Source organism: Chiroxiphia lanceolata, chromosome 12, assembly GCF_009829145.1.
Source record: "Chiroxiphia lanceolata isolate bChiLan1 chromosome 12, bChiLan1.pri, whole genome shotgun sequence".
In the NCBI taxonomy this organism is placed as follows: domain Eukaryota; kingdom Metazoa; phylum Chordata; class Aves; order Passeriformes; family Pipridae; genus Chiroxiphia; species Chiroxiphia lanceolata.
In genome coordinates, this window is record NC_045648.1 from 7,065,478 (window position 1) to 7,607,102 (window position 541,625).

Here is a 541,625-nt window from a genome sequence, read left to right on the forward strand (position 1 = left end):
TACAAAAGCAAAATGCCATCCCAACAACCTGTGTGGGTGAACCCAGCCTGTCCTCTGCAACCTGGCAGGGGGGATTCTGGCAGCTGCCTGTTATAGGGACCTACAAAACTTAGGAGAGCTCCCTGCAAAACTCTACCTGAAAAGTTGCTTCTAAGACACGATGTCCATAGCTTATCTACCACCCACCAGAGCTGTGTAACTCCCTCAGTCCTCTGGCTGCTGCAGAGCTAAACAGAGGGCAGTCCCGGGAAACACTGCAGGAAACGTCCTGTGCTGTAGCAGTACACACATCTGGTGTTAAGATGCTCAAGCAGATGGGATTACGATCCTAGCTTTTGTTCCGAGGGAGCAGCAGAATGCCAGATAGGGCAGTGATGGGCACACCAGACACGCAGACTGGCAACCACCGTGAAGGAGGTGGGGAGCCAGACAACTGAAAAGGCAGGGGCAGCACAATGGGAATACTAAGTAGCGAAGGAAAAAAGCTGGCAGACATTTTAAAATGTTTTTAAATCTCTCGTTAAAGAGGATTTAAGAACGAGGCATATGTAGGGGAAAGAAGCTTAATTTATGATGAATGTTAATACCAGCTCCTTACATATGGTACTTGCCTCGAGCATCCCTGAGGATTTTTTAGGGACTAGTGCTGTGGTTATGATTTCAGTGTAAAGGGGAAATTCTTGTGCATTATTAAACAAATCATGCCCTGCATTGGCCTTTGGTTTGATGTACGTGATGTGTAGTTGATGTCAGCCAGCTGGGAAGACAGGATTCTGCAACTTGTTGGCATTTTGAGAATAAGCTGGGAAACTGCTGACTGAGATCCCCTCCTTCATCATGAACTATCAAAGGGAAGTGTTAATTTTTTAAAAATTTGGAAAAAAAAACCAACAAAGTTTTAAATAATAGTGTTTACCCTTTGGCTATATATATGTTTAGGATAACATTCATTATGGATGAAAAATTTAGACATTTGCAAAGTTAAACATTTGATTTAACTTGTTACAGAAATCAGCACTAATTGTCTGGTTCCCATTACATCCTCACTTTCCCAAAGATGGAGAGTCAAAAGATTTACCCTAGCCAAAATTCACTAGCAGGTTTTATCCATTTATATCATAGATCTAGGTCCTGATGTAGCTGACTAAGTAGCTGACGTTCATAGAAGTAGCAGGAGGATAAAAATCTGGCCAACAAACCAAGTTGACTTGTGTGCATCTATTCTATTTTCCCCTGAACATTTCTATCCTATGACACCCCACTTTCCAAAGGGTTAAATAATAAAATTAGTGTTTCTTCTCCTCTAGGTCACTCCTTGCAGTCCATCACAGTCATGTCACAACCAGCTAATGGCTGCTAAGTGGTCTGAGTGAAATTAGTTTAGTGGGTCTCAAGCCAGAAGTCAGTTGACAAATGCCCAAAAATCAGTACTCCAACTGGCTTCCTTGCTGGCAGTCACAGTGGGTTGGTCAAGGCCATGCAAATTCAGCATTTCCCCGAGGCTAGGAACACAGACTAGGTTGCTTGTGAATACTTTCCTCTGTTATGAATGCCAAAAGTCTTTAGAGAAGGTCACAGCACAATGCCATGAGTGCCAATGCCTGAGGACCATGCTATCACCCTAAATCCAGCTATCCAGGAAACTGGTGGGAGCAAAATTAGGAAAAACTGATGAAGAATCCTTGCAGAGGCAACCCTGACATCAAGGAGAGGATGCAAAGTGGCAGTGGGAGTGTTGATCAAAGGTTTCACCCTTCGGCTTGTCCTGCACGGGAGGGCAGGCTGCAGAGCTGCCAATCAGACTAAACCAATTTAGCATTCCCTGCAGTAACAATAAAAATCCAATCTCCCTCTCTCTCTGCCTTTTCCTCCTGATGCCAAATTTAAACGACCTTACTTTTTTGGCAGCAGGAAACTTCACAATTAAATATAGAAGCAGAGCAGACTTTGGGATAGAACTTCCAGCCAGGGAACAACAGATGGCATTGTTTGCTGGGCTGGAAAAGCTGCATCTGCTCCTAGAAGAAATGCTAATCGGAGCTTAATTAGGCATTCAGAGGGAACCGTATCCCCTCTGCAGGACAATGGCCATGTGTACACAATCCTGAAAAACACGGGGAAGGAGATACAAAATCATCAAAAATCCTCACTGGACCAAGTCCAAATTAAGCACATAATGTGACAGGGTAACCCAGAGACTTTCCCCGTGCTGAAATCCATCCAAGCCACTCAAAATAAAATTGTAGTTGTCAAAGACTTATTTGATTTCATTTGCAAGTGGTCAGTGATTTTGTTTTCAATTTCAAAGCAAATAATTCTATCCTAACACTGGAACCAGATCCTACCCTGGCTGCTCTCTGACTCGCTGAGGTGTGGCAAGATTAAAGGGGAGCTGAGATCTTATAGCAAGTACTGCAAATGGGGATGGCGGACTGAAAGATCAATAGCACACACCTTGCTCAGGATAACTGATCCCTCTATAGAATCTGAAACAAAATAAAGAAGAGGATGGTGGAAAATGTTCCCTTATTCACTCTAACTAGGTGTTTAAGCACAAAAGGAGCCCCATGATGTGCAATGTCGGTGCATGTGAGGACATTGCTCCTCCTTCCCTTCTCAACCCTGCCAGCTTCCCCCAGAGGTGCAGGTAGGCAGGCAAGACTCTGTGTCCTTCTTTCAGTGTCTTCTCCTTGGGATACCAAAGCACCACCTGAATTTGAAGTTGGCAAAACAAGACTGCCAAGTATTTCACCAAGAGACTGGCCCCAGCTACCACTTTTACCAGCACTGCAGAGATCCCCATTGTGCTGAGGTTTTGCATTTCAGCCCCCATCTTGTTTTAATGTCCTCTTCCCCCCCTGCTTGGTTCACAGCAGCTCATCTGACCAACCTGGTCTAGTGGAAGATGCCCCTGCTCATTGCAGGGGGTGTTGGACTGGGTGATCTTCAAAGGTCCCTTCCAACCCACGCTATTCCATGATTCTATGCCCTGGTGTAGCACCTGAGACTACTCTGTGTACCTGGGCTCTCCAGGCCACTTCAGATGTCTGGGACAACGTGCACTGCCAATGGGGACCCCGCTTTGCTGATTGCACACCCTACTTCCAATAGCCCTGGAAATATTCTGCAGGGGTAAGCAACCAGGTCCCTTACACCTAAAAGATGTTAATGAACAGGGATCATTACTGATTTCAAACAATACTTTCCAAACATTGCCAGAAAATCACTAGAGAACAAAGGCACTTTGGAGCAAGTGACTTAGAGCTGCAGTAAGGAAAGAGTTTTCTTAGCAGTGAGGCAACTTTCAGCAATTCCAAAGTGTGGTGAAGAGAAATATAACAGGATTCTAAATAATTTCTGCCTTCAGCACCATTCTCCTAAGAAGGGATGTCAAATCCTGGTCTGGCACAAACCTCAAGGCAACTAGATGTAAAAATGGTCCTCCTGACAAAGGACTTAGTGGAAGATCATGAAACTGGAGGCCCTTATTCCAGGGATTACTGTGCCCCCCCCCCCCCAGTTTTGAACCCCTGACTTGACTGGCTGGCTCTGAACAGCCTCCTATGGGCTGAGTGTGCTCTGTATCCCATTAAACATCATGACTCTCATGATGTGTCTTTGAGAGAAACCTTGGAGATTTGCTGACTGCCTGTAGTTCACTGACAGATTTATTTCTACTCTAATTTGGAAAAGACTTCTCCAGTGGAAGTGGTGGCTGTGCCCTTGTCCATGCTGACCTGCAGCTGGCCTTCTCCCAGGCACTGTATCTCCATGGTGTGTGGTGGGGGGAAGGAACTGGGAGCAGTTTTTGCAGAAAGGCACCCATTGCAGGTGTCCAAGGTCACAGAAACCAGGGAAGGCCAAGTGCAGAGGTGCTTCTGTCTTCTGGAGACAGCAGAAACCAAACTGTCTTAGCAGTGGGCTGCATGAGTTAGATCTTCCTTTGCATTGCAGGTGGATGGATGTGCTGCCCCATTCTCTTCAGAGGTTGTCCAAGGAACCATTCTCCAGCATTACCTTCTTGTGATAAACCTGAGACATCCAAGGTATCAGAGCTGCCATCTTCCTGCTGTTCTTTGCCCATGGACTTGTAGGATTGGGAGACCTAGCAGCCAGGTTGAAGGAGAGATATCCTCACACCATGAGGTCGTGCTAAACGAGGCCATCCTGCCAGCACAAGCCTTGGACTCAGCTCACTCCAGAGTGCTGAAGCTCAAGGACATGACAAATGGCAAATGTCACAAGGTCTCAGCTTTCTCAGGACAGCTGGAGAGCTGGTGTCAGCTCATCCACATGTATCAGCACACGGGGCTCCAAGCAAGGCTGCTGCTGACCCAGTGTGAAGCTTTCCAGTGTTCCCGGTCCGAGAGCAGACGCAGACTTTGGACGGCTGCCTGGAGTTTAAATGTCTGTGTTTTAGACCCAGACTTCCTTCTGAGTGGTTCCAAAGGGAAAAGCAAAAAAATAAAAACCAAAAGTGCTTCCAAACCTCTAATTTATCTGTCAATGGCCAGTTTTCTGCCATCCCTTGAATCTGAGAAAGGCAGAGAGGAAGTGTGACTGGGGAGCACAACAGGCCTTTTGGCTGCCCTCTTTGGCTTGGGGGTATCAAGGGGAGCCAAGGGACTCCAGAGGAAGCAGGAAGCGGCTCCAGCTGGGCAGGGGTCCTGACAGCATCCCGTTAGGAGGAGAGAGAGGACAGACAGCCTTGGTGTGACTCAGCCCCAGCTCTGCGTCAGTGCCTCCTACTCATTCCTAGGGTTTGAAGTCTATGTCCCTGGGCTGTCCACCTCCATGAGCCCAAACGCCTTCTTTTTGGCACGGGCAAGTGCAGGAAATGAAAAGGTGATCCCAGGAGGCCCCCAGCACTCCCTTTCCTAGCAGTATAATATGTGGATTGTTTTCTTGAAAATAGGATCATTTATTCTCAGTGTTAAACAGGGCAAAAAGCTCAATGACTCCAAACTGGCTTTATCCAAAAACTTGTTTCAGAATCTGGCCGGTAAAGGCACATTTCCAGCAGTGCCAAGGCTCAGCACCTGGGGCTTCTGGAGCAGGCTTTCTTGTCTTCAGAGAAAGGATTACCAGAGGGAGCATAGAGTGGGGAAAAAAAAAAAAAAAAAAAGAGACAATTAACTATTGCTGTAGAGTCCTCTAGTGGCGAACATCGATTTCACAAACCACCCAAGTTCCCAAGTGAACTCAACCCCCATTTCCATTTTGGATTTACATAAAAATGCATATGCAAAAAAATCAGCATCCAAGTTCCATGCAACTATTTTAACCATTTATGAATAGTGTCAAAGGCAATGGTCCAAAATCAAATAAACAAATCTTCTTCCCCATTATCCCTTGGTTACTCCCTTTCAAGTAGCATCTCCCATCCAAGGCTACAATATCCTTCCAGATGGGTTGTTTGAAATCCTTGATGCATTAAAAACCTCTGGATCTTGCCTGCCCAGTTTCTGTTGTTGCTGATGATGAGAGAAATGATGGAAGAGAGAGAACACATAGAACAGAATTGTCACCACGTGTGTGCCAAAACCCTTACCATTTTAAAATCCAGATGAAAACTGGGTGGGGGTGCAGCATTATTTTGCTGAAGAGCACAGGCCAGCTCAGTCTCCAGCAGCCACAGCAGTGGGTTTAGGTGAGAAGCTGATTTTAGATGAGGTTTCAAATCCAAGTAATTTCAAGTACTCTTCACATTATCCTTTCCTGTCTCCTTCCTCCCATGTTGTCCCAAGCCTGCTTTATTTCTGTTCCTGGGCTTTATCAGTCAAAGGACATGACCTTATGCAAAATCCATGCTCAGTGCTGAGTAAAATGGTGTTTGCAGCAATTTGAATATGTGATAGAGGAGAAAAAAGCTACTGCCTACTCTGAGTTCCCTCTGCTCAAGGGAAAAGCACTACCCTTGGCAGGAATTCCCCTTCCTAAAGAGACCATCATGTCAATACTCTGCTCTCTTCTTCAGGCTTGGGTCTTCTCAAATGTGTTTCAATTTCTGCTTCATAACCAAGGAAGAAACCTTACAAAGATTTAAGACTTTATCACAAAATATGCTCTCACATGCTACAACCAAATAATTGGACACTGTTTCTTTCATAAGAGTGTTTTTTCTTCTCTCTGTGAATAATCACCTGCCAATACTGTCCTTTGAATTCCAGCTTCTGCATTGGAATAGCTGTATTAACACCTGCTGGAGACAACCTGCTAGTCCTTGGCAGGCAGTGTAATTTAAGAAGAATCAAAAAATACCAAGAAAAAAGGGATCATAAAATTATAAGCAGACTGGAGAATTCTGCCTCCTAAAATGCTACTGCACCCAGGTTAAATTCAGAGGACTGAAGCTTTAAGAATTTTTTGAAAAGGTATTTTATGCTGTTCAGTATTTTCCCTGTATTTGAACAGGCACACAGAAATGACACAATCTTCAAGTCACACAACAGTCTGGGCTGGAGCAGACCACAGGCAATCATCTGGCCCAACACTGAGCATAAGCCCAGTTAGACCAGCTTACTCAGGGGCTTGTCCAGCTGAGCTCTGAATATCTCTCAGGCTGGAGATTCCTCCACCTTTCTGGCCCTTATGTGTGATACAGCACCATATATTCACATAATCTGTGTGGTGTTTTGTCTTTCTATGCCGTCAGACTGTGCTCTGGTTGTGAAGCTTTTGTAACTAAAAGCTGCAGTGCTTGGTACATGTTTGAATGTCTGTTCCCATTGATTTACTTCAATTATTTTTCTTCAGGCCTGACATCCCACCAGTAAGCACAGACACCTCTTTGAATTCTTCTACTGAGAAGTAAAGCTTTAAGCTTATCTCTGCCAAACCCTCAGCAGGGTCCAGATGCTTGCTGGTGTCACTGTTAATTAGGCTGATTTCAGAAGTGCTTACTGTAAACTTAAACTGAGCTGCCAGCCCCATATCAGTCCTGCCTGCCTGCATTAGTTCTTATATCCCCTCATGTCCAAATCAATAATATTATATACTAGTAAATAATAATGGTTTCATAAAACTGAAGTAACAGAGATTTAGAGTGTTGTTTCTGCTACAGAAATGAGCCCCTGGGGTCTGTTGTTCAGCTGTTGATTTTTCTGTGTCCCAGAGGAGAGTTTCAAAGCACTTTTAAAGTGCTTTTCACAAGGGGATTAACAAACAGACCATTGGCAGAGCCCTGGGAGAGGAGATATTGTTGCATTCAAGTGGGGAAGTGCCCTTTTCTTCTCCTCTCCCTGTTTTCTCCATGCCAGTGAAAATTGTGAGGAAAATAAAGTACTATATTCATGCAAATCTTCCTTTTACCTTATGCTGAATTTCAGTGAGAAACCAGAAAGACCATTTTCAGCTGCTGGCTGAAAATTCCCTTATTTATTTTTTTCTGTAGTTTAAATGTCTTCAATTTTTTAGATGCAACATTTCTAGCAAAGCCTGGTTAAATGTATTTTCTTTTTTTCACTCTAAAACCATTTTCCATCCAAAAATTGTTCACTGTAAAATTCAAACTGGATTAATTTCTTTCTCTTTTCAGCTATGAGGATTAAGCTTCAGGAAAGAAACCGACTCAGATACCAGGTAGCCGACATGCCAGGACAATTAGACTTGATGAGAAGCTCTGGCATAACAAAATTTTTCAGATAAACGAGATGTTAATTCTGAGTTCCAGAACGAAACCAAATTACTGATACCCAGAGCACTCTCACCCAGGAAGAGAGAGACTGAAACCTGCTTCTCCAATTGCTGGATTTGAGGTGAACAGCACTGGTTATTCCCTGAAGCTTCTGGCTAACATTACCTTCCCACGGGAGACCAGAAAACCTGGGGATGTGAATAAAAACCCATGTTCACACACAAAAGGCTGACAGATCTTCTCTGTCTTTTCTAGTGAGTTTTTAGAGGCAGCTGGGAAACACCTGGCCTTTAGGGCAGGGTCCAAGCATCACCTTTCGGAGGTATCTCAAAACTAGTCCTTGCTACCTGTTTAATTTTGACTCTATATGTCTAGTTCAGACCACCAAATTAAGGACCTTCACGAATTCAAGAAATCCCACTGCCACCTACAGAAATTTTACTTGAAAAAACTCCATTGAGTAGATCATTAAAATGGAGAAGGAGAGGAGACCTTGTGGTATGTTGTCTACCTGGATGGTTTCTTGTAATCAGAGTGATTTTCACCTAAAACCTCTGTGATCCCTGGGGCTCTACAAGATTATACAACAGCCCTAGCTCAGGGGGCCCTTATTCCAGGTAATTTCTTTATATGCTTTCATATTCAGTTAGACAAATGGTGAAAACAAAGGAATCAGAGAGAGAATTGTGCCTTCTCTTCCATGTCTACAGTTGTTCTTACCTATTCTTAACTTCCTGGTAGCACACTATGCTGTGAAGGTGCTATGCCAGGACAAGCAAAAACACAGAGGCTTTGTTATCTTTAGAAACCACAACATCACATGCCTGATCCATTTACAGCCCAGAATTTATTAGGGGAAAATTGTCCACACATCTGCAATTCATATAAGCCATAAGAACAGTTTGCTTCAGCTGCCTTGCTGTAGTTGCAGCCCTCATGCTTTCTATCAGGAGATCCCAAAATGGCTCTCAAAGGAGGGGAGAGAGGGTGTGGGGATGCGTTAATCAGAAATTTCGGGGCCTTGACCTCCCAGTCACTGAGGAAGGAGGAACTAGGGGGGACAGCTGTGGTGGCAGGTGAGGAATGAGCCCTGGTCCTTGTCCCCAAATCACTGTGCACCAAGGGTGTACTCAGGGAGCTGCAGAGATGTTCAGAGGATGCTGCATTGTGCATGGAACTGCTGCATCCCACAAGCAGGATCCAAGGTGCTGGCACTGCACTACTGATCAGAGGGTTGGAAGTTCAGGCATCTCCAGACTTTGCTCCATAATAATTACCTGCTATGTACATCTCATGTAATTAAAAGCCAGAGCATCTCTTCCCCTCCTCAGTGCACAGGCACCACTCTGCTGTTGTAAACACACTTGAAATTGGAGCAGGGCCTTTCGCTGGCTGAACTTCTTGCTTTTATTTCATGTTAAAAGCTAGTTGCAGATACTACCTGTGCTGCACAGGGGCCGGGGGGTTTATATTAATTAAATGTTGCTATGGAAACTGCACATCAAACAGAGGATGGTGTTTCTAGGGGAGAGAGGGAAGGAGCTGCTCCTAACAGAAAGGTCTGTGGCTTATTTGAAGGGACAGGGTTTGCAGGATTGTGTTTTTGTAAAGTTATCAGAGCCTGGGAAAGTCTCCTGGGTTCCCATGTCCTTTTCCTTCCTATGGCTGGTAATTGCAGACTTCCTCAATCCTCTCCTCTGAGCCCTGAGAGAAACACAAGTTCTTTGGTAGGTCAAATAATCTTATATTCCTCCTGAAATCACAGAATATTCTGAGTTGGAAGGAACCCACAAGGATCATTGAGTTCAATTCTTAAGTGAATGGCCCATACAGGGATCGAACCCACAACATCAGCATTATTAGCACCAGGCTCTAACCAAGTTAATCTCAGGGTCAATTTTCCCTAATTCATATCTCAAACAACAGAGAACCAGCTCTGAACAAGAACAATGATGGTATTACATCTGGACACCTGAGAAGCCAGAAACTAGAAATCTATCCCTGGTGAAAAATGGGAGGGTTGACCCTTTGCAAGGGAGCATAGTCGGACTAATCTGTGCAGATATTCCTGAAGTCCTGCCTCGGTTATGCAAAGAGCTGGTTTTAAGCCATTCTTAGATGTGCTGCTTCTGCTTCTCTGAATGCAGAAACAACTAAGACACCTGGCTTTGTCAGCACAGGAATGAAAATAGTTGCAGTACATTTTATAAAATTGAAGAATCCCTTTTCCCAGCCAATTTGGAGGTAATATATAAGTCTTGGTGGCTTATTTGGGATAAGCTCTTGAACCAAACTGTGGTTTATCAAATCTGGGCTATGAAACACAGAGGAGCAGTCATCCAAAGTACACATGGATAAAACCCTCTTACTCTTTCCAGGTTGTCTTCCATATATTCAAGCTGAGATGTTTCAGGGTCATCAGGTGTTTAGATCATTTCAAGATCCAGATTTCCATCATCTCTGGGAATTTCATGGAGGAAGAGAAGGATCTACATAGCCACTTGGAACCTGCTATCTAGAAAATGTGATTCCCTCCCACACAGCAAGCCTTAAATCTGTCCCTGCTTGTGCTTAGATTATAAAAAAAAAAGGAACTAGAGTGCATTTGGGATTGAAGCATGGTACCAAGTTCCCTTTCATGCAGCCCAGGAGTAAATGGGGGTAGCTACAGAGAGCAGGTGGATAATAGGTCTTTTCACACAAAAGCTTACTCTGTCTTTCCAATCCAACCATATGGCTTTGAGTATGTGTGAGACCCCAGGTGAGATCAAAACTGCATAGTAAGGAAAATTTCCTTTACTGAAAGACATGTTATCTGAAGAGGCCCAAAAGACAAAGGGCAAGAGAAAAAAGTATTATGGTAGTATTTTCCCTGTTTCACAGATGCAACTGTTCAGGAACTGACTTTAGCTGATTTCTGTAAGGTTTTGCAGGGCTGAGTTCTGTATAATGGCTCTGAGTCAGCACCTCAGGTCAGGAATGAAATCTTCCAGCCAACTTTGATTTCTGTTATTTTGTCAGGCTGCAGTCCAATTCTCTACCAAACAGTTCCCCAAACATATACCCTCATTTTCATCTAGCTCCAATAGAGATCTATCTTTTCAATGATCCCTGACCTGAGTAGCTGCTGCTGAGAGAGATAATATCTAACTAGGATGTATCATTAAGAGATAAACATGTCTCATAATCATATCATCCATTTATTCATCCATCCATCCCTCTATCCACTTTTATCTGTCCTCCTTGAATCTGGATGCAGATCAGCCATGCCACCTGCTTATCAATTAAAGAAGAACAGATTCATGGTCTGATAAATTTAGCAAGTGCCATGTAAGCCCTAATTGGTGGACATGATCCACTTGCCTTGCATTAATAATTCCAAAAGGTTCTGCTGATCTTATCACACATTGTGTCCTCTTTGTTTTAATCATCCCCACCCCCATTGCATTGAAATTTTCCATTGTGACAAGCCCAGCTCTGAAGAAAGCACGTCACTGCTTTCATTGACACTAAAAAATGCCTGTCTTGTTAATAGTATAAACGGACTAGGGGCTTTGCCTTCCAGCTCAATTCAGGAGTGCTATTGGCATGAGTGGGTTATAAAAGCTCTTTTTCAAGATAAAAGACAGTTCCTCACCAGAAAAAAAGCTCAAACATCTTTATGACATCCCAGTGCAAAAAAAAAACCAAAAAACACAATTGAAAAGGATTGTCATAAAAGCAAGTGTGTCGGTTGTGAACTTTACTGAATTGAGCCTAATGCAAAATTCATGCCGAGGTGTCACAAGCGAAAGGCAGTTTATTAATCCAACTTATCTGGAGCTGGTAGGCAGCAGTCATGGTAAATTAAGATTGTATGAATATTCCCCAGGCTCATTTGGGTTCCTATTCAGGACCCCTTTTGTGAGGGCAGCGAGGGCCAGAAAGGTCTTTTGGACCCAAAACAGCCTTCTCTTCCTCTCCCTTCGACATATCTTTTCATACTTGTCACACAGTGGGTGCACTGGGGCTAAGTGAAGCATGATGTCTTTGCCATCTGACTGATCAGAATGCAACTCCAAGCTAACCATGTCATGCTGCTTTATTCCAGTCATGCATTAGGGAGCATTTTATTTCTCCATTACATTTTATGCGTACCCAGGCTAACTTTCCCCACTGGGAAGAAGCTGCAGGGAGGATGGGATCCTTGGGCTCCTTTTTCACATGCTTTCCTGATTTTGCAATGTCTTATTTTCCCCACACAGAATGGCAAACCGTCTCACGGCTGGTGTGTGTGGAAGAATCGCTCCAGTGAACGTCTGTCTGCTGAGAAAGCATCAGGGCACCTATTGAAAGAACACAGTGGGCTTGTCAGCACAGCAGCTTTTCAGAGAGAACCACAAACACCCCGAAACAGCAGTGGCGTGGGACCAATGCCTTCCGAAAGGATTTGGGGAAGGAGGAATTAAAATGGTTTGAATTAAAAACGGAGCAGGCTTGCAAGCTGTCTCCTTTGTCTCCTGGTGCTCTTGGGTCATAGACAGTGATGAGATTGACGGGTCTAGCCAGGGAAATGGACCCCCCACTGCTGGCAAATTATATCAAAACCCTTAGAACAGGGATGAAGTCCTCCTCCTTGGAGCTTTAAGCTAACAGAAGGGTTGGGATTTCCCCAGAACCATGTGGGAAGTAGGAGGGCTCTAAGTGTGGCTGGCTAAGGGATATGAGGCCAAATTTAGCCCTACTAGAGGCCAGACCAGTGCTTATTATTTCTAACTGTGCTGAAGCATCTGACTGAGGAGCTCAAGCTGGCCATGAGTGACTGCAAGCAGGAGAGGAGATGAAGGCTGTGGAGTTGCAGGGAGATGAAGGGCTTGCTTAGGGGATGTGTACTGGGGAGGTGGTTTACAGCAAGAGAGCTGCAGCAGAGATGTGGTTTACTGAGCTCTTGAGAGCTTGAAAAAACTTTTACGAAGGAAAGAGTGTCTCAGATTATTGAAAATTTTGCGGGTAAGAACCTCAAAGAAAGAAAAGGCCTCTGGGGCTGGTACCCTCGTGTGAGTCTTGCTGGAAGATGACCTGGATGTATCAAAAAGATGTTAAAGCTGATCCCTTTCTGTCATGTTTATGGATGTTACCCAGAGTGGCTTTTATCAGATGTGCATTTGGCTCAGCACTGAAGGATAATTGCAGCTAAATAGTCTATAAAATGAGATCCACAAATGCTATAGGATGCGAGCTGGCCAAATTCTGTCCCCATTTATATCCATGAGGTTTCTCTGGTATTCCCGATGGCAGAATTTTTTTGGGTGTTATGGAGGGTAGATGGGAACACATTGCATGATTATGACAGTGAGCTGCTTTGTGTCAGCTGTTCCAATGACTAATTTCATGATTTTCAGAATGTCACTTAACTTTTCTGTGCTTGATTTATTCACATTGACCTGTCTTACATGAGGAAATTATTCTAGAATCCTTGGACACTGTGGATGGCAAGTCTTGCAAACCACAGTGCACAGGCAATTGCAGCTGGGAGCAAAAAGGAGCAAAATATACTCTGAAATGTGCCACTAGATGATTTCTCTCACCTTTACTTGCTGAAGTCACTGAAGTGTGACACCCAGTAGAAAAGAAAAATAATAGCGGGTTGGTCTTCCTTGGCCCCTGTCATGCAAGGATTTAGGATTTACTTCTCTAATTGTGTGAAAAATCTAAAATATGAGTGGTCTTTTATTGTAGGATAGAGATCTTACACTCCAAATTAAGGACTGTCTTGTGCTGGCACAACAAGACCTCGATACAGGCTGAACTTCAAGAAACAGCAGTAATATGGGTTTGGTAACAACAAGTGTAATGTGCCCACAATTTTTGGGAGATTGAGGTACCTTTATCAAAAAGACACAACACCTTCACCTGCCTGAACTGCTAGTGTACTGTCACTTGTCTGCTCAAATCCCTACGCTCTGGACAGCTGATGGAATGGGAGAAAGATTACACGGATCAGTCCCTGAGGATGGGGAATTTGGCGATCGATGCTGTCCGGGCTGGAATCGCAGCCGCAGTGTCTCGCTGGCACTTGGAGCATCCCCCTCGCTCCGTGGCTGCCTCGGGCAGTCCGTGTCCCAGCTCCAAGGTTTAGTCCCCACAAGATGGCACTCGCCGCCAGCGCATCCCTGTGTCCTGGCAGGCGGCGGGATCCACAGCGCGGGCAGGCAGCCCTGCTCCTGGAAGCATCGGGAGCCATGGGATAATAGATGGGTCCTTTCCAGGTGAGGATGTGCTGTGATTCTAAGTCCAGCTCCTGGCCCTGCACAGGACCACTCCAAAATCCCAGCACGTGCCTGAGAAAGTTGCCCAAACTCTTCTTGAGCTCTGGCAGCCTTGGTGCTGTGACCGCTTCCCTGGGCAGCTTGATCCAGTGCCCAACCCCTCTGTGGGTGAAGAACCTTTTCCTAATATCCAGCCTAAACCTCCCCTGACACAGCTCCAGCCGTTCCCTCGTGTCCTGTCCCTGGTCACAGAGAGCAGAGATCGGAGTTGCCCCTTGTGAGAAGCTGCAGCCTGCAATGAGCTCTGCCCTCAGCCTCCTCTTCTCCAGGGTGAACAACCAAGTGACCTCTGTCACTTCTCCTCCAGACCCTTCACCATCTTCATAGCCCTCCTTTGGATACTCTCTCATAGTTCTTCTTATACTGTGGCACCCAAAAGGAGACTGGAGGATGGTAATGCAACACCTGTTTGCCATAGGGAGTCTCCTGGGGAGCTGTCTCGTATTTTCAGTGTAGACATACCTCTAATAGCTACATTTTTCCCTGAAACAGAGATGGCACCAGGGCCCCTCTATGGAGAACAGGGTGTCTCTCCCCTTCTCACTGTGTACATTTTTGCTGTCAGGACGATTCTCCCAGATAAAGGGAATTGAGGTAGATATCTCTGCTTACACCAGCTGTCAGACTGGCCCCTCCTGGCAAGGGTAGCCTGGAACCAGTGCAGTTCCTGAAGCTGCAATGCTCCTTGCTCCTCGGGAAACCCCTGGTTAGGTTGAAGTGCATTAAAGCATTTCTGAGACAGAGCATTTTATATCTTCTAGTATAAAGTTGTGATTTCAGCGTTTCTCTGTAGACTGTGATTTGAGAATCACTTTCTGGTGCAGAAATTGGCCACATAAATAAGAAAAACACAGGATAATTTAGGTGGCAAGCTTAATTACATGATTATTTTCACTCTCGTAAATGTGCATCACCTACAGTGGAATATTCAATAAAATTATAGCTTGGGCACTGAAGAGATTTCCCTATCACTAAAAATGTGTGCTAAGCTTTCTTAAAGAAAGGTTTAGTAAATTGCCTTTAAAGTACAGGAAATCGGCTTAGCTCCTCCTGTAGAATATTTGTCTTAAGAAGCACATCACGGGCAGTAGGGCTGAGAAGAGTCACTGAGGTCTGAAACACATGAACTCTTGCAGCAGCAATATTACCAGCCCTTCTAAGACAACCTATGGGACTTAATTTTGCTACAGATTCTCTAGAGGACTATCAAGAAATTGCTTTATGAGTTGAAATACCCATGCTATTATAGTCACAATTCGATACTGCAACACTAGATTGCAGTCACTTGTGTTTCTGCAAATCAGAGTCTCTATTCTGTCTGTGGTATTTTTTCACTCTCTGCAATAAAATACTCTAAAGAAGAGATAGAGACCAGGATAAATTTTGCTAGTGGTACAGCATAGATGTTTCAGGCTCCAGAATGTAATAGCAGAAAGATGTTATGAACTTCATTCTTTCTCATGATAAATGTGGCTTTACGGAAGTCTCAGTGGTTGAATTATTTTAAAATGTTTTCTGAGAGAATTCAGTCTGCTTATAGCCAGGATGGAAGCATCCAAAAATTATTTACTATTTGATGATCTATATACAAATAGCTTGGTCTCTCAAAATGATTGTTTGTTTTCCATGAGTTGGGCTGATTCTCCCCAGATCATCCATATTTACATCCATATGCATTTACCTTATCAAGCTGAATTGACAAGCTGACACCTGCTCAGATGCAACAGCCAAGGTAATTTCTTAGTCCTTTAGCTGAAGTGTTCTGTGCCTCAATGCCTTTAGTCAGGCTGGAGGGTAAAAGTGCCATGAGGTAAACATGTGCTTTTACCACAATGACCTGATATAAGCAGAATTCTTGCATCCTTATTTTCCTCCAGCAGCTTCCATCTCTAGTTTACTCCCACAAAGAGCTCTCAAAATCAGCCAGACTTCTTGTGGAAGAGCACCTGAGTTGGCATATCCCTCACAGGTTATTAAATTAGAGCTACACTATATTGTCTTTCCCTCCTCTTTGAGTTGCAGAAAAGATGAGGCAGTGCCTGAATGCTTCCTACAGGAGATATTTAAAGAATCAGAGAACTTTTCTCATTGTACTTTTCCTCTGCTTCCTTAATCAGACATCACATTCTAGTTAATGTGAAGTTTCCAAGGCAAACTCAGTTTTGATCAAGTTGTGTTAACTTTGAAAAGCTGACTGACTCCAGCTTAAAATGGATGCCCTGAAAGAAGGATAAAAGGCCTTTTTTATCATTGTTGAAGGAAGTAGTTCAAAAGCAGAGATGGTTTCTTTCTGTAGACAAAGAAGCTCTTACTCACCCACCTCGTGCCATGAAAGGGATACTTTGCAACTAACTGCCCATCAGAGAAGAATTCCATGAACTGGAGATGAAGTGAGAGTGTATTGGGAATTTTATTACTATAGCTAGAGTAAAGGAAATTTAATGTAAAAGAATGACTCCTCATGCCCTCTAAATGTCCTCTTGCTTCAGTCCTTTTTTGATTTGTCTTTTTCTTCCCCTCTTTGGGTGCCAATTGGTCTTTTTCCTGTCTGACTGGACAGAGAGAACTAGTGATGTTCCCTTATCATGTCATACTATGAACAACCCTGGACAGCAATGACGAGGGAGAGAGAAATACAGAGACAAATTCTACCAGCTGTTGAGGCAACCAGGATTAGAGCCTTAATTTGAAGACACAAACTTTTTACATGGATGAGGCAATTATTGGTGGAATAGGGCTTTTTAGAGGGCTGAAACCCATCAGTTCCTAAATGAATATTTAATTGCCCCCTATTAAGGTGCTTGTTATCTGTAAAGCAGACAATACCACTGTTGCTGGTTTTACCAGCTGGTGAAATTGGTGACATGTTAGATTAGAGCAGTGGACCATGACTATGTTGGAGTGGTCTGGTGGATTATAAAAATTCAGCAGAACAGTTTGGCTTTGCTGACGTCCACATGATAGGGATGTTTAAACCAATGGGACCATAAGAGACAGATTTAAATTCCTGCTTATCCTGCCAGGGAGAAGATACCCTTAAAATTTGCTAGCTTTTCCAAAAAGGACGTGTAAGACAGTCGAATTCCTGAGGTCCCTCTCTGGGCTAGATTTCCCTTTCTAGATTAGACTTAGGGAGATAAAGTCACCCCTCAACCAGTGCCTTGCATAAGATTCCTTTGCTTAAATGACTTAAAAAATGAGAAGAGACAATACAGGCACATAAACACCCATACACACAGAGAGCAGCCCATGAGCATATGAGGCATGCTCATATAAATTTTTAAAGGCAATACCACACTAAAGTTGACAGAAATATAACCTGCATATGATTTCATAATGAGAAAAATTAACCACTGGAATGAACTAGAAAGGGAAGGTGTAGTTTCTTCACCTGAAAATCTCTTCAGTTCCCAGACCAGATGCCTGGACAGTTTTGACAGGCATAAATTCTTAACAGAAATACCAGGATTGAATTCAATGGTCTATGGGAGCTTAGACAGTTAGAGCTAATGATAGTTTTTGTTTTCAGTTAAGGCTCTAGGGGTCTTCCTCTTTCCTAGTTTGGTATCTGACATAGATCAAATGGCACTGAGGAACCTATTTAAGAGGAGCACACATGACCTTGAACAACCACGTGCAGGGGTTACTGGGATCACAGCAAAGAGCAAATTCCCCCCTTATTTTGGGTGCTGATCTAGGTCTGAAGGGCAGCAGGCTCTGAGATACAACTAACAAATCCCAATAGCAAAGGCAGGAAGGAATAGGTACAGCGTCCTTTCACTGCTGTTTTTTAGCTGGAGGCAATGCAAGCAAAGTCATCTCTTGCTACTTGATCTGAATTTGCATAATATCAGATTGTATCCATTTACCAGCTTGATATACTTCACCCCTCCAAAACGTTTATTTAATGTATTTAATTCCTTTTGATGTGTGAACAGTGAAAAAGCATCCTGATATGAGTTCTGAGTGCTATGTCAATTATTTAAAATTACACCCAGGCTGCACTGTAATCAGCTTATCCCACCTTTCAGCAACAGCTTGTTATTAAAGATAACCATCACTTTGCTTCTCTTCAGTCCCCCTTCCTGCTCTTCAAAGTGTCAAGAAAGACCAGGTGCTGGGTACAGTGCCCAAGGCATTAGTATCCCTGGCAATTTTTGACCAAAGCTAGGAGGGTTTTAAAGGGGTTCAGGGTTTCCATGAAGAAGGGTCCTGAATATCCCATCCTTTTTTACAGGGTCAAGGTATGACAAGCATCTATGTCACAGCCAGCTCCAGTTAAGCCATTTACCAAGGAAAGGAAGATGTTTTCCAGTGGATGTGAAGATTAGAAACTGAACCTTTGCCTCCTGTAAGTATTTCCCTTCACCTCAGGCAGGCTTGCTCCCACGTAGAATTGGTGAAGGACTGGCTCAGAGGATGGAAAGCAGCAACCAGTGTGAGGACGTTTCTTTCCCCAGTTCCTGTCCATGTTCTGTCCATGCTCTGCAGCCTTTGGGAGCCTTCCAGTGGCTTATTTGTTCCTGTGTATCAGCCAGCTGAAGCATCCTGCCATCCCCTTGAAATCCTGCCCACAGCACTCCTCCTACATACGCCCTTTGATTCCAGCTGCAGATGGGAAGAAAAGGGCAAAATCATGGTAGTGAGGAGGTGGAGATCAGAGACACAGAGGAGACAAAAGGTCTAATTAACTGTGCCCTCTCTTCTGGAGCTACAGCCTGGGTTTTGTTATTCACATGGTTGTAACACTGGCTTCCAAGTTTTTAAAAGGAGAATATGCTCTACCAGCCAGGGCTGGGGAAGAGCTCTTGCCATCCCCTAACCTGATAAGATAGTTAATGGCAGCATCTGCTACATTCATGTACTTCTACTTATTAATTAAAAATACATAGGCTTCAATTTGAAGTTAAAGTGACACATTTAATAGTATATTTCAGAGCTTGTTAATGCTCAATGAGAACTTGATAGTCACAATAAGCTTGCATAATAAAAATTTTGGTCCTGATGTTAAAGTACTACACATTATGCAACTTGCATACAGATGAGGAAAAAGGAAACCCCTGAATAATATGTTCATCTGCCTTCCTGGCTGTAGCAGCAGAGGCGTTAGTCAGGGGCACTTCATTTCCAATTTGTGCAAAGGCAGGAGCAGCATTTATTTCTGCCACGGGGTTATATGTGCACCCAAGTATCTGCATAACTTGATGGCAGAGGGCAAAAGTGTAAGGAAGATGAGAGCCTGAATGTTCCTCTGGATGTGCTTTCCTGTACATCTCCAACAAATCTTACATTAACTGCAAAAGTAAAGGGGGGCTTCTGAGGATTGAATCGTAAAAGTGGGATCCAGGGCTTGTGTGAATTTGGAAAGTGAATTCTGATTTAGACAGGTTAGGAATTGCAATAAATTTTCAGTGGGCTAAACTTAACAGTTGATAAGGTCTCCTCTTACCCCAAAAATTAGATTTCTAAACATTGCTAATCATAGCCACCAAACAATGTGAGGGGTAGACAAAAACATGTAGCTTAAATAAATTATAATTTTCAGTGTTAAGGGAACCAAACCAATTTTAAGCCACTTGGGTTTTTTTTACCATATGTTTATTCACCTGTGTGAGCTCAAGCACTTGAGAAACCTGCTTCAGTTTCTGTTTCATGTCAATTTTGGTAACTTCTCCTCATTACTTTTGGCAATTGGTTCTCCAAGTTAGGCCTGAATCTTCTTCTGTGGGCATTATGTTTATCTGATTCCTCATATTAAAATTTACTACAGAATTTGTAAAGTGTGAGGCTTGCTATTTTTAATGACGTTTCACTAGCTATTAAACTTTCATAAAATCTAGGAAGCTTTCATGCTTTTGATGTGTAATGTTGTGTTTTAAAACACTTAGTGAGAATTCTCCCTTGACAACTAGCAAATAATATTTTGTATTAATGGAAAATCCTCCAAAGCTTTTGTCTTTCCCATATATTTAGTAAATCTTAAACAAAATATGAGCCCCGTAGTGTATTTTATGGCTTATTTTCACACTAACTACTGTTTTATTTTAACTAAATGCTTTTGTGTCGTTGGATACTACTAAAAATAAAGTCATAAAAAGCAACTGTGCTATATAGCACAGGCTCCTTTGTTCTCAGTGCTGTGAGATTTGGTATCTGCAGTAAAGATGAATTCACTATGCTTAGAAAGGAAGAAAAAAGTTCCCACTTTAGGCGGAAAGATGTATTTTGAAAAGCCTTGTGTTGACCCCAGCTTTGAAGAGCAGGGCAGCTTTCCATCTATTCTCTGGTCCGAGGCCAAATTTCTCCTCAGATTGAGCCTGTGCTGCAGGATTGATGTAGCTGTTTCATTCCCTGTGTGGCTTCCTGAGGGAGATCTGGTGACACCCACACAGAGCAAACCCACCAAAGCTCTGTGGTTCCCCTGCTGGCTGCTGGACAACATCAGGTGTGAGAGCATCCTTGTGCTGGTGGAGCTTCTCCCCCACATAACGTGGAAGGATCCCCCATGCAAGCCATGATCAGTAAACACATGAGGAAGGTCCAGCACAAAGGAATATTTTTCTGTGTTGTGTCTGAGCTGCACCATTTCGTCTGGTGAAGGCTGAAGAATAAACTGATCACCGGCTTGTTTTTCCACAGTGTGCAAGCAGAGCCAAATCCCAGCTGGGATGTGTTCAAACAAGTATTTTTATGGCATCCATGTGCTTGCACACAGACTCGTGTTGAGGCAGCCTCACCTAACTCTGAAGAGGAGCTTTCAAGCAGTGAACAGAGGCAGCTCTGCTGTGCTCTCAGCGAGGTGATGCCTTGGAGGAGTCACTATACAGACTGAGCTGGCAGTGCTTCACTGTCATCCAGATCACTGCCTGCAAATCAGGTTTATCCTCTCTGAGTTTGCCTGATGGAAAAGACGTGTCAGTGTTCCCACAGCAATATCTGGCCAGCAGTGTAATGCTGGACCACATAGCACCTGCCCTGCAAAGGTTAACAAGATTCTTGCACTGAGGTGGTGGGGCTGAATCAGTTACCTGACTTACCACCACCCCTGAACATTTTATTGTCTCATACACTAAGATTTTATCCCAAGGTACTTGGGGGTGGTTTTTTGTTGAAGGTTTTGCTTTTCTGAGTGACCGAGTGGGGCTGGTAGGCTAAGCTTGGGATCAAGACACCTAATCCTAAAGTATCAGAGGTTACAGAAAGGGAGGTCTGGGGGAGATCCATGGGGGACAGAGATGTGCCTAAAGGGCTCTGTGGGCATTGGTAGTGTATTTTGGAATGCAAAGTCAAAGAGATGAGTTTTGTATTCAGTCTTTAGTGACATAAGGCATAAGGTAGCATCATTTTTTTATAGATAGGGAGCTCACAGGAATGAAAGAACAAGGTCTTCACCAGTTAATGATGTACAGCAGGGCCTCCCCACCTCCATCAGCAGATCAGACTATTTCATAGCCTCCAAGAATGCTTTTTTTGGGTGGAAACAGAAGGAGGGTTCCTTTGAGAAAACAGTTATCTTTTTAAGTATAGATACAGTAGGTTTGAGCTGCAAAAACTGTAATTTCATTCAGATTACTGAACAGACTGAGGCTTGAGGCTCCTAAGAGGAAGAGCGTCCTCTGAGGAGTTAATCTCATAGACCAACTGCTGGTACTTTGACATGGGGAATCATTGAGAATCTGCCTGACAACACAGGAATATGTCAGGAGAACAGAGTTTGTGACAATGTGAAGGAAGAAGGAAACAACCACCACAGATCATCATACAACAAACACATAAGGATCCAGCTGGAAGGAGACCCTCTAAGCAAATAAGAATAGGGTGGATTGCCTGGTGATAGCAGAGCTGTCTGCTGGAGAGACAGGGACTATTGAGATAGGGAATATTTAATTGACAAAGCCATTGAGGTGAGGGAAGAGAGGAGAGGAAAGCTGATACTTGGATTTCTTCATTCTGGGTCAATAATCTGAGACTAAATAACCCTTTGCACCTTGTGCACCAGGAGCTCTTCAGCATGTCAAAATGGGAATTTAAGGATATTAAGCTCAGCTCCTAGTTCAATTACTATGCAGATGGTGGAAAATAAGTGTTGGCAGATTTAGTGTGGGTGCTTGGTGAAGCTTGTATCTATTGAAGACGCAATGGGCAAACACTAAAAGGGAAATTTCAATTTCTTCACAACTCTGGAAGACCTGAGATAATCAAAATATTCATAGGGACTGTTTAGATTCTTCTTTCAGAAAAAAAACCCTCTGTAAGCTGCTAGTTCCTGTCTGTTTTGCTGTCATGTACAGGTTATCTGCAAAGGACAGATTGTAGTGTGGGAGTTACTTGCTGATTCAGTGTGATGTGGGAAGCACTCCTCCCTGCCCTTTCCTGTCCCAGAGGCTGTGTCAGTCTGGGGTCAGCCCAGCACCCAGCTCTGACCCACAACCCTACCTGCCCCACAGCTCTGAGGCCCCATCAGCTGCTGATGCCACTTCAGTCACCTTGTCTGGTGAGTACCTTGTGTCATCCAGTGACAATCCTCAGTCCCAGCCTTCTATTGACCAGCCCTCTGGTTCTCCCATGCCAAAATTGTTCATAACAGCTGGACTGAGATGAACCTTTTGTGGATCTCTCTTCACCTTTTAGAGCACTGGTTTGAGTCCAGATAGAAAGGGCATTATACAAACTCTTGCCTTTCTCCCACTGCTGTATCACTGTCTCAGTTGAGTTTTGCTGTGGGTTCTTTATTTCATTTCTCTGAAGACAAGGTTGCAAAGCTCCCCCTTGGATGAAGATTCACTAAGGACTGATTTTTTTGTGTTTTCATTTACTTCCAGTCCAAAGCAGGCACTCTTGGAAGGCAGCCTAACAGCATGAGCTGGTCCCTGCTTGAGCCCTGTAACAAATGAATAAATATCCTGTCTAAGGTATAACATTTTCCAGTGCTGATTAATCTGAGCTGAAAAGATGGATACCAGCTCCTGCAAGCTGTGCTATCAGGGAAAGCAATGTTAGATGGATTTGTGAAGTGGTTTAGAACCAGACCTTGGTAGCTAAGTAGGTAACAGCACCATCTACCATTTAAGCACTTTATATCCCTGTGCAGCAAAGTCACTCCAGAAGCACACAGGAGGTGCTCGATGGCCATGCTGTGTAGAAAATCCATTAAAGCCCAATCAAGCTCAAGTTTGAAATCCAAGCTTGGTGGCAGCATAAAAAGCACTTGAGGGAGAGAAATAAATCTCTGCTTAATCTCTCAGAGAAAACCACAGTGGCGACTCAGTGCAGACACAATACAGTGAAGCAGTGGCTTCCTCTGTCTGACAGTGTAGAGAGGGTTCAGAACTCTACATCCAGGCTATTTAAAATGCACTTGAGGGCTGTGTACAATATACCCAGGTATGCTGCAGTCCTGGGGGAAACTGAGAGGGAGATGAGTCCTGAGAAACAGATTCCTCCTGGGAACTCTGGTTTCAGTGATCATGGGTAGAACTGCTGAAAGGACCCCAGTTGGTGGGATTCAGCAGCATCTCAAAAGGAGAGAGAAACTTGTGCCAAACCAGAGTGGAAAAGAGGGCATGAGTGACAGCGTTGGAAAACCATGGCCAGTGTCTGCACCGTCCATAGGATGGGCAGGGGTAGGACAATCTCACCCCCCCACCACATTGTTATATCATTGTTATCTCAAGAAATGTCACCTTAAGAGTGAGAAAAGGATTGTGGCACCCATCCATCATTCAGCAATGACTTTATAGACCAGTCAGTGCATACAGATCAGCAGGGCCTCTCGCAGACACAGTTGTTTCCCTCCATTGACCTCTTCTTTTGCCTTGGAGACGATATTCAGATTTTTATATTGTTGTGCTGGAACTAATGAGAGCAGCCTGGTCAAGCTGCCAGAGTGAATCAGTGGGATAATGCTGCACTGATATGCTAGGCCACAGTCTATTCTTTTCCTAAAACTTTAAATTGGTTGAAATCCAATTTTGTATCTCATTTTTACACTCAGTGGGGGAATTTTCTGGCAGTGTTTCAGTCTGGAGATTTTGCTTCCTGTGTATCATACTCCTTCCAATCATGAAGTTGGAGGGAGGTCAAGCTGAGCAATATTCCCTTGGTGTGTGAAGAGATGCACAAACTGTTTCTCATTAGAGAAGAGCCAGAGTTTGGTACCTCAGTTCTGAGTACCTTGGGGCTCTGAAAATTAACCTTTCCCCAGGGCTCTGGTCCAAATCTAGACTGGACTATCTTTGCCCTGCCCTGCTTATAACCTTTGAAGAGACAGGAATGCAGTGCTTAAGTTAGCTCTGATTCTGTAAAACCACCTCCATCATTTTGCTCTGGAATTGTTGTACAGGCCATGGATTGACCTCAAACTCACAGCATGAGTGATAGGAGCAGATTTTTCCTTGAATAGAAAAGAGTGAAAATGCGGCTTGCTTTCAAAATACAGCTTACTTTTCAATTGTTACAATTGTGTAGGAAAAAAAAAACAGACAGGAGATACCTGTTTCTTCAATGTTTATCCACAGTTTGTCTGAATAAAGTATCATTACAGCATGTCCTTTAACGACCTGGCACCTTTTAAATTGGTTTAACTGATCAAAACCATTAAATTTCCATCCCGCCTACAAACACCCATAAGATTGCCAGTATTTCCAGCAAGTAAGTAAAGCAGAAGAAATAGGGATCGTCCTTGCTGGCAACTCCTGATGAAAAAAAAAAAAGAATGTTCTTTAACTACTTTGAAGGAATGTTTAAATTCTGTTAAGGAAAAAGGTTTGAAAGCTGAGCGAAAAAATCAGAGGACGATGATCCCCAAGGATGAAAAATGATGGATTTGACCTGAGTCTAGAAAAACATGTAAGATTAACATTTAGTTTGCTGTTGGATCTTAAAAAATAAAAAAGATTTTTTTACTTCTATCATTTGTCTTCTCTTTAAAGTTTTGAAATAACCCAAAGGAATGTAAGAATGTAAGAAGGCTTAAATATACGGGGCTGACATAAGAAATATTTTAGTTAATAAGTAAATTTATTTTGTACATGGATTCAGGCTTTTCTTTTCAAAAAGCCCAGGGTTGGCATTTTTCTCCTGTATCAAATGCTGAAATGAAGCATCTTAAGTTTGTGTCTGGAGCTGCCTCTCATTAATGTGTTTGTTATCTTGTAGAATGTTTGTGGGTTTTATGACTTAACTGTTAGCCTAGGGATTTCCTTCGAAAGGGAACACAAAGGACTGGAGTCTGGGTGTGGCTTCGACCTGCAGAAAATACACGTGGTGTCAGCCCCATCACTTCCTGACATAGAAAGACAGACATTTCCTTTCCAGGCAGAAATTGCCCCTATTGACCTTCATTATTTATCCTGGGATCCCAGGAATCCTTCCATTTGTTTGGGTTTCTCTTAATTTCTCTTCCTTTGACTAGATGGGAAAAGCTGTATGTGTAGACCTACCCCTAATTTGTAGGTTGTATCAGATCAGCAAGCAAACCAGGGGAGTAGGAGTGGAAGAATGGCTTGAAGCAGTTCGTGCTGGAGCACTCCTGCTGTGCTACATGAAGCTTGGGAGTTTTGCTTCTGGCTAGACCTAGTCTGGTCCCATGGAGCAAACGTGTCCATTGTACATGTGATCCAAAGCTGTCTGGAGGACCAGACATCAACTTGGTCATTATGTCTTGTGTCTGCCTCAGGGTTTGTGGCATATTTGCTGCACATTTGGAGTGGAGCTTCTGGTTTAATTTTCTCCAAGAGGAATCTAGTTCATGGGCATCAAAACAGCTCTGCAAACGGAGCCAATGCATGGTAAATTGATGACTGGGAGATTTACTTCAAAATCCCACTCCTGCTCTGAAGCAAAATGCTAATGTAGAGGCAGCCTTATGTGATGTGTGGAAACAATTCATTTGGTCCTTCCAAATGTAACTTGATCTGGGGTTTTTTTGTCTGAAAGTATTTCCCACAGATGAGATTACTGTCTCCTAAAGAGCTCTGTCAAGCCATGAGGCTGAGAGCAGGAGCTGATGAAGAGAGTTATTTCAGCATCCTGAGGGGGGAGAGGAGAACAGATGCAGTGGGTAAGATTTAGTAGCACTCTGTAATAGATGCTTCATCCTTCTCTGAGGCTGTTCCTCCTGTGCTGTTGCATTAGTGGCCATGTCTTCATCTTCTCTGCAGGTAAGATTGGCCAACAAGCCGGGTCTGAAGAAGGCAGCTTGATTTTCTCCTTGTGTCCTTTAGCTGGATGTTGTGCTCTTGTCTGTCTTCATAAGACTATCTGAGTCAGTTGGAATCCTTACAAACTATTTGACTCGTTGACCTGCTGCATTAGCTAATTCCACAGGGTGTCTGCATTGTGCTTAAAAATATAACAGCTTTCTTCTCCTGATTTCCAAATTATATGCCTTTTAGCTTAATAAAAGTCCTCCACCCACTCTAGGAGGAGGGGAGAAGAGGAGCATTAGGTCAGGATTCACCACAGAGTTCATTTTCTTTCTTAACTACCAAGCCCCCAGTTTACAATCTTTTAACATCATTAAAATTAAAGATAAAACACCTAGTTACTGCAGTGGGAACAGGTTCATGTTTTTACACGTGTCTTTTCTAGGTTAAAATCACTCCCAGCCTTTGTGAACTCTTCACAAATAGAAGCTTCTGCTCCCAAAGGAACTGCCAGGAAAATCTGGCTGCAATCTGTCTGCGTGCTGCGGGGCCCTTGTGTTTGGAGATGCACTCTCAGTGCACAGCACACCCAGAAAACATCTCCCATTTCTTTGTTGCTCCTCTTCCCCCTGGACTTGTACTCAGAATTCTTCATTTGGTTACCTCTGGTGACTCCTATGCCTCTCCCAGGGAGAGATGGCATGCAAGTCTTGGCTGCTGAAATCTGTGTTTGGGTGAAGTAAGGGTAATACAGAGCTCAAAGCAACAGATGCTGTCACTGAAAGAATGGGCACAGGATGGTCACCAACCCCAGGAGGGTCCCCATGTGTGGTACTACCCCTCAAACACAAAGGCTTCACTGATCATCCCTGACTGTCTGGAAGGGGGTCAGTTGACACTCTCAGGGGATAAATCCTTAAAATAATTCCAGTAAATACAGTGCCTGTGCCCATGACCTAAAGGGGTGTGTGTAATTAATAAGCTTTTTTGTCAAGAAGAAGGAAATTACTTCTCTCATCTACTTTGTTAGCCAGCTCCTTGCAATGGAGATTCATTCTTTGCACAGCATTAGGTGACTACTTCTGGTGCTATAAGATACAGTAAAAATTGAAGGTTCACAGCACGAGTCATCTTGTGCAAAGAAATTGAAATATTCACAGGCATATTCACTGCAGTATTCAGTGCTGGCTTGTTAGGATCAATTTTGAGTCCAAGATCTCTGAGAGAGAAATAGCAGGAGAAAGAATTGAAGTTTCCTTAAAAGAGCAAATCATTTTCTGATCTGGATTGTAAACTAGGTTTAGGAAATGTATCATGGCTAGTGCACTGTGCTGGCTGAAGGAGAGACATCCCAGCACCCACATATGCTTGTGCATGTATCCAGCACAGCACCATACAACACCACTGGGGTGCACAGCACCATATGCCTGCGTTGGCCAGGAATAATCTTCTTTAAAAAACAGTCATTAGCCTGGGAGTCACACTGATATGGATATGCTTCTGATTTCAGAAGCAGTGTACAGCACAGGCAAGCCCTGAGATTCAAGTAGCTGAATCAGATGTGAACTAGGCTTCTTGTGGCATCAAAAGTCTTCAAAAGGGTTTGTTTTTTTCTCCAGTGTGTAATAAGAACAGCTTTGTAGTTCTAGAAATTTGTTTGTAGGATTGGAAAGACTTTTCCTGTGCCTGTTGTTTGTGGTCTTAAATCTCCCAGTATGACTACAACGTTGCACTGATGCTGAGTTGAAGTCTGCTGTTTTGAGCAGCCAAACACAGCAGTATCAGGGTGTCTTTGTTCCCAGCAGGCTCTGAGTTCTGAGTCCTGCTTTCAGCACTGAAACTGAGTAATGTGTGAAGAACAGGAGGATGATGGGATCTTGTTGGCACTTCTGGGACATGTGGTGTGTGAAGAGCTGTGTTTACATAAGCCCTTGCTGTAGTCCTAAACTCCTGTGGGGAGAGACAGTGATGTTTAAGGTGCTCTCTGATTCCCTCTGCCTGGAATGAGACATCTGAATCTGGTCTGTGTCACAAAGCAGTTTATAAACATAGAACCACTGAATGGTTTGGATTGGAAGGCACTTTCAAGATCTAGTCCAACCTCCCTGCTGTGGTTCAAGTCCAGGTTGGATGGGACTTTGAGCAATGTGGTCTAGTGGAAGGGGTCCCTACCCATGTCAGGGGGGATGGAACTAGATAATTTTTGAGATCCCTTCTGACTCAAACCATTCTGTGATTCTGTGATTCTCTGTGCAGGGACACCTTCCACTAGAACAGGTCTTGAACACTTTCAGGGATGGAGCATCCACAGTTCTCTGGGCAACCTGTTCCAGTGCCTCACCACCCTCACAGTGAAGAATTTCTTCCTAATATCTAACCTAAACCCGCACTCAGAAACTACGGTTATGTGGTTCCTGCCAACAACTATATGGGGAAGCAGTGCCCTGGAGCAGTTTGCCAGAGGTCTGCTGAAAGGTTTGGAGCCAGGTCTTGTACCTGTATTTCAGGGATGGCCTGAGACTGTCACATGCATTTCTATAGAAGGACAATGCTCAGACTTAAGTAAGCAAGGTGGAAATTTGCTGTTTCTTAAACTACAAAGTCCCCATTGTTCAATCTTTCCTTGTCATGGCAAGGTTTGCCACAAGGTTTTCATGAGCTGAGAGAATTGAGACCAATTCGGCCAGGTCATTTCTTCACGCCAGACAGACTGTGTCATTATTAATCTAAGCACCACATAACTCTCTCAGATGCCTGCATAGAATGAAATAAATAATTCTCTTTAAGTAGCCGTTCTTATTTTTGTAAGTTTGTTTGTCAGATCAAAAATCCTGGGGAAAAAAGCTGTGGTTTTTTGAGGTCTGTGTGACAGGTTTCAGTGGATCTGTTTCAGTTAACACATGGGCCCACAGCTGCAGATGGTGTAGGACAGCACAGTTCCCCTGAAGCCAGAGGAAGGAGGTGTAACTAGCTGAGGGCATTTCAGAAGGCTCACGTGGCTTCCTTGTTTTCTAAAATTTCTTCTGGTTCTTCTATATTCATCCATTAATTTTGGAGGTCTTTTACTCCAAGGAATTTTACAGATATGTAAATTACGATCTTCTGATAACCTGTTTTCTGTTGAGAAAGGAACAATAAATTTATATGCTGGGCTTTTTTGAAAATGTTTTTTAAAAGGATTCAAAACCTTTAACTGTTTCTTCAAATGTGTTTTAAACTGAGAGCAGTGTAAAAGTGTTGGAAAATGAACAGCTCTAAAATCAGTCACTTAGAAACATCACCTGTGGTTAAATAAGAGGTTATTATTATATGTGGAGTTAAAGAAATTTTGCAATAAAGGCTTTATATATGATGGAAGAAAAATAGATTTTTAATTCTTTGACTCTGCAATACTAGTTATCTCTATATTGTGGGCTATATATTTGTTCTTCATGTGCTGTCTCTTCTCCCGACAAAATTAGAAGATTTGGGATCAAGGATGAAGTTCAGAAATTACACACACTACAGCTAATCCATTACAGAATTCTCCTGTAATCAGAGTTTCTCTTGCTGTGTAAATGTTTGAGCTTTCTGTCCCCCTCCATCCCTTTGTGGAACCAATCTGGGGTTAATCCCACTTTCCCTCATGGCAGGACTTGCCAGAAATGCATCTGTCTGTTGTAAACTCACATTGCATCTGCCTTCAGCTACTACTAAAACTTGTTTGGGGTCTGTGCACGAATATCTCAACAATGCATTGCACTAGGATGATAGTCTGTGTCATGTTATTTAAAGCTGAAAAACTGAAATATAATGGTCTCTCCTGCTGAGTAGCTGGATGATGTAATTGTCCTGTCTGCCCTAAAAATTGATCAAACAATGGAATGCACATTTTAGCATGTAGGCTGCTTATAAATGTCGGCTATCAACAGTGTTTGTTGTCTTTGGTATTCATAATTTATTACTTTGGTTGTTTGAGGTAGATGTTGAGATCACACGGCACAAAGTGGTTCCTACACTGGATGGATGCAAGTCCTTATGTCAGATTTCTGGACTAAATAATGGCAAATGATGACATGAAGACTAGTTTAATAGTCTCCTTGAGGGGTATATTCGATAATGTTAGTCTCTACTACATTCCTGGTGTAATTGCTTGCTGGAATATTCATGCAAAAGCGGGACTGATGCAGTCAAAACAAATCAATTTTCAGGTCCTATATACAGCAGAATTACTGTGTCACCCTGTTTCTGTCTGAACAAGCACAGGGTGACACAGTAATTCTGCTGTATATGTGCTATAGTACATCATCTGATAATCAACACATGTTTCCTACGGCACGACAAACACGAGAACTCAATTTAGGTTGATGAATGGATAGCCCAGAATTTGTGGAATTTTTGGAGGCCCACCCAAGGCCAGAGAGATATGCTATACAGGATTTGGAAACATTTGACCCTGCTGGTGTTTTGTGTTTCTGCATGCCACATTCATGGGAGGAGGAATCTCCAGAATGACAAAGGTAATGGAGAGATGGCAATCGCATCACTTGGAGGTTATAGCTCTGGGCGAAGGCCAGCTGGATGGAGGTCAGCCCAACCAGGCCTTATCTATACTTGAAACATGCATTGGTTTTAAATGTCCTCCAGTCAATTTAACTCTTTAGCTTGGCAGGCACCAAAGCAGCAAGGGCTGATAGACCCTCCAAGCTGAACTATCTGGTGCTGGCAAATATCCATTGCCTCTGTACTGAATTGGGATCAATTCAAAGCCACTGAAGATGGTAGAAAATATTCTGTGGTCTTCAAGAGATAATGAATCAAGCTTTCAAGGGAACACTCAGTGATAATTTTTGTCTTTTTTGGGCAGCCCTGATAGAGGAAATTTTCCATATTTAAGAGTGCGACATTTGAGATGAGGTTATGGTATGTGTGGGAGGAAGATCAGTCATCTTCTGCCATTGTCACACATGGTGGGTGGAGAAGAGATGGACCCACATGTGCCCAGCTCACATTTATGGCTCCTTCTCTGACTGTGAGCTGCAGAGCCACAGTGTGTGTTTTTCAGAGAGAAAATATTATCTTTCCATTTTTTGTGCTGTACCTCAGATTTGTGATGTAGTCAAGCAGCATGAGTATAAAGAGATACCTGCTTCTGGGTGAGACATTGTGGATCTTCCATAGGAGTGTTATTCCCTTTGAGTCATGGACAATGGAACAATCTCATCCATAGCACAGTAACTGTTGTGCAGCACCTGATTTTAAATAGATGTCAAGGTTTCTCCCTTCTGCAAGGTTGAAAAGATATAATCCATGGAAAAAGAGGAGGGCTTAAATAAAATACATGTATATATAAGTATATTTATATACATACAGTGAAAGAGGAGAAAGGAGGAATAGGGGAGAGAGCAAAGGAACACGTGAATACCCAAAGCACTTTAGGATGAAAGGTGCTATAGAAATATATTATCACTATTACTTTTATCAATAGTACAATATTGCCAGCTCACTTACTTTATTATAGTCCCATTGCAACATTGATGTTGTTACCTTGCCTACTTTAAAATGGGTTGGAGTTTAGTTTTATCTTTTGCTAGGTAAGAAACCACTCTCAGAACTCTAGCTAATGTGCTTCAGAGTGACAGAACAACTATGTTTTATGAAGCCAAATAAAAGTTTGCTTCATCAACTACTGCAGGGTATAAACAACCATCAGCCATCTTGGGGAGCAGACATCCTTTTATTTAATTGCAAATTAAAAAACATAAACCACCTTAAACACAGAGCTACTGTCACATCAAATCAATACAATAATTGTGCTCAAGCAGTTGGAAGGCACATGATGCTCAGCTTCTTGCATACTAAAAATAAATCAATCAACAGAGAGATATGCAAGTCTTATAATATATGAGCAGATGATAGTATATTAGCAAATTTTGTACTGTATGGCTGCTTTTCCCCATTTGCATTGAATACAAAGGGGAAACTTTGTGATTCAAAAGTTGTTAGCAATTGCTTTTGTGCTGTTGTATTCCTGTTAATAAGAAAATCCCCAGAATAAAGCAAGAGACTGAGGTCATAGGCAACCCCCAGAGCCAAACTTTGCTGCTTGAGTGTGAGTTGTTCTTCTTTAATGTTTTTAGGCTGATGGATGTGAGGATTTTAAATACTTTTTATTAAGTGCAGTAATGAAGAAAGGTCTTAGAGACTGAAATCATTGACCTGTCTGAATAGTTATCTGCTAGCTTGAAGAAAAAAGATCTTAAAACAAATTCCCAGACTTTTGCACTAACTTCATCAGTAATGCAAGGTCTGGTGGTGATGCAGCAACTTCATCAAGGTTTAGTCTTGTTTTCACTTGAGCACTGTACATGTCTGATTATATGAAGGGAATGATGCTCTCCCAGGTAGGAGGGAATGTTTTGCCTGAGTGCTGGGGGAAGCCCTTCCAGAGATACAGAACGACTAGGGAAGCAAAGATGCCTGATGCTCCAGGGTTCACAGCTCACTGGTGATTCTTAAAAAGGGAGAAAATTTCTGCCTTTCCCTGTGACCACTCCTTCCCCATCCAGACATCTCTCAGCTCTGTCCTCTTAAGAAACTGTAAATAAACACTTTACTGGTGAGTCCAGGAAAAGGCTGAAAGGCTCCTGCTGATGCTGGGAGCCACCAGCTTTCACAGTGGTGCTGCTCTCTTATCGCTACTCCAAAGACTGGTTTTAATCCACAGCTTTTTTTCATTCTGCTTGTAAACAAAGCTTTGCAAGTGCTTAGTATTTGCATTCACCTGCAGGTAGCTCCTGCCTTTCCTTTGCCCTCTACCCTTGCTACCCATTGCCCTCCCACTTGCTAATCTTCCTCTTCAACCCTGGAGTAGCCTCAGCAAGTGCATTTGGGTAACTCCAGGCTTGCAGGCGCATGTTGCTGCTACGTGGAGAAACTCGGAGGTTGGAGAGCATCGGGCTTTTTGGGCTTGCTCTTTGCCCACATTTCTCACCATAGCTTTTGCTCTGAGCTCCAGTTTATAGTCACCAGGTCGGAGAAAGCCAAGAGAGTTGTCTCAGAAGAGCAGCTCCACCTCCCTCTCTGCCAGTCTCTGCAGCCAGGGAATTTGAAACTCATATAAAGGGTAATAAAAGGGAGATTATTGAGGTAGAGCTGGAGAAAAGCCCAAAGGAAGTTATTGTACCAGATGGAAGTAAATTCTTTCATAGTGTTAACTGTTGCTGCCTTTCTCTTTGCATCAGTACTTATTGCCCTGATCTGAGCAAGACAAAATATCGCATCCAGATTTTAGCGCATCCTTGCTGCTGTGTATTTTCTATCCACAAAGCTTTCAAGTATTTGACAAAGATAGTTGCAAGCCATTCCTGAGACACTGAGGCATAAAAAGCTTAACTGGGTTCCTCTGAAAGCCAAAGTAAAAACAGGTAAAGAGCCCACGTGTTCAGCAGGTCCCGTGCATGTTGCTGCCTGCGCAACTATTGCCTTGTCGGTCATGAGAGCCTTTCACTTTCTGTTTGAAGGTTGCACCAGGGGTTCCAACTTGGGTAACTGCCATGGGACTGCTCTAAAAAAAGCAAAAAATACCAATCTGATGCAAACAGAGATTTATGGGGGGGGAGAGGATAAAAGTATTAGCGAGGAACCAAGATGCCTGAAGGACAAGCCCCAGAAGCATTTGGCAACCAGCCCTGTGTTCTCATCTTCAGCCTGTTACCCTACTCACATTTCTGGGGCTGTAGAGTGATAGAGCCAGTTTATCCAGATGACACTGGAGAGGTGATAAAAAGGAGTCACCAATTAGCTCCAGCTACCAGTGGTGTGCAATCGGAAGCGTACAGCCCTGCAGGGAGCTATTGGCCTGAGAAAATACAGCAAGAGGTCAAACGTTGGCACTCCTGCCAGGCTCAAGCAGTGTCTGTGTTAGCCCCCTCTCTCCAAGGCACTAAACTCCCTGAAGTCTCATCTACCCTGTCAGCTCCTGAAGATGGGCTGAGAGAACTTGTCCTCACAGCAGGAGCCGGTGTTCTCTTTGGAGAGGACCAAGATCCTCTTTCCACAGGGATTGAATTGCAGGTGGTAGCGCCTGGGCTGGAACCTGAGCTGGGTTCGCCCTAGTTTGTAAAATTAGGCCACTCTTTGCTCTGGCCTGGGAAGAGTGCCCAGGGAAGGGAGAAGGTGACAAAGGACACATTTTGATCCAGGACGGATGGGCAGAGCCCAGCTATTTAAGACCAGTGATTCAAGCCACTTTCAAGTCAATGTCTTAATCTCCTGCGAATCAAAAGGCCTTGAAACAGTGAGAGGGGCAAATTTCAGCTGGGTTGGCTTTGATTAACATCTTCTTTATGAGTTGTGCTCTATGGCAGATGCCATTCATTAGCGTTATTTACGCATTAGGAGACCTATAATTGGAGACTAGCAAGTGTCCTCATCACAGTTGACCTTATTTATGGGGAAGCTGACATCTGAATGTCAGATTTACATCTGTGACTTTTCTCTCCCCGATAGCCACTCTAATATGCAAATAATGAGTTGCAAAAGAATGGAAATAAATAAAACATCTCTTTCAGTTATCTCTGGGAAGATTTGTGTTTGCTGCGACTTTGGAGGCTGTGCTGAGATTAGACTCTGTCTCTTAATCAGCAAGTTAGTGAAAAAGAAAGACATTTCAGATGCAGGGGTACGTGGAATGTGAATTGTAAATAGCCTGCAGTGCAATCTGAGAGAAGAAGCAGGTATAAAGCACATTACAGGGCAATTTGCAGTTCTTTGTTCAGGTATAACTGACTGCTTACAGTCATTTCGTTAAATATTCTGTTTATATGCTTTTCCATCCTGAATAAGGAGTTATCCCAGTCCCTGGAGTGAAGGAGATTCTCAAAATACCCGCATTCATGTGCTCAAAGCAAGGCATTAATGGAGCCATGTAAGTAAAGGATATGAGGCATCAGCAGGGAGAGGATCAAGGGAACAGAATAAACTGTTCCCTGTTGCAATGCTGATTCTCTCAGGAGATGAAACACCATGAGGAGAGAAAAAAGCCTTTGGAGCTTGCTGTGTTCTGGGTAGGGGACTTGGACATTGCTGGTTGGGAGTTTGCTGGCTGAATAATTTCACTGGAAAAGGTCAGCCCATGTTAAGTCAAAGATGTGTATCCTACATCCCAGACAGGTTTGGGAGTGCCCTGCCTTGGCACACTTCTGAGCAGAGGGTCCTTTGCCATCGCAAAAACAGGGCCCGTGGTCGAGTTGGTCTCCCATGATTTGAACATGCTCTTGCTCTTTCCCACGGCTCTACCCTGTGATCCACAGGGATTAGGAGATTCACTCCACTCTGCTCTGATCGCCCCAGGCTCCCCATAAACCAGTGGTGACAGATAAGCGCTTCTGGAGTGTAATTTGTATCCTAGGAAAGCTGAAATGCCCTTTCTCTTTTCCATGATTATCTGGACAGGTGATAAGACTTTGGTGATATGAATCGCTCCCTCGGGGTTTGCAGTTACATCTCCAGGGTCACATGATAATAAAATAAACAGCCCAGGATTTTCCAGGCGTTAGCAGCGACTTTATGAGTAGAATACACACCAGCCCGTCCCAGAAGGATAAACCCTGTCTGCATTTGCCTGCTCTGTTTTCCTTGTCACTGTGTGTTTGGTCAGAGTCCTTCTGAGTCCTGAGGGTCTGCTTTGCAGATGTGGTTTCTTTAAATCACTGCCTTTTTTGCCCCCTACATCCACCTGAAACTCAGTTTCCTTTTATTCTGGCTGGTCCCACAGCTAGGTGCCATCCCCAGAGTTATGAAAATACAAACCCATTGCTCATCTCTGTTGCTTGATGAGTCCTTCAAGTACTTTTAACAGTTTTTGAGTTAGTGCTTCTTCAGGGAAAATCTCAGTTAGACCTGGCTTTATAGGAAAAGTGGAGAAAAGGACTAATTCTACTGTGTTTGAGGACTAAATGTGTCTACTCATTTCTGAATCATAATGACAGTCCTCTTTTGTAATGGGCAAGCTGAGTACAAGGTGGATTTTTCAGACAATGGGTCCAATTGGTACATAGAGATCACACAAATCATTTTACCACAAATCTGCCAACTAATATTTTGAGGAATAGCATTGAAATCGTTGGAATGCTTTTTGTCTTACATTTGCTGCGAATGTCTTTTTTTTTTTTAAATTCACAACAATATTTGGGTTTTTTTCAAAGCTGTAATAAATTTGCATTAGGAAGGTTAATTGCATGAAAGCAAAACATCTCAACACTGTTACATTTCACAACTTGCTGGTCTGATGCTGACTCTTTCTCTCCTTAATACTGTTTTAGTAAAATTGTCAGAAGTGTGACTTAAGAGGGAAAAAAGCTTTGGCACCTTTAATTGTGTGAGAAGTAGGAAAATACATTGGCTGGTGGTCTGCAGGGCCAGATTTATGTACATGAGAGAGTGCCAGGCACAGATTTATTACTGCTGCAATAAGAAAAGTCAGGCGCTGTCTAATGCAGGGGTAGAATTCTTCCCCATTGGGTTATGTCAATGAGGAAGCATCTCTGTCGTGACAAGAAGTAGGGTGCTCATGTAGACTGAGTTTAACTTAAGAGGGATGAGGGAGAGCATAAGAGGAGCTGGTCTACAGAATGAAGAAAATGACTGGTTTCACCATGTTATTCCCAGTGGGTTTATCTGCAGGCGGCCGAGTGGAGATGCTTTCAAGGCCTTCCTGGCAGACTCATCCATGGAACTGAAGCCTGTCAGCATGTGATAATTTGTGTTATTCTATATTTAGAGCAGCAAGTCACGGTCACAGTTGTTCCCGGCTGGTCTTTAAACTGTCAAGGAGAAAGCAAGGCTTCCTTAGATGGGCCTGAAAGTCCCTGGAAAATGTCTGCAGAATGGATTTTGCTGCTTCATTTCACGTCACCCAATACCAGTGTTTATTCTGACGGTCAAACTCAAGGTGAGGTGAGGGTCTGTTGTAATTAACAACTTCAGCTCGCAGGTCCAGACCTCTCTGTGGCACATCTTCTGCTCATCAACACAGAATTGCAGACCCTCAGCCTGGAGGGATGCTTTTGGTTGGCCACAAGCTGTTTTGTTGGGAGCAACCCCACTCATGGGCATCCCTCTGGATCCAGAACCCATGGCTGACTCATTTCTGTACAGACAAAACCTAAATTGCTGTGATGGTCTGCATTGTTTCTAATTAAACTGTTTTCTTCCAAATTACTTTCTTGACAAAATCTGGCTGGGATCCTGGTGTCACTTGCTTGAAAATATTTTTTTTTCATCTGATTTTGCCACCAGACTAAGATAGGACTGAAAAGACTGGAAATACTGTATTAAATGGACCTTTTCCACATCCCACATTCCTATTGTGGTCAAAGTGTAACATTTCAACACGATTGAAACATTTAGTTCAGATGTTACCTCTTTAAAACAATATTTTTTTTAACAAAAGAAACATTCATTTTCTTTTCAAAAGCATGTTTTGAGCAAGAACATGACAGCTTTCAATTCCGTGACTGGTACAAGTGGGACATGCTGATATTATCTGTTTCATTTTTGCAGAATGAAATCTGATGACAATCAGGAAACTGTCATGTTGGAAACAACTTTTTGCAAACCTTTCCATGTCCCCCAGCAATCCGGCAAAAATATTCTCTCCATTTCACCCTTCTCAACTGCTCTTTGCCTTTTTTTTTTTCCTCCCTTTTTTTTTTGCCTGTCAGTCAAAGTGAGTTTAAGCTCAGCAGCCTGGCTAATCCTTGGCTTCTTTGCTGGGATCAGCTGTGGGGCAAACCTCTGTGCTATGTATACCTGGCCTCCAAATAGAGGCCTGAGACAACCAAGGCATTTTCCATGAGTCATGGAGCAGCCACCAGATAGCAGTGCTATTCCATCTGTGCAGACTGGGGCTACACAGTGACCCAGCTTTATCTGTCACCTCTGTCCCATTCTCAATGCTAATCCATCCGTTTCTGTGGTTTCTGAAATCTTTTCAAGTAGCAGAAACACATGAAAGTGGGAAGAAAATGGAAATTTTACCTCTATTACTGCTGCCATAAAATGTGAATTTAAAACTATTCACAGAAGAGAAAAAAAGTAATCATGACAGCACTTGGTAACTGCTGAAAATGTTGAGTCACAACAAGGGATCTGTCTGTTTTCTGTTTGTTTCAGTGTCAGGTGAAGGAAGGTTGATTTAATCATTTTTTAAAGAGAGTGAGACAAATGTTGATTTAGCAGTTTACTCATCAAAGTAATTCCACTTATAGAGCTGCAGGATTCCAGAGAAACATGTTCACAAACTGGAATTAATGTCCTGCACGCAGCAATCTAAGAGCTTTGCAGATTTTACCCATAACATAAAACAAAAAGTTATTTTGTAAAGAGACTTCTAGAGAAACTGGATTGCAAAGTATTTTTTAGAATTAAATGAGGCAAAGCAGTCATAAAGGCATTGTCTGGTGAATAAATTTCAGTCAGAAAACTCATAACAGGGTATGAGCCAAATTAAGAGATAGATGCAAGAAGGAGAGTGAAAATTAATTTTAAAATGAATGTTGAAAAGAACTGGAGAGCTGATGAGGCAGGGAGAGATGAGCCTGATCCTTCCAGGTGGCAAGAACATCACAGCTTCTGCTGTGAAAGAAAGTCTGGCAGGGTGCAAGGAGAGGAAACCACCTCTGACAAAGTTGGCATAACAAGTTCCTGCACACGGAAAGTTCATATTTTTTATGCAAGGTACACCAATGTGCATTTTGTGCTGCCTCACAGAGTCCCTAGAAATGCCTCTCACCCTGGTGAGTCCCGTAACAGCTCTGCAGCAATGGTGTGGAAGGGAACGTGCTTTGAGATGACAAGGGCCAATTTCCAAAGTTGCCGGCACCTAATTTATGAGCGTGGTGTGTGCCTTCCCAGGATCTCCGTGATCCACTGGCTAGCTGGGCTAACTAGCCCCATGGCATAAAAGGCATGATTTCTACAGGTGCAACGGGCACTGAAAGGCAAAAATATGTGGGCACAACTATGCCTGTCCCATTTAGAGATGATATATAGGGTAAAACGTACCTCCAAGAGAGCAGGTGTCAGGGAGGGCAGCAAGCCGCCGAGTATTTCTACTGTTCATCCTGTAGTGTCTGGTTCCTTTGCTTTGCTTTCTGCCCGTGTCCAGAGAGCAGGGAAGAGTTGAACAGTGAAAAAGAGTGAAATTAAGCTGACTGAAGATCAAACTGTGAACCTATTTGGAAAGATTTAATCTTTGCGGAACAGATGCAGGGAAGGGTTTGATCATAGAATCGTCGTCATAAAATCACAAGATGGTTTGGGTTGAATGGTCCTTGTGAAGATCTTCTAGTTCCAACCCCCCTGCCATGCCCCACTACCTTTCACTAGTAATGAGAAACTTCAGTCCTGGCTCCTTGATAAGCTCAAGGGTGAGCATGTGCTGAGGGTGGAGGGGCAATGCCCAGCCACATCACGCATTCCTGCATCCTCAGGGCCCCCAGAAAGTGGAACCCAGAGACTTTTAAAGTCACAAAAGATCAAATCCTTATTGTGGATCACAGAATCACGGAGCTGGAAATAGCCAAGCAGTTCTTCAGTACTTGGCAACACTGAGCGCTGCAAAGTAATGCTGCACAGAAAGGCTTCAGGCACGTATTTTACAGCATTTGCAAAGCTGGTATTGAGGACAAAAGCTCTGGCAATTAAACTGACAGTCCCCAGAGAGCTTTTCACAGCTGTGCAGGTTTATGATATGTTTGAGGTAAGGGCAGAAGTATGAAGACATTTGCCAAAGGGTGCTCATTGTTTACATTCGATAGTTAATCCCTTCCTGGAGAACTAGTGGATTTCTTGTTGATAATATCTGTTGAACTGACTACATTGCTTTCTTCTATATATGAATATTTGAGTCAATTAAGTTTTTCCATATGTGTTGTTTATTCCTATTTTGAGCTTCTTCTTTTGTGATAAACGGGGGAAAAAAAGAAACATGAGGTAAAAGACATCAGAAAAAAACAAACTGAGGAAAAAGGAAAAGTGAAGAATATTAAACCTGAATGTTTCATATAGAATCTTTATTTTAAAAAACCCAAATAAATAAAACTATGTTCCAAAGAATAAAAATATTGTTTGCAAAGGATTGTGCTGAATAAGAGCAACATCATGTAGGAGTTTGTTTTCTCCATTTTTCTACCACCTCCTGTTTAACCTCATATGAACATTGTAAGAAAAATGGCCTGAGAAGGTTTAAATTGGATATTAGGAAAAATTTCTTCACCAAAAGTGTTGTCAGGCATTGGAACAGGATGCCCAGAGAACTGGAGATATTTAAAAGATGTGTAAATGTGGCACTTAGGGACATGGTTTAGTGATGGTCTTGGCAGTGCTGGGTTAATGGTTGGACTCAAAGTTGTTTTCTAATCTAAATGATTCTGTGAATCTGTAATAGTTTCCACAGCATTGGTTTTCACCCTCACTCTCACAAAACACCATCCGATTTTGTTGATAAAAGTCGAGAGCAAAATCCACTGGTCGTATTTGCTCTTTACAAGTTGGAGATGAGATATCCATCCTAGATATGGCAACTGCTATTCTGACTACCCCTCATTTCAGTCATCTTCCTCCACAGTTTAAAGCTAATCCTTGTTCAGAAGCTGTAAAACTTGTGATATCCTCTTTTTCTTTTGAAAATTCCATACTTCTTCTGGTGCTTAAATAAACAAGAGAAAAGCTCTTTTGCTAATTTCTGGCTTGAGTGGAGAAGAAAGCTCCCAGTACTTAAAGTTTTTTGTCTGTTAAAGTAATTACAATAATTACATGATAAAAAACTGCTTAGAAATAAGATAGATTAGCTCAATAACTGCTGTACTGCATTTGTAGTTGATGAGGCTTATTGTATTAATCAATGGCCTGCAACTCCGAAAAATGGCAGAAGTGGGATGGGAAGTAAATGTATCTAAATTTCAGCATTTGAAAGATTCCAAATGGATGTGCATCACTGCTGAAGCCAGTCTGAGGGTTAGAAACAGAGAAAAGCACAAGGTACATTTATCCTATAAAAAAGTGGAAATAAATAAAACCTGCCACACAGCCTGATTTCAATATCTCATGAAATGTCAAAGTGCAGGTGCACACAAATAAATGGAATATTTCTTTTTAGATCCCACATGCAACTTTAAACATCTGCAGAAGTAAAATTCAAGACCTGCAATCTGAAGAGGCCTCAAAGATCTGTGTGTCTGGAAGTAGCACTCAGTGGCAAAATTCACCAACCAGTCTTTGCAGTAGCAGTGTAGGAAACGGGTTGGCTAAGTCAAAGGGGTTCATGAATTTTCAAAGGGGTTCATGAATTTTCAATGAAATCCACCTCAAATCTTCCTGGGTATTATGACATATTCAGTGAAGTTCACTTTTAGTGTCCAGAAGAATTGGACTCACAAATGCTGAGATGCCATAATAGCTTAGTCTTACAGTACCTTTTAGCACATATTTGTGAATCTCACTAGAAAGTCTGCTTTCAGACAGCTCAACATTATAAAGAAATTAAATACTCTGTGTTGGCTATGAATTTCTAGTTAGCTTATGTCTACTTAGAACAAACTTGAAAAGAAACCTCCCACAGCTGCTGTGGACCCATTAGTTGCTGTGTGCTCTGGAACAGGAATAGGTCAGAAGCTTTTCAGAGTCTGGTGAAAAAATATCCACATTTCTCTCTTTGGCATGAGCAGCCAGAGCTTTTTGGAGCAGTAAAGCATTTTGATCTGATTGCTTAGATACTGAGGTCCTGTTGTCTCCACTCATTGCCTTATCGTCCAGAGTATTTATCAGAACATGGATGTTGCTACACATCACCTGCTTCTTTCTTCCTCTCTGTGTTAAATCCCAGCATACCCTCATAGAAGAAAAAGCTGTGATGGAACACAGTTTTGAGGACTTGAAGTCTCCTTCCCAGCACGTTGTATCTGGCCTTCAAGAGGAGAATTTTACGTGTCCAAATTAGTCTACCTGTGGATACTCCCCTGAGAAGATAAACGGGTATTGACTTTAATGGGTTTCTTGGTGGTCTTCATTTAAACACTGTATATTTAATGGGACGGAGTTTTTATCTCCTTAGGTTTGAAGAACATAGAAAGCATTTGTCAGTACTTGATCAATAATAAATAATGTTGATAATAAGTGCCAGGATGCAATGAAACCTATCTTGCATTTTCATTGCCAATTAGAAGTATTTATTTTGTGCAAGTATGGTGGGCTGGAACAGTAAATCATCCAATGATAATTCCACACTATATAAGCTTTTAGGGAACTATGTGCAGCAATGATTTGTGACTGTTATGGTGGGAAGGATCAGATGGATCAACATTTCCTTCTCTCTTAATTTTAAAATATTTTGCTGCATTTTTATGATATATCCTTAAACTGCAGAATGGGCAGGAATCTGTACCCCAAAGGTGCAGGGGTGACAGTTTCTGACTGTGACTTTTCCTATGACTCTGGGCAAAAGCTGGGCTGCAGCTACACAAGACCTCAGTGCTGAACTAGTGAGCATCTGACATTCATTATCTGCAATAAAAGTGTGTGAATTGAGACCAGGAAGCTCCTATTTGTCAGAAACACTCAGAGATGTTAAACCACTGAACGATGCGATGACACATTTGTTCCTATGAGGTCTTGAAATGCGAGACCCATGAGCGATGCCACCCTGCAGCTCAGGCTGCTGTCACCCAGCGATCCTGGGGCCGCAGCCACAGCACTGCCAACGGAGATACTGCAATTGCAAAGAGCCCACCCAACATGGGAGACTCCCACCCGGCTTAGGGAGAGGAAATCTCAATCAGGAATACCTTGGAAACCGGTCTATTCATTAGGCAGCTTTTCTTTCCTGTCACCATGGAGCTATAGAGAATTGCTGCTGCTTCCTGCTCAGATGAACCTGAAAAGGGGGGCAGACAGTTTGAGAAAACCTGTAAAGTCCAAAGTGTCTCCCTGAGGTGCTTCATGTTGTCATCACCTACCCAAGCAAGGTCTGAGCCTGGAGTTTGAGGTGGGTGGTGGTACAAGGGTAGTCCTGCAAGGAGTTCAGGGCAGAAGTGACTGCCTGTTGAGGCATTTCAAGGTCCTGCAACCGCTCTTAGGAAGAGGAAGGGTGTTGTTTCCCATAGAGGGGTGTGGCTGTTCTGGGATGGGGAGCAGCATGGATTTATGTATCTCCTCAGTTGCAAATGTGGTGAAGTGGGGTTGGGTGAAGCTCCCCCAGTTCTCCAAGGTAAGCCTGCTTTGGACTCACAACACTGCAAACACAAAGAGCATCCACTCCATTTATTTCTCAAAAATCACAACCAGAAAGCCCGTTGCTTTTCCATCCATCTGCCTCTTGGGTAGTTACTAGAAGTAAGGGACGTATAGAAATAACACACTTCTGAATCAAATCAGTGTACTTCTGCTTTGGGATGGTGTAAATCAAGAGCTGACAGGTGGGGTGGGAAATGGCGGAAGAATCGGGACTGGGAACTGTGAGATAAGAGCAGTCAAAAGCAGAAAAAAGCCGATGCTGGAACATTTAGATCACTGCAAACCGAGGTGAATTCAGCCTCCGGTTCAGCTCTTGCATGTAGTGCAGTGCAGAGCTCTTCAGTAGCTCTTGCCAAAGCAGGACTTTCATGTCTGTGTCAGTGCCCCAGTTTCGCAGAAGTCAGCAGTATTGCTGAGCCACTGAATGTCAGAGGTAGAGGGACTGGCAGAACTGGGATTTCTGCCAAACCAATTAAAACACACTCACCCAGCAACTGCTGATTCCGTCTATAATCAAGGTAACAGCCCAGTATGGAAATCTAACTGGTCCAACCAGTCTATGCTGGGAGAGTGGTGGAATAAGGATGCAAAACAGCTTCCTGGCCCCAGTGGCTGAGGAAGGATTCAAACTGGGGCATCTTTGTGTACATCTGTGGTGCACCCCATTGTCAGCTGCTTCTGTCGGCAGAAATCTTGCCTCTGAGTTACTGCCAGGAACCCATTCTAATGACAAGACAAATCAAAAGAGAAAATGAGGAGGGTCTGGGCACTCTGTGGCTTGGAGAAGCTCTCCTTGGAGTATCCTGTCTCTACCTAACAGGTTCTTAATGCAGCCCTGTCCCAGCACTGAGTCAGAAGCTCTGAAAGCAAAAAGGGCATCGGGAGCACACCTGATGTTGCCGACTCAGCATTCTTAATACTTTTATTTTGCAATTACACACTGCTGGCATTCAGTGGCTGCAATCCAGCTTGAGGAAGGCATGCACAGACAAACAAAGTCTCTGCCTCAAATGATTCACATTTTCACTTTACGCTACTACTTCAAGCCACTGTAATGGATTATGTTATAGACTAGCAAATAAACAGACAGATGGACTTCTTTTCCTTCAGCCTCTGCTAAAGTCCTTCTTCCCTTTGAAAAATCATTTATCTTCTTTTGAGGTAGTTCTGCTTTTTTTTTTTTTTAATTGATCAAATGTCTTTTGAAACTTCGAGTCTGTTTTTCCTGCTTTGTCGTGGAAGCAAATAAGACAGGTTTATGGCTCCATGTAAAACTTCAGCCTTGTTTATAAATTGCCTGTGATTGATTAAGTAATAAAAACGCTTTTAGGACAGGGAGGTAAATCTCCCAGCTAATTGTTCACTGCTTTACATTATAACCTTGTTACTGTGACTGGCCTGAACAGCTTTGCTAATTCTGTCTCTCAAGAGTCACACTGGAACAATCATCCCAGTTTGCTGCTCTGTCCTGACCATCAAAAGACACAGACCATAATCAATGGGTCAATAAATGAAACGAGTGATGCATCTGAAACACAAGAACAAATCTTTCCTTTTCAAAGGTAATTTCTGAGGTGGAGATGATTTCTCAGGCAGGAACACTGCCAATTTCCAGCCATGATCTGGATGAAATACAGCAGGACCACAGCCCCTCTGCCTCTCAGATGCTTCCCATCTGCCTCTGTCAGGGAGCTTTGGGCAAAGAAATAACCAGCAGTGAGCTGGGTGCATTAAGACTGGTAAAATGAAGAGTAACTTGGTGAAGCCAGTGTGATTCATATGCAAAAAGCCTTCACTGTTTTCTCTTTTGGATACAAAGCAGGGACCCAGTTCACATCTTGGTCTTTAAGAACCATGAAAATACATATAATAAATATTTAACAGGACCTCAGTAATCCTAGATTTATTTTTACCTTGTCAAACCTAAACTGCCAGAGAGAAAGAAAGGGTTGTCCATTAGTTGAATGTTTGAGATGGTTCCTTAAACAAATGTTGAATTGAGAGAGAATTCTGACAGTAATTTTCATACAGTTCAGTAATACATATGATAACCTGTGATAACCTCCAGAGCAACCCATGCACCAGTGTCCCCTGATTTCAGGCTGATGCAGGGTTAGATCAGATCAGCCTCTCTGGTGACATGAGCCTGCACACTTCTACAGTCTTTTTCACAACAAATGCAGAGCAACTGGCAAATTCAGACTAGCTTTGAAGGCATCAGCAAGGTACCAGCCTCCTTCTTGAGCCCCCAGATCTGGGGTCATAAGTGCACTTCCACCTTCTCCTCTTTTTGTTGTCTTGTTTTTCTAAGTGGTCAATTAGTTTCTTGATGCCGAGGTCCCTTCCAGGAATTCATCAGTGGCAGAGGCAGGAGGCTGATTGCTGGGGCTGATTGCAGTATCGAACAGCTGATTACGGGGTCTTAATTGTGACGACTAGGAAAAGACTAAAAAGCCATTGAGCCTTAAAAGTTTTAGGGAGGGTGGGCCCTGCTTCTGTGGAGCATTTGATGGCATGTGGAACAGCACCTCTCCCTCCTTGATGGATGCTCCCTAAGTGCTGGGATATGCTTGGGAGAAGGTAAGCTCAGAAATGAGCCACTTTTTTGAGGATGTTTTTCTGAGAGGGAAATGTTTTCTCATAGATCTGGTGTTCCCAGCTAGGCCCACACAGTCCTGATACTTGCCAGCACCTTGGTGTGAGGTGATGCTGAGGGAGATGGTTGTGACTGCAAATGGCTCAATGCATCTGGGCCAGGTGGCCTCCCTTCACAGGCTCATGTGTCTGAACAGGTACCTGAAATTAGCTCTTTGATTTTGCACACCTGCATGGTAAAAGATAAATGAGAGGTAAAGGAGCCCTCTTTATCACTGAAATCAAAGCAATACTCCGACACAGAAAACCAGCCAGCAGGCAATTCTCTCTTTCATGTGCCCACAGGTCCTTGGTGTGGCATGACAGTGATCCCCCAGTGCTGAAGCCAGTGTCTTAGGGAAAAGAGTTTTAGAGACCTCTATATGCTCTTTCACACACCGTGTATCTACTTTACATCCTAATTTCCTTAGTTGTATACATTCTCATACCCCATTTTCAGTTACAGCATTTACTCATTTGTATTTGTGCCGTGTTTGCATTAACCCCACTGTCATGGCTTCATCATTATTACAGCTGATGCTTGCAGGTGTCTTATCAAAATGCCCAGAACCAAAACTGTCTGAGGTCTGGTTTACCTGCATTCCAGTCTAATTAGCAACCATACCCTTGTAGTCTGCTCCTCAGTTAATGCAAGGTCAGAGTGAAGCCCTCAATTAATGCAAAGCTACATTACCCAATCTAGCCGAAAATCAAACAAAAAAACATTGTACCCATTACATATTTACTTATGCTAGGTAGCAAAACTCTTAATGAATGAGGCTTCTTGGGGGATCTGGGTTCTCTTCAGCATGCACTGCTATACTGCTGGAAAACCTTTGTGTCATCACTGAGACCCAATACGGCTTGACTTGAGAAAGCATCAGGAGATTGAGTGCAAAATGCAGTTATTTTCTCATGCGTGGCATTACCCACAGCTCCCAGCTGCCTGCACACCTTAAAAATCTTTCTGTGTCCTTACTGGCTATATTATCCCTCTCTTCTGAATCTTAATTGCATAATAACAGCACTAATCAGTCCCAGATGTAATAAGTCACAGGGGAGTGTTTTGTTGCCTCATCCCCCACCTTACAAATGCTGGTTTATGCAATTAAGATGCTCTTCTGCATCCCGGTGGAATGAATACATGACAATGTCTCAGTCATAGAGCTTAAGCATTGAACTGAGAGAGCTGGCTTCTTACTTTCTTGTGCACTTAGAGAAGATTAATGAGAATTCGTACTGAGGGGAGAAAAACATAATATTTTATTTTGCTGGCAGCATGCACATACAATAAAAATATCTTCTTTTAATAAAAATCAATGATGACTTAAAATACACAATAAATGTTGTAACATTAATAAAAGATGCTACACATAAAATTAGACTTAAATGTGCAGTTTTCCCAGCTATTTACAACCCACATTTCAGACCTGATCATGCTTCCAGCAGACTGAAATTGTCCAAACCAGCTGTCAGATGAAATAAAATAAATACGGTCTCAGTGCAAATGAAACAAACCAGCATCCCGAAAATTCCTGATTGAGCTCCAATGTCACCTCACTAGAAACTGAAGAGGAGTCTAAGTTTCAATCAGATCTCAAGCACAGATGAAGGTGACTACCAAGCAGAGTTACTGAGAGTAGAGTTGTGGTTTAACCCCAGCTGGCAACTAAATACCACGCAGCTGCTTGCTCATCCCCCCCAGTTTATGTACTGAGCATGACAGTAGGTTTTTCTTTCTCTTTGCATCTTGTTCTCTGTGAGCCAAGCAGCCCCATTTCCTTCACTGGCTCCTTGTAGATCATGTTTCACTGCTCTCCTCCTGCTGATCCATGTGGTGCCTGTAACGAGCTGCAGTTCTCAGCTGAGCCCACACCAGCCCAAAGTCAACAAAAAGCTGTTTTTATGCATCCCATAGGCCTTACTGCTTTTTGTATCCCAGCATGGTTTGTCCCTTTCTCAGAAGTGTGACATTTTTGCCTCTCTTTCAGCTTAGTGGTAACTCTAGATCCCCTTTCATACAGTTATTTAACCAGTTGTCGCCACTCTGTATTTATATTGTTGACCATCCCTGCTTATCTTTTCTGTGCTGAATTTTAAGCCTGTCCTCCAGAGCGAATTTAGTTGCTCTGAATAAAAATATTGTGACTAAATTTAATAAGTGTAGCTTCTATTTTATCATTCAGGTTATTAATGAAAATATTGAGCAGCACCAGAACTGAGGCACCATGTAAATCCTCCATGAGACATACCCTGCTAGTCTAACAATGGACCATTTATTACTCTGGATATGGCTTTCCAAACAGCTCTTGACAAAAATATGAGTATGTTTCTTAAGTTTATCACGAGCAATGACAGTTAAAACCTTAGAAAGCCAAAATACAGCATAGCTCCTGTGTTTACTTAGGTACATGGTCTCTTACCCTGGAAGGATAGAATAACTTACTATGATTTTTTTAACACATACACATAGTCCTTGTCTGGTAATACACAAACACTGAAGAAAACTGCAGAATGGATCTCAATGCAAGAGGGAATTGCCTAGCACAGAAATGTGTGGATGCATACCAGAGGGGGTGGGGTGCCTGAGGGATGGAGACAAATGAGTAAAGAAGGGACAAGCAGATCTCTCTCTCTCTGAGTCAAATCTAGAGCTCACAGTAGTAATTTTGTGCTGGTACCATGGTGACTCAAAGGACACACAGAGAAAAGAGTAGCAGCAAGGCAGTGTTTATTCTGTTCAATGACATATGTACCTGTCTTACCCAAGGAAGCAGATGCAGCATGGAAAAACCATGTGTCACACGCTGGGTCACACTAAACCTCCAGGTGATCCCTTCTGCTGTAACTCTGCCAGCTGCAGTGAGGTGCTGCTTCTGGAGAGCAGGATCTGGCTCCAAACAGATCTTGTCTGTTTTGCAGGGCAGACAGGCCACGGAGGGATGCCCAGTCAGGTGGGCATGTGGGTTGCATGTGCCTCTAAAGAAAACCCTGTTGAGATAATTGTGAATTAGAATTGTCACCTTCTTGCAGTAGGTACTGCTGTGCTGGAGGGAAATTTTCAGGGACTGCAGTAGGCTTTAGTTCCAGATCTGGTTAAACAGAGTTTATTCAGAGAGAGAGAAGGTAATATCCATATTTTGTTTCCCATACTTTCCTTATTTAATACCATCACTCCTAATAGCGAATTAGGTAGTTGCCCTTTGTACCATCTAAATACTTTAATTCCATCCTTGATTATTTATACCTCTCAATACACAGGGACTTTTATCACAGACCCTGCTAGTCATTAGTTACCCATGTGGGCTATTTTTAGAAATGTTAATCTTTCCTCAAAAGTCACTGCCTTGAGTACACTGATCATTCTGGTTACTCTTCACTGAGCTACCTCCAGTCTGTTGGCAGGACACACCTCACAGCCTTTTATTTTTTTGAAGAGCCACATTGTGTTTTAATTCCAACTGGCATGAGACAACGTGGAGATGCTGGTTGGTGTGAGTCATGGAAAATGCAGAATTAGGGCTGCAAGATGTGTTCCAACCTTAAACTTGGGGAGATGCAGGGTTCAGAGGCGGTTGGAGATGCTGAGCAGGAAGAGAGTTGTGCTGTTTCAAGTATTTGCAATAAGACCTGAAGTTATAATAACTCACCTGTTTCAGGGCATTGTTCAGAACTGAAATCTGAGAGCTGTGGGTCGTTTTTAACAAAAAACATCACAAAGTTCTTGAGACTTCACCATCGCCTTTAATCTGTGAGATTCAGTTTTCAATTCCCAGTAGGATGTGGCTGGGTAAGGTCTGCACAAGGACCACTCAGTCCAACAGCAAACAGAAGCAGATTCACACTTCACCTTGGCAGTTTACCAGCCTGCACTGTAAATTCAAATACCAGGTTAGGCCTCAGAGGAATTCTTTAAGTTTCAACTGCAGGTTTTTCAGCCTGCTACTCAAACTGAGAACACCTTTCATGTCTTGCTTATGCAGTGTGGAAGTCAAGGAAATAAATATGTCCCATGTTTATTTAATTCTATCATATATTTTCATGTTCTTTTTTTTTCAAGAAGCAGACAGAGGCTGGAAAAAACTGTCCTTCTTGTATTGTTACCATGGAGAGAAAAAAAATTGCATTAACGTTATTTAGGCTTTTCATGTTATCAGTCAGAAGCAGAGAATAAGCTACATGAACCTCCCTGACCTCAAACATGGAGTGGACATGCAGTACAGCAAAGCCAGGAGATCCATCACCCTGTGCTAGTGCTTGGGTCAGCTCACCTTTTAAAGCATTTGCAAGATCTAAATGCTCCTGTTTAGCTCAAATCTTGAATGGAGTTGGAAGGAGAAGCCTGAATCTAAGAAAGGAGTAATTTGGAGAGAATCTGTAGCTGGTTCATAGATGGGCCAAAATGATGTAAATTGGCCCATCTCTCAAAAGCACACAGACAGAGAGAAGTCAGCAAGTCAGTGTTCTTTTCCATTGTTTAGCTTCTTACTCTCCCATTGCTTTATATCCCAAGACAATTCCACTTTGAAGTAGAAATAAAGACTGATATCATTGGTGGCCAATACCTAAAAAATTGACACAGCCAGGAGTTCATCTCCACTTGCATAATTTCACTGATTCCAGCAGGATTTACAGCTCCCAGTCCCTGCGCTGAGAAGAATAAAGCCAGTGCAGCCTGGCTTTTCTTTATTACCCCTCTTAAAGTTTATGTCTTCAAATATGGTCTGGTTATGAGTTAACAATACTGAAAAGATCAATACCAGAGTCTGACTAGGGGAGCTCAAAACATGTTCATAAAAGTTAAATTAGAATCATAAAATGATTATGGGCTCCTGCTTTTTTTTCTTTTATTATTTTTTTTTCCTTGACTGTGCTGCCTGATATGGGTGGCAGTTTGCTGGCTGGCAGAGAGGCAGTTCCCATCTGTCCTTCCCTCCTCTGTCCCCACTGTATCTTCATTCAAGACACAAAGGGCTGAAGCAGGACTGTGTAGAGACCCCTCTGGAGCATTTCAGTGGGGTTCAGGTTACATTTAAATGCTTTCACTTTTATCACACTTTTTCTGAAGCAGGACTTTAGCAGGTGGTTCACAGAAGGTTCTTCAAAAATCACAGAAAAGACCGAGACAGACAAAATATATTCACCATCTTTATTGCAAGAGCCTTGCAGGCAGTGCCTGTAACACGCTGGCTGCTCTAGGCTAGGATAATTTTTACCCTTTTTTACACCATTTCTAGCACTTGTCACAAAAGAGAAACAATTTTGCTATATCCTTTTACTTGTTTGTTTACTCCCCATCTTCCTTGAACCATCTCAGTTTCATTAGGGGGAGAGGACAAAATTGGGCTTAAATCATAAAATCACAGAATGGTTTGGACTGGAAGGGACTTAAATCATCTAGTTCCAACCCCCCTGCCATGGGCAGGGATACCTTCCACTATATAAGGTTGCTCACAGCCCTATCCAACCTGGCCTTGAACACTTCCAGGGATGGGGCATCCACAGCTTCTCAGGTGATGTTTTTGTAAGTCTCTAGTGACATTTCTGTGAATAACCATATTATAACACCTGAAGATAAATCTGGTCCTAGCTTATGGTAATATATCCCATATCTGCTTTGTCTCCTTCTAAGCTTCCTCTTACTTGCTGTATTTCTGACATGCTTGTCTTTGCCAAGATTGGTCATTACCCCAGTTTACCAGATGCCAGAAAGAGGCACAGAGCAAAAAGTGACCCTGTGGAGACCAGGTGGGAGCTCTGGGGTACAGCACAGGGTGGAGGGACTCCTCAATATCAGAACATCTTCCTTTCCCATGCCAGGATGAACTTCTCCTAAAGGATTCCAGCGATAGCCGTGCTCCTGTGTGTGTGTGTGAATGTGTGTGAGCTTTGGCACGTGGGTGTATCGTGTGAGATATCAAAATGCTCTTGAGAACTACCTGAAGTAACCTTGCTCTGCTTCTAACAAAAAACACTGCTCAGTGATTTACATCCCTTTGTAATCTGATGCAATGATTAGAAAAATCTCTTCATTGTAGTTTTTCCCTCTAACACAGCAACCCATGACCCCTGTGCTGGGTTTGAGAGGGAAATAGCTCTTCATGTGGAAATGAGTCAGCCATCCTGGGTAAACATCAGGGGGAGCAGTGAGCTGACAAGGACCTGAGCAGGGGAACATGAAATGGGCTTTAATCTGATCACAGATCTCACTTCTAGGGAGGAGAGCTTCGGGCTGCCAAGTGCCCTAGATGGTAGAGACAAGTCCCCAGTTATGGATGTGCAGACTCAGAAGGATTAAAGGAAGGAGCCGGCAGGTGATGATATTGTGCTGTTTTACTAGTGCTTTATCACTGAAGCCAGCCCTGGTGCCCTCTGTTAGCCCTGTTTCTCATCACCACCAGCCCTCTGCCCTTGCATCATCTATTTTCTCCCAGATCCTGGAGCATGGAAAGGGCATGGTCAATCTACTTTCTCTCTCTCTTTTTTTCTTTTCCCCCAGTTTCCCTGTAATGAGCTAGGACCAACAAGAGACCAGCTTCAGTTATCTCATTCCTTCTAGCCTGTCAGTGGAGACATAGAGAGGACTTGCTGGTTCCTCCACATCTGAGTGTAGATTTGCACACCCTTGAGCAACCTTGAAGCTGCCACAGAGCCAGTGAGCAGTTCCTGCCTCCTGCTCTGCTCCCCTCTGTCTGAGCCCCAGTGCAAATTCCCTGCAGCCCACAAGGAAGGGAGGTGGCAAGGCATGGACCAGGGAGATCAGATGGGAGGAACATCCTATTTCCAAAGTGCTCAGCTTCTGGGAGATGGTATCTCTTCTAGGTAGTGTAATGCCTTCAAGAACAAAGATGGGGAAAGTGAGAGAAAAAAAAGGTCATAGAAGGAAGGCAAGGAATAGAAGGGTGGTCTCAGGTCCTTTCTGGGATACAAGGACACAGTCATGTTGAGTGGGCAGTTGGGATGCATGGTGATAGGGGAGTCAGGGACTAGATTCCTGGATCACTCACTGAAGGTAGAAGAATCAAGCAGGGAAGCTGCCTTGCAGAAGAGAGGAGAAAGGATAATCCCAGGTCGCCTGGAGGGTCAGGATGGTCACTTCTACTCAAGGGCAAGGGAACACATTGGGAGCTGCCTGAGGAGGAGATTTTTCGGGTTTCTCTTAAGAGAAGATGTTGTGTCTGGCTTTGTGGAAAGACACACATTCAGGGGCTAAAGTGTGTAACATCCTGCACTCAGAGAGTTTTACACTATTGTGCCTTCAGTGGTGTGTGCCCTGGGCAGGCTCCACCTGGGGTACTGTTCTCCATAATACCCGTTGTTCAGCAACCCTCCTGTTCCCAGATAAAATGAATGAGGCAGTTCCTAATTCAAAGGCTATGTGTGGAGCAAAACCTGTCAGTAGACATCCACAGAGCTCATCCTGCTGCTGCCACACACAGGGTTGTGGGGAGACTCATTCTTGCTTTGAAAAGTGCCTGCGCAGCACTGGCAGGGCAGCACACGCCGCAGTGGGTGGTTACCTGCAACCTGGCAGCCCAAGCAGATTAACAATGATTAGTCTTGCAACCAGACTGCTGCTGCAAGCAGCTTTGATCTTGGGTCATCTCCCTGAGCACTGTTCTAGCAGTGGGGAAGGGAACAGCAGTGAAGCTTTGCACAGCCCCGCTTTCCCTGGCTGAGCTCTCCAGCTTTGCTCTCTCAGGCTCTTATAAGGAAAAATTGCGTTTCTCTTCTCCGACCTTTGGATCAGATTCTTTTCCCCACACCAACTTTATTGTAGATCAATGATTTTTAAGTGCTGACATAAACACAAATATTACAGCTGGACAGTTGGTAATAGAGACTGTTTATTACAGCAGCATTCCTCAATAAGATACAATTATGTTCACACTTACGTGGCTCCTTTCAGCTGAGGAACTCAAAGATGCAAAGCCTCACAAGACCTTGTGATGTGAATCTAATGTTATTGAGGAAGACAAGAAACCCCAAAGAGGTTGAACATAACACCATAAAGCCATGTCCTGTGGCTCTACTCTCAGACAAAAGCCTGTCTGGCCCAGTGTTGTCTGGCCCAGTGTTGTTTCTCCTGTAGGCACACCAGTACAAAATCCTTTCTGATACCATAAGAACTCTTTTCTTCAAACCTATAGCCAATTAATGGCTATATTTTTTCTAAACTGTAGCTGGTTTTTATTATATCAATAACTAGAATAGGACCTATTAATGTATTCATTAATATCCAATAGGATCCATGGAGCCAGGTATCATTTTAGCATTGACAACAGGGAGTAATGAGGTATTGTTCAGTCAAGGAACAGGGAGAAGAAAAGAAGGCAGAAGTCCTTCTACTTCACCATCATGCAATACTCTTACCTTTAGGAGAAAGATATAGGGGTGCCAGCACTGCTACCTGATTTTCTGAGGTGCTTCCAGACTCCCCAAGAACGCAGTGACAGTGCTAAAAATTAGACCTCTACCTGCAGATTGATCTGTGCTTTTCGTTATAAAAAGAGATCCTCAACCTTCAGGCAAATATAGGAAGATATTTAAAATGACAAATGATGAGAGTAGGTTTCCAGCAAGTACAAAGAGATGTAAAAGCTTTTTGAAACAGCACACTCTGTTCCCAGCCCTGTATTTAACTTGCATTTTCGGCCAGTGTTGCTGGAGAGGGTTAGGTAACTGAAGGTCATTGCAGGTACTTGCAAAAGTGTCTGGAGGGTTGCTTCAAAATGAAAGGCTACTTCTCTCATTTCCTTCTGGACTATGGCCGAAGAGATCTGAAGTTTGCAAAGCCCTGGGAAGGCAGCCCAGCATTGCCTAGAAGCATGAGTGAAAATATTTGAAAGTTTCAATATTCCCCTTTTCGTTGTGATTATTCTGTAACCAGCACTTACAAAGAGCTACACAGCTCTTTGAAACTCAATTCACTGGTGCGAAGAGAAGAGTGATTAAAACAAATCCAAAGACCAGATGGTTGGGGATTTAAGAGAGTCTAAAGATTCGCATCTCTGTTGTGAGGTCAAAATCACTTTTACTACTCAAAAATCATTAACAACTAATGGACTTGTTTCTCAGGGAAACTGTGACTGCACTCAGATGCCTCATGCTAGTCCAACTATGGTGCTTCTCTACCCCTAGAAATACACCCACCCACTCCAGTATGTCACTGTCCCTTCCTCAGCTTTTCCATGGGACAGCTGGAAACTTCCTTTTTTGGGGGCCCAAGCCAAGGTTTTGTGTGTTGTCTGCCTTGTGCTGACTTCTCACTGGGTATAGACGTGTTCCTGAGATGCTGGATAAGGGGATGGAGATGCTGGAGAACCCATTGAGAGAAGAGAGAAGACCCCTTTTATTTTTGTTTCGTTTTGTGGTTTTGTTTGGTTTTGTTTTTTAAATCTTGCTGGTGCCAAAGGTTGGCCTAGACTGGGCCACACCTCTAGTTATCAGTTTCAGGTGGGGGTTTTGAATTTCCTTTGAGGTTCTGTCCCACATCACAGCACAAATTTCAACTGTATAGGAGAACCTTCCCCTGTTTACACTTTCTGTGGGAATAACAGAGCAGTTGTCAGTCACACAAGGCTTGTCAATCTGGCCCATTTCACCAAGACTAAATTTGTTTTGCAATGTGAATAAATTAAGACGGAACTGAAAAAAAATGCCTGTATGAGGATTAATTAATCATTTGGAGAGACCCATGAGCTCTCAGGGCTCTACCACAGGGCTCCCAGAGCACCATCAGTATGTTCTGAAAGGCAGCCAATAAGCAGGATCTGATTCACTGCCCGAATTAATCTATATGAATGGCTGTGGGATCCATTTGAAAGCAGCACTGAGAATTGGCCTATAAAAAGGCAGCCCAATTTTTAGAGGAAGCTACTTGGGGAAATGAATGAGGACTTTACAATCTCCTTCAGCCATAAAAAACCATACACATCTCACGCTGCTGCTTGCCTATTTTAATTAAACCAATAATTAAATTTTAATGAAATGAAGGTTTTACTGAAAAGGAGTCAGCAGTGATTGACGAGTTTTCAGTTGGAGGAGGGAGGCAAAGCGGATACATCAAGCCACAGGGCTCCCCTCCCCTAACAAATTTTGGAGGAAATACATGGAGAACTAGTTTCATGTAATGAGCTGAACAAGAAACACTTATGATAATGAAGATGCAAGGCAATTTGTTTCCTATGGCTCTGCCTGGCTCTGTATCTCCCTGCTTCCCCCAGGATAAGCCTGGGTATTGACAAGGTTTTGACTTCTACCTGAGAGGCCAAGTCCTTATTAATGCCAGCACTGTCCCACTGGCAGCCCCAGGGACATGTCCTGGAACAATCAACACTTGGCTCCATGTTACAGTGAGAAAGGTGGAGATATGAACCTTTGTGGCCACTCTTAATTGAAGCTGGTCTCTGAGGCAAGTTTTCATTAGAAATGAGTCAAAGAACCTCATGATTTCACTGAGCCTGTCTCCAGAACAAGGCAGATGCATATATGAGCTTGCTGGGACAAACCAAAGGCTTGCCAAATGCTGCCCAAAGGACAAAAGGGTGCAGATGTTCAAATGAACACTCAGGCATCAGTAATAAGGGCTGCCTGCTTGAAATACTGAAAAATGTGCACCTGACCACAGACTCTTTGACTTTTGGGAGAAAAAATAAACAGCTGAATAAGTGACAAAGTTTTTTTTCTTTCTATCTCAGGTATTACTGCTTTAAGTCTCCCCATGGTGGCACTGGGGGAAACATGACCTGTACTGTCCTCCTCCCTCTGCCACCAATGCTGTAGGTGTCCTTGAGAGACTCTTCCTCAGCTCTGCAAAGTGTAAACTGGAAAAAAATTGTTTAACTCCCCAAGAGGGAGTTGTGAGGCTTGATGGATTAATATTTACTGCATTTTGCATGTCAAGAGCTATTGATAGACACAGCAGGGAGTCTACTGGGCACATCCACAGCTAAAAGGATGATCTGCCACAACTTGAACAAGAGGACTAGTCTGGGGATTGTTGGCAATTTTGTCATGTTCATAGCAACCACCACAGGTCTGAGCAAGAGGAGCCCAGAATGTACCTGCACCAGTAGGTCACATTATTGATGTGTCCAGAGATTATGTGAAAAGGGCATTGAATGATTATTATTCTATCATCTGTTATTCAATTTAGTTGATTGAAACATGATTGATAAAATCTTGCCCTTTTTCATTTTGTTCCTCCACCCTAAAAACTTACAAGCTTGTTGGCCTATTCCAAAAGGAGTTTACAGAGAAGCAGAAATCCCAAAGATAATGTAGTTCCTAGAATTTAAGGAAAAATAGGTGTTTGGGTATAAATGAAACATGTGCTAAGTCCCACTGATGAGGAAAAGGCTTTGCTAGCAGACTCTGGAGGCTCTGTGGACCAGGAAAGTGTGGAAAAGATTGCCCCAAACACTTCAATTGAAAAGCTTGTGCTCTCAACCACAGCTGGTCACCTGTTACACTGCATTTGCTAGGAAGCCAAGCTTCAGGAACTCTATTGCTTCCAGAAATAGCTTTTGCCCAGGATGATTTCTACAGTTTATGCTTCCCCAAGAGGACTCTTCCGAAATTGTACCAAATCAACTTCTTCAGCAGGTCTGCAGGGGTTCCTCCAGGAAGCCAAATGAGATCAGAGTAGGGACAAGGCCCCTATGATGAGGAGAGGAAGAAGAACCTGGAACCACAGATGGGATCTGTGGTGGACATGTCAGTAGTGAGTGTTTGCATGGTGTTCGTGGATGCAGGAAACTGGGCCAGCTCTTTTGAACTGCTTCCTTCTTGGAGTGTTTGCAGGAAGCCACTGTTCTGCACCACCAAAGGGCTGAGAATGCATATACCTATTTCTGAGGAAAGTCAGAAGGAACTATCCTCCTAAGAGATCCTCTTGAACTGCTTCCAGAGCCAAGTCTCCAGGAACCCTGCCTGCTTTCAATCAGTCAAAGCAAAATGTAGACAAATGCTGTCCCTTAGTCTTACAGCTTCTCTGTCTCTGAGGTGATTTCCTTCCCCACAGTGCATTTCAAATTTTGCCATGTTCCTCTTTGCAGGAGAACTGTTCATCATTCAGGACAGGGAAGATCTTAATGATGAAGTATTGTAAATGATGGGCCATCTTCAGTTCCAACTGAGTTTCTCACGCAGCCTTCAATGATGACAGTTCCTTCCAAGGTCTCTGTAGTGCTGATAAATTTATTAGGTCAAAAACTATTATTCGAATTCAGTCTTAGCCAAATCTCAGTGTATGTATTGGGACTCCTCCAGATTTGGAGAATTCAGTTCCAACATTAGAGAAACCCAGGCCTGATGAATCCAGGGGAAATAGGATAAGAATTCTTCTACCCTTGTTGGTTCTGTGAAGGTCAGGTTTAGAGGTCTAGTGATCTAAAATTCTTTCTTATTTCCATAGGTGCTTTCTCTTTCAAAATCCCTTGAAAATGCACTTCAGCTATTTCCTTAGCCAAGACAGTTTGTATTGCACTAAATATGAGCTATTAGTGCAGCATCACCAGGCTTCAGGGATCTGTGCAAGCCAGTACCCCCTGCATTTTGCTTTTTCTCTGCTTTTTGTGTTTTTATGGGTGTTCTTGCTTTTCCAGTTCACCCTTGTGTTGAACTGGAAGATGACTGATATTAATCATACCTCAAAGCAAAACAAAAAGGATGATGTGCTGCAACACAAGATGGGTTTCTAAAAAATCTGCAGTGGGTAATCCCTTTTGGAGTTAATTCTCTATGTCCTGATACAGTATCACCTATAAAAGCCCAACTTTCTATCTTCTACTCCATTTGCTGGGCTCATTAAACTGCTTAACCCATGAGATTGCTTATTTGTGTTGAGTTCTCTCCTTTTTCTTTTTTCTTACCCTTCAGAGCCACCTCTTTTTCTGGCACCTTTGCATACTGTATGTGTCAGAGATGCTAAACGTGAGACAAACAGAAAAGACAGATATAACACAATTTGTTCTGCTAATGGGAGAGCTTTGTGTACTGCTGTGTCTGGCTGGCATAAAGTCCATTTCCTTAAATACTCAACAAACTAGATTCTTCCTTGTCTTGCACCTCTGTCTGTGCTTACACTTTTCCAATATGAGTGTCACGTACTTCTAAATTAGAACAGAGATATTTTAAGAAGGAAAAAATTGATGACACAGGTGACAAAGAAAGGTTGTCAAGGTAGGAGAAAGAATGGTTTCCTTTTATAAGCAGTAGGAAAGCTTGATATAGTTATGTCTGCGGGAAAATGGGGAGGATATTTTGTCCAGCAGAAACCTTTACTGAGCATCAGGACAAGGGGGCTTTGCCTTGTGCTGCTGCCCAGGGATCTGTCAAAGAGGATTAAAGCATCAGAGCTGTTAATTTTACTATTTTACCCCTTCCTTGCTTTTTTAGAACATCTTTACTGTTATCCTTCAACAGGAGTGGCATTATGGGGTATTTGGCCAGAGGCAGGATAGTCAGCCTCATGCTGGGTGTGCTCTATCACAGCCAGAATATGCAGCAGCCCAGTGAGGGGTTACCTGCCTGTGTCTCACAGATTCACAGGAATAGCAGGTGTCTCCTCTGCCAGGGGACTGGGTGCAATCAGTAACACAAGAGGTCGAGCTGACTGGAACATACTTGTGGCATTCAGTAGAAGAGCAGGTATTTTCCACCTGCTGTATCTGAGGCATTGAAAAACACAGCAAGGGGTTCTGTAGGGAAAAAGTGGGAACATTTCACAGCAGTTCAGTGATGAAATACATCTTTCTCAAGGTAAGTTGTGTATGTGTATTTAAGATATGACTGGCTTTTCATGGAATTGTAGAATGGTTTGAGTTGCAAGGGACTTTAAAGATCTCCTAGTTCTTGTATCCCAGCCATGGGCAGGGACACCTTCTACTAGACCAGGTTGCTCAAAACCCCTTCCATTCTGGCCTTGGACAATTCCAGGAGTGGGGCAGCCACAGCTTCTCTGGGCAATCTGTTCCAGTGCCTCACCACCCTCATAGGGAAGAATTTCTTTAAATCTAGCCTAAACCTACCTTTTTTCAGTTTAAAGCTATTGTCCCTTGTCCTATCACTACATGCCCTTGTCAAAAGTCCCTCCCCAGGCCATGCCATTGTGCAGCAACAAAATGAAAGCCAGGATGGATAGGGATGTCACCAGAGAAACAAAGCTCTGGCTAAGCCTGCCTGTTCTCCTGTCTGCCCCTGGTGCTCTCTACAGTACCAGCCACACATTAAAGCAGTAGCACCAGCAGTTTTCAGTGGTCTGTTTGTGACCCAGAAGATGTTATCTTCACATTCAGGGCTGCAGCAGCCTTGAGACACTTCCAGCAGCATCTGAAACATCAATTTCAGTGTCATGACTTGTGTTTTCATTTTGATTTTAGCGCTTTTACTTCTGTAGAAGAGTAAATTATTTCGGGGAGAGGGACACAACATGACATTATTCAGAGGGGTAAACCTCTGCATAGTCATTCACAAATGGAAGATCATCACTCCTCCACATTCAAATATATTAAATTTGTTTTGGCAATCACTTATGATAAGCATTGTGCTTGAATGAAAGGCAATGAAAATGAAGGGTTTGTTAGAGAGAAAAGCATCCAAACAGAAAAAGCAATCTGCCTTTATTGAAATATATATATTTTTTGGCTACACATAATTTTGACAGGGGAAGTCTGTCCTCTATTTAATATAAATGAAATATAGACAGTTATCTGGGTATTTTACACAGTGATATTTCAATTGCATTTCATAAAACTCAGGCTGGCTTCAGAATGAATAATTTATCCAATTAGACTTTTTTTTCCTTCCCATTTTTAACAGAACCTGGCTGTTCTCTTATCTATCTCAGTGGTTTAAAAATTGAAATAATCCTATTAGAAACCAGGTGTGCAATGTGAGGGCAAAAATGCTGCCAATTTTTTGAGAATAAGGAGGAAAATATCCTCAGGTTAATCGCAGGTTTCCAAGCTGATTTTGGTATTTGGACTTCATTTAATGCTAATATCCAAAAATTGAATGAGTTCTGCAGTTTGTTGGTATAGGCTCTGGACAGGAAATGTGAAGTTTGGCTGTAGCTGGTCACTTTATTCTGGTAATATTGATTCTGGTGCTGTTTTTCCAGAGTTTAAGACTTTGAGCTAATTTTGATTTAGCATGTAAATTACTTTCAAATGCATTCCTGCAGGTGGATAAGAACATGATGAATTCTGGTTTGGAGGTGATGGAATAAATGGAAAAGTGATAATAACAGAGTAAAATGTTATTTAAATATGTTAAATTCTTGAATGGGCTTCCACTTTTAATAAATATCAGATCTGTAACACTATGTTTGCTAGATACCCAGCAGAGGATTTTTGTCTTTCTCTCATCACCCTGTTCACAATGAAAATTTCCAGATTATCTCATCCAGGGAGATTTTTAACCTTATACAATTCTAATGCAATTCTATAGCTGAAAAAAAATGCTTCTGGATGAAGGCTTGCCAATTTTATATCTGTACAACATCTCCATGAGAAAACTTCATACTTTCATAGGTAGGGAAAACATTGGTTTAGTCACAGGAACAAGTTTCTGTGGTTAACGTATTACTTAGTATCAGCTGATCCATGGTAATGGTTTCTGTATATGCTCATAAAATGTGAAATAATTGGACTGAGTGCTCTTTTAATGCAGGTAAAATGATCCTGAATTATCTTCCCTTTGCTATGGGCTAAATGTATGTACACATATTTACTGGAGATCAGATGACATCTCTAACTTGTTTGTGTGTCTGAGTCCTGGAGCACAAGAAAAGAAAATTACTGGTCTGAGCCTGTGCAGCACCCGCAGAGAGCCAGGAGGTCCTGCCTTTGTGCTTCTAATCCCCTCTGTCCTCCCCACAAGAACATTAACTCTGGCACTAGTAGGAAGCTGGAGCCATGAGTTTAATTTTCATTTTGTTTAAGGATCACATAATCCTAAGGGCATAGGGGAAACAACAACGACATTGATATAAACTAACAAGCTAATCTTCAAACTGTGTTGCAGTATAATGTGAATGGAGAGGGAGAATCTGTGTGCTTTAATTCTGGCATTTAGCTCTGTGTAGGTTTTCTAATTTATTCAGCTTGTTGAGGTGGGGGACCTCCTATTCTTAGAAACCAAAAATAACATTGCAAATTCAACAAAATCTGGAAGAAATGCCTTGGGAATGGTGAATAATTAGAAGCCTCCATGATTTATAGCTGAGAATTCGGTTTCAAAGGGGTTTTGCTGTACACTGTAGATCAATGTGAACATCACTGTCACTGTTGGGGTCTTGCATGAGTGTTTTATTTTTTAATCACTCTTCTCATCGTGTCTTGTTTTCATATCTCCAGAGCTTTCTGGTATATGATGCTTTTTTTTAATCTCTGGGCACAACTAAGCCAACTACCCCAAAAATTTAAAGAACATAAGAGAATTTCCCCCCCCCCAAGCTTTGATGTTGGTGTTACTTTCCTCTTGGGTTGGCTTATTTGCAGTGAAATTTTTGCAATTATTTCTAAAGCTTCTTCACACAGAGAGGAAGAAGCAGATCACTGTGTTAGAGAATCTGTTATAGAGTCCTGATAGAGGCCAATGTCGTGTTGCAGGTGGGACAGAAAGCTAAATACTCACCCAGTACATTAAGATACAAGAGGGAGAGGTGATCACCTTGTGGTTTATGATCCATTCGAGTGCAAGAAGGCTGAGGGATCAGGTTCTGTGATGTGGGAGGGGATCAGGGCATCCAGGCTGCCTGCAGCCATTGCCTGCTTACATCCATCAGCTCTCACTGCCTTCTGAAAATCCACACAGTGAGAATTAATAGTTCCACACAGCTCTAGTGACAGGTACAATTGTCACAAGAAACAAAACGAAGCGACAATGTGGAAGAGGTTCTTTAAACAGCTTCTAATTAGCTCTGAAGTCGTTTTCTGTCAGTGCCCTAATTTGTGAAAGAAATAGTGTATTGGCACTGCTCTCAGAACCCCTTACCCACCTTCCTCCCACCCAGCACATTTCATGGCACTGTGACTGCATTGCCTCGGTTCTCTCCACTCCTTATTTGTGGTCTGTTATTAGGTTTTATTGAGTCCTGCTGATGTGAAAGGATCCCCAAAGCTGTATGGGGTTTGCACAACAAGGGTTTGGTAGTGAGTGGATACAAGTGTGACTTCTGTGAGAAGCTTCTAGAAGCTTCCTCTATGTCTGATAGAGCTCACCCAAAATGGCCAAAAATTCAGTGTTCTAATGGCTGAAATATGGTACTTTATGGAGCTCAATAGATTTTTTTCTTTTTAAAATTGAAATAAAACATGTTTTTAAGAAAACTAAAGTCCTTGAACCTGAATTTCCATAGGAAAGGAAATTTCTTGTCTTATTCTGCCTAGTTGTCTGTAGAGTATCTTGTTCATCAATGAACAGTCCTCATGGCATTCTCTCTGAAGGAACTGATGTATCTCCATAGTTATGACACAGGTATTTTAATCTGGTTTATTTTACAACTTGGTAGTGACACCCTGGGACCCTGCTGGCACACACAGAAACTGAGAAATGTCATGCTTGTGCCACTTGTTCACACATTGCTGGGATGAGTTGGAGAGAATTTGCCTTACTATTTTCCTAAAACACTTGGTCAATGAAGGTTTATCACGTGAAAATAGTCCTTGGCCAAGAGTGGAGTGTTTTATTTTTCATTTAACTCCTTCATAGAAGATCAGGGTTTTATACTGACATCAACAAAGGAAAGTGTGTACACATTGTCTGTTTGGTATGGCTTTGTGTGGTACTGAGTTCTGTAAGCATCTGCTTTGTACTCAGAGACCATGGTTCATGTTACTGCTCCAAAAATCCTTAGTTATGCTTTCAAAGGGGAAAAACTCCTATTGGAAGGACTAAAAAGACACTCACCAGAATGAAGCACTTATTCTAGAGGTAGAAGACTGAAATTTGTGTCCCCAGATTGGAAAGACAAGATCTAATCTTTGTCCTCTGCATAATAGCAATTATCTCAACTGTCAGCCTTCTAACCATCCTGGAGTGATGTCTCTCAGGACCAAAAATGCCATTCTGGTGTTAAGAAAGCTGAAAAAGTACTTATGTGGGACTAATTGACCTTTTCACATTGAAAATATTTTGCTGGAAAATCCTCACCTAACCCTCTACTCAACTTCTTTATCTGCTCCTTCTTGTTTACCAAGTCCTTTGATATCATTCGGCTGAAGCTAAAAGTGGACTCTGTGCCCTCCTAGGAATTCGAGCTACAACTACAACTGTACTACAGCGTGTCTTGTGCACCAGGGAGCCAACCAGGCTGCGAGTTGCTATGCTTATATACAGATATAGGTACGTGTGAATCACCACGGTGGCCCTTGGAGCACACTCTCCCCCAGACTGCACCTTGAAGAGGTGCCTTTGCTGTGCAGACACGAGATGTCCCTCTGCGGTTACTCCCTGCCCCGCGGGGCACTGCCTGTGGCCACAGCAGCTGTGACTTGGGACAATCATCAGGGTTGGAAGCCAACAGCTCTCTGCGAGCCATGGTGAACCTGCTCCACCTGTCCCTCATGCCGGGTGTATCTTCCGTTCGTTGTCAGCGCTCGTTAAGACCGAGGGCATCTCTCTCTCTCTCTCTGCCTTCTCCATGTCTCCGGTTTCACTGGAACGGAGTCAAATGGAGACGAGTCCACGCAGGGTCTGGAATGGATCAGCAGGTCAGCTGGGAATGCCTGTCAGGCAGCCAGCACGCTCTCTCCCTTCTCCCTGGCTTTCTTTGAGGTTTGTAGCTCTTCTGCTTTCTTGTTGCTATTGCCACCCTCCCCACACTCCCCCTGCCACACATCAAGCACCAAGACCTTTCCTGGGCACTTTACTTAATCCCTGGGATTCTTTATATAGGAATTAATCTTCTCGTCACAGTGGGAGAGCTGGGAGGGAGGGGGTACATTTATCTCTCCTGCTGAGGTCTAGAGTTGCATTGCTGTGATTATTGGTGGTAGCAGTGTGCATGTGTCTGGGGATCTGTGTTTAGCTTCTTCGTTTCTTAAACGGCGCAGGGGCAGCAGCAAGGCAAGTTGGCAGCTTCGCTTTCGAGCTGCTTTGTGTCTGCTGCTAGAAGGAGGGAGTGTGAGTGGGGAGCAGCATGGCAGAACAAGAAGCCAGTGGCTTGCAAGTCCTTCTCTCCACCCTCCAGGTAAGAACAGCTTGAACTAACAAGAGAGGCTCTTGGGTTTGTTTTCCTCTAATTCAACCTGTTGGGTTGAGGCTGTTGGTACGAGTGACCAGCTGGCTTGGCTCGAAAAGCATCAGCGTGCGGGAGCCCTGACCTGCACCTCCCACCCTAAAAAGCCTTTATGAAGTGAAGTTTCATTATTCGGTGATGAGTGCTGGTGATTACTGTGATGCATCAATCACTGAGCCCCATCTGAGGGCAGAGCCTCGGTTCCCGAGGTCCTGCTGCGTTCAGCAGGGGAGTGAGGAGGTGTGAGGCATCGGCTGCCGAGCAATGAATGGGACCTGACAGCGCTGTCAGTCTGTGATCTCGGCGAGTCTGAGGGCTGAGGGGGACGAGTAAACAGATCTGCCTGCAAGTAGCAAGTTCCTCCCTGTCAAATTGTCTGCACCAGGACGCTTAAGCACTCATAGGGAAGTGACAACAACTCTTGAGGCTGAGATGGGTGAGGTGCTGGCGTTGGGTGTGCTCTGTGAATGCTCCCCAGAACCAGAGGGAAGGGAAGTGTCCCAGTCCAGGATCATACTTGATGGACAAGCCCGACCGTGGGATAAAGGAGAGGAATCTCTGTAGGTGATCCTCTCCATTCTGTTTTCCCCCAGCATGGATGCCCTCCTCCTGGCCTTGCAGGAGAAGATGCCTAGGCTGAAGCATGAGCTACCCTATGAAATGGGGAGTGTGTTTGGGAGGCAACCCATGCTTTCACAGGCCTCATTTTGTCATGACGGGTGGGTGGGAACTGCTTTGCCAAGACAAGCTGCTTGCATAAAAGCAGCTTTTAGACAATCATGGTGAAATGCCAGCTGCCTTCACTTCTCAGGTGCCCTGCTCAGGGCCCTGTGTGCTGACATGGTTCAGAGCCACACTGGGACGTGAGTTTCATGTCTGAGGCAGTAGCATCCTCTGACTGCTACATGTATTGTCAAAGTCTCAGATATTGCAGATGCAGAAAATGTGTGCAAAACAGACTTACCCACCTGGATCTGCCCAAGAATTTGGGTCTCCCAGGCCTGTATCTCTGAAGCCTCCTGTAACCAGCTGCAAGTGCGTAGAGGAGGTTATAAAACCTGATGATATGCAGTCAGCTTTGAAACTATAATTGTGAGGGCTGGTCAGCCTCAGCATATTTATCCAAGCTTATGTAACTATCGACATCTTTTATTTCTCATATCAAACCCTGGTTTACCCTCTGTAGCACTTCATGGCAGTGAGTTCTGCAGGTAAACTTGGCATGCTGAAGAAAATTGTCCTTCTGTGTTTTTGTGGTTTGGCAGTGTAACTTGTTTGCCCTATGTTGCTACAGCTTATTTAATTCATATTTTGTACTAGATCATGTTTTTGCTGTATCTGGGTTATAGTCCTTTCCCTCTTACTTTGGATAATTGAGAGCTGAATGCACATCTGTGTTTTTCTTATGCTCTCTAACTTTAACAGTCCTGGTGCTCTCTGCATAGTGGACAAAACCCAGGATTAAATTGGAAGATGTAGTTTAAAATCACATGCACAATTCATTGACAAAACTACATGGAGGGCTAGACTAGAAAGAGTTAGAAGCACTGCACGGGTGATATTGGTAAAACCACAAGGTAGCACAGCCTTCATTCCCAGCACTACAAAATCTCACCTTTGTTTCCAAGAATTCTGTATTCAATTAGAGAAAAGCAAAAGGCTTTCTTGTTGTATCTTCAATTTAATGCAGAGGTTTGAATGCTGAAGGGCAGAAAGTAAGTTGGTTGATGACAATTACCTGTTTTGATTCACCTCTTTCCCCTTCCTTCCACCAAAAACTTACCGGCATAATTCTGTAATTCCATCACCTATTTCTGCTACAAAAATCGTGATAAAAAAGACCTTTACTTGACACAGTTGGAAAGCACTGGCCTGGGAAATAGTGACTTTGGTTGATGTTTGCCTTTGCTAATACCATCTCTCCACACTTTGTTATTTTCTGCAACAGCTGTCCAAAACATGGTTGCTTTGTTTTTGTGTTGTGCTGGATTGTCAGTGCTGGTTCATACTCTTATTGGGTATGAAGAACAGGTCTGCTGCACACAGCAGGCTATTCTGCAGGGTGTTACTGGGTATTTTCCATTTCTATTAGTACATAATATTGCTTTGCATGCATAAAGCTTTCAGGTGAAGAATGAGGGACCATTCAGTTACCAAGACACTTTTTATCAAGTCAGAATAAAAACATCCTTTCTCCTTCAGTCACTCACACGGGGCTAAAGTTCTACCTCCCTTCCAAGCACTGGCACAGATTTCTTATTTCCAGTTGGAGCAACGTCCTCCCATGAGATAGGGTCTGTCAACTTCAGGAGGGAGGGATCTACCCCACCTCCTAATGGCATAGACAATTTCACTCCCAGTCTCACAGCCTGGCTTTGGTGAGGACAGTATCAAACAGAACAAAACTAGAACACCACGCATTTTGTAACTGAACAACAGCTCTAGTCAAGGAAAGAAACACATTTTTTGAGTTCTTCAGAGCTGTTCCCAGTGCTATGAAGCAGTGTGATCCTCCAAAGGCAGCTCAAACCTCTGGAAATGCAACGTGTTACAGATGTTCTGCAAAGTGACAAGGGGAATAGCAAAAACTCCTTTCAAAGTGCAGCTGCATTTTGTCACCAAAATGTCACTGCAGGGAAGATGTGACATTTCAGATCTCTAGGTAAAATGTGCTTCACTGCTTACAATGTGCAGCTTTAAAATGTGAATTTCAGATTTAAGAAAACCTTCTCCCTGTCTCACAGGTTTTGTGTCGGTATGGCAGAACTGAGCTCTGAGGATGTTCCTGTCATTTCTCATTTTGCTTCTAACCCTGCTACCTTTTTCTTTGCTGCCTCTTCTTGATTCTCCCCCTCCAACATGCTCCTGCAATTATCACCTCCCATCCCTCTGGCTTGGATAGTGTTACCTGTTTCTGTTCCCATCTCTTGCTGAATGTCATCGAGTTCCTCACCTCTCATCCAGCCCTGCTTTGTCTTTCATACATGGACAGTGTAGATCAAGTCTGGGCTAGTTGCCACTCGTCATCCTGCTTCCTGGCCACAGTATGGCAGAAATAATTACCTTCCCCTTGTATGGTTTTTGACCAGCCTCCCCAGTGCAAAATCCCAGAGAGATTTGGGACTAAATCTCTTGTTTATTTTAATGCCAGGAGGAGGTATCTGAGTATTGGTTAAAAACAACTGGTAGTTGCTAAGAAGAACAATAGGAAACTGGAGCCAGTATCTTTTATTGCGACCTAGAATATTGAAGCCCTTGAGACTGCAGAGCATCCTAGTTCCCCCTCCTGGTTGTCCTGGCCCTCTTCTCACTCTACCCACTAACCATTTAGACAAATAAGAGGCATTTTGATTCCTCCCCTCTTTTCTCCCTGCTCTCCTCCTCACTGCCCAGGCCCAGATGCGAGCTTGCCTTGGTTACCCCTGAGAACATCTCCTTATTCCATGGCAGAGTACATCGTGTTGCCTGAGGAGTCCCAGATTTCCTGTTGGCTCTTGGCATGGTTTTCACATGTTTCCCAAAGCCACAGTCCCTGCTCACATATTCTGCAAGAGCTGGCAACCCCTGGGGCCGTTGGCAGATCTTTGGCTCAAACTGTGTCTTACTACGTTGGACTTCACAGGTTCCCAAATGCTGTGGTTTGACAGGAAAGAGGTGAAAATCTTATGTATCAATGGTGGATGTTGTTTGTGTAAAGGGATTGGTCTCTGAGTGGCTACAGTGTCCAGCAGAACAGATACAGGATCTGTTGTTTGCTCCCTTGAATCTCTCAGCTCCTTTGCACTGCCTCTTCCGAGCTGTTGTGCTGGCTGGCTGACATGTCAGAGCTATTGTTATCCTTAGGACAAGTGGGAAGATATCTGTGCTGCTCCAGTGGCAATGAATAGAAATGCATTTTGCAAAATGCTTTTGTCTCCTCTGCATCCTTGCACTTACTTTTTCAGCAGAGCTGCTGAGATTCCCGGCTTTGAGAAAACATAGATGCAAAAAATCTCAGGAACTGCTCAGCAAGCAGAATGCCCATTGGTTTGGACTGGGGATAGAGGAGCTCAAAGTTTGGATCTGTGTTTTTGGGAGGCAGCTTGGCAGGCAGGGTTTAATGGAATAGCCTTAGAGGGAACAAAAATCAACTCAAAACCAGATGGCCATTTTTATGTGGTTCATTAACTGAGTTTTACTGAGAGTGTTGTACTTAAAGAGAGCAGCAGCTGACTTAGTATCCCCCTATTCCCTACAAAACATATTCTAGCTTTGGAGCATCATAAGAGGTGCAGTTAGGACAGGGAGACCACTGTCTGTAGGGTCAGGGGGAAACGCTGAATGCTCCAGCAGCTTTTTTGTGTCTCTATAGCCATTGCCACTTAGGCTGCATGAGCCTGTTTTCTGCTTTAATCGGGGAAGAAAAGGAATAATTCTCTACAAACAATCCTACAGAGGTAATGCAGGCCCCCACTCCAGCTTTCAAGGTCACTGCTTGTTCTTTCCACCTGAACTCTCATCCCCTCCCTGTCCAAGGAGAACATAAAAGTAACCCAGAGCTTTTCTCTACAATCCTTGGCTGACCACCATGGGACTCTGCTAAGCAAGAAAGGACAAAGAAGGCTAACATTCATACATTAATCTGAAATTCCTGCCAGGCCACAGAAGAAATATTGGGGTTTGTGACTCTTGGGAATCAGGGTAGAGCACTGAAAGCCCTCAGAGGAAGCTGAGACAGGTCTTGGACTCTGCTGAAACCCTTCCACCAACTAAGCTGGGACCAGAATTGCACTCCCTGTCCCCAGGCTGGCCTCAGCTGTTTCTCTGAGCACACTGCCAGCTCCTCTGAAAATGCCTCCAGTTGGGCTATCCAGAATTTTCTGTGACTGCATTAATGAGAATTCAGGACCTCAGGGTGAAAAACATACCCAGGGACCGATCGGAGCAGCAGCAATGATGGCTGAGCTGAGCAAAAGAGTGTGTCACAGTCTGAGTCTCAGCAGAACTTCCCATGTCAGGCAGGGAAAGAGGGGTTCAGTCTGTCTTCTGCTGTCCTTCATCCTTGGCTAGGATGGCTTGTGCTTTGAGGAAATGAGACTGTTCCTGGAGAGCCCTTTCTCCCTCCCTGCAGCAATGCAAATGTGACAGGATAGCCATGTTGCTGAATCGCTTGAATGCAGGTCTGGAAAAATGGATTATAACCCTTTTCATCTGAGTTAATCGTGTGTAACATGGTGAATAATCCCACCATGCCTCGCATCAGTGTTTGAGAAATCGAGCAGTGAACATTGGGAAAAAAAATATCAGAAGTTCTGGTGACAAAAAAAATGGAAGTAAATTAATAATTAGTTTTCAGTGCAGGGCTTGGATTCTGCACAATAAATAATGCACAGAACCACATGCTAAATGATGAGGACAAAATGCTATATGGGGTGATTTTGCAGGCAGCAGGCACTGCTCATCGTGAAGCAGAGGTTTTGTGAAATAAAACAAGCTGTCATGTTGAAATTAAAAAATGCAGTTACTCCAGGGGACCAAATGAAATATCAGGAATGCTTTAAAACTGGTGATTCTTAGCTGCTGAAGGCCTGACTTTGTGCTTATGGCCAAGCTGTTTAACTTAGACTATTTGGATGTAATATAATGGCACATTATACCATGTCAAGCAGCTTAATATTGTATATTTTTGTACAACTACTGCATTATAGACACAAACACACATTAAACCACATTATAGAAGGAGGTATATGCATTTGTTTAAACTACTTATCTTTCACATAAAGTATAACAATATATTCAAATGCATCTGCTTATCTGTTTGTAAGTTGAGAACAACTATTTGTGGTTATCTAAACTCCATAGGTGTTTTGTGTGCCTACAGATGTATTTATACATTACATCACTATTTTTATGTCAATGGAAAACTTCCACCTTCTCCTATTCTCAGGTTTCAATAATTTCCCTCTGTGAAATATATGAAAAGATGTTTTCATACAGAGAGGTGTTTGCTTGAATTGGTGTTGCTTGTGTTTCTTTGTGTGGCATAATCTTATTTTCACTGTATTATGCTGCATTTTGTTGTGATGGCTCGGAAATCTTTTCAACACATTTTTCTGTCCAATGTATTTGTCCAGTCCTCTTGGCTTTATCTATAATAGGAAAATAAATGTCTGTGATAGTAAATGCGTTCATGGACATCTTTGAATTAAAGTTTATTATATTACATCTAGCAAAAAGCACAAAAAATTTTGCTTGTATTGAAAAACATACGGATTGATAATGGTTAACTCCAGCTGTGACTACTGGCACCAGCAGAGGTTTTATTGATGTGAGTTAACAGAAAGAAAATAATTTCATACACATACTGGGAGCTTAAAAGGTGGGGAGGGATTTTTTTGTTCCTTGGTCTGGGATAGCAGGGTTGGAAATTGCTCCTGAAGTTGTTGTTACGATAGCAATGCTGCCTCTGTGTGATCATTCCAGTTTGTGCCAGTATAGGTAACACAACTCGTATCATCATTACTCTTGCAATGAAATCCTGGAGGGGGATTTAAGCTTCTGAAATTGCAGGTGAAAGCCCCTCTTTCCTCAGGACTCCAAGAGGACTTAGTGGGAATACAGCAGTAAGGCAGCGTTTGCTGGTAGCTCCTCATGGAACAAGCCATGATCCTGAGGAGAGGTGTCCCTTCCTGTGAACGCCGGGGTTGGTGTGTGTGCACCTGAGAACCTCAGGCTTTGAAAATCCTAAATCCATGCACATACCATGTGCCCACGTATGTCGTTGGGCTCTGCCAGACTCCAGCCTTGTGACTATGTTCTTCTCACCATACCAGGATGGAAAATAATTCCCTCCTGCCTTTCCCTGTTCTTTTAATAAGCACTTGTCTCACAGACAGTCTATTTGCACCTGTTTGCCCATAGGGCCCAATGGGCCGTAGGATTGAAGTGCTGATCCATCAGTGGGGCTGTTCTGCATGCCGGGCTGGGGAGCTGTGATTCCTGGACAAGCAGGTTGATTTTGGTCCCCAGGGAACTGTGAGGTCAGAATGGGTTGGAAATTGGTGAGACTCTCTGTGACAGGGAGCTACAACCTTCTCCAAGGAGACCAGGAGCAGTACAGAGCAGTCTCACCAGACTCACCTCCCTTCTCTCTATGGGCAAACCAAGTTTGCAGCAGAAGGTGAGGGATGAGTGTTAGGGAGGAAGAATATGTAGGTTCTTTCACAACTGCATTGTCCAGCCCAGCTGATGCTGGTGGGTCACCAGTGCCTGCAATCCTGGAAGCTTTGTGTGCCACAGGAAACTCTACTGTGCTGCTGCTTCAGAGGAGGCAGTTTATTTCCAGAAAAGACAGTTTAACTTAAGATGACTTTGAAGTGAGAACATGAGTTCAAACCACTTAAAATATTTGTAGACATTCTCCTCCAGAGGTTGATGGAGACACAGCACATTCATTTCCATGATTTAGTATTTCCTTTTGATCTATGTGCTGTTATGACTTTTGTTTTACTGTGTGGTGACCTACCACACTATACAGAAATCAAAGTCTCAGAAATCAAGGTCTGAGAAATCAAGACTTTGTCATTGATTTCATAAGATGTCTTCTAGAGAGGGCAAAGATAACATAGTAGAGATTCTTCTGCCCACAGGCACTACAAAGCTACAAAACAGAAAAATAATGCTTTAGACCAGCTATTGATTAATAGAATAACTTCTGCTTGATAAGAAATTCCATGGGCAAAGCTAAACCTCCTTCCCTTAAGAAGTTTAGAGAACAAGGATGTTTTCTTTCTCCTCATGGTCTGTTCTTCTGGAAGAACACAGCCTTATTTTCAAAAGGTGCTGTAGGTTGAGGTGGAATTAATGAGAACAGCAAAGCTTTCATGATGATTCTTATTAGAAAATTGAGTAATTCTAACACAGAAGTCCTGTGGGAGAAATAACTACTCTACCAAAGAAATCTTGGCTTTTTTTTTCTGCCTTTCAACAAGGGATGCTTTGAAACTGAAACACACTTTTTTTTTTTTTCTGACATGGAAACACCACAGCATTGGGTTTTACTGCCATCAACTTCTGAGAAACCTTTTATGCACATTAATTTTTGGTGTAATTTACAGGCAGAGGCTTCCCACTGGGCCCAGTGGGAATTTGATCCCTGTAGTAAACTGAGACAGACTCTTCTCTCCTAGGCCCATCTGCTCACTGCACTCTCTGCTACCTATTCCCCAGCTTTCAAAGGAGAGAGTGATTCTGTATTGATGGATAAAGCAGAAGTCCTGGGCTTTATTTCTGGATTGTTACAAACTCCATCAAACTCACTCAGTGTCTCTGCCTCCAGCTTTCTTCATTTGGACAGTAAATAGAGATAAAGTTTATCTGTCAAGTTAGGGCAAAGGGAAACTTAGCTCACATTGTTTCCCAAAGCAAAGGGTGGAACAACTTGCTCGCTGGGCAGATAACACTCACGCAGCCTGGGTGAAATCAGAGCAATGCCTGTCATGCCCTGCCATCCTCTGTGAGTTTTATGGGATTCCTGCTGGAAGGCCAAAGCAGCAGATTTACAGTGAAGGTACAGTTGGCCCTCCATTTTACTCAGGATTAACCTGGCAAACAGGAGATTGATAGGGAGAGAGAGATCCTCCCCTAAGCAGTTTGCTTGGCATGGCGAATGCCCACCTGTCTCACTTCAAAGGAAGGGAGGAGGGAGAATGGACCACCCGACCTTTCCCTATGATTAAAATGCTGATCTGATGAAGTCAGAGAAACAAACTGAACTGCCTCTTTTGACCCTCCATTTTTCCAGGAATAAGCCAGCACCATCCATATGGAGACAGTTTCTGGAGAGGCTAGGGGAAAGCAGCATTACTGCCTTGGTTTATCTGACCTTCTCTTTGGGAAAATATCCTTCATCTGAGTGGCCTCTTGCTCCATGTTAAAGTTCTACAAGTGCGGGAGGGAGCTGAAGATGACAAATGAGAAAGGGAATGAGTGCCTGGCTCTGTTTTCTTTGACAATTTCTCTTCCAATATGGCTAAAGTAATTTGATCTCCCCACGATGCATGGGGATTTCAAGGGGACAGCTGGGTGCAGAGATGCATTAAAATGACTTTTCTCTGAGATGAAAACTATGCTTATTAGCAGCTTGTTTCAAAAGCTCTCACAGCAGCAGCTGTACCTCACTGACTGAAAACTCTGGTCTAAAGGTCTAAAAGGTCTTCATGGCTGGGTGATCAAAGAGTTGGAAATCTTCCTAGCTGAGGTCCCCTGCTATGTCCTACAAAGCCTGTAGAGCACTATTACACCAACAGGTCTCCTTGGAAACATGCTTAAACAAAATATGGCACAACAAAAACTTTTTAGTGATCTCTCCATGCTGGCATTAGAGGTAGAATCTGACATATTACTCATTGAAGAACTCACCTTTCTCTGAGAGATCAGCCCACTGTGACACCAAGACTGCCTTCTCTCAGATCTCAGTGGGACATGTGGGTCTATGCAGAGATTGAAGGTCCCTCCCACTGCAGTGCCAGCAACAGAGCAACCACGATGTGGCTCCTGCCAAAGGTCCTCTCTTTTCATGACAGTCATCTGCCATTGCATATTCACCCATTCTCTGTCTCAGGAGGGACAGCCCATGAAGTTTGGTGAACTCCACGGGGGATCTCAGCAGAGTAGAGCTAAACAGTGCATAGAGGACAGCACATCAGGGGACACTGTGCTCCTTGCCTCCTGAGACAGGATGTGCTGGGTCAGTGCTGCTCCTCAGACACCTGTGGAGACAGAAAATGTCAAAGTTTGCTCTCCTGCAGAAGCACCACAGTCTTGCTGCACAGAGAAAGGCACCAGTAGGAGTAAGAGCTCTCATCCAGCTTTCACTTTGCAGCATCCCTGGTCTACATAAGCCCAGATCTCAGCTCAGTAGACTCTGAGAGGACTGTGAGCTCATATTTTTAAATTTAACTCCTGTCATGTTTTCCTGGAGCACAAACGCAGTAGTGGGCTCATTCACTGAGCTAATAAAACGCCTTTTAAATTGACTGACCAACACTTAGTTTGCAAGTGCTTCTGAGCTACTGAACTGAAGTAACAAGGGCTGAATAAAGCCCCAAACATGTCTGTCTTCAGCATGGTGGCATTGGCTTGCTGCTGCTGAGTGTCTTGCATAGGGTGTAGACTAAAGATAAAGAGGATAAAAAGCTTTGTTACCTTATGGATAGAAAATGACATACCCCTGTCGTACCTCTTAAAAACTTGGCAACCTTTTCAGAGAACTGAGGGCTTTGTTTTTAAGAGATTACTGTTTAAATCTAGACAGATGGGTCTCAGCAATGCAGTTAAACAGATGTTCTGCTTTACATTACTACTAATATTACTTTAAATCATTTGAATTTCAAAACACAGTTTGCTATTCATTATGGATGCCGAGTTTTGTTTGTTGTTTGATTTTTCACTTAGACTGGATGGGAAAAATAGGTTCATCATTTTCACTTTCAGGTTCCATCTCTGAAGAAAATAAGCTGTGACTAACAATAGTTATTAGCAGTTTGTCTCCACTGCCCATACCTCAATCATCGTTATTAAATGTGATTGATTAAAGGCATTTGCGTGGCTGTTCCAGAAAGCACTTTTGAAAGTGGGGTAGATTGACACATAAGGACACTTGTCTTGGCAAGAGAAGTGACTGGTGTTTTTCTAAACCAGAATGTACCTTATAGTGATCCTTATCTTCAGCCTGTCAATGTCAGGCTAATGTGTAGCAAGTGGGAGTGTTTTCACTTGAATACAGAGAGAAGCCTGGACTTATCACAGCACCACTCCAGGCAAGTGCCAGGGCAGACAGAGAGTAGACATGGGGATTCTGGGGCTTTCTCATGTGGTCCACACAGGAACATCCCAGAGAAGGCAAGGATAGCAGCACCTTCATTATGGCTATGCATTTCTCACATCTGCTACAGTATTCAAAAATCTGGTTTTATTAAAAAGCGAGTACATCTGGAAATTTTCCAAGTATCTCCAGACACACTTGTACTTTGACAAATGCCATTGCTTGTAAAAAACTTTGTCAATTCCCAAATGTGCCTCTTTTTTGAAAGACAGAGTGTTCTCTGGACTGACACCCATCAAATCTCACCAAAAAAAAGAAGATACTAGCATGTTTTATGCTGCTCTTTCGTTGTTACTGGAACAGAACAAGCTGAACAGAAAAAAACATATCCCTCCCTATTAAGTTTGGGAGGCATTTGTGTTAAGTAGCTGTAACAGAGTGGCATTTAAATGAAACATTAATATTTTAAAATAGTTCTGTAATAGGAAAAGTAATATAAAATATAGGAATAAATCCAAGAAACAGCAATAAACAGTAGGTGCTAGCGTGCATATAGAGATCATTGTGCAAGAATGGTTAATGCCTTACAGAAACTTATTAGGAGAGTGTGAAAGGCATATGCTAGGATAATCTTGGCATTAAAATAAAAATAGATTAAAAAGAGAAAAAAAGTGAATAATATAATGTTAAATCCAGTCAAAATCTTTAGGTGTCACAGGTAACTTATTGTGAAATAAGAGATGAAATCTGGGAGAATTTATCTGCAGTAGAAATTACAGAAAGAACATTAGAAATATTTAAAAGGAAGTCTAAAAGCCTTTTGCCAAGTATCACGTGTTTTGATTTATCTCAAAGTTTCCTCATTCTTTTAACATTTCCAATTTGACAGAAGCATTTGAGAGTTATATAATAATGTGTTTTACCACCAGTTCTGCATAATAAAGTAATTGCTCTATTAGAGATGCATTAGTGAGAGGAGCAAGTGACACAAAGGAACTTTGTATCAGGAGAAACTTCTGAACAAGGACAAGCTTTTCTTTGAGAACACAGAGAGAAGTTTGGCGTGAAAAAAGAAAGAGAGGAAAAAAGCAGTCTACTTTGCCAACAGTATCCAAGATATTGCAGTCTGTCAGGGCATAATTCCTGCAGATATCTGGATGTGAATATATTTTATCAGAGTGACACAGTAATGATGTGGCACTGACATGAACTACCTTGCTCTGAAGTTGGGTGAAACACCTTCACGTCTTTCTGACACAGCAGGTAAAACGTTCTTTGGAAAAGGGTGAGGTCATGGTCTATGTGATTCCTAATTCCTGAATCTCTCTCATCCTTTGGTGCAAGGACAAATCTCTTTGCAAACAGGGCTATGATCCACTGGTGGGGAGAAGCCCTTTTGTCTCCCAGTCAGGCATCAGAATTCCTTGCAGGGGATAGTTTTATTCCACTGCACTTGCTTCTGGGACGTTGGGAGTAGAAGACTGATCTCAGGGAAGGAAATTTTTGAACCCACACAAAGAAATGGAACTGTGTGATTGAAAGCCACAATACTTCTGTGCACACAATGTTTCTGCTTCATTTTGTTGTAATAGCTATGCAGGCTTTGCCAGCGATCTTCTTAGGTATCAACTAAGTGAATTTCCCACCACAGGGTGATATTTCCCACCAGGAAAACAGGGGACAATTAATCTGATCTTCTTGATGAGGGATGCAGTGGGGCAGGTGTTAATTAATATTTGTGAAGAAATCTGTGATCCTCTGATGAAAGGTGTTATGTTAGTGCAATTTATTGCATTAAATATAGTAAGATTCCTTGGCACAGATGATTTCCACCATGTTATTCACCAAGTTATTTTGGCTAGAGATCAGCTCAAGCCAAGCTGTTACATCTCAACACCTTCAGTGTTTTGAAGACATTCGGATGTAAGTTTGGAATTTGCCCATCTCTGCCTTGAAGCGGTTCAGTCCTGCAGAGTGTAGCCTTTATCCTTTGAGAAGTCCTGAAGCTCAGTGAATAGGAGCAAAGCCTTGTACAATGCATCTTAGAAGTTTGCTTTGAGGCACTGCTTCTTCCCAGTCAGCTGGATGAGGTGCCATCCATTGGGAAGGGTTGGAATCATTGTCCTCAGCGGTGATCTGGCGTGCTGTCAAAAAAAATGTTGCAGGTCTTCAAGGTCTTCACACCCAAGTGCAAACAAGGATGAGAAAAAAACATAACTTCAGGTCATTGCAAGTGATGAAAAAAGCCACCCACTTGATTACAGCAGGCCAGAGGGAGGGACATTTTTATTGAGTATTTGCCATATTCTCACAACTGCTGCTTTGGGCTGATGCACAGAACTTGGCTTGGTGTTAAGCATCAGTAGGAAGGAAAACGGGTGGTGCTTGGGTCAGTGGGGTGCTGGCCAGGCCTCGCAGGGGTGGCTGGGTCCAGCGAGAGGGACTCATCTCTAAGGCTTGGGAACAGGATCAAGAACTTGCTGGGCCACGTGCCCTGTCCTGGGAGGTCCCTTGGCTGCCCTGTGTACAGTTTGAGGGCTACGTGATCCCCCACAGCTGTGAACGCCTTTCTTGCAGGATTAAAGAGGTCACTTAGGACACTCCCAGAGCAGCAAGGTCCTCATCTCTGAGTCTTTAAATAGCCCTGTTTCCTTCCATGTCTCCTCTGAGTTTCCTGGCTTGCTCAGGCCTCTCTGACTCCTCAGAAGAGGAAATCCAGATTTGGATAAAGAAGTGTACTTACTGTTTACCACGGAGGATGGTGTCACCTGTGCTGATGCTGAGGACATTTGGATGGGTATTTTGGGAGCAGGGACAACTTGACTGTAACTTCTTGGGATCCTTCTAAAGCTGGATGATGGCAGTATTCTTAACAAGGTTTTTCAGTTATAACAAAATTTAGACTGTAATGCCTTTAATTTGAATCCTCCCTTATCTGCAGTTGCCTACTGATATTTCAGAGGTCCCTGGACCCTTTTTTCCCCTCTTCAGAAATAATGATTTTTTTTTTAAACCTCCATGTACCAAACACTGTAGATAATAACTTTCCAACAAGCAGAAATCACAGTTAGCTGGCTGAATATTGAGGCTGAGGATGGGAACACACAGACAAGAAACTCTCCAGGGTATTTTGCTCTCTTATTTAAGTGCGAATTTTTAGCTCCTCTTAAATTAGAAAAAGCAATTTACTCTGACAAAGCACAGAACATAAGGCACCAAACCTGGCTTCACAGTTATTGTAAGGCTGGAAAGTCAGCTGTGGGAAGGAGATATCCAGCTGGCAAATCCATAATGCCAATGGTGAGTGGCTGTGCCCAGCAGTTGGGGCTGGTAGGGCACCTCTACCTCGCTGGCAGTGTCGTCTCTGATTTAAGCATTAATGCAGTAATTAGCAACCCAATATTTTCTAGAGGTCTCTGGGGAGAGTGAGGACTAATGCTGCTCATCCTCTAACCTGCTCTTGATTTTAGCCAGTATTAATTTTGCACCAGAATTTCTCTTCAATAAGCTTTTGAGTGCAGAGAGTGAGAAATCTGACTTGCAGATGCAAGTCTCATTACACAGGCAGTTGGGCTGCTGACTGCTATTTGTGTGAGCAAATTTATTAAGGGTAAGAGAAGGGAGGAGGATGTATTTTGAACATGTCAAATCCTGCTTCCCTATTTAGAAACAAGCTATTTAAAAACAAACAAACAAATAAACAAACCCTGGAACTGGACATCCTATTTCTTACTCTCACTAAAAAAGACCCAAACGAACAAGTCTGGAAGTTTTTTAGCCCAGTGCAGTAATAGCTTTTCTTTAAAATCAGACCATTTTGTTTTGTTGTTTGGTCCTTTTTAGTTTTTTGTTTCTATTTGTTTTGTTTTGTTTTTCCTAAGCAGTCACACAGCTTTGTGAGACTATTCAACAATTAATTTAAGAGGTGTATGGGTAGAAATCATGTTATGCATTGTCTTGCAAGAGTGACTTCTTTCATTGTGCATTCATTATTTTTGTGATTGGAATAACTGCTTTGTATTTCTTCCTCCAAATAAAATATTTATTAGTAAATCTCGCACTGCACAAATTAATGCTGTTTGATTTCTATCTGGGCGTCCTCCTTTTTTTCCAGCATTAATGCTTAGACTTAGAGCAAACACTGAGTAGTTTGTGTGTCTCATTTGGAGAAATACTTGCCTTTGGGTAAAAGACACAAAAGCCCAAAAGACTGAGTTTATGGGAAGTCTTTGTTTTAAGGCAGTGCTAGAAGGAGAATGGCACTGATGGCAGCTGTACTTCAGCTGGGACATGAAACACCCACCTCTGTGGGGTCTTCAAGTCTTGTGGAAAACATCCCTAGAGACTTCTCTGACAAAATGAGTTTACCTGTTACTGTGGCTTAGTTGCAATTTTATAATCTTGTCTTGAGTAAATAGCAGCTTGTCTTGGCATGTTCCAGGAGCAGGACAAGGAGACAGGAGCTATTCCCTGCTTAGTAGTGGGTCAGCAAAATAACCCGAGCTGCCAGTCAGAAGGATGCTGGGATGGAGCTGTTGTCCTCCAAACCCAATGTCACTGACTAGTCACTTGCTGCCTGTAATGTATCAATGACTATGAGCTGGGATATTTTTTTACTCCTGGCTTTCTCCATCCTCCTGCTGTTTATCTCTGAGGAGCTTCAGCCAAGCTAACCCCAGTGTTCCAGGGATTAGTTCCCAGAAAAAGCTCAGAGAGGAGCTATCAGCTGGGAGCTGATTAAATGCATCTGAGCTCAGCCCTGTGATACTCTCAGCTGGGTGAGGAAGACAGCAGGCTTTGCTGAAGGTTGTGAGATGAGGGGCTCTGACCAAAAAGTACAGCCATGCTTGATATTTAAAGTGATGTTTTTTGTTTACTTTAGCCTTTGTCCAGCTGCAAGCTGTGAAAGACAACTACAGGTTGTTGTTAATAGGCAACAATTTGGCTTTAACTTTAAATCCTTTAAGTGAAATCCTGCAGGAGGTCAGTGGTTTTGTAATCTGACTTAAGCCTCTGGAAACTTTTCTCTGCTCTCATTCCACCCATATACAATGAATGCATCTTCATTAGTTTGTGTGTGTGTAGATGCTGTATGTAACATTCGTAAGTGCTGGCAGGAATGGAAAACACTCAGCAAGAGGAATTTTACTTCTCTCTTTGGTTATGGTTTGTTCTTAAACCATCAAACATCTCTTTCAATAAAAATAACTAATGTGTTTATTTTTACTGGAGCAGGATAAGAAATTTGCATTAAAGAAATTACTCTATTCATCTTTTTTAGATCGGGCACAAGTTGTGATTTTCTCATTTGTACTTACTGTTCAAAAAGATTTACAGAATATTTTTTATGAATGAATTTGTTGGCAATTCATCCACAAACAGTTTGGTATGTGTATTAATTTAAACAATCGATTAAAATAGATTTCAATGTCCAAATATCTTTGATGACTTTGGAAACCTCAAGGTAATTAATCAAAATCTCAGCTGTTTCTTTTCAACAGGCATCTAGCAAGACAATAGCAACTTTAGGATTTTTTTTCAGTGTTGTCTTGATATTATAAATTAGAGCTGTGTTATTCTGCAGTATTCTGTATTATTCAGTGGTGCCACTAAAGTTAGTGGGAAATATATTAGAATTTGTAATGGGACTAGGGTTTTATCCACTGTTTCACTGTTTTATCACTGTTTCAGCCAATACATAAGTCATCCAACTCCCTCTCTAGTGTGCTGGAGGAAGGGGAGCAATGAGGCACTAACACAGTCAGAATTTTAGTCTTAAAACCTCAAAAGTAAATATTCAGATAAAATATTTGGCAGTATAAGCCAACTTTAACTTTCACATTTTAAAGGTTGATCTTTCATGTCCCCTCAAGTTCTTTGTTCGCCTGAGTCCCTGGATAAAGCTCATGGAAAGTCAGAGGATATCTTATGTCATCACTATTTGTGTTAATGGCTTAGGAACCCACAATCCAATCAGTTAAAATAAACAACACAGTGTAATAGGAGCATAAATCAATGAAGACTTCATTACTGAAACCTTAATGTGTAATCCATCCACCTACAGAGGAAAGGGATACTGAGAGGCAGCAAGACAAAACCAGAGGACAGTCTGATTTAGCCAATCCTGATACTTAAAAAGGTGCTGAGAACATTAACTCTTCCTGGAGTCAGTAAATTTGATGGATACTCATCACTCCTGACAGCCTGCCCCTGACTAGTAAGTCCCTATGCTAAAAAATGCCAAGAAACTCTTGGGAAAAGAGCTCTGAATGCTCGCTTTTTGCTCTGGGAGAATTGAGCTGGCTCAGGAGTGTGGGCTAATGAACAAAGACATGAATTAGGAAGATTAACGTAGGACTAAAACTATATGTCTTACCTAAAAGTAACATCATGCAGAGCTGCTCTGACCCTGCTGCAGACTTTACTCATTCTGTGGTCCCTTGAGCCAGCAGCACAAATTTGGACTCCTCTAAGGTGAGGGTGGCAATACTTGGTGAACCAAGAGTTATTGGATTTCATTAAAGCCACATACTCTGTTTGTCTTGGCTCTGAAAGGAGCAGTAATCCTATCCTAATACCAAGCCTTTTGATTTCAACAGAGATCATAAAAGGGCTGAACTTTTATGTTCCGTGCAGAGATCTCTGCTTGTTGAGTTAATAACGAATGGAAACAGCAGGGGCTCGCTCTGGGCGTGGGCCAGCTCTGAGATGGGGATGAGACAAGTACTTTGCCTCTGGATTTTAGCTAAGAGCAAAAGTAAGGTGAGCCTTTAGAAAGGCAGCAGTGCTCACAGACACTCCTCCCCTGAGTCCCCATTTCAGAAGTGATTCTCTGCCTGTTTGCTCCAATCTCTCATCCTTATCTGACTCCTCTTTCTTCCTTTCCCTTCCCCAACCATCTTGTTCTTTTCTCTCACTCCCCTGCTGATACTCTTGTCCCTGTTCCTCGCTTATGCCACTATGAAATATGTATTGAGCAGTGAAAGTTTGATAGCACTGGTAATTCACTGACACCAGTGTGATGGGACGTCTGGTTTTCAGAGATTTGGAGTCTTTTAATAACTGTGATTAAAAAAAAAGAAATCTAAGAATACACACAATGTTTAGCACACAGAGGCTAGGAAACATCAGCACTAATGTAGATATTTTGTGCAGAAAATGGCACATACAATTTACCAATACAGAAGGAGGTTTGGTTGAAGGGAGCTGCTGAGTATCCTACAGGATTTCTGTGACAGAGAAGGAAACCTGTTTCTCCAAGCTGACAGTCATCTGCTCTGATTGAAGACTGACCATTTTCCTGCTTCATCCCTGTCTCACTCAATGCATACCCTCCCCAACTATAAAAAAGGAGGAGGTATGCACTACAGCTCCCTAATTAACTACACAACCCTCAGCACCATGTCAACTTATGCTGTGACTTGGATGGAAAAAACCATCCACTTGAATTAGTAGCCATTATTACAGACCTGAATTAGATTTCCCTCATATTGTTTCTAGAGTTCCTTTTTGCTAGATGTTACTTCTCAATTCCTTGTCTTAAATTTTCAGTTGCATAATGTTAAATATGTCAGAGGATGGTTGAATCAATTTGGCTGGTAAAATGATCCCATATATCCAGAATAGATACCAGTAGGTTAAATTTCTGAAGCAGTTCCATGTTCAGAAATATAGGAGCCATATATTTTTAAGATATTATCCTATTGTCATAATTTAATTGGAGATAAAGTTATTCCATTATAGTTTATATGATCCTGAGGTTCTTTGGGACCAAGGCTACACAAATGTAAGCTTTCTGTTATACTGGGAATTTGTATTGTGTTGTATCTGTTCAGAAATTATGATATCCAGAACTTAACCCAAATCCCTCATGCAGCAATGCAGACTGGTGATTAATTCTTCAATCACAGCAGTGAAATCTGTTTGGAGCAGGATTAAAGAACGGGTCTAATGTATCACACAGATGAATGGTCAATATCAAGTACAGTATATCTTATTTTTTCTAGTACAAAATTAAAAGTGACTCTAATGCAGAATGTGTGATGCTAAAATGTGGTTGTTACTTGGTCTTAAAATTAAATTATATTAATTTAAAAATAAATTTAGGGCATTTTTCTGCTCTTCAGATTCAAGACTTTCACATGGTTGTAGCTGCAGAGACAGGAGAATTTTCTTGTAAATTGGATTAATGTAATTTAAATATTTTGTTCTTCAATTGCCAGTAATAAGAGATGCTGTTGTGGAAAACCACCTCGCATTTAATATTTCTATGTAATACAGAATTTCCTCAACTTTGAGGTAGCCAGAGCAAACCAAAAAGGAGAGCTTTAATTTAGAATTTATATGTAAATTCTACAGAAATGCTACTGTGTATTAAATATTGTGTAGCATGATCTGTCAGAGGCTTTTAAAATGTGTTACCAATATGTTTCCACAAATTCACTGGCCAGATGGCACACAAAGCGCTCAGTATCCAAACAAGGATCTCAGTGCCTCTGCACTGCATGATACACTGCAGCCCTGTGCAGCATGAAGTTCACTGTTCTGAACTGATACTTGAATTTGGTGTGTTTTCATTTCAGAGCTCCTGTGACAGGGATGTCATCCTGAACATTCTCAGTGTCCTCACCGACTTGCTGTCTCTGGGTAAGGAAACAGAGGTCTGGGAAAATGGATGTGGACTGTGGCGAGAAAGGGGTCCTCAAGTAGGTCAGGGAATTCATTCCTGCATAAACTTGGAGAGAGGGCTGTGAGACAGGAAGAGGAGCTTGATTTCCCAGAGCCCAGGGACTCTCTAGAGACTCTCTCCCCAAAAAGCACCTCCACCTTGGCCTGCAGGGAAGGGATATCACTGCATGTGCCCAGGCCACATCAAAAAAAAAAGTGAATTAACAAAAGAACTGAAAAAAGATAAGAAAATTTCTTTTCCTTCCTCCACATAAAATTGTCATTTGCTAAACAACTCCCAAGCCAGCCAATCTGCCAGTCTGTGGGGACTACAGTGGTGAGTGCTGGAGCTTCCTCGGTTCCTCACTGCTCGAAGTCCCACCACAGGCATTGGCCGTCCATCTGGGCCTCTCTTTTGGAGCCCTGCAGCCCTGTTCCTCAGCTGGGTGGAAGGATTGTCTACAGGGAGATAGGAGGCACTGCCCCCCTCCAGGAATTGAACAAGCAGCATCCTCCAACTACAGAGCCTGAAGTCGCTGCCCAAGTCGCCCATGGGTCAATATTTGTTAACACAGTGGGGCTCACAGGATTAGACTGTGGTTTCTTTGGAGACCTAGATTTATATGAAAGCTGTCTCCAGGGCTTCCCTAGGCTTCCTTTTCATTTGGCAGAAGCCCGTTGCAGCTTTAGTCCTTTCCTTGTTTAATTTCCAATATCTAAGAAAAGATCACTGAGCCTTCTGCTCCTTTGAAACCTGTCGGTGCCTCTGCTTATTCCTCTCTGCCACATTTCAATGCACAGCGAAAAACTTCTGCATCATGTGGGTTTGGGAAGACAATGACTGTTGTAGTAACAGCCAGCAGAGCACATAGTTCCACCACGCAGCCATTAGCCGTGTCTCCAGGCCAGGGGCACCTGAGATCCACGGCCAATTCTGCAAACGTTCTTGGATTTATAGCCTTAAAATACTGTTGAAAGGCCGTGGAAACTTTGTGTGCTGAGGGTTTGTGGTAGCTGTGGCTCAGGGAAGAGATGCTCTGAGCGGTCTGTTCTCTTTTCCCCAGGGACTGGCCGGAGGATCCACTATGTGATCAGCAAAGGGGGCAGTGAGGCGTTGCTGCAGGCCCTCGCCACCGCCGCCCGGGCCGAGCCCCCCGACCACAGCACCCTCCTGCCCCTGCTGCGTCTGCTGGCCAGGGTTGGCCAACGAGGTACTGCTGGGTGATGGGAGGTTTCTTGGGTGGGGGGGCTCAAAACTGAGGATGACCTTATCGTGGCCTTCCAGTAGTTAAAGGGGTCTTACAAGAAAGGTGGAGACAGACTTTTTAGTAGGGCCTGTTGCTATCGGACGCGGAGTAACGGTTTTAAACTGAAAGAGGATAGATTCAAATGGGATATAAGGAAGAAATATTTTTATGATGAAGGTGGTGAGGCACTGTCACGGATTGTCTAAAGAGGTGATGGATGCCCCATGTCTGGAAACGTTCAAGGTCAGGTTGGATGGGGCTCTGAGTAACCTGGTCCAGTGCAACTCATTGCTGGGGGGTTGGACTAGGTGGGCTTTAAAGGTCCCTTTCTACCCAAACTATTCTATGATTTGTATATGGTGACTGCAGGCAATTCCATATTTTCCTGGTTTTGGTGGGATTAATGCTGGTTTAACTCATTGATACAATTGAAAGCCTTTGTTAGGAGATCTTGAGTTACAAGTTTTGGTGCAAATACGTTTATCAGGACTGCTGCAAAGACCTGGCCTCTGCAATAGTTTGATTCTTATTTGCTTTTCACAGATAGGAAGTTTGGCCTGAAAGTGCAGAAGGCAGAAACCACTGATATAATACTGAGCTTGACAAGAAGAAACCTGGACCACCACCTGCCCCTCACCCACTGCCTCTGGGTCCTGAGGGTTTGTGCTTCTAATGGTGAGTGCCAGGATTTTCCTCTTTTTCTCTGTGTGATAGTTGCCAGAGTTCTTCTTTAGTAATTTCAATGAAAAGAAACATTATTCCTGATAAGGTTAGTGTCTGCATGCACCATTAATGTACAGAATCAGGCACAAAAGCCAGAACAACCATAGAAAAAGGTGCTCCTCTAAGGGCCTATGCAGCCCTTACAGTGCATTTCCTCTACAGACTATGGAAATATAAGTGCTGTAGTGAAAAATATTCATGGCAATGATCTCCTATTCTAAAAAATAGACAGTCAATTCTTTTGCTCCGAGATTTGGGTACTTTAAGTCTCTATGCAGCTCCCATTACCATAACAGCCAAATGTCTCACTACTGCTGATTGTATTGATCCTCAGAGCAGCTCCACGAGGAAGGAAAAATGGGTGGAGAAGCAGAGGGAGAGAAAAATCAGTTACACATTCAAGGTCCCCCAGGAAGCAGATATTAGATCCTGGTCTTCTGTCTAATATTCTCCCACCCGTGCACTCTCACAGCTTTTCTTGGTTGGCAATGCCCTCATGTTAAATGATTCAGGCAATGGGATTTCCAGTATTCTCTCCTGGGATCATTAGAGATTCATACAGGCTTTCCCTGCTATGAAGCACTGAGCTTGTCAGAACAAATTTCCCTTTGCTCACTCTAACCCTTTCCTCTCCTTCTCCACATCCCTCACCCAGCAGATAATTCTTGATGGCCATCCTGTCTGAGTCTAATATATGCATCCTGAGATTTAGCACTCCTGGCACCCTGCCCTGCAGGTCCCTTCTGTCTGTACAGGAGTTACTTTCATGCAATGGGCTTTCTCAGGCAAGCATCCAAACCTCAACACTCAACCCCTCTACCCATGATAAGCAGTATTTGAAAGGCTGAGTGTGGCTGAAAATGCAGCCAAGGCCAGAAGATGAAACGTGCCTTTATTTGGGTTTCACAGCTGCGCAGTGACCCTGGGCTGCCTCCCACCCCAAATATGATCTACACACTTCCCAGCTCCCTGCTTCAGTGCACCTGCATTCCAGTTCTGCTGCAGTTTTTGCAGAGGTTTTAGGATGCACACTGCAGCCTGGCCTCCTTTCTGTTAATGTCAGACCCCAGAACCCCAGCTCTGCACCTTTGCTGGAGCAAGTCTATTATTCTCCAGGTACCTCCTGCATTCTTCAGATGTGCTTCCCCTCCATGAGTAGCTTTGGCTTTGTGGGCTCTGTGGCCCAGCTGGGAAGATGCAGGGGAAGTTAGGTGAAAGTCTATGTGGATGTGGTACCAAACTAGGGGATTACATTTTTCCAACCTTAAAAATTATATTTATAGAGTGGAACTATAGGGAATTCAGAAGCACTCTGAGAGTGCTTAGGTACGAAAGCAAAAAAGATGAGTCCTTGTCTCATCTCATGAACCAGTTCTTCACTCTGAGTTGCTCCTTTCACTATAACCAGATGTGTCTGGCTGCCCATGTCCTGCTCTGGGGCAGGATGAGTTCAAACAGCCTTGTCCACCACCCTGTCTCTAATGAATTACAGGCAAGTGTGAATGTAGTTGGCAAGCCTTGCAAAGCTTTCCATCACAGGAGAGCTTGGCAGGGACATGGTAGGATGAGAGGAGATGATGGGCCCTCTGGCAGCTCTCTGATGACCACTGGGAGATATCTACAAAACAGCCAAAACCCAGCAGTGGGCAGGCAGCCAGCTCCCCTGGCTGCTGTTGATTACTGATCCTTTCACCTTGGTCGCTTGCATTTAATATTTCAGGGCTGTTTTTGTCCCTTCATTACACAGAGATGCTGTCTCATAGTGGGGAAGTCTTGCTAAACACCTAGTTTATGCATCAGGCATTTTTGGAATTGATTGTAAAATTTATCTATGAAAGTTCCTAGCATGTTAACAAGTGAAGGATTAAAGGGAAAATTGGCCTAGATGAAATTAAGCTGCATTCAGAAGCACCCCTGCCCCCAAACCTCACTTCCATCCTGCTGAATAATAGCAGAGAAAGAAAACTCTGCCCTCCAAGACCCCCTAAAATGAACTGTCCTCATGGAGTTGCATGTAGAAAATGTGGGATGAATTTGTCATTTTTCTGGGAGAAGACCTTATTTAATTACAATTTGTTGTCTGGAGAGTACAATACCTACAGGAAAAGGGGCTTTGGGGAACTTGGGAAAGAGCTGCAGGACTTCTTTTTCACCTGATCTTGGCTCTGGTTGAGTCCATGGACAGCTTTATGCTTCACTTTCTGTGTTTGTAAGGTGACCTGTGGAGTCCAGATGGGAGCCCAGAGAGTTCACAGCCTCAGGGGCAGCTACTCCCTTCCCCACATCTCCTCTAAAACACATTACAGACTACCTGCTTTAGAGCTGACTGCTTTTTTCTTTTATTGCCTTAGTTACCACAGGAACTATGCTTGGCATCAATGGAGCCATGGAGCTGCTTTTCAAAGTCATCACTCCCTACAGCAAGAGACACGTCAGGACGGTCAGGTAGGCAGTAGCCCCAAGGGAACTCATCTTTCCAGGACTGCAAGAAATAAAATTTTGGTTCCACTTGAAGAGGCATAGAAATCAGAAATGTATGCAGTTTCCACTCACTTTAAATCTGCAGGGTTTTTTAAGAGGTAGAAATAGTTCCCTGAAGGACACATTAATGCCATGATTCATCATATGATTCATGCTGGTGGCCATTTGTTTGTAGTATACCCTATACAGGGATGGCAGTTTGATTGCAAGGTATCTTCCTTTGTTCCCCAGCCACGACTGGGTTTTGAGAAGCTTGTGCTGGCAGCAGAAAAACTGCTCCCATTTACCCCTTAGCAAGAACCTCCTGCCACCACCAGCCTTGGGGGCAGGTACAGTGGAATCGTGGCAGTACTGCCTCATCCTCCTTTTCCAGACAGTCATGATGATATGCAAGTCATCATGATATTTTTGAAGTATGACAGTTCTTACTAGTATTAATCTGCATCTGGTTTTAAGCCCATCCCACATATTTCAAATAGTTCTTTTCTGAAGACAGCAAGTCCATTTTATATCTCCATCTTAAGGCCAAATGATCACTTCCTCAGATGCCTTTCAAGGCAAACTTTGTAATGTGGAAAACACTGCAGAAGGACACGTTTCTGTGACTTGCTCTTTAAAAACAGGAGGAAGAATTTACTGCTGTGAGCTGTGCCTACACAATCCCACTTGCTTAAGCAACACAGAACCTGCCAGTTCTCCTGCTGAGACATGCAGTGGTTTATGGAGCACACTCTCTACTTCCTCATGCACATCTCAGCAAGGACATGGGAGCGTTCAGTTGGCTTTGGCTTCTGCATGGACCTGACGTGGGTGAGGTCCATGGCTGGTGACCACTGAGGAAGCAGTTCCAGGCTGAGCATTGTGTGTAGGTCAGAAGGATGGACAGACATGGCACAACAGTTTGGCCACTACTTGCTTAGTTGTGGTTGAAGTGGAGGCCAGTCATTCTGGGTGAGGGTACCAGTGAGTAATGTCCATCCTGATGTTACCACCAAAGACTGATAGTAGTTCTCCCAGTATCACCAGTTACACAACACATTGCATGGGAAGAAATTTGAATTGCAGCTGCCTTGTTGATGGGAGCCAACTCACTTTTAGCCTGTGCTTTTGGCTTTCTAGTACAGTGCTAAGGATCTGGAACTGCTTCACAACTTGCGTTCTCTCTTAGAGTACCTGAGACTCCTCTATGTGGTCTGTCCAAAAGTGTGATACCAGAATGTTTCCAACAGAGAGGAATTCAAAGAATATTATTGCTACAGTATTATTTCTAGGATATCTGAGCATCCTTCAACATTCCCCTAAGATCTCATGTTATAACTTTGAGATTTAGGGAGCCTGGAGAACTGCTTTGTGTATGGCAGGGGTGCCCAGGATGAGTTAGACCCAGAGCTGGGCTTGAATTCTGAGGAAACCAAAAATGACTGATGGGTCCAAGCCCATGCTTAACTAAGCAAATTCCACTTAATTCCCTGTTTTCCTTCCTATGGAAGTGTTAGCTATGATTAGAATAGTGTTAGTTCTACTTCTATGGTAGCCTTATAGGTCAGGATCTGTATGTAATAGGACTTTTGCCTGCATCAGTTCCCTGTTAAGCAATGGGACTGGCTGCATAAAGGTTTTTAAAGTGAATTTTGTGGAAAAGTGCTTTTTTCCATTTGATGTTTCCTCTGGGGAAAGTGAAAAACTTGGTATCTGTCACACATTTCTAGCCTGGCTTTTTGTTGAAATTCATTTGGAGATGCAGTGAGTGCTGAGGGTTGCTGTAATGTAGGCTGTAAAGTAGTCTAGAATACTCACTTATAAGAAGAAAGAGGAAGAAATAGCCTTCAGAGAAACACGTTGCTTTTGTTTTCAATTATTCCAGATTGTCAATATGCAATATTTAGCTTTTTCTTCCTTTTATCTGACATACAAGAATTGTTTTGAACTCTTCAGTGGACCTTTTTTCCATTTGGGACACAGACACACATCAGAAGAGCAAACTCAAAATTGTTCTCAATAAAACCTCAGGTTTATTGCTAATAAACCTTTTTATTTATTACTGAAAAGCTTTTATTTTCCCTTTGAAAAAAGGTATCTCATACATTAATTGTTGTCTACCTGAGCTTGTCATTGCTAGTTCAGTTTCCTATTTATCTTTTTATTTCCTAAAATATTTGTGCTCTTCTTAAAACATATTTGTATGAGTGTGCAATCGGAGCATAAAATCTTTCTGTGACCTAGCTCACAGAAAAGGTGATTTGGCTCCCATTTACACGTGGCCTAATGAACAAGAACCATAAATCAGCTGAAGCCTGGTGGCCACTCAGCTGGCCTGGCCAAGGTTCAGAGCTGGGCCTCTTGTTTCGTAACTGGGGGTGCCAGAGAAGGTCAATGGCAGAGTGGAGACAGTCTGTTTCACATCAGAAGAACAACACAAACCTGTTTTGTTTTAATTCACACTTGCAACCCAGTTCACAACACCAGTTTCTTACTATTCAGTAGAAATTGTTCTTGCTTGCAGTCCATTTGGGAGCACTGCTCTCACTGGGGAAAGTGGCTCCAGGAGATGTTGACAAGGATTTAGGTCCTGAGACTAGAAGTACAGACTGTAGCATAGGCTACAGGTCTTCTTTCCCAGTTTTAGGAAATGCCTCAGATAGCTATGCTATGAAAATCCTAAGCATCCTTACAGTTCATCAGAAATTGAGGTGGGTACATGTGAAATTGTCCTTCTATGTTTTGAGTTGCTCTAGCCATAAATTTGTGAGGTGACTGGAGTAGGGAGCTTATAGGTGGGTTTTCTGAGATTGGAAGAAAGGATAAAAAAAGTCATGTGCTTTGTCTAGCCCAGCGTGTGCTCCTGGCAATCTGACACTGGTGCAGATCTTCCCGTAGTTGCTGTGGTTGTGCAGAAATCTGGAGTGGGGTATTTTGGTGCAGTTACTCACAAAAACATCTGCTTCTTTTTTGGTATTAGTATGGAACTTGTAGAGAACACTAGTCTATAACCTGCCTACAGAGGAAAATTCCAATGTCGTCCCTGAAGTCCTCTGAGCCTCGCTTTGTATTTGCTCTCGATACCTTCTCTCCACTTCATAACTATGTGCCACCATGGTTTGCCTTTCTGCTGGGAAGGAACAGCCGGCAACTGTGGGAGCTGAGATTACCCTGCTCTCTGATCAGCTGCCAGGAATGCAGCATTGAAAATGCACCACTTCTCTTGTGGGTACACTCGTGTTCCCCTGTTCTGGGCAGCAGCAGGACCAAGGTCACTTTAAGAATCTGCCCTGGAGAGTGCCCTGTGAGAGCTATTTATTTAGCCAGCTAAGATGTGGAAACTAGATACATAGTTCTATTTATTTTTCCCAGTGGCAAAGCTCTGGGTTATTTAGAAATAGTCTCCCCATGCTCCAATTGACCTTCTCTGGGTATATGCCAAGTATCTCTGATTCCCCTGGGACTGTGACTCATGGACTTTATGGGCTTTAGTTAGGCATTTGAGGTCTTCAGGTTGCTGGTGCCATAATTGTAGATCTTTCCAGAACTACCCATATCTGAGGTAAAAGCTACATGGAAAAAAACACAAAACTCTCTGAGGTATAGAGATCTCCTGAGTTAGCCACCATGAAATCCAAGTGAGTCAGAGACTCAAGGCTGTCTTGCCCGTCTCTCATGATGCTGTGCTGTGGGAAAGGTTTTCTGATACCTTTTACAGGGACAGTTTAAAATAAAACCAGATGATGTTCTGTTTCTCTCAGCTCTGTTTATGTCAGTAGCTGGGATATCTGATATGAGTGTGTGTGGGACGCTCAAATCTTCACTCCATCAACACCTTCTCTAATGTAGCATCTCTGATGCCCCACACAGTGCAATGGTCACTGCTCTTTTCACCTTTCATCTTAATTACTCCCCATTTGTTCCATAGCTTCTACCCTTCTCCTGCTTTCCAGTGTCCCTTTCAACACTGTTGCTTGTTTTCCCAGCTTACTTGTTCTGAGAGATATTTGGATGTGTTGTAGGATGTGGAATGTGACAGCGGAAGAAGTTTGTTCTCTAGTCAACCAGGATCTGGGTCTCTTCTGTATGGGTCTCTAGGTTGTCAAGTATTAGGTATCCTCATCAATGGCTTTGGAGGCTGTGTTTTTGTGCCTACGTGATGTGCAGGCTCTTCTAGGACTCCTCAAGTTGAAGATAAAGTATCAAAGTGGCTGGAAATAAAGAACCAGGTTTTACTCTCATATGAGGAAGACCTGTGTTTAAGAAAATGGCAAATGGTGGGATGACAAGTGTCTGCGTCGTTCCCTCCATTATGTTTCCTTTTTCTTCTGTTAAAAGATTGGTGGGCAGTTTTATTAAAGCAATTTGAAGAGTCTTTTAAAATGTCTTTATTTCTCAAAGCTCTATGAGTACATCTATTTATCATACTGAGCAGAGTGGCTCATGGTAATTGTTCACATAAACCTTGTATGAGAGATTGCAACAAGAGTGAGTATTTGTCAGAAATAAAAACTCTTTCTGTGAGTATTCACAATACTTGGCTTTCTACACTGGGCTGTTCCAGTAAAGTTTGACTACTTAATTAAAAGTGGAAAGTGAATAAAAAAGGTCTGGGAATGGCGCCAAATTAATTCACTAGAAAATGTGATATGCAGAAATTATCTGCCTTTGCTCATGTCCAGCATTAACCACTTCTGACATTTGATCACAATTCTTCTTATGTTTGGTGCTTATTGGATAGTCCCAGCTCCTCAGAGGCTTGCTGATAATCTCCCTTTTCATTAAAGGGAGGAAATCCTTCAGTGTAACTCTATTCCACCTGAGGTGGATATCTGGATTCCTCACATACCAAAGGGAAAAAGAAGCAAATTCTCTTCACCTGTGGCAAGTGTTTGCCTCTAGAAATGTGAGGTGTCTTAAAAATGTTTATTTCTCTCTGTGAAGTGGAGGATGAGTCTGGAGTTGGCAACTTGGAAGTAGCATGATGGGCATTCAAGCCTGGGTCAGGTAGATGGTTGCCGAGAGAGATTCGGAAAATGGTGTCCTCTCCAACTGGTGTCAGGGCTCAAAACCCAGGAGGAAGGAGAATATCACAAGTTGTGCATCTTTTCTTTGCTGGTAAATGCTCAGGAGTGATTTGAGGTGGGGAATGACTCGTGAATCTGAAACGTGCAAGAATAATGATGGCATGGTTGCTATGGTCTTGAAGTGATTCCTGTACCACATACTTCTGTCACACGGTGAGCTGAAAGGAAGGTTTTTTCTGGAGTACAGAAAGCAGAGGTCATGCAAATGAAGAGAGGAAAATCAGGGCAATCAGGAGAGCACATCTAAAGCTAAAAGCCATATTTAATCAGATATTATGTCAGATTGACCAAGGAGAATACAAAGATCCTGGAAATTATGAAGATATAAGTTAAGAGGCTGTATGTAGTTTCAAATTAGGCTTTGAACAAAGGAGCATATAGATTGCTCTGCTTTTTTAGAACACTTTTTTTGCATACAATTGGGATTCTGTTTTCTCATCTTGAAACTGGTGCTTTTGATGCAAGATAAAATCTAAGTGTTGAGCCCACAGTGTTGAAAAGTGTCCAAGGTGCCACATCAACAAATGCTTGTAGAAGTGATCTCCTGTGACCTTAAAACCGACAGAAGAAACCAGAACGACAGTGGCTGTGTCTGGTTTAGACAGAGAGAGGAGACGTGTCGTGGGGATGACCCCAACACTAGACTTATCTCTTCTGTTAAGAATGATGGAGAGGCACATGGAAGAGATCCAACCACAAATGTATTCTAAACCCCAGAGCAGGCAGTTAGATTTTCCCTATCCTTAATCCTGGATAACTTCTTGCTGGTAGACCACCACATACGTTTACTGCAATTCCATCCCCATGGATTGGGCTAAAGTTTCAGCTGTTCTCTGCTAGAACAGAATATGCAACATATCTGGCCATTGCCAGACAATATTTTGAGAAAGAGAAGAAACTCAGTGTACTGACATGGTGATTGGTTCCTTTGCAACCTGATATGGAAGCTGCTGTGATGGGTTCTTTGTTTAATTTGGCAATGGCTCCTGATAGAAGATCAAAAGTAGATAATTCTTAATGCCTCTTGTTAGTCTGTGTTTTGCCATTAATCATGTCGAGCAGTCTGGATATTTAATTGGAAAGTAACACATGATTCTATTGGAATGTGGTCAGAATTAATCAATGCTTTGAGACTAAGCAGATACTATTTAGTTCACTTGATCCCTGTAGAAAATTCACAGGAAGGGCCAAAATATTTCTGTTGAGCTATGTCACAACTAAAGGACATGCTTTTCATCTGGCCTTGATCTCACAGGATTTATCCTAGAATTCCTGCTAAATAAAACTAATAAATACCATCCTGAACAAGATGATGCCAGAAACAAAAAGAAAGAGGGTTGTTTGGAAAATTTTTTTATAAAAAGCGTCTCTTCAACTTGAGTAAAATCTCAGATAACATGAAGCGGGGATGGTTGCATCACTAAGATAGGTAAATAAACCCTACTGTGCAAATTTAATGCAATGAGCCATTGTAATAGAAGAAATTATCTTGGAGCCAAAGGTGTCCCAGTTTCATGCAGTTCTTTCTCTTCTGTTCTTTTTACGGTCTATGTGATTTCTCTCAAAGAATGACCTGTTCTAATATTAATAATAAGTTACAAAATCTCATTTCAGACTGATGCTATCTCAGTGCTGCTTTGCAGAACAAATAGAGTTGCATTTCAGAATTACATTTTACTGGCATTGTACTGTTAATAGCAGTAGATGGGAGAAATTGGAAAATTAAGAGGTAGAGGCAAGGAAAAAAGAGATGCTTTCACGTTAGATTTGAAAATAGATGAAGAATTGATGAGGCAGAGAGGAATACCATCCACCAAGGTTATTCCACAGGTCTGGACAAACATGTGGCACACAGAAATCCTGGTGCCATCTCTTGGTAGCCTTTGGTATGGGAAGGTTTACTACAGATGTACCTGCCTATGTGGCATGAAAAAATTGGTGAATGAGCATTATATAAAGAGAAATCCACTTCTAAGCTTAACTTGATATGCCATTGGAAGGGAGGAACTCATTTAGTAAGACTATTATTTTGAAAGAGATGTTTGCTTTTTTCTTTTAGTTACAGCTTATGTTTTACATCTATTTCAGGTCACAGTTTGAAAGAGAAACAATGCTTTGCCTTCCCATTATTTCTTCCCCTTTGGTGAGCTAGTGGGTTATATTTGGAAGGATGGTATGAGGGCAAGTTGCTGCTGTTCTCAAGTTCATGACTTTTCACACCCAGTGGCTATGGCAGATGCAGTTCATGGCTGACCTCACATCATGGCTTTGGGTATGTCTATACTGCAGGCAGCTCTGAGTTTGTTGGGGGGGAGATTCTCTCTGCCTGAGCTTTAATCTACCTCATTGTGCTCACAACTGCTAAGGTTTGCAGCAGGGCCCCCACTGTGGACTACCCAAGCGTCTTAGGACATATTATCCACTCTGGGAGTATTGTTCATGTTGCTGCATCTGTCTCAGTCTTGGTCTTTGTTCTAGATTAAAGCTAACACTTGAGTACCTCATTGCATTGCAATGTCACTGCCTTTTAGAACCTCTCTGAGGGGTATATCCCACATAGCCCTGGAAACTACTGTCAGTCCCATCCAAATGGGAGGTGTGACTTGATTTCATACATCAGTTGCACCTCTGAGTGTTTCTCAGAGTTAAATGAATTATTAATGTTAATAATTTTTTTTGCAGCTGGATATGATAGTCCCCCATAGAAGGTTAACTCAAGACTAAATGCAGCACAGGAAGAACAGAGAGGAATTAATTAAAATTTAAAGAAATGAAAACAGAGTTAGAAGAATTACAAAATATTTCATAATTTATGAAGAAATCAAGGGTTTGGCATGCCTTCTGGAAGCTGGAGGGTTATCTGCGAGATGAGGAGTGTGTAAGCTGCTTCTGAACTGGAGGTGTAGAGAGAAGTTTTGCACTGGAGGTGGTGGGGCTGTAAAAGTAAAGAAGGCAAAAAGTATGATGGTAGGAGACAAAAGATCTCTCATGTCTGAAATACTAATCTGAGACATGGTGTGTTACTGTGGGCAAGTCACATGAGATCAGACCTTTCATATGCTCAGTGCATACACTTAAACACTCACATTTCTCATATTTCTTAGCCTTACTAAGGGTAGTGAGTGTACAGTCAGTTCTGTCTGAGGCATTCAGTAAGGACAGAGATAGACAGGAAGGGAAGTGAGAAAGGGGAGAGAAAAGCAGTAGTGAATTTGTGAGAGGTTTTATGCTCAGGCAGGATGCAGTTGAAGTGGTCTGTGGAGTGAATGCGGAGCTGGCAGAGTGAGGAGAGGATTGAGCAACATGGTTATGTGACCTTGTAAACATGTTTGAGGTGGATGTTAAGTGCCAAGGCTTTCAAGAAGCATCAGCCCAGCAGCCCTGGAGGACTGGCAGAAAGGTATTTCTAGCAAAGTCTATCTGAATGTGCTTGGAGAGGTGATGAACAGGTGCCCAACCTGCCTGTTTGCCTGCATTTGTTTTCCTGTGTCAAGGAGACAATGAAAGAATCCCCCTCGGAAATCATTGAGTTGGGTAATGACGTGAATCTCTGACAGGGGCCAGAGAGTGAGCAGATAAAGCTGAGGGCACCCACTTGAGTGTCAGCACGTATGAGAGCCCAGGAATCTCTTCTCCTTTGGCTTTCACTTGGTTTATTGCCATTTCTCCTCCCACCCAGAAGCCTGTTCCCCTTATGAAGGGGGCAGAAAGCAGCTATGAAGTCCTCCTCAGAAAAGCTTTTGGTCCAAAAGTAGGCAAGGAAAATTTGGAAAAAACAATGAAAGAAAACAGTAGTGCAGAGCTTCTACAGCAGCACTTTGCACCATGCCGTCCCTACAAGGAAAGCAGCCCTAAGAATTTCCTGTGGTTGCTGAGGCTTTTTTCCATCTCCACCAGTGCTGGCAATGCTGGCAGGTGGAGTGTAAGCCAGCCTCTAGAACTATCAGTGGTTTTAAAGCACAGCAGCGATTAGACCTGCCCTGAGCAGAGTTAAATGACACAGTGTCAAAGCCCTTAGCAACAGCCTTTCTGCAGCAGGATTCCCCGTCCTGATAGCGCTGTTGGAGCCACACCAGCTGTAGCAGCAGCAGGGTAGCTGGTTTTAGAGATACAGAGACAACATAAGAGACTCATTTCCAATGGGAGAGAGAGAGATCTCCAAAGCCTTCACAGTCTTTCAGGCTCTTTTGAGTACGTATCAAACACTGATTATAGAGAATAAAAGAGATAAAATAAATACTAGAGTATTTACCTAGTGCAGGTGAAATGAGTTTTTAGGGAGAGGAGGTTTTGTAACAGCAGTGCCACAAGGCTCTGCTGCACAGGGCTCTGGCTCACTAACACTGGCAGGGCTCTTCTCGATCTCTTTATCTGCAGGGCAACACTTGGAATGGCAGCAATGCCAGTAAAATCTGTAAATAAACCCAGAGTTGAGCTGCTGTGGGATGTGTTTGGAGACAGGGCTTGGAACGTGAAGGAGAGGACCTGAAAACTTGAGGAAGTGACTGATGAGGAAGAACAGGGCTGCTGATTCCCAATATGGGTGCAGCTCTGGGCCTGGGAATGGAAACTTCCCCTGAAGTGTAAATCTTGGAAAGGTCATGCCTCTGAGACAGAGATTTTACTGTCAGGCTCAGCAAAAGCCAGATTATTGCAGAACACAAAAGAGAGAACCATTCCATATCTTTGCACATCTACTCCATGTGTTTCTTCCCATCCTGTGTTAAAGGGATCCAGTCTGGACGTTTTGTGGACCATAGGGCATACATTGCAATGGCATAACAGTTCTCACTGTGTACTCAAAAGCTTAATTTCCTCCTTATTTTTCATTGTTGCTTTAAATAACACATATCTGTGGTTATTCAAGCTTTCACCACCTTCCAGATTTTACTGTGCAGAAAAAAAGAAGGGCACGTGGAAGAACCATCCAAGTAATGCTCAGAATTTTTACTGTGTTTTAATTATTTATCCCTATTACTTCATTCCTGTATATACAGCTGAAGTTCTCCCAGCCTTGGCTTTGATATTGTCTGTTTTCAGATCCCAGAATTTGGCTTGAATATATCAGATGGAAGCTTTCTAATGGAAGAAGAGAGGAAAACAAACCCCTAACTTTTATTACTTAAGCTTCTGCAAATTACTGCTTCAAAAAGCCCCTGCAGTTATGCCAGTGTGACATTGCAGCTTTCAAACAGCAAATATCAAGAGAATTTGACCCAGTACTTGCTGCATTGTGACATTTTTTGACTTTCGCTTCCTTTTAAATCCTCTGGCTAAATGTTTTGAAGAACAGGCACCAGCACTAAGATGTGGCCAGATTATTGCTTAATAAAGAATTATACATGTGCAACTGAACAAATTCATAAGTCTGTGGCTGGCTGGATCAGCCACAGCAGCCAGATGCTGCTTTACAACCAGCCTTACGCTCTCCATGGTGGTGTAGTGACCTGTGTTGCAACTGAGGGTGGTGTGTCCAAATCCCCTTGCTTGAAGATGTGGGGATGAAAGCCAAGGCTGTGTTTTGGCTTCCCCTGGCATTGCAGTCTTCCTGCATCCTCACAAAGTCTGAGTGCATCCTGCATGTTGAACCTCAGGCACCAGCTGGGCAAAGTGCTGTGTTGAAGGCAACATGGGTGATCTAGCATATAAAGCTATTTCTCTGACTCTTGTGTATACTGGTGAAATAAATAAACATCTCATTATTTCTCAGGACCCTGCCTATGCCATTCCCATTTCTGTCTTATATATGCTGTTGTTCTTTGAAATGCTAGATATTTTGAGGTGCTGTGGTTGCAGAGCCTCATCTCTGATCTGCAGTCTGCAGGTTTCCTTTCCTGTAGTAAGATGTCCTACTTCTGCCTGAGCTGTGGATATGAGGACAGGACAAGGACATATTCACAGCAGGTGTTGGGATGGTGGTGCCTCTGCTGCTGTTGGAGGTGGTGGTTCAGCCTGCTGGCAGGGACAGCTGCAGAAGATGCATCCTCCTTTGCAGCATCTATCTCGTTTTGTGTGAACCTGATCACACACCCTCAGATGACTCTGTTGCCTTCCCTAGGGTAGCCTGGAGGTCTTATGTCCAGAAAGCTGCTGCAGGGCAGTGTGAAAGCTGTCTGCTTTCCACACCTCGGCTCTTTTTCCTGCAGAGATATATCTCAGTATATATTACACAATGCAGCAGTATCCCCATTCCCCCCCTCACCTGCCCAGAAAGACAGAAACCACAGAATTGCAGAGGGAATTGAAGAGCAAGATGGCTTTTTCCTGCTAAACCTTTATTGAAAATCCCAGGCAAATTAATAAGCTTTTCTCCCTGCTCTGCAATTGCAACATTTATTTTCCCAATGACTTCATGCTTACTATATTTTCCTGTGGCAAAACTAGTCACTACTGTACCTTTCTAACACCATTCTACATGTGTTTTGCAACCCTCTGTTTCAATAACACGTGGTGGGTAAAATGGGCATTTGTTTAGCATAAAAGACAGATTAAAAACTGGCTGTTGCTATTGACTGAAGGGACTCAGGTGAGACCTAAATTTTCTGAAAGAATGTCGAGATTTTCAGAGATATTTAGGTGTAGGAAGATGAAAGGGAATGTAACCATAACAGAAAACCTCTCAGCAGGTTAATGGATTAACTTGTACTGTTAAAAGGCAGTTCTGACCTCAGTATACAAAAGAGCTTTGAAAAATCCTGCTGAGTGCTACCTGAATGTTTAGACATAAAAATGCCTTTTAAATTCAGATCAAGATGCCTATTGTGAATCTGTAAGAGAATGTTGCTTTGTGTTTCTCAAGCATGTTTATGCATTGTTCTCAATTTGAGACTGATTTAATAGTACCAATTAAGCTCAGTATTGTGTGCACACATGGCATACAAATGAATACCCCAGTATTTCCAAGCATCTTCCTGTTTGGCAGCATCATTTAGGACCAACAAACTGTAAAGTGCCCAATTCACACTAAATTCCCTGTTGAAAGGCTATGTATGTATGTGTTGAAGGAACACAATCATTAGAAAGGTTGAAAAGTGGGAATAGGTGGAAACCAGGAAAAAAATTGTTGACAGAGTCTGCATATTTTCTTCTGTATATTTTGTTGAAATTCAACTTGCATATGAGCTTTTCAGGCAGCTCTAACTCTGAACACCATCCTTTGGGATTTAGGTAAGAGTAATATATAGAAACTGCCTGACCTGTGTGCATAACAAGGGAAATGATGTTTACCTCCTTGGGAAGCACATGGGGATTGATAAATGTGTTGCATGCAAGAAGATTAATTGCACTGATATCTTTTTGCACGTGCTCCCTGCTGCAGAATGGGGGTGTAACACTGCTGTCAGCTGCAACTGATGTGCAAAGAACTGCTCCCACATTCAAACCATGGCCTTGGTACCACAGGCTGTAGCTGCACACTCACCAAGAGCAGAGCTGAGTGGGGCTGTAGGGTTATGTTATGACATTATTGCCAGTTCACAGCCACCCAAGTTGAACCTTGTCATGCAGCACAGGGAGAACAATTCCAGCAGCTACACTTGCATGACGCAGCTTCTTGCTCTGGCATATTCAAAAAAACATCTTCCCTAGAGATTTTAAACTTCGAGTTTCTTTGGCTGGACTTTATGGATGTGCTTAATCTGAATAGGACCAGGGGGGAAGTGAAGTGCAATATAAACACAAACTGATGGATCTATTTCTAGAGCCTTGTAATATGGAAACAGTACCATTAGATTAAAAAGAACAAACACAGTTTTTCATCTTGTGTTCAATATAAGTCATTCCTTCTTTTATTCTGAAACATCTGACTTTTGCTTAAAGAAAAGTCTGACACACAAGTCAGCCTTCTTTCTTGGAAGAGATCAAGGAAGATGGTGCTTTCTCAGTCCTTCAGCTTCATATTTCATGTACTTTTCAAGTTTCTTCTGCTATATACATTTTTTAAATTAGCTTCTCTGAAAGATGTTTATTTCTTTGGTTAGAAAGACAAACCAAACAAAAAACCTCAAACAAAACAAACCTCAAAATTCTAAGCAGAGAAGCTGTAGGAATGGCTGCAATGAAAGCTCAGGTTTTCCACCCATTGCAGCAGCCCTGCAGAAAAGGTGACTGTTTCAAACACCTCTGCTTCACAGCTCAAGAGCACCTTTCATTACAAAGTGCTTTTTAAAGATGTTGTACCCTGAGATTACTGCTGCCTTAGAGATGGTTTGTACTAACTAGTAGTCAAGGAGAACTACAGCTCTTAGCCTTGATTACTTTGAAACCAGCCTCCCTTTTATGCTCTCAAATAGCTCTGGGCACAAGCAGTGACATGTTAGATACCTCACTGCCTGGACTGTCAGTAACAGAAGCTGCCCTTAAGTATTTCACTGCCAATAATTGATAGTATCCATAAAATAAAAATCTTGCAGAGGTTTGCAAGCAATGTGGTATATGTGCAGGGTTATTTTCTGGCATCATAAACTCCTGGATACCTCCAAGCTCTACCTTCCCTTTATAGTTCACCATCAGAGACTCCCCAATGGCAAAGCACCTGCAGTTCAATTATTCTTAATGAAAGAAGTCACAGTTGCCCTACTGAGATTTAAGCCCAGGGTTCTCTGGTATGTCACCAAAAAGTGCCATTTGACTTCATCATGCCCTAAGCAGGGTATGTGTGTTGTGTCCCTCTCCCTGCCCTTACTCTGGGTGTACATAGCATTCAGAAAATTTGAGGCTGAACAAAGATGGGGCTGGGTCTCTTCCTCATGCTTGGAGTATGTGCTCCCCAGTGAGCACAACGTTCATGTCAATCCTGTGATCTCCAGAGCAAAAGCTGCTGGGAATGGAGAACTGATGAGCTACAGAAAAAATTACAGCTAAGGAGTGAGCCAACAGACCACCAGGCTCTTTCTGAACTGAGTAGTAACTGGATTGGGAGTGGTACACAGCTGCCCGAGGAAAGAAAGGAAATTTAACCTCATTCACTGACAGACTTTAACTGCATATGAGATGATCTGTAGGGCTCTGCTGGTGCTTGTTAGCAGATGTGGCCTCGATGAGTGTCCTCACCACTCCTCTTAATCAATCAAGGATAGCATTCAGCCCCTTTCCCAGTTCCCCTACATGTTTCCCTTGGGTGGGAGACCTGGATTCTCACACTGTCAGCCTGGAACTGCCTGGGTGATGAATTGTTTAAGAATTCTGTCTGATTTTGATCCTTCCAGCCCCTTCATCTTGACATGAATGACAAGCTGTCACAGCCTGCCTCAGCCATATTGGTGACATCTGACCTTAGAGAGGGAGCTGACATAATTTTCTGAGGTATAGCTTCTGCCTGGGGAGGCAGTGCCAGCTCTGCACTGTGCTGTAAGAAATGCCTGGGCATTTTTTTTGGCAAGGATTTGAGTGTATTTCATATACCTTGTTCTTCTGTGTTACTACTTTGAAGCTAATTTAATTTAGAGCTGTAAAGAATACGTTGACTTTTTAGGATACAGCTGTCTCTCCTTCTGTATTTTTTGTACCCAAGAGAAAGAAGGATACTTGTAAGGATGCCTGGAGGATATGCCTGGAGTCACTCTTCTTTCTGGGAGGCAGAGATGAAAGAGGCTGGAAAGCTATACCTTTTCACTGATTTTAACCTAGCAGGCTCCAGGGCAGGCAGCAAAGTTTGGAAGATGCTACGTTGAAGGCTTTGAACTGAACCTGGGAACTGATAGATGCTGGTCACTGGACTTGAAGTATCCAGTAGAAAAAGTGTGTGATTTTTATTCCCTTTCCTTCAGCATTACACTGAAAGCACATCTGTGTACAACAGCTGGATTTCCGAACTCCACCTGTTGGCAGTGTGTGGGACATTGCAGACTGAAAGCAAACTTTGCCTTTAGTGTAAGTTTTAATGCCTAGCTAAAAGCTGGAATTAAAGTGGCCATGGTGATGGGTGGTTTTGTATAAGTCCTAGACTAGCAGTGCCATGAAGATGCTGGCAGCACAAGCAGCTTTTGCCCACCCATATTTCCAAGACTCGTGAAGCTGCTGGTTTTAAGTCTTTAAAACAAATCACTGTGCAAGTGCCTGCGTATTTAAGATCTGTATTTCCGGGCCATGAGGGAAATGACCACTCAAGGCACCTGCCTCAGATGAGATCTGCTTTCTGGTAGGGTTTATAAAGCACCTATTGCCGTGGTGCCTACGTGTTATTTCTAAATGTCTCTCAGTTGTTGAACGTGAAATTTAGAGCGAGTGGCTCTGTGACTGTATAAACTCTGGTAGTTAAGTACAAGTCCCATGGGGTTAGAGGCAAAATGCAACCAGATAATGTGCACACTCAAGGACACTTAATTCCTCCCAGAGACAGGGGCTGTGGAAGCTTAGAGGCTTTAAGCCTGTAAGCTGTGATACCTTGAGCCCTGAGCCAGGGTTCCACTGTGTTAGATGCTGTACAAATATATATTGCAGGGTCCCTGCCCCGTATTTCTTATAGTATAAATAAACATGACAGCAACAAATAAGTATATGTGAAATAGCAGGTTGAAGGGCCAAAGAAGCTGAGTAACATGCATTACATTTCTATACAAATAGTGGTCTATGTCTTTATCATCCAGGTGTGATTGCTTTAAGGAATTAGATCAGGCATCAGGCTGAAGAGGTATTTAGTGAAGCACCAAGTCATTAGCTATCATTCAATAATTTGAAGAGAGTGTTCTGTGCTTTAGCATGTAGAAGACACAATTTTGCAGGAGAAGGAAGGATAATTCAATTACTTGGGGACTGATCTGTAGAGCCCTTTTGGTTCATTTCTTTGTTCAGTTTTTGGCACTTCTGTTCCCTATCCATAGATCCAAGCCAGTCCTGAACATGTGAGCACCCTATGTCCTATGAATCTTAAAATCCTTTCATGTAGTCAACCATGCATTTCTTCTGTAGTGAGGTTTTTCATTTTCAGGAGTCCTTCTTTTTATCTTCAAGAGAGGCAGAAACAGAGGCACATCATTGTCCATCATAGTGCCTTGTGCTACAACCTGTGAGCTGAGATTGGAGAGCAGAAGAAAACCAAAGAGATTCTGGCTTTCAGGCTCCTCTGTCTGCAGTGATTTCCAGCAGAAAATGTCCTGGCAGCTTGGATCCAAAAGGGTGACCTAGGCATAGGACTCCTTTGTCCAGGCTTTTTAACAGCCTGGTTTTACTGGCTAATCCAATTGTGCTTTGGCTTGGGACATGGAGTTTTTCTTTGTTGTTGCTGCTGGTTCCTAAGCACAGGATCTGGAAGTTGCATTTGTCTATCTGTCTGCTAGTTGTACTCCTGCCCAGATATCCAAGCTGCTGACTTGGAAACACTTCAAAGATTTCCATTCTTCAGAGTGGCTGTCTCGACTGCTACTACAGGGAGTTTTTAATGTTTTCTGATTATGGAGCAGCATTTATTATTATGCCTTATAAGACAGGGTAACTTTATTTATACATAATTCCTTTTTTTTTTTTTTAATATATAAGTGAGTCTCCTTTGAGACACAGGACTTGACAAAACAGCTTAGATTTTGCTAACCTATTACCACAGAAAACAGAAAATCAGAGGAAGACATCTGGACAGATTTGGCAGGTTTTTTAATGATTTAATCCCCCCCCCCCAGTCCCCTCTGTCTTCCCTCCATTTCTTCTCGAGACAAATGCAGAGATTTGCACTGGGCATGCTATCAAATTCTCTGGTCTGGCATATGGCTCATCAAGTCATCTTTCTTGTGCTCTTAAACTTTTCCTCGTGTTCCCATCTTCCCCCCACCCCATCCTTGTTCTTGTGCACAATTTATGAACTCCTGTCTCTGTCTTCCTATCCCAGGCTTACTCATCTCATTATATCTTCTGATGCCAGAAAAGATGCTGTTGCTTTGCCATATGGTGCTAAGGGGTGCTGATATTATTACAAACACCATTTGCCTGGTTTGCTCTAAACCTATTAATGCTTCAATGGTCTTGCTGCTTCTTTCAGTGTAAGCCTATTTTTCATCCTCTCCTATGACTTACTATTTGTTTCCCATATGGTGTTTTGTAAGTTTGAATTAATTCAGCATCAACAATAGGTAATAATCTGGGGATACTTGCTGACAGCTGGCTTAATGTGTAAATGACAATGCTGATTGAAAGTCCAAACTTCAAACAAATGCAGGTAGCTAAGTCTCTACACAGTGTAGGTGTGAACTCCTTTCCCAGGATAATTATGAATGCTAAGAATTTGCATAAGTTTAAAAGTTTCCAGGAAAATATTTGGAAGAAAAACCAACTAAGAGCTAAAATCTTTCCCAGATTGCTAGTTTATGGTATCACTGGACTGTGAATTGCTGGAGTTTGAGTCTGTTCTGCAAGTTCTAGCACTGTGTTTCTGCCGTGGTCTTGTACACAAGACCTCCTCGGTCACTGTTGGTCACAGGACACTGGACTGTGTGGACTTCCAGCTTAAGCTGGTGCAGCTGCTATTTTCTGGGCTATCTAATTAACTTTGCCCTTGGAATTCCTGTTTCTTATTTCACTGCCATTATATCTATGATTAAAATGTAGGGATATAGAACTACAGTCATTCCTGGGGCGCTTTTTTCAAACCCTTTCCTCATTGGCAATGGGGCCTAGCGGTCTCATTATAAGGAATCCAGACTGTCTTTTCAAAGTCATTAGGTTGTTTGTCCCATTGTTGCCAAGAGGATATTTCAGACCTTCATTTTCCAGTGCTGAAAACCCATCCTTTAATTTTCGGTTGAAAGTATTCATGGCCATTTTATATCCATTTGTCCTTATGCCAAATTTGTTCTTCAGCCTATGTCTCCTCTCTGTCTTCCTCAGTGTTTACTTCTCCACCACCCAGTGTGTCTGTGGAGGAAAATCCAGTTGTCTCTTGACTATAATTTTGCTAAGGTGACTAAACTGTGATCTTTAAACCTCCTCATGAGTTATGTCTCCGTTACCACAATGATTTCCTTGGCACATTTCTGCACGGTTCCTTCTGAGTGCTGCCCACAGCTGCTCAGGTGAAGCCTTGTATGAGAACATTCATGCTTCTCCTTCTCCACTGGCAGTGGCTGTCCTGAGACCTGATCTGTTCTTTTCATGGTTGTCACCCTTCTGGTCATGCTTGTCCTCATCCTTTAATGGGCTCATATATCCAGGGTGTCCTTCTACCCATTTCCAAATTATGAGCCCCTGCTCATAACAGTAATTCTTATTAAACCCTAAATGCTTAACCTTGCACTTTGACTATTACATTTCATCACATTTCTATTGCTTCAGAATTCAAGAACATCTTGTTACTCCTGAAAGATATTCTGAACTCCCTGCTATTGGCAGCAGCTCCTGACTTCACACGGTCAGCAGATTTTGTTAGTATACTCTGACTTTTTGTGCCAAGGTCATTAATGAAAAGATGAAATAAGATCAGTCTCAAAAGATCCTTGAGGACTTCCACACATAACTTCCCTCTAGACTAATAATTCCTCTTTCAGCACAACTCCTGTCATTGCCTCTTTAACCAGTTCCTTGCCCATGTTGTAATTCTTACACTAAGAATGTTCTCCAGCTGGCCTAACAATTTTCAGTGTGGCACCATATCAAATGCTTTATTGAAGTACAGATAAATTAGATCTACCACATCTCCCTTGTCTAGAAAAAAATAGGTTATCTTAACAGAGAAAGACACCAAGTTAGGCAGGCTTGATCTACTCTTGGTAAGTCTGTTTTATCCCTTAAATCTGTTTTATCTGTTTTGCAGTTTACCTAATGACTTTTATTTTTTCTTTTAAAATCTGTTCTAAAGCAATGCATATCACTGAGGTCAGCCTGTTGGGTCTGCACTTATGACTAACAGTAGAGCAGGTGCTGTAGGACCTAGAGAATGCTTCATCCTGCCTGTGCCAAACCCCTTGTGATGGATTGCAGTACCCGAAGAGATGAAACATGCCAGTTTGGTTCTGCTTTATTTTATTGCAGTACTATGTACAGGCATGAGAACATGGCCTGGGAGTTCTAAGATCCTCTAAGGATAAATGAAGTCTGTATACAGTGTGATTCACAGACCACCCCAAAAGTATTGGAGGCTCCAGATTTGCTGATTTATTGGCTGATGGGAGGATTCCTGGCAGTGTTGACTTTATGACAGTGGTGGAGCTCTACTGAAACTCTTAGTAATGCTCATAAGCACATGCAAAATAAAGCAGATGCCTAGAGGAAATACTGAGAAGTCTTCTGCTCTGAGCAAGCGATACTCTGGTCTTCTTCATTGCCCTGATGTTCTGCCATGTGAATGAGACATCAAATTAAGCCTGTAAAATGTAGGTATGTTAATGCAGCCTCTTTTTACAAGACACATACTGGAGTGTGAGCTTTGGGAGATGGTCGAGGTGGAATTTTAACTTGCTTAGAGTTGTTTACTTTGTCCCAGACTTTAAACTGAGTATCTCTTTTCTGAGCAAGCTGAATAGCTGGTAGATGACAGTATTCCTCCCACTAGCTGAATGATTGCTGTTTAGGTGGAGCTGAAGAAGCAATGAAAGCATGACTGTGCTTCCACTGGTGAGATTTTTAGCTACTGATTTCCTGTTCTGTCTGTATTTGTGTGCATTTCCTTTGCAGTTTGTAAACTGATTTTGAACTCTGACAGATTCATAATGAAAGAATGACTTTAGATAGAGATGTTGACCCAACATCAGCAACAACCAGCTCTCTTGAATCTTTTAGTCTCAGCTGCTGTTAGGACACGCAATGAACAGCAGCTTGATGACAAAAAATATTTATTTATTTGCTGCAGAATGATAATTGGCTCAGTATGGAAGTTAATATGATTTTATTTGGGGATTGGTTTGTAAAGAGATTACATTTTAAGGAATCCTTGGGCATGGAGGTTTTTGTAGCTGTATTTATTTAATCGGCTCTGGGCACTTGAAACTTCACAGCAGTAAGCCAGGTTAAAACACAGATCCTCTTGCTCCAGCAGAACATGACTGGAAAAGAAAGTTTTCTGGGGTGATATTGGGATGGAGATTTTACCACATGAGGAAGGAACTTGCCTCCAGATGTTTGGAGCAATGATATCTCAGTTCAGCTTTTCAAACTGAAATGTTAATGACCAGCTCCCAAACAAACCAGTGCTGTGCTGGCTCAGGCAGGTTAAGTTGCTTACCTGACACAGAAAGTCTACAGAAACCTGCCTGTCTCTCCCCTGTGGCTACTTACTCACTGTAAGCAGTCTTACTACAGAGCTTTAGCATCTTTCTTACAAGTCCCCTCCTCTGAGTGGGCCCCTTGACACATCCCTGCAATTAAAGACATTGTTTCAATTAAAAGAAAATCAATTTTGTTTTCAGTTAAAGCTGGGAGGGAGGACAGGGTGAAGCTTGTTTTGGGAAAATAGAAAAACGAGTGGGATTTGGCGGGAAACACTGACTGATATCCCAGCTTGATATAAAAGTTATCATCTGCTGATGTAGATGGAAGCACTTGTGTCTGGAGTGGGCATGTGCTGAGTCTCTGGTACAAAGAAAAAGCTTTGGGGCAGTAGTTTAAAGACTTGTTAGATTACTCTGGATGTGTGGGTGTTGCTTTAAATTTTAATGGTCATTACAAATCAGCACTATAGTAAAGCTGGAGGGCTAATGGTCTTTAGAATAACTGAGTCAGCTCCAGAGACTGGATACTCTATTGGTGTAAAACATTGCAGTTCTGTCAAAGTCCATCATAAGCTGTTGGCTTAGACCATCTGGGAAGCCTGGCCCAGAAGACTGTGAAGATGAAGGTTACAAAAATTATCGAATAAATTGACATTATTTCTCTATCTCTCTTCTTTCCCCAGGGCAGCCATTGGGGCTCTGGCAGCTCTACTGAAATCAAGTAAGCTTTTTTCTTCATATTCTTTCTGACTTTCTGTGCTGTGCTGCTAGACAGAATGATCCCGTTGAATCTCATTCTCCCTTAGTATTGCCTCTTCCCTCAGTCCCAAAGAGCAATACAAAGGACAGAGACAGAGACAGTAGTCCAGTAGTTTCCTATGTGAGTTATGATTCTTGGAGCTCCAACTCTGTGGGAGATGGCACTCTATGTGCCAGGGAGCAATCTGACAAGGCAGGCAGACCAGACCTTACTGTGAGTATTTAGGGAGCAGTGGTTGTCCTGGGGCATGGTACAATGGGAGAAATGGGCAACTTCTCCAGCCAGTGAAAAATCCTTATTGCTCTGATCCAGCATCACAGGAGAGTGGGGCCAGGATCCCTCTGTCCTGTGGTGCTGTTGTACCACTGTACTTGCCCAGTTACAACAATGCTGTGGGCAGAGACTTGGAAAACTTCTATTGTCCAAAACAGATGACCTTATTCTCCCTTGTAAGTTTTTCATGTCTGATAATGAGCAGGCAGGGCAGAGAGATGGTGACTGCTGGGGTACAGCCCCGCTGTGAGAGGCTGTGCTTAACATTTGCACCAGCTGGTCGGGGGTGTTGCAGACCTTGACCAAGTCAGGTGACTAAGTCATTTTGTGACACCCTTCCCAGTTAGTTGCTGTTTCCATGGAAAGGGAGAAAAGGACACAAATAACAGCAGTGTTGTTTGGTTGCGAACGGTAAACTGATTTTAGGGTAACACATCATCTATTTTCAGCTGATTTTTTTTTTTTTAAAGCAGTGGGACTGGAATTTGAGAAATGGAGCTGATACTGTGCAACCAAATAGAACACTACAGAACACCAGTCAGCCTGAACTGTGTATTTGGATGCTTTCTGCAGTCTGATACTGAGTGGCCAAGAAAATGTCTTTTAGTTTTCTCCTTGTCCAGTGGTTCAGGACATGAGAAGCTCCAGGCTTTTGGAGTAGACTGCTCTGGTATCTGCATACAAATGAGCGAGTTGTGTCTTTTGGGAGGTGTGGATCAGGAGATGTGAGAAATAGCTCTGGTTCTTTGAGCTAAATTCGCCATGCTTGGAAAAGCAATGAATTCTTTTTCAGGATTGCACCAGGACAGCTTGCTTAGTCACAATTAACTTATTTGTGGCCATGACTTTAGAGCATCTGAATGGTGCAGGTGGGTTCTTGGAAAGTTAAAAGTCAAATCTGGTGAATGCTATAGCACTTGAAAATTGCTAATGAAAAAAGGGGATAGAGTTGTATACAGCAAAGCTGAGAAGCTCTTTTTAGCACACAAACTGAATGGGAAGAAGGAATACTGGAAAGTGCTACAGAGTGAATTGGTAGATTGATTATTGTGAGCTTTTTTTTGAAACTTTGCAGTGACCTGCTTGCTGGGAAATGGTGGGGAGATTGTATTTTGCTGGGGCTGGAGGCTGTAAGACGGATAGGACAAGAACATGGCCATTCTTGAGGGTATCCCTGTAGGGCTGTTTCTCCTTGAGTGCTTCAGCCCAAAGTGATTAGGAGGATTATAGTTGTACACAGAGCTGTGTTGGAGGGTCAGTGTCCCTCTTGCTTTTAGCAGAGCTGCAATTGCAAAGCACACGGTAGTTTTTAAGGGAGCAGGCAGATGGCAGTGTGTCTCCCTGATGGATTCAGAAACATCCATCTTCATCTCCTCAGGCTTCCATAAGCTCTACTTGAGACTTTGTCCACCTGCAGAGCCAGAGGCTGGCTAGAAACTGTTTGGCTTCTCTTTCCTAACAGAAGCTGATGCTAAATACTCATTTAACAGGTGCATAACTGCAAGAAGTTATGCCTGGAAAAAAGACATTGGTGTAAGAAAAAATTACCACTCAATCTGTACCTGGGAAATTGTTGCTGTTGCGTTTCAGAGGGGAAAGTTTAAGATTATCCAAAGAAATAAGTGATGGGATACTACAAACTTGTGCTTCATTCTCAGCAGGGAAGAAATGCTTGAAAACCCAGTGCAAGAAGAGAGTGACCTTGTTATGCTATTCCCCTGTGTGTAGTGATTGTCACATGGTGAGAGTCACAGAGATGGTGAATAATGAAGGAGTACAAGTTTAGGTCCTTTCTAATGACAGTGTTGCATCTTTCTATCAGTAGAAGCTCAGATTAGTGAAACAGAGAAGACACTTCTTGCCTGACCATCATCCAATCTCTCACTCCTGACTTATCTCTTTTCAAGCATCCCAGAGTGCTTCACCAATCCTTGCATGCTACTTTTGCAGCTGATGTTCCCCACCATGTCCATGCCCACATGGACACAGGAAACATCTCATAGCAAGTTGTTCCTCCATTGCCTTGTTGTTTTCATAATATCTGTTGTCTGTGCACCATGTAAACTCCCTCTCACTGAACTGCATTATTATACAGGCTGAACATGTAGCTTGGTAAATATCTATAAAGGTGCTGAATGCCATGAGAGCATCAGGAGTATTTTATTCATCTCTTGAATGTTACTGTCAAGCTTTCCAGTGTTACACCTGCCCATCCTTCCTTCTTCAATTTCTAGATGCTTACCACAGCCCAGGGTGGGATGAGGAGGTAGATGCTGATAGCTATAAACTGAGGTGGGCAGAGGAACTGCAACTCTCCCAGAGTCTCTCTTCTCTGTCCCAGTGTGCACATACTACTTTTTTCCAGTGTCCTTTGGCTTTGTTCTGCTTCTTCCCTGTATGTATATCTTCATATTCAGCTCTGTACTGAGGCCTGGGAGCTCATCACTAAACAGTCCTGAGGTGTGGAGAGGACAAACCCCAGCTGGAACTTGTTTGAACAGTGCTAGGAGGTGTGGATTGCCCTCCAAGTCCCATGGCCTCTATTGCTTCTAGTGAACTCACCCCCCCGGAAAAAACCGAGAAAACCATTCCCAGTCTTGGGGGAGTGGAATAAAACTGGACCCCTGCTACCTAAGCACAGACAAGCACGTACCTGGGGTGAGCAGGCTGGAGGGGATGTGATGGACCAGTAGCCACACGGTGGCGATGTGATTATAGGGATCCCCGCTCTCACCACGCCTAATCCAATATGTATTTTGGGTGAGTAATTTGTTTATCAGCAGGTTATTTTAATCTAATTTTGGTTGTATTTGTTATTCCCGACTATCTGTGCTTCCCAGAATTACCAGCTTGCATGTCTTTAAGGAAATTAGCAAGAGCTGGTCTCAGAGGCATTTGCTGAGCAGATATTGAGGGAAAAGGCTGGAGAAACGGGCAGGGCCCTCGGTGCAATGCTTTCCTAGTAAAATTGTAATGAGCAATTTAAAAAGACAGGTTGTGGTGACCTCCTGATCGTGCTTATTTCATCAAGACAATTCTGTGTGCTAACAGCAGTTATTGCTGATGGCCTTTCCCCTCTCTTTCTATATCTCTTCCTTCTTCCTTTTGTGTCTTTATCCTCTTGCCTCCCCCCACCAGCCTTTCATCTCTCATTTCCTGCTCTTTCCTCCTCATCTTCCGTCAACTAACCTTTATTTAACCTTTCACCGGCTCCTTTTTTTATCAAAGCATAAGGATTATGCCTTGTGGCTGGTGGGATAAAATAATCAGTGTCATTCTTTTCCTTTTATGCTGGCATCAGGGAGGGGCAAGCAATTCTGAGGAACAGAAAGCGATGTTCTAGCACAGAAGCAGATTAGGGTCTCTGAAAGGCCTGCACTCTCCACAGCTGAATTCATAATGCTTTACAACAGATCCAGTGATGCAGGTCTTTGATCTTGAGTCAAAATACCCTATTGTTAAACCATCCCAGTTCCTGTAGCCAACAGCACGATGTCTGTGATTTTCCTAATAATGTGCCAGGTACCCACCTCTCATGATCAGTTTAAGACTTTATTATCCATCTCTGGATTCAAACTCCAGTATCAGTCTGGCTTCAAATCCACAATCACAGCTTGTAGGGTATTGTGATCAGAGTTGAATTTTGCAAATGGTTCCATTCATAATAATCGTCTAAAACAAGCCTTGTGTCTATCATTTCTTCCTGAATTTCAGAATGCAGATAGTCTTGATTCTATATACTTTTAAGTTTTTTCTCTTTGAGAAGAACTACTTTGTGGGAAAGAAAATTATTTTTGTATATCCTTCATATTCCATCCCCCAAGACACTTCATTCATAGACATCCCAAACTGAAAGTAACTTGGTGCTCCAGAGAAAAGGGTTGTTTTCATCTCCTGGGACATGGCAACTTCCTCCTGTTTTGGTCCTCAGGGTGGGCATAATGAAACCTGTGTTGAGGAGTTGCATTATTCTCTGTTGACATCCTTAATAGTGATTGCTTACTGCTTTGTATTGACATGGGCAGGGTTTGTGCCTCCAGTGATGCTCTGGCGTCAGAAAATTCAGTGCCTGAATTTGAAGAAGTCTTCCAAATTCTAGCATCCTTATTTGAACTCTTTCAAACTCTTTCAGTCAGAAAAATCACACCAGAAATTTTATGCAATGGTATTTTTTTATTTGATTTGTGGCTTTCTGATGAGTTGTAAACAGAAGAGATTATGAAACTGAAAAGTAAAGGAGAAAAAGGAAACTTTTTTGAAAATCAGTTTCCTTCTGAGGTTAGTTCAGAAGGGTTTGGCTTGCTTTTCTGTAATTTAACATATAACATTTAATAATATTTACAATGAAACAAAAGCAAAGTAGAGAATAATCCCCGTATCATGATACAGTTTGTATGACTGCCATTGAACTGAACAACACCTGGAACTAAAACAAATATTTTGGAGTACAAAGAATGAGCTGTTCTTGTATTGAAGCTAAGCTTGTGTCTGATTCCTGGTCTAGGAGCAAAACATGGCATTTGTAGTTGCTAGAAAACCCTGTCTGTGTTTTCTAGTTTTGTGCCAGTGTTCTTTGTCTAAGTGTTTAAATAAATGCCTGGATTCTGAAGTGTATAGGGCACAAGTATAGCCCAGTCTTCTGGCTTCCAACAAGAATTGAGCTAATACCAGCTTCTTGCTGAAAGTGTAGAGCCTTCTGTGTCTGAACTCATCCCAGCACTTCGTGTGTGACTGTTTCTCCATGGGGACAATTTTGTTCCTATAGAGGATCCTTGTGCTTTTCTCTAGCAAAAATGACCTCTCAATGACTGAATAAAATAGCTGTATTCTCTTTGCTTTAGGAAATATCTTGCATCGTTTATTCCCAAGAGGGAATCACTAGAGCAGAGTGGGGAAGTTGGAGATTTTCTTATTCTTTTCACTGCTTTAGGGGCCATAGGGTTAATTTAGCAGAGCATTCTTATCTCCAAACTATAGCAATGTATGTTCTTGGCATAATGAATCAGCTGAGTGGCATCAACAAAGAGATTCAAGTCGATAGATGGAAAGATAAATATCTCTTTGTTCTCCCTGGTAAGCAGTGCATTGCTCATCATATTTCAAGTTGACTGTAATACAGTTTTGTGATTAAATATGCTACATGTTTTCCAGTGGTCCCTGTGTTCTTGGCAGACACTTCAAAGGGGACTGGATTGCTAGGATGGTTCAGAAATGTCCACAGGAACACTGGTGGTCAGTTTAGTCATCTACTAAACTGAAAACCTGACTTTAGAGTCTGTCCTTGTCTCTTGTCCCCTAAAGCAAAATGAGAATTCTGCCAAAACCAGGGATTCCTTTAGTGTGATCCCCTTGGTAATTTAGATGCATCTTTAACCATTTGAGGCTTCTGCATTTCTGGCACAGGTGAACCAGGCCACATGTTCTGTGCTGCAGTGCTTAAACCTTCACTGATTAACAGCACTGCCTTGGAAGCCACAAGTGGAGAGGCAGTTGTAGAAGTGTGGGAAACTAAGAAGACATTGAGCATTCCCTATCACCTAGCCCAGCCTCAGCAGGCAGAACTGAAACTCTTGCAAAGAAAATGGGCATGGTGGGGAAGACAGTGCTCCCCTGTCAGAGATGCCAGCATAAGACTATGAAGTCAGACTGTCACAGGATAAGTCAGAGATCACTCAGGCAGATCTGACCTAGTAGTTAGTTTAGTTTTAATGAGTACAGATGCATTGGAGGGCAATACTCTACTATTTATTACACTTAAGGTTAGTATGGGATACAAATGTTATCACGTGAGCTTACTATATGCATCTTAATTGTTACATGCGTGCAAAAAATTTCACTTACCAACCATCAATGTCTTTTGTCAGGTAAAGGATCTCTCAGCCTCGAGGGGTAACCTTGAGAGGCATCTCTACTTGAGGGGAGGTCACTGCCACACAGAGAGGTGCTAGAGGGAGAGCTCAATGGGCCCTGATGGCTGCAGATATTTATAGCATAAAGTGGTTGATGTGTAGTCAGATTTTTGCTCTTAATGCAGTTTTGCCCACTTATTAGCCCAGTCTTTAGCCAAAACAGTTTTCTTTGGGTTTGGTGCTGAGTTCCCACTGATGACCTCACACAATAAGAGTCATTAAGTTGACTCAAAATAGGAAGCACCATCCCTGGGCACTTCTGAAAGGTGCGTGGGAGGAGAACTTCCCTTTCCATTGGACACTGACCATACCCAGGGAGAAGAGAAGGGACTAACTAAAGAATAACAGTAAGAGGGTCAAAAGACATAGGACATTTTGCCACTTACCACAGAGATCCTACATATTCGCTCCAGGAGGGATGGGTTCTTGCTGCCTAAAAATCTGTGCAGTGTTGCTTGTACCTGTATGATTCATTTCCACCATCTGTATTTGTGCCAAAATATAGATAGATACCCATGCTGGTGCATCCCTAGATGGAGAGACCAACAGACACAGACAGGTGGGGAGGCCTCCTTTTTCCATTCTGCCTTCTGGAGATCTTGGCATGCTTCCTTCTTCATATATTCACTAGTTTATTGACTATAGAACTGAAAAAAATGAAAGAAAAAATTAAGAAAAACACTGACAGCACAGGAGAGCAGAGGAGAATCAATGAAATCAGACAGCAGAAACAAAATGAATATGTTTTTTGCCCCTTCAGCAATTAATTCTCATTGCTTCTAATCAAAGAGCTGAGGAAGCTGTAGTCCTGCCTCTCCATCTCTTTTTCACAGAACACACTATCTCAGCTTCACTTTTCAAAGTAATTGTTTTGATCCTAGCTTACCACAGACGAAACAGCAAAGTTATTCTGCTCAGCTTCCTCCATGCTTTTCATCGAGTATTAAAACTGAGACATAGGACAGTTGTGTGTTCTGGTCCCTATGGAGCTGGGATTCAAATGTGGAAATCTGTCTTGAAAAGATGTGAGGGAAAAAATCACAAACATACTTTATGAGAATTTTTTTATTTTTTGTTTTAAATAAATTCCCCAAGAAGCTCTACAGACAGTGCTTTCCAGTTTTTCCCTCTTCCTATCAGCATTGACACAGAAAGCTTAGACTTCAAGCACAGAGTGCTAGAGGCTATAAAACTCTACATCTAGTCCAATTTCATCTGTCCCTGAACAGTTCAGGGAAGCTCTGAGTCTGATCTAAATTGTCCCTACCTTACACTCCCTGACTCTCTTCTTCTTGTCATGTTTTATATACTTATTGACTTTTACAGGGCTTCCTGAGTAATTCTTCAAGGAAGATTGACTGATTTAAGGGGTTAGGCATCCTACAGGTTAGTAAACATGACAGCTGGTTGAGGATTAAGAGGAAATCATGAATAAAATCATTGGAATTGATAAGGGATTCTCAAGCAATTAAAGTTTTCTTGCAGAAAGTCAAATAGAAAACAGAAATACGGGGTGAAGGTCAAAGGAGGAGGATGACCTTCTACATGCTGACAACCACTAAGCCTCAAAATACAAGATGTACTGGCAGAGTTAGTGTGAGGTGGTTAACAGCGAGGGGATACAGTGCTAGAGAACTGCAGGCCAAGGTGCAGAGCCTGGGCAGAGCTGTGTAGGACTGGAGTAGCTGTGGGACCAGCAGGTCAGTGTGAGGGCATGTCAGCAGAGTGGTGCGAAGATGCAGAGCAGGATTAAAATGAGTTGGCAGACCAGTCTTGGAGTGCTGTTTGTTGCCAGCCCTGTGGTGCCAAGGGTAGATAAAATTCCAGGACCAGGCCAGGTAGCAAAATAGCCCTCCAATCCCTTCTCCAGGTAAGAGTTTGCTAATGTACTGCAGAGAGCAGACTGAGACAACTTTAGGTGACTTCTTTGCCTTCGCAATGTCTCCATCTGCTTCTTCACTAGGACTGAGGTTTGCTGCCCATGCTGCTTCCCGCTTGCTCCTTCCATGGCTTCCCTTGTTACTGATTTTCTTCAAACAGCATCTTTCTATTCTCTCTCTTAACCTCTAGCTGCCTCTCCTGTCCTGTGAATCCCCACTGGTGACTTTAAAGTTCCAGGTGTGAGAGGCTCTGGCACTTGGCTTAATGAACTGGAAATGGATTGGAGCCTACTGGCTCTGGAGAACCCGTACCAAGAGCCATCTGTTGTGAGCTGTAGATGCTGATTGGTATTCAGGGAGCTGAGCTCCTGTCTTATGTATGCTACCTGGCCCCTCCGTTGATTACTGAGCTCCTGACAGCTTCTAACGTGTGTCACAGCAAAGAATGTCAGGGCCAGTCAGGAAAAGATGTTTAGGTGGGGTTAGTTTGAAGCGAGGGAGCCTGGAGTTTGGTGTGGCTTCATGTTGGTCCTGACGGGCAGGAAGGAACGCAGTGGGTGAAGGGATGTGTTTTAGAATACTCAGCAGAATTTATTTTTTATCACAAGTTTTATAGTCTTCTCTTTTCAGTCTGATATCCTGGAGCTACATGTTTAAGGGAGTATTGCAGCTGTCCTCCTATATTTTTATATAGTTTATTTTTTAAAATATTTTTTTTCATTTTCTTGCCTGTGCAGTAAAGCCTTTAAACATTACCTGAATATGACCTTTAAAATCTTGGAGCAAGAAAGCAACAGAAAAGAAGCCCAAAATGCTATTGCCTGTGTTAGTGTTTTGTTAATTTTCAAATACTGTGGGTTCCCAGAATCACTTTATTCATGACCTTCACTGTACAGGCATATGTGGGAATACATTTAGAAGTTAAACATAATTTCTCTGTCTGTGACAGGACTGTACAGCCACAAGGTTTTTGAATTTGTTGATCTCAGCAAGGTTTTCTCTCAGGACTGAAGTACACCACTTCAGAAGATTTTATGACCTGCTGTTGACTAATATTACTGTTCTTTAGCTTTTCTCACTCCTCGAGAGCTTCTGCAGTTTCAGGAAATCTTGTAGTGCTGCAACTGGAATTAAGTTTATTAGCACACGGAAGGATATATGGGCTCTGCCCATTCCCTACTCATGGTTTGGTTCATCTGGAGGGTTCTGGAGCAGCTGTTTGCAGATAGACAGGAGAGAGACTGCTTCTTTTTTTCATGTATGATTCCAAGAACCTAGTGCATGGTTAGCAAATAACACCCTAAATAATAATAATTTTAAAAAGTTAAAAAAATTCTATTTTTTTTTTAATTAAGACCATTAAGTAAGAATGAGCAGGTGCTAAAGTCTGAGTTTGAGCACTGAGTTGCCACATTGCTTTCAAACAGGAAAGAGTTTAATTCAGCCTTTTCTCTCTGTTTTCAGAGTCCAACAGCCGCCGGGCAGTGAACAGGGGCTACCTGGGTGGTTTGCTGAGACTCTACCAAGACTGGCATCGCAATGATGTCTCCAACAACTACATTTACATTCGAAGGGGTCTCCTGCTCTGCCTAAAGTACATCACCAACATCCAGCTGGGCAGGGAGACTTTTCTTGATTCCAAAGGAATGGAGATTCTCTTCACAAGCGTGCAGGTAATGACGCTTTTTGTGTTTAAATGAGGTGATTTGGTAGTTAGTGCTGGGTTTTACCTCACAGTGCGGGAAATTCCATACTTATATAAATTCAGGATAGGACATATAGATGAAAAAAATGATAATGTTAAGAAGTATTGACTTTTATACAGTTAGTAATTCAGAAAAGCTGAAATGTTTCAGTTTAAAACAAATCTTAATTCCTACGATCCTCAAGGGAGTTCTAGTTCAGGGTTTTATTGCTTTTTTCTCCTTCCCTGTGCATCCTGCTGTCTGCTTGGTCTTCCTCTCCTGAAGAATAATGCAATATATCTATAGAGGAATTGCTTAGGTGTTTCATGAGATTTTTCCTTTACGGTATCCAGATAATTCCACTCAATCAGCTTATTTAGCCATGCCTTTTATAATGAGAAACATCCATCAACTGTTTTTCAGGAGGCTAAATTTTAATCTTGCAAAACATTATTGTGGGTTCAAGAAAGATGCCATAGTCCTGTGGATGGGATCCCTATAAGGTATAGAAAAGGGAGGTACAGAACAGTGGCAGTTTCTTCAGCCTCTCAGTTTCTTCCTTAGCCTGCTGTGGAGAAGTGACTTAGGGAAAATCCTTCCATTGTCGACCTGATTCCACAGAAGTGTTTCAATTATCATTCTTACTGGCCAGTGCATTATCTCATTCTAGGACCATCACAGACAGAAAGAAAAACCTGTCCCCTTCTCCTTTAGAAAGTCCATTGCCCTGTGATCCAGTGTGTCTACTTCTTCTCTTTTACCATCACTGTCATGAATGGTTCTTCTGTGACTGAAAGATATTTCTTACTAACAGTATATAGGAGACTTCTGGAATTTTTTCACTTCACTTTCCTCATGAGGAATTGACCATTCCTTTAGGTGGAATGAGGTGGCAAGAACTAGTAGACCTTCTGAGGGCTTATGGCCTCTGTTAATAAGTCCCTGGTCTGCAGAAACTTTAATAGGGTGGATGGAAACAGCTACTTGAGGGTAGATGTCAGCTCGTTCCCTCTCCAGAGCCTTCTGCAGCCCATGAAGCTTTCTGAGCTAACATCTCCTGATAGCTCAGCCTGGGAGCAACTCCATGGGAAGTGCAAACATGGGGTCACCTTGGGTGAGCAAACAGGAAATGACATACTAAGGCTCCAGTAAACACTGATAATGCTAATCCTTCCAAAGGTTAGAAGTGGAGCGGAAATGACAGCTCCGGGGGCCTCCAGTTTGCTTTATTCTAATGTGCACTGTTAGGGAGACCTTGGACAAGAAATTACCAAGGTTAATAAATTCAAAGCTCAGTATATTCCCTCACTGCTTCTTTGGGATATTGTCAGTCTCACAGTGTCTCTCCAAGACACCAAGCATTGGAAGTGCTTCCCACTCCTGGTTGGGAAAGCAATGACTCTTTATAGACAGTATTTTGGTGCCTTTAGGAATTTGCTGGCTGTGGTGGTTAACCTTGACCAAACTCTGAACAGCTAATGAGATTTTAAAGGTGTTAAAATCTGGCTAGAAAAGTTCTGCTGAAACTTTTTAAACATTTCTTTTTGAAATGGAAACAGTTTTACCAAGATGGGTTTGTTTTAAATTCCAGTGGATATCCTATTTACAAGGATGGTTTTCAATTGAAACCTCTCTGGCTGCCTATTGTCTGGGCTGATGGACAGATGAAATACCTAAGCTTTTAATAGCCTTTAAGCTTATGTCTTTAGAGAAAGAGCCAATAGTTCAAAGACTGTCACCTTACATAGATTAGAACTGACTGCTACTTTATTTGAGGAGAGTTTAGAGATATTTTAGGGGAATTTAGAGATATTTTATATTCTACTTTTACCTGGAATGAAAAATAGTTTTAGATAATGGAATCATTTGTGGAAAGGAAATACCTTCTGTTCCCATTGCTTTTTCCTAGCTGCAGTTAGACTTTCCTGACAGTTAAATGGTATATTCACATTAGCACTGGCTGGTTTTGTGTGCAGTGATAGAGCTGCCTGCTCTGAGACAAGAAAACAGGTTGGTATCTACTGTAGGAGAGGCTGCTGCATGCAATGTTATTTTGCTATTTTATCACTTTTCCATCTGATGTCTTAAGCTTGCCTGGTTTATTTTCCTGTACTACTCTAGGATAATATCATCCTATACTCCACTCTCCGTTTTCCGGTAGTACATCCATTAGGATCACTATCTTTTGTCTTACTGTCATATTGAAACCTCCTTTTTTTTGGTATATATCACATACTGTAATATCTGGACTATTCCAGATTCAATGGAGAAAAGATGGAGTGTGGAGACTAAAAAGCAGATCTCTTGAATTCAGGGTAGATTTATGTGAGTTTTCTGAGCTAAGGATTCACTCTTCCCTCATTCACATTATCCCACCACAAAATAAGTGGGGTAGCTTACACACATACAAAGCAGTCTCCTGCCTATTTCTCAGGTGCCAGTAAAAAGGGCTTTTCCAACACAACGATGTAATATTTTTCAGTCACTTGTAAACTGTATTATCTTGGAATCTCAGAGCACTTTGTGAGCACTAATCCAAACAGTCCCACAAATTCCCTGTAAGGTATCTGAAGGCTTGTTTGCACTTGTAATCTAATTTGCTGTAAAGAAAAATACGACTTTCAAATGGCATCATTGAGTAACTCCGAGTGTGGAAATTCATTGACTGGATGTATATGCCTTGTTCTTGACTATTTAAATTCACTTGGCAGTGAATTAAGTTGGCTGTCCCAAGGCAGGCAATTAAACAGTCCTGTGTTCACTGTTCTAGTAAAAACAGAACAGTTTTAGTAAACTAAACTACAGTAAGACTGTTCAAGAATGTTAGCCTGTTCCCACGTGGAGACAAACTTTCCTAATCTTTCCTTTAATAACAAGCAAACAAAGGAAACCATGTGAAAGAGTGAATAAATTGAAACAGAAATAGAAACCAGTTTTCCTTGGTGTTTGCTATACCCATAATAAAACTTCCTTGGAGATGCTTTCAAAATTGTCTTTTCTCTCCCCCTTGTTCCAAACAGCCAGAGATCTTGAAATACATATTAGGATTCTTGTAGTGAGTCTTGTAAGCATGTCAGCTTTAGATGATTTTTTCCTAGCCTCCCTACAGGAATCCCGGTTAATCCCACTGAATCTTATAATGCCGTTCAATCATACATGAGAAAACAGAGTAAAATCTTCTACAACCAAAAAAAACCCAACACAATCATTTTCCTGTTTCTGATTATAATAAAGTACTTTAGAATCATAGAATCATTTAGATTGGAAAAGGCCTTTAAGATGGAATCCAGTCATTAACCCAGCACTGCTCGGGGGGACCGTGTGTAACAGGTAGGACAGTTGTAAGAGACCATTCTAAGTGTTGTTCTCCTTTTGTTCCTAGGACTGTTTATCTTGTAAAAATCTGGATCCTATTATAACCACTGCAACTCAGATTCTGAGAAAGTGCTACCCCAAGGAGCATCTGCCTGTGGCAACAGTAAGAAGTTCCTATCTCCCTTCTCTTCCTGGGAATGCCAAGGCTGAACCTTGTGAGGAATCTGAAGGTAAATGGCTGAAGGTTGAATTCATAGGAAGAAAAAGAGCATGACATGAGATTTAAGTGTAGGGTCTGGGGAAGGGAGACTTGGTATCACAGTCCTGGGGTTTACAGTTAAAATTAATCTGATGGCCTACAGTGTCATTCAATAAAGAATAAATTACTCCCAGGTCTTCTTGAACCTGGGAGGGCCTGTTTGGAGAATAAATTAAAGAAGAATAAAAGGAGTGAGGAAAAATAAAAGAAATTCTTCTATTATCCAAAAAAATAATGGAGCAGAGTGGGCATAGCAAAGGCTGGAAATGCCATTGATCCACAGCAACAGAGTGTGGCATAACTGTGCCTGTGCATGGCTGTTTGGGAGAGGGGGAACTGCCCTGCAGCTTTTTCCTTAAAGAATTGTGGGAATTATTATCCTTTTCACTTTCTAAAATAAAAGCATATAGCAGTCATGCTCCATGAGTAGAAGATGTGAGCTCTTGCTGAAAAGCAGAACTCAAGTACAGGCAGAATAGCTACTCCCTAGAAAAGGAGAAACAGCAGGCTCCCTGATACACACAAGCAATTTCTGTTGCATTCAGTTTCATGTGGAAGATGCTCAAATACTATAACAATCATAGCAGTAAAACACTCTAATCTAGATAATATAGATTAAGAACATCCTGTAATATCATTGCAGCCAAGCAGAAAATCTCTGTATTGCTTTGTAAAATGAGTTGGATCCATACCATGGGGACATTTGTCATGATTTTGAAGGGCAGTGTTTGAGTCCAAGGGAACAGAGCTGTGAAAACTGGATGATCTAGTGCCAAATTCAGAGATTAACAAATGAGATCTGCTTTAATCAGGGTTGTGGTGGGTTACAGAGTGTGTGGCACACACAGAAGAGTTTACATGTATTTCTCTGCAGGACATGAGAGGGATATTAGGTTGAACACCTTTGACTCTACCTCTTTCCTACTCCTGCAGGTGACTATGAAAGTGATGGAGAAGAAGAAGCTGAAAAAGACCTGGATAACGAGGATGGGGAGAGTAAGGAGGAAGTAGGTATATAAGCCATAGTTTCCATATTTATCTACATACTGGAAAGTAAAACTTTTCATTGTCCATTTTGACACTCTGAAAGACTATCTAAGCAGAGAATGTAGATGTGTGTGTGGTCCCACATGAACACACTAAATGAATAATAGAAGGATATTTGAAAGAAGACAAGGACAAAGCATTGATTTTCATTAGAGTTCCCCTGTGTTTATTTTATTCATTGCCATCTTCTTACCCAGGATGGTGTGGATTTGGTGACTTCTCTGTTCCTGCAGAGAGACTGACCAGCAACTATTAGAATCACATACACAGTCAGGGATAAATGGTGGATCTTTGATTCCTCTAGGTGTATGCCAGAAAAATGACACTTACTCAGGAAAAATCGATTTATCACCTAGGAAAGACTAACCCTCTCTTTCTTCCCATATCAGATCATATTTGGGCTGTGCACCCACACTAAGGAAAAGGTTAGTTATTTTAAGCCACAGCTGGGGCATTTGAACCTATATTCCTTCTTTATTTGATACTCTACACAGACAAATAATACAATGAATTATTCCATACTTCCCTGAATTCTTCCTTAGCATTAACCCTGCAGTGACCTCACTGGCAAAAAAACCCCTACCAACTGAGGATGAGAGTGCAAACCTTTTTCTTGTGAAAATACAAACAAGCTCATATGCAAATGTGAAGTACTGAATGCTGCTAATAAGTCTTATCCTCCTAAAGTGGCTTGGGAAGGCGAATTAAAGAAATGAAGTTGCATATACAGTCTAATTAGATATGATTGAGACTTCTGTGAAAGGGTGTTCTCATTACTGCCCTGTTTTTTTCTCCTCAAGTATTAAACTGATGTCACCCAATGAAAAAAGGAAGTTAAAAAATCCCCCACATATTATCTGAGTGTCCTAACTTGCCCTTGTCTGGCTGTTTTTATCTGAATATTAGAGCTTGTCAAGATGTTCATTAGGAATAAGGTTCATAGTGAATTTATCTCCTTCTTTAATTAGTTATTCATTCAGAAACAGCTCCTATGCTTCTGAACTATTTCATTATTCATAAGGATTTACCAAGTAGATGTAAGCAGTTTTGGGGTTTTTTTTTGCCTAAGAGCTTGTTCTGAATAGGAGTTTTAAATACTGTTTGTCTGGTGTGCTGGTCATATATCTTCCTTGAAAAATCTTGCTAGAGGGAAAGCAAGCATGGAATGGATAATGAACTTTCAGCTTACCTTTCTTTGTGTAAGATCTTTTGCACAATGTTTCCTGGTATTGATGTGGTTTACAAACATTTTCACAGCTACATAACACATATCCATGCATACAAGCAATAGCAACCGAACTGAAACTCAGCTTACGCTTCTGTCAGGAGCTGTTCAGACAGTTCTATGAAAATCAAAATCACCACATCAACCCTCTATTCTTTTCGGTCCAAATCTTCAGCAAGTTTGAAGCTATTTATGCATCAGTATGCTGTTAGTGGCAAATCCTTTTAACCTGACCTCACGTTCCTTGCATCCCTTCATTGCCTTTTAACCTAGGCCCAAACAGCAGTTCAGACTCTGCTTAATGTGTGGCTTGGGGTTTGAAATGCCATGGACACTTGTGCATTCAGGCAATTTTACATTTTTCTTTCCATAACAGCTTCAGAAATTAGTCTGATTGTCAGGAGCAAATCACTTCTTTGATGGTATTTCGTGGGACATACTTAAAGACACGTGGAATTATTTGAATAATGATGTCAATCAATGCCATGTCTCCATCCTTCCCTCCTGCCCCATCTTTTCCTGGTTTTTGGGGTTTGTTTTGTTGGTTTGGTCTTTGTTTGGTTTTTTGTTTGTTTGGTTTTTTTTTTTTTAATGCAATGACTGAATGTTTGACACAGTTTGGCCTTGGTTCTTGTATCTGATATGGATGAGGCTGCAAATCAATGCATAGGAACTTTCAGCTCTGAAAGTTTCAGATCCTGTTCTTATCCCCATTTCACTGATGGTTGAGATCATCTTGTGGGGCATTGTAATTTATGTGCTTTTCTAATTCTGCTTTGTAGGATTATGATTTGGAGACAGATGTGAATAAATTGAGGTCAAAGCCAGTGCTTGACCGGCCAGAGGAAGATCTTGGACAATATGAAGCAATGTGTCCAGAACTTTCCCATAATTTTCAGGTACAATCATAGTGAGGTTTCCTTTATTTATGAATATTCCAGAATTTAAGAAATACTTGAAAGGGAGTATTGACAAGTGATGACTAGACAAGGCTATTGGAAAAGGAAACCTGTAAGTCTTATAGGACTGGAAAACCAAAGATTATGACTTTTTACTGTAGTTTATTGGTGTGAATCGTGAGTGATAAAGGGAATGATGTTCGATGCACATTTGTCTGGGTATAGATTAAGTAAGCACTGTTGAATCAATTGCCACATGAGAAATCTGTCAGATAATTTGTATCCTTGCTGGCAATTTCAACAGCAATATCAAGATCAGAATGAGATGTGGAAAATAAATACTGTCAACTAGTGGTTTGAAGGAAGAGGGGAAGATTGCACTGCCACTGAGTGAAATGAACAGTTCAAATATTTTTTCCTAATTCAGTCTGGGACAAAAAATGGACTACTGCACTCATTGCAAGTCTTGGAATTTAGGAGAGCTGAAAACCCTGATTCAAATATGAGTCTGGAAAAGACCACTGTTTTAATGTATCTCCTGTATACACAATATTGTTACATTGATTGTCACCATAAGTAGCCAAATGGGATTAAATTATACTCTTGTATGAAGGTGGGGTGGAGTTTTGCATGACAGATTGGCTGCCTTTACCCCGCTGTAACATTTATATTTTAAAAAAATGTCTTGTAAAACATCTTCCCTTTTTTGTTAGAACAATTGGTTTCAGTTGAGTCATCTGAATGAGTCATCTCTAGTTGGATCCTTTTGGTTTCTCAGGACTTCTGTTGAAACAGCTTTGTGGATAGAGAGATGCTGGCAGGTGGTCCATGCACTGATTTTGTTCTGGTTGTTTTATTGGTTGAGTACTGTTTTGGGGGATGTGTAAATATTTCCTCTTTTTTTCCTTGAAAGGTTTCCTCTGGTAGGAGGCACAGTCTGTCTTTAGTTTCTTTTAATTCCTTTTGCTTTTTAAACCTAAAGGAGCTTGAATTGGAGTCTGAGGAAGAGAAGAGCTTGAAGGACAGGACTGAGAGTCTTCCCTCTGCTCCTTCTCATTTCATTCCAAGTGCTACTTCTGCGAAACATCCAAACTGCAGATGGAGAAACCAAAGTGTCACAGAAATGGGACCAGATCCAGGGAAACAGGATTTCAAAGTTCCACTGCAGAGCTGGAGAAAGAAGGAGGAATGCAGATGGGATCAGAATGATGAAAAGAGAGACATTGCAGAAGCAGCCCAGGATACAGACTCCTGTGAAGAGGAAGATGCAGCCAGAAGTTGTGTGCTTGCTTTGCGCCCTCTCCCAAAAGATGCTGCTTGGTACAAAAAACTGTTTTACCCTCACTGTGAGGCCTCAATCAATCCTAGTCCTGGAGAGAGGCTGGAGAGCTCAGACATAGTGAGAAATCTTCTGGAGAAACACCAAGGGGATGTCCTATTCCACAGCCCTCACTTCTACACAGCCAGGGTCAAATGTGTTAAGTCCATACCAGGCTACAGAGACTTGGCATTTCCCGATTTCTGGGGTCACCAGCCACCTCCTCACAGCAAGCCCATGTTGGAGCGCAAGCAGGGAGTTCAAAGGTGATTGTGCTTTCATAAAACTACCACACTGAAAGTTCTCCAGCTCCAAGCTGGCTTATGTAGGATCTGACTCTAACATTTCTGAATGTCTTAGGAAGTTATAGAACAAATTTTTGGCTACCCAATGATTTGCCTCAAGGCCAAACAGCAGGGTGACCTTACCTAGGTCTTCCTCCCAAGGAAAGGGAATCAACATCTCCCTGGACTAGGAACAGGATTAGGAATCAGCAAGCCTATTCCCTACCTCTGACACGGACTTCCTCTGTGTCAGCGGGTGAGCTGTGCACTGTCTGTGTTGCTTTCTTTGTCTCATAGATCAAAGTGGAAGTGGCAACCCTGGGGAGACATATTTATGGTTTCTGTGAATCCATACTCACCTATCTAGTATTTCAAATTGTTATTGATTAAACCAGTTATTGATAAATGCATTGATATAGTGATGTTTGTGACAGGACTCAGCTGCTCAAAGTTGTGATATACATTTACTAGTGGCTTTTCATTAAAGTAACCAGACCAAGACCCAGAGTATGCTGTGAATCTGTGTCCTTGCTAGAACACGAATGAGAACAAGCCCATTTTAGAGAGGAAGAAGACTCTGTGTCCTTTCAGGATACATTTTTACACTCAATCTTGCTCTTACCCAGCCACCTTTAGTGCTTGCATATTGGGTCCCATCTGGCTCTTTGAGGGAAAATCCTTTCTGTCCTCTCAGAAAGGACCTCTCATTTTATTTAGGTGCTCAGATGAGTGGGAAGCTGTGTTTTGAAACTGTGGTGGGAGAGGAAGCTCTTATAACCACAGTTTCATTTGTTCCATGTGTGGCTGTGTGCAATGACCTTACATTTCTTTTTAGTGGAATAGGGAATTATTATCAGATAGCAAAGGGCTGGATTTCTGTGCTAAACTTTAGAGTTGATCAACACTAATCAAATGGTTTTTGTGAAGAACACTGATTTCTGATGTCTAGAGAGAATGATTCTTCTGCAGCAAATACAAAAGCTAGAGATCTTATTTAGAGGCAAAATCACTCTACTGTCTTCTTGCACTGTTGCTCTAAAAGCTTTGCTTTTATGGCTACAACAACATGTGTAACTGCACAGCTGAAATGGGACTAATCATGACATACTTCAGGGCATAACATGATTGCTTCAAAGGTCAGGAAGAAAATCTGGTATTCCACATTTGATCATCTTTAGGGATTAGAGAAACTCCATTTAAATAGTAGAAATCAGCTCGACTTAAAGTCGAGATTCCCATTGAGTCAGACTAGTAGGTTTATAAGTTATGGCAGATATTTCCTCACAGGGCAAGACTGGCCACTTGGGAGGTTGGCCTTGAGTAGGAAGAACTGGGGATAAATCAAAATTGACACAATACTACAGAGAATAGAAATTTTTCAGAATCAGTCATTTAACCCAAAAGGCAACTTGTAATGGGAATGGAGCAGATGCATTCTCGTGGTGGGAAAAGATAAAGTTCACCTGGAATTAGCATATGGAAGAAGTCCTTCCTTATCAGTGCTTGAAAAGAATTTCCAAAGACTCTTCATATTACTTCCAGAAGAATCTACTATATTGAGATTTATCAGTGTCATTACAATTTACTGCTTTCTTTCTCCTAGGGACAAAGTCCTAGATGATGTTCGCCGCCTAATCCAGCCGGGTGATGTGATCGGCAGAACTGTGTTTGATTTGGATGAGCCCAGGTGGGTAACTACAACTGAGCACTGTAACCAGGGGTACTGTCAGTGCTGGGTGGGGTGGTGAGCTCAGTTCACTTGTACAGCTCTGAGAAAGGTAAAGGAGAAATAACACAGGAGCTAAAGCCCCAGTGGAGAAAATATCTAGGAGGAGTAGGTTCCTTGTACGTGACTCCACGGAAAGGATTTGTTGTGGAAGTCACTGGAGCAGAAAAGCCTCAAAACTTTTAGACAGAGCAAGAGAATCCATACATCAATGAGACTGTATGGTGTCCCTGGATATGTCTGCATTGCATGTAATGATTTGGAACAGAGATGGGCAGACTGGTGCTGGGGATTATACCAGTTTCTCTGCAGCCTGAAGCAGCATTTCCCACCGAGTGTCTGTACAGCAGTGTCATGGGCTGTAGATGTACTCTATTTTATAAGTGTGACACTCACAAAAGTCTTCTGAAAACCACACATCTGGCCTTGGGAACTACTTTAAGTGCTCAACTATGGTCAGCAATAGTGGTCTTTGAGACATAGCGCAGGGCAGTTGAGAGGGTCCCAAATATAAAGAAGTTGCATTCAGAGGAAGGATGAATGAATTGGAGAACATTCTTTAGATGAAAAAAAGATAAAGGACAGTTTGAGGTAGGAGAAAGTTGTGAAGTTGTTTAAGATTAACTTACAGATTTCTAAGCTATAGGAGAAGAAAACTATATAGATGAGGGAAGAGTAAATGTGTAGTAATTGTATAAAGCTGCCTTCTGCAATTAATGAATTAACAAGAATAGCCCAGTGGGAAAGTAGTTGGAATAAAGAAAGCAAACAGGAGTATTGGGAAAAGGAAAGATGTGATTTAGAATTACCAAGCAAGAGTAGAGAGGAAAGGTGCATCAGATAGGAGGATTATGGATTTGCTCACCTCTTGCTACTACCCAGGGTCCCGCTTATTAGAGAAATTATTTAAGCCTATTATAGCATACAAAAGGCGCTGGGGAAAGCTTGTCTTTGAAGCAATCTGCTATAAGTGTCCTTGCTTTGTTTTACAGCAGTTGCTCAAGCCCAGGTGCTCCAGGTTGTCTGACATTCTTCTCCAAGTTTGAATCGGGAAACCTTCGCAAAGCCATCCAAGTGCGTGAGTAAGTACAGCTGGAGCAGATGTGTCCCAGCCTGCCTTCTGCTGCAACCACAGCGTGGAATGGTGGTGTTCTCCTGGGTTTGGAAAGGGCCAGTCAGGGAAACAGGTGACATGGCACAGAGCTAATCATACCTTCCAACACTTAAATGTCAGGGAAGCAACAGGAGTAAGAAAACAGAGCTCAAAATGTTTTGACAAGACCAATACAGTATGAGTATTTAAAGGTGTTTGGGCTTTGTGAGTTCAATGCTGTTCTCTGATGCTCAGAAAATATTAATGAATTAGATTGTATAGCCTGTTGTCAGCACATTCACTGGCAGACATGGGGTGTTTATGGCCACTGTTTTTTCTATGTTTTTTAATAGGTTTGAGTATGACTTAATTATGAATGGAGATGTCAACAGCAACCAGCATCACCAGTGGTTCTACTTCGAAGTCCGTGACATGAAGTTAGCAGTTCCCTATCGCTTCAACATTATCAACTGTGAGAAGTTCAATAGCCAGTTTAATTATGGTATGAGTCCTTGGGGAATTGGGGTGGCCTTCTGTTCACAAGAATATCTTTGTAATGCCAGAAAGGTTTTAAACTTTCCATGTCTATAAGTATAGGGAGACTGTAAGTTTAATCTTATCTGCCCTGAAATACACTGAAAGAGTCACTTCAGATTTGGCAAAGTACCTTTGTCTATCCTCAGGAGGACTGGGGAATAAACTGAATATTGAGACCTGGGAGAGGATTCGTGGGGGAAAAAAATTGTCACTGCTGTGTTTATAGATCAGAACTGAGGAAGAATGGCACTAGAGTTGAGAGAGGTGTGGGGAAAAAAGACAATCTGTTGGAACTGAATGAACAGCATAGGATTGGAAAGTACTTGTAAGATTTAAGTAAATGTGATAATCCTCAAACAAATATTCATGTTTCTTTGGGTTTATCCAGAAAGACATCTATGACTTCAGACCTACTAAAACTTCTGTTGATATTAATGATGATAGAAAATTCTGTTCCTTGCTGTCTTTGAGTTCCTGTCACAGTCTGTGGTTCAGGAGGAAGGCAGCATTGCTCAGAAATAGGCAGGGCAAATCCCAGCTTTCAATACTGATTTTAGAAGAGAAGTTATTTCTTCTGCATGGAGACTGGATTGAATTGTTAGCTGGCATAGGTTGGGGTTTTTTTTATTTGTTTCCATGGAGCTCTGTTAATTTACACCAGCTCAAGACCTGACTCAGAATGTTTAAGTCCATAATATCAGACTTTGCATTCCTCTGAAGCCCTGTGGCTACAGCCTTTAGCATCACCAGGACAACTCTCTCAAGATCAGTGCACCTAAAACAAATAGCATTAGGAGCTGGAATCACTTGTCACTTGTATGTGTGAAACTGGCTGAATGAGTGGCATGACGAATTATAAGACATTTACTCTTTAACCCTAAGGGCTGAGGTTCAAATATTCATATAAATCCCAACTGAAAATTATTTCTTTTTGTCATCTTACACTACTTCCCTGAATTACCAAACAATTCAGAGTGGTGTGTCTGGTAGGAGCCTAAAAATGAAGTATGCTGATGTCCTACTGTAGACCTCAGTACGACCCCTGATGCAGCCACTGGTGCCTTCACAGCCAGAAATTCAGGCTATTATTGATGGAAGGTTGTTTGTTATCTGCTAGTTTGGCTGTTGTCAGCATTTATAGTCTCATTTTGTGTACCTGAAATTGTACACGACTCACATGTTCAAGCATGCAATGAAAAATATATTTGGAAGAGAAATGTGAAAATACCATCTGGAGTAAGGAGGGAGGCTAAGCCCTGTCTCACTTTTGGATGGCTTGTACATGGGATTGGCTATCAAACAAATCTTCTGTGGGTTACTTCTGCTGCTCTGAGCGGGCAGTGAAGCTCCAGCTTTTCTGGCTTGGCTGAGTGAGACTCACTACCCTTCCAGCACATGCATAACATTACACAGACCATTGCTGTTTATTTGCCACATTCCTCTGCACTTTTCCTGGGCTTATGCCCACACTATATTACTAAAAGCCTCCAGTGCGATGTAGTGGCAAAGTGCCCTGGGTGGCAACTCCTGGTTACTCGTCTGGCTTGATTTTTCCCTTTTCCTCTTGGTTAGATGGCACTGTGTGACTTTCAAACCAGCAAAAAGAATACTTAGTGAAATAGTTGTGGCCAGGAGCAGAGCAAGTCAGAAGGTGCAGCCTCCACCTCTCTCCTCCCCTCTTTTTCACTGACTTACTTTACCATGGGAAATAATGGGATTTCATCTGAAGCCTGATTTCAGTTTGTTTTCTAAAATTGAACATTTTCCATAGGGAAATGGGAAGGAAAACTGATTTATTTTATTTTTTTTAATTAAAATGAGATGGTAGACTAGTATCACCACTGCTCTGAGGTAGTTTCCAGTTTGTGTCCTTTGGATGCAGAGAGAAGGGTAGGAGATGGCATTTGGGATGGTGAGAGCCCTGAATACCCTGAGCCCCACATATCTTGTCTGATAAACTGGGCATCTGGACAGGTCTGTGACCCCCAAAACTTGCTGTGGCCTATGTCCTGGAACCAAACACAATTGTTTCTTGTATGTGACTCAGGGCACTGATTCAGGAAACGGCAATATAGAGGTTACTCCTGGGTGTAGGTGAGTTAGTGCCACCCCACAGCACAGCCAAATAAGAGCTGGAAAGGCATTGCTGCTGATACACTTCCTGGCTCTGAAAGTACTGGAGAATTTAACACAGAAACCCAAAGGAAGAAGAGAACTGAATAGCTGCTTATGGAAATATGTCATCAGTTATTAATGATTTCAAGCATCACCTCCTCCCAGCACAAGAACAGCCAAGAGAAGGCTCAGGGGGCAACTTATCAACATGCAGAAATACTTGAAAGGGCATTTTTCTCTTTCTTAAATACTCTTTCACAGAAGTGCTGCCAGCAACCATTGCTGGGCTCAGCTGTGGCTGTGCTGGGTCCACTGGAGCTGGTTGGCAGCAGCCATCCCTGCAGCCCCCAGCCCCTCACCAGGGACACGCCGTGCAGAGAGCTTTGCTGTGAGGGCAGCGTCCTCACCGTGCCTGTGAAAGAGCAGGCAGGTGTGTACAGCAAAGAAATTTGATTCAAAAAACTCCCTGCAGATGGGCTGGCTTCATGGAGCTGTGAGTAATGTGTACACAGCTCAGATCAGAGACAGCCTAGTACCTCGGGGCACAAAATTTTGGAGGTCAGGAAGGAGTCATCCTCTGGGATAATATGATACAAAGATGGATGCTATTGTTATCAGCATTTATGACACATAGAGGTTATTGAGGTCTAATAGCAATTTTAAAGCCTTCTAGTTTTGCTTGCTGTTTTCTGAAGGTAGGGTATTGGATGCACCACTGATCTCTAAGGCTGTGGTAGGATTAAGAGTTCAATACTAGTGCAGCCAAGCATAAAATATTGCACTGACCAAATTAAGGATCTTGTTGATGCCTTGATTCCTATTCTTTTCTTTCCTTTCCTTTCCTTTCCTCTCTTTTTAAACAGAATGAAGTCCTCCTTTGCGGAGAGTAGGATAATTTATTTTTTAATAAACTCCATTGAGCTCATTTCTTCTGGAGGTGCTTTTTGTACAGACATAGCTATATCAGAAAAAAGCACAGGGCTTTGGGAATGTATTTACTTTGCATAAACTATCTGCAGAGAAAGCACTGGCAAAATATTGTTGCTTCTTGTTTAGCCTTTCCCTTCCCACTTCTGTCTTTTCCAGCCAGGGAAGTCATATCAATTGAAAATATCTTGTTTTGTTTAGGTATGCAGCCGGTCATGTACTCAGTGAAGGAAGCTCTCCAGGGCAGGCCTCGCTGGATTCGGGCAGGCCATGATATCTGCTACTACAAGTAAGTGTGCTTTTGGTGAATAATCTGTGCCTTCCTTCCTCCACTGTTTCCCTTCTGTTAACTGTATTGATATCGCAAATCTCTCACCACCAGTACTCCTTCTTCCAAATGTCTCTAAATTGGTGCTGGGTCAATGTGTTATGTGCTTCCACCTTCAGAGAACAGATCCCAGTGAGATCTCAATATTAGATGCCAGGGGAGAAACAGGGCATGTGCAGAATTCACTTCCCTAGGAGGAAGGAGGTGGAAACGGGATGGGGAGTGCTCAAACCTTGCTGGTGTAGCCAGGAATAGAAGGAAGCTTAACCCACTAAAGTAGTGAAGTTGGCTTTTCCCCCGTCCATGAAAGAATGAGCTGTATGGGATCATTGTTCTTCTGTTGCACACATTGACTTTTGTAAGAGATGTAGGAGCTGAGGAGGTAAAGAAGGGGTTAGATATACACAGGGTTGTGTGGGAAGGGGTGTATATGTACATGCACTATATACACCTATATAATTATATATGAAGAAATAGCCATTTACAAATTCATGTTTGTCCGTGAATTTATACCTTAGTATCTTCATGACCTTCCCTTCTGCTCCAAGCATCCTAGAAGGCAAATTGATCTGTGGACCATTCTGATTGGCACCATATAGACCCTGTCCTGACAGCAGGAACAGTAGGGATTAGTCTTACTATCCTATGGGAAGTTTTGTCTTTCTACTGGGGTCAGGCAACAGTGGTGCAAAGGAGACCTCACCAGCTCAGTGCTGATATTTATGCAAGTTCCCTGATTTAGGCTGTTTTTGCAGTGTGCCAGAGCCTTAGAAGAAAAATACTCGATCAGTCTCATCTTTAACTTGTATCTGAGCTGGAGCTTGACTCATGTGAGACATTCTCACTCAGGTTTCTCATTTTCATGCAGAAAACTGATCCCTGATTCATCCTGCTTATTACAGTCAAAGGAGACAAGCGTAGAGCTTCGTCTTTCAGTAGGTTGAATGCACTCTGTTTTATTTTCTCAAGGCTTCCAAAATGTTATCCACTATGCTATTTATTTTAAAAATGATGATTAAAAGGGTTTTCAGGACTAGCTTAATTGGTATGTTTTGGATTAGAATATATGTGCAGAGTTGAAGGCTGGGGAAAAGAATAGAACAAGCAGGAAAATTACAGGTATGAGTAAATGTATTTGGTTGAATGCCTGTGAGTGGGATGTCTGGGAATGATGTAGCCTGGGGTGGTGTTAGCAGGAAGACCTGCAATGGAAAAAAGAGGTTATATGTTGAGGATGAACAGTTATGGGTGAAGCTCACATACTGTGTAATCAAACACTGCAACTTTTGTTGTTAATTAACTATTTTTTCCTTGCCATACCTGTCATGACCTGAAAGCTGGGTCTGAGAATGCTTGAGTGACACATTTTCCCTTTCTTTCTTTTGTTCTTCTAATTATTTTTTTCTACCATGATTCCTATTCACCAGTTTGCATCACTAGTTTCTCAGTCTCTCAGGATGCTGTAAGTGCTGCATTAGGCACTATATAAACAAGCCAAAAGTTTGATTCTTGCCACTAATACCTCACATTTGAAGCTCAGAGTTTGGGCTACCTGGTGACTGCAGACAGGGAAATACAAGAAAACAGAAAGGTGTTAACGGAATTAATGATCATAAATGTCTGGCGTGGTAAATGTGGCTCAGGAAAAAGGTGAACTTTTCTGATGTTCTAAATGGTACTCCTTTCTGCATTAATTCTTGTGGTGAGGCTGATTTTGGAAACTGTTGTGAAACAATGGGATTTCTCTTTGTTAGAAATGGTATTTGTGTTATGTTCAGAGGTGGCTGTGTTCACAAGTGGGTTTGATGAGACAATAAACCCAAACAAAGACAGTGGGCTGCCTTCTAGAAGTAGCAGAGCCTCAGACTTGTGTTGACACCAAAAAAATTCCAAGTTGTCCCAATCTCTGTAGCAATCTTTTTCTTTCCTTTTTTTTTTCCTTTTTTTTTTCTGGGGGGGTGGGCTGAAGGCTCAGGTTATCCTCTCTCAACCTGGAATCTCTCTACAGCAATTTGAGTAACTGTTTTATTTTGTTTCAGGTATTCTTCACTAACCTTCCTTCAGCTAATCTTAAACTTTTCTACCTCAAGAACTAATGTAGTGTGGTGCAGTGGCTTCCCTTTACATATCTGTAATCTCTGGCTTCTCTGAGTAAGAGCTTCTGGTTGTACAGACTTTACACACTGAATACCCAAGCAGTGGCTTCCAATGTCATGAACAAGGCAGCTATTGTGCAGTGATTAAACAGCAGCTGACTTCCAAGATTAAACCATGATTGTACAATTAAGCCTGTAATTAGATTCTTGTTCTGAATATATGAGAGAATAATTTTATTGATTTGGAATATTCTGTGTCTTCTAGCTGTGCATTAAATTATATGTCAACATAATCATCTAGGATAACTATACTTCTGTTGTCTCTCATAATTGTTTGTCCAAGTTTTCACATATTTTTGTATATACAAGAATGTGCATATACACATATATATGCACTTTCACCTCTATTGGAACTCTAACTTTTTTTCCAGTGATTATAAAAGAGATTCCCTGTCATGAGAAGTTGTATGGGGGAGGGAATGTGAAGATAGTGTGTTTGGGGTTTCTCAGATGAGGAAGAAATGGGATTGCTATAGAGATATCATGCTGACAGTGTTTTGGGGAACAAGCTCACTTCATTTCCATTCTCCCTGGTCACAGGTATCCTGGGGTGAGAGTGCACATTTTGACGGGAACCTCATATAATTACTTTTACCAGGAGTTATTCATAAACCAGGAGTTATTCATAAATATGGGATATACTTACAAAAATACAGAGGAACTCAAAAATGCCCTTAATTGCTTTTGCAACAGGGCCTTTACTGAGAGACACCTCTGAGTTGAAGGACAATGGGAGGAAAGGCTCATTGGTGAGATGTCTGGGTGAAGTAGGTTGGCTTCTCTTTGTCATTCATCTTCCCTGAAGATGGAATAGTTCACTCATAAAGATGAATGTTGTGGCACAGCTGTGTCATTGTGTACCTTTCTCATATGTCTCACAAGAGTTTTTATGTTATGGAGAATATTAGCAGAGCTCTTGTCAAAAAGAAGCTGAGTGACACTTCTGCTCTATTTTATTGCCTCTCTGTGAAATGGTAGGATACACCCATGGTAAATAGTGCAGTTACTATAAGATCATCTAATTCTCTTGCTGTCTTGGCAGCTTTCATGCACTGAATAATATTCCTTTCTGGCAAAGTATTTAAGGAACAATGGCAGCTGAATGCTGAATTGGTGACAATGTGCTTGTGCCTTTGGTTTCATGGCTCATTCTAAGCATATTATCGAACTTCCAGCTTTTTCAGACAATAGTCAGTTCATGGATGGTAATGAGGTACATGGAATGTTTTGTTCTCGCTTCACTACTAAAAACTTGGCTGTTTAGTGATCATAATGGTGTCAGAACTAAGTCTTCTCTTTTCAGCATCTTTATAATCACATTAGATGAAATAATCATCGTAACATTAGCAGGTCACCTCTCAGCTCTAATGAGATCTGTGAGACGGCTGAGAAACCAGTCTCACTGTGAGAGCACCTGGCCTTTGTAATATGATTGAACACCTTAACAGCAAGATGGCTGTGGGAATATTATAATTCCACTGGGATTCTGCCTGAACTCTTGACAACAAAAATGCCTCAACGTGGATTTGGCCCCTGAAAAGGAACTTATCTTGTGCATTTTCCAGTTTCCAGTGTGGCAGATCCCAAAATAACAGCTATGCCAAATGAATTGTAAAATACTGCTTTTTATTGTATGAATGAGGGTATTACTAAAGTGTATTGCACTTAATAGCCACACTTAGAGATGTAAGGAGATCAGGAGACGTAAAATGGGGACCCCAAACTCCAGGTGGAAAGTATTTTGTACCAAGGGAATGCATCAGCAGGTTAGAAGTGATAAACATTTTCAAAGCAGTTTGTTTTGAAATGGCCCAGAAAGATAGAATATTGATACTTTCTTTGGCCATTTTAGTCTAGGCCAATAAATGCCACATTCCATCACCTAACAGTGCTTTTTACCATGCTGCAGGTTGGAAGTCTAAAGAAGAGATGGCCAAGAGATACTGTTCCCAAATAGTTTGGTGCTTTTGAATTCCTCAGTTACAATTCAGTCCTTTCCTGCCTGCATCTTTGTCCAAGTTGCTTCACCTGCCTGTCTCTGTTTTCCCATCTGTAAAGGGTGGAAAATTAGAGTCACTTATCTGCCACCCAAAGAATGGAAATAGATAAATGGGAAGCACATTTTAATTAGATAATGTTTGCAAAGATCTTTTAAGCACAAAAAATTATTGTGCAGAGTAAGTGATAAGTAGCATTATAATTATTATTAATTAACTTTTCATCACAGCTATGCTGGAAACATACTACCTGTACATTTTTTCTGAAGAAGAACAGCAAGCAAAGTGATTTCACTATTACAAAGTGACTGAAAGGCACAGTAGATACAGCTTGCATGCTCATTGAGAAAACCACACTTTGGTCTTATTTTTTCTTTCCAATAATCAGTGTGTTTAGCTTCTAGAGAGCATGAGAGACTTTCAACATTTTTTTTTGAAAGAGAAGACAAATAAGGTAGTGGGAAGCAGATGTTGCCAGGGTCTTTTTTCCTTCCCCTTTCCTTGCTTTTTGCTTTAGGCTCCATGCTGATATTGTAGGGTGTTGTGATGAAAAAATGGTGAGGAGCCAAAAAAAACATCAATCTGGTGGAGGAAAAAGGAAGCAATAGAACCATTTTGGCTTGATAGCAGTAGGAGGAGAGGGAGGCAAAGTGGGAAAATGCTATTTTTTAGGGGTTTCTTTTAAAAATATTCAGAGCTACTGCTTTGTATAATGGATTGTGAGGAGACCAGATTATATGCAGTAAAAGTACCATGATCATTTACACTGCTTACACAGGGAGTTTTTAATTCTTAATGCATGAGTGAAGAATGTTGAAGCCGCCGAAAGCCACCAATAAACTTCCTGTTGCTGCCAGATATTTTGCTATAGACTGAAGCAGGTGTCAAGAAGTGATTCAAAAGCCTGGAGATGTCATTTCTGGGAGGGTAGTAAGGTGGAACAGCAGAGACACTCAGAACAAGAATGAAATGTACTGCTAAGCAGTGCTGTGAGAATTCTGTGCATCAGTACCCATGTGATTGTGTGATCTGAGTGGTCAGGAGTAAGGACCATTGACTATCAGTGTAGCATCAAGGTCAGGGGTGTCTGGTGCTGCAAAACCTCAGGGTTAAGTGGCCATTTTAGGCAGGAGAGACACTTTTGGATGCAGAATTACAGAATATAGAGGGAGAAGCCTTTACTGGAGCATCACATGTGGGAATAATGTGTATGTAAGACATTTAGGTAGTATCTGCCTGCAAAGACCTGCTTCCTCCCAGTGTGAATTTGGAGGTGAGGACTTGGAAGAACTCAGCACTTTGTGACAGTTCTTTATGAATAAGGTCATCTAATCTTCCAAGTGGCACTGAGTATAATAGAAGCTATGGAGATGAGCACTTTTCTTCTGCACTATACAAGAAACAGTTCTTAATTATCCTTCATTGTCAAAATTAACAGGAACTATATTAAATGTCATTGTTCTGACTTCAAAAAAAGACTAGACTCTAATCCTTGATCCACTAAAATACACATATAATACCTAAGTAGATGTTTCTATATTTGTGGGTTCATTTTTTTCCCCTCTGAGTCTCTGTCCAATATTATGATGGTTTATTTGCAAAGGAAATGTTGGGGTTAAGAGTTCAGCTGAGAATAAAATCATAGGCCTTTTAGTTTGCCACTGTGACTCAGTGTTTCTGCACTATCTATTGATCCAGTCTGTATCACTCACCCCACATGTTCCTGACTGTTGAATTCAGGTGAAAACCCAGCAGCATTGTATTGTGTCTCCCTTATGAAAAAGAGCTGATTATTTTGGAGAATTTGACAAGAATAATTATCTTTTCTCTCCTCCCCTTTGAATAAAAATGAAGGGCAGCAAAATAAACTAGTATTGTAAAATTCAGGAGCTGAAATTGCATCTTTTGGTTGCCTCTTCTATTTTGCATTTTAATGCAACATTGATGATAACATTTGTCAAAGAAACCTCACAGTCCTTTGGAATCAGAAGGTTCAGCAACAGCATAATTGGTGCAATGTGGGAAAAATATTGTTTGAAATGTACTTATGGATGCAATTTGCTGTGAGGCTTCTCCCTAAAGTACATGATTTGTCTCTTCATCTCTGCTGAAAGAAAACTTTCTTCCTCAGCCTGAAGTCATCTCTTCGTCAGAGTAAGTTTCCTGCAAGAGATCTGGTCCTGAAAGTAAACTGAGAAGCTCACTATAAGATTTTGTAGTTTTATTGAAGGCACTGTCAAGGACCTGTGCACCCTGTCAGACCTTGATGATGCTGACCAGCCCCTCCCAGAGCTCTGTTGTAGGAGGCTCCAGCTCAGTCACTGCTGCGTTCCTGCTTTGCTATCAGCCCTGATGACCTGGACCCTGACACTTGGACCAACCTTCTGGCTTGACTCAGACCTGCCTCACTACCACAGACTTGTCTGATGATCTGGATGTGTGGTTGAACCAGTAGTTGAACTCATCTGCTGTCCCCAGGCATGCCCTACTCAGGTGCTGTGGGAGCTGACCCTGCCTGGTGAGCTCTTCTGGCTTCCACATCAAGCTCAGCTCCTCACAGGGAGCAATTGGTCCTCACTGCTCCCTGAGAGGGAGAGGCTGAAGTCTTCAAAAAGGAGGGATCCAAAATTGAGGATTTTTTGGGTAGCTCACAACCTGCAAATCTTTATGAGGTCATTTCTCCTTCATGCTCAGTCTCTACCCAAACTTGCTCTCCTCTTCTTCCTACTCAACAAAGAGCCTTTGATGGCATCTGGAATATTTTTATGTATGTCCTATTTATTATTTATTTTTGTGCCTGAAATATCACTTTTCTTTCTGTAGTGGAACTGAATAGTTGGTTTGGTAGGATATTCATATTTTCTAAATCTCCAGGCTTTTCACAGAATATTTTCACATGGCATTGTTCACAGCTGTGAATAGGAACCTGAATCTCTAAGCAAGATAATTTGGATATCTGAAGAAATACGGCAGTATTAGCTGAATGCATTAGTTTAAATATGTCTGGATTGTGCTATATGAGCTAGTATTAGCTGGCTGCTTCTTTATTTGCATTTTCCCAAAATGAATCAAACTGTTATTTCCCTGTGAGAGTGCTCCCATCCATCAGCAGCATGTGACTGGCAGTGCTCTGTACTGCCACATGCACTTCTGCCTCTTCACTCCCTGTGGGTCTTTGTGTCCTGTTGTGAATCCCAGGACACCCTGAACCTTGATTTGTGGCACTCACCATGGTGACCCTGTTTGGATCTCTGTCCAGTGGAGCTGTGGTTTCTCCAGCCTTCATTCTTTCATACAGGCTGCAGGTGCATTGCTGGGTCACTGGGTATTGTTTAGTAGTATGTTATATTTTTGTACCTGCTCAATACTGGGATTGGATTTATTGTACTTATATGGAGCCTCTGTACAACGACTGGTTAAGTTTAGAGCCCCTCCTACAGCATGAGATGAAAGCTCATTCAGAGTGGATGCTTCTCTGAATGCTTAGTTCTCTTGTGGCTTCTCCAAATATGCATCTAGAGGTGAAAAATATTTACTTTCCTCCTCTTTTTCTTCTTCCAGAAACCACTACCACTGCAGGGCAACTGCAGGAGGAGGCATGAGAGGAAAGTTCTACTACACACTCACCTTCAGCATCAAGTTCCCTCATAAAGATGACATCTGTTACCTGGCCTACCACTACCCCTATACCTACTCCACAATGATGGTAATACTGACATGTCCACCTAGATAAGATAATGGTCCTGACAGGTTGGACCTGCTTGGGTATGTGTAGATTTTGAGATGAGATAGAGGACTGTTTTCACACTTCATCTCTGCAAGTGTTCAAAGCCAGGTTGGATGAGGCTTTGAGTACCTGGTCTAGTGGAAGGTGTCCCTGCCCATGGCAGGGGGAGTTGGAACTGGATGGTCTTTAAGATCCCTTCCAACCAAAACCACTCTATGAACATGATGGTGTCATTGTCTTGTTTACAACTGCAGCCCCTGCCAGTTCTAAAACACAGAATGCTGTAGGAGAAATTCCTGTATAGGAAAATGTGGGGTACAAACCATTAGTGCTCATATCAGTCAAAATGCAAACCAAATGTGTCTCCATTCACTTAGGGTTGCAGGATTCTCCTCCCAGAGGGGTGGGAAGCAGGGGGCTAAAGCCAGTGGCAACTCAGATGTGCTGTCTGATCCTCCTGACAGGGGGTAACAGCTCAGCTTTCAGAGCTGCACCCAGCAATACCACAGTGCTAGACCTCATCTGATGCTTTACCAACTTTTTCCTCTGCCAGCTGGAGTTTCAGTAGGCATTTGTGACACTCCCACCAGTGCTGTCAGTACAGAAACTAAAAGAATACAACTCTAAAGCATAAATTGATTGCTGAGTTGCACCAAGTTTTATTCCTCGGGAAGGATTTGTTTTCTAGGGCCTTTTCTGGCCAGGGGTGGATGGTAAGGGAATTTTCTTGGAAAGGCATCCAATGTCCTTTCTCTATAACTGGATGCAAAAGTCTCAAAGGAAGGTAGGATGAAAGAAGGTAAATGAATAGTTCTGGGAGTAGCTGTGCAAAGATCAGAAACATGTCACCGAAAACAAAACCTCACAGTTCCAGTAGATCAGTTCCCCTTCCTTCTCCCCTCAATTTCCATTATGAATACATTTTCTTTTGGGCAATAAATGCTGGTGTGGGTTGGTGAAGTTTGAGCTCGCTCTATTTTTTGTTATGGGATTGGTTTGCCTACCCAGATATTAGAGACTGTGCTTTCATGGGGACAGTGTCCTCCCCCACATACTCACCACCCTGCTTGGCGTGCCAGCAGAGCCAGGCTTAGATTAATTCCCACTCAAACAAGTCTCTCATGAACTGCTTTGCATCCCATTATAGATGCTCAAAGAAACTGCTTCCAATATTTGGGAGAAGGCCAGTCAAGCCTTCACAGTCCAAAACATGTCTGTCAGCTCACTTCTTATCAGGCTTATGGGTACCAGTTACTCCTCAAAATCCATGAGGAAGAGTGTATGCTCCCGTAGTGGGGTTTAACCTGTAGCCTTGAAGGCACATATATCTACGGTCTGTGGGGGCAAAAAACAAATACAATACTGAAGGATTAGGTGGGTTTATTCACCATCATGCTTGTTGCACGTAAATGCACTGCCTCATGATTATTTTACTTTTATTGATTTCTATCTTCTGCTGGCACAAAGCAAGAGACACTTGGAGACACTCTGGGAATTCCTGAATATCTCACCTGCTCCTGAATAAATAGAATAGACATGAAAAAGATGTTATTCCTACACTTGCAGGACCAGGTCTTTAAATATTTCACTGTCTCTTCAAATGAAAAGCTCATTGAAGTTAAAGGGAATTTGCCCCAGGAAAAGTTAAAATTAACTTAGACCCAATAAGGACCATAAAGTTGGGTAAATGGAAATTATGGTCGGGAAAGATTGATAGATTGTCATGTCCAGCTCTTTAGCCAAAGCAAAATCATTGCCTCTAATAACTCTAAATAGCTTCTTTGCTTGGGCTAATTTAAAATGTCGAGTGATGCAATATACACATTTCCATTTTACTTTAATTTCCACAGTAAATAAACTAAATCAGGTTTGTGCATCAGTAGATTGCATTTTAAAGCATTTGTCCACTGGTGAAGTGTGTTGGTTTTACATATCAATAATAAATTAAAAATGATTATGAACCCAAGGGCTCAATTAAACACACAGTGCTTTGGGGAAGAAGATAAACTTGTATATGGAGTTAGTAATTTGAAAATGTTTTTAAATATCATATATATTTAATAGTTACAGGCATATTTGCAGGAAGTACACAGTGCAGAATCCTATTTGAACTGGACGCACTCTGCAGTTCATTACTTCTTGTACGTTAGTAATTACATTTCTTTTATGAACAGTAATTTATCTATTTTTACATCACAGTGTTAATTGTTTGGATATCTAGCTGAAATCTCAGTAGCAGCTATACCCAATTAAGTTTCACTGGGTACCAGAAACATAAGTAAATGATTATATTGAGTTCTCTGTATCTATGAGAGATTGTTATATGCATTTAATAATTAAATTTACTTTATTGGCAGTATTTTAATTGTTTTATAGCACAGATGACTGTAAATTTCACTTCTGTGTTTACATGGCTCTATTTCGATACTGGGAAAGCAGTCTGAAAGATGGTGAGTTCTAAGGTTTGAGAAACAGGAATGTCTTGTCCCATAAATACCAGTTAAAATTTAGCCCTCAGTTGTACGGACAATAAGTTACTGTGTAAGGGTCGCTCAGTGAATTGATGTGTTTTTAGTTAAAGTATTGTTAGGACAAGTGTGCCTAGTACACTATCCCTATTTCTACCAATTGAGAGACAACTGGTGTTCCACAACACTTAGCAACACCCTGCAATGGCATTACTTACACTCATCTTGCCACTTGCAATTACAGTGTAAACAGAGAACTACACATCATCTGGTGTGTGGGTGACAAGTGGCTGTTTGTCTAATGAGGCGATCAGAATTTGTTCCAGGAAGTCTTTTTTTCTAAGCTGCCAGTTCTTTTTCTCAAATTTCTCAAGGAGCTGTTGGACTTAAGAATTGTTTAAAACTGTCACAAACTTTGGGGGTGGGGAGAAAAATCTCCTTTTCGAGTAACTTCTTGGAAAGACGCTCTTCAAATTTACCACTACTGATTGTACAAAATGTTTTCCTTGGATGTAAACTTTTTGGCTGCCTCTGACATGGAGTTGTCACTGAGTTTCACTGGCATGTGCTTGACAGCTAACCAATCAGTTCTATAAATGCTCAAAAATGGTGAGTTTTCTCACATTGCTACACAACCCCTATTAAAATATAAAGAGTAGATGCTTCTCTTTTGGATTTCTCGTATGCATAGAAATTTCTTTACGATAATAAGAAAAGCACCTAGGAACTGTTCAGGTAAAATCATACAATTGCTTGGGTTGGAAGGGACCCTTAAAGATAATCTAGTCCAACCCCTCTGCAAAGAGAAGGGACAACTTCAACTAGGCCATGATATAAGAATAAATAATTCTGTGTAGCTTCAGTGCATTAGAATGTATTGTGAATGGCTTGTGCATATTTGTGAGATGCAAAAGATGGTGATATTAACTGGCAGAAGAGAGGAGCTGGGAAGTTAGCAAGATATGAAATTAGTATCAATAATAATATACAGCTACTGGAATAAAATCAGAATTTATAGACCAAGAACTCCCTTATAAATCTGCTTCCTTGCTTCATTTTCAGTCCCATCTTGATATTCTGGAACAAAATAGGAACCCTAAGAAGGTTTACTGGAGGCAGCAGACACTCTGCCAGACACTGGGAGGAAATCCATGCCCATTGCTCACAATCACTGCTATGCCAGAATCTAAAAAAAGAGACGACCTGGAGCAATTCTGTAAGTAGCCAAATGAAGCATTAAAAAAGATGCTGGTGAGTTGTGCTCATGTCAGCAGTGACAATGACAACCTGTTTTGTGAATATGCTGATTTTTCTTGCCTTTCTCATTTTGGAAAAAGAAATCTAAATATGGGGAATGGCCAATTACAATGCGTTTAAAAATTTACAGGTTTGAATGGAGAAAGGAGGAGAACTGACATAATTTTGCACCTCAAATTTCTCTTTAATGATTTGAAACAATTGCAAAGTTCAATATCAAATATTACCTAACCACAAAGAAAATGTGTTCAAGTAATTAATTCAACAGAAAATTTTATTTTTTTTTATGTTATGTTCCATATTGAAATGATTTATGTATTTTGAATTCTAAAACTTGCAAAAAAAAAAAAAAAGAGTACAAGATAAGTTGTTCCTAGCTGGAGCAGCACTTGAAGTGTTCTGGTGAAATTCCAGCTCCTGCAGTGTGCCCAGTAGATCCATCTGGACACAATATAGCTCTCTGTATTCTATCTGAGACCTAACTGATGATGTACTATCTAATGGTAAATATTATAATTGCCATTTTATATCTAGAGATGGTTATTTTTCATTGTGAAAGCCAAAGATTTAGACCTTCAGTGGCCTTGATGAACAAGATTAAGTTATGCAAGTTTCTGTAACCCAACAGCAAGTGATAAGAAGATTCAGATTAGCACCACATTGGGCTAGGTTCAGTTTTAGAGCCTAAATGACTAACTACTTATATGTAGGTTGAACTTTTTTCTGGAGTAAGGAACAAGGCACACACTGATTTTTTTTATTTAATTTTTAATCTCTACTCTTCACATGTAACATGGGTTGACAACTTTGAGGAAGTGTGTGTGAGTATTTAAATTGTCTTAAGACATTTTTGGATGTTAAGTGAATAGATCTGATTACCTCACTTAGATACTAGTCTAGCAGTATCCAGAGGGATTCAGTGATATGGTCAAATTTCTCATTGCAGAATTCTCATTTCAGGGTTATGTGGAGCTATTTGAATGGACTCCTCATAATGTCCATTCTACATGCATAAACTAAAAGAAAGCTCAAATATTGGAGCTGGTGATAATTATTACTATCTTTTTTGGTTCAGGTTTAGTTCAGTCACTGTGGTTACGCTGCCATTACAGTGCATTCATCTAGAGTAATATTTTTATTATAATAATTTTATTACAAATTGAGCTTTTACCCTGAATTAGCAAATTGATGATCATGAACATGCTTTTCTAGGTTGAAATATTATCAAAAAATAGCCAAGTGCAGGCTACATGGGAATTCATAACATGCATGCACACACTGAGCTTTAATTGTGGAAACTGGAGGCAGTGTCAAAGAGAAAACTGGATTGTTGGTGTTGCTATTATCAGTATTATTATATATCAGTATTAGTTACACTGCAGTAGCAGGTCTTAAGGGGCCAACTGAAAGAAAATAAGTTGCAATATTTTATTGGAGGATTGAAGCCATCTAGAAGAGACATGCAGTTAACACTTTTTTCTCCCCAAGTGAGGAGGCCTTTCCAATGCTGGTACAAAGCAAAAGCTAGGTCAATATTCGGATTTATCAAAGCAAGGACTTGGAGTGAGTCAGTCATATGATGAGTGAATGTCCTAAACATTGAACTTAAACTTCTTTGGCTTTGAGAGGACTTTCTGAAAGGTGTGTTTTGTCATAGAAAAGCAAAACAAGAAGTTTCAAGGAAGTATCATGATATAAATGTGACAATGTTAGGAGGCATTGCCATTTTCTGGAGCACTGTATTCTCAGGGTAAATTAGACTGCTTATTGTGGTGTTAAAAGAGAGTCTGGCAGGTTTTCAAAGGCCATTAACCTGTCTGTGAAGTCAAGGCTTGGCTTGCTTATTCAGCACAGGTTTACTGAAAGATTCATAAAGTGTCTAGGAATGGTTTGGACAGATACTATTTCCAAATGTTTCAGACCGTTGTAATATACTGCATCTGAGTTCAAATTGCAATTATGTGGCTAAAGTCCTCTTTATTTTCAACATAAATAAATACCTCCTGGTTTACGAGAATATTTGAAGCCAATGGGAGCTTGCAGTTCTCATTGAAATGCCATGAAATTATGTGCCCCTAAACCCTTCCTCTGAAGCCTTGCAATACAACAAGATTGAAGACTTCCTAGATTCATCCACAATCCAGTGGAACTCAGTCAAAATAGAACATGTAGAAACCCCATTTGTCTAACTGAAAAAGAAATTGTTTGGGGGAAAGACATTGTCAAGGCAACACAGCTCATCTCAAGTTTCCAAGACTATAAAAGTAAACACCAATACTCTTAAGTGATGAAAATATTTATTGTTTCATCAAGTGGAAGAACAGCAAGGCAGCACACCATGTTTTATGCTGTGGGGATGCCTCTAGGCAAATCAGAATAATCACGTATGAGCTTATTTTGTTTAAGTAACTTGTATAATTATGGCTTTTGGGGACACACTTAGCGTAATTTGTGCTGCTTTGTGGCTGTGATCAGCACTTGCTTTGCAGTTTCCTCATCTTGTTTAACACACCCTTGTCTCCGTGAAGTGTTTTGGCTGGTTGAAGGACCTATTTGTCAATGTTTTCCATGCTAAAAACATAACTCAAAAGCAACAACTTAGCGCTAAATATGAAGGGACCAAAGGGTGGAAGATTTCTCTGTAACAACTCCCGTTGCTTTGTACAGTCTCCATGTGTGTGTATTTCAGCCTGAGAAGTGACGTGGAGCTCCAGGACTGGGCAACGGGGCACATGGGTAATAAATACAAATTGATAGCCCTTGTGCTTTCCTTCTGGTTCTGGCTAATTCATAGTTTGCATGAGCTATAGCCATTTTGATTTCCTATCAAATTTATTTCTCCTTTGTACATTTAATCTGCACCTTGAGAGTTTCTTTTCAATAATGCAGGTGGCACAGGTAAAACACAAATCTCACCAGGAGTTCTTAGTTCTTGCAAATGATTGTACTTAAGTACTCTAAATCCTTCTCTAGTTAAAAACATGAGGAGTAGGAAAGGTTACGAATAAAGAGGCATTGGGTGGGTGAGGAGTACTGGGAAGGCAGCAGGATCAGCCCAGTAGGAGTGCAGTGGGAAGGAGTTATTGTGGTACTGGAGATGCTGATGGAGTGGGAGCGGCCCAGGGACAGTGAGGGCATGGCATCCTCTGTGTCAGCTGTGCTTTATTTCCCTTGCTCACCTCTTTCAGATTGCTCTTGTCAGGCTTTTGATTAATGTGGCCCTAGGACGGTTAAATTTGTCTGAGTTAAATTTATTAACGTGCACCTTGTTAATAGGAAGCACAAGCCATGCACGCTCGCAGGCACTGCACACACACCGTGTGCTGAAGGGAAGAAAAATGGGCTGCTGCTTCCCTTCATTACGCCTTGTTTGTGTGAGGCTTTGATATTCACTTTAGGCTCCTTTCTCCTTCTTCTCTTCCTATCTGCCCTTTACGTGATGGCAGTACACTGAATAATTTTTATTTAATGCTCAGTTCTGAAACTGATATGAATAGAGAAAGAAGTGAGCTGGGAACTATTTGGCTTCTTGTGCTTTGACTCTCAGTCATGCAACAACTTAGTTACAAACTGCACAACCTCCATTCAAACTTGATTGATGTCTGTGGGTACCTGGAAGTTGCAACAAAAGTCTGAGGCTGGTCAGTGGTCCCTGCTGGGCTCTGCAGCTCCATAGACTTGTACAAACAGAACTGAGAATATCTATCCTGTTGGGTTTTTGTGGTTGCTGTTTTATTTTAAATCTGCCCTTCCTGCTATTGTGCGAAGACTGAGCATCCACCTAGTAGGGATGTCTTTGCTACTCATTCGAACTGCAATATCCTCCATGGTCTTGTGATAAAGCCATTCGTTTCCCATTCTGACTCTGTGAGGGTGACTTTATTTCTGGCTCTGCTAGGTCTAGCCTTAGACACTGCCTGATGAGAGTTAAAGGGACTTTTGAAGGGAGAGAGATTCCCAAGAACTTTAAGAGCATTATCAAATGAATGCAGAAACAGGGAGAAGGATAAAGCTTCCAGTCTTTGTGCCAACTGCTCTGTGAATTAGTAGGAGTTTGCAGAGCTCTGATTTTCTTGGATTTGCCACACACAGAGCCCAGTGAAGGCAGTGTTAGCAGCATGTATGGGTACTGAGTAATAGTTTGCAAACTCTTAATTCACAGTGTTATTTATGCGTGCAAATGTGCAGTGTGTAACTCTACTAAACTCCCTGGCAGACAGCTGGGTAGACCCTGTGAGCCATAGGACACTGTTATTATAACTGACAGAGCAAATGGACAGAGTAACTCTTGAGGGAAGTGTAAGTAAAACATCTAAACACTGATGCACAGGCAACAATAAAATTGTCTTCTTGTTAAGAAAGTAAAGGACACTGATATGTTGCAAATTGTAACAGAGCAGTGGAATTAAAACCACCAAATGCAAAATGATTGGAGAGAGAAGGACACTCTACGTTGCCATGTGAGTGTTTTTCAAGAGGCATTTTCTGGCAGTGCCCTGAGTTGGGGTGGATTTGGTCTCACCTTTAGTTAGAGAAGGGAAGGGGCAGGACACCTCTGAAGTGATGTAGAGTAGCTGCCATTCTGGTTAGTGCTAATTCAGAGGAATAACTGAAACAGTCCCAAAGGAATTCCTTAGAGGAATGAAGATTTCTAGGGGTGTAGGGTAGTGCAGCAGTGCACTACTTCAGCTGATGACTCCCAGCATTGCTGCATTCTCAGTTGAAGGACATGAGCATCATATGTCACCACAGGGGTTAATCCTTTATCCACTGAGAACAGTGTCACTGCAGAGTGGGACAGGAAAATGATTGTTAGTAACATAATGAAGAAAGCAACTGCAAAGCTCTCTTCATGGTTGGTTGTACTGTTGTCATCCCCATTAATAATCCTGATTATTCAGTGTGACATGAGGATTCCCCCAGTCAACACACCTGATGACTGTCCTTTTAGCAGTGTGTAGCCTTACAGAGCTGAATCGTGGGGTTTAAAGTTAAACCAAAATGTCCTAGCTTATTAGCAGCAGGGGTGAGGGAAATGAAACAAAAATGACACAAGCAAATGGATTTACATCTGTAATAGCTGTCACTTTGAGATGTTCTTCTGTCATCACATGTCCTCTTTATGCATGGCTGGGGAAACCATTATGAATACTGTCAAAAAAGATAATGACATCTGCTTATCTTAAATGTAGTCTTTTGGGGAGTTGAGGCATATTTTTTGCCTGAGTCTAAGCATATTTCTAAAGATGGAGAGAGTAATATTTTTGGGATAGATATAGCAGGATGCTTCTGCCCTTTGAATCTGCAGATGCTCCTGGAAGGAGAATGAGCGATAAAGTGAGACTAATGAAGTGTCTTTGCTTGCTCTCATCTTAAGCCTATGGAATCAAAAAGACATAGTTGCTGGGAAAAATATTCTAACATTTCTCAGTTTGCTTGTATAAGCTATTTAGATGATTGTTTTGCAGCTTTGGTATTTTCTTAGAAAGAAACAAGCCCTTTACCTTTAAATATAAATTGCAACAAAGAGTAATTCCTGAGCAAAGAACAGCAGAGGATGTGAATTACAGGGGCCACTTATGCAGGATACTGGGAAATAATGATCATGTGGAAAATGTACACAGTTTAATTAAGCACATTGATTAAATCAATATGACTCAAACAGCTTAGTGCTCCAATCAGCTTAATCTCATTAAATGTAATTCAGGCCTCGATAATTGATTAATAATGCATTATAGTTTATGAATTATTGACTCCAAGTTATTATAACTGTGCCTGCTCCCTGCATGGCAACTGGTGTTGCATGTTAATTACGAAAGGCTCAAGCTCTCTTCTTTTGAATAACTTTTTCAAATCTGGAGATGACATATCTCCTAGTGAAACAGGGATCAAATTAGATCAACACCTTATTGGAGTTAGTCCGCCCCAAAGGAAACTGCACACTTTAAAGGAAGCTCTCCTCTAATAATGTCAAAATAGGGAGGTAGAATGACCTGCTTTGATTGGTAATGATCTTTCCAGCAGGCAGAAGAACTGCCTGTAGTGATTGAGTTGGAGTGATAACCCGGCATTGTGCTGGTTGGAAACAGTTCCCAACAGCAAGCACATCTGTTGCTCTAGTGTTATTGCATGAGATACCTCCTCCAGCACACATGTTCACACTATAGCCAATGCTGCTGAACCCTGAGGGCACGTTTGCCTTCCAAATATGGAGCAAGCCAGTTCCCCTTATCTGTCTGTGTGCTGGCTGGTTTCTCTGGAGAGGTCTGATAGGCTTTTACAATGCTATTTGCACAGTGCAAATGTTACACAAGAAGAAAGAACCATTGCTACTACTGATGACAGTTTCAGGAGAGAAACTAAGAGCTGAAGAAAGCCTCTGCTCCTCAGATGGCCCCCCATTAGATGGCATTTCAACTGAATATGAACAGAGGATGTTATCTCAGACAGACTGTTTTTCTAGATACCTACACAGTTAACATGGTCCAAATTGCAATCTTATGAAGACAGAGTCCACTAGCATTACACTCCCTTAATATATCCCATTTACAGAACTTGTTCTGCTTCTTCCTTTCATCACTTCGGTATCTCTTCTCCTTATTTCTGATTATAGTTAAAAGTGAACAGATTTTAGTGTGCATAGAAATTGAATGAGATGATTATAGAACGCTGGAGAAAAACATTTTTTTTCTTTATTCTTGCATCTGCCATAGTGAGGTTTGAATCTTTGTATTCTCTTGATTTGAAGATTTGCTCCTCATTTGCAGAGCTGCCAGACAGAGGTGCTGGTTCCTCTCTCTCTTTGTACCAAACACTTTGTTTTTGGTGACAGGAAAAAAAAAAAGTCAGCTGTTGTGAAAACTGTGATCCTGTTTTAATGCAGCAGTGAAGAAAGGCTGAATAAAATTATCATGTGTTCTACAGTGCTAAATAATTACAGAATGGAGAATACATTTTTTTTCCCACTTGAATAGATAGTTTATCAAGCATCTGAAACCAAAGCAACGATCTCCAGGTATGCAACACTGATGGTGTGTGTTCAAAATTTTTCAAGATTGTCTTTCAATTTCAAACACCTCTTATATTTTTCTTTCTGATATCCCAGTCACAACACCGTGGCAGCCCGTTGCAAAAAGAGCAGACAGATTTCTGCAAAACTATGCTCCTGTTTGAGTATTCAGCCTACTGCCATAAAGGTGGAAGCTGATTGAATAGAACATGAAACTTGTGAGGCAGACACGGGGTTGTCTGCAGACTGAGGCCAGGATTTTTCATGATGTATCAACTGCTCTTTAAATCCCAGCGTTTGGTGGAACTGACTCTGCCAGCACAGCTTTGACACTGTGGTCAGCCTTCTGTGAGCTTGGCAAAATGCATATTAATGTATTGAATCCCAGTAGTCAAGGCAGTGAGGAATGGAAGGAAAACACTGAACAAGGATACTAAAAATGGGCCCTGAAGCATAGACAACCACAGTGGCTTTTTGCAAAAAGAGAAAGTAAATATTAGGGTAATCTCTCATTCTGTCCCACCCTTTGCCTTATTCAGCATGATGACAGAAAAATCTCACATGACATAACTTGTAGTGTTCTTCATCTAGCTGTAATTTTCTATATTTTTTTTTAATAAACTTGCTCCTGAAATTTGGAGATTTGTTCTAAGCCCTCCTCTTCTTAGGGGGCAGTGCTACAGAATTTTCTGCCCTTTCTTCAGCATTTTTTCTGCTATCTTTCCTTCTTTTAATTATGTCTTATTTGTCTCTCAAGAGACTTTTAACCTTTGCATGTCCTTTCCAGAGTAGAAATTATCTGATTACCAGCAGCATTTTCTGGAACATAAGTTAGCAATATCTTCTTCGTTGGTATGGACTTGGGCTAGAACATCAGGAGCTGGACTTCAAGATCCTTGTGGGTCCCTTCCAACTCAAGATATACTATGATTCTCTTAGTAGTGCTTGGCACTGGTTATGCTCCAGATTTTCAGAACATAAGAGCCTTTTCTGATACACTAATGAATTAAACATCATGAAAATCTAAATTACCATATCTTAAATTATTTTAATTCATTATTGGTTTGTCAAGTGCCTCAGAAGTGTCTTCTCACAGGAGCTTGGTACTACTTGTATTTTTGCTATAAGGCACTGAAAATTATCAATGAAACTGAAAATGGTTTGGTTGTATGTATTACTTATTATTACTTTGGAAATTTATAGTCAGCTGCTTGGAACATGCCTGTCTTGCAACACCCCAGTGCCTGTCCTCGTTGCAGTGGAGCTACAAGCTTCCATAGGAGTGATAGGTTGCCCAAATTCCTGCCTTAGCAGAAGGGGGGGAAACAAATTCATCTTCTCTCCCTCAGGTGAAAACAATCTGTGAGAAACCTGCAGGTATTATGCTTCCAGTGGCCAATCTCTTTCTGGTAAAGGTATGGAAATATAGCCCAGCAGAGCCCCCAAGCAGCTTTTACTCCCTCAAATGGTGAACAAGCATTGAACTGCTACTAGATTTCTATTATCATCTTCAAACTATGGCATAGAAAAAAACCCCCGTATTTCAGTGAGCTGCACATTTTCCGTGCCTGGCCATAAATTCCAGTCACATACAGTCCTGTGGGGCATATGCTAAAAGGTCACTGTGGTACAATATAAATTAGCCAGAGAAGCATTTGAATTAAGTTAAATCTATTCTCAATGTGATGGAGATGGGTTGTGCTAGGGAGGACATAATTTTAGGGTCAGATTGTCTCTGGAGATTAAATATTGTTAGGAACAGCATCTTTACTATGGGATGTAGAGTCAATGCTTGTGCCTCAAGGTAAACACAGGTCAGGAAGGGGTTCCTTCAGCTGGTCACAATATTGCCCAATTGGTCATGTCTGATACTGCACAGGTGGGTGTTTTTCACAAATCATGAGGTCTGGAGCACCTGTGATGTATAAAGTGGGTTGGCTCGAAGGTAGTTTGGTTTGCCCCTTAACACCTACATTAAGCTAGTTGCTTCTGGGCAGTAGAGCTGAAGGTGTGACAGTTTGTGGATCACTCTTGCATTTTGGGTACAAGGTCAGTAAGAAGTTCCTCAGGTTAAAACCTTCTGTAAGGTAAGAAATTGGAGGTTTGTAGCAGTAGAAGTGTTGCTTGAATGTGATTTTTTTATTTTTTATTTTCATATCTTCTCTGCCCTCTCTGCTCTTGTTAAGGTGATTAAGGAGTATTACTCTGAGAAGAGGGGATGAGCTGCTGGCCTGTCCCAGTGACCAGTTGTTCTCCTTTCTGTTTGGTTGTACCTCCTCATTGATAACTACTACTCAAGCTGTGATCAGAGGGTTGGGGGCAGGACAGCTGGTAGATTGGCGTGGTGAAAAAGTAATCTGTAGCTGGAAAGCCCAGGGTGTGTAGCACATGTACCAGCTGTTGTCGGACCCAAATACTCACTCTCACCATCAGAGAGAACAGTTTTTGTCTCTGGTTCAATATTTTTTCCTTTCTGTTCCAGAAAGGCTGTGCTGGTACACAGATTGAGCTTGATAAACATTGCTTTCTGGTGCCTGACGATCTCATGGCAACAAACTATTTTGAATAGGAAGATTGGGAAGAGTGGGGAAAAAAGTGGAGTCTGCCACTCTTCTAGCAAACCATTGCCTTTAGTTTGGAACTCATCTTAGGGACAGTTTGTTAAGTCTTGCACAGATTGTGTTAAAGAATTGCTAGGCTGTGACAGAACCCAGTGTGTGTCCTGCTAACAGGGAACTCTGCTACTCTGAGGTGTTTTTTCATGATCCTGTGACTCTTGAATTTTTCAGTCTAACAATAGGCTTTTGCTTGCACAGGCAAACCCTTCCTCAACACACAGAACTAACAGACTGTTGGGAAACAGTGTGGGTGGCATTATAACTTTCATGTTGTTTTCACCTTTATCCTTCTAAATTGGGAAGTTTCTTGATGCTTTTAAATCTTGGCTGACTGGTTTGGAGAGACTGTCTAATGTGTCTGACTTCAAAATAGAAAAGTCATTCAACTGATACCTCAAGGCATTGAAAACTTTCTGGAAAACAACAATCCAATTTCTGGATTTAATGTTCCAAACTATGCATTTTTGTCTGATAAAGGCTGACCTAGCTAGTCATGTATTACAAATGCTTGGAGCTGTTTGGATTGTATGGAGCAGCTTTACTGCATGTTTGCCAGAGCTGCAAGCAGATAGTTTGTTCAGCTACTCTGCCCATATTCATGCAAGGGGCTCCACACTCATGTGAAACGTAGCAAACACTATTTCTATGTGTTGATCCTAATCAAATGCTTTTTCTATGTGCTGATCCTAATATTAATCTATCCAAGAGTATTACTGAGAAAGCATATTTGCAATACGCTGTGGGCATTTGTTTTTCTTCTGGTCTTGTATCTGTAATTCTGAACACCTGCTATTTCTAATTTCCACCTGTAAGTTGATTTTGCTGGGAGGGCCTATGCAGATTTCTGCCTGACCTGTTTAACTGACTTTAATTTCTCTAATTGGAGAACAAGATCCATTCCTGTATGACTGACATAGCCAATCTTATACCAGTAAAGTAAGTGCAGCAATACACTGAAACCAGTAGTTGGTAGATACCACAGGCTTGATACTTCCTGTTTCCTACAACTGACAGATTCTAAAAACAAGTATTTGCAATTAATGGGCTGCAATTATACAGAAATACCAAAATGAAATGGGACTAAAAATACCCCGTAATGATTTTTAAAAGGCCATCCTGTTAATGAGAGGATTTGTCCATCTCTACATCAAAGAGAAACTTGTTAGCTCTCCGAGCTTGCCCACCTGTTTCTAATGCAGAAATAGAAATTGCTGAAAAACAAGCAGAGGCAGCTGCTATGCTCAGACTGCAAATGTGCTGATAAGATCAACGAGTTGACGAGTGACATGATAGATACTGCAAAGTGCACTAGTGTTCCCAGAGAGCTAAACTTGGACTTCTGTATCATTTCAGGGCATTTATTATGTGGCTGTAACACTTAGAAAATGACATCCATCAAATCACCAGTGCATTTAAAATTTAATTTGCTGTATCAATTGCAATTGTTGTGCTGCTTAGCTGGGGGGGGAGAGGGGAAGTAATTTTCCTTGCCACTTTGCAATTCTTTTTATAAGCTTTTACTCATCTTTCGTTGTTGAATTTGCTTAATAAACTGTCTTGAAGATTTTTCTGGCTTAGCCTGGATGCTACTTCTCTGTCTTTGAAATAATGAGATTAAATAAAATACGTTGAAATCTTTATTAAAACCTGACAGGGGCAAAGGTGATAAGTATGAGTAAATAAAGAAGTCAGAATGGGGTTGGAGGTATGGCTTTGCCCACAGATAAGGAAGGACTTGTAGATAACTTAGGGAAAATATTAAAAGACACTATGGAGTTTTCTTTGGAGTCTCCCAAATGTTACAGAATTTTATTTTATTTTATTTGTTTTATTTTTCAAGCAAACCAGAGAGACCTTCTTCAACATCCTGTTTTATTTCCTCATTTTTCCCTTACTACTTTCATATCATCTCTCACTTTTTCCCCAAGTCTGAAAACTGACATAATAGTGATGGATAAAAGAATATCATAGTGCTCTGCAAATGTGTGTGTATTTGATAATTTTGGTAAGGATGGGTAGGTTTCAGAATGAAAATGGCAACTGATCTTGGTATAGGACAAATAATATAACTGAGAGAGGGCTCTACTGGTTATGTTTAAGTACACATTTTAATTCATTTTCATGGCTCATGAAAAGAGGAGGAAGTGATTTGAAGTAATGGATTACATAGAAATTCACTTCTAGGGTGAGCATGGATGGCACAGAATTCTTCATGACTGGGGCTTGGGAGACAGATGTGGAGCTTCCAACACTGATTTTTATTTTATCCTTGGGCAATTTACTTGATTTTTCTGTAAATTCCTTCTTTCATAACTTGGAACACACTTGAAACATGTAATTTTCGGTCTAATAAGTGTTTCAAGAGAAGGTGAGTGAGATGGAGTTTATTATCGCTGGCATCAGGATGACTTTGACAGGTCTCCCAATGGATGTTTAGGTCCCATGGTGAGCACCTACCAGAAGGCTGTAACTAATGATTGAAGTAGAGATGAAGAAAATAGGTAGATGGATAAGAGGGCAGGAAATCCTTAAATTCCTTGCTGGTTAGGCTATGCCTGCTGGAAATAGAAATACAGGGAGGCTTTTATTTTAACAATGAGGCTGTAGTGGATAACACAGCAAAAGGTGTCTGTCACTTGATTTTTCTTTTTCTTTGTGCTTGCTGTGCTAGGGGAATCTCTGAAAAAAATGAGGTTTTGTTTGTTTGTTTTTTAGTACTCCCTACTCCTGTAGTCATATGAAAAAGATGCAGAGCAGAGGTCTTTCTTTCCCCATACTGACCAGCAGTGGACAGGGTAGGCTCAAAAAAGATTAGTGTCTTGCTTGCTTTGTCATTTCATAGTGTTGCAGGTCACCCTCAAACAGCTTGGGAATTTGTATTGCTGTGGAGTAGGAAAGTGCACTTAGCAGAGCAGGCCATTCTTAGACATTGTAAATCCTGGCCTCTGGCAGCCCAAGCTGTTTAGCTGTGTTTTATGAATCAGGTCATATCATGTCTGTCACAGCTTCCAGATGCCAAACTCCTTCTGTGACAGTTTTGTCAAGCATTTTTGAAAGGGCACAAAAACAATGGCTTGAGGGTCACCACGAGGCACAACTTGACACATGGGAATTGTGCTTCACAAAGAGCTACTGGCCAGAGGGCAAAAGAGTGAGCAAGAGACAGATGAAGGACTCGGGGAGTTTCAGAGGCTGGGGTGCCCCCACTATCCCTATTTTCCCCATTTTTAGCCCTTACTAACCATGAATGAGCAATAAACATGTAGTGAGATGCTTATAGACTCTGAGCTGGCATAGGTGATGGCCTTGCAAGCTATGCAGAAGGTCTGTAGATACACTTGAAATAACACTACTGCTCATAATTGATGGCTTGCCCCTTAATTTCATATCCTAGATCATACCCTTTTAATCAGAATACTCCCAGGAACCACCATCCAGCTTGTCAGAAATCTCTCCCACCAGTTGGACCATCACTTGCCATGCAGACAACATGACCTTGTTTGTCAGCCTATCAAGATGTAATGTGAAATTAGGCTCAGCCCAGACAAAATAATTACTGTTTGCACAAAGGGTAGTGCTCCCCATGAGGCCATAGAACCTGCCTCAAATGTAATTTAATAGACTGAAATCAAATAAAATATATCAAATTAAAGCATGCAGCTAATGCATGCAAACTCTAAAATGAATTTGGATTATAAACAGGCAGTGAGACTGAATAGCTGGTTTCTTCATCCATGAGGGAAGTACACTAAATAATACAGGGAAAAAAAAGTAATTCAAGGAGATCTTTTGATTTTTGAGGGTTGATGGGGATGTTAGATGTCAGGTGAAGGTTATTTTTGATCTAAGGTGTTTTTCGTTAACTGTATATTCTTGTAGTTAGAAAACATCAGTTAGAAGTCTCTTTATATTTTGAAAACAAGGTATTAGCACAAGAAGCTTTGTTAGATACAGCAGGAAGATAAATCATCTTTGCAGTGCTAGCCATTAGCCTGTCATGACCATGATTTACAGGGATTTTCTTTTATATAAATAAGTGTTTCTTTTAAAAGCACTGAGTTTACAGAGCAGGAGATGAAGCGGCAGGAGATGAATTCTCTGGAATATAATGGTTTCGATATGAGTGTTTCTTATGGCAAGTAAGAAAGGAGCTCATGCTGTGGATTATACAGGCTGTATAGAGTGGCTGAGCTTCAACAGAAGGATTCTGTGGAAGGGTCAATTGAAAAAGTTTGAAGTTCTGTGGGGGAAGTGTTGGGGTGAAAATTCAGGAAAGCATCAGGATTGAGGAAACGTTGCATTATCAGCTTTGTGAAGTTAGTCTGTGTACTACACATCAGAAATTCAAACTGATTAGAAGCCATCACTTGTACTGTTAAATTATTTCCCCTAAAAGAACCTGCTGAAGAACTTTTTAAAATAAACTGAACATCACTTACAAAATAATGAAATTAAGAACAAAAAGCTCTCTTATGTGAAAACTCCCACTTTTGCAGTGATACATGAAGTTCTGAGGAAGGACATCATGTGTTCCACTTCTGTTCCTTCTGGGACTGCCAAGAGTGTTCAGCAGCCTGACTCCTTTAGTCATGAGTAGCTCTTTCTGTGTTTTGTAACAACTTGTGGGGATAAAAGAACATCTTCCCTCTCCCTAGCCTTCCTGCCACCTTATTTCTTCAGACTAGTCTTCCTAGTTGACATTCTGCTCCCTGTAGTGATTGATGTAGGAAGACATCATCCTTTAGATATCATTTTGCTATCATCTGAAGGGAAGAACTTACTGACCTGAGACAGCAATTGCTTAGTCTTACCACACACTGTTCAAAATTTCTGCATGTTACCTATTTTATGTAGTGGCAAATTTTGGTCCACCTAGTTTTGTCAAGTATTCTGGGATTCTGATTATGCTGTATGATCCTGATTCCTTCTTCATCCTTAGAGTGTTTTCCATAGTAGAACTGCTGGAAAAGAATATGGTATGAACTTCAAGGTTCATATCTGTTATTTTCCTTGGAAACTTAGGTTCTGCTTATGGTCTGTCACTCAACGTTGGTTGGCCAACGTCAGTTTTGCTCTCATGATGATCTGATTGAAAGACCTTTTATGTTGACTCTTTATCTTGCTCAGACGTTTGGGGAGTTCATCTAAGACCTTACCATGAAGACAAAATTCACTAGTCAAAATTTGGAGACAGTTTTTACCTTATCTATCTCTTGTTTGTGAAAGCAAGAATTTCCTTTGGGATCAGCTCTGGGTAATGTAATTCCAAGATTCAGGATAGACTTGGACAGCAATGATGTAAAAATCAATTTAGTGATGCCACAAATTAGGTCAGCCTGAAGAAGGTCCTTTACTGTGAAATTGTTGACATAGTGAAGTGTTAGAAAACATTTTCATAGACTCTGTTTTCTTTTTCTCTGAGGGTTTTTTTTTTGCATGTACGAAACCACACAATTTAGAACTCTCATAATTTGCTTAATGCAGGAGAAATACAGAGTAATGTTTTTAAGAAACATTCCCTGCTAGAATATTTCTGGAGCAATGAAGTGATAAATATCAAATCAAGTGAAGACCAAGAATTTAATTTTTCCCATCAGAGGCAATCTGTGATGCTTTTTATCTTAACAAAAATTGATATTTTATCCCTTTGACAATGAGAGGCTCTGATTGTACTTCCTTTTAATATATATTTTATTTCTTTCAAGTCATTCCCTGAGGAAGACCTCAAGTCAGAGGCAGAGATGGATCTGTGTCTCTTAAAGGCACAATATGTATTTAAGAATAATGCTGCAGGTGGTACTAGGTGGGTTTTAAATCTGTTCTGTATAGATAGTAAAGAGCTTTTTGTTATAAACTATAGAATTTATTTTTTGAGGAGCAGAACAGGTTGAAGTACTGCACAATAGATAACTTGTTTTTCTGTTAAATTTGACTGTTATTCCCAGTGGTGAAAGAGGTGCTGACAGAGGCTCTGTTTTTCCATGCCCATTTTAGGGCTAAGAGGCCCCTGTGCAAGTCCTCAGTTGATCTTGACCTACTGCAGTCACAGAAAGACTGGACAAAATATTGAGGTCTTCACACAACTTTTTACCATTCCTCTCCCGCCTGGATTCCCAGAAGGAGATTTTTCTGGCAAAATAAGGGCTTCTCAACTGGATCCACCGAAGTTAGTAAAGAAAACAAATGCCTGTTGGGTTATTTGTGTCTCCAGCTACTGCAAGATTGCTGTGTGCAGAATGACTTCTTGTGCTCTGGGCGATGTAGTTTTAATGTTAACTTCTACCTCTCCACAGGGAAGACTCTTTAGTGTAACTCACTGATATTCAGCCTAAATGTTCCTTTGTGGAGTTTCATCCCATTAACCCTGGATTCACCCGAATTTAGTGCTCTGAGTTATTCTTCTCACTGCTCTGCCTGCTCTTGAAGCAATGGCAGTGAAGGGCCTGGGGTATTGTACTGGGGGGTAAAGGCTGTGTCTCTTGTAGGCAGGAGACATGGGTTGAGGCATCGCTCACCATGTGAAAGCCATTTGCTCCTGGAGAGTGTTCCGGGGGCACCCCCTCTGCGAGTGACTCCTGCTCCAGACTGTCCATCTGCTGCCCTTAATTTCTGCACAGAAGCTATTAGTGCCATCCACAGAGCAGGGGACGTGGCTGGAGGGCAGCTCATGCTTCAGAGTTCACAGCTCAGTGATGCTCTGCCCTGTAGGTGCAAAGGCAGATTGATCCCGTCAGGGATCAGATAATCGTAGATTTCTCTGGTGGGGGATCTAACTAGAAAGTGCAGTTGTTGCTCTTGCACTGTTGAAATGTACCTTGCAAATGAGACAGATGAGCTGTGAGGAGTGGGTATGTAGAATGAAATGTAAAAGCAAGGGGCGAAAATATTGCTGGTTTGGAGCTGAAGCCTTATTAAAGTCCTGTCTGTCCTATTTGGGCAAATTCTTTCTAAAGTATCGTATGTCACCAAAATCCCATTAAACTGTCACATAAATTACCAGGGTTTCCTTTTTCCATCACTGTGGATTACCCAGGGAGATATTTTTATGACAATGGAAGCTTTTTCAGTCTGCTCCTCCTGCCTGATTTCATTTCAGATGAAATCCTTCTCCCAGAAAACAGCCCATGGATTTTATAGCTCTACGGATCTCTGCACTCTGCCTGTTACAGCAGTTATCCTGCAGGTCTCTGCTGCACTTATCTCCTGCCTGCACCTTCTTTTAGTCATGGGACAGTTTAGGGCAGTGGTACTAAATGAGACCACTGTACAGTCTGTTTTGATGGATCTCTGTTCCAGTGTCTTCCAGTCTTCTGAGCATCTGCTGACTGATTCTCTTTGAAGGTCAGTGTTATCTTCACACAAAAACCCCAGAAGGTGAAATTCATCTATACCTAACTTGAAAATACTACTTTTCCCTACTTACCATCTCTCAGAAGGTTTGCATCTCTGCCAGACAGTCTATGTTTTTCCCATGCTGACTGAAATACATACGGATTGATGGTCTGGCCATGGCAGTACAAAATACTTGAATATCTGAAATTGCCTGCTGCCACAGAACAAATTAAGGCCATAATGTGTGTGTTATAGAAGCAGGGGATGACAGATCCTTGCCTGCCTTTTGACAGATAATCTGGAGCTCCCTACCTCAGCTAGCTAGATCATATGATGGAGCTGATCTTAGTGGTTGCTTTTTAGGCCTTTCAAGGGGCACATACACAGAAGCTGAGAACTGATACTCTTAAGGATAGTAGAAGGGCTTTGCAAGATCATTTCTAATGAAAGAAAACCCACTAATTATATTACTCCAATCTTAAAATTGTAGGACTGTCACTAACTGAGCAGGCAAGACAGAACTTTTCATAAATAATTCTGACCTGTATGTGGGAAGAAGCCCAAATGATGTCACAATATCATGATGATGAAATATTTCTGATTAGTCACTAGTGGCTAATTGCTAACATATTTCAAAGTGCCTAATATTAAGTAGTAAGTAGATACCTTGCATCAAAGAGACCCTAGGAGATGGCTGAGGTGCCTTGTTGACTGGAGTAGTGATTCCAGCAGCTCTGAGAACACAGAGCTAATTCTGGAGGAGTAGGAGAAATCATGGGCTGAATTTCTAAAGGAGGAGCTAGCATGACTTAGGCCTCGTGCTGACACTGTTCTGGGCAAGTGGAGTGGCTTGATGCAAGACTTATGAACAAGGACCCAGCAGGAGGTAGGGCAAATGTGCTGGTGCAGCAGTGAAAGCAGTTGGGTCACTACAGGCTGGCTTAGCTGATAACAACTTGTTTTCTTTTTATGCAACCTAGTCCCAGTGGACAGCGAGGACAACTGATTGCAATCTCTTTTTATAGCAGCCCTTTGCAATTTAAAGGTTATATTCTTCCTCTCTGTTCATCTTTCTGTGTCTGAAACCTATTTTCTCCAATTTTTCTGCTGAAGTTAGGACTCCTGAACCTTCTACAGTTTTTCAGTTTTCATCAAATAAATTTTAAAACTATGGTGGACAACAGTGGGCACAGCACTGCAGCTATTTGGTTTTGCTTGCTGGGTTGAGCAGAGCAAAGTGACAGCATTCCTTGCCTTAGCTGTGCCGTTGCCTGATAGTAAGTCCCAGGAGAGCTGCCATTTTTGCAACTGCTCTGCATCACTAATTCATCTGGTATAATTCCCTGATCCTTCTTGGCAGTACTTCTTCCTAACCAGCTGTCCCCCATCTTGGTTTCATGCCCTTGGAATCTGGCTGAGGGGAGTAGACAGACAGCAGCAGTGAGCACAGATGTGGGAGGTGCACCCAGGTAGAGGAACTCCTCTGCTAGTGACAGCTCTGGGAGGAGGTCATGCAAGGTAGCTTGCTTGTTAGCAGACTAATAAGGTACCTGCATGGTTTCAGTTTTGAAGTTGGATGATATTTGGGCAGCTTAGAAGGTGTGCAGAAGGAGACAGGATATGCCAGTGAATGTTGAGTTGGCATACCCAGAAATGGATGATGCAGTGGTTGGAAATTTCAGCTACACAAATGCAGGTGCACACACTTGTGATGGGAATGTTAAAAACTGAAATAAATTGCAAAAGGTTATAGTAGGTTTTCCATGGGTGTAAGTTCTGAAAATAAGGTTCAGTTGTTCCCCACTCTTCCCCAAGAGGTACACTTTGATTTGAACAGGAATTAGTTCATTTGGGTTTCCTTTGTTTTCAGTCACACAGAAGGTCCTGCTAAATAATGGTAGTGCTTCATGCTTCCTTCAGTGCTTGGTATTTTGGAAACTCACCCAAAATGGACTTGACAACTTGCTTACCAATTTCCTGGAGTTAAAACCCAGCAGTAGTAGGATGTCAAGCTGAACTGAGGCTGAGCAGTCTGTATTCATATTCGGCTCCCTGATCATCTCTGATTTGAGGTGAATGAATTCATAAAACACATACACAAAAGGAGGTTGCCAAGCAACTTGCAGTCTGAAATTTCCCCACCAAGTTAGGAAAGTAGAGAACAGGCAGCTGAGACAATTTGTAATTTCACTTCTTTGCCATAGGTAACAGTAATAATACATATAATATAGATCTATTTAAGAAAGGGAGAGCTCATTGATAATTCTGGAAAACAACAGCTGATCCTGCTAGACTGTATTTTGCCTCTGTCTTAAGATGTGTGTGCTTTTGGAGCATTTAGCCAAAAATAGGGTCAGCAAAGAGACAGCAATATGAGGCGAGGGGGGAATAGAAAGGAAAGCATTATTCTGTCTTAAGGCAACTGAAAGACTGACTACTAGTGGAAAAGTTTCAGGAGGGGAAAAAAATATCTGATACAGATTCTGCCTGAGACGAGTCTCATGTTTTCTGTGATCTCAGTATTTGATGCTTTTTACAAACATACTTTAATATATTCATTGTACATCACACCATATCCTGTCTTCTCTCTGGCTTTGCATAACTATGCAGCCTTGGGCATATCAGATATATCCAGGACAGGATGCAGCTGTGACATGGAAGAGCTACATCATGGTCCTCCTGTTTACCCGTCATTTACTCACAGAATACCCTGTGCTGGCCTGGGCTAGTTAAGTAGGGAGAATTTAGCTTTCTTGGTTTCTATCTACTGTATCCCCAGGTAAACCTGACCCTTTGATTTGTGTAACAGTCACGATAGTGATGTTGTACTTGGGCATAAAGCAGAAAAAAGAAGCCTGTGTCTTAATGGCCCTGGGCTTGTGTAAAGGGAAGAGAGGTATGCAGAGGCACAGCCAGAAAAATTTCAGTCAAGACCTGGATCTAGGTTGAATTTCTCACATGCTGTGTATATAATCCCCTTTGACTCCTTAAAAAAATCCAGCCCTGTGTTGTTTCAATGCCCTGTGCCTTTATAAATGGCATGGTTCAAATCTTAGCTTGAAATAATTTAGAACAGCAGCCCAGGTAAGGGCATCTGGAACTGCATTTCTTTTCATTTCTATGCTCCTCTTGATGAAGGACACTGCTGTGTTAATGGGGTTTTGTTCCTTTCTTTCAGGCTTCTCTTTCCTCAACTGATGTCACGATCAGTGACATTAAAGTCACCTCTTAGTGAACCTTAGTGATATCATGACTAGAGAAGGATCCTGAGAGGCAGGAGATTAACCAGCAAGTTAGCAAGACTGAAAGAACAAAGCCCTTATTTTCATGCATATATCCACAGTCAAAAATGAGTGAAGAGAAGGAGAGATGGGAATTAGGTGATACATTAGTTAAATTATTATTCAAAGATTCTTTGCTCGAAGTTTTGCAGGAGGTTCTTTAATCTCTCACCTTGGGTATTGTTGGTGCCATGTTATATTCCAGGTATGTCAAAATGTAACACAGCGTAAGGAGACATGATTTGTTGGATAAGGCTTTATGTAGCATGAAAAGGTTCCTCTACTTTCCCTTTTTATTATTTACATTCCCAGAGAAGGTTATGTGTCATGTGGGCTTTGCAGAGATAAATGGCTAACCTCAGCTTTCTGGCAGCTTCCTGAAAACTTCGGGGGGAGCTGCCTAAGTGTTGGCCTGAGGATTCTCAAGACTTAAGCTCAGTTCTGGTCCTGGAAGGAGATATATGAGAGGATGTAAGGCTGTGTGTTCTGAAGATAGGTTTAGCAGGGCACAGGAAATAGTACAAGGGGGTCTGAAACAGCACAGAGAGAAGGGCAGCTGAGCACCAATAGAAACCAATAAGCTGTACTGGGTGGTACTGAGGTGGTCTGGTCAGGACTGCAATTATGGGGGTGCTGGAAGTCAGGAAGGAAGTGAAGAAGCTGAACTGAGTGGAGAGATCTTGGATGGTGCTGCCAGCTGAGTGCAGAGTGTAGCTGGCCAATGCTTTGTCCACTACTTTCATGAGCTCTAATGCTAATTGCAGTTAGCACAATAATTCCAAGGCAGACAAGTAACTGGATATGCTGTAAAACATAGGTTTGGGCGACTCCTGCTGTTTTCCAGGTGTTTCAAGGGTAGCAAGTTTTATGGCCATGTCATCAGCTTTTGCTCTATTTGCTGCTTCATTAGTTTTCATGCTGGGAGCACTCTGGGGGAGCAGCATTAGGATGTGGGACTTGGCTGTGATGGCTCCTGTGAAGGGAACAGGCAGTTAACAAGCTCTGTGGTTTCCTTGCTTGTACATACCTGGGTTATGATTCTCCTGTGGGTGGGATGTCAGAGCTGAGGATGTGCTTGGCAGGAAGGGATCCTTTAAATGAAGCTTTAACTGGAACAGAGAGATTTCCTTGGCTAGACCTGCACGCTATTGGGTCCTCCATTGTCACCCACAGGGAAACAGTGTAGGTAATTTCTGGTCTCTTCCCCTGCCCTCCTATTTCCTGAGTTTTAAGATCTGGAAGCTCCAGAAGCTTTTCCAACACTGAATATAAGTAAGATGAGCTTGACTTTGATGAGCCTTCAGAGGAAAAGCAGAACTCGGGTCTCTGCCAGTCCCATGCTATTGCAATTAGCAGAATTATGGCAAACTATTCTGGGTTTCTGACATGAGAAAACCCTTGCTTAGAGTTTCTTTTATTTTTCTTATTTTAACTGGGGAAAGAACTTCTTAATTAAGATGCTGAGCTCTCTCCCAATATACAGAAGAGGTAAGAATTGTTAAGGCTGTATTCATCAATTGCAAAAGAGAACACGTTTTATTTTGTTCTGTGCTATTTACAGCTGTTGTCCATTAGAAGTCCTCAGGAGCCTCATTCCCAGCTACAACTGCACAGCCCTGTGAGTTTAGCTCAGCAATGAGCCTTCAAAACAGCACTAAATCATGGTGATGGGAGAAAGAAGAAAATGTTTGGAGAAGGCAAAATGCAGCTGATGTCCTTGGGAAAGCTAGTTTTTGTTTGTTGTTATTTTAAAACATTATTAAGGTAAATGGTAATGCACAATTAGCTGGAGCAGAACAGAAATAGGGTACTCTAATTTAAAAAAAAAATCAGAATGGCTAGTAGTTCTGCAGCAGCTAAAGGAATCTTTTGCAATCTGTAAATGCCTAAGGCATTTGTGTATACACATTGATCCAAATGTACTAACCCCCCAGTATGGTGAGATGTAAGAGTGATAAAAGCCTAATAAGTGGCTATTGAGAAACAGAGTCCCAGTTGCTTTGCTGGACCAGAAGGTGATTGCTCTGCATGAGCTCTTTGAGCTGAGAGAGCAGTTCACTCTTCTAGTGCCCACCAACTGCTTAAGAGGAAAGCATGGAAGTATGGAGGTGTTGAGGGGGAATTGTTTCCAAACCTGAGTACATCCCTGTAAGATGTAACTAAATTGTGCTGTAACTCAGCAGAACTGTGCAGAATATACAGTTAAGGAGAAAATTAATGCTTATTCCTTGTTTGACTGTGAAATGAGAAATTTCACCTGTATTCTCAGCTCTGTCTCAGCCTTTGGTTTGTCAGACAAACAGCTAAACAGCTCTTTAATACCATTTACATTCTTTGGGGTAGTGTTCTACCTCCCTGTTATGCTTTAATTGATTAATGATTTGTAAAGCATTTGGAAACTGAAGGGTGGCTTTGGGACCTAAGAAAAAAAGGCATAAACTTGCTAATTCAACATTTGCTTACAAGGGTGCTCAGCTGAGGCCTTTAGTTTTGTCTTCTGTCCTGTTACCTGTCCCAAGCCTGTCAGCTGAGGCCCTTCAGTTCATGAAGGGAACAGAGCCTGAGCTCTGATGTTGCCTGATAGAGCAGGACAAACCTATCCTGGTACCGCTGTGATGCCCTGACAGATAATGCTTCCCACTAAAGTAAATCTGTCAGGTTGACTTGTGACAACGGCCTGAGATAGTGAAAGCTCACAAAAGGATCATTTTAAGACAGATAATTGCTTTCTCCTGTCCTTTTATTTTCTGAGCCTGGCAGGTGTCTCCTTCTGCCTTCTCCTGTTTCCTTGGCCCATCCATGGAGTATGCTCAGCACAGATGGGATCTTCAAAGAATCTGCTGTCAAACTTAGTTTTCTCTAAGCATATGTATACCGAGAGTTTTTGGAGGCTTGCAACTAGACCAAATGTGTTTAGTGTTTTTTTCACAGGAACAACAAATAACTTATTTGATAACAAGGAAACTTTTGCTGTTAAGTTGCAAGTCTGCTTTGAAACAGGATCAGTAAAGATTATCAACGAACTTTATAGTAAGAAGTTGGTTTATTTTTTGTATTTAGAAAAAAGCAACCCCCCAAAACCTCTCCCCATCCCAAATTACCACAGCTTATGTTTCCCATGCCAAATGTATTGCTAGAAACAGCTGAACTCTTCTAGTTGCAACTTCTGAAAATCAGCTTTGCCATCTGAGCATCTCTATTATATAAAACCGAAAAATGTCTTTCCACTAAATATAACAGCCTGTCTTAACTATGTGCATTGTTATTTCTACTTTTTGTTGGATGGTTTTGGAATAATGGTTAACTTTGAGTACTCGACCTCTGCAGCTTATCTGATGAACTTATTAATGCATTTTCTTTAATCATATCAGTTTAGCTTGATTAATTATGATTTTGACCTTACAACATAGGTTTGTACCAGAGATCAGGCAGCTTCCATGTCCTTGGAGCCCTTATGGGTGGGCAGATCTGCTTCAATACTTATAAAATTCTGAATTGGTAATGGTGAAATACTGGAAGTAGAGCAGGACCTTAGAAAATAAAATAATTTCTAGCTGGCTTTTAAACCTTAATGAAGCTTGATTGGATGAAACTTCCAAGAATTGCTAGAAAGCATGCTGGTGCCATTTGGAGAGGCAGTAACCTGCACATACAGAATGCTCTCTAATGGCACATATAAGTATCTGCACAGAATAGACAAGCAAGGGGATCAGATGAAACTGTCACTGTGCTGGTTCTGAGGACCAAATCTGTGATCAATTTACAAAGAGTACCTTGAGGAAATGCCTGGACCATTTAGGGATGTATTTTCCTTAAAACGTGTTTCAGATTGTTATCGCAATTCAAAAGGAATAAAATCTACTTGCAAAGATATTATTCAGAGAAAAACCCTGTTCAGTTTTGGGATGTTTTTGGTTTGTTTTCCAGGCAATCGTCCTTATGTGTTTCTAACAGCCCGTGTTCACCCTGGTGAGAGCAATGCCAGCTGGGTGATGAAGGGGACCTTGGAGTTCCTTGTGAGCAGTGATCCCATCGCTGATCTCCTGCGGAAATGCTTCATTTTCAAGATCGTGCCCATGCTTAATCCTGATGGAGTCATCAATGGCAAGTGAGTTGTGATATGTACTTCTTCTGGGGTTTGGCTGGGTTTGTCTGCTGGCTTTACCCCTTGTGCACCTACCGGATCTTTTCTTCAATAGTCAGGAGAATTCCCTTTGCCATGTTTTATTCATTCTGTTATCAATCCTGTATGGAAAATGTGACTTTGAGACATGGCCTACTGTGCTGTCTTACATTTGTCAGGTGTATGTGATTCTGTACTGTCTGTGTCCCTAAGATCTCTCAATTGCCTGGATGGAGTGTTAGTTGTGCTGGAGAAACAGGGTCTTTCTTGATAAATGGAGGTCTATCCTTTCTGCTTCAGCAGTAGGGCAGACCACACTTGCAAGACAGATATGCCTGGGAAGAACTGGCTGTAATTAATGCTTTGTATAGCCTGGTAGGGGGGAAGATGAGTAAGGATCTCTTAAATTTTCACATTTTCATGGAAATATTTCCATATAGTGAAGCTCCCTCCTTCTCCCACCTCCTTTTCAATCTTCCCTCCCACGTTTCTTAAGAGATACTGAAACTGATCTTGGAAAATACTGATTCCTTCTTTCATTCTTTGCCTCATACTATCCCTGCCCACCCACACTAACTTCCTCTCCCTGCACATGAGTAGAAAAAGTACAACTGCTCCTAATATGCTGACATGAAATAAATATTGCTGTGCAAGCAGTGGAAGAATAATTCCCTTTGAAACATGGAAGAGTGCTTTAAGATAAGGTAGGCTTGCACTTAGCTGGAAAAGAAATCTACTTGTCTCTGAGGATAGTGGAGTTTGTTCACCTTGGGTGTTTGTGGAGTGGCTATAAGTTGATAACTATTGGTCCTGTCTGATGCAGGGACAGGATGTCATGATCACATCCCACACACTTGTGTGTCTTGACCTGGCTATGAGGTCTTGCAGGTTTTGGCAACAACTGTGCCCCCTGGCTTATTAAAGTGGAACACATGACAAATCTTGAAGCTAGAAGATGGGCTTAAATAAGTATTGAAACACAGAAAAGTATAGAGGAACAACTTTCCTCAAGCTACATTCTCCCACCTGCTTTGGGGTCGGCTGTGCAGATGGAGTGCTGCAGGAACAGAAAAGCAATCCTGAGCAACAACTGCATTGAGTTTGGTTCTAAACTAATTCAGTTTCAGCAGGGAGCACCTTGGGATTTTCTGACAGTCTCTAGTCTATGAAGTCATAGCTGCTGTGCTCCCCAGGACTTGAGTCTTCCAGGAGTCTGGGAGGACTGTTCAGAATAGCTGGATACAGCCTCAGGGTATGTGAAGCCTCTGTTGGCACCAAATGCTTTCTTGATCCTTCTAGACAGAAGAAGCAAGAAAAAAGGTTGTGGCTTTTCCCCCTTACTTTTGCTCCTTTCACTACACTTAAAGTTTCCAACAAATGCAGGAGTGGAGGGAATGTCTGGCCTTTCTCTCCAACCGTCAGGAGTGAACATAACAGGAAGGGACCCTCAGGAGGGAGGACATGGCTCTAGGTGACACCTAAATGCAGTACAGTACTTGGGCTCGTGTCACATAGGAGGGTGTTTTGCCTTCTCTGGTGCAGATGAGCTTGAACTGTAGTTAAATCTGGTGATCAGTTAAAAAGGTTGTCTAAGTTTAAATGCTCTAATAACCTTTATTATCTTTCAAGACAATGTTAAGAGGGAACTATTTTCTGAGGAAGCTGGTCCATAGTCCATCACTGACAATAGCACTTGTAAGAAGATACCTGCTAAGTACTTTTTTACATCTCTGAAACCTGTTTTATAACTCACTTAATGAAATTACTTGTTTGCTTTGGGATTCACAATCACTGCTGTGGAAGTCCCACCAGGCACACCCAAAAAGTCTGCTTTTGTATCTGCTAGAGTGCGTGTAACATCCCAACCTGTTGCTCACTTCTAGTTTTATACAAGTTGCTGTGCTCTCATACCTTCCCCCTGCCAGGACTGGGCATGCTGAATGCAGCAAGCACACTACCCAGGCCAACAAATATCTTGGCTCTGTGCTGTACACAGGGAACACCTACACATGGTAACCAGTGATCTTTTATTGTGAAAAAAAGTATCTCCTGTTGCTTTTGTCCTGGTGTTTGTGTATCTTTATTTAAAAAAGAGTTGGATTACTTTTTGTTGACAGTTCTTTGAATTTCCTCACTCTCCTTAATCCCCAGCCCTGTGTGCTGGGGTGTGCATAACCACTGCCTGGTTACAAAGCGTTTTTCCAGCAGCCCAGTTGTGCCCCTTTCCCAGCTGGCTCCCTGCTGCAGGCACAGCTCAGCAGGTGAGTGCTCATCCCAGCAGGGCACTGCACCATCACACTTTGGGAGCCTCATGGAGCAACAAGATGATCAGGACCTTGGTATTTGCTTTGGTTAATGTGATCTGAAGGTTACATGCAGAGAATGCTCCTCTAACACAGGCAGGGCTGCAGTAATGCGATTATGCTCTGCCTGTGTGGGGCTGAGCTGGGAAGCAGCTCTGCACACTACCTTTTGCTTCAGTCAGTGCTTGGAGAATCCATCCCTGTCTGTCACAGATGGAGATGTGGAGCCCTGTCACTGATGCTAAATGAAGGCAGCAGTGATGCAAGTGTGTGTGTACAAGTGGGGTTGTCATCACATAAAAACACAGATCACTACTGAATTCTGCAGCTAATTGGATGTTGTTCAATTCAGACAGAATTGGTGAGTGATTGTGTTGCTGTGTAGAACAGTGTTTTGCTCCATCTTGAAGAGCATTCAGGTGTAGTTTTGTCAAACAATATTCAGCTTATCTGATAATGGTTATATATTTTAAGTTAAATAATGAATACTGCTTTTCATAAAGTTAATCTTATACTTTCTGCCAGACACTGGCTTTTGACTGCTGCTGGTGATGGGATTCTGCCTCACATCTGACCTTATAGTTACTTTATATATTTTGGTCTTGCTTCTTTTGATAAAAATTACAAGGAAAAAATAGTCTTAGTTTCCAAGACCAGTAGTGTAAGTCAATCTGAAGTGACAGCCTTATACTTAGTGTCCTTGCAGTCTGACTTTCTTTAGCACAAGCTGTTCTATGATAACCCAAAGTAGTAAGTGGTGTTTGGCCTTATGGCTCAGTACCTTCACCCAAACCTGTAGCCCCCTTTTAAACTACATCATAGTAAAATGGAAAGCTTTAAAAGGAATTAATATCTATGAAGTGTAAGAGAATCCATGAAGAAAAGTATCACCTTCATTAGGAATGTGGTAGAAAATGGCAATGGGTGAGAGAGAAACCTGTGCTTTGTTCCTGGCTCTGCTACTGTTGGACTAAAAGACCATTGCCTCTGCCTTTTGCCTGAGTCTTCTTCCTTACAGAATGAGAGAGTGACATACGTAACCTTAGAGCAATTTGAAATGTCAATCTAGATCTACTACTGTTTGAACTATTAGGCTTGTTTTTAACTTGCAGAATGTGGAAAATAATGCTCTTGGAAAACTTTAAATTTGGGAGAAATGGTGCAGAGTAGCCTCTAATGAAACCTTATTAAAAATTTTTGCTTTAAAAAAGTTAATCTCTTCAAGTGAAACCCGTGTACCCAAAAGTAGATTAATTATAGTTGCAGTTGTGCAAAATCCAGAAACCAGGATTCAGTGAGAGAACTTGTAAAAAGCCGGATTATAGCAGCACAGAAAGAGGTTTTGTAAAGACATAGAACACTTTTTGCTGTCCACGGTGTTCCATATAAACTCATTATCACACATTTGAGCATCGAGCTGTGTGTGCTCACGCGTGCCTGTGCAGCTGTGTGCTAACTCATGATGTGTTCATGTGCTGCCTTCTGTGTGTGCCTGCTGTGCATCCTCCTGTCAGCAGCCTGTTCCTGCAGCTGTTCCTCAGCATCTGCTGGACCTGCAAGACATCTACACACACACCTGGCACTCCCACACATGTGCTCACTCAACACAGTAGCCAACATCTAGTGCTTTTGGCTGGACTTCTCCAGACCCTGCGGTGTCTAGATAAATATTGCTATTTATTATGCATTAAATTTAGGGTTATTAATTATATCAGTATAACCTAATTTATATCACCATAAACAGCAGTAATAAATGATGCCAAATGCTAACATTTGATTCTTGCCAATTGTGCCTATTTCAGGGTGGGGTTTTTTTCTCTCCAGTTCCCAGAAGTATTAAACTAAAAATGATTGGCCTTGCAAGATCATTGCTCAAGCAAGAAGTGGAAGGTCCTGGGGAAATGATTTTGTGTTAAAGAATACTTCCCATGCAGACTGCTCATGAAGTATCTATGCATTTTGTGTATGCAGAAATTCTCTTTCCACTGGCAAATTCTTTGTCCAGTATCACAGCCCTCTGAGTTTGTCTCCCTCCTGTGCTGCCACCTTCATCTTCCTTTTCTTCCTTTTAACATCCCTTCTTTCTTTTCATCTGCCTCCTTTTTCTCACTCTTCTCTCCCTCCTGCTGAATTAAAGAGGCTTTTCACTGAAAAGAACTTGATGCATTTTATAAATTAATTGAACCAATGAGTGGAGATGGGATCTTATGAGTCTTTTTTTTGGTAAAGGAAGATGAATTTATTGGAAGCCACACGATTTCTTCAAAGCCATGGGGTAACCACAGTAGCAGTTAGGTAAAGGAAATCCTGATTTGCATTTTGGATTAAAGCCATAGACTATTCTTTACCTGGTTTATAAACACCCTGTTCCCTCCTGCATTTGCTCTGCCACAACACAGGCTGAGTAAACTTTGCTGCTCCAAGGTAAGGCAGGTGAGGTGCTGGGTTTCCTGTCTGTCTTTTGTTTAGTCTGTCTATTCCACCCTTGTTTACTCAGGGGGCTTTGTTCGCTACCTCTTCAAATCCATCAGGGAAGAGCATTAGTTTTTTTGACAATTGCTGAAATGGAGAGAGAGAAATGCCCACTAAAATCCCTTGTAGAGAAGGTTTCCTCTGCACACTCTCAAAAGCTACAAAGGAACAAAAGGACTGTGCTGCCACTTAATTTTTGGAACTGGTCCTTTCTGTTTTGAAGGACAACCTCAAGAGGAGGAGCAGAAGCATGTTTGTTTCTATACCCAAAAAGCACTGTTTGTATATGACCTTTTTCTTTCCTATATTAGTGCTGAACTGAGATATTGCATTCTTGGGGCAATAAGAGTTAGAAATGGTCAGGGGAAAAAAAAGCTAATGTGTAGTCCAAGGAATTAGTTTATGATCCAGAACTGCATCCTTAAGGACTAAATCTTGAGGTGATGTCACGCAAAGCTGTACAACTGCAGACATGCCCCCTTCTCTTTATTGCTTCTCTGTGGTCAGAGGATTGAAAGAGAAGTTTAATTCTCACAATCTAGCCTCACATAACTAAATTGGTGCCCTGCACTCTGCAAACACACTCCAAAGGCTCTCTCCAGACTACTTAATCTATGATGTGTGTGTTTCTCTAAGGATAGTGCAGAGATGTGGGAGGGCTGGGAGAGGAGTGTTTTGAATTAATGCAATCTCTCTCTAGAAGACTGCTACTACAGGACTAGTGTGCTGCTCTTCTTTGACAGATGCTGTATGAGTTTGTCCTCCCTGTTTTCTTCAGAAGTTTAAATTGTCACCACCTTAACAAAAGTAGTTGGGTAGGCATATGGAAACCAAAGCTTATTTGAATTAAAAAAAAAAGACCATTTTGTAAAATGGGAAAGACTCAAGCCTTACTCACTTACAAAGTGTAACTCAGAGCACAGCCAGGGTAAGGTGGCAAGTTTGTTTGCACAAGTTGTTTCCTTAAGACCTCAGAGGTGATAAGGATATGAGCATCTGTACTTGGCATACTTTGTGGCTCTGGGAGGTGCACATGAAGTGTGGGCTAATTTTCCTCAAGTGGAGCAGAAGTTTTTGCAGCTCTTTAGTGCCTCAGGTGTTGCTTCTGTTCCCCTCCACTGAGAGGACAGTGATGAATTGGGGAGCTTAGGGTAGCAAATATAGCTAGTGCCTGCACAGCATGAGATAAAATGTGAGCTGCAGTATTTCTTAGCTCTCATCTCCTCAAACTGTTCCTTGGTGGAGCCAGAAATGGGGTCTGGCCCTGCACCACTCACTTGAGTTCCTCTCTGCTGTGGGAGGTACCCCAGTCTCAGCCAAAGCCCCTTGTGCTGTACTGATGTGGAAGCCCATCCTTGGCTCACCTTCAGTGATAAACATCCCTCTGAAGACAGCTGCACCCCAGGACTCTTCCCTCTGACAGCACTTCCAGTGCAGGATTGTTTATTCCTTCCTTTATCAGGCAGAGCTGCTGGGCCCCCTGAGTTATTAGCTCTATTCACTCATTGTCAGTGTTTCCTCCTTTGTAAATATGCCCCCATATGTCTCTGCTCCCGAGGAATATGCTTTCTTTTCTATTTACTGCTTTTCCCGGGCCCCCCCTCCTCATCGCTCTCTCCACCCAACGGCCCAATAACAGCCAAGGAGATAAATAAGCTCCATAACTCTTCCCAGCTATTATATTTTTGTTGTTGTTGTTGTTGCCCTGCATGGTAATATATATAATAACAAGGAAACAAATCTTATTACTAAAGTAATTACAATAAATAAAAAGCCGAGAGGGAAGAGGAAGGAAGGGTCTGTCGGGGGAGTGATTGCAGTAGGATTTTTTAAAATTTAATTTACTCGAGATGTTCTCTGCCACTTTGTTGATACCCTGCTGAGGGGGGTTGTGACTAATTAGCAGCCAGCTGTTGTTTTAACACCCTCACCTAATTTATTGTGTGCCTGAGCCTCTAAAACAGGAGCCTGTGTGATATCATTGTCTGTGGGACTCGGCACCAGCCTTGTCTCAAGGATTGGCTTTATTGCTTGGTGCTTTTGTTCCCCAGCAGCAGTGTAGCTGAAATTTTGGGTGCTTTGCTGCAATTTCTTTTATCTTCAGCATATCCCATGTGCTTCCAGGAGCTTGAGCTAGAGAGTGAATGCAATCTATTGCTTATAACTGCTTGTTGCAGTGTCCAGTCTAATAACTGACCAACACAACTGCTAGTTTTTGACAGGGCACTAGAAAGTCTGGTGTGAAAAGGGTCTTGGGTTTCTTAAGCTCTAGATTCTGGGACCTCATTCTCCTGTTTTCAGGTTTCTTATGGAAGTGCCATATTGTTCCTGCTAATAGAATGGAGATAGCAATATTGTCTGTCTTCTAAATAGTCATGAAAAGTAATTAGTTAATGGCCACATTAAAACTGGAAGGATCTAATGCATTGTTCCTTGTTGCATTAGTCTCCCAGCTGCCAATTTCAAAAACACATGTAGACTTTGTAAGCTCGTAAACAGTAAAGGTACCAATGAGTTGAATGCCTGTCCCTTCGCTCTTCCTCTCCAATTTGTGCTGGTGATGCAAGGTCACCTGGGAGTTTCACTGCAAAGATCCCTGGGTGTGGCCTCAGTGATGTTACTCTTTTGAATTACTAAATGTTTCAGTTTTTAAATTTAGGGATTAGTTCATTTTAGATTGGTTCTAATTTGCATTTTCAAGTTAGCATGAGTATTAGTTATGAACAGGTTGTTCCACAGGCTCAAAAAGGAATGCTTTTGTTCTGCATTCATGTCTGTTTTCCTGACTGATGATGGGAGTTGGTATAATCAGATGTGTGTGCTCCTTTGAAGACATTTTCAGGAGCCAGGAGACTGGTGTACAAAGCTAGCTTTTAGTAAAGTTAATGAGATGATTGAATTATATTATAATTCTTGTTAGCTTGATTGTGTATCATTATCCCTTTTGTTTGTTATTATGCTTATTTGAGTCCCATTTGTGGTATATTATTCCCATAACAATTGTGCCCATGCTAGGCTCTGTATAGAAACAGGCAAGGAGCAGCTGGTCCCTTGTTAGAAACTGGTGCATTAGTGGCACAGGCTGTGCAATAGGATTGGTGAGAATGAAAAGGATGCTGGGTTGTTGCTCTCATGCAGCCTGATCCATCTTCTCAGCCCTGGCCACAGGATGCATTTCATGGGGCTGTGAGCTTTGTAGTTACAGCTCTTCTTCAGGATTACATCCTGGCATAGGGAAAACATTCTGCTCCAATGCCTTCCACAATCACCTGATAAAAGTTTATGAAGAATACCTCAATATCATCAATGCAGGAATTGGATAAATGTAATAAAAACCAGGAGTCCTATACCTTCTGGGAATTTACAGGAGGTATCTGCAAAGCCTGACCCAGCTGGCTGCATAAGTAAACCTACACTGAGACATGTTGTCATTGCTGCTGAACTTGGATTTTACCTTGTAGCTGATTGTAGTAGACATCAAACACTGATAGCAAAACTGAAGATTTTGGAGATGAGCCAATATCATGAGTAAAAGGTCTGTTTTGGTCACCCATCTTAGCATCAAATCTGTTTACCTGAGTTAATGCACGTTGGAAGCTAGAGATTAAGTGATGGAGTTGTTATTCATAGGATGGAAAAAGAGAAGTCCACAAAATGAAATTGTAAAAACTTCACTTTTATAGATGCAATGAAGAATGTCCAATACTTTACTGCAATATCCACACTACCTGGAAAGCTGAAATTGCCTGGGAATGAGGGTTATTGTCTCTCGTAATATACCTTCATATATTACACTGTGTAATAAATCAAGCAGTATTTCTTTTGCCGTGAAAACTGGACATCCCTGAAGTTCCAAGTGACATTTCACATATTATATGGCCATATGGCCCCTTTTAAGTATTAAAACACATAATTTTTTTGTGAAATATGCACAGAAGTCTTTCTTGAAAGCCTATGCACAAAAAAATCAGAAGCTTGGGTTTGGAAGTGCAAAGCTGCTTTTCCATGTGTTTGCTTTTAAAATATTCTGTGTTGGGTTAGCTTTATATTTTGGTAATGTTGTACTTTAACATTTATATATATGTGTTTCTCTCTCACTTTTCCCTCCCCTCTGTTTGGAATTTGTTATTCAAATGTAGCATTAAAAGCTGGCAAAGTACTCTGAGAGGAGCCATATAATGACCTTGGGTTGGGGAGTGGCAATTGGAAACAGTGTGTGTAGAAACATGAAGAGCCTTGTCCACGAAAATAAGCTTCATTTGAAAGCTTTTGTTTTTAAAATTGCTGTGCAAAAATGTGCCTACAGAGGTCCAGCTGAAGTTGAATTGTTTTCCTGTGTACATGGTTCATGTGATTGCAATTAGGGTAATTATACAGGCAAAATTTGCACCAGTGGTATCAGCAAATCACCACCCTAATTTATAAATCCAGCTTTATGTCCCACAGAAGCATCAAGAAACTAAAATCCTGAAAATTGAGTCAATGTTGTAATGAGAGAGTGAGAAATCAAAAGCTTTTCTGCAACCTAACAGGTAGCACTGCTGGGAGTCAGGAGAAAGGTGCAGCACAATTTTAATCCTGCAAAGCAGCTCTGAGTCTTGAAGGCTTAGAAAAACTGAAGAGCTTTGAAGTTGTATAGCCCAAGTTTGAGCTGAGGGGAGAGGAGAAAAAAAAAAACAACCCTCAAAAATGTGATGAGACCAGCAGGGAAGAGAACTCCAGTGACAGTGCACCTTGGGAATATGCGTACTGCAGAACTGTGGAGTTAGTGTTTGAATACATCCTCCTCAATGATACCATAACCCTAATAGGGACTCTCAGGTAACACCTGATGTTTTTCTGCATGGGAATTGTGATGATTTATAATGTTACATTCTTTGGAAAATATGCTATATTCAGAGTTGTGTAGCACTGAGCAACTTTTCTGTGGCCTTTTAGAATTGGCTTGTTAAATTTCACAAGTGGATGTGTCCTTATATAAAATTCTTATATGTTCAGTTATATCCATTGGACTCTTCTATGTCTGGGAAAGCAGAATGCAGAGGAGAAGTGGTAGTGAACAATATAGTCTAGATATTAATTCACCCATTTGATGCTATTGTTTGTCACAAATGACAAAGACTTAAGGATTATTGTAATAGTTGGAGAAGAGCTGCTATATACTACTGTATATATATTACAGAATGTAAATAGAAAAAAAGATTTATTTCTAAATACGTACACATAACAATTCATAATCAGGTCAGCATCTTCATGTGATGCTGTTTTTGTTGTTTTCTTTTTTAAAGTTGTCAGGCAATAACAAGATGTGAGCACAAGGATTCTTTTCGTGTAACATCCCATGATAGTATCTCTAGCAGCAATTTCCTTCTCTGTTTCCCATATTTCCCCGTTTTTCTCCCAAAATATTCATAAGCTCAGTTTTTGAAGGAGAGTGAGGTACCAGTCCTCTCAGGGACACTGGCTCCTACTGAACACTGACTAAAGCAGAAATTTGGTTTTCAGTTCTAACTCTGGTCTATGGTGTCTTCTACCAGCAGCAATAGTAATAACACTTATGAAAACTTAATTCTTGAGGAATGTTTCCTGCATTTGTTGTCTGTTAGCTAAAAAAAGGTCATTAACATAAAACAAAAGGCAAAGATTAAAAAAGTGTTGATTTTCCTTTCTTCCCCCTAACAGTTATGGCACGTAAGAGGATGTAAAGTGCAGAGCAGCTGAACGCTCATAAACTATTTTAATACCATTTAGAAATGAGAAGAACCAGGGAAAGAGGCTTTATGTGGCAATGTAGTTTATTGCACTAATCAGTCACTTCTACAGAGCACTATCATGGCTTTAAATCCTTGCTCCAGTGATGTGAAAAAAAATTGGTGATCTCTCATCCAGGTCTCTAATAGATCTTGGTCTATAGAATAGAAATCTCTAGTACCTCATTTGAGTGGCAGTGAATTGTGTGCTTAGATGGATATAATGTTAGGAAAAACAGGTCAGGATTACACCTGTGACAACAGCACACAAGGTCTGAAAGTGAAGTAGAAGGAGCTATGGGAGATTAAACTATGTTTCACATGGATAATTTTAGATGACAGAAATAACATCTTTGGGGTTAAGCTGAGATCTCTGGAAAGGCAGCTGATACTTTGTAGTTTGAACCATCTCCACGGAATAGCCAAACCTTCTGTGGATTTACCTGTCAAGTGTGTTATCGTAAACCCATGTAGAGTTTGAATGTGGAAATCCTAAGACAGTTGTAGAACAATTGTTTTCCCCTCCAGAACATGTGTGTTAAGCAAAAGAGAGTTTGCTTTCAAATAACTTTGTTTGGAGAATATGCTACCTGGTCTTGTGCACATGCTGGATTTCAGGTGGAGAAGTGTTATAAGTCACAGAAATTTCTGTCTCTTTTCCTGACATGCAGGTGAGGGCACCCTTGAACTGTGCAACTTCTCTGTCTATCTTTAGACAGCTCTGAAAGGGGTGTAATCCCATCCAGCACAGAGTCTGTTCAGAAATAGCGTCCATATAAATGGCTCAGCACACTAATACAGCCGGTAATGTAAATAAAAAGGAGATTATTAAGAAAAAGCCTCAGTTGCTGTAAACAGTAGAAATACTTTGAATCAAATGTATCTTTTCATTACACAATTTCTTAGAAAAATAAAAGCTCGGCTCACTACTGTTATTTATAATGAACTGACTTTGATAGTGTTCATACCTCTCCCATTTTTAGCTGGTGTGTATGTGTTCTGATTGTGTGGACTGATGACAGCAATTTATTCGTTATATCTTTTGTCCCAAAGGGTACCCAAGTGCCATAGCAAACTACCTGCTTTACTTTCAGGCATTGCTTACCATCCAGCCTTTGGACTGGTGCAAAGTAGCTCTTTCATACCCTCTGAACCCATTGCCTCTGAGTGTTGGGAGTTTCTGGTTTTAAACAGTTGGGCAGAAGTTGTGGCAACTAGGTCTGCAGCAGATGTTGTAAACTACAGAAGTGAAATCACTTAGATGCAATCAAACCCCTTCTATTTTTTTTATTTTTTTTTTTTTCCCTGAGCATCTTATTAATCTCCAAGAAACACGTGTGTCAGCTCGGAAACCATAATTTCACTTGCACAGGTTCAAATGGGAAGGTTGGTCCCTAAAGAGCATATATCTAATTCTCCATGAACTAGCTGTGGTGCACGTATGACTCTGTCATTGCTAATTCTTGCTAAACCTCATGTAAGCCTAAATAAGGAGTTTGTTTTGAGGTTTGCCAAGAAACTCTGTGGTCCGAGTGATGCAGCATTCTATGTGTGTAAATGCATATATTATTATGCTAATGGAAGCCATTTTGATCCAGATTGTCAGGATTGAAAGAATGCAGTTGTGCTTGAAAAATAGATATGCGTTTGCATGCACAGTTACTCAAACTGGAGTTTAGGCATTAAAGTGGCCATTTGTGCTCTCATTTTCAATTATAATGTTCATCCTGCGGGAATGGGTTTGTGCAAATCAGCAACACAAATATACATATGTTTTGTTGTGTGCTATCCTGAAAACATATTGCATTGCTTGGACATAAACTTGGATTATTTATGCCTTTTTCCCTTTGAAATTTCTGTTTTACTCTGAGGAATGTGAGCTGTGGTGGCTGAATGGCAGCTCTTCAACAGCATGTTTTCCTTTTTCAAATGGTTAACTCTCGTAATTGTTTCTGTAATGCAAGCTAATATTTCCAGCTAACAGTTATTTAGGGTATTGTCACGGCAAGCCGTAATTCAACCCCGTTGCCTAGTGGCCCGAATAATGACCAAGGCTTGCCCCTAGCTGAATTATTGTTCTTATGCTTCCTACTTTCCCTACATACACATAAACAAGTCTGTCTTTATGCCAGACTGAAATAAAAAGGAAAGCAGAAGCGATATTGTTGATTCAGAGCTCCTTCCTGCAGCTTCAGGGAGAGAGCTGCTTATAGGGCTGTGAAGGCCTTTGAAGGGTTTTGCAGTGACATGGCTCAAAGGCTTCCTGGAGATTCACCAGGCTCTTATTTTGGCACATCTGTAATATATCCATATTGGGTATCTACTGCAAATAGTTGAGAGATAGGATGAAGAGGTCCAATCTGACATGGGAACGGAAGGCTATTAGGGCTGATGCTAAACTGCGGCTCAAAGACCTTGAGTACACTGAAGTTTGCACCAAAAATAGGAACCTTTGAGTCAGCTGACTTGACTCAGCTTATGGAAATACCACTCGTAAAGAAGATGGTGTTTAATATCCCTTCTGTGATTCTACTTTAAGAAACAGTAGATATCAGGAAAGGACAATAGCAATGTGAATACCACAGAAGGATGAAGCTTTGTCAGTAAACATTTGCTGGGGAAAAAACTAGTTTTTAAGTTTCTTTGTATTAATAATACTATTAAGGGTTAGCATAATAAATGGTTATTGATTTATTTTTCAGCCATAGCTTGCCTGTGATTCTTTTGAAAGAAAACTATATATTTATGAAGTGGAAATATACAGGGATTGCACTACAGTTACCCAATGAACAGGTAAACCATATCTTTTAAATCACTCATTGTGATCCAAAATGGCATCTTAATTCTTGGAGTTTGACACCATTCACACTCTGTGAGTCTGTGAATCATTCAAAGTAGCATGAAAATTTCCCTAACCTGGGAAATGTGTCTACAAAGTTGTTCATATAAGTTTGGGTCAGGAATGATAGTGGGAAGCTTTTTAAGCTGCTAAAAGAATGAGAAAAGGAAAACTATAACTTTGACTTTCGAAATGGTGATTCATAGACAAACAGGGTGGGTGGTAGAACAATTTGCCTGGTTAGATGTGGGATTTATGGCTGACTCAAGGGCACTTGGACTAAAAAGAGCCTGTTCTGGGTTTGTCTGGAGAGTCATGGATGCCCAGATGGTACTGGAGGTTCTCTGTAGAGACTGGGCTCTGAGCAGAGCAGGATGAGGGAGGTTTGTTAAGAGCAAGCTGAGAAAAGGGCTCTTATCCTGTTGCAGGAATGTTTTGGGGACTAGAAATGGAATGGAGAGCCATGGCTTGACTATTTGACACTGTAGATGTGAAGATAATTCAGGATGAGGTTTGAGTTCTACAGGCAGCCCAAACCTGATATTATACTCATTTAATCTGAGCCAGGCTACATTCCTTTAGGCTAATGGCAAAAGAGTGTGGATGGCTCATGATTCTGTTGCCATCTGTGCTAATTAATGCTCTTGAGACAGCACAGGGACTGTTGAGTTCGTGTTTGTGTAACAGGGCAGAGATGAGGCCCAAGCAGTGGCTCCAGTCTCCTCTTGTTTGTGTTCTCAGGCGTCATCTGGGAACTGACTTGCTGAAATCTTACATTCAGGGGTGAGTTCTGATTGCCTTAGGTAGCCCAAAGCAGGACCTGCTGGATAATCTCAAGAGGCTTTCCTGGAAGCTCTAGCTGCATTTTGTGCCCTTCAAGGGGCTGAAGAGATGAGAAATGTCTCCATTAGGCAGCTGAGTTCAGGAGCTTATCTGCATTGCTTTAAGCTTTCTACTTTCACACCAGCCCATTAGAGAACCTCTTTCCTAGACCAGGAAGAAGATGGGACTCTTAGTAATTCTCTCATACCCAGTGGTCATAGGCTGCCATTTGTTTTCCCACTTAAAAATGTCACATTGAGTTCCTGATGGAATTAGAGATTTTTATCTTCCTTTCCTGTGTTAGACCTCTGACTTTTTTCTGGTTTTCTTCTACATGGAAGACTTAATTTCTCACATATGTGAGACAGTGAAAATTAAACAAACAAGCTGGCAGATAGACAGAATGGTTCTTCATGTCTGGAAAGCTGCAATGAACTGTGACTTAGGAATTACAGTGCTTCATATTCAAACTTTTCTTTTTGATGCATTGAGGTGGCACAGGAGCTGACAGTGACATATGGAGAAGGCCCTCTTAGCAGGATTGAGGCTGTTATGTGATAAATGACACGGTATGTCAAAGGACTTCTGTTATCCATCATGCTGGCTTCCTCTCAACATACTCTCTAAAACAAGAGGCAGCTATACAAACAGCTGGGGGATGCTGTAGGTAGGGTCAATGGCATGTTCAAAAGAGAAAATAAGAAAGCTGGAAAGTGCGTGTTCGCATGGGAATTAATAACCCCCGAGTTCTGAGTTCAGAATTTTAAAGTAATTTTTTGTTTGAACTTCTGAAGTACCCCAGTTCTACATCTCTGTCAAGAATAAAACTTAGTTTCAACAGTTGTTTCAAAAATCATTCAGTCGAAAGGTTTCAAAAAGCCACCAAGCTTAGTGCTAAACATTTAACCTTTCTGTGGAAAAAACCCCCTATTTAGTATCAGGTTTTGCGTTGAAAGCATAGTTCTGTCCCCTGATACGTCCCCAGACTTTCCTACTTTCCCCAGACTTCCTCTCTTTCTTCCTTTCACTTCTATTTGGTAGTTTCTCTGGAATGCAGTGGACTGAAAGTCCTGATGTGTACTTTCCTATGTACAAGATACATGGGAAACACAGACAAACACAGTAGCAAAGTGGTACAGGTGCTGTTATAAATGTAAGGGTGATAAAAGGCTTTTGAGGGAACAGGGCTTTGACTCCCAGCACACCTGATACAGGTATGCTGTCTGTAGGACACTTTCTCCTAGTGTTGACCATTCAAGTTAAGAAGCAATAGAACAGGTTTTCACAGCTCTATGCCTTCTGCTGTTGGAAAGTTTGTGACTTTTGATCTTGGATTTCTTCTTTCTGTGTCACCTTTAACCCAATAGTACCTCTTTATTTTTTTGATACATTTCAGATTGACTCATACATCAGTGGCTGTTCAAATGGAGCAAAGAATGCAGGGCATAAAATAAGCACTTGTCCATTTCAACCTCCTTTAGTCCATCTCTCTTTTTCCATTAGTCATAATGGTTGTTTTTTACCCTACTTGATTAATGGAGTCTCAACAGCCATGTAGTCTATAAACCTAGACAAGACCCAGTCTATCTCTTTTGATCCCTGAACTCCTAAAAGCCTGAGTCTGACTCTGTTTAAATGGTGCTTATGTGCCTGCATGCACAGTAGTAATTGGTGCAGAATATCAAATGTCACCACTTGACATTTCATTCATAACAGTCACATTTAAAGTAAAGGCTTTAACTTGATGATTCATCAGTGGCCAGTGTCAAATGATCTGGGATGGTCTTCATGTTACAAATGTCAATCAACAAATGGATTAGTCTGAAGATAATTTAATCAGAGCCCATCAGTGAACTAGCTCAAGGAAATCCCCTTGCTTCCGGGTTATTCCTGCAGCCTCATTGCATATGAGATGAGACAAGAGCATAGCATCAGCAGAAGGGTGGCTACAACTTCTTTTGCCCCTTTAAAAAATTAATTTCTGGGAGCATGTATTTGCAAGTCCCTCACGTGCATCTGTTCTGTAGTTCAATACAGGACTTCAGGTTCTACAGTTCCTGGAAGCTCCTACCTAGAACAAAATTTGCTAAACACAAACCAACCTAAATATACGGATAACAGCCCCCTCCAGCTCCCAGAGCTGCTGTGCTCCACTTTATTTGACAGTACAGCTTTTCCTTCACAAACTCTTCATGTGATGAGACACTTATTTCAGCTGTTGACCCCTATCAATGACCCCTCACTGGGAGATCAGGTGTAGAGAACCAGGCTATTATCTGCCTTCCACTCACACATTTCTAATCAAAGCAGCCAATTTTGCTAACTCCTACAGCTGAAGTCACAGTGAGGGAGACCCGGCTGAGTACAGAGAGAAGAAGTGCTTAGAATGGCAGAGCCAGGGGTAAGAAATCTTGAGGGTAAGGCTAAAACAGAAAATTCAAGCTGGGAGAAAAGATGAACAAGCAAAGCGGGGAGAAATTCTAAATTCCAGTTTTGTTTAATGTAAGAAGTCACAAGAAACAACAGAGTGAAGAAAAGTATCTCTATAACCCTCCATGCATCTCTCCATGCTCCTTTAGCATACCACAGTGAACACTGGTAGAAAGGTAGTGTTGTATTCTGGTTTCAGTGTATATGCTTAACACACAATAGGTTAAAAAAACCCCAAACCACAACAATTAAATAAAATCCAAAGCAGCCCTGAGATGTTATAAAGGTTAATGTTTACTCCAGTTATGACACCTGTTGAGTCTTTCTCTTCTGGCTGTTGAATTCTCTCCAAACTCAGACAACCCTCAAAAATGTGAGCCCTTGATGTGCTGGGCTCGGAAGTGGAGCAAGGTTTCTATGTGACATCTTCTGCTTTGGTCTGCAAAACCATAGCCCAGGCTACTGGCTGTCACTGCTTGTCATCAGAGAAATTTTGTTGAGTTGGGCAGTGATCCTTGATGATGCATCAAACGCTTGTGCTGTTCCCTCCCTTGGAGCACTAATTTCGGTTGATAACTGTTGCTTGCTTACTTTCCAGCATGATGTAGAGGTGTCATATTTGAATGTTTTAACTGCATTTCAGCAGTATCTTATAACCTGATAGAGCAGTTTATCAATAGCTTACAGTCACAAATGGTGGACTGGCATCTCAGGCTGGATACTGAAGCTCTGCATTTGACTTTGATTTTCAGTTTTTTTCTGGTTTAAAGGTCCTGAAGGCTGTAATTGCTTTTTGGGACTGATAATGTTGTATTGTTAGCCCTGGATTGAAGAACAGCTGTTGTCTTCTGTTTCTTCATGTTTCACTGTCTGGTTTATAATTATAGTCTATAAATTGTGTTAGGATTTTTGGTAACAAGGAATGTACTGAAAAGTATATTCTTTTCAGTATTTGTGTCACTTTGCAGGAGACAAGGGAGAAAAAGCAACATAGTCAAATGATGAGAGTGTTGTTTTTCTCAACTTGCTGGACGTCTGGTACAAGCAAGGGTTTGGCATTTTTTCCAGGATTCCAATCTAATGTTCACCCAGTGCTATTTGGATTTGCAGCATGAACTTCAAGCCAGAACCACCACAACACAGAAGCTTCTAAACCACAGGAGACTGATATTAGCATCATTTCCAGTGAATGACCTGATTCCTCATTTGTAATTCTGTGCAGGAGAGCTAATGGAAGATGCTCTAAGCAAAGTCTTGGGTCTCTGTGTGTAAACAAAACAATACTGAGAAACCCCCCGAGTCCCAAGCTGGTTTTTTTTCTTATGCTTTAAATCTTTTCAGTTATGTGAAAAGAAATGTAAATATTTTGCCTGTTTTTCCTTGTTATTCCAGCATATGGTGTTTTTTCCCTTGCTTTACCCCCATAGGGAGTTAGATCCTAATTTCTTTTCCGTTCAGAATCTGTCTCTCTTTATCTTACACTTTTACCCTTTCATTCTTTGTGAATGTCTCTCTCTCCCCATGCAGTTCTAATGTTGTCTTTTGTTTGCCACTCTCCCACACTTCATTTTTATTTGTTTTTGTTTTGGTAATCCACTGGGATTGTTTAAAGTTTCTGTTTAGCATCATGTGGACCAAGGACCTTGGAAGTTTCAAAGAGCCCTGTGTCATTACTGGTGGCAACCCATTCAGGGACCTTTGTTTGCTGTTGTTTCCTGGTAGTAGAGAGACTGTTTGAAAACATTTCATTTTTGTCAGGTGGGTTCAAAGAAGGACATCAGCCTGGAAAAGCCTCAGAAGTGGACCATGGGAATCTCAAGAGGTTTAACAAGACCAAGTTCAAGGTGCTACACCTGGATTGGGACAACCCCGTTTGAATCCAGACTGGGGGATGAACAGCAGCCCTGGGGAGAAGGACTTGGGGTTCTTGGTCAGTGAGAGGCTGAACATGAGCTGCCCATGTGCAGTCACAGCCCAGAACTGTATCCTGAGCTGCATCCAAAGCAGTGTGGGCAGCAGGAGGAAGGAGGGGATTCTGCTCCTCTATGCTGCTCTCATGAGACCCCCCCCCAGACTGCTGTGTCCAGCTCTGGGGTCCCCAACACCAGAAGGACATGGACCTATTGGAGCGAGTCCTGAGGAGGCCACCAAGATGATTAGAGGGATGGAGCACTTCTCTTTCATGTGAGGAAAGATTGAGAGAATTGGGTTTGTTTAGCCTGACAAAGAGAAAGCTTTGGGCTGACCTAATTGCAGCCTTCCAGTGCCTGAAGGGGGCCTACAAGAAAGATGGAGAGAGACCATTTACAAGGACAAGGGGCAGTGGCCTCAAACTGAACAAGGGCAGGTTTAGATTAGATATTAGGAGGAAGTTTTTTGCTGTGACTGTGGTGAGGCACTGGGACAGGTGGTCCACAGAAGCTGTGGATGCCCCATTCTTGGGAGTGTTCCAGGCCAGGTTAGATGGAGCTCTGAGCAACCTGGTCTAGTGGAAAGTGTCCCTGTTCATGGCAGGGGATTTAGAATTAGATGACCTTGCAGGTCCCTTCCAACCCAAACCGTTCTGTGATTCTATGATCACAAAAGACTGTGATTTAGAGAGGTCAGTTTCCACACACCATGTAGGAAAGGTTGTTTCTTCAGCTGTTCTCAAGTAGACTAATTACTACCTAGATTTTGATATCCGAGATTCTAGGAGTTATTTAGGGTACTGTGTGTTTTGGGAGATGTAGTACTGATTGAAAATGCATGTTCTATCATCAGTGTACCATATTCTGATGGCCATTATGTCTTCTTTCTCTTTCTGGCCTCTCTCTGTGTGGCTCTGCTAATATACCTCAATATTGGCCTCTGGACACAGCTGTGTCACTGTGGAGTCCTTCTGTGCTGTCATCTGAGGAAACTCTGGCCTCATAGTTCTCCTGCATTTGTAAAATAATTCTTCCTTTTTGTTTCAACAAAATGGGCTATAATTGTATTCCTTAAGTAGCTTTGCTCCCTCTTGGCCTGTACTATTACAATATTTTTCCCTATTACTTATGTAGGATGTTTTATATTAAATAACAGAGAGTGTTAAATGGTCTCATTAATAGCATTCAGAAATCTTTAGTGTAGCTTAAACCTTCCTAAGATCTGGAACAAGCTCAAATCCCAGTAAAAATATTCCTGGGTTTATATCTTTCAAACCATAGCTTTCATTTCTATGGCAATTTCCCTTAATCTCCAAGAAATAACAAGCTGTTCGTGTAAATTCTCTTACTAATAATTCAGTGATTATGATATTAATGACATGTACAAAACAGCTGGTGGGGAAGAATTACAAGAGAAGAACAGCTATCAACCTTGAAAATGGCAGCAGATTTCTCTATTTCTCCTCCTTGAAATTCTTTTGGCTAAGTGAAGTGAAATTGGCTTTGATCACTTGTTTTCAAAATCATGTTAGTAATAATCCATTTATCTGTGGGATGTATGGAAGGGCCCCGGGATTCCATGGCTTACTGTAAACATCTCTGGGGTTTCACTCTCGGTATCTGATTTTGATGCCACTCATCCCAAACAGGTAAAATGTACCTCAGCAGGTTAGGAAAAGAATTTGAAATAATTAAGAAACCACATTGTGGTTTTTACTTAAATAAAATTAACTGGTATATGCTTTATATAGTTGTGTCATATGAATAAAATATTTGTCTGCATGGAGCTGATTGTAATGTAATATTCTTCTAGCTTCCAGTAGGGATTTGGGAAGGGAGTTGCTTTTTATACTGTCTTACCTGGAGGTAAAAAAATGATAGGTGTCTAGTAGGGAACAGAAACAAGTGTTAGTGGTACATTTGGGAGGAAGATCATGGTATTTATTCAGAATGATCTGTGACATATCTGCAGCGCATCTGGGTACAGAAAGGTCATATACCACATATATATAAAATGATGTATCAACTCACTAAAGAAAAGGGTTCTCTTTTTTCTTTTCTTTTTTTTTTCTGAACATGTTTTTTACCATTTGTAATTATTTCTCCACTGCAAGTGAAGTTATAGCTGACAGAAAGAAAACATCTTTTCTTTCCCACCATACAATGTAATAGCAGTTGAAAGGAAGGTAAAAAAATCATAGTAAAGAATTGACAGGTATCATATGGCAACCCTGGTCTGAGAGGACAAAGCCTGACATTTGTAGTCATCATCATATTAAATAGGTGACACCAAGTGTCAATACTGAGTTCTGAGCGTGCCATTCTAATGGTGATGGGTGGTAAGGAAAGACTTTCTGAGTTTGCTGAGGTAATCTTATGCCCAGGAACAGAAGGAATAAAAATTCTTATTACCTTGTTCTAAAGAGTTTATTTTAATGTGTAGCATAATGCCCTGAATTCTGACAGGGATATCTTTGGCATTGGAATCTGAGCCTGTGAATGTTCTGAAAATGCATATTCTGTTGGCTAGGTGTACCAAATAGGAAAACAGTGATTTGATTAATTTTCTTGTTTTCTCCATTTCAAGAAATGGTAAATAGGTGTCTAGATGGTCTTCTGAGTAACGTTTGTGTGAAGCATTTCTACACCTTTAGCTTGAAGGGCAAATGGGTTGATATACCTTGGCTTACAATTGGATCTTGTTTTCCTACGCCCCCCTGTAAATCCACAATTGCTCCACTGGTAGCTGGAAGCACAACCCAGGTGTGCTGGGCAAATTTCTTCTGTTATCTTTTTTTGTTATCCCTCAGGCTTAAGAACAAACTGTTAACTTTGTCAGCCAATCGGAATCTGGCAGTGAAACATCTGGCTTAAACATCTGCTTGCAGAGGAAATGCAATTTGCATCTCTGCTATAACAAGTAGCAAACACTGTATGTTGGGGTTGTGATGGCAAGGAAACATTTCCCTTGGGAACAGAAAAAGGAAGATGCTTCCTTGCCATTGCAACTCTTACTAGGACCTGCTGTTACATATATACACACAATCTCAGAGAATACCTGTTTACTATGTAGGAACCTGGAGAGGTGTTCATTAAAAATGTAACCCACGGTCTTGGCCATAAATGCAAGGCACAGCTTCCCCAAGTGTTGCAGAGATATTTCCTGTGTGGGCATTCTGGGCTGAGTTTGAAACATAGATATGCGATCAGCTAATGGAGCAGCAAAGGCATATTTGCAGTTGCAAGCAGACAGCTAAATAACAATAATAAATCAGTGAATAAATAAATAAAATTCAAGCAGCTTTCTTCTCTGAATGCAATTAAGGCGCTGTGTCCATTCAATCAGTGTAGTCACTTTGCATTTGATGAAATCCTGAGAAGTGGATGTAAATAATGCTTTGAAAACATAGTTGACTCAAATGCCCCTTTGTAATGATGGGAAACATGTTTTGGAATGAACTTCAGCTTAGCTCACTGAATTCAACTTAGCTCACTGAATCAGAGTACCCAGGGAAGTGATTCTTTCCTTCAAGGCTCTTGAGTTACTTTACATGTATGGAAGTAAAAAATATATCCAGCTATTTGTCCTAAGCTTTATTCTTGACACTTTCTCTGCTTCAGGAGGATTTAATAATCTGTAAGAAAAGGGATTTGACTGAGTTTATTCCTATTATGATTTTATTCAAGTGGTATGTTCCAAACTGCTGCAGCAGCAAGATTCCTTTTGCTTCTTAAAGGAGAGAGTAGGTCAATAATAAACACTAGGATCTTTGAGCCCCTACTGTCTTAACAGTTTTCTATCCTGGAGATTTTTTGTGGGATGCAAGTACAGTTTATAGCAGAATTTGTGATGGATGCAAACTAATTTACCTTGGAACCTGTTCCAAAGCATTGTTATTGCTTCAAATAACATCCCTGCTGAGACGGTAGATGTGAGTGGAAGTTGGCAAAAGGAAGAGCAAGAAAGAGGAGACCCCCTGAGGCACTCCAGGTGGAACAATGACATAACCTCTCACTGAATTTTGCAAGAAACTGTTAGGCAACTTGCTATGGACCATGACAAATCATCCCTGGAGAACCCCATGGGATGAACAGAAGTAGCTGTGAAGGAATACCATGAAAGCCCAAAGCTGTTGCTGTCTGAAAGGCTGTGAGTGGCTTTGGGCATTTATCTTACTGACTCTGTTAGATGAGAAAGACCTGGTGACTATTTGTCCTCTGGAGTAAGGCAAGAGCATAAGGATTTATTAGTGTAAACAGGGATCTTGGAATAAATGGTGACAGCAAATCAGTCTCTGACTTCTGAATCGTCCTGTTCCTTTTGTAGGCCAACAAGCAGGTTAATTCCTGCTCGTGCTCTTTCTCTTCCAGAGGGAAAATGTAAACTATATACTGGAGAATCTCCCTAGCATGGGGAAAGAAATCATCTATTTCCTTTCAATGTCCATATTAGTTGTTTTTTGTGATGGATTGAAGAGTTGTTTGGGGGGAGAAGGATTGAATTCTGAGGTCTTTCTGCCAATTCCAGACAGTGAGCTCTACCCAAATGGTAGTGCCAGTAGCATAACTTAGGACAACCCTGTGGCATCCTTTTATCTGCTCACTGCCAGGCCAAACATCCCCTTTTGGCAGAGCTGAGTCCAAGTCCTCCCATTCCAGCAGCTTTCTGGTGTCAATGATAAACAATCTGCTCGCAATGACGGGGCTTGGCATTCTTTTCCAACTGTTGTAGCAGTAGGCAATACATCTTGTATTGTGTGTGCCAGCAGTGTGTGAGAACAGTAAAGCTCTCTCCAAGTGGAACTCTTTCTTGGTGCTTTGCTGACAGGCAGGTAAAGTGACAGACCTGTAAGAGGCAGGAAGGGAATGGGCAGCTCCTCACATGCTCTCATCTTTGTCTACAAAACACCTCCTGGCCTAGTTAATATCTCTAAGATACTTGGACAACAGCTTGTAGCAAAGCAGCTGTTCTTTTGTTGAAGCTTTACTCTTGGAACAAACCATCTTGGATGATGTGACAGCTTTTTGATTTGTTTTGGATTTTTGTTTGTTTGCTTTGGTTGTGGTGGTTTTTCTTTTAAGGCTTGCTTAATTCTTGGAGAGTTGGAGAGATGGTCTTCTTGACATGAGAATGAAATGTGAACTTCCTGAGCAGCATTGGAAGCTTGAAATGAAACGTTGTAGTGAGGATATGTGCTGTGTTGGTGTGTTGTTGCCCATGAGGTCCATTTTGAGTCTCAATACCTTTTTCTTCTCTATAGTGGTCTAAATAGATGATGGTTTGAGTGTATGTTAAACACTAAGTAAGTCCTTTTAACTTTGTCAATGTGTTCTGGTGGGATTATTTTAGATTTACACCAACTGAATGAGAGCTGTGCTTCTACCTCTACATGTTGTACTCAGAAGTACTCACCAAATGGAACATTCAGCATGTAACTTGAATATTGAGGAAGGCATGGGTTTGTGGCTTTGGATGTAAACCACCATTCTTTAATTCATCCTTAGCATCTGCAAACCATTTGATACAGTATTTCTTTTGGAGAGCAACCAGTGCTACAGAAGTACATGAGAATCCTCCTCTCAGACAAATGTGAGGAAAAGGCACCATCCTAATCTTTAATCATTGGAGAACGGCTCACAACTTGAATAGTGAGGGTTTTGTATTTCCTCTAAAATGTTTTTACTTTGAAATTCAGCAATTTTTTTTGCCTGTTTGAAGTCTTAATGCTTAGAAGGTCATCCCTCCCTGTCTGATGATGTAAAACCATGTTCTGTGATTTCTCCCAAGCAAGTCATATTCACCTGACTGAAGTGCTGGACTGAAACCACATTAAGAACTTTCAACCCATTTCAACACTCGCAAAATTAGAGTTTTACTACTGTTTACATACAATTGCAGTTACTGCTTTGCTGTTAGACAGCAGCTGGGGGCTGATGGCAGGCCAGCTGCAGCCTCCACAGTCACTGCTGGAGTGCCTGCATGTATAGAAATGATATAAGATCCAGTCCCACAGTTACCTAATTGCAGCTGGGATTTTGCAGCTGTGGAGTCACACCATGAGAAATACATTGAAAGCTGCAATTCAGCCAGTGTGCTTTTCAGGCCAACAAATTTGCCTTGTGAGCTGAAGAGAAATGAGCTCTATAGACCTAATTCTTCCCTTTTTTTTTATTCTTTTCCTGGTTCCAATCCCTTTTTTCTGTCTGTCACTGGTAATTTTCAGTGCTCAGGAATAGAGATAAGCATCCTTCATGGCATCCTTTGAGGACCACTAAGTAATTGCTTTCCAGGCTGTGAACAGCTTAAAAAAATTGTGAATGTTTTGCTCTCTTTGAATCATCATTTTTCCATTTTTCTCAAATGTTTACTGTGCAATCTCAGGCAAGTCATTAAACTGTTTTGTAGTTACTTTACCCATCTATACAGTGATGGCAGTAATACCTTAAAGAAGCTTTTGGGGCTTAATTTAATGATTATATAATTGTTTGAAATGTCCCGGTGTTAGTCTGAAAAAAAGATGGTCCTATTGAAATGGAGATTTCACACTGAAAGTACATTCACCATGCTCTGAGGGAGGATGGGGATGATTAATTTTTTTTTTAAAGGGTAGATCTTTACTTTGGACATATAAAATGGCAACAAATATAACTGGTTTGATATGCTTGTTTGTTTCACTGGCAAATTCTGGTGATCAAACTCGCTAACTGGCCAGAAAATCAACTTTTTGGCAAAAGATTTACATTTCTCTCTAATGTATTTGGAGGGTGGCTATAAACATTGTATCTTAACAAAAATGACCACTATTAAGCACCTCACAGCACTCTATAGCATTATTATTGAAATGAAGCTGGTCAAGAAGGGTAGAAGAGAGGTTGAAGTTTTAACTGAGTCCTATCCTGTAAGCAGCAAATTACTTCCCTTGCTTATAAGTATTCCAAAAATATAAGAGAAGCCAAAATAATTTACAAGCTTGTTCAACCTTTATTCCGGCTGATAAGAATGGCCTATTTGAATTTGCACATTGATTTTTGTAGGGGATATTTCTGTGAGCTTATCTGTATTGACTAAATGTTATGCATCCGAGTTTTTATTCTCTCTTGGGTCTGAGTGGTAGAACTGCTCAAAGAACAAGGAATCCTGAAGAATTTAAAAAAAAGAAAAAACACTACTGGGTATCATCAGAATTGTTCTAGAGCCTTAGTTAGCCCTCCTGCCTTTTTTGGGGATTTTAAGCAAACACAATGCTTGTTTCTCTTTCAAATCCATCTTGAAATAAAGAAAAGTTTATTCCCCTGCTTTATTAATGTCATTCTACTGAGAGAGACACTATAGTTACTTCTGCATGGATGAAACTTCAATGTCTTGAATTTTCCTAGCCGTGACAGAATAGTGCTGTCTTTTTTGGCAAAGACTTTTGAAAATCTCTTGGGTCCAGGTTGGATCTCAGCACTGTTTCTCCTTAGAGACAAGTGTGTTGCCCTGTATGTGCAGCACATCAGTGCTGCCACTTACCTGTTAAGTCTAAATGTGTATTAACAGTTAAAATGTATTCAGCTCTTTTACATAGATATGCAAAATATTTTTCTCCACAAAGAGGTTTAAAACAGTTTTCTATACAGACAGTGAAAAACTGTAGCCCTCAGTTGTTGATTTCTATAACGACAACCAGTGTGGTCCTACCCTTTGGTTGGTGTCTGAGTGTGCTGAATTAGATTAGCCAGATAAAAATTGCTTTTAATGACACTGTGTCAATTTTTACCCATGGGCCTTCTAAGTAGAAGATCTATAGCTGTAGATTACCCTTCTGTATGTCTTACAATAAGTGATGGTGAGGTTGTATTTGAGCTCTCTATTCTTTTCTTTTTCTCCATATCTTCATAAGGGACTTTGTCAGCCTGGTACTTTGTCATCTGCTTTCCTAAGAAAAATTTCAATTTTTGATCAGGACCTGATATTTTTAACTCACTGAAAAAGGAAAGTGCCACTTGTCTGAAAGATTTTTAAACATTTTGCTACCAAGATGGGATGCTGATCATGAATTTTCTTCATGGGTGTCTTTGTGCTTATCCATCAGTCCCCAGGTATTCACAGCTCATTCCCCTTTAAAAGATGAGTGTCCTATTATGTTACATTAAAAACAAGTGTGTGTGGGGGGAGGGTGGCAGGGAAGAGCTAAAGGGAAAAAAGCCCAAAGTGTTTGGATAAAGCGCTGTATCCTCCATTCTGGAATACTGCTGCTATCTTCTGATGCTTCAAGCTTCCTGATTCATATTAAGAAAAGAGCTAAAAATGAATACTAAAGACCACAAAGTAGTTGCCCCAATCCAATTTATTTATTTTTTTTTTTTAGGAAGCTAGTTAAGAATTTCCTGACTTTGGAAGATGCTGAGTGCTTGCAACTCTATTGAACTTCAATAGGCTATGATGAGTAGCTCCATATTTTGAAAAATCAGGTCATTTATTTCAGTATTCAAGTAACTTCCCTTTACAAATCTGTTTCAAGAGGGAATTTTTTGATCGTACCAGTCCCCAATTAAAATTTGTCAATTGCTATGCAAAAGCAGCTTAGATTTTTTGCTCACACCAGTGTATGTGAACCACTTTCATACATTTGTCCCTATGTAGTGCCCTAGTTTTTCTTTACTAGAAACTTCCAGCAATACTTCCACAGTTAATGTGTTCAGCACAGTACCTATTGCAAGTCTCTCAGCTCCCCTGAGATTCTGGTAGCACCTCTTAGGAATTTTAAATCTTTCTATGCATCCTGAATTTTCAGTGCCAGCTTTGCTTAGCACTTGAATGAGCTCTCTTAAAACTTTGTCCAAGTCTCGCTAGGGTTTGTGAGCTTTATGGAGAACTTGGTTCAGCCTTTTTTTTTTTTTTTTTTTTTTGGTTTTACAGGAATTTTATCTGTTACTGCTTGTTATATGTATATATTTTAATTTTTTTTCTGCATGTTTTACAGTTCTGCAAGCCCATCAGGTTTCTCTAGTGGATACTTTATTTTAATAAGTGTGTATTGAATGCTTCGTTTAACTTTACTGTTGTGAAGTGCCCAGAGACACCGTGCTTGGATGAGCAGTTATGTAAGTGCAATTTGTTGTAGTTTTTTTAGTAGCAGAATTAGGATTCAGCTGAGGTTTGAAGGCTTGAGCTGCATGTGCATGGGGGAAAGTCAACAAATAAAAAGGAGCTTAGTACATCTACAGACATAACCCCAGACTGCTTTCTCTACTTGCTACAGATCAGTCCCCCAAATGCCCTTCGGTGACTGCTGCCTGATCTCTAAGGATGCACTGAAGGAGTAGATTCATGCTGCCAGAGGGCTGAATATGTTTTGTGAACAATTGCACATGCAGAACTGTTATCTCTTCGTGTCTCACCACCATTATAATTATTTAATAATTATTTTTTACATGCCCATCCTGGTTGAACGGATGGTCTATTAGCAACTTTGTTGTCTACGGGTTGGTTGTGTAGCCTGGGTAGTAGCTGCCAGTTTTCGTACAGGGACATTTAAAATTTGTAATTTGTCTGGCAGTTCTAAGACACGTTGTTTCCCTGGCCCGGGCACTGGAGGAGCTCAATCTTTCTTTTCCTCTTTACCTGAGACTCTTACAAAAAGGGTGTAGTAGGGGAGACAATACACACATTTGAGAGCAGGAGGGTCTGCAAAAGAGTTAGTGGTGATTGGGGATTTATTTTTTTATTATTTTTTTCAGTAACTGCAGTGACTTACCAAACTACTTGCTATGCATCATTTTCTTGCTATTGCAAGAAGCAATCTCCAGTTACTGGTAATGATGATGTTTTTAACTTGTTGCTCAAGTCCTTCAGAGCCTTAATGGTCTCCAGAAATACATAAGGGAACCATGCATAATGTTAGGCAAGAGTTCATTAAATGGGAGAGAAGTATCATGGAGAAGTAGAAAGAACATCAATGAGGAATATACAGTGTGCTGGCAAAAAAAGAATCCAGGAGTATGTGTCTGGTAAAATGGAAATTAATCACATCCCTTCAAAGTCAGATGGAACGTTTAACAAGAAAATAAAAGTGGGTGCTCTGGTTGGGGTTTTGTAGGGGTTTGATTTTGTTGTTGTTTTATTTGGTTGACTGGTTTGGTGGGTTTTGTTTGTGGTTTTGTCTGTTTATTTGTTTTGTGGTGGTATGGTGTGTTTTGTTTTTGTTTTGCTTTGTTGTTGTTGTTTTTATTTTAATTTTTTTGTTGTTTTGTTTTGTTCTTTATTTTGTTTTGGGTTTTTGTTTTGTTTTTGTTTGTTTGTTTTGTGTTTTTTATTTTGTTTTTTTGGGTTATTTCCTTTTTTTTGTTTTGGTTTTTTTGGGGTTTTTTTTGTTTCTTTTTGTTTTGGTTTTTTTTGTTTGTTTTTTGGTGTGTTTTTTTGGTTTGTGTTTTTTGTGGTTTTTTGGGGTTTTTTTTAGGTTTTTTGTTTTTGTTTTGTTTTTTGTTTTGCTTTTTGTTTTGTTTTTTTTTGTTTTCTTTTGCTTTTTTGTTTTGTTTGTTTTTTGTTTTGGGGTTTTTTGGGTTTGTTTTAGTTTTTTGTTTTGTTTTTTTGTTTTCCTTTTTTGTTTGTTTTTTTTTGTTTGTTTGTTTTTGGTTTTTATTTTTTTTGGTTTTTTGTTTGTTTTGTTTTGCCTTTTTTTGTTGTTGTTGTGTTTTTTTGTTTTGCTTTTTTGTTTTTTTTTTTTTCGTGTTTTATTTTGTTTGGTTTTGTTATGTTTTGGTTTGGTTTGGTTTTTTGTTTATTAGAGGTCAAGTTTCATAATGCTATAGCCCCCTATAGTGGGAATTTCCAGTGGTGTTGAAGATAGAGCAGTAATATCTTCACAATCATATTGGGTCTACAACAAATGGGAAAAACGGTGGAATGGAGATGAGGAAAAAAGAGAGAAACCCTTCTAGCATAAGCAAGTAACATCATCTAATGTTATCTTCCTTAGCTAGCCCATGCCTATCTTGTAAAGGAAAAGACTTGGCAAGTTTTGTACTTGTATTTGTGTTCTTTTGTAAACTACAACTCAGCATATTTCAGTTAATTCTACTTTGTCAGTACTATAATTTACTAATGGAGGAAGTATAGTGTGTCTTCGAGCATGTCAACCTATGGCCAATTCCACCATAAATCACACCATCCTCTTGTACAGTGAGGTCCCTTTTTGTGCTCCTACTCTGAGCTGAGCAACTTGGTGAAAAAAGTAAACTCATCCTGTGTCAGAACTTCCATAGAGAAGAAAAATGGCATCTTTTTTGATCAATGGGATTTAATACTGAAGGATGAATGTGTGAGCCTACTCAGCATTACAAGGGACAAGAAACTCTGCCTAATCTATAGCAGCCTTGTTTTAATTTTTTTTTTAGTTTATTATTAACATACATTCAGAAATCAACAGAACAAGTTTGGCAAAACAACCTTTCAGACTCCTACAGGGCTGAAAATATATGTGCTCAAAAGCATCTTATTTTGGAATGCCACCACCTCATTGTCATGCAGGTGCGACTGGCAGAGTCTTTTTCCTGGTGCTTGTTTCTATTGGAGAAGATAGCTGAGGTGATGGAGACTGGGACATACTGTGCCTCAGCTTGGGAGGAGTGACTTCTGTTTTTCTCACCTTTGCCTCTTTCTTCTTGGCCTCTTTCTCTTTTCTCCTTTTTCTTTCCTGTTTTCCTTGTCAGCTGGCAGGTCACTGTCCTGCTTTGCTGGGAGGTGTCAGCTTACTGAAACAAGTCCTGTTGCCATGCAAAGCTTTGCAGATGCCAGGGTACCTCCTGGACTACTTGGCTAAGTACAGATTCTAGGAAAAGCTAATGGAGATCTGAAGTCACTGGTGCATGTTCTTTTTTATTACTTTTTATTACTTTGCTGGGCCTGTACATACCTCTTTGCTTGTGAGTATCAGTTAATCTGTGATGTCACACTTTGCCCTTCTGCATTATTTATTTTGGTTTAAATTTTAGAACAATCATCTGCAAACTGCAATTCTTAGTGCTCATTTATATGCAGAGATCGCACTGATTTAACTAAGATTTTTAAATCAACTCAGTTAATTCGATGCAACCCATATGTGAGCAATTAGCTTAAGTCAGTTAAAAATCCTCTTCAGCTCTATGGATACAAGCCACATTTAAAATAAGAAAGAATACAGGAATTAGAAACAGGCTAAAGGACATAAATTTGAAAGTAAAGTTTTAGTTAATGTGATATGCTTTCATCAGCTGTCAGGTTCTATTCCTAGTTTTTCACTGATTTACTGCTTTGTTGCACGAGTGGCTTCACTTCTCGATATCCCTGCCTGCAAAATGAGGATTTGCTGACATTGCATTATAGGAGGATGTAAGTGGGGCTGTTTGGGAAAATGTTTTTTTGTTGCTTGTTTGATTGGGTTTTTTTCCCCGAACGGAAAGCTTAAGCTTTTCTATGAATAATGGATAATCAGAACTGGAGCCAAATCTTCCCATTTAAAAACAGTATTTCCATTTGGAAGTGTCATCACGGTGCCATTCGGGAGTTGTTTGGCTCCCACAGCCAAACTACAACTCCCAGGTTGCCTCATAATTCTGCATTTTACTGAGTTGCTGTCATGGAGTCTTGGTGTTGCATTTAGGGGATGTGTGTGTCAAGGAGATGCTCTGACAGATAAGAACAGATGCCTAGGAAACCTCAAATGCATGTTTTCTGTGACATCTCTCTTAAACAGTTCTGATGTTTTGGATAGTACAATTTGGAGTTTTGACAGGATATTTAGAATTTTGAGGGGAAGAGACTGTTGGAATCGTGAGGAGAAGTCAACATTTCTTGCAGAAAGTAGATACGTGTTATGTGAAACTTTGTGAGCTGAAAATTGACTTTTCCATCCAAAATCAGTGACTAAAAATGCTGTTCTAAGACTTTTTAAAATCAATGATATATAAAGTTTTGAAGATGCTTAGGAGAGACTCATCAGAGACCACATCTCATGGACAAGGACCCAGTTTTTATTTGCTCCCTGAATCATTATTTGTTCCTTCATAAATCAGTACAAAGACTTATTACTTGCATCTTTCTTGCAGGTGACGGTGCAAAGGGGAATGCAGGGGAATGAATTATCTGGTATTTAATGATTACTATTGTTGCAACTAGGGGAAAAAGAAATGTGATGGGCATCCTTTGATGAGAAGCTGGAAGGGGGGTTAACTCATCTCTGATAAGGCTGTTAACTCACCTTTTCAGCAGATCATGTGAACTCCTTGTCTTATTTGATTATGACATTGACAGCATTAGCTGGAGTGAAGCAGATCTCGTTCTGCATCTCTAAGTGATTTGTGACCAAATGCAACTTAATGAAATGTATCCACAGACAGAAAAGGAACCTTTCTATCGGAGGCAGCTGAGCAAGGATAGAGATATGGTTACATGCATGGAACAAGAATAACACAGACTACATCATTTATCTTGGGAAGCAAGGAATTGTCCATTGCGACAAAATCAGTCAGATGTAGCAAGTGAAACGCTGAAGGCTCATTACGCTAATTAGTATCAGTGCTCAGCTGCAGGGAGGCAAGAAAAAACTGGCAGAGTGATACTTCAGGATAGTGTTTGCCCAAGAGGAAGCGTTGTGAATCGTAGATTCATTAGTCAGTGCCAGGAGGGAAGAGCTGTACAGCAGCCATGGTCTGAAATGAGACAGGTCCTTTCAGTGGCACCCTTAAATTGGTTGGCATCCAGATAGCACAACTGTCATTCAGGAGATGAATTTGGCATTGTATGTGTGTGTAAGGTGCTATAAAAAAAAAGAGAAGAAAGTAGTAAAAAATTTCCTTTTAAAGCCCTAGTGATAAATAGGCAACGGTTCACAGAGCAATTGAGAAACCACCATTGCTTGGTACTTTATAGGGATCTCTTAGGAGAAGTTGACTTTTTGGCCTTGTTTTTCATCATCTAGTTAAACAGTGACTGTCTGCCTTCGTCCACCCTCCATAAATATGGGAGAGTGCTTTGCTGGTTCTGCTGCTTCCTCACATCTTGTGAACAAGAGAAACGAGAGAATTATGTAGAATATATCTGGGTAATGCACAATTAGCAGAATTACAGGTACTTTATACAGAGACACAGAAGTGGGATTTTCTTACTGGATTTTTTTTTTTTTTGGCAGTTGTTTTTGTAAGCTGCCACTAGTCCCATCCAAGATAGCCTGTATTCTGGCTAATGCTGCAAAGGAGAAAAGACATGTAAAGCATTTCAAGGAAATAGAATAACTTGGAACTGTTTTGTAAGAAATGCCTTTGATTTGAGTAGTGAATTTTGTTAAATCCTGTCAAACATTCAAAGCCATTCTCAGCTTCCTAGTTCCTTTATTTGCTATCAGCACTTGAAATCAGCTTAATATTTTACCTTTGCCCTTGGCTGCAGAGCGTAATGGGCAGAAAACATTATCTGTGCCTGTCATCACTGTTAGGAAAGAGAGAAGAAAGGAAGGGATGAGGAGCAACAGGGCTGGCAGTGAACTGACATGTGCAAAAATAAACAGACTTTAGCATATGAAGGAAGGAGGGAGCAGGGTGGGAAAAATCAGCCTCTTGTAATTAAATTTAAAGTTTGCATCTTCTTAAGAGCTGTGTATACAGCCAGACAGAGGGCTAATATTTAAAAGTTGTTTAAATGAGCAGAGATGTTAACCATTGAAGGGACAAAGCTGAACTTCATCTTCTAGCTCTTTCATTCATGCAGAGATGTTACCTTCCTTCCCTGCAGTCAGTAAGAACTTTCAAATTACTGGTTTAGGGTCACCTCTGAGAAAATCCACAATTTGTGTCAGAGCAGCAGAATTGGTAAAGTGTATTATGGACTGTCTAAAGAGTGAGGGTACTGTGAACTGCAGAGATCTTGGTGTACTGTGTGGAAGCTGTACCTGTGTATGAGTAAAGCATTGCAGTTCATGGGCCACAAGGGAACCAGATTCTGCAGTAGGAAACACTGATGCCTTGTCACACTGTCTGCTTGGCTTTCATGTGTGTTAAAAGACTTGATTAGGAGTTTTTCTTATATGACAAATCACGAGATTTCTTTATAAGTGCTGAAGGAATAATGAACTTTTTTAGAGGCTTTTAGTTTAGGCTAAGAAATAAAAATTGAACTTGGGGTTGACTTAATATTAATCTCTGAATTTACTGAATCTTGTTAGGAGTAATTTTCAGCTGTCATGTTCCTATTCCCCTGCATGTTTGTCTCTTTGTATTGGACTCTTCCAGTGTGTACCAAGACATTTTGGCAGAGGGATATGTGTGGACGGTTTGAGTAGACATAAACTAATATCAATTCCCACAGTAAAGGGCATATAATGGGTTTAGGGGTGTTTTTTTGTGAACATTGACAATGTTGGGAAACTATTTCTGTGGTTCTGAAATAACAAGACTCTCTGTTTGTTCTTGATGTTAATTTAAAGTATGACAATAAAAGTCTAGTTATCGTTCTTTCCCTCTGAATGAAAAATCTGTTTGTTTTTTTCAATTAGTTGTGTTCCCTGGTATATCACTGTGATGCAGGAAGGTATCACACTTATGTCAAGGAAGTGTCGGGGTTTTATTTTTTCATAGTCACACTGGGGAAAGACGAGTTCCTGAATGCGACTCAATGACTGTGGCATTGTACCTATTGAAAGGAAATTGTGTAAGCACACAATTTCTTGGCAGAAATACAGCTGCTAATCTCAGTTGAGCAGCTGTTGTCGTGAAGATCAGGAGAGGTGAGCCTAAAGGTAACTTTATCCAAAGAACCTTTAAGAAACATAGCAGAAGTTGTCATGTTTTCATATAGAATTTTTGGCAGAAGCCTCCCAGCACCATTTGCTGACTTCCCAAGTGTTAGCTATTGCTAATGTTTTATGATTTGCTGAATGAGTAACATGGGAACTGTGGATTATGAGGAAATAAGGGAATTCAGATAACTGGAATGAGAGTAAACTTGGAATGGATCTTGTGGTGTTGCCAGAAACCCCAGGATGGCATTAGAGACCTTGTTTTTGTACATGAAAAATGTATGAAATATTCTTAGCAGTTCTTATTATTTCTTTGTCTTTCATTCTTAACCAGTTCTCCATTGTTTGCACCTTGGTTGTTTTTTTAAAACATTCCTGCTTTATGACCCTTTTTCTTCAAGCATCCTTTGCAAGGCATTGATATTGCCCAAAGTGCTACATGCAGAACACCTCAGTGCAAGGCTCTGCCAGTACAGCAGCAGACCCCCATCTCTACAAGTACATTTATATTCTATTTTGTTCTGGGAAACTGGAGCAGCAAAACTGGATACAACTCCATAGCTAGAAGTTCACCCAACACTTTGGATATTTTTGAATTTTTTTTTGAAGTAGAAGGAGCCCAAGTTTACAGTGCCAGTAGAAGCATCCTAGTACTGGCCTGGATACTGTGGAGATGATGAGGACCTACCACGATATCTCATATGCTGTAGAAGTGATGCCTGAATTTTATCACCACACCATGATTTGAAAATCATGAACCACATTACAACAAATCCTTTGAAGAGTGGAAGGAGGCTCTGATCGGCACATAGTCACTAACAAGAGAGATTAGTTGGATTTTTTCAAAATTGTGCTGCTCCCTACAGTCAAGTATCCTGCACCATCTCTCACTGATCACTGAGTCAGTAACAGAATATGTTCAAACTAAGGGAAACGTTTGCTCAGTGCAAGTCTGGGATCCTTATTTAGCTTTTTATCCAGCCTTTGCAGTGAAGCTAGGTAATTGTCCTCCATAATGATGTAGCATGCATCAAGATCTTCTCGACAGGATTTAGATAGTGGCATTTCTTGTGAGTAGAGAAGCTTAAATGAGAGATCCAGCTCATCTCACTTAAGTGCATCTGTACTTCAGACTGGTTGAAGAGATTCGAGTGCCTGCCTTCAGTTAGAATGAGTAGGAGTTGGAAGTGCTTGTTTACTGTGGAGGTTTTGAGAAGCCTGAGCTCTATGTAAGCTGGGTGAATTTCGTAGATAGCACAGATTTAGAACATTGCAGTGGACTTCTTGTCTTTGATTTGTGCATTCTTAGGTAAAGGAAAAACTGCATTTATTTTCAGGACTGCAATTATGTGAACCTTGGAAGGAAAGGAAATTGTAACATGCATATACTACAAGAACCTTTGAAATATAATGTGGACCATTGGTTCATTCCAGCCCAGCGTTCAAAACCTTTATATCTGTATTCTATTGACATTCCCAGTCCTTGTGCCAGGGCTTGCCAGGATTGGAAACTCTTTGGAATCAGCTGTTGTTTTACTAGTTTGTGATGTGTTGCTTTCTGATTTCAGCTACCGTTGTTCCTTGAGTGGGGATGATCTGAACAGACAGTGGATGACACCCAATTCCCAGCTGCATCCAACTATTTACCATGCCAAAGGTCTTCTCTATTACCTGCGCAGCATTGGCCGGGCTCCTCTGGTGAGTCTCTTCTAGAATCTTTTGTGAGTTTCTGTGCATGGATTGCTTACTGTAGTTCTGTGAACAGTCTTGTTATAGAGCTGGAGTGATTTGGAAAGCATCATATGCTTTTACTCTTTCATCTCACAGAATTGTTTCAGAAGTCTTGGATATTTATTACTTACTGCACCTTCTATCCAGCTACTCCAAATTTCAGAATCTCTGCACACCTGGAATAAAGATGAGAAAATGAATTCCTTAAAGCTCTTTATATCTTCTAAGTACTCCAACTGAGCTAAATATTATGAGTAGGTTATTGCTATCTTCATGGCAGTGACAGGAGGAATTCCACAAAGATTTAGTCTAAGTGGACTATGCTAAAGCCCATGAAAACAGAGCCTCCAAGCCCTCACAGTGTCTGAACTTCCATGCTGCTTTGGTAAGGAAGAAAACAACTAGTTTTGTGGGCTACCAGAAATTCATGATATGGGTCTCACCTCAAAGCTGCAGCTGGGCTGGGGCTGTGATCCATCACATTTGCTCAGTCTTGTTGCCCAGCGGACTGAAAATATAGTTCTGAGACCTCAGAAGAAAAGCCTCAAGGAGGTTCAAATGTTGACAAGCAGATGTGGATGCACAGACTGACAGTTTGGCTGATGACAGCTACAGCCAGGCAGGAAATGTCCAAGTGCACCAGATTCCCCCTGGGTTTGATGAGAAAAACCCCAGACAAGGTGAAAATATCTGTGAGCTTCACTAAGTGAATTCTTGTGGGAATGTGATTTTTGGATAAATCAACAGCCCTCACATTTATCTCTGTAGGCTGAGGAATATTGTGGAAACTCACTGGGTCACCAGCCTTTCCATTTGGTTCAGAGCAGTGTAGTATCAGTCTTGTTTTACTCTGCTGTTTCCTGTCTGGCCTCTTTTAGTACACGAGCCTCCTTGTCATATCCAGGTGCATGAAGCCTAACACTCAGTGCAAGTTTTCATCATTGTTGAGTGAAGGGAAACTATTGATCCTACCATCTCCCTCACTCACAGACTGCATGTCAGACTTGGTAAACTGATTTTTCTACGCCTTTGAAGAGTACATTGATTTTAGTTTATACATGCTCAAAAATGCCTTTTCCCTCCTTCAGAAGACAACCCGGTTTCTTTTTTAATTTTTTTTTTTAACCTCCAAGATCCCGTGGAGCCAAGTTCACTGATAGCCAAATGATTTCTGTGAACTGATTTAGTTTAATTTATCCTGGTGATGTGCAAGAATTCCTTTAAAGCAAAGAAGAGCTGGTTGAAGGAGTAAAGCAAAGAACTTTAAACCAAAGCCATTTTGATTATTAAGTTGTATAGACAACAGTCTGAATTATGGTGGTGGTTTTATTGGCTTCTCTTGTTGAAGGTGGGAACCCTTGTACGACCACAGGACTGGATGTATTGTAGCACTGCAAAGAGTCTGAGCTGTAGTGAGGAGCAGGATACCCTAGAAGGGGAAAGAAAGAACTTCCAATGGACCAGGAGGCAATGAGCAGAGTTGCCATTCAAAGGCATTATATATCAAGCTTGGAAATAAGCATCAGCCTGCAAGGATGTACTCACTGAGAGGAAAAAAACCCTAAGCACGTCTACCTCAAAACTGGCATTCAAAGTCCTGTCAAAATGTTATTACGGAAAAAAAAGGAGGTTTTACTCAAAAAAAGACATTTCAATGTTCTGTTTTCCAACAGATTTTCTTACTTCCCCTTTTATATTTTGGTTTTTTTTTATTTTATTTTAGAAGGTGACTGGTTCTGTGACTCATGAGGAGGGCTGTTTTTGAGTTAGAAAACAATCCTTACCTTTAGGATGATCAGTGCTGGCAAATAAAATAACTTCAAATAGATAAAAAAATTTAACGTGTGTCTTTGAGTCATATCCCAGTGAGTGCAAACCTTGGGAGTCTGACTGGTTTGTGTGCCTTAGTGTCTCAGGCATATGGAAGGACAGGTTGGAGAAAAAGCACTGGTAGATGCCAAGTTTGCTCAGTGTTTGCCCAGACATATCCCCAGAAGAATTCTGTATTGGGTGCTCAGACTACAAAATATAATTTAGCCTTGGCTGAATGATGAGACATAAGCTACTCTGTAGTGTGAAAATCAGGCAGAAGCATGCACTATGAAGAATAATTAAGTATAAACATTGGGAGTGATTGCAGAATCCAGTAAACTTAATTAAAATGTGGCTCTATGCAACTTGCAAATAAAATGAAAGTATTTGCAGTGGTACTGATGTTTCTGTTGTGGAAGCTGGTGACCTTCAGTGAAAGCTCCCATGGCCTGAACCAGTTGCTGTATTACAGCACCTGGCTTTGGTAATCCTTTACCAGTAAAGAAATATCATTTCAGACCTGCCACTAAGGACTCGTCTGCAGGTTTCTTGAGGTGTGGAATTATAGACCTGCTAGTGATCAGGCAACCCCACTCTCTGATCATCCCTGTGTGGTTTCTGATAAGTAATATTTTAGACAGATATATATATATTGTCTTTTGTGTGTTGGTAATTCTGTGAATTGGCAGGTAATTGATACCAAATTGATCTGGGTTCTCTGCCTTGACATGAGATAAAAACTATAAAATCGTCTTTGATATTCATAGGAATACTCTCTCATTGGTACCTGTGGTTAACCCAAGCTATGGCTGTGTATTGCTGATAGCTTAGATGAAACACAAGCTGGAAAAGTATCTGTCATTAAGAGAATTAATAAATACAGCTTTTTGGAAGGAGGTAGTACAGGATAACTGTGAATGGGTCAGAGTTTTTGGCGGGTAGCTCGCTGTTCACATGCTCCAGGTGTGGAATGTGCATGCTGCAGGTACAGGGATGTGCAGATTCCCAGCCCCACAAAAGGAGCTTTAGGCAAGCAATGGTGCAGGAAGGAAAGTTGGCAGGTAAGAAACCAAAGGAAGCAGCAGCATATAAACTATGAGATGTGTATAATTGTCCATCTGACTGGGAGCGGTGGGATGATTCATTATGCATGTATGCCTTGACCTTTCCAGCAGGGCAACTTAGTGTTTGTCAGAGGAGCTGAAAGAATGTACATGCTCAATTCCTGGATAATTAAACTCCCTGACTTGCTGTGGCTAAACTTAGTTACTGTATAGCTGGTAAATAAACAAACTAGGGTAAGTCTTGCCCTAACAGTTGGTGGAAGAAGCTCATCTACTCCATCTGTTTCTCCCCTCTTGTGTATGTATTTAGGTAAGAATACGTATATATGGGCGGGAGTGTTGATCTGCTGGAGGGTAGGAAGGCTCTGCAGAGGAATCTGGGCAGGCTGGATCTATGGGCTGACAGTGAGTGGGTGTCAGGCTCTTCTCCCAAGTCACATTTGACAAGACAAGAGTAAATGGCCTCAGATTGTGCCATGGGAGGTTTAGACTGGATATGAGGAAGCAAGTTCTTCTCTGAAGAGTTAGTTATCAAGCATTGGAACTGGCTACCCATAGCAGTGTGAAGTCACCAACTCTGGAGATGTTTAAAAATAGGGACATGGTTTAGTGGTGGATTTGGCAGTGTTGGTTAATGTTTGTACTCGATGATCTTAGAAGTATTTTCTAACCTATGCAGTTCTGTGATTCTGTTTTTTTAGCGCATATTTCTCCCCCATCTCTCTTTATATTGAGCCATAATACTTCTCTACCTTCACACATTTGTTTGTCTCCCACATAAGCCCTGGAAATCTTTCTTGATGAAATCTTGAAGCTCCTTTCTACTCAATGGTAAATGCTGGTTTAAAATTAAGCAATTCTTTCTCTTTAGAAATTCTTATATTTTCACTGACAGATTTCTAGATATTCCTGATTAAGACATGGAAAATATATGTAACAACTGTGTGTTTATTGACTTCATATCTCAGAGGGCACTGAGATTGATTTTTCTTTAAAACTTGGGTCAATATTTACCTCTTGGGTCATTAAATTGTGATTTTCATTTCTATGGAAGTCAATATCTACCTATAAAGGCAATCAACACTTCCGCTAAAACTGGGAATGTGCCTTGTGCTGAGCTTTTGTGACAGCTGATGTGAGAGATGGATTAGATAGACAGGTAGATTAGTGTGGAATGAAATTATTTGCCATGAAAATGGGTCATGTTCTGTGCTTGACTTCCAGGAATTCATGCAAAGGTCTGACAATACAAGTGCACAATTATATTTTCCTGAAAATTATGTAGCACGGGTTTTCAATTTAAAGATGACAAAGTGGTGATTAATTGCTTGGGAAAGCAAAGATTTCAACTCTCACAAGGATAAAGCTGGGCTTTAGGAGTTTAGAAGTAGAAAGAACTTGAAAAATTACTCTGTGGTATCAGAAGTTCCCATGAACCCTGAGGTTCCTGAGTTGCCATGGATTCTTGTGAAGGTGTCATGTTTATTTCTGCTGCAGACAGAAATACACTAGTTTTGACTCTGGATCCCTGAGATCAGGTCAGATCAAATAAATAAAACAAGATACAACTGACTAACAAAGTTTGACACAGGTTGTAGGCATGGCCCAGAGTTAAAGCTACTCCAAAGAGCTGAAAAAAACACATTAACACCCCCCGTAGTCCTATAGTGCTTTTTATGAAGAACCAAAAAATTTTTTCAATGTTCAAGATTTTGCTTAATTTTTTCCTCTCCCTAGGTATTCTGTGACTACCACGGACACTCCCAGAAAAAGAACGTGTTTCTTTATGGCTGCAGCATCAAGGAGACCTTGTGGCAAGCAGGCTGCATGGTTGACACAGCAGTTATCACAGAAGATGTTGGCTACAGAGTAGGTCTACTTGGTTCCTTTCTTAATTACTGGCCTGTATGTGCCTATATATTTAAGATAAGATCACCTCACAAATTTTAGAGATAAAGTGCAAGTTTCCTTTGGAGTAATGATGCAGAGAGTTTCAAGCCATGCATAATATCTTCATACACTAGATATTAGGGACCCATCTACTAACAATGTTTTCGTTATTTTAGTAAGATGCATCTTTGGCTACATGCTAACAGGATCAGGTATATTTTTGTGGTTTATAATTTCTAGAGATACATGCACTTTTGTCCCCACCACCCCAGCATAACAAGAAAATAAATTGGAATTATGTAATGGTAACTGAGAAAATGACAGTGTGCCACTGTCCTACTCAGTCAAACTGCTTCATCACGAGATGCTCCTGGTCCCACTGAAAACAATAGATAATTCAATGGATACCAAACAGATCTAATATAGTAAAGTTATTTCCACAGCAAGTGTTTGGTGTCATATCTAGGTTTTTTGTTGTTGTTGTTGTGGGTTTTTTTTAATATAAAGAAGAAATAATAAAACCTCTTCTATTTCTACTTCATGTAAATGGCTTGTTCATCAAACAGTTCTTTGGATTTCCTGCCCATCTCTTTTTATTTTTTTTTTTTTTTTGTATTCATTTAGATGATATTTTCTTATTAAATAACAAATTTCCTTGGGGAAAAAAAATTTTATAAACTCTAATTCTAGTCCTAAAAAATGTTAATTTCTTAGCATATGAATTGTGACTTTAAACTGATTATAGAATAATAGCTTGATTCACTCAAAACTAAAAGAGATTGAAAAGTCTTTGCCAAATTATACCTCTGTATAATTTTTGCTCCTTCAGCATAAATACTAATTATCCTTATAAGGACACGGTGTCTTCCATGTTCATCTTATGGAGTTGTACACAGCACACTGAGACTTTACTGGAAGAAGGTAATCCCTGTGGCAAACACTGTTTCCCAAGGAAAGCAGGGAGGGTACCTACAGTCAGGACATCTTTTGGTGTGTTTGAATTCCGAGGGCTTCAGAAGGCTGAGGATGGTTACTGCCACACAAACAGAATTCAAATGTTGCTGTCAGCATCTGGAGCCTGACTTGAATCTGCAATGAAGAAAGGCTCCAAGGCTGTCCAAAAATACTCTGTAGTGGCCTATAGAAAGATTTTGTGCTTCAAATCCTCTCTTTTGCACAAAACGAGGCATGGATGCCTGCTGCAGTCCTAACCTATAGGTCACCCTCTTCCTACTTAGGCTGAGGAAGCTGGATTTACAGTGGGACACATCTACAGTTGCAAACTTAGCAGATAACCACCCCTGCCTCGGACCTGCTTCCTTGCACTGTTTGCACAGGTTTCTCTCCTGTCTTGGGAGAACTGAGAATTAATCTGGCCTCCATGATTGATTTTTCTCCCCAGGAACAGGAACCAAATATCTCAAGAAAATTATGTTTTTTGGAACAGACTTGGCCTCATACGTCATAGATTTAGCTGTAGCCCTTGGCAATATACAGAGTCAGAGTCTTTGTTTCCTTCTAATATTTGGTGGCCTTGGGTGACTTGCACAGCACTGGCATCGTAATCCCAACCTTTTGATAAACATTCCAGGCCCCTTTGACAGCGATCTCTGCAGGGACATCAGTAAAAAAATATAATTCCATTTTCTTCCTAATGGTATTGGAGGTTTATGGACAGGTTCCAGTGTGATGGGAGCAGCTTCCTTTGCCGTTGTACATGACAAATCCAGCCGTGCGAGTGACACAGAAACTGCTGTATTATCATAAAACCATCCTTTAAAGGCATGTGTTTTCATGCAAAATATGCTATTGAAAGATAATTAATGAGAAGAATAAGTAGAGAAGAAAGAACCATTAGTGTGAAATCCAGTGAATGCTGGTAAAATGAAAAGAACATTAAATTCAAGTTTGCTAATACTCTTAAATGAGTCCTGTGTACAGAGACATTACTGTTACCTGCTAGCATTTTTATTTAATTAAAAGTAAAAGATTGATTATGCATATAATTTCAATTGCTTTAAAAACCTAAACTGGATTAGAGTTCTGATTATTGTGTTTGATGGTATATATTTACAAAAAAAAATTTGTTTGTAGGTTCAGATAAAGGCAGAATAAAAACTATCTGAATCTTTACATACAGTTTAACTGGGTTTAACTGGATTTAACTGGTTGTGCTGTGGCTTATAAACACCTGAATCATGTGGTTCTGCTGCAGTTTTTTTTAGTTCCTGTTCAACCAAAATCCAGGACAACCTGGAAGCTGGGGATGAAAGTGTACTATTTTGTGATCCCCATGCAGCAAGTAGCAGGTTGAAGGCAATGCAGACATACTGGATTCTTTGCTGAAGGCAAGCAGTCAGTTTTCAAGGTTCCTTTGTTCACTGCACCCATGGGAAAGGGAGTGCAGCAGTTCTTAGTAAAACACTGGAGATCTTGACTTAAGAGTGAGGCTCGAGGTGGTCTCAGATTTAAAGTGAAATCTTTTTCTTTGTTTCAGGTTTCTCCATCACAGTTTTTTCATCTGAAAAATGGACCTTATGAAACTTTACCAGTTCCATAGATATAGAGACCACTGACAGCTGTAGCCAGAATACAGTGAAAAATAAAATTTACTTGTTTCTTATAAAGATGTGTATGGTTAAGCAGTTTGCAGGAGATATTGCAAAATAGTTGAGGCCAAATATATATCGTTCACATCAAATGTGTTTTAGGAAAGGACATTATTCATTTACTTTCAAACTGATTATTCCCATACAGTGCTATGAAGTAAAGCCCAACAGAACGGAACTACAATTACTCGGAATCAGTCAGTGAAACTGATGGTTATTGGAAAGTGAAATTAGCTTGGTTGGCTTTTACCACCCAAACTGAATGAAATTCAAGGGTAAATGCCATTAGCCATATGTGGAAACTCCTTCTATATGATTCCGTTCATTTCAGCTGTTTAAGAAAACTGCCATCAGAGAAATAATGGTCTAATTTTGTTTTCTCTCATCTAGATAAATCAAAAAGTCTTTTGGCATGTGTTATGGTTAGTGTACCAGCACTGAAGTTTAGACACACACAGACATAACCCACATACATGTATATGTGTGTGGATACCTAACAATCCAGTTTATGTACTAGTACCAGGTGTGCTCTATGTATCTGGTATCTGTTTTTATAAAGTGTTTTTATAAAAGTAACACATTTAGCCCTCTATAATGACTAAGTAAGTGTTGGCTCTGCACTGATAGAATATTTGATGCTTCAGGAGTGTTTATAGACTTTGTTGGGAAATAAAATTTCGAGAATAAGAAAATCACTCAGGGCTAAGATGTAATATTTACCGGGTTTTTATTATTACTTTTTATTGTGATTTTTTTAAATGAATTATATAAAATGTATAACTTGGACTGTGATGAGAATATTTTGGTTTGTTTCACAATGCAAGTTAGTTAAATGCTGAGCTTTATTTTCACATAATTATGTGCAACCTTCTGTGAGAATACACACCCCTTTTCTCTGCTCTATACCATGTTCAGACAAAATTCCTCCCATAGCTCAATCCTTTGTGAAGCAATGGATGTATCATAGGAGGAGATATAGTAACTGTAGAGGGGAGAATAGGAATATTAGCTAGTGAATTAGGACTGCAGCCCTCTTAGCAGCACAACAGGAAGATTCAGGTTAATGTCAAAGCAGCTTGAAAACAAAACTCTGACTTCAGCCCCCTCAAACTATTGGTGTGCAATTGTTTGATTTTGAATGAGATATACCAAGTGTACTGGAAAATTTTCATTTTAGTCTTTGGGATAAACCCAAATGTTAGAATCTGAGATTTTCACAGAGGATTGACGTGATGTACCAGTTGGAGCTCTTGGTAACAGTGTCTATAGATAGATTTGATTACACAGGTCTCTCTGTACATGTGTGTGTGATATAAGCATGTGCACATAATGTGCAATTCATTTTCTCATAGACTCTTCCTAAAATCCTGGATAAAGTGGCCCCTGCATTTGTCATGAACAGCTGCAGCTTCCTGGTGGAGAAGTCTCGGCAGTCGACAGCCCGAGTGGTGGTGTGGAAGGAAATGGGTGTGTTGAGGAGCTACACCATGGAAAGCACCTACTGCAGCTGCAGCCATGGACCCTACAAAGTGAGTAAATCTTTCAAAGAACCCTGTGCCACCCTTCTCCTAATGCACATCTCGTGAGATAGGAAGGATAAAATGGAGTAGATGGCTGTTGTCTTGAGCAGTTTGCCTTCTCCAGACCCACGGAGTCTGTGTTTGAGTTTCTTTTCAGTGAAATCTTTCCATGAACCCTCATTCTTTTACCTTCCATGCCAGTAGAGTCCCTCTCTGAGGATTCATTCAGCAGTGAAATAAAAGGAAACTCCATTCTGGAGCCAAAAGTATTGAGCTGAAGAAAGGAGTGTTTTAGGGATGATACGGGACTCTTGTCCTTACAAGGGCATTCAAAGTGCTTTTAAAAAAGTGCTTGCAGATCATATGGACACTTGAGCCTAATTCTAAGGTAGTTAACTGCAATAGTAGTGGCTCCAAGCTCTTTGGTACAGGCAGTCAACCTGAGCAATCACCTGGCTAAATTTAAGAGCCTGCACTGAAAATCTTGCATTTGGAGTTGCTTGTTCCTGACAGGCGAAGGTAACTAAGGCTAGTTTTGATAGCTGTCAATGAGTTCAAGCTATGCCTCTGACTGTGATCTAGACAGACCTGAATTCCACATCAAATGAGTTTCCAGTCTTTGTAGGAAGGGCTGTACTTGTGCTGAGTGCATCAGGCATCAGTATGTGAGATCTCCTGGCACTGTTTAAGCAAACAGGATGAACTCTGGTAATTGCATTTGAGTGATCATAATTCTCTATTCATTTAAATGATGAATTCTGTTGCTTGTCCCTTTTCAAACCTATTGCTTTCATTGAAGGGCTTCCACATTCCACCTCATTTCTTCCACTAGGGAGCAATCCTTGTCTATACAACATTAATAAGCAGTTAAGGATCCTGAAAGACCCTTAAGGAAAGAGCCATTATTACAAATAACAATTAATTAATAAGGCATTCAAATTATTATCTTTGGAAGCTCTATACTAATCCTTTTACCTCTCTGTAGAATGTTGCAGGAAGTATTCAGCTGCTGTTTTAACCATGCTCTACTATACACACATCAATGCCAGGACAAGAAAGGCAGAAAAAAAAATGGCACATAGTTTTAAGAAAGAGAATATAATTGCCCTGGGCATTACATCTAACACTCCCTACTCCTGAGCAGTGCTAATGGTTTTTTAATAGGCATCACAGGTCAAGACAGTGGGTTTGAATCTTTTTAGACAGTGGGGAGAATATCTATTTTGACTGAAGTCAATGACAAAACTCCTAGTGATCTCCATAGAGAAGGATTTCACTGATTTCTTAGATAACCACAGTAAGATCTAAACACAGTGACACATCAGATTGTATCTCATCTAATGACTGGTTCTCCATCAGCATCTGGGAGATCTTTACCCAAACTTTCTTCATTTGTGCCATTAGATGCTTGAAATTATGTGAAGAGAACATTAAATGCCACATTCAGACATTGCATTTAAGCATTGTGCCATCCACAGGGGCCTTGTAACATATAGTAGAGATGCCAAAAATAAGCAGATGGTTCAGGATTCTTTTTTTAAAGAACTCTCTTAGAATATGTGAAATTATTTTCTAGGTTCTTTCTTGTCCTCATTTTCATCACTGACCAGGGCCACAGGCAAACACTGAGGGCAAGAGCAAGTTCCTGTATGAGCGCTTGTGGCTGGTGACAGAATCCAATGTTCTCATGGCTCTTAAGGAGGTCTGTAAGCTGTAAAGCAGTTCTGAAACTTCCAGTTTGAACGCCCTGAAAAGCTGAATACCAGTTGGATCAGTGGATCATGTTTATGATGTCACATATCCTTTTTTTTCCTTTGTTTAAGATTATGATTTATCTCAAAGATGAAGGATATATGAATAATCCCAGTAGGGAGCATTTCTTTACCACTGCTCCATCACAAGGCTAATACAAACACTTTTTACAGTTTCTCTGATTCAGGCAGCTTTAAAGTATTTCCACCAGTTTTTTTCAAAGTACATTAAATACCCAACTTGTTAGTATCCAAATGGAATACAATTTCTTATGTTGATTATACTGGAGTTGCATATAAATACATATACTATATCTCCCAAATAATCAATGCTAATAAACTATTTCCTCTTCCTTTTCAAGTGATCTTTACAGTTGGTCCTTGTTTGCTTATTTATTTGCATTTAAAGTTAGATTATTAACAGTATGGAATTGACAGACTGAACTGAAGATTTCGTTGCATAATACCATTTAATACTCAGCTTTGATCTATCAAGCCAAAAATACTTCATTATTATCTTGAAGCCCTGAAATTATTCCTGTAAACTGGACATTAATCACGTAAGAGGTCATTTTTTTCTAGTGGCTTCAGCCTGAGTTCTTCACTCTTGGACCTTCCAGTTGATGTGTGTGTAAACAATAGACTGATATTAATGCTCAGGCAGGAGATGTCAGGCTCCAATATTTAAGGCTTTCTGATATTTGGGTTAGTAAATTTGTGTTTAACTGTGAATGATAGAGTCGGTTTTTTAATTGCATAGGACTGATCTCCCTGTAAGGATATATCCAGAATTTCTCCCAGACAAGCATGCCCTTATGTTTTTTGATACTTGAAGTACAGAACCAGGACTTAAAACATCTTGTTATATGCAGCAGAGGCTCCCAAGTCCAGCATCACTCAGTGAATCAGTGGTCAAACCTCTATAAAGGCACAGCAGACCTGGATCCAGGTCTTTAACTTTCTTTCAGCTTGTAAGTGATGAAAAGAATTCACTGAAGTAGCTGCTTTGCTGGCTGTGAGCACAGATACAGTACTTGGAGTTGCACAGAGGCATCAGATGGGGGTTGTGCAAAGGATTTTGGAAGAAAAAGAAAACTACATAGAGGTTACATGAGGTTAAAATATTAATTGCACAAGGCTGGTCAGTGTACCCCCTCTCACCACTGGTCAAGTAAGGGCTGAAAGTAAACCAGAGCCTACTTTCCCTAGTAGAGAATATACTTCTAGATTTTTTTTTCCCAGGAACGAGTGTCTCCTCTTGTGGACTGAAATTTTAAAATGCTTTAGTGACTGAAAGATAAGGCAGGAATTTGGTACTATTGATATGTAAATGAGAAACAGTAGTGACCCCAGACTCCTTTAAAAGTCATTTGATTTCAAATGGAGAGAAGGATGGAAATGAAAAGAGAACAGACATGGTTTGCTTGTTGAATCTCCTTGTCTGTGTGATCAATGGAAATGCAATAAGCCAACTACCCTTAAGGAAGCAAAACATAAAATTAAAGAAACTATTGATCTTATCTGAGGTTTTGTTCAACCTAAGGAAGAAGAAAATAAAGAGGTAAAATATCCAAACTCTTTTTCATTTTGTCTGGATTGCTCAAATCAGTCTTAGAGGAGCAGTATCTCCATTTGAAAGGTGCTAAAAACAGAGCAACTGATTTCCACATGGAATTCTGCCTCCTGCTTCTGCCAGTTTACAGCCCTGTGGTCAGACCAGAAAATATTATTAATAATAATAATAATAATAATAATAAAAGTAAACTTCATATAGTTTCTTTGCTAATGTGAAGGCCATCTGCATTTGTCCCTCATTGGAGCTTTACCCTTCTAGCTTACCCTGTGATTTTAATTGCTGCCTCCCTCTTGTGGGATGTAGAGCCCAGAACCCCTTCTCATCCTCTGTTTTTAAAAGACCAAACACAAGGCCTACTGTAAGAAGTTGTGCTGTGTGCAAGTACAGTCTGGCACAGTTATGACCCCAGAAGAATCAAATCTCCAGTGACACATACTGACAGTTTCCCAGGTTTCTTCTGTGATTAATTTTTAAACTTGGATATCTCTTTGCTGTTCAATCATGTCCCACTGTTTCACGGTTCTTCTTGATTCCTTTTTACCTCACCTGCTAATTAAGACCCTTCTGTAGCATATTGCACTGTGCTGTTCCGTTCATTACTGCATCCATCATGCTACAAGTTAATGTCTTTTGTGCCATTGTGTACAGCTGAGTTCCAAACCATATGTCTTGGTAATAAAGCAAATCTAAAAAATCGACTTCATGTTCTGTGAGTACATGCTATGTTGGAAAAGCATTTTCCTTGGCATGTTGTACCTGATGGAGGAGATGGAGTACTAATGGAAATAGATTTTAGCTTCTTGTTTAAAATGGATTAGAAACAACAAGGAGTAACAAATGACTTTTAAAATTATGGCAGATATCTTGACAGTGCCCTATGAAGGAAGTCTTGCTGGTGATATGGATCCCTCTTTGAAGAAAGCTTTTGGGAGAGCTGAGAAATAAGACATTTTTTTCCCCTCTCCATTTTAATGTTTCTGAGTCAGAGGAATTGAATACCCCAAATTTTCTCATTGGACTTGGTCAGAGGAAAAAGCCATCCCTTTGGAGAGACACTGGAATCAGAGAGCTCAGCACCAAAGAGTGAGGTCATACAGTTCATAAGACTTCCTTGATATTAATTCAAAATATCTTTGCTGAACAGAAGTGGTGAGAGTTAGTCTAATTGGAAGACTTAATATTATCCATCCCCTTTAACCTGGCCAGCCTGGGCTAAATTATTTAAAATGATTGATGAACCAGTGATTTACCACAGAAGTGTGGCTGAATTAAAGCAATATGCCAAGATTAAAGCCTTCCCTCTGTCTCATCCTTCAGAAGTGGCCTTCTCTACTTTGACCTGTTTCTGCCAAAATTAGCCAAATTGTTACAAATATATGACCTGACCACTGAATTATAGTGCTATTTTTTCGAAGTTATCTGTACGCAATTAAATATTTCCTCTATCTTCCTTACTCTTGAAGATTACTTACCAAATTTCTGCAAGGAATTTTTACCTATGCTTTATTCATAAGAAGTTAACTACATATAGTAGTCAGAAATTTAGTTGTTTTGGTGTAGTTTGCAGGTCACATGATGGTGCTTCTGTTCTCCAGTAAGATGTATATTGTTCTTGTAATTGGAAGTCTGGTGCACAAACTTACAAATAATTTTAATTTGGCCTCTTGCCAGTATTCACCTACCAATAAAAATGGCTTCATCAGTATTCTTGCCATGAAGCGTGCTTGATAAGTACTTGCAGAAAGAAATAGTGTATGTATGCTGTGCTTTCTGGTGTAAGTTTCTGGAATATACTTACATCATTTTTGTGAGTCTGACAGACTTTTTCTCATTTCTGATTTCTTTTGTGCCCCAGAGCTTACACTTTTCCTGAGTATGGGTAAGTCTCAAAAGCTTCTTTTTAAAAAAAAAAATCATCTCTAAAATGAGTGTTTTTATAGCTGACCCTCAGTGCTCTGGAGATCTCATTCTAAAGCAGAATAAGAAAGAATGATTTTTCTGTCTGATAGTTCTGCTTCTAGTTCTGGTCCAAAGTGGCTCAAATTGGAAGCAGCTGCAACAGCAAGAAAAGTATAGGAAAAAAATAGTTATCTAATAGTAATCTAAGGACTGAAGGTTCAAATTAAGGGGTTTGTTTTTTCTCTTTTCCTGAGTTGTTACCCAAGGGAAAGGTTTGCATCCTATTTGCTTTATTTTTCTGCCTCTTATTTCCACCCACCCCTTGCACTAATTGATTGGTGATTCATTTTTTAAGATATTCTAATTGTACCTTTTACGTTTGTGGGCCTCACTTTATAAAGCTATGTAAGGATTAATGGCATTTAGGGTGTGGGGGAAGAAGAGAGAAGGGGTTTCTGAGCAAACAAATTAGGAGATGGTGGGTGTCTTCTTTGTAGATTCTTATGTCTACAAGGTTCTTACATGAAATTCTTACATGAACTGCTGCAGGATTTTTCCTCATTAAGTGTTTTTTATTGGTTTATTTGCTTGTTTTAATTATTTGACAGGATACTAAGAAATCACATGCTTAACTGTGCTCAGACCTCTTTGCTTCCTGCCACGTTAAACAAAAGAAGTTTGAAGATGTGCTGACTTGGGGTCTCTCAGATTGCTTGGAGAAAAGCAAGTCACAGAACTGGGAGAACATTGTAGAGATTCTTTGACCCTTATATCTTCAAGAAAACTTTGTCTGTAGGACTATCTCAGCAGGTCTCATCCTTCTTGATGCATAAAAAGATGTTGTATCTCTGTTCCCAAAAGTCATGGATATTATTGCTATCTGCTAATTTTTGTTGGAGATGCTTAATATTGTCATATGAGAGTGCTATTTATGTGCATTTAAAAGTCTGCAGATTTTGCAAAAAGGTAATTCAGGCCTCCATGCTCTGTCTTCCCTTTTTCTGATCCATTCCAGAATCAGTTTAGCCTTGCTGTTTCGGAAAAGATAAGTAGGGTTAAGTAGGGTCATTTTTCTTCACTTCTGAAGGCGACTCATTTCTTACTTGTTTTGTTTTTCTGGCAGAACAGGGGAACTGGTTTGGGGATTCTTAGCCCTATAGAGAAAAAGACACATTTTCTGGCACTAGTGTGACTGCATGAAGGCTTTTGCTGAGAGCACTCAGCCCCTGTTTCAAAGTTTGCCAAATGTTGATGCTTTGTGAATGCCTCTGGTAAAGCCATGGGCTCTTAATCCAATAGACCAAGTTTGCTGCTATACAAACAAACAATTGTTTTCCCAGCACGACTGAATAATTCTATAACTCTTTCAAGAAGTCAGTATAGGGGTGGCTGCCTGTGCCAGTCCATCTATTGAGCTACACCATGGATGTTGCCTTGAAAGACATCTTGGAAAAAGTCTACAGTGCAGTGGCTTTCAGCTGTCACTCTCTCCATCTGCTTTACTGTTCCTGGGTTGAAGGATTCAAGTGTTGGGTGACTGAGGGATGTTCCATTGTGTTGGATCTCACATATTTACTAGAAACCGGAGAGAAAGACAAGAATGGGCACATAGCTCTCTTTAGCCTCCCTGTCCCCAGAGCACCCAGGAAGCACTAAAACCCAATGAAAGAATTGTTAGGGGCCCTTGGCAACAGTATTTTAGTCTTCCTCATTATTGACAAACACCCAAGGAATGATACAGAGGAATTTTTTTGTATCTGTGACACAAGATGATCACTGGTGATAGCTGGATCATGGATAAAGGTATTAAATTAATTTTTTACATTTTATTTTGATTATTTCTCTTGAGATGTTGAGCCAACTGTATCCCTGACTTGCTATGACCTTGAGAATACGTCCTATGCCATATGCTTAAATTACAGCACAATAGAAAATGACAACAGAGGTGAGATGATAATAGATTTGACTCTGCAAAGCTGGAAGGTATCCAGTCCTGTTGAGAGTCAGTGGACATGGCTGGCATGTTGAATAGAAAAGCAGAGCTATCATGTACCTCCTCCGTGGCCCACCCTTTTCCACCATCATATCACTGAAACAGTTTTATTAGCTCTGCTGTTTATCCCTTCTGCTTCGGACTCAGCCTTGGAGTGCTTGTTCCAACAAATCCTGGAAATCTCCTACATTCCTTTTACTTGCTAATGATGTTAATGATGTGTCCTAGTTGGTAGTTTGCTTTTTGTTAAACCTAGAGACATAACAAGCTGCTTGGGGCTGAGGAGTGGAAAACAAGCATTATCCTGAGTAATGCCTGTCTTGAATGCTGATGTTCCTCTAAATTTCTATTTTCCTCAGTGTGTTGTAAACAACTGATGTTTATGGGGTTTTTTTAATGGGATTTTTCTCTGTGAGTTGCTTTTGGCACTCCCCAAGATACTTGGTTGCCAGCCAGCTTTCCCATATTCCAATGCTATACTCCAGAAAGGAGGTGATAGGTACTGACAGGGGCTATCAAACTGTTTCTCTGTAAAGTGGATGAGCAACAAGACTACATAGAATCAGAAGTGCAAGTGTCCTGTCATACCCATCTTCCAGAATTTGGGAGAGCAGAATTTAGATGGAAGAATCCTAGTTTTTGACATATCCAATCTGGGCAAACCTAGGTGCTTGAAGCAAAAAGGCCATTTGCAACAGCACTTGTGGTTGCATGGAGAAGAGATTGCATTTTGTGAGGGAACTAGTCATGAATCAAAGGCTCACCTCCATATTTTTGCCCTGCTGACAAGTGACTGTTACTGTGTCCCCATTTGAAAAAGAACAAGACCAGTGTACTCATGAGGAGACATAAAAACAATAAATGCTGTCACTGTGTGATTGAGGAAGTAGGTCTGTCCATGTGCTGTAAGGAGGAACAAACTCTCCTAGTATTAAAATTGGTGCTGTCATGCTTGGAAGTCAAACAGTCTTTTGTAGTGCCAGAAGGCTGAAAATGTCTAGCAATTTATGGTCAGGCTAATCTCTGAATTGTATTTATTCAGTTTATGGGCATAGCTGAGGACCTAGTTTGACTTCAGATGTTTGAGCCTTAAGTACATTCACAGTACAAATTATTAGAGCAAACAGAAAACTACAGAAGTAAAGAAAACTAGATGTTTAAAGATTATTTTTCATTTTCTATTTTAAATATTATACCGACAAATCAGACAATTGCAGTCACACACATGCATGTGATTTTATTCTGGATGAAATGTTAGTGTTTTATTTGAAGCCCACTAAGCAATCCTGAATGGCATGACCTTGAATGCCCATGGGATCTCAGTCTGCTAAAGAAAAAACTCTTGGGAAGGATAAGGAATAGAAAAGCAACATTCCTAATGAAAATTAACTTTAGTATTTCAATGGTGTCCCTTTAAAAGCCCAAATATCATTGCACATCATCCTTTCAAGTTTTCTGAGGAATTACAGCAGCTAGCTTTTTGATTTCTGATGTCTCTCTTCCTTGTTAATCTGGCCCCGTGTGGATTTATTGTACAAATCTATTTGGCAGCTGAAAATTGCCCTTTGATGAAGCTCCTAGTCTAATCATGAACTCCTCAGGCATAGAAAATAAGAATGGGTAGGTGGAAAAGCAAAGGCTAAAAGAGCCATGTTTGCCTTTGACTATGCATGGATTTTAGAAGCATCTAAATTTCAAAGTCTTTGATTACAGGATTTTCCGTAAAGATTAATTTCATTCCTCTTAGGATCATAACATTTGCCATGCTGGATCAGATCACTGGTTCATATAATCAGGCATCCTGCCTCATACAGGTGCTGGTTCCTCAAGGCTCAGAAGAAAATAAACCCTGTGCCTGTAAGGCAACTCATTCAATTACACTAAGACATGGAAAGGAAATAATCCTACTGGCCTGACCTGTCTCTCCTCCACTTCATACACTGCAACATGAGCCCTGATTATCATTATCAAAACCTTGATACAATGAGCTACATTCTTTGTGAATAATTATGCCACTTTTTCCTTCTCTTTTGTAATCTTTTATCAGATCAGGGTTTCCTGCAGCAGTGAATTCTGCTAGTTGATACCTATAATATGTATATGCTGTACATTATTAAGTATAAACTATATTTTGAAATCTGAACTTCCTTTTACTGGTTTATGTATCCTTTTAAAATGTGCTTTCCCACAGCTGCACTAGTTCTCAGTCTGTCTGTCAACTCTCTATCTGTGCTCACTGCCACCCTTATGCCTCTGTTATCTACTTCCTGGTCCCCTCGTCTGGTCTCCTCTAAAGTCACACTATATGGTCTGTTCATTCTCTTCAGTCTCAAAATCTGTAGATACATCCTGATTTTACCCAGCTCTTGGTTGATTTCCTTGTTTTGCTTCCAATTCCAATTTTCAGGTGTGCTGAACGCTTGTACTAATGATGTTACCTTTCCTCTATTTTTCTTTCTACTACAAAATTTGTTTCCAATCACTCAATAGCAGGGCTGATTGTTTTTTCTCTGCATTGAAAGTACTAAATTCTTTTCTTATTGACATAGTGGTGACATTTTTTGCTTAAATCAAAATATGCACCATGGCCTGGTACTTTAAACATCTTAAATAATACATGTGTATCTGCAAACTGCACCGTGTGGTGGGTTTGTCCTTGAATAGAGGTCTTTCAGCTGGAGAAAGTGGGCATTGCATGAGCCCACATCTGGAAATTCTGCTCTTTGAGTATGATAATAGCATCCTTCTGTGCAGCACAGCTCCACAGCCTCTCTACCTTTCTTTAATTCTGTCTCAAGTCTGGAATGAAGACTTGATAAATATTCCAGTGTTATAGTAAGAGCAAAGTTCTCCTGCCCTTCTCTGCCATGTCCAGGTGCAGCCTGTCCCAGTTGCTGGGAAAGGTATTAAGCACTGAAACCAGAATCTTAATAACAAATTCGTGAAGTTTTGATGCTCAGGTGAGACCGTTAGTTCTGGTTTGACCTCTTACATCATAAGCCTTTGGGCTTCACCCAGGCAGCTTTGTATGAAGTCTGTTAACTTGTGTTTGTATAAATAAATTTTGTAGAAAAATATTTAGATTGGATTTGAGAATATCACAATTAGAAAACTATCTGATCCCTTGGTATTTTGTTCTAGGTGTCGGTAACTCTTAAATATCATTGCTTTATTCTCATTTGAATTCCTCTGCCTTATGCTTTCAGCTGCTTTCATGTTATTTTCTCTGCTAGTTTAGAGAGACCTTTAGTAACTTGCAGTTTGTTCTCTTAAGGGTACTTACATAATGCAACCAAGTGACCTTTCAATCTTTTTTGATAATTAATTAAACATGCTGAATTCTTTAATAGTTTGTCTATATCAGAACATGCAGGGAAGTGCCTCTGAATTAGCTAAAGGTGTAAGTGGAAAGTCTTGTGCTAAACCACATTAAGCTACATGTCAACACTCTGAAGCAGAATTAAGGTGGCCTTAATTAAATTTGGCTTAACTAATTTCTAAAGTAAATTAAGGCAAAGTAAATTGCAAACACTTAATTTCAAATAGCAGAGCAGAAATATGTGCTTCTGTATATGATAAACTTGTAAAGTGAGGGTATGCTTATGCCAGATGAACTCTGAGACAGAAGTTGATAAACCTAGCAGGAGAGTTTTGGATGGAATTTGAAGCTCTATGGTTTATCTTTAGGTAAGACCCTGTATTGCATACTGCATATGGATGATGAAGAAAAAAACCTGCTGTGATCTGCCTTGGGTGTGCTATATTCTAATTTTTGTCTGAGGAATACATGTGCTGCCAGATGGTGAGAGATCTCCAAGTGAAGATATGTGGTCTAGAAAGAGACATTTTGGCACAGCATAAAACATGTGGAGATGCAGATATTGAGGACAATTCAGAAGTCATTTGCATACATGCCATAAGCAGGGAAGGCTCAGACCTGAGGAAGCTGAAGACAGTAGAAATAAAAAAAAAAATATTGGTTACTCATAGCTAAGAGAAGAAAGATAATTTAGAGATGTTCAATGCTGATGTTGTGTGATGCTCTTCTCTTGGATGCTCATTTGGACAGCTACTGCCATATAGAGAATTAGAAGGATATCTCTGAATGTCTTTTGGTGTAAAACAACCAACCACTGAGATATTTTCAACCAAGTAGTTGTCATAAGTGAGCCTCACTTAGGAAAAGTGGACAGAGGAGTTAGCACAAGCATAATGTGGCAGTGCATTGTCTGCCGAGATCAAAAGTATGAGGTGCAAAAGCATATATGGTTGATGCATTTTGGGAACAGATAGCAGAGAAATACATGTAGTGGTGTATCATAGGGTCCTTCAAGGCTTTTCATGAAAAGGAAAGACAAAAATCTTGGTGCTTTTCTTAGAGAGTTTTTCAAGCTGTAAGAAGGAAGGAAAGATAACTATGGGTTGCATAAACCGATACAAAGCAGGAGACCTTTTTTAAGAAGTTGAAGCAAATTCCAGTGCTTATGGAGATCACATGGATGAGGGCCCCTTGTACTTCAGAGGAAGAGCACTAACCTTCCATGAAGTGAGAAGTGACTGGGAGAGAAAAGCTCTACAAATGCAGTTCAAACTCAAACACCTTGTCATAAAGAAATGAAACCAGAGTGGGAAAAACTGCAGCTACTATTATTTCTCAAATGTCTACATAGATCTGAAAAATGAGCAAGACTAATTGAAAGATCATCTTTCTAACAAAGTGTAATTTAACTGGCTGTACTGAAAACTGGTAGGAAAACTTTGGAATTTTACTTTTTGAATTTAAGAGTCTCCAGCTACCGGTCTAATCCCTGCTTGGGGAGGACAGAAAGGGTAATAGGCATGTCTGGCTGGGATGAGGGGAATGGCAGTGCGTTACATCTTCATTCACTGATAATTTAGGTCTGCATATTGCAGGCAGGATGGCAAGGTCTAAGAAATAAGCCTACTTGGCACACTGAATCAAACCAGAAAATGGCATAATCTGCCTCAGAAGTACCTGTATTCCATACATGAAAGTAAACGTGTAGCCATGGATTTCAGTTTGGGTGAGATATACTTGAGATTTCGTGTGGCAGCAGTAAATACTACTAAAGATTCCAAACATTACAGATGACTGGTCTCTAACACAAAAGATGTAGTATCCACTGTAGCTCTATTTTGGACTACGTCGTAACAGGAAAGGATGAATTAATCTTTCTTGTGGAAGTTTGTGGTTACTTAGACACCAGTGATCATGACCCAATTACATTTAATATGGGCAGAGGACAGTGTTCCTATTAACATGTTTTCCTGTATATTTTTGCCTTAATAAGGGTGATTTTCCAGAGCTGAAGAAATATTAGAGGTAAAGCAGATCACAAGAGGAAAAAAAAAGTATTATGAATAAAAACTGGGTCCTTTTTTAAAAAAGGTTTTGTTACATATCCAAAAAGGCACAATTCTCTAATCAAGAATTGAGGACATATTTGGTTAAAAATGATGCTGGTCTAGTAGCAAAGAGAAAGCGATAATTAGAGTGTGGAGGACAATGACTCGTAAGACTGATGAGAAATCTACATGATTGATTATAGTAAGGCAGATTTTGGTTATTTCACTCTCTGTTTCTTGTTTGTTAGCACTAATTGTTTACTAGTATTTCTGAATGTAATGAACAAACAACAGTAGAGGTCATTTTCCTAATTGTGGCTCATGAAAATAATCTTTTGAGGAATAAGAGCATAGATTTATTGTTGTTGAACAGAGAAATCAGGGAAAATGGATATCAGCCATTGTAATGTAGGAAATGGATGTAAGAAGTTAAAAAGTAAAAAATCATGGCAGTAAATACTTAGAACAGTAAAAAAGTATTTGGAACCATCACCAGAAAATAAGCTCTAGAACAATATTGTATAAATTATTGCATTGATAAGATTGTTAAATGGACATATTTATTGAAGTAGTGCCTTTAATTTGTTAGAGACGTTTCTTTTTCCACTCATAATCATGTTAGTCTTTTCAAGGATTATGACCTGTTCTTGTCTGGATGTTCTCAATACTGATGAAGCTAAACACTGATTATCTTTGCCCTTATCACTTCTTCCTATGGGATTTATTAGGTCGCTGGACTAAGTGCGAAGGGAACATCCTGTTCCTTTTCAGGACCTTTTCTACCTAACATGGATTGGCATTTATGAGACACAGCTATTCAGTTTGTTCCTTCTGCCCCAGAAATAGTAAAACTTTTACTCTGTTGACTGCACATTTAGTCCTAGTCCAACCTTTTTGCTTTAGGGATGGGATTTAAAGAGACCAGAGTCTTACTAGGTGGATACTAGGACTTAAACCTTTGAAGGTGCTTTGCCTTAATTTCTTTTATCGTCATCATCACTGTAGTCAACACTTCCTCAGCACATTTTGCCACAGGATTAAAAATATCAATATATAATTGTGGAAAGCAGGTGTTGTCTTCGAAATCTTCTGATATTTCCAGCCAATGTTCCCATTTTGCTCTAGGGTGAAAAAACAGACTTTTAAAATAACTTGTTAAAATTGAAAACAGTTTATCACAGAGTAGGTCATTACGCTCTTTTGACTGAAGAAAACTCAGATTTCAGTCTCGCAGTTTCAAAGCAAGGATTTAGGTCACTAGAAGGCTCTTTGTTGAACTTGTTCCTGCTTCTCATGTAAGAGTTATGTTTTATGTAAATAATGAGATGTTCCTTGAGTGAAAGAGACTTAATTGTACAGGTTGGTAGCAATGGTACTCACTTAAAACAGAACAGCCCTCCTACCCTCCTAGGGAAGAAGGGAGCTCAGCTTGCAAGGATATATTTCTTTTGGGCTCTGATCAAAAGCATCAACCAAGAGCCAAGCAGCTCTTCCTGAGAAAGGTCACCTGTAACCTGTTACACTCTCACATTGAAGTTTTGTCGTAAATAAGGCAGTTTTCTCAAAACATTTCTTACCAAATCTCTTATTTCCCACCTCCTCTTAGCTCCATGAATAAAGCAGAAAGCTTCCTTTGGGGCTGCTGGAAATAATGACTGAATTTCACACTGAAATTGAATCAGAGATTCATACAAAGCAACAATGAGAAAGATGATTTGTAATGAATTTGAGAAAGATACTGTAAATGAGTTTGGGGGAGAAGTACAACTATGTACAACCAGGGCTAAAAAAGCCTAGAAATGTTGTCCAGTTTTCAGTAGCATAGTCCTGCTGGAGATCACTTAATTTATAGAATATGGTTTAGAACAGATATACGGATTTGCTTTTGCCACAGGATCCAGGAGGGCAGTTTGAATTTTGTGATAAGTAATTTTTTTTTTTAAAGTCATTACTTTAAAAGATATTGGTCAGCAGATTGCAAGTACTAAGTAAGGCTTGCTCTGATTTGGAGGGGAAGCTAGCCATTGATGAAATTATTTTATCTTGCAAGATAATTGAAAGTTGAGAGAGATTATTTGGTTTGAAAATGCTATTTTGACATGAAAAAAGTAGACTAGATATCTAGCACTTCTGAAGGTATTTACCCCTCTGGTTTTCCATCATCTTGTACTTTCAATTCTAACTGCCTTTCTTATATTTTTCTTTCTGGTCTTGAGAAGTAATAGGCTTGGATCTGGCTGTAGCCTGAGTTAGAGAGAAGGGCTGCATAACCAAGTCACGATGGCCCAGAGCACGTATGCCTCACTGGTTGGCAGTGATGTGGGAGAAGGGAGACAACCCTATAATACAACATAAACCACACCCCCCCCCCCGAGTTACCTGGTAACCTGCTCACAACCCTCAGCTGTCCTACACTCAGGTGACCTGGCACCTGAAGACAACATTGTAGCCTGTGCTACTAGAAGGGCCCTTTCCACCCAAGATGGAGCTGTGAATGTGCTGTGTGATGGACTCTGTGTTCCCTGCAGTCTGATGGCCCATATGGATTTTGCAGTAGGCAGCTGGACACGAATTTTGCAATGACCTTTTAAGAGCAGCCCTTTTGTCTCTTCCAGTGAGGGAGAATGAAATAAATGGGATCTGAAAGTGGAACTCAGGCTGGCTCTGAAAGAGCAGCAGAAAGGTCACTTTCCTGATCAAGCCAGTATGTTCAGTGATTGGAAGGGCTTCCAGGGGTCAAAGCATTGAAGCTTTTTCTGGGTCAGGAGCAACCCTGCTAACCCACACATACACAGAAATTACTTGAATTTCTTATCTGATTGATCAGCTCTAGGTAAATGTGTTGCACAAACTGGATACCTGCAGCAAACTACCAGAACTGCTTCTGTGGTTTCACACATTTAGTCCTCACAGATACTCACCAAATCCTTTGATTTGTGTACCCTGAAATATGATTTGTACTGGAGCCTGGTATTAGATGTCACTTTGAAAATAGGCCTTGTCAGGACTAATGCAAAATTCACTCTTGTGGTTAATTTAACGAGATAGATCGGCAGACATCTTACATATATTAAACAACCATAATTATATTTATATTAATTCTGGTCTCTGCCCAGGAGAGATTCAGGCATAATAGGATTTGTTTGTAATGCAGAAGTGATATCTCTGAATATAGATACAGTGAGAAACTCAGGGCTGTGAGAACAAGGCTGAGTTGTGAGCTGAGATTGGGTAGCTCTGGGATGTTCAGATGCTGGTTGTGCAGGTGAGGCTGTGGGCTGTGACAGAGGTACATGATTAGAGCTCATGTCAGACTCTGGGAATACTGACAGCTTTTTGGTTATTATGGATGCTACAAAGCTGGTTGAAATCTATTGGCATAGGTATTGACTGCTCTCAGGTGAGCTGCATTTGCATGCTCATTCAATTTAAAAGGTCAGCAAAGCATCCTCACAGTTCTAAAAGCAGCCTGCTGGGCCTGAAGTATGTTTAGTTTCATGCTGTCTCCTCTATAGGATATAGTATCAAATCATTGTGGTATGATATTGATCACGTAGCACATCTTTATGTCAGCGAGGTCATTGCTTAGGCTTTGGAAATAGGTAAGAATGGGATTCTTTCTGAATCTTTCTATATACAGTTATGTTATTTCAGGAAAATGGCCTGTGGTTATTTCCCTGTTCTGTTCTGCAGGGTTGCACTGATGTCCTGGGAATAAAGCAGGAGGTTTCTGGGACAGTGGCACCTCTGCTCAGTTGGTTGCAGGAGGCAAGAACAACCTCTGCTGAATTCAGCAGCCTCTGCCTGCTTCTTATGCTGTCACAGTGGTGCCCATCCTCCTCCTCTGCATACTGATGTCCCACATCTTTAGTCTGCTTGTCTGTCACTGCAAACAGGGGAGAACAGAGTTGACAGTTCTGGATTGAAGAGCTGTAAATGGTTATTGATTCCTAGACCTCTTGCATTCCTAGAGGTGGGGATCAGGAAGGGTGTGTGTGTGGGTACAGACATGAACATGCAGCTTGTAGGGGCCTGTTAGCACGGGTGAGTAACAGGATGTATGTGATTGATTTTTCACATAGATTTGTGCTGTAGCTGGTTTTATGCACAACAGGGATGTGTTTGTATGTTATGCTTGGAAGAAGTTGTGCACAAAGTTGCGGTTATGTGTGTGAGTCTGCATCTGTCACTGCTTATAGGCAGAAAATTAAATGTATGTCATTGTTATCAGCATTGCTTGAGTCCAACTCAAAGGTTAGACTCAATGATCTTGGAGGTCTTTTCCAACCTAAATGGTTCTATGATTCTAAATATATCAGTGTGTGTATCTTGTGTGTTTATGTGTAATAGCACATGGGTGCTCCCCGTGGGGTCTATGTTGGGGAAGGTGCAGCTAAAATTATTAATGAACTCTGGTTCATTAAAAGCTGGTGGCATTTTGTTGTCATGTGACAGCATCGCAGTTGCTAGTGCAGGCAGGATGTATAAGGTGTATAAGCCTCAGCCTTCCTGCTAAATCTTTCTTGCCATAGCACATGTGTGTCTTTAATAGCCTGTGAAGGGGAAAGGGAGTTCACTTCCAGAAGAAGACTGAAAACACATGCAGCAATGATGGAGTTCAGATTTCATTAGCTTCTGATTTCTTTGTCCACAGGAAAACAAAAATTGCATTTCCTTGGTGACCTTTTAGCAAATTCAAAGCTGAGGGGATATCTATCTTTCAGCTCCTTTATATTTGTAACTAATTAGAGTGGAGGTGTGCAGTGAGGTGCATAGGGTTGCAGTGGAGCCTGCTGAAGTACAGAGCACTCACAGCAATGGTGTTTGTACATTGTTGTTTGCCTGTGGCAGCCCACATGACAGCACAGGAGATGAATGCCTTCTGAGGTTCTATCCCTGCCCTCCTTCCATCCAGGATTGGACCAGAAGGGTAGGGCAGCCTCCTCACGCTGTGCAGTCCTGTTCAATGACACCTAATGGATGTGAGGGGTGCCAAGGTGGTGGAAAGCAAACCAGCACAGGCAGTGCCTGTCAGGACTGCTTCTTTGAGCTGATGTTACCTGCTGCATTGTGGAGCAAGGGGAAACAGCTTATCCCTTGAAATGTTTTCTCCTTACTACTTACCTAGTGTTTATGGAAAGGTGGAAAGAACCCCCACATCATCCTTCACTCTTCTTACCTTTCTTTAGGGTCTTCTATAGCTCTTCAAGGATGTCTTTCTCAGAATAAATATTTTGTGAATTAAAACTACATGGATGGATTTTGTGGCAGAGGAGTACAGGAAAAGCAAGACTATTTCAACTGGATGTGTGGAGTCAGATCCTATTTAAGTGTCCTCAGCCCGTTGACACAGAGATACTCAGTACCCCATAGATGTGTAAATGGTGAATTGTTCATGCCTTTGATGCTAATTACGAGGGCAGACACTTGCTATAAGTGTATTGTGATAACATTTCAGTGAATGTGCTGTTGACTCAATGTTGTTGACTGGTGTAGCATGAATGGGAACTTCTGTGAGTTCATTGCTAGAAAGGAGAAATCTTATCAGGATTTTTCATGTCTTTTTGGAATAAACCTTTGCAACCCTCTGTGGGGGGAAAAAAGCTCAGGTAGACTTATAAATTCATGTGAAAAGGTTCTTAAAGGAGGGACAGCCTGAAGAGAGATCAAATTATTGTGATACAGATTTGGCTTATTATCTGCTCATACAGCCCAAGAATGAGAAGCATGTGGCTCTTTTAGGCCTGCTTGAAATACATAAATACAGTCCAGATGGCATTTAAGGTCAGTCTGGCTTTGCTGGAAATCCTGACTGGTGGAAATAAGGGAGTATAAAATCCTGAAGAGAGGCTTCTTTCATGAACACTGAATAACAGATATTTCAACCCCCAAGGTGCTTCATTAAATATCTTTCTCTTTCCAGTCAGTTCCACTGATTTCATTTGAGAGTGTACAGCTATGATAAACTGAATTAAATGTGAGCTCTCATAATTCCTCACCCAGAATCTAAACCTTAAAGAACTTCCAAAAAGGCAGAATCAGAATTGAAGGCCTTCTCCTTAAGACAGCCAGAATGCTCCCAAGACAACCGGAACTGTTTTACCAATAATATTTCTGTGTCAATACTACTGAGACTTGGCATAATCCCAAAATACATCTCACTTATGTATATGTGCTTGAATTTAAAAGGAAAAGAGAAAAAAATTAGAAACAAAAAATAAAGCCTTAAGATCTTTTTCTTCCATGGCCCATAGCACTATTTTTTGGTGCAACAGCACAAAATTATTTGTTATATAGAGAGAAAGTCTCAATATATAGAAATTGTGTAGAATTTACTTTACATTTGGAGGAAAAATCAGCAGTAGTGTACATGGGGAAAATAATTCAGCATATAACCCATGTAACCTGTCTTTGTGGGCTTATGGTTTGCCTGTGAGTGGATGATCTGTCCCTGTGAACGGCTGTGCCCACAGCTCTTGCAAACCTGGTATGAGAACATGTAGGGACTGAATAAAGACTTTGTCTTCATTGATTACACACAATCCTTATTGAGTTTTGGATGCAGAGCAAGGTTAGTGGCACTGAGATACAAACAGCACGGCACAAGTTTATGATTATGCATGACTATAGCCTGTGCAATCTATTGCTTGCTGACGAATGTTCTCTCTCTACACTCAGACAAAGAAGTGAAGAAGAACAGGGTATATTTTTCCCAAATCATTTGCCAATCATTTTTGATTTTCATTAGGAGTCTGAAAGAGTCTGGATAATAGTACTGCTCAGCTTGGCTTTGTGGGAAAGGGCTTAATTTTTATGTTTCCATTTAGTCATTTTTATTATATTGTTTCTTAGCCGATGAATTTTTTCTTATTGATGAATAAATCTCAATTACACAGAAATAAATGTCTGGGAAATAGAAAAACAAGTCTGTGCTATCCCTTTGTAGGTATTAGGGGTGGTAGGTATTGCTGGGTGTAATTAATTCACTTGGTGAAGGACCAAGATCTGCATTATTGTGTTTTCCTATTTTAACACTAATTACTAGAAATTATTAGTATGGTGTTAGTAAATGAGTGAAGACTGCATGCACAATTTACAAGAGAAATAGATATGAGTCTCTGTGTGTTTCTATTTGGCTTCCTGCCTGTACTTTCCTGAATTACACAAGGTGACTGTACTGGTAGGGTGTTTGTGTGCAGTGAATGTTTGAGTGCAGACTTGGAGTTGTCTTGGTGAAAGACTATGACCGAATGTGGGTACGTGTATGTGAGTGAACTGGTTCAAAACATGTTGAACCTTCATGTGTGCAAACGTGCTCTGGTGTGTCTGTATATGATGAACATGTTAATTTAGTTGTGTAGTTATGAATGGTTGCATTTTTTATGGTACCTATGTCTTAGAAATGCGTCCTTGTTCACCTGCGATTGTCAGTCTGAAAGAATTTTCCACGTGCCCTATTCCCTCACTCATTCTCACAGATGTATCCTCTATTAGTAGCAGTTCATAAAGCCTTTTTGTTTTCTATTGTTTTGGGGTTTGGTGGTAGTTCTTTTTCTTTTTTTGTCCCAGAGAACTGTGCATAAAGAGCTTGGCAGAAAGTGGTATTTCTTGAAAGCAGCGTCTCTCGCTTTTTTTCCACTGTCAGCCAATTACTTCCTTTAGTGTCTGAACATAAGACTTGCCAATAAAAGTCCCAAAATAGCTTCTCTCACTATTACTAATGTTTGCCAACAATAGCTAGGGAAGAGGAAAGGAAATCTATTTTTGTAACTGGATTCTAACACGAGGTAACCCTGTTGGCTTTAACAAAAATTAATTTGGCACCTAAAGTTAGAGGCTGCTTTGTACTGGAAAGTTTTTGACCAAGTTCAAATATGATGGTTGAGAGGTGATACATGTTGGCTACTTCTGGACAAGAAGGTGCCAGACAAGTGAGTGTAATGTAATTCAGTGAAGTTGGTCGTAATCTAGCTGTGGTTTGGGATGTTGTAACCTCTAAATCAAGGAATGTGGAACTAAGCTGAGTATGTGCCAGTCTAGCCTCCATCAACATTATGCCCCTTCTTGTCTGAGCTTTCTCCAGCATCAGGACTGAATGTGAAGGATTGTAGACCTGAAGTGGAAAGCAAAGGAAGGTTCAGCTCGGCTAGTGATAGATAGATGTGTTGAGGGACCAATTTTTCCTGTGCAAGCTACAACTCCTGCACTACTGCTCATCAGACAGACAATTTGGGGCCTGTATCGAGGAGAGAGTTAGGGACAGCGATAGCAATGGGAGAAGTTAATTCCAGATGTCTCTCCTCGCCAGCCAAGACTCCATCCTACATCTCCTGAGCAAGGTGAGCAGACCAGGCCTGTGAAGGATGGTCAGATTTAACCAAGAGCCCAGATCATCATCAAGTCCATGGTGATGAAGCAGAACAAGGTCAAGCCAGGAACACAAAACAGTGAATCAGGATCAGGTCTAGTAGTGGTGACTGGGGTCAGCCTAGGAATCACCTGGTGGGTCTGTAATGACGGGTTGGGTCCATTCCTGTTTGAAGCCAGGAATTCAGTCCATGGATGGGAGTCCAGACTGTTGGGGCCTGTGGGCAAGATCAATGGGCTGATATGTCTGTGGCTTTTACTTGGGAGGCAAAACGAGATTCAGACTCTCAGTTGCTGTGATCACATCTATTCTGATAGAAGCAGACATCTTTCAATGTTGCATCCATCCTTGAACATCACCACTTTCTCCTGAACTCGTGGCTTTTTGGTCATCTTATCTCCTGGAACCCTGAGACTGTGTGCTGTCTTCCTGAGCCTGTTCAGATTCCACCCCTCTCTCTCCCTGCTGTATGGGACAGCAACAACTCCTTATCCACCTTTGTATCTTGCCATTCAGCTGCACCTGTAAAGACTGGAGATCCTTTGTTAGAGTGACTGGTGCTCATAGGTTTGCTGGACCTCTGTCCTTGAGCTGGTGCTCAAGAAGCTGAGAGTGAACCTTCAGTATGACAGACAGTAAGCAAAGGCTACACTGAGTATGGGGATGGGCAGCTAATATGCCTGAGGGAAGGACTCAATCTTAGGAGAAAGCGGAGAAGCAGGGGTTGACTGAAGATCCTGCCTGCTGTCCTGCTCTCAGCAGCTATCTGTCATTCGGTGTCTTTTATGTATTGCTGTTGTTTTATTACAAAAAAAAGATAAAAGTTCTTTTTAAATCAGTCTCTCTTCTGTGGTTTTGGGGTAGGTTTTTTTTTTTGAATCTTTATTTCTGGGTAGTCTCTGATTATTTTTTTCTTTAAAAATTGAATTATGGCAGAATTCCAGGTTAATAGCTTCAAACAGTTTTGTTCCTATCAGTGAGAGGTGGAGTGTGAGAGGTAAAGAGAATTGTGGGCTCTTTCCCCCGCTCTGCCAATGCCCTTGATGAGGTGTCTTTGACTAGGTTACTACTTCTCTTATTCAGCATCCCTGCTTGCAGCCTGCAATGCTGCTCTCCTATCTCCCAGAGGGTATTCTGCGATTAATTGAGGGATGTATCTAAATGGCTTTAGCATGCAGGCTGAAAGTCACCAGGGACAAAGCTGTTACTAGGGCAGGAATAAAGGTCAGGCCCTTGCTGACATTGTTGTCTTGGTTAATTAATACACTAATCTCTATAACTCCTCTTCAGCAAATATAATTTGCCTCATCCCTTATTTTGTTCATTTTTCTGTGACTTAGCTTTGAGAGAACTAATGAAAAGACCTTGGTGGAAAATCCTGCTTCTTATCATTTCCCTTCCCCTCAACCAGCCCTATGGCTTCTTCCCTCCTTGACATCTTTTGCCTTTGCTTGTCTGAGGGCTTTGCAGAAAAGTACCCTGGCCAGTTCAATAACTCTTCATTGGATACAAAGAGAGCTATCCCTCAGCTAGGGGTTTGAGGAATGATAACTGATTCCATCAGTTGCTTAGGAAAATAGCGCGTGGAACCGACTGAAGGGGAGACAACATTTGATACTATTTTCCTGTGGCTATTTCCAATGGGAAAGTGCAAGACCAATGCTAGAAAATGTTAGGAAGTCTTTGTTCTCTAGCTGAAGCCTGCTGAAGGGCTGAGAAGGAGATGTCGGTAATTTGGATTGTGTGACCATATATCCCTGAGGCTCAGTATTTTAGGATGGCTGTTTTTGGACACAGAGCCTGTCCAGGATCTATTAGGGATCACTACCAGCAGCAGAAGATGCAGCAGGGCTTGGAGAGGAGCAGAAAGCAGTGAGTGAATGTGTGTTGTGAAGTGCAATGAACCGGACCATCCTTGGATGAGCAAGAGGGAATATTCCCTCCAGTTTGCTACCCAGAGGGAAATCAAAGAAATGAAGAAAATCTCTTCTTGTCTCCTGTTCAGCTCTTAGTTCTGGTTTGTTGTACTTTCCATTCCTTTGTGATTACATCCATGTTTCAGTCAGGTATTGTTTTCTGCTTGAGTTGGGAACATTCCCTAAAGCTGTTCTGAGTGCACAATACTCTTGTTCTCTTTCTTAGGCCAATTTTAGGCTGAATTTTGGCAGATCACACAAGTGTGGAATGTTTTCTGTCCTATCTTACATCATCATTTTCCTGTATCATTTATTTTTCCTTTAACAGATTCTTAAGTCTGTCAGTCTAATATGCATCAGAGTTTGAAATGTATTACCATAATGTAGTGCATTGTGGGTAATCCCATGCAAATTGTTCTGTGGAAAGTCGTGCTAAATTACGTTCTGGGAAAAAAAAAGGCAGAAAAACAAAGGCTTTTTTTTCTTTTTTAACTGTTTGTTCTTTGTATTTCAGAGCCGCTGCCAGAGGCACAGGCTTAAGCGAGTTATTTGACATTCAGAACCACGTGCAGTGATGCTCCTCCTCACAGGACACTGCTGAAAGGATGGGGTTGAGCACTGCAGTGGGTTTTCTACATACCTGTCTCTGATGTTTAGTTTTAAAATGCTGATAGCTTGTCAAAGGAAAAATCTGAGTTAATGCTGGAGTGGCACAGTAAAGAGAAATGTCTGTCTCTGCTTTTTCCATCTCCATTATACAAACATCTATAGGAAACATCATTTTTTATGAACTTGAAGGGCATCGGTTGCCTCTTGGAAAAGGCAGATCTGATCATATGTAGTGTTGTTTTTATATCTTTGTTCTTCTTTGTTCTCTGTTACCAAGGTCATTTGCTTGGAAACTGGCTCCTTTTTTCCTCTGAAAGTCCATATACTTCTGAACTGAAGCAGTAATCCTCCTTTTGGATAGAACACTTGATTGTAGCAGAAATGATTGCAACGTCACAAACAGAGGATTATCGTTTTCAGTAGAAATCATAAAAGGACTCCTAAGAAAAAGGCAGCTTGTTCTTATGCAAATTTTCTCAGGTAGTACAAGTGCAAGATGAGAAATCCTGAAAGCCTATAATCTGGAGTCAGCATCTCCTCTGCTGAGAAAAGTTCATCTGCTTTGTTGTGAATGGTCAGTAGGTTTTCAAAGACTCGTAGTTTATCTTACAAGTTCTGTGTGCTTCTCACCTGATGCTTTAGGAGGTGAAGCACTTGTAAGCTGCCATGCATTTGCTCCCTGATGGTCTTCATCTCTGCAAAAGCCAACATGGGAAAGTCCACGGGAGAACAAGGGGCAATGTAAACTGCTCTGTCTCTCTGATCTTGTCTCCCTTTTTTAGTTTGTTCTTCACAGCCTCCAAAGATCTGATTTCTTTGTCTCTTCTAAAGCGTAGTGTGTTCAGGTGTTAAACTGAGCCTGTGCTCTTGGGATTATAGAGGGGAAAACGCTTATAGGTTGTTTGCAAAAGTCTACATTCAACTGCCAGGTCTGATACTACTCCCTGGTAAATATGTCCAAATGTCTAAAATCTCGTGATCAGTTCCTCATGGACAGGCACCACAGGTTCCTGTCTCCTGTAATAAAGTAGAAGCTTCTGTTTTGATCTCCATTTTTGCTTTCCTTTTAGTAATAATTTTTCTAATAAAATTTAAGGTATAAATATCCATCAGTCATCTTAGTGGCTATCAGTTTACTTTGTACCACTGTACACGTGGCTGTGATAAAATGAGCCTTTGGACTCTTCAGGCATGTAAACCCTTGTTAGCAGTCAATGGCGTTGTTTCACCTGAAAGGACCTTCCTGATGTTTGATTTCTGACTGTGGAGATCACATCCCTGGGACTCCTCGCAGGATGTCCTTCCTAAGCCAAAGTCTGAATGAAATGATTAGTGATTTGCCCTTGAACTGCCTGGAAAATTTCCCTTTGACACAGCTTTCTCATGTGTTCTGTAACTTTGTATGGTGTTATTATATTACTCGTTCATTTTGTGAACCTATATTAAATCAGAGCAGACATCAAAGAGGGCCTGCAGTATTTTTACCTGAATTATCCTCAGTGTTATCAGCCATTCTCCTGGTGGGTAGTATAGAGTATTCAAAAGAAAGAGGAAAAAAGGGTCATATTTTCACTGTTATTGTCCATTTTTCTGTTAAATGTGACAAGCAGCAAGAAGGATCCTGTGTCAGAATGATTATGCTGACACCTGTAATAAAACAGCCAGCGAGCTCCTTGCTTGTACTTCCATCCTCCTTCTTCAAAGGGAGCAGGCACCGGGCTGGGGGAAGCCCTTTCCTCTGCAGTGTCTCTTTCCTCTCTGATCTGAGCTGGGCAGAGATGTTTTTTGTGCTTTCCCATGTGCCTTTTGGCTGGGAAAATCAATGACTCCTTTGTTGTTTTAGAAGTGCTAATACAATAAATTGTAGAATCATAGTTGCTTCCTGTCACTGATGCTGAGGTGGTAGGGAGGGATAGGTGGGAAGGCCGGCTTTGATGGTGTTTGCTGAAGATGACCAAAGAGAATTTGTGATATGGAAAAAAGAAATTAGCCTGGGGGAGCCATTTATAATTTAGGAAAAAAAGTCTCAGGTAGCTCTTGAGTTGTATTAGAATAAAGGGATGGATATAGAAAGCATGTAAGGTTACATTAATGAAAACTGAAATGGGAGAGGAAGGTGCAGAGCTGTGGATTGGCCTGTGTATTTACTCCTCACCTGTGGGGGCCTGTGTGAGGACCTAGTTAAGTAAGTTTTTAAGGAGACCAACACACAGGATAGTCTCTTCTGAACTTGTGCACGCAATTATTCCACCATTTACTCCATGGCACGAGAGAACCACCAATAACAGAACCACAGCAATGGAGTAACAAAGGGATAAGGAAACCCAGTTACTGCGAGTATTAATAGTGCCTTGTTAATATGTTTTGAGGGTTTTTTTTAAAGAGGTACAGGAGTTAGAGAATAAAAGAGAAATTAGTATATCAACTTTCCCCCATGGCTTTCAAGGGTGAACCTGGGCTAATTTTCATGCAGAACTGTAATAATGGGCATCACAGATGAGTCAGAGCTGATGAAAAGAGAGCCTCCTACAAAAAAAAGGCATCAAAAAATTTTAAGAGTTATGGAGTAAGAAACAGAAGGGACTGTTTCTGTAGTCAAAACCTAGTTAAAAGGCTGGGAAAAGTGGGTAGAATACATAAGTCAGCATTTGGATTAAAAGAAATTGCTGGTGAGGTGACTCCAACTACCACTCTATGAATAAGTGCTGGTCAATATTTATAATTTTAATGACTGGAAGGCAAAGGGAACGGTAAGATAATATGATTTGCTGCTAGCAGCTGATACCAATTATGCAGTGGGAAGGAGGGCTGAAAGATTGTGACTAGAATGGAAGATGCAACATAAGCAGCGGCAGGGTGCAACGTGTTTGAAGGAATAGTTTAAAGCGTTCAGACACATGGCTGGGCTCTGAATTAGCTCTAACCATTCAGGAAAACATAAGTAGCTATTACAAAGACAGCTTGATAAAGATGTCTGTGCCATGTGCAGCAGCAGCAATAAAGAAAAATAGTGAATAAGATGCCTGCATATGTGAAGAAAGAGATAGACTTGGAAGATGTTCTAATATCCCTGTAGATGTGAATGGTAATACCTCCTGTGGAGTACTGTGTGTGTTATGGGTCATTTCTTTGTAAGAGACAAAGCAGTGATATACAGGGGCTAGAGGGAGCAGATGAAAGTGTTTAGTGGCCTGGAAGGCAGCTTCAATACGGGGAAAGCATTAGGGATACTGGAGCTATTGAATTATAAAGGGAAGGAATAAAGCACTACAGTGCAGAGAGCACAGCAGTGTGTGGCAGGAACACTGAGCGCTGGGCTGGGGGGAGGCTTTGCAATTTTGGGGAAGTTTGGAGGCAGTGTAGCAGGGAGCAGAAACCACCCCACCGGGTTCTCCTCTACATGACGTTGCTGCCAGGCCAAGACACGGTTTCACAGCTTTACTACTCTTCACAATACACTGGTGTGGGAGCAGAGGGAGGGAGATAACGTGGGGCAGAGTGTTACCGGGCTGGAGCAACAGAGGTGGTGTCTGAGTCATGCTGTGTTGGTTTCTCACTAAATATACTCTAATGCCTCAGTCCCTGTGTTGGTGTAAAAGTGAGAGATACCATGATCTTGGAGTCTAACTTTGGGTGGGGAAGTAAAGCACACCAGCTTTGCTGTGTCATTTTGGTCAATATGTATTTTCATCCCTTCTCTGATGGGAAGAATAGCAGGTACTTGTTAATTTAAATGCTTAAAAGCCATGCAGAAAAACAATGAAGTGTTGTGTAATATAATACAAAGATGTGTCAACATTCCATGAAATTAAGATGCAATAATTGATTCTTTATGTAACACATAATTAACCTGGGGTCCCCCATTGTGGATGGCATTATGAAGACAAATATCTTATGAAGGATTTTTAAAGCAGGTTAGATGCTTTGAGTAGCATCTACATTTACATTAGCCAGAATAAGTACCATAAATCATTTTTTCCAAGGCATGTGATGATCATCAGCCAGGATTAGAAAATTATTTTAGTAGGTAAATTCATAGCTGAAGATAAGACTTGGGTGAACCAAGAGGCTGCTTGCTTTCCTGTGCACCAAAGTTATTTATACAGCCAAACTTTTAAGTGAAAGAAAAGGGGGAGAAAAGTGATCCAGGGATTAGGCTACCAATTTAGGACTTGCAAAATTTCAGCTTCTTGCCTTTCCAGACTGCTTTTAAGAGCTAATGCATTTGACACAGATTCTGAGACACGCTTTAGCCCCACCTCACACTTAATCTCCAGATACCCTAGGCTATAACCTGCCTGTGACTTGTTCCAGGTTCCACAGTGTTCAGATAGCAGGAAAAAGTATGTATGTGAGAGAAGGTAATGGATAGACTACTGATAAATTTTCAAGGCACCATCAGATGGGGTGATACTGATTAGCCTGTTGCAAATGCTGAGAGCATGGTGAAGAAAGGTGTGCTTTCTTGAAAAAAGCACTTGATTGTCTCCAATACCAGGTAATTGCTTTTCTGAATTCCTGCATGACTTGAACAGTTCCCTAGTTCTGTTTTGTATCTGCCAAGAGGGTGGCTTGAGTATTTATTTTCCTTTAGGAATTAGCGTGCTGGGGTGTATGTGAGTGTTATTATTTAAAACAATGGCATTGCCTATGGTTTGTGTTAGCTCTAATGTCAAATGCTTGCTCTCTGAACTGTCACTTCCAAGAGATTCTTCTTCATCAGATGGTGTAGGCAGCCTTCTCCTCCTCAAAAAAGTCTGCAGTCCTTAGATTGGAACTTGAGATTCTCCTGATCCTGTCACTGAGAAACAGTGCAAATTCATACAAAGCGCACAGTTCTGGTGTGGCATATCATTCACTCAGCCTCTTCAGTTCTGTTTGAAAAGACGCTGTGGGATAAGGTGAAAGATTGCTCAGTGTCTGCAACGAGAGGGATAAGCTGTTGGTGCTAGTCCAGGTCCATCCAGGGACTAAAAATAGGTCCCTAGTGTGTCACATGGTAATGAATGAGACAGAAAACCAATGTACTGCTCAATTTTATTGAAAAGCAAGAACTCTGCAAAGCATAGCATCTGCCTACATGGTTTGTCTGCGTAGGGTGAAGAATACCTTGTTTCTCATTCTCTTTCTGTTCCCAACATGACCACCTTTCACAATTATGGCCCACATGAAAAAAAAGTATTGTGCTGTTCAACAAACAGTCTGTCAAAGCTGAGCTTTCTGGTGCCCTGTACCACCTTCAGTCTCATACAGCAGTTCAGACCAGGTTTAACAGCATGGCCATGGAAGTATTCCCTGTCCAACTAGTACCTCTGTGTGTGTGTACAGTCTTTGAAGAGGTGGGAAGCTAAATCCACCCCTGCAGTTCTGTGTAGTTTGTAAATTGTTGACATAAAACATGAGATAACAGTGTGTGGGGTAGAGTGGCCAAGCAAAGTAGCGAGCTCAGGTGCAACACTAATATAATTTGGCTCTTTCAACACATGATGAACCTGTCATGCTGAGTCATTTATGGGAGTTGATTAAGGAAGGGAGAAAGGATGCTGGGGGAGGAGCAGAGAAGCAGGAGAAATTGGGGAGGGAGAAAAGAGAGAAAGGAAGCAGCTGTGGAAACACTGTGAGGGAAAGGTGTGGAGATAGAAATGTCGGACAAATAACTTGTCAGTGGAAAGAAGGAGAAAACCTTTCCCCACAGTAGACCTGGAGAATTCATAATCTAAATAACTGTTTTTCTGGAGAACTTGGTAACAAGTTTTTGTTTGTTAAATCCCCAGTTCTCCTATGAGCAGTTTGTTCAGGACACTTTCTCCAGCAGATTGGAGGAAGCAGGTATTTCATCTTCCCATTTGCTCCATTCCTTGAACAGTGTTGCCTGTGACATACACATCTGTAACAGCCCACTTGAATGATTAAAACAATAATCACTTCTGGGCTTCTGTACTGTCGAAGTTTGCTCGACCAAAACACCAACTGAGCTCAGCAAAAGTTTTGTGAGGGTATTCAAAGTGAGCTGGGCCTTTTTCCCTCACCATGTGGCCAGAGTACCAGATGTAATGAGGACAGACATTCAGAGCAAGGCACGCCTCTCCAAGGGTGTGAAGATGGTCAAGGTTTCCATTAGCTTTCTTCTTGCTGTCCTTCCTCTGTATCAGCATCCATTGACCTCAACAACCCTTCCTTCTTTCACATCCTTTTATCTCTCCTGTCCTTTTATCTTCTGTGTCTAACTCCAGTCCCTCTCATCTTTCTTTCTAGAAATTCCTGCTAGCCTATTTTTTTTCCTTGCATCTTCAGCCTTTTCTGCTCACTTAATCTTCTTGAAATGTTTTGGTCCCAATATCCATCCACATCCCCTCCACTTCATCTGTTTTGCATACTGTACCTGCTGCTTAGGGATCTCTGGGGCATGAGAAAACCTGGCTTATTCCCTTCTGTCCTAGTTGTCTAAATAACCACTTTTCCAGCAGGTGTCTGCATATTTTCATTCACAGGGGTTGAAAGGACAGTAACCTTCAGGGCTGGCTCAACTAAAATTAAGGCTAGTGCAGACACTAGGCACCAAATGGTTCATTCATCTCCCTGGTTTGTCCTCTAGAGCCTGCAAATGCTTTTGATTAGTATTCTGAAGGAGAGCTCACTGATGGAATTAGTGAGAAACCAGACTGTCAATTTATTTATACCCAGCCTTAGGGCATAACCATTGTGCATGTGTAAAGCTACTGAGATGCAGAGAATATTCTGTAAGTGTGTATGTATATGTGTTGACTGGAAGTGAGTTTGCAGGGAAAAGCTCTTGCCCCAAGGACTGAACAGTGACCTAAGGTGGGAGAGCACTGAAGTGGCCGTGCTGAATGCCAAAAATCCCTTTTAGGAAACAATTGATCCCTTTGAAATTTTCTCTTTACTTGTATTTATTAGTATCTCCCAGTTCTAATTTTATTGTATCCCTTATTCCCCTTGTGGATAAATGTCTAATTTAACTCCTGGAGTCTTTCCACCTTCGTCAACAACATCTATGTTATAGAATTAATGCTGCCTTTGGCTGATGGAGTATTTAAAGAATATGAGTAATGAATAACAAAGTTTTTCCATTTCATTGTCAATTAGCCTGGGAAGTATTTTGAGGACAAGTTGAGAAATATCGGAAACATTTAGTTGTGGATATTTATTTGATGCGTCAGCACTGCGTATGAACGAACTGTTTTTCCAATACAATTTGATCAATTTTGTTTAGGAAAATTTGCATTGACAATGTTGTGGCCAAATGATAAGTCTCTTTTTCCTCCTTTTTTTCCTGCTCTCCTGTTTTGTATTACGGACAGTGCCAATTAAAAGATATAGGTGAGCATCCTATTGTCCCAGCAGTTACTCTAGCAACAGTTTTGTCAGAAAAGGCAAAAAATAAATTTGTTTAACTAGACCAAGTGCTGATTCATTTACCTGATTGGCTGTGTTGCCTACCTCTGAAATTTGTTGCTTGCAATGAAAAATAAATACATCTCAAACTTGGACTGTTATTAGGCATCACTTCCTGCCCATTCTGCCTGTTGCTGTATAAAAATGTGAAAAGAGATTAAGAAAAGTTGTTCAGCTCCATTATTCTCTATAATAGCCAGGAAACAATTAACCTGTTATCCCTTAACATGATGTCTGCAAAAGATTATTGCATGACAGGGCCCAAGGGACCAATTTGTACTGTGCAGTGGAACGCGATGCATCGAGCTGATGCTGGTCCAGGCTGCTACTTTGATGTAACAGGGAGCAAAACCTGTGTGGAAATGTGAGCTGATCGTCAAAGTAGGATGGCTTAGTTGGCATGTTTCTGAGGCTGGTCTAAGGACTGATAAGCTGGTCTGCAGCTTTCTGGTGCAGGGATGCTGTTTCCTACTTCAGAATTTGCTTAGATTCTGTTGGCATGGGAGATTTTGCACCATGCTCCGCTGCTCACACAGATGTGACCAAAGGAGGGGAGAGAGCTGTAAAGTATCATGCTAGAGAGAAAGATGGGGTCACTGAGAATCCAGGCTGGCAGGACACTGCAGGGGAGGTCAGGCAGGCTGTCAGGCAGAGCAGCTTCCTCCTGTACAGCTGTGGCAAACTGACCGTGTGCTGGCACTACCTGTAAAACCGAGACAGCTGTGCTGTCATGGAAGGTTTGCTTCCTACCAGCTTCTTAACCAAACCAAAGTGCACCACTTCTACCCTTCTTTTCTTCTTTCTTGTCTTTATTATAGAATATTTTCATAACTCTGAATTATGAACTCTAAGCACAGTCTCAAAATTTTTACAAGTTTTTGTGCTATGTGGCTACAAGGGAAATGCCTGGAGATCGAGATTCCCTTTCAGCAATGCAAATGGGACTGATTAATAACCACTACACCAGCTTCCAACATTGCTGGCAGATGCCATCAGTATTGTTAGTTCAATATGTCATCTCTGTCTATATCTTCAGTCTAATGGTAGTCATGCTCTTCACCTCCAGCTCCATCGTCTGCTGAGAACGGAAGAGGGACGAAGGAGAGGGAGAGAATGATCTGAGTTAAAATAAAATGAAACTCTGTCTGTGTTTGAAGTGCATAAAATATGTTAACAGGTAATCCTCTAGCTGAGTTTCCAGCTGTTACTCCTGAGCTCTCTGGTATCAAAGCAATATGGGTCCATCACACAGCAGCTAACTACAGTGCATGAGCAATTACTGAGGCTTCTGTGGTGTATTACAGTTTTATTATTATTATTTCTCTGATCATAGTTTCTTAAGGCCTCTTCATATCCTGAATAAAGCTCTAGGGAGTCATAAAGCCACAGGCTGAGTTTTAGCACAGTTACTATTCAAGTCTCCTGGATTGATAGCTATTTAGTATGTTACCTTAATCTTGGAAGCAAGACCCTGAGATGAACCCCAGGGAAAGCCTCAAGATGTTCTTTGTATTTTCTGCCCCTGAGAAAATAACACTCTTGCTGTGGAAATGACATATTTTCCCTCGAAATTGTGACCACTTCTGCCTGCTGATTGTAACTCTGCCACACTAAAACATTTAAAGTAAAATAATAAAGCATTTAGGAATCTCTGCAGAGCTGCTGAGCATTCTCGTTGTTTTGTGTTAATGACCCTCAGTTTCTATAAGCTTCTCCCTCTGTTTTCTTCTTATTATTAATTATTGCTACATTATACCCGGATCTTGCTGGGCAGAGCTTTCAGTGAAGGTAAATAGGAAGAGAGAAGAAATGATATCAGATATTTGCTCACCATGATAAAACAGTGAAGAGAGTGTTCTGAGAGTAAAACTCAGTTTTCCTGAGGCCCTAGACCCCGTCTAGCACTGTGGCTATATTTCCTCAGATTATCTATGTGCTCTTCTGTGCAGGTCCTGCACTTCACTAGTTGTGCAGCCACTCAGTACATGTTGAAGCTTTGGATTATGTTCATCAGAACATCATGCTTCACTCATGGGGCCTCAGAAAAGAAACTGGATTATTACAATATCATTTCCATAGGAAAATTTATTTGTGATCACAGAAGGTGTTTGTTATGCCAGGTGATATTTGCATATGCTGGACTTGCTAGAGGTGAAGTAATGGTGGTACTGTCCAAGTAGTTTGTGTCCTCTAACAAAAATGTAGCAAAAAGCTTTGCAAGAGGACTGCAGAAGCTTATGTGAGAAATCACTTCTTTCTTCCATCCACCTGTCTGGTTTTGATATAAGAAATAATCTTTCAGCTATTCAGAACTCTTCAGACCCAAAGGTCCCAAAGCGTTTTATAAATACAACAACTTCATTAAAAAAAAAAAATCAACATATGATTTCTCAGTCCCCCTGTCATGGATTACTGGACATGTACGGCTTCACTACCCATGAGGTGTTCACTAACAAATATCTAGCAGAGAGTCAAGTGCAGGCTGTGCTGGCAGGGAGCTCACACCGTGCGCAAGGCTGGGGCCAGGACTTAATGTGGACTCCCGAGAGTTGCTAAGGAAACAGCCTGGGAATGGAGCTGGAACTCTCACAGGAGGTTGGCTGCAGAGATGTTTTGTGCTGCAAAAACACACAGGGCTGATACTGGCAGAGGCAGCAATTGATCCAGCCCCTGATGTGTTAGCATTAAGGAGTGCATGTGATGCAGCCATAAAAGCTAAAGAAGAGGGATTTTACAGTGTTAGTTTCTTTTTGGTATATCTGATCCTTTTTTGTCTCCTGCCCTCCTCTCAGCAGATGCAAGAAACTGCCATTGATTACACTGACTTACTCCAGTGCAGGCCCTTGGTGTAAAGATCTTTGCTAGAGCTTTATTTTTTTAATTAGTGAAAAGACAAATACAGACTGTTCATAACCAGCAAGAATCCACAGCTTGGAAGATTCCTTTCTTGAAAGATGATGTTGATAATCCAAACCCTGTTTGTGCCATCAGCTTTTAACAGACTGAGAAATTCCTTAGAGGTGTTTGTTATTTTGCAATTACTTTGCAATTGATTTTCTTAAAAAAACAATTCATAACTTGTTAAAGATCTCTTCCTCCCTTTTCTCCCCTTGCCCAGTTTCCTTTTCCGTCTTTGCCACTGCCCAGTGTTTAGAACCTATTTTTTTTCCCCACTGCTTAGGGAGATGACTTGTCTACAAAGAGAAATTAAAACTGAGTCCTAAGGATTTGTAAAAGTGGACTTACAGTTGTGTTCTTCTGGGTTCCAAGTCTAGCTCTTAAAATTACTTCTTTTGGAAATGTAGTTGAGGTATTTAAACTACTTGCCTCTGTTTCCCCATTTGTAAAACACAGGCTATTTTAGCTTCTGGAGACCACGTGCTGTCAGTTAACTTACATTCTCTAAGGGAAATTTCCATATGTAGGATTCAGAGGAGGAAAACCAGGAGTTGTCCTGCAAAACAAGCCTGACCCTTTCCATGTACCTGCAAAATGCACATTCAGCACTGCAATCTTCTGCCTCCCTCCATTAGGGCCTGCAGCTGGGAACGCAAGAGCTGGAGGAGATGGGAAGCAAGTTTTGCCTTGGGTTGCTGATTCTGCACCTCAAATCCCTGCCCTGCAGCAAGGAGGTGATGGCTCAGGCAGCACTCCTGCTAGATCTGGAGGAGGAGATAACAGACCGGGCACAAAGGTCAGTCCTAGTTGTACATAGAGGGTTTTCCTGTGGGAATCAAGTTTGTGGGGATATGCTTTGGGTTTAAATCTGCAGAAATGGACTTTCCTTATGGCTGAGATTTGCATCTTGTAACTGCAGTGTATTGAGAGGAATCAAAAGTGAAGATGTAATTGACTCCCAAAGAAACTACTAAAACAGTGGGTCCATGCCCTGCAGCCGACCTTGTGGAGAAAAATGGTGAAACAGAAGTACCTGGTTTCCATTTTCCAGTCATTTTCCATTTTTCTATCCAAACTGGTTACTGGAGGATGAGGATGATACTGCCCCAGAAAAATGCCCAGCAGGAAATATTTTCCTGCTCACTGGGGTGTCAGATGGGATTCTGTCCACACAGATCCTTCACGGAGAGGATCTCTTATAAGGATGACATTTTTTAAATGCTGCAGCGTAGGGAGCAATTTTTGCAGACTATAAAAGGATTTTAATAACATGATTTAGAAACTCTAGGCCTCATTCTGCAAGATTAAGTGTAATCTAGCTCTTTGAGGTAGCACAAGGAGGTCACCAGAGCCTCACAGCTTACTGCTGGTATATCATTACATCAATGGAAATTATACTCTGCTGCTTCCTAGACTAGACCCACCAGTTTAAGAAGAATGAACTGTTTGTAGTTTAAAATTAGTTCTGTTTTCTTCTGGTGTTACCACAAAAGGGCACAGTATCCTTGCGTGCTTTCTACACTCTCTGCTTCAGAAAATGAGTAGGTGTGAATGAAAATACCTACATTTTTATGTATATTTGCCAAAGTAGAGTCTGATGTGGGGTTCTTCTGTTATAACACAGATAAAATCTGGACAGTTACCTTGTGCAATTTTTTTCTTATGTGCTTTTCATGGTAAACAGTGGTGGCTTTAAACAGCTTGCAGACTACCCCTATTCCAGAAGTCTACACTGTCCTGGCCCTAGGAAATCATATGCACAATGGATATTGAAGTTGAGGTAATGGCTGTAGCTAATGTGAAAATGTGTCCCCAAAAATGCCCTGCTGACGTATCTAGAAAAAGATACAAATATGAGTGATTCTTACAAGAGCAGTATTCACCAAAATCAAAAGAAAAGTACTAGTGTTGCTCAGCCTTGGCAAAAAATGCAAGCTTTATTTAGCTGTTAGGGGTTTATTTTGTAAAAATCAAGCTGAAATTAAGCTGTGAGCTGTATGAGGCATTGTACAGTGCTCATGTTAAATACATCTACTTCAAAATAACGTGTTTCCTATATATCTGTCTGTGAGTGCCCATCTCTGTAGTAGTCTGAGTGACAGGTCAAGCTGTGGAACAAGAAGTTAATCCAGCACTGGATAAAGCTGACTCCCAGATGAAATATCTCATTGAAAAGGTACAGAGATCAAAATCTGTGGAGCCAGAGGTCTCTTCTGTTGTGAAATCCCTGCAGTTCATGTCCTGCATTTGTCTCTCTTTGCCCTCATGTCTGGTGTGCGTGGCATTGACTTGGCGTCTCAGCATCTCCTCCGACAGCAAACATTTTCACCTGTCAAGGTTCATAACTGTATGTGTCTTCTAATTTTCCTCTTCAGGCTCTCTCTGCTCTGGGTAGGGTGCAGCCTTATTCTTTCACCGCTGCTGTGAAGGGGATGAAGGAACAGGGTGGACCCTGCCTGCATCCCTGGAATAAACTATTTGCTGTGCACTTTATATAGCTCTCTCAGAGTCAGTGGTCGGTAAATTGGAGTGAGGTAATAGCTGTCAGGAAAGTGACTGGTCTAATGGAAGCATCCTGTGTGAATGGGAGATTTCTCACACCAGATCAGTCCATTGTGTTCAGTGTACTGTTTCCAGTGAGCCAAAAAAAGATGAAAGAAGCCCTTAGAAGACCTAACTAAACACAGTTTAGTACACAGGCAAGAATGTCTTTCTGTCCCCATTTCACAGTCTCCCTTTCCCCTAAAGTGCCAACTACAAATGGAATAATTTACAAACATGAGCGTGGTAACTCTTGGAATAAGTTCAGAGCAGAGGCAAAATGGCAGAGTAACTGCATCTGAAAATAAGGGAGAGGGGCTGAACTTCCATCAGTGGAGCTGTACAGCTATTGAGATAGCAAAGTATTTCCCTTAAATCCAGGAAATCCTTGGACATCATGAAACTGGCCTAACAACTCTGTGTCACTGTTTTCAATGTGCCTGTATGGCAGCTGTCTCATGAACATGCCAAGAAGTGGAGAAAAGTACAAGATGCAGCCACACGCAGAATGTGTATTAGAGCTACAATGTGTGACAGCAAGGAAGAGGGGTTAAACTGCTCCAGGTATTAGTTGGTGTTTTAATTAACAACCTGTGCTCCTGGCACATTGCATATTCACTCGCATGCTTATTCGGGCACTATCCACCCTCGTGTTGCACAAGACCTCCTTAGGGACTGAGTTATTGTGGCTTTTCTTTTCACAAGGGATAGTTGAGTTTTTTTCTGCATCAAATAGCCGTTTTTCCACCAGCATTGTATAGGGTTGGTCTTATGGACCACTCTGCCAAGGTCAAAGGCCAAGTACGTGGAGAATTTTTTGGACTTTGCAGCCGCCTTCATAAAACAAAGCCAAGTGTCAAGTGCTCGTAAAAGCAATTTATTCTGCCCTCTCTCAGACTTTGCCTCACAAGACACGATTGTCATGCCCTAGGAAGAATTACTGATTTTGAGTTTCCAGCATCCTCCCATACCTTGCAGTCAATTCTGGCATTCAGAAGCTCTCTGCTGGGAAAATGAAATGCAGCTTGTACTTCGGACATCATGTTTTTTGATAATAGGTTTCATGCCTCATTTGCTATAAAAGTAATTAAGTTTTAAGTCAATGCTGTCCAGGTAGCTTCACATTTGTCATGACCACAAGGAGGATGGGAAGTGACTGTTCACATAAAGCAGGTGTGAGAGAGAGAAAGCAAAAACAATCCTCCCTCTATAGGTATCCTGCCCTTCTTCCTCATGGTTTGAACTGATGGTACATTCCTTCATTTTCTTTTTTTTCTGCCCTCCAAGTTGTGCTAGGAAATGTTTTACATATACTGCAGCAATTGTAGCCATTTGTTCATGAGACATCTGTGTTGACACAGGCTTTTGTGTAGTCATTTTCTGCTGACTCAGATATTACTCATCTCGTGTGTTTCTTCATTATTTCTTACCTTTCTTAAGCAGAGCCAAATCTCTCTCCAAGACAGATGGGGTGGAGATATGTCTAGCTCTGCTATTAATCAAAAGCCAGAAGGCTTATTCATTGTTCTGGTCCTTTGTCCAGATGTAATCTTTTAATTTTCAATACACTGAACAGTTGGATTGGTCAGCGCATGGATGGCAAATCCAAGAATTGACAAGGATTTGCAGATCATTTGGAACTGTGCTTGCTGTTCTTCTATAGCACATTGATGCACTATCATGATCCTGGATAGTATTGAACTGCTGGATTTCACATCTTTCTCTGTAGTGTACCTTCCCCTGACTATGGCTGAGCAAGCAATTTCTCTCATCTTTTAAGCTGTGTGGCCAAAAGGTGATTCAGATCAAATTAAGGTGATTTTGAGGAGATGAAAGAAACAAAAAAGAGGACAGTTCAAACCACAAAATAATGCAGATGGAGCAAAACATGCTTGCTTCATTTGGGACATCTTCAGTGCACCTGTGAATAGCAGAAATGTGGTGTTATATGAGCATGCAGTGATGGAAAATGGTTCCCTTGCCTGGTGGTTTGGGCCTTCCTATGCTTACAGGTGAATGTGTGTGTCATTCCTTGACGTTGTTTTGTTTTGACTGTACAAATGGAAACAAATTTCAGCTCAAGGGTTTAGGTGCAAAACTGTAGTCAACCCTGCAAAATACCCCATCACCTCTCAATGCAGGATGTAGCTGCAGCATGCAGTCCTGTGAGGCAGATTGCACAGTTGGGCTCTGGGGAATCCTCTGACATATGACTGAAGGCACAAGTGCTCTTTCATCATTTAGTAAATCTAATACCAGCAGCAGTTATTTGACCATTTTGATTCAGATTTCTATTTGACTGAAGTTTCATTTTTCCCTGAGTAAATATTTGGTGCATTTTTAACCTTGATCACCTGCAGACATCAAATACCTTGTGGCAGCTTTCAGACGAAGAGGTTGTTTATTGATTCAATTTCTTCGCTTAGTCACAAATTTTATTGCTGGTGAAGGAATGTGAAATTTCTAATGCTATATGAGCATCTCTGGATGTGGTATTCCTGTATTTGGATGCTGAAGAGAAAAGTGCTGTGGGACTGCACTTACCTAAGTAAGCCAAACTACATGTAACTATGGTAGTGCAGAACATGGAGCAAAAAGGGTTTCTAATGCATTTGGTATAACACTTGTGAGAGCACAGTCCAACATTAATGCAATGTGACAGGTGTGAGAGTCACTGAAGCTGGGCTTTGGAACAGTCTCATGTTGCTGTAACCATTTAGGATCAGTTCAGGAAATGCCTTAACTTTGACTGTTTGACTGTTTTCATAACAGTCTCCAGTGATTTTTCACACTGATGTTGCAAAAGAGTGGTACCTTCTCACCCTGCCAGGATCTGACCTAAAGAATTGCTGCCTCTGTTATCAAGAGGGAAAGACCTCAGATTTTGAGTTTGGATCTGTTGCAGGTTTTAGATTTTATTGTTGTTATATGCCTTGAGAATATTATTTTCTAAATAAAAATGTGAACCTTCTTCTACCCATCCCTTCATCCTTCTTATCCTGCAGTTGTGCCTCTCTCCTTTGCTATTGTGGGAATACAAGCCCAGAGAATTCTTTGGAGGTTCAGCCAAGCAGTACAGCCTATAATGAATATATTTGGTATTCAGGAGGCTTTCATGTAGCTGTTCACAGGTGAGCTGCTGGAATTCAGAAACTTTTCATTAACACTTTCTGGAGCTGTCCCCATTTTCCTCCTATTGACTTTTATTATTCTGAAATACTTTGTGAGCTGCACAGCTTCTGTTGACTGTTATCAAATGCCAGCTCCAGCTACGCCAGGCTGGATATAAGTATTCACGCTTACTTCAGAGGTAATTAATTTATCATTTCTTAGCTAATAATAGCAATTTAAATAGATGCAGAAAAGGAAGGAGAGGAAAAGAGCAAATGGAAGAGAGAGAGATCGTAGAAGGAACTTCAAACATACACAGAAGCACTGCTTGCTATCGTATCTGTCTGAGGTTATTCAAATTACTGTACTCGTACGTATCTGACTGGACTACAGATAATGAACTTTTATATATCCAGCAGAACAAATGGGCTCTGCAATGCCCTTTCTGTGAGGCATATCACTATGTTGCTGTCTGGTATTAGACATTTTTGTATTGATTAGGAGCATCTGTATTTCTGTGCTGCAGTCCTTTTCCCTTAAGATCTAACTCAAAATATGAAAGCCACTGAGGCCTTTCGCATGCTGGGGTAGAAAAATAAAGATAAAGGCTATCAGGGGTCCAGAAGTGATTCCCATTTATGGAGTATTTCCCAAAGGAATGCATTATGAAGGATGTACTCTTTCCTTTGAGATGGCCCTTACAGAGACCAGGATAGTGCTGATACCAGAATAGAATAGATGTTGTTTTTTCTAAGATGATACAAAGGATGGTGGGAAGATCAGTTCTGTTTATACTATTGGTCATTTTGAATGCAGGCAGAGGTGGGATTTCAGACTGAACATGTCACAGGTCCAGTGCTGAAGAGACAGGTTCAGAGGACCATATATAGCCTTAGATAGACTATATGTACACTGCAGCAGTAGCTGAACACCATTGTGTTAGATTTGGGGATCAGGCACAATAGCAGGAGGAGACAACTTTGTCAGTGCAACTCTACTGATGATCCCTGTCCTTTGTTTTCAGTTGACATTATTAAGAGGATATGGATGAACAAGGTGTAACTGTGGTGAGTACTTGTGTCTTCAGGCTGTTAGGAACTATGGATAAACAATAAGGCTCTTTCAAGGATCTTGATTATTTACTATTTCCTTGGGGAATTTTTCCAGTTGGTGTTCCTAGAGTCCCAAAATAACCAGGCACTTGTGAAAACCAGAGAACAGTCAGATCTTTCATACCAGTACATGCTACAGGACCTTCTTTCAGGCAGGAGAAGCAATGGAATGACTGAGTAGGATGGTAGTTAGAAATGCACTTCCAGACCTTTAGAAGAAAGCTCATTTTCCAGGAACTTGTGTATTTTTTCTCTAAGTTGTTCTTTTTATGCAATTGTCACTTGAGGTGACCTCTGATTAATGTGTCCACAGCTCCCACCTGAAACTTTCGAGTAACATGGTCATGTAGGTGAAAATTAAACTAGTTGAGGGTCAAAGCTGGACCATGTTTTGGAGAGTTAATCACATGACATAGAACACAGGAACAAGAGACTTAGATCTGCATTATCTATATTAAACACTTTACCATGTAGAGTTCTACCCTCTTGGATCCAGCACAATGGCTCAGATGTCCAAGCATCACAGAATTTAGAAGCAAACCAAAATGAGTGGTCTGTGAGACGGCACAGAACAGAAAGTCTCACCCATCAGGTGCATCAGAGCCTCACAGTCCTGCACAGCAGGATGTGGTGGAGACAGTTGTCTAAAGTAGGCTTCCTGTCATCAGGGCTAGAAGGAGCTGAATCCCCTGTAAAGCTACCACTGGGACCCAGTTTTTGACCAAATCAGAAGTTTGCACCTGTGTAAGTTATTCAGACAATAAGAACTAAAGAATCCCAAATGATTTCGGTGTAATGATGCTCATAGTCTCATTGTGTCCTCATCGCTGCCTCCTTTCTTTGCAAGGGGAACACAAGAGCAGAGATTTCTGCTTTCGAGGCAAATCCTGTGCTGCAGGTCCTTTTGCTCTGATGCCCAGCCCACAAATGAGAGTCTGGCTAGGCCTCCTGTACTGTGGTGACAGTGTATGGCTGCTATCAAGGAGCATATCAAAGAACTTAGCAAGACAAATGAGAGACTAAATGGTTAAAAGGATAGAGAAGGCATAGAAATTCATAATTAAAGCTGTCAAGTTGCAGTAAAAGGAGCGCATAGCCTGGAAGGAAAGCGGGTGGGCGAGCAAAGTGTCATATTTGCAGGTGAAAGTTGGCACTTGAACAGCATTTTAAAGTACTCCAAAGCCACCTCCACTGACACCTCAGCTGTATTGTATATTCTGTCAGAGGCTCCGGCTGTTCAGTGTATTGTGGCTGTGACTCACACACAGACTCTGCCTCTTGCTGCCTCGCTAGATATTGTACAGAGAGACGTGGCAGAGGTGTTGTGTGAGACGTGAGATAAATACGTGCAGGCTGTTGTTCCAGGGCCCAGCACACACGTGTACCGGTGTGGATGAGTGCTTATGCACAGAGGTACAAATGTGAAAGCCAGTCCCTTGTAGCCTCTGGTAATTCATTGCATTCTCTCAGAAACCATACGGATTTATTAGGATGTGTATGTTAAATGTGATGTTGGCAAAAAGAGCTTGTGAGAATTCGACTGGAGATGAGACTAGAAGAATGTGAGGGGGAAGATGCACATGAAATTAATACTTAGCCTTTCATTTTTTGTCTGCAGAGCAGAAATGTACTTGAGCTAAAAATCCCAGATGAAATTCAAATGAATGTGGATAAAGTTCTCTTTCAATACAAGGTGGAGACCCATTCCTTTTTGGCCTTAGTCAGTCTGTAGCACTTACCAATGCAGCACAGTTAAGGGATCTTCTCCAGGAGAAGTCCAGGTCAGGGCACTGCCACTTTCTCGTCACTGTCACAGTGCAACGTGAGAAGTGTGGGACTGTTTCCAGACTGGAACACTGCAGATGGACCTGTGATGTGTTTGAAGGACTCAGTGTGCCCATGGGGCTGGAAATAGTGGTAAAGAAGTGGGAAAGGAAGTGAAGAGGTATTGGCAGAATGCTATGGAAAATTGTGACTCTGAAAGAATTGGATTGAGATACAACGGCCAAAACAAGTGGGAAATCAACTCTGTTTCTTGTAAACTTTCCTTTCCCAAGGAAAAATTGTCACTTCCTTCTGTTCTTGTATCTCTGGGAAGATGCTGAGGGTTCAGGCAGTTGCTGTCTGGATCATGAATGCTAAAGGAAGTCAACGTGCCAGGGCAAGGGCTGCTGTCAGAGCAGGAGGGAGAAAAAACAGTGTAAGAGAAAAGAAAAAGCATTCCCTTTGTCTCTTTTTGGGAATGTACTCTGCCCTGTTCCATCTCGCATTCCTGTTTCTATTTGTTCCTGAGAAAACTTGTGGGTTTTAACTGGAGTAAAATTTAAATTTCTGGAAGATCAAGTTTCATTTTTAGAGTAACAGTAGCATGCTTTATGGTTAGACTTTAAAATATATCCCTAACTATTTAAAAATATGTAAACAGCAGCTTTATCTATGGCACACTATTCACCATTTAATCTGTAATGGCTTCCTTTTAAGTGTTAGCAGTTACTTACTGCCTTAAATCCCTATTTCAACATGAGTTTGAGGATTTGGACTTGTAAGGTAGAATAAGCAATAGAAGTAGCTGAATGCCAGAAAAAGATTCTGCTATCAGACCAGTATAAACAGAAATTAAGAATAAGGGGAAGAATAGAAAGCATCTGTTCTCTATTTCTCTGTCTAATCTATTTCTTCTGTCTAGTCTACCCAACAAGTTTTTACATCATGCTGTACTTCAGAATTTTTTCTGAAGATGCCATTTTATAGCATCCTCCAAAAAGTACTAGCATCTCATTAAAAGATAAAAGTCCTATGCAATTCAAAGAGAAAGCAAACACCCATTTCAAATAATAAAACTGTCTCATCTTCCAGTGAACTGCAGGGGGCAGCCAAGAATTTGGGTAAAGTGTTGCTACCTGGATTTATCTTGACAGGTTTTTCCTAGACTTAATAGTTATTTTTTGTGCTAGTGCACAACTTGTGTTTTCATTTATGAATAAGTGAATCACAAGTGAGGATCCAGTGTAGTGTTTTAATACAGTCAAGTGTCCCTTCCGACAGTGCTCAGCATTGGAGATTTCAAAGAGGGATACAATGAATTTCCATAGTGGACAATTACAGAATGCCCCCACCTCTGGGGGAATGACTTTCTATCTTCAGATAGTGATTTATTTATACCTGGGAACATGAGAATTTGTAGCCTTTCAGAATAATTAGAATAACAATAATTCTATCTAATGAAATGTTCCAGTGCTCTCATTTCCTATATGACTGCTTAATGCTTTCTGAATCTCACATTGCTCCTGGCTACACCCTGCTGTCTTGTGAGTTTTATAGATTAGCTGCATGTTGTGTGGAAAGAGAAAATATTTCCTTTCATCAGCTGGTCTTTCACCTTTGTAAATGCACCTTTATCCTCTGCATAGAGGATAATTGGGAGTGCCCAAATTGCCAGGTATTTCATGAACAACTATCACCTTTCTTCTCATGCATCTAGTCATGAAAGATGCCTACTTTTTTTAGTCTTCCTATGTCTCTAAATATTTTTACCACCTACTTTGGACCCTGGTTATTTATGTGGTACTTTTTTAAGATATAGGAAGACAAGAATTCAGGATGGTTTTTGCTAAGTTAAGTGTAGCATTTGTTAAAGTAACAGTTTTGTAATATTTTCAGTGTTGTCCATGTTCCTTGTCATTGAGGTTTATTATTTTCAAGAAGCATGGTAGTTTCCTGGATGAATCATCTCTATCCTCACCTGGTTTGATGAACTGTATTGGAGAAACAATTTTACCTTTCAGCAGTTGTCTTGGAAGATTACTGGCCACAAACAGGGTTGGTGAAGGACACCAGAGTGTGAGAGTGCATGCCCATAAAAAGTCATGTCCTTTTTTGAGAACTTTTAGGTTTCAGTGTTAATGTGTCTGGCCTGAAGGTAGTGCTTGTTCTTACCTAAATATCCCAGAAAGGACCAAATAGAAAAGAGACAAACAAATAGATGAGGATGTGATGCTGATAGTTTGTGTATGATACAGAACAGGGATCCCTGTCAGAGGTGGATTTGGAAGGGTATGGGCAGGCCAAGACTTAAACCTCTCCCTGCCTTCCCCTGCAGCTTATGGAAGGGATTCTCAGTACTACAGAAACTAATTTCAGGAGCTCAGGATTAAAAATAAAAGGGTTGAGTGGAAATATAAATAATGGATTAGGGTGAAAAATTGGTTTAGGCACTTTGACAATGTCTCGGAGGTGTCTTTGCCCCTTTCAAGGAGAAACAGATTGGAGACATGAGATGCAGAAACACAGCTTTTGTTCACTTTTTCTCTCTCACGGTTTAAAATCATATCCAAGCTCTTATTGTGCAAATGTACTGTTCAGGATCAAAGACTTATCTCTGAGCAGAGAAAGTCCTTGGAGAGCAAGGCCTGAAGGCTAAGCCTACAGTGCTGCTGCAGCTGGCTTTATCCTAGTCTATTTGAGAAATCTAGTCATGCATGACCCAGCACCTGGTGATATAGTGAAGTTGGGAGCAGTGTACCCCACGTCCTTCCATAATGTTTGATCTTTGTTCCCTTTGCCAGCTCAGGTCCCTCTGGAGGCCATGGTCCATCAGGAGTTTACCCTCACCAGTGTCAGGTGTCTTTAAGGCTCTTCTGTAATGCAACATCTACTAATTCCTGAAGTTGAATTGAATGAAGAAGAAATGGAATACTCTGTCAGAGGACCTGGAATTTATCTGATAAGGGATAATGGATAGGATCAGTTGAGGTCTCTGCCCTTTTCAGTATATTTTTCCTCATGTTTTGCTTCTGCCATTTCCATCCACTCACAGTGTGACTCTAATAGCAACCAGCTACTGGGATAGAAGCAATAGGAAGATCTTCGGTGAAACTTCATAGCTGATGCCCTGCAGGTATGACAGGAACAGCCATGAAAGCAGTGCACCTGTTTGCATAGAGATCTCTCCGGTCTTGTGGTGCTTTCCTGCCTTTACTGCATCTCTTTGGGATGCTGGATTTGTGTGCCAAGAAGGCTGCTGTTAGCACAGCTCAAACACCTAACAAACAGAGGTGCCCTTGATCTGTCATTAAAAATGTCCTTGACACACTGTGGCATCAGAAGGAAGGCTTGTGATGCTAATTGCTGGCAGCACTGTTCTCCCATGGATGTTACAGAGGAAGCCCCAGTACATTTTGTTTTACTTTTGGGGGCGGGGAGCTGGCTTGTTTTTGCTTCTTTTTTTTTTTTTTTTTTTAAAAAGTATTTCCCTGCAGGGTGTGTAGAGACCTGTGAGAGTAGGCTGTGATCCCAGGAAGGTGACCTTTCGCATCCCTGTAGTTTCTGGTGGGGTTTTTTTTGAGGGTTTTTGTTTGGTTTGGTGGGATTTTTTTGTTGTAGAGTGATGTTCCTGTGCATTTTGCAGCCTTCCAAGACTGTCCTCTTAGCTGGATCTGTGCCTGATGTAGTCAGGCAGAGTTTTCAACTACTTCACAGCCTTTACACCTTCTGGGTGTCCAGCCTAACCTCTATCTTCTCTATGGTAGTGGCACAAGTGGGCAAGACAATTTCCCTTCTTGTTTGCACCTTGCTTTTCTATAACTTGCCTGTGCTCTGTAAAGATTCAGAAAATAAAGGCATGGAGGCATATGCTCTTGTTTAGTTCCTGATGATGGGTCAAAAGTAGAGATTAATAGGACAGGAAATGTGTTTGTACTCTGCAGTCAGAAAAAGAAATTCACTGGAACTAAATTAATCATGAAAGAGGCACAAAGAAGAGAACAGATTATCAGGGAATTAATTCATTAATTAGATTCATACCAAAATTCAGAAGAAGGTTTTCTTCAAGATAACAACTGAATTCAAAGGTCAGCAAAGGTTGGTCTTGGGGTGCTCACTATTTTACATCTGAACTCTGTACGGTTTTATTTTAGCCAGTATTTGCCTGGTTATAATGTTAAATCAGAAAAGCTGCAGGAAGGCATCCAGCAGCTGGCATCATCTAACCACAAAGTGTGAGGACAGAAGCTGTTATCAGCCCACTCACATCACTGAGCTCTGGTTCCTGGTGTTAACAGGAGTGTGGGAACCCTCTCTGTTGTGGCACCTTGCTATATTTAGAGCTTGATTGCAAATCCTCTGGTGTACAGCAGCTGCTTGTTGGTGAGTGTTTTTTCCATCACGAGGGTGAGCAGAAACCACACGCAGATTTAAAGGGAGGCAAAGTGCTAAAACACTACCCTCCATGTGGCACTCCTCAGTTCACCCTCTTTGTTCCAGTTCTCAGTGCAGGGCAGGATGGAGGTAAGTTCCTACGTACTTACGAGTAGATGGGGTTTGGCTGCAATCTCCTCGCTGTTATAATGGGATGCTTCTCTACATGATTCTTTCTTAGGCTGGGCTGTAGCTTGGACACATGCTTAATTTAGGACCTACACAGCCCTGTTCTTGTTAAATCAGGATTTATGCTGCCTGTCTTGCTCGTTGCACTTTAGCATGAGCCTGCTTGCTGTGCGAGATGTGCCCATGTTGCCAAGTACAGATCCTCTGGTGAAGGAAACAGGGGAGAAGGAAGAATTCACTTTGCCATTACCTGGCAGTCTGTGCTGCAAAATCCTGCTAGGTCCCTTCATAGCCTTCGTTGTGAGACCTGCTGCTGCCATGAGGTCCCTGTCACTGAGCTGTGCTATAACACAGGCCACGCTGCTGCAGTGGAGCTGGTGATCAGTGCTGAGCCTGGTTTTTGTAACATGTTTTTAATGAACTAGCAAACCACAGCTAAACACTGGTTGAAATGAGAGTGAATCCATGTGAGAAAGGCCCCCTGCTTTCTCACTTACCCTTTCCTGTCTTCTGCTTTTGCTAAGCCTCAGCAGGAACGCAATCAAACCTCACTCGGGAACATCTGAGCTGCCTATTTGCCACTTAGGGCTTCCTGGGTAGGGAAGTTTCCACATTGTTTATTTAGAGTTAAGTGTTCTGCTGGGTCTCTTATCATTTTCTGTAAATAACAACTGTCCTCAAAATTCTTCAGGCTGATTACTGAGACTGACGATCTGTGTGTTTTGAGTTGCTGAGCCGTATTAATTCCTAATATACTATGGTTTGTGGATGGGAAAACTAATGCATTGAGGATGTCACAAGAGGGAAAAGCCAAAGGATTTACTCTTTTTGGACATGTGAGGTACACTGGTTGTGATGTGAATAAATCTTGCAGCAGCAACAGTGCCTAAAGTTTTAGAGGAGTCTGCCTTTGAAATCAACATGACAGAGATTTTATAGCACCAGAACTAATTCATTTTTAGAAGATGATTAAAGAAGAAGATTTTTAAGCATCTGTAGCTTGTCATGGTAAAGTTTATTCTACTTAATATTGTAGTTGATGGCAGAGGGAGAAACATATACACACAAAGAAAAACAATATCCGAGTCCTTCAGGCCAACCAAATGGATTCATAACTGAAAAAAGTTACATATCTGGCCATGCCAGTTTTTAAGCAGTTTCTTTACTGTCACTGAGAGCAATTCATCACATCTGTCTTACACACCATTCATAGGCTCCACTTTTATTTAGTAGCAGAATAACTAACTAGGGAATGCTATCTCATGAGAGGGAGGGAAAAAAGAAAAAAAAAGAGAGAAGGCGTAGTCTAGGGCTGTATTCTCTTCTCCTTTCTGTTTTGGAGTCTAAAGCTCTTAGTATCAGAGTGTGAAAGCTGGAAATGCATCCCCTTAGATCCAATTGAAAGACACACACTACCAGACACAGCTAAAATGCAGATGGGAAAATGAATATCAGGCCCATAGATTATATGATTATACAAAATTCAATCCAGAGTTTACACTGTGATAATTCAGTCCTGTATAATCTACACCAGACTGATGAAATAACAACTTGTTCTGTGGATGTGACCCAAGACAGTTGAAGACTTCCTGGTGCTTTGGAACAGGACAGTTAAGAATTCAGGGAGCAAAATATTTCTTATTTGTGCTATTAATACAACAAAATGCTTTGCTGCTTCTTTTGTTTCCTTCCTTCGGTCACAACAAAGGAATGTTGCAAGTGGCTCCAAAGAAACAAAGCCTAGAACAGAAAAGAGGTTCAGAGAGGAGATTAGATGAAATTGGTAAGAAAAGAATTCCTGGTGCCATGTTCCCAGCTCAGCCTTCTGAAGGGAAACCCTCTCCTCCTGATCTGTTATGATTTAGTTGGCAGCTCTGCCCAGAGTGGCCTCTCTCCTTCATCTCTATTGGTATAAAATAATACCCAGAGATAACAGCCCTGCCAAGCCTGGTTGCTGCTGATGCATTGTACACAGCTTTCACTAATCTATTTGTGCCTAACAGCTCATCAGTGAAAGCTCATTCTAATTCCCTTCCCTCTTATCTTCTATGGACTTCTGAGGAGGAGTGAGTTTGCAAGAAAGGAGTGACGTGTGGTGCTCCCTTGGTGTAACTGTAGCACGAGCAAGTTTTATTCAAGCTTTCCTTTAACACTGCACAGTTCAATCAGGGCATGTTGATACAGACTTGTACCTCCTCATCTTCCTGTCTTTTGACCTTACAGCGATTGGCTTTTCCCTCAGTCAGCAGAGACTGATTTTCCTGGTTTGGGAGCCATGTGCAGCCTTATCCATGCCTCCCATTTCTGATATGCAACCATTCCTGCTATGGTTGGTGGAAATGATGAAAGTCACCCAGATCTGACCTCTTACAGCCCTGCTGCTCCTTTACCTCTGCTCTGACAGTTTGTATGGAAATTATTCCTCCTATATTATCATTGTGTGGAATGAACTTTTAACTTCGATTGTGTTTGTATAAAATTGGGGGACTTAAGGGCTGGCAGGGATTTCTACAGGTCATCTGTTTCCCACGGTGAGGATCAATTTTACCTATATAATTCCTGGTATGTTAGTATAATCTTTTTTTAAAGAGCTTTAATGATGGAATTACCAGACTCTCTCCAAATAATCTATTTCAGCTCCTACCACCCTTATGTTTTCCAGGTATCTAGTTTGAGCTCTGTCTTGCTACAGGAAGTCCTTGACAGTCATTTTTTTACCTATTCAGCCTAGACACAGAGAACTAATTATTTCAATGTGTCCTCTGGACTATTTTTAGTTGAGCCAAGTCCTCCTTGAGTTGCTTTGCCCAAGCTGGAATCAGATCACTGGTGGAGATCTTAATAGCGCTGGATCAAGAGAGAACAGATTAATTTATAAGTCTTGCCAGCTTACATTCTTTATACCCATACAGTATTGTATTTGAATTTTTGTGATAGAAAGGAATGTGTGGCTAACATTCAGCTTGTAATTTTCAATAATGCAAATCAGGTTTTTTTCCCAGTAGAAATGCTACCTTATCACTGCTCCTCATTTTATGTGTTTGTACCATTGATTATTCCTGTCTAATTGAAGTAACTTGTACTTGACCCTATTGAATTGCAACTTCTTTTTTTCACATACATCTCCAGTTTGTCACAATTATTTTGAATTTTAATGCAATCTTTGTCTTACTTTGGTTTCATCTGCAAATTGAATTAACATACTTTGTATTTCATCTAAATCTTTAATGAAAATATTGAATTGTACCAAATCCATGTCCGAGTTTTGCAGAAACTCATTCAACACATCTAACCATTTGAACTGAGAACTGCTCTCAGAGTACAATTTTCTGAAGAGCTCATATAAAAAGCTGTAGTTCACCTCGACCATGCTGCTTATTTGCTGTAAGAGTGTGAAATAGTTTCAAAAAACTTTTCTATATGGCATTTTGTCCACTGGGTATTCCCCTGATAGCTTCTCACAAAAGGAAATTAGAGTGGGCCATCATAATTTGTTCCTGACAAAGCTGTGTTGACTGATTCCCACTTCTTTTCTCCTAAGTACTTCCAAATTGTTTCTTTGAGCTGAGGAACTGGAGTTAAGTTGACAGGTCTATGGTTTGCTGTCTGCTCCTTTTTTCTGTCTTCAAAAGACAGTTACTATGTTGTGTCAGTTATCTAGTTCATCACCAGTCCCTCCTAAGTTCCAAAAAAATAATTGTTAACAGCTTTGAGATTGATTGAGTCATTTCCTGAGAGCTGAAGCAATATAGCAGATTCAGATCATTTGGAAAAATCTGAGCTATATAACTTCTCTAACCAATCCCTTTTGTATTCTAGGTCTCCTTTACTCCTTTGTTAGTTCTTAACAATGTTAATTCATAACAGCTGACCCTTCTGTGAAAACTGATGCAAAAATCACTCTTCTCAGCCTTATTGTCAATAAGTTTTCCTTATTTGGAAAGTGGAATAACAATTTATGTGCCTTTTACTACTAATAAACTTAAAAAATAGTATCTTTTTCTGTGTGATATTTTTGCCAGTCTCATCCCACTATATGCTTTCATTTTTCACACTTTACTCCTAGCTGTTCTTTCTGTACATTTGCATTTATTAGTCTATTCTAATTTTTTTTTTTTTTTTTTTACATTTTCATTTGTACTTTAACCATATATTTGAAACCAATTAAGACCTTTTGGTGTGACCAGGCTGATCTGGCTATCTTTCTTTGTAACAACACAGCTTGAGTTTATCATTTTTCTCAGGAATGTACACTTTTTCTTAAATCTCTTATAAGAAAGAAAATTCTTAAGGATCCTCACCCACCCATCCACCCACCTCCACTGAAGTCTCTGCTGGGGAAGATTTACATAAAGCCTTGACTGCTTGATCTTACTCTTTCACTGAGCTTTGGTGGAGTTCTTTAATGGAAGCACCTTTCATGGTTCTGGAATGTATGTTGTCTTTCTCTTATGACACTGCTTGCAGGGAAAATGTGAGTTTGTGCCTTAGTGCTAGAGAACTTCATGTCATGCTGGCTTGACAAGGTCTGTAGAAGTGAGAAAATCTGCTCAATATCAGGGTTCATTGCCTCTGAAGGAAGCTGTGTTCCTGTTCAGAGTCACCTTCGCCTGGAAATCGTACTCGCGAGTCAGACAAAGTTACAAGATGAATAAAACCACATTATTCTGTTAAAGTGTATCTCAAACACAGATTGCAATTTTCATCACATGCTCATTGTTGCAAAACGACACGCAAACCCTTTGCTCATTTTATCTAAAGACCTTGGCTTTATCTCTCTTTTCTGCAAGTTCTCTTTCCCAAAGTCTCCTCGTTCTTTGAAGGGATTGTCAGGAGTTTTTGATCGATTTAAGGTGTTAAAAGTAGACTGGAGTTAGACCCCTGTATATTGATGCTCCTTTAGTCTGGGTGATGCTCTATAATAGCCCAGAACTGGCCTACAAATCATCTGATTATACCGGCTGGATGCCTGATGAATGTAAACCCAGGAAGATTTGCTTTCAGATCTCCTACTGGGTACCCTTGGTTTACCTTGTAGAATCTAAGGAAATCTAGTAATTTTAATGGCCTTGACTTTGGACAGTGTCAGCAAAATTATTTTTTTTTTTTTTTTACTTCTGATTCAAGTGTAAGTAATTCTCTATTTCATTTGTCGGTGGCCATTCCATAACTTTTGTGCTGGAGTGAAGTTACCAAACCACTGTGAGGTTTCCCTGGAGCTTCTGTTCTCCAGGCTGAACAGCCCCAACTCTCTCAGCCAGTCTTTGTAGCAGAGTCTTCATGTTCATGAAACCTGTTGGCTCTCTCCAGTACAGGCTGCCCGTAAGAATTCTCTGTTTTATAGCACACTCTTCAGTCAAGAACTTCAAACTTCTAAGACTTCTTTTACAAAGACTGTAGGCTTACTGGGAGAGAGCAGGCAGCATCCCTGAGTGTACATATGGAGATGGGTGTGTTTGGGTGCATGCCTCAGTGTTTTGGAGTGTATTATCAATTTTCCCTAGTGTTTATTATCTGGAGATTTAAATCTGTAGCTGCACTCTTTTGGGTTTTTCTGTTCTCTAATTACAGTGTCTTCTAGCTCATATTGATTTATAGCTTGCATATATCCCATGGGATAGGAAGCATGATGTGTAATTTTATATAGCAGGGCATATCCCAATGAAATATGAAGAAAAACCTTACCTGAGCTGGGAAAAATATAAAGGAATCAAAGGCAGAAACTGAAAGAAAAAGTAAATGTGGCAATATATGTTGACCATACCTGTATTCTCTTTACTCTGAAGTCTTTCGGTCTTCTAGACCAGAAGTTTTTGTAAGAGGACTTAAAGGACAAATTGCTTGCTAAATAACCTTCATGCATAGGTTTATATACTGGTTCCCAGATTCCTTAATAAGAACTCTTAACTGAAACATCAAGTTTAATCTGCAGAGCCCTAAGAAACTCATTATGCTTTTGAATTTCTTAGTTCTCATCAAAGTTTTGGAAATAAGGTACTCAACAGCTTGATTTTTAGCAGTACTCCAAAACTTTTGGCTGTTTCCCTTCTGGAATAACAGGACATGTATGACATGTATTTAGCTGATTCCACATGAGGTGATGTTAATTTAGGTGGAGGGTTGCGACCCAGGGACTATTTCTTTCAAGTTGAGTTCGCACTTGTTCAGTGGAACTGCACCTCACCTTCACTGGTGGAAAGAACTAAAATAGGAGTTTCCACTGTTTCTAAATATCATTATCTACTTGAAGAGATGAAAACTGTTCTGTGAATACAGCCTTAGACTGAGGTGGACATGAGGTGAAAAAGATGCATGCATATAATAGGAGATTTTCTATTGAATTCAGTGAGCTTTGAATCAGACCCCAAGTGCACAGTGTATGAGAGAATGCAGTCTTGAGCAAGAAAATTTCAATACTTTCATTTTTTTTCCCAGCACATTTGTTTCTAATCATGTTTTGTAGCTTTTTTCTTTTTTTTTTTTTTTTTTTTTGAGCAAAAGGTGCTCTGATGTCCTGCCTGCAATCTGGAGAATAATAATTATTTCTGATATGCAGCCTTTTAACTTGAATGTTAAGAGGGAGGAAAAGATAATACTAAAAAAAAGACAATTTTCTTGGGATCTTTTTCTTTAGACCTTTAGAGAAGTAGTAGACACATTTTTAAGTTCAGTGTTATAAAGCAAAGAATAACCTTAGGAAAGGCAGAGAAGAAAGGAAGAAGAAAAGAACAGTATTTTTTTGTATGGATTTCTGTTTTCTCTCCCCTGTTGCTGCTCTTCTGTTCACAATAAATTTCCTAAGGTCTGGTCATTCACTAAGGGATAAGGTTTGAAACAAAGTACAATACACACTTGAAAGTGTGCTTCTTAAATTTCAAGGTCCATACTCTGGGAAGGGATTTTGTTCCATTTCACAACTGATGAATGAGATACTCTACCTTGTATATGCTCCAAACTAATTTCAAGGCTGAACTTTTAGGTAAATCAGAGCTTGGGATGGAGTGCAGGAGTAGGAGAGAACTGCAGCTGGGAAGTGAGAACAGACTGGAACAAACAGGAGATAATACAGCTGAAGACTGAGTGCATTAGCAGGGTTGTTTGACAGCCCTAGACTAGAATTACACTATGTGCTCCAGGTTCATGCTGGCACATGTTGATTATTTTTAGGCATCATCTTGTCCCTGAAAGCACAAACAGGGTGCCAATTCATTCCACACCCTATGCTATTGTTAGGGCTGTGTTGCCAGTGAGGGAACAAAGAATAGATCCAATAGTGCTGAGAAACAAGGGCTTGATTGCTGTACTAAATTACTGTGTAGGTGAGAACCTGCCTTTGCCCAGCATGTGTATTTTTGGAGGATCTCTATGAGAACGTTAAAAAACACTGAAGCAAAAGTTTTTGGAAAACCCAAGAGAATGTGACTTGGAAGTTCCTAGAACATTTGTTTCTGTTTTCTCCTGCTTTCTTTATCCGATGTCAACAGCTTCCTATTTCTAATGATTTCTTCATTTGTGGTTTTGGCCTTTTCTTTTCTCTCTGTTTCAGACACATTATATGAAGCCAAGGCTTTCTAATCTGCCTTTGTAACACATACCAAAGAGGAGATTAATTTTATTATGAGAATAGAAAATAGTACCTGGGTCCCTCAGATAAGCCTGAGAAAAAGCCAGAACACTGCTGAACTCTATGGAGTCCTGGTTATTCCACTAACTTCTGCTTCCCTTTTACCCCTGCACTGAAATGCAGTTATGACTCAGAAAAGTGGCAGCAAAGATTACCTTAAGGGGTGTCATATTCAACCTCTGTCAATGATGCCCGAGTCCAATTTGGTCACTTTGCAAATCAAAGGATAGTTTTTTTTCCCCCCTCACATAAGGGCACACACCTCTGGCACCAGGAATACAGCCTTAGATCTCTCAGTCAAACTGGCTACTTTCTTAGCTGCTACACTGACAGAGAAAGGGAAAACAAAAACTTCTAAGCAGAATTTTCTGTTCTTGTGAAGTATTTTACTCGTATGAGAGTATCATGGCAGCTCCAACAAAATTCAGTGTCTTTAATTAGCTTTTTCCTTCTTCTATACAGTATGACACAAAGGGAACAGTACATGCCTTTGAGCTTTTGGTGTAAAGAACTAAAACCAAAGAGTATATCTCCACTACTTTGATGCTGTTAATGTCATCATACCTAATATCTATGTGCCCAGTGTCCAGAGCTTTGTGTCATGAGAGGAAAGACAGCTAAATAATCCAAAACATTTCCAACAAATGTGAATTTTAATTCTTGTGTTTGTTTTGATCACAGTTGCATTCTTTCTGTCTTGTTTTCTGCCAGTACGATGTCCTGGGGCCAGGGGTGACCTGGGACAGAGGGAGGTTTAAGGACAAATTATAAAACAGTCATGGGAAGGACATGCAGACTTTGCAATGGTGTCCATTGTTGATTTGAAAGCTGAGCTTTTTCAGCAGGCAAACAGTGACACACTGCATGACTTCAGTGCATATGACAAATCACTCGAGGAAAATCATGATCTTATGTCCAGATTTTCACAAATAGAAAAGAGGCAAAGGTTGCAGAATAAACTATTGTAATTTTTCAGGGTATAGAAAGAGTAGTTTCAGAAGAAATGGTTTGAATGCTGAATGATGATGGTGAGTGGGACTTGATAACAGCCTGTGTCCAATATCCTGAGAAGTGCTGTATTAATGCATTGTCCCCATTTCTGAGTCACAAATGAAACTATGGTGTTCCTCCTTTCTTGAGGTTCTGAAAGTACTACTCAGTGACCTAAAATTATTTTCTTTATCTTAACCTGTCATAAAGTTTAGTCACAGCTTTATAGAAGTATGCCCATGCCTCCAGTCAGATAGAATTAAAAAAAAAAAAAAAAGCATGGATTATAGCCCATTTGGGGATTTTGGTGCAATTCAGATTCTTGAATAACAGTGATGCAGGTTAAATTAGCTGAAATTGATTGGATTCCCAATTTAGCTAAATCACCTTTTAGTCCAATAAGGTGTTTGCATATTAAGTGCAATAAAATAACTCAGTACATCTTAGGCAACAGATTCAGCTGCCTGTTCATAACTGGGCTCAACATCTCCCTTGGCGAATGCCAGGGAGGGACATCCTCTCATATGCAGATGGGCGGGGGTGAATCAAGATCAGGAGAATTTCTAGCCTGATCTTCACAGGTGAAAGATTAGTGTAAGTGGGAAAAGCAGACTAATGAGAAGGGAACTTCCCCGACATCAATCTACCATCATATTTGTTAATGTCTTCTTTTCTTTCAGTGAAGAATTAGATCGAGAAGTGTTAAGAATGTGTACTTTTTCTAGGAAAAGATTGTGAAGGGAAACAGTTTGTTAAAGATACTCTGAAAACCTCTCAGAGTATGAAGTGGCAAGCACTTGACATCTCCTAGTGTCAGCCATCCTAGAGCTTCCTTGTTTCCACCACATGGAACTTCACTAAAGTATAATCAAAGTACAGCAAAAAGCCTTTTTTCTTCTTACTACCATTCTTTTCCATTCAAGGTGGATGGGGAAGGGATCTGCTGCCCTGAGATAACAAAACTGTGAAAACAGAAGCAAAGACATAGAAACTGCTTGCCTTCATCCTGCAGCATTGTCCTGTGCTGAGGGAGAGCTTCTCTGGTTTTGCATTTTACTCTCACTCTGAACATATTGACGCTGAACTTTCCATGAGCTGAGGCAATAGTACCTTGGCTTCTAATTAAATTAAGGCTGCAATGCAAAACACTTCCTTTGGAATCCCCTTAGGAGACACAAAAAGCAAAAGAAGAAAGCATCACAATGTTGGAGGGAAGAGGTAAATAGGGAGTCAGAGAAGGAGGGCTGTGGAAAAGTAGGAGTGAAGTCCTGCCCTTCTGGGAATATGTTCTGCTTTCTGCAGCGTGTCTCCAAGTCCTGATTCTTCCAGGCTGTCAAGTGAGAAAGGACAACTATCCATTTTCAGGGACATATCAAAATCTGATGAATCCTGTATTTTATCACCTTTGAGGGCAATTTTCCAGTCATGCTGCTGCTATATTTACTCAGGATGGCTGAATCCAGAGAGCAGAAAAATAGTACAGCACTCATCCACAATATGAACCAAGCTCAATTCAGTTGCTGGGAACTTTATTTTATGGAGGCAGTTGAGATTTATCACTTCAGTGTCAAAGGTAATGATTTGACCAAATACATAAGTAGAATATTGCCCTTTGTGGAATTAGAATTTGGCCCTCTTTATATTTAAGTCTGTATGGATATGTTGACATTTCAGGACCTTGGCAATGTACCAGTTCACTGTTTGCATTTACCACCCCCTTTTGTTTCCATAAATCCATGAGTACTGGCTAGAGAGGAGCCACGTCCCTGAAGAGTGACTGATGGACTACAGGCAGTACACCTGTCACACAGCTCCCTACAGCTTACGCTGTTAAGACTTAAAGGAGAGTCTCATTAAGCTGAAATGATTTTAATTTTGATATTGGGATAGCTGGTTTTTTGTGACATGAATCAATATAGAAAGTCATCCTTCCCAGTGCCAGGGAGCTCTTTTGTCATGTGGCCTGTGAAAACAAATGATTTGGCTACCAAGAGTCTGACTTAGGCAAGATTTAGGGAAAGAGAAAATTAACACTAAAAATACACAGATATTTTTATTTCTACTTGAAAGCGTCATGACTGTAAACTCTGCTTCTTTGGCCCTTCTGCAACAAGGAACAAGCACAGTCAACCATAGGGCAAAGCTGAGACATTCCTTTTTGCAGTGGTATAGAGATTCTGACTGGGGCCATGAAAGCTCTCACTGGTTTAACCTACAGGTATGCCATCCTAGATGTGCACTAGAAAGACTGATGGAAAAAATCCACTTGTCAGAGGAAAGAAGTTGACATACTTGTGACTTCTAGTGCAGTTGCATTGGAGTGAGAGTAGGGATGGTGGAAATAGCCTTGACAGAGAAGGAGTGCCAGGCAAAGTGCAGGTGACAGTGCAATTTATCACATGGCTGTGAAATGTATTAGCTGCCTATCACCCTCAGTTATGTAAAACAAAAAGAGAGAGAATTGATTAAACTATGACCTCTTCCATCTACTGGCTGTCATTTTAGTAGCTATGACAGAAGCTAGTGTCTAGTCATTAAATGCACAGACTTCTCCATTTCAGATTTGAGCACTAGATTAATAGTTCATGTTGTGTGATTCCTTTTCCTTCTGCTTGGCTCGGTGCATATGGTCTAAGCTCCCCTCTGTGTACTTCACTGCTCTGGAGTCAGCTGTCCACCCACCACAGAATCACAGTGGATCCCTGTGCAGTGGCTCACTCCTCTTTCTCTTTAGACCCAGACTCTTGTACTCTTGTATCTGGCTCTAGATCTATATGTGATCCCGGTAGCACAAAGTCCTGATTTCTTCCAAACAGCTTGACATCAAATCCTATAGGGAGGAGGGATATATTGTTCACTTCTAACTTCCCAGTCCTAGGGGAAAATAGGAAAGCATCTTCAAAAATTTAGTTATACAAAGGATTACAGTTGACTCTATGACAAAAGAATTTGAAGCAGCAAATAATTTAGCACCACACTTAAGGGGAAGTTTTACACGTATCTGTTACAGTCTCTGTTTCCACCTGGTTAGTCCAGATAAGGCTTTAAATGATCACCTATTCCATAGAAGCTTGATACTTCCACCTCTTATTATCTATTTAGGGAGGTGCATAACCGTAAAGTTAAACTTTAAAAAGGTAGCTGCTAATTATGAAAATTAATTAGTGAAGTTTCACAGACTCTTTAATCAATAGAGGTAACTACCTGAGCTGAGTCAGTAACTGAGCTGCAGGCAGGCTCTCTGAGTGTTGTGATATCAGTGTAGTGCTTCTGTGTCAAGGATTCACGTGAGACAGTATAAGCCTTAAGAGTGCAAGGATCCACCAGACCTTTGAGAATCATTCTAACATTTCAGTAGTCCAACGTGTATTCAGAATGAATACAAAAGGTGTATAGACACCCTTTAGGTGTTTATGTGTATCTTCATCCATCTCCATATCAGATTACCTGAGCATCTCATATAGAAGGGAAAGGTGTCCAAGAATTATTAAGATACACTTTCTTAGGACCCCTGGGTTATCAAAAGGTGCTAGAATGAGTATCTGCAGACTCAGGATCACTCAGCAAGGCTTTTCCTTCAGGGTTTATGAATGTCTGTAATGAGCCATCATCAGGTAGTAGAAAAAATATTTTCCTTAGAGGTTCATCTTGTGATTCTGCAGTAAGTACCCTGATGTGAAAGCATCTCTCCTGAGCAGCTGCTCATATTATCCTTTCCTATTGGGTCAGAATAGAATTCTCACCTGAAATAGTCTGATTTCCCTGTTATTGTAGTCAGCTGCACCCTGCTGCATCGGTGAAAGGAACATCTTGGGGATAAGAAAGAGTTGGGGAAGGACGACTACCCATGGTCTGGCAGAAGGCCAATGTTGAATCTCCAGTAATCTGATCTTACTATATAAAATCCTTATTGCTCTGGTTTTAGAATGTCCCTATTGTTGACTTTGCTGGGGCAAGGTCTAAGAAACGGTGTGAACATGACCCTTCCCTGAGTCGTGCTGCTCTCAGATCCTCCCTTGAAGTATTAAGCAGGAGGAGTGTGTTAATTTGCCTCTGGATGATCTCAAAGATCGAAACTTCTGCAGCTACACCTGGGTTATCTTTGGTTTCATTTCATACTGGCTTTCATTTGAGTAATGGAGCCATGGAGAGGAGTAAGCCCTGTATATAAATAAAACACCAGCAGGATGAAGAATGGATCCAGCAAGCTCCCAGTGCATAGAAAAGCAGTGTCAAGCTGCTCATATTTGTGCCAGCTCAGTGGCCATGTAGGACCTTTCTGGTAACTAAGCAACAGAGGCCATAAAGACAACCAGGCCACATGAGCTATATCTTTAGACTTTTTTCCTTACGGGAAAACCATGAGAGTGGGCAGCCAGGCAGGAGAGAAGCCAGAAGTGCATTTCTTCCTGTATTTCAAAGCAACCAAAGCAGGGACTAGAATCTAGCCCTGTGAATGTGAGTTACAGAAGAAGAAAAGTTCTGTGAATTTAAATGAGTCCTGGGAACCTTACAAAAGCCCAGTATGCAATTTCAAAAGTTCACAGAACCTTTGCGTCCCTGGGATTCCCTAGTCACACCTAATAAATACAAGTCTCCTTATGTTGATTATAGAGTTCTGCCTGCTTTAGTTGCCTGGGTCTATTAGTCACCAAATTAAATTTTCTATAAGTAATAGTGAACCACTTTCAGGTAGTTCTGTTCAGGAAATAATGAAGAGCAGCCTGAAAATCAACTTACCTATCCATTTATTCCACGGATAAATGCCGGAGAAAGTCATAATAGCAATAACTGAGATTTATTTAGCTCCTTTCATTTAAAAGAATCCCGGAGGGCTTTTTCTCACAGCATACAAAGAGATTGCTCACTCCCTGCTGAAATGCAACACTTCTGGGGTGGAACACAGCAACTGCTCTACTCCATCAAGAACTACATCAAATTTGTTAACAGGTAAAGAGAGAAACAACGGTAGTATTTTATGTAGAGAGAATGTAATCTTCTTAACTGGAATTTGGCCAGAATCTTGGATTTTAAAAGTTTCGTGTTTGCAAATAAGGACAGGGTTATCAGGACCTTGATTTTTATAACTTATCTAAAAGACAGCTACGTGTTGGGCACTGGTTCAATACAGACTATCAAGCAAGAGCATCCTGTATAAATTACTGGATCTTTACAGCATCTGGGTTTTCCTTAGAGGCCTTTCCATCATCCAGGTTCAGACTTGCCTGGTTAATAAGAAATCTTGAGATCGTGCTCTGAAGGAGTTGTAGGTACTAGTTTACTACTCTTAATGGAAACTGGATTACCTTTGCCTTTTTTCACGTGCCAAAAATTGAATTAGGTGTATGGTGCTCAGAAGATCTTTTTGGAAGCTTGAGAAGAGACACTGTATGTTATTATTTGACATGACCACAGCACAGCTGGTTACAGCACATCTGCTGCTCCATAATGACCACAGAGTCATGTTAGTGCAGGTGAGATCATAAGAATGAATCTGCTGTGGGTGGAAGAGGGAAATAGTATCTTTTATGTACCATCAACTGGTAATCATGTGCACCTATGCAGAACAAAAGTGTGTTTCCCCACAGAATGTTGCTCTTGTATGTTTGCATGTTATCTGCCTCAGTGGTTTTCATTGCTTTCTCAGGTTGCTAAGCTCTACTGCAAAATAATATGTGTGTACATATATATATAATGGTATATATATAATGGTGTATATATATATATGCATGTTTCTACCTAGTAATTATCAGAAACAAGTAACTAAAGTTTAGATTGGCTTTTCTTTTGAGCACTGGGAGAATTGAGAGCTGATACATAGTGAAAGCTGGCAGAAAAATTTCCTTTCTAAGCGACCTTCCTGACTAATGAGCATTTGAGGGTCACAACCACAGAACATATAAATGAGGGGACCATTCAAGAAAAACTAAGCAGTAAATTATGGTAGAATGCAAGAACATCAATCATTCTGCTTCGGCTTTAATATCTAAACCTGTAGATGCAGGCTAGATAGAGACAAGAAAACCCAAGTTCCAGATATAAAAGCAGTAAGAACAACCCTTGGGCTGTCTGTGTGATGGTAAGTAGACAGTTGTAAGCATCAGATTGTCATCTTCATTCCACTTCATTCCTTGTTTCTTACTGTGTTCTCAGCATTTCTTTTTCCTGCCATATTTTATCAGACGTATTCTAGCTGCACAAATGAAGCAGTGGTTGGGAGTTCTGTATGTTTCTGTAAACTAAGGGAAATGTTGATGAATCTGCTGTTAATGTTTGAAACAAATGCTAATAAAAGTAGAGGCTGAAGATACCACAGCCTAAATTCCCGGGAGATAAAAGAGTTCCATCAGGGCAGCACCATCTTCTTTGTCTTCAAATCATATTCTTATTAACCAGTTTCAGAAATCGGAATGAGCAAATTCCAGCAGTATTGCTGATTGCTTGGTTTGGTTAAAAAAATCTTAGTGACAGTGCTGTTTGTCTTGCCTGATAATATTTGATTGTGTTATCTAATTGCATAAAAGTATATTGAAAACAGGTGTTAATATTGAGCAGAGAGAGCTCTGGTCATACCCCCACTGGTGAGGACATGCAGAACTTAGCTGATAAGTGGCCTGCTGGAGTAGCAGGCTGCCTGGCTGCTTGGTGTACCAATATTAGACACCCTATATACTGATGTGGACTTGTTCCAGTGCTCTGGTATTCATGGAGGACTTTGGGGAACTGGGGATGCTGCAGGGTGGGGAAGTCACTAAGTTGAATCAATAGGGACTTAGGCTTTGCTAGTCCTGATTCTTTAGAAACTTTTTTTTTTAAATCTTATTCATTTTGAAAATGCTGCTAAAACCACTGAACAGTGATCATTCGTGAGCCTAATGGGCTGTTCTAGGCTAAGCTGTCCCCCACATCCAATGGCTGAGAGCCAGCAACTCCTCCATTTTTCATACAGTGCCTAAAGTACTGTCTCTTACACTTTGTGCTTTGGTTTTGCTGCCTGTAGAAATGGGAACAATAAATCCTGCTCTCCACAGTGAGGTCTTTTAAAACTTCCCTCCAAAGAGATAACAGTTTATATCTGTGCACAGTTTATATCTGCTCAGTTCCAGCCACACCTGGCTTTGCTCCATGCTGTACCAGTTTGGTCTGAAACTTTCCTAGGAGCCAAGTGATTAAGGAGTGCTGTGCTAAGATAAAGGAGGAGAAAGGGGAGAGAAGGAAGATCTGTTCCACAGGTAATGCTTTTAAGGGAAACAGACCACACATGGTGTTTGTGCTGGACAGCCTGACTCAGCTGTCAGAGAATCTCACACCAAGCCAGCAGGAACCTGCTGAGTGCTACAAAGACCTTGTAAGGCACATAAGGATGGAAGGGCAGCAGGACCTTCTGAACAAGGTGTTTTCTGAAACCTCAGTAAGTAATTAGTGTTATCATACTGCTTCATGGAAATCTTACTCAAGGAAGGATCTGTAATGTGGGTGTTTTACAGACTTTTCTCTGTATAACCCAAGACTGCAAGAACAGCTGGTACAGGATTTTTGAGGACACAGGAAGACAGTGCTTCATCTTCTGAGAACTAACCTACACGTACAATTTATGAAAGCAGTAGCATAATATTTCTTTTTCTACCATGTGAAGGATATATGATGATCAAAATACTTTCCAAAGACAGGTTAGAAATCTAAACCAGAATTTACATCAAGCCTGTTGCATTGTTGTTTTTTTTTTAATACAATTGATATTTGTCATCTTTTTCATGAGAAGCTTTCTGTTTTACAGATTAGCCCTTTGGTTTTAATGATTACTGGCAACCCTGTGCAACATGCAGGTCAGAAGTAATGGAGGTGATTGAAATGCATACTAAAAAGATGCTGAGTGTAAGCACAGACTAGCTCTCATTTGTCATTTGTCAGCTGTCTAGGCCCCATCACGCTGTGTCTAAAGAATGAAGTCAAAATATTTCTCACCATAATGGAGTAGCTATAAATGATGCCATAAATATCTAAGCAAACATGGGAATCGCTGGTGCTCAGCTGTAGCTTGCATATGGGATGTGACATATTGCTGTTCAGGAAAACTTAATTGAAACCATTTTCCATGAGAAAACACAGCTTTAGTAAAATGGATCTTTTTCAGAAATCAAAGAAGTTTCCAAGAATCTGCCTATTACATATTTTCTTGACACAAATCCTTTTTGAAATTGCCTCTTTTTTTTCTTCTTTCCTTTCAGGGAAAAAAGTTAACTTAATTTTATTTTCTGTTACTTTTAGTATTTTTCTCTATTTTTCATACTATTTCAGTATTAGTAGTGCAGACTATGTCATTTGTTATGAAATATCCTTTTCAAAGGGCAAAAAAAATCACAGTAGTTGTATGTTCCAATTTGGTGAAATTCTATCAGTCTGGAGTTTTGACTGGCTCTCTTAAACCTTCCCGTAATTATACATGCCAAAGTAGGTCTTTCTTACTTTACTTTCCTCATGAAATTTTGCTGGTGCAAATCACTCCCCTGTCATTCGTCCCATCACTTGTAAATAATCTGAATTGTGGGCTTGTGGCATTCTGTGTCAGAACTGTTTCACCTGTCTTGTACAGACTGTAAATCCAAAAACTGCATTTTCTGGGCAACAGGGTAAAAGTCACAGAAGAGAATACAAAGCTTATATTTATGGCATTGCCCAAAGACTGAACTGTCAACAGGGAAATAATACTTCTTTCTTATAAACACTATTATGCTGTAAGTGAAGTCAACAAGAGTTCTGCTGTTGGCCTCAGCGGGAGCAGGACTGGATCCAGGCAAGTATATCATGTATTTCCTCATTTTACCTTTGCACACACGGCCTGGTGATACAGAGCTGAGAAGGCTTTTGATTGACTTACACTAATGTATGTTATTTGCAGGGACTTAAATAGCTGCTTTTATTATTATGATGATGATAGGGCCCGCAGACCCCAATTAAGATTTGGGGGCATCATAGTTTGACATTGTATAAATAAAAAGGGAAACATGTCTCTCTGAATCCACAATTCCCTGAAGCTTTGTGCATACTCTGCATGAAGCACAAGTCTTTTGTTCAAGAACAGTTTTTCACTTTTTATTTTAATTCATAACTATTAATGGAATTATATCTTCATGCAAAACACTTTCTTTGTTGCCTTCCTTCTAGAACTTTTCAGTTTTCCTGCAATGCCAAGATGACTTTTCGGTCAATGTGAATTTTTGGTCTCTAGGGAAATTTGTCTGTGTCCTTTCTTTTACTTAAATCATTCTCCCTCCTCCACACATTCTCACTCCTCTCTCTCTTGGATTTCATTCTGCTGTAGCATATTTTCAGTGCACAAGTCAGGGAGAATGAGAGGGACAAATGCCTTTGAGATCTTAGATTTATCAAAAGATTTTCATTCCAAAACGATGACAGGGGAAATTGTATCATCCCCATATCTGTCTGGGGAAGAGGAAGCAGACTGGGAAATATTTCTGCAGAATGATGGACTCAGGTGTCAGTGTCCGTTCCAAGGAAATAAAAGATGTGCGTGTGGAGAGTTGGAAGAATTAAAAAATATGTGTGGGTATGGATTACTACTCTTTGGCATCCATAACTGAGGAGATAGCTGGGCCAACTTTGTGTTGCTTGCTTTTCAAAATTAAAATACATGTGCTGAATTGATCTCGAGAGAGAGATCTGAAAAAAAAGTTGATCTCCCTTCATCTTGAATTTTAGTTTTCAGTTACAGCTCTATATTGATCTTATGAAATTATTGGTCTCATGTCTCTTTTAAATAGATGCAGCTCCATGGATTTTCATGGAATTCCCTGATTTTTCTCTTTTTGATGATTTGGCTCATTGTTATAGCATGGCAGTTAAAACCCTGACCAAGATGAAGTCATTGTACTGGGTGCAGTCCAGATAAAAAAGGCTTTCTCCAAGAAATTGGAAAGCTTAGGAAAGAAGTCCTCAGTTGGCACAGTCTAAACCGAGACTCAATTTGATTCTATAAATTTGCTTGTATGTGAATGCTGATTATTTTTTGTTATACTGGAATGCAACAAAAAGGTTGATTGGTTTCTGATGAGTTTATCTTTTCAGATGCTACAGAATCAAAAATCCATGCCTTTAAATGAGGCACAGGCAGCACAGCAGTTGCCTGGGACAGGAGGTGGCCAGGAAAATCTGACCTGGCCCCTGTGTTCCTTGCATAACCAAGGAAAGCTAGGCTTTCTGAGCCAAGGAAGGGTTTGGGATGTGCCATGCCCTCACAGAAGCCAGTAAAAGCCTGTCTGCTATGTCTTGGCACCAGTGAGTACATCCAGCCCAGCTTTCCAGTCTGTGCTCTCACCAACTCTGCCTCTTCTCTCTCCTTTCTCTGACTACTCCTTAGGTATTGTGGTTCAATTTTACACTAATTTCTCAGAAACCTTCCATCAGCTCTTGTCCATCAGTCCATCATACCAATATGGAGTTTGAATCCGAACCAACTCAATAGAAGTCTGCTCCATTGCAATAGTGATAGAGTGACCTAAGCAAAATGCATCTTTCGGTTTGGTGAAGTAACTTTTCACTGACAACTTCACAGCAGTGCCTTTAAAATTTTCACATGATGAACATTAAGATTTGCATAACAAGAATGCTAAGCTTTTACATGTAACGTGTAAAATTTGTGTGCAATGTGCAGTGAATTAGGAAGGAGCTTAAATAATACCGTTGTTTTTTTTAAGTGGAAAGCCTGACTGCCAGTGATGGAGTGAAAGGGAAAAAAATCAGCAGGGAAGATTAAATAATCTTCTACTAAAGTCAATATCTTGTATTTCCCTCAAAAATGTCTGTCTGATTGATGTCAGAGATAGGCTATGTATGGGTTTGATCTAGTATGTCATTTCCTGCGTTCCTGAGATACATTATAACTCCTACCTAAATGGTTTCCAATCTAAACTACTGCCCCACTCCTGGCTACACATCTCTGCCTCTCCTCCTTCACTGGCTCTGTCTTTTGTCTTGTTCTCACAACCACTTCAGCCTGTCAGGCCAGCAGAAAACCCACCCAACCAAAGGAAAGTGAAGGGAGATCTGCCATCTGAGTACACTGAAGTGTCCAAGTGCTGAATTGTGAGATCAGTAGAAGTATCCAACCTGGGATAGGATCAAGCTTTATGTTTAAAATACAGGATGCCTAACTAACCATCTTAGATTAATCATCTGGCTTTAGGGAGCCAAATGGTTTGCTGGGGTAAATAGCATCTAGAACACTGTGAATTCCTTTCTGATGCACTGCTAGTTCCTCCCAGAGGGTAGAAACTTGTGGTGACTCATTTTCTACCGAGTTCCACTGCTAAAAATCTCTTCCCCCAGCCTGGAATTGCAGGGAGATCACAGTGGTGGTTGATTGTAGCTTTTCCCCCAGTAGCTTGTGAACAGTGACACAGCCTCTCATGCAAAGGATATTCCATGTCTGTTCTCCTCCTTCTCCAGGGACCACAGCTAGCTAGGTACAGTGTCCTGCCTTTGTGCCCCTCTTTCTAGAACTGAGCCTAGTGGTGAAAAAGACAAAGTCAAAAATCATAAAAAGAACTATAGCAGACTTCCTCTATCCTCTCCACTTAGTTTTTCAAGAAATGTCGTGAATCTTTTACTGGAAAGGGCCTAGTAGCAGGCACTGCTGTATTAGGGAAAATGAGGTGTTGAGCTATTTTTAAACCCACTGAAATAGTACCAGACAGATTCCATTTATAGGAACTTGTACTTGTCTTCTTCTGTGCCTTGAAAAGGATAATGATTTCTGTGAAGTAATGATCCTCTTATCATAAACAGGATCCCAAGTGCTGAACCTTGTGCCCTCCTTGATATTTCTATTAGATTTTTGCACTAACTTTCCTCTCTTCCTTTCCCTTACCCTTTAAGCAAAGATGCTGCAATGATTTTTTTTTTCCCCATCCCCTTTTCTTCTTCATTATAAGAAAATTAGAAGCTGGGAAAAGCCTCTTGTGGTGCTAAATTGTTACTGGCTAATAAAACTGCAGGAGCCATACACGGAGGGGCTTTTTCCATAAATCAGCGGTGGAGGGAATTAGGTGGCAAGAGATGGAAGTGCAATGTTTAATCAGCTCGTGTAGGAAATCATTAGCTGCACACCCTCATTCCATCGCTGGCTCATTCTTCATTCCCAATGGCTGCTTTGCCACCAGACCATTAACATTTTTCAATGACTTTCTAAATGCTGGTGAAAAACCACAGAACTAGTGAAATACCAGTGGATGTTATGGAAACAAAAGGCTGAGAGATATGCCTGTCTTTTGTTTTCTTTTTTTATTTTCTGTTCTTTATGCCTGTACTCTTTTTTTCTCCCCATTAGAAATGTACCAAGTTAAAAGATGGGTGACCTCTAGCCTGGAAGGCTGTCTATCCCCTCCACTAAATAAAAAGAGACAGAAGATTTAGCAGTAACATGGACGAGAATAAGATTTTTTATTAGATGTACTATATGTTCTCATTTATGGTTTTGTCGATTTCATGGCCTTTTGCACAATCTACCATTGTGATCCAATTTCTGCAAAACTGATCAGAGATTAGGTTTTTCACTTAAGTGGCAAAAAAATAAATAAATAAAAACTGAGTCACATTTATTTGCTAAAAATTCAGGTCAAACAAAACTGGTGCTGCTCAGCCAGCATATCATGGCTCATAAGGGCCCCATAACTCAACTGTGTCTTACTTGCAAAGGCTGACAAAACGTCACCTTCCACAGCCAGTTCTTTTTTTTGATCTGAAAGAAACTAGCTCACAGCCTTGAGTGAGAGAAAAACCTCACCCTAAGGAATCACTGTGATTTTCCTCTGAGACTGCAGTAGTGCCAGGGTTTCTGCTCTGGGTTGCTAATCCACTATCTTTAACCACCCTTTGCATTAACTGATATATTAGTGTGATAGTTTCCTACACACTCACACACATAGCCATGGAGATTGAGTGCATCTCTGGATGTGTTCTGTCCATGTGATGGCTTGCAGAGCTCTGTGATGAACCTTCCAGCACTTCTCACCTCATCACTAGTCCCTTGCCCACCAGTCCACAGAGGCTCTGTGTAATCCAAGCTGCCACACAGATTCCCACAGTTGCTGTGTCTTGAAAAGCAAGAGCTAATGTTAAAAATGAGTTCCAGTGCAATTCCTGGAATTTTATGTAACTTTTTTAAATTAATTTTGGGGTTTATTTTTTTTTCCATAGCTTGTGGGGTTACTGTAGAACAGTTCAGTGGAGTACTTCTTTATTTCTTTTATACTCGCATGAGCTGACCTGCTCATATGTGTATTTGCAGATTGTAAGAGATATTCCCCTGCCAAACTCCTGTTGCTTTTTAGACACAACATCTGTCACTTGCTGGCTTGTACAGTTAATCACATTAACTGGTGGTCAGCATGACTGCCTCTGGCATAGGATTTCCCATAGCAAAATGTAGTAGGGGAAAGAAGTGTCTGCAGAGGTATGAGCTACACACTGATCAAGTTGGAAGTGCTGTGAGTTTTAGTGAAATAGCATAGGGTTTGCTGAAGAAGAGTGTGTCCAGTCCCTTATCATGCATCCCTGTGAGTTTCTCTTGCCACTTTCCCACCCCAGTCTGGACATATCAACAAGGGATGGTTTAAGGGATCCTCTGCATGGAGGAGGCAGGATGCAGTAAGCTATGAGTGAATATGTGGAGAGTTGGTTCAAGTACCAAGTGATATATATTTCCCTTGCCTTCCCTGTATGTGACCTAATGCCTGTAGAGAAAAGCTGGAGTAGCAACTCCTTCCTCTTCTGAGCAGCACAGATGGAATTTTTTTTCAAATGGATTCTAGCTGCTTCCCAGAAGGAACTGTGCCACTTTGAGAATGAAGTTTGACATATCTCTACAAGACATATTTTTTCTTTTTCTCCTTTTCATCTTTACAATTCAGAAACTGTTTTATTCAAGCATTAGCTGGCACTCCATCATACTCTGAGTCCTTAAGTATAGTGTCTGCAAAACCCTGTGTGAAACAAGAGCCCAGGCTGATAAGTAGAGAATACATTTGAAGTAACATCTCGTTTGTTAGACAGTGAAAGAAATACAGAACAGAATCATCAAAATATGTCTCTGTGTTAGTCCTAATGCTGTTTTACTTTGGTGAGCTGAAAAGGGTTCTTTGAGCAAGAGAAGGCAGTGACAGCCTACACCTGAGTTCTATCAGCTGTTGCAAGATGGGCGCTTCTGTCCTCAGGCACCTTTTGCCTAATTGTTAATATATTGGTCCTCTGTTAGAAGGGGAAGTGTAGGATTCTTTAGTAAAAGTGGCTGTAAATCACCATTGCACTTCTGTTCTCCAACAGATGCAGTCCAGCTTCAGATTTTCCCTGACTTCTTTTTTACCTCTCTTGAGCAGTGGGAAGCAAAGCACACATCTTGTGCATCATGGTCTCTATGAGACCCTTAACCTTCTTCATCTCTCTCAGGATACCTTTATCAACTGTTCAAGAACCATAAGATAGGGGCCAAGCACGGTAAAGAAAACCTCTTATTGACAGGTCCAGAATTCCTGAGGATAGCCTGGGAGGAAGACACCAGAATGTGAAAGAAAGGCAGAAGGAGCCTTCAGGAAGTGTGCATGAGGCTGTGCACTCTACAGATGTAAATCTGACTTGTGGCTTTCACAGACATTTGACAGAGATTGTCTCCATGCTCCCTTTGAGGGAGAAGAAAAAATCTTCTTAGTATCATAGAGCCAGACAACATCAGGGCATTTGTCAATCTTCTATTCGTACTTAAAATGGGAAGAGAAAATAGTGTTTTGGCTTATTGTTTTTGGTTTGGAGTGAACTCATTTGGTTTTGACTGTCTATGAACAATTTCCTCCGTGTGTTATTGTATCTTCACCTAGAGAGATTGTCACCTTTCTTTCTGTGACTGGCCTGTCATTGTCATATGCATGGTGAGGCTGCTGTAAATCTGACCTGAGTGACGAGACTGGAGGTGGATTCACAAGTGACAGGCAGACAAACCCCATGGTGTGAATTTAAACGTTGGTCCATTGACCAAAATAGAAAGGGGGAAGACATTGGTTTATCATTGGTTAAAAAGCTGTTGGTAACAAAGCCTCAGTGAGCTCCAGTTTATAGCACATACCTTTAATGAGAAAATCAAAAATGGGAGAGGGAAAAGTTATTCTAAAACCAGAAGACTGAAGTGTTTTTGTAAGGAGAAATTACTTTGCCAACATGAATCTGGTAGGGAAAACTTTATATGTACCTGCAAATATCCAAATTAAGAGATATTAATTAAGACAGAACATTAAATATTACAGAATTTTGCCAAGCAACAATAATACAGACAAACCATTTATTTGGAGAGTCAGAAGAAAATTAAAGCAGCAATGTTCTTAATAATTGATGAAAATGAAGTGGGGTTTCTACTCTGCAACACATAGCTCTGTACACATTTGAAAGAGAAATTTAGCTGATGTCAGGTCTGGGCTGCCACAGCAAGTCACAGTGCTCTGCATGGAAATATGGCTTGAAAAAACAAAGAGTCTAAACTATGTAATTCTGAAGGCAGATTGATACAGGAGTTTAGGCATGTGGTATAATGATTTCCTCTTTTAGGCCATTGCTTTAAAGTCAGCCCCTGTCATCTGTGACTAGGATGTGTTAGCCTGCAGTGCTCTTTGACCTACTTGAGGTTAATTGGTGGTTTTAGTCCATCCTTTGTTACATGACTGTTCATTTCCAACAGCTCTATCTAGTTGGTTCCAGAGAATCACTGTTGGTTTAACCTGGCTTTTTTTCTGTGCCCGTATTTTAGAGAGACATAACAGTTGCCAACTGGCATCAGGCCAGGGGCACATCTGGTCTTCAACTGGTGAAGAGCAGCTGGGGTCTGCTGCCATGGGGAAATGGGCAGAGATCTTGTCTCTGCAGATGAGAGATGACTCTTGCCCCTAGGATTCCTGTAAAATGAGATTTGGACAATCATGCCAGCTACATACTTAGTCCAGATGCAAGTGAGTAGGAGTAGAAATGGATTGTACTTGCTGTTGTCATTGTTCTTAGTCACATCTGCAGCATCTTAGAGTTGTGAACTGGGACCCTGCTGTGTTAGCAACGTGCAAACTTGGAACAGAAGGACTGTTTCTTCCTCAAGGAGCTCACAACTTATGGGTACAACATGAGAGCACAGATGGAGGGGGGATCCAAAAAGTGGAGAGACGAAAAGATTTGCCAGTACTAATCAACAAAATAGTCATAAATTATAGCCTGTCATTTACGAGCATGACAGCAAATGGGAGGTTAATGAGGAATTTGAAGGATGTCTGTAATATCCTTGTGAGTCTGAGATGAGTCTCAGGGATGTTTGCTTGAAAATCCAGCAAGCCTGAAATGGAGCTGGTGTTGTGTGAGAAAACAACTGACCTATTACCCCTAAGTAAAAAGTGTCTGATAGTATAAATGCAGATGATAGAGTGCCCTGGTATAAATGGGAAGGACTGGAAGACATGAAGAGATGGTGCCTTTATCATCTAAAGTGCAACTGCTCAGTATCACAAGGATATTGGTGTTGGTATATGAACCTATAGCAGCACATTGAGAGGTGCTATATACCATTTCTTTTTGATTTAAAGATGGCTATTGTGATGATTTGTTATTCGTTTGGGGTTTTTTTCTCTTCACTGGGACCTTGCTGATGGGCATCTCCCAGACCATCAATATGTGGTCAAAGAATGTGGCCAACATTGGTGCAGAGGATGTCCCTTTCCATGGCAACCTGTACCATGTGTGCTGCAGGACCCCAAGTGCCTGCCTTTAGTATTCAAATTCAATTGCGAGGTTGACTCTCACTTGAAGTCTTAAGTTGTTTGAAATGTCCTACTTGAGAAAAGAGAGAGGTACTCTTTATTACCTGAGCTCTGCTCAGTGGAGGCATCTGAGCTTCTCTGAAAAGCCTTCTCTATAAAAGATTCTTGACAGTGAAATACATTCCCATCCTTGGTCCAGAGTATCTGGGATCATGACTCACTGTCAGAACACAAGGCCCAGAGCACATCTGCTTGTGCGGAAGGGAGGAGATTGCTCCTATGATGAGCCTTATGTTTTGCTTGGAGGACCTGTACCCTTTGGGCTCTTGGGATATGCTGCGGTTCTATTTTTGTTTTGATAACTGGAGTCAAGGACAACCAGGTTGGGTTTTTTTACTGGAGAAATCCAAATAAAACAATAAATGAACCCCAGCTGTGGGTCACATACTAGAAGGTCTAAAGAAGGGGCCATAGAGAGGATGAACGTGGTTTCTGTGAACTCTATACATGACTCAGGGCCACGGATCAGAACACTTGAGATTTGTAAAGCTGAAATCTGATATTGCTGTAACAGACAAGATTTTTCACCTCTGTTTTGGTAACCCAAAAGTCTTTTTTTAACCCAGATATACCCAGACTTGCCTTGTCATGGTGGTTATTGCAGCTTAAGGAACTAGATATTTCTACTGCCCTAAAAAAAAAAAAAAGTATTTAGACTCGCAAAAATCCCATTTGTTCAGGCTAATGGAGAGATGACCATGGAGCAGATTATAATAAGTACTGAGATCTGTGGAAATTGCACTCAACAGCATTAAAGGCAATGTTCTGCTCCCACTGGAGGTCAGCAGTGAAATGTTTTATCAGTTAAAGACAGTGGGGACATCTCTGCTGAATGTGACAAGCAGCTGGGCTTACCATTTTCCTGTCAGCTTCTGATTAAAGTGAAATTAGTTCAAACTTGAATTAACAAAATCATTTTGTCTTCCCTCTCCCTATCTCTCTTTCATTTGAAAATTTGGATTTTATTTTATTCAAAGCCACATGATATTTCTTCAGTAGCATGTATAATTAATTAAGAGTCTCAGGAAAGTAACCAACTTCCAAGGGAATTGCTGTGAAAATGCTTCATGTTTCCTGTGTGGCTCCCAGACTTTTTGTTTTACTTTTGTTTAGTTGGTTTTTTTTCTTTTAAGGAAGATGTTACCCCATATGAAATTATTTTAATTTTATTATTCCTTTCTCCCCTAAATGTAATCTCTTTAGACACATGTTCCACTTGATCTCAGTAGGACTTACATGATTTCAATCACGGCGTATTTTTTAAAGTTTGGGGTTTTTTTAATGACACCCTTAAAATACCTTCTCACTCCTCCTTTCTCATCACATTAGTCAGCCACCTCCAGCAGCCAAGAAGTCTAGAGTTTTAAAATAATAAAAGATTCACTGTTTCATGAAGGAAAAAAAAAAGCCAACCTCCCAGGTCCCAATAACCAAAAAAAGCTCTAAACCTAAACTCTTACTCTAAATCCAGTAGTCCTTTTTGCCCCCTTTTGTAACTGCTAGAATATATCCTGCTGATGAAAGGTGCTCACCAGGCAAGAAAACTGAAGACTGTGTATTCCCAAGGCTGTCACTGCAGAACCAGCTTTGCAGCATGGACAACAGGTAGGGCCAGCACCTCTGCTGTGGGCCAGGCTACTGCCAGCTCCTGATCACCTCTGAGGACCAGCTCCTGCTGCAAGACAAAATTCATGTTACCTGGTGTAGAAGATAAGATATCAGTATCTTGACTGTGAAACTGCCTTTCCTCTGGTGGGAAGGAAAAGAGCCTGGCTTTGTAGTGGGCTGGTGGGGAAGAGAGCAAATGCTTCCAGATTCCTGGGCTGGATTTTGAATCAAAGACAAAGTGAACTGAGCAGGATGAAAAGAGCCTTGTTAGTGTCCTAATCACCCCAAAGAGGATTTAAAGTGCTCACTGAATTTACAAATGATCACAAAGTTTGGACCTTTTTCTGCTTTGCTTATGCAAACACAGATTTTCTCTGGCAAATGTATGATGCTGTGTGTCTGCATGTGAAATATGCTGGCTCAGGGTACTCAGAACACCTTTTAATTGATAACTGCAGAGCTCATCATGCCCAAAGACAGTTTTCTTTTATTTGGTGCAGTATTTTTACTGATGACCTGACTGTGGGTATGTTTATAGTTTGAAGTCTTTTTAGGAGGTCTGTTTCTTCCTGCTCAAGGTGTCTGACAGTAGTGAATCAAAAAAGGGACTCAGGGATTAGAAAGACAAGAATATGAACAGCAACATGACAGAGGCTGGCAGGTAGATCCTGGCAGGAAAAAAAGAAAGTGATGCTGTCAGAGTGGGTGCTGTTTGGCACTGGAATGTGGAAGCTAGTCAGAATAAAAGTCGTCTCTTTTAAACAAGATCTCCACTGGTAAAAACACAAAGCAAACACCTCAAAGCCACCCCAAGCCCTCATCACTACCTGGTGAGGAATTGCATTTTCAAGGCAAAACCAAAATCTTTCCCTGCCTCATGATATATTGCTAAACTAAAGGGCCTGCTGGCTGACACGTGTGAAAACTGAGAAAGTCTCAATCAGCTGTTTGGCTCTTTCTCTGGGTCAGAATAGAGCTGGCATCTGAATTAAAAGGACAAACGTGCCCTGCCAGCCCTAACTGCTGTGGCTGAATGGGTTTGCTGCTAAGTAATAGAGCAGAGCCAGAAACAACGGTCGTTATGGAAATAAAACGTGCTTCTTTCCAACCTAAATCTCTCAGTGGCAGAAGGTGACACTCATTTTCCTAAACCAGCTCTTGGTTTATAGAGATCCTGTATTGCAAGACATGCATGCACTAGCAGTAACTTTACAGGGCAGAAAATAAATGGCATAAGGAAATGCATAAGAAAATAGCTACTTCTCTTCAGGAAAGTGAGAGTAATGAAATGTAGGCTTTCTACTTTAGGAGAGTTACAAAAAGCAAATATCAGGGAATGTTCCAGCAATTCCAGCTCTACTTTTCAATTGCTGGCTGATCACTTTGAAGTAATTCAGAATGAGCCAAGCATTTTCCTTGCTTAGTATTTCATGAGATTTTGTAGACTATTCCATAGTAGAACACAAACAGGTGATTTCAAATGAACCAGACTCCAGCAGTTTTTCCTTCTCTCAAAACGTTGAGTAGGAAGCAAGCAATGAGCCTTTAAATTACACCTCTTCAGATGTGCCCTTACGCTATGCAAAGCTGTAATCAGACCTCAGTCAGTCCTAATGGCTCCTGTGCCTGTGTTGGCAGCCTCCCATAATCCGTCACCTCACAGTTCCCTCTCAAAAATGTGTGTTTTAGGCATTCTCCAGATAACTTAACCATCTCAGCCTAGGAGAAGGAAACGCTGGTGTGACAAGATAATCACCACTCAGCAATGAGCAGTTGCTGTTATGCTAAAGCACAGAGTTCTGCAGAGTCTCTGGTGAGCCTGTTGCAGTCATTAGTTACAGAACTGTCTGTGAAGATGAGTGAAGAGCTTGTAATGAAGAAAGAAGCCATTCTCAAACTTGGGGATACTTTGTCCCTTTTAAGCTGAGGTTCTACCCAGCAAATCAGTGCCCTTTCAGCAGAGATCACCTGCTATTCTGAGAGCAATGAAGGTCCATGACACATTCACAGCATCTCTTGATGCTAATGTCTCAGACCTACTATATGCCAGTGAGAGCACTTAAACCTGCATTTTGTCATCGAAAGTAATTTCAAATCTCAGTGTATACTGATAGTAGATAAAGAGTTTTTATTGCTTCCAGAAGTCTGGTTGATAGTAATTGTGGAAAAAGCAAAGGAGATGCAGTTTGTCAATACCACCAACTGTGTAGACAGAAAATCAGTGCTTTTCAGATTTATTACTGTTATTTTGAGCAGATTTCTTCTCACTTTGCATTTTGTCCCATTGCCCAGTCCACACTGCAGTGCTCTCATGTTCTGCTCCCTACTCTGAGTCTGACACTTGGAAGCTAAAGGGAGTAAGACAGTGCTTTAGTGCTTTTCGTGGCTGAAAAAATAATTTGTGAGTCTACAAAGTGAATTATGGAGGTTTCATAGTTTGAAGCATTAGAGCCAATGCTGGGATCCTTGTGCTTCAAGACAGTAGTCTCAGTTGCAGCCCAGGCCCACATTAATTCAGACTTGCTGTTGTGCAGCTCTTGGGTGGGCTGTAGAAAATGATCTGTTGTTTTCTGATGGTTTCAAGCAGTCTGCATTCAGTACTAATGCACATGTGGGTTTAAAACGTAGCAGGGGTGATCTGTATTGGGACATAAGGCTTGATTCTCAGCTGTGCTTAACTTCTGTCTATGGTAGCACTAGATCCTGGGGTTAGCCAGGGTCTGGCCAGAGCTTCTCAGTCAGCTGAAGTGTACCCTGAAGGGACATTTAAGCAGAACAGCTGGAACACACTTTCACAGAGTCTCCACTTCTCCCCTGTGAGCAGATCCTTACTGCAAACTTGCCTCTGGGAAAGTATCATATGTCCTCTTTGACTCCAAGAAGCTGTTCTTGTGGAGGATGGATGCTGAGAGTAGGCAAAAGCGACAACTGTAAATGCCCTCTTGAAGTGCAGGATAAATTTCAAGATCTTTTTGCAAACAAGATTGGAAAAGGAAACTGCAGAATCAATGAAAGATTTCACACATTTAGCCCTGTAGGCTTTGAAAAGGAGGTGAGATCCCTGATTCTATCAGCAAACAAAAAAACCCCACTGTCTTGTTAATTCCTCAAAGCTTTAGCTGTTTGCTGTACAAACATGTATAAAAGGGTTTATGATTAGTGGCCCACCTGTAGCAGAGGAATGAGAATGGGGCTGCTGAAAGGTATGCAGAATTTGGCACTTCAAAGAATTTTAATTGATGTCTGTTGCTCCCTCAGGCCAAGGGTACTTCAGTTAAGGTCAATGCAAGGGCACATCTATTGGCAGCTGGAACATTTGTCTCTCCTTTGATGATAGCCAGGATCCAGCACTGTCAGTTCTGTTGATATTAGACTTGCTGGGTCTGTAGATCCATGTGTCATATTGTCGATGGTCATTGACTTGCAATGTCCAGTTGTTGGCTATGAATAAGGGAGTGGAGGTGGGGGGAGTTATCAGGCTTAGCTGAGATTGACTTGAAATATCCTGCAGTAATTTCCACAAGTCAGTACACAATAGACTCTATCAGCTGTGGAAACAGAGATGAAATTACCCCAAGAACTCAAAGGTTATGTATTTTCACTAATGACAGCCTCCTAAATGGTTCCCTGTGACCTCATTATTGGGACCGAGATGGCTCGTGCTGAGCTTGCCTGAACTTGGGATAAATCAGTCAGGGCACAGTGAAGCCAAACTTCTCCAGCTGGGTGAAGTATTGGAGAGGCGTGGAGCTACAGCTGGGATATAGGATGTGCCTACTGCTTCCTTTCATGGTTGAGCTCTTACAGCTATATGTGAAGTACAAACTAGAAGTGAAGTGCCCTTCAGGGTGAGGGCTGACTCGGATCGGCAGTACCAGCAGGGAGGTGTTCAGTGAGAAAGAATAGTAAATGCTTGTGTAAAAATAATACTACTATCAGGCTCTTTTAAAAATTCACCCTGCCTCTCTCCTTTAGAATGATGCCTGGAGCTGAGCTGAACACTAATGTATTCCAAAACTGGAAGCAATCATGCCTCAGGAAACAGCTAATACCAGCAGAGCAAAACCAACTGGAATAGATCGTACATCTAGAACCCTATTTTAAAAATCAGCACTTGCTGTAAGGTGTTTGTTTCATTATTGAAACTCTGGGTGTTTTTCCTGGTTTTTATGAAGGTGAATAGAAGTTGTGATATTGCTGGTCAGAGGCCACAGCAATTTTCTACCTCATGGTTCTGAATGGCAACTTCTGCTGGTCGCAGGCCTCCACAGAACTCTCCTCAGCTCTTTTTCTCCTCAACTTGGATATTTCTAGCCATTCTCATCATAGCCTTTTCATGTAGCTCTGCTAATGCATCCAAGTCTTTGATTTATATCTGTTTTCTCCAGTTCTGCCCCTGGGGGAATTCTCGCTTCTGCTAAATCCTGGCCTGTGACATTGCCAGTTCTTTTGGTCATGAAAACTCCTTTGGGTGAAGGGAAAGAAAATACAGGTCTGAAACAAATAAAAATCCACATGGGAATACCCTGGGACTGGGAAAACTTGTTCTATCTCTAGCTCCAAAGGTGAAGGAGAGATGCATTACCCTAATGTGCCAACTGGTCTCTGCTAGGAATCAGATGTTTCTGTAGCAGTATGTGATGCACACGTGCTCATGTGCCTCCAGGCTGTGACAGCAACAAAGGGAGGGAAAAGGGGTAGTCTCCAATATGAACAACCGCTTTTCGCCCTTTTTTCTTAGGTCTCTCCATGCTAGAAACTGCTTATCCCCAGGCATCTTGGCTTGCCTGCTCCAATAAATAAAAAATGTGCCAGGCAGTTACAGTAACGTTAATCACTGATAGCTGTATTGATCCGTCCATTTTGCAGCTCTGATTACAGACTGATGCTTCCATCTAATCACAGCTGTGGTACCTAGAGAAAAAGAGCCTGGGCTGGGCTCAGAGCTCTGGAATGATATAGTGTATAGTACAGTGTACTCTGTTCCTGTTTCTACAGCAACTGAGGGGACATCAATGGCAGTCCCACCTGGGTGAAGCCTTCCATGAGCTGCCCTGAAACAATGAACTTTTACTGTCCCATGCTTATGAATTCCTCACTGCAGGGAGTTGGCTGGTCTGCTGGAGAACAGCTTCCTAAAGACCTGGAAACCCTGGAAGGGCTCTACAGAGAGCACATTGCAGCTCCCACATGGCTGCATATTGGGGAAGCTGTTGTAGCAGCTGGCATGGAAGGAGTTGTTCTGAAATATATTGAGGGTGCCATGATGAGTTATGGGTATTAAAAGTGACAATTTGGCTCAGGTATCCTTGACTGCTCGGGCATTATCTGATGTTCAAAGCATGCTCAAATGTTCCCCTACTGTTCCCTTCCTGTTTCTTTTCTCCAGAGCACTGATGGATCCCTTGGTTGCTGTTGGCCTAAGGTCTGAACAAACATGTTCTCATTTCAAACACAGACAGATTATGTTTTGCCCTAGGGGCCTGGAATACATAACTGGAGCTGGATGACATTAGCTGAATGGGAAAACTTGTGTTGGAAAAAGGCCTTTTTAGAAAATGAACATTTTTGCTACACTGGAAAAGATTATTTGCTTTTTTCCCCAATACATTTTAGAGTTTAAATTCTTTTGTGGAGATTTTAAATTAATTTTTTTGTCTTTAATTTTTGTTTGGTTTATGTGTGTTGCCTTGGAAATCCATCTGTGGTTGGGGTTATTTTTCTTTGTCCGTATGTTCTCTCATTGGATAAGTCTTTTTCCTCTGTGTGTATAAGACTATGTTGTCATTGTGCTACTTCTTTCTCTTTTGCCCTTTCTTTTTCCTGCCATGAAAGCTCTCCCTCTTTTTTCCTTTCTGATTATTTAACTTTTCAACCTTTTCATATTGGCTCGGTAGACAGCTGCTGTATTTTTTCTTCCTCCTTTGTGTTCAGCTTTGTACTTTGCTGGGCTTTGTGTCACACCTTTAGCCATTTGCCACACCTTTCTAGTTCTGCTCCTTTGAATCGCTTTCTCTTCTGAGTATCTATGAGTGGTCACCATTCTTTTCTTATTCAAGTATTACCTTCTCCCAAGCATCAACTCTATTTTAAAATCTGTGATGAGAAAGGTAATTAAGATCCTGTAGGGCAAAAAAAAAAAGAAAAAAAAAAGAAACAAACTCCAGAAATCCCAGCCTCTGCTCAAAATGACAATTATGACAATTTGCAGTTACATTTTAAATGTTCATGGCTGTTAAATGTAGACTGCCCTGGGACTTGGAATCCCAAAGGTGGCTGAGGAAAAGATTGAGTGAACAGAGTTGTGTAAAATCTCTGCAGAAAAGGGAGGAGAAAACCCCACCAAATTTGAAAATAAAAGGTTTCTTCTCCTCTGTTGATCAATGAAGGATCTTCACCTCCTTAAACTGTATTTGTCTTTATGAGACACATTGAGAAGTGACTCTCACTGAATTTAATGATTTCAGGTCTGTTAATTTCTCTGCTTTCTTAGGATATTAGTGGGGTGTAGTTTAGAGTCAGATTCTCTCCCACTTAGTGCCTTGCAGCTCACACCTCCTTACTGGTTACCATTACGTTTTACCTGGATAAAAAGCTAAGTTAGTGCTGATGGAGTTAGCGTTAGGTAAAAAAAAGCATCTGGAGGCAGAAACTCTTCCACTGGCATGGCTGGTTCTGGGAGGGGATCTCTGCCTTAGGCTGCTCCTTTAGATTTGCTTCCAAATTTAGGGCTAGATATTTGTTGATATAGGCACCTACAGATGTGATTTAGGAAAATATTCAAATTACTGACATTCCTAATTTACAGTGGTGAGAAAGAGACGGGTAACAAAGGAAAAAAGAAGTGTAAAAACTGCAGAGCAGAGAAAAAAACTGAGAGGGCAGTAGAAATTTCACTTCTACCACCCTGTAAATTATCCATGTGCTGCCTGGTAATTACTTATAATGAACATCTATAAAGCCCTTTGATATGCTCAGATGAGCAGTGTAATACGAAATGTGTCCACTGTTTAGATCTAAGGGATAAGACAGTAGCAGAAAGGTGAGAATTACCCATATCATTATCTTCTTATGATATGTTGGCTCACTGGTGCTGTGCTTCAATGACTTATTAAAGAACGAGATTACTTTTTGGAGTGTCAGCTTCAGAGTCAATAATCTAATGATGATTCAGATTAAGGAATAATGCAAAGCACTGACATTTTCTGGCAGTCTTGCTGAACATGGAATTTGAGTCCTTTCTTTCTCAAAGGGGCAATGTCAACATTATCCTTGTATCCTTCTGCCCAGCTGCATGACTCAACTTTGCATCTCTTGTGCCTGTTGAGCCAATGATCAAGAGATCTGTAACTTGCATTTGTCTGTGATCTCCCTGTGGCGTTTGTTGTAGAATGCGACTGATTAGATTTTTAATCTACTATTTAGTAACAAGATCCCTTTAATGAAGCAATTTTCTACTGATCTTTGTCAGTAGCATCCTGAGCTGGACACTTGGTTGTTTGATGCTTCCCTGTGAAGAGTTTCCCAATCCCCTGCATTACCTGGCTTTGGAATGGGGCCTTGTGGAAATCTACTGTGCAATGAAGTTATGTCATATTCACGGCCGTGCAATCAAAGTGATGATTTCTTTTGGTTTATGGTAACATTTCAATATAGAGCTGCAGGTTGGAACAGGTGACATGAAATCTGTTCATTCCTAATCTTTGTGAGCATCCTCTTTTCCATTCCCATTCCACACCTTTGTATTTCCTCAACTATGCAGGGTGGTGTTGGCATCTGTTCAGGATCCACTATCCAGCTCAGAAAATTAGTTGTGGCCCTGGTGAAGTAGAAGAACCTCTTAAAAGCTAAATTTGGTTAAAAATTTGTACTGTATCAAATTAAAGGAAAATTTGTTAATTTAATAGGAGCTTAGACTAATTAAGAGTAGTCTTATTCTGTATAATTTATAGCTTCTCCTCTTGCCTTTTTTTTTTTTTTTGTGTCAACAGTCAAAATCAAAGCAGAAATGCAGTACCAGAATAAAGAAAGAAAGGAAGGAGAGAGGGAAGAAAAAAGGAAGGTAGAAAGGAAGAAAGAAAAGGAAGGAAAAAAGGCAGAGAGGAAGGAAGAAAGAAACTTGTTTAAAATAGAGCTCTTTCATTTATAGATATGTAAGTTGGGTCTTTTCACAGCACCAGTTGAAAGCTGGTGACATTTAAGAGTTCAAGATAAGTGAAACACCAGTTGGAGATTAGAATCAGGGAACATTTTTTAGCAAGTGTTCCACAGCAGGCCAAAGGTAGCAAAGAAAAAAAAAGAAAAAAAAAGTCTTTCCTTCAGACATGCTTATCACTTGTGAAGGAAATAAAACTTTCACGGTTAGTGTGTCTTTATGTTTTATTCTCAAAATGACCTGTGCATTCATTGTATCACAGCTTCAAACAGGACTCATTTCAAACAGGACAGTAAAGATTGTGGTGGACTTTTATATTTTCATCTCAGGGCAAAACTGCTCCATGGGAAGAAAAGGTTAAAAAAAAAAAAAGAAAAAATAAAAGAATTATCAGTGTTGAAGAAGTGCTGTATTTATCATCAGAGATTGACTGATAAATGACTATTAGTTAAATATATTAAAAATAAATGATAATGTAAAAAGTGACACAGAGTGCATATACAACCATTTGTAAAAAAAGACGTGATTTATCTCCACATGGAGGAAAGTCACGGTTTCTGTACATCTGTCCTTTTAAAAGATTGGTTTATTGTGCAACCATGAGAGTAGTTGTATTGGATTGGCTGGGACTGCTTAGGTAAATTAAACATGCAGCAACTTCATGGCCTGACCCTAAGTGGGCTGCATGTACTAAAAATCCTACGGATAAATCACAGTAGGAGGGAAACATTGCATGCTACGAGACATTATGCCATCCAGCACGGCCAGCTAGAATTCATTCCAAAGGACAAACCAACTGCTGAGCTTGTGCTGGATGTCAGCAAGGTCAGAGAAACCTTCTGGGAGGTACCACCCAAGGGCTGGGTCCCTGGAACAGTGGTCATGGTTTGACTGATGCAAATGATTGTGTTGATCGTGCTGCAGATGCTATTTAAATAAATTGCTGGTATGCTTAGTGTTGGGACATCCATGTCTGAAAGGGACTTGGAAATGGAACTACTGTCTCCTTTCCCAGCTATCTTTGATCTGGAATGCAGGAGGGTCCAATGTTCAGGATGGATGGACGGAGCAGTGCAGTGCTCTGCTCCCTTCTCTTGTATGACCTCCAGCATGTCCCTAACCTTTTTGTTCACAGACCGTACAATAGGGAGAAAAGTTCTTCTGTACCTTCTCAGGCTATTGTGATGATGAATATGTTACTGATTGTAATGAACTCCCATCCTGGAACTGTAGGAGCCATATAAGCATCTAAGTGACAAGAGGCACATAGGAAAGGGCCATGCACTGAAGCTTTCATTGGCAGAACTGCATCTTTGACATCCTGCTGAGCTTTACCTGCTGCTGATCACAATGAACAACTGAGGCCCTAAAGCAGGAGGATTGATATTCTTTGTATTTTATTTTTGTCCAGCTGGTGGTACGGGAAATGCTATTTTACCACTTCTTAGTAGTGTCTAATCCTTCCTGGGCTCTGTCTGAGCTCTTTGTCCACAGAATGCCATGTGGGAGTGAGTTCCACAGGTTAATTACACGCTAAATAGCGTTTCATTCTTGTGTGTTTTCAATGGGTGGCCCTTAATTGCACATTGCCCTCCAGGTCTTGTGTTATGGGAAAGAATATAGAGAAAGGGAATCAGTAATTGCCCTTCTAGATATTATCTGCAGTGCTCTCTCATATGTCTAGTCTCTCTCTTTTACTTTTTACCCCTCATCATCCCAAAGCTTTTCATTTTCCTTCTAATGGATTACTTTCTTCCCCCTGTATAATAATGCATAATAATCTAATCTACTTTTGCTGCCTCTGCCACGTCTCTTTCTGCTTGGCCTTTTTAGTGGCTAAACCTGAGCACATTATTCCAGCAGAGGATGAAACCTACTTTTACACAGAATGACAGAATTTTATCTGTATTACTGTCTTGTCTCATTTTCATATTCTTCTATGTGAGATTTTGTTTGGTGTTTCAGCCTCAGGAGCTGCTGAAAAATTAGAGTGTTTTCTCAGGAAAAGAGAGACATAGTGACACTCTCGGGCATGCTGGGAAAGTGATGCCCAGATCTCCAGGTGTCATAGATCTTCAAGAAACAATTCTGGTAAACTTTCAGGTGACTACAAAGACACTGGAGCTCATTAGTGATCTTCATGGCAGAATGAAATGCCTTCAGAACAGAGTCTGGATCTGGTTGGCTTATGCAAAACTCCAAAAATATCCTGACAGTTTATGGCTGTTATTAAATGTAGGAAAGAATTAAACTTTATCTTCTTTGAAGATTAAACAGCTCTCCAGGCTGTAGAAATAAATCCTGAAAACATTTCTGATGATAGGAGGGGATTGAAGTTTCCGTTTCCTTTTACGAAGAAAAGCAAATGCATCTGAGAAGAACTGCATTGGGCAATGATTGGGAATTGGTGATCCATGCCAGCTCCATCCCCCCTGAATGTCTACCTGGCTTCCTCCTAGCAGTCTGTACTCATCCAGAGGTGGCCTTTCATGGAGGGCTGCCAGCAAACCTGTGAAGTAGTACTGTTTTTATGGGTGCATCCTTCAGTTTATCAGGGGAAGAACCACATAGATCTCACTCATGATGGCATGTGTGACTCAGCATTGCAGTGTGTTGGCTTTAATCACTTTAGAAGTCATGTGTCAATAGGAACATTGTATCCTATCATGCGGTGTTATGGTTTTTCCCCTGAGAAAAGAAAATCTAGATTGGATTTTCCTGTTCTTCTGTCTGTCCTCTCTACCATAATTTATAAATAAGACAGTGTCATTCTTCATGAATTCCTCCCAATCCTTAGCAAAGCATATAATGAAATTTTGAGAGGACATAAAGATGTATTGATGACCAGATTTTCTGCTGATATATATCAAGACAGTTTGTATCATGTTTGTAGGGCTGTGCTGTTTTATATCACTAGAATACCTTGCCTTTTGTTATTCAGACTATCCTAAACATGTACACTGTTAGCACTCTTTGCTACTCTGCTTTCCTTTGTAGCACTAAGAAATACTGTGTGATTCTTGTCCTCCACAGTTTCAGATAAATATGAAAAACCAGGCAAAAATACATATAATTTCATGACCTGGAAGGATTAAAGAAACAGAGGGAGAAGGAGAGACGTGAGGAACTAAACTATGTAGTGTAAAAAGGGAGAGCTTGGGGGAGATATGATTGATGGCTATAAACATCTTCCAGGAAACAATGTATGTTATTCAGGGAAGGGAATTATTTTCTTTCTAAATGTAGTAGCATAAGCAGTAATGGTTTGGATAAGTGAAGGAAAAATTTGAGTTAGTCTGAGAAGCTCTTCAGTAATGAGAATTAACTCTATGAGATGGGTGTATGTGGGACATATTGGAACATAGTGGTGTGGTGATGTTGAGGTGTGGCATCTGCTGGATAGTACTGGGGACAATGTTGAACCCAGATGAATAAACTTTGGTTACTATCTCAATTTTAAATACTACACATAAAGAGTCTGAATATGAGTTGCTGGGCTTATCTGTAAGAACTCCTTCTCTGAGAGCTTGGCTACAGTGGAGCCCTGTCAGTTGCTGTTAGGCAGCTGGAGAGCTGAGAAATGGCAAAATCAGTTGGTTTCTGAGGACAAAAGTTGATTTCTTCCTGTGATCTGAAGCCAAAATGTTCTATTTCCCTAATCCTAATTCAGTAGATCTTTTTCCACCAACTCATGCTTTTCAAAATATATTTGTTTGATTACCTTAAGCAAAAGATTTGCAATTACAGCCGTAGGAAAGCCTGTTGAAGAAGTTGATGTGTTGACCTTTAGAACACAAAGAACTTTGACATAATCCCGGTTTCCCCTCATCAAGGCAGTCAGTCTGTGCTCATTTTCGAACCATGTTTGACATGTAATAAGCAGAACTCTTGGCCAAAACATCCATCAGGAGCTGTTCAGAGAGTGATGTTTTACAGGAGCCAGGCAGGCATTAGAGCATGACCTCAAAAGAGAACATTCCAGTCTGGCAGACATGGGGTCACCTTCAGCAGAAAAGCAGTGCTGTGAAACAAAGCATAAATCAATAAACATGGCCGAGGTCTTGAAAAGAGAAGTGAAAGGCAGTGTAAACATATCCCAGTATGATCTCTGGGGGACCTATGGGAGTGTTGGAGATTTCAGAAAGACTGGTGAGGTCACCTGGAAGGGAACAGCAGAGTTTGGAGACTCTAAAAATGGATCTTGGCATTGGCTGTCTTCTAAATTGCTTGGTTTTCCAGGATCCTGAAATGGTGAAGTCAAGGGTAGTCCAGGGTCTGTAAATGGTCTGGGAGCCCTAGAGATCTGTCTCAGTGCTATAGTTTCATGTTTAGGGCTCAGGATATACTCACCAGCTGTCTCAGAATTACCCCAGTGCCTGTCCGACTTCACCAGTCCCTTTACTTATACCCCTTACAATCTATCTGTGACAAGTTTTTGTCAAGTGAACAGGACAGTGGATTTTCAGCTTAAGTATGTCAAGGTACTGCCTGTGTGCATCCCCTTGTCCTTGATGAACATAAGGTTGCTTGTTCTCACCTACTCTTGAACAGTCAGAAGAAATGAAGGCTTGAAAAAGGCTTCTCTGTAGAGGTGAGATCAGACAAATTTTGTGGGATAGGAGGCTGTTGCTCTGAGGATTGTGTTGATGTTATTCAGCACAACAGGAATAAGAATTCAGAGAACATCTTGAAAATATCACACCTCTAGGCAGCCTGGAGGCAGTGAGTTTTCCATTCAGTTAAATATTAGGAAGGCTATTTCCAGATGGAAATCAGTGAACCTGGTTTTTTTCCTCCCATTTGGTCTTCCAGGAAGTATTGTTGAGTCCAGAGTATAGGTTGCTTAATGCAGCTCTTCATTTCCCTGTGGCAAAGGAATACATTCACTTTCCCTTCTTACTAAAAGCACCCATTCCTCTAAACTGTCTCTGGAGCTTCTGAAACTTCTGAACTCCCACATTGCTCCCACAATTTAGAAGCTGTAGCCTTTAAATCAATTTGAGGAGTTATTTTTTATCTCCCTTGACATGGATTAGTTGACAGGCAAGTCTTCACCCAGATCATTAGTGGCAAAAATAAGCTAATAATAAATTAATAATGAATTTATATATAATAAGGGCAACATTTGAAAGTTGCAACTGGCTTCCAGAATAAATTAAAAAATAAATAAAAAAGGCAGAGGGAGCAAGCCAGTCCATTAAAGCATCACTTAATTCAAGGCTGTATTTTATTCATTCTTAAAATGATATGAGTTGCTTGGTATATCTCCGATGAGTTCAAGAAGCATCTAAGATTTTCAAACAGCTCAGATCTTGGTTGTTTGTAATAAGCTGTATTTCTGTTGGCTGCAATAATTTGTGAGAAACAGAAAGTCTACCACTGACTAGTCCCTCCAGCTCTCACATCTGGAGTGGAGAACAGTATTCTGACTGGAAACACATTTTTGGAGGGAAGAAAGAATTTGGTTGGAGCCAAAGAGAATGTGAAAATCCTCCTTCCTGGTTCCTTTTTCCACCTTCTACTTTTCTTACATCTTCTTCTTTATCCCTTAAGCACAGACCTAGTACTTGAGAAAGCTCTTGAAGACCATGAGATCTGCAGTTATGCCTTTTGCTTCCCAAAGTTTTCAGAGCTCTTTTGTTGTTCAATACACAACTGCCTCAGTGAGTTAGGATTTCCAGGAAGGTCATCACTAGAGACACTGAGCACTATCCTGGATAGCTCAGTGGGAATTGGACTATGGTCTGAAGGATGGAGCTCGTGGCTTAATAGGCTTTTTCTTTGCAGAGCTTCAATGGTGCTACAATTAATTAAGCTCTGCTTCTTCAGAGCTCTCTAGGGGAAGAGTCTGCTCAGCTAAGAGAAGCTTTCACTCATTCTTATCCTATTTCTTCACATTCTTTCTTCCTAGCAGGAAAATTTTCATGTCCCTGGTTTGAACCTTCCTTGCTTGTAGAAGGGCCACTTAGTGCTACCACTGATAATTACAAGACCTGCAAACTTCACTGGAGTTTTAGGTTAAGTGGTATCCAACTCTCAGGAAATATTGCACACTGGAAAATCAGTTATCAAAATGAAGTAACATCCAATTTTTTTTTCTTCTTCTGCTAATTTTCATTCTGATTGGGCATAAAGGCAGTGCTCCCTTCTCATCATGCTTTGCATTTAATTTCCTGGTCAGTTTTATATGCTACACACACTTGGTACAATACTGGCTTTTTTAGACCTCTTCTCACCCTCTCTGTCACCACCCACTTTATCATCCTACCTGCTCTTGTTGCAGCCTGGCTGACACTTTCAGTAGCTTAGTGGTAACCCCAGTCTAACCCTTCCCTTTAGAGAGAGGAGACAGAAGAGTTAGCCAAGGGAAAAACCTGGGCTGACAAAGGAGAATGTAACAGACTTTGGCCTCTTGAGCTTAATCATGGTGGCTTAATCTTGAAGGGGTAGCAGGAGAGAAAGGAGTTGGGTTAATGTTTTGATGATGAAAAGTCATGGCATGAAGGCTCGTCTGAGCTGTGGAGTTATCTCCAAAAGCTTAGATAAAAGTATTGCCTTTGATTAAAATCAGGTTTTGTTTGAATAGAAATGAGGTTTGCTTTTCTGGTTCCCTTTGCAATGCATGATGTGCTATGGCAGCGTCTGCAGCAGCTGAGAAGGCAGTAGAGGGTGGGGATGGTGGTGGTGTCTGAACATCTCTGGAGGAGCTGCCAGTTGGCAACCTGCCTTCCCCTTTCTTTGAGATATTAACTGCTTTGGGAACATCACAGTTTGTCACCACAATGATGAGACCAAGGCACTTGTAGAGGAGGGCTGAATAAGAGAAAAAAAAAAAGTAAGCTGAGAAATATTAGAAACACATGAAATTAAAGGGGGAAGAAATGACTTAGAGTTCAGTTTGAGTGTCACTGATGCTCAGGCTGTGACCTTTTCTGATTTGTGGTGTAAACAACGGAGAGCTGAGGAATTAAGAATAAGGAAAAAACTATGACTATAACTTTTTTTTTAATAGTCTCTTATTGTCTAGAGAATGTTATTCTTTTCCTCGGCCCAATCATAGAACTACACAGATTTCTATCCAGGATGCTCCTTTTCCAGTTTACATTAGCCCTTTATTCCTACAATCCCTTTTGTTGGCAATTCAAAGGAGCAGAGTTTGGAAATGAGAAAATGTTGCCATCTCCATGATTAATGGTTTCCTCCATTGAATTGCAATTACAGGTTTTAATCAGTTCATTATTCCACCTAGATTTTTGGGTCTTGACAGTTTTGCTGTGGAAACTAATTGAATTGGCTTCACCTCAAGGCTTTCCTGCAAAAAGATCTTGTCTTGCCTTTGGGGATTGTGGGGGCTAATTGGTCAACTCAGATTTAATTTCCTTTTTTTCCAATGTGGAAAAAAAAAAAATAAAAGGTTTTGGGATGATTTTATTTCCCTGTCCTTGCCAGCCAAAGATTCCCGTTTTCTGTTTCACTTTCCAAACTCCATTTCCTTTAAAGTGCAAGATGACTGCACTGCTAAAAATTCCACTTGAGATAACAGCTGGGAAGTCACTGTCTTAGTTATTGTCATGTCATCAAATAATTTGACTCATTTAGTCAAAGCTGTTCATATGGTGTTCTCTTCCTCAGAGAGTGGCTACTCCTCAGAGACTGCAACTTTTACTTCCCTGACTACTTTTTCATTTCATCTGGTCTAATGGATCCTGTTTATAAGAAGAGGTCCAGTGACCAGCAAAATTCTTGTTATGTCATCCTTCGATTTTGTTTTCCTGTGTGCCGTGTTACTTGAATTTAGATGAGCAAGCACTAAATTCCCCAAAGGTGTATACTCCCAGAAAAGAAATCGAATTAGTGGATACTTAGTACTCTACACAGCTGCCAAAAAGCTCACAATTGGACTCCATCATACAACACAGATGTGATCCAAAAGAAATTTCAGCAACAACTGGAGTCAGGATGAGTTGTTAACACAGTGTGAGAAGATGTGTAATCAGTAGCTGCAACAGCCCTCCTAGGTAGAACCAACCTGCTAAGCTTTCAGGCTCCTGGAAATGCTGCCATTCACTTTTCTATTACCTTACTTTATTTTACAGTACATGTAGTACATAAGACAGATTTTTGGAAACATGCTCTGAGCGTCCATTCATTTCACTGCATTTCCCTGGGAAACCATCTTCTTGGGTTCTATTGTGAACTCTAAGTGGAAAGGGTGGATTACAGAACAGCCTTTGTAGAAGCTAAAAGAGAAAGAGTAACTCCTAGTGATGGCAACTACATACTATGTGGGATTTTCAGAGCCCTCAACCTTGTGGATCTGGACTCAAGAAAAGTTTATTTGCCATTAATCTATGGGTTTTCTTGGGGGGAGGTGTGTGTGTATTTTGAAGTCCTGTAGCCAAGCTGGAAGTTGGAGCTAATCCTTTCTCATGCCTATGGGCAGCACTGTATTCTCCTCTGACAGGGCTTTCAGATTCTTCTTTGTTCAGGGGAGAATGATCCAGTCCCTGGCTGGGATGGTTTGGAAGGGGGTCAAGTCAGATCATGGAAAGTCGAACATGTTTTCATACCAGTTAGGTTTAGAGATGGAGATTTTTAAAGAAGCAAACGTATTACAGAACCAAAGTCTGCTATCTTAGGGTTTTTCTTTTTTTTATAAAAAACAGTTTTTCTTTAATGAATCAAAGCATTTCTGAACCTGATTTTTCATCGCAGCAGGAGTCACCAGCCAATATAAGTATTAGAGAGGAGGGCACAGTGGCATCCTAAGTTTCATTTTCCATTGGTGCTTTGCTGTAATTAGAAGACTTTCTACCTTGATGGGTAAGCCATAGGCTATGAGGCCAGCACAGAAATGGGGCAGAACCATATGACTCATCTCAGATTCAGGTTCCTTTTATTAAATGATAAAACCATAAGTTTCCATTTCATAGCAAGGGTTTAAGGCTTCAGTCAGAAGTGTGAAAAGGTGCATCATGCTGGAAAGCTGATTAAAAATACATGCTGCATATTAACAGAGCCCAAATGGAATAATTTTTTTTCCAAATTCTTTCAGTTATTAAGGTACATCAAAGGTACATACTTTTTAAATGATGAAAGAACATCCTGTCCTTTTAGTCAAAGTGATTAGTAATATTAGTATCAATAATATCAATTAGTATCAGATCCTTTTGGTATCGTTAACAAGGAATAACGTTTATCTGGCAACTCACAGTGCAGTATCCAGGAGGGAGCTTATTAAAATATGACTCTTCCCCTTTCCATACAACCCTTTGGTTTAATTACCACATTAATAATAATGCAGGATCCAAAAAGTAACTTCCTCCTGGGTGCTTCCAGGATATGTTATGGAATTACAGAGACCAGCAAGATTGAGAGGTAATTATGTTCTCTGTCCTCACATGGGAAGAGGGGAGGTAAAACTGCAGGAGTGCAGAAGAATCTGGGAGTTGCAGTCTGGTTTGTGATTGCAGCCACATCTGAACACACTTTGTGAGCATAAGAGAAACAAACAATAACAGTTCCTCTAATGTGCAAAAATAAAGATCTGTTGTTTAAAGAGCACACAACTGTATCTGCCACCTCCTGATGCTTTTGACGGGAATCACAGAAGGAGCAGATTGGATCAGCAAAACTTCGCTCAGCCCTGACAGTTTGATTGCACTGCTGTGGAGGATATGACAGATGTTGGAACAGCACGAGCAACTTAAACAAAATGCATCAAGCACAAAGCTGGGGCCCAACCTTTCCTCCACTTAAAATGATTTGTAATCTCTGAGGGGTCAGAATGTAGGGGCGATGGTTTTACATGTATGGGGGGAAAGGGAAGAATGAGGCAAGTGAGAAAAAATTGCCTCCAAATGATGAAGTGCCCAGTAATATGAGACAAGTCTGTAGAACTGGAAACGTGTTATTTGCCTTTCATGAAATTATTCAGAAATGAATCATAGCTGAGTACAGGAGGCTTTGGAGATTCATTGAGCAAGCAGCAAACAGATAAACAGGCTTTACATCATGTGCATATGTAAAAATAAGAAACAAAATATTCAAAGGAGACGAGGGGCTGATGTTTGGCAGCTCATTCCTGCCTCAGATATTTACCTACCTGTGGCATTGTTTTGAAATTTGCTGAGCACTCCTTGCTCCTGCTGATTTTATGTACTGTGCCCAGCATTTCTGAGGAACAAGACAAATGGGAAGGGAAATATTCAAGTCATGTACCAGTGGATCTGAAAGACAAGGTGGGCATGTGCAGTGCTGATGCTTAGGCCACAGCATTTCAGAAACAGAGCCTAACATGCCACTGCCAGATGATGAATGTAGCCTGTACCTTCAGTCAGTTCATGCAAACCACACCAGACTGCTTTCCACATCATAAGTGAGCTATTTATTTGCTTCCTGTGCTTCACGAAAATATCCTCTGCTGTCTTTTGTGGGTACTTATGGGGGGTCAGCAGTCACATGTCAAGCTCCCCACTTGTATATCATTACAGCAGCATTTATTTTTATGTGGATAGTATGTAATCAGAAGTGAAGTGGTACCACCAGACAGGTATTACGAGTACATGGGCTGTGAATGTGGTAACGTCTTCCACAGTACTGTAACTGCACCGTCATCCCCACCCAACACACACCTTCCTGTTCAAGATTCAGGCATGGACACAAAATGACCAAGTGGGGAAAGAAGGTCTTCGTTAACAAGCCTGGTGAACTCACATAAGGAGACTTTTAAACTAAATTTTGTGTGAGTAGGGGCTGGAGTTTTGTTCAACAGAGAAAAATCAGGAACCTATAGGGCTGCTATAATCTTAAAAATCTTTAAAAAAATCTTTAAAAGAAAATAAATTCGCAAACTTTTTACACTCCCCTATTCTAATGGGTTTCTTTTCAGCTGGTGGTAGTAAAGATTCCCTAATCCCTTTGCCTTTTTCTTTCTCAGATCCCTCCTGTAGATATATTTCCTATGAATGTCTCCAAGATGGGAATCAAACTAAAGAATAGGGGTTTTATAATAGCATAAGCTCTTGCAATGTTTTTCTTTCGCCGTATTTTCAAATACATCCCAAGCAGGTGGCAGCTTTCTGATTTCATTTATTCACAAAATGAACTCAAAACTCCAGCCCACGCCTTCCGCTTGAACTGTGTTGATCCCAGATGTCCTTCTCAAGGACTGCTCAGCCTGGACTCTGGTTCATCTCCTTATGTTCAGATGGGACAACAAATATCCTCCCAGACTGAGCCAGCAAACCACACATCATGTTTCTTAGTAAGACCATAATTTGCTAACAGGCTGAGATTTTCAGGACAATACTGTATTGCCTTAATATATTATCACTTAATATATTATCGTACATCTAACATTCCAGCCCACTCCTATGCAAGCTCTTTGGGGGTAGGATTGCTCTCACTTGACATCATGTGTGATGTGTTCATTGTCTTTGGAAAGAAAAGCAAGCAAATACCTAAGCCAAACTCATTTTTTTTCTACTTATCTTTTGCAATGCCCTAGACCTTCCCTACTTCAGTGACAGAGATCCAAAATTCAGGACACAGAGTATTCGCACAGCCTTGGTGCTGAACTTTACAGGAATATATGGGTTTAATAGTTTAAGCTCATCTCTTTCTGCATTGGCCAGTTTAATATCCTTCATCTATCTCTGCTCAAACATCTCCTTTGGGAGGTGTTTTGTCGGCAGCGTGATCCTTCATAAAATGTAGCCTTTTGATTGAAGAATTTAGGTGTCTAAATGGAGCTGGTTACATACCCTCTTCTGTAGTTCATGAAGAGAGGAAGACACTGCTGGAAGATGATTAATTGATTAACTTACTTTACCTATAGTTGCAATGTACCTTTTACCTCCGCCATTGATTTGAGGGGCAGCCACAAAATTTAGTTTAGACCAGATGCCTAATTCTAAGTGGCTGAACTACCTGAGACCAATTCCCCTCTTTCTTACAGTGGTTTAGTACTTAATTTTGTGCAGGTCTCCTGGGATGTCACCCGCAGTAATTAGCAAATTAAAGGCCAAGAACCAGAGATAGAAATCGGAAAAAAAGAGAGCTCAGCTAAATTTTCATTACCTTAGTTCCCCTAAAAGGAACTAAATCTGATTGGAATCTGGGAAGGGGACATGTGTTTGGGGCTTCTTTTTTTTCCTTGAAAAAGGTTTTGCCCATCCTGTGTCAATTAGAAATATTGCAGTTTTTTTGCTGTGGCTCCTTCCTTGGCTAGGTGTGAGTGGAGTTACAAGCAGCATAACATAATGACATATGGAAACAGCAGTACACAAATATACTCTGTGCAAGAGAATCCAAATCACAATCTTGGGCATTCATTGACTCAGCTAGGTTTGGCAAGCAGAATAGGGACTTGTAAATATAAGATTGTGCCTCTCAATGCTTTTCAGCTTATTTTATGCTGAAAGAAACCTCAGGATCAGAGCAAGGAGACACGCAGGGCTAAAGTCTCTGAAATCCCTACAGGCCTTATTATGTGCATAAGGAGACAGACAGCACACATTTCAGGGCTGGGGAAGTTATTGCACTTGATTTGAGGGTAATTAAAGTGTGTGAGTGACAGCGGAGATGGCATGTGATGCGTCAGACACCTTTTCTTCATTTTGCTTCCTGCTTGGCAAACTCATCTGCATGCTGAATGAAGGATAACGTCTCATAGCCTTCTGCCTCTACCCTTTGAGGCTTTCTGTTCTGCTTTCCCCCCTCCTCCTCACAGCTTTCCTCTGGGATTTCAGAGTGAATACCTGGGTTTTGCTTGTAACTAGATCCTTATTCCTTCCGTGGCTAAGTCAACAACAAAACACTTATTCCTAACGCTAGGAATATTGACCATGGTCTAGCATGTAAAAATAACCAGTCTAGTGGGCCACTGAGAAGGAAATAACCACTATGCTGAAAAATTTTTTAGTGCTGCCTACACCTCCAGTGCAAATGAAGGCAGAAGTGAAGGGATACAGGACTGACTGGTATTTTTAACCTGCCTGTGGTTCATTTTAATTCCAATAAGTCAACCAAAGCCGATGTGAGAGTGAGGATTCATTGTGAACACTCAGTTCTGGAAGTGAAGGAGTCTGCAGCTGTACACACAGTACTTGCAGTACACAGCCTGGATGTGACAGGTGGGCACACGAAGAAATGGGAAGGTCTCTTGAGCTCTGCCTGTGTTGCTGGACACAGAATTACAGAATAGGCATGGTTAGAAGGGACCATAGTGGGTTGACTGGTCCAACCTCCCTGTCAAGCACAGGATTGCATCCAGGCAGTCCTTGAATATCTCTACTAAGTCCCAAATGTTCAGAAGACTGTTGTCTAAGTCTCATTTCTAAAAGATCTGTCTTAGGTCTCTTGTAAGTGGGTTGAAGGCCATCCATAATTGCGAATAGATGTATTTACATCAAAATAAAGAGATGGAGAATGCACACAGAGGTGATAATTGTTCACATTATTCCATCTAATAGCAGACAAAATTACTGGCAGAATGGAGTTCACTGCAAGTGAAAACAAAAAGCCTGAGGCACTCACAGAGCCATTAAAAGAAAAGGGAAGGTTTGGGCTTTGACCTGTGACAGTCATTTTCCTCCTTTGACTGCACCTCTAAGTTGAGCTGAATCAAACTGAAAGTAGTCATGTACTCAATGGTATGTCTCTGTGGGCAGCAGGTTGCCAAAGGAAAAGGGCAGCAGTTCATGTACCATAAAATGGTGGCATTTCTTTCACTTGCTCCTGATTAAAAAGATTGTAAGATACAGAGCTATGTGAGAGAACTGTGGTGAAGAGAGTGTTGGAGGTTTCCTCCCCTTTGATTTACAAAGTGGAGAGGATACCATTTAGATTAGATTGTTTGTGAGTGAACGATGTTGTTGAACTAACCAATAAATAAACAGTGATTCCAGAGTGAGCCTGCAGGGAAAGTAATGTTCAATCATTCCTCTGATAAATGTCACTCCAGTGTAGTATTGCTTTTGTCTCCTATTTCTGGAAGCAGAACTGAGGTTTGTAGGTTAAAGAAAGGTTTGAAAAGAAATTGAGAGTTGCAGAGGTGGGATCTATATCCTTTGATGTGACAGATTACACCAGATCAGGCTGACTACTGGTCACATCAGAAAACCAAGCTTAACATACCTGTTCTGTTCTTTTTCACCAATCACTGTCATAAGGAACTTCCTGAGACCAGCTATTAAGAGAGAAAACAGAAATGTCTGAAGGAGGAGAAACAGGGAGTGAATACAGTTTGTAACACAGCAGTCATGGGGAAATTGCCATTAATGAAACAGATTTGCGTAACTACTTTTGGATAATAAGGATTTTTTAAATTATTATTATTACTGTGTGCCCATATGTACTTCTGGACACCCCACATTTGTACATAGGGATTCTCCCATTTGCTATGTATCTTTTAAAGCAACATGTCTAGCATGCAGTCTCTCCTCCATCAGATGCCCTTGCCCTCCCAGCAGTGATTTCCCACAGTAAGAACTTCATGGCTCACCTCCCTCGAGTAACAGAAATGTATTGAGGATCTCATTGGAGGTATTTAACAGAGGGCTCGATACTCTGGAGGGAGGAGGGGTGCTCATATGGAGCTGCAATGACTACCTGTCAGGGAGATGCATAGTGTCCTTTCAGCAACTGAACACAAACAGATGAGGGTGACGGTGGTATTTCTCCAATCCCTTAATTAGAGCTTTGTGCGAGCAGAGGTACAAATGGAGATGTTTTCCATCATCTCTGGTGAGGAGGGAGGTAGGGCAGAGAAACCAGTTTGTTTTTGTTAGCCACGGGCGTTCTTTGCTCTATGATACGCGTTCACCTCCTCATTTTTATCACTCTCCCTTTAGCTGTTTATTTCTTCTTTTGTTTTGTTTCTCCCTGCATTCTTTTCCTTTCCTTACCACCTTCAGATTCCTAACAGAAATTAGCTTTCACTTTAAAAAGCTAGAACCTCCTGTTTTTCCATGACAGATTTTCGTAACCCAATTGTTCAGAACTGCAGTAAACTTTAAAGACCATCTGTAGAGTTGTTATGTTTAGGTAGCTTAGAGCAGCAAATAAAGGAAACTGAGACACGGAGTTAGTGAATACTCCTAAAAAACTGAAAACAGAGCTCAGGAGTTGTATTTCCAGCTCTGGACACTAACCTGCAGGAACTACTGTGTAGGTAAGTGAGCTCTTTTCCTCAGTGTCATGTATAACTTGATGCAGTAAACAGAGATCTGAGGCTTTAGAAAATATACTTGTATCAAAAGTGCTCTAAAGAAGGCAAGGAGGATAGCTTTATTTCTAGCCCAAATGTGAAGAAATTTCAAAAAGGGGGAAATATGTCCCTTTTCAAGTTCATCTTCATATCTCTGCCCCTCACATTTTCCTCTGGTTTAGTTTATCACAGCATCAGATGCACCTTTTCCAATACAGCTTGGAAACAGAAGCTCCTTTTAGCTGATTGCTGGAGGAGCATGGGGGGTCTCAGACCTTGCCCCCCACAACATCTCCTCCAGGAAGTCCAAAGAAATGTAAAGTCCCTTGTGATAATTCAGAGGTTTTGGCAGGTAGACAGCAACAACAGGAGGTGGAAACAGGCAGCTGTGCAGGGGAGGAAATTGTGATATAAATACATGTTTAATTGCAGTTTAATTACAATTACTTACTAGGCAAAGTTTATTTAAATGCAGTGTAATTAGAGTGAGACCTTGATTTAATCACAGTCTTATCAGACATGGTTACTACTATTTTCCTTTGCATCCTCCTCCTCCTCCACCTCCTCTTACATTCCCTCTCCTGAACTTGCCCAAGAAAATTAAAAGCCAAGGCTTGAAGCAAGCAGAAGGTATCCATCTTGGAAAGTTTTCAGTTTCCTGAAAATTCAATTGCCAGGTGGCTACCAGCCCAGAATTTTCTCCCTGGAAACTGTGAAACCCCCACTCTATCTTGGCAAGCCGTTACTCTTCCTTAGCAGCTAATGATAATGGATCCTCATTAGCTGGGAATGACTTATCATGAATATAATTCATCACTGATGGCAGACCTCATAACCCATCTGCTCACAATGAGTAAATTAGACAAGTCAGAGAAGATGGATTGTTCTTTCTGATCTACCTTTGGAGTGTCTCCACATCCTATTCCAATCAGTACATACTGTGTCTTCACTCCATGATCTAGGTGAACATGAGGAGAGACATTTGGGTAAAACCTCTTGAGCAGTTGACCCCCGATCTCATCATTCTCCATTTTCCCTCTTCCACTGCTCCTTCTTTCTCTGCTCCTTGCCATTAGTCTGGCCATGGCAGTAGCTTGCCTCTGTAGGAGACAAACACTGACATCAGACCTCTCTTGCTGATCTGTTGATATGTTCCTTGCTTCTGCATGGAAGTTTTTCCCACTCATAGCACTTGTCTCCTTCATGGATGTTGCATGTTTAAAAACTGTTAAGTAGTCCCAACCAATATAGGAAAGGGGAATTATGGGCTATTCCTCTACATACCCATTCAGAGGCTGCTTTGTCTCCTCCCACCTTCCTCCCTAAGTGTTATTCATCACGTGGCTGATAGCCACTCCTATCACAGTTATTCCCGCCTTTCATCATGAAGAAACTGAGGCACAGACTAGTAGTTGTAGCTGGTGGCCTACATAGACATGGCAGACTGTGGTAGGAGGGGAAATATATGCAACAATTTACCAAATTCAGTGAAAATATTTACTCCTTCCGTGTCAATACCAGTTAATTCATGTTGCTGTACTTTGCATCCGTCTCAGTCTTTTTCAGCAACTCCAAACAAGGGAGAGAGTTAAATCTATCCATAACACTGTGAAGCTATTCATTAATTACCACATATTTTATTCTGCAATTGAACCATACTGGCCCTGCTTGAAGAAAAATTATGAACTGCTGGGGTCTTCACACAGGGAACCAAAACCAGAGACATGGAAGTTTTCCCCTCCTTCCTTTCCTGTCATAGTTTGCTCTGCTTTGCTTCTTCCTTCTTTTTTTTCTTTCCTTTCCTTTTTTTTTTCCCTCTCCTCTTCTCTCCCCTCTTTTAGAAGCTCCTGACATTTTAACAGCCTCTCTGATCACTTCCAGGTGACCTGACCATCTTTTACACTGTTCTTGTCACAATTCATCTGGATGAGAAATAAGTAGGAAGAAAAAAAGCAAGGAGAAATTTTAGTTTTTGCATCCTTCCTCTTCTGCTCTGAGAGCCTGTCCCTCTCCATCTTATTCAGACTGATGGTGGGGAGGAAATTGCTCCCCATCATGAGGTCTCTAAGAGCTGAGGGTCACTGAGTCCCTCATACCCCTGTGAAGTGGGTAAATAGCCTGTGAAACCTCTTTAACCTGTTGTGCTGGGTCTTGTGTTGCAGATTATGGTAAATCACACAGAGCTAAATGGATTTTCCCCCCTGCTTTAATATTTATTTGGCAGTGAATTTTTAATAGGGAGGGACTTTCACTTGTCATCCTCAGAATGCCAAGTGGGCAAAAGAAGGGAAGGGACAAACTTAGAGTAACAGATGTGTTGGTAGAGGGAAAAGAGGAAATATGGGAGGAAAAAAGGAAATGGGAAAAGGGAAGAGACCAGGGAGGCAGTAGTCACTGCAGCATCTTTTTCTGAAGATGAGTTTCTCAGATAACAGCAGCTCTCACAGCAGTGAACTGTTCGCACACAGCAGGAAAGCAAATAAGCCTGGGAAAGAGTCTTTGACCCAAAGGCACTTGTACCCTTCCAGAGTTCATTTCTCACATCTAGCCTTTGCATCAAAACAAATAAATTAATCGGTGATTTGTGAGCCCGATTTGGGGGAAAAAAAGAAAAAAAGGAAACTGGTTTTGGTCCAAAATCCATAATTACTCTGGTGCTTTGTGTGACTGAGAGAAAGGGAGAGAGAGTCACTGAGGAGAGACAGATACCATTGACTAGATAAAAAGATGGTGTGGAGAGATAGAGCAAGTGCTTCAGATAGATGATGAGCATTAGATGGAGTGGATATATAGTTGAAATTAAAGAGATGGATGCTATGAGTACACATGGGAAGATACCTTGTACAGACACACTGTGAATAGATGTTGCAGGAAGAGGGATATTGTTAGATAGACAGGCACTGTCTGGAAAAAATGGGTAAGTCAACAAGTAGTGCTGCAGCTAAGAACATAAAGATTGATTCTGTTGATAAATAAAGTCTATAAATAAATGCTACAGAAAGATATTTCAGTAGCTTGCCATCTATGAATATTTGACACATACATCTAAGAAACTTCATAGCACCTCATCCAAAATAAACATAACCAAGCAGCTACTAGATATGTGTGCGATTATACTGTTTAAACATTTACGACATGTTAGCAGCTGCAGCAAAAACAATTTATCACCCGGTTCAAAGCTCATTTCATCCTGATAGACACATCACTGATGGCCTGGCAGCAGCGTGGCAGAAAAGGCCAGACTAGCAGGTAGATAATTAAGTGCTGAAGCAACACTGGATAAGGAAATGGGAAAATATAATGTTTGGATTTCAGAATTGGAATTAGGCCACAATCTGGATACGAACTTCCCATTTTGTATCCAGGCTTACCAAGGCATGACACATTTCAAAATGATTTCCACCGCTGTATTGTACTGGCCCAAGCCTGACCTTATGTGCCTGCCTGTCCCATGTAGCTGTTACTGCCCCACAAGCCCCTGTAGGTAGCCCCAGGTGCCCTCAGCTGCTTTACAGACCTCGGCGAGCGTTCAAAAGTCCCACTACTGAGTGTCCTGGAAGCAGTTTGGAACATCCTGTTCTCCTGTAACAGACTTTGGACAAGAGTTGTCATCTACATGGACACCTATTCCTGCTGAGGCTGTCAGGCTTGCCCCTATACCTGGCAGGTGCTGGTCAAACTGAGAGCCTTTCCATGGAGGCAAATGTTGTTGTGATTCCTGTGGTCAGCAGTCCTGAGGACTGCTGGAGTTCAGGTCATCTGAGTGAATGTACTTTTATACTTTATATTTTTCCACCCTCACTCTGTCTGTCCTGTCTTACCCTCAGGCCACTCCTGAGCTTTACAGAGACTTCATTTCCTTGCTGTGGTCTAGACCGAGGTTTTCAATATTCCCACTGAAATTCTGTACTGACTGGTGTTTTGTTCACCTCCATAATTAATTTTCTAATCTGTGCTTTGGTAGGATCTCTCCTTTTGTCGGTTGCTCAGCCCCATGCCAAGGATGCTCATTTTGAGGCTATCAGTCTCTGCTTAGCACGTGCTACCACACTGCCCTTGGAGAAGACAAGTTTTTTCTCAGGGATGGTAGTCAACCTGCAAGCCACTGCTGATGCTCCTTTTGCAGCACAGTCCTCCTGTGCTCTGGACCCTCCGAGGGTTTATGACACACCCCAAAGCCATTCTGGCATATGCCACAGTTGGTTTGCTCAGTTCATTTCTCCCATGACTTAAACATGTTGGTCCACAACAATAGCAAGATGAGCACAACCCTCTGTTCTGCTACAGCACCTCCTCTCCCCTGCAGTTATTGCTTTAAAACAGCCCTAGCCATAGACTGTTTAATTTCAATTCTTGCCATCACAGGTATTATACTAGGTACATGTTTTATAAATCATTTAGTCTGAGCATGCTTGTAAAGTCTCACAGAAAGAACTCCACAAACTCTCTTTTTTTTTTTAGGGCCCAAATATTGGTTCATGGGAAGAGGCAATTATATGTATATCTAATGGTTTCGAACACCAAATTAAATCTGAAATTAGCTTTGAACTGTATCATCCATTTCCAGTAATGATGCTTAATGTTATTGTGAGAAAATCGAGTACTTTACATGATAGGTGTCAATTGAGTATTGTTCAGGAGGTTGTCTAAGGGCTCTTGGGTATGACATGCTGGGAAGGTGATTAAAACCCTGCCAGGGTAAGTGAGAATAGTATTTTTGGTTTTCTCCTCTCCCTTTCATTTCAGTCTTTCCTAGCAGCCAGTTTCTATCTCTAAGGATATATCTTGTAATAATAATTGCTTGTTATCAGTGGATATTTTCCAGTACAGCAAAGATATCTGAATCCAAAGTCTCCAACAGAGGAAACTGAAAGGCCTGAGTTTAAGAGGTGTTAAGTTAATCCATCTCAAAGGAGACCCTCTGTAAAAAGTGAATTATTAGGCATTTCCTGGCTATAGAGAGTAGCCTGGGACAAGGATATGCCAAGTTTCTTAGGGGACAGATTTTGAAAGCAGGAAGGAAGTGGACAGCTTAGGAAATTTTCTTTTTTCTAGACTGTCTCCTCATGGACTGCTCTTGCATGGGGAATGCCTAGAACAGCATAAGGAAGTGGAAGGAAGCATCTCTTTGAAGCTAGAGCTATTGGTTTGTGGCGCTTGGTTGTTCTCCTGCATCTTCTCAGATCTTTGGACATATAATTTATACATTTTGCTTATTGAATTTACTCTTATCAGCCGAGGTTAATACAACTCTAATTGTGTGAGTGTATTTAATTCTGAGCTTTTTTGCTCCTAAGCTCACAGGAGACAGTTGCAGTAAATATGTGCATGTCAGAGAAAGACAACCTGCAGGCTTTGTGCTGGTTTTCCCTGAGACCTCTTTCTAGGAGCATGGCTGAAAAAGTCTGCCTAAAGGATACCCTGAATCAGTGTGTACAGCCTCTCTGGCCTTGTTCTGCCACTTCCCAAGCCCCGTGCTTTCCCAGAACTATACAAGCAGGCACAACCCTTCCAGGAGTGCCTGCAGTTTGCACCATGCCTCACCATGGTGCCCATCTGTGGAGTAAATGTGTAAGGCTGACAGGAAAAGTTCCACAGGCTCTCACTGCAGTTTCACTTATCACTGAATAATGATTTCCATCCTTGGAAGTATTCAAGGCCAGGTTGGATGGGGCTTTGTGCAACCTGATGTAGTGGAAGTTGTCCCTGACCGTGACAGGAGGGTTAGAATGGGATTATATTTAATGTCCCTTCCAGCCCAAATCATTTTATGATTCCATTAAGTGATTGTCCTTGCACACCAATTCTTATTCAGTAGCAAACCAAGAAATACTCTGAGTCTTAAGAATTAGGGATCTAGGCCTTACACCTTGGCCAAGTTTTGACACAGGGTATATTTCTCTTATCTCTCATTCCTTAAAATTTTTGCACCGGTTGCTCACTGGCTTTGCTTTCTGTACTAAAAATTACAAGATTTAGAGTAGTGTCATTCCATGTCTCAGAAATAGCTGCAAAATTAGTGGTGAATGATGCTGCTCGGGAGTTCAGCTGTTCAGCTGGGACATGCCAGTACAGCTCCATGCACATCAGCAGCCCTGTTCCTGATAAATCATCAGGTTGCTTCCCTTTTCAGAAAGCAGTATGAGGTTTTTCAGGCTGCAAAGCTTGTATGTAAAGTAAATACATTGTTATTTAAAAGTGATTCATATTGTTGGGAGGCCCAGCAAGGTGAGCTGATTGGTGGGTAAGCAATGGAGTGTAATAGCCCTTGGAAAACTGCTGTGTAATAACAGCTTTGATTCCTTGCAGGATGAAACTGTATAATGTTGCCATCTTTCCTGTACCTTTCATGGGCACAGTACTTGATATACACTAAGTGTATTACTTTGTCATCTCAACTGAAAGCTGGTCTGATCCTCCTGGGCTTTGCTAGTCTGCTTGTGGAGAAGTATGAAGTTTTCGAACAAAGTTTTAGGCTTAAGGTAACACCTAAATTATAGATTTCTGAAGTTGCCTTGGCAGTGTTTTTTGATAGGCTGCTTTTTGAGCTGAGCTGATAACCCATCTTGACTCAGAAATGCTTTTTTTTCCCCCCTCCTTGATACTGAATTGCCTGTATCATGCTCCATTAAATCTGACACAGTTTATCTGCAGGTTGGCTGTGCAGAAAAGGAGAAAGTCCAGCCTGGCAAACTCAGAGTAAAGTCAGCAGCAGTCTGTCTTGGCTGCAGCTGCTCCTCCATTCTATCATCTCCATCATTCCCAGAGGCTGTGTCCCTCAGCAGCATACAGGGGTTTTTTAAAGCGTTGTGTGTTACTGGCACTGGAATTGTTATTGTGGGGGTACCTACCTACAGCTGGTGCAACAGAAAGGTCTGTAGAGAAAATGATGCCATCATGATTTGGTGGTGAAGGAACAAGAAAAGAGATAATATCACAGTACACATCAATCAAGAACACTGTATGTATTCATGAACATAACCTTCCCAAATGCACCCCCTCTGTGAAATGTGTTTGTACATTCTAGCACTTGGATTTGTACACTGGCAAATATAATTTTTGTGGGCTCTTTCCATGCCTCAGGGGACAATTTATGAGCCAAAACACCTCGCTATCTGGTCTTTTCATGATGTTTCAGTTCCTGGAAGACAGAATCCACCATGAGAAGAGCAGATGTCACTTAATTTTGGTGCAGTAAAAGCAGCTTCCTGAAGCAGAGACAGAATGAGGAGCTAAGAAAAGATGAATACAAAGGCAAATGCCCGGAAATACAAGATTTCATGACTAATGAGGTTTTCAGGTCCAGTCAAATGAGTATGCACGAGTCCTCACCCTTTGTTTCTTGGAGCTGGATTTGCCAGCCAGGATAGCTGGACAGTTTAAAATCAGAGGCCAAAATGGATACAGAAAATCTGACAGATTGTGGCAGTTTCTTTCCCATCTGAATAATCTCTCCTTCACTTTTGTGACTTCAGTTGTTTTCAGTACTGCAAGAATTAGAACATTTCTTGTTGAAATATGATCTGGCCACTAATCCTTAGTATTACTGAGCACCTCTCTATCCTCCTGATGTCAGCAGGAGTCCTACATCCTCGTCATTCCTCAGCTAAACTCTTCATTCCTGTCTGGCAGAACCATGAAAAGTGACTTCTGTCCCTAATGAATCTGGAAACTTGCTATTTTCTTTCTTGGTTTGCTGAGAGGTGTTTTTGGACCAAACCCACCAATGTTATTAAGCACCTATTTTCTCACTGCTTTCAGTGGAGAGAAAGGCACTTACATAGAAGAGGCAATTAAACAACTCTGCACACTCATGCAGACTAGAGAAGTGATGGAAGGCTTCAGACACACCTGGGCTCTGCCACCCAGCCAGGTAGAGGGATGGAGCCTTCTGTGTCCCTGTTATTGGGCAATTTGGGCAAAGAGAGAAAAGCAGTTTGCTCACAGTGACTGTAAGCCCGCTGAATACAGAACCTCTATCTTTCAAACCCAGGTGCTTAAACCTCATAATTCAATTTTCCCTTGATGTACAGCCTGACATATCTTTTCAGTCACTTCCTCTGCACATGAAAACTGACCTTTTATCATTTTTAGTTGTAAATCGGAGGGTGACGTTAAATGCTCAGGGTGGTTCTCTATAAAGTGATTGTTTCACTGCTCTACACTGCTATAATTTGCCCCATCCATCCAAATACATGTCTTCCTTTAATGAAATGAATACTTTTGTCAGTTTATGTTGCTTCAGCTTTCACTCAGAATATGCTTGGTTCTGTGTGGCATGTTAGTATTCTCTTAAGAATTTATATAAGCATATATAAATATACAAGCATATTCACATACAGAAAAAGAAAGAAAGTATAATTGCAACTTTCAGGTAAAACACATAGAATATTTTGGCAGGCTTTTGAACATTGATTTTTATAAAATATTCAGAAAATACTCATGTTAACAACGATTTTAAAAATTGCTCTCTGGTGGGAGTTGATAGATGCTATAAGCTACAAATGGATTCATTTGAAAACTGTATCTCCCTATTATACAGGGAAACCTTATTAAATACCTACAACAGGAACACAGAAAAAAAAATTGGAGATCTACTGTACAACAAACAGCAATGGTAACTTTTCTATGTGCTTTACTCTGTTCTTTTTGCAAGGCAATGCTGTCTCCTTAGATCAGAGCAAATGGTCGTTGTTTTTCCTCTTTCCTCTGCTTACTGGGAGTCATATGTTCCTGGCTGGAAGGTCCTTCTGGCACGAAGAATCCCTTTAAAACCCTATTTGAGCTCTGAAATAGGATGAAGGTGATGCTTCATGTTTTTGTCAGCTCTCCATGCTTGTTGTTTTTCTTGTTCATCCTTGCAGTTCCTGACAGATAAATTTTAGGAGGCAGAGAGAACATAATGAAATATTTGCTATTCTTCATGAAACATCTGGCAGGGCTTTGGCAAGGGAATTAGTAAGAGTTGCCACTTTTATATGCAGTAGCTGACATTTTTTGTTGTCCTTAACGGAGTCCAAAGCATATGCAAATCAGCTGTGTAATGAGTGAGGTTAAGCAAGGTTTTGGATTTTGTTCCATATGGTGTTAAAAACATAATTGATCAGAATGTTTTGAAATATATTGAACACAAGTGTTCAGATTTGTTTTATCTGAATCTCATTATGTCAGAGAAGAGATTTAGGATGAGGGCAGAAGCTGAAGTTTAAAGCTGGATCTATTATTGGTTATTTATGATCACACATACTTCATCAGATGTTTCTGCTATAAACCTCGCTTCAAGTTGCTTTAAAGGCAAAATAAATTTATCTGACCTTGCCTTTGTTGCCCTTCATTCTTATGGGCTCTTATGGGTACCTACACAGGGTCTCTCTCCGCATCACTCTTTGTCTATCTGTCTGTCTCTCTTTCTCTTTCCTAACTATAATATCGACTTAACAAGCCTGGAACCTCTTAGGCTTCAGTGCTTTGCTATCATGTTGTCCTTAACTGTCTTCAGTGTACTCCAGAAACTGTTTTCTGTGACCCTTAAGCTGAGATTTGCCTTAAGCCTTTCCTTAAAAGCAGAACTCAGTGGTAAAACAGCTGTTGAACCCCCTTGTGGTGCCACAGCCTTTCCCCTCTCTAGGTGCTCCAGAACAAGAATCATTCTCTTTACCAGAGCTGAATACTTTTAGTCCCAGTTGCTGTTTACCCATTTGAAGCACATGATTGGGAAAGAAGAAGATCTATGCACAGGGGTTTCTAAAATGCTTTAAGAGGTACAAGAATGAGTCAGGTTCATGTGGAATAGGAATATGTCCTGATTTCCTTACTGAGAATCCAAGATCTTTTGCCACAGAGTCTTGCTTTAAGCTCTTGAATAGCTGACGATAACAGGATATTTTAGATAACCATTTCTGCCTGCCTCTTGACCATCCTAATATATCTCAAGTCCTACCCAGATGGTCTAATTTCCCCTGCAAGTGACCTCCTGCTTTATCAACACTCACCTGAAGACTGGAGTAAAAGAACTGGCTTGCTCTGGTCACAGCCAGCTCTTTCCCTGAGGTTACTTCCACTTGAATGCAATACCATCAAGGTTCAGTGATCACCTATTGTTATCTCTCAGGTAGCTGTAGGATTATCTCCTGAGACCTCCTGTGTCTTGCAATGAAAACTGTGCTCTGGATACAGAGCAAACCATATAACTGTGTGTGTATGTCTGTGTGTGGGTGTCTGAGTGTATACATGTATCTATTATTTATATGCCTTTAAGGAAAGATATATAAGTGATGGTGATCTACTTTATGTGCTTGTTTTGACACATTTACGTGTTTATATACACATACATATACACATCTGCCATAGATTCACTGAAACATCAGAGTGGATAACAGCTAAATAAAGATTTTCATGAAGAAAAGCTAGTAGCAACCAAGAGGTTTCTTTTTCCTCCAAGGGATACAGTGATGGGAATTTAGTCATTTACAGCACTTATCAGTTCAGTCAAGTAATTAAGCATATATCTGTCATCTGCCACGCAAACAAATATTTGCATGAGTAATTCTCTGACCTAAAAAATACATAAACCACATATGTAACTACAGACTAGACTTGTCTTGGCCATCTTAAAACATTTTACTTTCAAAATCTAAAATCCTTTAAGTTGGTCAGGGAGAACTAAGGGATATATACATATGAAACTTGGACATTTGAAATTAATAATATAAAACAGATGGATAAAGTCAGTGGAATTATAAGAAAGAGCACCAAGAGAAACAAGAACCCGGGAGAACCTGCCTGTCTTTACCTTCTTTATCCTCAGCACTACAATTTTTTAGCATCTAAGTCAAAATCTTTCCACATTTCTTTGCCCCACACGTGCCAATATCTCAACTACTGGAAGCACCTAAAAGCAATTACAAAGATTCCAATAATCTTCCTGTGTTACTTGGGCTGGACTGCTAAATATCATCAGTAACATGGTTATCGTTTTGAGAAGAAATTGCTTGAGGTATAGACATTGTGAGAAAAACTCCCAAATGCTTTCAAAATCATATTTTCAGCAACTCTTTCATTATTCCGTATCTTAATGAGTTCTGGTAGTCTCAGTAAATACCTTCCCATACAAGGGGACTTAACTGCTCATATTTCCACAGGAAGCTTAAGCTGTAGAAGGCCAAAATGTTACACTTTTTCAGAGCATTTGCTCTGATTCTTAAACTCTGACTAAATCCAATCCACTGATAGTGCTGCCTGATGGATGGATATTATTCTGTTTATTTTACATCGCTCATCTTTTATTTCCTGTGTTTATACCTCATTTTTGATGAATATAACAGGATCACAATGGACCTAATTTCAAACCATCTACTGCTGGTTGCTTCATTGAAGCTGACCATAAATTTCTGCTCAACATGAAACTGAAGCATCAAGCCAAAGGTAGAAAAATATACCAATGAGGTGTCTCACAGGTACTCATTAGATAAGAACCTCTAATTGATTTCAACAGCAAACACAGGTTAGGCTGCCTGCCTACTGATCCAGAGCTGATGCTATGTGATATTGTTCCCTTAAGTAAACACCAACTTGTAGTGTAATATGGATCTAAAACCCAAGATTTGTCCTATGCTTTCCCAAGATGCTCTAAACCAGGCTTAGTTTCCCAACAGTGCCTGAATATATCACACAAACATATCATATATACTTCTTTTAAAGGTCTTCAACTTACTTAAAATTTGTGTCCCAGGGCTTGAGCTCTAGTGTCCCATGTATCAGCCCAAATCTCAAGAACACAGTGCTGTACTGATATAAGCAGTCATCCCAAGTTTTCTGCAGGGATATCTCATATTGCTGAGGCAGTAACACCAAAGCTGGTGCTGGATGCCAGTTTTTGGTGAATGAGCTATTCCCTCAACTTGTGCAGAGTGGCTGAACTTGTTTGGTGTGGCTGAATTGAACAGGTTGTGCGGTATGGCTGTGGGGATAAAGTCAGAGTTTTCTATGTTTATGTCCATGCTTAGGTTCACATGTAACTAACCTCTCACTATAGTAGGTGGAAATTTTACTCAGTACCCTGGTTTAGCTTGTCAGTGGTGAAGAGGAACAGCTGCTCTGGTCATGTTGTCCTTGTAAGGAGCAGATTTACAGGATCATTAATGTTTTGTCCAAGCCAGGTAAGAGTGTCATCACGAACTGAAGTGAATATACCAGTTCACAAATCTTTCCTAAAGTACCCATAGGATGGTGCTTTCCTGTACTGAAATGTAAATGTATTTAAAGAAAAAAAAGAGACAAACCCTAGGAACTGTTGAAGGGTAATAGAGGAAGTGTTTGGGGTCTGCAGCAACTGCCATAGCTTCATTTCGTGGCTGATTTGTGTCTGTTCAAGTCAGTGGGTTTCATTAATGCTTACAAGCCTACAGCTATAAGAGTGCTAAAGATGCAATGTTTTCTCTGCGCTGATATATAGATTGGTTTTCCATTAGGAAGAAATTAATGATTGTTCATAAGACTGAGTCCACAGCCTCTCAACAGCTTTTCCATCCTGCAAGTCTAAAGATCATCTCACGTGCATTTTGTTGGTTAGCGTTAGTAACACACCTGGATTTGAACTGTCTGGAATCCAGGAATGTCAGGTAATGTCAAGTACCCTTCAAATGGGAGAAAAATGTCTTCTTGTCCTCTATGCAAACTTTCACAGAAAGATCAAAGCTGTCCCAACAATGTGGTGCAGTTCAATTAAGTGAAGTTCTCCAAGGCTTTTCCATTTCCCAACCACATGTAATGAGGAGTGTGTACCCAACACCTGCCCTGCTCTGCTCTTACAGCAGCATAAGGCATCTTCTCACCACTAAGGAGACTGAAACAGTCATTCTTGAGAAGACTAACCTTTTATGCCAGATGCAAGTAAAATGCTGTCCAGGGCTAAATTGTTGCAAGCCTGAATGAACATTAGGGGACAGTATTGGCCAGGAGTCAGCCTATTTCTTCCTCTTCATACTCTCCTTTTATTTACAAGTTGTCTTCCCTTCTCTCTAAATAAAACCCCATTTAGTCCTTACTTATCTAACTGGTGCACCACACACCCGTTTCTAATCTGGCCAAATCAATTATAAATATTGCAGCCTACAATTAGCCTGGGAACTCCTGGAAAACTAATTAGTTAGAGCCTTAGCAATGAATTATACCTTTCTCTTGGCTATTTGCATCAGGAAATAAAAAAGGGAAAAAAACCAACCTACACTCAAAACAAGACCAAATATCTCTCAGCCACAGCAAACAGAATTCAAGTCCGTGTTTAATTATGTTCATATTGTTGGTGAAAGGATGGACCACGGTGGGCTGAAAGCCAGGGCACCTGGCATTGCCTTGGGCTTAGCACGTATTTTCTCAGGAGATGCTGAAAGATGCAAAAGTCCTTGGCAAAGAGTCTTTGGGAAGAGGAATCCCATGGGAATCTACGAAGTTCATATCATTAGTGTTTACTGTGTAGAAACAAAGAAGGTGAATGCAATAGTTCTTTCAGCTGGAGTCATCTTACATCAGTACATAACTGATCCCCTCCCTTGGCCAGGTCAGGGACTAAATAGAGCATTGTCTGGCATTCCTCAGGCAGGAGGGGTGACAGGCTGCTGTCTGGGGAGCTGCTGAATTACAGAGATGAAATTAGAAAGTCATTACAAGGTGTGCAGCACACCTTGTAGCAACAAAATCCAGACACAAAGGGCAAACTAAAGCCCTTCCTTGTTGGCATCTTGTTGCTGCAGTGTGTTTCTTACAGGTGTAATTACCTGAAAGCATCATAGTTGTTTCATCTATGTCCTAAAATACTACTTTATGAAGCAATTAAAGGCAGAATTGTACTCTGGGATTATTGCAAATGCGTCTGCTTAAGGTTCATTTTAGATTCATTACAAGCCTTCAGAAGCAGTGCTCCTGCTTTTAATAAAACATATGGTTTCCTCAAAAGCAAAACTGTGCAAGATCACACACCCTTTTAGATTTGGTGACGTAGTTGGAATTTTAATGTCAAAAAAAACCAGAAGGGCAACGCAATCCCAATTCACTGCAGAGATGGCAGTGCATCTTTAAAAACTGCAGGACACTTTACTTGCCAGCACATATACATAACTGTTCATACAATAGGTAAAACTTCTTTGGAAAAGAATGAGCAATTCCCCTTCTGCACAAGTGATAACTATGGTCAGGGAACTTTCTGGGGTCTCCAGTTCCTGCTTGGGGAAAAAGGGCACCCTTCTTTCAGGTGAATGCTGTAACTACTGAGAACTTGACCTGTTTAGATCAGACATGAATCTTTTTTCTGTTTTTTCTTCTCTCACAAAAATGTCTGATCCCTTGAAAAATTTCAATAAAGCCATTTTCTGCCTTATTTAGTCTATGAACTGTATTAAAGATGTGCTTGGCTCATTATACACAACCACATCCCTGATTTGGGCAGCTTCCAAGGGATTGGGACATACCATGATGGAGAGAAGATTTAAGGCAAGGAGAAAGTAGGGTTACAGACAGGGTGATTATGCAGCTACTGGGGTGTTATTTTTCACTGCAGAGAGAAGCTGAGGACATATTTGCTTGTTTGTTGATACATTCTTCAGAGAGAATAATTGGTACATCCATGACCAGCAGTGGTCCCCAGACTCAGCTTTTTCCTCCTTTTTGTGTGAAGCATTTAACCACCCCCTTCCCTCCCTTCTAGTTTTGCTCTGGAAAGGCTGCAACAAATTTCAAAATAGCGAGAGGAGCAATATGAGAAAAAAAGAAAATACTCCACTTCCTTCTTTAATGCACTGCAACTGTGAGGCCTGTCAAGTGAAGGACAAGCAGGAACCCTGAACAATAGTCACAGACTCCCTAAGAGGGACAGTTGTCAGCATCCATTCTTTCCAGCAGAAAAAAATAAAACATGCTCTATTTTGAGGCAGCCAGAAGAACACATAGAGAGTGAGTGACCTGCCACGAGAGCAAAATGCAACTGAAAAATCTGGAGGAATTACTTAGGAAAGCTCTAGTTCTCTCCATGCCCTGGAAGTGTATGTACAAGTGAAGGAGAATTATGTATGGAAGAGAGATCACCACTCATCCTTATGTACAACATGTAGCTATAGTTTATCAACCACAACTACAGCCTGTCTTTTCTGAAGTGTGGCTCAGCAGGATGGCTGACTTGCAAGGTTTCTGTCCAGCTGTGACCTAACAGATGGGCTGACTCAGAATGAGAGGTTGGCAGTAGACACCTAAAAGAAGTGGTTTCCATTCATACCACAAAGTTCCAGTTATGCCGACATGTAAGGAGGGACTGGACTCCCTTGTCCTTCTCCTCATGTTAAGTCAGGAAAAAAACCCAGAATTATTTTACAAGGTACCAAAACTTGCTAGCTTTCCAAAACCAAGCAAACAAAAAAACACACCCATGTAGAAAAGGAGAACTAATTAAGATTAAGTCATATCTCAATAAATATGCAAATTAAAAATCAAAACAAAGAAATTCTATTTATCACATCATGAAGTTGCAAATTGCTGTTGTGGCTCCCATCGGCTGGAAGAGATGAGGGCTACGAGGCCATAGGTTTTGAAGATCAGCCACATATTTTACTGTGATAGCTGGGGGACTGTTGGCTGTAGGTGTATTACTTGCCTTCCCCTCACCTCTTCAGTACTGCATTCACGTTCAGTGGTATTCATAGACTATATTTGTCTTGGAGTTCTCTAATGTAGTGTCATTGGTTTTCTTCTTTGTTTACCTTCTGTAAGACAACATCATTATTCTTTGGTAAATCTGTTTCATATCCCCTGGGTTGGTTTTTTTGTTTGTTTCTTTCTTTCTCTTTTTTTTTTTTTTTTTTTTGAGGAGGGTGGGGGTGAGGAGGGCAGGTGAATTCTCTTGCAGCTTTTAAAAAGCAGATTAAAAACAAATGAACAAACAAAAAAACACCAATACTCTGTTGGAAAAGAAGGCAATAGTCTAGATGCTGGAGCAACCACTACTATGGTCAGTACTAACTGGCTTGCTCGTTCGCTGTCACAGAAAAGGAGCAAAGATCAGAACAAATTAGGAGGAAAGGCTTCTTCCCTGACCTCTAAACAGGGTCTAAGCACATCCTCACCTGTGGGGAACCTCTCCCTGCAGTGTATCTCCCCACTGTTGAGTTGTCATGGCCTTGGTGTGTCCTGTCTATGCAGGCAACAAGGGAGAGTTTTGATATACATTACAAAGGTTTTATGCATAAATATTTGCTTCCTGAAGACTGTCCCTTCATTCTTTAATGTAAAGAAATGGCAGGTTTTTATGCTTTTTGTCCTTCATTCTCGTTTGTTGTCTTCCAGATTTCCCTTCCGTAGCAAAGTGTTTGTGGTAGAAGTAATTTTCCCCTTTTTCTCATAAATAAAGTCCTAAAATCATTTAAGTTATTGAAAAATTTAGAAGATCCTGTTATTGGGCTTCCCAGATTTAAGTAATAATAGGGACTTCTTTTTTTTTATTGTTATCCCATTGAAGCAAATGTTTGACCTATAGTTCCTAGGTTGCAAACTGTTCCATCTGTAAAATATTAGTGAGCTGAGTAACATCTATGTTCTGTCCCAATGGCATTAGCAGCTCCTTCAAAATGTGCAAGTGCAATATTAAAAGTAGGTATGCTTTGGATCTTTTTGATTGCAAAGTTGCAAGAGCAGAACTTATAAATGAAAACTCTGGTTCCCCTGAGTTTAGTCAGCTTTGAACCTTATCATAGGTACTCAGTATCAAGGTAACTCATGCCATGCCTGCATATGAAAAATAAAAGAAGAAATCAAATCCACTGGTCAGACTCAGTTGGGACCACTGCTGTTGCTGTTTGTGCTGGGAGGATTGTCCTAGTTTGTTTGTTTTATGTCACATCTTCATTTTTAGTATGAGTTCTTCCTGACCCAGATTTCTGAGCAGACTAAGTAGAGCCAGAAACTGAAAAAGTGCATAATTATTCTTTTATTTATTTTTAAGCTGTACAGCTCTATTAAGCTTTCAGAAAATCTTTTATACCCAGCCTTTGAAGTAAACTAACCCAGGGATCAGCAAGAGAAGAAGTGGGTTAACACTGCTTGTTTCTGCTTGCAGAATAGTCTGTATACAGTTAAGATCTGGAGTCTGAGCTAGGAAAATCTTACTCCTTTTTTGGAGTGCAGGAGAGGAAGGATCAATACATCCAAAAGCAATACTTTACACCTTTGGTATGTTCTGAAACCTCAGATGCTGACACTGCTGTGAAACAGCTGAGAGCTGGAAGATTATTCCAGTTACTGACATGTAAATGAGCAGACCACACATTAAAGCTGTGTATGCTCCATCTGCCAAGCCATTTATTCTTCCCAGGTCGGGACAAATTAGAAACTCTGGCCCAGAGGTGGGATATTATTATTCCTTTCCCAGTCCCCCAAAGCAGTACATTCCCCTGCTTTGAGTCTGATTGAAAACACTGACCTGGAGGTGACAAACACACTGTCTGTCCCCCTGATTCATCCAGACTCTCACCCAGACAGCACTGACAGGCTTCTTTCTGGTCTCAAAAAATTACCCAATGGCAAGAGGCCAAGCTGGGGTAACCTACCTTTCTGAGAACCAGACAATGTGACTGTGATATCCACTTAGAGTCTTTCCTCAGCCACTCAGGCTTGCCTCTGAATTTGGCCCTTCTTCAGCAAGTCATGCTGTCTCAGCCTTTCCATGCTTTTCCCCAAATACAACTACTTCTGGTGCTTCTGCCCTCTTTTGAGCCAGTGTGCTTGAAGATCCAAGAGCCTTTGTTTTTTGTTCATGCTGCCTCTTGTTAGCAGTGCTCTGAGCTTGCACAGAACAGGAGGAAAAGATGCCAAAGCACTTCAACCACCTGGATTAATTAGGTCTTACACTAAATGTGGAACTACAGCGAGGTGGATGATGATTAAACCAGCAACATTCTGGAAAGTGAATACCTTCTTCTCTGCTATATTTCAGCTTCTGTAACCTTGTAAGTGCCTCAAGGCAAGAACGGTGTTGTCTGTATGTAAAGCACTCTGCTTCTGTATAAGCAATAGCAGTAATAGTGATAAGAATAATAATGATTTTACTCCTGCGAGGTTGGTAAGTATCAGCCTTCATTTTACAGATGATGAAACAGACACAAAGACATACAGGAGCTTGCTTAGTGCCATCTCATCCCTTATTAACAGAGCCAAGATTGAACCTAGAAAACACATTGCCCTGTTGCTTGCTCTTACCCCTGAGAACACTCCCTCTTTTGGTGACGTCCAGTCTCTCTTGTGATTTTTCTGCAGAAGGTGCAGCAACAGCAGCCTGGAGTCTGATGATGAACCTCCTTGTGTGGAAGAGATCGATTACAATACTGACACTATCTCTGACTGCGAAGAGGACTTCTCAGAGCTAGACCAAGAGATCCAGGAGTCCCTCTCGTGGGTGGAAGACGAGAGAGAAAATGAGGGAGTGACCACAGGACAGACATGCAGCTCCAGGGCTCTAAGGGGGCTCTACATTTCCAGCCAGCCAGCCCCCAACAGTACAGCTCTTCCTCTGGGTTCAACAGCGCTTGGGCTGTACAACGGGTTCAAGAGCAGCCCTGTGTGAACAAGGCTGTGACTTGCAGGGCAGCAAGCGAATGGGTCACTGCTCATGTTTGCCTGTTTGCCAGCTTCTGTATCCTTCCCAGATGTGTTGCTTCAGTTCGGAATGGAAAAATGTGTGTTTGTGTAAGTTGTGAAAATACATCTTTTGGGAATGACTCCGTATGTGTACACCAGGCAGAGTGAGATGCCACTAGCCCAGATGGTACTGTGTGAGTTCATCCTTTCCTAAATATAATCCCCAGTTTCCTGGATGCCTCTAGTATGAGGTTTCATCCAGACTGACCTAAGGAATGGTATGTTGAGACCAAGGAACCAGAGACAGTTCTCCTTTTCCTCCATTAGACCTTTGCCTTGAGAAGGGACAGTTACTGATGCCTTTTGCCAGAGCTCTCTGTTTCCATTCATTTCTCTTGAGCTGTAGAGCATGGATCTTATTTCTGTCTGATCAGAATTTTTACAGTGTGTTCAACAGGTTGGGTCAGGCTGTGCATGTTTCTGAGCTGGTTATATCTCAATGACAGCGTAGGAAATGTACCGTAGTAAGGAAAGCAGCAGTGACAATACATAGCAAACCTCTGGAAACCTGGGCTAAACTGACCAATAGATTAGTCATGGTGGCAATATCCAAGAGTGAATTTAGCCCAGGCATCAGTCAGAACAGTTTCTTTAATCCCCAAATGGAGAAAAATTTGGTTTCTCCTAAAATTGCCTTCAAACACATATCCCAGTTCCTGAGAATCCGTCACAGACTGAGAACCCACACATGTTCTCAGTATCCCTAAAGTATGAGATCACATCACTGCATCTCACACTTCACATTGCCTGAACTTCTCACGTGTCTTAGACTCTGCTGCTGCAAACGGGGAATTGTCCTGAATCCAAATGGAACTAACTGTATGATGCAAGAGGCTCACAACTCTGTCACTGCTTTGTGAGGCTCACGGAGAAGGATGAACGTGTGTTGTAGCATTACAGACTGCAAGGACTCCAGTGATTACCAGTGATGATTATTATTAATATTGATGCATGATTAAAAGCACCATGTCATCCTTCCATTTCTATGCTGTTTGTGGAGAGAATTCCTAGTGCAGAACAAGGTTTTCTCTCACGCGTTTCTGGACACCCTTCCTCAGACTACCTAGGCATATTTTCCAGCAGGAAACTATGCTTTAGACAAAAAGCTTCTTCCTGTCTTCCTAGGTTTTAAATATTCACATATTTTAAAGTCTTCACTAGCACATAAGAGTTCCGTTTGTCTCTATTATGATGCTCAAAAGACAAGCAGCTTGGGTCCTTAGAAGTTGAGCTTCTTAGCCCAAACTAATTCATTAGGTGTGGTGTGTGTCCCTGTACAGATGTCCTGTTCTGCTTGTTTTAGTGTGCAGCTTGTTGCACACAATATGGAAATTTTCATAAAAGGTTGGCTCACAGAAAGGGACAAAAAAGAGGTAAAATAGGTGTTCCCATTATAACAGTTTGTATAATACTGCTTCGAAACTTATTAATAAAAAACAATATATGTTCATATTTAGGTTAAAAATCCAGCATTTGTAGTCATGACAAAAACCTGACACTGTGCTAAATCCTGACAGCAGCATATACTGGCCATGCTGTGGGGTCTTCAGCATTCAGAGCATCCTCAGGACACAGGACAAAGAATACTGTTGTACTTATATGTGTCTGTAAATGTGCCCATATACACCCATGCTACATTCTGTACCAATGCTCTGCCACAACAGCAGCTGAATGGTGCTTACTCAGGCTAACCAATGGTACACTCTATTGCAAAGAAAAAAAATCTTCTTAAATCAGCATTTTTCCTAATGAGACACCAATATTTTGGCTATAACTTTCTAGCTGTTTCATTCTGAATGTTTAAGATTGGGAGAATTCAGTTTAGTGGGAAAATTCTGCCCTGGTCAATGAACTGCACAAGAGTTGTCCTAATATAATAAAAGCAGAGATGTATCTTCCATGTGTGTTAGGAGCCAAATGTGTCTGAGCAGTACCACTGTTCCAGAGCCCCCTGTGCTAGGAGCTGCAGGAGGCAGAGAGATGGCAAAGGCCCTTAGGGTGTTTCCAGGGTCTGGGATCCAAGTGCAGCAGCTGAGCTGGGAGCAAAGTGTCCCTGCACATCAACCACACCTGCTTAAATGCTGCTGTGCCATATGAAAAGCCTGGCCAATCTCTTGTCCATGGCAGCATCCCATGTCTGTGCCAAACAACTTGTCAGCAAGTAGTGAGGGTGCTGCAGAAGGCGCTGGCCACATGAACCCTGTGGCCCAAGAGTGCTCAGCCTCCTGCTGAAGAAGTGAAGCGGGAGGACTGGGTGACCAACCACTGGGGAATGGCACTTGGAAACCTTCCGGAGAAGAAGTTTTGTGGGCTGCCTCATTTCTTCCGGGAACATCTACAGGGAGCAGATGCTCCTCTTCTTTTAACAGACCTCTAGAGGTCAGGAGAATGCCTCCATGTGCGCCGCGCACTCCACGCTATTAAAATTCTCCCTGAGTCATGGTAATTAAGCAGAACTAGGCTCTGCACAGAGGAACGGAAGTGCATTGACTTTAATAAAACAGAGTGTAAAACAACTTTAGATTAACTCCAGCCTTGTTTATTCTTGCACACTTGTAATTCTGGTTTGGTGTTGCCCCAGTGAATGAAGCCGTTGTCCTCCGCGCTGAGGCACGTCACCTCACTTCAGCCTGCTAAGTGCTGAGCGGTGAGGCCAGTGCCTTTTCCTTCTGTCGCTAGCTAATCCCAAAGAATTTGGAAACAGCCGATGGAGAAAGGGAGGGCGGAGGGGGAAGTTGCCCTGCTCCCCACCGTTTTGTCGTTCCTCAAGTGTCAGCAAGGCTGTCAGGTTGCGACTCAAGCCAAATATTTCCATAATGACCAGAAGAGGTGGTGTCTTAGAGGCACTCGCCTCATCCCCACTGCTGCAGCGGTTTTGGGCTCCTGCCAGGCACATTAACTTTTTTTACTGATGCCTTTTGTCTCACTGACTCTCTTAGTGGCTGTGAATAGATGCGCTCTCCTTCCTCCCCCCCGTGGTTTACATGACATGGGTAGAAGATGCAGTGCTGAGCCCTGCACTACACTGCAGCCTCTGTCTCAGTCTCTCACCAGCTCTCAGGCTGCCTGGCCACAGTCGCCCTTTCCTGTCAGAGACGATCCCAAGAATGCCTTGCCAGTGTCTAGTGAAATACATGTGTGTGTAAACCTCTAGGCTAAAAAATAAATAATTAAACAATAAAAAGAAAAAATAATCAAGTCAGCAAACTGAAGGAAGAACAAAATCTAATTAGTTTTATCTGCTGTTTGTTATGAGTCTGTCAGAGTGCTCTATCCCCTAGTTTTACAGCACTCTGGAAAATAACAGTGATAATAATAATAAACAACCATGCACCGAGTTGTTTTTGAAGCAGGCAGAAAGGAGATTAGGGAGGGGGGAAAGACAGCAGCCCTGCTCCTCCACTGCTTCTCTCCTCCTGCCAAACAGCAGAGGTGTGGGTGATACTGCTATCTCCTGTCTTATCTGTCCTTGGACAAGATCCACTGCCCCTTTTCCATCCCTTGGAGATGGAAAGCATGAGTTGGCGACTGCTTGGTAGCAATTTGGGACTCTCACATTGTATTTCTTGCTCTGCCACAAATCTCTTATATGCTCTTGACCAAGTCGTTTGTGCTTCCAGTCTCCATTCTGATGTGAGGTACAAACAAGGCTTTGATTCCTCATGGAAAATACAGTAGTGAAAGTAGGTGTGTGTTTTTGGAGGAAGAAGTGGATAAAATAGGGATGTAAAACTGCCCAGGTGTTTGCTCTATATTGATGTCAGCTGATGAGAAGGGAGCTGCAATTACTCCTTGCAGGATGGTGGTGGTAGTTGCCATCACTGCTTTCCACTTCAATGACATGCAGCATGGTTTCTCTTTAAGCTGTGCTGGATAGTTTGAAAAGCCTCTCTTTGCAGATTATTATCAGCCTATCCTGGCACGTGGCCTGGTCCTTACAGTGTGGAAGTTTTCACACCTCTTTTAGGGAGAGCAGGATTTAACCCTGTGTTTGAAAACTCTTGTATGGTTTTCCAGGCATAGGGCTGGACACAAGGCTCCAGCTGGAGATAATATGCAAAAGTTTGAAGAACTAAAAACCCTGTACATATAAGCACATTGGGAAAAGATGAAGGAGAAGGATAAAGAAATAAGGTATAATTCAGAGAGGAAGCAAAGGACTCAGTGTAGGGAGAGGAATGAAGAGAGCAGAAGGGAATAGGAGTAGGGGGTATTTGGGGGAGACACAGGCAGAGAAATGGGAGAATTGTTCCTATTTGTGCATCCTCTTCCGTCCCCAGATAATGTGTCAGTATTAGTGCTACCAAGAAACAACCCTCTTTACTGTAGAATAAATCTGCCACTGTATTCCCCACTCCATAAACGGCAGCCAAGTCCGTATCCTCAGCGCTGCATTGTGTGCTCAGCGCTGGGTTTTGTGAGTGCTTTTCATGACAGTTAAGCCTGTATCATTTCTGGCCTTAGGTTTCCTTTCCAGGGACTCACATCCTCAGAAAAGTCCTGGAAGATCCATGGTGTGTTATTGTTGATGAAGCAGTTTGTGGCTACTTTCTTCATGTTTTCTTTTCTTTGCTTCTTCTATTTCACTTTTAAAAAGTGAAGGGAGGGAAATGAAGGAGGTGAACAGGAGGGAGTGAGACAGAAAGGAGAAATCAGAAAGAAGTGCCCGCTATCAATCTAGTAAGATCTCCAGAAAGATTGCAAGGCAGCTCTTTTAGCGTCAGAGGCTTTTTTAGCTATTAATTAGGCTGCTTGTAGCTCACACATGGACCAGCGAGAGGGGAAGACAAATCTACAACTAAAAAAATCCTCCATTGGATGCTCTGGCAATAACTAGTCCCAGTAAAGTGCCACAGCATTTGGCTAACTGAGCTCTGGGCACTGAGGGCTGGCTCCTCACCAGCTGATCTAATTGCAATCACAACCCTGTTTCTTGCCCCCTTGCTCCTAAACGCCTGACTGACGCCTTTTCCTGAATGGTTTCCAGTGCATGCTTTGGCAGCTCCTGCCTTTGCCTCAGCATTTCCATAAAAAGTCATTTAGCTTTTCTGTTTGTTTCCCTGTCTATGAAGTGGAGTTATTAATATTTATTTTTGGTGAAAGGGGTCAAAATGAGGTTTAAATCTCCAGTGTTTACAACACAATTTGATATCCTTAGGGAAGGCAAACAGGAGGGATTAAATGCTGCTTCCGTCATATATCTGCCATCACTGAAATGAAAATACTGCCCATCACTGTGATCATTGTTAACTCCTTTCCAGAGACCATTGTGTTTCCTTTGGTCTCCGTGGAAGGTGGCACAGGTGGGTCAGACAAATCCTGGAAGTGAAAGCATGGACAGTGTCGACAAAAAGAATTTGGATTTTTTGACAGCACAGCAGTCTTCCAAGAACCAGGCAGCGTGCTGGTTAGTGAGTTGGGAAAATGGGAAATTTAATAGAGGTGAAAATGAGGCACTGGGGAGAAGAACGGAGCAATCTGGTAAACATCTGAAATGTCTCTGCCCAAGGGCTAGGAGTGTAAGGGCTAAACAGGATGAATATAAAGCCTTAGTACATATACCAAGCTATGAGTTAATCAGCTTCCCAGACACATGGAAAAGAGAAAGTAGAAACAGCAGAAGAAGGATTAATTGGCTGTGAAACATCAGGGAATTGGTAAGTTGAGTCAAGGAGAGAGGAATACAGGCCAGCAAGCACTGACTTAGAGATTAGAGCAGAGGTGCAATGACTAGATCTCCTAAGGCAGGGAGAAGAATATAACAAAAGGGAAACACTGAAAGTGTGTGAGGACCTCATTAATGCCTTGAAATGAGAAATTAATTGTTTCTTAAAAATTGAAGCAGCAGCAGATTAGGAATGAGAACATAATGATACCAAGGACGTGTGGATGAAATCAGAAAGGTCCCGGCACAGAACAAACAAGAGGTGGCTAGGAACACACAAGGGAAAAAAAAAAAATCCTATAAATATGCCAGAAGAAATCAAAGCATTCATGATGTACCACAGCAGGAGAGCACAGGCAGAGTGTTGGAGTCCTCATTGCCTTTTTAACTCCCCTTATCACTAAAACAGTCACTGCTAGATATGCATAACAGAAATCATACTGATTAGAGGATGGGAATGGGCCAGAACAAAGGGGTGTAAATTAAGAATCCTTACACTGACTAAGTGAATTCAAACTGTAGGAAGTGAAGGAATTTCCCTGCTGATTGCCCAAGGAAAGCAGTCTGTGAACAGTTAGGAATGGACTTCAAGAACTTGTACCATATCAAGAGGGTTCTTTAGAGTAGAGAAAGACAAGTAGGGTATTTGTGTAGATTGAAAAAAGGAATAGCCAGGAAATTTAAATCAGCCAACTAAGCTGAGTGACTACAGAGAAACCTCGACAAATTATGAAACAAACAATTCATTAGCTGCTATAGGATAAGAAGGTGGTAAAAGAGAATCAACATGGATTTGTCAGGCTGATCTAATTCCCTTCTTTTATTGGCTAATTGGCTTAGAGGATAAGGCAGAAGTAACATATGTCTTTGCTTTAGGAAAGCTTTCAATACTTTCTTGCATTACATTTCCATAAAGAAATAAAGAAATATGGTTTATATTAAATAATTGTAAGGAAGGTGAGGATTTCCTTATGAGAGACAGGTTTTGCCTCCAAAAACTTTAGCTTTCTAGAAGTTAGGCATCTGGAGAGGAGATAACCGAGAGGAAACCACACAGTGTCTATATGTATCTGAAGGAAGAGTATCAAGGAATTGGAGCCAGGCTCTTCTTGGAGGTGCCAAGCAAGAGCATGAAAGGCAACGGGCAGAAACAGGAACACAGGAAGTACCACCTGAATATGAGGAAGAATCTCTTCACTGGGAGAGTGACTGAGAACTGGAGCAGTTTGTCCAGAGGGGTTGTGAAGTCTCCTTGCCTGGAGATATTCAAAAGCCATCTGGACATCTGGTGTGCTCTTGAGGACCTTGCTCGAGCATGGAGGTTGGACTAGATGACCTCCAATGGTCCCTTCCAACCTTATCCATCCCGTGATTCTCTGATCTAGTCTAAATTATTCTGTACAGAGTAAATGCAGAGAAACAGATACCTCCAGAGGATCTACATCCTCTCCTAAGATATGTGAAAAGGATCATTTGCTGAGCTATTTTCTTGCCTTATTAACTTCTGAGTGGTTAAACTATCAGCTAAGACAGGACTCCTGGCTTTAAACCCACCCCAAGAAGATATCCCAGAGTCACAATTGCAGAGCATTATTTTACTGAAGTACTTGGGAAAATACAGTGGAAAATCCATTTGCTTTTTCAGAGAATCCCATATCTTTTTGCTGAAGCTCAGTTCCATGTTCACACACCTCTATTTACATCAACTCACCTGCCAACCTTACCTTCAGCCTCACCTGCACAGGGCTCTGCTTCAGAGCTCCCTGCACCCAGCTCTGTAACACCATCCTTTGCTCTGACAGTTCCATTCCTCCAGAGCCAAATACAGTGAATACTGGTGATCTGGGAGACTATATCCCAGGTGAAACTGGCATCAGAGCAGACACTCTCACTGGTGGCTGACGTCAGGGAGGTGCCGAGAGCCCCGGAGCAGGGAGTGCACACTGAAGCCACTGTGCCAGTTGGCCTGAGTGCTCTCAGTTGTAAGAGCTGCTTTGTACTTTTTAGCTTTGCTGGTGGAGAGAGAACATTTTGAACTGTCTAAGCCTTCTAACCTTGTATCATTGGCACACGAACAGCAGCAGCACACTGTTGAACATAATAACAAGAGGAAAAGAGTTGTGGAATTAAGTAAGAATTTAAATCTTAGGGTTTGAAGCTCAGAGCTAGAAGCTTTAGCTTTGTTACTTCCAGGAGTTGGTTGAGTCATGTTTGAGAATAATGGATAAGATTAATTCCTTCGTGACTATGGCTGAATAAATTATTTGGCAATAATTTTCTCTATGATTTGACCAGCTCTAGCTGCTTTTTATAATGTGTATGGTGCAGAAATATTAGCTGTATTCTGGACGTGTGTGCTGGGTATGGTGCACTGGTCCTTGGCATCTGGCACTGAATTTATTCCCTCAAAACAATTTTCCATGATATTTATCCTGAGAAACTGAATGCAGGATTTAATATTTTATATTCAGAATGATTCATTTTCAAGTAGGAAGAGAGAAGGAAAGTTATTTCACTCTTCACAACAGCCCCTTGTCTTCAAGGCATGACCTGCCACAGAGCCCTGAGAAGGGAGGGACACGACAAATGTTGCTTGGCAACTCCATGCCACTGATGGGAAGTGCTCATCAGGCTGAGCATCACAGAGGGACAGAGACCAGAGTGAGACAGAGTCACACCAGGATGTTTGTTTGCATCTGGCCCTGTCAGAAATGGCACCACTCATACCCTGGTAACTGTTGTAGGCCAATAAACTCTTTTCTGTTGGGTGGGAGAGTAATTGCAGGTCATAAATGGTGAAGTGTCACCTGCCCACTCCCCAGGAATAAAGGGACCTTGGATCTATTAATATCCTGAAGGTCACAGAATTCTTTGCTGTGAGCAAACTTTAAATGGCTCAGAGGCACTGCTGCTTGGTTAAACACCTACAGGGAACCAAAAAAAGCTTATTGTCCTTTGCAGCATGGCACAGCTTCCTTGCCACCTGTCAGAAGTGTCAAGGGGTAGTGGTGGTGCAGCCCTGACAGTCTGAGGATGCCAGAGAAACAAAGTTTGCAGAAAGAAGGCAGTTGTTAAAACTGGAAAGTAAGGGGTTTCAGGCACAGTATTCCTTCATCAAGTTTTGTCACTGTTGACAGATCATAAATTAAATGAAACTAGATTGGCCTTGCAAAGCAAGTCCCATGTGGCTCATATGCTAGCACCCTTTGCCATACTTTGAGGTGTTTTCAGCTAGCAATTCCAGAAAATCTTCCCTTTGTGTGCCTACACAGAGAACACTATTCAGATTATCAGGCCTAATGCTGCATGAGGATCAAGGGATACTTAGCAAACTTTACAGGGAGTTTAGTAGAAATGGCATTTGGGGTGCAAAAAAATATTTTGTTCAAAGCTAGAAGTTCTGTTTCCCTCAATATAATTCTGGGGAGAATAAAGGGCTCACTCTACTAGGACTTCAGGCAGTACTAGACTTCTCAGTAAGCCCCAAAATTTTGGAGAAAGAAGGGTTGTTTACAGAGAGCCAGCTTTTCCTAACTGCCTACTATTGCAACAATCCAGGAGTTTTGTTTATATAGGAAGTGCCCAGACTGTAGTAACACTGCAGGTGATATCAAAAATCACTACATGCCCTTGAAAGTCTTGAACAACCTGTGTAGAGAGAATATGTGAAATATCCCCTGTTGTTCAGCATTAGAGATTTTTTTGAGTGGTATAATGTTTTTAGTAAAATAAACTAACAGCTTCTAATGTGTATTGAAAATTGGATTTCTTCTTTTTCAAACTGTTTTCTGCATCTTACCACCTGCAGCAACATACCTCATTTTGGAAGGTCTGTTTATTTGTTTTCTCCAAGTTACAGATTTTCTACCCAAACGTGATCTCTCCTCATTGCCTTGCTACCTAGGCACAGGCTTTGGTAGGCTGAGCAGTTTAATCCAGGTGTGACTGCTTCTGGCCTTCATTTTTTCATGCTGTTACAGAAATTTTGCAGAATAACAGGCTATTGCTACTTGTGGCTGCATGTGGCACTACCTCAAAAAACATGGAAAATTTCAGCTTCTGACTACAACTAAACATACCACCTTTTGTCTTCATTTTATGTAAATAAGCGAGTGTTTCATAAATTATTCTCCTTTCTTTCTCTGTTTTTTTTGTTGTTTTCTTTAATTTAATTGAGGCATTGGCTTTGTAAGCCCTTTTCCCTTTTTCAGTGTCTCTTCTTTTAGACTAATGGAAACAATTACATGTTGTTTCCTGAGGACAGTTTCTTCATCCTGTGACACACTTCAGCCTTATTCTGATCTTCCTCACCCAAGTTCTGTGCCGGTCAACTTCCTTTCCCTTTTTCCATTTTTCCCCCCTTCCTTCACAAAGATGCACTGAGGAACAAAGATCCCAACACCTGTATCCCAGAAAAAGGTTTGGTTTGGTCTCTTGTGAAGACCACTTGCCCCACTGGCTGCAGGTGGGCATTTGGTCCTGCCTGAGCAGTGCAGACAAGGATGTGTTCGTTTCATGGAGGGGAGGGATTACAGACAAGCATCTTCCTTAGGCATTTGAGGTCACACTTACCCTGTCTAGCCTTGCTCACACATTTATGTATCTATATATATGAGCTATTCTGTATATCTACGGTCCTGACAGTTCCACTTGAATCTACCCAGGCTGCCCAGTTCCTGTGATTGCCAACCTGCTGCCTTCTGCTGCTGATTCAGCTGGCTTTGGGTTTCAAGTTCACATCCTACGTGCAGTGTTTGTAGAGACTGGCCACAGAAAGCTGTGATTTAGATTTCAATCGTGTTTCTAATTCCTTTGGTTTCCTGTAGCTTCTCCCCTGGAGGCGTTTCTCCTGGAGCACCCGCTCACTCTTGCTTTCCTTTCTCTAATGCTCACAGTGCAGAAAGAAGGTGGTCAAGGAAACCCTCACTTCTTCTTGCTAGCTGGCTGTGTCAACACCTCTGTGGGCAGGGGGTCTGCTCCTGCATGGCAGAGTTATAATACTTTTAAAAAAAATAATTGCCTTTGATTAAAATGTAAGGGTCCCATCTTCTTTTTGTTGTCATTAATGTGGGTTGCGGGGTATGGGCCTTTGAAGTATTTCCTTTTGGCTCATCTCCATGTTCTTTCTTTTTTTTCCTCTCTTTTTTCCTTTTTTTTCTTTCTTAATTTTAATTCTCTCAATTATCTGCCCTTTCCAGCTCAGAGTGAGGTTTGTTAATTTTCACGTGCTTGCAAAAACCTGGCTGGCACACTCCAGCTCCCTGGCAGCCTCTAAATGGGCAGCCAGTCACAGGAGCAAACAAACAGGCAGCACATCTCCCTCATGAGCTGCCTTGACCCTGCTCTGCTGCTCCACTGGGGAAGAGAAGGGAATTGTACACTTACCTTGCCAGAATGGCTCATCCCCTTTGCAGAAACACCACTCAGCAAGGCATGAATGAATACACTGCTGTGTTTAATTAAGTATATCCAGAACTATTGTATTTGTGATCTCAGGCCTTATAGGCTGATGGACTCCTTTCCATCACCTAACCCTGGGGGTAATGTGTTGTTTACCAGCACATGAGTGGAATAACAGGACACCAGGCTGAACCTTAATGTCCCCTCAGGTATTTCCATCTGTGTTACCAACACCTGATTGCTAGCTTGGGTGAGCCCAGGGAGGAAATAGTGAGCTTTGAAACTAATTTTTCTCTCCTCTGCTGAGAGCTGTGGTCCGGGCAGTGGAAATGAGTGGGATGTTCGTCTCCTGATTACATAGGGCTTCCTAAAAGTTGAGCAAAGGTGTGAAATGGCTGAGTGACTTGAGCAAGGTGATGCTACAAATCAGTTGGAGACCTAGGACAAGATGCAACTTCCCTGGATCAAAGCCCAGGGCCCATTGAACAATACTGAACACTTTCCAGTAGGCATCCTTCATAGATGTCATGCAGAGGCCAAAATTTCATTACATCCATGCAACCATCTGCCTTGACCTTTGTCATACTTAATCCCTTGTTTCTTCTACCATCAAAGTAGCTTCTATAAGTAGCTTCTCTTTATCCCTCTCATGAAAGGCTACCTGCATGAGGTTTCTGTCTGGTTTTTAAGGAGGAAGAAGTTGCTCCAGATATGGACAATCTCTTAGCTATGGTGTTTGCCCCATTTACAGGTATAAATCTGACTTGAACACTTCACTGCTGGGCCAGCAAAACTGCTCAGGGAAGGAAAACTAAGACAAATAAAAATAAAATTGAGGATTAAAACTAATAATTAATAACAACTTCACCAATGTTTTGGATTTCAGAGTTCTTTAAATATCACCTGACCATGAGTGTCAAGGGATATTTCCCCTTGTTCTGATTATGATACTAGATCATCTAAACATCACACCTCGATAGAGTCAGGTGTGGGGATGTAGAGACATTGGAGTGTTAAAATCACTTGTTCCTGCCTTATCCAGACACTCCCCGTAGAATGCTGCCATTTTCTTCCTTGCTACCCTTCCCCTTTTCCTCTCAAGCATAGGGATGATCTTTTGTAGGCAGATGCTTTCTCTCAAGCATCATTTTTAAAGTTTTTCAGTTTTGTTCTTCAGGTTGGGAGTTCCTCTCATTTTGTTTTTTTTTTCTGTAGAAAAAAACCCTAATTATTGGGGGAACTGATTTTAAAGTGATTGAAATGAATCCTCCAGCCTTAGATCTTCTCATGCCTCCATTAAGACCACATCAGAGAGCTCTGAAAGTGTCCAGTGATGCATCTCTAGACTCCCTTTGGTAGAAGGTTTGTCTTAGAGGTGAAAGGTGAGCTTCCAATGTCCAAATCTGCATGGCAATGCTTTAACTGCTGCCATATAGTCACTACAGAGAAGCTCATACGGACTCATGCTAATGGGAATGCTGGATCCCAGCTGGGTCTGATTTCTGGGACACAGATTTCAGCAGAGAAAAGCTCTGACAGTGAGATGGTGGCAGCTCCAGGAGGGGACTCGATGCACACAGAGGTCTCTGCTGCCTCTGGCAGAGCAATTCCAGCTTTAGCCATATTAGTAAACTACTGTGGTTTAATAAGCCACCATGGGACGCTGAGCAAAGGTAACTGGCAACGACCATCATCCCCAGGTCATGTCAAATGTGAGATAGGATGGGTGGAGCTGAAACCTCTTCTACTAACATCTAGTAACTTCTAAACTGTGGTAATTTGATCATGAGTCCCTAGCCTCAAAGTGACACAGAGCAGACAAGACATAAACTGAATGTATCTGACTGGGATGCATTTTAACCCCAGACAGCCTCCTTCCTGCTCAAACCCATGTTCCATCACGGAGCTGGGTGCTGCACTTTCCAGCAGCCCTGAGCAATGATGTTAGAAGTCTGTCCAGCCTTAGCAAAGCCCTTTGGGACTCCTGGATTTTTTTTCATTGGACCTATATCTTTTTCTTCCAGAAATGAGACGATGATGAACGTGACACTTTGGTTGCCATGGGAACACAGCATGATGTTTGTGTTAGTCATGCTCCTTCCTGCAGCAAGCACTGCTGGCTTTAGAGGTGGCTGTGACCATGGATGTGCACTGGTGGCATCTGGCCAGGTCTTACCCACATGCTCTCCTGGGGAGTCTGGGTTTGGCAGTGAGGCATCAGCCCCACTTATGTTATGAGAGGAAGATCTGAAGGGACAAATCACTAGAAAGTGGGAAAATGTGTCTAACTGTTTGGTGGGAAATTGGTAAGTCCTGGTTGAAACTTCTACTGCAAAATCTTGCTGAAGGTCATGACAGGGGTCCACAGGAACCTAGAGACCAATAGGCTGCCCCTGCATAGGGAATAGCTGGAAGTTTTTCATATGAGAGAAAAAACAAAGCCCTGATTTCCCCTTGAAACTCTGCTATGGGGGCAGCTCTAGCATCCCAGGGAGAGTGTCAGGGACCTCAGCATTTCTACCACACCCCTTCTTCCTGTAGGTTTTTATATAATCCTTACCCCTTCCCTGTCTACCCTTAGGGCTTTCCTAAGCCTCAGCTTGGCAATAATCAGGAAGCACTTTCATGCTGTTACAAAGCCATTTAGAGCTTTCAGAAAGACAATTTGGGAGGGACGATTCATTGTCACTGCTATTTTTCTCCTTTCATAGATCTCCCTTTAAATCCTTACCTAATATCATTTTATCAGAGAAAGAAATATATTTTTAAAGCTCTTAGAGAGGTTAGTTCTGCTGTAGCTAAGGAAGGGAGTGAGGGTTTAATCCTCTATAGGGGTCAGGTGGAAACTGCTGTCAGTCTGTCTCACTAATAAGCTGATTTGAATGGGAATTAAAATGGGAGGGAGGTCTCAGGAAAAGATAAAGGGAGCCCAGTTAAAGACAGCTGTGATGATGCTGGAGGGAAGAAGGAAGGTGGTTAAGATGAAGGCTGGGGCATAGGTAATATGGATACTCTTAGGGCCTATGAGAAAGAGTGAAAAATATCACCAAGGGAATCCAGCCAGGTGGTTATAAACGATGATAAAATAGAATTTAGAGGAACAGCTTGCAGCATGGTAAGTGTTAGTCTTTAAGACCTGTCAGAAGTTTGGTAGAGAGTAGCAAAAATTGCAGAAATAGATTAGGAATGTGAAGCTTGTTTCTAGAAGAGAAAATTTCTTTCTGGCTGTCATAAATCTTTGCCTCTTCACCGCTTTAGCTGCTTCCCGCATTCCCTAAGCAGGCTTAGTGTTCATACATGGCCAGAGGGTTTCAATTTGAGCTCCAAATAATAATAATAAATTCCATAAAGTGATTCCATGTGGAGAGTGGAGATAATAGTGCCTTATGTTTACACAGTAGGTTCCATGAGCCTTTGGGTCAGGCAGACTGAGGAGCAGTTTCTCACCTGCTGTTGAAGCACAGCGTGTTCTGGGGTGTCACACTGCACCTGCTCTGCAGTCACTGCACCAGGGCACAGCAGCATGGGGGAACTGCTCTGGATGGAGCTGTTGAGTAAAAACTGGGTAGAGAAAGGAAATGTATTTCTCCATGCTGGATTTTAGCCAGGATGCTGAAGTTAAACACCTGGCTGATTAATAAAAAGAGCTGCAACAGTGCTATGCTCCCCACAACCATGCTGGGACACTGGAATCTGTGTTGTTTGTGAACATGAACCTGACTCTTCCATTGCAACTTCATTGACATGAATTCCAAGACTTTGCCTGAAATTGGCTCAGTTGAGTCTCGGATAGTAGCTGCTGATTTCCTGATGAAAAGACTTTCCAAGCTGCAAGCCATCCTGCCTCTACAGCGGACTCAGCGCCTGCCTTACCCAGATCAAGGTATGTCGTTATGTTTCATCTTGTGTGAGGAGAGCAGCAGCTGCATAATAGCTCCACTGAGATCTCTCATCGTTTCTGTTAGCAGGAGGATCATGTGTTTAGGAAGGGCAGAGAAAAGGGGTGTCTGTTATCATCTCTTTCCCTGTGTTTGACTTGGGATACCTCATGCCTCTTTCCACGTGGAAAGGTCATCACAGCTGTTCTGTCCAAGGGTTGGCTCTGAAACAAGAAGCACTGGGACTTGGTTCTTATGGAGGATAAGAATCTATTTGTTGGTCAGCCAACTCTGTTGGGGTGGGAGGACCTTGTGATGGCTGCCCAGTGCAATTTCTGGTGGGAATTATGTTATTAAAAGCTTCTTTTACTAAGAGGTTTTGGCTTATTGGAAACAATGTCTGGCTTTGGGTTTGAGTGTAACACTGGAAATCCTGGAAAACTTCCCCTCTGCCTCTACCACCCCTATCCATCAAAGATGAAGTTCTCCCTTACTGTTTGTGCTTTACCAGACTGAAGCAGGGGTTGTCCCTGTATTGAGGTTTTTAGTTCTGGTGTTCTAGGTGTGAAGGGCCATGCTTTGGTCATAGCAATGTGTTAGTTTTCTGCAGGAACAGAGAGAAGTGTGTCTTTTCCCTTACAGTACTAATCTCTAGTTGAGCTGATCCACCACATAAACTACTGTGACCTCTGGCTGCCCCATTTGCTCCTCTATTTCAGTTGTTAGAGAAATATACCATCAGCAGCTTGAAATCTGCCTTTAGTCAAATATCTTCCCTTTTATTTCCATATACAAAAGCACAATGTTAGTAGAATTAGCTCTGCTTGCCAAGCAGATGAGTATCACTGTCGCAGGCATGGGATTTTGACCCTGCAAACCTCTACTAGGGACATGGAGTACTCTGAAAACACAAGCTGAGGCTGTGAATTCCCATCAAACTTTGAATCAAATCCAGTGTAAAGAGAAGGACCTTGACATGTTTCCTGTATCCAGACTTGTGGGAATTCCTTTTGCCTGGTTTATACAAGATTACACAAGGGAGAGGCTTAATATTGGAAATGCATTTCTTAAGGAAGGACTCAAGGCATTATCTTGGACCTATTCCCTCTTCTCAGGCAAAACAGCCGAGTGCTGTGTACAGGGTGAGTGACATAGTTCCAGGAAGACAAAAACAGGGGTCTGCCCCCCTGTATTGGCAGGAGGAAGCGCTGCTCATCTGTGACTATAAAGCAATTGAGCTGCATGTCCTGGCTGGAATCCAGCTGAACTGGGTCTAAAATGCAACTTTCAATTACGTGCCCTCAGAGGTGACCTCTGGATTGCCTTATCTTTCTGCTTGTTTACAGACCAGTGTGTTGATGTGGAGCAGGAGAGAGCTTGAAATGATGTACTGGGGGATGTCTGTGGTGGTGACTGGGGAACCCCATGTCTGAAAGTGGAAGGCAAGTGGGATTTTTGTTTTCCTGAAGGAGGAATTGGTTACATTTAGTTCCTGACTTCTCAAGGTGCTGAAAGAAACACTGGTGTGCTTTGCATCAGAAACTAAGGTGGGGAATGAGCATTCTCCCCTGCCTCCTTTTGACCTGGTTAAGCTGGTGACGGTTAAATTGGGTTAAAAATGGAGGAATATGATGCTTTTGTCTTCCATCTTGATCTTTCAGGTTTTCCAACATCATCCTTTTGAATGCTTAACAGACCCAAAGCTTTCTGCTTTCCAGGGACCATCTGGCTGGACTATATCTAGAAAGTCCTGTAGCTCTACCAAGTTCAGGGTCATTAAATTATTCCAAACAAACCATCCTCTTGTGATTTCAATTGGATACAACAACTACCCTCACTTCCTGCCCAAAGCTCTCTAATTGTCAGTGTTGGTGGGACACCTGTTGTCCGCAGAGGCTCCTGTTGGTCTCCCAGCATCAAGGCACAGCTCTTTCCTTTAGTTCTGCAGGCAACAGAGCACACCCACAGCCCTCCCATATGTCTCATATACTGAGTTTTCTACCTCTGAGAAAAGCTCCACGTCCCCAGTGTGGGGGATGTGGATATATATCATTTTCATGAGGACTTTGGTTTATGTAGCCTTCAGTTGAATTTTTCCTTTGTGAGGCTTGTTTGGGTTTTTTTGTGGGTTTTTTGGGGGGTTTTGTTTTGGGGTTTTTTTTATCCTTTTCTGATTCCATCCGTTTGCTCCTAATCCCACCACCTGGTATGGCTCACACTGCAGAATCTCTCTGCCTCCTGAGTGTATACGCCCTTCAAATATTTGTAGACATTTATCACTTCCCCCTCTCCTGCTTAGTCATCTCTCTGCCAAGCTAGACATATTTAGTTCTTCTAATCTTTCCTTGCAAGTGAGTCCCTCCAGCACTCATAATTCATTTCTCCTTGCTCTTCTTGGTATATTTTCCAGTTTCTCAGTACTTTAAAAAATTCTTATTTGTGGTGTTTTAATATGAACAGGCACAAGAAAAAAATGGAGAAGAGAAACTTCCTGAGGACAGAAGAGGTTTTTTTGGCTCCAAGTCACTGGGAATAGATAAGAATGGGTAGTTCTGGAAATTCTTGCTGTAAGTTCTATGTGGGTGTCTAGGACACAGAAGAGTTGTTGCCTCTTCTCCTCTGAATTGCTCTATTCCCCATCTCTGAAACATGTAACAAATGATATCAGCTAATATTTTGTCTGTGTTTGCTCCTGGAGTTCTCTTAACAAGAGAGACTTGGCTCAGCTTCCCATTCCCTGCGTCCCTCCCAGGCTAAAGACTTTGCCTATGAGTGATTTTTCTAGTGGGCTGTGGGCTGCAAGTGCTTCAGAGGTACTGGGTACTTCTTATCAGTGCTGAATCTCTATTTCTCAGCTTTGTTCTTCTCAAGTACTGGCAGGCATGGTGCCAAAGGATCAGCAGAGAGCAGCCAGCTCCTTTTTATCTCAGGAAGAATTTTCCCTTCTGGACATTTGTTTCTACTGTGTCCAAGCTATATAAAAAGGAATATAATTTCAAATGGGTCCTGTTTCTAGGAACCCAGATGGACTTTTTTCGTTCAAATAACCAACTCAACAAATTCTTTATATAGAACCTTGTTAATTAAAGCTATGTCCCAGGAGGATAGCCTAGAGATGCTGTTCAGCCTCCACCTCTCATACTGAACTCCACAGTGGTTTTTGAGGCATTCTTGGTATCTCACACTGATGGCAATTTGTGCTGTCTGAGATTACGTGACGTGAGCAGAATTGAAAGGAATGATGGGGAGCAGCAAGTGTTCCTTCAGTCATTAACCACAGCAAGGTCTGCAGCTTCATAGTCTGCATTAAGAGTTTCCTTAATATTCCCCATCACCATCTACTGACCTGCAAGAGAGCAGCAGTTTATTGAGCTAAGAGACTCTGTCAAATTTACTAGACTGAGATGGGTATCAGTATCAAAATGCTTCCAAAACAAGGACAAAATCCATTGCAAACTTGCACTGTCTGGCATACCTCTACATCGTGCTACCTAGATTTCAACTGCAAATGCAAAACCAATGTGTTTTTCACCCAGGAAGAATGAAAAGATTCCACTTTCCTTTCTTATATATCACCATCTTCCCACCCAGACTAGATACTTATCAAACATCTGTCTTCTGTTTTGATTGTGTCTTGAGAACATTGATTTTAAATGGAAATGTAAAACTACCTCTTCTGTCTGGCCAGGAAATGTTTCTCTGTTGTGATATGAAGGCTGTTTGGATCTCTTAAGCCAAGCTACAGAAGGAATGGAAAGCAAGGGAAACTAAAACAGTGTTGGTTGGATACGGGAATTGATTTCATTCTTTGCATCCAGCCCATGTCAGTCTATGACAACAGGTGATGCTATGTCATCTTAAAATACAGAAATAAAGAAACCCAAACTTCTAGAGCAAAGAGCAAAAGTTGCTATTGCTTTGACAATGGCTGGACTTTCCCAGATGCTTGTGGAAGCAGCCTCAGAGAGTTATGCTGAACAATACATTACAGATATACACACTGGATATTAAAACAGAGACAGAAGGCATTTAGTGTCACTTGCAGGTTGCTTTCACCCTTGTAGTTGTAAGAGCATTTGGAAGCATTAAACAGTGGATCTTTGTCTGTTAAAAGAAAACACTGCCTCTGTTGCAAGCTTAGGCAGGAGTGGCAAAGCCATTGTGAAAAATGTCTGGAAAGAAAAGTAATAGGCATTTTCACCAGCCTATTCTCAGATACACTTGTTATAGGGCCTGATTCTTGAAACAGCACCATGTCATCTACTTTAGCATCTTCAAACTGCTTATTAGCACCATCATCCCAGTAGCAGGCTGGGCTGGCCAGCTGCTGCCTTTGATGCAGTTGAAAACAACTGCAACAAAGTTTGTCTTTCCCAGAGGAATCAGTAGTTGAGCTGGCTTCACTTTGTCATGTTTGTCTGCTGTCATTCACATTTAGAAAGAGGGTGGGGTGTTTTATTTCTGTTTGTGTTTTTGCTTTGTAAGAATATTCAGTTGCTTAAGACCCATTTGGTTGACAAAGTGTTTTGTAAACAAACTGTACATGGGAATCACTTTGTTCACTGTTGAAATGCAAAGAAATAATTTTTATTGTGGAATCTCAAGAGACAGATGTGGCACAGCACAGCGTGACTTTAAGGATTCGGCTGACTAGAGGTGGGATTACTACCATATTTAAAGCAAAGCATACATTAAAATGCTTTGAGCTGAGGTTTATTCTGTGCAAATATTTGACAAGTGGCCTCTCATTTAAGTACAAATAAAAGTATTGAAGCTTGCACCATTTATAGCTATTGGCAAAGGAAAATTGTTTCTAAACAAGTGTCTGTGAAGTGTAATGGTTATTTCTCCCCGTCATGAGTTCCGTTGTTAGCTTGCTTGCTCCATTGACTCTTCTAGAAATAAAGGGTGTGGGAATTTTATTTACTCAGTCCCTCTTTTAATGTCTTCTGAACTTCTGATCTTTAGCGATTATTAATTTTTATGTCTTTTTGTTTGAAATCAGCTCTGTATCAGTTAAAGTTCTTTGAGCTTAAATAACTAATACAAGGGCAGATCAGTTTTTTCCATACTCCTGTTCCCAAGGTGTTCCTGGGCAGGGATGTTCCACCCCTGGCCTCATTTCCATTCATTGTAATGTAGTGATAACAAAACGCATGGCCGACTTCTCTAATTAGTCTCATGTTCCTCAAGGTCTTTCATTGTTGCCTACTATTATTTCTTAGAGTTTAGCTTTTTGGTCTTTGTTGGTATTTCCCTAAACACCCCTAATAGTTCTCCCCATTTTCCAAATTATATCTTTGGGCATGAACTGATATATGGCAACAAAGCAATGCAATATGCATCATTAATTGATCATGATCTCTCCTGGTTTTGTTGTTGCTGTTGGGTTTTATTTTAATTCCCACTCTGTTTAGGGGAAATTGTTTAATTTTATTCAATACCCTAACTTTTAAATTTTTATTAAACTATCACGCAGATGTATATTCAGTGTGGCTTTCCTGAGCTTGTTTTCTCGTGGAGTGTTGATCTCATTTTAATTAAAATAGGGAAAGCATAGAAAGGAAATTAGAAAAGGAACAAAAATAAACAGTTGGTTGTCCCACCCTTCTACTGGCAGGAAAAGGTAGAGGACAGGGGCTTTCACTTTAAATGCAACATATCATTCTTCTGCTCTCCAATAACCATTAGAGAAGTGAAGAAAAAGGAACTGTGTCTGTAGATGATGGAAAGCTGAAGCTCTTCTCCTCACACCGTGAATCAGCCTCATAGGAGACACTATCTCAGACCAGGTTTATTCAGGGGAAGGCTTATTATGTGGAATTGTGTCAAATAGTAAGGAGTGGTATAAAGAGATAATCAGAGTCCTCCAGCACTAATTACCTGTGCTCTATAGAAATCCCTATCTCTATTCAGATCCTTTTTAGAGGGAAATCTCAGAGGAAACAAATGAAGTCTAGTTCTGCAAGTGCCAATTGAGATGGTAGAGAACAGGGAAGTCGTGGATTAAAGCGAGTGACTTTTTGAGACCTACCATACTATTTGACTTGATTCTTCAGGCCCTCTCTTCTTCTTTTTGCATTCATGCATTGAAACATAACAAGAAATCTCTGCATTTCTCATGCCTCCTTTATTCTGAAATCTCTAGGAGCTTTGCAAATATTAACTGTAAAATTTCACAGTTATCTACCCATCTATCTAATCTCTCTCAAAGCGTTTAAGTTTTCCCAGCACAATTCAGAGGGATGGTGATGAATGAAGTATAATAAATATCAAAACAGTTTTCAGCAAAAGCAAATCATTTGATCTGTTAGAAAATGATGAAGGACTCATGATTTGGCATTGATAGGAAGTCAGGACAACAGCTGTCAGAAAAAGGGTAATTGCTGTTTGACCAATGAACAACGATAAGATTCAAGATCAAGTTTATTAATATTTTGCAATCAAAGGCATTAAATTTTGCAAATAATCATGTTTGTAATTTTTTCTTGCAAAGTTGGAGGGAGGGAATGAGGAAGTCTTGGGGACAAAGTAGTGATATTCTAAAAGAGAACATTCTGGAATAGTAAATCTAAAGAACGTTTTCCTACTCAGCAGGAGGGAAGGATAAAAGCAATTTGAATCAGCATTAACCTTTAAATCAGAAATATCACTTGGTGCATGTTTGTACTTGAGGATTCTCTATCACTGCTGCTGAATATAGGACCCAACTACATTAGAGATACACATACAGAGTACTCAATTTAAGTGAGCACAGATAAGAGGCAGGTCTTGCCACTTTGATTCATGCCACCAATAATTTCAGAGTACACCAAGAGCATGGTGCTACTCAACGCAGAGAGGTACAGCCTGTTTCTGTATTTATGGAGGAGTCTTAACACTCTGCAGAAAGTCTCTCAGTCTTTGAGGATGCCTGCATGGATCTGTCAGTGGTTTTGCCTCTGCGCAGCAATATAAAAAGCAGCATGGGATGTTAGCAGTCAGGTTTGTCTTATGCTCAATGTCAGCCTTTGGAGCAGAGTGAATTGAAGGACTTTCCTCGTGGAAGGGAATAGGAGGGCAGCCGTTCCTTATTCCAAGGCTTGACTATCTCTATTTTCAATTCACGTCATTCGAGTTTTAAGTATTATTTACCACAAAACCAGAATTAGTGCAGTTTTACTATTCTCCACGCCTTTCCTGACATTGTTGACCTGCAGACTGGTCTAATGCACAGGTGTTAGCACATTATTTTGCTTTTCGTTTTGTGACTTCTGCCTTAACTAATCCTGGAAGTTGTCTTTAAGCACATGACTCTCCCAAGAGGGACTGGCATAAACTGTATTAGTATGTAATCAAATCCACCTGTTTAGAAATATCTTCATGAATGAAGACTGATCAAGCAGCACTAGCATAATACCACTGTCTGCTGAACTTTGCTTCTCTGCTCTTTACCCTTATATTCCCTGAAACTTGAAAGTAAATTGCATTCAACACCTACCAGCCAAAATCCTTATCACCAAGGCAAATTCAAACATCTCTCAAAGGTCAAGAGGTAAAATGAGAATCATCTCAAAAATATTAAGGCAAAGCATTAAAAAGAATCAGGAGTTCATCGAGGAGATCTGCAAAATAATTTGCATTTCAAATCTCAGACAAGCAGAGCAGCCATGTAATTTCTGTCTGTAGATTCACCACTGTGATGTTCGTTATCTGATTATCACTATCTACAACCTTCCTAGTGCTAATGCACATTGTCTTCCTGAGTCCTGAATTAGTGAGATGTGTCTGACACTGAATTTGCAGGTAATTGCTATGGCTCCCCTCGATGAAACGTCTCTCAGGACACTCTTGGAAATTAAATGTTCATTCTCAAGACATTATTTGCTTGTTCCACCCCTCTCTTATTAAGTTATTATCAAGTAAAAATTTAAAATTTGAAATATGCACGTCATGTTTAGGAAATGAAAGAACCAGGGATGACAAGATTCTCAGTGGATTAATGCCAGGAAAAATATTGCCTTATATTCTCTCAAATAAGCCACCTCTCAGGTTCCTGCTATGACCTAATTAGAATTGACCAACAGTCTTTGCATGTGATGCCATTAAGTGCTGCTTTGAGGTGTCTGATTTGAGTAGCTACAACTCCACAGAAGAAACATGGGGTTAAGTGATGCCCTTCAAGTCTTATGAGCCCTGACTGAAGGATCTGAATTTTAATGATCCTTGTGGGTGTCTTTCAACTCAAGATATTCTATGATTCTACGATTTGGATTTGTGTTACACTGGGAAGTGTTGTTCACGGTGGTGAATTTAAGCCCTGCAGATGGTGTTTGATAGTACACAGTCTACATTTCCAATATTTAAAGTATCTTGTCCTTTATAAAGTTAAAACCACTACAATTCTCAAAGTATTTACAATGAACTGTAGATATTCATAACAGTGTGATTACAATGAAGTTACCAGAGATTTACACATCCATAAGCAAGATCATAATCTAGTCTTTTGTCCTTTCACTAAAGGATTTTATAAGGTAGGGATCAAACCTGAAGATCTTTACTTAGTGATAACTAAACCAGATAAATTAGAAATTCTTCTACTGCAGTCAGATTTTGGCACAAGGGTTAATATGAAATATATTAATTTTCTGCTTAAAATAAGTTCCCTTGATTTTGATCATAATTTGTTTGCTTTAGCTTCAGCTCCTTCTCCTTCCTCAGCTCAATGACATTTCGATGGCTCAGCCTTCATTTTAATAGTCATAGCTTGAAGAAATTGAATATTACTAAGGAAGAAATAGAGGTGTCTGTTTCTCATATAATCTCTGCTTGGAAAGGGCGTTGCCTGATCTGCCTCTTAAAGTAGGATGTTTTTTATTCTCCAGCAACTTTGCTGCCTTCTAGAAATAAATACTTATTTGTATAAGCTGAAACAAATTCTATGTTTCAGTATTTTATCACTGTTTGTAAATTCTAGAAAACAGATTTCCAGCTGTCACTTAGATGTTTGGGTTTTTTGTTCCTTCAACCAAAACCTCCCTTGATTTCTTTTGTTGCTTATGGAAGTGCTTATTTCTAGTAAAGGAGTTATTTTGTCTGCTCGGATTCTGATATATACAAAGGCAAAGGTTGTTGTTATTATCTGCAGAAGCAACTGTGAAGTGGAAATCCATTAATGTGGTGGCATGGCATGCCTCTGTGGGAAACACTCAGTTACATTCAACAAGAAAGCATGTCATCTTCCATGTTTCAGTTCTCTAGTTTGTTGGGGAAAAAAAAACATGGAAAGTATAAATGGGAAACTTGATCTCTATTTCAAGTTTCTATTTCTCTATTATTTCTTACAAGAGCAAGGAAAAGGGGTTTTTTTGGGGTTGTTTGCTTTTTGTTTGTTTGTCGTTGGTTTTTTTTTAGTTTACTATTGGCTGTTCTTTAATGTGGTTTTCTTTTGCCTTTTTTGGTTTTCACACGTTGTGAGAGCTATTCCTCTGTGGCTGTACTGCTCTAGTAGTTAGAGCAAATTTCATATTTGTGCCTTACAGCTGGTGGCTTCATGTCATGTTAGAAGCTGGCAAACTGATGCTTCAGCCAAATGATTTTTGGAATTCCCGTGTTCGTATGTGGGCTCCCGTTATATACATCAGCAACAAAGGGGCTGTTTTGGTCATTAATATATTTTGGCAATGAACCTTTCTATTGTTTATCTGCAAAGAAAACCATAGCAGGAGTAAGTTACTTAAGAGATGATGCACATGCTCGTATCTCATACTTCCCTTCACTGTAGCTATTTTGCAAGTTAAAACTTAGAATCACCTGTCTACTAGGAGTATAAATATTTATATATACATACAAGTGTGTGTGTTGGTATAGAGAGGGGGAAAATATAGAAATCAAAGCATATAAACAATTGCCTTCTAAATCAAACTGTCACTTCCTCCAGGGATTATGAAGTGTATTCATTTAGCAGAATAGTTTGTTTTGAAGTAGTCAGTGGGGGAATCTGCTGCGAAAAAGCCTTGTCCTCATTAGTGTAAGGGGGAAGGGAATCCACAATGGAAAGGATGAAGGGGGGAAGGGGGAAGGGAATCCACAATGGAACGGATGAAGACAGTGATTCAAAGTTTACATGGAGCTTTAGTACCAGAGCTAGGAATGACCAGCCCACTGCAGAACTTGATCTCTCCATGGTCTGTAGTATGAGAGTAAGTAAGCATTTGTCTGAGTTAGTTAACGACAGGAGGAAAATGTATTTGTTCTTTTACACCACGGAGTGATCTACTGTTTGTAAGCAGATTGTAAGTGAGGAGCTGTAGAACAGCATTTCTGGCTTTTTGCTTCACTTAATCATGGAACAGAGCAGACCCTGAGGCCCTGTGCAAATTTTAGGACCCATGAAAACTAAACAGTGAGTGAACATAAATTAACCGGTCCTCTCGGGGGTTAAAAAGACAGGCTCATTATTTTGTTTTTCATTCTGCTAAAAGGGCCAGTTTCCAGCAAGGATTGTAATAAAAAGAAATTATAGCTCTATCTGAGGCAATTTGCTACCAGTTGCAATACCTGATAGGTCTCCAAATGTTAGGGAGCATCGCCCAGCCTGGAGCACAAAGCACTCCAGGGGTAACTCCAGAGATCTGTTTCCCTTGAGCCTCTTACTTAGAACATTACTCTGGCTAGTCTAAGAAGGTAGAGCATAGAAAGGGAGGGGAAGGTTTGCTATATGTTTGTTACACATTACACTTCAGAAAATGTATTGAACATCTGTGTAGAATATATGTGGCAGTTGAAAAACCTTCTTTTTTAAAATATTTCAAAATTGACCACTTTCCGTGTTACTTTAAGTATATAGTATATACTTGTGTGTTTGACACAACATTCTGAATATGTTCTCCTATATTCAAAGTATAATGAGTAAGATTCATCACAGGGAAAGAAACATTTTCCATGTTAGCAATGCTAATGAATAAAATATATGACATTCCTGCATTGCTTGCTATTATTATTTGCTCTTTGCAGTTTAACTAGCGAGCAGAATTATTTCTTATTGAATGTTTGTGTTTGCAGCTAAGGTTCCTGGGATACCTAATAGCTGTTTGGAGACCAGTCTTGAAGAAGCTAGAGTATTGCTGTGGCTCACAATTGGCAGGTACCTGTGATAACAGCCCTGCAAAAGTATTGCAGTCAGCTTGACTGGTTCATGCAATGTTGTTTTCACTGCAGTTAGCTGAGGGTCAAGGCCGTAAGACAGTGGATTGTTCTGCATTTGTAAATAGTATGAGCCATAGAACAAAAGAGCTGCACCTGAGGATTCTATGTCCACACTGTGTGTATTTCAAAGTGTTTCCCTTAGGTAGCTCTAGTCTGGCCTTAAACTAAATACTTGCTAGCAGACAAAGCATTCAAATGCTCCTGGAGTATATCTGCAAGTTAAGCATCATCCAAAAAGAATCTGGTTAACACACCCCAAAGAAATCCAGCCAAGATCACTCCAAAATATGAGTTGAAATACAGTAAATGGGAACAATCTGGAGATTCAAGGTCAGGTTGAATGGGGCTCTGAGCAACTTGATCTAGTTCAAGATGTCCCTATCCATTGCAGGGAGTGTTGGACCAGATGACTTTTAAAGGTCCCTTCCAACCCAAACCATTCCATGATTCTATGCTCTTTAAAAGGACAGTCCTGATGCAAAATAAAACATGAATGCATGTGGATCAAATGTCTAAAAGGAGAATTGTTTCATCATTTACTTAAAGAGGAAAAAGGTTACTACCACGACCTTAAAAGTGTTCAGTGCATTGACTGGGGAGGAAGGAAGTGGAGTGTGCTGACTGTACAATTGTTCTGTTGGATTACTGAGAACACGTTTTGACAGTCAGTGTTGCTTGTTTTCCTCATTCTTGTTTGTGTGGACAATGGGATGTTCCCAAAAGCAGGGTGGTCAATTAAAAGTGCCCCAGTTACAGTAAATGCAAACAGTTCTTTGTTTAATTATTGCCAGCTTAAATTAAAGAGTGCAAGCACTTATTCAACTGGGTGGGCACAACAAGAGGTAATGGTACTTTGCAACAATTGCCCTAATGAAGGATGATGAGTTTCATTCAGGGTAGTGGAATTTGGTGTGGGCATTGGGGTCTCTGCCAGCACATCCTATTACAGGATCAGGACCCTTGACAATAAATGATTCACATTCTTGGAACTAATGTCTGTAATGGGAATAACAGAAGTGGAGATAATAATAATGTATTACCTCAACCACAGGAGTGTATTGAAGGATTAATTGAATAATGGACCAAATTTATCTCTGATGCAACTGTGCTGATATGATCAGCATGGTCTACCTTCACGTTAATAAAACACATGAAAAATAATCTTTACAATTCTCCTTTTGCTATTATTATTAATGATTGTCTTAGAAAACCAGAATGCAATTTGGCAGTCTGGTTTGCTTCAGATAAAAATTTGAAGTCTTACTTGGAAGCTTCCCCAAATTTTTGTCTAAAATGCTGATTAATAACCTCAAGGGAATGAACTTCCTTGCAAGATTTCAATGCTGCTGCTTAGTTTTGGGCAAGGCAGAAACAGTATAAGAACAAGACTTTCCTAAGGATTTTTTTTCCTGTATGTTGTGTCAGCTGAAATGTAATACTGGGAACTCAACAAAAGTGTGGTTTCTACAGTAATCCTGTAAATGTCTTCTAAGCATATACTATCACCTTTATTCCTATTGAATTGTGCCCAAATCCGTAGCATTTCTCTTTGATTATTCACAGAAACACATTACTTTAAGTTTATATCTAATACTATGAGAAAATGGTTTTAGGAATAAGCTAACCCAGAAATGCTGTATTTGCCACATCCTTAACCTACCCCAATGTCAAGAATAGCTGGCCAGCATTCAATGACTCTTCCAGGAATATGAAGGACAGACAAATTTTGGTCTTTTCAATCCACAAAGTTGTATTTTGGAGCTGAAGAGCAGTTGAGCTTGCTTTCTCTTTTCTTACTTTTTTTCAGGGATACCTCACTGCTTTTTCACAAAAGTCTGCAGAATTGTTGCTTTTTGTCTTAAGATCATCACCATTTGAGCTCTACTGATATTTTAAAATGCATGAATTAACCTGAGGTGTTAATGCACTGCAATCTGTGTACTGGCAGGGAGAGGAGGATAAAAACAAAGGCAGAAATTACAGGGTCTTGTTGCAGAGGAGGGATGATGACTGCTGAGGGCCACAGAAAGCTTCACTTGAAAGATTTCTGCAGCAGGGGCTGGTAGGGGCTAGAGAAGTCAATATTGCTGACACTGTCTGCCTATGGTTTCTTGCAGTACTTACAAGTGGAAGTGCTGAGAAAATTGTCTGTTGTTTAAACATCTTCTGAAATAAGAATAAAACTTTATTCCCTCCAGGTGTCCATTGCCTGTTACTGGCTTTTGCTCTATTTGGGTGGGCAAAAGGAAGCATGGCCAGTGCACCTTCAGTGGAGCTGGTGAGTTGAGGAAGCAGCCACACAATGCCAGGGTCTGACAGTGAGGATGGATGTGCTCAGGAAGTGGCAAATTAAAATGTTTTAGTCCAATTTATCCAGAAACCATTGGCAAAATTCAGGTTGTCAAGGTCACATATGTTGGCGTTGTCTCCATCTATGCCTGACCTGGAGCTGACCCTCTACTTTATAGGAGAAATGAAAGAGGAAGAAGTGGAGCTGGGGAAAAGGGAACAGTTCTATGATTGGAAACAGCGAACACTGATTGAAGAGAAGGTAAATCCTCTGTTTCCCCAGCCATATCCATTCATTAAAGATCAGTAATGGAAACTTTATCAGCTGTCAGTTCAGAACTACTGCAGTAAATAGACTTGAAGCCTCCATGGGATATTCAAGAGAAACAAACAATAATAACCAACACTTTTCTTTGAGCCTTTCCCATCACAAGGCAGGAGTGGGAAGATGCGGTTAAATTATTACTCACACTGCCCAAAAAACAAGGTCACGGAGAAATAGTGTAAAAATTACGATTGCACACTGGGAACATTGTCTTGGTTTGAAGCAGGCTCCTCCTGCTGAGGTTACACCATATCAAATCCAGGTCTTGCACAACCTGAAACACTTTCCTCTCAGTTGTGTTTCCCAGATTCTTGTATTTCAGTTTACAGGAATGTCTAAATTCAGACATTATTAGCAAGACCTTTCTCAAAAGAGTTGGACTGACACTTGGCATGCAAATATCTGTGTGTTAGAGCAGTGATTTTTTTTTTTTTTTTTAACAAATTTCCCTGATCCTTGGGATTTCCAATACCTTTTTAACTTTTTGCACTCTTCTGCTGGAAGACAGGATTCCTTAAACCACGTATTATAGGCTGCTAGTCCTACTATGTGGACAAAAGTTTTCAGCAATCAGGAAATTGGAAGGAACTGCTAGATTATTTAAGAGAAAAATATCGTTATGGGCTAACTACAGGGAGGGGACCTCAACGTGAATAAGCTGCAAGCTGACAGAGGTTGGAATCTCCTAGGCATCCAAGTTTTAGCTTTGAAGACATTGTTGAAACTAGTGAATATGAGCCATAGTTAAATTGACTGAAGCCATTTTCCATGAGTTGTACCCTTAGTAACAAAGCTCGGATTTTTATATGAAACTGTAAATGTTCTGGTCCTGTCACACCTTCATTGCCCAGGATGAAACCTAAGGATGTGGTGGGAGATACTGCTGATTGAGTGGCTTGTTAATGTAGCAATGGTCCCTATTTGGTGATTCCTACAACCGCCTCTAAATCCCCATTCCATGAAGCAACTTCCTTCCAGCAGCTCCTACCCCCTGATAACCCAGGGATTCCTGCTCGAGCATTTCTGCTGGTCACTCCCAGGAGGTGGCTGTGCCTGGAGGACGAAGACATCTCTTAGGCTTATTAGAGCCTCAGGAATTTTAAACAAGCCTTCACATAGAAAATCCTCATATAGATCCAAATTCAGAAACACTGATTAAGTAATTTACCTACCTGTTGCTACACAAGTGTTGCTACACGCCCTGAAAGTCACAGGACCTCAATGTATTTCAACCCTGAGCATGCTACAGCAATTTACACTGTGTCCTTCCCCCCCGTTCCTGGCATGAGCAGAATGTCTGTGAATGTGTCTTCCTTATGTGAGACTGCTCTGTATAATGCTTGAGTCAAATAGGAGCAAGTGGAAATGATGTGTGCGTACCGACACCACATTAACGTGATTTAAGCCATTATGCATGATCCATAGGCCCCTGGGCATATTTTCCTCGTTTAAAATTCCTGCTTACCTTTTACAAGGGCTTCTCTAGAACTCCTTAGGTCTCATTTTGCCCATTTGTACAATGTTTATTTACAGAAAGCAGTATTAATGGTTTCTCTAAATACTTTGCCGCTCATTTGAGTGCCTAAGGTCAGTCTACCAAGGCACTTCCTCTGTACCTACCTATATATGTCTGCATTTAAAAAGTTCACTCAGGGAATTCTTAGCCATTTCAAGCTCAGCAGGTCAAGAATTTGCCCTGGAAGACCCAAGTTCCTCCTAGTTAAACATATGTATCTGGGTTGCTGTTCTCGGCTCAACAGCTGTTGCTTGTTGGTTTTGCTCCAGGCTGAAAGAGGGCTGGTCACACAGCATCATCACCCTGGACACAAACGGGGTGAATCCCAGGGCCTGCCTGCTGCTGTCAGGGGTCTGGAGTAGTGATCCTCCAGTCTCAAAGCTGGAAAAGACAGAAACTTTGCCCTGGTGGCCATGCTGTTACTCCCATAGTACGGTGGTGCATGGAACAGGCATGTTGGAAACAATCATGCATTGTTGTGGTTTAAAAGTAAAGCTCATAAGTTTGTTTTTCTGGAGGTGAAACCTTGGAAGGGGAGAATATCACCATCATAGAGGATTAGAAATTATTTTCTTGCACTATTACTTCAGCTTTCTTGCCAGAATTTTGCCACCTATTGCTGAGCATTGCATTCCCAGCTTGTTCTTTTTTTCAATCTCCAGCCAATATAAGCAGTGAGTGGATTATAAGTAGAACAGTTAAGTACCATTGAAGGTGTGCTCTTCTTTCTCTGTGTGCTATACACTTCCACTATGACCTCTGTCAAATCACTGAGTTTCTCTACATTCTATACTGAGGTTCCTAAGTTTTTTTCAAGTTACCAAGTATCTGTTTAATGTGAACAGGTCTGGATCTTAAAATTAAGGGGAAATCATCTCAAAGAGGGCCTCAGGCACAACTAGTACCTGCATCAATAACAGATATGTATTTTTACAAGCAATCTGGACATTAAGGGTTTATTATATGCCAACAACGTATCAATGACTGTAACTAACCGTTTACAAGGCAGTGAAAAACCCCAGGATATTTTGGATTTGGCTTTGAGCCATAGTTTGCCTCCTACCAGTAAAAAAAAGAAAAAAAAAACAGAGAAGGAAATCAAGCCTGTAAATATTTTCTTAGCAGCCTGAGCAAGACAAACCAGACAATTTTGTTTTAACCACTGACTGAGCATTGGAAGATGGTGGTGTTACCAGAGATCTTGTTGTTACCTTTATGTTAGCAGTTGTTTATGATATATAGTTGTGTTATTAATTCATTGTTGCATTCATGAGGGTTTAACAGCACAGCAGTGCCAGTGTAGGATGCTATAAAAGATCTCCAGAGCCCTGTGAAAGAACAGGGGTAGGCAGCAGTGTTACTGTTGTTAGGAAGGATAAAACAATTGTTCTTCCTTGGGGCTCCCCAGAGGACTCCAACAGGGATGCAACCAGCCAGTAACAAAATTTAAAAAGGCTTCTTTAAGCCGTCAATATATTCATAAGTCCACACACACTAATGCAGTTAGAAAGTCTCATATGATCAATGCAATGTGTGTGCAGATGGCGACAGTAAACGTACAGGAGAGCTGTGGAAAAAGATTAAATAAATGTTATCAATGTGATTCCAGTGGTGATAATGGGAAATTAGACTAAAAATTATTACAAAGAAACAGTGATGTGAAATCGTTTGGGGAGGGGAGTGATTACAATGGAAACAGTGCTAATTTAGAGAACTAATTATCAAATAGGGTTTACACCATCCAAAAAGCAACCTGGAAGCCATTAGCAACACACCCCATGGTTTTGCTCAAGTAGGGGGATTAATGGCACTGGGTCCATAAAGGCAGCAGCAGTAATGAATCTCCAGTCCTTAAACAGTAATGATCTTCATGACAGATATTTCAGAGAACTGCATTGTCAACCCTCCTATGGCTGTCTTTTACTTCATTTCTTATGTTGCCTTGGAGAAAAAATCTGAGATCTCCTTTGCAGCTCCAAATGTAGCTTTTCCCTATTGTGGCCAAATGAGGAAATGTTTTATGGATATTTATGATGGATCCAAGGCCTCTCATCATGGGAATGAGGTAATGCTGCTCAAGAATCCTTGCAATTCTGTGTAAAGTGATGCTTTGGAGCACAGAACAATCCTTTCCTGGTAGGGACTGGGCGCAAATGCCCTGTCCCAGTGGCAGAATGTTTCACAGAATGCAGGGTTCCACTTCTCACGGTATTGTAGAAGACAGTGTAACAACCTGTTTTTAGCTTGTCCATGGCCTGCAGGGCACTGGGTGATTCACAGGGAGAGTGTGGAGGTGTCTGTGGGCTGCAGTGAAGTGGTGGCTGTCCCTCCCCATGGGTTGAAATGAGCTTTCTGGGCTGTCCGTCTCACACTTCCACCAGCACTACATTCACTTAAAAGAAAACTTTACTAAATATACCATGTGTGGGTGCCATTCATGATAAACAGAGTCTTGGGTTTAATCTTGTTATGGTTACCTGAACAGCCCTTGTTTATGCTGGTTTTCCTAGTCTGCTATTGGCAGATGTCTCTGAATAGATGAGCTTCCTTTCCAGTTTAATGTGTTTAAATTTTACAAATAAACTTTTCAGAGAACTGGTTACTTACTGTTCTTGTTTCTGCTATCAAAGTGTGTTACTTTTCCTTTGTAATGTGCTCCTACACCCTTTGATATCTCCTTTCTGCAGTTTTTAAACCAACCTTTTAAACCCAAGCTGACTTGTGGGGTTGGAAACTGGCTCATGGGAGCAAAACAGAGGCAGTGAATAGTTTAATCCACAATGAACCTTCCTGTCACATTTTTTTGTGATTTAGAGGAAAACATTTTGGTTGAAAAAGGCTGTGTTGTTTGTAGCTGTAATAGTCTAAGGATCTAGATAAGACATTTATTAGACAAACTGATACAGCAAAGAACAGAGACAAAAGCGTCAGACTGGAGAGCTAAGTATAATTTGAGAAATCATCAGAGTTTTGTTAGAGGGATGAGTAATACCATCTCTGTGGGAAAATGCAGTTGGCAGAGAAGAGAGTGTTAGTAGAGGAAGAAAAAGGTGAAGAGGTAATTATCTCCTAGGAGAATAGCACAGAGAGAGACACACTCAGCTCAGCCAGCCTGGGAGGGGAGGGAGAATATCACACACTGTAAAACCAACACATCAACTGGTATTTTGAGGTTCTGGGAGATATAAAGAACTGCTGTCTCTAAGGAAAACATGACCAAAAAAAAAAATCTGAAACCCATACCAAAAAAGCACTTAGCAGGGCTTTTACCTAGAGAAGATGCTCTTCTATTGAATGAAATTGCATTTTTAAAGAGGCATCTAAATGCTGTGAAAAGAATTATTTGGATTGATGAAGAAAACTTCCTGTGACTGTCATGTACTGTGCTGCTCTGCAACTCATGTGGAAATTCATTGAGCAATTGCAAGTGGAAATAGATCTTGTCTTGCTTTAAAAAAGCCATTCTTCTTGATCCCAAAATTAAATTGGTCAGGAAAAGGCCAGAAAACTGTCTTATATACCCACAGACTGTCCTCATCTCAGCGGTGCTACTTAATGACATTTTAAGTACTTCAACCTCTATTATCCTATGTGGAAGAACAGCTCTGTGCCTCAAATCTCAGTTTAGCACATGAGAACTAAGTTTAAGTCTTTCTTGTTTCAGGCTTCCTGTCTGGCTTTTGGATGGGATTCGTTCTTCTCTCATTTTAGCTGTCAGGTCTGAGCTCTGAGGTGGGTGGGATAAATCTCTCTCTGGAGAGCCTGATTTCTGACTGTTGACAGCAGGAGGAGCTTGCAAAAAAAGAAATTCAGCCTGTTTTTTTTTTAAGCTGTTATTTGGCTAGATAGATGAGAGCAATCCAAGCCTTTGTCAATTGTTTACATTTATTCAGATTTTCTTAATACTTTTCTTTTCCTTACAAAGGAAGTGCAATATAGAACTTCTTTATGGTAAAGAAATAAATGTATTGAAGTTTGTAGTGTAACAAGATGCTGTCCTAAGCTGTGTACCATATGTAACTTAGAAAGATGGATTTTTGTTTGTGTTAGGAGTGTTTCAGTTTCAGAATGATTTCTCTTTCTTAAATCCCTTTTGCTGCTGCTGCTGCTAGTCACAAAAGCACAAAATCTTACACTGCAAATGATGCAGAAATCATCCCCCTTTTCCCCTTCTCTCTTAATTGTTATGTTCACACTTTAGATGAAGTGTCTGAGTGGAGGGTTTAATTTAGATTTAATAGGATAATTATTGCATGACAAATTAATGCCAAACAATTATTAAGTACATCTCTACTGAGGCTTCTGGAGTTTGTAATAGGATAGCTATCAACTACCTGGTGGTTCAACTTCAAGAAGTCTGCTCCTAATAATCACAGCATTTATTTAACATACAGTTTAAATACTGCTTTAGGTATAGTATTGTCAGAAAATTATTCAATTCTCCTGACACCTGAAAGCTGGTAGTGTAATTTTTTTACCTGGAAGCTCTAGGGTGGCCCTAAGGGATGGAGCTGGGAGTATCGGTGGTGTTATCAATGCTGTCTGCTCTACATCTTTGGAAACATTGATTAGAGCCCCAGGTCTTCACTTGTGCATTCCAGATTGTCTGCAGTCAATGGATTTACTCCAGGGTAAAATTGATTGCACAGGCTGAGGAATCAGGTCCTGATTTTTTAATATTGTCTTAGTTTGACTAGGCCTGCAATTAATTTGGGGTGCCCCAAGGTATTCCTTAAAACAAAATTACTTGGAACTGTGAGAAATTGTTTTAACACTGAGGGTCAGCTTCTGTCTGTGCTTTTATTTAAACTACTTCCTCTGATCTTTCCAATAGAGGCACAAATGGAGGAAATGTCCATGAGTGTTCTAGATGTTGGAGTCCTGGATTCTTTTTCTGGCAGGTTGTGTCTCCTACAGTTACTGCAAACAAATGGTAATTCTTCTCCCTTCTGCTGAGGATGAGAACACAACAACTGTTGTCCTTCTCATGGGTACAGCCCACCTCCTTCCTGGCTGGAAGAAGAAATTCCTGTTCGTGTGGAGTGTTCCAAATGAGTCATCTTGGGAAGGTAGTGGGTGCTCTGATGTACCTAATACAGGTGTTCATAGCAAATCAACACTGGTTACTGATGAATGTGTCATAAAAGCATTCTAAAAGAGCTGAGAAAACTGCAGAATTGGCAGGTATTCTTTGCTGGCCTTATGCTAAAAATTCATTCCGTGCTTGATCTAAATTGTGCCATAACTTCTTCACCTTCAAAACATGCTGAAAAGTTCTTGTTTTGGAGGTTGGGGATTTTTTTTTTTGCCTTTTCCAGAGGCTTGGGACAGAGTGAATGACAGGAGGATAGTTTTGTTTGCAGCTGTGATGTCAATTTTGGGGCTGGAAAGCTTAGCTGGTTATCAACAGTCTGGATAGTGGAACTGGCTGCCAGCCTGTCATTACATTTCGATTAGTGTTTTTAAAGACAGCTCCAAAAAAAAGCGCCCAGAGCTGCTATTTATTTATTTACAATGGACTTACATTTGTAAAGAAACAAATAACATGCCTTCCCGTGAGCTGAGAAAGGGAGTGTATCGCAAGGCACCCAGGGTGAATACAAGAGTAACATATTTGGACCAAAATTACCTCTCTCTTTGCAATGCAAAGTGAATATATTGCTCTGTATGTCTTTGAATATAAAGATGCGTAAGAGATTTTCAACGAACTGAACAAAAGGTTGTCATGAGGACTTGCCCCTTTGCCTGCCTGTTGCCACTGGCTGTGTTTAAAAATGGCAGGAGAGCAGTTCCTCTCCCTGTCACACTGGGTGGATTGCCCCACCTTGAGGAGCAGCCACCTTCTGATATGGTACTTGAGATTGATCAGATATTTGGAATAAATACCCCAATAGAAGCTTGAAGCCTTGGTTTTGGGATGGGGGCAGTGTTTGCCTTTCCAGGGCTGGCTGGGAGTACCCGAAGGACATGAACTAGATTTGAACTTGGCTGTTTGCAGATTAATCTGTCCCTATAAAGATTCCTTTTTAGATCCCATTACTTATTAGAGAAGCTTTTTCCTCCCCTCCTACTTCTTCCCCACCCCTCTCCCAGGCTTCAAATCTTATTGCTGTGCCATCTAGTTTAATTTAACCCACAGCAATTAATGTCCTTGACTGGCAGTGTTTAAACAGCAAACAATTTCATCCTGTAAATGGTAGTTTGCTGCCTGGAATACGAACAGAGCTTTAACAATTACATCAGACTATATTTCCCCATGGCAGTTGTAAATACCTGCTGTATTTTGATGCTACCTGTAGAACACTCTACCTGTGACATAAACATTATTCACACAGTCACTTAAGGTATTGCCAAAATCTTGTTTTCCAGTATTGGATGCTTGGCTTTATGTTCCTGTGCCTGGTGTTTCTTCTTCAGCAGTGTGGAGATGGGGCTTGATTTCTAATCCCTCTTTGCCAAAAAGGTGTGGGTCACGTCAAGGAAAATCTGAGCTGCTGGGAAACACATGGAAATATATAAGGGCTGCTTTTTGGCTTTCTGCTTTGGTTCCTGCCCTGAGAGGATGGGGAAGAGAAAGATCAGTGTTAGTTTTCAGCCTTTGGTTTCTCAGCAGAACTCCCCAGTCCAGCATTGCTGTTGCTTGGGGGTTTTGAGTACCTGTCTGAGGTGTTGCTGGGTTGTGCTCACTGGCAGCTCTTCAATCACAGCAGGAATCATGCTGTAGAGCAACTGTCAGACATAATCAACCACAGCCTGGCCTGAACTAGCATTTCCTTTATTTTATTGTACCTGTAGCTCCCAAGCCTTTTCCCTCCAGGAACTTCTAGGAATGAATCTTTAAAAAATCACAGCACCTTGCTTTCAAATGTTAATCTTCCAGCTAAAGCAAAGATGAGGAAAAGACTGATTTAGAAGAATAAGACCCCAGCTGCTTCTGCTGGCAGAAGGGACAGAGGGCCCTTACAGACACTGCTGTTCTGGGGAAAACTGATGGAAGAAGCAGTAGTGTTTCCTGGTGTCTCTCAAAGCACAGGATCTGAATCCCAAGATGGTAAATGCAGTTGAGGAGTACTAATTATCAGCCCCAAGCAAATGAATCTATTTAGTGTGAGGCTGTGATTTCCTCTGAGAAAGCCCTTGAGAAATGCTGATGCCTTCAGAAGCTTGATTCCAGTGAAAAGTCAGAGCTGAAGCTCTCAGAGAGATTGTCTGAAGTTCATGGGTAGGGGATTTTAGGACATGGAGTCTCCATTATCCAGTTTAACAGTTAACATTTTCCTACATCAGATTAAAATATATAGGTTCATTTATTATTTATTATTTCTTACTTGTCTTCTATTTCAACTGCTGCCACATCTGATAAGCACAGCATAGCCTCCCAGGGGGCTTTTATCACAGAAATAGATGATACCCATATTGCTGTAGATAGATAGGAAGGCAGATGAATAATCGTCCACGGTCTGTCTTTCAGGATAGTGAAACTATGGCTGAAATCTCAGGGTAGTCTCCTCAACAGAAAAAGGCTCATTTTCTATCCTTTGGTATCACCTTTTACTACTGCTGAAATAAAATAGACATAAAAGGAAAATTTTTTTATGCTCCACAAAATCTTCAATGTATTTTCAAACTAACCAATCATCTGAAATTGGAAGGCAGAGTTACTTTTTTCAATAAACACACACATGAAGCAAATCTTCTGGTTTGAAGTCATACCATGTGTTTGTAGTATGTTCAGCTTCAGAATTTAAAAAAGAAAAATTCCAATGTCTTATCAATAGATGGTTTCTTCAAAGACACTGAGGATGCCCTTTCTGTGACATATAAGGCCAAACATCTTTTTACAATCCTTTATTTGCTCCCTGTGTATGCAGATCTTCATAGAAATTCACATTCACCCACACATACCTATAAAAATGACTGGGAAGATATTTCCTTTAGGGCATTGAATGGCCAGTAAGTTACAGGGTCCTGTGTGCTGCTGTTTATTTCTTGCAGAATTGTCATCTTGAAAATGCCAGTCTTTTTTATTTAATCTATACGAGTCAAACACATTACAATTTTTATAATGATTTCTAACAATGCAATGCAAACTTTAAAAATTGTAAATTCTGCTGGAAGGGTTACACAGCACTGTACTGAGCAGTCAAGGGAGTTCCTGTGCTGGTGACAATTTCTTGATTCAAAAGCTAGAAGGACCATGCCTTGCTAATTCTTTACTTGACTGAATACTTGCTAGAAGGGAAGAATTGGTGGTAGAACTCTCCAACACACATGTTGCTATGAATAGCGCATTAAAAAGCACACATGGGAGTAGAAGTGAAGCTTTGGCAAATGAACCTCCGGTGCTTAGCCTCGTTTTTATATGGTTATAAATAATTAATGCTGCAGAGCAGCAGCAACACCACAAAAGCCAGTCAATGGCATTTTCTTTTCCAAAAGGTCAGGTGGATTAAAAAATAAAAAGGGAGAAAAACAGTGTTAAGGCAACACTTCTGGGTTCTTCCAAATAACTTGGTGAGGAAGGGACTGGTTTTGCACAGCCTTTCCTAAACTGGGCTGTGTGCTTGAATTCCAGTGAAACCACCCCAGAGCTGGATGTTTGATAGTGAAGCATCTTGCTTCAGGGTTTTCCTGGGTAGGGACAGGGTTGGGGCCACGTGAGTTTCCCTGGGTTGGGGTGGAGGGGCTGAACTGCAAGGCTGTCCATCTCTAGCCATACCATGGTTCTTATTGTGCCCTCTCCTCCTTTCTTCCTGATGCTGCCTGGCTCTGCAGAAATACAGTGTATCATCACTGCTGTGGGAAGCCATGGGCTTGCCAGTCCTAAAAGCTGCTGAACTTTGAAACCTGGCAGCACATACCTGGTCATGGCGCCAGAAGCTCAACAGCTTAATGCCTCTCCACATCACTGAACACCATAATTCCCATCCTAATTATGACCTGGTCATTGTGCAGAAAAAGAAAGCACAGTCAGACACAGTCCAGTTGTAATCCCTTAACTGCTGCTCAGATGAGTTGTCCTCGTGCTACCTAATGTTGCCAGATTACTGTGGGCAGGGAAAAGCAGTGGAAAATTATCAGTCTCTATGCGACCTACAGAAAAGTACTGGATGTAGAAATTCCCCCATGGGATAACCCAGTTCACTTAGAATGGATCAGGCCCATTACTTTTTAAAAGCTCCAGCAACATGCATAGAATGGCATGGGGTGCAGGGGGGATGGCTGATGGTCCTGCTGCCTCAGAGTGCTTCTAGCTCAGGAAAGATGCAGTATAGTACCAGTACTTTCATGGAAAGCTGGCTGGCACATTGGCTCCTCAGCACCTGGATCTGAGTGTAATCACAGAGGGACAACTTAAATGGTGACCTCCACAGCAGTGCTGGTGTGACAGGCTTTTACAGCCTCATCAGAGTTAGCAAAAGTAAAGCCTTTTTAAGAAAAGTGGAGCAGGACGTGATTTTTATACCCGAGAATATCACATTTTATATTTTCTTTGTGAACATGGACATTTCTACCCTCCAGAAAGTACTTTCTTTCTCCCAAACTCTCTCAGGTCACATGATAGTCAGCAAAATGGGTTAAGTAGCCTAAATTTCTCTGACAGTGAAAATATAAGAACATGAATAATTTATGCAGCTTCACCCCAAGTTAAGAGGCAAATATCAGCCAGAGTACTGCAGCCAGAGTTCCTTGGAATCCTACCTCAGCTTTGGGTGTTTTAGGTTTATTTTACTCAAGAAACACAGGAAGAGAAGTGGAGGCATAGGAGCAAGCATACCTGAAATCTCTTCTAATTGAAGGTGGCATGAGCTGAAATAATAATGAATCCCAGCACCTGTGTTAGATGGATTAGTCCTGCGTGTGCCTAAGGTGTTCTGCACACACCTCAAACTCCTGCTAAAGCACTTCAGCCCATGCTTCTGTAGAAGAATCAAAACCTTGCAAATCGTACCTTGCAGATTGCTCCCCAGTGTTTTCCTAAGTATTAATCTGTTTCAGGTTATTAATCAGGTGGAAGGCAAGAAATCTATTTAGGCCATGAGGTAGAATGGGGTCTCTCCTTTGTCATCTGTGTCAGAGGTGGGACAAGGTCTTGGAGTCCTGCAGTGGGCACTATATCTCCTTTGCACCTTTCTGCCTGTCGTGAGAGTGCTTTTGAAGGTACTGTGAGTGTTGCTTGGGATGGAATAGCTGAGGACAGAAACAGTGCCAGAGTTGGCAGTTAAGGACATATTTCAGAATTTGCTTCTAGACATAGTGAAAAGCCCCATGGGGCCCACAGTGAGGTGAGCCTCAGGAACCCTTGTGTGAGCCTCCCCTTCCCACTGCTGCAGTGATTTATGAGCCACGGTTATGTCAGACATGGGATATGCTTGCATCGTGTTCCACACACAGCATCCCTGGAAATCTTAAAAATTAAAAATGTAGCAAACCATAAATATTTGAAATCCCCTGAAGCTGGCATATGTACTGTCTTTAAGCAGACTTTTTTGATCTGGTATCTATTTTTTCTGTAACAGCAACATGCCTCTTTTTCTTTTTCTTCCATTTCCTTTCTCTGGCAACAAAAAGTTTTGCACTGCTCTGGCACAGCAGGAGTAGAACATCACAAATTCTATCTGCCCAGCTCCACAGACAGGAGGGGGATGTCAGCCTCTCCTGACCACCATACCACCTCCTTCTGCTTTTCTTCTTGTCTGGATTTTACCTACGTTTGTGGTGATCTGATGCCATGAAGGACAGCTACGTAGCAAGGTCACCCTCTGCATCTGTACAGGAACAGGTCTAAAATGGGTATACTTCTTTTTGCTGAGAACTCAGGAGTTGTAAGACAGCTGTGTTATCTGTAGTGCAAGGACCAGAGTCTGCCTTGTTGATCTGCTCTGAGCTAGAGACTGTAGCTCCAGGACTGCTGGGCTAGCCTGCTCCTGAGTTCTTCCAAAAGATATGGGAATGTCTTCCCAAGTACAGTGTTTAATACAAGGAAGGGATTCTGTGGAGATTGTGGTGGAAAAGGCAATGTTTAACTCTGGCATTCATTGGATTAATGGACACAAGTGGTACATGTTTCAGCGTCACTCAAAGCACTGTTTGAGCTTAACTTGTTCCTGAACAGCCTGGCAAATGTTTTACAGCAGAGTGAACAGATATTTTCTTGAATTTTCTCTGACTAACACTGGGAATGTAACCAGGGTATCTCCTATGTTCTGTGCATCTGCTCTAATAAGCACTATCCTGTCTGTCGAAGAGAAGAGCCAGGAACAGCACCAAAAGAAATTCCCACTTGCATCCAAATCAGTGTTGCCTGGGGGAAGGAAGAACATATTCCTTCCCTAGACTTATAATTAGAGGGAAGAAACAAATCAGAGTTTTGCAGTGAAAGAATACGATTTTTATCAGCCCAGGATTCCTTCAGTTACCCTGTATGACTATATCTGACATTACCCCAGGGTGTCCCGGCATTGTCCTGCAGCAATTCTCCCTCGGGAGCTGAACTCTGCAGACTTTGCTCTGCAAGATGTGTCTCTGGAGCTGGAGATTGGCAGCTGTAGTAATCCTCATTAGCAGGCTCATTAGCCTTGGATATGGATCACCCTGTAGGGGGAGACAGTGGTTCTCCCTGGTAAAACATCTTATGTGATCAAAGACAGGGAATATCTCACCCTCGTTTCCTTACAGTTAAGCTGAAATACAATTATGTTCTTCCCGAGGGCAGGGAATAGAGAGATAATAGCAAGCACTGACTTTCCCCTGATGAACTTCTTTTCTGAGCAATTTTTCAGAAGGGTTTCCCCACCCACCTTTGCTTCAATGATGCTGCAGACAAACCTCTTCAGGGCATCTCACAGTTTGGTGCTTTCTCAGTCTATTGCTATTTTTAGCCTGGTTTCACAAGAAGCTAAGAATCCATAATCATGTGCTCCCTTACCTTTGGTCTGTCAGTCCCTGAGTCTTCCTCTAATGGTCTCTGAATTAATTGACCAATTGCAGCCATTCCAGACAGAAGAAATTATATTTCTCTGAGTAGAACAGGTAAAGAAGTGAGATTTACATGTTTCTGTTAGCAGGGGTTGTTGTATTACCTGTCCTTCTTCGGTCTAGGTGTCTGAGCAGCACATACACAGGCCTGACACAGACACAACATGGTCTTTTTGTTGCCTTATATTAGTTACATGGAAGAGAAAAGCAGGGGAAGATTTCGAGGCTGAGAAAGGGTTATATGTGAGAGACAATTGTGAGGGAGAACAGGGCTGCTTAAGGCCAGCAGAGATACAGGACACTGATCCACTGGGGAAGAAGTTTTGTTTGGTTACAAAATCTACTGCACCGCTGACGGTGATAGAAAAGATTTCTGCTGTTCAAAGGTTTCCTAAGGACATTGTTCAATGTCACACTGGGCACCAAGGACACCAGATGTACTCCCCACTTAACTCTCCCTTGTAAGAACTTAGGTAGGAGAAAGACCCACTGCTCATCACCAGTTTAGCTTCCTTGGAAGCTTATCTAAAGAGCATCCCCTATAATTACCAAACTTTTCATGTAGACATCTATTGAGAAGATCTTCAAATGTTTCCTGTTTAGCCATATACAGGCCTGCACTTGCATGCATTGCTAACAAAGACAGCTCTCTTTGGCAGGCCAGCAAATTCAATTGACCTACTCACCAATGAGCAATGAATTCTCTTTCTTGTCTCTCCTTAGAAAGCCAGAGTTGTACCTTCAACTAAATGCTCTGTTCAACTCACACTGGTTTTAACCTTCTAAGAGCTTTGTAATCAAGATCCAGTTTTGGCTCAGGGCTTATTTGAAGTCTCAAAGCTCTTTGAGTGTGTGGAGAAGTTGTGGTACTTCAAGGGGATGTGTGTTGCTGTTTCTTTGGCCTTTTGAAGTACCGCTAATAGACAAGATGATGTGAGTCCATCACACAGGGAGTTAATTGAAAACCTGGCTGTCTGCTCTTGGCCATTTTGAGAGGCTGAATTGCATGTCATTCATCCAGAGCATCCTGAGCCCTCCCCGATGCTTCTTACCCTCATCAATTTGGATTTCCAAGATAGCAATTGGAGGGAAGACAAAAACTTTCATGTCTCTGGGCAAACAAATGCGATATTCATTTTACATAAATTTATTATTTGTCTGGAAAATGTATCGATTCTGCATCCACTGTATAACAAAGCTGGCCAGTAAGGATGGTGTCTTGCTGGACTCTGCACAGGTGGTTGTCACTGGGAGCAGTACTGCCAGATGTACTGGCAGCACATCAACAATTCCCTGTAAGTGGCCAAATGCTCTGAGTTGCCCACTGTATTGCAGTGAGTGGGTGTTGTTGAATAACTGCAACAGTATCAGCAGCCCTTGCATCCCAGGTGACCAGGAGCTGCTTAAATCATGGCATTGAAATTCTATATTGTGGTTCATTACAATGAATTTTATTGATCCTGTCTACACCGAGGGCCTGATCCAGCCAAGCATCTGAGCAGGAATATTGCTCTGAGGCAGCAAGTGTGTGCTTTCACTTTGCTTTCAGTTTGAAATGAAAAGTACATCTGCAGTACAAGTCTCAGTTACTTGTGTAGAGGGGGAATCACATTCCCCCCGGAGTGCCAATTGCAGCAACATCATGTCAGTGCGGTGCAGCACCGGTGTATCCTGAGAGGAGAGACTTGAGGCAGCACTGAAAGGATTGAGGAGCACCTGCACGATCTATTCCAATGTTTCATTTAAAAAGGGAGGTGGGAGTGAGGAAGGAGCCAGCTTCCCGCTGGTGGGTGATGATATTCAGCTGCAGGGGATCATTTCTGATCTGCAGGGACATGCTGGTTGTGCTGGAGGCAAATACATGGTTGTGCTGATACAGCTACATTGTTTGTTGTATCCAACAAACATGATTTTTGCCGGTCTCTGAGCATGATACAATTGAAAGTGGAATTGCCTGTGCCCTAAACCTGTTTGTTACCTCCATATTCAGCAATGGGTCATCAGAAGCGTCCCCCCACCCCCTGTACCCCACTCCCAATTTATTTTCATTTACAGCCCTTTGGGAGTAGTTGTAGATAATTTTGGAATACACAACAAGCCAGGAACCTTGCCTACAAGTGTGAGAAAATACTCAATTTACAACTGTGTGGGATATTTATCAGGCTGCATGTAGGTTTTGAATGTTACTTTAATGGATGTTTTAATTAGGCTAAATCTGTCTGGGCACCTTGTGCTGAGACACTCCTGTCATTGTAGGTTAGGGTCTCTGCCATTAACCACAGCTGGGAAAGAGGAGATACACTGTTAAGAAAACCCATTCATTTTAGGAAAAGGGTATTTGACAATACCTGAGAGGTGATATGGTAGGCAGGGGCACCTGAACCTTCCTGTGTGTCCAGTGGCACATCCCAGCCTAATTCAGTACTGAGCAAGTAGTTCTGTGCTGGCATTAACTGCAGAAGTGTATATGTTTGGGTGATCTCTAATCTGAAGTGTCACAGGACACAGCAACATCTGTAATATTGACAGGTGCATTTTGCTCTGCTTTAATCCCAGCCTGGTTTTTTAATTGCAATTGTATTTTACTGGAATCCATGTATTGTGTTGTGACCATTTCACGTGTAGGCTTTTGAGCTCTCATTTGAAGCTGTCTCTTTCCCTGGCTTCTATTTCGCTCACTGTCACACCTGCTTTGATATATTAAGTCATCATTTGTTGTGTGCGTGCTTTTTAATCCTTTTAATTCCTTTGATTGCTAGATGTTGAAGGACAAAAGGAATAAATAACTGGAACAAAGACTGAAACGTGCGCTTGAAGCATGTTTCCTCCTCCCGAAATTGAGTTGGTTTTAGTTTTACTGACAGAATAGTCCAGTTCACTTAATCATATTTTTCAAATGGGAGACGCACAAAAGGAGGGATTTTCTTCAGCGAGGTTCAGCAGTTGAGGTGTTCAAGGAACCAGTGAGACTCTTACCTGCCTTTAAGCTTCTTAATGTACTTACTAATTAAAAAAATTCAAAACACTCCAGCCAAAATCAAATCAGGGTTTTTTGCCTTTATATCCATGGGAAAGTTGTTTTTCCTTTGGTGAAGGAAACCAGTCTGGGCAATTATTGCTTTGAATAGCTTGTCCCCCTAAAATGGTGGAGGGATCAGTAGCCCAATTAAAGAAAATCTACACCAAAGTACATAGCATGGGCAACAAACAGGACAAGCTGAAAGCACTTGGACAGATGGAAAACTATGATGCAGTTGGCATCATGGAAACATTGTGGGATGACTGGCAGAACGGGAGCGCTGCAGTGGATGACTGTAAACTCTTCAGAAGGGAAAGGCAAGGAAGGAGAGGCAGTAGAGTATCCCTGTATATTAGGGAACATTTTGACTGCGTAGAGCTTAATGATGAGGACAATAGGGTTGAGTGTTTATGGCTAAGATCAGGGGGAAGGCCAACAAGGCAGATATCCTTATAGATCATCCAACCAGGATAAAGAGACAGATGAAATATTTTATAAGCAGCTAGAAGAAAGGGTTGTCCAGGAAAATGGTTGAGTCACCATCTCTCGAGGTGTTCAAAAGACTTGTAGATGTGGCACTTGTGGACATGGGTTAGTGGTGGGCTTGGCAATGATGATTAAGGGTTGGACTTGATGTCCTTAAACGTCTTTTCCAACCTAAATGAGCCTATGATTCTATGAATACTGACTAGAGACACTGTCTCATCCAAATATCAGACACATTCCCCATTCAACCTCCATCTGGAAGAGACCATGCTCTGCCACTTGCACTCACAAACATTTACAGGGATTTTCTGGCTGGCCCAGGCTGGAATAACATGGTGTAATCAACAAGGTTTTCTGTTTACTCCTAAGAATCTGAAGTCAATCATCAGATAATAACACATTGATAATAAAGCACTTGTTGCCCACATGTGCCTTGTGCTGATTTTGCCCCCTTTGCTATCTGCAAAGCCCCAGGTGCCTTGGCAGGGTGATGTACATTGCTGCAGCTCCCTGCATTTCTGTCCTCAAAATGGAAAGGGATTATTTCTGTATGCTTTTGAATGTGTGAACATTTCTAATTTCCTTGCCTGCTCCTGGGGCTTTAGCTTTGTTAACATTTTGGAAATGAAGCTGTGCCTTACGAAAAACCTTTTCACAAAAAAAAAGCATTCAAGCAATCAGTGCAGAGCAACCAAAGTCCTGTAACTTCAGAGTAACTATGTTGCCTTGTTCATTTTTTCCATTTAATGGGAATGCCTCCCCTGCTCACCTCACACGCTTACTTCAGCGGGAATAGTCAAGTGGGAGCTCCAAAATTCAAATTATATTGGATGTGTTCCTTTGTTCCTTTTGAAGAGACGTATAAAAGGCCAAGCTGTGAAATTTTAAAATTGCATTTTTGTTGTATTTAGCAATGTATTTATTACCTCATGTCTTAATCTCTCTTTTGCTTTTCTTTGTGCCCACCTATAAAAAGGATTCATAGTATGTCACAGCAGTAAGAGAGAAGAGGAAATCCATTTTCTTTCCCATGTTTTGAGAAGGATAAGTGTCTGACCATCTCTTGAAGAGGAATGGCTATGATCCAAGACCCCAGGAAGCTCAGGGACAGCGTGGTCTAGGAGATGGTCCCAGCTCTTTCTAGGAGCAGGAATTATATCCCACCTGTGCATGTGACTTTCCTGGATCACTGTTTGCACTAATTCTGGGCTCAGCAACGCCTTTAAGATACTGGCAGAGCTTCCGTCAAGGTCACACACATCCTCTGACCCCATCTTGTTGCAACACTGCCACATGACTTGGCATAGCAAATATTAGGATTGTGTCCAGGAGGCTCAAGCTCTCCCTTTCAGGTGAGTTTTCAATCTAATCTTCCAACTGGTCTCATAGTGCTGCTTCTGCATCATCCGTCCATCCATCCATCTATCCATCCATCCATCCATCCATTATAACCTGGTCCAAACAGTGAGAATCAGTACTTGTTTTCTAAATTCACACACTCAAAACCTATTTTTACAATTTCTTCTTAATGTGAGCTAGGATTCTTCTCAGGTACATGCACAACCCAGAATGCTTGCTAGATAAGCCCATCTCCCTGATTCCTGTGGTAGTTTTGCTTTTCTCATGCTGATCTTAATTCTTCAAGCCAAAAGGTACAGGTAACATAAGGTATGAGCCTTGTTCCTTCAAGGGAGTCAAAAGTCTGGATGTTATGCATGGAGAACTGGTCCCTGTATAGTTCTATAGACTAAGTTTGACTCTAGAGGTAAATATTTATTCTTTTTCATTTGTTTAGTAATAATTTAATAGGCAAATGACAACATGAGAAATACCACCATCTTCAATATTAGGAAGAGTTGTTCCAATCTGTTTAGTAAAGACATAAACATTTTTAATTAATAAACTGTTCTTCAAAAATGCATTATTTACCGGCTTGAATAGTAATGAGAAAAAAATTTATCTTATTTAGTGAACCATTTTAAAGCATTTTTGACAGACAGAGCAACAAACTGCTCCCTTTGGCACTTTTCTTCTCCTGTTTGTACTTGCATATAAAACCAAACACAATAATATGGTGAAACAGCGTAAGACTAAGGCTGTGGAGTGCTTTCCAGGATTTGGGCCATGAAGGCAGGTTTAGCCCGCCCTAGTTATCTGGGGAATGTGTTACTCTGTCCCAGGCCAGGGTCTATCAAAATGTATTACTGAAGAAATAAGAACAGTTGCCATTGTTGAAATGTCACCTCTTGGTAACCTCAGTTTATTCAGGGAACAAAATGATCTCTCAGTACAAATCTGTCCTGATAATCTCCAGAGAAATCCCTCCATAAGACTATTTAAAGGTTATCTGCAATTTGGCTAGAAAATAGAGTCAAAGCTGTTAACATGACACTGTCTTTGTACAATCCCAGAAAGTTCAATGTGTTTTTGACTTGTCAAGTACAGAGATTTTGGCCTTCTTAGAGCTATGGCAAATACTCCTGAGGATTCTTGTCAGAATTTAGAAATGTATTGATCAGGATGAGTAAGAGGAAAAGAATAAAAACACAATGTGAAGCATCCAGAAACTGAAAGACAAAGATGAAACATCAAAATATAATCAAAACTTATCAAAGACCTTTTCTGACACTAAGAATATGTTAATTAGTGTATGTTAATTCAAGTGTTCCTTCACACTGGAGAGAAAAGGTTAGATTGTTGTTGAGTTGGAAGTCATTATTGGACTTACATGCCTTGTTTTAGACAAAATATGTGTATGTCAAGTGAAACAAAGTTGAGCCAGTAAAATGGGGGAAATGTGGCTTTTCTTGATGCTTCTGAAATAGTCAGTCCCAACTGAGTGTTCAGGTGGGTATGGGGGAGCCACAGTGCCTATTTCCCTTGCCTGGAAAACCATGTTGATGTTTTGTTCAGATCTGTCTCATGCATCTTTCCTTCTCATCTCCTGGATGATGGGTTTGCTCAGCCTGGTCATGCTGGGATGTGTGAGATGGGCCATCTCTCATAAAGGTAAAGGGAAAAACTGGGCAGAAAACATGAGCAGGCTGAAGCACAGGAAGAGGGGAGATCAGAGCAGACTCACACATATGAGGCTGGGAGGGTCTTTTTTCTCCACAGTGACCACTCGCTAACAAGTGAGTGGGCCTTTGAAAGAGAGATTATAGAAAAAATGGAGCCAAACTCTTCCCAGAGGTGCACAATCAATGGACAAGAGCCAGTGGGCACAAGTTGCAGCAAAGGAATTTCTGGTTGTATATAAGGAAAAAAAAAATTGATGTGAGTTTTTTGAAGTATGAAACAGGGGCCCGGAGAGGTGTGGTTCTGCATCCTTGGAGCTTTCAAGATTTGACTACAAAAGACCTTCAGCAGCCTGATCTTGCTTTGAAGTTGTCTCTGCAGGCAGTTGTACTAGGTGACCTGTAGAGGTCCCTTCCAACCTAAATTATTTTACAATTCTAAGAAAATGAGGCTTATGTTTTATGAATAGGCACCGTATGGTACAGCAAACAAATACAACAAAGGAATGAAAAGATATTTTTTTAAAAAATTAAGCATTTCTTTTCCTTTGCCAAGATTTGGGTACCAGATTTCCTTAGCAACACCAGAAAGTGTTTTTTGGCAGAGAAGGGGTGGTGCAAAAGTACTCTTCCAGCACAGTGTAGGTTCTTGGACCATTAGCAGGTGCAGCGTGAAAAGGCAGATCTCTGAACCCTAAGCTTGGCAGGTTTAAGCTTAGGAAAAAAAGAAAAGGAAACCATCTGTACCTCAAGTTCTGCTGCAATAAAGTTAAGCAATGAAAGAAAATTATCTTTGAAACAGTCACCTGAGCTTTTTATTTTCATTTGAATGTTGCCAAGGACTAAGAATAATGTTATACCAAATGTTCTTGCAAAAATAGAGAAAATAACTGCGGTCAAGCACCTGACCAGCATTTCAAATGCACCTTCTTCCCCTTCCTCCCTTGGTCAGCAGTCTCTGGGAAATGAGAAACAATCACTTTGGTGGTGTTTTCCCCAGTGGGCAGCCTTGCCTGTAAGCGATTTGTCATTTAGCACCGATAAATGAGAGATCATGTTTTTGTTTTTTTCCCCTGTTAGCCAAGCTGTGATCCTGCTGCTGCAGCAGTGAGTGTTCTTCCCTCCCTCTCCTCTCTGTACCTGCCAAACACGCACAGAAACACTAGATCTGTCTGGCTGTACATAACGGCGTGGAGTCCTGCTGTACTTTACGGCGTGAAATAGCCGGGGAATAATCGAGCGCCAGGAACAGCTCCAACATCAGCTGAAGAAAATAATAGGACACAAGGAAAATGAGTGAAGCTAAGCTCAGCAGCACTGGTGCTCTGCAGTCCTGTGCTGTCTGTGACCACATCTCCTACGAAATAGCCTCCCCCTCTCTTCTGTAGAGTGGGGAGGAATCACACCAGGCCCTCTCCCTCAGGAAGGGCTGTGAGCTGCTTGCATAAGGAGCAATTAGATCAGATTTACAGTTGAAGGACGCCTTCTTTGAGCCTCTCAGGAGAAGTAAACAAGCTAAAACAGAGTGAGTAGGTCCCCTAAATTTGGGGTAGTCCCTCCAGTGATGTCTAGGACCAAGAGATAACTGCCCATGTCTTGCTGGTGTCTTTTGTCTGGGATGAGAGGGGAAGCTGACTGATGACTATTATCCCCTGACTTGTGCTCCAGGAGAGATTCTCCATGTGGGGATAACAGACTGTACCAGAAGCAGTTTCATGTAGCACAGGGGCCTGAATTAGGCATGGAAATACATACACCTCTCTCTAAACCTGTATGATCCTATTTTCCTGTGCAAAAGGATTATCATTGCCATGGAGGTTTACCTGCAGACAGATAATACAGCTCTTTACCAGCTGCTTTAGACAAATCATGAACCTGTTCTCCTTATTTTTCTCCTTCTGTCACCATATGCCTGAAAATGTACAATAAATAAACAAATAAAAGAAGAATATGGCTGTTAGTCAAAAGAAAGCATCAAGGAGGTGAGAACATCTTTCTCTAGAATGACTAGTGCCTGGAAAATGAGCCTTGAGGGGAAAAAAATGAAGGGAAGTCATGGAAATGAACAACAGGAGAATGCTACAAAACGTTGTTGCTTCTCAGTAGAATTTTACCCATCAGCTTTGACATAAGTACCGTATTCCGGCTGTAAAACATAATTAGAGCAGTGAATCAGAAAGGAGCTGTCCATCGAACAGCACAGTGTGTTCTCAGCCAAGGAGAGGGATGTGAAACTCATGCAAATAAGGCTGAATTCCCCTGCTTCCTCCTTAGGAAACTGAGTGTGACACAATCAGCAAAAAAACGTTTGCAGCGAACTGCAAATTTCACATGCTGTTTGGAGCTGGAATTCGCCTCTGAGCTCTGCATTAAGTGGAGCGAGCTGCCTCCCTCCATCAGCTGCTGCTCTCTAAGCTCCCCTTGCAAAGTGTAACTTAACTGTTCCACAGCGTTGCTCCTTGGCTCTAGTTGAGGGGAAAGCAATGGCCAAACTCAACAAATTTGGATGTGAGCTCCAAGTCTGTTCCAGGACATGGCAGAACAAGTATTCCAGCTCAGTGGTGTGGGTTCTTCTGATGTTTGCCAGGCTTGATCCAATAATCCATCATTTTACCAACTAAGTTAGCTTTGTGCGCAGAGAACTCAAAAGATGGATCTTTGAAAGGGCCTGTTCAGAAAAATCAGGCTCTATCCTATTTTGATTCCTTCAGGGTTTTATTTGTGCCTTTTTCATGCATATCAAAGGTATGGGTTTACCCCCAGAGTTCCAGGGAATCCTCAGTCTGGGTGAAGCACACCACACATCCCTGGAAGTGTTCAAGGCCAGGTTGGATGGGACTCTGAGCAACCTGATCTTGTGTCACACTCTACTTGTTTTGTCCCACCGAATCTGCTTTCCAGGCCAGGAAATTGAGACACTTGTGGGGATACAAACGGCTTATGCCCAAATGCTGTCACCACAGACAATTTGACACAAATGACCTAAGTCATATTCTTTTGCAAACCAAACATTCATTTGATTCTGGTTATTGGGAACAGAGCAGACCTGACCATAAAGCCAAGAGCATTATACATCCAGCTAAACAAATTGAGGTTTATAATGGCTTTTAACTGCTTAACATCGCGTTGCTTTTGGAGACACAGCAGCAATGCAAGTAACACAGGCAATCAGTGCTGAATGGGTGGAATTTCACTGTTTGCACATTCCCTACAGGTAGGACTTTCTCCCTGAGGAGTTTCTGGAATCCAACAAAAAATGCTTATCCTGGTTAATATTTGAAATGAAACACATCCTCCCTGCCCCAAGCTGACCCAGAATCCGTGATGAGGGACATCTCCTGCCTGGTGGCCAAGCTCACAGGGATGTTTGTCCCTAAGGAATCCAACATCCCTTTCATTTGTGCAAGGGAAATTAATTGTGTACTAAATGTGAATTCATGTTGGGGAAGCACAGCTGGTAGCAGTGGCCTTCTCAAATGCATTCAGCTCTCCAAAGGCAGCTGATTCCAAACTACACATGCTGGTTGCTATCTTGTACTCTGAGGATCTGTTCTCTAACTCTGCTGCGAAGCCCATTTTTCCCTGAGGTACTTGCAGAGTGTGTGGGCAGCACTTAGCTATGGTGTATAACAAGCAGGATTTGTCTATCAGCTCTGTGTCATTTTGGCAGCCCGGAAAGGATCATTCTTTGATATGGAACAGCCAGGGCTTTGCTGACTGATGATAACCTACCTAAGCTGGGCACTTATGTAAAACTCATGCACACTTCAGCTGTGCCTCATTAGACCCTTTGTCTTCAAGTTTCTTGGCTCATGGATTGAATTTTTCTCTTGAAAGTAAACGTCACCCTTACATAACTGATAGGAAGCCACTGACATTTTGAGACAAAACCACGTATCTGAACACAGGTGTGGCATTGCAGGTGCCCAAGCGTAGCAGAGACTGGCAGATATATCCAGGCCCCAGTGGAGATTTTTGAACCTTAGGAACCATTAATTGAATACCAGGCAGCACATCCTAAAGGTGACTGAAGACATTTTGGACAAGATGTTTTGCAGCTGGATATTCCCCTTCCCACCTCATGAACCTTTTCAGAAGGTATTGACGTTCTTTGTGAAAGAATTTCTTGATTTCATCTCCACTAACTTGCTTCACCCAATAAGGAGCAAAAGCAAGGAAAAAGGGCAGTACAAGCCATAAATAACATCAGATCTTTGTGAAGGACCCAAATCTTTGAGTATATTCAATTGCTATTAATATCAGTGTCAATATGAATTACTAAGCACCAGAAAGAGACAAAATGCTCTCTCTGCTAGAACAAACATATGTCAGGGAGATACCACTGAAAGTAAGAGGAGTCACTGCTGGGCTCCACATGCCCAGAAACACTTCTTAAAGCCTTTGTCTTTGCCTGAACTGAGCTCATTGTAAAGAGCACATTTCACCAAGTAAGCTTGGTTGTGCTCTGGTTATGCCTCTGTCTTTTGCTTATGGTGGTGTCCTTTCTGTGAAATCAGAAGTACCACGTTGCCCTGTCTTTCCTGAGTCACTTTTGCCCTCTGCTCCCACTCTGTCAGTCATGATGGCAGTAACAATACTGGATTGCTGTTGTGCTGCCCTTCCAGGTTTATTTCACAACATCAGGCTCCTGGACTGCAGTTAACACAGAGCACATAATGATGAGTTGCTTCTTTCCACCCTTTTCTTTCAATCTAACTAATGCTGGAAGATTGTCCTAGCCCAATGGAAGAATGCTGAGCCTCACTGGCTGAATGAACTGAAGAAATAAACACATTTCTAGGTTTTAGCATCAAATGTATCATTTTCAGTGTAATGGTATCCCTGCTATTAACTTAGCAAGAGAAGAGAGACCTGCTGGGAATCATTTTTCCATTTTCATTTTAATCAAGAAATCAGTAAATTAATATTAGCTCTATGAAATCAGCACAGCCTTTTTGTTTTCCCTGGTGAATATTTATTCAAGTTTTTTAACAACTTCTCATCCTTCACTTCATATGTTTTCCACAAACTTTGAGTTTTGCTGCCAGTAAGATTCAACTAGAGTTTATATTGTTGCTTGAATGTCAGTTCATGGATATCTGTTACAGAAGTCAGAAATGTCCTGATCAAATTTATGTTGGGAATGATCCGCCTGAAGGGCACTAGTCAAACTCTGTGATGCTGAAGGAAGGAAACACACCTGAGTGTGTGGTTAGGTCAGGCAGAATTCTACTGGAGAAAAAGGGGTCCCATGGAAGGTGGAAGACAGGCAGGGTTTTGGAAAGTGCAAAAGTGGCAGTTCAGATATTTTGATTTCAAAATTAAAATTGGACCATGTGAATTGAACTGGGCTCTCAGCACACAGTTCACAGTTTGCCAGCAATCTTTAACTTCGCCCTTGATGTGAAAATATGGATAGTGAGTGAATCTTGGTAATTACCTACTCATCTAAACAGATTATTTCATCACTAGAAGGAGAAGCAACAAGTGAAAGTTGTAACAGGAAGACCTGAGCTCTCTTGGCCATGTTTCACTGGCCTTTTCCAGAGCTGTGGGAATGGGAGTGGAAATACCTTGGATTGGTAGAGTTTGTGGTTTATCTCAGTGGCCAGGGAATTCATCCATGAGGCAAGAAACACCTGGTTTATTCCTAGTTTTTCTTCATCTGCTGGATGACTTTGTGTGGTGACAGATTAGTCTGCCTTTCATCTCCATCCTTGAGGATCCACTGTATGATGTTGAAGAGGAGAGGAGCACAGGAGAACAGGCTTTTCCACTGCAGGTGCTGAGGCCACAGGATCTTCTGGTGATTGTGACAGCTCAGTCCTTTGCCACCTTGCTCGGGAGGAACAAATTCACCTCAATGATCTCTAGGGAAAGATCCAAATTACACAAGTGTCTCCACCAGCTCTGCCAAACTGCTGGCAACCCTGCAATCTGAGAGCTAGGTTTGTTCTTTTTTGTTCTTTTCCCTTTTCCTTTTTACTTTCCCCTGCTGTATTTCTCCTACACAACTTCCCCCTTTCCCCTCTTTGCCTTGTTTTTTTTTTTAAGAAAAAAAAGAAAAAAAATTAACTAAATTGGCACTTCTGTGATAACATCACGAAACAAAAGTGAAGAAAGAGACAGCTGAAAGCAATGTCTTAAATATCCAGCAGTGATATGATTGTGTCCTGTTTCTGAGAGCCTAAGGCATCCAAGGATTCACCTGCCCTTTTCTAGCCCTGTCTCATTATTTGCTATTTTTATTGGTCTTTTCTCTTTTGTCATGTTTCCTCATGTGGTCAATCACCTTTTGGTTTTAAGAAAAAAACTTGCAGTATAAAATAGGTACAAGAATAAAAATTTCACAATACTTTTTTCCTTTCCCATAAATACCATCTTTAAATATATTTAAAAGAGTGTCTAGAGGGGTCATATTGTGCTATTCATGCTGTTGCTAAAGAAATAGGGAATAAGAGATGTTGTAAAATGAAAGTTTGTATGATTTTCTACACTTTAAAGACTTCTAGTTGAGATAACTTTTTTTGCATATTTTATAAACGAATTAAATGATTTTTAATTGTGATTGCTTGCCACTAGAGATAGTCATTGCTTACTAAACTCTTTATAACAAAAAACAAAAAGAAAGTTTCTGAAGGTCATTTAATAATTTTTAGCATTTTACTTGCTTTGGACATGTTATTGACTTTGATATTTCACGTCCATTTATTCCATCAAAATTAGCATAACCATTTCCTACTGATAAAATAAAATAATATTTTTTTCTTTCTGTTATTTTTGTTACGACTAAAATGAAATACAGAGCTCTGTTTTCATCATTTACTTTTCAGGGCTTTTGTAGTACAATTATAAAATTAGGCTTTTGTCTCATAAAACGATTCAAGTATTTCAAAATTATTTCTGCCCCACATCTTTGGAGAAAAATCATGTCTTAATATGTTTTTTGAGACAAAATCTGCATGAAATATTTTATTTAGTTACTTTGGATGTCTTGTAGCAGTCTGAAACTTTTTTTCTTATTCAGAAAGATTATTTTTTTTACCTTGGGTAAAAACCCTTACTACCTGTCTAGCTAACTAAGGAAAAGCTGGTTTTCTGGGAAAAAAAAAAAAAAAGAACAAAACCAAACAACAAAACAAACAAACCCAAACAAACAAAAAACAACACAAAACCTCTTTATGTGCACAACAAGATCTTCTGGAATCTTTTGAACAAAGAAAGTAATCGAAACTAATGCTTTCTGTGATTAATTTTTTGTCTTATACAGAGCTTTTTTTAAAGGAGACAGTGAAGGATCTTAAAAAAAAATAAATTTACCAGCTTTAAATCTGAATGTTAAGCATACAAAGACTGGGAAGAAGAACAGGCTTTCAGTCTGGTCCCTTCTGTAACAGACCCATTTAAAAATAAAAACTAGAAAGAGATGCAAAGATTGGCCTCAAATCCTATCTAAATTCTTCTCCTGGCAGGAGAATAAACCAGGTAGCTTTATCAGTCTTTCCTGTTGTGACTGTATTTCATAGCATTGCCTCTGACTTGACAGGTTCTGGCAGGTGTTTTGTTCTCATCTGGGGTGAGAAGTTGCAGGGATTTAATACACGGGGTGACTGCAGCCTGCAGCACTCTGAGGTGCATCTTTACTATGGCAACTGAAGGAGCAAATCTGCAATGAAGCATGGGGTGCCAGTTGTGTGGTACAGATGCCACATCCAGGTATCCCAGTGGTGAGGGATGCTCCACTGGGCGGTAGGATGACACCCACCTGCAAAGTTCAAAGCTCCTCAGGTAATTTATCCCACTGGAAAACTGAGGAAGGTAGCCCTGATTTTAACTCTGGGGAGAAAAAAAACCAACCTCCTAGATGTACAACAATATTCTTACCAATCTCAGGTACCTCCTCCAATTTGAGGGGCACCCATCTGCTGATGTCCCTGTGCCTGCTGTCTGCATCTTTGACTTGTTTGACTTGCAAGGGGCAAATGTCTTGAATACATGCCACAAATTCAACACCCTGGGCAGAGCATGCACAAGCAGAGACTCTCTGACCTGTGTAGAGAGCCCTGGGCTTGTTGGATGTTCTCTCCAGAGCTCTCCAGCATAGGCTGGTCCCTGCTGCAGTGAACTCCATCAGCACGTACAAGACTTTCAATCTCAGACTCTCAGAAACAGACCCATCTTCAAAATCTATAATGCAATTCACAGAGTCAATTTTTCATCTAGTGCTCCAAGTCTGGGGTGAGCCAAGTTTTTAAGAGTTGCAGTCTGGGGTTTCTTTTACCTTTCTGTTTTGTTCAGTTTGTACTTTTTTTTTTTCTTTCTCTTTACTCTCCCAGATGATTAATGTGAGTCATTGACTGTTTTTCCTGCTTCTCTGATGATTTGATTGGCTTTGTAAGGCCAAAATGAACCGAGTCCCTTGTGGAAGTATTCGAAGGCCTTTGCTAATTCAATTAACTCTAAACTAAATACTTTGTGGGAGGAAGATAGTGAAAACTGGCTGGTGGGGAAGGAATTCCGCTCCCTTAAGCTTCAGTTCACTGTGCCACTACACTGACCTGCTTCACAAACATACCTGAGAATGGTAGAATCCAAGAGACATACAGGTTTATTTCTGAGACCAGTGAGGCACTATTTAGCTGTTTGAGGCAGAGGACTAGAAGGGACCATTTAGAATCATGGAGTCCTGTCCCTCCCAGCAGAGGCAGCCATATGGTAGGTAGGTGTCCGAGAAATATTTGTAGAACAGGCATTCTACCTGCCATAAAAGAACATGTCCCACTGCCCTCCACCCCACATCAGTGATCTGAAGTGAGAGATGAAAACCTCCCCACACAGCTAGTCTTCACAAGAGAAGACAGCAGGAGAGACAGGATGTCTCTCCTGTCCCAGATATTCCAAGAGTGGAGTGGCTGTTATGTAAAACTTCTAGGTGAGCCAATGGGACAGACCACACAGCACACCAGAAGGGATGGCAAAGTTTAGCTGACATCAGGAAAAAATTTCCCCTAGTCTCACACAAAGCAAAATAACCAAAACCATGCACCTGGCAAAATAGCCAATCTCCCTCCAGAGCAGAGAACAAGGCTCAGCCCTCCCCACGGAGCTCTGTAGCTGCACAGACATACGTGAGTGGTCTGGTATGTTATTCAGTTCAGTGGCGGATGAAGAAGCTGAGCAGAGAGATCTGGATGTCATCACTCGGTTTTCAAAAGGAAACCTCTCATTTCAAGCTTATAGTCCCTCTCTGAGGAAAGACAAGGAGTTCAGCAGCATCCTGAGCTGGGACACTGCCTACCACTTTCATGCTGTTTGCTGAACTGAGGAAATGGGCAGCACAGGGACAAGTTCCCAGATCAGATGACCCATTTTACTTGAATTGAAAAATTTGCATTTAATTTTTAGCTTTGGTTTAGTCTTTAAAAGAAAAAAATATCTCAGCCACAAAAATGGGACCACAAAATGTTTTGTTTAAAAGAAAAGCAGAATTGAAGCATGGAGAGAATCCTAGATTTCTTCATAACGCCTCTCCAGAAAAAGCTGTTTTCCATCTCACAGACTTTGGTGCTCACAGAATCTTTATTTTCTCACCTTTGAGCAATATTCTTATGAGCATGAAATGCTCAAGAGTCACTGCTGAGCACTGCAGTGAGCTCCTGTCCCTCCTCTCCAGCAGAACCTGTCACATCTACCAATGCAGGAAGCTCAAAGAAGCATCTCTTTAGTTTAAATCTCCCATCAAACCAATGCATCCTCTCCTGATCACTGGGAAGCCTTTGCTACCCAAGTTCATTGTCTATTCACTTCCCATGTGGTTCTGCCATCGGTCAACCCGGGAGATCTGAGTTTCAATCAGAATCATTTATGAAGGAACAGTAAAAGCACTGGTGTATTAAAAGATGCCATGCTGTTTGTTGTTGTTTTAAATCTGATGTCTTTACAAAGGGGAATACATTTCCAGGGATGAGTCTGTAGTCTTAATAAAGAACTGAAGCAAGTGAACGGGAAAAGGAAGGTGAGAGGAAGATTTTGAAAACACTTTGGGAGGGGTGTGAGGGAAGTCAGCATGAAATGGAAGTTAAAATGAGAGTGCAGCGATTTGAGAAAAGACACTCAGCTGCTTCCCTCTCTTCTTGCTCTGCCTTTCTTCCCTGATAAACATATGGAGTTGAAACAGATTTAGAGTGGAAATGCAAATGAGGTTTACACGAAGCAGCATCTTGTCCGTGTTTGCTGGAGGAGCCTGGATCTCTCCCAAGTTCCCAGGCAGTGGTTTGCTAAGGTACAGCAGGAGCAGCAGGTGCCTCCGGGCTTCACGCGCACGGACCATCCGCTCACGCAGCAAGGGGTTTGCTGTGCCAGGTGAAGAGGATTAGAAAGTGGGAAAATGGGCCTGATCCAAACTTGTGCTTGGTGTGCTTTCAATTCTGGATGGCTTAGTGGCCCTTGAGGGTATGTGGCTGCTCACACATAGCGCTCAGCATCTCACAGGAAAAGGCTAATGTTGGCTAAAGCTTTGATGTTGCTCCATTAGCCTGTGCCTTGCCTCTGCTTGGACAGTCTGCCACACAAGCCAGGCATACAAAAAATATGTCAAAGAAGCTTCTTGCTATGATACTCCACACTGAAAACTTTGAGGACTTTTAATAGTCTGAATGATGTCTTCCTCAACTCTGTATGCAATCTCAAAATCCTCTCACTTAATGTTTAATGTCTAACTGGTGCAAAACAGCCCCAAATACACTTAAGAGGTCAGGAAGGACCACCTTGTTGTCGCTATGCTGTCTCATATGGGAACAGGAATTGCACTGATGAGTAGTAATAAATGGCCAAAAGCTCTCCCTTGCCAACCCCTGGAAATCCATGGCAGCATCTAGCTGAAGTACCCTATCAAGGTGCTTAACTACCCTGGACTAACTCTCTGAGAGACACCAGCACCTCCAGAGGGAAGCAAAATAAATTGCTCCCTGGAGTTATTTCCACTGACAATATAAGAGGTTACATTTAGAGTAATTTGGTTGACTTAGATAAATATTGGTTAATCTTTCCTCAAAACCTGCTCTTGGTAACCCCTTTTCCTTTCCAGGATGTCATATATCCATTTCCTATATTCCTGTATCCATGCTTTTGAGTGAAGGAGACCAAAAACTGGATGGGGGAGAAATAAGACTCAACAACTGAAACCTTTTATTTTAGGGGCTTACAAAGAGTCAAATAATCCTGGCTGTGTTCCCCCGAGTTGGAAATATTGTGAGCTGGCATTTGGCACAATGCTCTCTTCTCAGTGACTAAATATCTCTTTAGTTTGGGATGTAGGATGTGAGGGGGATGGCTGTTATCAAAGTGAAACATTATGAAGCAGGTAGATCTCAGGATGAGCACTTAAAAACTTCCATGTAACTGCTTGGCATTTCTTCTTAATGCCCAGAAGGACTGGCTTTAATGGTACACTTATTCATTGTCTGCTTAACCTCATGTCTGGTCTCCCCAGGATGGCCCAAAGAAATGATGGTAAGACTTTATTTATCTCTAATAAGTTAATGGAAGAGAATCATTTACCAAGACCACTCTGTTGTATGCATTTGCACCATGGTTCCAATTGATTATTTAAGCCAACTGTTAACTATGAATAAGGAGGGAAAATAATCTGTGCTTGGTCAACTTTGTACTTTCTGTGATTTTCAGATATTAGCACCAGCAGCCCCCTCTGTCCCTTTTCCTTGCTGTGCTTTCCTCCTAAACTGTCTGTGGTGAATTTTTTTCTCTACTTTTCACAAAGTGAAGCAGAAACTTACAGTGGATGGAGAAAACAAAAAAATCACTTATTAATTATGACTCCAAGCAATTTCAACCCAGGATTTGGGGCTAGAAAGCAACTTGGATGATTTGTGCACAGATTAGATGCAGCTTTCATACACAAGTCTTACACTTCTACAGTAAACAATTTAAAACCAAAACATTTTAAAGAAAACCCCACAGTATCATACAAATCTGGGAATTATTATATTTATATAAAAAGGGTCCATCCGGGCTCTGTTGAAAGCTAGAAATTAGCTTTTACTGCAAGAAGTGGAAGACAGCTTGTGGTACCACCGTGGTTGTCTTTGCTGTTTCACTGTTGTTGGGTCCATCAGAAAGATGTGAGTGTTGTGACAGTGAGGAAAAAAATCAAAGCCTTTCTGAGGAATAGCATGCTCAGCTCTTCAGCTATGTGTTTAGCAGAGAACAAGATGGGTAGTAGAAGCACCTAATTAATTAAATCTTACTTTCTCGCTTTTATATGGTAATTACACCAATTATAAGCCAGATCCTAATGTTTTTCAAGGGATGTTTCTGAGACCTCCTTAAGACTGACTGTTTCTGACTCCTTAAGACTGACTTTATTAGAAGCGTAAGGTGGAAGAGTTGGTTTTGTTTCAGGGTGCTCCATGGCTGCCAGTTGCAAAGACACCTTCTCCATTGTACAGAGGATGGATACCAAAGCAGAAAGGGAAATCAGAGGGTTAATATGCAGGTTGGGTCTGTGAATGGCCTTACACCTCTGGGCTGTGGAAGGCAAACCTAGAATTGGTTCCTAGAAATCTTTTCCATGTAGGAACCTCCGAGACCTAGTGGCAGATTCTGTCCCGCCCAGGTCTCCCAAAAAGCTATAGTTTAAGGAGATGATACAAATAACAAGTGATGCTAATAATAAGCCTTAGCTCTGCTGCTCCTGGGAGTATTTGGGAAGCAGCAAAGAATGCTCAGCCCATGGAAAAATTACTGAGAGTCTATAAGGTAAAAGTTGTACAGTGATCTCACTCTTTCTAAGGCTGTTACAGCAAGCGTGAAAAAGGGTCTTGTGTATGTTCCCACCCTACACAAGGACATTGTGGTGAAATGAAAATAAATACTTATTGGGCAAGGGATTAGGCCTCTGAGAACTTTCCTAGGCTGACAGCACTGCTGAACTAGAAAAAACCCAAACATTATTTCTCGTGGCCCTCCAGTTTCCAATAATCTTGCCTTGGTGCTTTCTCTGGCAGTCCCAGAACAGGCAAGGTTTCTCCTTCCCCCTGCTCCCCTGGCCACTTCACTAAACACTCTTCCCTGAATGACAAACACAGTGTGAGAACACAGAGGCTGGACATTACAGTATCTTGGCAAACTGAGTATTCCCAGATAGCTCAGAAATAGGAGTTACACTACCAGACTCCAGACCCTGACAATGCTTAGAAACACAGGCTGTACCTCTGAGAGCTCCCAGGTACCATCAGTGACGTGACCATCTGGAGCCATGAGGGATGATGATGACTCCAGACCAGCAGAGAGAGCTCTTGATATACACTCATGGCTGAGGACACTGTGAAAGCACATCACAGCCATTTCCATGGCAACTGGCTTTGATGGACTTCAGGGCAGTAGGAAACCAGAGAATAAGTTGACTTAGGGCAGAGGAAGAAAAACTGTGGTTATAAATATTGTGTAAGCGCACGTGGGCCATTTATCTGTGCTGGGTGCACGTGGGGAGGTATTCACATGTGTGAGGGTAATAAGGTGGAACTTAACCTAAGCCACTGTCCAGGATATTTGTCTCAGTCAAGACCCAGCTTTTGCCTTCTGCCAAATGTGGGGCTTTATTTTCATTGGTGGTTGCTTCTTCACCACTTCTATCACTTTAGGAAACTAAACACTTAAAATCCATTTAAAAATGCTGCATGCCAGAGGTTTGCCCTGGCAACATGTCTCAACATGACCTTGGAGTCTTCTGTGAGTATTGGGATCAACCAGATGATTCTACATAGTGATGAGCTTTGGAAAGTACAGCTCAAGGGTGCACTGTGAGTGGGCTTGCAAAAAACACAAGCCCCAAATAAAGTATTTTTGTGAATCTGTGGCAAAATCTATGTACTGGCAGTCCATATGCACATACAGTGAGTGGGTCAGGTGCTGGGAGAGGATTGCATTAATTTATTTTCCTATAAACTAAACATTCAAGCGGGAGAAGCAGTGCCACATGGCAAAAAAAAAAACCCAAACATGAGTTACGCACAACTTCTATTCCTGAAAACAGCTCTGGGTATACTGGTTGTTCAAGGCTAATTGGAGAGGGCTTGTGGTGGTCCCATCAGAGAAACAGGAATGATTTAGTCACTCCTGCTGAGCGAAGTCAAATGCTTCCAGCTTTTGGGTTATGCTCCAAGAGACAGGATGTTTGGCCAGGCTTACTAGTTTTAGTGTGAGCATCAGGGAGCAAAGACAAACAGAGAAGCTTATTCCTCAAAGAAAGTGAGGTTTTCACATGCAGAGGTTTGAAAAACAGCTGTTCAGGACAGAAAGGCTTTTTTCTTGTCTTCTCCATTGATATCAATCTAAATGCCAAAGCCCGAGCATGAACACACTGAGCTGTGCGCTGCCGTGAGCCAAATCTGTGCTAACTTGGAGGCTTAGAGTTATCCTCTGGTGCAAAGAAGGAGGTGTTTTTCTGACTAATCATTCAGAAATGAAAAAGTGGGCCAGAGACATGGAACCTGTGAACCCTTGCAGCCCCTTGGACACCTGGTTTTCATCAGACAGGACATACGCTACTAACACGGGCTTGTTGGAGGCTCTCTCTGTTGGGGCTCATTAGCACCACTAAATCATAGCCACAGCCCTGCCACTTTCCTTCTCATACGGTCTCCTCTGACTCAGGATTTATCATTCCCATCCCCACCCCTTTCTGTTTGGCGTTCTGGAGTTATTTATTTATATCAAGAGAGACAATGGCAGTGTTTCACAGGTGGTCACAGTGGAATGCTAAACAGGCAGGACCAGGTCCCACAGGTACCTCAGGATGTGGAGTTGATTTGTCCGATTCTACGTGACTAATATTAAATATCACCATATGGAACTGAAGTCTTCCCCGGGAGTTTATCACTAATTCATCTAAGGGTGACTTTTGTTGTCAGTGTTAAAGTAACGCTGGGCTTTTCTTTCTATTTTCTGTGTTGCTACACTGTCTTCTTTTTTTTCCCCCCTCTGTTTCTGTGAACTACTCAAGGCAAACAGAAATATTAATTAAACTGTTTAAAAAATAATCTCCGCAGAAAGGTTGTTCTTGCACCTAGATGTGTGAATGGAAAGTGTGTAATTTGGTCACAGGGGGAAAAATAGCTCGCTTCCCACCTTTCTCTTGTGAAATCAGTTGCTTAGCTATGAACCCTTATTCTTAGCAGAGAAGCAGAATTTATACTGTGTAAACAGTATCATCTATCAACTGAATTTTTTTTCCTGTTTGCACAAGTATTTTGTAAGTTTATATTTGCCAGCTGGACTATTTAGCTGGCAGTTTTAAAGGAATCAATTCAAGCCTTCAACACATGGTGGAAGCTGTTCACCTTGACTCTTCACTTATAAACAATTAATGGATTCTCAAAGTTGTGTACACACACTTCAGATCCCTGATCAAATGACTGGCATGCCTGGCCAGTTATATTAACCAAACCTCTTTCTCAGGGCAGGATCCTCTGAAATGCATGGAAATAAAGGTTACCTCCCAGCTCTTCCAAATCAGCTCCCTCTCCTGCTCCCTTCTCAAACTTTTAATGCTGTTTATTTTCAGAATCTCATTGTAGTGGATACTGTGAAAACACAGAAGGAGAACTGATCCTTGAATACTTACAGCCAAAGCATGTCCCTAATGCATCAGATTAGCCTTTTAAATCAAGAGCTGCCTCCTGCTTGGAAACCCGTAGCTGCTTCTGCTTCCTCTATTGCCCTCCCAGAGATACTTTATTTTTCTGCTGCCCAGCCCAGAGCCCCTTCTTCTCTCTTCACCAATCCACTGGGTTTTCTCCACTGTGAGAGATGTTCTTGCCAAGGCACCCTCGCTCTTAAAGGAAATCCCTTTTCCAAGCATCAGAGCGGCAACTCAGGTTTGGGAATTACAGCCAGGGCGAGCAGCTCTGCTCGATGCTTGTTCCTCTCGATTGCTGCATAACTGAGAGTGATGAGGGGAAGATTGATGTAGTGGTGAGCACAGTTCAGGTTGCACGCTGCTTGTTCCCTGAGAGCCCATTAAAGGGAAGATTTAGATGCAGCGGTAGTTGTTGGGATGACTGGAGAGTTAATTCCACGTGGAGGACAATTAACAGTTCTTAGTGAAGCAGAACCTACTGCACTGTGCAAGCTGCCATGCACAGCGCTTCTTTCCCTGCCCTTTGGAAGCTTTTACCTCACCCAAGCCACTTTCTCCCTCTCTGTCTTCTGCAGAACAAGGAGGGAAATGTCAGTCAGGGAAATACATGTGAGGCTGTGCAGCCCATTGGATCCGAGGGCCTGCTCCAGCCCTGTGGGCAATGTTGCTAATGTTTTGCACTGAATAAAGGCAGAATATTTTTAGGTGGTCGTTGATTTCCACCATCTAATTGTACTTTGAGAAAAGATTAGAGGGGAAATGGATTCAGTGGGTCAAAGGGAAAAACAAAAAAAAAAAAAGGAAAAAGAAATACAGCAGCCCAAAACAGATCCTCCTTTAGCTGTTCTTGGCACCATCATGGACAAAGATCTTTTGCTCCAATGCTCAGGTGACACATGAGGAAGCACTGAACCATCAAAGCCTGGCCATTGTCATGCTATGAAATAAGAAGGTGGTTACACTTACAGATATTCAATATCATCACCTTCTAAGTGATAGTTTTTAAAGACTCATTCAATTATGTTTCACACATTTTCACCAAAGTATCAGCACTGCAGTCAGAGTAGAGATCACTTATCACCTTTTGTTTTCCTACCTGAGTGTAAAATTACATGAGATTTTTCATTCCCAGCAGAACAATTCTAAACCAGGTTTTGCAAGATTTGGGTTGGGGACTAATTGCAGTCACTTTCAAAAAGTTTCACCTGTATGTTACACACATGATCTAATTTAAACTCTATTTTCACTTCATTTTTACCTAAGAACAGCTTTAATTTCTTTTTTTTTATTTTCCCCTAACTATCAGAAATGCCATACAAAACCAGTAAAGAAACCCAAGGAGACTGTTATTAGATAATAGTTCTGCAGATTAGCAGTCATACAAAATCTGCCTTAAATTTTATCTTTTTTAAATTCATTTTAAGGGTAGATTTTCTATTGAATTTCAGTCTTTGCAAGTCTACAAATTTATTACTGAAACTAAAAACCTCTTTTAATGTTTCACATCGTAAGAAGTTGTTTGATTTGGTTGTCTTTTAGGGGCACATCTAGTCCATGGCCTTTGCAGGCTGTGAACCACTCCCTGAGATACCAGCCAGCAAACACCAACAACTGCCACTGACTACCTGAGTGGCAGTGGCAGAGCTGCCAAAACATACCAGTGACCCTGTATCAACAACCACCACTTCCCTATTTGCTCAAAATTGGATTTTTCTTGCTTGTGGAGCAGAAGAAAGTTGATAACCTCCATAAAATTACACAAACTCTACTACAGCAATCAATGTAATTTATTTAAATAAACCCATGCTGCAATTTCTGAGTTTGTATTCGCAGCCCTTTCAAATCATTTGGGACAAAAAAGAAATTGCCTTAGATGCTGCTCTTCTTTGAAGGGACTGAATTTATGATTAATGTTATTTCATAAACAAATTAATTGATTTATTTGTACATCTTCAAAAACTTCATTGCATACTCAAAGAGTGAGAGTTATAATTTTAAGGATGAAAAACTGTGTCCTTCATATGACTTTAGGAAATTAAATCCTGGTTAGGTACAGAAAAGAGTGGTGAACTTATGATTTTTGTGTGAGAATATGATAAAATGATTGAAAAGGACTGAATTTCCATGGTTTAATGAATTTCTTTCCCTTAGTCAGTGCTCAATTACTACTTGACATACGTGATAACCTATGTCAGGTGTGTGATCCCACTTTTTGCACTGAGCAATGTTTTGGACCCATCCAACTACACAGTAGCTACCCAAACAGCTGTATAGACCTTACATTGTGCCCCTCCTCTCTTAAAATCTCCAACTCCTGTGCCACTATTTTGAAATGTTCATCACTTTTCTACTTGAAAATACACTGTGGCTAGTCCATACTCATGGATGGTACACTCTTGGGAGTAGATTTCTATAAAATTTAATGTTACAGGACTTACATCTTTGTTTTGCGATTTGCCTTATCTCCTAAGATGCTTCATTATAAACAGTCATAATTATGATTAATACTAAAGCAGCAAATGAATTCCAAAAAGTCTTGAAATTAAACTGTCAGCCAGCAGTTCATTCAAATATTACTCAAGCCACGCTTGCCTTAAGATGTCCAAGAGCAGTTCTGCACAGAGGAGACATTGTCTTAATTAACTGACTTTTAGGTTATTTTTGAGGCCATTTTTTTCTCTCTTTGTGACTAGGGTTAATATTCAACTGAAATGTTCTGTTGCTTAGGAACCATCTCATAATGCTGAATTCATTAAGGTTTTTTCCAGCTTGCTCCCAGGAACCTTGTTAGATAGTGTTTCCCACTTTTATCCTAATTAACAGGTACCTAGGAAAAAAAAAAGAAAAGGAAATGTATTTCAGTAGAGAGTATTTCTGTTTATCTTTTGCCAGTCTTTTTTCTTCAGCCTGTAAAGAAGCTGTAGTATTTCTGACCTCAAGCTCCTAATTCTTTTTCAGTAAATTACAATAGCCTTTCAGCAAAGAAAATACAGTTTGCAGACTGGTCCTGGCATTGCTGGCTGTCAAGAGGATTGAGTGGGCTTTGGGTGAGTTCAGCAGCTGATTTCAGTCCAGGCCAGCATTTCACCCAATGCTGATGATTTTTTGCCTGTGCAAATGGGACACCAGACTGGGGTCTGTGACATGGGCATGGCCAGAAAGGCTGGGTGGTGGCAAGCACAGAGCCAGTGAGCTGCAGAAACCCTACAGTTGTCTGTGGCTCACACCCAGGGGAGAAGAGGCACATCTGAAAGTTGGACAAATGGTTCCATCATTCTCTCCATCCCTGGCCACCACTGATATTGTCCTTTAGGGTCTCATCTTCTGCCACATAGATACCTTTTGTCTGTTTCACACCACAGGATGCTTAGCCCATGGTTCTAGTTTTCCTTTGCTTATATGTCCCAAAAGCCAAAGGGGGGCACAGTCAAGTGTTTGTGTTAAGAAGCTGGGTATTCTTGGACCAATTTGCGATCTCAGCTACATCAGTAGGCAAACCAGGACAAATTCTATTGATGCCATTTAGCTGCCTGCATATCATGAACAAAGAATGAGAACTCTGTAGTCTTTGTGATGATGAGAAGCCTCTGCTTCCAGTAGGTTTATTTCTTTAACTTTTGCTGATCAAGACCTTTTTTTTTTTTTCTTTTTTTTTGGCCTGTGCTGACCCTGCAGCTCTATTTGCCCCTGTCATACACCAAAACTCAATGTCTGGGAAAGAATAAACTATGAATCTCCTTGGGATTTTTTCCGACAGTCCTTTTATGTAACTTCAGAAGCAACAACCTTTTCTGATTCAAAAAGAGGGGTAGAGGGGAGTATGGATAACCTAAAATATACGTGTTGATTGCTGCTGAGCCTCCCACTTCCATTCTGCATGAGGAGTGCAGAAATGCCAAGGCAAAGGTGTTTCCATGGTGTTTACTGCTTAGACCTCCACAGTCAATATCCTGCCCTGATAATAGCAAAGAACATGTTAACATGTGATTTTCAGCCAAGATCTGCAGACTTGAAAGTGCTGAGAATATTAGCCAAGTATCTGAATAAGGAACTGAATTTTGGGATGCTTGTGTAAGCCTCCCATGCTCCCAAGATAACAATTTCTCCATATTGATGATAAAGAGCCTTGCTTTTTCCATGTTGAGTGTTCAGGCGGAACTGCTGACGTCACAAACATTTTATTTATTGCCAGTCTTGATTAGATTTACCAATATTTAGCAGCCAGACAAAGAATTAAGAGATTTTAAGTGATCATGTCCAATTAACCATTTTTCTTTGACATGACCCTGTTAATTGCTCTGTTCTGTTTTAAGAAGGTAGTCCAAATTCTTCTAAAGTTCTGTTAAATAAGGAAGACAATATGTTGCCTGTTTTGTAAAAGCTAACAGCATATTTCAGGTAAAATAAAGATAAATTCAAGGAAGTTATTTATGTCCCAAACTTAACTGAAACCAATTTTGGCTAGTGATTCACCTCAGTTATTTTAACGGCAAACTGAATAAAACAAGAAAAGTGAAATGACATCAAGAATTTTTTTTCTGATGGGGTTGAATTTCTGAATGAAAGAGTTTTGTTTTGATTTTTTTCTTAAACAGTAAATACAGTTTGGTCAGTTTAATCCAGACATTTCATTAATATAGTTCAATTCTATCAGTTTTAACTCAAGAAAATAAACATTCTGGAGGAGGAAAAAAAGGTCACAGTAATTTTGGGATATATTAAAAAAAAATCAAAAGCTGAAAGAAACTTTGCTTTTAGTTCACTAAAAATCTTTCTATTGAATGACTGCAATTTGTGAGTTTGCATTTTGTTTGCTGAGAATGTTTTTTAAAATATGCACTTTGGATTACCCTGAAATCAATCACCTTTCTGATCTTCCAGAACTGCAAGCAAACAAACAAAAAAATTCACTTATTCATGCACCTCTGCTCATGAGGGAGTCTGTCTTTGAAAGCATTCCAGAACACTTTCACAGATGCTAGAACTTCAGATTACTCTGATAGGATTCAGAGAGATGCCCAGACAGTGAGATCTTCACCAATACTTTCTGACACTCACCATCAATAACATTTCTCACCAGATATCCTCTTCATGCTCAAAGATATGATTGACAAAATCACACATAAAAGAAAAAAAAAATCTTGCAAGTGAGATGTGTCTAATATTTTGATTCCTGCCTCTTTTCATGTCCTCAAAACAAGGTTAGCAAATGAGGCAGGAGACAGGAGTAAGTAGCAGCTCTATGAATTTATATGTGCTCAAAAGACCACTTATATGCCCAGTTTCAAAAAATGGTCAGCAAGTAAGATGATGGGTGATTTTTAACTTGTTCTAATTTTGCTTGGACTGCAGGAGACAGCTCAGCTCTATCAGGCTCTGAAGACAACCTGGTTCTCATTGCAAGCACGAGTTAAACATGCTCTGTCCTTACACTGCTTTTCTCGTCTAAAGGAAATGAGAATATGGAAAATAGTGTGACAGGAAAGATGGACATAAAGAACAAGAGCAAATCCACTCCTTGGCATGGAAGGAGAGGATATGAGCAGTCTGACGAAGCTCTCTTTATGGATGGAGCCTCAGAAACACTGGCATGGAGCTGCTTCCATGTGGGACTCATATTAAAAGTCATCATTAAATGAAGTGTGGCTGATTTGTGTAGTTCATGTGGAAAGTCCCTATTTACGTGAAGTGGAAGATGAAACCTATGGGATTAATTGCCAGTTTTTTGAAGGGCCCTCCCTGGCTCTCCAATTTGCTGAAGATATTTCCAAGTGAGCAGCATTGAAAGCCCCATGAGAAAGGCTGCTCCTGTGAGTTGGCCAGTCTATTTTGCAGAACAGCTGAACACTGGTTGAACATTTGTACAGGGAAAAAAGCTGGTCTACAGGGAAAGAAGCTGATTTTGTGGCTTAAGTGTTGCAATAGGCCCTAGGAGATGCAGATTTAAGACCAATTTCTATTGCAGACTCACTAAAGAGGTGTGAGTTAGTTTCTTGCCTCAGCTGCCTATCTGTAACTTTGGAAGAATACTACTTCCCATTATTTCTTTCCTGTCCTGCTCAGATCGTATTCCCTCCTGTGGAGGAAATAAATCTCAGCTGATATTGACATGCCAAGGCAATGGACATCAACACTGAAGGGTCCCGTGAGAAACTGGAGGTGACCTCTTCCCATGAGAGGATGCACACTGTGGTTTAACCCCAGCCAGCAACGCCTGCTCATTGGCAGAACATGGAAAACTGAAAAGTTCTTGATTTAGAGTAAGCACTACTTAACAACAACTAAAACATCAGTGCTACCAATATTGTTCTCATACTAAATCCAAAACTCAGCACTGTACCATCTAGTAGGGAGAAAGACTATCCCAGCTGAAACCAGGACAGCCACCTGCCCCAAAGAGAGAATTATGCTCTTCTCTGCACAGGTAACTTACAGGTTATTCCTGACTTCTATTTCAGAAGTAAAAGTACAAGCCCATATAAAGTCTCCTTGAAAAAGTGAGTGTGCCTTATATGCACAACCGATTAATTTGGCCATCCACAACTGAGAACAATAATACTGTCTGAAACAGAGAAGTTAAGAAATGGGTTATGAAAAAAAACCACAAGTGACTGAAATTGCATCAGTAAAGGGAACATTTGGGGTTTCAGTCCCATAGTATGAGTACCCATGGAAAGAACCTTTTTTATAAATAAGGGGAGGAATTTTTAACTACTGGTTGGTTAATTTTTATTCTTCCATTGGAGAGAACACAAAGGCACACACAGAACCATGCACTAGCACTGTCAAACACACTTCCTCACCTTTCCATTATCACTTCCTAGCCAGTCCTCTTGCACAGCACACTGCCTCACCAGATCCATACAGTAAGTCCTTGTGATTAAATATTCCCCAGGCCTTTCATTTTTACCATGTGCTATAGATCTGCTGGACATTAGTGTGTGTATACACAGACATATATATTCGATTTATGGAAACTATAATGACCCACAATGAGATAATCTCACCTGTCCCCAGAGTGTTAATCTTCATTTCCCAGAGTCACTTACTCTTCAATCTGACTAAAGGTTATTGGATCTGGCAGGAGAACTATAACAGCCTTCTCCTGCTCTGAGATAACAGAAGTGGAGCCCAGAAAACAAGAATGATACCAACAAGCCAAAGAATCCTGTATAAATTACACAGCCATCGTCTAGATTTCATGGAAGCTAATCCTACTTCTGTTTTGCTCTGTGTTTTTCAGTAGCCAAGCTCCTGCCATAATTACATCTGGAACCTTTCCTTTTTTAGGCTGCTTTTTTTAGCATTCAAACCCAAAGTCATGCTGCAGAGCTCCAGGTTGACCAGGCAGTGGCTTGAGATTTTACGTGCAACAAGTCTCATGCTTTTCTTTATATGAGTGCACTGGAATTATTATTTGAATGCATTGGCAAGAAATACAATATCATGGCTGAGTGTTCTGATAAGACTGAAAGGAAATATTTTCAAAATATTTTGGTTCTTGAAAAAAGAATAATTACATGTTTTAAGTTGTTGTCCCAGTTCATGATTAAAGTAACTGGAAAAATCATGTCCTTTCCCACAAAACGCAATTTTAATTTTCTGAGCAGCCTAGGGAATAATTTCCCATTCCCAGGGTGCTGGGTGGACACAAGCAACATTCCTGGCACAGTGCAGTCCTGTGTCTCTCTGAGATGAGCACACACTCATTAGAGCACAAATCAGGACACCCGTGGTCCATTCCCAGATGCAGTCTTGGCTTATTAAATCCCCTCTGCACCTTAGTGACACCAGATGGACAGTGCCTTAATGAAAGCTTGTCTTAGGGTAATAACAGTCTTGACATATTTATGGAATAATGTGTGAAACAAGTTTTTAATTCCTGGCTGGAAAGGTGCTATTTAAGCACATTAATGTGTGTGTATTTTTATGCAAGTTAAATAGGGGGGCAGTAAAAAGGAATCTCATTGATCCCAGAAATAATTTATCATCATGAATATGAGAACCAGAGAGTTCTTGTGTTAGAACTGTTGATTGTAAAATAAACAGCACTTTTTATTGAGTAGCCATGCCTGTTCCCCAGAGTCTGAAGATCCATTACTTGCACGACTCTGGTCTCACCGTGAAGCCAGTCAGTCAGCAGTGTAAATCTTCTCCTCAGGTCATCACAGAACACTTCAGCTGTGGTTTCATTCTTCTTTTTCTTTTGCATTGTTTATAAATCTGCCAACATCTGAAGAGGGGACTTGTGTTTGTCCCAGAGGTCGCGTATTATACAACTCATTTGCTGGTTCAGTTACAGACACTACAAGCTGTCTTGCCTTCACTTTGCACGCTGGAACCACTTTCTGTTTGTAACTGAACCAGCTCATCCCCCCGGTTGCAGCGAGACTTGTTAGGCTCTCTATCTTTGTCTGATCATGCTCAAGCTGTACAGAAACTATTTGAGATATCTGGAAAAGAGGTTTGGCTTGTAAGGAGTTGGCCAGATCCCAGGATCTCATTTTATTCTGGGATTTCAACACCTAGCAAGTGTTCCAGTGGTGGTGTTCAGTAGAAAAAGAGGGAGCTTGGGAATATCTTCTTTGCTTTTCACAAAAGCTGATGTGGGCAAAATGAGATAATGAATTATGCTGAGTTTCCTGAAGAGCTGATTTAGGAGGAAAAAAAAAAAAGGACAGAAGAAAATCCCCTATGGATCTTCTGAATCAGAGCAGGGCACACAGCTATTGAAGCTTTTAGTCCTGGTTAGGGTCCTCAGCCTGGTACACAGCCATGCACATGGGGATGATTGTCATGAAACACCAGAACAAGTTGCTGATGGATACAGGATGAAAGACCCAGAGTAGACAAGGAACTTAACACAAGCCTGGGAAGGGTTTCTGGCCTTTATGCTACCTCAGGGACAAGTGTTAAACCTAAGGAGGACTGAGAAAAGAAAAGAGAAGAGAGCTTCAAAGTGCAAGAGCTTCAAAGTGCAAGAAAAGATGACACTGGCCCTTTCTCAAGGGCTTAGAATCAAAATTGGCTTCCTGGAGAGAGAACATAAGAAATCTGGCAACCTAAATATATTTAAAGGGCTTACAGCTCTCCAGGGAAAATTTTGAGGCTATTGAAGTGGAAAAAACCCATTTGCTAAAATTAAACAGGTGTGTTTTTTTTTTTCCAGAAAAATAAAAAAATAAAAAACTGACAAAGCAGACAAATGTTTGGCAGGAGACCCAGAAGAGAAAAAAACAAACATCACAACCTGGCAATAGCAACAAAATGATGTGGGAAATCAGGGTAGGGGAGAGGTCCAGCCTGCTTCCCCTTAGTCTTCCACAAAATCTGCAAGGGGAAAGTAAGAAATTAGTTCATGTAGAGTTTTCTAAAGAGCCAACTTTGCAAAAAGAAATTAAAAAAAATTCTTAAAAAGCCAGAAGAGAGCCTTTCCAAGCAGAAATTTGAAAATTTAAGGCTAGTGAGAACTCTTGGTGAGTTAATGCTGAACAAGCCTTAATACCCAATGTGTGATAGGGAATGGTGATTGCTGCTTGACCTTGGTCTTGAGCCTAATGCCGAGAACAGGCAGGGTCACAGTGAGTGGCTCATGTGATGAAATAGCAGGTGTGCAATGATTTTGGCTAATTTGATTGCACATTTTGAAGAAATTGGCTGTGGAAATGTTGGTGTGAAACAGTGCCTGTTCAGGGCCTCTATCTCTCCTTCCCTGGAGCAAGGCACATGCCATTGAGATGAATTTATTCATTTTGGGTTCTCAGCATCTCCATCCTTGCAGCCCATGGAAAGCTGGAGGGCACAATATGTGACATCTCAGCTCTTACTGTGGCAGCAAGTCATTGACCTGGGATTGGAGCTTTGCCCCAGGGAGGAGTGGAACCAAGAAGAGAGCAAAATTCCTATGAAACAGTCCATAAATCTTTGTGGTATTTGTGAAGTGGATGGCAGGTCATGGAGAACATCTATGTACTTACAGTGAGGTAGAAGTGAAAACTCTCCACTCGCATCAGTACAATTATACTACTGAATCCAAAGAAATAATTGGGCTTATAAAAGAGATTTCCTTGCATTTCCATGGCCAGCTAGGTGTGAAGGGCCCTAGCAGAAGGTCAGTATTAACCTGCCTTGTTAATACTGTGAGCCAAGATGCCAAGCTTATCAGCCCTTCCCTCCCTCAAGTATGCAAGATGGATGTAGGTTCTTATAGAGTATATTCCCCTAAGATCAGTGACCTGGTTAAGGCTAATTACCACATACTCTTACTCTAAATTAAAAAGGACCTTAGGAACTGAAAACCCTGTATGATTAAGTGGCTCCAAAGATTAACTGTGATAAGAGTGATATGGCATTTCAAGGTTTCCTCAGTGCTACATATTTGTCACTCTCTGAATCCACCACATGGACCTTGGAGCTCTGATTCTAAAGGTCTGCAAAGCGAATTCGGGGTCATTTATCAGTTGGGAGTGGACAAACCAAAGAAGGCTTTTAGCACCAGCTTTTTCTGAGCAGCCAAAGTTTGATCCCTCAGGTATTGGCTGGGATAGTGAGCCTGGTGCTCTTCCATCTGCATCCACCCTGCTCTTATTGCCCTTGCTGTCACCCATGTGCTGAGCACAGGGCAACTTCAGGAGATTTTTCTCCACATCCGCACTTCATGGGAATGCTGAAGACATTGGTGACTCCTGGTTTATGCACCAAGTGCAGAATGCAGAACCAGTGAGACACCCCACTGCCCATTTCTGTGCTTTGGTCTTGGTTTATATAGTAGGTTTTCTGTAGAGGAAGCAGCTTTCCACCCCTCCTGAAAGGGGAGAAAAGAAGCAACCTCGAAGAAGCAAGGCTGATGTCGAGTGGAAATGATATCTGTACAGTCCTTACAACAGAGGAGATAACAGACTTAAGAACAACCCTCCAGTCTAAGAGGAAACATCCAGCTGGAGCAGAATATTCTCTCTGTCCATGGCTAGTAGTGGGTGCTTAGAAATGGGTATAAGAAAGAGAAAAAACAGAGAAAGAAAATTCCCTGTCAACATCCTTCCTCATTTTTCAGTAATCTGCAGCTTAAAGAGTCCCAGATTGGAGCTTGGATCCACTTCACTGTGTTTAATAAGCCCTTGATGTACTTTTCTTCCATGAATTTGTCTAATTGCTTTTTGAACCCATTTATACTTTGGGCAATGAGCTCTACAGTTTGATTATGCTTTGTGTGTGGAAAAGGGCTTCCTTTTGTTTGCTTAAATCTAAGGCCTGATCCGTTTATTCGGTGTCTCTTGTTTCTGCCTCACAAGAAACAGTGAATAATTATTTACAGTCTATTCCTCCATGCTATTTATTATTTTATATAACCACACATACACCATTCACCCATTTATTTTCCAAACTGATGAGCCCCAGCCTTTGGATTTCCGTGCCCAGGACCTGCTCCTTACCTACCTGGTCGTTTTTCCAGCCATTTCTGTGCCCCTCCTATTTCTAAAGAATTTTTGTGTGAGATGGCACAACCAGAATAATCAAGGTGTGAGCCATTTTAGCATTATCTTTTATTTTTTTGTACTGTAGATATTTCTTAATTATTACTAACGTACTCTTGACCTCTGCTGAGCATTGAACTGACTTTTTCAGAGAAGTTCCCGGTGATTCCAAGATAACTCCTGAGAGACTCTAGTTAATTTGGAATCATTTTGATATATTTACAGTTAAAATCAATTTTCCTCATGTGCAACACTTTATGTTTATCTGGTCTGGAAGGGTTGTTACCATTCACTTTGTAAAAAAATATTCTGAAAGTTGTTCTACTCACATTTCAAATAGAGAATGCTTCTGATTCATCCCTCCTAAACTACTGACCTCCTCCCTTGTGAACTCTGATAAAAGAATTTATTAAGCTTTTCTCCTACAGACTTTTCTTTCTTGAGCACCCATTACACCCTAATCGTGATCTGCCAGTATAAAATATCTGACAAGTTTTTTTTTCTGAGGTACTTGTATTGGGACTTCAATTGCCTCTCAGGAGTTGTTTCTGAAAACCTTTTTTGCCCTGACATATGACAAACTTACATTGAACTTGGTGTTTTCTGTTTTCCTCTTTTTTGGCCCAGTTTCCACTCTTCAATGGATATCTTCTACTTTAAGTATTTTTTTTTTAAATCTGCAGCTGAACCAAACATAGCCCTTTTCCCTGTATTTGCTCTTTCTGCAATTTTTGATGCTATACATTTTAGTGAGCATCTAATGTGATCTTTTCAATAATTTTCATGCCACAAGAAAAGTTTTTTACCCTCTTAGCTGTTGCTTTTCTGCCTCATTTTTTATGAAGCAGGCTTTCTCCAAGATAAATTCTAATGCTACTGAATTGAAGGGTATGTTTATTTGTTTCTGAGTCCTACAAGGCTGTTGGGTTGAATTAAATTGTGCCTGTTATTACAGATGGATTCTTTAATAGCTGTGTCTCAAATCCATTCCTGGTCAGACCTGGATGAGGAGTTGTCTTTTCCTCCTACAAGATCTCAGAACTCTGTATCCAGACTTTCTGTTCATCAAGTTCAATACACGGACGTGTATTAACAGGGACTGCAGAATTATGCCTGGCTGGGACTTGAATTCTTTTCAGGTTCTAATAACTCACATGTTAAATAACTGGGTTAGTATATAATCAGTCTGAGATCTTCTCTGGAGTGTTTTTTTTTTTTATCACTTCTGTTTATTTGTTTATTAATGATTCACAAGTCTAAGTTTCCAGAAGTAGATTCACATATTACATATCTCTATGCTGTGTTCCTGCCACAGTTCACATGGAAGAGGAGAGATTTTCAGTGTGACAATGCACAGCTTTTTTCCAAAAATATATGTAGTCACATTTCTTAAGACACTCAGAAAATCACCGACCATTTCTCAGTATCTGTAGTTACGTTGTCCATGTCTTTCCTTACTGCTTTTCTCAAGAATTTTCCCAAATTCTGCCACTCTATAAATAGCGTTTAAAAATTCTCCAAATGTACAAGGCTTGTGTCATCTGTACCAGTGTTTCCTAGAAGTTGGCTCTACTATCTGATGCAATAAATATTGCTTAGAACATCCAAGACTGTAAATCGCTAGGAGAATAACCTGAACTCTGTAGCAAATTATCACAGGAAAGCTTACAAATCTGTAGAAACTTACGAACTTTACTTGAACTCAAACTCAAATGTTTAATATGTGGGACCCGTACAAGTGATCAGCTGGACAGCAGACCCTTTCTCCGTAACCCTTTAATAAATCCATTCCTTTATTTTTAGAAGCAGCTTTAACTGCCAACAGTTATCTGTCATGTCTGGCCTGTCTGGTCTTCTTCATTGTCATATCAGAGCACTCATATTAAATAATATACTGGCATCATGTTTTTGTAAGAGCATTTTGATTAGCAATAAAGGGAGTCTGATAGCATTGCCATGAAACTCCTCATAGGAGAGCTGAATCCTCCCATTATATACGCGAATTAGCTCTGCCAGTGCCTTTCCCAGAAGAGCTAGCTTTGGTGGCCACCCCAGCCCCACATTTCTGAAGCATTCAGCAAAAGCCCCTTCTCTCTGCACTGCAGCACCCCCTGCTATTCAGGGGATGAGTCCTCACGCAGTCACCCAGCAGCACCATCCACCTCTGTGTTCCTACTCTCTCCTTCTGTGCACAGAGTGCCAAGCAAGAGAAATAGTGGGATGTTCCATGCTATTGACAAATGGTGACAGGATTCAGGTGGCTGAGCTCATTTCCACTGTAGCCTTGAGCAGGTTTGAACCTCCATCTCCGGTCTTAAGAGTTTTAGCATGTTATCTGCTGCCCTTTGCTACCTGCTTCAAGGTCAGACCTACTAAAGAAAGGATCTGCATTCATTGTCATGGAAAAGAGGGGATTTCAAGGTAACTGCCATGAAATGTGAAGGCTGGAAACACAGAACAAATAAATTAGACTACTTTCACCTCCCCACTCAGTGTTTCTATACTGCCCATGTGCTGGAGGAGGGTTCCTGGGCTGCGCTTCCCCCATCCCTAGGCTCTGAAAGGCCAGGGAGAGTGGTTTACAGAAGCACATAAAAAATGTAATTGCTTTCAATTTTCTCTTTTGTAGGGAAATTTTATGATCAGGATGCAGGATGATCTGAAAGACAAGTTGGCAGAGGTTTTGGGCCAAACATAATTTGGGATCACTGCCCCAGAAATCCTGGAACCAGATAGAGACATAAAAATGCTCTGCACACAGGTTGAGAACTAAGTATAATGTTTGTTATTCTGTCTGTCTTAGTCTGGCAGGAGGCTGGAATAATAAGAGATGGGGAAGCACTGTTTCTGCTATTGATACAGCTTGACTACTTTTTATTTGGAATGTGTCTCTTTAGAGAAGATGTATAAAATTGACCAAGGCAATCTGAGCATTCCCAGCAAAGGTCTGCAAAATTATGGGCTGCAGTCTCAGAGGTGGTGTGGCAGAAATGCAGTGGAATCAGCTCCAACAGTGAGTTATAATTTCCAACCAGCTGAATTCTGATGGTTGTGAGTGAGTAAGACAAGAGGAGGGATGCAATGCCTTGAGGGAGAGAGCTGTTATTTATGCACAAATATATTAATAATCAGCGATGAAGAGAAATGAAGGAGAAAATTCACATGGCAATTTAATAGGTTTTTGGGAACTTCTGATATGAAGTTTTGCATGAATACAACAAGGAATCCAACAAATTCCTTTTCCTGTTTTAATGGAGGTTAAACAGAATGAAGCAAATCTTAGGACAGTTTTATTAAATATTATGTAGATTTTTATAAATCTACTAGAGATTCAATAACAGTTATTTTGGAGTTAGCAAATCTTTTCTTATGCTTGTTAGAGATCTTGGTAGATTAAACAGGGAGCCAGGTCTAGCAAATGTTGAAATTTAATATTTAGAGTTAGTCTGAATAAACCATGGGTGGATTTTGGAATGACGTGTTCAAGATTAACAAATATTGTCTCATCTCAAGAAAATAAATGTTAAATAAGGATGAAGCTAATAAGGTTCAGCAAGACAAGAGCTCCATTTACAAATCTTTTATGTATTTAATAAATACATTTATTAAATGAAGTGCAGTGCTCATTGGAGATTGTATCGATGTAAGAAAGTCATCTCTGGTATGACTTAATCAGACTAATTCCCCATTTATTAAATGTTCTTGAGATTTCAAGAGTCCACATCAAGCTTAATGTGCATCTGGGAGGCTCTGTAAAGTGATCATAAGAAATGGCAGCAGTGGCAGCCTTGGGGTTAGAAAGTATCTTCATCGTTTATGCTCATGCTTCACCCCGGGAAAGGGACATATGAAGGAAGGAATAGAAAGTTTTTTTGAAATAAAAGTGTTTCTAATATTAAATTTGTGGGGGAGGGAAGCTTCTGGACATAGTTGTGGCAGACAGGGAAACTCATACCCAGAAATAGGAGGACAATGAGGTGACTAGGGTTGTGGTACCTGTAAGATTATATGGACTTGACACACTGGGACAAACACCAGCTATCTGGGACACTGAATATTCAGCAGTTTTAGCATTAGGAAAAACATATATCCTGCAGACTGCAGTGGACTGACCCTTTAGCCATAGTCCAGGTGGAATAGTAGGGCAAGCATCTGTTAGTCATTTGTCTTTCTCTTCTCTACTGTGATTTCTATTCCTGGCCAGCTCAGCTCTTGTCTGCCCTGCTGAGACCAACAGAGAGGTAATGAGTTGGTCTGGTCATTTTAAGTGTGGATGCCTGTCTCCTGGGAGCTGGAGCAAGGCTCTCAGGTCATGCCTGGGGTCCCTGGAGAGCTGCTGGGTGGTCTCAGGGCTCAGCAGCTGCTGCTCTGGAGTGTGGTGTGCTAAGAACTGCGCCCAGAAGGACGTGCATAAATTAGAGCTACAGCTCCTCTGATGACCCTAAATGTGGTTTGGTGACCCAAAATTCATGCTGTCCAAAGTCACGATACTCTTCCCAATGACAATACAGCAGCATCCTCATGGTTCCCACAGCATTATCACTCCCATGAACTCCTACTGAATGTAGTGTCCGCAAGGATTGGCCACATGAACACACTAATATTTGGGGTGTGATTTGATAGGCCTGGGACAAAGATATTTGTCTTATTTTCACATCTAGAAAACATCCTCTAGAGAAAAATTCTTAGTGAAGATATTTGCAAACTGAAAATCATGACTTTGCTTTGGCATAGGTAGTTCAAAAGATGGTGTAGGTTAAATGTGGAAGGGAACCAACAGAACAAACCCACATCATTTGCAGTCAGCTCCCTGCACTGGAACATTTCAGGTTTCTTGGAGACTGGAGCAGATGTCTTCACAGCTTGACAGCGGCATCAGCCTTTTTCCACGTGGTGTAAATGTAACAATGATGCAAGTTTGTTTAACTCGGGTCTCCCTTGCCCCTGCCTGTATCAGGTCTCAAAACACACAAAGTGATTCTCACTAATTCCCAATTCTGCAGTGTCCTTCTCACAGAGGATGTGCTGTTTCTGAGCATTTCTGGCAGAGTGTGTGGGATCCCTGTTACCTGCAACTCATCTTGAGAGAGTCTCCCACCATCTCCCATAGAGGGGGACAAAGCAGGGGGAGGCCAGCAAGAGTGCACACATAATAAGAACAGGACTATTTACCACTGCCTGTTGCTGTTCCACAGCAGATCAGCTGAAGAAATTTCCCAACAGCAGAAAAATTCTCTCTCAGAGGAGATAATAATTGTAATTGAAATCAAAACCCCCTCAAGTATCTTTGTGTGTACAGTAATAGCACAACATTTTTAATCACAGTGGGATTAATAAGGAACAACGTTCTGCCACTTGTAGTCTGTTTTGTTTGGGGCAGGGGCATGAGCTACACTGCCATTGCAGCAGTCCCCAGGGATGGCTCCTGATGGGCTTCTCCCCCAGACCCTCATTGGGGCTGAAGGTGGGGTGGCATCTGGTTTATAATTCAGTGGAAGAATGACCAGAGATCAAGCTGAACCTGGCATGATGGAACTGAAGCTATTTAGCATTCTGGCACTCCACATGGAAAGGAAAGAGAAGCACAGGTAAGCTGAGCTGATATTCAGCTCACATCAACCTTTGCAGAAACAATTATAAAATGCAAATACTATGGACACTTGCTTAACAAAGAAAATCTATCCATTACCTCCCTCTGTTCTTTTATTAAACATCTATTTAAAGAGAAAATACTGAAAATACTTTTGTATTTCTATTTTATCTCTTCCCAAGCCCTATAATGTTAAGACAAAATGTCCATCAGATTCCTCACTGTATCACTGTGCCAAAATAAGCTGATTCCTAAATGCTTATTGTGTCACATCAGATAATGATGACAACTCTGCTGGGCATCTCCTTGTGTTGAGCAGCTTTTTACAGTATGAAGGTTTATGGCAGGTGAGAACTCCTGATTTTACAGTGGGAACACAGAGAAAACCACACTTTTTGCCAGAGCAACTCCCACGTGTTGGCAGGGAGCCACAAACCAGATTAACCCCTGCTCACTCAGCAAGCAAGATGTGCTAAAGAAACAGCCATTGCTCGAGCTGGTCACTTTTATTTCTAAACTGACCTTGCCCTGGATCTGTATCAGCTCTGACCACAGCATCACCTGCTGCTGATCCCTTCTCTCTTGACCAGGGTCCAAGGGCAGCTCAGTCCCATCTATTTCAGAGCCTGAGACAGTGAAAAATATAGCTCGGGTTAGTCAAACCCGAATAGCAAATAGCAAACATTGAAACTAGTTCAATAGCAAATATTGAAAAACAGGCAAAAGCCCTGAATACTGGGGGGGGGGAGGGAAAGCAGTAAAGCCTAAAGCCGGAGGAAGCCTCTCGTCCGCAACCCAGACAGCTGGGGTTTTTCTTGCTGTTAAAACCGTTTCATTCGTCACAGTGTGGACAGCCTTGACAGCCCGACCCTCCCACTGTGGAAGCTGTGACTCCCTTTTCCAAGCCAGAGGAGCCAGCTCTTTCCCAGTTTTCAGGAAGATGGCCGTGCCAGGCGGCCACGCAGCAGGTGTCAGCAGTGACGCGCAAAAGCAGACAAGTGTGTCTCAGTATTCCCTGTCTGTCGGCCCCTCTCTTCCTCTGCCATTTACATGATGTGCAAATTATTAGAGTCTTTTGCTGCCTTCAACATGATTTTGAAAATAGATCATCCAAAATTAAGGTCACTTTTCTCCCTTTCTGATTAGCACTGAGCTGCTTCCATATCTCAGGGGTGGGAAATAAAATTCAAATGAGGTTCAACAATTATTAGGAAATTTTCTTTAAGGTGCCGTTACGTTCTTGCTTCTGAGATCTATTTCCTTGCAGCAATCAGCTTTAAGAGTCTCTATTTAATTCAGGTGACAGGTCCAGTGGAGTGAGACATGGGTAAATCTGAGGCTTAAAGTTAGAATAAAAGAAGAATCAAATGGAATTTGGTTTTACACTCCGCCTTTCACACTGGGCACATTGTTATTCACATTTATCACCATCTATAAAAGATGCAAAAAGAGGAGGAAAAAAGCAGGAAATGAAATACCAGAAAAATAACTGTCTTAAAATGATGAGCAGCTGAAGAAAGCCAGAGAATTCAGGCTGAAAAGGACACCCTGAGATAAGACACTGAATGTTGGATTTGTTAAAGGGAGAGAGGAGCTGGAAGACATTAAGAGTGATGTGGGAATTTACAAAACTCTTCACAGTGAGAACTCAACTAATTCTTAACTCACTTAATCTGCAGACCCAATTATCTTCACCCCATCAAAAAGTCCTCCACAACGAGAAAAAAAAGCCCAGAAAACAACCCACTGTAACATTTCCTTTCCATTTTTGCCAGTGTTTAATAGCAGAGTGCTCTGCTGAGATTTCCCAGCACTAAGAATCCATTACTTTTAACTCAATATGCCACAGTACTTTATGAGCACACTAACTAGTGCTGTAAATAATTGAAAATAAGTGATACTTGTTAAAATAAATGAACAAAGTGTATTTTGTAATGCAGTACCTTTGATTTTTTTATTGTGTTTGATTGCTAATTTGCAGAATTCTCCACTCCCAAATACATCTCTTAGTCATTAGTGGAACTTGTTCTGATCTGCTTCATGAATAGAAATGACTACATGGTTTCGGTATCAGTAAAATAGGGGATTGCTTTGCTATGGAATATGTCAGTTAAAGAAGAGGAACAGACAGGAGTTGCTGTTGTTATGTAGTTTAGGAATTTATCCTACTTGTTCCTAATCCCCCTGAAACTGGAGTGCTCTGCAAGTGAAGGCAACAGAAAAAAAGGGATTTGGAAAAAAAAGTCAGAGATATTTCTTCTATATGTGGGGTGTAAATTTGGGTTAAACTCAAATTTTTCTGGTTTTATTTTTGGTGATAAAGGTTGAATGGAAAAACCATGAAATTAGTTCTTTTTTCCTGAATAAAGGAGAAACAGGCTGAACTGACTCCATCACTGTCATTTCAAGAAATACCAATGGTCTCACGATCCATGCTGGCCACGAGTTAACAAATTATATCAAGTCAAGCAAATTATATTAGGAATCAGTTTATTGCTGCACCAGTAACAACCCCAGAGCCTAAGAAACTCCTAGCCATTCTGACCCAGCAGAGCACTGCACAAGCAGGCACAAGGCTACAGTCAGCAGGTACTTGCTGGGGCAAAAGTTTTGTGTATATTGACTCAGTTGCTTAACCAGGGTGCTTTTTTTTTTTTTGTGCCTGCATTTACATCCAATGCTGATTGCTACTCACTTTGTATGTGCTCATATCTTACTTCTATTTCAAAACCCGCTCATTATTTTAGAGCCTTATCCAGTACTGCTGACATCAAACAGGAATGTTTTAGCCTATACAATTATGGATGTCACATTTGGAAGGGATTTCAGCAGAGCAGCAGATCCACTTCCCTGCCCCAAGGCAGGATGAACTGTCCTCCTGTCATCCCTGACAGATGTTTATCCCATTTAAAGACTACCAGAGGCAAGGACTCTACTGTGTTCCTGGTGCTCTGCTCTCTTCATCACTTGAAAGTTTTTTCCTGATATCTCTTCTGAGTCTTTCCTGCAATTTATTCCTGTTTCTACTTACCCTACTAACTGAAAGTGGAGAACAGATTACAGCCTTTCTGATTTTCTTTTTAATGTTATTCAAAACTTAAGTTCCCCGCTGAATTTTTTCTTCTCTCAGCTGAACGATCCCAGGCTGTTCAGCTTTTGCTTGCAGGTCGTGTTTCAGAGTCATTTGATCTTCCTGCTTTCCTTTGGTCTCTCTCCAATAACTTTGCCCATCCCTTGAAGTGTGCTTTAAAACCTTACACCGATTGCCCAGGAAAGCCTCCAACACACCAGGTTTCATTGCTGCTTAGAAGAGAGTGAAGTCATACCTCATGGCCTAAGATTTCTATTACAGACTTCCCCATTTCCAGCAAGCAGGTACAGTGAAACAATCTTTACAGCACTTGGTCTGGTCACCTTCAATTGCTCGCTGTTCAGAATAAAAGTTGTCTGCACTCAGTCAAGCCAAATTCCCAACTATCTTGAGCAGAAGTTATTAAGGACTCCAAGATTTGACCTCATGTCCTAGATCATGTGCATGACCCCAAGATGTAGCAGAAAACAGTCTATTAGCTAAACTGTCTCCTCTGCATTTTTTTAACAAAGGATTTGTTCAAAGTGAAAGAAGTCTAGCAGTGTGTCAAATAATTTTTCTCTATGCATGAATTTCTATGAGCCATATGGAAAGGAAGAGGTGGAGGGCACCAAATTTCCATATAAAGCCTCTTCATCATGATAACAAGGATTCAAAATCCCCTTTGCAGGCAGAATCTAAAAGGTTAAACGTGCCAGTGGAGCTGCCACTGTCACCCTCCTCAGCTTTCCCCCCAAAACAGCTCATTTTTTCGACAAAGCCAATTATCTGAAAATGACAGGAAATGATTAGTCATGTTAATTAAAAATAATTTTCTTTCCCACTCCTAAAAAGGTCAGATCGTCAGCTGTATGGAAAATTGAGCCTTCATGCACTTTCATTTGATTTCCCATTCAAAGTCTCATTAGTTACAATTTGTTGTTAAAAGAGATAATTTTTTTTGATAAAGCCAACATTTTTTATCCTCTCCCCAGTCATTATGAGATTGATATTATTATTGGACTATATGTGTATATGATTTCATCATGGCTAGCCCAGAAAATAATGAACAAAATCTTGCCCAGAGAGGTGTATTTGAAGGCAGTTTCTGTGTGTGGTTCCTCTGTGGTGTCTTCCTGTCTCAGAGGTTTCTCCAGCTGGAGCTACACCAAGACATTTTATGTGATTCAGCAACTGGGAGAAATCAGGCCCTTTCGTATACTCAGCAGCTGGTCCCTTTTGTAAACTTCTGGAGAAGTAGAAGATAAAGATAATAGTACAAAGCAAAGTTCATCCTCCAGAAGGTCAAATGAGAGAAACATTTGGGGTTAAAACAGGGTTCTTGTCCTAGTCCTTGCTTGGTGTTCCCATAGGTCACCATTGGTGAAGAATATCTTTTAACAGTATTGGGAGGAGTTCAGCCAGTTTTTGAGGCTATTACCCAGTAGCTGCTCACTGCTGTAAGGCAACACTTCCAACCCCTCCTGTTATTTCCCTGTGTCTTCTCTTGGTGACAAGAGCTGTATGGCTGCAACAGGCTTTCATTTGCACATTTGCTCAGTCAGGAGGAGTCGAAGTGCATCATCCAGCAGTAACTTCCTCATCAGATTTTTTCTTCTTCCAGCACTAACAATCTCACGCCGATGCCGGTTGTTTTAACTAAGTGGTGCAGAGAACTCAGCCTTCAGGTGAGGGAAGTTGTCCATCCCATCCCTGTCCCAGCTGGGTGATCATTACAAGCCATTATTGTTGTACCTGAGGACACCAGACTGGGAGCCCCACATCTCATCAGCTGGACAGGCATGTCAAAACAGCGTTGTATTACGGGCACAGAGGGAAAAGGGAGGGTGGAACTGGTGAACAGCTTGTGGTCATCTCTAACCAACAAGAATTAGAGCAACACAAGGCACTTGCGCCACAGGCCTCACAGTCAGAGTGTTCCCTGATGGCATCTCTAACTGTGCTTACTTCCAAAACAGAAAGGTGTGGAAATGCCATTAGGGCTGCCCATGATGTTGTGTTTCAAGGATCCTGAGAGCAGACCTGAGGCAAGAGACAGTGTGGATAAAGCAGCAGCACAGAATGGTGGAAAAAAGGCTCATTTTAATTTCTTGGGTAGAGGGGCCAGGGCTGGGCTGCCCAGCTGGGTCTACCATTTGCTCATTCAGTTGTAACCTTACTCACCCCACACTGGGTGAACCAAATGATGGCTTTGTCTCCTGCATGCAAGACACACAGCCTGGCTGTTCCCATCCTTCCTGTGATGAAGAGGTGAGTTCAGGGAAAAATGTATGTTCTCTTCTGTCTTCTATGAGGAGTCTTCTTAAGTTCTTTCTTCCTTTTTTACCCCCTTTCCTATCAAAGAAAATAAGTCGCGTGACTAGTGACTAATTCACAGAAAATAATGCTGAAGAATGAGCACTTACATCTTGTTTATGTACAAACTTTACACAGAGAGACAATGCTGACAGGAATGAGCAATTACAGCATCATCCATAATATATTGACACACTCCCTAGACTCACAGAGACGACCTGACAGGCTGTGAGTGATTTTTGGGAAAGTCCTCAATAAGAGAATTGATTAATTTAATGATTTCTGGTCTCAACTTTGCTCATACTGGAACCAGTACTCTGACGCTTTCTGGTCGCCTTGAGGTAGCTTATTCTCAAAGAAAATTGCTTTTTCTTTTAATGATAATTTGTGCTTCCACATCTCCTCCCACGTCCTGTGGGTGCGGTGAACCTGGGGAACAAATAGAAGTGTTATTACTGAAAATAACAGCTTAGAACAGTTTCAGACTAACTCCCAGTGACTTAATAGAGCCCGTCAACATGGAAAGACCATTGAGCAGCACAAGTCAAATGAGAAACCACTTAGCAGCGCAGCAGTGTGAGAGATTAAAATGCTTCTTTGCAGAATATAAAGGTCAGTGAGGCAGCAAACTCCTTAAAGGGGAAGACAAAACATTTCATGCATGAAGGACCAAGCCTGGAAAGATATGTGTCAGGCATGTGTGTCAATAATCCCTTCTAAAGGAAAATATATTTTTAGTTTTGGTTTGGGGACTTAGAGGTATATGAAGGTAATGGCAACCCTGTGGTCACAGGCTCCCCAGACGGGATGGAAACTTTTGGAGATAAAGAGTTAAGCCTTTTTCTACACCCTGCTATAAACCCACTTCTGATGCCTGAGAGAGCAGCTCGTGCCACGAGACAACAACTCATCCTGCCCCACTGTCATTGCCACTTCCCTCTGCCATCCAGACTTAGTCACCTTATGGGATTGCTCATCAAGCAGGCACACTATCCTAAAGATATCCTAACCATGCATATCTATCCTAAAGACTTTTAAATTATGCTTGTCCTCCAGATATTTGAATGAATCTGTGCAGTTTGCAAGCAGCAGTGGCCTTGTCACCCTCTAAGAGCCCACCTCACTTAGCTGCTTGGAGCACTGTCGAGCTCATTTACATCCTAAGACTTCCCCCTTCTGCACATCAGTGCTACTACTCTATTCTATAAAAATGAAAAAAACTAATGGCAAAATCCACAAATGTAGCATTAAGGAGTTAGTTTGGATGTCATGCCAGGCAGTGGAAGCATGTGAATGAATCCAGTAAAGAGTGGAGGAGTGAGATGAAAACTCCTGATGTACTCACAAGTGGAAACAGAGAGGCAACAAGGGGTGGAGAGTATTTTGTAAAGGTGCATTCTTCTCTCCTTTGGAACCCTGTGAATCTAAAACCATAGTACTAGTGAGCACAGAAATTTGTAGCAAAATCCATCCCCCTGCCTCTGTTTTCCAGCTCCATTTCCTCTGCATATTATTGATGAAAATAATAACAATAATAATACCCAACTCTTAAAGCTTTTCCAGAAAAAGCTGATGTCTCTAAGCCTGCTGCCAGCAGGGGATATGGAACAGCTTGCTACGAGAAAATGCTGATTCTGAAAATCTGAGTGTTTCAGGGGACAGTATCAATTTCATCTGACTTTTATTTAACATTCTGCTTGGGTAAGGTTGAAGCACTTTGTTTCAGCCCCATCACATTGGCTTTCATATGAATTATATTATATACCAAAAAATGTTGCAATGAGGCAATTTGCAAAAGCGGTTCAGGAAGGGAAACTTCATTTTATGAGAATTTCAAAATGCTGGGGTCCTTCTTCAGAAATCGCTCAGTATTTTCTGAATTTTCTCTGTAAAGAACATGAACTGAAAAGTTTGGGGAGCACTGGCTGAAAACCAGCAGCTCCATAAAGCAGTGATTTTGAGAGTGAATTCACCTATTCTAGAGGCCACAAGGGGGGGGGGGGAAAGATGTAGGCTAGAGCTCTTGTGAAACACAGAAATCAGCTTTTCTGAGGAGATGTCTATGACTGAGTTTTTCACAATCTTTCTCAAGAGCCCAAGAGCCTGTTAGAACTGGCTCAAGGTTTCTCAACAGCTTGGGCAGGACTGAGTGCTGCCATCTCATAGACAGGGCACTGGGACATCAGAAGGAACACAGAGGAGGCAGCGTTCTTGGAAATGAGACTCAGAGCAAGGTTTTGAATCTCTCTGCAGCCCTTTATGAATCGCTTCATCTCCACCTTCTAACCACCTTCCTCTAGTTTTGTCCAATTTAGCTCTTCCTGAGGGCAAGAACTCCGGGTGGCTCTTTAGTGTCTAACACAATATGGGTTAGTGCTTCTAGGCAAGAATATGTTACAGATAATAAACCTGAGTGCTTGGATGATGAGAATAGCCTGGAGCCTTCATTCAACACTGCACTCAACAGGAGCATATATGAGATCAGATCTTGCATTATCCTGATCTTTGCAATGGGTTTCGTGGCACCAGGAACTCAATGAAAGCCATAAAACCAAACCATGAAGCGCTGCTGCCTGCATCCACCCCATCTCTGATTCGGATGTTAAACCACGTGGAAACTGCACACTGTAAGTACATTAGGGAGGTAAAACAAAAAAACGTGTCAAGGAAATGGTAAATGGGAAAAGGGCTTCTGAATTTTTTAATAAAGCATGCTCCGTTTGAAGGTTTTGCTGAGGATCTTCTTTATAATCCTGTAGCAAATAAAGTACCCTTGAATAAAAGCTATTTGGCCCTTTCAAGCTAACAGCCCTTTGTTCGCAACACATTAGTGGCACAATTTTTAAATAATGACTTAATTATTTTTTTTTTTCCTTGAAAGATGCTTTTTTGCAGTAAGAGTCTGGTTCTTTGTTTTCCCAGTCTGCACTCTGATTCATTAGTGCTAGTTGCATCCAACTTGTAGAGGTTTATTTGTTCAGCTAGAAATGGAACATTAACATTTTAAGAGAATGATGCATAGCTTTTAGAGATAATATTCTCTCTGTCCTATTCTGGTGGTGCTCTCATAGAAAGTGTAGAAGGACACATTCTCTTGCTCCAAAATGATGAGTTTGTTATTAACAGTTATCATTTGGGACATGATTTTCTATTTTTTTTTCTCCCACTTCTGCTAATAAAACTGCTTTTTTTTCTGCATCCATTTACTGGGCTGAAAAGTTGAAGATTGGTAGTTTTGTTCAGACTCAAGGAAAAGGCAGGCAGGTCATGAGCCTTTGATGTCCCACCCCTGGAGCCCTTCCAAAGGCAAGGCACTGTCCCTCTGCCTCTCCTGCCTGTGGCCTGGAGCAGGTCTGACATTCCACACCTGAGTGTCAGCAGTCACTGCAACTCTGGGACACCTGTATAGGAGTTAAGCATCAAATCACTCTAAGATACTGCCCGACCGAGGGAAGAAAGAAGTCCTGCATTACATGAAAAATGCTGCACTGGAAAGGTGTTGAGGCTGTAAAATCAAGTGCTCGTAAATTAAACCTACAGAGTCTGGAAGTATAAACACTGTGACTTTCCACATGTATAATATGGTCTCTCTTTCTGTTTGTAACTTGGCTAAAAGAGGGTTGGTGGGATATAGGGAAAACCTTATGTTTCTGATACAGAAGGATCTCCCCACCAGCAGACTATGTTCCCACATCTCTTGCAGAGTATGTGGGCAATAGAATTTTTCCATAAAAACTCCTGCTAGAATTTCTTAACATCAGTAAAACAAAGAATTTCTACCACTTCTGGTACTAGTAAATGACTGGATGATGTGCAAAGTAAAATTTTAAAAATTAATAAATAAATAAAAAACACAACACAAAATTAAGTAGGCAAACTCATCTGGCATGAAATGACAGTTTATCATAAAACAATAGCTTAAGAGACTATTACACTACCTACTTGTGCCCTTTTAGCTTCAATATTTACTAAAATGCATTTCTGTGTCCTCTAGTCCTCAGGAACATATTTCCATTTTGCCTCCAGCTACATTCCAGACAGCCCTGAAACCCTGGAAATCTGCTGGCAGGGGCAGATGCACATCTCCTGCCCACACCTGCACTGTAGTTGTGCTGGCCCAAGGCACGCTGTGGGGTCCAAAGATGTTCACTTCCATCTTCCAGGAACTGGCTTTCCCTCCTTCAGCTTCCCAATCTCAAACACATGGTTACATCTGCCAGGGTTAATTTTTGCAGCACTTGACGCCAGGAATTGCAGAAGGGGAGGCTGTGACCAAATAGTCAGAGCTGATAAAACATGGACTGTGAGGCTTGAGCCTGTGACTGGAGTTGAGACATGTCAGCTCCACTCCCTCAGCTGCCAGCATGAGCTTGCATGTTCTTGGGTAGACTACATATATTTTTTGAGGGGGACATCTTTCCTTCAGCACTAAGGTCATGGGGTATTACCCACCTGACTTTGGATCTGGAAAAAATATAACTGTGTTTCCTAATGTAATGGTCACAGACTTACATTGACTATTCTGTGACTGCACTTCACATCCAGCAGTCACAGCTGACCATGCTTTAAAACAAAATGAAATGAAGGTTGTGACCTAGATTTTAGAATGATCTGGAGAAAGAGGAGAAGCATTTGTGTGAGCAAATGTAGTATTTAAATGTGTGATTATTCAGAGTGGTTCAACAGCAAACTAAATTGAATGCACCAGCTACCTGGCAACAAAGGGACACTGAAGGCTCCCAGAGACCAGATTTGTCAGTCTGGACGGATTCAGGTGGAGTTACAGCAATAAAAATGTGATTCTCATTAATTTCCTGGCTTTTATCAGCTTGTGTCATGCATAGTCCTGGTATCAAGTGAATCTACATTTGTATCTATTATTATCTATTTGGGTGACCGAGACTGGCAATTAATAATAACAGCAACAGAATTAATGCTGCATTCTGAGCTGGGAAATATCTGACACTGATTAAACTGTAAATCTAAATAATTGATATTAATTATATGAAGTTTTTAGCAATAATCTTCACAAAGGAACTCTGAAATTAGAGGATTAGACACCAGAGATAATACTCTGCAGCTGGACTAGAGGCATTATGCAGACACATAGGTGACATGAACCCAATGAGTGAGATTCATAGAGCTCTTCATTTCCCTTTGCTCATGCTAAACTGGTGTTTGCAGAAGTAAGACTAAGTCCAGGCTTGCAGAGAAGGGATTACTTGGTCCCTAACATGTTAAAAATAAAATAATTTTAAATTTCTGTCTTTGGACAAACAAGCATTTGTTTAAGATTTGGATCTCAAACTCAGTAACAAATTTTTTTAATATATATCTTCCCTGTAAAGACAGTGACTTATGCTAAAGCTGCAACAGTGAGAAGCTGGTGGATAGATGTCAGGCACCATCTGAGCATCTGGCCCCTTATTGTATTTTAAATGATACACATTTATAACTGTAAAGCAGACAGACAAGCGATACTGTCTAACATCACCATCACTAATAGCTCTAATAGCTCATGTATCCGCAGCTTGCTTCATCCTGTCCCAGCTCAAAGCAATTTTGAGACAATGGGCCCCGCTCTTCTCAGATAGATATAAATGAGATGTATAGAAAAGGCACAATTCCCTCTGCAGCAATCCAATGATGCTGATCCCCCTTCCAGGCTGAGCCACCCGCCATCTAGTTGCACCCAGTAAGGTAAATGCCATGTAGAAATCCGGTGGAATTTTTCCATTTATCTTTAACTCGTTACTTGCACGTTAGAAAATATTTCAACGCGTTTTTTTAGTGGTGCGGTCTTTTTAATGAAAAAATGTTGAAATATGGAAATATGCAGTCCGAGCCTATGCAAATCCAACATTTGCTAAGCCTTCCTGGTGAGGGTGCAGTTCTCCTTGAGGTCAGCATTGAGAAGCACCTTTTGCCGAATCGCGGGACCACAGAGTGGTTTGGGTTGGAAAGGATCTTAGGAGGTCAACCTTTAGTCCAACTCCCACTGAAGCAGGGACATCATCAGCTAGACCAGGTTGCTCAGGGCTCCATCCAACCTGGCTTTGAATGTTTCCAGGGATGAGGCATCCACCACCTCTCCGGGCAATATGTGCCAATGTTTCACCAGCCTCACCATAAACAGTTTCTTCCTTATATCTAGTCATAATCTACTCTCTTTTAGTGTAAAACCATTACCCCTTGTCCTCTCACAACAGGCCCTGCTGAAAAGTCTGTCCCTCTTCCTGTAGGGAAGGTCCCACAATGCAAGGCAGTATTAGCACATCTTTGCCAAATACCTGTGAAGGCAGCCTTAGCCCTTTCAATTTTGAAAGTCACAGTACAGCTTATAAAGGAGGGTGTGCAGGCTTTGGGTTTTCCAGCTGCTATAAAACTTGTGCTTTTCCAGCATGCAGCTCAGTACCTATGTGGGCTACAGAAAGGGATACAGCAGTGCATCCCTTTCTCCTTAGGCTGTGAGGGATGGGATGCTGGAATTGGCCTCTTCCCAGCAAAGCAAAGGCCTAGAAATGCTCCTCTGGAAGAGAAAGGGAGGAAAGAGAAACGAAGCTGAAGTAATAAGCACTGGGAACCCATGGTATGACATGTTTTGGCTCTTTCCAAACTTAATGCAGTTTTTATATGTAGACATAAAAGAGCACATTTTCTGATTCCCCTCAAATAATTACCTGATAACCCCCCACTTTTGGAGTTGGTCCGAGCCATCCATTACACCATTGCCATGAACTTTATTTCATACCACACCAGGGAGGAGACAGAGCAGTTGGAGTGCTCAGACATTGCATGTAATAACTGGCCATAAAAATCAATGTAAAATTTAATGCAAAAGGTCTGTGGGCACCCAACCATTGGAATCCAGTGATAAGGCAGATGGAGAGCACCACTATGCTTTCCAGCAACTACTCTATTTTCTTTAATGTCCCTGAATTATAAATACTGTTGCTGTTTTGTCCATCTACATACTATTAAAATGTGCTGCAACCACAATATTCATGTCTCTGGGTGGTTTTTGGTTGCAGTTTCCTGGACACAGGATATGTTTTGTATTCTGGATGGGTCCCATCGCAGGACCTGGGAGGGAGAGAAGAAATGTCTTTCCACTGTTTTCTCCAGAGCTCCCTGACTGATATGCAGCCAGTAGTCCTGCTGTGCCCTACTCTTCATGGAGGGACTGGGAACGAAGCTGCTGTTACCCATGTGTGCCTGACTTAGCTTGTCCTAAAGAGCAAAGGTTGCATGTCCATGCAAGCTCAGTGTCACGGGTGTCACTCAGCTGGTCCTCAATGAACTTTAGGTGCTCCGATGAATAATTTTATTTAAAGTAACAGTTCTTGTCAACCAGAGGATCCTTCTCAATTCACTGGCTCCTTCATAACCTGCAGAGGAGGAAGGAATATGGGATCTACCTGATATATTAGAAAAGAAAAAATAATAGAAAATATTAGATGGTCATTGACCTTTGCTTCCAGCCTGACACGAACAGGCAATGAGATGTTGAAGTTCCAGCAAAGGGATGTGTTTCTTCAGTTCCTATCTGTCCTCACCACTCAGCGTACAACTTTTCATGTGCATTCCCACAAGAATGAAGAATGGAAGGAGAATCATTGCTTATATCTATTTTAACATTCACAGGTGTTCAGATATTAAGAACTGAGACCGGAGAAATTGTTGATGCTCTGATGTACCTATAAAGGCAAATAAGCAGGAGTCCTACTTTGCTTGTAATGCTAAGAATTACATTGTTCCTGAACACTTTAGCAATGGACTTAGTTCAAAAATCAGTAATTCGTAGAATGAGCCACTCTACTACCTTCCTTTTAGATATACAACTGAAATGGCTGTGCATGAAGTGTATTAAGTCTGGGGCATTTTCTTCATTCTTGGAACTGCTATTGATTTTACCCTAATAGATACTTGAGTCTACCACATGATGAAAAGTCATTTAGAAGAGAAAAAGAAAAGAATTTTTAACTCCTCACAATTGTGATTCAAACATCTCTGTTTGGGTGTCACTGCAAAATTCCAAGGAAAAAAAAATGGCCAGAAGGAGGGAGGTCATTGCAGGCAGACTGGAAGAAACTGAAACAGGATTTTGTGAAGTCATTTTACAATACAGCCAAAGTGCTCTGAAGTATTTATTAAAGCAAACAATGATGTTATTCTGTACGGTTTAAGGTTATTATAAAACTTGTATCAGAAGAGTAATTGCCTCTGGATGAGCATATGGCTTCGTCTGCTGGTGAAAAAGAGAGTATTTCTACAGGCTAATGGTTTCTGTGTAAGAACTGGACTGCAGTGATTCAGAGAGTGCAATAGCTGAATCTTCAGGCATAATCTGAAATGGATTAGGTATAAGTGAGTCTTATATGAAAATATGTGAGATGCACAACAGCATTTGTTCTTGGATGGAGCATATGAGGGTATGTCATATGTATTGATACATGTGTATGAATGCCACTTGTGCATATATGCAATAATGGAGAGCACCTTTCCTGCAGGTGACCATAACTACCAGGCTTTGTCCACAGTACTCAAGCAAAATGATAAATTCTGCACCTTGTAAAACATACCCATCTGCCCACCTCAGTACATCCTGCTGTTGCTGCTTGCCAAAAAAAAAAAAAAAAAAAAATCTGTAAATTCCACCTTGCTGTAATTTTGTTTTGCACTCAGAGATGGATTGAGGCATCTTGAAGATACCTCTGAAATCAGAAGATTAGTTCAGACCACCTTGTTTGACTTCTGTAGGGCTCAGTAGAGATGTCTGATGTTCTCACAAATGCTCATTCCATCAATTGGAAATCTTTGGGGTGCTGGGATTGTTTGTATTGAATTGAGCTGCCATGGTTCTGTTTAAAGGAGAACATGATTCCCTTGCAGTGATTTAAAATTTATTAACAGGCAGAGAATTGGTTAAACTGGTGGGAGCCAATTGAGTGGTGATGAAGCAGTAGGCTGGATAAAAGCCAGCATCTAGTGCAAGTGGTATTGAAACTCCCTTTTGTGGGGTTTTAAACAGGATTTAACAACTGGAGACGTTGAGCCTGGAGCTGTCTAACAGAATAAGCAAATTACATCCCTATTTCAGAGTGGTAAATTCATTCCTGGAGTAGCTGACTGGTTTGCTGGTTATCACACTGTAAGGTAGTAGTAGAGCTAGAGAAGTGTGTGGAGAGCAACACACAACCTCATCCCAGGCCCTCACTGGATGGAGCAGCAAAGAGGAAGGAAGGGAGCAGCAAGGAGAAGGAGCAGAGGAATGACAGAGAAAGTGAAGCACTGTCTAACTTCCTAAATTTTGCTTGGCTCTTGGGCACATTGCTAAAGTGCCATGGCTATCTTGAGAACACCATGTGACAAGTACATCAGGGTCACTGCCTCAGAAGAGGCTGAAGCGATGAAAACTTGCTGGAGGGCTGCAGATATAGGGAAGTGCTGGGAAGGAAGCCAACACCTCAGGCACTGGAAAGCTGGAGGCTGTCCAAGTGACGTGGACGGTGAGAGCCAGCGGGTGTCCTGTTCAGGGGGCTATTTGTCACGCTAAACTAGATTATCAGAAAATAAAAGTCCAGCCTGCATGTTTATAAATCCTTCCACATCCCAGCCACAGGGACCTGGATGTGATGTGCAGGTAGCTGGCTATGAGGTTTCTGATTCATGGCAAACAGGACTCCAGCCATTCCTGATCTGGGAAAAGGGAAGCAGTGCAGGGGTCAAACTCTCCTTGTGGCTGAGCTCCCCCTTAAACTTTCCTCCCCCTTCTTCTCATCTAGTTGGCTGCAATGTTTCATATACATGAAGCTGCAAAAGGCAGGGTTGTTCATCTCTGCCATTGAGCCTTCCTCCCACTGCAGGCACAGCCACACACGTAGGCAAATCATCATTGTTATTATCAGCTACTGCTGTTAGTATGAAGAACAGTTAAACAGGCTGCACAGAATACAATCATCTCAATTGATGCTGAATTTGAATTTTTTAATGTTAAATCAGCACGGCAGCACCCAGTTCTGTTTTCATTTGCACAGTAACAACCTGAAGGTGGTATGGAAAGATCTGGGTAATGCTGGTAGTCTTGTACTCTGGAGTTACTGCTGTGAGCCTAAGACCCTCAGCTGAGGGTGTTCTGCAGATATCTCTGGGGAGCATTCTAAGGACCCCAAGCAAAGATAACCCTGCAAGGCCAACCTATTTTTAACTCTGTGCTTCTGCTTCTCAGACAAAACTAGGACTGGGAGTTAAAAACACAGGCATGGCCAGGAAACAACTTATGATCCTTACTGGTCATAACTAAGGGAAAAACACTGGTTGCTTCAGGGTGGTGGCTCTGCTCTTGTTCCTGTGTCCCACCAATGGCCTCTTGCACCTGCTGAAAACAAATTAAAACTTAAATTTTGTGTAAACTTAGTTCTGCCAGAACTCTCCAAACAGGAAGTGACGGGCTGGTGTGAGCAGAGGGACTGCACATCTTGAGTAATGAACTCAGTTCATTACTCTGCAATAGAGCCACCAGAGTCACACAGGGATAGAAAACACAGCAATGAATCAGGCCCAGCATTTGCTGCAAATTTAGACTGCTGTCTAGTTGGCAAATAGCTCTGAAATCAGTCCCAGTGGTGTGTAAGTACCTTCATTACTCTTAAGTGCTATATTTACTCAATAATTTGGACTGATCATTTTCAGGTTCGTTAGTTCCAGTTGTTCATTTTTCACGTGGTTCGATTGGTTTCTCAAACCTTGTGGTTTTAGTTTTCCTCCAAAACTGAAAGTAATATGTAGAAAAGTGCTAATAACAAGCAATACACCTTCTGGAAAGTTGGTTTGTTTGTTCTTTTTAACCAAATAATGACCCAAACAAAATCTCATTAGGCTCTAGGGGTTTGGGAATCTCGTCTGGAGGCTCTGGAGCAATCTGAGTATTTGGGGAAAGCAAAATTAGAAATCCAAGATCAGTTGAAGGTAATTAATTCTCTCAAGGCCACTTTAGATTATATCTGGCAGTCTTGAATCTTGATGCTCAGCTGCACTGTTAAACATGGGTGCCAATGACTCCTGAGGCCACGCTGTCACCCTCCAGGACAAATGGCCCTCTTTGCAGATGGCCTGGTTTCAGAAGAGCTGTACCTACTCAGATACCATGGCTGGGACTGGTCTGAGCCCATATGTCCTGGGCATCAGGATCAGACACTGATCCCCTTTGTACAAGTACACAAACTCGTACTTCAAAGCTAATTAAGAACAAAATCACGCCAAGAGTTGTGATTTTACAGTATGAGTTTAAAAAAGCCTTCATTCTCGACCACAGTTTCTCCAGCTGGCTCCTTGGAGGATCAGTCACCCAATCTGCTCCTTCATTGACTCCTGTCCATGCTCATCCTCACCCGTCTGCCTCACTGATTTTCTTCTCTCCACTGGGACTGTTTTTCCATTCTATTTTTGCTTTAGGTCTAGCACCTAAACGATAAAAAATGGCATACATCAAATAAGTGCTTTATCCAGAGGCCAGGGGACAGTTAAACTCTAAATGAAAACAATTTGTAATAAAAGCTCCAAATCTATTGCCATCAAACAAAAAGTTTAAACAAATGATCCCCATAAATCATGCTAGAATTTATTAAGGATTTTCAAGTCACGTGTATTGCTTAATTACAGAACAGTAATATGGAAGGAAAATGCTGATGGTAACTTTTCAAAATATATTCTTGAATGTCACACCAGCCTTCTTGTGGGCATTTTCAATCACATGTGTATTTTTGTACAATGAAGAGGAGATAAAAATCAGCCATGTGGTTAAGGGAAAGGGTTCTCAGCACACACTGCAGGTTAAAATAATGTATTGAACCAATAACACAATATCATGAGCGTACCAACATCAGAACCATTAGATTCGCAGGCTAAGCACTGAGAAGTCAGGGATTTTAAAGCATTCAAAGGGACTATAGAGCTGATTATCCATGTAATGTGAGCCAGAGAGACTATACAGTCATCTGTGTATAAAGTCAAACTTATTCACACCCTGCAGCAGGAGACACCTGAGGCTCTCTGAGAAGGGCAAGCAGTTCAGAGCAGGGGAAGTAGAGGTGGGATTCAAAATGAGCTCCTAACGAAAGTACAAAGGGTTTAGACCCTTCCGTTTCAAAATCCAGAGGCTGGTTTGTACAGGAAGGCAGACCCCACCAGTAAAGAGGAAACCTTAAAATCCCTACCAGGAGGAGCAATGACCAAGGATGCTGTGGCAACTTGTCTGAGCTTTGTCTGTGAAGAGTTTGTGTGTTCATACAGAGCCCCACAAGTGGATGAAACAGGCTGTTCTCTCAAAGCACTGCTGTACCTTTGTCCTCACTGCAAATGGAGGCTCTGTGAAGTTTCACTGCTTTGACTGCAGATCTCTGGCTTGTTTACATGTAATTTGAGGTGATTTTTCTTAATCCGGTTTTCTACCTGCTACAGATGGATTTGGAGTCTGGGAAAGACTAATGGTAAAACCAGAATTGTTTTCTTTCAGATATCAACACAAATTTTTTACCTAATATTACAGTGTAAGATAGTATTGGACAGAGACTGTTGCCTGCATTGCCAAGGACTATTTTAGGACCTGCCAGGGACCTGAGCTGGATAGAGGACTTCCATTTTCAGGAATACTAAACTAAATTGAACTTCTCGCAACCCCAAGTCCTCCTGCAATGAGGAAAGAAATAAACAAATTAGCTAATGTGGTGATTTATCTTGTAGGATTTGGAATTTGCCCCCTTGAGGAAGCGAATTCTTCAGCCAGATCTCAGCAGTGAATGGTGAGGCTTAGGAGTTGCTACAAATCTTGTGCTTCAGCACACCCAGAATGAACCTTCAGGCTTCCAAACCTCCATGAAATAATCCCAGAAAAGTGAGCTGACCTGTCAGAGGCTCTGCAGATAACTCGAAAATACATGATATTAATAAAGTAGTGGAACTGTCACAAATAGTAGGAATCATTGTAAAAATAAGCAGTGAGGAACTGATCCATTGCATTACAGTTGTTGTGGTTCAGGTTTATTTCACTGACACAGAGACACAGCAAGGCACAGAACCTCAGTGAGTCCTTAGCACAAACAAGTTCTCACGGAAAGTGTTGGTGACTGGCACTTGCTGTGATCAAGGCTGAGCCTTGAAGATGACCTCCCTCATATTTTTTCTTATTTCAAAACAACACCAAGCTGACAGAAAGCCATCATTTCTCCTCCCGCTCCCAGAGCACCACGAGCCTTGGAAGAGCTGTTTGAGTGTCTGGTGGTCACAGGGTAGTCAGAGGGCACTGCTCTCCCAGCAGGCACAGCCGAGATGGTACCCAGTGCCACTGGAGCACAGTCCTAGCCCAGTGAGAGTCATTCCTTCCCACACCCCGGGGTCTTCTGCCTGACTTGGGAAGTCAGTTTCTCTCATGACTTCCAGTGCAACCCTGACACTATTTTCCCATATTTCATCCCACTAGGTTCACTTCCAAACCCTGGCTCCTGACTTGAGGCATCACAGATAGTTTGAGAAAGGCAAAGGAGAACCAAGATGGAGGGGTACCTACTCTGAGTGGTAAAATGGGTAGAAAATAATCAGAAGGAAGAAAAGATTGAAATGAAGATGCCAGTGATGCAGTTTCCATGACAACTGCCCTTCCACCTACAGTTTTAACCCACTTTTTCAGGCAGCCATTTCAGGAAGTGCAGGGAACCACACAACAGCTGCACATATCCTATTTCTAACACATCTCCTGATTAAAATAATTATTCTGTATATAGAGATTGCTCTGAATGGCAGTGGCTCAAGGTTTTGGATAGCCTGGGGGAGGTGATTTCTCACAACACTAGAAGCTTTCTGAAATAGCACATGTGGATGAAAATCCTAGCATTTGCTGGAGGTAGAGTGAAAGAAGCACATCCCAAAGCCATTGCAATGGGATATGTCCCATTGTCCCTACAGAACTGTATGTCCTGTGTACATACCCTATTGTAGGTATTCAAATCTAGTCTTGTCTGTGCCACAGCCTCTAAGCTTCATATTGCTGAGATCTTGTTTTAGCAGAAGTAGCAGGGACCAAGTCTAAAGCCAGAGCACAGGACTTGCTGTCACACTCCATGCTCAACCTTTGTAAAGATCGATGACAGCCCCAGAGCCACCCTTACCTTCAAATCATCATCTTAGGAGTGCTGACTGATGGACTGTTTCGTAGGTGAATCATTCCTGTAATCCTAGTGGGATCACATGGTGATAGCAACACTGTGGATTCTGTGTGGGGATTATGTGGACTGACATCAGAAGACAGGGAATTGCCTTTGTAGTCCTGAGGATGTTATTTCCAACTGTCATTTCTGTTATTGTTACTTCTGCTTTAGTTTCTAGAGGCCCCTAGATCTGTGTTCCTTTTTGCTAAATAATATGACAGGATGAGATGGAGATTATGCCTAAGAGCTTGTAATATACACCAGCATGGTAGAAAAAGAGTTGAGGGAAAGTAAAAATTGTGACAGGCAGAGAACTAAGGAATAGGGAAATAAAGTGGTTTTCTTAAGGTCACGCACTCAGTCTGTGGCCAGAGCTGAGTGCAGATCCCTGGGGTCCCACCCAAGTCTTCATCAGTGTGATGGCTCTTCTGTTCCTGCTCTCCCAGGCTGTCACTCTCATTTGTCCTATGGAAATATTGAGATGGCTCTGGCAGATGCATTACCTAAAGGGGAACCTGTCTGAAATTATCCTCTCTTCCGTCCAAGGAGTGCCAAGGGAAATCTACATTTCTACACAGTAACTATGTTAACCACTTAATTCCAAAGGAAGCAGATAGCAGGAAGATATTAGTGTGGGAATGGGCAAGTAAATAAAAGAATATTTCTCTCCAATAAACCTCAATTCTCTGGGAATTATTTTTTAAAGACTTACAAGGAAGTATGCCAGAACAGGTAATGACTATACTTAAGGGAGAGTCAATTGTCCTAGAAAACTTCATGTACTATGGTTATAGTGCTGGAAACAAGAATTTAGCTGATATGAGGATATCTCTGGGTAACACCATCTCCACCAAGGACTTCAGGATAAACTCTGGTATTTCTTAACATTTAATATCTAAGCAGTAAGGGCTAGATTATGAATTCTTGAATTTTTTGTTTTAGCACTTACTCACACAAGTAGTTCCAGTGTCTTCAAGAGTCCAGGAGAACTGAGAAGCCTGACTTTAAAATCTGTTTTAATGATGTTGAAATTTAATGTTAATAGAGAAAAAACATCTTAGAGATCACCAGTGTTTAGCAAGACTGGAAATTAGGGCAACACTGTGTTTTCAACAGAGTTGGTCCATGTTCATGAGTCTTCCTGGCTTCACAGGGATGGGCAAGGCTGTGTGAGGAGTTTTGTGTTTGATTGAAGTGAGTAATGACCAAGAGGAGACCTCTGGGTAGGGAATGCCAGAAATGGGATGGTGGCTATTGTAAGGTCATAGATAAGGGAAATTTTGGGTACATTTTTGTTAGCAGCAGTTCAGCTGTGTCTGAGACAAAGGTGTGGAGGACTACTGCTGGGTGAATGTGACTCCACTGAGTGTTATTTGCCAAGTTCAATGCAGAGAGAAGGAAAACTTATCTTGCACTTTCCAGTGTCCCCATTTCATAAATATGATACATTAATATTCATTATACCACATGCATTATCATTTTGGAAGGAGATTACCGGGGATTCACTATTTTCTCTCCATCATATTTTCCAATTAGGATCTCCTCTTTTGCAAATAATAAGCTTTTTGTTGCCAGAGGCTTTACAGCAAAGTTCCACTCAAAGCGTTGGCATTCTGTTCAGCCTCCATGTCAGAAAGAAGTGCAAACTGAAGAACAATTATATTTTTAATGACAGGTTAATCTTGCTGTACTAAACATGATTAGAGAATCACCTGGCTAGTGTCAGAGAATACAAGAGCTGCTAGGAGTTGTTTCCAAAAAACTCCAGGGAGATGGGTAAGGAAGAAGCCTCACAAATGCACCACTGAGTGAGATTCAGGGTTCTTGGAGGACAGACAAGAGGATAAGAGTGGAACACTAAAAAAAAGGGGTAACCTGAGTCCTTGTTCCTCTCAGATAAAAAAGTCTTTTGGCCCTGTGGCTTGCTCACATGAACAAAAGCATACAAGGCTGTTCCCGTGTAGCACTAGCAAGAAAGGTGGTTGGGGATGGCTTTGAGCTACACTGCTGACCTGTACCAGGCAGGGAAGACCAGACATCAATTTTTGAGAGTTGCCACAGTATTTCCTCTGAACTTGAAGTCCGTTTTTGTGCAGAAGAGGCAATCTCAAACATTGTCCTTCTTCAAAGGGGGAATAAACGGTGAGGAAAAATGCAATAAAGACTCTTGGATACTTAAATGCCAGAAGCCTGGACACTAAATAATGCTTGGGATAAACACTGAGATCCCACCTAAAGACACTGTATGTATGCAGCCAGCAGCACATCACAGTTCTGGAGAGTACATTACAAGCAAAGGGAATGAGGAAAGACTGGAAACTCTACTGAAAATGCACAAGAATGCCAGAAAACTCTTTCCCCTTCCTGTTCCTCCATTGTGTCTCCTCTCTGTCCATCAGCACAAGACTTTCTGCCTCACTCGTGTGGTAGGAGGTGTCTCCAGTTGAACCTATAGCTTAGAGGCCAAGCAGGCAGGTGATGCCTACAGTCCTTCATGCCCAGGCAGACCAAATGCAAAGTACTCCAACCTCCTTAACCACAATTAACCAGATTCTATTGATTTCTCCTTAAATTACCACAAATTTGTAAAGAAAAAAAACCACAAATAAATATTTTCAAAAAAGAACCAAACCAAAACACAAGAAATACAAATTTACAGTCAACCTGTGAGACACTAAGTATTCCCCACACACACATACACATGCTAGTAAAACAGCCCTTTAAAGTTGTTGGTGTTGTCAGTTACAAGAGCAACATTTAACATTTAATGGTTGTTTTTGGTCAGAGCTGTTACTTTTCATTGTTTGCTAGATTTGTTCCTTAAATTTGCTTGGCTCTGTGCCATGTACTTCCTCTAGTTTTTCTTTATATTGTGCTTGGAGTTGAAGGATTTTTATATTTTTCCCCTTTTGAAGACACATTATGAAATGATTTTCATTTTTTCTTGCCCATTGCATTGTCTTGTCACGTCTGATATTTATCTAGAGGACACAGATGTCCCCTTACAAGCCCTGTCAGAGTTCCAACTTGTTCTCAGTCTCTTCCTAGTGTAGAGGCACCAATTGTAGAAGGCACAAGGATCCCTAAGAGAGTTGTTGAGTTAATTGCGTTGAACAGAGGATTTCAGAAAAAACAGTACCTGGTCTGCTAATGCCACAGCTCTTACGGAGGTATAAAGAGACAGAAATAAGATGAATCATAAATGTTTTGCCTCTACTCATTTTCCATTATAATAGGCTGGATTAGTTGTTCAATTAAAACAAAGCAAGGAAATCTTGCTGTGCATCTTGACCTTTTTTATATACTGGCACTCATTCCTGTGAATTGACCTGTTACTTGCCAGGTCTGTTTTGTCCAAAAACTCTGGCTGTGAGAGGTTTTCACAAGTGTTTCCCAGAGACTCCCTGCAATTCAGAAATTGTGACCAGTCATCAAAGCCACATGGTCCTGTGGTCTCCAAGGTTCTTATGTCTGATGTGGGTGATAAAAACCTTTATGGCAAGATTTTCAAGGCAGGGCAATGTGATTTTGCTTTTAGCTGCTAGCTCATTTCCAGCTGAGAACATGAACAGCATGTTCCTGCAGTGGGCACCCAGTGCCCACAAGTTTGTGACCCTGGCCACAAACTTCACCTCCCCATACAGTGAGTGTCTTCTCCCTACCTAGCCAGATACTTCCTCAGCTAAGCAACATTGACCTATAGGGTTTTCAGGTCAATTTTCACTCCTATTACATGTTTCCCAGTCTGTTTATAGTACTTCTAATTAATTATTTGTAATTGCCTGTGTTTTTCTCCCCTCTCTTTGTGCCTTTGTTTCTTGTTTCTCTCCCAGCCTTGGTAACAAGATGTTGCATGTCTTGAGGCTGTGAGGGTAAAAGTCTATTAATAAATAATTAAGTGGTGAGACTCCAGTGGTGCGGAGTCACATCTTGCCATCACATGGCTGTAGTCTCCATGGCGACTCACGGGTGTGGACTGAAGTGATCTCTTTGAAAGAAGGCAAGAGGAGGTTATACAGGGCAAAAATGTGTGAAGTTAAATTATATTTTAAAATATTAAAGGCACCGTTAACACTGGCTAGTTCCCTAAATAACCTGGAAAAATGGAAATCTCCTATTAGCCCCATTCCACCAGCATCCCTCCCTTCTGTCTGCCACTGCCCCATCTGTTTTTTTCTGGTCCAGAGCTTTCAGCACTGAGGCTTTCCACCCTGTAAATGCTCCCATTCGCCAAGCAGCATTTTCTCTGTACCCAGTGCCCCTCAGATCCCCTTCCTGATCCACAACAATCCTGCTGAACCGTGCAGTCTCAGTCCCGGTGATAAGGGTGACTGATCTCTGAGAACAGCGAGCACTGAATAGTTTGTCCTGTGTCAACAAGCCAAACCTTAAGGCCTGGATTCCAGAGGTTCCCACTTCTCTACTCCTATGTTCTCCTTCCCTACCACAACAGCATGTCACCTTTCCCTGGAGTTGCCCTGCAACCTGCCTTTGAGCAAAATTCACACCTGCTCCTCATTAGAGACAGATTTTGATAAGCTTTTGCTGTGCTTTTCTCCTTTTCTGGCAATACTCAGAGACAGTTTCATGTGCTGGCACATGAAATAGCCCTTCTATTTTTTCCCATCACACAATCTACCTCTAAGTATAGCAAAGACATTTCTTGCCCATTCAAAGCAGTAGTTTTCAAATGAAAAGCAGTTAACTCAGCAGTTCCAGCATCTGTAAAAGTGTGTCCTTGTGCAGCAGCGGGATCTGAAACCCCCTTAGTCTGTTATCAGCTTTCCATCTGTGTTAGCAGCTACACTATTCACAAGCATCCTGATCCATGCACTTCAGCCAATATAATTTTCCCAAGCCCCCACCTCTCCAATAACATTTCATGGGAACACGAGAAATGTTAAGCTTCCTGTAATGCCGAGGACGTAAATCATGCTAATTATCTCCCAGACTTCAGAAACATCCTGGGCTTTCATTTCCTCTGCAAACTTCTGGAGCATTTGCATTAACTTTTGGCAGGTAAACTGTAGGGGGCCCAAACCATCCATCACATAAAACTGCATTGAAAACACATCAAATTCTGAGTTGTGACAGGTAGATAAGTCTCTTCTCGGAGGGAATGACGGTTTTGATATCACAGCTCCCTTCTCCTCACAGGAGGATGTGATATATAAGCCCAGGAACCTCCCTCTTTCCACCCACTAACAGCAACCACCGTTTTCCAGCTGCTCAGTGTCCACAGCCCCACATGGACATACCACCTGCTAACAAGACTATCAGCCTTGTGTTACTATTGGTTTTCTTTAAGCTTCTAGGACAGGATCTGCTTGACAAAGGGTGGTTCTGGCCTTACAGAACTGAAATCTGCTACAAATTGGGTCTTCATGAAGCGAACACCCTGGGAATGTGTCCATCCCAATTTGTTACCATCAAACCTCTGGGAAAGACTGTGAAATAGAAAAGTCTTTCCCATCCCTCTTCATTGGTCTGTTTTCTCCCTTTATTTTTTTTTTGTGGTAGATTCTAAAATGGAGGTGAAAGATGGATTGAGTGAGGTTATCACAGGGACAAAACAATACTTGAAGCAGCTTCAGACCTGTTTTCATGCTGTTCTCCTGTTGCCACTGTACAGATTTTCAGAAATTGTTTCCCTGCCCTTTTCACCTTCACAGTCCTCTCCTCTCAACAGACTGAGGCCAGAGCAGAAGAGCAAAGTAGATTAACAATTTTTTTCTTCAGAAATGTGGCATCCTATCTTTGCTTTCACACTTCTTGATGTTCACCAGCATCAGTGGAAAAAAAAAGGAAGCAATCAGAAATTCAGAGCTTGTTAGGTAAAACAAAGAATAACTATGACAATTATGCTGATTCTGAGGATAAATGTTTGCTTTTTTTTCTTTTAGTACTGCCTATGGATTCTTACACTGACTAGGGATTTAAAATCGTTCATCTCTTTTTAAGTGATGTTGGCAACCTAATTTTGACTCAATATTTCCATGATGCTGAAGGAAGAAAGAGAAAAAGAATAATTACAAAATACAAAATAAGCAGAAATGGTTTCAGTGAGGTGTTTTGATCACCCCCATGAGCTGTTTTCTTGCTGTGTTGTGCGTGACTGAAAATCAGAAAGTGAATCTGCCTATTACCAAATGGGAAGCTGACCAAACTAGTTTCATCAGACTGCAGCAAAAATAGCGAACAAGGGAAAAATAAACTGAGGTGATTAGAATTATTTCCATGCTGACAAAGAGACTTCATGAATGATACAGGAAAGGCTCCCTGAAAAAGAAATTAAAATTTCAAATTAAAATTCTTTGAATGGGGGAAAGTTGAACAGATTCCCACAGGTGTTGTCACGGACTGTCAGCGAACAAATGACCTTTGGATCTGCTCCCGGGGCAGTCCCTGGGAAGGGGCTCCATCTCTCCCCCCCGAACCATAATGTGGTCTCTCTATATGCTGCTGCTTGCTTTTGGAGTAAATTTCAAACCTACATCAAGAGCTGAATAAACAAATTACTGCCTGTGCATGTGTGTTCATTAGAAAAAAAGCACACTGATTATTTGGCAGCCTGGTATTTCATAATATTACAAAGGGTTTTGAGACACGAACAGCTACAGCAAACCCTCCGTGGAAACCAATATCTCCACCTGTGAGAAATGCAAAGATAACAGGCAATTGTGACCAAAAATGCAATTACTACAAGAGAAAAAGATTCACTTTCCTTCATATGTATAGAAATCATATATGAAAAGGTGTTTTCATCCTAAGTAAAGAAGGCCTGAAGCTGAGTTTTATTCTGCACTTAGAACCAATAATAATCTCTTTCACCCATTATACATCTTCCTGAAAAAAATATATATTTTTCTCCATCTCACCTAGAAGGTTCTCCACTTATAGGCAATTATTTAAGTAGATGCAAAGAAACAAGATAGAGAAAGTAAATATTTTACTTTGAAGCTTTATAAATCCTGTTCTCTCTTTTTTTCTTCTGCCTTTCGAGATCAGATTTCTGTTGTAACATGTGTGTACAAGACAGAGTCTTCTAAATTTAAAAAAAAGAAATCCTATGTTTTAACCACAGGAAAAAATTAAGAGAAGCACAAAACCATTCAATTCAGAAAGAAGGAAGACCCATCCTGTACATTGTGGGATGTATAGAGCTGGTAAAACCCTACATAAACCTCAGCAAAACGCTTTTTCTCTCACACTGCTTTTGTGGTTACATCCCTTGACCTGGCTGCTGATTGCTCTTACTTTGGGTAGAGAAGCTCAACCTCCTCTAAGAGAGCAAATGTTCTGATTTTCCCAATCAGAGACCAAAATACCCACATGCAAGACTCCCACATCTGGGGTAATGTGGATACAGGAGAGCTTTAGGAGTGATGTGCAATGATTGCTGCTCTGCTGGGTTCCTCTGCTGCAGAGGGGCTACCTCTCAAAAAGAAGCCACAGAAGATAAATTTGCTCATGATCCACAAGAAACTGAAGAGCCACAGTTTGGCTGTGGGCCCTTTATCCAGCCGTTTAATCCGGTGTGTTACCCATTCCACTTCAGCCTTTCATTAGTAGCTCCGAATCCTTGGACTGCATTTAGGTTCAATGGCAGCAAATCTAAATTAACCTCTGCTTCACCCAACATCCATTTGCACCCAGCTTTTGGAACCGCAGAGGTATCCTTTGGAAAAAAGCCCAAACCACAGAGATGATTCAAGAAAGCAGAGGGAAGAGGAGTCAAATTTCAGGATTATTTACTAATTTTGGGTTTGTGACCATTTAAGGACAACTCTAAATCCCAGAATTTTGCAGTCAAATCTCTGTAGGTAGAGTATCTGCACCATACACATTTCCAATGGCTTAGAGGGAAATTGCATGGGAATGAGGAGCCATCTCCATGGCCATAGGTCTAACATGGAAGCCTGAGGGCTCTCTTGCATTATCTTTTTGCTGCATTTCCTCCGAATTCAACATTCTGATCTCCAAATACAGAGTGCTGGCCTTCTGTTTGCAAGTCAGTGTACAATGTTGACCTCCTGTGACTGTTCTGTGAGTGGGGTCAACTAAGGAGCATCTCCTTAAGGTCAAGTGGGTAGAGGACATGATTTGGCAGAAGGGACAAGGACTCAGTGCAGCACACACATTGTCACAGAGGGCATTGCTTCCACACAAGAGACAGAGAGTGCTTCAGCATTCCTGAAAAGCCTTTTTGTTAAGAAGAAGATGGCTTAAGAATTGAAACTGATGCTTGAATCTGTCACTGAAACAAATACAGAGAATGAAACTATTGAAAATTGTGTTAGTTCTTTCGCTAGAGATTTTCAGTGTGAGGCTGAGCTCCACCAGAGGTGAGGAGCATTGCCAGTGTATGAATCATCCAGCAGCTGGGATCAGCCCCCTAAGGTTTCCTCACGATGTTTCAGGGTCAGTAATGGCCACAGCAAAGAGGACAGTGGGGTCAGGGCATGGCAAGTGCATTATAAGAACAAATTTTCCAATTTACTTTTTGGGTATTGTATTAGCTTGGGCAGTAGGTACAGCTCAGCAAAACCCCATGACCACACCTCTGGTGGGTTGTGAATAACAGATTATCATCATTTTACAACAGCTACAAATCATGGCTATGCCATTGCATCTAGAGGGAAAACACAGCTGCTTTCTGAGCAAATAACAGCCCATTGATAGGCAGCTCTGTGACTCAGGAGAGGTTTTGACAGTGTATAAAGCCTTTCAGCAAGGAAACCACTGTAAATCTTGCCCAGGCAAGCTGAAGTATCTGAAGAAATACTTATACCTCACTGATCACTGAAACTTAGATTTGTGATAAGACAGAAATCATTGCTGTCTGATCCACTAACCTGTGAGATATGAATCAGAGACTCTATGCCCTGTCCAGAGTTGACAAGATGTATCAATGTAACAAAAAACATCATGGGTCTGACACCTCTGTTGTCAGCCTCAGGAGGAAAAAAGAAAGGGTGAGAGAGTCCAGGCTGTCCTCTGGTTCCTCTACAGCAAAGCTGGATCTTGCTGGCAAGGTGAGGAAACCCTTTCTAGTTATATCCCACAGAACTGGAGATCTTTAATGACAATGCTAATAAAAAAATTTATACCTACCTGATTTTAGTACATAATCCCCATCAGAGAAGTGCTTCCCACAAAATCAGTCACACTGTTTCTGCCTTTGCTACCATCAGCCCCAGCTGGTGGGGTTATAAATACATATGAATATTATATAATGAAAAATACATAAAATAAAAATACGAAAAACCCTTCCCAGGTTAAGATCTTTGAGTACAGAGCAATTTTCAGTTCACCTTTCACATGTGAAACAGTGCATGCAACTATGTGAAGCAAACTCAGTCTTTTCTGGTGGGTTTTGAAAAAATTATCCTCCACACTTAAACATATTGCATGGTACCATATTTCCTCAGAGCCCCTGTTGTTGTTACTGCCCTGAAAGACACTGCCACCTCCCAAATGACAGATATTCTGATCTCATGTACCCTGACACAGAAACATCTCTAAGACAATGTTTTATCTCAGAAGTGCTGCACATTCACACACACTCACACAGACACACAAAATTATATCAGCCATTTAAGTAATTGTTGCCCAGCTGTCTTTTAAAATGCCTCTTTCGTCTTTTTGTAACCAAGGGCCTGAATATTCAAATGTTCATGAGAACCAGCTTTATTAAAATTAGGGCTTGGGGAAATGGTTTCAAAAAGGAGCAACGAATATTACCCAACCATTTAAAAGATGCTAATTAATGGAGTTCTGAAGCCCAGGGAGGCCATTTGAGGGAGCAGAGATTCTTCTACAAGACAGATTTGTAACTTAGCGGTTCGAGTGGCAGAGGCGGAAAGAAGAGACGGGTAAAATAAAATGCAAGTAGGTTAAGAAGAACAATCCTCCAGGTATTATGAGGACTCCAGAATTTAGTTCTGTGCCAGTGATTTGAGTTGTCTGCCCACAAGCTCTATGCATGAAGATTTTTTCCTGGCCCTGACACAGAACAGAGTTTGTGCCTCTTCCCTGCTGGATCTGGCTTGTGCTGGGAACAAGCAAGTGTAACCCACAGAGCGTGAGCCAATGCTGCCAGCTGAGACTGTCCTGCAGGAGTCACTGGGGGGATGCATTTTAAGATAAATCTAATCTTGAGTGTAGATTGGCATGGTCACAGACAAGTGCAGAAGGAAAGGGTGTTGTACTGGGATAGCAGAGAGGCACCGAAACAGTCAGAGCTTTCTAGGTAGGCTTTTTATGATTATATCACCTAAGCGTGTAAAACCAGGGGCATCTAAGCAGACCCCCACTTTCATACTCCCCTAGATCCTATCAATCACTTCTGTCAGCAGAATAAATCCATATTTATATCTCTACCACTAAGCACAGGTACTAACGTCCTAATTTTTTCTCTCTGCCTCCTGCTCCCCCCTCCTTTCCCCTTCTTCTCTCTGTGCACAGTTATAACCCTGGGTGAAGAACTGAAAATACCCCATGGACTAGAGGAATAGATTCTTTTGGTGGGCCTTGAATGTACATATCTACTTCTACTCCAGCTCTGTAGTAGAAAAGATATCTCTGCAGTCTGACAGTGATTTGTAGCTGGATCTTTTTTACTGATGCAGTTCTTGTCAGTTACTGTAAAAGAGCCAGGGTGGACTGGTGATTTGAAACCTGTGATCCAAGAAGGAAACTAAAAGGCAGAAAGAGGAACAGATGCTGAGAAAAACCTCCTCTCCAGCCTACCCCAGCATGCAGGTGTCGTGGGAGGAGGGAGCACTGCATCCCAGAAACACAACTGCCCTCCACAGCTGTTGCTGAACTGGACAATGAAGGAAGAATTTGCTGACCCTGTTCTGCTATATTTAATCCATCATTAGGATCTCAGAGTTCCAAGATAAGCCAATTCAGCAAGTAGATGAGGCAAGTTGCCTGTATTCTGTTTCTTCCAGGTGGGAGCTCTGTCATTGCCCTGCTTACCTACTTATTTTCTCCCCTTATCCCATTTGTTGAGCGTGTCCACAGAGACAGGTGTCTTTCCAGATAGACAATCAATAAAGCCTTTCTTGTCACTTCCTGTATTCAACCAACGCTCAGGTTCTCTTCTCATATGACTTAGCCCTCTAAGGTGGGCACTAATTCCACTGTATATCCACTGTATATTACAATTTCTCTAACACGACTGTAGACAGACATCCTGCCTTGTCTACAGGAAGACTCAACCTCTGATATTACAACCCAGCTTTCTAGATTAAATTAGGGCAACAGCAACCAACATGGAGCAATCTAGTCAAAGTCTAATGGAAGGTGGTCCTGCCCATGGCAGAGGGGTTAGAACTACATGATGTTAAAGGACCTTTCCAATCCAAACCATTCCATCATTCCATGAATCTATAGCAATGCACAAATGGACCTCAGAGGAGCTCAACCCTCTCAGCTGAGATTGTCACTGCCCTAAGGAAATTATGCATGATTGGTTTTCCATTTTCAAACTTTCATGTTCTCTCTTTTTCTTTTTCATCCCAAAACCAAGTATTGCTGGTTCAAACTAAGTTTTTCACATTTTTCTGGGTATTCTTTGGAAGTCTCCAGTGCCATTTGCTGGAAAGTACACCTCGAACAAGTACAGGTCAAAAGCCATCCAAGTCTGTAAAAAAACTTCAACATTTGTGAAATCTACACATTTTGACTGTGCAGCTGAGGGCTCTTTCTGTAATGAGACCCTGTTTCAATTGGCCTGTGTCTGGATTAAGCTTTAACATTTAACCTCAGCTTGAAAGCGTGAGTCTGTCGTGGGGCACATTGTCTCCTTGTGTTGGTGGAACAGGGGCTACAGACCTCATCTTAGCTCAGTGTAACTGTAACATTCCATTAATCTGCAGAGGGGCTGGTGTCCTGCTGCTGCCTTTCCCTGATGAACCTTGGCTAAAGAATCCCCTTTGGCGGATTTAGTAAAAGCTTAAGATATTTGAGGCAAGATCTGAGATTTTGGATAAAACATTGGGTCGTGGAAGCTTCCTATGTTATTGCACATCAGCAGGGCGAAGGCACCTGTCCATACATATGCTCTTTGCCCGGAGCTAATGCAAATAATATGATGTAGCTTCACTTTGTTTCACTGTCAGCGAAGTTAAATTGCATTATTATGTCTTTGTCACCAGCCAAGAACGCGTGCCCAGACTGCTACCTCAGCTCTTCTGATGTTTGGTAACTTGTTAAGTTGCTCTCGCTTGATCATATGTCAGAGCTTGGAGTCCTTCACAGCTGTCATGAAGTCCTTGGGAGTCCTGGTTTTGTCACTCTGGGATGTATTCTTATTTGCAAGAACTTGTGGCTGTATATAGCACAGACTTTTTTACCCAGATGTTTTTACATGGGGTGTGACAGATTGGATGCTTTTTATCGATCAGGAAAACTGGTGTACGTGTCTCAAGAGACCGGCACTTTCTGATTCAAGCCCTTTCAAGTCCTTTTATGAGAATTAAAATAAAAAAAAAAAATAAAAACTGAAAATGCTTTTTAAAGAAGAAAAAGCTTCTGTCAAATATCTGATATCTGCAAAGCTATAAATAAGAGAGATACTTTTTAAGTTCATAGAACTTCCTCATTTTCGAGAGATATTGGAAGGAACAGCATGAAAAAAAGGTGTCCTTTTTCTCTAGTAGTATATAGATTGACCCTCCTAATGAAGGACCGTTGGCAAGAATGATATGATCTGAGACCAGAAAAGCCGCAGAAATTCAGAGTTTTATAAATTTATCTATATAATTTATGTCTCAATTCCTGCAGCCTGCCATAAAGAAAATGGAATGCAAGCTGGAAACCAGGCTTGTTCTAATAGATGCAGGGGGAAGAATAAAGCTAACAAACATATTGTTTCCCTACTAATCCCTCTTCATTATAGGGCATAGCTGTTTTGCTTAATGGTCATAAATGAATCCAATATGAACTCAAACAAAAGGAGATTTCTTTTCTGTTTGTAGATTAAATCATTTGTAAAAATATTTCAAGTGTGTTCAGCATCAACGAAGTCAAATAGAACCTCTGTCTCACACAGGCAAAAATTTACCGTAGAGAGTGCCTTTCTGTGACAACTGGTAAGAGGTAATTTTTCCCTGGAGCCAACTTCCATTGGATCAGTGATGCTCCAGTCTGTAGCAGAGGGAGTTTGTGTTCAGATCTGTATACCAGCATGCATAATAATGAATCACACCCTACATTGATTCAGTAAACCAATAGGTTTTATTAACTCAACAATGAGATTAAAATGGATTAAAACAGGAGAGGGGTTCTATCACTGCACTAGTAATTTACCCCGATTCTACAGCAAGTGCAATTCACTTTGTTTTTAATACCTGATTAGACTCCTCTCAGTACTGCTGAAATGTTTTCTCCAGGGGGGGAAGTGCAGTAGATATAGGTGAATCATATACCCACATGTAACTACAGAGAGGGCAAGCAAACAAGCCAACTTTAATCAGAGTTTGGACTTTTCAGTATTATCTGAGACAAAGAAGTCAATGATTTCTCTTGGCAGGGAGTTCTGCAGCCTCCTGTGCTAAAACACACAAAAAAGCACCAGTCTGATGAGGAGCAGCTGAGGGGGTTCAGCCTGGAGACGGGAAGGCTCAGAGGAACTGATCATCTCTACAAATACCTGAAACAAGGTTGTAGCCAGGTGGGGGCTGGTCTCTTCTTCCAGATGACAGAATGAGAGGAAACGGCCTTGAGTTGCACCAGGGGAGGTTCAGAGTGGATGTTATGGATATTTCCTTCACTGAAAGGGTTATCAGGCATTGGAAGAGGCTGTTCAGGTGAGTGGTATAATCAGCATTCCCTGGAGTGTTCAAAAGGCAAGTGGCTGTGGCACTTGGGGATATGATTTAGTGGTGAACACTGGGGTGCTGTGTTAATGATTGGACCTGATCTTGGAGGTCTCTTTCAACCTTAATGATTCAGTGATTCCAAAAGGTCCCCAAGGCTGCAAGACAAACCCTGGCTCATCCCTGATGCTCACAGTGAGCATCCTGTGCCCTGCCCTCCTCAGCTACAGCCCAGCAGGTAGCTGGGTCACAAGGTGCCTTTAGACTAGAAGATCTGACAGTGCCCTGGTGCTGAGCAGCAGCCCAGAGCTGTGAGATCAGCCTGAGAATAAAGTAAATTAGGTCAAGCAGAGCTGTGTTGTTACCGGTACCCAAGCGGGCAGTTTCAGAGCCGTGAATAATTCTCCACTCCATTCTCTCCAGCTGAGATTTGAGCCTGTCCCATTAGTTTCAGCACATTCAGGATCCTGCACCAACCTTCTGCAGCATTACTTTGGGAGTCCTCTGGTGCAAACCAGTGGTTTTCAACCCCAGAGGATGCCTCTGGCCTGGGGGCTGTTCCTAATGGCTCTGCAGTGGGCAGCTATAAATCTTGCAAAAGGGTAAAGCTTTTCACAGTAGGTTTAGACCTGCTGGACAGGGCTTACACATGGAAAGCAAGTATGTTTTAGAGTTCAAAAAATTGGAAAAGGTTGAATAACACTTGCATATAACTTGTCCTGGAGTCTAGGGAGAGTGTAGGAGAGCATCCTATCTTGCCTGGCCAAACCACCTACCCAAATGCTCTTTGGACTCAAAATGGATCCTGAGGGAAATTCCTGTCAGAGCCCAGGTGGCTCTGAGCCCAGCTCAGTAAAGGCTGTTTTTGGAGGGATTGGCCTATGGGGTATGGAAGCATGGAAGACAGGGCTGGAGGAGAGCCCAAGGAAATATCTAGTCCTCCTCCTGAGCCAGAAAAACTAACCTAATGAGTATTTAATTGCTTTAGTATGGGCTTTTTGTATAAATTGTGTGTAATCATCGAGTTATGCTGTACATATGCAATAAAATTAGGCAAATATTCAATTTTTTTACAGATAAAGCTAAAATAAATCTAGCTTTCCCTTCCTGAGTTAATCCACCATGAACAACTCGATCAATAATCATCCTTTTAAACCATCATCCACCCACCTCACTCCTTCCCACCTTCTCCTGTTTTCTGGGAGAGGTTTGATTTAAATTACCAATAACTATCCTCATGACCACTGTAATTATGACATTCATTATGGTTGCTATTTGTTATTAGATCAGTAAAGGAAATGCTTTGTCTCTCTGTGGGAATCTGCAAGATTTTGTAGTAATTTTCCCTATTCTGGATTTATCAGTGTTTGTGAACCGATAATATTTAGGAAAAAGAGTACAGATCAGATCAATACACAATTAATTTAGATAGCTTGAAAATATTTCATTTAGATGGTGGTGAGCTTTCTGAAATAAAAACATAATTACCTTAGCTGTTGAACATGAGAAAACAGGATGTTTTTACCATTTTAAAAAATTATGGTTTCTTCAAATGGGGAAATTCATTTAAACTGAGTTCCTCCACAAACAGCTTGTATTGACCTACTGACATTCACCAACAGAAAAAACATTTAATCTGAAAATTGTCAGCTTGCCATTTACTATTAAAAGTTTATATAACACATACAAAGTTGCATTAAAAGTTATTGCTGTTGTCAGTGTTCTCAAAAAGAAAATAAGAATGGCCTAAAGGAGTTAAGCACAGTCAGGGATTTCTAGTCTGAAACTTCTTAGATATTTTTGATACCATCTTAGCCCTCAGGTCACACAAAAATGACCTCTAATTCAGCAACTCTAAGAGAGCTTTCCAGAGCTCTCAGAATTTAATTGCAGGATATACAAGTTTATTCTTTATACGGTTATTAATTAATCACCAAACCCTTATGCATCCTTTTAACTTTGAATGTGGTTATTTAGAAGCAATCTGATGCTATTACCTTTACCCCAGTTTTGATGGTTGTAGTCAGGGGCTGGTCATCTCAGATATTCCAAATCCAGCCTCGTAAGCACGGGCAGCTGATACAGATTTGACTCATCACGGACTTCAGTCTGTGAACTTGGCAATTGCATGAGCAAGTGACTCATGCCCCAGTTTGTGTTTGTCTGTTACCTCAGACACATTTGTCTGGAGAAGAGCTGTGGAAATAATTGGGTTTGGGGGGTTGTGGCAATTCTCATTACATAAGAATACTATAAATCACATTCAAAACCTGATGCCAGCTTCCTTTACTATCCTACTTTAAAAAGGTTACATCCAAAGAGGTTTTCTTCTCATTTCTGGCATCTTGAACTTTTCTGACCCTTTGTCTTTGTCTCTTTGCCCTAAAACCTTGGGGCACGTAAAGTTTTTATGCTATTAACTCTCATTCCTCCACGGTGCAACATTTGCCTGGTCTAGCTCCAGCCAGATGATTTTATCTGTACAAAGCAGTGATGCTGGGGCTCAGCAGGTCCTTTCTCTGAGCCTCGGCAACATCAGCAGCTCTTGGAGAAGAACCTGCAGACCACCTGCTCAACCACCCATGGTGGGATTCAGTGATGGCTGCACCAAAATCTCCAAGGGGCAACAGAAAGTCCGTTGTCTTGAAGGGTATTTATGGGCTGTGGAGATTTATGGATGCCTGGGACAAATTGCCTCAGTTCCGGTATTTACAAAAAAGGAGTGATTTATTAAACTCCATCAGAGAAGGAAGGTGGTGATCTAACACGTTCTGCTGGAGCCACTGGAGCTGGGCAGGGTGCAGTGAGCTCCTTGTGGCTGCATGAGAAGTCCAGTGCACACAGGATATATCATAGAATGGTTTGGGTTGGCAGGGACCTCAAAGATATCTAGTTCCAACTCCCCTGCCATGGGCAGGGACACCTTCCACTAGACCAGGTTGCTCAGGGCCCCATCCAACTTGGCCCTGAACACTTCCAGGGATGGGGCATTTTTTCTGATAAAGGGAGGGTTGGGGCTGAAATTGGTATAATGCAAGGAAAAACTGCGTGTCAAAGGGAAATAAAAGTAAGCCCAGAAAATATGGTTCCCAAAAAAATTATGTAAGCTGAGAAAATAAAAAATGACATGAGACTCCAGCCTGACCATTTCCTTACCCTACCACATTAACGTGGGGATTTGACACAGCACACTGTGGGAGCATTTGCCTCTGGTGAAGAACAGCAATTAGAGTATTTCCAATGCACCACCCACTTCTCCTCAAGCTGTCTGAATTGTCTGCTTTTGAATAAAAAAGGCCAATCGTATAAAGGGGTCTTTAACCCTGCTCCAAGAAATAGGAGGAAAGGGGAATATTTTTGAACATACCCGCAAAGGTTGTGGGAACAGCTCAGGGAAAATCGTTCCAACAAATGTCTAGTTCATAGCTAGGTTCTCCAGATGGCATCAATATATCATGAAGAGTCAAAGAGAGCCTTTCTGAATGCAAATTACTATTCACATTTTACCTAATTTATGCAAATTAGCTCATTCAGTCTTCCACCTAATCCTCCCTGGAGTTCCTCCAAGGTTTGAAAGGAAAGATATTCTTCTTGCAAGATATATATAATCCATATTAATTGCTTCTGATGGAGATGAGTGGGATGGACAGCTATTCCAGCAGTTAATATTTTAATCATTTCACCCCAGAAGCAGCCCTGCCTCAGGTGAACAGACCCTGACTCTCTGTCCACATCGCTAACCTAAACCATAAACGGCTGCACATTGGGATGTTCCCAGTGGGGACTGGCAGGCAAATTGTGGGAAGGAGCTGATCAGCATTGAGCAGGGTTGAGGAGAGAGCTGGTGTGTGGGCAGATCCACTAGGCAGCAGACCAAATCATCTTGGTTACCCAGGCTGGGAAGAGGGCTGCAGGAGAGAGATGAAGCTCAGTGATGGAGCCACATGGGTTACCCTGGGGATGCTGGGGTTAGCATGGCAGAGCTGTGAGGTGGGTCAGACTGAATCATGATGAGAGGTACTGAAATGTATCCTTTCCACCTCTCTGAGGAAGGTAGAGATGCAGGGAGGGCAGAGGAGAACAGAAGGGGTCAGCACAGCACTTCTATTGGTCTAAGCCGGAGGTATGGGAATACACTGGGACACATCTGATCAATGGACTCCAATGCATTCTGAGCCCAGCCAGCATGAGCAAAAGAGACTGGTGTCCTCCAGTCCCTTTTCTCAGTCCTGAACAGGAGAAGAGGATTTGTATAAGTATGAATGGAAAAAGTACAAAATGACTGAGTTGGGAAATCTCTCAAAATTATCCACTTATTAAGAAGTGATTAAAATATGTTTGAGCATATTGACTTCAGTCTGTCCTTGTTTTAATGTTTGTGTGTTATCTGGAATAGCTGTTCTTTAACCACATGCTGGTACTTATGGATTTCTTATCCCTGTCCTTTGTGTCTGGATGGCTGTGATCAGATACAGCAATAAAATAGTAAGACTAATTCTGAAATCAATGAATTAGAGATTTAATGCATCGATATTTCATCACTTATCTGTGTAGAAAGAAAAGACTGATATGCAAGCAGTAAAATGGTCTGTGCCACTTTGTGGTACTGGCAGACCTCAGAACAACTCCCTCACACGTTGAGTTTTTTCAGGATCACGTGGCAATCTATTACACCTGTTCCAAAACCCACCCAAATCCGAGTGGTTAAAGTAAACGTTCGGTGCAACAGGTGAGAATTGGGTTTGCTGTAGATGTACTTGACTGACACAGCCCAAGCCTGTAATACATTTGGCCCAAGGGTGGACCTGCATCGAATTACACAATCCTTTTGCATTAGCTGCTTCCCAGACCATGCAAGGGCCCTGGTTGATGTTTTTCAGAGGATATTTTTTTCCTATAGCACTGTCAGTCTCCTTTTGCCAGTCAGGAAAACTTGTCTCCGAGGCATTTTGAATTGACATTTCAAATACATTTTTTTTGTGTCAGGTCTGCAGAAAAACACTGAAGAAATTGATTGGTGACTTTCAAGAAAAATATTTTTTTTCCTCTTCTGTAGGGAAGACAGGATTTTCTGACAATGCCTAGGGACAGGTATATCACTGCACTGCACTGTATAGCTGTACTTATATAACATGATTGATGTTGTCTACTACAGTCAAAGGGATCCATAAGATTACAGAGTGAAAGAAGATGGGAAGAACCCTCTTTGCCCTTCAGCCACACAAAAACATGTGTGTGGGAGGTAAATGTAAATAATAGTAGAGCAGAGTACATTGCAGTAATTTCCAGGCTATATGACCTGAAATGGAGCTTTAAACAAAATAGGTTGATCACTTTGGTGTCAAAAATTACTATAAATATATAATTTGTACAAAAACTCAGGAAGTTGAGTTTACTTGTTCAGACCTTGTCTTCAGCAAGGTGGTTACTTATGGGTCCCCAGTGACAAATCTCACACTTTCCAGCACAAGCAGCTCCTCACTGCAGATGCCTACAAGAGCTCGGCAAATCATTCATGAGTTGAGCTTGATGAGTCAGAGCAAGCCCCACTCTCAAGCTGCTTAGAGAGCACATCTAATAAAATCAACTCTAAGACGACTTAGAGAGGAGCCTCGAATGGAAGATGCTTAAGTGGATCTTCATCAATTTCTAAACTGATTTACTCAGATCAATACAACTTCTGACCACCACCAAGCCTCGCTGCTTTAAAGCTGTGGATACTTCCATAAAACGGCTCTCAGCACCTCCCCTTCCCCGTGCTCAGGACTCTGTCCAACAAATCACTTAAGCTTGGGCTTAACTTTAAGTACATGAATACCTCATTAACATCAAGGAGACTACGTTAACTAAAGAATATGTGTAAAGTGCTTTGCTGGACTGGGGCCGTGGATGCTGCAGTCACCGTTGCTAGGTAGAAAAATAAGCCAGACAAAGAGTTTCAGCAAGAGAATAGTATGATCTGGAGAATTACTCAACAACAGAAAACTGTGAGAGCAGGAAGATGATTGACTGATTATTTTTCCAATTCAGGGGAACCCATGGGAGCACCTAAATCAACTCCTTCTGAATGCTGCAGGGTGACTTCAGTCCAGTGATTAGAGCTGAGTGAAATGTTTTGATTGAGAATAAATTAATTTGAAAGTACTGTTTGGGCTAAATGGAAATTTTTTTCTGACCTGTTTTGATTTCTTCTAATTTTCCATTTCCAGAGAAAAATCCTGAATGGAATTTTTTTAACTTTATGGATGTTTATAGCCCAATGTAGGAAAAAAATCTTTTTTTTGGTAGAAAAACAATCTTACGTAAATGAAAACATTGTGGCAAAAAATCCAAACAGAATAACACATGCTTTTATTTTTAGCAATATCCCACTAGGAAAAAGAGATTTTAAAAAAATGTGGGTTTTAATTGAGAGACTTATATGTGCTTGGTTGTTTTTTTTTTCTCTTGGGAAAAAAAGACAGTTAAAAAAAATACTTTGTTTTAATGTTTTAAATGTGGCAAGTTTTCATCAACAAAAAAACCAGAAATTGAGTGAAATAAAGGACAAAGTGCCTCTGTTCTACATCTACACAAAACAAACTCTTTTGTTCCCCAGTATCTCTACATAACTGTCACAGTTATGTGAAGCTATTGAGCTGGGAACTCACTTTCAAAGAACTGCAAGGAGACAACAATTTGCAAGTGAAGGGTTTCTTCCTGTCCCATATCCAAGGGCAGCTTTTTTCATAAATTCAAATAGCTTTATGATCAAACATATTTTTTTTTCTCAAAATCATAGGATAACCAGTTCCTGTGACAGGATATGATTATATTTTATGCTACAAAGAAATAAGAAAATAACATATAAGCTAAAAACACTGCAAGCATGTGTTACGGGGACTCTTTCCTTTCAAGCACTATTTCCCCACGAGGTCAGTGAACCAAAGAATGGTCCTGCTCACAGTATTTCTGTTTTAAGATGAACAGTAGCAATAATCCCCTCACTTGCCCTGTGTTCATATTCCTGTAAGAAGTCACTGCTCATGGTGACACCCTCATTTCCTAAGGATGAAGCTCATCCTTGCCCCAGCAGACTCTTCTTAGCTCCAAGTACTCTGGCGCTATTCAACCAACCAGGATTGTATCTTGTTGCTTGTAATTGAATCATATTGATTTTTAATGAGTTTAATTGATTGTGGTTGTCTCAGGGGCTGTGCTGACAGCTTTTTTTCTAGAGGCTTGATTGTGTAGTAGAGTGGGAGGGCAAATAATGGGTTAATGAAAGGCCACATGAGTTAATGGGGAACTGGAAAATCAAAGGGAGATCTAGCATGAATACCTATGGAAGATGCCAAGGAGGAATAAAGGCAAACAATTTATTTGACTTGAAGCAGGTTATAAAGGACAATAATTGTTTTAAATAGAAAGCTGTTGAATTATAATTGGAAGTAATTGAAACTCACCGAAATATTGAATAAAACATTAGATAATTTAAATGGTGTTATCTTTACAATTATCATTGAAAATAATTGCAATGAAGCCCATGAACTGTTGTGAGAGGAGGAGAGTCACCCAGGGCACATTGTTTTCCACAGGCATTATGCAGAGTGTTTAATGGGGAGGTATTTATAAATAAGTGGCAGCACTTGTTTCTGATCTGGCATTTCACAAGTGAATGCCAGTCCCATGATGAGTGAGAAGGCAGGTAAGCAAGAAGCATCTATTTTCAGAGCCATTGCTTTAAAAAACAGTCAATAAAATGCCCTTCCCTGGAAGACTTCCTGCTATGTTTTTTGGGTTTGGAGGTTTAAAGGCACATTTTCATGGCTGTGCATTATCATTCTGAAATGTTTTCCCTGAATATGCTCAGAACAACACGTGCAAATTGTCCTTTTTCAACTAGCAGATCTACTTGAAAACAAGGAACACTTTTCAGCAAAAAAAAAATAAAAATATTGTTCATTCATTGCAGCACTCTAAGGTTGTCACATCAACATAAGTAGCTATTTTTGGTTCAGTGTCAAAAGATGTAACTGCCTTAACTCCAAATGCAGTTGTTTCACCGTAGAATTCATGGAAGAGAGGTTACTCAGCTTCTCAGCTCTGACCTGAATGTCTCCCCAGGTAAGGCTACGCACTGTCCTCTCTGGAGGGGAAAAGGTTTGAATAATCATTTTATAGCAGACTATGGCTTCATAATGCGTGACATCCTGCCAGAGTTTCAAGGTGATTAATATAATTACTACAACGGGCTTGATGAATTTTTGAGACAGCAACTGTGATAGGAGTAAAGCAGCATTCCACCTACAAAAACATCTCCACAGATTCTAATCAGCTCCTGCATGGAAATTAGTTTGTTGCATTCTTTTCCTAGTTGCTACGGGCCAAATTTTACCAAGCGGATGAAAAGCAGGCAAGGAATTGAATTGCAATGATTTCAGGTTATTTTTGGTCCTGTGGAAATAAACCCTTTTCCATCCCCTTGATACAGAACTGGATATTAGATATTAGTCTATTAATGCTACACTTCCTATGGACTAAACTGAGGAAAGGAGTATCATTGAAACATCAGTTGGGGAAAATCGCTGAAATGGAGTGGCAGATGAAGAGGATCTGAATGATGGCTTTATCCACAAGGAGAGAAGGAGAAGGGTGAATATGGAACATGTGCAGAGGCAAAAGCAGCTGAGTTTTGAGAGACTAACATAAGCTATAGCAGTCTGTTAATATTCCTTAAGGCTCTATTAACATCGAGATGATTTTTTCACAGATGATCGTCTGTTCTCTCTTAGACAAATATCTACTGAAGTCATATGCTGGGCATCTGGCTTCTTTGTGCTTCTTCTCTTGAAGGACAAGTTAGAAGATGGATTTTGCTTTCTAGTACAGCTTACAAAAGCTTTCATGTTCCACATGGGCAGAGGGAACAAATGAGAGGGAGCTGAAGGGGAAAGGATTGATCCTGTGATACTCCAGGCCATGCCTGTGCTCTGCTGTGTGCTGTGAGAGGAGCTGAGCAGACTGACAGAGATGGTTCAGCATAGCTGGACAACTCCAGGTGCTATTTTAGAGTGTGGTGACATGTCAGAGTGACTAATTGTGAGCTTGAAGCTTGTGCTGTGTGTAACACAATGTGACCCTCCTCAGGGGTCAGACACTGAGGAGAGACCAGCAGATCCCTGTTCCATCACAGGCTCTTCCACTGATATGAGCCCATGCAATTTTCACAGCTCCATGTCTACAGATGACTATTTTGTCTTGTGCAGTTAGCCCTGTCATTACTAGCAGCAAACACCTACACTCTCATGATGTGTTGACTTCTCTTACAGAAGAAGTAAACTCTCCTCACTGCTGGGACTCTTCCATTGTGACAGAAAAAAACCAGCAAGTGGGCAATTGATTTGAACCTACAGCGATCCAGCAGTGAAAGGTCTGATTTATCTTCTCTGGGAGACCAGGAGGCATGGAGAATAATCTGCTGCAAGGAGCCTTTGCTGATGTAAGTGATGCAAAACTGGTGGAAAGATCCATATCCATCAGTAAGGGGAGAAGCTGGGACATCATGGCTGGTTGTTATGGTACTGTTTCCAAACTCCCCCAAGCTTGTCTTCATCTTTTTTTTTTTTTTTTTTTTGAGATTTAAGTGCTGTGGGATATCTCTCAGAAGGTTGTGCATGGTGAATGGAGGGAGCATGCAAATATAAATTATAAGCACTAGTAAGAAAGGAAAGAAGCACTTGGTAAAGATGTCTAGACACTACAAAGTGTAATTAGTCAAGTTTAAGATTCTACCAGCAAAAATACATGGCAGGAAACACAAACATAAGGAGAACAAAAGCTACCAGGCTTCACTTGGCTCCAGCCACTTCATCAGGGCTAATTAAAGTGTTCTTCCAAGCCCTTAAAGAGATTAACTATGACAGCAAACAATTTCAAATAAGATGTACTAGTCTAAAATGTGGTGGTGGAAGCAACAAGGAGGTAGCAATCTGCACTGTCAACTCCCATTCCAGTATGCTCGGTGAAGAACATTCAAAGTGAAGTAAAGCAAGGCCAAAGACAAGGCCAGTGGATGCTTCCTAGTTAATTTGTCTTGCCATATGATTTGTCACATCTGAAGCAGAAAGGTCTGAGCTGTCTGCAAAGTCCTGGCTGTGCTCCTCATGTACATGTCACTGCTCATGGACTGGACTTTTACTGCCACATGATACAGCCAAGGGTTTTATTTTCCACATGTTCCTCAGCGAGTCTGGGGATGAGAAGGTACATCTTTGCACACCCTTCAGCCAGGCAACCAAAGTGGTAACAATGCTTTTAAGTAATCACATGCACATCTCCAGGGCACTAAAGGTGGAATCTTCTTCTGCAGCTATTTTCACTACCCTGTCCATCTTTTCATCATTTCCATAATGAAGTTGCCCGGTCTCCCAGTGCTCTGGGAGAAGGATCACAGGGCACCACTGATTTAAAAGTTACAGCTGTGATTATTTCATCAAATATGATATACAATTCCAGGTCCATAAAAGAGGCAAATGAAGTTCACACAGGCAATTCTACTCTTTCTGAAGTTTCCACTTTGCAGCCAAAAAATGCAAATATGTATGTGTATAACATAGGTACATCAAAACTAAAGTCACAGGTTGGGCCAAAATCAGGTTGGCAGCTTCCCTTCAAACAGTTTTATGGATCATTAAGTACCCCCCAGGAGGCTGACTGCACCAACTATATTTTATTGATAGTCAAGAGTTTCTAGCCTGAAACAAAACAATTATTCATGTTAACTGGAGGCTGGAATAAACTGGCCCAGGTCAAAGTCCCCTCAGAACACATGCAGATTCAAAATCCAGTCTTGCCTTTATTTCTTGACGTATTTTTCTGTTCACCTAGGATTGTGATATCCTGGTAGATGCTTTCTTTAAACGGGTTAGCACAACCGTTTTCCTGGGAAGGTCTTTGACAGGCAAAGAGACAGGATTTTTCGTGTGTGCTGCAACAAAATGTCAGCATATTAATATAAGTAATACATATTCCTCTAAGAAAATCAAAGAAAATGTTCTTATCTTACTAGTGTAGCCAGCCTTCAGAGTCCTGTGTCACACTTTCACATGAAGCTCTAAGTTCAGGGGCAAGGTAAATAAGACACGATATTTTTATTTATTGCCTTCCACCTCAGATAACTAATACAACAGGGAAACTTTGGAGATTCAATGCTGCAAATCTCAAAGTCTTTTAAGTATTGCAAATACTTTCAAGGGAAACAAAGATGAGCCAGTGTACATCAAAAGTGTTAATTCACTTGGTGCTTAGCTCATCACTGAATACAGAGGAGGTAGCTTAAACTGAGTCTGCCAAAATCATGACCTAATCATTAGACCAGCAGATGATCAAACAATTTTAACACTCACTGCAGCAGAAGTTCACTCTAAAAATCTCATCTTGTCATTTAGCCAATGCTAATCTGCTACCATCAAAATAAAAATAGTCATGTAGCCCTAAAAGTTTCAGTGAAATATATGTAGGATTTGTGGCATCACTACCAGGTTCCTCACAAACCCAGGGCAAAATCAGAAAAAAATCCTGGACTAGTAAGTCCAGAAATGTATGCAGAGCTCCCCTCAACTCAGCCCTGTCCTAGTATTTTTCTCCTGGTATGGAAGTCTTCATGTAAAGAAGCTAAATCTATGAAGCTTCTGAAGTGATAAATCAGTTATGAAATGGGAACCTCCATTACAGGCTGTCCACTTAATTATTTGACAAGCTAATTAATCTCCTAAGCAACTGTAGAATTGCTGTTTCCTCAGTAAGTGATGGAAACAAACTTTGGCAGATCCCACAGGTCTTGGCACTATAGTAGCAATAAGACTCTACAAAGTTGTATATAATAGACACTAAGTGAGGTCAAATTGCCTCTGTAGGAGTAACTGGAATTGCTTATTGCCCGAAGGTGTTTATGTTGCTAATTATTTTGCTGTAGCTAATTATGGTTTGCCGGTTTCGTTGCAGCTAAGATTTCAAGAGATGCCTTTATTCCCCTCTGAAAGCTATTGCATCATGATAGGAAAGGACAGAGCCTCCTGCCTTGTTAGAACAATACCATTGTCTGCCTCTCCTCAACAGACAACACAATTACAGCTGACACAATAATTGATGATGAAGTTTTCCAGTGAGAAAGATGGACACACATTATTATCCCATCAATCTTGTTCCACATGGTGTCTTGTATCTCTGTTTTTTCCTACTGAGGCAGCAAATTGACTGAAGCATGCTGACAGTCTGCCTGTGTTCCCAGGGGTACCCCGTGACAGAGTGAGGGCGTTGCACAGGGCAGCAGGAGAAAGGTGAGACCAGAGAAAAGATCACTCAGCATGAATTGAAGACAAATTTACTTTCGCTACATTCTTTACCTGCTTATGTCTCCATCACATAGTATTAATATCCAGGGAAACAGGAGATCATCCAACATCTGCTTATTCCATGTGCATTGCATGAGCAATGTTTGACCACTAACAGCAACCGCCCTTCATTTATACCTGGTTCTATCTGGGTTAAATCACAGATGTCTGCGAGGTGTGTAAAGACATGTAAACCCCAATGGGAGTCTGTTATGTATCTGCTAGACAACTTTCCAATCATCCAATCTAAGTTTCAGTTTTGCCCAATTTATAATAACATTTGGAACCTGTTCATGTGTATTTACTACATCTCATGTGCTTCATGATCTCTACATCCAAATCATGGAGTCGATCATAATCCAAACACTCACCTGCTGTTTTCTATCTCTTCTATCATCCTCAGAGATGGCACTGAGTGGGAATGTTGATCTGCTGGAGGTTAGGAAGGCTCTGCAGAGGGATCTGGACAGGCTGAATTGATGGGCCAAGGCCAATGGTATGTGATTCAACAAGGTGAAGTGTCAGGTCCTGCCCTTGTGTCACAACAACTCCATGGAACACTCCAGGCTTGAGGCAGAGCAGCTGGAAAGAGACCCAGTGGAAAAGGATCTGGGAGTTGCTGGTCAACAGCAGGTGAGCAAGAGCCAGCAGTGTGCCCAGGTAGTTAAGAAGATCAATGGCACCTGCTTTGTATCAAAAACAGTGTGGCCAAAAGGACCAGGGGAGTGATTGTTCCCCTGTACTGGGCACTGGTGAGGTGGCACCTTGAGTGCTGTGTCCAGTTTTGGGCCCCTCCCTACAAGAAAGGCATTGAGGTGCTGGAGTGTGTCCAGAGAAGGGCAATGGAGCTGGAGCAGAGTCTGGAGAGGAGTCATATGAGGAGTGGCAGAGGAAGCTGAGGGTGTTTAGTCCAGAAAAGAAGAGGATCAGGGGAGACCTCATCACTCTCTACAACTACCTGAAAGGAGGTTGTAGCCAGGTGTGGGTTGAGCTCTCTCAAAAGGATGACCAGGCCTTGGAACAGACTGCCCAGGGAGGTGGTGGAGTCACCATACCTGGAAGTGTTCAAGAAACGACTAGACGTGGCTTTTAGTGCTGTGGTTTAGTTGACCTGGTGTTTGGTCAATGGTTGGACTCGATGTCTTGGGGGTCTTTTCCAACTTTAATGTTTCTGTGATTCCTAAAATCGATTTCTCTTTATAGATACATGAAAGATACCTGATTTCTACCTGCTCCCTGCTTTCCCCAATACCTGAGCAGAAAATTATTTTCTTCAGTTAAGGACAACAATACTATTAAGTCTACAAATATAATTTCATCTTCCGTTAAAAAAAAAATGAAAAATAAGGCCACTAAAATATAGTGTTTGGTGCAGCTGTATTATTCCTGTAATGAATAATCACTAAAGATATTATTGTGGATGCAGTTACCATGCAGCAATGTGAATAAAATGGTTTAGATGGAAAATTGTACTTCAAGAAAATGTATGCAATAGTACAACTGTATTACTGCTCATTAATATGTATTAATTCAATGAAAAATGCCTGACTGAGCTGGTTTACATAGATTAGGATGGCAGGCAGTGAAAGGAAGCACTTGGACTTGGTTAAATGGACTGTGAAGATAGCAGGAACTCTAATCCAAAGTGGAGAAGCAAACCACCAAGATAGGCTGTCCAGTTCCGCTGGTGTGATTTGTTCCTTCTCTCATTCATAACAGTGGTTTTATTATGATAAAGAATCAGCATTCTGTGCTCCTGATGCATTAGCTCCACTCAGTCCTCTTGAATCTGTATTTAAAGCTTCCTATTTAAAAATAATAAAATAAGATAATTCTTCCCAAGGTGGCTACTTAGCAGGAATCATCTCATTTGCTTTAGCGTCTCCAGGAGGCAGAATCACAGTTCCTGATGGGTTTGTTGTTTTCAAGACAAGTTATTTGTGCCTAAAATACTCCAGTAGTTCACTTGTTACTCTAACTTCTGCTCATGACATGCAGGGTTTGTTCTAGCTCCCCAAACTGCACCGAGTGGGGTATTCCCAGAGCCCTGGGGGGAGCTTTCATTGACACATCAGTGTTTCAAATTACGCCAAATGCATCCTTCTGTCCAGGCATGCTTAGTTACACATATAAAAAACAACAATTTCGCTTTCCCTTCTGGCTAACAGTCTTGTTACGAGACAAACTATTATGGCAGTCATATGCTCAGCATAGGATGCAGCTCTCCCTGAGTTTATTTAAAAACACACCATACAATTCAGTTTGGTGCCTCTCTCAGCGCCACTGTCTGCACAAAGTCCCATTTCTAATGTGGGGCTGGATGACACCTTCGCTTTCCTTTACCTGTGCAAAAGTGGTGGTAATGTTGGTGAAGGTTTAGGTGAGCAAAAGCAGAACACTCACCCCAGAGGTAGTCTTGGCTGGAGGACAAGGTGGCCTAACGGGGATTGAGTCACCAGGGATGAGGTGTGAGAAAGGAAGGAGAACCAAAACTGGGGACCTCTGGGCTCAAGATTACTGGAAAATCAATAAACAACAGATGTTTGGAGGCAAAATATGCACATGATGAGTTTTGTGGACGTAGGGATGTATCCCGTGTAAAACCCTGTAATTTTGACACTTAAACTTGTTGTGTAGCACTTCATATTGGGACACCAACATGCCATAAAGACAGAAAGTCAAAAAGGAGGGCCTTATGTTTAGAAAAAGATCTTTATATATGACCTGCTAAGTCACAAAGGTTATCCAAATCAGTGAAAAATGATATTATAAATGACTACAAAAAATTTACTGTCTTCATTGCCCAAACAGCCTCATAAATTGTATGTCTAATCCCCCGTCTTGACCACATCCTCATCCAATTTCATCTGCCTTGCATAAAACTTAGTACTCTCTCAATAAACACAGCTGACCAACAAGACTGGGGTCCATGTAGTGTGTTAAATCCCTTCCCTCCAATAAATCTAACAGGGTCTTTAATGACCACTTCTTATCTCAGAATTTTTGAAACGATGGGGCTTGGATGATTTTTTCCACCTATGTTTTTATGTACTTGATTCCCAGGGCTCTAGTGACATTCTAATAAGTGTATTGAATTTTGAGCTATTCAAGGGATTTTGTATATTATTTACGAGAATGGATTGATTTGTCTCTCATGTGAAGGAATATACGTGAAATTGAGTTTTGTTGTGGTTGTTTCTTTGCTTGATGTCTCTGATATGATCATAGCTTCGTAACAATTTCAATATATTATTGCCAGAGGTATCATAAAATAGGGAGACATTACCCTTCATGTCATAATTCTTTCTCTGCTGAATGAACTCAAAAGCTTATTTTGGTTTGTTTGCTTATTGGTCCTTACTTTGGAACACAGTAAATTAATGCTGTTAAACAACAGGCAAATTTGTCTTGTAGTTTCACCAAAATGGACTTCAATTAGCTATGCTTCTATGACTGTGTTATGATGCTATTCATAGGCAAGTTATGACATTGACAACAAATCAGTGAAACTTAAGCTCCTGTTATTATCACCTCGAGATAAAAGTGTATGTGCCTTTATCCCTATGTAATAGAAGCTTCAGCCAACGTGGTCAGAAATAGCACTGACATGAAACACCTGCAAGTTATGTTGGCGTTGTAAGACAGATCAGTTGCAAAATAAAGTCTGGAAAATGGAGGGAAGAGAAAAAAAAAAAAGGCAGAAAATAAAGGGTCTTTGAGATGTCCTAATTTCTGCCTTCCCATTGTTCCAGCTGTGCAGCAACAGAATATTTGTGACCCACTGTCTGACATGCCCTCAAAGCCAGTCTGTCGTGGTCAAAATTAGATACTCATGGACACACAAGGAGATTATTTCCTTCTGCTGTTACTTCACTGTAGAAAATATGAACAGGGAATTATCATGCACTGGCTCTCTCCATAAGACAATGAGGGGTTATGGAATAAATTTAGTTGATGGCAAGTGAAAAACATCCGTAAGGAGATTGCTTTGCACCCTTGCCATGAGATGTTGTGGATGCTAAATTTTTATATGGGTTTAAAAAATGTCTGGATAAATAAGGAGAGAAAATTCTGTAAGGGATTACTAAATGTAAGCTTATCACCCCTGGTTCAGGAAGTCCCTCACCTGTGAGCTGTCTGTCAGAATGCAAGGTGCTCTGACACTATTCACAGCCAATTTGCTGCTAATGGTCGGGCTTCAAGGGTGCCTGATAGAAATAACATCTCAGCTAATCTTTAAATGACATCTCAGTTCCATAGCAGGGACTGTGAGTAGGGAAGTTTACGCCTTCCCTGGTGAAAGGCTGAAGCTGATCCAAAATGCAGCAACGTCACTGTAATGTCTTGATCTGTTGTTGATCGCAGGGACAGCCCTACGGGGCACTGCGTGATCCCTGTCCCAGTCCTGCTGTTCATAAGCTCACAGCAGATCATCCCGATTTAACTCTACTTGGGTTTACTCTCTTTTCACATTTACACTGCTCACTCTACACTATCCCTATGGCTACCATATGGATGCCCAGTGCCGGGTGTTAAATTCATATTTTATGGTTTAGAATAGATGGTGCTTTCTCTGTCTATAGAGTTTTCTCTATTTACCTTGCCAATCTCACCTCTTGTCACCTACCATGCAAAAGAGATGCCCTTTAAAGCTTTTTTATTCCATTTTGAAAAATTTTGTTGCTACTCAACGATTGCTCCTTTGTCTTGTCTTATGTTTTTTCCTTCTTTTCTTCAGCTAATGACTAAACAGCTGCAGCAGCATGCAACTTCGAAGCACCCTGCTGCCATTCTCAGAAACGAAACAATCTGTACTTAAACCAATTTGCTTGTAAACTCCTGCTTCCCTGCCTCCAGCCTGCTAAACTGTTCAAGCCCATCATGCCAATCTGTTTTTTTCCAATGCAGAGATCACTCTATCAGTGCCAGCTAACCACTACAAACTAAGGCTGCAGGCTATGCCTAGGGAAGAAAAATAATGTCTCTGGGCTCATCAGCTAACTACGTTTTATTGGAGCAACACAATTTAGATTGACCACTAAGGTCTGAATGATAGGCAAGGTCATTTTAAAAGAGGAATAATACCTCCCTGTCATTGGGGTGCAGGATTTACCTCTGGAATCCATATTAAAGGGAATCTCATGGCTATCAGGGAGTTGTGAATATTGTATTTCAGTGTGAGTGCAATGTACCTAACTACAATGCAAAAAATATATACTAGAATTTTACTGGACCTGGTAAGATATGAGACACTGGGAACGAACACAAATAATTCTAAGCCAAGGTACCAGCAGGGGACTGACAAAACATATAACCAAGAGACTGGCTGTTTGTTTCCTTCATACTGTTTTATGATTTCATTTCTCTGTGCTGATTAAAAAGGGACTAAAAAACGGTGCTGGAGACTGAATATTTTGAGCACGTGCTGTTCAAGTCTCCCCCAAAACAACTCTGCCACAACCAATCCCTTTCCATCTTTAGATTAGAAGGCTTTTAAAATACATTTCCCCTAAAGAATGTTCAATATTCTGGTGGAATGAGACTGTCCTCTGAAATCTAGGCTGAATGTGTTAATGAATATTTTTACCAATTGGTATCTTCTTGTCCTTTAGTTCAAAGTGCTCTTGCCCTTTCTTGGTGTTTACAGCACTACACAGTTGTTCAATTTTTAGGCAGCATGAGCCAGGTCTTCCTAATTCTTCTAGTAGAACTAGTTCTCCATTCTTCTCAGCCACATTGTCCTCTTCCACAACTGCTACACTTCGAATCCATCCTTTTTGAGCAGCAGACAGCACATCAGAAGAACTGATCTTGCACAGTAGCACTCACACTTCTGTCTTTCAAGTAGAACTATACCAGCCACTGTACTGAAATTCCACACTGACTTTTTAATGGTGACACGTTATTTAGGGGTCATCAATTGTTACACCTACGTTTATCTTCCTCTATGTCATTGCCAAGATCCACAGATCTGTCCTTCTGTTATTCCAGCTCATCTAGCTCTTCTTACAATATTCCAACACTTCTTCCCTTTTGTAAAGTTTTCCAGATTTGTAACCACAGGTACAAATTTTATATGCACTTTTATGAGCTGAATGTGTAACAAAGAGTATTCATGAAAGTTTAAACCGGATTAAACAAAAGGAAGCCCTTTTAAGATGGACATTACTATCCTGTTTTCAACTTGATGCTTCTCCCTTTAAACAAACTTACTGTTGTTTCCCCTTTAGCTGTTTCTTTGTTTACCTTACAGTTCCTGTGCTAAACCCCAGATTTGCCAACACAACTAATCATTTCTCATGCAGTACCATATCGAATGCTTTACTGAAATCCAGATAGATTAGATCTACTGCATTTCCTTTGTCTAGAAAATCAATTATCTTATCAAAGAATGATATCGAGTTAGTCTGGCACTCTCTGAGTCTTTGTTAAACCTATCTAATGTTTTATCCCATTTTGCATTTACTTCCATGTCTCTAATTATTCTCTCCTTAAGAATTTGCTTGAAAGCCTTTGTGTAGGCATCTCTATTTGTGATCCAAGTGGCTTTGACCTTGGTTTGCAGGTACCCTACAAATTGTGGTTCATTGTTCAGATTCAAGATGCAGATGCCTGTACAGTATTGGGATGTGCACTCAGAAGTATCTGTGCAGGAGTGCAAAAGGAGAACCAGAGTAATGAAGGGATAAAACCCTCAGGAATTTAGGAAGATGTAAGGAAAGCATCGTAAATTCTTGCCTTATTCTTATGTTCTTTTTTAGATCCCTGCCAAGACAGCTGCCCCTGTGCAGATATTTTAATGGTTTTCTGATAAGGATGTTCTGAGTTCACCCTGCTTCTACCCAAGTATACATTGCACTAACAGGAAATGGTCTCAGAGGGTGAAGGTTCTGGCACAAATATGCATCTGAAAACCTACTGAGACCAACTGAATTATGTCCTTTCATCTGTTCTGTCTTTGGTGTCCTATCCAAGTCCCACAGGGAAATTCAGATGTGACAAAAGCATCTTCACACCCTTCAGAAGAACAGGACCAGTAATTGGTTTTGCTGGGGGAACACCTCAGAGATAAATATTGTTGGTTCTTTTCCTCTTTTCTCTTGTCACTCTGTTTTGTCCCATAATATATACTATCCTTGTCGTACTGAGGCTGATATAAATGAAAGTCTGTCACTGATGGCATTATAAGCCCTACTTTAAAACAGTTTATCATTCAAAGGCAAAGATTCATTTTCTCTCCTCACCACAACTGATGCTGGGTGAAAAAGTTCAGGCACAGGCTACTTCTAAAATAAAGTTCCTCTGAATTTTAAACACAGCCAGAAGCATTGCTGAGCAGAAATGGGCCAAGAAGACTCCAATATGAAGAGACACCAGCATTTCAGCCTATGAAACCAAGGGCAGTGCTGGAGTGGAAACCTGAGTCAAAAATACTGAATATTGTAATGAACCTTTATCCTGCAAAGAGTCTTAACTGGATTCTCACAGTCAGGCTCCTCCAGAATTTGAGAGATACATGAACCAGATCTGGTTTTGTAATCTGTACTCATACAAAAAAAAAGAAATTATCTCAGCTCTTTTTAAAGAGCAAGCAGAAATAGCAGAATTTCCAGGAACCACAAGAAGACAAAGAGCAGAACACAGTGTCAATAACTCCACATAATTTTAAATCTCTGCAGAAGTCTTTGGATTCTACTGGGATAAACAGGGGAGAGAGAGCGATCCAGGAATGAAAGGGAGAAATTTGACCTGCATTGCAAATAGATGATTTGGTGATAGAATAGCAAATGTAGGATAGTCCAATGGCAGTTAACCTCCTGGCGTCCGGATTTCTTATCCGTAAAATGATAGTAATGATGCTTGCCTTTGTGAAGTACTTCAAGATCTGTGGTGGAAAAGTGATGTATAAAGACAGACGTTATTTCAAAGGGACAGGGAATAGCAGGTATCATAGATCTGGAATGATACAATAGACAAATATTGGAAGGGAAACAGTGGGAGTCAGCAGTACCCTATAGTTTGTCATAGCTTTAATAATGTTGGTGTCTTTCCTGTTCAAGTGTAATATTTCAGGTAATTACTCCATTGCTCACTTATCAGAGAGGGGATTAGAAATAAATTATTTTGCTGAAAGGACATAATTAGAGCCAAAAAAATAACCTAGTGTAGAACAATTAGCGAATTCACTTATTCTATGCAGTTTTCCTAGAGAAAGTCCCAAACACTCTTGCTCATTTGGAAGATTTACCAATTTTTTCAACCATCAGTGACGTTCTGTTTACCCTTCAGCACAAGTTTACCCTTGGAGGTAAACACTTTTCCTCCCCCCCAAAATCTACATATTTCCTTGCTGAGGGTGGTGCCTTTCATGTGATTCCTCATCAGACTGAGTGTTTGTACCTGTATCTGCCTCTCACACATCACTCCCAATTTGTCCCAGGGAACAAGTCTTAGGGGACCCTCATCCTTACTGAACCCCTGCTGCTTCCAGGGGTCATGCCTGACTTTACACGGTGCTTCCTTTCATCTTCCCTGTTCTCCAGCCCAGTTCTTGCTGAAGGAAACCAGAATGAAATACAGCTGAGCAGATTAATATCCATCGTGAAGGGATGTGGGGAATATGCAATCATACAGCCTGGATGCTGTGTGACAGGAGAGGAAAATCAAAGTGAAAAGCACATGCATCAGAGGGACAGCAGCCAGGGCCCTTTGATTAGTCTATAGAGAATATGCCTGGAAAAAATCAGAAAGACTTTTTCCCAGTGGCACTAAGGTCAGGCTACAGCTCACATCACTGAACAAAACTCATGGAAGCAGCCTGATGGCCCCATGTACAAACTCAGCCCCCTGCAGACATTGTAGGGGAGGGAAATTCACTGCAATGCATTCAGTGCAGTGATGTAAGTACAGAATAACTTTACCAGTGATAACACATGGTCCTCTTTATATCCCTGACCTCATGGTCATGATTCAAGAAGTCTTTCAGATAGACACCTATAAGTAGGCAAAAATTTCAACCTTTGAAGATGCTGGGAACAGCAGTGAGAAGGCAAAGAAGGAGGATGCACACATGCACTTGCTGCCCCGGTGAGCTGCCACCTCCACCAGTCTCCTGCTGTCCTGTTGACTGCAACAGGGAGCTCCAGCTGGCAAATTGCCACCTAATGTGTGCACAATCACGGGCATTTCAGGTAGCTTTGGAAATCCCTATCTGGATAATGATGGAGTGGGCACGTCAGGCCAGGCCGTCCAGCTGAGCTAAGTACATGTCTGAGGAATGGTGTGGAGGGAGAAGAGGAAGCTGAGAAATGTGGATCTGCCGGAGCCGCTTGATCACCCGCGGATCAGGCAGCGGCTCCTTCCCTCGGTGTGCTCTCGAATCCCATTCCAGGCAAGGCAATGTGGGGTGTCCATGGTGATGCATGAGTTAGAGGACACTGAGAGGTTGACTTCTCCATCTCCAGGCTTTTCTCATCCATACCCACCTATGTCCCACACCCAGAAAAGGGCTTGCTGCTGGCGGGTGGCCAGTGGTGCTCGCTCCCTTCACCCTGCAAACTGGGAAATCAGCATGTGCCATGCCTTTCTAATTCAGCCCTGCTCCTCCTCTGCAAAACCTCTGTGACTCCTCCATTTGCACAGTTGTGCTACTCTGGGAAACCACTTTTTCCCCCATTCCCTTCTTTCACTCATATTTTGCATAAGAAATAAACGTTTGGGATAAAATACAAAACATTCCCATAAAATTTGTATTACTCCCTTCAGCCCTTCTCCCCATACTGAAACTAAATATAGCAAAAGCCAGTTTGCTGGTTGGAACAAATAAAAATAGCTGAAAGAAAGGTGTGATAAATCAAAGCCAGGTTTTTCTCATCCTGTCTTCTGGATGAGGTGACTGTTGCTTGTCTATGATGGCACTAGCAGGATGTTTTTTTTGTTCCAAATTGCAAGGGATTCGTGATCATTGAACAGAGACATTACTGCAAAGCCTAGGGGTGACTTGCTGAAACTTAGCTAAAACAGCTCTGCACTGTGTCCAAGAAACAGCTGCCTGATCTCTTGCATTTTTAGCATCATTTTTAGATCAGAAAGACATTTTGAGATTATTTTCTTTCAGTGGGCAATGCAGATTTGGTAACAGCAAGTTTTTCATATTTATATTTGCTTCACTGAATCCTTCTCAGAGGCTAAAAGGGGAACTTAGAAACTTCATTTTGACACTGAATTTTTTACTTGAACCTAAATGTTTCATTTTGCTACTTTCAAAGAAAATGTTTTGATCTTTCCTTTGTAAATTTAGTTTTGCTAGAATTTGCCTTACGTTTTATTTTGGAAAGTGTGCTGAAAATACAGCTGTTACTTCTCATAAAGGGACAAAGGAAATATTTTGCTCTAACCAAGATGATGGGTTTTTTTCCTTACTTTTGGCTTGGAAATAACTGGTCAAAAACAATACAGAAAAGTAGTGCTCTTGCTAGGGAACTGAAAATTCAATTATTCTCATTTCAGTATAAGGTCTTGTCTGCAGAGGGAGGTGAGTGTTCAGTGCACTCCAGTACACATTTACAACCCAGCCTGTTGCATAACACCTCCCTCAGATGGATGCCCTCCACTGAGGACAACATTAAAACATTAGAAAATAAGTTTTCCCCATTAAAGGCAGACTGAGACTTGGATTCAAGCCACTTCGAGTTCTAAATCAGCATGTGGACATGCCTGTTTCTCTTCACTGGGTACCCAGGGACTCTGGGCCAACCTTATATCAATCAGGCACTTTAGCAAAGAAGGCATCCTAGCCTTTGATGTCCATGAATAATGTCCTCCCAATGCTGGGTGACTACATGACTAGATTTTGGACCAATTCTTGAAGTATCAGTGATACCACAAAACAAAACAAAACATAACAAAAAAAAAACTTCAGATTTTATCACAACACCCTTCCTATGAGATAGGCTGCCTCAGGAAGGTTATGGAATAGTTTCTCATGAGCTCCTTCTTGGACACTTATACCAAACCTGGGGGGGGATACAGGATAGGAAGAAGATTCAAACAAATTTCCACATGTTCAGGCCTTTATCTGAGTTGCACTTGCTCCATTGCAGCAAACAGAAAAGAATCTCCTAGGAAGATGCTCCTGATTTAAAGGCTTCTATCATTACTAAGGTCATTCTGTGAGCCCAAATAATGATCCTAGACTTGCCACTGGAGTCTCACTATCATATTCTGCAGTATAAAAAATGTGATATTGGAACTCTGATTTTAGAAATCCCAGGAAAATTAGAGAATTTTTAAATTTCTTAATCCATTTCCAGTGTAAACAATTCCTATTTTTGAAACCTTCCTGCTTCTGACTCATCTCCTTCCATGCTCCACATCGTCCATGGGATGAAACCTTAGCCCTATCAGCTCCTGTCATCCAGAATGTAGTCTGACAGTGACTATGAAACCTCCCTGGGGAGGCTGTGAGTGCAAGCAGCTGCTACAGCTGCACAAATGGGACTACGTGGCAGTCCACACACTGACCTGCACACTGTCAACATATCACCCTTTCAAACACATAAGTGATGTTCTTTTGTTGCTCTGCCTGAGGCAACACCAGTGCCCTTCTCTAGCAGAGCTCAGAGCACAGGGAAATGAAGGGAGGCGAATGGAGAGCTGCTTTCCTTCTTGTCACCACCCTATCCACATCCTGTTTTCCCATCGACAACAGAGGCTGCAGGAGGCAAGGGTGGAGGCTCTCTGCTGGTGTTATGCTGCTGCATCATCCCCATCAGGCTCAGATGTCAGCAAGTCACAAGGGATTGGTACTTTTCGTACTGTGATAGGAGTGTGACCTTTGTTTTTCCAGTAGCTCACTCTTGATTTATCCATGGAAATCACAGCAAGCGTACTGTGCCAAGTCCTGATCCCAGTGAAGTCAGTGACACAGCTCCAGTTGACCTCAGTGGGACTGGGATTTAAGTAGCACCATGTAATTCCTATAGGCTTCTTGTGCAGTTTATGAAACATATGTGCACTCTCTCCCTGCATGGTTATTTGACTTTCACACTCTTGATGGAAATGTGTCTTTATAAATTTACAAATAGCACAGCAGCTGTGTGTTTATATAACCTCATTTGAGGGCCACATGTATTCTCACCCTTGTGCTATTAATATTTATACTGTCACAACCACATACACACAAATACCCAGGCATGTAGTGGAACAATAAGGAAAATAGATTAAAACCCCTTCTGAGTCAGCCAGGCCTTTAAAAATTCCATGGAAAGGCAGATCTGTGTTCTTGAAAGTCATCATGAAGAAAGTTTTTGCTAGATCCCTTGTACAAACTTCTTTTGCACCATTAGTTTCTTCACAGTGGCACCTCTCCCTGATTTCAAGTGACCTGAGTCCAAAATGTTTCATGAAGCAAAGGCAGATATTTCAGCCAGTTGGGAGGCAGACAATCTATAGGGCAGCCAGGACTCCAAGCCCTGCAAGCTATAGATGGCCAGGGCAAGGGATTCCAGCTGCTGCTGCTGCTTCCCAGCCAGTGTAATAGCATTGTTCAGAAGGCCACAGTGGAGCTGGGGAACAGCTTTTCATGAAAATTACTTTTTCTTTTTTTTTAGGCAAAATAATGCAGAATCAAGACTTAGTCAATCTGCAGATTACTCTGCTTGTTTCAAAGGCAAAGGGGAAAAAAACCTGCAAAACATACAGCCTAGAGGTTTTATTTTGACAACTCAGATGAAACATTTTGATTTCCTCCTGATGAAAAGCTTAGCATTCATGAATTTACCTCCATTTAATTTTGTCTGTTCCAAAAGATAAAAACTAGTTGTCCTATCTTAATTATTTTCTAGGTTTCTGCTATGATAGAGAAATTGGTTTAAATGATGGTTTAAGATCGGCCAACTGCAATTTCTTGTCTTCCTGCCTCCATACTGATTTTTCAGCTCAGTCAAGGAACCAGCTTCCTTTAAGGAGCCTGATCCAGGTCAGGTTCCAAAACCAAAGAGCAAACGTGAAGGTGTGAGTAGAACAGACTTTGTGCACCCATTTGCCTAGGATGCAGGAGGCAGAGAGCAAGAAACCTAAGTCTTCTCCTTTCCTTTTACAAGGAAACTTTGCTGTGAGACCACATGGCTGCTCTGATGCCAGCAAGTTCCCTGCAGATGGAGAGAGCAAATAAAAATGTGCATATTTACATTATACATGCAGATTAGATAGTGTGCATTCCTCACAGCCTGTCCCTGAACATCCTCCAAAAGAAGTGTGGGGGAGAATACAAAGAACTTGAGTCCAACTCTGGTCTCTATTGTCTCCACTCCCACACTGTGGGAATTAAACAACATGTACCCCTGGCTGATAACCCTTTCTAGTCACCTGTATCATGGATAAAACTCTCTACTTCAGTGCAAAAAGTGGAAATATTTGCTTTCAAACTAGTGCTAAATTCAAAACTCAGCAGAAGTATCTGCAGGATGGCAGTGGTATCAATGGGGAAATTAATTCCTGCATTTCTTAGCCTTTGCATGACCTGATCAAAGAAGAGAGTGGGAGTTTGAGTACCCATGTGTGCACATAAAGAGTTACCCTGACACAGAGACAAAGTATTGGAACGGTGAACTGAAGCCCTGTTGTACTTACAAAGAGCTTTTGCAACCAGGCTGACTTCCACAAACCACTTCATCCCTTGAACCCCTCTCTCCAAACATCCCTCCTCACCACTCATAAGCCTTCTCCCTCTCAAATCTGGATTCAGGTTCTCTGTGTTTGCCTTCATCCAGCACTCATCCCTCCAGTGTCATACCTTTCCCAGACTCACCTTGCTACCATGAGCTCTGTTTTGGGACAAGAGCATTCTTGGGGTGAGTAAAAAGCAAGCCAGTGATGGGCCACCCAAAGTCTGCTCCTGGGAAAGGTAAATAAAGGTTCTTTGAAAGCAGAAGTACAAACAGGAGAGTAGTATCAGACCCATCTCTCCCCAAACTACATAGGATGATTTTTGGACTCAAAGCTCTTTCCTTCTGCTGAGCCAGGTCTTGGATAGCTGCCTGTGGACTGAGCTGCTCAACCCCATCACCAAGAACAGAGCTTGGGCCCATGGTGAAATCATCAGCTTGCTCTAGGTGTCCCCTTCTTAAAAGACCTGGAGCTAGACACCTACACATGCAAAAAAAATTCTGCAAAGCAAGAAGTCTGGGATCATGGTTTGCTGACAGACCCAGTGTGGAAAGACCATGTGGGTAGTCAGAGACTGTTGCTTGGGCCACAAGGAGCCACCCTGCTGACAATCTCCTCTCCCACACTACAGCAGTCACCTCTGCCCTCTCAAACGTGGTTCTCAGGGCACTTGTTCCTCCTGTCTCTTCACTGAGCGAGCAATGCATTCGCTCACAGATGTTCCCCTTGCCCTCCCACGCAGCTCGGCACCACAGCAAAATTAGGAAGCTGTGCCCCATTTCTCTCCAGAAAATCCTTGCCCAGCTCTGCCAGCTGCCACCTCCCTGACAGATGTTCTGCTCAGGCACACTCTATCATTTTTACATAGTGGCAGCCTGGTTAAACATTTCACGCCTCGTGCCAAACTTTTAGTGTTCCCAGTTGGAGGGAATGGTAGAGGGAAGTTCAGCCTTGGCCGTGCCCGACTTCGGGGTGCTGATCTCTGAACTCTTCATGGCTTTCCCTGCAAGTGGTCACAGCACTGTGCTTGGGAGGAAGCTTTCCTTCAAAGTGAGGTTGACTCCAACCTTTTGAGCTGCAAGGGGAACTGCCTGCACAGTTCCAGCTGCAGGAAAGAGCCTGGCTAAATATAAGACATGGAGGAATGAGAAACTCATGGCATTTCTCAGGCAGATGAATAAATTATAGTTTTTGATATCTTTTGTAAAGGTGCAGTTTTCCAAATTATATCCATGAGATATAAATGTCTTTGACTTTTTCCACAAGAGAAATCAACAGAAAAGCAAGAGGTTCTTAAACAGAGTGGGATAGACGGGTTGAATGGCAAAAATCTGAGTTGTGGATGCTGCAGTGGAGCACAAAGGGTGGTAAGATTTCCAGGGATACTGTAGGTTTTAGGGATTATGAAAAGTGAGTCTTTAGGTGTTGTGGTGTAAGAAGCCTTCTTGACTCCTTCTGATAGATTTTAGAATGTTCTTACTACTGTGACAGCAATGATAGCAGAGCAAATGAAATATGGCTTAAATCATGAGGAAGCTATAACAACTTCCCTGTTTCACATTACAGTCTCTTCTTCAAAAACCTTGCACATAGCTATTTTTTTTTTCTGTTCTAAATTGGCTTTCACACCACTTTCACCATTATTATAGCTGGATACTTCCAGTACTACACCAAAGAATGTGACTAATATCTCTTACAGGTAGCTTGTGATGGTTCTTCCTCCTCATGAATGATATTACAGGCTGGACCAAGGCAGTTTGTTTCTTGCACTGATGAGCTCATGTGGCTGTGTGAGATTAAACCTGTAACAAGAAGGAAAAAAAAAAAAAAGACACCTGTTTCAGGTCCCAAATCAACACCCAAATATATGTGCAGACTTAAAATTAAGAAATTGCTCTTGCATTTTTAAAGAAGCTGTTTGAACATCCAGCCATCACTGACTTGGCATAGACAATATTGCCCATTCAGAGCTTTGGAGCCCAGTTTACTTTAGTGTTACAACAATTTTGCTTTCAGGCACTGTAATTCTCTGGTAGGTCAATGCCTATTCCGCTGTATTATTTTAAGGTACAATGTATCAGTTCACAGATTGGCAGGTGCAGAGTTAAGCAATTAGTCCACTGCCGTCCTAGAGCATTGGAAAATGTAATGATGACCCAAGATTTTACTGCAGAAAGAGAGCCCCAGCTGCACTGCAGTGATTGAACCTGACAGATCACCACATTTACAGCAACTTAAATGCAAGTCTGGAGCAATTTTCTTTAAAATTGGAGGAAAACAGTAAAGTCAATGTGTCACAAAGTACCATGCAAATGTTGTGAATAAAAGCTTCAAAGGGTACTAAAGTGCCATTGATTACCTCTGAGAGGTTCTTTAAGATCTCAAGTCCAAGAAAAAGAGCTTACATATACACTGTAGTGTTAAACCATCATCTCGACATTTCTACTAATCACCTCTTCTCCAGCAGATGAATCCAGCCCTTAGCATCTTGTCAGGGGGTTCTTACTAAAGATACACAAGGAAATCACAGCACATTACATTCCTGCTAAGTTCAACGGTATGATGCCCTTCAAAAGCCACCAGTGGTCACCTCTGCTTTGGCAGCTGAGATTTTAAGAGGGATTAACATGTTTATTCTGAATGATGGCTTAATGTCTTGCATATCTAGAAAGCCAGTCAGAACTCAGAGGTGGTAACAAGATGTTTAATCACCTTTCTCTGTATTTTTACTGTGCCTCATACCATGGCTTGTTTTATAGATATAGAATCTAATAAACTAAGATCCTATACTTTTGAGGAGAGGAGACAAGGAGAAAATTGCATGTTTGGTTGATAATGATAACAAAATTGCCATAGGAAGCATGTCATTTTGAGGAGGAATTTAGAACAATACAGGCTGAGCGTGGTCTGCGTGAAGTGGATATAAACCTGACAAAGTGCAAAATGGAAATGGGGAATGAAAAGGGAAATCACTGAATGTTTCCATGTGAAACCTTCAAGGACTGACATTTCTAGCCCTCAGAAACACGTGTCCATGGGCCATTTCAGACTGAAACATGTTTTTCATCCCTTTTCAGCAGCAGTGGGTTGAAGACAGAGAGGAAAGAGAGTAGGAGAAATGAGCTGGTATTAACTAAAGGCAGGTGTCCACACTGGAAAACTTTGCCTTGTCCTGGTCTTTACAGTTCAAGAAAGCTGTTGGCAAATGAAAGGTACTTGAGGAAAATAAATTTTAAAAAAGTGTTAATAATTGTTTCAAAGACAAGAAATGTCACCTTAGGCTCAAATCTCCACAGAGGACCTTTAGCAGTGGCCAGCTGATGGGCTAACGGGCACAATCTGGAAACTCTAACCTGAGGATCATTGTGGCAATGAACTCAGTCTGGAAGAAAGAAACAGCCACTTACAGTGGCTTGAAATAAGAGCTAGACAATGCATTTTAGTGCAGTTAGCATAAAGCATCCTTCTATCATTACTGCTTATCTTATCCTTCTTCACTAGCACCTTTGCTGCTTTTTTAGTCCTTGAGTGGTTTCTTTCATTTGTTTTTGACACTTTGGGCTTGTCCTAAACCTGCTGAGTGATGATATTCCCTGAGCTGCTTTTCAGGGAGGTGGAGTGAGAGGGAATGACAGCAAGGCATGTTCTGGGACCACCATTTTTAGCCTGCCAGACCCCATTAACATTTTTAGGGTCAGACTACCTTCTGAGGAAGAGAGTGAGCACTAGATCCCCACTATCTCCACCTGTATGGCCAGTAGCTCTCTGCTGTTAACACATAGGCTGCATGCACTGGGACAGAGAGCAGCTTGTGTTTGCAGGGATCTCCAAGGAGAACAGCCTGGAAATGTCAGAACTCCTTTCCTTTACAGGCCCACTCTTGGGAAGCGCAGGGAGAAGCTCAGTCCAGCCACAGACTGCGGTAAGGAGGGTGCTGTCATGCAGAAAATCTTGGCAGAAGCCTTCGACTGCTGAACCCTCTCCCAGCACCACAAACCAACCCAGCCAAGCGAGCGACAGCTACTAACAGGCCATCTCCCAGCCTGGCCCAGATCCGAGTGTCTGTCTGAGCCAACGCTCTCTATCGCTCTGCTTTACCTAGACAGAGCTGGGCAGGTGGCACTGGCAGGAAACCAAGAAAAGCAGTTCATTCCTGGGGAGTAGTCCTCCAATCCGAGATAGCACATGATAAGAGATGTGGTGTGTATTGGCAGCAAGATCAGATGTGCCTTATAACAGTTTCTGAAGCTTTGGAACTAGCTCAGGCTTGAAATTTGGAGGAATTTGGTTAACTTGTTCTGTTTTGTCTGAATAGCACTTCTTTTTTTTGCGTGTGGGTTCTGGCTTCAGCTCCTGTTGGGAGTGCTGAAATTCCATCACAAAAGCTGCCTCATCACTTAGCTTTTTATTATAGTCTTTCAGCACCACATGACTGCTGGTGCATCTCCAGCCGTGCTAGAAATGGGAAGAAACAACAGCTTTTTAGATAATACAAAAAGACTATGTCTTTCTGCCAACAGCCACCCCCATTTGCATCTCCCCTCTCTCCTAACTACTAGAAGATGGAATTAACTGGTGGTCCCCATTACCTTCAGAGAGATTATTTGCAGTGGCAGCTATTTTTCAGAGTGAGTGACAGCACTGTGGTGGAAGGGAGAGAGATCCCTTGAGGGGTCTCTAATACCCCTCTTTGCATTTCCCATTCCTTGGTAATCACTCCTCGGCAGGCCTGTCCTACAGGGTTGGCCTACATAGCTAGTAATTGCTGAAGGAATCAAAATACAAGCATGGCAGCAGCAGGCATCCAGTGGAAAAAAATCCCCGCATGCACATGCACAAATCTAAGAGAGAGAGAGAGGAGAGAAACTACATTAAAAGAAAGGCAACGTTTGCAGTAGGCTGGTGTGTCCTTGACCGAAGGAGACATCAAAGACAGCTTCAGTGATTTACTCTTTGACAGTCTGGCATCTCTGTGATTCACGGAGCTAATCAATTAGGTGATACATTCCCCCTCCCTGCCACCCCTTTATTTTTAACAGCTTCTTGCCAAGAGTGGAAGGGTTCCAGAACTGAATGGGTAACCACATCCAGACCACACTGCAAGAGCTGACAAATACTATCCCAGTGGGTCTGAAAGGGGGTCAGGACACTGCTAAAGGGAATTTGTCAAAGGGGAGAGGGCAGTTTAGCCCCATTGACCATGGATACCACATATTTCTGGGTCATACAACACACCTGAGGTTGCAAAATTGCACTACCCCTTTATTTAACTGGCTTTAGGTCTATCCCTGCCTCAGTCCTTCTATGCCACATGTAGGCTTTACAAGCCACCCAGCACTTCAGTCCTTCAGCCATATGCAGACAGAGTGGCCTGAAGAAGCACCATTCCCTCTGAACATATATGTCTACTCCTACTGGCAACAGGTGTCCCTTTCTTAGACCCAAAGCGACTCTTCATAATCCCTCCCCTCTACTTTTGAGTGCACAGACTTATACCTGCACATGAGTAAAAGATGAACAGAACAAGCAGAGGCACTTTAGGCACCCATATACACACAGGTACATCCCTCGATCATGTGCATGTAGATGATCTGTCACCCAAGCCACACTTTGTGAACTTATGTATGCAGGCACTCACCCTTAGTTTGCTCTGTGGCCCATATATACCATCCCCAATGTATGCACCAGCTTTCTGCCAGTGGCCTCTCTGATGATTGCTAATGAGGAAAAAAATTAGTAAAAAACCAGCGTTCTTCTTCTAACTCACTCCAGGCGAGATGTTGGGGAGCAGAGCACGGCTTTACATCTCAAACCAACAGCACCTGCAATAACAAAATCCTTTGGCGCTGTTCAGTGTTGAATCCTTGACATCTAATGATCAAAAATAAAACACAGCAATCCTGCATTTTCCAAACATGGTATCAAGGGACAGCACACTCCTCTCCATGTGAAAACATCATGTTATCTGTCCTGCTGCAAAATGAGAGACACTGTCACAGCAGAGCAATTCTAACTCCTGGGAGGCACAGAGGCTGGGGAATACCTCACAAAAGGTTTCTGGGATTGAGAGCTGCAGTTGGCCAGGTACTGCAGAAAGCATCCTGCATTTAATGCTTGTGCTTCCTCTCTCCTCATTAGAAGCTACAAAAATCTGGTCACAGTTTAGCACAGTCCAGGAGAGAGCAGTTTGAGTGTTTGGAGAATAAATCCCTCCACACATGGGATTTTCTGAAGACCGTGATCATCCCAGGACAGAAATTTTCTCAGGGACATACACAGGGTCTAAACCATTTAGAGGCATAGCCAGGGACTGAATGAACCAGGAATGCTGAGCCAGCCATATCAGTATTTGCAATGTTTAAAATTTCATTGAAGATAATATCAGAAATTTCTAGTCCTTGTGGCTGCAAGGCTTATCTTCTGAACATGGCCACCCTAATGCTCCACATATGAATATGTTTATGCACAGCTCAAAGCAGCAGTCACGAGTCTGATGTCAATTCCTGTTCAGAAAAGAGCCCTAGCTATTCCTGAAAAGTTACCTGTAAAAGAAAGGTTTTTTCATACTTGTCTCAAGACCCACAATCTGTCCTGGTCCTTGACAGGAACCATTTCAGGGTAATTCTTAGTGAATGTTTCGCTACTGATCTTTCTGGGAGAAACATGATGCTAAGACAGATGAGAGGACAGTGTTGTGCACTGTCAAAGCACCATCAGACAGAGGTTTGTTCAGAAGGTGGTGAAGAAATCCTCCCCTCTGGGTTCAAACTGGAGACCTCTCACTCTGGTTCACTGGGTTCAGAGAACAAGTCAAAAAAAATTCCAATACAGTTTTACCCCATTCTCTTCCCCTCATAGCACAGACTATCTTGAGCATCCTGGGGTGCACCCAGCTGAGCCTTGGCTCCCTCTTGCTGCTTGGAAGTCTCCTGTGAAAACAGAGACATTGTTGAATATTCTCTGATTTGATCTGGATGAAATCTCTCGTCAGATCCTACTGCTCTTCATGGCAAAATACCCACAGGCAACAGAGTCCAATTTTCACCCGTTCAGCTTCAGGCATAAATTTGCTGTTTTCAAAGTGGAGACAGCATCAGATGGCAGAGCGAAGGGGGAAAAAAAAAGTCCTTCACCAGCTGTGAAAACTGCCCTTTTAATTTTCATGAAAAGATATGAGACAAGAACAAAAGAAATGTTCTGCTGGCTGTTTCATTCCTCACTGGTGTTGTCAAGAGTGAGCATTTCCTTTCACCATTCAACTCTCAGAAGTTATTAGCTGCTGGATCTCTTTTTAGCTTCCCTTCTTTCCCCTTGTTGAATTACATCCTTCTAGATATCACCTCGTGAATTCACATTCGATTGGGGGGTGGGGCAAGCTTTATCTCTTCTGCCTGTGACATGAAAATAGTTGTTTCCTCTTCTCCTACTCAGGTTTCTCTGTTGAGGTAAATCCTTTACCTGTGTCTGTTACCGCACTTTGAGGTCTGACTTCAGATATCAGACTTCCTGGTTTACATCTAAACTGTATCTCATTAAAACAGTACATTGGTCCAGATTTCTTCTCATTATAACAGTCAGAGCTTTTGGGAACACAGTTATAATGAGGGCAAAGAGTGTGGCTCAAAAAAATTTCTAATAGCTCATTAGCAAAAAAAGAGAAGTCAGATACTGCTGCTGTTTCCTCGTTCCTTTCAAAGATCTGAGAGCCATCCCCTTCCCAGCCCATGGAGGTTAGCAACAGTTAGTCTTCAAAATCAAGGCAAATCTATCCTCTTCACTGAGGTCTCACAGCCTTAGATGTGTTCTGGACTCCTGTGTTCTGTGATAAGGTCTGAAGATGTTTGTAAGCCACAAAATGTGGTTCCTAAATGCTCGTTTATCGCCTTTTCACTGTTCCTACTACACCTGGAAAAGCAGCACTGCACACTGACAACCCAACAGCTGATGCTCTTTCCTCCCCCACTTCAAGGTGGATCCAGTCCTGCCCGATGTTGTCTCTCTGACTTTCTGCTTCTGTTTCTTCTTAGGTTTGTACATCAGCTTGACCTGGCTTTGTTACAAATATTTCCCAGAATCTTGGTGGTGGGAACCTAGTCCGCTGCTGGTGATGTATTGCACGCTTGGAGGATTTCAGATTTCCCCCTCTTTTACGCCAATATGTGAAATCAGGGAGAAGTGTTCAAGCTTGCAAATAGGCCTTAAAAGAACTCGTCTTTTGTCTTCTTCTACTTCTGGGTAACATCCAGCAGGAGCCGATATAGACTTGTGTTATCAAGAGTTACCAGATCTTTTAACTGTAAAGGAGCAGAGCTAAAGCCATTGTCTAGGCCTTAGCCTGCCCTTACCCAGGCAAGGTGGCTAAACACTATGTAAAAGCTGTGAAAATCAAGCTTAGAATTTATGCACTCATATTATTACATTGCTGGAACATCTCTCAGGATGAAGCAATTCACATTGTAAAATATCAGTGCACTAAAAAGCTTAGGGAGAGCTCCATTGCATTGACAGCCGGGCTCATGTGTTCTTATTAGCTACCCACAGTATCTATCAGAGAAAAAGTCTATCATCAGTGATATTTAGTGCTGAACTTTTGGCTCCATTCAGTGCAGGCTCAAGACATAATATTTTGACAGTCTCACAAGATACTGTGTCTCCTTCTAAGAGAGAGCAGACATGAAGAGTGCCTCCTCTGAATGGGTGATGTCTGGCCTTGGAAGGACTGCAGAGTGATGATGCCACATCTATGGAGTGCCAGATACTCTGGAACAGCGTGGCTGACATCATCTATCAGGCTCAAATTCCTGCTCTGCAGCTGCAGGGCAATTTGGGAGCTGCTTGCTTCAGGTCTCTGCATGTGGCTGACAGAGCTGCCCAGCTGAAATAGGAAGGTGTCATCTCCCCTGGAGGAATATGCTCCCCAGTCAGAAGCAGGAACTATATTTGAAAGCATTTTATTTTTAGCTTATCATTCATAATTTCAGTTGTGTACGTCACAGTGACTCATGCTTTGTTCCTTCTTTCTCAAGCTGGTAGCTGCAGAAACAACATGATTCTTTGTTTACTTCATGGTCTCTGTATTTCAGAGCTTGTTGTTGCAGTCAGGTTTGTCACTAACAAGGGCTTTTCCTCAACCAAACACTGTTTTGCCATGAGAGGTTGGATAAATGCCTTCTTTTTCCCTAAGAAATGTGCTTTTGGTAAAACACAGATGAAGTAAATGCATATGCATTGGTCACATGAAACAGAAAAGGCCTCCAAAGGGAAAAAAGAGTTATTAACACAATGGAGAAGAGCATCAGATCCTGTTTCTCACACCACTGCCAACCTTTAGCAGATGTTCAGTCCAGATGATTCCCCAGAACATCTGTGGCATATCCTCTACCTGCTGCAAGCCACAAAACGTTGCCCTGCCAGCCTTGCAATAAACTTCAGACCCTGTGTAGAGAAGACAAACTGCAGTGTATTACAGAGGAAAAAAAGAGAGATCAAAGAAAAAGAAAGGAGCAAATAACTCCTACTCGTTACACAGCGAGTTCTACATGCTCCAGTACTGACTTTTCCTAATGTAAAGCCATGGCACAACTAGCACTTTTTGTTACCCTGAAGCTCACAGCTCACCTAAGCTTTCTCTGATCCCTCCAGTGAGCCATTAGTGCACCAACTGTTGTGAGGTTTTTTCAGCAACAGGTTGAAAAGTGATTTTTATGAGCTGTTTATTACCTTCTCAGATTTATTGTGTTCCATTCAGACTGATTATATGAAAAATAAAAACCTCTGAAAAAAACATGATCTAAACCAAAAAAAACTGAAAAGGTTATATGTCTTTTCTTCCTTTATTTTTTTTTATTTCCCCTACACTTTTGAAATAAATGTCAGAATTAATTTAAATCAACATTATGAAAGGCAATCACCGGTCTTGAATATATCAAAGTTTGGGTATTTAAATTAAGGTTCTTGTGAGTGAATTCGGTTGCAGGAGGTGATTTGTGGATCCATTCCCAGTAATTGCAAGGTGACTGACTACCTGTTCCTTCCTGTCTCAGGAATCTGGGTGACTCTAGCTGGACATGTAGAAGAGGATATATAATTTTCATATATACATTTTCAGAGCTTTATGATGCTGATGGGAACAGTCCAGATCTGAAGACTGCCAGGTGTTGCACCAAGCAGAGGCTGTAAGAAGGATTTCCTCTCAAAAAACATTTGATGTTATGCAAATTAACATCAAACTGGTCAACAGCATCTCAGTTAGATGGTAAAGGGGAGTTCTTCTGCCAACACTACCAAGCTCCGTGGTTGAGCTTTGGATAAAAGCTGGTCTGTTGACAAATTAGGGGTCTATTTTCTCCATTTATCCTGTATTTTCCTTTAATGGTCCCAGATGGATTGAAGCAAAAATTTTCCGCAAATTTCCATTTTTTAATGTGGTTAGGAAGTGGTTGTTCAAGGAAGTACATGTGCAAGGTACCTGGCCAGCCAGTCCCCCAGTATGGCTCCAACAAGCCCAGCACAGTGGTGAGGGAGTTATCCCACTCCATTTGATACCAGTGGGAGCCGGTCTACTGATTGTAAAAAAATCCCTGGGAATTGCAAGATGAAGTCCTAGGAAATCCAGTGAGACTGAAAGTTGGGCACACAGCTGAATGTTTTCACTTTGCCCTGGCAGTTAATGAGAGGAAAGCCCAGGAGGATTCTCTGATGATTAAGGCATAGAATGGGAATGTGGTTCCCGTGCAGTGAGTGCACAGGAGCAGCCTCCTGCAAAGAGGAGGTAGGGACTCTTCATAGGACTAAACATATTCCCTAGATGTGTGAGATATCACTGTGTCCCTGATTTCATGTTTTTTTCTTCTTCTTTTTTTTTTTTTTTTTAAATTTTTTTTTTCTTTTTCTGGTCTGTCCACTGACTGAAAAGACCACAGATAACAAACTCTCCTCTAGCCCTAAAAAAATGGGTTTTCTTAGGTCTAACTGTGACATCAACATAGAAATTAAGACCTTCAGTCCTTACAGTAATTAATAGCCACCCATCAGCTTTAAAATCAGCTGTGTATAACAAATGCAAGAAGCTAAACATCTTGCTGCTGAGTTTCCGCTGGTTGTCACCCAGGCAAGACAATTTATGACACCTTTCCTGAGCATCCTGTTGAGGACTCATTCATGTAATTCCTCTAAAGGCCAGATGCAGCCTTAAGAATATGAGAATTCAGAGATTTGCCCTGCTGCCTTGTTACCCTGCATGATCATTTCTGATAAGTGTTCTTGTTTAATCATTTCCCTGCATAAAGCCCAGGGTTCTCTTGTGTTTGTCTGTGTCATATTAATAAAGGTCCATTTGGGAGGATGCTGGGGGTGGAAATGATTTGACCGAGGTTAAGTAACAATTGTACAAAATTGTTTTGACATTATGTTAATATCTGCTCGTGTATTATCCTCAATTTAAAGTTAATCACCAAAATTACCGTTGCAGCTCCCAAAATCTAATGAAATAAGATTTGTTGAGGTGTGAATAATACAGAAATTGAGAAGCGCACAGTCACTATAAAAAAGTAACCAAAATAAACTGCTAGATTTAACTCTCTGAGTCCTCATACAAACTGAGGTGAGTTCACAAATTATATCAGACCTCTAACACTTTGAAATTGTGCCAGTCATTGAGCAGGGTCTGGAGCAGAGTGTCCTTCTAGTGGGCTTATGTGTGCACACAGGGCTCAGCACAGCAGAGTCCCCCTCCCTAACCCGGCTGCTGGGCTGTGGCTGGATGTTTCAAGCTAATAAATATGAATTGGTGCTTTAACAGCTTGATCACGACTTGTCTGTGATAGGGTGAACATATCTGATCTGGGAAGATGAAGACAGACCACTGCTATCATGAAAGAGGTTTGAAAAAGGAGTGATTAACATAAATTCAAATTAAAAATCAGTGGGGAAATGATAGCACAAGGAACCAAGAGAGATGGAGGACTCTTTTTGCCTCTTGTGTTACAGTTGAATAAATCTGGAGAAAACGAAGGAAGAAACATCAGTGCTGTATTTGACCCAACAGCCTGGTCCACAGCTCGCCATTAGCTGACTTAGAAAAAACAAATACAAAAATATTTTTTAAAAATCAGCTAAGTCCTTAGGAAGCTTGGTGCAAGAAGAATTCAAAGATAAGTATGCGTTACTGGGGAAAAGTAATACCAGCTTTTTTTGTAAAATTGGAAAATGGGAAATTATGATGGATTTGAACCAGGGTATCAACCAGAGCAAGAAAGTGTATATTATCTAGGTCTGTGAAAGACCATCCAAACAACACACCTAAAGGTTCGTTGCCTTAGATATGTGAGTGGGCTATAACTAGAAGGGTGAGAGAACTGCCAGACTGCAGGCTTGGATGAGAGAGAGTCAGAGACATAGCTGTGAACAAGGCTGAGTGGCTCAGGGTGTGATTGCAGGGAGAGTGATGCTCTCTGCTTCACCTGTGCCATTTCAGGTCCGGGGAACAGGCACAGAACATAGGAAACAGGCAATATGTCCCTGGGGCAGTGGTGCACTAAGCAATACACACAGAAAAATAAAAAAAGAAAAGAAAAAAAAGAGAAATGAAAAGGACCAAAGAAAGTATGGAGGAGAAATCAAACTCAGAGAAATACAGCATCTTTCCATCAGAGTTACCCTAGACATAACTAAAAGTTGCCATGAATAACAGAGCACTAACATATTCTTATGTCCGGACTGAAGTGGAAGGAAGACGATAATGACACCTTGGGTGCTTATACAAACAGCACTGGAAGCAGCCATAGATGATCCATTTTTTGATCCTCACTTCACACTCCAAAACTGGCTGACATACTGGGTGAGGCGGTAAGAATCTCAATTTTTGATAGAAAACTCCAATTTTCGTGTGCAAAATTAATCAGTCTGCATTTACATCTAGTTTTCCTGGGGCTGGGTATGCAGAGATCTAGTCAGTCATGGCCCAACCTGTTCCGGCACAGTAATTGAAGCCAGTTTTGTGGATAACAAGAACAATTTCAAGTGCGGAAACAAGCTTGAAGGAGACTGAAGACCTGATCCTCTGTATGCCTCAAAAAGCTACAGAATAGCTGCATTGTTGGCTTTAATAAATTCCCTATGGAGATTTCATATCCTCCCTAAAGTGGTTCCACAAAATCCTGTTTTCAGCTTCTTCACCTACCATTATCTGTAAAATGATCCTTGTTCTTTGGCCACTTCAGTGTTGGGGCTTTTGTTGTGACATCCAAATGAGGATGTTTTGATTCATAGAGGTGAAGAATTAAAGATGCTTTTCTCTTGGATTTTTTTTATTGTACAATGGAGCCAAATATCTTTCAGGACAAAACTGATAGCTGCTCCAAGAAATAAGAGAAAAGTGCCCAGGCATAATGTGCTTCATCTGTGGACTCAGCTGCATTTCTAAAGGAAAACTAATAGACTGAATTATTCCATAAGTTATAGGAATTTGAAAGAAACCCATTGCCACAATGGTTAAGAAGGAAATAAATTTTAGAAGGGCTGGTAAAACAGAGATCCCTCCTCCTGGAACTTTCAAGTTCTAAGTACCATGAGAAAATTGAGCTAGGAAGCATGTCTTCTTCTGGCAAAGTGACATTAATGCCGAGCTATGTGTGACAATGTCACCCTCTTGTAGCTAGGAAAATAACTGCAAGTGTAAGCTCTGTAGTAGCACAATCACCTCTGGTCACATCAAACTGCCTGCAGTCAGTTCAGATCTTGGAAGATAATTAGTCCCAGGCTGGGGTAATACTGGGCTTAGAGTGCAAGAGGAGATTGCAGGCTCTGAAGTCACAAGCTGGGAGCTGGTGTCACAAATACAAAGCAAGTATTAATCCATGGAACGGTAAATCAAATAAAAGTAAAAATAAAGATAAAGGTAAAAATAAATAAAAATCTTTGGATCCATTGCTGTTACCAGTCCGGCAGTAGGCACAGATCAAAAAGAAAGAACCCCCCAGTTCCTTAGCAGAGACTGTGAATTAGCCAAGGGACTGGGTATGTTAGAGGGATGGCTTCAGCGAAATAAAAGTCCGAACTGTTCTAGTGACCTTAATCCAAACATGAAACCACAAACAGACATCAGGAATAGTTTAGCAGATTTGTTATTTAAACTCCCCTCATTTTCCGTGTCACACCATAACTATCCTAACACAAATGAATATGTTCCCTGGGTTGATACCTGACTGCACTGGGCAAGAGTCAGGCTCTTCCAAACTGATGGAGTGAAGTCTTCCGTTGTATGATCTCTTCAAATAAATTCCACTTCTAATACGGTTTTGTTAATGTAGGGTTTTCCAAACTCATCCAAGTCAAAATGTCCACTGGTTCTTAGCAACTGTTAATTAAACAAGATCAAACATCTTGGGAACCCTTTCTTTATCCTCAATGCAACTACTTTGATTTTAATTGGTGAAGGCTGTGTGGACAGACTGGTGCCTGCTCAGACATAATTGTTTGTCCTTTTCTGATTAATAGTCTCAGCACCCACTGCACTTTTGTTCCCCTGCAGAGGGAGGTTACTAAGAAACTCAGCATTTCTATAGGACTGTTCTATGATAGTATCTGACATACACAGAATTATTTAATGGATTAAATTTATTCAGTATGCTTCCAAGTAAAATGACAAGCTCTACCTTCCATGTACAATGATTGCTTTAAGAGATTGTCAACAGCCAGTGACAGTATTTGCCTGAGCAATCCCAAATTTCTCATGACTTTGGGCACAGAGAGGCTGTTTCAGCTTTACCTTCACTCTAGCTGAGGAACCAGCTTGCAGGTTGTGTGGATGAGTTTGTCTAGCCTTTTCCACAGAAGAAATATCATCTGCACACTGGAACTCGGGCCAGACTTGCCAAATGGTTCACAAAGTGTTCACTTAGCATGAAGCTGGGATTTGTGCTTTCTGAGCCAACTTTAAAGAGAGGCAGCAAGGGTTTCTAGTGTTGAGTGGGTGCCAGGCAGGTTATGGAAGTTGTGAACAAGTGTTGAGGCCTGTTTTAGATGCAGTTTCCAGAGGTGCAGGCTTAGCAAGGTGAAAGCCCTGAGAACTGAAATTCTCATGTAGATGATCAAGAACTGAATTAACAGCTCTCACTGCTTTTTTCTCTGGGATCTGGCTCTCAGCTGGGGTCCATTTGCACATAACCTCAGGTTTGCAGGTGGTACCTCCTGGACTTGTGAGTCAAAAGTCACTCCACCTTGTGACAATGATGCTTTAGAAACCACAAGGAGAAACTCCTGCTCACAGGTCTCCTTAGCCATCTCTCCAAGTTACTTTGCAAGCTTTATGGCTTATCCAGAGACCCTGAGCAGCTTTACTAATAGTTTCCATCAACAGCCAGTCTGAGAGTTGCCTGCACCACCATCCAGTCCCCTGCCCAGAAGGATTAAATGGTGCATTACAGCTCTGGGCTCTGGTGTGTGTGCTCTACCCAAGCACTGCAATGCTCTCCTTGGCTCTCTTCTCTCCTCTCTGCCTTGTCCCGGGCCCTCCTCTAAGTTTCTTATATTCAGCCTGCAGGATCAAGGTCCTTCTGAATCTAAAATCATAAAGCATTGAACACCTTAAAACCACGGGAGCACAGTGGCCAGGGGAATTTACAGGTTCAGCCTCTACACAGTGAGCCAGAGATTTTGCAGCAGAGACAGACAAATTGGATGACAAAAGGGGGGCTTGGAAATGTTCTTAGTCTTAAGGTGAGTCCTGCTTTGCGTCATTGACCTAGTACTCTGCTCAAAGGAAGAAACAGATTATTCCCAATATAAACCTAGGATCAACAGTAAAAGACTTTTCATGCTGGATTTATTAATCCATTTTCCCTTGGTTGTCTTGCTCCAGGCTTTCTAAACAAGAGAGCTGTATTGCTTGGCTGCCTGTGAGGGAAAGAGGTTAATACTGAAGACTACACAAGTTTCTGCAATTAGACAATTTCTTTGTAGCATAATGGAGGCGCCAAGATGACCTCAGAGGCCTTTTTTGCTGTTGCAGAAGCATATTGGACAAGTTTTCTCAGCAGCTGTGCATTAGTGTTCTGTATTAAATGGGCTGATTATACATTACAACAGTTTCCCTAAGATCTTCCCATCACTTTGGATTTCTTCACGGCAACTTTCTTTCTCTCCTTCTTTTCCCTTGCCTCCAAGGGCTATTTTGCAAATACATGCCATCTGGTGGGAAAGCAGATGGGGGGATAATAAAAGTTATGTTTTATGGATTCATATGATTCTGTCCTGTTTCTCAAAAAAAAAAAAAAAAAAAAGACTTCCCTCCTTCCCTCATATTTCTCTTCAGGAAAAGAAGTTTCAAGCCAACAATGTGGGACTCATAGCCAGGAGAAAGATGGAGCTGTGCATACACCACAGTATCTGAAGAGAGAAAGGAGGGTTTTTCAAAGCTCATGATACAGGTGGATTTTTATTATTATTGTTTTTCTGCACCTTAGGCTTTTTATTTATATTCTGGTTAATCCCTCCCACCTGCACTATCTCCCTCCATGTGATAACGGGTTCAACATATGGTGTATTTCTGATTACTGAAATAAAGAGCTCAAGGAAGAAATTTGGGGCACAGGAGCTAATTGCAGCCCCCAGCTGCCTGGGAGGGCCCAGAAGTGCTTGGCTGACTGCAGGGACTTGCAGACTAGTGAAGTGGCCCATCTGCTGGGCATTGCTTCATCACTCACCTCAATTCCCTCTGCACACTCAAAAGGCTCATGCAGGAGGATCCATGCTTTAGAGTTGCTGGGGTCAGGAGAGGGGGCTTGTTTGACTTGGGTTTTGGGGTTGATTTCCCCCCAAACTCTATCTGGCTTTGACTGTAAGATGTGTTGCTGGTTTTGATCCCTTTTAAATAGCTTCTTCTTCTTGTATTGCCTGTGATGGTTTTCTTTCTCTTCTGTCTTATTTCTGGGGGAAGTTAAGTGTGAGGACTGTTGGTCTGGTGTGAGCAATTAGCAAAAGCTGCATTCTGATGAGATACATTAAGTTTTCCAATTGCTTTCCTGGGGTAGCTGGAGGGTCTGTGCTTTCTTAATTGAGATGTGATGCTCTTTGTCATGGAGGAAAAGGAAGCCAAACTCCTCTTCAGCTGTTGTTGCACCCATATCCTGTAATCAATGGCTCTCATTCACACTTGCAATATGGGCCCCAAAATTTTTTGAGCAGCATGATGAATTTTCTTGCAAGAATTTATGGCCTTGTTTACTCTCAGAACTACCTGTTGTGAGCTCTTAGAAGTGGCCTTTGGATCCCAGGAGCCCTTAAGCAGCAGACTGAAAACATGGTTTGCAGTTCTTTGTGAGCTAAGCTCAGAGCCTGAGTATTTTGGTTGACTTCTGAGCTCTCTTTTCTTCCCTTCTCCCCAGTGCATGCACCCATCCCAAGGGTCGTGGAGGTTCATAGTCTAATTTTAAGCAACTAAACCAAACTGCATGTTTTTATAATGGTGTTGCAATCTTTTTGGAGCCTGAAACACAGCAGGAGGTTTAGGCTAATACAACCCAAAAGCACCTTTGTTAACCTGGCCTCATGTTTAATGTGAGCAAAAGAGCTCTTAGGATGAGGTGAGGGGCACCTCTGAGTTGGCTGGGATGAGAGACCATGAAAGCAACACCCTGATGTTAGGGACAGGCATGGGAGTGGGGCTCTCCAAGCAGAAAAACACTGAAAAGCCAAACTGCTCAGGCTGAGACTGATGGTGAACCAGTGTTCAGAACAGTGAACAGAGCTGCTGTGTGTCTGTTAATTCTGCTCTAAACCTGGCACACTACAGAGATTCTAGGAGTAGCTGTTCAGAGCTGAGGGGAAAAAACAAAACAATACTGAATGTTAGAGGCTTTTTAGGCTAGTGGAGAAAGGGATGTAACAGGATCCAATGTCTATGTTTGTCTAGCATTGATTTCCAATTGGGAAACGAGGTGGATGTTTTTAACAATGGGATGATGAACCCCTGAAGTGGTTGCCAAAGGGATGTGGTAAGCTCTCTGTTACTTAAAGCCAATATATCAAGTGCAACTCACTTTTCTGAAAGCAGCAATCCAGCTCAACTAGAAGTTCCTGGGCTCAGTAAAGGACCACTGGGTAAATTTTTACACCCACAGGTAAGTGGAAGGTCAGATTAGATGATCATAATAGTCTTTTTTACCTTCAGAGTTGAAATCCTTGAGCATCTACTTTATAAATGTGAAATCAAAAGGATGAGAAAGGTCTTAGAGCCAAATATTACCTGCCAAACCCAATTATCAGAACTGCAGTTCAAAGTGATCTGTGCTCTTGTTGAGCCAGAAGCATTTGACCACTGATTATGACAAAGGATATAAGTGCTAGGGGAAGTGAGAGGGTTGCAAGCAAAGGGTTTCCAAGCTCAGGAAACCTGCACTTACCCCATGTAGAGAAAAGCCTGGTGAGACGTATGAATTGCCTTAGGCTAAGCTAGTGTCTGCTTTAGAAGAGGACCTCCCAGAAGGGTGCAGGACTCAGTGCTGCTGGAAAAAGAAGAAATAAGAGTTTTAAGAATGCCACAAGGATGGGCTCTGAGCATGAGTGGGGATGAAATGGGAGTTGGGCAGCTTCCTCTCCTACCATAGCAGCCACTGCACAGGGGGACACAAAACAGATAATCTCACAGCTTCAGCATTTCCCCATGATCCATGTAAGACAGCAAAGAGCCCTTGCTTCCCAGTGCAGAAAGGAGGGAGCTGGCAGGTCCAATACTGAGTGTTTGCAGCCAAACCTGTCTTGTATCTGATGCCCTGTATGCATACAGGTTATGAATGATTCCTTCCCTAAGAAATGAGCCCAGGTTAAAAATAGACTCTTCATTTAGCTGTGTGCTGCCTCCTTCCTGCTTGCTCAGGCCGGAGATCTCTTGAAGTGCTGGCAGTCATTTTTAATGTGGAAATGTTTAGAAGCCAAAATTGTCTGGCACCTCTTGCCAGTATGGGGAGCTCTGGGGACAGCTGTAGGCCAGACAGTGGAGTCTGGTTTTCTCCTCACCCTGGTCTGGAAGGGGAGGGTAAGAAGTATACTCTAGGGACAACTTCTTCATTGCTCCTTCCAGCCTTGACCCTCTGCTGAGGTTGTTAATGAAGAGCTAGTTATCACCGGGGAGTTTTGTAATGTGGTACCAGGGGCTGGATTAAGATGAAATATTTTAAAGTTGCTACACTACAGACAAACTGAGCCTGATAGTCTGCCTTGCGTATGGGACAGCCTCCTGCCAGTGTCCCCAGCTCCCTGCTACAGTCTATGGTGAACTTGTACAACAAGGCATGTGTTTGGAGAGTATATGGCAACACTTTCACTCCTCTGTCTCTGCTCCTCTTCTGTGGGATTATATCTACAACGAGCATGCAAAGCTGGAAGGCTTGCAAGTTTAGGATCTAAATTACACTGATGCTTTCTCTTTAATTCTCAGCTCAGAGCTTGCAGGACTTTGCCATTGTATGAGAAGCAAGGGCACAGAAAGCCACATGATGATTCCCCCATCACCTGCTGACCTGAAGGACTGAGTACTAGCCTAGAATGGCACTGTAAGTAATGATATGTTCTTGCAGTTTGCGATGAAGTAATCAGGATTAAGCCCAAAGTCATGATTAAAACTATGCAGCTCACACTGTGGGGTGAAGAGGATGAAAACAATCAGGTATTTGCTAACTGAACAGTTAATGCAGTAGCTTTTACTCTGACTAGTCAAAGCTCTTGGGGTTGGCAGTATTTGTCGGATCTTGCCTGAAAGAGATAGAGACTTCTGGTCTCTGTGCTTGAGAGGAGAGAAGGAAGGGGGAATATAAGAATACAAAATATCTTTGGGAACCTCAGACTCTGTGAGGGATGTCCTGTTTGAGTTTCTGGCTTACAGATCCCCACAGAGACATGATCAATCATTGATGGATAGTGCTACAATGGTGAGAAACTTGTTTTACACTGACTCCAGAAGGGCCTGGTCCAAGTGCTGGTCACTCAGACAGTTTAATTGGAACCTGAAGGGAACTGAGAAGTTGTGACCTTCCATCCTTATCATCAAGGCCATGGCCACATGGAGGCAGGAATTGTCACCAAGCAAATCCCTTCCTCTTCCTCCAACACCTTGAAAAGATGCCTGTGATTGGCTTGATTTTGGACCTTTTGAGCATGAAGTTTGTCTACCCCCAGGGCAAATCTGAATGTGACTCCCTACTCATCAAATACAGCTATGCCTTTGCTGTGGTGGCATCTGGAGCATCTTTTCCATGGGTGCTCTCAAGCCCTCACACTTCTTTCCTCCCTTGGCTGCCAGAGCAGTGTGTGCCCTCAGCTCTCTGACTCAGCCCTTCTCCCTTGTTTTATGGCTACACCTTGTCTGCTCTCAGCCTCAATAATTCATTATAAAAAATGATCCAGTTTTCAGAAATCACAACGTTCTGTGTCTTCCACTTAATTATTGTTTTATTTTAATAAGCAATTATGTTTTGAAGGCACCTCAGGGCCTCAGGCGTTAACCACTTATCACCTGCTGAGTGATTTAAAACTAGTGAAGCACATCCCATTTGCAGGTTGGAATAAGGCCTGAATCCTATCAGCAGACAAATGAGGTCAGAAATACTCCATGTTTGTAACTTATTGCATATGGTTTCATCTCCTGGTCCTCAGAGAGGGGCTGGTTATGTGCTGGAGGGATGTCTGTTTCCTTGTTGTTCTGATAAGAAGCAAAGGGCTCATTAGGGGCTGTGAAAGGGAGAAGACTATCTGTTGGCTGGGTTGTACAATTTACTTTGCCAAATGCCTTCCACGAGTCTCTCTTCACTACAGACCACAGAACAAAATCCTAGCTACTAAGTCAACCCACAGCTCAGGTATCCCTCATGTGAGATGAAACTCTACTCCAGCGTGAGTTGTAAGGGCAGGAAGTCTGTGAGTCTCAGTCTGGAACTGATATGGAAAATAAATACAGTCTCACAGGCCTGAGATAGTAGGTGCAGTTATTGGTTTCTTCAGGACTTGTTATTCCCTACCACGAGGCAATTTGTTGAGCCTATTCCAAGAGCAGGAAACTCTCTAGCTGTAGCAATTTGCAGGAATAAACTCTGAACATTCCCATAGATTGGAGGACACTGAGCAACGGCACCTTGGAAAATAGAGACCTGGGTTATCAATGTATTTCTCCTGGAGCTTTTATGACCTGATGGTTTCTTTTTTGTCCTCCCACATCTCCTTGACTTGCAGGTGGCACAATTGGAAGTTTATTTGAAAACAGAAACCCATTACATCTTTCTCTATTTTTATGTTATGTATTAAAAATACAACCCAGCAGCCAGGCCTACCCTGATCTCCTCATTGGAAGGCTGCAGCCCAGCTCATGTGCACTCTGGAGCATTATTACTGACATTATCTACAGTGTTAGTCAGCACATGTGCCATATACTCCAAGGTGTATGTTCTCCACTTATTGACTGAAGAGGAGCTTTAAATGTGTTTAAATGTCAGGGGAGATTTAAAGGTGCTGTGATCCACACTAGCCATTGGGCGCCAAGGGGACCATCTCTGGTGTTGGTATGGTCCACAGCAGAATGCTCCCACATGGTGCACAAAGAGTTCCTGAACTAGGAAACCTCAGGGAAGCAGAGAGACCCATCAGCTACCAGCAGCTCATGTGACAGTGGCTGGGGGGGGCCTGTGCAGGGCTATAAAATAGGCCCCTGGAGAGGAAGGAGAGACGGGAACGAGGTAAGGTGAAAGTGGTGTCCTTACTGCAAAGAACTATTTCCTTCCCACTTGCTCTCTGATGTATCCTTTGGGGGTCCTTTTCCATGCTGAAGATGCTTATTTAAAACTGTAGTTGCTTTGAATTCAATAGGAGGGTAGAGATTGTGGTGAATTATGCTGTTGCCCATAACGTGTTCCTTGAGATGACCAAACCTGTTTTTGCTTTTGTTTCAAAGCTCCAGTCTCTTGGCCCATGTAGGTGATGTCTCCTGTCCACTGTCTTCTCCACACTGCCCATTTTTCCAGACAGAGTGAAATGAGGACAGCAACTTTATTTTTGGAGAAACACAGCCCTTTCTAAGGTACATCCAGCCTGAATTACATGTCAGAGCAGCCCTTGTTATGTTCCTACCTGTGCATCATCAGAATGGGCCCAATAAAAAGCCTCGTTTCTCTTTATTTCCTTGTGATTTTACCTCCCCTGTCCATTTGACCTTCTGTTGTCATCCTCTATTTCTTTCTGGCCCTGTATTTGCTCTGATTTAGAAACTGGTGGCTCCAGCGTGAGTGTCTGTGTCAGTGTCTGGAAATCTGGAGCTTGCCGGAGCTCTTCCCACCCTCCTTTCCCATGCAAGGTATGGGCGTTACTTGTCCTGTGCCTGCTTCATGAGCTTCCATTCTCAGGTTCCTTGGAGCTGGGCTAGGATGTCTGAGCATTTTTCCACAGTCCTCTTGGCGTTCTTAGCTTGGATTTGGGACACAGCTCAGCAATGTTTGCTTGTCACATCCCCACCAGACTGGAGGACAGCAATGCTAATATTGCAAGAAATTTAGCAGAGCTCAGTGATAGGATTTGACCCAAATCGCAGAGGGGAAAGAGAAGAAGCTCTGTAAAAACTGAAATTCCTCTGGATGATAAATTCTATTAGAAGCAAATAAATATAAAAGCCAGGTATGAAAGGGGCACATTCTGATTTTTCTCTTGTCTTAGTGTGATTTGAACATAATTTGATGGGGCTCAGCTAAGCAAGCAATGCAGAGACCCAGAGGAATGAGGCTATATTTGCTGAGAAGTCAACATCATGCCTCCACAGTAGTAGGAGAAGAGGTGTGAATGAGATTGTGTAGAGTCAGATCCCTTTCTCCCTGTTGGAAGCTTAAAGAGATTGGAAATGCACTTGAAACCAAATAGACATAGCTGGACTTGCAAACTGTGTAGGCATTTTGATTTATTTTTTTTTACCCCTCCCCAGGGCAGAGCTCAATGAAGACATCAAAGATTCTCTCAGATAGACTTGTGAAGATAGGACTGGGCTCTAAACCAGCAGGCAGACCTACAATGGGGAGATGATTTGGGACAAAATGAAGGTAAGAAAACAGTGGACAAACTCAAAGTTGAGAAGTACCAAAAGTTTCTTAGGTAAAGATATCCAGCTGATCATTGCCAGTACTTATCATATGATCTATCAATATTTATGGACATAGCCCTGCTTGATACAGGGTCTACACATTCCCTCCAGTCTAGTTATTTTGTTTCCCTGGAACTAGAAAGCAAAATTTCTTTGAAACAAGACATTTTTCAGACAGCTGAAAAATTCCCTGGCTGCCCAGCATTCAGTGTGAGAGTGAAATACTTTCAATTCAATTGGACAGGCTTTTTAGGGCTGAATTGAGGAGAAGCAACCACTGCCCAAGTATGGAACAATTATATAGATGTCAGTTTGTGCCTGAAGAGCCTGAATTTGTACGTGTAAGATAGACTGAGCTTAGTCAGCTCAGTGGTGTCAAAAGGTGCATTCCTGAGTTGCACAAGAGCATGATCCACAGGCCATTGAAGGTTATGATCCTTTAGAATTGTAAAATACAGATTTTGGAACTGGAGCTGAATCTTCATAAGGTCTTATGATGGTGAATCCATCCTCCTTGCATTTGTCCCATGGAGCCAATACAAATATATTTCCTAGAATATTTCCTCAAATGTTTTCTTTCCTTTTGCTGTTGAAGTGAGGTGATATTTTTCATACATAGTCTGGTTGATGTGCCTGAGGCAATGCTGAAACATAAGTTCTTCAACTCGTCTGCCTCCTGTGTTTCTATACAAGTCTTGGGCTGGGGGATGAGCAATAACTCAGAAGAGTTCCCAAGCCATAGGGAAATGGCTGGAAACATGAGGGACACCTTGAAAGAAGAGCCATTTGAAGGAATATTAATTATCAGGCATCTAGTTCTGGACAATTGAATCCCAACTCCAGATGTTCCCATTCTGACTAAATGCTTTAGCAAAAATGTTTAATTGATTGCTATCTTGTGAGCTCTGTGTGTATGTGATAAAACCCAAGACTGCTGAGCTAGAGGAATTGTCTGTTGATAGCAACACAGTGCACTGAGTGTTTCTTTACCTTTTTAAACTTCGCTTTTTTATCATAAGGAATCCAGGCCAGGTTCAAAATTTATCTTTAATTTATAATCTTTATTGTAGTGTCATAGTGCTGATTAAAGTCACTTAAGGCCCCACTATACATGGATGACTTGAAATAAAGACACATCTGTGTTTAGTCTGAAAGGCATCTGAGTCTTGTTTAATGAGGGATTGGAGATTTAAGGTCTTCTTGATTTCTATATATCTATATAACAAGTGCAAAGTTAGAGGGGCAGATGAAAGAAGAAATAGACTATTGGGATAAAATGAAATCAACCTGAGCTTTTACCCCAGGCTGTAATTGTACCAGAGCTGAAGTTCAAATAAGAAATTATTTTCCTCCTTTTTTTTTTTCCTGTTTTTTCTCCCTGGCCTTTAAGCTCCAACTAAACTCAGAAATGTCAGGCAAGTATAAGGCTGTTCTAGCTGACATCTTGGGGGGGGGGGGGGTGTCTAAGCACCACAAAGTAAGGAAAGATGTATAATATGTAAAGTGATACTTTGCAATGAGATTATAAAGTCCCAGAGATTTTACTTGTGTTCCTGCAACTGGATGGGAAGAGCTTTTTGTTACAGACCAGATCCAGATTCTAATGAAATCACAGGTGTATTTCCATTTAAGTGGAAACTAACAGGGCCCTAATGGGTCACAAAGAAGGTTCTCTATGTGATGCTTAGTAGACTGGTTGTGAGTTGATCCAATGTGGTTTCTCACTGGGGCAGACACACCGATTTCAATAGAAACATCCTTGGCTTTTAGGTCCTATTCCTTTTCCATACCAAAAAAGCTAAACTGAAAGTAGTAGAGGAAGAAAATTAGTCCCATGCTTCTAAAAATGGGAATGCCTTTGCTAAAAGTATGAGAACTACTTAATGGACAAGTTTTCTGTACAGAAAAAAAAAAGAGACATATTTCAAGGCAATACTAGTGTACTGTAATGAGAGAGCAATTTTATGTTTTATTTTTGCCTTTCCTCTCTAGGGTTTCAACCCATGAAATTCTGTTGTGTTAAAAACTGTTATGAAGACCTCAGTGCTGCCCATGACCACTAGAAAAAGACAGATTTAACAAGGGAAAGAGACATGAATTTGATGTGCTGAAATACCCAACTATTTGTTCCCTGGCGTTTGGTTATGCTGAATGCTTTTGTTCCAGCCAGGGTTGCTCATCTGTGAGAAACAAACTGGTGGCACAATCCTCTACACACAACCTTCGTGCTTCTCCATCTGTGGCTTAAGAAGGTTCACAGCTCACTTAATTTGCAGGCATTGGATGTGCCAGTCTCTGCCATAACTGATGTGTGCGGAAACAGGTAAGTGAAGGTGAAAAACCAATTTGAGGGCATTTGTAAGGTAGAGAATTTGTTGTTTTACTATGCAGAAATTTAGGAGTTATTAATTTGTTCTTTTTAAAAATGGCATCTAAATTTAGCTCTCAAAGGGGGTTGTTTTCTAGGGATTAGTGACGGGCTGTGCTGCCAAGGTGATTCTGGAGGAGCCTGATTCTGGAGGAGCCTCCAGCCAGCCTGGATGGAAACTGATATCTTGCAGATTCCTTAGAACACACTGGCAAAAGGACACTTCCTATTAGACTTGGCCTATAAAAGCTATAGATGAACTGTTCCTTTTTACAGACAATACTAATCCTGCCAGCTCAAAGGGAACAGCAACTCTGGAGGAATCCAAGATACCTTGGCACCCCTACTCAATGACAAACTGGGTATGCTTCCTTCTGAGAGCACTACTGCAGGGCATCCTGGCAGCAGGATTTATGGGACAGGGGCTATTTATGTATGAAGCAAAAGAAAGGAATGTGGAACTGTTTTCATCTTCATACAGCTACCTGATCCCATTTCAAATACCACTGATCCTCAGCAGAACTTGTAACATTCTAGGTCATGAACTGACTGGCAAGAGCTGTGGACTGTCATGGCTCACATGGGTCTAAAATCCAAATACCCAGAATGTCACGGACTCTGATCTGGGCATCAAATCTGAGCTTCTGGCATGGAGATATTAAATCCTGGGCTGAACCTCTTCTAATTTGTCAGTTCCCAAGCTCAAAACAACAGACGGTTCCTGCAGCTAACAAACTGCTGCTCCAAGAGAAGAGATCAGTGGGAGCAGTTGGGCATTGATGAGCAAAGGCTGAGAGTCTGCTCCACACTGTTTAGAGCTTTGTGATAATAATTAGACCCTAAAAATGTGTCAGTTCTGCATGAGACAAATCATCAGTGTGGGCCAGGAGCATGTTTGCTTGGGAGTGTGAGTATCTGTGATTTATGTGAGTTAGGTAATGTAGCTGTGACACTGCATGGTCATGTCCCAGTTTCTAGGCTATAGGAATGGGGTAGGAATACTGAGAGAAGGAAGGACTCTTGCTACCTCCTAATTTCCACTGCCTTCCCCACTTCTGAATTTCACAAAACCTTGCCCCAGCATTGCTGTTGTAAAGGCAGTGAGTAGCATAAGGATATTCAAATAACAGCTTTTCTTTCCCATCAGAAAAGTTGTTGGCTTTAAATTACCATTTGAGTCTTTTTAGAGAAGAAAATTGTTATGTCTGTATTACTTTTCTTTCTGCCACTTCTCTTGTCTCAAAGGCTTTCATGCTCTGAGGAGGGAGGAGGCTACTCCTCCTTGGGAAGAGAAACTGCAGAAGTGACCAGGGTTGATTGCAGAAACAGAGAAAGAAGGAACGGTGACATGAAGTGGATTTGCTGGTCTGAACCATTGAGGTGTTCTGAAGTCATGCTCATCTCCTGTCCATGATCTCCACCTTCTCAGCACTGAATTAACCTTCTGTGTTCAAGAGGGTGAAGAGGAGGATTTGCTGATGTCTCTGGGTCTTTCCAGGATCTATGGCACAAAACTGCAGTTTGTTTTCAAGACAACAGTAATGTTTTACCTTCTGAACTCTTCTTTATTTTTTCCTCTCCAGCCTTCTCAGTGTTGCCTACCCGGAATATCTGCAATCCTTTCAGTTGCTACTCCTTTCTTTTCTTCTATGCTTGGTGAGAGCTGTCTCAGCATCCATTTCCTGTCCCTTTGAGTTCAGTTCCTGACCAGGTGTTTTTGAAAGAACTTGTGCATCACATTTGGAAACCTTTTCTCTTAGGATTTTGTGTAGAAGCTTACTGAAGATCTGGACATGAATTCTGCACTCTGCTCCTGTGAACATGACTGTTGCCATCTGTCCAATGAGTAGAATCATACAGGATCCATAGTTGATGGCTGAGACCAACATTGTTATCCTTGAGCCTGTCTCTTTTGAAGAGCTTGGCACGGCTACTAATCTTTATCCCTCTTTTCTAAGCCCTTAACTTCAGGCCAACCTTTCAAAGGTAAGAGGAGTACAGTTCCTCTTGCACAGCCTCTGATTCACCAATATGACTTCATTGAGAATTTCATCAAAGCCAAAGCAAAATAGATGAAACCTTTCAGGGCAGAGAATAGCTGGGGGACTCCAGCCACAGAGACCCAAGTGCTTTGTCACTGTATTAAAACAAATCCCCAACACAACCAGTTTATAGTAGCATGCAGGTCACAGAGGCTTTGGAGGATGGAGAGCAAGTGAGAAAGGATCTGAGGAGCTATTAATTTTATTTGTGTGCTTTAAGTATGTTTTTCCACCCCTGTAGAGAAAGACAAAATGCACATAACTTATGGAGCCTGAGATTGCTGAATTTCACTTGGACTTGAATGCCAGTCTTGTAACTTTGACTTGGGAACTCGTCAAGCCTCATGACACAAGAAAAATGTTGATACTCAGTGCTGGAGAAGTCAACTGCACAAATGAGCCTCCCTCGGAACAACAGCTATAACTTACCTGGCTACTGCCACAGCAGTGCCAGAACCACCATTTCCACTGTGAACTGGAGTCCCTGATCCATGGACAGAACCCACCAAGCCAGAGAAGGGAAGATGTGTTTCTGTCTTGGCTGGACTGTAAGCATGTAATCCCATTCTCTAATGCAAAATTACCACTTCATTTCTTTTATCTGTGAGGAGTGCTGTCTTCTCTTCTGGAATGCCACTGCTTTGGGGGCTGTGCTGGTCCCTACTGACCATCAATTTCTAATAATGTTGAGGATTGCATTTCAAGGATGAAACCAAGTAATTCCTCTGTCAGCTCATTGTGAGATGTCTCTGGCTAAAAGCCTGGGAAACAATTTTCTTATGACCTACTCTTTGATGATAGTGGACTGTTTTATGCTGCTGCAGTCTCCCCCACATACTTGGCTTTGACTTATAAAGCTCAGCTGAGAGAGAAAAAAACCCACTGCTGATGTGCATTGCTGCTGCTGGAGAAGGCCAGAGCCCTGCATGGGGCCTCCAAAGAGGGACAAGGATCTATCTGTTGAGATTGAGCCTGATTTAATTCTTCTTATAAAGCATCTTGGCAGCTGTCTAGATCTGACAGGTTGATAATAAGACTTTCCCTCAATGCAAAAAGGAAAGCAATTTACATTGGCTTCACACCTCTGGCAAGCAGGAAAGATCCTGCCCTATGCTAGCGTGAATGGGGAGCAGACGTGAGAACGAGAGCAGGCAGCACCAGAGGAAAGGGGGAAGGTTTGCTCCATGCTTGAGCAAGCACAAGGAAATGCCATTTGGAAAACGTCGACGGGTGAGAGAGCTGGGCTTGGAATCAGCATTCTGTCCATGGCAGCAGTTCGGAACAGCTTTCCAGCCAAATCCTGAAGGATCACTCTCTTACAAGGAGCAGCAGCACTACCTGATTTCATTTTGCTCCATTTAGCCCAGCGCTTCTGCTGATACACTGCTCACTCTCCCTCATTACAGCACACAAACACCAGCACCAAGCTGCACTAAGATTTTTTGGGGTTTGTCATTTCATTGATAGGCAGCTGACAGTCTCCAGGGCAAGACTGTGGCACTGTGACCATAAGTGTGTGGAGAAGGTCTCTCCAAGAGGTGCAAAGATGCAATTACCCAGCCTCTGTCTCCCCCAATACCTGAGCAGGCACAGACATTCCCAAGAGCACTGACAAGCAGAGACTTCACTTGTATTATGTTCTGCCCTAAACCTGCGTCACACTAGTCCTGGTTCTAAGGGCCTGGTAAGGTGGGCCCTCAGCAGCTTTCTGCTGCTCTCATTGCCTCCAGAATGAACAACTTGAGGCAACCTCTCCATGCTTCATACATGGGCTGTATTGCTCCATACCTCAGTGCAGTGGCATGGGAGGTAATAATTCTGGGATGCACTTCCTAATCCTCAGGTGAAAGCATGCCAAGACAGTGCCATGTCCTTCAGGGAAATGGCATTTAGAAAGTTTTGGTCTTCACAATCCGCCAGCTTTATTGGCCTCTACTCTTCCTGTCAAATTTGAGCTGGGAGGTTGTAGGGAGGAAAGAACCGGATTTATGTCAAAACAAACCAAAGTGGACAGGTAGTGAGAGCATTTACTTTTCTTTTTCCCTGGTCACTAGGATCATGTAGAGGATTTTTTTCTGCTAAAAGGCACTGGCTTGGCCCTGGTGCTCTTTCTTTTGGAGTGCTCTCTGTTACAGAGATGGTTTTAGGAGACCTCATTCTTGAACATTCTCAGCCCAGGGCAGTGCAGGCTGGGGGACTCCTGAGAGATTTGCAATGCCCTGGTGCCTTGGTGGAGGTGGGAAGGAGGACACTTGGGTGCAGAGAGGTACTGAAGGCTGCTAGGAAACAGAGCAGAAGAGGACCTTGTGCTGTAGGGACACAATCACCAGAATGTAAGTTTGTTTTCTGACCCCTGATTTAATACGTCTTTAAAGGAAACCCCTGCTAAAATTTGCATTGGTGTATTCCAGTTGTGCTCAAGAGAAGATACATGACCTCTTTTGGAGGAAGTAGTCTGTAAGAATCAGGAATAAGAGGATTTTTTCTGAATATTAGTTGGAAGAGCAACACAAACAGTTGTTGAGATTGCATCTGTATCCTGGCTGAGCTGTGCTGGAGGGCAGTGTTGTCTGGAGGTCTTAAACACTGCCTGTCATTGTGCCAGGTAAATATGGGACCCTGCGAGAGAGGCTCAGCCCTTACATAAATCTTTACAAATGAGAGATCCTGCCTGAAAGCAAAAGAGAGGAAATTAAGACAAGTGCAAAGCACTCCTCTGGGGCAGGCAAAGCAGAATGCACAAACACAAAACAGGGAATATGCAATGAGGCATCAGGAGAGGACCTGGGTTGTGCTGGTTCACAAGCAGAATATGAATCAACCCTGTGGCTGCAGCAAAATACCTCATTGTATTCAACACTGTATTAACAAGAATGCTCTTTGCCAGACTTGTGAGGCAATGATTACAAACCTCCTTGGGGCTGGTAGATCTTCAGCCAAGTGTGGGTGTCCAGAACTAATGTGGAACTTTGTCTACACACCATTAAAATATTTGGAGAAAGAGTCCAGGATAAAAAAAATCAGCAACAAAACAGGTGAATGATAAGAGGTCAGGCAAACAACTCCTGTGGACAAAGACTGAAGGCTGTTTATTTATTCATTTTAAGAGAGAAATTATGGAAATGGGATGTAGTCAGTCTTCCTCACAAAAGTAATACTTATAAAAAAGCTGATGATGAGCTGTTTTCCATGGTACTGGTGTAAGAAAAAGTGTTTGAATTCACAGTGAAGGTGATTTAAGATGTTTATTAGGAAAACCCTTCTAATCCCTAGATGGGTAAAACACAGAAACAAGCTGTCTAGGAAAGATGTGGCATCCCCTTTCTTAGTGAATTTTAGGAATGGGCTAGACAAACAACTATTAAGACAAATAGTTATTTAAGTATATTTGATCCTGTCTCTGATGATCCCATGGAATGCCTTTCTGCCATACATATCTATAATAAAGTCCAACGTAAAAACACAGCCTCTTCCTTGAGGAGTTAAAAACCCATCCATAAATAGATAAAATCTTCATCTTTCAGTGGTAAAACTAGGTTAAACGTGCCTTATGTGACAGCTCTGTTAATATATCATTGTGGAGCAAACATCAGGAGAAAAGGGAACTCTTTAAACCAAAGAACAGCACTGCTGTAACAACACGAGTATAAAACTGGCCAGGCATAAATTAGGCAGGAAATTGAAAGAAAGTTTTGAACTGTCAGAACAGCAATGTTCTGAAACAGCCTTTCATAATGGGAATGCTAGGGGCAAAAATCAGAGCTTGTTTTTAAAATAGAGCTTGCTAAATTAATTCAAAGGATACAGAAAACTACTGCCTGTCATAGCAGAGTGTAGGACTAGGAGATCCCTTTTGTTGCTGGATTTCGGGAGCTGAGAGGAAGAGCAGTATTTTTGTGCCAGTGGGACTGTTTTCTGTTCTTTATTGACATGAATGTGTCTCTTTCATCCCTCTGCTTTTTCATGTGTGAGGCAGTTACTGATATTCCTTTCAAGATCTGGAGGTCACATCTCTGCTTAAAACTACATAATTGCATGAAGGTGAAGGAGGGAATTCCAGGTTCGGGAAGACCTTCTTGAAGGGAACTGTAAATCCTCAGGTGCTGGGTGTCCTCTTGACTTTTCCAAGGGTGCATTTTGTGCTAAATGGAGTACGTGTCCTTTGGGGTTAATGTGACCAGCTGGGAGAACTGCCTCAGGGAAGAGCTGAGCCACTGTTAGTCTGCTAAACTGGAGCCCAACCTCATGTCCCAGAGGATCATGACTTAGGTGGGGCAGCTTAGGTGGGGCAAGGCAAGGTGTTTAAGTGAGGCAAAAAACTGCTGCAAAGCAGCATAGTGTGCCAAACATGGCTAAGAGGATAGCACAGGCTCTGAGCCAGGAGAGGAACTTAATTTCTGTGCTGACAAATGAAACAAAGATGTGATTGGAAGTGCCACAATTTGGAGGTATGAGCAATTTCCCTATAATCAATCATCCAAACTAAATTGTTTTCATTTCTTTGCATTATTTAGCAGCCATTTGATGGCAGACAATATGAGCTGGATTTTGTTTTTCACCCATCCCTTATGTTGATGTGATTTGTGGGCTTTGGCAGTGGGATGCTGGGGTGAAGGAAGGCTGAACTGGGCTTCTCTATTAAAAAAAAACTTGGCAAAGAAAATGTCTGTGATTATCAGCTAATCATTCAGACATAGATGTTGTTTGTCTGCTCTTATTAGGTCTGTAAAGTATCTGGCTCTGAGAAGCTGACAGTGAAACACCTCCAAGAGAGGATGTCAGAAGCAAGAGGGAAGCAGTGAGGAGGTGATAAGGTAGAGCTGAGTTTGATAAGCACCCCTGACTCCTCCAGTAACTGCAAGAAAGGTGAGACTGATTATTATACCTATCATCTCCCCTGGGCATTCCTAGTTATGTGAAGCTGTTGATGTGGAAGGAGGGCTATGTAGAGCAGGAGGGTTGGTTCATGTATCCAGGACTGAACTGTATGCAGCAATTCCCTTTCTTCTCCTGTTGGGAAATGGAATCCCTCTGAGATCTCGAGGGATCCATTTTGCTTACCCTTGAACAACGTGTGCAATATGAGAGAGGAAGGAGTCAGTGGGAAGTGTATGCTAAGATGACTCCAGTGACTGGTTTATTTTCTAACATGGATTCTGCAGCTCAGGTATTTTTTTCCAGCATTTGCTGGTACTGGATCAGGCTGAGGGAGAACTGCTTGATGCGAATAAAATGGAAGGTTGTGGGGAGATACATCAACAATAAATGCAGTACAGAGGAGATACTTTTCATCCCTTTTAAGTCTGATGACATTGGCCCCACTTCAAGTCATGGACAAAGAGTCTCTGCACCACACAACACGTCAGCTAGAGCCTGATTTATAGAAGGGCATCCTACAAGAGCCAAGTAACACCCTGTGTCCTTAGATGAGAGAAGAGAGGCTTTTCCTTCAAGCAGGTTTAGTAGGACACTCTCATACACTAAATTCAAAGCTGCCCTTAAGCTTCTTTGTACCAGGGCATGTCTCTGCAGGCAGCATCACACTTCACAGACAAGATGCAGATCTCTGTGTGTGTGACCTGTGACGTAGCAAATGTCCTGTAACCTCCTGCAAATGGAGCCTGTCCCACTCTGTGATGCTCCTCAGTAGATGCTCAGACTGGGATCATTTGATCCCATGGTGGGTAACTGGTAGGTGACCCTGCTGGAAAATCTCCACTCAGTATATCCCAGAACTGCCCAGTTTTGTTGCCCATTAGGGCAGAATGCAAGAGCTCTCTTTCAGAGAGAATTTTAATATCGACAGAGTTGGAGATCGATTTAAGGATTCGTTTCTGCTCTGACTACAAGGGCTTGTGTATTTGTTTAGATACCACTGATGTGTTTCAGTTTTCATTTAGCTGGCTTTCTAACAGTTACTAGTGGTGTGGCATGTGTGAGAGTGTGGGGGCGTTGGGTTCGTTGCTTGCTGTTAAATCTGAACAAATACAAGGCTAGGAGTCTGTGCAGTTAACCCTGGGAATCACAAAAGCATCAGGACCTCCTAGCACGTCTAGTTAAACTAGAAAGGCATGTTGTTTATATCACTGACACAGCACATGAGCTCTAAGTACACACTCACCTCTCTGTGGCTCAGCTTCTCCTACAAGAAATAGGGATCATGATACTTTTCCTCCTGCCTTTGTCTGTCTTGCCTGTTTGGCTGGTTGCTTGTGGAACAAGGAGTATTTCTTGTGGAGTATTTGTACAATGCTTTGTACACCCACCCCCTGATGGCAGCGAGAGGCTTTTGAGTGTCACTGGGTTAGAGCAAGATCTGAACCCTGCTGGAAGCAGCAGCCAGTGTAGCACTAATGTGGTATATTAGGCATGTGCTTGTCAGACTGTAAGGTAGTCAAACTCACTGTAATAAATGTTGCTTGTAACAAACCACTGTTTACAGGCATCCCAATAGTTATTTTTCCATTGCTAATTAGTTCTTGATAGGGCAAATGCTTACATCAAGTTGAATGGATACAAAGATCTTTCTTTTCCTGCTTTTCCCTGAGGGTACATCTTCCCTTCTCCTTTATGTCTTTATTTTCTTTTTAAAGTGCCATTTAAATGTTGAGCAGTGCAAAGCCTCCAAGCACGGGGTATTTATGGACAATTCAAATTGAGTGGTTTTCCTCATTATTCTGAGGTGGTGAATTCCCTCTCCTTTTATAGTGACTATCAAGATATAATGAAAATTTAGTTGGGCCTCTTGATGACCACTTTGTGCAATACCAAAGGCCTTTATCTCTTCTTTTACTTCTTCCATTCTCTTTTTCCGGGTCTTTAGAAAAGAATTAATCTCACCTCCTCATCATGATGCTTGATATTTCTACATTAATTTAATCAAGCATGTTTTCCCTCCACTCTCCTCAGCCCCAACTTGCCACTTGTCTCTGGGGTTAGATTTGATGGAAGCTTCAAACTTCAGAATTTATTCAGGTGAAACCAATAGAAGATATGGGCTCTTCAGAAAAGAGTTTGCTTGCTTGTGAGGAGTTGGAGGAGGAAGAGCAAAAGCCCTTTAATTCAGCTAAGCAGAGGAAAAGTCAGTCTTCCGCAGACAAGCAAGGGATGCAACTAGCTAAATGCTTAAATAATGTTCAAGGTAAGACAATGTGTTTGTCTGGGGAATGCTCTGCAGTAATCATGAAAGGAACATTTCACTCATCTCTGAGCTATTGGTAAAGGTTGGCACTGGGGTGGAGGTAACAAACCGAGAAACAGCATTTTGCTTTGCAGGGGTGGTGAAACAAACCGTGCTCTTGATGCTTTTACTATAAAACCTTATGTGGAATTACACAGTCAACAAGTCTTTAGTGTTGTTTGGATGTGGAGAGGTTTAACCATTGCTTTGGCTCAGATTTCACTGATGCCCTGTTGCCTCAGCTCAGAGTTTACTTTCTTTTATGGGGAAGTACGTGGTAGGGACTAGAAATGGAGTGGGGTTTTGCTGTTTCTTGTCCCAACTGGGGGCACATAACAGATGCTTCATAAGGGTTATTAATATCCAGAATGAAACTCTCCGTGCTGCAATAACTGTTGAACCAGAATAAGAAACATGGTAATGAAATAGTCTGTATTGTGTCTTTTGCTCTTTCTTCACTCATATTGCCCTCTCCACTTGGCTGCTCTTTGCTGGCCACAGTACAGCAGAACTTAAATACTGTACTCAGATTACTTTTATGGTTTCAGATTTCACTTGGATAGGGATAGACTGGTAGAAGTGGAATCAGCATGTACTGTACTCTTAAATGTATGTTCACGTGTGCTCAGGGAGGTTTGGTGTGCATGTGAGCTGACTGAAATTACCAGCTTTGCTCTTTTTCATCTCCTCTCCTTTTCCAGTGATCAAACCTTAGTAACCACCAGGGCCAACAACAAATAATGGTCCTTGAGATTTACCTCCCTCAGATGAAGGGCCAAAGAATTCCACCAGTTCCTGCTGGCAGAGTCATTAAAAGCTGCTTTGCTGAGCTTTCTACAGCTAGAGAAACTCATCCTAAGATGCTCTGTGAGAAAAGTTCAAGTTACAATGGCTGCCACAGTCTGAGCAGCTTTACCTCCTGGTGTGAGCTCCTGATTACACGGCAGTGATGGAAGGCTTAGTCATAGCAGCGGGTCTCCAGGAAACCTTGTGTGGGGGAATGCTGCCCTGAGGCAGCAGACAGCCTTATCAGAAGCCTACCAGGGACATATGCAAAAAATGGGAGTTTAATTGCCAAATTTCCCCTTTATCTTAATATAATTAACAAGCTGGTGTCTCTGCAGCTCTAGTTGAAGGGAATGCTCAGAAACGTGTAATGGATGTGTTAAGGAGCACGGGAGTTGTGTTACTGTGGCTCTTTTCACAAAATCGTCAGATATCTAAAACATTATTGAAGAACAAGGTTTTCTTATAAAACGTACCAACAAAATACAAGCTTTGCTATCCACTTTCCTATGTTATAGTCCTCTCTCCCCTGGTTCTTGATATGCAGCAGGGCTCAGTTTACTGTTCACTTGTAGCAAGGAATAGGCACCATCTTTTCGGATGAGATATTCTCGTAGTTGAGGCTTGCAGCTCTCTGTGAATGGTGACTCACAGACTAATCGGACAGGCATCCACACAAGTAAAAATCTCACCAGAGTGGTCACAGTACAATGAGTGGGATGACTCAACACTGCTGTCTTGGTTGCATGCAAACTACCCTGGAGACAATGCCTGGCAGTACCAAAAGGTGAAGACTTGAGGTAAAATGTCCGTTGTGACTCAGCTCAGTGTCGGGTGAAAATCCACCGGGTCTGACAACTTGTGCCTTGCATCTGGCAGCCACAAAAATCTGCTCAGTTTGTGACTGAAGAGTCATTTTACTGCAAGAGCTGGGTTCTACCTCTTCCCTGTTCATATACCCTTGCTTTGCAGACAAGATGACGAGTTTAGTCACAGCAACAAGAAGCAGAGCTCTGGAGTGTGAAAGCAAGCTTGGCTGAGCTTGGGTGCGAGTCAGGGTCGAGTGGGACTTAGGAGGGACTGGCAATGCTTTTGAAGGCAATACACTCCCAGCCCCTTTGAAGCCTTATCGAGGATCTGTCTGTTTTATCTATAATGACTTTTCATAAGGGATGCAGAATGCTCCAGTATGTTACTCATGCACCAAGTATGCACAAATCATCCTGGTTCACAGAGCGATAGGTGGAATTGCAAAACTGCACTTAATGACTGAGTGACAGCCATCTGCAGTACGTGCTTTCAATGTGATATTATGAAGGATAATTTTTCTCCTGCCTGTGAAGCTGAAAGCAACACAGGGGAGATGATCTCTTGGGTTTATTTGCTTTGCTTTTAATTGATTTTGGAGATTAAAGCTTGAGTGAAAGTATCAGCTTGAAAGCCCTGGGCACTGAGACCTTCTGTTTTTGTTGGAAGATGTGCTAGGGGAGTATATTGTCAGCCTGTCTGGGCCTTGACCAGTGACTCTCAGGATACTGTTGTTTAGTCCAAGTAATGTTGTTTTGGGGGATGTGACATTATTTTTACAAGCTCAATTGACTATAGAGGCTAAGTGCTTGAGTACTCAAGACCAGAAAGACTTCATAGGCTTTGAACCTCTCCTTCACAGCCAGTTGCAGAGAGAAAAGGGACCCTGCTGTCGTGGAGTTGCTGCAACTTAGTTTGCAACCTGGCCTCTGATGTGTTAGAGAGGATCTGATTTTTTGAGGAAGCAGAAAACATTCTCGTGGCAGGTGCATCCCCAGTTTCTCTGTTTCTCTAGTGTTCACCCATCTGAATGCTTGGATGAACACAATGATGGCCCTAAAAGCACGTGTTGTGACTGGATAAGCCAGCTCTACTCCTGCCTCTCAAATAAACTCTGTAGAGAACTTTCTCTCCCCTCTGCCCCAGTAAGTAGTACCTGCCCAATACTCTTAAGAGCCTGTGCTGGAGATGATGGGACCTTAGCAACACTGATATGCATTTGACTGTGAAATAACAGACAAGGAGATAAAACCCCAGCTCTTTTTCTGGCTCTCAGGGCACAGTGGGATTTTGGAAGAGCTCCAGGTCTAACCTGAACCCAGCCTCATCCCATCTAATGGAGGTGGGGGGAACTACTCACAGATATCTGAGATATTTTGGGGCAGGGTATTGTAACTGAAGCTTGGTTACTAGAGAACTGGTCTCAACTTCATTTTATTGTTATCAGGGATGGGTTTTCTTAAATGACTTTGAAAGTCAGCTGGTGGTTTACACTCTCAACTTACTTTACATCTTGTGTCATAAATCCTGCCTCAGTCTACCATGTATTTAATAAATAAACAATGCAGCCATCCTGCTAGAGAGCTGACTTCCTGCCCTCTGCAAACACACACATGCAAAGTGCTCTTTTCCTGCTTTGTTGATGATTTTTAAAACAGGAGACTGGACAACAACAAAACCAAACTGTTTGCCCTTTGCAAATTGTCCCTAAGATCTCCCACCTATTCTGACTCCATTCCTAATCTGCCTGTTTTTCTACCAGCTTCTTTGGGTGCTTAAAAGTTATTGCCACCAATTACACCACCTCTGAAGGACTTTCTTGTAACTATTCAAGTGGTACCTGCAATAGCATGAATAAAGACTTCCCAGTGAGAGGATGAACTGGCTGTTGGGCTCTTTTCCTGGGCAAACTGAGCCCTGCCTCTACTCACACTTGAATTCCACGTTTCTGTGCCTTCCTCCAGCTGCAGCTTGCAGAAGTGAATATCTGCATCTGCACACCCTGAGCTCTGCTTAGACACTGAGATAAAGCACTTCGAAGATCAGAGGGGATGAGCCTTTGTAGCTCTGATTGGGATATGTCCCAGGGCAGGGAGTGTTCCTGGGCATTGAGTATGGAAGGGCTTGAAATCCTTGGTTGACCAGCGTTTAGAGATACCACGGAAATATCAAGCTGGAGGGCTATAAGTGAACCCATCTGTCACAATAATAGGACAATTTCCCCAGCAATAGGTGTTTTCTCTGTATTGTGCTCTGGCCTGGAGCTGGTCTGGAAAGGATCCAGGATCACAGCAGGCAGCAGGTGAGACTGGAGTCTGCTAACCGATGTACGTGTGCTGTTTAGAGTTGCTTAGAAAGTAAGATCAGGGCTTGCCATAGAGAAGAGAGGGGAATCTTTATTACTGGGCTGATGCTTTGTTGTAGGCTGTATGACAATTTTGTCCAGGCCTGAAAAGAAGCCAACAGGCCTGTTTCACTTAGGTCTTCACCCTGTGCTTTCCTGTGCCAGGAAGGTGAGGGCACAGTGCAGAGCATGCCTTCAAATGACTGTCAAACTCATGACCTGTGTGAATGGGTAGTTCCTTATGAAGACAGTGATTCATGCTTTCTCATCCTGCTCTTGCTCAGAGATGTTTGATGACCTCCTAAGACACACCAGGGCTAGGTCTCAGTGAAAGTGGTGTGGGAATACCTGGATTGGTCAAGCACTTTGCAGTTAGCAGCAGTTTTACAGAGCCTGACTTTGCAAAGCAGAAAGTCTTAGTGGCTGCATCAGCCTTGTGTAAGCTGTACTGCCTCGAATGTTCCTTCCTTCTGCATTCACTGCTCTGCATCTTATTTGTATCATCCCGATCCATGTTTTCCCTGTTAGCCATTCCCTCCAAATCTGTCTCCTACATAATGCCTCTTTCAGCACATGCCTGGCAGGTCACACAAGATGAGCAGGGGAGGTTTCCGTGATGAGCAGGACATCAGGGTGACTCCAGGGCAGAGGAAATAGCCTTAAATGATATTGCTGCTAGGAGCTTACTACTGTAATGGTAATGGCTGTAATGACCTTCATTTTCTCTCAGGATGGTGGTGTTATGCTTCCCCTCAAGCATTTGCTGAGTCAAAGAGAAAGAGGAAAAAAAATTCAGGTGCTGTTGTTTGTGAGACCTGACCCTTGCTCTGCGGGAAAGCAAGCGTGTTGTCTCACTGGTGCCTGGTCCTGCCATACCCAGAATAGGTTCAGTAGAAGATCTCAGTTTAGCTTCTGCTGTATGTTTCCACAAGGCTTTAAAACAACAGAGGTGCCTTCCCTGAGCTGCATTCAGGCTGATGGCTGTGCTGTTAATGTGAGATGTCAAAGGACATGCAAGCACAATCCATTCTTGATGCATGACAGTTCCAGCCTATGTAGCTGTCAGGGACTTTGATTAGGCTAATTTCTTTGGGAAGCTTGAAAATCTGTGGGTGATTCTATGTTTTTCTGAAGGCCGCCTGGAAATCCATTTGCATAAGTGCACATGCAAATGAAAATCTTGTGCTTGCAGAACCACTGATCACATACTTGTAAGCAGACATGCTCACCAGTGCTCTAAACACAATCTACCAACACGTAGCCTTTTCCACCTGGAATTCATTCTCAACTGCTCTCATGTAATGCATTTCTCTTCTCTGCATATCTCTCAGCTGTGACACTGCTGCTGTTTTGGTGGATTGCTTCTTGTAATCTTTCTTCTTTTTCAAATGGTAAACTTGTTCCTGATGTAATTACTGTGATAAAGTTCTGTGGCATGACGGATCATCCCTAATGGCACTGTTGCTCTTGACTTCAGACAAGAGCATATTTTATTTCAAACTTTTGTGGAAAGGGTAGTAAACATGTTTGTTTTCCCCGGCACCATCTTCCTCTCTGTTGCGTCTGATGGAGAAGGTGATCCCTGAATCCGTCTTCCACAAGACTGATGTTCCTTTGGGACTTCACTGCAGCTTACAATAATACTAATGAAGTACTGAAAAGTGCTTGTTCTGTGGGTGACTGAGGTGTCATCCTGGTCAGTGCTGAGGGTGTCAGTGTCTGTGTGTTGGACTGTGCAGGGCAACCTCCACCAAACCCTGAAAAGCACTGGCTCTGGGACAAAAGGGACAATACCCTTGTGAGGGTCTTTCCCTTCTATGAGCAGAGGAAAACAAAGCACACTTTGTTCACACAGTGAATGCAGAAGGAGAGTTTTGTATGCACTCATTGCCTGAATCCTGTTTCTTCAGGTGTGGAAAGGTCTTATAACTGTATAATTCCATGAATTTCTGAGTAAGTGGGAAGTAGGAGGGAGAAAAACAGGTTTGGGGCCAGCCTGGCACCTTCTCTCTTTTTACAACTGTCTATGACCTACCTTGTCTTTTCTATTTAAAAAACCCCAAGCAACTACTTATTCTCTGAAACTCATTTTTACTATTTGTTTTCACAGTCCCACTTGACAACTAAAAGCTGTTGCAATTGCAGCTTTCCAGGCTCCATTGTGCTGTTTGCTGTATGCCGTGGTGCCTCAGAACAATTTACAATGAATACAGAATCCATGGGAAAGAGAGACAGAAACAGATGAGTTGTCAGCTTGATATAGGGGTTTGCTGAGTTTCTGAAGGAACCTCATTCCTGAGCAAAGCAGAAAGTGGGACAGAAAAAGTAGCAAATAATGTCAACCTCATGATACATTAGGGATTTCCCCAACTGAAGAAAGCATTTGGAGGGTGTCAGTTGTTTGGGAAGTTAGTGGGGTCCACAGGTATTATGCCATTTTGCATGTGTGTGAGATCAAGGACTGCAAGTCCTTTGGGGTCAGCAGAAGAGTTTTCAGTGCCTTTCCCTGAAACTATACAAGCTGCAGAGAATTGCTTACCTTTCTCATGCCAAGTCCTTTCTTAGCCTACAAAATGTTTTGGTTTTTTTTCCCTTCTGCCTGGGGAAAAAGGTCAATTCCTGCTCAGCAAATGTGGCTATATGCTGTCCTCCAGCACTTTGTGGGAGTGTTCGTGTCACCCTGCTGTGCATTTTTAGGAGCCCGAGCAGCCTGTGAAGCCCAGGGATCCTCCGGAGGCCAATTGCCATTAATTTGGTCCTTTGTGATCCTCAGGACTGACCCTGATAACTCGTACAACCCCATCTGCAGCAGGAGGAGTCAGGGGAGCCTTCTGGTTGTATTTCCTCCCTCTGGTTGTATTTCTTCACTGACGTGGCTCTTCAGCACTCAAGGACAGTAATTGAATGTAATGTCCAAACCCCAAACCAGCCTGCAAATCCCAGCGCTGTGAACAGGAAGCTTCAGCAGAGCTGTTTCCATCATCTTATCTCTCACAGACAGTTACTGTGTTCTTGATATAATTATAGTGATAAAACAATGTGACATAACTGCTGGCTTCTATCGTGGTATTACTGTTGTTGACTTAAGTGACAGGATAATAATTTTATAAGAGACCTTTTATTTTTCTTTCCCTGGCAGCCACTGGCAGTGTTTAAGCATGGGAGCCGATATCTCTGATAAAACACATTATGCACGTTCCACAAGTCCTAAAACTTTTTATCAGTTTTATTTATGCACTGCTCTTCCAGGTGAAATTTCCATCTGCTCCTGCAACATCCAGGCAGTGGCTCTGCCCAGCCAGAACAGGGTCTAGTGTTTGCACAAATGGGTTGGAGTTGCGGTGGTAGCAGTCATGCTCAATGTTTGGGAGAGGAGAGAGAGAAAAAGGCCTTTTTCTGCACAATTCTCTCACTTTTCAGGCGTTGGTGCATTGTGGACATGCCAGTCCCCCTACCCAGCTGGAGGAGGTGTCCTTGGGAGGGCTCCTGTGAGAAAGCCTGGTTAAAAATGAGCCACATGAAGAGGATTAGAGTGGACTCAAACACCTCCTGTTTTTTATATATCAAAGCCTTGACAGAGTATATATCTGTTGCTTCAACAAAGCTGGGGTGATGCAGCCCAGAGGCAGACTGTGCAGGGAAATTTCAAGCCTATGGGAATCTAATCATATATATTTATGTCCCCACACTCCCTTGTCTCAGCTGTACATTTATTGATGTAGTTTCACAGGAGTGCAGAGCCTTGCTGATCTATGCTGCTGTCTAACACTGTCAGCCAAATCTCCCAGGGAAGCACAGCCATTGGGTAAGGAAGGACATGTGGTACTTCTGGTCAGTCTTGCAGCCATCCACACAGCCTAAAAATACTTAGGAGTGCAAAGCATACATCTTCATAGTGCCTCATGGCGCGTGGAAGAAGTGCTGTTCTTCTCCATAAATATTTCCAGATGATGTAACAGGCTCTGTGCACACAGTGGGCCCTTCCAGGAGCACTTGTGGGATCAGATTAGATGGTAGGACTTGCTGGATGTTGCTGATATTTCCTTAGCCAGACAGCCTGTTTGTGAAGATCCCTCTGGGGGACCCCTATGATTCTGCTGCATGCACATTAGTTCCCTGTCCATTTTGGTTGGACAAGCCAAGGTATGTAATGCTAAAAGCTGGAGGGGGACATGCCCTCATAAACTCTGTTTCACTGTGAGCAAAACTAGTTGTGCAAAACAGTGAAAATACATTTTGTTTACGTGTACAGAGTTGTCAGGAAGGATGAGTTCATCATCCTTCTAGTAACAATCTAGTTATAGGCAGTCTGAGTGCTTGTTTGCAAGATCTTGGATATCCAGATTATTTTTCTGACTTCCTTTTTTTTTTTTGTTCATTACAAGACATGAGAATGTCTGAAATAACTGATGTTTGCATTTGGTGACAATCAAATAGAGAAAGGAATCATCCGAGAATATTAATGGGCAGCGAACCTTACAGGGTTTATAGTCTGAGCTTGTCAAAATGACTCTGTGAGGAATTTTGACAGTCTGCAGGTTTTGAACAGGAAGAATTTTTCATTGCTTTAAACCATCCCAGAGTGTTCATATGAGGAATATATTTTTTATTTGGACAGTTCAGAGTTTTCTGGGGTTTGCCTCTCCATACAAGCTGTAGAGGAGGAGGGAGAAAATTCTAACTTGGTATAAAATCATTTTCCTGTCTTTGATTTCTCTTGGAAAATAGTATCAGCATGTTAAGGTTGGGTGGGTGGAAAGCTCTCTGGAGAGGCAGGATGGACTTAAGATATTTTGACCAGCTCCATAAGCCATCATTAGAAGCTGAGATCATCATGATATCTTTCTCAGCATGAACAACTGGGAACTGGGGTGTTTACAGAATTGTACGAGAAATCCTAAAGCAAGCTTACAATCATTCCTGTCCCCTCTTGCACTGAGAATACGCCTTCTCCATGTTTTATCATCACATTTGGGGGAAAAGGGAGGTCCCTGCCAGTGCAGGCATACCAGTAGTTGTGCTCCACTGCCCTGTGCTGCTGTGGAGGTTTTCCTTGCCAGCAGTGTGCTGGGAAAGCAGGAGCTGCTCTTTGCTGTGTCTGTCCATGCTGCTCATTTGTGATACAGTCCCCCATGGTAGTCCCTAATGACAGGTTGAGAAGTTGAAACAGGCACCAGGGGTAAGAGAGGGATGTAACTGCTCTTTTAATGCTCCTTTTGTAGTCTTTTCCATCTGTATTGAAGGTGTCTGTTTAATTCCAAGTGACGAGTGCCCTGACTGTCACTCTCCTGGAGATATTGTGTTAGGTGCCCTCCTGGGCTTTTCAGGCAATCAAATGGTGGCACGTGGCCGCGATAAACAAATGTCTTTAAAAATTGTCTGCGTTGCTATTGAAGTGCTGATCCCGCTGGATGTGCGACCCATCACACGACCCATCACACGGCAGAGCGGGAGAGCTTTTCACCTGGCACTGTCATTCTCACAGCCAGCAGCTTTTGTGTGGCTCAGAGCTGTGGTAGAGCCCCAGACAATGGAGAAAGGGATGTTTTAATAATAACACTTTCTGTGATTGGCCTGCTGCTGATGGGAGCTGCCAGGAAGGGCCCTGGGACTTAGGGCTGGAAAAGGACCAGGTCTGTCCTGGCTCTTGTTTGAATGGCAAGTGCTGCTCATTGGAAATGATGCTCAGCTGGGGATGAGCAGGTAACAGGAAAATGAAGTATGAAACACCTTTTTCATAATGAAAACAATCATAAAATATCTTACAAATAACATCATGTGCAGACATTTTCATAACTAGCGCTGAGAACAGAGAGAAAAATGGCTTGGGTGAGCAAGTAGGTGCTGCTAAGTATGGGGATGCCTGGCTGGTTGCACAGGGAATGGATAGAGACTTTCGGGTCTGTTGTGCAAAGGAGGCACAGTAAGTAGGGAGCAGATGAGGGAGATGTGGGTTAAGACACTGGGCAACACTAAATGTCTGTGGGAAGGCTCCTGGTCCCACCTGGATTTTCTTCATTCACCACCTCACCTGTTTTCTTCTCTCTTCATTTCCTCTCTCCTCATTTCCTCCTCCTTGGATTAGTTATCACTGCAGCTCCCCTCAGCCTCTTCCCTCCCATCTGCTCCACCATGAAGACCTGTACAAGGAAGGCCTAGAACCCCACAGGGATTTCTGTGCTGTTTTCATCTTTTAGACCCTTGGTTCACCAAGCAGATGGGCTGCAGAAAGGGCAGGGCTCCAGCAGTGCTTTCTTCTCTTGGCAGTAATGGATCTCCTCTTGCTCCGCTTCCACTTCCCAAAGCATGGATCAGCTTCAGGGACAAGCTTTTCACTGGTGTGTATGTGATAGTTTTTAGAGTAAACCTCAACCACGTGAGTGTGTTTAATGGCTTATTGTAGCATCTGAAAAGGGACCCCTTGCCTCCATCTTGTCTTCCCCTTCAAAAATAATTCTGTTAGTATGGTCCTGCTGCTGTGGGAGAGTGGGTGTACAGTTCTGTTGGGGAGCTGAGAGATACCATCCCGTGTTTTCGTTATATATTGCAGGCACACTGCTTGGGCTGTGCAGCCCACAGGGATTTCATACTCCCAAAAAGTGAAATTCATTCTGATTTCAAAATAACATTTTGTTAAAGTGGATATGGAAAAGTTTTACTTCCTTCTTTTGAAGCAGCTTTTGTATTTTTGGGAGAAGGGAGGAGAGAGGAGAGAGTGAAGAAGTTAATCCTCTGTTCTAGCTAGGCCAAAGTAATATCTCATTCTTATAAATATTTCAGCAGTTCTCAGTCACTCTCAGAGCACTATGCTTTGGCCAGGTAGTCCAGATTTATAAGGGATGTAACATCAATTAATTTTCAGCCACAGTCATCTGTATTATGTCACCTACTCAATCATAGGCACAGGAGAGTTGCTGACCCAGGGCTCCAGAATCTTCTTTCCAGGTCAAGCAACAAGTCACTTCTAAATCTTTCAAACCTCTTACCCTTTCCTGTTGGTTTGGGGATTAACTTCTCATCTTCCAGGCCCTTGCCTTGTTGTGAGATCTCGTTTTGGATGCTGGTAAGTGAAGCCCATGATGCTGAAAGAAATGCAGTCTCTGTTTTGGTGCTTTCCTGGGACACCTGCTCTAAGCCAAAACCACGGGAGCTGGTGTGCATAGAGGAGCATGTTAACAGATACAGGTCTGTCTATGTTCAAAAGAGGTTGAGCTGCTCTGTGTCTGTCCATGCATGAACACAGGGGGAGGCATTTGTTTTAGTAGGTGTTTATTGAGATGTTTTTGACTGGTGGATCAGCAGTTCCCAGTATCCCCAGGGAAAGGCAGGTGGGACAGAGTCATCCTGCAGCAGAGACCAGTCTACAGACAAGTACCTGATGTAGGCTGCACTCTAGGGCAGTGCCTTTTATTTCCTTTCTCCTGCACTGATTGCAGGAATGTGTTCGGCTGAAGGATGCCTCCCAGGGATAATTCCAGGTGTCTTCCAAGGTTTAATTTGAAGACATTAAAAAAAAAAAAAAGCGGGAGAGTGTCCTTCCTTCCTGCTGCTCGTTATTGCAAATGTATGTTTGATTTCCCAGTTGGGTTCATCTACCTTTATCGTTCAGCTGCTGTTGGTTCTCACTTTGCCTTTCTGCATGTGAGCAGAAACTTCTCTAATATTTGAGATCTTTGCTGCTGGAAGTTGTTATCCCCCATAACTATCTTTTGATAAAGCGAACTGAGCTCCACTTAGTCCTTTGCAGCCAGGCATTTTCCCCGCTGTATCTGGTGGTTTTTGTAATTCTCTCCAGCACCATCTCTAAGTGCTTCTTAGCAACCTTTGAAAAACATATTTGTGAGAGCTGTTATCGGCACACCAGCATTGGTTTCACTCGGGCAGTCTGAAGTTACAAGGCACTTTCTCCATCCCTTTGCATGTGACTAAAGGCTGTACTAGACACTACTGACTACCTCCTTCTCTGGGAGCTCACAGTCAGTTACTTCTTTATTAGGAAATAACTCCCTTTTCTCTGTGTGTGTGCATTGCTTTCTTTTCTTGTTCTCACTGCACAGAGACTCTCTCACACTTCCCTGCAGCTTTCCACCCACAGCTGGTACGTAGATCTTCCTGCTTTGTTTGCACACAACTCTGTGTTTACATCTATTAAGGTGTTTGGTTTGGACAGATCCATCATACCAGGAGGTCTGCAAAGCTCCATGGAACCTCCTGCTGAATTGCTCTCTGCTTCTTCACCAGCTTTTGTGCTGCCTACAAATCTTAATGGCAGGGATTTTTATGCTGCCTTACTGAACAGCAGTGGAAAGACTGACTGGCATCAGGCAATACCCTTGGAATCCTACTGAAACTAGCCTTTTGGGATGCTAATTTCCCCACACTTCCACTCGTCCAGTTTTATGATTTGGGCTCTTTGATTTATTCCCTCCTCCTTTCTCAATCCAAGGTTGGTGACTGCGTTATAGCAATCGTGGAGAAAACAAGCAGTGAGGTGAGAAAGGCTGGGCAATGAAGGGGATGAATGGGGAAAAACCCAGGTTTACAGGTACCAGGTCCATCTGTGTGTGTGTGTATGTGTACGTGTTACAATGCAGAGCAGAGAAGCCTGAAGTCTCCTTTAGCACAGCCTGTAATCCTATTAGAAGGATTACTCTGTTGTCCTAGACTATCTGATCGTGGTAAGAACTCATTTAGGTCAGCTGTTTAGGAAATTTACACACACACATACACACAAAAAAAAATTATATAAGCCTCTTGCTCTATTTCATAGGGATCGACAACCTCCTTTTAGACTTTCTCTGTGCTACTGATTACATCCCTGCTCTTGTCGTTTCTCTGCATCCCTCTTAAACCCTCATGTAAATGACTTGCTTTCAGGTTTTTACTTCTAACAGCAGATGTGGATAGACGACGTGGTAGCTAGACCCCAGGTATTTCCAGACCTTGAAAGGATTAGAATTCTAAACAGTGAAGTACTTTGGTTTTTGCTCTCCCTCTGTGCATTTGTGCACATTATAACTTCAAGCGCGAGGATATGGGTAAGTCTGATTTGTGGGCAGAACTTAATGAAAGCTAAATCTGGTCTGGCAGGGCCCCAATCAGTTTAATCCCTGGTCTGCTGATAATCAGCAATGTTATAATTTAATTTGAAGCCTCTGTATTCAGAAGGTCGGTGAAACACTCCCATGCTTTCATTTATGGAGAGAGAAAGCAGGGTGGCAGTAGGTTCAAGTGCCTGTCTCCCTCGGTGCTCCAGCAAAATCCAGGTACTAAACAGAGGAGAGCTTAAAACAAGCAACAAACAAAACAGCTGGCCACAGAAATGTAATTATGCAGCCAGGTAGGAGCTCTTCATGTTAGGAAGAGTATGGTGGGGCTCTTCACCTCCCAAACTGGAATAAAGCCATCACTGTCCCAAGTTTTGCGCTGTATTTCACAGCCTCCACCCAAACCCTTGCTGCAGAGCTGGGAGGGAGGTATGTACAAAAATCTCACCTTTCACTGCCAAAACACAGCCCACTCATGAGGGACTCCACTCTGGTTATTGGCAAAGCTGAGCTGCTTCTTTCCATCCAGTTGTGCTGTTTCTTTCCTTCCAGAGGGAAATGTTGTCAATGTACACAGAAATGTGTGAATCCCTGTTTTTACACAGTAACTTGGGACATTAAGCTCTCTTGGAGGAATCTGCCTGCAGTCTAACAGGGCTTTGAAGAGATCCATAGTTTGTATCTGTCCAAAATCTCCACATGTCTGGCAGCCCAGTGTGGATCATGTCTACTCAAGGTGCTGTACATACCATAGTCCAAGTCATTTCTTCAGGAAGCAACCAGACACACTGTGTAACATGTGTTTGTGAGGTGGAGACCCTTCCAGAAACCATCAGACATAGTTTGAATGTGCTCTTGCAGATTGAACAGCTGATCTGGTATATACAGACTGTGTCTGCGTCATCCCCTCTCCTCCTCAAGCCCTTCGTTCTCTCTGTGTCCCTCAGAGCAAGGACCTCAATGAGAGAGGGCTGGGGCTTTGCCCAAAGCCTTCTCCTCCTCTTCTCCCACACTGGGATTTGAACAGCAGCCAGGTTGAGTTCTTGTCAAGGTTGCTCTTCTCTTTCATAGGGTCTTCAGGTAGAAGAGTGTTTGATAAGGTGAAAAGAAGTGAAAGGAGTCAGTGAGCATGGGATTCAAGGTGCTGATGCAGATCAGTAGGTGTTCTTCACTGGGAGATGTCCATTTACGGCAGCAAGTATTTCTCATGACATGCAGAGCCCTTCAGGGGAGTTCTTAAGGCATGTTGGTATGCAAGATTTGCATAGCCTTCTCCATCCCATCATCTATTTTCCTTGGCAGTTGTTAAGGTTTGTGGGCTGTTGGCTATCTGGGAGACTCCTACACAACATCCTTGGTCTTGCTTTTCTCTCCAAGCTAGGATAGCAATTTCCTTTCATCCTTTCCTTCACCTCCTCACCTGGATGTCTTTTGCTGGATTTATTCTGGTCCTGGAGTATGTTAGATGATCCTTATTAATTCATGCCTAGCCAATACTTCTTCAGCTAACCAGACTGCTTACTTTAAGAGTGGAGGTTTTTACTGCCAGATACCTGCTCCCTCCTCCGTGTTTCCAGTGGAGTGCCGGTGACATCCAGTGTCTAGTTTGGCTTATCACTGGCACGCGTGTGTGTCCCATGCTGATATCCCCAGGGGATGCTATAGATCTAAAGACTTGTTTTCCCCCTCAGCTAGTCTGCATTTGAATGAGGAATCACAAACCATGTCGAGGTGTTTGTGACATCTGTAATTCACACATGAAGAAAAAGGAACCTTTGAGGCTAGAGCTCCCAGAAAAAGCTGCCTTGAAGAGGAGAGGCAACTGTGTACAAAGAGAAATGAGAACTGAGAAACAAATCACAGCTTCCATTGGAGATAATGAGAATCTCAGATAGCAATACAACCTGCAACTTACTGAGGCCAGAGAAGTCCTGTCTCTCCATTCCCCAGAGAGAGGCTCAGTGGTTTATAATGCTCCCAGGATCATTGCTTCCTTCCCGTCTCTGAAAGCAGCAATGGCCCTGCAGGAAAAAGGCTGGGAAAACGTGCAGAAGAAATGCCAAGGGCCAGTGGCACAGGCAGTTTTCCACTTGTTGCTTTGTCGCTGCCTGGGGCTCACGCAGAGGGACTCTTTTTTCACAAGCTGGCAGGAAAGGAGGCAAACCCCATAGCATAGGATGCTGAGCTCTCAGTTGGAAAGAAGGATTTGGCTGGAGCACCTTTGGTGGGAGGTCTGATACAGACCTGGCCCAAGTACTCCAGATGTGCAGCACTGGCTAAAGGCAATATTTACCCTCAAACCCACTTTCCACCCCATTTAACTGAGGTTAACCCAGGCTGTGCCTCTAAGTTTCTCTCATGGAGATTCCTGAAGCTGTAGAATCATTCCCCGAGAGAGTAAGTAGAAACTCTTGGGTCATTACACACAGGACAAAGCACAGGAGAGTGATCTGTCACTGCTGGGTGAGGAGAGACAGCAAATGGACCTTTCCATCCCTAAATGCTGTGATTTTCTCTACTCCTCATGTCCTTTATGAGATCTAGCCCTGAGTGTAGTTGCTGCTCCTGCAGCTGCGTGCCCAATCTGGGGGACAGAACATGGTGCTTCTCTCATTCCCAACACCCTCTCTCTCATTTCACACATCCTATTAGAAAATAGTCCTTCTTCAGCAGGGTTCAAGGGTAGCAGTTTGGTGTGAGTGCAAGAGAAGCCACTGAAAGTCATCTTCATACTTCAGCAGTTTACAGATTCCTGAACTGCAAATGGTGGAACTGGGCTTTGAAGGAATACAACATTTCTGCACAGTAAAGAATTCAGGATGGACTGTGTCCTTCCTTTCTTTGAAGAAAATATGAGATGAAGGCAAGTGTTTTGATCTCTGAGAGGGTGAAGGGGCCCTAGACTGAGCTGTCAAAACCACTTGCTGCAGGACCTATTCTGTAACTTCACCTCCCAGGTGGTCCTGTTCTCCCTGGCCCCTTCTGGTGCAAGAAGTGTAGAGGAGCAATATATTTGCCTGCCCAAGGCCAGAGGCAGCTGACTCCCAGCAGGATGGTTTTCCTGCCATCTAGCTCTGATGATCTTAGTTTATGCTGTTTGTTTTCTTTAATTGAATATTTTATAAATTAACGTGATTTCTGCATAGTGTTTATCTTTCTCTCTGTGAGCCTTTATGACCAAGATAGCCTGGAGTCAGCTAATTAAAACACTGAACCATGACTGTGTCCCTAGCCAAGAAGTGAGACGACCATATAATGTATGTGGTGCTGATACAGATCTGGGAGCTGGAGAAGCAGAGCAGCAGAGGATCTGTCTGTGACCATCAGTCTTACTTAAGAAGCCTTTTCTGTTCATTGCTGTTGAGACCTGTCTCTTCTCTGCCTTAAGTGGATGCTAAGATCAGGAGCCTCTGGGTGAACATCATCCTCCCAGATACCTGTGCCACCAACAATGCAGTCAGGTACTTCTGCAGGCAGTAGTTAGTGGAGAGCTCCCAGAATGCAGAGGTGAAGCTGCAAACCCTTCCCGCCTGGAAAGGCTTTTCGTCTGCACTTTATGGATGAGCACTGCCTAGAGGAGCAGCTGAAGCTGTCTCCCTGCCCCTGAAGATGGGTAGCTGTAAATGGTGTGTTTCTGCTTATCTCATTCACCAGAGACAAGGCTGAGCTGTAGCTTTTCCCACCCCAGGTGCACTGAGGAACGAGGGAGAGCTGCCACCGTGGGGGCCGGAGGCGTAGGAGTTAAGCCTCCTGTGTTCAGCTCTGAGGCAGTCTTAAGGGGGCTTTTCAGAAGGCTGCCTCCTTCCTCTACAGGCCTTTTTTCACTATTGTTCTTTCAAGATAAAGAACTTGGCTCTGTAAAGGAGTAAGCCAAGCACTGTTTTATTGCTACCAGCTGAATAGTAAAAAGCCAAGCATAACCCATTTGCTGTTGTGCAGTGGTTAAAATCCAGCTCGGTACTTTGCATTCCAAGACATTCTGCCTCATCCTTTTTCATAGATTTCCTGCAAGCAGTAAAAATATCTTGCAAATTACTTACACCCAACCACAAAAGCCCCCATGTAAATATGCTGGTGCTCGGTTACAGAGGGGAAAGCATTGCACAGCGGCAGCTTTAGGAATCTTTGTTTAATTTAAATGAGGTAATTGCTTTCTCCATCTGTAAAGGCACTCTAGTGTTAACCTCAGAGTGCAGGATGGTTACCTGTACAAACAGATTCAGATCACAGCCAGTCTGGTGCTAATGTCAGGTCTTAACTGAACAAAAGCCTCCTCTGGGCATGGTCTTTTTAAATGTTTATGGTTACAGCCTCTGTGTGTCTATATCTGCAAGTATCTGGCTCCTTGAATGAATAACTAGACACAGGATCCAGAGCAGGTGGTTATCTAAACTTGTTTAATAAATTAGCTCTCCTCCTTCCTATCTGTGGTCTTCTTTACCTCTGTAACCCACATTCCTGTGCTGAACCTTGTCATTTTGGCAGCCTTTCTCTGCATTTGCACTGAGAAGATGGACAAACTGGGGACCTGGAGGAGGAGACTGGAGGCAGAAGTTCTTCAGGGAAGCAAGGAAACACTGCTGGGATAGATGCCCTGAGCCTAATTCCTGCAAAGCTGTAGACTCAGAACAAGAGAAGCCAACCAGAGCTGTGATAGATGAACAGTTCCCAGTGAATTAGGACAGTGAGAGCTGCTCTGTTTAAACTCATTCCTTCCCATCTACAGTGTCCTTAAGGTCTCTTCTGAAGACCCTTGACATAGATTGATGGATATAAATCCTTCCTCTCACATTACACTCTTTTTTTATTTGGCCTAATTTCCAGATCTGTCTGGTTCCCTGTTTTGTTTTCTATTTTCCAGGAGTGACTATAAGTGAAACTGCTTGTAGATTAGCAAATCCAGTCCATTTTCCTGATTGTCCTTCCCCTCAACAGTTTCTCTATTGAGGTTTGAGCCCAACTTTTATTACTCCTGACAGCTGGGGTTGTGGTTCCTGCAGAATGGTTTCTCCAACCCCTGTAAGCGTTCTGCCAAAATCAGAGTTAGCTGTTCTCAGATTTAACAGCCTCCAGTTTCACACACAGATTTCCAGTATTCCTGTCCTAACAGTCATTCCTGCCATAGCTCACTTGTCAGCACCAGGAGCAACCTAACACTCATTGTTTCAACCTGACCCCACTCCTTGCCTTTAAAAACCAACAAATAACCTTCCTTCTAAGATGCCATTGGTAATGCCACCCATGAGTGAGGATAATGGTAGGAAAATAAGTGCACTGGGCTGTTTTCTGTCGTTTTTGTTTTTTACATGAAGGACTTGAAGTGTATTTGTATTTTTATAATTCATGTAAAACAAAGAGGAAGAGCTGCAAGTGTGGCTCTGAACAGGGAAATGGCAGTTTTATTCCTCACAGTCTGAACCCAGCAAGATGCATTTCTGATTGCCCTTCTTCTTTCAGGGACTCTGAGAGCTAGCAGGACTGGATTTGAAGAGCTCCCCCCTCCACTTGGAGTGGAAGTAGTCAATACATCTCCATGATGTGCATGGAGATGACAATTGCTGAACCTTCAGACCCTATTTCACCCCAAAGTTTTGGCTGTAGCTGCAATAAGTAAGGGTTAAAGCTGTTGGTGAGATCCCAAGCTCTTCACCAATTCCTTATGCAGATGGGGAAAGTTTTGGCAATCTTGCTGTGGTGCTGTCATTAGCATGCATTCATTTCAAATTAATTAAAAGTGAAGATGAGATTCCCAAAACTCATTTAACTTCCTAAGCTTTGTTCTCCAGGGATTGATAGTGGAAAAACAGCTGGGGACCCAACGTGTCCTTTAGAAGGGGATGAAATGCAGTTAATCCTGGTTATATCAAAGGGAGCGGAAATGAAAAGCAAATTCCCACTTGAAAACAGGTCTCTTCCCCCTGTGCATTTTCCCCACTCTGTTTTTCCACACAAGAATTTTCTTGTCCAGGAAGGTTGGAAGATATTCGTAGCCCTGATTGTTTAAATATTAATCTGTGCTTTAAGATTCGTTTGTGTGTGTGAAAGAGAGAGACAAGTGCAATGGAAGTCTTACAAATGTACTTTCTATTCGCTGGATAGAGCTGCCTAAGAGCATGCAGTGATGTTAGTCAGAGCCAGAGATGTTATATGCTCTGACAGGACTAGTCTATTATGGGTTTCAAATGCACTAACCTGCAGCAGCCCCACAATATTAGATGGGGTGCGTGGGACCCGAGTTGGCCTAAAATCCATTCATTACTGATCCTAACCTGGAAAAACTGCCTTCTTGAGCTGAAAGTCTTTTCAGAAATTATTTCTGTGTTACATAAGGGAGGGTGTTTGATCTGTAAAGAGAGGAAGCAAAGATCAGCCTGAGAAGGTGGGTTCCCAAGGTGCTGGCTCTGAAGAAAGAGGTGTAGGAACACTTTACTTGGCAAGTGAAATGTGTGAGTAGAGATTTTTGTAAATCTAGAGTAAAACTCTGCTCTTTCCATCTCCAAATAACCCTCCATGTAGCTGGTTATTATTTTGAAGCAATTTTGCTCTCTGATGACTCAGTGAGCAAAGCTGCTGAAACAAAACAGAAGTGAATTGTAGAATAGTTAATATTGCAGAACATCATAGGAGACACACAACCTCTTTGGTTTTTGGGTCTCAGTCTTCATTCAAGGCAGTTAATGCTCATCCAGACAGGGAAGAATTGCAGTATCTGCAAACTAGCTCTTCACTCATGCTCTCACTGAATATGGAGAACACGTATTCAACTACCTGCAAACAAACTCTAGTCCAAGAAGGTATAAATCCATAATCAGGATTGTGAAAACATCTGAATAATGAATAAATAGGAGAAAGATGACGACTTATGCCAAGGAGAAACAGGTAAATATTTTCACTACATTTTTATTCATCTTCCATTAATTGGCATTTTCCACTAAGGTAGAATGTGAGGCTGGAGTGCCAAATATCATGGAACTGAGATTTGGGATGTCCCAGTAGCAGTGATTTTGGGGACAGGCAGTTGAACTAAGTCTGTCAGAGCTGCTCTGGCAGCATCAGTCTGGTGCTGTAGGATGGGATGGAGCTGCACTGAAGCACTGTATGAGGAAGTTTTCATAGCACCTGCCCACGGTCTGCTTGGCTACATCCCACACACATCTCAGGCTTTCACACGTAGCTTTTGTGGGCCTGCAGTTCTTCCAAGCAGATATGAATGATAGAGGGAACTGAGAATTTCCTCAGAGAGCAGCAAGTTAATTAATGACTCCAAAGCACATCATTATAGCAATGAGTTGATGTATTAGAAATCACTTCCAACCAGTGAATGAAGGTCATATCCATGTGCTATGGACCTTGCATGTAGTCCACAGTTTTCCCCATCCTCAGTGAACATGGTACATCCTTAACTGAATTTAGAATTCAGAGAAGCTGCACTCCTGAAGCATTTGAAATAAACCCTGCACCTACTGCATGTCTGAGCTGTGTATCTAAATAGGTTCGGGTGAGGCCTCTAGAGCTCTGGAGAAGCCTTTCGAAATGGCTGTGAGTCATATACTACTTAATCATTTAGGTACTGATGTGGACTGTCTGTTTGTGAGTTCTCCTCTTTTTTTTCTGTAAGTTTAGTTGGCTTTTTTGAGGAAAGATAAGTGTTGGCTTTGCTGTGAGATGTAACTGGTCTGCCTGTTAAAACTGAGCTGTTCTTCCTTGTGTCTTGAGCTGTTCTTCCTTGTATCACTGAGAATCACCAGCAAGCACCTCTTCCAGCAATGGGAGTGCTTTCCATTTCAAACAGGAAGTCATGAGATGTTATCAGGGAGACTGTGAGAGGAAAGGGAAAAGAAAAGGGGAATCTTGTCCTAATTTGCACTGGATTGATCCATCTGTTTGAATGGGACCATAAATTTGCTGATCAGACTCACTATTTCACTTGTTTAACTGCATCATCCTCCTGCTCAGCTGTTGCTTGTGGCTGAAGGAGTTTGGGAGGATACAGGCATCACTTCACCTTTCAATAGTTGTATTTCATTCTGCTTCATTTATGATATTTTCACTGGAAATAAATTTATTTCCATAGCGTAGGCTTTGTTTAACAATTGTTAATTTTATAGTTGCTCTGAATCCTGTAGAGAATAGCAGTCCACCTAAAATTTGAGGTGACTTAAAGATTGCACTAATGAGCAGTTGCCTTCCTTTAACCAGTGCAGCTAGAACTTCCAGACACTTTTGAGACCTAATATATCGTGGGGACTAATTCTACTTAATCCAAATAAAAGTAGACTCCTTTTGTAAAGCTAAAGTGGATTTGGAAGTGTTCCTGAAATGTGAGAAGGAATAGATCAAACTAAAATATAGATTTCTAGATGAGGTAAGCTGAACTGGGAACATGCACTGTTAGACCTTCAGGACCTCTGTACCTTTTATCTTTGATTTGAATCCTCTCATCTTTCTAGCAGTCTTTGATTTCCCAAGTGAATTAAAGTTCCAAATGTCATGTATCTGAGGATTGGCATAAAAGGCTGTTTAAAAGGTCTTATTTTGGAGCAGTAGGAACCACATGCATCCAGCATTGAACAGCTCCCACATGCTGCAGCTTCATTTAATTGCTGAAATCAGAGATGTTGGGAATGGATTTCATCTGAAAGTCTGATCTCCTAAACTGAAAGGCATAGGACAACATTCGCTCATCCCCTGGAGATACTGCCAGAAGTCTGTCTCTGATTAGCAATGTTAATGGAGTATTAACATAAGCCACGCCAGCAAGGGAAACTGTAGAACACATTATCATCAGGAGAGCCAGCTGTGTAAAGGCGTGTAAAGATGATGATAAATGTAGTTTGTGGCTTGGGGAGCTGGTTGCTGCACTGCTCCATCCCCTAATCCAGAAGGAACGGAGTGAGGATGGACACGCCAGCCTGCTGTTCTCTGTGCCATTGTACCAAAGAGGGATGGAGCAGGGAATGAGCAGAACAGATGTTACCTTCATAGGAAAAGAGAGATGAAGGGGCTGAGTCAAGACTTTTGCTGTCACAGGTTGAATACTTTTGGCTCAGCTCCATCTTTCAGCTGTTTAGGATCTTGCTTTTTGCAACCCCTGTGGAAGATTCATTCAGGGTCTAAATATTGTGATGTCTCTGATTTCCACTCTAAACATCTCCAGAGATACTTTGCACTATTTGTTCTTGTTTTGTGGGTTTTTTTCCCCCCTCTTGACTCAGAGTATGTGAATAGTCTGGTCTGAGAGTGAGGCTCAGAGATGTTGTAAAGCTACTCATTTCCTTTATTGCCTTGGATCCTTCATTGTCAAATATTGGCCATACAAGTCCTACAAATCCTCACACACTTGCCCCACCACATCCCTTGTGATGTCAATACTTTTTTCTCTTGTGCTTGAAATCCAGAACCTTCAAGTAAGCAAACCCAGTACATCAGAACCATAAATTGTGGTGCTTTCTGCTTTGAGACGGGGAGAGAGAAGTGAGCTCTAGATCAGTAACACACAGAGCTCGGGAGTAAAATATTTGTGCTTCAATGTGACAAGACCAACAGGCCCTTTGCAAGACAGTGCTAAATCTTGCTGACATGAGCTTGTTTGCTTAGTTTCCTGGTGGAGCCACACATTTCACCCACTGACCTTTTTGACATTTTCCTGGTTTCTCTCCTGCAGGAGCACTTCAGCAGTGAAGTGCCATACTCTGCTGAACAAACTTGGCATCTCATCAAGCTGACTTATTTGGTATGTATTTACACTTGTAGACTTTAGTACTCTCCTGGCAATTGAGCTTCCTTCCTGCCTACATAAATATGATTTCATTATTAGCTTTGTTTAGTTGTCATTCTGCATCTGCATGTTTTCCTTTCCAAAACTGCCAAAGAGAATTGCAGGTGTTGATCTCGATTTGCACCCAAAGCATCTCAAACTCTCTACCCCACCTGCCAACTGTAATAATGAACAGGACTCTTGACCTTCTGCCTAAAAGAATCTATAAAAACTCATCCCAGTAATTTTTTACATTAAGAAGCCAGTAACTTCTGTTAGAGCTGTGGCCTGTGGTTTTGTTTGTTTATACTTAGATGAAAGTATTGGGTTTCTCTCAAAGGTACTTTTCTGTCTTTTCCCTCTTGTACTTAGATCTGCAATGTTTACTCAAAACATGGCCTAAGCCAGAGAAGTTGCCTTTGCACAAAGGGCCCCAAAGTACGTGAGATTCGTCCTGTTTAAGTTCCTGTGAGGTGCAGGAGAAGGCGTTATGAGCATGACCTGGACAGGAAATAAAGTCCTTATTCCCACCATAAATGCCGTGTAGTTTAGCAGGTCAGATGAGAGATCTTGTACAATTGCTCATAACATTGTATTAGCCCTCCAAGGGTGTTAGCAAACCCAGCTCCCAATGATAGTAGTGGTTGGTCACGTTGATCAGGCTTTCTGGAGACAGGTAACGACTTCCAAAATGTCTCCTAGGATGGCAGGATAACTTCCATTTAGGGGAAAATGAAGAGCCAGTGGTTGGATCTCCACTTTCTTTTGCACTCTATGCACTGCTTGGCTGTTTCTAGTCCAGGCACTGCCAAGGCAGCTGGCTTTGGCACCTCAACAAAGAGGCAGATGAACTGCAAGCACACAGTTTTCCACAGTTCTGGGTTAAACCAGCTGCTGTGCCATTAGAAAGGAAGGAGGCAGTTTCTACACAACTTCTGGACAATTCCTGTTTGCTGGAAACTAATCATAAGGCTCCCCTAAGCCCCTACATCATTTTCATTCATGAAACCTTTTCTGTTTGGAAAAAGATATATTTGTATGTACTGGACTGAGAATGCACCGAAGTTCTGCTAATGGCAGAGGTCTGTACATGCATTATCTTCTGCTGGTCTTACATGCCATGGACCTGTAGTTCTCTCTAGGGAATCTCAAAGTCAAAGGAGAGCAGTAGGGAGTGTGGCATTCACTGCATGTTCAGCCTTCATGGGCAAAAGTACTGCAGATGACTGTCACTTGGAATGACCATTCTAGATTTTCTTGCAAGCTTACGCAATGTTCTTGCAGAGGAAAAAAATTTCTGCACATTTCTTGGAATTAATTTCTTCTTCAATTCTCAAAACTATGTTTGAATTAAAGTAATTTTCTTCTCTTCTAGAAAAAAAACACAATCACACTTTACCAGATGGGGACCTGGCTCTGTAGTGGAGAAGCTGCTGGAATGAGGGTAGATTTGTTTTTTTCCTGGGTGGGGGCCAACAGGAAAGGTTTCATGAGATGGAGGAGAGCTGAAGAAAGAAAGTGAAAGCAACCAGTCAGCTTGGTCGCTGCAATCTTTGATCTCTGGCTGTCTGCAAACAGCATCACAGCTCTGCGATTAGATGTACATGCTCATTATGTGCTGTTCTCTCCAAGCAGGCATTGTACATACAGCACAACATATTCTGCTTCCTTCTGCCCAAATATCTTTTTTCATCTATATTGCATTAAGACCTTGAGGCCTATCATCAGTGAGAGAAAAAATACAATTTTCTTATTGTACAATGCATTTCATTCCCAGCTGCTGTATTAAATTTATTCCTATTTGAAGTGGTGTCTGTGAGTATAAATCATTTAAGTTTATATGTTTTTGTTGCTGTGGCAACTGTTTGACTAATTGAATTCCAAAGTGTCTCTCTCTATTTTTGAGCTATGATAAAGGGCACATATATTCTTAGCAGCAGGAGCCTGAAATGAGGAGGGGGGACTGGCAGCCCTGTCAAAATGACATGTCCTCAATCTCCTGTGCACAGGCTTGCCAGTGGCATCTTTGGCAATTGGTTCGGAGGAGGGCAAGGACTGGGGAGGAGCCAAAGCTACCTGTGAGCTTTCCTGTAAGTGCCATACTCAGAAATGTTGTTCAATCCCTTAGCAGGATGGAGAAGGCATGGAAAGACTGAGGCACTGGGAAGGTTGTGTTTTATCTCTATTTCACTCATCATTCATCAGTTCTTGGTGGACCTGAAGCACTGCTGTGCTTCATGGTTATAAACCAGCCCAGGTTATAGTAACTCCCATCTACCTTCTATGGGGACTTTGTGTGACCTCCTGGGGCTTGTCTATCAGCTGGGGTCATGCGTGTGTTCCTAAGAGATTTCTTTTCCTGTCAGTTTTTAGCAGGAAAAGGCTCCTGAGGGCTATGGCAGAGGACTGGGGAATACAGGGGTATCCTGAATCTCCCTGGGGAAACTTGCAGGGACAATTTCTACCCTGCTTTGACTCATTTTTTTCCAGATGCAAAGGAGAGGTAGATGTCCTCCTAGACTGAGGCAGAAGGGCAGAAACACTAAAACTTAACTCTTTGCAAGGAAATTGTCCCAGGAGGATGAAAAGAGCAATTCCCTTGCAAACAGAAAGTTCCAGGTGGGAACCAACCTGCTTGTGCTATTCCCAGCGTGTTCTGGCCACTCCTGCTAGCCTGGAGAGGGCTCCTTTTTTCTGTTAATTATGTAGGTGTTTATTACGGCCACAAAATGTTAATAGAAAGCCTAATGGAAATCATGCTGGCTAATGAGAAGCTCCTGAATACCTGCTGCTTTTCTCTGGGAATAACAAAAGCCACAGTTGAACAGGAAATAATTTCCCCTGCTCTGCCCTGCGCTTTTACCTTGTGATTACATCGTGCCATTAACCTTTCGTCTGGCTCTCTCTGCAACCTGGGGGAAGGCCAGGACCTCTCCCTTCCCTCTACCCAGAGGGCATGCAGGGGTCTGCTTGCCTTTCCTGTTTTCTAAAGGGTAATCTGTGAAGGGTTTTATGGAGTTCGAAAAGGTTATAGGGAGCCCTGAGCAGATCCAGTCCTTCTATCGCCCACCTTCCCACAGGGATGCTGTCTGGTCCAGGGCATGTGCCTATAGCCTGACAGCCTGCTGACAGGCAGCCTCAGCTGCTCTTTACTTTTGTGTGGTTTTATTCCCAGCCCATGAGGTGCCCCACCAGCTGCTGTAAACTCCTGTAATCCTTACCCTGGATAGGCAAAGGCAAATTGCAACAGGTACTGGGAGGGGGCAGATCAAGGTGACTCCTGGGGAAGTTGGTCAAACTGTGACTTTTTTTCCTCTATTGTATTTTTAATTAATTTCAAAAGGTCTTTTTCACATAAACACCTTATATAAATAATAAAAGGGATCCCTGTCCATCAGAGTGCCTGGTCAGAGCCAATGTGGCAAATCATCCACTGCTGGTTTATTATTCTGATGTAGAGAAAGGAAGGGGAACCGTGCTTGATGAGTGGTGAGGATGAAGCCTGGTTTATGAGCTCAGAAAGCAGCAGGAATGAACAGCTAGTGCAGCATTTACAGGGAGAAGAGTGAGCTCCTGTTATCAAGAGAAGGAGTAGGCAGAAGAATGGTGGGCTGGAATAGGGGGTACATCTGTGTGCACAGGGTAGGGAGGGGTGTCACACTGGGACACTGCTGGTGAGAAGGTGGGTGTGTGCTGGATTGGGGGTGGGATGTGTAGAATTCTGGGAAAAAGGGTGGATTTGGCTATGATTAAAGTATACTTTTGTGTTCACCCGTGTGAGGAGAGCACACACCTCTAACTTCCACAAGGGAGAAAAGGTGTCCCTTAGGGAAAAAAAAAAACAAACAAAACAAACAAACAAACAAGACCAAACTCAAGAGGCAAAATCCACTGGAGATACTGGAAAGCTGCATGTTTGAAGCTGTGAATGAAATAAGAGAGTTTGTTCACCAGGCAATATGGAAACTCCCATTTGGGACCAAGTTTCACAATTTTTCCCTTGTGGGCAGAAATTGTATGCTTCTGTCTTTGCCTGCCAAAAATAATAGTAGAAAAAAAAGTGATCTTACTGCTGCAGGAAGAGCCAAACATTTCCCTCGTGGGCTGTCTTAAAGAACAGTTGTGAAAACATCAGATTTCATTGTAAAGGTGGGATTTCTCAACGGTGAGGAGCTGCAAATGAGGCATGTTGCAGGATCCATATGGAGTCGCTGGTAGGAACTCAACACCAGGCTCTTGGAAGCATTTCAGAAGAGACTTTTGGGAAACAGCAGAAAAGCAGTTCAAAAGACTGGCTCTCAGTGATACATAATGCTGTAAAAATAGCATCTGAGCATCTTCTGTTACCTGGGCACTGGTACCCAGATCCTGTTCAGTGATTTCTCTGGCATCCATTCTCCCTGTCTTGACTTTAACAGGTTGTGCAGATTATTTTATGATCAATAAATATCCAGGCAGACACTGTGAAATTCCAATCAGAAAAATTTACAACATTAAGGCAGATATTGTATAGCAGGGTATAAATAAATAGAAATTGTCAGTCAAATTTCTGGCAGCTGGAGTCTGGTGTCAGTTGCAGTAAATTAATTCTTACTTCACAAATCATCTTTATGGTTTTACCTAGTAAGTGTATTTGTGCAAAAGGGTTTTTTTTTTCAGCTTGCAATGGTAAATATCCTCTGATTCCTGTGATTTCATGAAGCCAGTCTCAGGAGCTAAGGGGAAGTAAGTGGCAGCAGCGGACTTTGCCATAATCCTGAGTGTTGTTCCCAGCCCCAAGGTTTACTCGGGGGAGTTGAGTTTAGGTGCTGAGCAATCCAAGTAACAACAAATCAACAACACAATAGAGAAGTGACTGGATCCTTTTAAGCCAAGGAGAAATTTCTGAGCTGTGGGAGGGTTGCTTGATATGATGCAGAGACCCATTGACAGAGAGGAGGAAGAGGATGGACTTCTGTTATCTCTACTAGAATGAAGTGAGCTGTGGTTGGTGAAGGCTGTACCTGGACATAGGTGGGAAAAATTAATCAGGTCAGTAGTGAGATCCTCATTTACTGCAGTTAGGACAACATTTTGCTTACAGATTATTACTTTTCTTAACAACTGTTACACGTGCTGACCTGACCACCAAAACACAATTCCTAAAACATCATGTATCTGTTGTGATAACTGAAAACTGCATAAATTTTGTGTCAGACTTCCATGAATTAAAGCTGAATATTCAGCAAGGAAGAAAAAGGAGAGGAGGACCTGCTAGTGGTAGTTTTGTACTTTATTTGAGAAGAGAGAGCTACATAAACTATGTCAGGAGGGTACAGGTCTACACACAGTTTCATCAATCAATAAATGGAATTGTTAACATAACACTGAGGATATGATACTTTGAAGAAGACATAGACACATGACCAAGGAATATTTACAGCTCTAACATACAATATATTTATATTTGAGAGAGAGATTCGTGTGCATCTGTGCACACAGATACCACTGTGTTCACACGGTGCACGCACGCGCACACGTAAATAGGTATAAAAGGCTTTAAAAAAAACCTTACGTAATTCAAGAAACGAGTCTGCCTGTCATTTGCAGCAACTGACTATTTTCAAGGTGGAAATGGTTCCAGTCTGTGGTGGTCTGGAGTGGAGGTTTGGGTTTGAAATCTCTGTTCTCCAACGGTCGTTGGCTGAACCTGAAGCAGGTGTGTGGTGTGTGGAACGCTGTGGTGGGGTGGTGGCAGGGGGTGTGTGAGGTGAATGAAAGGGAGGGCAGCAGAGAGAGATGGGAAAGAGGGGATGCACAGCCTCTGGGGCTGGGGCAGTAACAAGGAGATGAAAAAAATGACCTTTGGTGATGCCATTAAATCATCCTTTATATTAAACATAAATTATCGACACAGTTTTAAAAAAATAATTTTCTGTTTCATTTCAAGGCTGGGGAGAGAGGAAGGGACAAAGCAGGGCAAGAAGGAAGGGAAGGTCTGGGAGGGTAAATACCTCAGCACTTTAACAGGCCCCTTGACCTCACTGCAAATCCTTAATTTAAAAAGTCTTCCTGTAAGTTTGACTAACACTGTATCAGTCATCCCCTTCCAGGGTAGCAACGTGCTCGATGCACATGATGTGGTGGGTAGAGGAGAAGCAGGGACCCTACCTTGGCCAATACTCAGATCAGAGTTCCTTATCCTCTGAGTTGGAGCCAGTGGAGGTGGAATGGGCATGCAGAGATCATGACCTCCTTGCTCTCACCAGGTTCTCCTGGTAACCTGGCTTGTTCCCAGCAGGGGAAAATGATGAATTTTGATTTGGAGAAGGGGAGACTGCAGGATGGAAAAGGTTGAGAACCATCAATTCAGTTGCAAAATGGCAAATAGGATTCATAAGATGCAAAAGAAGTCCCAAACTAAGAAAACGTGGATTGGTGTCTAGTGTAAAAAGAAGTCTGCCAAAAAAAAAAATCAATTCGGCAAACATCACATCACCAGAGGATTTGTTTTCTGCTCACGCAAACTTCCCATGACATTAACTGAGATTAACATAAGCTGTTTTAAATAATAGTAACAACAAAAATGTCATCAAAATGTCTTTCCTCTGAGATGTAGCCCCATCCTCCTCTCGGTACCAGCTCGCCTACCAGAGTGAGCTGTGGAGCAGCACCTTGTGGGGGCCAAGCCTGAGTGCAGCACTGAAGGGCAGTTCAGCTGGGGGGAGGAGAAGTTTCCTGGAAATTAAGTCTACCCTCGCAGATTTCTGGAAGCTGTATGTTTCTTCTTGAGGCAGGAGTGCCAGCACAGGAAATCAGAGTGATTTTTCTGCCAATGCCATCACACTGCCACACAAGCCGCTGATGGACAATACTGCTTCAACACAGGTCTTGAAGAAATTACCAGAGGCAAGTGCACAGTTTTTGTGCCCTCAGTCTTTACCTGGAAAAACTTTGCCTCCTTGCCTAACCCAGAAAAGTTGGAGGGAGCTGCAACACTCTTGGAAAGCTAAATATTGCTGATCATTTGCCTGCCCAAAAATAATTCCTTTCTATTGAAATAGCTTATGTAAAACAGCACTTCATTAAGACAAGGTGGGGGAGGGGGAGGTAATTTAGTATAGTTATTTATTAATTTTTGTTCTGCTTTAAGCCTATCTATGCGAAGCTCTCATGCAAAAAATTGCCTTTCAGTTTAGCTAAAAATGTAATGGACACTTCTAGGGGGGGGAAAAAAAAAAGAAAAGAAAGCCAATTTTCCTTCGCACAAGGAATTGGCTGGTTGTGGGGACAGAGTAGGGGGAGTGAGGGGAACTAAAACAATCTAGCCTGCTTGTACTGTAACCAGAGCTGCCAGAGAGCAAAATAAATGTGGTTAAAATTATGGTATTTATGGGGTTTGAAGCAGAGAATTTGGGCCCAGGAGAAGCCCAGCAGGGCTGAGGGTTTGGAGGAACTTTCAGGACTCATTTAGATGAGCACACTTCATTTTGTAGTGACTCCTTCCTCACAACCATAGTTCTTCCCCAACCAGGGCTGTCCTCTGCTTCACCACAGTTCACATCTGACGTTCACTACCCCCATGATCACTGATCCTTCACTGGGAATCAAGTCCTTGTCCATTTCCTTCCTTTCCCTCTGTCCCATTGGGCTTCTTTTCTCCCTTCTCTTAGCACCATTTGATCCCTAATCCCCTCATTAAATAATCTTTGCCACCCCCTGCAAGCTCATGCTTTCTGACTTCCAGATGGCCCTAAGCATCAGAAGTCTGACATTAATTCCTTATTTTTGGTATTGTTACTTACAAGTTTTGAGGCCCTGTGTGTTAGGCACTTCCCAGTCCTCACTGTCTCCGAGTGTCCATCCACATGTCCCACTGTAGTAACTGCCAGTCACAGCTGGGGAGTATGTGGGAGGTGGGATACAGAGGAAACTGCTTCTAGAAAGCAGCATATGTTGAGTGGGGGGAGTAGCCCAACTTTCTGGCCCACTTTTCTGGTTGTTCTTCCTCACACTAAATTTTTCAGGGATGTAATGAGCCTGCATGCTCCTGCCCAACAAATTCTCACCACGATGAGCAGGTCCAGGAGATGTCCAACCTTAATCTGAGGATATATCTTCCTTAATATCATTTGGGAAAATGTGGAATGAAATCCCAAGTATGCAGGTGGAACAAGTTGAATACTGAAATGCCTGCCATTTTTGCTATGTGACATATAACTACTTCTCCATTTGGAGACTTGTCTTTTGATGCCTGCTCTTCCCTGCATGGCTCTTCATCTTTGTCTGACTCTTCAAGGCCAAGCTGGAGCAACCTGGTCAGGTGGAACATGTTCCCCATGGCAGGGGGGGCAGAACGAGGTGATCTTTAAGGTCCCTTCCAACCCAAACCATTCTATGATTCTATGATTCTGACAACTCTCCACTACACAGTAATGTGGTTTTTTCTGTGGCTTGATGTGAAAATAACATTTAGGGGCCTGAGTCTCCTTTATATGTCCCTAACTTGCAATTTTTCAAGAAATTTTTCTGTTTACCCTTTACCAGCATCTACCCTAAATGTAACTGATGGCCAAAGCTGAATCACATGATGCTTCCAATAACATAAATACTCTGTTTCTGAAGGGCTATCAGTATAGTAGCTCTCCATTTGTCAAACTGTCCCAATGGATGAGAAGACAGGAACAATCCAAATTAGAGATGCAGCCTGTGTAAGTAGAACACCAGTGCAGGAAGAAGTGGGGCAGTGAATTTATTTCTGAAGGAAAAATGGTCCTCTCTCTGGAACTGGAGTTATTGTTTTGTGTTTTAAACTATCATTCCTCCATCATTTGAAAACAAGACACCAGATAATGATTTCGCACTAGAAAAAAGAATGAGATAAAAGAACAAAGGGTGAGACAGCAGTGCCCTGACCAGTGTGGGCATGATTCCTTCCTGAATTCTTTCTTCGAAAGTAGAGTTCCTTCTTTTAAAGCAGAGTTCCTCCTCCAGCGATGCCCGAAAGCCGGGCCGGGAGAGGCGCGGGAGGTGCCGCTGTCCGCGGTGCTGATCCGCAGGGACGCGGCTACGACGTCTGTCCGTCTGCTAAAATCTCCATTTTACCGAGAGATTTTTTTTATTATTGATCTTAGGAAGCGAATTTTTATTATTATTATTGTTTAAGCCTTAATGTGAACAGTATTTGTACCAAATAGTCTTTGTATTAAAAAAAAAAAAAAAAAAAAAAAAAAAAAAAAAAAAAAAAAAAGAAAGAAAGGACACACCAGGCACTTGCTACTGAAAGGTGGTGGGCTATAAAGCTGTTGATCATCCAGCAGAATCTATCTCTTCCTCTCCCAAATCTACCTCTTAATTTCACTTTTCAGGAAGGCCATAAGCCAGGATTTGTTCTGTATTAGCAGAAGGAGAAAAAGGAAATTAAAAGTGAGAGGAAGTTTGTAGGATACAGAGCTGCTCTTGTCCTGATGGTCAGTGTTCTTGGTTGCCAGGGTGAATATTCTGATTCTTTTCTCATGTACAGCAGTGGATTTTCTTTTTTTATAAACCAACCACTGTCTTGTCTGATGTAATGTTTGTTGCTTTTTTCCTTGTAGCATTTCTCTTTCTCTCTCCTACCATTCCGTTCCCAACATCATAGTGACCTTCAGTGCCTCTCAGTATCTAGAGCCTTTAGTGATCTCAAAGCTGTGGTTGTTCAGTGCCTTCAAGGTTTAGCTTGGTGTTGCACAAGAAGGTTTAGTTACACAGGAGCAATTCAATCTCTTGCTGATTTCTATTGTTTCAATCTAGCTACATAAGAATGAGGCTGGACTCGAACAGGTCACAGCCGGAATCAATCCCAAACATCTCTCCAGCAATCAGAACAACCTGCTGAGAGCAGAGTAACAGCTGAATTCTTGGTGAGAGAAATTATAGACATAAAAACAAAATCAAATATACTCCTTGTGCTCATTCAACAATTCAAGGCATATTTATAGGTACTGCTGTACGGCATCTTAAATATCAGAGTTTAAAAAGAAAATGCATCTCTCCTGTTGGGAAAAATAATTTTTCTGTTCTGTTACTTTCACTATCTTTGCCCCTGGTGAAAAAGTGAGAGAAAGACACCAAATTACACACCCATTCAGCCCGTCATCACTTCTTTGGGCTGTTTGGATAGTCCTGAGAGGGATTTGTGAAGATAAAGAGATCTGAAGGCCATCTCAAAGTCATAGTTCAGAACTGGAGTAGGAGCAGGACAGCTGGGCAGGAATCTGCTCACAAAAAGCTGGGGATTTCTTTCTCTGTGAAGCTGTCAAGGGCCTACTATGTGAACAGATGAATTTGCAGTCTAGGTCCTAGTTGAATCCCTTCCTTAGACTGGTCCACTGTATTCTCCTTCCTCTGCACCCAAGTCTTGATGTCACTGGAAGGAAAAGCTGAAAAGAAATTTTACCACTGATGAAAATATTCCACCAGAAATATATATCCAGGGAGATATTTCCACCTTATTTTTTCACTTTTACTTTCAAGAAGACAAAATACTTGATAATTTTTTTAGATTTTAAGAGAAAGAATATTCTCCCAAAAAGCTCACAGGAACGTTGAAAAATGAATCTGCATTCATTATAGAGAGGTGAGGCAGAGAGCGTACAGCCACCAAGGCCTGTGCTCTTAATGGTCTGTGAGAAAAAGCACTGAGCAGCTAATATTATTTGTCTTGGGAACTGTAGTCAGACCTTGGGTGGGAACCAAGCTAAATCAGCAAACTCACTGTTGGTCCAGGATCAGAATGTGTTAAAACTCCCCTATCACATGCCTGAGACTTGAGTACTGTGTAATCTCTGTGGCACAGACTTCTAGGAACCTCTGTGGATAGCAGATGGCTGCTGAATGGTGAAAGCAGATGACAGATTCTGGGCAGTGCAAAACCAGAAGACCTCAAATTCTGATAACAAAAGTCAGTTCTCGAGGTTAAATCAAACCAGCCACCTGATCAGGAGGGAGGCACTCGGCATTACACAAAGCCAACACACTACCAGACATGGGAGGGCTCTTGTAAAAAGCTCCACCTCCCTTCCTCTCCCCAACACACATCCACACAGCACTGCCACATACAGTAAAAAATATCAAGGTTATGTGTTTCCTGAAATATGGTTGGCTGAATAAATACACTTACAGAGAACTCTTTGTAAAGCAATAGCAGAATGAGTAACAGTGCATCGCTATCATGGGAAATAAAAAGAAAAGTAACCCAACTGCAATTCAGCCAGAATCATTCCAAACCCCAAAGGTTGGCCTCTTTTTTTTTTTCTTTAATGTGTCTGACATTTTATGGCATCAATAATGCAAACAAAGAGGAAATCATATTTGCAGAACACTAATGCACGGATGTCTAAAGCGAAATACAATACTGATTACTTTTTAAATGAAGCCACCAGGTTTTGATGTGCTGTGGTGGTTAAAT

At 41.6% G+C, this 541,625-nt stretch overlaps 1 protein-coding gene and 2 long non-coding RNA genes across 3 annotated transcripts; all 3 read left to right on the forward strand.

Moving 5' to 3' along the window:
• Nucleotides 1-11,376: 11,376 nt before the first annotated feature.
• Nucleotides 11,377-12,102, forward strand: LOC116793110. The gene is made up of 2 exons (XR_004359380.1): nucleotides 11,377-11,477; nucleotides 11,881-12,102. It is a non-coding gene; the product is annotated as an uncharacterized LOC116793110 (long non-coding RNA).
• Nucleotides 12,103-86,093: 73,991 nt separating this feature from the next.
• On the forward strand, nucleotides 86,094-334,288 carry AGBL1 (ATP/GTP binding protein like 1). Its single transcript, XM_032700663.1, has 21 exons — nucleotides 86,094-86,205; nucleotides 86,506-86,637; nucleotides 89,037-89,130; nucleotides 110,044-110,081; nucleotides 119,647-119,855; nucleotides 123,250-123,412; nucleotides 124,375-124,448; nucleotides 126,496-126,612; nucleotides 127,595-128,196; nucleotides 129,818-129,901; nucleotides 130,933-131,022; nucleotides 131,387-131,535; nucleotides 134,814-134,901; nucleotides 142,655-142,799; nucleotides 146,351-146,504; nucleotides 170,713-170,893; nucleotides 206,755-206,884; nucleotides 211,531-211,662; nucleotides 215,645-215,821; nucleotides 250,241-250,401; nucleotides 331,435-334,288. The coding sequence occupies exons 1-21, from the start codon at nucleotides 86,187-86,189 to the stop codon at nucleotides 331,739-331,741; spliced, it is 3,246 nt and encodes a 1,081-aa protein (XP_032556554.1). The 5' UTR covers nucleotides 86,094-86,186; the 3' UTR covers nucleotides 331,742-334,288.
• A 160,476-nt stretch (nucleotides 334,289-494,764) lies between these two features.
• On the forward strand, nucleotides 494,765-497,928 carry LOC116792577. Its single transcript, XR_004359190.1, has 3 exons — nucleotides 494,765-494,819; nucleotides 495,711-495,825; nucleotides 497,859-497,928. It is a non-coding gene; the product is annotated as an uncharacterized LOC116792577 (long non-coding RNA).
• The last annotated feature ends 43,697 nt before the right edge of the window (nucleotides 497,929-541,625 follow it).

What these genes read in the sequence shown, in the direction of transcription:
- AGBL1 (XM_032700663.1), top strand. An exon ending in AACTTTCCCATAATTTTCAG is followed by an intron (nt 126,613 to 127,594) that starts GTACAATCATAG and finishes TTAAACCTAAAG; the next exon opens with GAGCTTGAATTGGAGTCTGA. An exon ending in AAAGCCATCCAAGTGCGTGA is followed by an intron (nt 131,023 to 131,386) that starts GTAAGTACAGCT and finishes GTTTTTTAATAG; the next exon opens with GTTTGAGTATGACTTAATTA.